General features: G+C 47.3%; 9 protein-coding genes across 38 annotated transcripts; 7 read left to right on the top strand and 2 right to left on the bottom strand.

Moving 5' to 3' along the window:
* The first annotated feature begins 22,681 nt into the window (after positions 1–22,681).
* On the top strand, positions 22,682–25,413 carry FOS (Fos proto-oncogene, AP-1 transcription factor subunit). The gene is made up of 4 exons (XM_055790684.1): positions 22,682–22,979; positions 23,412–23,657; positions 23,782–23,889; positions 24,009–25,413. Exons 1-4 carry the CDS (start codon positions 22,839–22,841, stop codon positions 24,615–24,617), a joined length of 1,104 nt encoding a protein of 367 aa, XP_055646659.1. The 5' UTR covers positions 22,682–22,838; the 3' UTR covers positions 24,618–25,413.
* Positions 25,414–65,393: 39,980 nt separating this feature from the next.
* Positions 65,394–85,113, top strand: JDP2 (Jun dimerization protein 2). 2 transcript variants are annotated; one of them, XM_005243869.3, is made up of 4 exons: positions 65,394–65,536; positions 78,157–78,380; positions 83,080–83,184; positions 84,061–85,113. In XM_005243869.3, the coding sequence occupies exons 2-4, from the start codon at positions 78,180–78,182 to the stop codon at positions 84,244–84,246; spliced, it is 492 nt and encodes a 163-aa protein (XP_005243926.2). In that variant the 5' UTR covers positions 65,394–65,536; positions 78,157–78,179; the 3' UTR covers positions 84,247–85,113. The 2 variants fall into 2 exon arrangements, with proteins under 2 accessions (XP_005243926.2, XP_055655278.1); XM_055799303.1 differs by lacking the exon at positions 65,394–65,536 and adding an exon at positions 67,322–67,591.
* A 16,147-nt stretch (positions 85,114–101,260) lies between these two features.
* On the top strand, positions 101,261–106,887 carry BATF (basic leucine zipper ATF-like transcription factor). Its single transcript, XM_027795992.2, has 3 exons — positions 101,261–101,608; positions 103,394–103,498; positions 106,223–106,887. Exons 1-3 carry the CDS (start codon positions 101,543–101,545, stop codon positions 106,427–106,429), a joined length of 378 nt encoding a protein of 125 aa, XP_027651793.2. The 5' UTR covers positions 101,261–101,542; the 3' UTR covers positions 106,430–106,887.
* Positions 106,888–117,307: 10,420 nt separating this feature from the next.
* Positions 117,308–158,810, top strand: FLVCR2 (FLVCR heme transporter 2). Of its 5 annotated transcripts, XM_055799267.1 has the most exons (12): positions 117,309–117,934; positions 131,357–131,498; positions 132,720–132,860; positions 137,692–137,759; positions 138,520–138,623; positions 145,298–145,408; positions 146,041–146,146; positions 146,618–146,729; positions 147,187–147,242; positions 148,999–149,096; positions 156,103–156,168; positions 157,373–158,810. In XM_055799267.1, the coding sequence occupies exons 1-11, from the start codon at positions 117,440–117,442 to the stop codon at positions 156,134–156,136; spliced, it is 1,467 nt and encodes a 488-aa protein (XP_055655242.1). In that variant the 5' UTR covers positions 117,309–117,439; the 3' UTR covers positions 156,137–156,168; positions 157,373–158,810. The 5 variants fall into 5 exon arrangements, with proteins under 5 accessions (XP_027651762.2, XP_055655242.1, XP_055655258.1 ...); XM_055799283.1 differs by lacking the exon at positions 156,103–156,168; XM_027795962.2 differs by lacking the exon at positions 148,999–149,096 and having other exon boundaries at positions 117,310–117,934.
* Positions 158,811–159,355: 545 nt separating this feature from the next.
* Positions 159,356–161,781, bottom strand: ERG28 (ergosterol biosynthesis 28 homolog). The gene is made up of 4 exons (XM_055793661.1): positions 161,566–161,781; positions 161,356–161,446; positions 160,054–160,172; positions 159,356–159,886 (listed from the first exon to the last, which is right to left on the bottom strand). Exons 1-4 carry the CDS (start codon positions 161,696–161,698, stop codon positions 159,807–159,809), a joined length of 423 nt encoding a protein of 140 aa, XP_055649636.1. The 5' UTR covers positions 161,699–161,781; the 3' UTR covers positions 159,356–159,806.
* Positions 161,782–161,949: 168 nt separating this feature from the next.
* TTLL5 (tubulin tyrosine ligase like 5) lies at positions 161,950–295,132 on the top strand. Of its 9 annotated transcripts, none has more exons than XM_055806041.1 (34): positions 161,950–162,082; positions 162,498–162,661; positions 165,276–165,385; positions 167,287–167,369; positions 168,244–168,350; positions 168,888–169,018; positions 169,572–169,654; positions 171,696–171,765; positions 172,058–172,142; positions 187,416–187,517; positions 187,645–187,736; positions 189,846–189,953; positions 199,421–199,502; positions 200,967–201,028; positions 201,772–201,863; positions 204,323–204,364; positions 207,493–207,606; positions 207,987–208,078; positions 208,695–208,757; positions 209,708–209,746; positions 210,499–210,644; positions 211,651–211,942; positions 215,360–215,480; positions 217,195–217,341; positions 219,604–219,704; positions 223,272–223,405; positions 224,009–224,122; positions 224,513–224,923; positions 225,586–225,776; positions 241,093–241,247; positions 270,417–270,594; positions 278,572–278,792; positions 285,857–285,942; positions 293,790–295,132. In XM_055806041.1, the coding sequence occupies exons 2-34, from the start codon at positions 162,585–162,587 to the stop codon at positions 293,828–293,830; spliced, it is 3,972 nt and encodes a 1,323-aa protein (XP_055662016.1). In that variant the 5' UTR covers positions 161,950–162,082; positions 162,498–162,584; the 3' UTR covers positions 293,831–295,132. The 9 variants fall into 9 exon arrangements, 7 of the variants coding, with proteins under 7 accessions (XP_055662016.1, XP_055662025.1, XP_055662061.1 ...); XM_055806044.1 differs by having other exon boundaries at positions 161,963–162,082; positions 162,514–162,661; XM_055806050.1 differs by lacking the exon at positions 189,846–189,953.
* A 10,716-nt stretch (positions 295,133–305,848) lies between these two features.
* TGFB3 (transforming growth factor beta 3) lies at positions 305,849–320,789 on the bottom strand. The gene is made up of 7 exons (XM_005243871.4): positions 319,785–320,789; positions 314,204–314,367; positions 312,693–312,822; positions 311,023–311,130; positions 310,044–310,215; positions 309,330–309,483; positions 305,849–307,027 (listed from the first exon to the last, which is right to left on the bottom strand). The coding sequence occupies exons 1-7, from the start codon at positions 320,494–320,496 to the stop codon at positions 306,869–306,871; spliced, it is 1,599 nt and encodes a 532-aa protein (XP_005243928.2). The 5' UTR covers positions 320,497–320,789; the 3' UTR covers positions 305,849–306,868.
* Positions 320,790–325,945: 5,156 nt separating this feature from the next.
* IFT43 (intraflagellar transport 43) lies at positions 325,946–370,791 on the top strand. Of its 7 annotated transcripts, XM_013304399.3 has the most exons (11): positions 326,864–326,953; positions 330,785–330,890; positions 331,884–331,914; positions 332,773–332,802; positions 341,377–341,444; positions 354,168–354,200; positions 354,707–354,753; positions 367,669–367,741; positions 369,145–369,220; positions 369,569–369,631; positions 370,453–370,791. In XM_013304399.3, exons 2-11 carry the CDS (start codon positions 330,787–330,789, stop codon positions 370,561–370,563), a joined length of 636 nt encoding a protein of 211 aa, XP_013159853.2. In that variant the 5' UTR covers positions 326,864–326,953; positions 330,785–330,786; the 3' UTR covers positions 370,564–370,791. The 7 variants fall into 7 exon arrangements, with proteins under 7 accessions (XP_055660669.1, XP_055660677.1, XP_055660652.1 ...); XM_055804694.1 differs by lacking the exons at positions 330,785–330,890; positions 331,884–331,914 and adding an exon at positions 325,946–326,088; XM_055804677.1 differs by lacking the exons at positions 330,785–330,890; positions 331,884–331,914 and adding an exon at positions 326,296–326,426.
* A 44,242-nt stretch (positions 370,792–415,033) lies between these two features.
* GPATCH2L (G-patch domain containing 2 like) lies at positions 415,034–475,643 on the top strand. Of its 11 annotated transcripts, XR_008748405.1 has the most exons (13): positions 415,039–415,102; positions 415,545–415,865; positions 415,969–416,639; positions 421,430–421,495; positions 422,901–422,965; positions 426,190–426,366; positions 426,730–426,809; positions 428,864–428,931; positions 429,826–429,880; positions 431,872–431,957; positions 435,106–437,879; positions 440,855–440,946; positions 446,208–446,246. XR_008748405.1 is itself a non-coding variant. In XM_055811579.1 (12 exons), the coding sequence occupies exons 2-12, from the start codon at positions 415,981–415,983 to the stop codon at positions 474,509–474,511; spliced, it is 1,638 nt and encodes a 545-aa protein (XP_055667554.1). In that variant the 5' UTR covers positions 415,034–415,102; positions 415,972–415,980; the 3' UTR covers positions 474,512–475,643. The 11 variants fall into 11 exon arrangements, 10 of the variants coding, with proteins under 10 accessions (XP_055667554.1, XP_055667691.1, XP_055667626.1 ...); XM_055811579.1 differs by lacking the exons at positions 415,545–415,865; positions 435,106–437,879; positions 446,208–446,246 and adding exons at positions 474,086–474,246; positions 474,383–475,643 and having other exon boundaries at positions 415,034–415,102; positions 415,972–416,639; XM_055811716.1 differs by lacking the exons at positions 421,430–421,495; positions 429,826–429,880; positions 435,106–437,879; positions 446,208–446,246 and adding exons at positions 429,734–429,773; positions 474,086–474,246; positions 474,383–475,639.
* The last annotated feature ends 351 nt before the right edge of the window (positions 475,644–475,994 follow it).

The raw sequence follows: 475,994 nt of genomic DNA, 5'->3' as shown, positions 1-475,994 counted from the left end.
CCCCTCTTGGTCTATTTTACCCTTTAGCAACACAGCACTAAAAAGACCCCACCCAGCTCTGCGCCGCTGCTTGGCCCGCACTGCACCACCAGCATCCCTCCGGCCTCAGCCTGGCTCCCCAGGCAAGGACGACAGGGACCACAGGGACAACGGGCACCGGTGGGAGAAGCACCTTGCTGGGGGGGTGACCTGCCTTCACACGGAGCACAGGACGGTTTCCCAGGTGTGCGGTTGTGATCGCCACGGCTGCAGTCAGCTCCGGGCATCACCTGCAAGTACTTGGGTGTGCTGAGATGTAAGGAAGGGCAGGAGGAAAGAAAAAGGCAGTAACATCGCTGGAAAGCAAAAAAGCTCTTCTATTTCTAGTAACTTGAATTTAAAAAAAATACGCCATTGTTTCATTTTTAATTCTTAAACACCTCCAGTCATCTCTCTCCAGGCAAAACATGCCTTTAAGGATAAGCAGTGACTAGGAAGCGGTACAGACTCCGGTCTGAAGTGGCTCACAGCAGCAGTCAGTGCCTGGATGTTCCTGTGCAGACCCAGACAGGCCATGTCACGGCCAGAGCATTTTAAAAAAGTCCTGTGCTTTCACATCCTTGTGCTCATATCTGCCCGACAATACGATGAAGCCATCCATGTGAAGGAAAAGAAACAGAGCCCAACTGTACAGTGAGGGAGTGACCTCCTTGCTTGGCGGGACATAAAGAGAACCCTCACAAAAAAAAAAAAATCCCAACACTAGATCTTTGCCCTTCATTAAATGGCGTGTTAAGGAAACACAGTTTTCCTTAGCAGAGTGTGTATCTTTTACATGAAGGTCAAACGCGCTCAAATATTCAGCTTGTTGCTTTGCTTTATGCTCCACTTTATTGTTTGACATGGGATTTATGGTCACTTGTTGCACATTTCAATAAATCTTTATTTTTCTAATTGGTTCACAAACCTTTCCTTACTTGGACAATTCAATTATTTGGAAACTTCACCTTAAAATAAATATTTAGCTCTTTCTGCAATATGTCAAAGTATTTTTGCATAACAAAAACATTCTTTCCATTGCAGCACTTAAGGCAGAAATAGCTATTATTTCACAAGCTTTAAGAAATATAGATTACTAGAATCTGAAGATATGAAATGTTGTAATGTTGTGCCACAAAATTCCTGATGAAACACGCACAGCACGGCCAATCTCTCTGTGCAGAACATTCCTCATACCAATTATATGTGCCCAGCCTTCTAGCATGTTTAAAACACTCAATAATGCTTTATTGTCTGGGGCAAATATCAGAGAAAGTGGCTCATTCATGTTTAGGTAGCCTCATTTTCTAAAATCAAAGCATGATGTCAAACATCAAAGAGCAAAGATGTTTCTGACTCCAGTCCCTTCCTATTGCGGCTGTTTTGTCACGGTACGTTTTTAGACGAGTTACATTTACGACTGACAAATTTATCCCCCGGTTTCTTTGTAGCCTTCTGTCGTCTGGATGCATTAAGCTAGAAACTGCCATGCAGGCAAGTTCAGATCCAATTCTAAAACCCCATCCGAGATGCTTCAGTGCTTTAGCGTGTTGTGGAAGAAAACAGTGCCGAGCTGCAGCGAGCCTCTTCACAAACCCCAGCTTTTCCCTCTTTAAAGCTCTTAAAACATCCAATGAGGCAATCTTCCTTGAGTGTGCAAAGTAACTTAGAGCAGAGGGGGAAGCATTTTAAGATCATTTCAGCTGCAGATTTAGAAATAACAGTCTTGCAGGGACTTGCCTTAACGTTTCCACATAGTGGAGGCTGGCAAAATGAAACACTTCCTGGAATTCTGAAACACTTCACAGAGGAGAAGGAGAGATTGATAACTTGTTATGCAACTTTCCAGATGAAGCGATGACCTAGTTGAGCTTAATCTGCTGTGTTAAGAGTTGTGGGAGCTCGGCAGTTAGCTGGAGGCAGGTATTTGTTCTCACTGCCGCTAATCCATAGACAAATGGGTGTATCCCCAAAGAAAGTATTACTCTGTCATCACCCAGTCATGATAAACTGTCAAAATTTAAACCATTCTGTTTGAGTATGCCTTTTATATTTCCAAATATCCCTAATGCCGTTTCATTGCTGTCTTGAAAATGAGGAAGATAGCAATGAATTATTCAGCTTTCAGCCCTGTGTTAACGAGGGAGCACTGGAAACCTTTGGGTATCTCTGTGGCTTGAGGCAGCAATGGCCACTGAAGAAAATATGCCCTTTCCCACCACATTTCTGATTTTGTCTCAAATGAAAAAGAAGTTCACAAAGTGTTGGCAGTAGTCAGATTTTGCCATACCAAAATATATCTTTTGTCTACATAAATGGCAGAAAGCAGCACTAATTTGCTGTCTCCGTGAAACAATGTGTATGAATGTGTGTGAATGATGTAATTACAATTTTTATTTTTATTTTTTTACTGTTTCTGCGTCAGCTGCTGTGGCATTTCTGCATTTTCTCCTTTTGGACAATTAAAAGTTGAAACAATTTTCTTCTTAAAAACTATTCTAGACTTACTTTTATGCTCTAATCCTTTTGCATTCTGCCTTGCACCTGGCAATCCACTACAAGCTACTGAGAAACTTCTATAAAAACTACATACGCTTTACGATGCTAATCGCTGTTTTTACTAACCATGCAAAATTATTCATCCACTTCTGGAAAGTGCAAGGCCTCTTCTTTTAAGGGGCTATATTTGAACTCATTGCTGGGATATAACCATCACAGTCACCATCGTGATCACAATCCAGATGGGGATGTTATCCAATTGACTAAAAATAAATCAGTGGGTAAACAGCCATAAAACAGCACTGCACTGCTCTGCCTCCCCTGTGATCCGCCCCAGAGACCCCAGGCACTGTGTGCTGGCCCTATAGCTAAAATATATAGCGCTCGGATAGGAGGTGTGGAACAAAATAACCTTTAGATATCAAGAATCATGTAAGGTAATTCCTTGGAGGAGGCAAACTATTGTTACAATGGATTTATACGTATCTGCTTCCATTTCACCCAGTGACTGAAGTTATTTCTACCTAGTTAAAAATCCTGCAGAAATGTGAATTGGTTTTGCCTAAAATCAAGCGTATGGGGCTTGATCTCAAGCATGAGTTCATTTCAGGCAACAAAACATCCTTCATCAAAGGTAGCCCAGGTTCCATCACGCTCAAACCACGGCGAGGAGGCGAGCGCTCACTATGCTTCTCCCATCTCTCCCCAGTGCTTTGCCGGCTCCCAGGCAGGCTTTTGGCTTTCAAGCAATAGCCTGGCTGGCTCGCAAGGCTCTTTCCCAGCTTCCTAAGGAAATCTCCCCCTTCACTTCACATCAGCTTTCACCTCCTGCCCTTCTGGAGCTCAAGGGGAGCCGGTTCCCCTTCCCACCCCCAGCAGGCAGCCCCAGCCGAAGCTCCGCTCCTCCTGCAGCAGCGTGCACCATGCGAGTCCCCAGCCACGCGGCTCCGCTGGGCTCTCCTGTCTTCCGCATCAGGATGAACTCGCCCAGCAAACACTGATAAAAGAGTCCACCTAGAAACCTCCACCCTCTGCGAGAAGCAGCTGGCTTGCTACCTCCTCTCAACCCTGTCCTGCCCTCCTCTGACCTCTGTGATAAATATGCCTCTGCTCAGGGAGGGTAAAACATTGCTGTTTGCATAGGCTTTCAAGATGCTCTGCAAAAGGTTGCATGCAATTTTGTTTACCTGAGCCACAACTCTAAAAAAAAAATAGATGCTTAGGGTATTGTCATGTCTTAACAGGCAAGGTCTGCAATGTTAAGTCACACCATTATTTTTCTTTCAGTTATGAAACACGGTGCAGGCTCAGGACAGCACGGAAGAGAGTGCGTTGTGAGGTTTGGGGCATCACTTCATGGTTACTTTTTCTTAAAAGACTAGAGGTGTGATACACCTGATCGAATCCCCATCTCTGCATCCAGCCAGGCGCAGGTGCTGCGTCCCTTTTCCAAGCAATGGGGAGAAAGAGGTTGTTGTAGAGAGAAGGTCATCCCATCCTGAACCAGACACCTAAATGGGGTGCAGTAAATCCCACCCCAGGTTTCTTCAAACTAAATTTATGCTGAAATCGAGGTCTAATCAGCGGTTACATCATATATTGCTGCTCTGTACAAGTTTGACTGAGCAGTGTCCTCACCTGTGAAAAAAAATGAGTGAAACGGAGAGATAAAGCCAACTTATAATGGACGGCACCTTGAATACAAGGTAGTTGGCCATGCTAGATCCACCTTCCTGCGGATCAGGTGGACTTCTCACTCTCCTCATCCCTGCCAACTGCAGGGGACCCCAGACCCACTTCCAGACCTCCCAGACCAGCTCCTCCACCATCCTCTTTCTGATGACAGCTAGTGATGGACGTGACAGGAGAATGGAGAAGCCCACAGCAGAAATACAGGACTTACTCATTCCAGCATCAAGTCTTTACTAGTTGGAGCTAACTAGAGGACCTCAGCAGAAGACTCACTACCCATTTTAAAACATACACTGACTTGTAACGAACTGGATGTTCCCTACCAGCCATATAACTTTCTGAATTCTTGAATTAAACGCTTTCCAGACTCGCTGTCCGATGCCTGTGAAGGTATTTCCTTAAATCAGTTTCAATTTTTAATAACTGAAAGTTTATTAGCTTATCTGTCATACAACTTGTCCTCCAGTGGTGCTTGAGGGGGACGTCGCCAAGCCGGCTCTCAGGGAGGATGGCTGCCCAAGCTGCGGGGAGAAATGCGTGAGTAGGTGTGAGGAAAGGCACGTGTATGCATGTGTTTACGTGCGACTCTTCCAGATGAGCCCCAGTTAAGATGAGTTGTGACTTCAGTCGCGTATCCAAAAGGAAAATTTTAAACGGAATACTTAATGTAACCATCCAGAGAGACTTTCACGTGTCAAAAGTAATGCGAAAAATACCCAGGAATCAAAAAATAAATATTCTTGTGTAGGCTTAATGTGGAAAATACCCAGGAATCAAAAAATAAATATTCTTGTGTAGGCTTTGCACATGATAGCAGTGAGCTTTTACGATGTAGGAAGCCTGAAGTCTTTTTATTATTCTACTACAGTGATGATTAAATGTCAAAAAGGTTTGTTACTAGGGGCTGCATTTCTTCAAGGGCTAATTTTTATTATTATTTTTAGCTTCTCAGCTTCTCAGCATTTTTATCAGTCTATTCTCAGATCTTTCCTTCTTATATGTAGCAGGTTAGTACAAGAACCATGGGGAGGGAACATCAAGACAGGAGAGCGCTCAAATTCCAATTTTAAACACAAAATTGATCTCAGCTGTAGCTATGGAGCCACTATTTCTGAATGACAGTATCCTCCTGTCACCTGTTAGTAGTAAACAGAGGATGCCTATGCACAGGGGCACTACAAGATATCTTTCAAAGATACCTTCATGCTAGACGCAATGCAGATTACCAAGCCGGGTTCTCCAGTGAAAACCACCCTTAACGAATTCTTGCAGGCTGACATGATTTTGTTCAGCTCAGAACAGCCTTGCTGATTATTTTAAGATTAACATGAAGAACACTCCTCCATGCAACTCATCAGAGCAGTCAGCATCTAGCAAATGGCTTCATGAACACCACCTCGTACGTATCAGCAACAGTGCAGCTGAACGCTGCTCGAGTCACCAGCTCTTGGGAGGAGGCTCGGCAGCCCGGGCAGCAGTTAGCTGGGATGTATTATTGGATGCCTTCACCCAGCTGCACTGTGTGGCGGCTTGAGTGTTAGATTATAAATATTCCCCCTTGTGAAAAGGGGAAGTTGGCTGGATGAACACTGATTCAGCAGGACATATTCATAGCCTCGGCAGAGATTGGTGTGTAAGGAAGCAGGAATGGGAAGCATTGAATTAGGCTTGGGAAGTCCCCTCTCTCCACAGGCTCATGAGGAGAGCACTTATCCCTGGAAGCTAGTCAGCATGGCACGTGGGCAACAGGAATATTAATAACTCCTCTACAGCAAGAGTTCTGCAGGGCAGGATGGCTCATCCAAACCACAGCCCCTGTGGCCACTCAGTGCAGATGGGCAACTTCTGCATTGCAGAGTTCCTTCTGCAAGGGCAAACGGAGCTGCTGGCTCTGTTTGTGGGGGTGCAGGAGGCACCCCGATAGCCAGGGAAGAGGTACCTCAGGGATACTGGTTTTCTCACTGCTGGCTGCAGGCAAGAAGTCACTCCTAAGCATCGTACCAAAGACTGATGGGCTTTGCAAGCCTTGCTGGTGTGGTGGGCTTAGTGAGCACCAAAGACATGGCTGGCCATTGCGTGTAACATCTGATACGGAGAATGTTAGTAGAGAGGACCTTTGGTGAGCAGCACAAGGAAGGCCTTCTAGCTGGAGGGAAGGGAAAATCTCGTGATGAAGATGGATACGATGTGCAGTCACAGGTTCTCACCTATCCTGCAGCAGGGCTAGGAAAAGCTGATAAGGGTCAAGCAGTAAGAGCAACATGGAAATCTCCTTTGCCCTACAGAAGGCTTCCCAAGAGGAGCAGGTCATAGAAGAGGTGTCAGAGTGGTGGGATGACTCTGGAGTTTGTCTCAGTGGTAGCTTTGTGCGAGTGGCTCTGACTCACCAGGGCAATTCTGGACCAGGGGGGTTTCCAGGAGCCTGGGGCTGAAATCCCCAGGGATGTTAGTCTAGACAGGGTGCTCTTCCCTTTGACCTCACTGAGGGCCTCAGCTTCCTCTTTATGCCGGTAACGCCAGCTGCCAGGACAGGTTATTTTGGGCTACAGAACAGTTATGAAAGAGCAATGTGCTGAGGGTTTGAGGAAAAGGATGCTCCTGTTCTAAGTATCCTTTTCAGACCACAGTTGTGCCAGGCTGCTCCTTGCTACTCCTCACGGGAAACAATTTTTATTCCTGATGTCTTCTAAAGAGACCCAAACAGCCTGAGAATGGCTCCTTGCCTGATGCTCGGCGAGCGCTTGTAAAATGAGCTCAGATTCCCCCAGGATAACCAGAGGGAAATCCCAGTCATTAAATCTTCCGTCAAGTGACGTAAGACGGATTGCAAATTAATCCTGCTCCTCATTCATCTCATCCCAGCAGAGATCCCGCTAGTAAAAACCAGTCCTCCAACAGCCGCAGGGGAATCCCAGACTGTATCATAGTGCTCCCCTGCCCTCACCTGCAACAGCTACGCCTGGTGCTCAGTGTTCGCCTGTTACTTCTTCCACCCCTCAGGGGCTGGTGTGCAGAAGAAGATGCAGTGAGGTGTGAGCACACCAAAGGCTTCCCATATTCCACGCCGTGGAGCTGTGCAACCCTCTCTCTGCTTTTCCAGCTGCCTCACCTGCTTTGGTGCCTCATGTGAAGAGTGACGAGCCAGCATGGTCTGAGGAGGGAGGGTTTGTGGCTTGTGGGGAAAGGATGTGTTTTGTGGGCCTTTCTGGCCTGTCCCATCCATCCTGGTCCCTTCCACCTCTGTCTCCTCTGCTCTCTCAGAGGCTTTCAGCTACTAATAAACTAGCGATTTCAGTAAAAGGAAGGAACCTGGTAACCAGAGCAAGCACAGGGTGAATGCCCCCTGTCCAGCTGCCAGGCAGCACCCGGAGTTCTGCCTGCACGCAGTGTTGGCAGCGTGGGCAGCGTGGGCAGCGTGGGCAGCATGGGCAGGAGCCCTCCTGGGGCAGCATTGCAGGGGCATCAGGCTATGCTGGGTCATGTGGATGCAGGTGAAACTTTGTGGCTGGGAGGAGTCACACAGCCTTCGGTACCAACCCAGAGAAGCTGGGTTTTGCTACACATGAAGCCCTTTGATTCCCAAACACTCTTTCCGAACGGCCTCACTGAATACGCAAAACCAGCCTGTGCCACTTCAGGTGCTCCAGTGTGCTGTGCATGTGCACACTTCCCACAGCCTTGTCATGGGCCAAAGGAGAAGAGAACGGAGGACACAGGGACACTACAGGCCCATGGCTCTGCACGGTATGGTTGACATTTGGATTGCAGGGCAATTCCTCAGAAATGGTGAGATAAGATAACAGTGATAATAACCATAAGATAATGGTGAGACTGATACTTAGCAAACAATGTCCCCATGGAAATGCAAGCAACTTCCCGGTGGCCTCTGCCGGCTGAAAGCAGGACTGAGGAGGGACACCCTGGCATGACACAGGTGTCCCTCCTCTCATCTGGTCACTTCTCCCGTTGAGCTGTTCAAATCCAGGAACTCGTGGGGGAGATGACCAGATCTCATTTGCTCCGTGTGGCTTTGGGGTTTATTTTCAAGCTTGGCGTTAGGAGCTGCTGCTGTGGCTGCCTAGTTCATCTCTTTACCACACCGCTATATGTATCTGCGATTCCTGCCTCCAGGAGCTGGCTGGGATCTGAGCCACCTTTCCGAGAGCAGAGGTACCCAGCACTGCCGTGTGACAGAGGTAGAGGGGGAAGGTGGCAGAGCTCCAGGGGATGGGGCATAAATTACCTTCACGAGTGGGTACATCTCTCAGACCATGAAAGTAGTTTTAAACCTTTTGCCCTTTTTTTTTTTTAATTCTTTTTTTTTTTTAATTGCTTTCCCGTAAATAAGGATTAACATAGAGTTTTTCTCCAGGGCTCTTGTCATCTTCAGTGTTTGACAAATAGCTCAGCTTCCTGAATCCTTTCCCTGTCAGCTGAATGAGGGTGGAGAACATTAGCCCTAGAGAAGAGGATGGGACACCAAAGCACCCATGTAGCCACATGGACATCAGGGAAAGATGTGTCCAAGGTCACAGATCTGGGCAATGTCACAGCATATAGAGGACAACTGCATTCCGGGCTCTTTCTCCTCTGTTCAGCCAGCAAACCAGACAATAAAAATCAAAGCCAACACATTGAAAAGAGAAAGCTGAAGTTAGACGCCTCCATCTGTGTGTGTGCTTTGGACAATGACACTATTATTTTTATCTGGTATTCAGAGGCTTTGAGCAATTGTAGTTTCTCATGTCATCAGGGAAAGGCTCAGACCTTATCGGGGTGTCTATGCAAGGATGTAGGTGACTGTTTATAAGCTTCTAGCCTAGGCTTTTTTCCTGGCTCTTTTTTCCTGTTTTTTTGTTTTGTTGTTGTGGGGTTTTTTTTTTGTTAAGGGGTCTGAGTCTCCACGAAGTGTTTGCTGAAGCAGCTTTTCACCACTTTCCAGCACTACATAGCCTGGGGCTCCACCAAGTTGCAAAGTCAGCAGAGACAAGCAGGGCTGGCCAGCTCAGGCGGTCACCTCCCAGTGGACAGCAGCAGCTCTGTGTCCCAGCTCACAGAGGCAGGTTTGCGTGAAAGAACGCTCCGGCTGGGCTGGAGTATTCCCGCTCCAGCATTCCCCTGCTCGGGGGCTCAGCCCTGTGAGACTGGTCATTCCAGAGCTCAGCTTTCGGGGGGAGGCCTGCTCCGACCCCTGTGGTGTCCGTGCTGGGTGGGCGAGGGTCAGCGCAGCACCGGAGCCTGCGAGCGGTCAGCCTGTGTTCCCAAAAAGCAGCGACGAGGTGTGGAGTGATCCCCCAGCGCCTTCGGCAGCCGTGCCCCACCCCCACCCCCCGCCGCTGCCTCCTCTTCCACACATGGATCCCCTGCGGCCACACACCAGCTTGGCTGACGGATTTTACTTGAAAGCTCTGGCAGGCTGTGCCGCTAATGGCAGAGCCCTGAGCCGGCTCCCTCTGTCTCCCTGGAGTCCCTGTGCAGACGTAGGTGCACGTCACTGCCTGCTCTAATTTTATCCGTGTTTGATGGAAGAGACGAACTGAGCAGCAGGGAGGCAGCTATTTTGGTTTTCTCTGTGGCTGTGGGTTATATAAAGCATCCTGCCATGACCTGCGTTGCTCAGGACCTGCTTCGCTGTCCCCGTCCCAGCCACCACAGACCAGGGGCTCAGATCCCTGCTTGCCAGCAGCCGAGACCTGCACACGTGCGGCAGCCACATGGGCCAGGTGTGCCATACGTGCATGCGTACGGAGAGAGCGTGTCAACAAGATCCAAGGGTAACCAGCTATAGGGGGAGACTGGGTCTCCTCCTCACCGTGCGGTGTGACATGCACTTGGGGGTTTCACCTGTTCCGACGCCCCGCACATCACACGTGCTCCCTGCCAGCATGGGCATGGGCACAGGCTGCCCGGGGTCTGCAAGCTTTGGCCTGCCGGTGCAGAGCACTGCAGCTTTCATCTCACCCGGGCGGGAGGAGCGGCTCCGTTAGGTGGCAGCAGCAGCAGCAGAAGCAGGAGCAGCAGCAGCAGCAGGAGGCTGCTCTCCCCATGGAACCTCTGTGGGTGCACAGGGGGGCGAGTGGGGCCATGGAGGAGCTTGGCTGGGCCAGCCCAGCACCTGGCACCGGGAGCTGGGCAGCGTGCCGGGGGACCCCATAGGGTGGAGGGGATGTGGGGGGCTCCTGCCTGCGCTTCCTGGGGCTCTGGGGTACCTCCGTCTGATGGGAGCCAAGCCCCAGTGAGGTCCCAGGGACTGTTCCCTGGGCTGACCCTCCCACACGTCAGGTAGGACGTGGTAAGCAGCTGGCAGCAATTCTGTCCCGTGCTAGCTGACCACAGCACCCACGCAATAGCTATTTCCCAACTGTGGGGAGCAAAGGCGTAGGCTACGCAGGGCTCCTCACATGCAGGGGCTGCTGCTCCTCCACGCCTGGCCCTCCCAAGCGGTGACTTCATCACCGATGCTCCAGCGCCTGGTCCCAGGCTGACGAGGCAGGGTAGCAAGCCTTGGGCTTGTCGGTTGGGGAATTCTTGGCAGGCGGCAGTGTGACCAGAGCTCCTTCTTCTCTGTCTGGTGCAGGCAGGGTCTGCCAACATCTGGGTTAGGTGCTAGAGCCCGCTGCCTGGGGGAAGTTTTGGGGAATGCCCCTTGCTTCGGTTTCTCGTGCAAGCAAGCAAATTTAATAGCACAATATGGATTTGGAAGCTAAAGTAATTAGGACGTGTCACTATCCGATTGGCACCTCCCTGCTCCTCTGCTCGCTGGGTTCTGCTTACCCGGTGCCCAGCTCTCCTGCTGACTCATGTCAAAGCCGCCTTCTCTCTAATGACCGGGGGTCAGGCCAGGGCCCAGCCTGCTCCCTGGTTCTCCTCGCTCCCACGCAGTTCCCGCTGAGCCTCCTGTGGCGGCACTGGCAGGACGCACCCATTTCCTAAAGAGTCACCTCCTGGGAACACTGCCGAGCTTCCACGGTGGCCACGGCATCCGACATGCCCACCCCCTCCAGGGCATGTCCCTGCCTGAAAGCCCCTGCCCGCTGCGGCCCAGCTGCTCCTGAGGATGCACTGCTGGGTGCGGGATAACACACAGGGCGAAGGGGGCTGCGCTCCGTGTACAACCCCTGCCCACCCACACAAGGACCTGCTGGCTGGGGTGGTAGTGCTGCTTCCTTAGGGTCTTCCTTGCAGGACCTGTATATGTCTTCCTCGTGTACCCCCCGTGGGTGCTAGGAGCTGTGGGACCCCCAGCATGCCACCGCATCCACTTCGCCAGCACGCTTGCCGGGGCAGGCCCCTGGGAAAGCGGCAGGCGCAGAAGGCATGCTGGAGGAGGGACGGGAGTGCGTGCAGGAGCGTGCATGTGTGCACGTCAGGGAGAAGGAAGCCGGGCTGTGAGTGCTGGAGGCGTTGTGAGCGCCAGGCACAGGCTGACAGGCGAGGGCTGCCGCTCCCATAGGAAGTTAAAACTGTTTCACAACAGTCACGATTGCAGCAAGCGGCTCACTCCTGAGTGATCCTGCTTGCTGGGGACAGAGGGGACAATCAGCATCGAGAGGATGAGTGTAGCCCAGCCTGGGATACGGGGGAGCATCCTGAAGATCATGTGGATGGATTTGGTCTGTGTGGAGGGAGAGGATTTGCACGGAGTGCAGCAGCTCTGCAAGCCCCTGTCGTGCTGGCCGAACATCATGTTGTGTGTTCAAGGTGAAGGGACAGGAAAGGAGTGACGCTATTATGCAGCCCCCTGCAATGCCGCTGTGGATGCACTTCACTGTGAGTGCTGCCTGAAGGGCAGAAGCCACTAAAACTGCCCAAACTGACACCAGAGCAACCAAGAAATGCACAAAGAAACTAAAATGCTTCATGGAGTGAAAATGTTACAGACCCAGGGTAAACTGGAATGGGAGAGCACCCAGTCAGCCTCCTCTCAGTTCTGCAAGGAAGTGCAAATGGATTGAAATATTGTGTAAAGGGGCAGATGATGACCCTCTCCCCCCAAGCCCTCCTGCTACAGCTCAGCTCCAGCACTCATTAAAGCCAGTCCTAGTGAGGCCAATTCAGTAAAGACTTGTCCCAGGCTGGGACTCACAAAGGCTCTGCAGATAATTGAAGTCCTATTAGCTCAGGGTCCTCTTGTGTGGCCACGGTGACACTGTTTTGGTGCCAGGGCTGTTAGAAGCGGTCTAAGCAATCCCAGCTCCTCAGCACACGTTCACATCCTCTCTGTTGCTCCGGCACAACACTATGCGCAGCTACTTGGCAAACCAGATCCAGGAGCTGATCTGGCAGAAAAGCCATCCTCTTTTGTTTTCCAGGGGTTAGCCGCTTGCCAGCACAGCTCACCGCAAGGCTCCAGAGCAGCACCATGCGCCTTGGCTTGGCCCAGGATGTGCCTGCTCTTCCTCCCAGATTGGGATCAGCTGATTTAGAAGGAGGTGGGCTGCTGCTGGCACTGCACCCTGCACCGTGCCGGCACAGGCGAGTGCCCAGCCGCCCAGGTTGCAGCTCTGCAGCAGTCCGAGCCGAGCTGCCCTAGGCTGGCTTTTCACGCTCCTCCTGGCACGGGACCCAGCCTTCTTCCTGCACCGGTTGCTGACTCCTGACTTTGCTCCCAGCCATTTCACCTTGCTATGCCAGCAGAGGACTAGCTGACAAAAGGCAGCAAAGGGTTTTCCGCTGAGGTAGCACAAGAGGGTGGCTCCTCACCCCACAGCCAAGAGCCGGACCTGGTCAAGAGTGGGGTTCCTTAGTGGGGAGGGGACCCTGGCAGAAGCTCAGCCCATGGCAAGCTTGAGCAGCAAGCAGCCTGAGCTGACCTCCAACCTGCTGAAATAAAGCGTTGCATTTCCAGCCGGGTCAGCATTCTGAACCAGCTTGCCATGTGGTTGCGTGCCCCTATAGCCAGCACAAGGGAAAGAAATGCGTGGCTCAGGCAGGAGGGGACCCGGAGCAACATGGGGCTGCGTGGCCACCCTCCTCACACCCCAGACCTCCAGCTCCTTGCTCTTGTCCCATGTCACTCAGCCAGGCCCATGCGGTGTGGGGCAGCACGAGTTTGGGAAGGAGCAGCCAGGGCAGGGCTGGAGGGAGGTGACCTGAACTTCTGCCACACACTGACCTCTGTCCTCCTGCCCCACTGCTCCTTGCCCATGGGTGAGGTCCTACAGCAGATGGGGGGGGGGGCACACCCCAGCCCTGCAGGGACACTGACTGGCAGCATGGGACACTGGGCTGCCTGGTTGACTGAGACAAGGCAGGAGCTAACAAGGAGGACACCGGGCTAATTAGCCCCTGTGGCTCCCTGCAGCCCGGGAGCTGTGATAGCCTGTGCCCTGGGATGGGATGGGGCCAGAACGCAGGCAGCCTGTCCTGGGAAAAAGGGAGCAGCAGGAGAAACTAGTGGCATTTTTACTTTCTCACTTTGGTGTGAAACATGGAGGAGAAACCATCCCCCTTACCACAGCTATGAGCTGCCTGGACAAGATGCATCTCAGATGGAAATGGGGCACCACTAATCCCCCACCGTGTGCCAGGCATCAGCAGCAGGAGCTGCCTGGGGCAAGGGCTGTGGGAGGGTGCAGGTCCCGGTGGGACATCCTCCCTGCTGGCCTCGGCCACTCTGGCAGGTGACTTTGGACGTGCTCTGCATTGCAGCTGGCCAGACCCCAGGCACGCTCCCCGCCTTTGGTCACCTACCCACACTTTCCCACGCTGTCGACGGTCCCCGGGTGCAGGTGACCGGGCACCTGCGGCATGCGGGGAGCTGCCATGACCATGCAGAAGGCCTTTTCTCATGCCTGGTGATTACCTTCCTAAACACCGGCACTTCAGGCTTGCCCTTGAGAAGCAAACACTAATTTCAGCCGCACCCTTTCCTGCCCTGGGGCTGCAGGGCGAGGGTATCCTCAATGTACACTGTGTTCACTGACAGGGGTGTGGGACAGGAACCAGCCCTCGTAAAATCGCCTGGATTGAACCTGCTGCCCTCAGCCTGCCAAACCAAACAGAGCTGATGTAAAGCTAACAGCAATGACAACAGCCTGGCTGCTGGCAAGGGTTGGGCAAGCAGCTGGTTTCCAGTTTGCTGGCCTCAGCAGATGGCGGCGGCAGCAGGAACAAGCGCTGGGAGTTCCCACCCCGCAGGCACCGACGCAGTGGCCGAGGCAGCCGGGGTGGCCCCAAGGTTCCCTCCTCTCCCATCTGCTAGCGGCATTTGTGCAACCCCCGGTGCGAAGACAGTCTTTGGGGTTTCAGGGGAGCCCCCGGGCTGCTGTGACCCACCCACCCGGCCCTGGCACTGGAAGAAATGCCCATGGGTGGGTCCCCCCGGTGGGTCCCCCCCCAGCCAGGTCTCCTCGCCAGGCGTCGCACCTAGGAGAGCTGCAGGGTGGGAAGCTGATGTCAGAGGCAGAGACACCTGGAGCACACCTGAAGGCTGGCAGACAGGGAGGAGGCACAGTGCTGGGAGCAGGGCTCTTGGCATCAGCTCGTGCTGCCCAGGTACACAGGGAGGAATGTTTGGTCTGTCTGGCACCGCTGTGCGGTCTGCGGGGCTGTTTTGGCAGAGCGGGCTTTGCTGAGAATGCTGCTGTGAGGGGAGGGGCGGACCCGGCTGCTCTTCAAAAGACGGACCAGAAAACACTGCAACAACTGTGGTTCACTTTGCAGTTTCTTTCCTTTTTGTTCCAGCGCCGCGTCTCTGAGGTCTGATGCACACGTACTTCACACCCCTGCCCCGTGCAGCACCCCAGATGGCGAGCACTGGAGACCCACACGTGCTGCGGGTGCTCGGCCCACACCTGCAGCGGGGCACAAGCTCAACGCCTGCTCCTCTCAGAGCAGTGCCTGCAGGGCGGCCTCTGCAGCCATCCATCTGTCCATCCATCCATCCGGCCATTTGTCCATCCGTTTGTCCAGCCATCCATCCGTCCGCTCGTCCATCCGTCCGTTCGTTTGTCCGCCTACCCATCCCTCCCTGCCCTGGGCTCACCACTGCTGGTCAGGCCCCCCAGTGCAGCAGCCGCACAACTCACCTGGGTTAAAAATAAATCCTGCTTTTCAGCAGCCTTATTTTTAACCCTGAGCCCGTTTCCCTCCTCAGGTTACCCAGCCCCTGCCCCCCCGCCCTCAGCTGGGGCTGCCGGCCGCAGGCTCCGCTGCCAGCCCACGCCACAGACTGCGGCCTGCCCGTGGGAGCTCCCCGTGGCCAGACGCGTGGGCTGCGGGGTCCCCAGGCCGAGGGGCTCCCCCGAGCCCGGCGGAGGGGCGGGCCGGGCAGGGGTGCCCCGACGGCGGGGCCGTAGGAAGCCGGGAGGTGCCGGAGCCGCCGCCGGCCCCCGCGCCAGGCCCCCGACCGCCGCCGCCGCCGCCTCCCAAACAAACAACAGCCGCTCCCGCTGCCGTGGCGACAGAGCCCCACCCTCCGCCGCTGCCATGGCGACGTGGCCCCGCCCCTCCCGCCGCGGCTGACGCCGCCGCCTGCGTCGCCCGCGAGCTCCGGCGGGGAGAGGAGGGAGGGGGAGAACGATGACGTTGCCGGCCCGTTTCTATGGAAACCACGCACTAACGTCAACAGGTTTGTGTGTTTTCAACGTTCCGCCGTCTCCCGGGTAACGTCAGGCGGTCGCCCCGGCCCCAGCAACAGCGCCGCGATTCGCCGGGAGGGGCGGGGGGCGGGGCCGGCGCGGCGGCGGGGCCGCCCCCTCGGCGCGGCGGGGTCGGGGCGGCGGGCACAGGCCCGGGGCGCTGCGGCGGGTGTCCGGGCCGGGGGCACGGCGGCCCCGGGGGGCGCCCAGCCGGGGGCGGTGGGGGCTGTGTCACTGGCCCCACGGCCCGCCCGCCTGCCCCCCACGGCGGCCCGAGGGGGCGAGCGGGGCCCGGCGGGAGCCGGAGGGGTGCCGGAGGCCTCAGCAAGCACCTCAGCACCGCGGTGGGCAGCGCGGGTGGGCCGGGGGTCCCGGGCAGCCCTGCCGCCGGGCAGGACGGAGGCGCAGGCCCCAGGAGAGCGGTGTGCGCCGTGGGAGGCCAAGCACCGTCCGTGCCCAGCCCCGCGTTTCAGCTGCTGGAGCCCAAACCCACAGCTCCATCCTCTGCTTTCCCACCCGGGCCGGGCCGCTGCCTCCAGCCCCCGGGAGCCGCGGGGTTTGCCTGCGGAAGGCAGGTGGGAATCCCAGCTGACAGGACCCGTGGCGGGCTGGCTGGGGCCTTGTGCTGGAGCACAGGCTGCAGTGTCTCCCCGCTGGTGTGGGCCCACACCGGCGCTGGCACACTGGTGCCCAGGGAGCCCGGCAGGGCCGAGGGGTATGTTGCACTGGCGGGGGGTGCCAGATTTGCAGCATGCTGAGCTCCGCTGGGACCCTAAACCAGGCCCGGAGAAGGCGAGTTACCCTGTCCCTGCCGGCCTGACAGTTGTGCCCTGGCAGCACCCGGGCCCTCCATATGCTGTCACACTCAGGACCACTGTGCCTCTTCTGGGGGAGCACCTACTTGTGTTTCCAGGCCTGTACTCTCTGGCCTGTTTACATTTCTGTCTGACCTCGACAGGGAGGGAAGTGGTCGATCTCTTCGGGTGGTGGTGTGGGCCTGGATAAGGGCAAGTGCTTTCCTCTACTTGGAATGAACTGAGGGCTGGTAGCAGTGAGCAACAGAGACTGTCCTCCAGACCCCGTTCACCGTGCAGAGAGGGAGCAGAGCACCCCAGGTGATCTGCAAGTCTCGTACTCCTAGGTCTCTCTGTGCAAGGGCATGCTTAGCTCTTGGTGAAGTTGCACAGATACTTAGGGATGAGTTAACACCAAAGATGTTTCCTCCTCCCAGCAGTTCCCCCCAGCCAAACCAAATTGCTTGGCAGATCTGGATCCTTGGGGAGGATCAAAGCCTTGGGGCTGGGCTGGCAGCGCTCCATGCTGTTTACATGTATGTATATTCATGGCACTGTTAACCCCAGACTATTTAATAATACTGAATTTTGTATTTATTACATTTCTTAAATACCATCTATGGAACCTCAGTTTCCTGGGGTATTCCCAGTGTTTGTTCCTAGGTCAGAAAAGGCCGACTCTCTGCGTAGCCATGCCTCATCACTTACTCCCTTGCTGTGCTACTGGGGTTTCTATTCCTGCAGTGGCAGTGTCTTTCCACAGAGCCGACAGCTTCCTTCAGCTCTGCCTTGTGTGCAGTCTGACTGTCCAGCCAGAGGTACAGCTCAGCCTGAGCAGGGAGCAAACACTTTGCTTTCAAATCTTGCCATTGCCTTTTAGAAGCAGCAACTGAATGTGACTCCCTCCAGGCCAGGGTGGGCCAAGTCTCTGTGAGTCCCTGCAACTGCCCCATCACAAGACACTTTGCTTGTGTTAATGGCTGTCCTCCAGAGCAACCCACTTAAGTGCTGGTCTGTGACACCGAATGGTACAGGAGGAAGGTGATCTGGAGACTACCTCCAGTGAAGCAGGGCTGTCTCTCTAGGTTGTAGCAAAGCCTTAGGCTGTCCTCTTCCCTCCCAGGCTATCTTCAGCTTTGTGATCCTTTTTGTCCTGAGTCCCTTTGAGCTGTTCCCCGGAGCACTCCCCAGTCACAACAACTAGAGAGTTGCTTTCTGTCCCAAGCCAAACAATCTTTAACATCCTGTCCCCTCCCTTCAGTTTGGCTGCTTTGTTCTCTGCCCGCAAGAAAATCTCCTTAGCTAAGCACAGTGGCCTTTTCCTCCTTCAGCTCAGCGCTTCCTCCTCTGCTACCCTTGGCCCACTTTCTTCAAGAGCCACCACACCAATGGAGGAGTGGGACCCCTTTACCCAGACCCCAGCCCATGGCATAAGCATTGCTGTGGCTGCTTGGACCCACAGAGAAGAGGCTGCTTGAGCAATGGGACCATCCAGCTGCCACCTACAGAAAGCTCTTGGACACAGTGAGACGCCCAAACTTTCTCTTGCTTATGTGTGGGTTTATTGCAGGCTCCTTGTGGGGTTCCACTGAGGAAAGCACAGCTGTACTTGCCTCGTTGGGATCTTGTTTGATTATCAGAAAAGACCTGCATCAGCCTGTCACGGGGTCTGAACATGCTGCCTCTCACCCAGTGCAAACTTCTTGCCTTTCATTTCTGGGACTTCACTTCTAAAACACTGAGCGGTTCTACAAATGCGCAGGTCGTTTTGTTTCAGGTGTTCTCTCCTCCTGGCTGGGCAGTGCCCTGGGGTTATAACCTGAGCATGCACAACGCCCTGGGATGGGCCTATGGCCCTGGAGCCGGTGGGGAGATAGGAGGCCAGCTTGGCCATGGTGCCCCAGCTCTGTCGCACCGCTGCAGCGCACGAAGGGATGGTACTGGCAGTGGCAGGAGCTGCGGCTGGAGAACTTTGTGCTTGAATTGCTCTGGGTTATGAACCCTCGCTCGTGGGGCGATGGCTGCCAGCCCAGCCCCAGGGCGGTGGGGTGCGGAGGAAGCGCCGCGATGGGTGACGCCGCCTTTTGGACCTGCTGGCTGTGAGCGGTGTGTGGTTTCATTAGTGTGCGGAGCGAGGTCCAGCCATGCCTGGTGAGCCAGCATCCCCCACGGTGCAGGCAAAAGCAGGAGGCAGAGTGGCGAGAATGGGTGGGAGGGCTCGACAGCGTCATCTACAGTAATTGGCGGCCCGTGGCATGCGGTGGCACGACCACGAGATGCCAGGATGTCTCCACTCGCAGTGTTTATTCTTTAGGATGTCCCTGTCACACACCCAGCTGCTGTGATTATTAATTACTATTTATACTTTGCTTTGGGTATGCACTGCATTTTAAATGCCAGCAGAGGTGGGAACCTTGCCCTCCTGGAGGCTCCCAGGCTAGGTGGGAGGCGATAGCTGCAGCGTGTCTTGGGGGGAGCTCAGCCCCCCCCGGATAATGTGCTATGGGCCGTTCCTCCACCCCCTGCTCCTTGGCCACATCAAGAGAGGGGGGCAGGCCCCCACCACTGGTTTATCAGCCCCCTTTCCTGCTTTTCCATCCTGTTTGCTCCTGAGCCCTGCAGCCCCAGCCCGGATCCGCAAACTTGCCTGGCACCAGGCAGACAGAGCGGGGTCCCTTGCGCCATGCTGGGAGCACATGCAGCAGGGGACACCGCGAACAGCCGGTGTCCAGGGGCAGCTGCACTAATAGGAACCTGCCCATGAAATCTGTACTGCAACGGGTGTTTGGGCTATTGCACGGATCCTCTGATGGTATGGGCAGGGTGCTTGGCCAAGCAGTGATGGCTTCTCAGTGCAGAGGGGTGTTTTACAACGAGGAGCTATTTTTTGGTGCCCACAGCAGTATCCCCTGCGTGCCAGCCCTGCTGCTGGACTCTGCCCCCCAGGTCTCCTTCCCACCCACTCCAGCAGCCCTGGGTTAGCTGGAGGCAGACATCTGTCACAGTGCGTGCCCGGAGAGGGAACATGGAACCACACTGTGGTCCATGCCACTGACAGAGGTGGGTCAGGGCTGTCACGCAGCTGCCAAAGGGCCATGCTGCTGGCATGAACTTTTTCCTGGTGAGTGGCCAAATTTAAGCACAACCATCTCCTGGCCCCAAAGCAGGTTTTGGCTGTGCGGGTTGCACTGACCCATATGCCTCAGGTGCTGTTCTGCTGTGGTTTTCCAAGCCCAGGCTCAGTCGCAAGCCCAGCTGTAGGAGGGGTGTGAAAACAGGGCCAAGTTCCCATGCTGCATTCTGGGGCCAGGGAGCTCGCTGCTCCCTCCTCAGCCTGGGAGCTCCAAGCTTCCCCATCTCCCTGCTTGGCGGGAGGAAAAGCTGGGGCCAGGCAGGTGGAGGGGTCCCGTTTGTACCCACGACAAGTTCCTCGCTGCATGCATGCTGTCCTTCTGCCCTGCCAGCACCCTTGTGATGCCCAAGCAGTACAGTGTCCGTGGCCTCCTCTGGCCTTCCCAGAGGAAGAGCCATCTCTGCTGGTAGTGGCCAGCAGCCACCTCCTCGCCAGCCCAGGGCCCAGCCATGCCATGGTCTTGTCTGGAGCTCAGGAATGGGTCATGCTGGGATGGGGGACCCCTACGCCTGGGCTGGGGGGAATCCCAGTCCCTATGGTGGCGCATCCCTACAGCTGAGGCCCAGCCAAGCACTGCCAGAGCCCAGCGAAACCCTGCTGGCCCAGGCTGTACAGCTTTAATAGTGTTGCAGCGCTCAGTGGACTCGTGGTCCGTTCCTCAGATCATGCTATTTTGCAAGGGCCAAACACCTCTGCCTGTTCCTGGCTGGTGAGGGGGGCAAGGAGCCTTCATCAGGCTCTGGTGGCATGCTGGCAAGGGCAACCCCGTCACCTGGGCAGGAGGTTTTGAGCTCTGAGTGTGTTTTGTCCCTGTGGTACTGCTTACTTCCTTTTTTTATTCTCACACACACTGCGGTAAAACGTGTGCACCCCGTGTTTGGAGGAAACAACAAACCCACGTCATGTGTTTTCGCTTTCAGTGTTTCCTTGCCTCCACGTGTTAGAAATGTGCAGTGTCCATGCACTTTCCATTTGGTACAGAGCGTGCTCGGTCACCAGTGGAGATGGCAACAAATGGTTTGCATGGGTGCCAGAAAAATATATTCAGCTTTGGTGAAGGGGATCCCCCTCCTTGATTTCGAGACACTTCTTTCGGAGTGGGTGTGTGTGTGGCAGTTTGGCTAGAGGAGCCCTGGGGCAGTTTGTAGATGGCAGCAGGGCTAAGCAGGGATTTTCTGAAATGAGCCTGGAAAATGTCTGGGACTTGAAGCTGTGTTGGAGGCTCTCGCCCATGCTGGGCACCAGTGCGTCAACCCAGCGGCCGCAGAGGTTCAGCCGCTGGCAGGGACAGCAGGGTCGTGGCTTTGCTAATTTGCTGGCACGTCCCTTCCCTTCCCCCGGCAAAGCTGAGTGACCTCCAAAGAGACCCCTGCTTGCCCCACTGCTTCGGCAGGCAGCACGGGGGAATGCTGGCCGGGGGATGCTGGCTGGGGAGGGCAGCCCCGGGCAAGCCCGGGCTCTGGGGTGCCCTGCCAGGGGCTAGCCCACGGGCTGGCTCCGAGCTGGCGAGAGGCAGCGCTGGCCCCCGCGGGTCCTTCCCGGGGAGCGGTGCAGGCCGTGAGCTGCGGCAGTCCTTGGCTGTCCCCTCCGCTCTGACGGGCAGCTCAGAAATAGCAGCTGGCCCAGTTCTCCCGCCCCCGTGGCCCAGATCTCTAAGAACAGAGGCTGCTCGCACAGCAACAGCAACAGCAGCAGCATCAGGCGCTGCATTTAGCCCATGAGCTCAAACAGCGGGAGAGGGTGCCAGCAGGATCCCAGCCTGGCTGGGTGACGCTCCTGCTTGGAGACTGCGCTGCAGGCTCTGTTTGTTGCTGTAAACACGCTCGCTGCTGCAGCTTCCCTGTTACTATCTATAGCCCGATCTCTTGGCTCCCGTGCAAGGCGAGTCTGCGGTCTGGCTCCCAGCTTAGCCTGACCTGAGCCAGGGCTGCCTGACATCCCCGTCGTGGGTGGGTGTCTCCGGGCTTCGCTGCAACAAGGATCAAAACAAAACCCAAACTGGAGGAAAGGACGAGCCTCACCCCTCGTTCCTCGCCGGTGGTTTCCCGGTGGCCCCCTGCCCGTGCCCTTGGCGGGTGTCCCAGCGCCCGCGAGGGCTGCTCCCAAGCTCTCCCAACCTTCCTGGGGGGCTGCGGCCCCCCCAGGCTGCCCTGGCAGGGCTTCCCGGTGCCGTTACCCTCGCTCTCGCCGATTACTCTGTGTATACAACAGACAAGTAAATAGTGCCGCATGAGCGTAACGCGTTCCGCGCTGCAGGGAAGGGGGGAGCTCGGGCTCCCCGCACGCAGGGCGCGCCGCGGCCCCGTGCCCCGCCACGGCCAGACCCCGCTTCGTGCTGGGGACGGGGCTTCACACCCCGCGGGGCCCGGCCCCCGGCCCGGCCTCGCCGCCTCCCTCGCAGCTCCTGGCTCCGCCGCGGGGGCTGCGCGGGGGCTCCCGCCGAGCCGCGGTGCCGCCGCCCCCTCCCCCGCCCCACGCACCCCGGGACGGGGGTCAGCTGCGGCGGGACGGCGCCCACGGGGCCCCCGGCGGGGTCTCGCCGCGCGTGGGGAGGGGGAGGGGCCGCCGCGTCCCGGCCCGGCCCGGCCCGCGCACCGCCCGCCGCACTTGGCTGCAGCCTGGAGCGCTTCCCGTCAGTCACGCCCCCTCGCACAGGATGTATCCCATATAAGGATATCTGCGTCAGTGGGTTCCCGAGCCCGGCCGTACCACTGCGCGCGGGGGGGGGAACCCCGCCGGCGCTCCCCCGCCGCGCCGCCCGCGGGGCTCCTCCCGCCCGGCGGCCGCCTCCCGCCCCTCGCCGCGGTTCCTCTCGCCGGGAGGCGGGGGCGGGCGGCTCGCGGAGCGGCCTCGGGGGCGGTGTCGGGCGGGCGCGGGGCGGGCGGCCGCACCCGCGGGCACGGGTGGCGCGTCCCCAGTGACGTCGGCGGGAGGGTATAAAACGGAGGCGCCGCGCGGTACTCCAGCAGCAGAGGCAGCCCCGGCAGCGGAGCGGAGAGACGCGCGGCGCGGACCGGACAGAGGGACGCACGCAGCCGGCCCCCTCTTCGCCTGCTCCCCACGAGCGCTCCGCCACCGCCGCATCGCCCCGCACCGCCGGCTTGCGCATATTGAGCCGACATGATGTACCAGGGCTTCGCCGGAGAGTACGAGGCGCCCTCCTCCCGCTGCAGCAGCGCTTCCCCGGCCGGGGACAGCCTCACCTACTACCCTTCCCCGGCCGACTCCTTCTCTAGCATGGGCTCGCCCGTCAACCCGCAGGTGAGGCGCCGGGTACGCCGGCTGCGCCCTCGCCGCGGGGCGGGAGGGGACGGGTTGGGGTGGGACGGGACGGGAGCGGGCCGCGCGGTGCCCGCGGGGGGGACGGGCAGGCCCCCGGCGGACTGCCCGGGGTCGGGGGCTGGGCGGGGGGAGCGGCCCCAGTGCCGCGGCGGGGAGGGCGGGGGGAGCCGTGGCCCGGGCCGCGCTCTGCGGCGGGTGTGTAAAGCGGCTTCATTGATAAAACGCGAGTTCATTGAGGAGACTCCGGAGCAGCGTCTGCGTCAGCGCGGACGTCAGAGATATTTATAACAGGCCGCTCTCGTGCGGAGCCGGCGCTGGCAGCGCGGCGCCGTGGCTGGCGCGGCCCCGGGGGTGGCGGGGAGCGGTACGGGCGCCCCGCTGACGGCAGCCCCCCCTTCCTCTGTCCCGCAGGACTTCTGCACCGACCTGGCCGTCTCCAGCGCCAGCTTCGTGCCCACGGTGACTGCCATCTCCAGCAGCCCCGACCTGCAGTGGCTGGTGCAGCCCGCCCTCATCTCCTCGGTGGCCCCCTCCCAGGGCCGCGGGCACCCCTACGGCGTGTCGGCGCCCGCCCCCGCCGCCTACTCCCGCCCCGCAGTGCTGAAGGCGCCGGGCGGCCGCGGGCAAAGCATCGGTCGCAGGGGCAAAGTCGAGCAGGTGAGCGGCAGGACCGGGGTTGTTGGGGGGGGGGGGGGATATGGGGGGGATGCGGCCGGTGGGCTGCCCCGGCCGGGGGTCACCGGGCTGGCAGCGGGACTGAGCGGCCTCTCTCTGCCCACAGCTGTCACCGGAGGAGGAGGAGAAGAGAAGGATCCGCCGGGAAAGGAACAAGATGGCAGCGGCCAAGTGCCGCAACCGGCGGCGGGAGCTCACCGACACGCTGCAGGCGGTAAGTGCCGCCCGGCAGGCAGGGTGGGGGTGTGTGTGGGGGGGTGGCAGGAGGAGGGGGACACACACTCCAGCTGGGGGTGATGCCGGCCTTGGCTGACAGCCTCGCTCCCTCTGCAGGAGACCGACCAGCTGGAGGAGGAGAAGTCTGCGCTGCAGGCGGAGATAGCTAACCTGCTGAAGGAGAAGGAGAAGCTGGAGTTCATCCTGGCGGCCCACCGGCCCGCCTGCAAGATGCCTGAGGAGCTGCGCTTCTCCGAGGAGCTGGCAGCTGCCACTGCGCTGGACCTGGGCACCCCCAGCCCCACCGTGGCTGAGGATGCTGCCTTTACCCTGCCACTGATGCCCGAGGCACCGCCGGCCGTGCTGCCCAAGGAGACTGGCAGCAGCGGGCTGGAGCTCAAGGCTGAGCCCTTCGACGAGCTGCTTTTCTCCACGGGGCCGCGGGAGGCCTCTCGCTCCGTGCCTGACATGGACCTGCCCGGGGCCTCCTCCTTCTATGCGTCGGACTGGGAGTCGCTGGCAGCTGGGCCCAGCAGTGAGCTGGAGCCCCTCTGCACCCCCGTGGTGACCTGCACCCCGTGCCCCAGCACCTACACCTCCACCTTCGTCTTCACCTACCCTGAGGCAGACGCCTTCCCCAGCTGCGCTGCTGCGCATCGGAAGGGCAGCAGCAGCAACGAGCCCTCATCTGACTCCCTCAGCTCCCCCACCCTCCTGGCCTTGTGAGGGGCTCCAGCATTGACTGACCTGTCGGGCCCCCTCCCCTGCCTGTGCACCCCCACGGACTCGCTGCTGTGCCCCATGGGGCTCCCCGGGCCTGGGGAGGGCCCCGCCACCGCCACCCCTGCCCCCCGTCTGGCCTGGTGCCCCGGGGCCTGGCAGAGCGCCCTGCGCCGAGGCATCGTACCTCTTCCAGAGATGTAGCAAATCGCATGGAGTTTGTCTCGTCCCCAATGGCCCATCCATGAGAGCTGGTAGTCTGTAGCATGTCCCACATGGCTGGGTAGGTGACTCCCTCCCCTCCTTAGTATCACTAGCATTAACTAATTAATCTCTTGGTTTTAAATGATTGGAATTTAACCTGGTGCTGGGTATCTTCAACTCGTATCTAGTGCAGCTGATTAACAATAACTACTGTGTTCCTGGCAATATCGTGTTCTGATGACTTAGCAATGACCCATCTTACATGGGGGGAAAGAGACTCTTTTATTTTCTAGTAGGTAGATAAATAGCTATATCCATGTACTGTAGTTCTACATTGATGTTCATTGTAACTTTACTGATCATGCATTGTTGAGGTGGTCTGAATGTTCTGACATAAGTTTTCCATGAAAACGTTTTTATTGTGTTTTTAATTTATTTATTAAGATGGATTCTCAGATATTTATATTTTTATTTTATTTTTTTCTACCTTGAGGTCTTTTTTGACATGTGGAAAGTGAATTTGGATGAAACTTAAGCATTGTTTGCTTATTATTGTTCAGAGACATTGTCAATAAAAGCATTTAAGTTGACTGCTGAAGCTGTCCTAGTGTTACCTTTTGCATTGCTTCCCTGGTGACCCTGAGGGGGTTCCCTGCTCTCTGATTTAGGCTGGCCTGTATCAACAGCAGGCTGGTGCTAGCTGCCTGAGGCACAGGGTGTGTTGGGGTGTGAATATTTAAATATTTAAGGCCAGACCTGTCCTTGCCCTGGTGTTACCAGGACTGGCTGTGGCTGTGCCCTTCCCACCCCTCCTGGTGGGCAAGCAGGGTCATTCCTCATGGCCTCCCCTATCTGCTCTGTCTGGATCTGCTCCCCTGTGTGTCACCTGGTGTGGCCTTTTGGTGACAAGCTGGAGCCCTCACTAGGAAGGAGGTAAAAAGGGCAGGTGAGTTCAGGGAGGCCACCTCCAGGCTGGGGCCCACCCAATGGCTCACATGTGCCTACCAGCCCAGCTTCCTCCTGGCTGGGGAGCAGAGGACATGCACCCTGGTGCTGGGTGCCCCTGGACTTGGTCTAGCACCTCTAAGAGGAGCTATAGCCCGTCTTCTTTTGGCCACAAGGGGAGAAGTGCGCCTGCGCTTTCTTCTGACTTTGGGCTAAGTGGCATAAGGCAAATGGCTGACCCTTCCTTTGCCTCTCAGTTTCTATTAAAGCTGGTGGCCCAGTCCTTGAATGAGTTAGGGCAACCAGCCCACGTGCTCCTTCCCTGGGGTCTATGCAACATACCTTCTCTTGCCTGAGTCAGTTTAGAGGGACTGCTACCCTCCATTATTCCTGCTGCTTGCCCACTGAAATGGGCTTCTCTGGCAGGACAGCAGCTGGGGCAGGTCACACCTGTGTGCAGAGCACTACTTTGCTCCTTCCCTAATGCTGGCACATGAAGAGTCCCACAAGAGTGGCTTTCACTGTTGAGAGCTCCTTCCTCAAGGTGGAGGCACAGACACCACCTGTGCTGGGCGTGTGTGTCCAGCTGAAGGCCACCTTGATGCAGCATTCTCAGGAAATCTCTGCAGGCTGGCATTCAGGGCTGGGTTTGTGTAACTCCACATTTCCTGGTCACTGCAGCAGGCTCTGCTTTCTTCACCCCTTCCCTAATCAGAACACGCACAGGATGTATCTCATCTCAGTAGCGTGTATTGCAGCTTCACAGCTTGCTCAACAAGGCTTGCTCTGTGCAAAAGCAAATATTACGTGTGCGGCTTACCGTCTTTCAACATTAAGCTGGAGGCAGCACTGACAACTGACGAAGAATGACTCCAATTGCTACTGTGATGCCACCCACTGAGAGGCAACTACTTTCACACCACCACTTGAGTTTGCAGGGGCAACACCCAGGCGCAGCAAGTGCACACTGACCCCTGAAGCAGTCGTCTAGGTGTAGCTGCACGAGAGTGAGACTTACATGACAAGTAACCCAGTGAAGTCAGTAAATCTGGAATCACAACATGCATTCTGCTGAAAGACCATCAGGTTCAGAGCTAGAGAACCCAGAGGTCTCAGAGAGCCCGCACACGCTGTTGAAATCACCAGACGTTCAGCAGAGGCAGAAAGGAGCCTCTAGCATCCCAAAATACCACACAGTCCCTTCAAAGTAGGTGGACTGATCCTGTCCTCATCATCTCTCATAATTACTGGAGAGGTTAAAACAAAATCTGAATTCTGATACACAGCAGTCCTGAAGCCTAGCTGAGGCTCTTCTTTCCAACAGCAGCGACAGCAAGTGCCAAGTGTGTCAGCTTTTGCATTTGTTACGCAATGATGTCAAACTCAGGGGTGGCACTACATGAGCCACCTTACGTTTAACCCCAAGCTCCAGCTCCACTCCTTGTCTTGCGATGCCTTGCCCCTCCCTGGACAATCCAAAATTCAGGATGTGCTACATAAAATGTATGGCATGTCATGAATGTGATTTATCTGCTTCCTAGTGTTTGAGAACTCTGTAGTAAAAGCTCACTTAAATCAGTGGGAAACTTGCCACTAACTTCAACAACAGAGCCATGAGAGGGAATAATGCAGCAATCTCTGCTTGGATTACATGCATGTGCTTCAATTATAAGCTGTATCTGATACATCACACAGATACGGGCACAAAGCTTTGTGAAACAAAACAATGGAACGAGATAAGACAAGCAGGTAACGCTTGTGTTATTTCTGACACCTCCTGTGCTCCTGATCCCGTTGAGGGCAGCAGTGTAATTAATTCTTAGAAATGAAACTGCAACGCGAGGAACGGTGGAATTTGTATTATGAATGACAAGGAGCAGGGCAGTAAGGCAACACGCAGAGCCTAAAACACGTTGCTAGCAGCCTACAGAAGGGTACAGGAGGGTGCTGGGGCTCCAGGGCTGCTCCAGCCCCCCCCAGGCGCGGCGGCCCCGCTCGCCCCTAGCCGCCAGCGCTCCTGCCCCGGGCCGCGGCGGGGCGGCACCTCTCCCCGCAGCCTGCGGGCCGGGCGCGGGGCCCCGGGCGGCCCCCGCTGCCCATACCTGAACCACCGCGGCGGTTCCCAGCGTCGGGCACGGCCCCAGCGCGACCCCGCGGGGCGCCCTCACGGAGCCGGGCGCGCGGCGGAGAGACCGCGAGCAGGGCTGAGGCGGGGTCTTCCCCGTGACCCCCGCGCCGGCCTAGGGGCCGGGCCGGGCCCGCCCCGCCGCCACCGCCACTGTCACCGCTGCCCTCCCTCAGTGGCGGCCGCTGGGTCGACCGGGCCCCACTGCGCAGCCCCGGCGCAGGCCGCTGCGAGAGCCGCCTCATCCCGCCTCACGCCGCCGCCGGGCCGGGCCGAGCCGAGCCACCGCGCATGCGCGCCCGCCGCCTCGCCCCGCCCCGCCCCGCCCCGCCCCGCCGTGTTTACTGTTTGGTTGCCAGGGCGCCGCGCGGCGGGCGCGTCAGGGACGTGACGTTCCGCTCCCCGCGGAGGCGCTACGAGCCAACGCCATGACGCAAGTACTTCCGGCCGTGCCCATATATGGCATAAACGGCGGCGCCTCTTTCTTCCCCGCGGCGGGCGCTGGCTGGCGGCTCGCGCGTGCGGCTGGCCGGCGGAAGCTTCCAGAAGGGACGGGAGGTGGGCGGCCCGCGGGGGGGAGCGGTGCACGCGCGCGGGGGCCGTGGCCGTTGGCCTGGGCTTGTCCCGCGGGGAGGCACCGGGCTCCCGGCAGGTGGGCGCCCTCGGTGGGCTGAGGGGGCTCCCTGGGCGCCGGTACCCGCCCTCCGGTACCGCCCTCGCCGGCGGGGCTGAATCCCAGGCGGGTTTGCCGGTGCCAGCCTGTAGCTCCTGCTGGCCTTACCTGGGCCCCCCGAGCATGGCCTGTCTGCCTGCCTGTTCCCATGCTCGGCCCCTGGCTGGACCCGTGACGGTGGAAAAACAAAGGAGCTATAACTTAACGTTAAAAATTGGCATAATAATAATTAGCTTTTATTTCCATATGGAACTGGGTAAACGAAAATAATTACTGGGGGTTTTTTACTGCGCTCGTGGTACAGGAATTACCCTGACTTCAGTATAGCAGGTGACCAGGCACCTGTATCCTTGAACACTTGTTCTGCCGGTTCTCTTGTTGTTTGTGTTGTTGTTACTTTGCCAATAAAGCTGACTCTTGCTTTCGGTCAAAATAGAACAGGATGCCTGCCAAAAAAAGTTCTCGGAGCCAGTGGACAGTCAAAAATAAATGAATTGTTCAGAGGAGATAAGGTTCTAGAAAAAAACCCCAACCCTAAATTAGTATTTTCTTCTGTGCTCACTGTAGAAGAACTTCAGAAGATTTCTGTGCTTGTGCACTTACTTTGTGAAGGATTTATCAGAGAGTATGCCTCAAGGTGAAGTGCCTGTAGAAAAGGTTATGAAACAAATAGCTAAAATAAAAAGCACTAAACAGTTGGACTGCATGATATTCATCCGAGAGATCTAAGAGAAGTCAAGATTTAAATAGCTGAGCTGCTTACTAATGATTTCGTTTAACATCACATTTAGAAGCGCTTTGATAACAGAATGGAAAGATTGTTAATATGCCAATTAAAAAAAAAAAAAAAAAGTGGGCTAGAAGAGTTCTGGGAGCTGCTGAGCAGTGAGCCTATTATCTGTACCTAGCAAGTTAATGAAAATAGTTTAAAAAAGGTGAACTCTAGTAGGTGTGGGGAGAAAATGGTACCAGGAGAGCTGGCAGAGCTTTTCTAAGGAGAGGTCCTGGCCTCATACCTTGTTTGGACTCTTCTGAGGAGTCGGGAAAACGTGGACAAGAGAGATTCAGCTGATGTCACGTACTTGGGTTTCTAAAAAGCATTCAACAAAATTTTCAGCAGAAGAAGCTATGGTATAAGAGAAGTTGTCAGGTGGGTAGATGACACTGGGTTAAAGACAGGTCACTGTAAAACAGGGCAAAGATGTTTACTTGGTGGAAGGAGTCAATATATGAAGTTCCACATGTTGAACTGAGCATCTGAATTGGAGCCTGTGGTCTGAGGGGAACTTTAGTAAAACATCACAATACAAAGAGAGTAGGTAATACAAGTTGGTGTACAGAAATGTGAAGTGTTTTAAATGACAGATGAACAATCCTGACTTAAAATACACAGAAACAGTCTAGAAGCAGTTTTATCACTTAGGAACAAGACCTTGGCATAATAACAGTTCTGTGAAAATCTCAGCTGAAGGCTTGGTAAATGAGCAAATCAAATGTTAGGCAGTAAGTAGGAAGAGCTAGAGAACAAAGCAGAGAGCATCGTTCCAGCACGGGGTAAACCCGCAGTGTGCCAGTGCTTTGAATGCCGTGTACAGTTCTGATCTTGCCTTCAGAAGGACACAGAGCACCATAAGAGGTGCAGAGAAGTACATGGGTGTTCTGAAGTGTGGAACAGCTTCTGGGTGAGAAACAGATAAATTAACTAAGACTCTTCATCCTTACAGACATGGGTAAGGGGGGTTTCTTTCAACATAAGAATGCTGTGCATTGAATGACAGTTGGGGGAGATGTGGGGTAAAACCATACTCGACAAAATTGCTTATTTCATATTGTGGTTACTCGTGAAAAATCTTGTTGCGTGATTTTGTGGATACTACAAGGGGGTTTTTTTGAGCTGAACGTTAAGTCCAGAAGATTAACAGAAGAAAAAGCTCATGAGGACTGTTAAATACAAAAATATCCCCTTTGGCTGTGGAAGTCCATGTTTCAGTAGATTTTTGGGGCCTTGGGGAATGCTGCGGGGAGGCAGCACTACACCCTGGCTTTGTCCTTGCAACCTTCTTCGGGTGGTTGCTGTCAGGTAGTGTTCAGAAGACTGGGGCTGGTCAGAGAGGGAGGAAAGTTGCACTTGGTGTCATCCATTAACTATTCCTATGTAGGTTTGTATTTACCTGAACTTTTGTTCTTATTCTGTTCTTCCTTATTGTAATGGTATTTGAAATTTGTTTAAATTACCACAAGATGTGATCTCATATGTCCGTGCTCCTCATCCGTTCAGATCTTTAACTGATAAGGTGGTTGGTTGACGCTGCTTCCCGGCAGGCTTTCCAGGCATAGTAGGTAGGCTGGTGACCCGGTGAGGTGCTGAAGTGAAACTAACAACACTCATTCTTCTCGTTTGGAAACAGCGGATGTCCACAAGGGATCTGGATATTATATCAACAGGATATCATGGGAAAACAAAAGAAGGTCATAACTAGCGTGTGGACAAAGTATCTGTATTATTTCCAATTATGGAGCTCTTGTTCTGTTTTCCCCCTGCCGCATCTGTAGTCCACAGAACAGCAGATTTTCAGCTTCTCTTCGCTGATTGTATTTGAGCTCTGTTTTTATACAAATGCTTTGTAACTTGATCCTGTTGGCTAAAGACAATTGGCTGCAACATTAAAGGAGTCCTTTTAATTCTGATTGTATCACATCTTCCATTTGATAAGTATTTAGCTCTTTCTAAAGAGCCCATCTGGAATCTTCTCATGCTAGGGAATAGGGGAAGTGAAACCAACTCACAATATAGTATTTCTCTGGTTTTGTTTGCAAAACTAAGTATTTGTTTTGAGTAAGTAACAGTATTGCAAAGGCCGTAAAATACAGTGTCAGTGTCAGTCTTAAAACATATAATCTGAAACATGCAGGATTCAGATGTTGCCAGGTTATTGGAGGTTTTGAGAAAACATCTTTTGACACCGCTCTGAAGTGTAGCGGGTGCTTCAGCATGAGAATGATGCAATTCCTGCTGTGAAGCGTTTGAACTCTTAATTGTAGGAGAAATGACAGTTGCCAGTAGCACACAGAAGAAGGAAGGACAAGATCTGTGACAGCATTTAAGCATGTGGTATGGCAATTGAATTAAAATAGTAACTTAACCTAATGATGATGTGTCACTAACCTCGAGGACACCAAGGGAGATAAACCAAAGTAATTTGCTGTCGTTACATAAGAGATGAGTGCAAAGCCAAGAATGGGGTTTCGGAGGCACAGATAAGGATTTCATTCTGAGACTTTCAAAGAATTCAGCTCTTCACAGCTTTAACTATTCATGGGAGTCACAGATCCTCCCATCCTCCCTTCTGCCCCCTTTTTTTCTTTTCCCTACTGTTTCTCAGCAAGTTCCGGGTGCCGCAAGCCTGGGTTCCTTGGCTATGCCTGTGCTGCTAAATTGAAGGGGGTAGGCAGCAAGCTTGGGCATTGGGCTGCTGATTTGCCACCCTACTCTACTACACAGTAATACCTCTGGTCCCTGAAACAGTCTTGGCCTGTGTGGAGCAGCAATCTCCAAGGCGGTGCTTGGGTGTAGTTCAGAGGGTAGTGTGTGTCCGATGAGCAGCGGGCAGGGCTGTGTGAACCCTGGCTCCCTCCACTCTGCTGGGTCACCCAGCAATACCCTGGCAGGTTTCTTACTGGCAAACACCCCTCTGTGCTGTGGCGTATGACAGGCCCTTTAGCTTCATGCTGTGAATTACCCCTCTGGGCTACAGCACAGCCTTTATTTCTTCCATTCAGGGTGTTTGAAATGACACCCCTCAAATAATACTTGTGCTTTAGGGCTACAGGGGCAGACATCACGTGTAGTTCGGGGGTGACCACAGGCCAAGCGCTGCATAGTGTGGATGTGGCGAGTATGCCGCCTGGCCCTGCCACCACAGAGCAGCAGTTCCTGGCCCTGCTGCATTTGGTGGTGTAGGTGCTGCCTGTGTCACCACTTTATAAAGGAGCTCTGGCAGCTTAGAGGATTTACCTCACTGTAAGGGTTGTGTGAGTTGTTCAGTGCTCCAAAAGGAATCCTGGTGATGCAGGGTTTGGTAAACTACCTCCCAATCATCCTGAGTATTGTGTGGAGTTTAAGGGAAACACGAACTAGTGTTTTTCACTGAAAGGTAGATACGTAGCTGTAATTAAGAGACAAATACAAATTAGAGACAAATAGTGAAATAACACACAAGGAAACATGTTACTCTACCTGGTTGTTTATCTTCAAGACCGTTTAGCCAGCGAGCTGAGCTGAGGGGCATAGCAAGCTAATGGGATGGTTTCCATAGCTTTGAGAACTCTGAATGATACTGATACAAGCTACCTCCCCCGGAAGGGATGCTCCTGATTAGGAACATTTATTTGAGAAAAGTTCCTCTCCACCCAGGCTTGCAGCCTGCCAAGGTCTTGCTGAATGGCAGCACAGCCTTCTGGTGGATCAAAGTCCTTTTGTTGTAGCTTTAGTCCTTGTTGCGGAAAGGTACTACAGGAGTGCAAGACTGTCGCTTGTTACACCAGAGCAGGATTAACACGATTTCTTGATAAACCTGACGTACATTGTGAACATAAGTAATTTTTGCCAAGAGGGCTTTAGCACTTCAGAATTCAAATGTTTAATTTTTTTCATATTTTTTAGAATCTATAATTTGAGAAACATTTTACTGTGCAAGTGTTTTCATGCCAAAAATAAATGCAGCTTATTTGCAGATTCCTTATAGATAGTAGATACTAACAAGACAGTTCTAGAATCGGAGATACTTTTGTGTTTGTGAACAAAGTGCCAACCAATTCCATTTGCTGGATATGCAGAATTGCGTATAACTCCATGCAGTCATACCCCAGCAAAATCTCCTTTTTCCAAACCTCTTTATGACCAAATTCTGCAGTATTTTTCCTCTCAGTGCCACATTGTCATTTATTGTTGTAACATCAGACATTGGCTGCTGTTAAAGGCCTGGACTGTTGCACGCATGTGAGAATGATTATCATAGCTAATTTAAGGCACGTGTAGTTGCACAGGGAATGACCTCACAGCTTCCAATCTTGTCATAAATACAGCTTAATTACTGGATATTGCATGACAGATTGTGCCCTGCAGGTGATCAGGCACAGAATGTGGTAAAGACCAGCTCTGACTCTTAACCAAAGGTTTGTATTTCCTATTAAGATACATTATGCACTGAAATAATCATCTGTGTTTATGAGGACAAAGTATTATATAATGATTTCCACTTGAGGATCTCGGAGCTCCTTATGGGCACTGATTGAAGTGTTCTGTTCCATTCTGCAGCTTACCGTGAGCCGTTCGGAGCAGCATCTGAGTACTTTCCAATTAACCTCAAATATGACTAATACACAAATGTGTGGTTTGTTCCCTTCTCCTCTCCCCAGTGGATCTTGTGGATCTTGCAGTGTGTTTGCGTTACAGGTGAAAGCAGCGTAGCTTGCAGTCTGGGTGGGCAGGTACTGAAGGGTCCTTAGTCCCTAGGGAGCTTGTTCTTCAAATTTGGACAGGTCCTTGGGAAATGGGGTCTCTTGCACGGCAAGTATTACATTATTGCAGCGTCGTCTTGGGCCAGAGGATCACAGTTGTTGCCTACAGTCTATCTTGGTGTTTCAGGAGACTTTTTTTTTTTTTTTTTTTTAATGTACTGGTTCCAGGCCACTTGCGTGGCTTGAAGATGACAGCCTCGGCTTTTGACTGACTCAGCTGTCCCCCAGAGCCATATGAAGTGGGTGAAGAGTGTGATCCCATCTTAATGGCCAGGTAGATTGAAGTGTTGGAACTACTCATCCAGGCGAGCTTAAATCGATCTACATGTGTGGTCCTGCTATCTTCTCTGCTCCTATCTATGTGATTCTGTTTCCTTCCTGGTTTCTCCACAGTTACTTGTCTGACCTCTCAATGAAATGGTTCAGGAAGTTACACTGGCACAAAAAAGCACATTTATGTGGGAGGGTTAAGTTCCAGCTGGTCTGAGTCCCTGACCAAAGTTACTGCAGGATCAGTCAAACGCTGATACCAGAGCAATGGAAGAAGCAGACCCTGTAGCTGACAGAGCTGTATAAAGTCCAGTGGAACAGCATATTGAAGGCATAAGTGATTTGCCTGAACCCAGTTTGGAGCACTCACTCTTCAGACTGTGTGCTAAAACCTAATGTTTTACCGTGAAGGGGGTCAAACATTGGAGCAGGGTGTCCAGAGAGGTTGTGGAACCTCCACCCCTGGAGCATGTCAAAACTTGACTGGCCGAGGCCTTGAGCAACATGCTCTAAATGGCCCTGCTTTGAGCAGGGTTGGGCTAGGTGGTCTCCGGAGACCCCTTCCAACCTATGTGATGCATTAAGTCTATGATTGGCAGGATCGGTTTCAGGGAGAGGAGTTACGTGTTGGTGGTGGTGCTCGTGTGAAAGCAGCTGAGTGGTAACACACAGGGTTTGTGGCAAGGCAGTACTCCAGATAGATGAAACATCTCTTTGTATATGTATGAGCATCTCTAAGATCTGGATGGCATGCTCTGACAGATCTAACTAGCAGTTTTAAATACTGTCTTTACTGTCTATAGTGAGTTGCTAGCTCTCCCAGGTGACATAAGGGAGCTTGTGCTGTACCCTCCCCTGTCCCCAGTGCTGTTAGCTAGACAAGTGACTGGGGAAAGGGGGCTTGTGCAGAGCTCTCTGATGCCCAGTGGCAAAGGCTGATGTCGGCCATTCCTTTCTGCCTCCCCTGGAATGGGTGTGCTAATTCAGGCCAGGAGAGCAGTGTGGAGAGTGGCATGGGGATGCCTGAAACCACCCTGCCAGTTGCATCAACACACGAGTCAGACCCGTGAGGCAGCGCTTTTAGGCTCAGCAACCCCAGGTCTTTGGGGTCCGGAGACATCCATTCACTGGGGTTTCTTTCCACCATGTCTGATTTTCCATACTTGTAATCTGTGGATAAAGCGTCTTAGCTTAAACCAATGTGCTATAGTTTTTACTGGAACTGACAGAAGCATGTAAATGTCTTTGTGGCCTTGGTGCTCAGTTGCGTGACAGATGTGAGCACAATCGATCGTGAGCTGTAGCGAAGCTGCCCAGTAAAACGGCACAGGGCTGCCTGTGTCTCCTGGATTTTGGCAGTCCCCTCCAGGTCCTGTGTCACTGGTCTTGGTGCTACTTGGGATTTCATCATCCCCGTGCCTGGAGTCATGTGGTTATGTAAGAGTTTAAATTTTGGGTTTTGTTAAGCATGTGTTTAGATCTCGAGATCAAGGAGGAGAGTTGGGCAATACGAACCCCGTAGCCCCAGATGCTTGAAGCAACAAGCAACGCTCAGCGCGCTGACAGCAGCAATATCGAGCCGATCTCAGGTGTTACTGGGGATCTGGCAGGTGGGTTGGCACCCGTGGGTGCAGCGGGCTGGGCAGCCCCCCCACCTGACCCCCCTCGGGTGAAGAAAACACTCCCAGCCCCTCCGTGCCTCTGCCGGGTCCCCGGGGAGGGGTGTCAGGGACCCCGCAGCGCCCACCTTGCGGGCCGGGTCCCTGCCCCGCTTCCCTGGGCCGGGCACCCGTCACCGCAGCCCTGGGCGGCCCCGGCGTGTTTTTGCAGCCTTGCAGGAATGCTGCCGGTCCGGTGGGTAAGCCTTCATTCCTCGCCTTTCACTGCTCCCTGCTGGTCGCCAGGACGCCGAGCACTTCTTGGCCAGGGGGGCGGTAAGCAGGAGAGACTGGTTCTAGTGAGGAGGATTGAAGCAGGATGCTCTGGCCGCGGAGGTCATTACTCCAGCCTCGTGCTCAAAGCAGGTCGAACAAAAATGTGTTGCTCACTGGGCTGACCAGTTGGATTTTGAATATCCCTGGGAATGGGGCCGCTACAGCATTTCTGGGCAACTTGGTCCGGTGTTTGACCAGCTTCATAGTAAACTATCAGAATCTTGGGGACATGCTTTGAAGAGTTAGTACTTCGCCACCGCGTTCCCAAACTACAAATTCCAAACACTTTTTCAGCAGAGTGGCTCCTCAGCCAGGTGGCACCCTATACTGTTGCATGGAGTTGTTTTGTCCCAGATGGGAGACTTTGCATTTGATTCTTTTTGAAGTTTATGAGGTTCCTATCAGGCATTTATGATTCCTCTGAATGGTAGCACTGCTCTCAAGTATGTCAGTCACTACCCCTAATTTGGTATTGGGCATTAATTTGCTGGCTGTATGCTTTGTCAGATCACTCAGGGTGTTAGCGAAGGCATCACAGAGTATTGGCCCCAGTGTTGACCCTTGAGAGATGTTGTTCGAGTCCACTGGTTGTCACTTTGTACTGCAGATCAGCTTCGAGTTTAGTGGTCCAGCCAATTTTCAACCCACTGCATTATTCATGTACCCAGTGACTCTCATTTGTCTGTAAGGTTACTAGGGGAGATGGCATTGAGATCCTCATTAAAGTCCGTCCCTGGCTCAATCAGAACCAAAGAGCTGGCGCTCCACCCCCAGTGCAGCAGCCTGCTTTGCAAGCTGCCCCAGACAGACCCTCCAGTCCTCTCCGCAAAACCTCTACCCCTGTCCCTCACCTGATCCCACCCACCTGCACTGACACTGCTCTCCAGCTCCCCTCCTTGCTGTTGCCCATCTGCTTTCCAACAATTGCCGAGCCTCACAAGGGTGCTTCCTGGGGCAGGACCAGGTAGGTAAGTAGACTTCTCATGGAACCGACAGGTTGTTGATACATGGCCAGACTTGCTTTCAAAGTCCTTTGCCTTGCTGTGTATCTGCTGTGCAGTCTGTTAATTTAAATACCTTTAGATGATATCTTGTTCTTAATCCTCTCAAATATGTACTTGTGCTGATATTGAGTCTAGTTTACCTAATGAAGCTTTGGATAGAGTGGTCTGTTCCTGTAAACACCATGCAGACCAGGGGCCCGGCAACTTCTTATCAGTTTTTGCCCTAGGAAATAGTAAAAAGTCTGAGAGAGACTGTAGGGCTGGGATCTGGCAGAGACTGTGGGGCTGGGATCTGGCACTTGTGAAAAGTGCTGAAGACTAAGGCACAGCACACAAGGAGCTTGGACTCCCACAGGCTATGCTAGTCAGGGGAAGAGCTTTGCTTTTGTTTATTTTGTGAAGTCTGTTTTTTGCTCTGTGAGCTGTGTTCTGCAGGAGGGATATCTTGGGCTAAGCCTGTCTTGGGCTGGTGAGACAATCCAATACTGAACGGTCGACAGAGGCCAGATCCTTGAAGGAGTGTCTTGCTGTAATCACTGTGCTGGCAGAGGCTGTTCAGGTGGCAGTGAGGCTGAAGGGCTCTTCAGATAGAGAGGAGGCTGTGGAGCTTGTTGGATTCAAATACCGCACTCTGTGTGTAAGTTGGGGGTGACTTCTGAAGTAAGGAGAAAGGTAGGAAAATACATTCCTGGTGGAAGGTACCTGAAAACTTTCTGCACTGCTATGGAATTACTTATGTCCTTGCAAAATGGGTAGCAAGAAAAAATCCCCGTCTGTGTATGGCTCGTGACATTTGTTTTTGATCTTTTGAACCCAGAACAGAAATCCCTGTGTGGCAAGAAGGGAAGTTGCGAGTAAGACTTGGATAAGAGTTTGGGTAGGGTGTATAGTAGAGCTTCCTGCTGTGTGAGCAGCAGCACTGCAACCAGTTCTCAAAATTATCTTCTCTTCACTCCTTGCACAGTGGAGAAGGGAAGGCAAGTCTTCTGAACCCAGCACTGCTCTGCTGCTGCTGCTGTTTCTCATGGCCAGGACTTTTACATGGTGGGAGAGTGGACAGGGGAGAGATGCTGAGGGCAGCGTGGAAATGGCTGTGGAGAACTGAAGGGGTGAGGCACCCCAAAGCAGCAGTAGAGACGTGTCAGGCGCATTAGAAGGATAGGTTCCTGAGCCTGTAATGTCTGTCTGAACCCAACTGACTCCTGTGTGATAGCTGCTACGGTGCTTCGTTGGATCTGCAGTTTCTAAGGCATTTCCAGAAACAGTCATGCTTCTAGTTGTTCTTCTCTCCTTGCTCTCATGGAAGAAGCATCTGTAGGTTTAAGCTAATCTGATATCTTGCCTTCCCTTGTACCTGACAGCCTGCTATGCCCGGTTGCTCACCATGCCAGATCAGAGAACTGGCCCTGTGTAGTTTGAGATACATTCACTTTGTTGCACTTGCTTGGGTTAATTGGCCATTCATGTCCTGTTTCAGAGTGGCCCATGGGGGTCTCTGTTCAAAAACAATGTAACTAATTTCATTATTTTCTTTTCTCGCTGAGGACAATCTTTCTTCACCGCCTCTATCTGCTGACATTTAGTGTGTTGAAAGCAGAGCAGTGGGAGCCCTGGTCATTGCAGTCAGCCATGCAACAGAAATGGCCACTGTTGTGCTGGTAATGATGGTTAATTACTTGAGTTTGAAACGAAATGGTTTGTTAGCAGTTACGCAGCTAGAGTCCTGCCTGTCATACAAGCTCCACTGTTCTCAAGACCTTCAGAGTAAAAATGGAGACCTAGTGAAATGTACAGGCAGTAACAAACGCCATCTCTTGTTTGTTGATGCTGGGAGCAGGGGCGTTTTGCTGTGCTGTTCGCTTGTGAGTGAAGGGTGTTAGTCCCTGGGAAATGGTCTTCCTCTCCTGAGGACTGTCAGACGTATTCCCTTTGGGAGCCCCCGTCGCTGGAGTTGCAGAGCTGTAGATGGTGTCTGCCGGATGATCTCAATGACACAGGAGCGGGCTTCGCTGAAGGAGGTCTAATAGCAGCAGTACCTGAGGAGCCTCCTCCTTTTGCTGAGCCTGACAGTAAGGTCCTTCTGCTCCTGCTGATGGCCTCTACCCAACCCTCTCAGTACGTGAGCTAGCTCCTATCAAAGCCAGAGGCTGGATGAGTCCAGCCGGGTGTTTGGCTAATGCTTCACAAGGAGCAAGTTTTTCTTTTGCTTCCCTGTACACTGCAATCCTTCTGCTGACAGGCAAGATGTTAAAATACAGACTGTGTGGCCCCTACTGATTCTACCCAAGGCTTTTTTCCTGCCCCCCCCCCCCCCCCCCCCCCCCCCCCCCCCCGTGGAAGCCTTACACGCAAAGTCTTGCGCTGTGCCTTTCAGTGCAGGCTTTGGATCAAGCCTTGCAAAGATTGGGTGCAGCTGCCAGACTGCTGGAGGGGGTTTTTATCCTCACATCAGATGGAGCTGGGGTAAAAAAAACCAAACAAACCAACAACCAAAAAACGCCGGGTAAATCACAGAGCCAGCAACTTTCTTGGCGTCTCCGGGACTGTGGCTCCTCCTGCCCCTCCAGCCTTCAGAAATGTACTCGGCAGAGCTGCCCGCATTGAAAAACAAATGCATCCCAAACCAAAACAAACAGAGTTGGGTGTTGGTAGTGAATGGGCCAACACTGAGTGTTGGCGTCATCTCTGCCCTCTGCCAGCATGTTGTCATAGGAACAGCTGGATTATTTTACAATCCAGCTGTGGAGCCAATTCTCCAGAGGAGTAGCCTGGAGGGAGGAGAGATGGGCAGGCAGAAGGGAGCACTGCTGCATTTTCTGGTAACTGGAGGGAGGAGTATTAATGGTGAGAGGGAGGGAAGGATTACCAGTGAGTGTATCTATCATAGCCTGAAACTGCAACTAGTCTTCCAGATAACTGACTCTCTGCTGTTAGCTGCATCTGGGAATTACGAGCTGCCCTGTGGGGAAAAGGGGGGTGAGGAAAAAGGCAAATATTTTATGTGCTGAGTCTGATAACGTGTATCGCAGTGTGTTGTCCTGCTGTGACTGTGGCTTGCCAGCTGCGGGGAGTGCTCTGTACCTGTATGGGGCCCTGGCACCCCAGAAAGTTGGAGCTGATCATGTAATGGGTGTTGGCTCACCAGGAAAGGCATTCACCACCATTACCTTTGCCCTCTTTAAAATACTTGTTGCCCTGTTTCCTTTCTGGAAGCTCCTTGGATCCTGCAGTTTTGGGGGTGCAGAGCACTGAGGGCATTGTAGGCACCTAAGCGGAGGGTTGCTCTTTGTGCTGGTGAGGGCTGTCGTGCCACCACGGACATGCTTGGTTTGATGGCAGGGCGTTTGCTCTTGAAGTGAGCTCCGGGCCTTGTGGTTTAGCAAGTCACACTGCTTTTGTGCTTGATGAGTACCCTGCAGTGAAGATTTGGTGACAAAAGCTCTTAAGAGCCCGCAGAGGTTGTGAGAACAAAAGCAGTGCCTTTGCTCCCATACAGCTGGGGCTGCTGCTCTTCCAGTAAGGGGAATCCAGGCAGAAGGAAACCCGCCTGCTTGCAGGAGCGCTTCTGGCCGGGTGGGAAGCGGGGTAAGGCGGAGAGGCTGGACTGGAGGCTCTGGTACTAGCAGCCGCAGGGTGTGCCGCGTCCAGGGCGCCGCTACACTCGCCGTGCCTGAAGCGAGAGGCACCCCAGCGCCCCCAAGCCTGTTCCAGCCCGGCTCGCTGCTGGCAGTGGGGTCGCGGGGCCCCGGGGCATGGCGGTGAGGGCGGTGGGCGCTGCCGCCGCACCGGGGCTCCTGCGAGCCGCGGCCGGTAGAGGGTGCAGCCGGGCGGCCCGGGGCCGGCATCGGGCGGGCGGCGGGGGCACCGGGCCGCCCCCAACCGCCCCCGCTCCTGGAACAAGCCCCCCCAGCTAAGCCTCGGCGAGCAGCTGGGGGAGGCTCGGGGTGGCGGCCTGGCCTGGGGCTGTGTGGGCGCTCCTGCAGCCGCAGCCCTGCAGCGCTGAGGGGGCTGAGCCGGCCGCCCCTCGGACCTGGGGGAGCCCCCGCGGCTGGGGGCGCTGAGCCGGCAGCGCTGTCCCTGTGCTCCGCAGCCCGGCTGGCCTCTGCAGGGATTCTCCTGTTGTCGCTCACAGGGAGGGGCGTCCCAGCAAGAGAGGAGCATGGGTTGACTCCCAGGATGGATGCATTAGCCCGCTGAAGGAACCAGAGCCGTGCTTCCCCTTCGCCAGGTCATCTGGCTGCTCTCTGGCTGGCTCTGGAGGCACCTACCCTCGGTCAGTTTGCAGGTGACACCAAGCTGGGTGGGAGTGTTGATCTGCGGGAGGGCAGGAAGGCTCTGCAGGGGGCTCTGGGCGGGCTGGACCGATGGGCTGATGCCAACTGTTTGAGGTGTAACAAGGCTCAGTGCCGGGTCCTGCGCTGGGGTCACAGCAACCCCACACAGTGCTACAGGCTGGGGCAGAGCGGCTGGAAAGCTGCCTGGGGGAAAGGACCTGGGGGTGCTGGTCAACAGCCACTGAACAGGAGCCAGCAGTGTGCCCAGGTGGCCAAGGCGGCCAACAGCATCCTGGCTTGTGCTTGAAACAGTGTGGCCAGCAGGACCAGGGCAGTGCTCGGCGCCCTGTGCTCGGCACTGGTGAGGCTGCACCTTGAATCCTGTGTTTGGTTTTGGGCCCCTCACTGCAAGAGGGACATTGAGGTGCCAGAGCGTGTCCAGAGATGGGCAGCGGGGCTGGGGAAGGGGCTGGGGCACAAGTCCTGTGAGGGGTGGCTGAGGGAACTGGCGTCGTGTAGCCTGGAGAGCAGGAGGCTGAGGGGGATCTTGTCACTCTCTACAGCTGCCTGAAAGGAGGTTGCAGTTAGGTGGGGGTCGTCTCTTCTCCCAAGTAACAAGTGACAGGACAAGAGGAAACAGCCCCAAGTTGCACCAGGGGAGGTTCAGATTGGATATTAGGAAAAATCTTCACTGAAAAGGTGGTCAGGCATTGGGACAGGCTGCCCAGGGAGGTGGTTGTGTCACCATCCCTGGAGGTGTTTAAAAGACATGCAGATGTGGCGCTTAGGGACATGGTTTAGTGGTGGCCTTGGCAGTGCTGGGTTAGTGGTTGGACTGGGTGATCTTAAAGGTCTTTTCCAATTCTCTCTCTATATATTCTATATATATAATTCTATGATTCCCAGGGCAGCATTCTCATATACAGTCTTTGCCAGAGCTATAAGAACAAGTCCAATTTTATTGTTTGATTTTGAAGTGGTGAGTGCATGGCAGCTAAGAACCACAGAATGCCGTGGAGCCTGGGAGACTGGCATCATGATTTTGCCCTTTATCAGAGTTCAGAAAAGATACCGAGCCATTTTCCCTACTTTACTTGGTGTTTTTGTTTATCTCATGTGTGGATTGATGCTGAATGTGCAGGCTAGGGTCTAGGGCAGAGTTGAAAGGGTGGGTATGTGTGCTCTACCTTATTGGTTCTTAACATTTTAAATAAAATACAAGTCAGAGATGTAAAGAAAAATTTTAGGCACTACAGTACCTTCTTCCATCCCTCCTGCTTTCTCCATTCTTCTGGCTCCTCCCAGTGGTCTCTGTTGACCTTGCCAGTGAAGACTTGCAGCCCCCTTTACAGGGATGGCAGGCAGGGCTTTGAGAATTCACACCCAGCCTAGCTTTCAGCATGTGGGCTTCTTTACCAGCACATCTCCAAGCTTCTGAGAGATGCTCCAGTGAGAACTGGCAGCTTTAAATTATTTGCAGGATTTGGATTTACTAGTAAAGACACTTGTTAGAAAAAATTACTTCTGGGCTTTTTCAGTAGAGCAGTTCTAGACCTGGCCCCTGTTCTGGAGGAGTTGTTTGCAGATGAAATTAGTTAGCATGGAGAAGAGGTCAGAGTTTGGCCTGTAAAATATGTAAAGAAAATTCTTTGCCTGGCATCTAAACTACCACTCCAGTTATTTCCACATTTTTGAGGAGATACAGAGATTCCTCTTTTCTCATTGTATTTTTGGTCTTTACTGCTTTGGGGATGTGTTTGAGGATGCAAGCTGCAGGCAGTGACTAATGAAGTGTCTCAGATGTCTTTCCAAGATGAGACAGCCACTGGTGTGGAAAATACTGCACTTTTTCTGGGGGGAATTTTATCTCTTGCTCTCTGCTATAAGGAACCCACTTTCTTGTTCTTTATTTTAGCCTTCAGCGGGCAAGTCAGAAGGACCTTATTTTCTAGAGCTTCAGCAGATTCCTGCCACTGTGACGTTCAGGTTAGACTTCTGTTTCCAACTTATCCCCGGTCTCAGCTGTTACAAATTTACCTGACCTCATCTGCCCATGCAGGCCATCATACTGACACCACTCCATCAGCTGGTAAGACTAGCCAGCCCAACTGCTGTTGTAAGCTGTTGAGCCGAGTGATGTGGCCAGAGCTGTGGCACCAGGCAATGCGGTGAAGCAATGGCAGTGGTAGCCCCCAGCATGCTGATATGCAGACAGGTGGCTGTTACCGGTGCATGGATCAGCTCGTGATGTGTGGAATGAGAGCAGCAATTGATGGGTCCCTAGATTTTGCATGTAAGCGGTGTAGGCTCTCTGGTTGTTTGTGATACAGCTGTGTGGTGCTTTTAGTCTTCAAAAGGTTGGTGTTGATGGGCAATCGGACTGTCCATCGGTAGAAATTACTGAAGGTGAGACATGGAAGCTGGGGCAGAATGTGGGAAGGAAGCGGAGAGAAGAGAAAATAAAATTGGTAGAAGGTAATTGCAGGAGGGTAGGGCAGGTGTGACATTGGCTTTTATGGGGAGTACACCCCCACTGTGTAGGTACAGGGAAGAGCAGGCTGGAGAACATTATTGTCCTGTGGAATTACTTGGCCTAAGCCTGATCCACATTGGCACTTTGAAGGTTCCATGTGGTAGCTGGAGCCCAGGTCTGCTCTGGGAATTCCCCAGCAATGAGAAGTCCCTGCCAAGGTGAACCCAAGACCCTGGGAAGTGACCCAGAGTTCAGCACCCGGGCTGCTGTGCCGCGGTTCCTGCCAGTGGTGGTGGTGATGCTGATGCCAGCGCAGGGAACACACGCAGCAGAGTTGGAGCACGCTGCTGCCCAGCTCCTTCTGCCTCTCAGATTCTGTCTTTTCTTAAGCGGTACTGTGAAGGCAGTCATGGCCAGTGAGGGATCTGGGCCTCCTGTGCTTGGTGCTGCACCCCCAGAAAATAAGCAGCCCATCACTGAGCCAGTGCTTAGCTGCACTTTCAGACAGAACTGCCCATGCAAAAAGAGCTTCAGGCACTCTAGTGCATTGTTTGTCCAGGTTTTCCCCAAACTCCTGTGTCTGAGAGTGGTTTGTTAGGAGTCCAGATGCTTTTTTGAAAAGGATCATTAACAGACAGTCCTTCAGAGACCCTGAATGTGTTTGTTATCCTGAACTGGAAATGTAGATAGGACTGGTGTTGCTGGGTCTTGGCATCTGGTGCCATTCCAAGCATGAAGTGTACCACTCTCCGTAGTAAGGCATTAAAAAATAATTTTCTAATATGTCAGAGTTGATTCCTCTTTCTCTGATTGCAAGAGTTTTTCTGCTTGCAAGCTTTTCAGTCTCCTAAGCTAGGCATCAGCTATAAATTTTTTTTGACAGGAGACACAATCAGGTCAGCTTTGGCCCTCCAAGTCAGCTTTATCTAGTGGCAAACTTATAGGGATCACTTGATGATCAAAAATAGAGATCGAGCGAAGACTTTTTCTGAAAAAACAAATGTGCCTTTGCCCATCATGTTTACAACCTTGGTATTGCAGCCATGAAATCCTGCAAAGGAGAAGGGCTTAAAAGTATGGACAAATGTGAAACTAATTAGCTTGGTGTCATTGTCCAAGCTGAATGAAGTGCTGAAAGAAAATAAACATTCGCAGTGAAACACAATGTGGATCTAAACAAATTCTTTCAGTTTTAGTAATAATCTGTAGCGATTCCTTACTAAATGAATGACGTGAGAATTTTTTTATCTTAAAGCTGGGGTTGTACTCTTGACACCATCACTGCCAAGCCGTGCACAGTTGAGCATGGACCTGCTTTTCCAAAGGGCTTTTGCCATAGCGGCTGGGCCGGGCTCTTTCACTCTCTCCTGTCAAAGTGTTTCTTTGTGCAGGCAATCCTGATAGCTGCATGTGTCAACTAAGCGTGCAGCTGCGCGCACCGTTTTTCCTGTTGCTTTGGACTCCTGCCTTGTAGAGATCAGTCCGTGAGTGATTATGGTTTTTAAATTTGCTTTGCAACTAGTATGATCCCTGTGAGTGCCTTTATTTCCAGAAGTAGCTGATCGTGGATTTGCCTTTAGATAAAGAATTTTCTATACTCTGCCCTGAGTGGAACTTGTCAGATGCAGGGAGGCTTGTTGCTGCAGTTATGTCTGCTGTGAAATTCCCAAGATTCCCATCACCACCCTCGTTTAAACATCCCCCAGCCCTGCTATAAACAAGTGAGAGACACTCACCCTGCACCCTGGCTGGGAGCCAGGGAGAGCGGGCGCTCTGGTTGGAGACAGAAGGGAAGCACAGAAAATAGTGTCAAGTCGTGAATCATCTCAGTGAGGACTGACAGCCACCATCAACAAAACCAGACAAACCCGGGGTCGCTGCTTAATAAGCAGTTTATTTCTCATCGAAGTTCCAATGTACAGGCGAACTGGAAAAGCAGCAAAACACTGATGGGAAGCAGCTGCCTGTGCTCCGTGCACATAGGGCTCCTCGCCTTGTCCTGTCGCAGCAAGATACCTGTAGGGCTGTGGATGTAGTGTATGGGCTTCTCAGCTGTTTCTGGCCGATGTCCTAAGGTGACAAAGCCTATGTAATCATGCTATTTACCATGGGGCCCTTCTGGCAACTTTTGAACATGTTGGACAGTTTCAACCAAATTTAAGAGGGGAGTAGAGTTTTCCAAGATTGTTATGTTTCTACAGGTTTTGTGATGCTCTACAGGTGGACAGAAGAATGGGTCCCAGTTCAGTGCCATGCCTGAGGCATGGAGAGTGCAGCTGGTATGGACCCTGGTCTGGCAGCTGTGACCCCTCTGTGCGGGGCGCATACGTTGGTACAGCAGCCAGTGCACACATGCATCAGGACTAGACATAGCAGGGGATGGGAAGAGGCATGAAGAGAAAACCAGGATTAATGCAGTGCGGGAGAGGCATACAAAGCCAAAAGACACCAATGTGGAAATTGGCTCACCCACCGCTTTCTTTTGTTCCAAGTTCCTTATCCAGACTGGCTTGTGCCTCTTGATTCTGGAAAGAAATCTACAGTCTGTGCTCGAAGCGAAGATTTAGATACACCTCTGTAGCTTTGTGCACTCAGTGTGAGACTCACTTGGTTGCTTGCAGCCTAAGCTCCTCTTTAGCTGGGTTTGAAGCTTGAAAAAGGTGCCTGCATCCTGGGGGAATCTGGGGGGATTTAGGTGCAGCCCACCAGCTCCTGGCAAGTTTTCAAGCTGTCATGGCTTCTCTCTTTGGGAAGTTCTCGCTGCCTGGTCTATATATGCTGTTCCCTTTCCTCAAGTGTATGAGAAAAAGAAGCCTAGGGGGGTGCTACAAGGCGGGTGAAGTTTTCCTTAGGTACTGCCTATGCAGAAAGTTCACAGGCCCAGAGCTTTATGTATTTGTTTGTTTTTGGTTTTGCATAAACAACCTCATACCCAAGCAGGAATCATAGTTTTTGCCTTATCGAGTACCTTACCACATTACTCTGGAAGGGCTGTAGCTCTGTTTTGCAAGGTATCTCCTGCTGTACAACTGATGCCAGTGGATCCTCGTGATTAACTGCACACCCTGGGGGTTCCTCCTTCATCTGGGCCACACTGCAGCGCTTCTCATGTGGGCTAATTTGCTGGGTTGTCCATGTGCTCTGTCATTCTGGGGTCACCTTGACCAGCCACTCTCCTCTCCATTTGAATCGGGAGCGCACGGCTTCTGGCCTGTGGCTGGAGGGTGCAGCCAGCCCCCTCTGGTCTCTGTGCCCCCTGCTCCTACAAGGTTATACAAGGAAAGCTGAAACTTTCTTGCCAGAGGCAGGAGAGCAAATTCAGTCTCCAGCAGACCTGGAACAACGAACAGCTTGGAGAAGGTGTGCTTCCAGGACACGTGCCAGCTCTGAACCAGCACCAGTGGCAGGTTTACAGAAATGCCACAGGCAAAACGAGAGCTCTGGTAACGCACAGGCTCCCCAGGTTTGACAGGCAATCATCCAGCCTCACCTCTTGTATAAGACTGGCCCCTTCATTTCTTGTAGTTACCCCTGTTGCACACCCAATAATGCGTGCTTGCCAGCAGTGCTTTGGGGAAGTTAACTAGCCTCAGTGCAGAATCAAATGGAGACAGGGAATCTACCGTGTCCACGGGTTGATCAGCCACACTCTACAAAACAGTGTTTTATTTCTAATCAGAAATTGCCTGGTTATGGCATCTGGCTGTGGTTCCCATTCTTCCTTTCTTCAGGAGATTTAAGACTTTTTTTTTCAAAGATTTTCGAGTGTCCCGTGTTTACTCCCTGGGATTACAGCAGGATAAAGCCACTTGCTTCTGTTGGAGAGGCTAAACAGGCTGAGTTTACTACGGGGCAAATAATGCAACTCTCAGCTGCCGGAGCCTCTCTTCCCTCTCCATCCCCCAGTATCAACATCCCTTCTAAAGCAGGGAAGTAATGCTTTTGCCACTGCTGTATACACTGGCCTTGCGTACCTTCCTTTACCCCTAGCCACCATGCCCGTCTCTGAGTATCTACTGTGAGGACTCAGGCTGGATTTTACCCATGTTCCCAAAGGGAAGTGCTTGGAGCCATATTATATGATGCAAGGTGCATGTTGAATCAGAAAGGGACAAAGCCAGCAGTAACCGAAATTTTTTTCTGAGTTGTAAGGTCCAAAAGGGATTAATCACTGCAGGGAAATGGGTTCTCTTGTCTACACAGAGGGTGGGAGAGAGAGAAAAGAGAGTGCTTTAGAACAGGGAAAGAAAAGTCCTTGCAGTGTCCCTGTCTACCAAAATAAATCTTTGAAGAGAGAGAGGAAACAATAGCAGCAGAAAGCTGCCAGAGCGATGGCAGAGCAGAGCCTTAGGAGCAGATCTCTTCCTGACTAAAGGCTGCCAGCTCTGGACCTCTGTGGTTAGTTTGCTTTGGTGAACCCGGTAACCACTGGCATGTGCTTGTCTTTCTCATCTGTGGGCTGCTTGCTAAACAGGCAGAGTGGTGATACTGAGGGCAATATCCTAGCAGGAATGTAGCTGAGCTATTGGATCAAATACTGGATTTGAACCAAACCAGTCCTGTTTTGGAGCAACTAAACTGTCCGGTGGGCTGGAAAAAGCTCTGGGGAACCTTGACCAAGCTTGCTAGAGAGCAAAGTAGTGGAGAGTTTCCATCCAAAAAGAATCCAGGCAACATCTCCTTACAGTAAACAGAAGAAATCCTTGCAGTTTTGTGATCCTTAAGCATAAGGGGGAGTGGATGAGGCTGCCGGGAGCAGGCTGACAGCCCTGGGAGGTTTTGTACTGACAGAGCACATCTGTAGAGGAGAGCTGCCAGGCTGTCATGCAAACCCACTGGGGGACCATCTCACACTTCAAGCACATGCTGTCTGCATCTCCGGGGCTCCTCACACCTTCCTGGACATGACTTCAGGCAGGGAAGCAGGTCAAATCATCGGCATTATTAACAGCAAATCTGACATCTGGGCTGGCCAGTGGAACAGCCCAGGCATTTGGTTTGTTTATTTTTCTTCTGCCTTTGGCGCTTTTGCTCTTTACAGAAGGTGGCCTGAGCGTGTTGCTAACACACCACTTGGAGTAAGCACTAAACGAAACTCCCACTATTTTGAGGAACCCAGCTTGGGCATTGTTTTAATAACTGCTGCTTTTTGTGATTCTTGGACAAATTGAAACTAAAACCCCTTCCCTGACACACTGTTTTTGTCTGTTGTGCTGGTAGGCTGCTCTGTGGCTGCAAATCCCCAGCATACTGATGTACCCTGATTCTGCTCTCACTTGGCCTAACTTGACACTCTGGAGTAATTTCATTAATGTCAGTGGAGATATTTCCTCTTTATGCTGGCGCACAGCTAGTTTGGATGTGAGCCCCCACCATACACAGAGGAGAGTCACAGCTCTCCCCTGCTGCAGCTAGCAAGGTCTGTGCAACAGAGGTGAACTTGCTGGAGTGCAGAATGGGAGCACATAACTGCTGGAGACTAGGGAGAGCAGCTCTCCTTCCTCTGGCTTGCAAGTGACTTTGCCAAGAGCCATTTTTCAACTGGGGGATGTTGATTTCCCCAGTACTTGCTCTACAGCACTAGGGAGATGGACCTTTGCATTGACCGTGGCCTGTTTGGAGATACTCTTCAGAGCTACCCATTCTCCTCCTTCTTCCCTCTACTTGCATACCCACCTGTCAGCATCCTGGTGCCCGGCATCATGAGCCGCTTGCTTATGATTGCATGAGCCACTTGCATTCGGCCTTAAAAATGATGGGGCTCGGAGTGTTAGAGTCTTTGGAGCAATTAGAGTCTATTTTTAGCTGAGCTGCTTTTGAGAGGAGTTGAGCTGGTGTAGGGTGTCCGGGGATGAAGTCTTGGGGGCTTGTGACTGCTGAGATGCTGAGCAGAACTCTGGTGAGTCCGGCAATGGGAGGTTCACTGGTCCCTCCGGGGGTGTTGCAGGGAGGGGGCTGGAGTGGGTGTAGCTGGTGATATGTATAGGCAGCCAAAACCTGGTGTTGTAATGTCTGAGACGCTCTTGAGTTTGGAAAAGGCCCCGATGATATCACCCTGCAGAACTGTTAATGGCAGAGTGCAGGAAAGGAAATGTTCACAAGTCCTTTCCAAATCTGTAAAGCAGAGGAGTTAATGCTCCCTCTTCCCATCCCTGTTGCTCTGCTTGCAAATGGCTTTCATTCACCACCAGGCATCAAAAGGGATGGTTCTTTCTCTTTTTTTCCCTCCTTGCTGCTGCCATCTCTCTACCACATGTAGTGGAGAGTGCTGAGGGCAGAGAGTGTGAGAGCAGCGGCTCTTCTGCACGAACTCCCTGCGAGGACACTGAACTGCTTAATCTACTTCCAGAAGAGATAAACAAGCGACGGTGCTTCCAGTGCTGCCACAGAACATGCAAAAAAGAGATTAAGTTCTTCAGGAGCTCTCCCATGCTACTTCTCCTTTGTGGTTGCTCTCTCTCTGCGGCTCTCCATACCCCCCAGCTGCCCTGCACGACCACCAGCCCCTGTTGAAGCCCCTTCCAAGACCTGCACTGGAGGTCTGCTTGGCTGCAAGGCCTTCCCTGTTCATTGTGACTGTGGCCAGCACAGCGCATCCCCACCTGCTTAAGCAAGCATCTCTTTTCTGGAGGTGGGGGGGGGGGGTTTCTAATCGATTCAGAGATTACTTATTTGCTCTCAGCTCTGCTTTTTTAATGTGATCCATCCACTGTCACAGGATCTTTGGAGGGTGGGAATAAGAAGCCCATAGCTGAAGCCGGTTAATGTGTATTAAGTGAGCAATACCCTGCATGGCACAAGGAGAGTGAAGAATGATGTCAGGCAGTGACTGCCTGAACTAGGCAATTATCTTTGTGATTTTTCTTAAATGAAAATGTGGAGAATGTGTGAGAAAGTTCTTCGTAGAGCTTCACGCAAAAAGTCGTGCAGACTGACAAGGCTGATGTGTTGTACTGAGAACAAGTGAAAGTAGGGCCCATTAGCTGCTCTGACAGGGGGAACTTTCTCTTTTAACAGGTTGCTCATTGCCAATGCACAGTCTTGCTTTTCCCCTTCCCTAGCGCTCAGGAGCATGGGCTGGTCTTCCTTCCACCATCTGTAATGGATGAGATCAGTCTGGATCTCCTGCCCTCATGCTTGCAAAAGAGCCAATGTCATGGGCAATTCGAGGAAGCAGCAGAGCAAATAACAACCCTTCAGTACGGCTTTCACAAAACCTCATGACCTGGACTCACCGATTCCAGCATGGACACTTGGCTTTCAGGCTGGCTGAAAAAGGACTGTGATAATTTGTTTATGGTCGTGAGCATCAGCTTGGTAGCAAGCATGGTCCTACCATCATGGAAACAGAAAGAAAAGAGATGGAATTGACTTTCCAATAACTTTCACTGATTTTTGGAGCGCAGCCCAAAGGACAGCAGTGGGGAGCAGGTCAGGCGTGGGGTTGTGTTGTGTTTTGGCTGCAGGTAGGGTCAGTGGGATTTTCCTCTCCGAGGAGGGGAGTGAGAACCTTCCTCAAACAGTTCACCGGATACTGTGATCTGAATTGGGGTAATTGGAGCTGTTGACAGACAGCGGAGATCAATTGAGCATAGTGCTAACCAGTTTAGCCAAAAGATGACTAAAGTGGGGAAAGCATAGTCGTCTCCAAACATCTGTGAGGGGATGGGGATTATGTTAACAAAGGAGAAAATTTAGACTGAACATCAGGAAAGTACTTCCTAGAAATGAACCATGTCTCCCCAGGGAGGGGGTGGGAGTCCCATATCTGGCAAGATGGGAACAGCAATAAGTAATAACAAATCTGATTACTTGCCATGTAATGATAACAAATAATATAAAATGAGTCTTGATAAAGAGCTAAAGTTCTCTGATAGCAACCAAATGCACAAGCCAGATGATGAGCAGAGTGGGACTTGGTTTTTTTTCTGATGCTGGTAGGGTGCGTCTGAGAGTTCTGCTGACTTCCTTGAAGCCTGCATTTCGGCTTTTGTTCACTCAGTACTTCAGAGCAGGGGTAAGTTCAATTCCTGGGCCCCTTCTCTGAGGTTTTTCATTTGAAGGAGGAATCTGGTACAGCAATGATCAATTTGTGCTTTCTTTGCTGGCAATGGGATCCCAGGAGACACACACGCCGCCCTGCCTCGCCCCCAGCTTTATTTCCCTCCCATCCTGTTTGGAGTGGAAGGATCTCCCAGCAAAGAATGCTGAAAGGCAAATGTGTGTTTTGGTTGGGGGCTGTTCTGTGATGTGACGCAAGGGCTGGAATGGGGTCTGAAATGGACAGTCACATCCAGGATTATGTGAGAAGCATCTCCTCTGAGATGCGGCCAAGACCGTAGACATCCTGGTCAAAGGGAGCCCTGCCGACAGAGCAGGCAGAGCTGTAGATGAGAGGAACAACTGGGTCTATGGGCTCCAGTGAGCCCCAGACACCCAAATTACAGGGCCAAGCCCCAAGGTTCCCCTGCAGATAGTTTCCTGGAAAGAGACTAGTAACAATCTCCTATTTATACACCACTCAAAGGTGGGGTTAAGGCCGGGGCTCTTTAGTGGTTTGGGGCTTTTGGTTTTGGTGAATAATGAGTCCTTGATTTGCTTTGGTAACCCTGGAGCAAGATGGCAGCATTTTGTCTTCTTTACAGGCCTGAAGCCTTGATTTTGTTTGGCATGGGCTGTAGTGCCAGCCCTGGAGGGTTAAAATATGTAAGGGAAACACCCTTTGCTTGCACCCTTGCCCCCTTGGTCTGCCCATGATTATGTCCTAAATAGTAGTCATAAGATAAGAGGGAAAATATGACTGAGAGGGTACTGGGAGAACTGTGCCAGTCCTGTGCATCACCTGCCCCACCAGTGGAAGAGGAAATGGGTGACTCAGGGCCTGGGAGCGCAGCAGGGACAGGAGGGAGGTGGCAGCTGCCTTACAGGGTCCCGGCTGAGAGTGACTGAATGCTGCCCACGGGGTCAGCCTCTGTCCCCCAGCAAGCTCTGTGAGGGCTGAAGGAGAGGAGTTTCCAGCCGCACCTCATGAAAACGTCAAACCAAGAGGCAGCTGACCGTGTGAATGAATGTGAGACACAAGCAACCGCGGGGAAGAAAGGCAAGAAAAGGGGCTGGTGGTTGAAGTCACTTTTTTATCCTGGAGCAGGTTTGTTGGAGTACACCCACAGCTGCACAAGGGGTCCTCCCACAGTCTATAGGAAAGCATGCACAAAGGGATCATAAACTCTAAGAATCAGACACTTCAGCCAGATTAAGAAAACCATTGTCCACAGTTCTCCCCAAATAGGCTGCATCGTTTCGGAGACATTTCCTCTCCCCCTTGTCCTGCTGCCTTCACCCAGAGACCAGACCCCCCCACCGTGCCTCTGCCAAGCACTTGTTAAACTTGTGTAGAGCTTGCAGAAGCTGAGTGTAGAGCGGAAAGGTTGGAGAGTGGCTGCTGGCTTGGATGTGGTGGCCAGCCTGGGCAGGAGCACAGCACGCTTGCTTGGAGATCCAGCTGGGACGTGGACCTGCTCCCCCAGGCTCATATGGGATGGCTGCAAACTGTGTGTTGCTTGTAGGGGCTTCAGAGGATGCTTCCAACTTGCCTTGATAGGTAACCTCCTCTTCCTCCACAGCCCTTCCTCAGCTAAAGGCTCTCTTTCTGTCTTCTGTGCTGCGAAGGGTTCAGCTCCCTGTGCCCTTGAGGCTGAAAGGACAGAAGTAATACCCAATGCGTGTGGGTCTTTCTCCATCATAAGAACCCACATGGCTCACCCAGAGCCAACTCAGTACCTGGAAATGGATCAAGAAGAGTGGCCCATCACGGGACAGAGCCAGGCTGCAATGGCAGTGTGCCTCCAGTGGAAAATGGGTGGTCATCTTTTCTTCCAGATGTTACCAAGAGGTGAAGGGCGTCCCAACTGGCAGCCTGCACACCATGTGCAATTTGAAAGGAACCTCAGTCGTGTGAAACCCGTTAGCAATGTCACCTGTCACTTCTGTCTGGCTTGTGGATGACCTGGCAGAGAGCTGACCGGCTGTCCCATTCCCACCAGCCCCACCTCTCTTTTGTCACAGGGGTACCTAAACCAAGCACGCATGGGTAGCTCTGAGCTCATCTATACTGAAACGGCTCCCACACCTGGCTGCTGAGCTGGTGACACTGCTCAGAACTCTGTGTCCCACAGCAGGAGGCCAAACTGGTCTTGTCACAGGAAGAAGAACCACCACAGCCAGCCTGGCCCTGCACACCTTGAGCCTTCCTACAGCACCAGCCAGCCTGGCTTTGCAGACCGCTGATGGGGGCAAGCACTGGGGGAATGGCCATCCCTCCACGCTCCCCTAGCTGTGTTGCTAGAGCCTGGCCTGGTCTGGAGGCCGGGTACTAAAATGTCTGAGGAATGAATGGAGATTCCCATAAGGCCAATACTGGGAATGATCTGGAGTGCAAATTTCCCCTGTCCCTCCCTAAAGCAGACCTGCCCTGGGCACCATGAGGGCCATGGAGAAGTTAACTCTGCAGCTGGGGAGACAGCTGCGATTTGGCGAGGATAGGTTCTTTCCACAGAGGCTGTTAATTCTGCATGACCTAATCTGCGTTTGCTGCTTCTCTGCACTGAGTCACACTGCACATGGTCCTTTGGTCACTGCGACAGGCTGCAGGACTTCACAGTGGCCTTTTGCTCTTCCTAGAGAGGGTGACTCTCTTTGACTTGGCCGCCATGTGCTGTTTGACACTTTCCATTTATGTGTAGTAGGATCACCACGATCTGCAGCAATGGAGGTTGTCGTCCTAAGGTCTTCTCAGCAACAAGCAGTACATTAGCTGGCTGGGAGTCGTGCTGGTCCAGAATGATGCCTGTATGAAAAACTTCCCCAACGGAGCCATTGGCAGATCTTAGGAATTGAAAACCTCAGAGGGATGCAGCCATTAGTGTGGGGCAGCCTGACTTGTCAAGGTAAAGCTTTACAGAGCTGGGTGGAGGGGAAAAAAACTTGGTATAAAAATAAAATCAGAAGCTGATCGTTCATTGCAATGCGAGCGCTGCCTTCCTCATCAGCCTGCCCAGCACCCGTGGAAAAGCTGTTGCCATCAGTAAACCCAGCCCCTTGACCAGGGGACTCTGTACCCTACCCTGCACCTACCGGGGCCGCTGAGACCTGAGACTGTGCAGATTCCCAAGCTGCAAGCGCTGGGCCGTGGGTACCAGATTAGCTCTTTTTATTTCCTTTCATTTAGCAGGATCCTGCAGAGCTGGGCAACTGCCAGTCAGTCTGTCAAGACATGAACTATTTTGGGAATTTTTATGATGGAACAATATTTTTTCGGTAAACAAACGGAAAGCTGTTAAACAGGGACCTTCACCTCACAGCTCCCGGTTCAGCTCCCTCGCTGCTGTGATGCCACAGTGACTGTACTGTCCACTCTGCAGAGCTCCCTTCATGGCTCCAGCAGGGGCAAAACAAATAGTAGCTTTTTTTTTCCCCTTTTCATGAACTCCTCAACAAAAACCAAAACAAACAAAAAAAAAAAAAAAAAAGGGAAGAAAAAGAGTAATTTTGGTTTAAACAGCAGAAACATTTTCTTGGTGGACTTAACCCCTCACACAACTGAGGGCAAGCTGTGTATTGGCTCTGTGTACCGTTTTATCTGACCGTGCAGCATCTAGCCACATCCCAGGCTGGATTTCCTCAGGGCTGAACACAAATCCAACCAGCAGTGACAAACAGTGACACAGGGCTGGCTGTGCACAAGAGGAAGACTTCCTTTTTCTCAGTGTTAATAGGAGTCATAGAGTACATGGGGCAAGACACTTGTATGGAAGAACTGAGCAGGGAAAGGAAAGGCAGAAACGTTTCCCACTCTAAAATGGAGGTACTGCATTTCTCAGGGAAAAACCCTTAAGGGGCCACTGAGTCCTTCGTGCTAAAACTGGTTTTGCAATTCGTGTGTGTTGGTGGCAGTGGAGAATCCAGTCTCACATGCGATGTTTCTGCCCCAGCCTTTGGGGGAAGCTATTGATGGCTATCAAATGGAATGAGCCAAGACATTTGTCCACTCCACACATGCTTCATCCATGTCACAAAGGTGGTTTGTGGTTTTCCTCGGTTCCTGGAAAGTCCAGTCCAGCTTGTACAACTGTGCTGGCTCATGCGGGCCGTACTGGCAGCCTGTTAACTCCAGAGCATGCAGATCGCTGAAGCGTCCCGAGGGATATGTTCTGCTTCTCTGCCCCTTGTCCCACTGTCAAACTCATCAAGAAGTTGTAGTTTGCCCCACTGGAAACTCACACAACAGGATCTTTTGCTTGCTCCATCGTGATTCTGCCTTGGGATCTGTCCTGTAACTCATTAACTGTTCTCACTCTTGAGACTCTGCTACTAATGACTTTTTCAGAGGAGCCTTCGGTAAAGTCGCCTGTGAGCAACTGCACCTTCTCCCTGGCCAGCTGTCTTCCCTTCTCTGTGGGTAGTCATAAGCCCTGCACTTTTCTCTGTCATCCTCCAGTTTCTTGGGTTTCTTCTGTTTGCTTTTGCAGTCCCAGCAGGTCGGCTCTGGCACCTTTTTCCCTTACCCTTCTCCATTTCACTCTTGACACTTCCCACGTCCATTCGTACACACAACCCTCTTCTCACATATAGGTCTTCAGCATCCTTCCAGAGCAGCTCCCTACCCTGCTGTTGCTTCTCTTCCTGCCCTCTGCCCAGTGGCTTTCCTCAGCTCTGGGGTCTGCTCTCCACCGTGTAGGAGCAGAACTCACCTGGCCCCACTGTGGGAGTGCCTCTGCTGTACGTTAGCGTTGAGAGTCCCAGAAGTGCTGGGAGGACATGGGGTGAGCATCTCAGGAACTGCAGCAGTGGTGGTCTGGGAGAGAGGCACGCCAGTCCTCAAGCTCCCTGGGAATGATGCAAATGATGCAGAATTTAAGGCATCCCCATTCTGCAGGTGGACATACAGAGACTGATGTACTCAGGTCTTTCGGATCCCAAGTCTGTATTTTAAACAGACACTTAAGCTGTCAAAATCCCTGGAGCTCATATCTCCTGGGATTACAGCTTCTGCCTTCTGTTATTGGAGTTCCACTCTTACCTCGTCCTCTTGGTTTGGCTTCCCTCTCTTCACCCAATAACTTCCTCTCTCTTCATTGCACCCCGCATTTAGCCCCATTAATTGAACTTACGTGCTTAGCTGGTCCACCTGCCCCACCAAGAATATACTCCATCCACAGTAAATAGCCCAGCTCTCCTCCTTTTTATCTTTTTCTCCTGAACTGGTGGTGCTTTTCTGCAGGGCGTTATCTCTTTAGCACTTCGTGGCTTAGCCAAATCAGTGTCACTTGTGCCTATCACTCCTGTTCCTCCTGCTCAGCCTCATTCCTCCCCTAAAGAAGGCTTCTTTTTTCTGCTGCAGCTTTATTCCTCCATCTTTTATCCACCTTGGTCTCTCCCAGGTCCAGCTGCATTTTGTTTTCTATATGAGCCCAGGAGCTATGCTCCAGAAGGGTCACCACACTGGAGGGAGGACAATCCTACAGCAGGTCATGCAATATAATGTGTTCTGCTTATGCTTACCTTCTGCCTCTCTCGGCTCAGCCTACAGTTGTCCAGCTCTGTCTCCTTCATGTCAGGCTGTCAGAGCCAGCTTTACCATTCCCTGCTTTGGTCTGAGCACTTGTCACAGGGAGGTGCAGCAGAGTACATGGGTTTTGTCCCAACAACTTCTCTGCTATGACCTGGCCACAACCACTTGTAGTTCTAGGTACTGGGCACCAGAAAGACCCTTTGCATCTGTGGTTTTTGTGGCTGTTCCTTCAGCCAGGTTGCAGATAAATGCCCCCACCAAGCTGGAAGGCAGTTTAGCCCCTCTGTGGCTGTAACACCACCAGCTGGACTACAGGGTCACTAGCTGGGGCCCTCCCACAAGGGTGCCTTGTACTTGAGAGGAGCAGGGGAGAGGTCTCGAATGGTGATACTGGCAAAACCGGTGCTCTGGACAAGAGTTCAGAGTCCTGCCTCGTCTTTGCTCGGTCCGCCTGTGCCTCCGTGAAGAACTTTCTTTCTCTGAGCTTCCAACCTGCAGGCATCTCCTGGTCCTCTGTTGTTTATGATACTGCAATTCGTTGCCTTGGAAATAAGTGCTGTTTTATCCCAAACAGAGCCTACAGTTTTACAGCGCAATCAAGCGAGAGGAGCAGATGGTTTCCCCCATCTCTTCTGTTCCCCCATCCCATTATCCTCACCTACAGTTGGATGACAGGAATCTGTGGTTCAGTGCAAGTATCTGTGGCCCGGCTGTATCTACCCATGTAAGCTGGGGAGCCACGTTTCTGCTGGGATATGACATGCCTTTGTGTCTAGCATCACCATTTTGGCTTTTTGCAAATGGAACTTGACCAAAAGCCTGAAATAAACAACTTTGTGCTGACTTCAGTGGTGTCTATGTGCGGTGGGCAGAAGAAAGGTTCAGCACCTGCAGTTTCTGTTTCCCAGGGCTTTGTAGTATCTCTCCTTAAGCTTTCAGCCCTGTGCAAGCTCTTTTTGTTGTTTTATAGGCTGAATTGGGACAATATGTGCCTTGTACTCTCTGCAGACACTGGTATTCTCCTTTCTTGCAGCTTTCCTGGGCTGAAGCTCAGCTGCAGTTCGGCAGCAGCTAGGCTAGGTAGGACTTGGGGAACTGGGTGGGGGCTTAATCTTCATGCAAATGCTTTCCTGGGAAGCAGTTTTCAGAAGAGCTGTTGGTACAGAGACGAAGCGGGGTCATGACTCCAATATGTACTTGGGGAATCAAAGAGATGTGGGGACTCCATAGGGCTGAGGAGCCTTTGGGGTCTGAAATGGCTGGGGGATTCAGCACTTCCAAGCCTGAGATTAATTGCTTTGCAAACAGTTCTGCTTTCATTCCTTGGTGTTACTCTTTGTGATTCAATCAGATTTGTTTGAATTCTGTTCTGAGACTTGTATTCTACCCAGCACTTTGCTGCTTGGGTGCTGTCTTTCATTGCCAGAGGAAATGGAAATGAGCAAATTTAGGCTGGAGACAGAATATTTCTTCCTTTCATAGCAGTAGGGTCCTCGAGCAGCTTTCTAGTTGTAACAGGGAGAGCAAAACCCCAACTGGTTTCAAGATTGAGCCTGGTTAGTTTATGAAGGGGGTTATATAAATGATGCTGTGAGCTTGTGGCTGAATTTAGTGACCCAGTGTCTCTTCCAGTTCTACCTTACTGAGAGCCAGCTATATTTAAAATCTGTTTGAAGATGGGAAAATTATCCTCAAGGTTCAAATGTTCTGAATTAAAAATGGAAAATGGAGCAGAGGTGATTGAAAACTTTGGTTCTTGGTTATCCTTGCCTAGCAGCAGGCAGGCTGCAAAGCCAGGGTAAGTGAGGAGGTTGGCTTGTGGAAAGAAACAAGATTCCTGTAGTTTGGCATGGAGATGTGGTGTGGGGAGGGCAATTATGAGTGATGGGGCAAGGAAGGAGGGCTGAGTGCAATACTGGGGTACGGGGTGCAGGTCCATGAGGTACGGGAGGAGGTGAAAGGAAGAGAGTTGCCTTTCCTGCACGTACTGCATCTGGTTCTTTTGCTTATCACTGGATTTATCCTTTCTGCAATGAGTAACTGACTAAGGCTCCTTGTGCTGCACCATTAATCTGTGGCTTTCTATTAACAGGCAGGTGCTTGTACCCGGGGGACCACCATGCTGACTGCCAGAGATTCCTGGCACCGGGTACTACGGAGTTAAGCAGCCAGGCTGGAGTGTGCAAACAAACATCGAGACCTGTACTAACAGCCCTGCTTTGTGTTAGTGGGAAGCACAGGCTCCAACTTCTTCCGATTTCTCACCTGTCCAGACTGGTACAGAGAGAAAATGCCTCTTGGAGTTGCGGAGAAAACCACACCTATTTACAGTGGATTCCCCAGGGCCCTCCTGTGGGGTATTAACCCTTCAGCCCCGGGCCCACAGTCTCAGTTTGGCATGGAGAATTCCCCACCGTCCCTGGGGCAAATCAGCCCTTCTCCCTCTGCTGCAGGGACTTCTGTTGGTGGCCCAGGGCATTAGCCCATCCACGCCCTAGAGCAAGTCACTGCTTTCTCTTTCCTCCCCATCTGTACAGTTATCTCCGTCCTTTGGTCCTTTGCAGAACTTTGTGCTGGGGCTCCTTCTGCGGGAGCTGGGTTTCCTGACCTGGCTCCTGCCCTCAGAAAGCAGGACTTGCTCTGCTGGGTTTGGGTTGGACCCGTGATTGCGCCTCTGTATTTGTCTCAGACCCCACCAAGTTTCCCTGAGATACCAGCTCATCCCTTTCCCTTGAAATATCCTTGCTCTCTTCAGACTTCTTCCTGGTCTCACTGTTTGCTTTCCCTCTTTTCCCTGGTTTCTGAGTTTTCTCGGAAGGAATCCCGTGCTCTGGCCTCCTCAGGCTGGAGTGTTGTGTTGTTGTTTTTCCTTTCGTCGCTATGGGCAGGGATTTCAAATACTGAGCCAAGGAGAGGGAGGGAAGAAGGGAGGCAGTGAAAGAAGGAGGGAGTACAAGGGGAGGGATGAAGAAAACCAGGAAAGTGGGAAAGAAAAGTGTGTAGGGGAGCAGGGTAAGGAAGAGATGGTGGAGGAATGAAATGGGGAAGGAGGAGAGAGGGCATGGTGGAGAGAAAGAGTTTTGGGTAAGTATCAAGGAGAGCTTTTTCAATGGTTGTTTTACTAATAACACTATTGCAGCAGACAGCAATATCCAGAGGAAGGGAAGGACACCTCTACCCCACACCCACACCCCCCATCTGTCTAGGACACAAGGCATGAGAGGTTATTCAAGGTAAAGAGATCCTTCAGAAAATGAACATCCAAGCCTAGAACAGCCGGTAGGAGCACAGGCTGCAGCAGGGAAAATTTTAGATGGGAATTTGGCAGGTAAGGGGAAAATGTGAAACACAAAGACCCAGAAAAAAATCACAGGACCTTCTTTTAGTCTGTTGGAAGTAGGAAGCCTGGGAGAGGGCTGGCAGGTTTTGTGGGAACAGGGAAGAAAGTTAAAGCAGCAAAGGAAGCTTAGGGCACTGCAGAGAAGCTACGTAATTCATATACCAACCCCCCCCCCCCCAGATACTGCCCCACCCCCCACCCCCAACAGTGCAGCTCAGCTGCTACAGACAAGGCATCCTCAGGCAGTGAGAACTTCTGAAAGCAAAGACTGGTGCCTCAGAAAACAACAGTCCCCAGGACTCAGCACCAGCACCTGAGGAGCAGAGTGCTAGAGACCAGCAGCTGCGTGCAGAAATAGAGGAGGGCAAAGAGTGCCAAGTAATTGTGGACACTGGTATTATATCGATCCCAGGAAAATTGCTGGGATGTTTATTAAGGATCTGCAGGTTCCTTCTGCACACTCGCCTGGTCTACTACATTGCAGCAAGAAATCTGCAGCTCGCTTTCCTCTGCAAAGGAAAATCATGCTCCTGGAGCTGCTAGAAGTTATGGAGTATTTCCTGCTGTAGGAAATAACAGCAGGACATGGATTTTCAAAAAGCCAGGACTGGTGTCTTTCACAGGAACTTCTTGACGAGGCTAAGCGGCCATAAGTGATTTATGCTGGCATTGCTGAAATGCTGCAAAGAAGTGGAAACTATAGGCCCTGAAGGCTCAGAGGAGTTTGTCTCTGGGACCCATGCAGGGATGGCTTTATAGTAGGGTGGAAACTAATCCAGAGAATATTGTAATGCCAATGAGTGAGTCTGGGATAGACCTTTAGCCGGAATACTCTGTGTGCTTCTTATCACCCTTGCTGCAGAAAATAAGGGAGATACAGGCGGATAAAGAAAGTTACTGAAAAGATGGAGCCCCTTCCACATAAGCAGGGATTGCAAGGAGCACAACATGTTCAGTTTGCAGAGAAGATAAATGGGGAAGAGATATGAATTAGATAGGACTATAACTTTTTTAGGAAAGACTATATATTTCAAAGTCTAAGCCAATGCCTAACTGACAAAGATAAGAAAGAAATTCCCCCCAGGAGAGGTTATTCCACAACTGTCCAACATAAAGATCATGTAACTTAAGGATGCAGCACTGTCAGAGACAAGGTTTTGCACAGCATTTGCCAGCCTGGGTATCTAATCAGTTGTGTTTTTATAAACAAGCAGCCTGGAGATCAATCAGCCCATCAGCCTGTGTCCATCAGGATGCCATCTGACCGCTGTGGCGGTGACTGCTGTGGCCTCGGCACTGCCACCAGCCCAGACCCAGCTGCTTTACCCCAGTGACTCGGGGGCAATTTACCATCCTCTCACTCCTACGGCTTGCACCATTTGTCTCTTTGCTCCCCAGCCCAGTTTTGCAAAATAACTGGAAATAACTGTTTAAAAAGAGAAATTGGACTAGAAATGAGGTAGGGTTGCATGAAGGGAACAGCTAAATCAGAACTGAGTCGTGGCCGGTGGGGATGGTGTGATGCAGCCAGAGGTGGCTGAAGGGCAACTACATCTTGACTTGCATCACTGCCACTCTCCCCTGCAGGCTGAAGCTCTTTCGTGCTGCCAATAGGTGCTGTACTCTTACAGGAGTTTGAACGTGTATGTCCTAGGTTGCATCCTTCAGTGGATGGTTTTCAGTATTGACCACCAGGACTGTGGATAATCCTAATACTGAGGGCAAACATCAGCAAAAAGGGAAGCAGATTCATGAGGATTTGGGTGATTTAGGTGGACACGTGGCAGATGAAAAGCACTGTTTCAGGTAGCAAATGTTAGATGGCAAGTGTGGGAGCAAGGGGCAGGTCTGAGGAATCCTGGTTAAGCAGAGCCACAGCTCAGTTCTTTGAGCCCCAGTGGGTGGGAGGGGAATCATTAACCCTGTGAGCCTGCGCTGAGAGGCAACACGGGAGGGAATTTTACATGTAGGAGGTCAGTGTGCCTTTATGTCTGTCAGGCATGTCCCACGCACACACTGTTTTTACTGGTCAGCCCTGAAGAGGTTACAGAAGGGAGGTGAACTGGAGTGGCTAACATCCTGATTAGACCTAGAATATTCATTAATATCAAGCACATAAAACTGTGCATGGACATGCAACAGAGATATTTAGATCTAGCGTATCATTGGCTTTCTTGGCCAAGAATGTCCCAGGGAGGTTACTGTGAGCTCATCTCCACTGATTGTGGCATCAGGAGGGTACGGAGGTCAAGCAAAGGACTATCCTTGCTGGGGTCTTAAGCATGCTTTCGCTGCGCTTGGATGTCAGGGACCCTTAGGAACCTTGTCAGTGCTCTGGCTCTTGGCTGTGCCACAGACAGGGCTGTGACAGCAAGAGTGATGCTGAGAAACCTGGCAAGATGGACCAGTACTGACCCTGCCTCCCCCGCCCACCTTCAGAAGATGTGGGCCTGCCCCAGGCAGCACCACTCCTGCGGTGAGAGGGCCACCGGACAATCCAGAAGAGAGGGGTGAGAAGGACAAGGATGGCTGCAGTGCCGTCACGTGGCGTCCTGGCCTAGGCCTGAATCCCGCTGATGAGCCACACAATTCATCCACATGTGGAAGGCAGAGAAACGCGTGCTGGCAGGCAAAGCAAAGGACTGAGAGCAGCTCCTTTGCAACCAAACTCCTGTGCTGGTGCAGCTCTGTTTTGCTTTAGAGTTCGCTCTGTTCCTGATAACTTTCTGGCCATGTGTTGTGTTGCAGGGGCTGTGTTTCCACATCCATGAACCTTCACCTTCCACATGCTTTATTTTGGGCAAAAATATGCAAATCATCCCTTTCGTCTGAGGAGAAAGCCATTTCCAGGCAGCGAGGTACTGACAGCTTTTTATATTCTGTGCAGCGGAACTTTTGCTTTTTTCTTAGCTACTCCTGTCTCCGTTTCAGATGCTGCCATTCCTACTTGGTTAATTTGTCTTTGTCAGCACATGTTTCCACAGCAGTGGCAAGACTGACCGGCCCTGGTAGGGCCAGCTGTGTTTACCCGACCATTCCGCGTCCTTCGGCGAGCAGCCTGTTGTTGGTGACTTTTCTGTTCACTTTTACCCACTGAAGCCACAAATTCTCAATGAATTCTTATGCCTTTTCTAACCCAAATGAGACTATCTGAAAAGTAAACATGTTTGGTGTTTACATGAGGCAAAACCCAGCTTGGGAAAAGAACAGCTCAAGCACAGGAGGCTGCAAGAAGGAGGAAAATTCCCCTGTGAGACAAGAGTTCCCAACTCAAGAAGGAATGATGCAAGTTTGTCCCTTTAAACATGTGCGTAAGCACTGTCCTGAACAAGGATGCTTCCCTGGAACTAGCTCTTCAACAGTTAAGTCAAACAAATTCCAGTTAGGGCTAACTTGGATTATCATAATAATGGAGGCTCAGCTGTCCCCAGGACCTGCAGAGGGGAAGCCTGAAGGAAAGATGTCTTAGGGGAGGAAAGACATCTTAGGGAAGGAAAGACATCTTAGGCCAGAGAGCGGGGTTCAGCTATACCCTCTCCTTCCTGCTTCCTGACCTTTTTCTGCACAGCCTTAGGTACACAGCTTCGAAAGCAGTGCACTGCAAACATGCGGCAAGTGCTGGTCATATACAGACTGGTAGGTGTGGGGTCCCTGTTCCCACCCTGCGGGGGCTTGCTGGCAGGGGAGAGCATCCATGAAGAGGTCCATACTCAAGGCTGGGGCTGTAGATGGCTGTGTTGCCGTGAGATCTCCCAGCTCTGCCCACTAGAGAAAGGGAAATGAAAAAGGGGAAAACAGTGGAAGGCAGAGCCGGGAGAGCTGTCTCTCTTCCAGCCCCCAGCAGAGAAGGGGAAATGGCACTTTCCCACCTTCCTCAGGGCAGGGAAGGGCTGCAGGAGGAGCCACGTGCTGGACTGGACCTTGCTCAGCCAGGTCATCGGCCTCCTCTGAAATCCCCCGGTTTTTCCCCTCTCCCCTCAGGAGGCAGCAGGTGTGAGGGAGCTGCCATGCGCTGGAGGCAACTTGTGTGAATTGCTAGAGAGAAATATTGTTTATCAGCCACATTGGGATCCCTCCAGCCTAAGGCACTAGAAAAGTCTGCCCTATCTGATATAGGAAGGTGGAAGAATGTATACGGGAAAAATACATCTCAGCTCACACTTCTCCCTTCTCCCCAAGATGAGATGCCAAGGGTAAAGAAATACTGGATTTGTATGCAAAGGTGTATAGAAAGTATTCTACCTCGCTGAAAACAAAAAGATGAAAGAACGATGGCATGAGGAGAGTGGGAATAAGGATACATGTGCCGTGTCCTGCTGAGCCAGGCTGTTACCTATTTCTGTAGGACAACTTGGGCAAAGTGTATCCTATATTGAATGCAGCATTTCTAGTCCCCTGCTCCTGCTCGGTCCCAGCTCCCCAGCTGAATTCTCTTTCTCTTGCTGACACAGAGATGAAGAGGACAAGGCTGGAAGTGCTGGTGGTGAGACCTCGTGGATGATGAATGGCATGCATCATCAGCGGTGAAAAGAAATGAAATTGGTGAATTCAGAAAAGAAACAAGGACTGACAAGCCAGGAGAAGGCAAACAAGGTAGGGTGTATGGTGCCTCACTGTGCAGCTGAGGGGGGAGGATAGGTCAAAGAGATGGTGGTATTGCTCTGCTCTGTGACAGATTCCTTTTGTCTGTAATGACCTGCCCACAGGGCCCAGGGGCATGCAGGAGAGCTCAGAGGAATTTGCTGGTCCTGAGTCCTTGCTGTGGTTCATCCTGTTTGGGAGACACATCTCATCTCTTTCCCCATTTACTTCGGGCACGGGCTCAGGCACAGGGAGCTGGGTAGTGCCACTCAGCCCGACGGTTTTGCTAACCACTCTAGTATTTTTTCTTTCCAAATTAAAAGGTGTATTTCTATCCTGAAATGCTTTAGGAGCCCCAGCCCTGGAGCATCCAGTACCTGTGACGGGTCTAGTGTGGCCCTGTGGGTGTGCAGAGCTTTGCTTCTCAGAGCAGTTTGGCAGATGCAGGTGGGAAGAAGCCAATGTTAGAGAGAAAGAGGAAGGAGACAATTCAAATCCATGCAAATAAGTTATCAGGAAGACTCCAGTCCACCATCTGCTCCCACATCTCCTCCTGACATCATTGTGCTAGAGCACCAGGCACCATGAGTGTGCATGTGCCTTGGGCAACGGCCCTCCTGGGATATTCCAGTGATGATAAGGGAAGACCAAAGCAGCTGGGCAGGGGAGCCTTGAACCCCTCTGCTCCCTCTTGGCTCCTCTCCATCCCAGTCAAAGGGCTGGCAGAGCTGGGGCTGGCAGACCTTGACCGGTGTATGGGGGAGCCTGAGCAGGCCAGGCTGGGGTGGGATGAGCTGAGAAGGAGCTGGCTTCCCATGGGGCAGTGGCGTTGCCCCCCCTGCCCCTGTGTCGCTGCTTCCCTGGGTGACATGGGGTCGGCGCTGGGGAGCTGTGTCACTCTCCCTGGTCCTTTGCCTCCTTGTTCCCAGGCGCAGGACTGAGGAGCAGGGGGCTCCACACACAGCTACTGCTGCAGGCTGGCCCGGGCAGGGCTGTGGCGGCACCAGGCTGTGTCAGCGGGGCTGCCCAGGACCTGGTCCTGGCAGGGCTGGGGGGCACGGAGCAGAGAGCCAGGGGTTGCGGGGGGGGGGGGGGGGGGGGGGCAGCACAAATAGGAGTGTGGGAGGGGGCCCGCACCCGGTGGAGGGGTGCGAGGTGCCATGGTGCGGGGGTGCTGGCTGTGAGGGCACGGGCTTGCCAAGGGGTGGTGGGTGTGGAGTCCTGGGGTGCAGGATGTAGGGATGCTGAGCTATGGGGTGTGGGGTGCCGGGTGCAGGATGTGCTTGGTGTGGGGTGTGGGGTGTGGCATGCAAGGATGCCAGGCTGTGGGGTGCCAGATGCAGAATGATGGGGTGCCGGGTGTGGGATGTCAAGGTGCTGGGTGCAGGGTGTGGGATGTGGGTATGCTGGGCTGTGGGGTGTGGGATATGGTGTGTGTGATGTCGGGGTGCCAGGTGTGGGGTGTCGGGGTGCTTGTTGTGGAATGCGGGGTGCCGGGATGCCAGGCTGTGGGCTGCGGGATGTGGGGCGCTGGGCTGTGGGGTGCAGGGTGTCAGATGCGAAATGATGGGGTGCCGGGTGCGGGATGTCGGGGTGCTGTGTGTGGGTGCCGGGGTGCAGGATGCGGCGATGCCGGGCTGTGGGGTGCGGAATGCGGGGTGCCGGGTGCGGGATGCGGGGTGCCGGTGTCCCGGCTGGTCCCACCCCTGCGCGGCGCTCCCCGCCCCGCGGCCCCGCTCCCCCGCCCTCCCTGACGTGTGGCGCTGGCAGCCCGGCCGGTTCCGCATTCCCGACCCCTCCCCGCAGCCCAGGGGCCGCTATATAACCGGGGCTGATGCAACCCACCCCGCCGCCTGCCACAGCCTGCGGGAGGCGCGCACCGGGGCGGCGGGGGGCGGCGGCGGGCCAAGGCGCCCCGGCGGCGGCCGGCACCGACATCGGCACCGACATCGGCGCCCGGCGGGGCCCGGGGGTCGGGGCAGCGGCGGAGGCGGCGGGGCTGAGCCTGCAGCCCGGCCCCTGCGGCCGGGCCCCGCGGGCACCCCGGCAGCCCGGTCCCCCTGCACGGTGGGTGCGGGCGCGGGGCGGGGGAAGCGCCGGGATTGTGGCAGGGCGGGGGGATGCGCGGAGCATCCCGGCGCCCCGCGGCAGCGTGCAGGGTGCTGGGTGCTGCCCTCCGGGCGGGGAGGGGCTCCGGTGCCAGCGGCCGGGCGCGCCGCGGGGATGCGGGGAGACCCCCGGGGTGGGTGCGTGGGTGGGGGGCGGGCAGAGCCGGCCGGGAGCGGGGCTGCGCTGCCCCCGCACCCGGCGCTCCGCGGGGGCCGGGGCTGCCGTGCGGGGGTGCCCGGGCCCGGGCCCTGCCCCCGCCCCGCTGCAGGGCCGGCGGGGAGCGCCCCCCCCCCCGCCCCGGTGCCGCCCTCCCGCCGCTTCACCTGCCGGCCGGGCCGCAGGTGGGGGCCGGGCTGCCGGGGGGGGGGGGGGCGCTGCCGGCCGGGCCGCCCCGCGGGGCCCGGGGGAGGGAAGGGGCCCCGGGGCTCCCCCACCGCGCGGTCCCAAGTCCGCTTTAGCAGTGAGGCATGGAGTTGAATGGAAGTTGCATTCTTTTGCACGGTCTGCTCCGGGAGGCGCTTTGCTTTTTCCATGGGAGGGAAACGGGTTTGAGAGCAAATTAGGGGAAAGGGAGAAATACCAAGAGAGCAAGAGCCACGTTATGTTTCCATTTTCCTTTTAATGAAGGCCCTGTGGAGGTGTATTTGAAAACACAGGGTCTCCTATGCCTTCAAGGAGGGTGAGAACACTGTGCTGGCTGGTTCCAGGGCCATATGCAGCGTATGGTGGCCAATGAAACAGGGCCTGGCTCGTTCTCGTGCTTGTCTTGGCAGCCTGCTCCATGGCTTGCATTACCAGCCCTGGAACACAACCACTGCCAAACAGTATGTGTGTGTGTGTGTGTTTGGACTCCGAGAGCTCAGCAGAAACAAATGCTTCTGCAGCTCAGACTAAGATTTTTTAGCTAGTTGCAAGAAAAACTTTCATGAAAAACTCTATCTGGAGCCTGCTCTGGGAATTTGCTGGGGAACGCTTGCATGGGGACATCTGGGAATGCCAGTCATTGGAGTTCAGACTCTTAGTAAGGCTTGTAGTGATTTTAAAAAAGCAAAAACCTTGCCCGTCTGGGGATGAGTGGGTGGGCGCAGGAGCCACCATCTAAACCATCCCTGTGTCACGCAGCGACTGGTTGTTCCTGGGATCTGGGGGATTGACATGATCTGCTGAGAGTTACCGTGAGGGTTGCTGCCTCTGTCGCCTCGTTGAGACACCCACGGATGCTTCTCGCTCTTCTTCACGGCTGAGCATTGAGCATTTCCCTCCTCACAGGATGCAAAGGTCTCTGTGCTGCGGTCCTTGCCAAGGAAGAGTAGATATTCCCTCTTACCTCCTACTGCCCTCTCCATCTGAGCAGCGTGTCCATCTAGGCCGCCCAAGTGCGGACAGTGCTGAGCATCTGCTCTGTGGTCTCCTTCCCTGTGCTAGTGTTTGCTGCTTCAGCTGCATTGCCTGGGCCAGGTACTTGGCAGCACGCGGTGTCTCGAGTGAGAAGCTGTTGAGCGGGTCTTTTCACTGCAGTAGGCTGTTCCAGGTGGACCTGGCCCTAAGAGCAATGGAGACGCTCATGGTGTGTGGTGTGGACCGCTTGCCAGCCTGCATGTGTCCCGTAGTGCCAGTGTGGCAAGGAGGGGGCACAGCAAATCTGATGCCATCTGTCTTTGGCTGCTTGCGTGGATTTTTCAGTTGCTTCGGCTGTCCAGAGTATCAATCCAAACATTGCAGGCTATTTTAACATGCAGCCAGGGAGCCGAGGGTCCATATGGTCCTCTCAGCTGAGCAGGACTGTTGCAAACTAGCCAGAGCTCGTCTCTATATGGGTTAGAGGTCTTTGTGGATGACCCTGACATTCAGGGCATAATTTTGAGGAGTTTGTAGGGGGAGGCCCTCTGATTTGAGTCCATTCTTGGCCTCTCAGGAGCTCTGTGCTGGAGTAGAGTTGTAGTCTTGAAGATTCCAGCCCTGACCACTTGTGGTTATGGAAGGTCCTGGGGGATTTCAACAAGTCGGTCATTAACCTCAGTGTCTGAGCTGCAGCCTAGCTCAGACCAGGATACTCCTCCTTCCTCAAACCACTTCTTGCTGCTTCAGGTAGAAACGGGAGAGCTTTTACCCTCCTGCTCTGTACTGCCATCCAGCAGGTGGTGCAACGTTATTAAATGTCTGCCAGAAATAATTAACTGGCAATTGCTAATAGTATACTGTGATAATTAATCGCATTTTTTTGCAGTTATCACAATGAATTACTGCAATGGAGAAGCCTTGCTATGCTAGGTGCTGTACAAAACCCCGCTGTCACAGGTTGCTTACAAGTCAATCGCTGCATTGCAGTGGTGGGGGCAGTGTAATGCTAAACTAGAGCTTTTTACTATCCTGTGAAGGTATGGAGGAAAATGCTCAGGGAAAAGAAGACTGTGAGCTGACTGCTTTGCTAATGGCAAAGAGGGAGTTATTTCTAAAGCTGAGGACTGGAGGGCCAGTGTCTTCCCCTCCTCGTAATGGATATAAGGAGTCAAAGCATCAGACAGGCAGATGTGGGGGCCTGACAATGGAAATCAGTTGCATTGGGGGCTGCAAAATTGCACTTCTGCTGAGGAGAGGCTGTCTGCTCCAGGCTGCCCCATGCATGCCTCCCTGATGGAGAAGAGGAGGGAGGCAGCAAGGCTCTCTGCGTTCCTGTTTTCAGAAAGCTTTTCATAGCCGCCTGTCCATGAATGACTCGGATGTTCCTCTTGCCATCTGTGTGAAACTAGATGTGCAGGACTGAGCCAGACTGTTCTGGCGCACAAATGGGTTTAGACTTCCATCTCCTGAGGAACTGTTCTTCACAGCTCCTTCCTCTCTAGCACTGTGGCCCTGTAATCCTCTCCTTGGAGCTTTGGGAGTTTGGGATGGTGCATCACATGTGCCGGCATTCACAAACCCTGCAGCTCTTCTCCCACTGTGTGGGGTTACCTGTGGGAGGAAGGGAACAGCAAGGGCAGCAGCTGGGGGGAAGGGTACAGATGCTTCTTTGGCCTTGCAAGCTCAGGACCTGATGTAGGAGCTGTCTCTCTCCTGGAAGTGGGGTGTGGAGGCCGTGAGGTACTACGGTGTCTAGCACACTGAGGTGGCATGCTGCCGCTCAGTGCACTTGGTAAGCCATGCTGCGATTGTGCCTTAAACTGGCCTTTAAATGAAGGGGAATCTCCCTGATGCCATAAAACGCTAAGTAATGTTAGGTCCTTGGTGAAGAGAGGGCATGCACAGTTTTACCCCAGTGCATGTCACTGCAGCTCTTCAGTATGCTACAGGTGGAGGGTTCCTTGGCATCGCCAGGTTCGGCAGAGGGATGAATGAAGGCACAGTGGCTGTTAGAGACCATGTTTGCCAGCGCTGCTGCATGGGTACTGAAAAGACAGGTTACAGCCAAGGGGCTTGGCTGCTGCTGTGTTCTGATGGTTGGCAAATAACTGATACTGATCGGTGTGGGCACTGGCACTGCAAGTTACTGTTTCTAACAATGCAGACCAGAAGAAGCTAGACAGGAGACGGGGTGACCTGCTGTAAGGTACTAGTCAAAACCAGATGCATCTAGAGCAGATAGCAGTTGTGTGAGAATGGGAGACTATCGCAATTTAGGCAACAGAAGAAAACTAATTGCATGGCTAGGTACTTGTGGCACTGGGAATATGGGGTAGTGACTTTATGCCTTCAACTTTGTCATGCTTAATTTGGCATTCACTGGGGGCTGCATCTTGAAGTGGAAGAAAGTCCGTTGTTGGCTGTTGACCCTCAGCATCCTGCAGTCTCCCCAGCCCGAAGAGTCCAGATGGAAAAAAAGCAAGCGGCTCCGTGCCTCAGAGCAGTGATAGCCAACTGCCCTGTCTTTGTTTAGGAAGTCACATTCTTGGGGCATGAGAAGTTGGGCATGTCAGGAAAGGGCTTTCTTATAAATCATCCTGCTAACAGAAGGAACTAGAAAGTTGCAATGTGTGATATACAGGCTGAGCAAACTTGATAACCAGGAGCTAAAAAAAGCTAGAAAATTATAATAAAGCCATAGTAAAATCCAAGGAACCAGAAGTTGCTTTTCATGGATGATAACACTACTTCTGATCTCCGCAGCAGAATTATTGTGTGCTGGCCAGGAGCAGATGAAAGGCCGATTGCTGTGACTTAGGTGCTCCAAGACAGTAGGTACAAATGGTGATAGTACATTAAGCGCTAACATGCTAATGAAGAGATCAAAGATTGCTTGTATGGTGTCTTGCAGACTTTGGCAGTGCTCTGATGCATGGCAGCTGACAAGAAATGGCAGGCGCCCGGGTTGAGCCTGGAGTGAGAGAACAGCAGGCAAGCATGGCCTTGGTCCTGCAGGCAGCGTGGAGAAGGGCTGGTAGGGCAGCCTTCACCTTAGCGTAGCGCTTAACATGGACAAAAAAGAAACATGCCGGTATTTAGTGTCAGAATCTGCTGGCTGGCAATATTAGGTGCTAGACTGGCTCTCTGAGCATCGGAAGGGTACTTGGATCAACCACTGCAGATGTCAGAGCATGTAAAATAGATTATGTTGGAAGAAACTGTGATTTATAGACAGCAAAATTGAAAATAAGGTTGCAAACAGCCCTCGCTCTTGCCAAGGAGGCTGACAGCAGAGATAAGACAGTAATGGCAATTTAAATTGAAATGTGACGGTTGGAGCCTGCTTTTGGGTGGCATGGTCCTATCTGCACAACAATGCTGTTGATACAGCAACTGTATTGGGTTTATAAAAAAGCATCCCTGGGTAAGTGAGGATGCATAGGATGGTCCTGGGGGAACAGTGGATACAAACTATGGCAGTTTCTGCACAAGGAAATGAATGTATGCTTTTAACACAGATAGGCATTCCTGTGCCAGTTTTCGTCTGTGGGTAAGAATAGCACTGAAGAGGTGGCAGGAGAGGTGTGAATACAGGCTAGCAACCAGAGTACAAGCCCCCAGAGGCACTGGGTTACGTGGATTATGCCTACGCACGTTAGATTTATGCTGCACGTTAGATTTATGCCGTAACTGCTGTGCAAACATCAGCTCCTTCAAAAAAAACCTAAGCAGCCACCAGAAAAAAGCAGCAACGAAATCGGTATGGGAAGGAAAAAAACCCCAAACCATGAGCAGATGAAGATTAGAACTACAGGAGAAAGAATAGGAGGGTATGCAGGGACGGTGTCACCGAGGAAGCTGAGCAACTGTATGGGACAGTATGGACTTGGTAAAGCTTCCTCCCTCTAGGTCGCAGGCTCCAGCAGATAACAGACCCTGGCAGTAGGAGAAAAACTTAGGAGTAATGGGCACTGCCTTTAAGAAATAATAAACCAACCAGTGTCACAGACCATTGACCATAAGGACATAACGGGGGGATGAAGCACAGAAACGCTTTTCACTGATGGGAAAGATGCAGCAAAACCAAGGTGAGCCAAGGAAGCGGTACTGTTATCATCTCTGGGGATAAGGGTGCTGATAAAATAACCAAGCTTGACCAGAGGCTGACTGAGACCACAACGACAACAGTGCCAAAGCAAGGATGCAAAAGTGACTGCAATAATTAGGAGGGTTTACAGACATTTCGGCAAGAGGTCAAGTCTTGTGTTACAGCATTTTAAGCAGAACAAGGGGAGCATAGAGGCAAAGCTAAGGAAATACAAACTGAATTTTGACCCATGAAATCACGTGTTGACCAGATTTTTGCTGCAAGGATAGTTGCTGAAGAGAGCATTGAATGACACAGGCTGCTCATCACTGAACTAAAGTTTTAAGAAAGCCTTCTCTGTCTCCTGATTTACTCTGGAGCATCTTGATGTTGTGGCACAGAATGATGAATAGCATCAGTGCAGAAGGCACGGCTACAGCGAATGTAAACTTGAGCAGCTGGCGTCACGCAGATCCCAGTGTCAGATGTAAGACTACACATTCTCTTTCCCCTCACTGCTTTGCTTTGCTGTTGGCTTCATTATGTGAAAAAGCATAGCTGGTACAATGCAGGAATTGTGTGGTTCAGCCGTAGGACACCAGAAAGCTAGGTTTTACTGAAGACACAATGTTTCTCGGCTCATGTAAGGAGACACTGAAAGACTGTCTGGCATTGAGGGGAAAAGAAGACTGTGTTAATAATCAGATCTGGAAAGAAAAAAAAATATCTAATAAGAATCCTAGCTAAAGCCCTGTGTTAGAAAGTGAAGGAATACAGAGGTGAGTTGGTTCATGTGCCTTAGAAATAACAAACACTGCAAGGGAATACCCAGAAAGAAATTGGGAATTGGCAAGGCACCAGCCCTATTCATCCCATCCAGCATGATATGGGTATTGAAAAATTGCAAATTAAAGATTTTTTTCAGGTGTTGAACTTTGAAGTTATTTCTGCCCGATGATGCAAACATGGTAGGAATATAGTGGAGCTATAGGCAGGCTTGTCGACATCTTCCAGGTTAACGGCCTCAGGAAAAGGACCAAAATATCTAATAGAATGACACGCTTTGGCTTTTTTGACACAATTGTAGTACAACGTCTTGCCTCTAGTGTTAATCAGAAAAGAAAATGAAAGTATGTGGGACTTGGGATGAAAGGAAAGCTTCTCTTACAGGAAGAAGAGGCAAAAGAAGCAGAACAACAGTCCCCCCAGTCAGCAGGCAGTGGCAGTGCCTGGGGCTGAGGGTCATCGAGCACTAGGTGGGCTGATCTCTCACTGCACCCCTGCTCTGCAAAGAGGGATGGCATCTCTCTTTGTTCCATCCTTGTTTCCATGGTTATAGTCCTGCTGGGAATGGTTTTACATACCTCTCCAAGGTCTAACTCTGCTTGACTCTTGGCAGGTCTCAATGTGCTCCTGAGCTTCGTGACCCCTGAGCAAGATCTCACTTGTAGAAGCTAATTCCCTCTTCCCACCTAGCTCTCAGCTCATCTTAATGTGCAGGTTCATGTTCTTCCAGGTGGCTCCTGGCACTTTGGTTGGAACAGCCTTAGATTTAGTTTACACCGATGCGGGTGTGATGTGGGCTTTGGCAGTGCAGTCCCTGGATCCAGGATAAATTTTTAGAGCATGTTAGGTGGGCCAGCTCCTTCATTCCGACCTGTGCCACATGTCTCACTACTACAGGGGCTATTTCAAGGGATATTAAGGTATCTGATCAAAGAGGCAGAGGGGAAAAGGTGGGCCAGAGAAAACACAATGTTTTCTCAAATCTTTAGCCAGTTGTCCCTGGGGAGCTGCCCCAGGCTCAGGAGTGCAATGGGATGCTCAGTGGCCAGGTTTCTCCTCCCTCCTCCTTTCATAAATCGCAGTGACCCTGAATTTGGTCTAGCTGAGGACCGGGACTGGCCAGCCCAGTGCTTGGGTGCTGTCAGCTGCATCTTGTGATGGAAGACAATAAATGAAAACCAGGTCCCCCAAGTCCAAAATGGATTTAGGCATCCAGTGCTGGGCTCAAGTCAGGTCACAGCCTGAAGCCTGTGAAAGGGTGGGTTGGGGTCCCAAACCAGTGTGTGCCATCGCAGCTCGCGTGCAGTATTTGCAGGAGGGAGACTTCAAGACAGTGTTCATATACTTTAGCTACTGATTTTGTTATTTTTTAAATTATTGTTTTCACTTAAGTCCAAACTGTTCAAGCTGGGGATGGACTTCTATGGGATTGCTGGTGAGGAGGTGTGCAGCAGCTGGCCTGGGGTGTGCTGCTGTTAGCAGGCTTCATCCCAGTGCTGCAGCATGTCGGCTTAGTGGCAGTGGCTGGGAAATGGCTAACTCTGCAGTGCATAAAGCCATCTCAGAATGGTAGGCTGAATTTAACTCCATGCAGCTGAGGCCTGTGGCAGTATGTCCTGGGAAGAGCCTCTGGAGTCATCTCCCTTTACCATGCCACCGTGCTCTCCTGCTGGAGAGGGGCAGTGAGGAGGATGGTAAGGATTTGGACACAGTCCCCAAATAACTTTTTGCATTTTTCCGCCTGGAGTGCAGCCTAGGGTAGGATGGTGCCCAGCTTCTGGAGGAGTGAAGCATCTTAGCCATGTGTAAGCCTGAAGGGAAGGGGAGGGAGGCAGCCTGCAGCTTCAGAGCCTGGCTGCAAGCAGGCATCTCCGGATACCATACAAGGCAACTGCTGCAGCTGTGGAATTACAGCTGTCTGTTTAGAGATTGCTATGGAAGAATGTGTAGTTTGGATCAGTTTAGGTCCTTACAATCTCAACAAGTTGATGTGTAGTCTTTTCGGAGGTCAAATGTCATTACCAAGAATTTTCTCTTTCTCTTTTGGCACCAGATGGGCAGGAGTCCTCTTCATCGGGTGGTATCACTTTGCTTCAGAAGTCACTGTCTCTGCTATCTTTCCCATCTTCTCCTTTTCAGGCTCTAATGTCCTTGTGCAGATCACCTCCACTGGGCCCAGCCTCTGCCACACACCCCAGCACTGCTGAGCACTGGCCTGCTCCCCCCCTTTCTGGTCTCCTCCTGAAGGGTGACGGAAGCAGACGACTTGATTCCTGCTCACCGCCTCTTTAGGGTCACACTCTTGCTGCATTTGCTTTCCATGCTCTTTCCCAAATCCCATTGGTCACCGCTGCCATCTGCTGAGCAAACTCTGCCAGGGGACATTTCATGCTGACACCTGGACCTTTTTGGTGGCAGATTAGAGTGTATGACAGCTCAGCATACTGGGGCTTATAGACACTCTCTGATGCAAATCCCCTTGTCTATCATGCCAGGATGGCTTGCATAGCATCTGCGCTGGCAGCTGTGGAGCTTGCATTAGCGTCTCTAACCTTGACTAACCTGTATGATTGGCTTTCCTTCCCTTCTGCTGCTCATCTCCTGTTCCCTCACATTAACAAATATACCAAATAATCTCCTGGGTAGAGACATACCAGCACCAAGAAATCCTTAACTCTCTGCTTGTCATGATTAACCCTGTTCAATGTTCAACCTGCTCCCACTGACCCTGCTTGGGGTGTGTGTGTGTGTGTTGGACCAGGTGAGCTCCTTCCCCACCTCAGCTGTTCTGAGACTCCATGATCCAACAGTCGTGTCTCACACGCAGCTTTAGGCAAATTTTCAGCCTGGTACTGACATAGATTTGTAACCCCAGGATGGCAAGTGCTGAGCAACTGTGGCACCTGGCTTGACAACGTGTGTGTGCACAGCTGTACTGCCTGGACCAAAAGTCTGCATCACCTGTCACCTGGTCTCTCAGCAGCTCAGAGTGGATGATTTGGAAAGAGCAGGGCAAGTGCATGTTATGCCTTGCTTAATGCACCACCTCACTCTGGCAGATGGTGCTGTCAAAGCTTCCAGGAGTTTGTGCAGACCAATGTGACTGATGGTCCTTAGTGGACCCCTCTTCCATGAGTTTGCCTTTGTTCAACTCTCATTCAGCTGCTCATTGAACCCTGCCTTGTGACTGGCTGTAGTGGTTATGGAAAGCTGCTCCATGAGATTTTGGGTCCGCTCCATTAGCCTGTTTCTGCCTGCTGTGTGGGTGCTTCCAGGGGCAGGATGGGGTGGATGCCTGGAAGCTCTCAGCTGGGACTGGTCTGGCTGGGCAGAGCAAGGAGAGCCGTGCACGAGCACTGGGACAGGTGGCTGAGTTGTATTGCATGTGTGTGGGAATGGTTGCTGTGTGGTCAGAAGTTGACCCTGCATGTTGGAACTGGGTCACTCGTGAGTGTCCCAGGCCAGTTGCACAAGCAGGGATGTACTTGTGCTGTAGCCAACATCCACCTGTCCCTTTGCTTTTTGGCTAATACAACAGCTTCTGCTCTGTGGGCTTTCCATTTTAGATATAACTGTATTTCTTTCTCTCTTAGCTGCTTGTTCTTCATATTTCCTGGTAACTTGCTTTCTTCTGCCTGTAAGTGACTTGTCAAAGTTTGTCCTATTCTCACTTTGTGCTGCAATTTTTTCTCTTTCCTGATAGAAGCAACCTTTTGCACCTTGCTCCATTTCCCCTCCCCTCCAGCCTTTGCTTCCTCATTTCTGTGCTGGGAGATGTTTGTTCAGTGACAAGTTTTTCTCTCGTGGTTTTATCCCTGGTTGCTGTGCGCTGTGTCCCAGCCCTGACCAGCAGGCTCAGCCTGCCTGGAAGAAATCCAGCCCAAGGCATATTATGTTCCTCTTTGTGCTATTTTTCTTCTTGTCCTAATAACATACACATTAATCAAAACTCAGGTAAGAGCAAAGCTTCACCTTCTGCACTCCAGAGAAAGGTGTGCTGAAACCAGTAGTCCATGGGACCACATCACTGTTGTTGCAGCCAGCTCCTGTTCTGGTGCTTTGCCTCTCAGGTCTTTTCCCTTCCTGGTTTACACACCAGGAGCATATCCTTTCTAGCAGGATTCATACATTTTTGGTTTCTCTCACAGAAGTTCTACTTAGTTCTTTCCTTTGCCATCCCTGGGCAAGAGCGGCTTCTTCCCTGGTTCACACTCTTGTTAGGTGATGGGACTGTAGAACAGGATTGGCCTGTGCTGTCGTGAGACCCTGTTGCTGGGTTGTAACAGGCTGTGTCTTGCTCTCCCTCCAGCCTACGAAGCTGTTTCCCCTGCTATGATGCCAGGGCAGATCCCTGATCCGTCCCTGACGGCTGGCGCGCTGCCCGGGCTCGGCCCCTTGACGGGACTGCCTGGCACAGCCCTGACCGCCGAGGAGCTGAAGTGCGCCGACATCCGCAACATCGGGGCCATGATCTCACCGCTCCACTTTCTGGAGGTGAAACTTGGGAAGAGACCCCAGCCTGTGAAAAGTGAGGTGAGTCTCGGGGGCTGCTGGCTACAGATGGCCCTGGGGGGCCATTGCCTGCACCTGCCCGGGTTTCTGTCCTGCCTGTGCTTGTTTCCTGCCAGGGTGGCCAGCAAGGTGTTCTATAAGGATGCCACGCCACCTGTTTGGTGATGTGCACATGTGTTAGCAGCTGCTCCGCTGGCTGTCTCTTCCCCGTGTCTGAATTTGTGTCCCTGCAGCATGGGCTGGGAGTAGTGGCCTTTGTGTCCCAGACCTGACCGGTCCCACGCAGCTGTTGGCAACTGGCTGAACTCAATCCCTGCCTGCGGAGTGGGGTCTGGTGCAGCCAGCGTGTCCCTAGGTTGGGGCATGCACCCAAAGGAGAGGCCGAGCAGCCTGTCAGAGGGCTTGTGCGATATTTTCATCCCATCTCTGCTGCCAATGAGTCTTTGGTGCTGCTGGTGTTGGCGTTGCCTTTTTCCTACGGGTTGAGCCAGGTGGGTGAGCAGTGCTGAACGGTAGTGGTGACTCAGATCAGCTGGGGCTGCCCCTGCCCCTCTCCTGGGGGGGGGCCTGGATTCACCTCGGGGCTCCTGGGACAGGGAAGGTTGGTGGCTTCTGCTCAGTATCGTAGGCTGGCATGTTGGAACCAGGCTGCAGGGACTTGGGAGACACTTGCACAGCATTTTCCTTGTGTGGTTGACTTGTGTGTTGGTTGTCCAGTCTTTGACTCCTTGACCATTGCTGTATTGGTGGTGAGTGTTTGCACCTCCACATGCCAGTTCAGAGGCTCCACTTTGGTGAGGGTGGTGGCTGCTGTCAAAGTCGAATAAACAACCCTTCTGAACAGTGAGGGTGTCCTCCTGCATGAGGCATCAGATGATGCCGTGTGAGGGTGACTGTGCGTTCTCTGAAAACATCAACGAGGAGGTGGTCGATGATGTGAGAAGCTGCCTGTGATGAGCTGTGCATGGAAGGGCGTAAACCATCAGTTCCAGGGAGCAGCCGCTCTCCAAAGGGTGCTGATGCTTGATTTGGCCCAACTCTTAGAGCAAAAGCTCAGCGGCACCCAGGTCCACCTGTGGGGGGGTGCCTGTTGTTTCTCCCCAGCCCCTTGCGGTGGACTTCTGCAGGCAGAGCTGGTATGATGGAGTTGAGTCCATCTGATCACCTTGCACAGGAGCCTGGTGCCCAAGGGGGTCTCCGGTCGGCTCATGCAGCATTGCATGGAGATCCCCTGGGGAAGGACTGCGCAGCTCTGCAGTGGCAGGAGGTGAGGCTAGGATGCTGTGGTGGGCCATCAGGAGGGCCTGAGGGATGCTAATGGCTTTGGTCCTTCAACAGGCAAAGCTGTTCTGGGTTGGCAGCTGAAGCCGAATGCTGTCCCAGGCTCTTGGCCTGGGTATCGCGCAGCAAATGGGGTGCAGTGCCTGCCTTGCTTCCTGGGCTGGGGAAGAAAGAGGGAGTCTGTAGCTGTGCTATCTTCCCAGGCACAGCTCCTTCCCTGGGACGTCTCGGGGACCTCTGAGCTGGCCCTGCAACAGCGGCTTTTGCTTGGTGGGTGGGGGGATGTGGTCTCACTGGCCTCTGCATAAGAGGGACGGGGCAACTCTGTCCCACAGCAGGTACTGGAAGTGGCGAGCCAGTTGCTGAGACACCGTGTGGAGGACAGATAAGGGGAAATCCACTGGCAGCCCTCACAACCACACGGCTGCCTTTCCTGCAGCCAGTTCCTCCCCTGCATGGCCTGTGAAGCCGAGGAATTGAGGACAGCAAATGGAGCTGCCCCTGGCACAGGCTTTGCAGCGAAAGCCTGGGGGAGTGAAGCAGTAGCTGCTTATCCCATGAGTAGCCAAGAAGCTGCCCACGCATAATTTTGCAATGCAGCCTGCAGCTGCTTTCTTCTTGCGGGGAGCGGAGCCCAGGATGCTGGGTACTGGCACGCCATGCTCTGTGCACCGCCTGGGAGGGCAGGCTGCTCCCCGCGAGCTGCGGCACGGGCGGCTTTCTCGGCTGTGCTGGGGGGACCGTCATCTCCTGGTAGTGGGGTGTTTGTGCCTGGGCGTGGGTGCTGGGCGCTGGCTTTCCTGCAGTGTGGTGGGCAGGCTACCCTCCTCTTGGGGCAGCTGGAGGCAGGTGTGGCTGAGTTCCTCTGTCACCTAAATCCACCTGGGGTGCTCCCTCTGGAACCAAACCCTGCCCCTCAGGCTGGTGGCCACCTCTGTCCCTGATGCTGCTGACTGAAGCGATTCAGGAGGCAACCCCAGACCTTCTGCCCGCAGGGCTCCCCTGGAGACTGGCTGCTGAGACATGCTGTGGGGTGGTACACCATCACTGTCCCTGAGTAGACTCCTAAGCCCCCCCAACACCAGGGCCATGTCACCTTTCTGAACTGAAATCAAGCAGAAGCGGAGAGGGGAAGACCTGTCATCTTGAAGTTACAGGATCTGTGATCAAAAAACAGAGCCAACAGTTCAAGCTGCCACTGTCTGTGCTGAGCCACCCTCCTTGAGCATCTGTACCCATCTAAAGGTCACTGCCCTTTGCTGGGCCCTCTGTGGGGTGGAGGGGAGGCTGAAGGGAACGTGGGCAGGTCACTTAATCTTTGACTCTCACCGAATGGAGCAACAGAGCTTGGAAATGTCAGGTAGCTCCCAGGGATACTCTGAGGCTTGTGCGGTCTGTTTGCTCTTCCAGTTCCTGTTACAACCCACAATGTACTTTGCAGGAAAGTTTTGGGGTGCGTTTCTTGAGGTTTGGAGCTGTGAGTGTATGTTCCCACTCTACACCCTCCTAAATAATTGAACTGAAAGGCTGAGAAGCTGTCTAAGGGGGTTAGATGAGTGGTTAGTAAATATGCGGAGGGGAATGGTGGCTACCCTGATGTCTACCTCCTCTTAAACTCTGCATGGAAATTTTGTAAAGGCTGCTTGTGCCTTTGCTATGGGGTATCCTGGTCCGGCCAGAAGGAAAAGGCAGCAGAGCGTGGAGTTAGATCCTTCCTGGTCACTTCTAACACCTGCCACATCTGAGCTATGTGGATGTAGTGAGAGCTGGCCATGCCTAACTGCGCTTGGGGCATCAGTGCGGTTCCCATCTTGGTTCTTGTGAACGTAGCGCAGGATGCCCCATGGCGCGGCCTTGGCAAAGGAGCGGTAGCAGCTTGGGGTGACTTGACTTAATATTTTAGCTTCAGCTAAAGTAGCAACTCTGGTATAATGCTTGGGAAGTAAGTTAGAGAAGATGCAAAAGCTATTAGCACTACAAGACTTGGACATGGTCTTCTAAAGCATACTACATGCTGCATATTGGACATGCTGCATATTGGACATGCAGCTTAAGGTGCCCCGTTCACCTTCACTCTGCTGAGTCAATGCTTCATCCTGTCCTTGGACATCACATTGAGATGTTTTGTTTAGCGGGCTTTGGACTCGGTGAATGTTAGCAGCGTGCAGTTTGCTGTGGATGATGGAACCTGCAGCTTTTGTTTCTTGCAGGCAGCACTGGTGTACCTATGTGTGGGGTAATCTGGTGGCCCCACGCTCCCACCACCGCTTTGTGGCCTTGGCATTGGGATTCTCTGACTTTCCTTTTGGGATGACTAAGCCCAGGTACTAGAGCAACAAGGCTGCTCAGATGATGTGCTGCGAGAGGCTCATCTGGGAGATGTGTCCCTCAACCACACTCAAGTACGAAGAGAGGGATGTGGCTGCCTTCTCAAGCTGGAGCTGCCCTTAGAGAAGGTGCAAAAAGCTGTGGAAGTGCTCATAAAGCAAATGTTGCTGCCCCTGCATTTGAGAAGATGTGTGCTGTCAGGTGTCACTTGATAGGAATGAGGCAGTTTGGTCTGACATCTCAAAATTTCAGAGTCCAGGACCAAATGTGGATGAAGGCACTGGGGACCTGTCTTCTCTAGCCATGCTACAGCGTGTAACCTGGATGCTGCCCTCATGGGGCTTTCCAGCACTCAGATTTTTCTTGAAGGAGCTGGTTTGGGTTCTCAGATGTAAGCATGCCATAGGCCATTTACACAGGCTTTGTAGTAAATATCCCTAAATACTTTGATTATGGGTTTCCAAATCATAGGGCTTATTGGCCTGGCCTGTGCGGTTTGAGTCAAACAGCACAGAGCAACTGAGTCATGGCGAACAGCACAGGCACTGCCGTGTCCTGCTTCTTCACAGGGGATGCAGGACCTGTCCCCACCTTACTGCAGTGGCCCTGTGACTCAGCGAGTGCTGCAGCTGCAGCAGACAGTCCTGTGTACTGGAAGGAGGGGACAGCCAGGCCCAGCTGGGAGAGCTTTCAGGTTCCTCTGCTTCTTGCTCTTCCCTGCACGTTTGATGCTTTGAATGACTGCGCTCACAGAGCTGCGTGACGAGCTGTGCCTGTCTTTGCAGGATGAAGCTTTATTCCCCTTGTCCCTGCACTCTCTCGAGGAGGGAGCAGCCCTGAAAAGAGTCTGTCCCCTGCCAGCCAGGTCCCCGGCTGTGGGTACTGCACTGGTCTCCCTCCCTATGTCCCCACAGAGTGGAGTTACAGGTCGTGGCAGCAGCATGCCTGGTTCCTGCTGAGGATTAGACCATGTTGCTAGTGGCCCCTGGCACGGGTGGCTGCCACCCCTCTCCTTGTCCTGTCACCAGTGGGGCTGCCGGGTGCTTATTCCTACCTCTCACCCTGCCCCACACCTGCCGGCTCTGATCTGGGCTTCTCCGTCTCATTGCAGCTGGATGAGGAAGAGGAGAGGAGGAAAAGGCGCCGGGAGAAAAACAAAGTAGCAGCAGCACGATGTCGTAACAAGAAGAAGGAGAGGACGGAGTTCCTGCAGCGGGTGGGTGCCCTGACCTGTCCTAGGACACAGCGGGGACCTTGGTGGGGGCACTTCCCTAGGAAGGTGCCCCATCTGTGGGCAGTGCTCCTTCCAGATCTGCCCCTCTGCCTCCCCTTCCTCCTGTGCCCTTATCTGGGAAAATACTGGCCTGTTGCCCCACTTTCCGTGAGGGGATGAAGGTGGTGGCCATGTGTGCCTAGGCAGAGCTCACAGGTATCCCTTTTGCCTGTGGTACCAGGGATGGAGAGGGCTGGAAGCGGCCTCTGGGCTTGGGGGAGAGAGGGCTGATGGTGTCCCTGCCTCGGTGCTGGAGCAAGAGCACGCGTGGGAGTGTGGCACACGACAGGGGCTGACAGCATGCTGGCCCCTTGCCCAAATCCTGAAGGTTTCCCCGTTGGGAGGCCAGATGCCCTCTCAACCCGTGACCCCAAGGCAGAAGAACTCTCACGGCACCTTGCTGCTTTTCTGCAAGGGGTGGTGGGACATGGGCAAATGACACAGTGGGAGACAAGGAGCCATTTCACAAGGCCAGATCCTTGCAGATGGAGGGTGAAAACTTAAATGTGGGTTTGTTTCCAAACACCCTTCCAGACCATGGAACGCAGCCAGGCAGGGGTTTTGTTGTGGCTTGGCAGAGACCTGTCCTAGGAGGTGACACTGTATTTCCTTGCTGTGGCGCTAGGTAACGCAAGGCAGCAGGGCTGGGGATGAACTGCCTGGAGAGACCTGGTGCCTCAGCATGTCTTTGGGCTGCCTCTGTGCTGCGGGGGCTGAGTGGCAGTGCTGAGCAGAGATGGTTTGTTGGCCAAATCGCTTCTCCTTGTATCCTGTGCTGTTGGAGTAAAGTCCCATGTGGTTGTGTTTCTGTCCTGTTAGGAGTCTGAGCGCCTAGAGCTCATGAATGCTGAGTTGAAGGCCCAGATAGAAGAGCTGAAACAGGAGAGGCAGCAGCTGATCCTGATGCTGAACCGGCACCGTCCCACCTGCATCGTGCGGACGGACAGCATCAAGACACCAGAGAGTGAAGCCAACCCACTGCTGGAGCAGCTAGAGAAGAAGTGAAGGTGGCACTGGGCCAGGAGGAGGAGACAGTGGCGCAGGGTCTTCCAGGGTCTCTAATGTATGTACTGTATGAAGAACTGTGCACCCAGGCCTGGTGCAGCCAGGACCCAGCGGGCTTCCTTGGGAACTATGGACCAAACAAATATGGGGACAGAGAAGATGAGGAACCTGTCAACCATGTACTCTGAGGCTGAACCCGGGAGCAGGGCTGGTGGTGCCGGTGAGGGCAACCTCCCTGTGATACCTCATCATGGCCCTTCAGCCCGCTCACAGCCCCGGGGACCTACGATGCTGCAGCACGTCCCATGAGGACCACGCGCCCGTGGGGAGCAGGGGCCGCAGGCAGAGGAGCAGCAGCCATGTGGTGCCCTGCCCGGAGGCTGCCGCCACTCCTGGCGCACGCTCCAGAGGGAAACCCAAACCCAAGAACCGCAAACACTTGACGCAGCCCCGTCTGGTGGGCAGGCCTGTCGGGGCTTGGTGGCGCAGGCGCCCCCCATAAGCACACTCTCAGTATAATGTTTACAGCCCAGCTGTCCGTGTCGGCCGTGCTTTTGAATGCACATTTTTACACTTTTTTTAAAGTATTTTTTACAAAGTTTTTATACAGCGATCTCTATATGGATTTATATAATCACTAGATGTGATCCCATAGAAATGTATGTTATGATGGTCTGTTTGTTACAAACGCATATGCCACAGTTATCTCCATTGTGTTACTTGTCTGGTAGTGTCTGGCTCCTTCCCTGGCGTGCTGGGAAGTGGGTCCAAGCTGCCCTCCGCAGTGGTGTCGCTACCCTCTCCATCCATGTATGTCCTTCATAATACTCAGTTCTGTATCTCTCAGTAAATGTTACCTTTACGTACGCCACCCTTCTGTGCTATGTCCGGGTCAGGCCATGGTGGGCTCTGGCCAGTGCTCAGCACCGTGGCAGCATGCACCAGGTCTGACCGTGCCAGCTGCGTTCCTGGCTGAGTGGGGTGGTGGGGTTGATCCCAGAGCTGGTTTGTGGTGGTTCTTTGTGTTAGCAGGTGTAGGCCAGGGGAATTCACCCTGGGGAAGCTGGGACCCTCGGAGGCAGCTCTGACCATTGCCGAGCAAGAAGTAGCTCTGTGCTGCACTGCAGAGGGCAGGCAGGCCATGGCTTGCCAGCTGGAAAGGCAGAGATGTGAGACGGGGAGAACATCTATCTCACCCTTACCTGGTCCTTCTCGTTTCGCACTACAGTACAGTAGCTTGGACTCACTTCAGGGATGAGAAGGAGTTGGGGGAGCTGTCACAATGTCCTTGTGGTGATGCTGCCTTCGTCGAAGAAGGTGGAGAATTGTTCCTTTGGGTCTCTGTCAGGTCCTAGCCTTGCCCCTAACTGATGTGCTGGGAAAGCCGAAAGAGAGCCTAAAGCTTGCCCTGGGCTTTGGCCAGTGTTTGAGCACAGGAGTGTGGAGGTTGAGAAGATAATCAGCCAGGTGTGCTTCAGAAGCTAGGACTTGAAAGAGTTAGCATCCTCAGACGACTAACCAAGCCCTGACACTATTGCTGTGTTTCCGTTAGATACGAAGGCAATGGGAAGGTGCCTTGGTCTGGACTGGAGCAGACCCATCTCACGTGTGGGCACCACTGAGTGTTGTCTCAGAGGAGCAGTGGTGTGCCTAGTCTTTGCCCACTTGGTGTCCTACCCGTTACCAGTGTGGATGAGGCCGCTTTGATGCAAACTACAAGTGAAAGAAGCTTTCAGCATCTGGTACAGATGCACGCTCCAGCCAGGAGCACTGAAGTGGTGAGGAGAAGATGAGCTTGACCTAAATGTGACAGCAGCGCAGGAGGAGGTCTTTCCTGAGCACGACTGCTTCTCTAGTGCATGTTTTTCTGTAGCCTCCTTTTCCAACCCTTAACCTCCAGGGATATCTGACATTAGTCCTTTTCCCATTTCGTATGTTCTTCCTGGATTTCCCCTCCCTTTCCACAGCTTCTGTCTTTGGGACCTCCCAAAATGCTGTCAGGTGCCTTATTTACTGTGAAGCATGGTGGATCTGTTACAGGTAAAGTTTTTGTCTGGGGAGGAGTTGTTGGCTGAGGTGCTCTAGAGGGATGTACAAGGACAGGACCTGAAACAAAGCTGGTGGACAAAGCAGTGTCTGGCCTGGCTGCCACTGCCTGCCGTGCAGCCCTGGAAGCTGGGCAGCTGTTCCTCTGCGTGTCCTTCTGCCCAGACCCTGCAGCAGTGGCTCAGACCTGACCCATTTCTCAGCTGCTCTCAGGAGCCAGTCTTCATACTTTGAGGAACAAGATGCTTCTTATCAAGCTTTGCTGAAAGGACACAGAGCACTTGCTGGGCTGCTTCTCTCTTCAGGCTTTATTTCCCTCTGCAGAACGTACGTGGTAGTGAATTTCCAGGCTCCTGTGAGTGTCAGTTTCCTCTTCAGCGGTCAGCAGGAGCTGCCTGTGGGACATCAGATGATCCAGCCACAGGCATCTCATGCTTTTTGCTCACCTGGAGAGCCTGTGCACTCCTTTCCATGTGGGGGGACTCCTACCCACCTGCCACACACCTTCCAGCAGCACTGGCAGTGCTGCAGGTGCGGGTGATGGCCCTTCTCTGGCAAATGGCCACACTGCAGTAAAATGTCCTGCTAGGAAAACAGCCGGCTTGAAAGAGGAATAGAAGGTGCCCTTTGAAACCAAGCGTGCCAGCAGCAGCTAGCAAAGGCAGCACCAGAAGAGTGATGGATCTACATCAGTTTAATGATCTGCTATTCCAGCCAAGGCTCAGGCAGGAGCTGAGTCCTGGCAGAGCCCAGATAGGTTTTTGCCCAGTCTCCTGTATATCCTCCAGTCTTTTGCTGCATTTCAGTCAGTACCGAGGAGTTTGCCACTCAGTTTAGGGCATTTCTTTCTAGGGGACTTGGTTAGGCTGTGACCCAGTGAGGTCAGAGCAGAGGGTTTGGGCCATATCCTGAGCGTTGAATGGAAAAGGCTCTGTCTGCTCAGCCCTGGGCTGAAAACCCCTCCCGGTCCCTGTAGGAGATGGGCTATTTGATGTTCCTCACTCTGGCAGCATGTGTCCCCTCCACCCACCCACCCCCCTTAGCAGAGGTACAAATGCTGCCATGGGCCAGGCGCTGTGGCAGGACCCCTGTCAGGCTGGTGCATTACAGGGCAGCCCCTGGGCATGGGCAGGAGCAGCGGGCACATGCTGTGTCGCTGCATGCCAGCTCCCCAACCCAGAGGCTGTACCTGTGGCAACGTCCTCCTACTTGGGTCCCCTTCACACAAGGTCTGGCAATGGGGATTTGCTTGGAAAACACACGAGCTGCTTCTCAGAGGCCAGGCAACCACCCCCCGGCCATCGCAGCCCACATGTGCTGGGCATGCTGTGGGTGAGCAGAGGCGATGGCGTGGCCGGCAGGGCTTGGTGGCGCTGAGGCAGCCTGATGGACATGAGGCTGCTGCAAGCCCCATGCCCCCTGCTCCGGCCAGTCGCCAGGCTGAACCCCCGGCCCTGCTGGCCGCACGGGCACCCCCAGACCTGCAGGTCCCCGCCGTAGCTGGTGTCAGAGGGTCGCCGCAGGGCAGGCAGCAGGGCCCGGGGCACCGCAGCCCCCCCGCACGCTGGGCTCTCCGCTGGCCGCTCCAGCCCGACGGTTGCTTGTGCTCGCACGCCTGCACGGAGGCGGCTGCACAGGGGCCTTCGGGAGGCGGCTGGTCGCCTGCTGCCGCGTCCCGGGCACCGGCCGGCCCCGCTCCCGCTGTGCCCCGCGCCCCCCGCTGGTCCCTCTCGGGGCCACCGCGGCCGTGCCGCTTCCCGCTTGCGTGCGTCCCCTCGGCCGGTGCTGTCCCCCCGGCCCCGCGGGCGCCGAGCGGGGCTGCCGGGGGCAGGAGGCGGCGGGGCCCCGGGGGACGCGATGCTCCCAGCACGGGGCGGCAGCACGGGCGGCCAGCAGGAGGCGCTGCGCGGCTGCGGGCCCGGCGGGGCGGGCACCAGGACGCCGCCTGCCGGCGGGAGCGGGAAAGGGCAGGGCAGGGCCGGGCCGTCACAGGGCCGCGACCCGGTACGGAGCAGCGGCTCCCCTCGGTGCCAAGCAGCAGCCAGGCTGCCCCCGGCCCTTCTCCGGCTCAGCCGCTGCCAGCCGGGGCCAGGGAGCGCCGGTGCCTGTCCCGGAGCGCGGGTTGGATGCCCCGGTGCTTTGCGAGAGCCCGCCCGGAGCCGTGCCCCCAGCCCCGGAGCCCCAGCGCAGGACACGATGCTGCTGGGGGGGGGGCTGCAGCGGGGACCCCGGCTTGTTTGCTCTGGGAAGGGGGGCTCCGGGCAGACCTGGCCGCAGCCTTGCAGCGTTTGAAGGGAGCTTGTCGGGAAGATGGGGAGGGAACCCTTCCCAGCACCTGGAGTGACTGACGGGGCAAAGGACTGAAGGAGGGTGGGCTCAGGCTGGGTATAAGGGAGAAACGTTTCATGAGAATGGCGAGACACCGGCACGGGCTGCCTCGAGCAGCTGTGGGTGCCCCGGCCCTGGCAGTGTCCAAGGCCAGGCTGGACGGGGCTTTGGGCAACCTGGCCTGGTGGAAGGTGGCCCTGCCCATGGAAGGTAGCCCTACCCGTGGCCAGGGGAGTGGAACCAGATGATCCTTGAAGGCCCCATCCACCCCAAAGCTTTCTGTGATTCTGTGGTTTGTGGTGCTGTTCCATGGTGGCAGATGTGCTTGTCAGAGATGTGAGCCTGCTCGGTCTCGCTGGTGCTTCCCGGCCGTTTCACCTGCAGGCCCCTCTGCTTGCAAGATCCCTGAGGTCGTTCAACAACCGTGGCCACCAGCAGTAGCTCCTGGGGTGCCAGCAGCCCCCTCCAGCACATGCCGTCTCTTGTTCCATGAGATCCACGGCGAGGTAAGAACCCTTGTGCCCCCTCCCACACTCAGCAATTCAGGCAGGAGTTTTCCACAGGGTAGGACACCACATTTTTCCCAAAGCCCAGGCAGATGAGCCCCATCACCTTCCCATTGCTTAGCTGCTTGTCCCAGCTCCCTGGTGTCCTTCACATACTACCCTCGGTTCTCTCTGCAAAGCCACTCTCACCTCTTCTCCCCCAGGGAAAGGTAGGTGCCACTTTGCCCCAAAGCACCAGGCCTGAGGCAGTGCTAGGGTGATGGGCTGAGGGTTCAGCTCCTGCAGGTTGGAGTAAGCAGTTAGTTGTGGCTCCCTTCTTTCCCTCCTCTTCTCACTCTCTCCCTGCCTGCTGCCCTGTCCCCCTGCAGGCACCAGCCCCTGTGTGCTGGCCAGGGGCCAAGAGCATCCAGCCTCCACTGGCCCGTCAGGGGCAAGGGATGCTTGGAGGCCGTTACTTTGCGTTTTTTTATAATACCGTTCTCACTTTGTGTTTGAAAAACTGCCTCCTCTGCCCTTCTGAGCAGGGTCTGAGGGTGACTCCGTGACTCTGTGGTAAGAGGTATTAACTAACCTTTGCCAGTGACCTGCCACTCTTGTTTCATTTTGAGCCAAGGGCAGCAGGTATTCATTGATCTTTGTCCTTATTGGTTCTTCTACACAACTTGCTGGAAAACAAGCCCCAAAAATCCCCAGCCTTGATATTTACCAAAAGACACGAAAACTGCTTTGATTACCATGGGTGCCAGACTGCGCAGAGCGATGCTGGCACCAGCATGGCCTATGGCTGGGCAGCAGGACTGGAGCTGGAGAAAACTCCTGTGCTGCCAGGATGATGGCAGAGAAATGAGAAAAAACAACCATTGCTTCCCTGAGCCTGGAAATTTTGCATGGCTCCCCATGCCTTTGTGAATTTTTTGCTTATTTTGTGATCACTGGTTGGCAGCAATTGGAGCGTGGGGGTGAGCCGGCGGGAGACAGGCACCGGCTATGGGAATGTGACCATGGGCATCCCCTGCCCCCATGGAGGCACAAGGCTCCTTCTGGGCTTGGGAAACGTCCCTGGAGGGCAGAGCCGGGTGGGTCACTTGTCCCTGGTTAAGGGCATGAGTGTCCATGCACCGTGTGGCTGCTGGGGTGGCCGGGGGTGTCTCCCAGCTGGGATTTGGGGGCAGACAGAGTGGGTGCTATCAGTGTGTAGCCAGCCCCACCAGCAGGGAGCTTGCTGGCAGCTTTCTGTCCCAGGAAAAAACCCTTCCCACAGCTGGGAGGTCTCCCTGGCTCTGGTGGGGCAGGGCTGCTGGGGAGGGCTGGCACCCGTGACAGCATGGCTAGGGGCAGAGGAGGAGCTGGGGCTGGCAGGGAGGCACAGAGCAGCTTTCATCGGCCAAAACCAGGCTCTGCAGCCCAGGTATCGCCTGGGACAGTTTGGGTCAGAGCTTGGCTGCAGGTGCAGTATGTGGCTGTGGGGTGAGAGAGCTTAAAGTCACTGAGCCTTTGGGTTTGTCTGTCAGAGAGCATAAGAAAAATTAGAGTGGTGGGCTAGTGCCGTAGTGTAAAACCCTGCACCAGACGCCCTGCTGCCCCGTTAAAGTGGGTTTACTTTGGTTTGGCTTTTTTAAGTGGAGTGACCGACCCAAGTGGACTCCAGTCCAGAAGGTGCGTGCGGCAGAGCAGGCAGTGGCTATGACTGCCCACAGTGATCAGCTCTTTGTGAGCAAAGCCTGCCCAGGGAGTGAGCCCAGTTGTACCAAGACCACTTGAATTCTGAATAAGAGCATCTGCCAAGGGGTTTATTGCACTTCAGTCGCTTCCAAGTTTCATATAGCTTAGCCATTTCAAATGTTTCTGCACATCCAGGCTCTCAGCTCCCCATCGGTGAAGAAATGCCTTTCCTCTCTCCAGCCCTGTCTCCAGCTGCCTGTGCACAGAGCTCGAACAGGGGGCTGTGTGGTTGGGGAAAGGTTAACCCCTGGGGACAAGGAGGACAAGGACACACCTCTTGCCACCTGAGGCTTGAGGTGGGTCACTGTCAGTAGGACTGACAGCTCCACATCCCTGTCCAGCTCGAGGGTGGGACTCTGCTGGACAAAAATCCCCCATGTTAGCAAGCTGACGGGATTTTCCAGCCCTGGCTCCCAGCACGGTGAGCAGGAGCTCCTAGAAGAAGCTACTTCCAGAAGCCTGTACGGGTCTCGGCAAAAGCAGACTTTGGGTCTGTGTGACAGCAAGGTTTCACTGCAGCCTGTCACGTCTCAGATGAAGCTTCAGGAACAGGATCGTTTGTCAGTAACCACCACCTTGTGCTGATGTTATCTGGTTTCTGCAGAATGAACTTGCTGAGTTGTCATCTGTGGCACTGTCAGGGGAAGTCCTGGCTCCTGACACTGCAGTTCCTGCCTCTGCTTTGCCATGGCCCCAATTCCAACAGCATCATCCGGGCTGGTTGGATTTACCGAGCACCTGCTTGTGTTGCAATGCCACGGGGTTGTCAGGACCAAGTGGGGAGCAAGGCTCTGCTGCAGGCCCCCAGGCTTCCAAATCCAGCAGAGCCTTTAGGCAAGCTAGCGTGTATTTTCTGGTTGAGGATAGAATGGCTACTGACAGCTCATGGCGAGGTGAGGCTGTGTATTCCCCCGGTGACCACACAGCAGCAAGGGGGATGTTGTGCCAGAGCTAACGTGTGGGTATCGGCAAGTGCCTCTCAGTACGTGGGCTACCGGCTTCTGTGGCAGAGGCAAACTCCGTGGGTGCCGGGCAGAGTCACTGCTGCGTGACGTAGATGTTTGCTGAGCGAGGCATCCCTTTTCTTCTGTGCAGACCTTCCCTGTGAGCAAAGTGACCTGATTCATTCGCCAGCTCCAGCCAGCAGATGATGGGTGAGTGGCTAAGCTAGTCAAGGTGCTGGTGCGTGCTGGCACCGCTGTGTGACCCGGCAGGACGATGGCACTGCTGTGTGACCAGGCAGGACAAGGGCACCTCACGCTGCCAGCTATAACAGGCTGGCAGAACCAAACAACCCCCCCGGGTGCAGAGGTGAGGTGTTCGCTGTGACTGGGCGGGAGAGGTGCAGAGCTGACACAACTGGGCTGCAGGCACCCGCTCCGCTGCCCGTAGGATACCTGCAGGTCACTGGCCCATGTGCTCAAGTTTTAGGAGCAACGCAAGCTGCCAGTGTACTGTGCTGGGCCACCGTGTGTGGAACGTGGAGCCTTGTTCAGGCAGGGCTTTGGGGCACGTTTCTTCACCTGAGAGCAACCACCCTCCGGGGCCAGGACCGGGGCTGCTGGCTGGCTGGGTGCATATGCTGGGGTAGCAGCACCTCAGCATTTCTCCCGGCCACCCTCTGGAGCGTGCATAAGCACCAGCTGGTACACAGGTGGTTTAGAAGAAAGTTCCAATGGGTTCACGGCTGTGCTTTAAATTCAGGGTAGAGCTACCCAGTGGGTCCCTTTCAGTGTGCAGCATTGGGGAAAGGAGAAAGGCTTCCTGAGGAATGGGTGAAGAAGAGCACATCCATCCTTTATAACTGTAATACCATCATAGATGGCTGTCAGGCAGCTTCCCTGGGGTGCTGTGTTTGCTTCTGGTTGCCCTGCTGTGAAAACAGGAGACATCCAAAGATGGGTGCTGACCTAAATTAGGGCTGCAGGAAAATTTCCCTATGTGGAGAATAAAAGTCCCACTAGTTTAGAGCGGAAACTGGTGAAATGCCGCGTGATAGAGATGTGCAGAGAAATGCCTGGCATAGAGATAAGTCTGTTCCTCTGCTCACCCCCTCACAAGATGTTCAAAGAAATGGAAAGACAACTCATTTCAAACTGGTAAATTGACACACTTCTCACAGAGCCAGCAAACTGGTTTGTGCAGGTGGACAAGATGCCATGCTGGCCAGCAGTTTCAGAGGGCTCACAAGGCATCAGGTACTGATATGAAAAACAAGGATACCCAAAACTCGAGAAGTTTGGCTTAAAAAACATAGAAGATGGCATGGTTCTCAGACATCTGCTTTGGGGTTCAGGTAAAGAAAAGTGGGAAGGACTTTACGTCTTTTTTCATCCCCTTTTTGAAGCCAGTGTTGCTGGTTGTTGGTAATGGCAGGAGGACTGTCTCTTCAAGCCCGGGCCTTGCAGCAGCACTGCTGACACAGCTTAGGGTGCAGCACTTCTCCCTCGTCCCACATCCAAAGCACCGTCAGGGATGAGGCACTGCCAAGAGCCTGCAGGTCAGCTGTGTCTGAGCACTGGCAGCCACTGCCAAAGCCGTAGGAGAAGCATCCATGACCCAAGAGGCTGGTTAAGGAGCACCTCTGTCATGCCAGGGCACCAGGATGCAGGGGTGGAAAGCACAGGATCAGTGGTCATCAGAAACTACCCTCTCTCCCTCCATCCATCTGCTGCTGTGAGCCCCCTGGGAAACCTGGCGGGGGGGTTGCAAGCCCTCTGAAGTAGCCAGCACTGAGCAGGTCCTCCCTCGTGTCTGGGCAGTGCAGCATGAACCTCTCTCCTTGCGTTTCTCTCAAAAAGGCATTGAGGAGCTCTGAGCCGGCCTGGGGCTCCGAGGGATGGACCAGCCATAGGGCAGGGGCTCATCTCTGCTGCTGCCTGCCCTGGCAGCCCGCTTGGGGACGGGCTGTCTCCTGGTGAGCTGCCAACAGGCGAGAGCCATGCGTGCCAGCCGGCGGGTGCACCGGCACGTGCCAAAGCAGCACCCAGGCAGACAGGGCTTCTCTGCATTTGGGTGTGTTTTGGTAACTCTGCCAGTGTGGAACTGCCCATCGGCGCTACTTACGTGGGTGCCAGGTGCACCTTCTGCACAGCTCCTCTGCCCTCTCCTTCACAGCTGGTCTGCTCCACACAGCCTGCCGTCCCCCTGCGCACCTCCAACACGCTGTGCTTCAGCACCGCTTGTACGAGCACCACGCATGCCCTGGGTGCCAGCTCACTGCACGTGCGCCCACCAGCACTTGTGCTGAACACTTCCTCCAACCACGCTGCATGAGCCGAAGGGTTCGGGAAGCACTTGTTCCCACCAAAGGGGGTGAGGGGCAGAACCAGTGTATACATCCCCCTAAGCCAAAGCAGATCCCATTAGGGTGGGGGTACAGTACTACTAGCATGAGTGCCGTTCACAGGTGTCTCCTGCTGAGATGAGTGTCTTGGAGTCTGGCTGCAAGAACAAGGCCTAAGCAAGCTGTACTCAGTCCTTGGGAAGCTTGAACGTGTCTTATGGTGATGGGTGATGTCGAAGAACACCTTCCTTTGAATGGAATCATTGAGCAGCCACATAATACACTCAAGAGTCATGTATTAATTTAAGAGATAAGTAATGCATCCAGCGCCCCTGCCCCCGTGCCACAGGCCATGGCTGCAACCAATGCCCAGTGAACATCAAACGCCCCGCCAGGTTGTGGTCATCCCCTGGAGCACAATTCTTGCTGCTTGGTTGCTGTGGTTGGATTCGCTGTAGCACTAGCAGAGGCCCAAGTTTGGGTCCTGCTGCCACGGTGGCAGGGCTGGACAGCCATGCATCTCTCCTGCCCTCGCGTAGCCTGGAAAGGCGCACGCTGGCCAGCGTGAAGGAAGCTGGGGCTGTGGCCCCTTACCAGCACCGGTAAGTTTACCCCTGGGTGGATCAGCCTTTTTGGTTAAACGGGTCATTGCCCTTCCTCTTTGGGCCTTCCCCATCATCACTGAACGAGACTGCCACCAAGATGAGTCAAACTGTCAGACAACATCTGCACCCTCTGCACGCCCCGTCCATGCGCTTGGATAGTTCAGCTGGGGGGCTCAGCCCAGGCAGCGGATGCAAAGAAGCCTGGGGAGGGGGGGGGGGAGGGTGGCAGAGCCTTTTCGGTGTCCCAGGCCTCATGTACCCAGCATGGTGGGGTGGTCTGGCCTGTTTCTGGTCGGATCCCAGAAACTAGACAGGGTCTGTGAAGACAGCAGTGAAAGTTTGGCCTTAAAATGGATGTACTCTACCAGGATTTGGGATCTGCTGACCTGCAAAGCCATGTAGGTGCATGTCTTGAGTACTCGCATCAGCTGCTAAGTCCTCACCAGGAGCAGATCAGAGGTTGCTCAACTAATTACCCAACCAGTAGATACAGACAGACAGGACAGGACAGGTGGAGACTGTGGTTCATCCCTTCAGTAGCCTGGGATGAACTCTAATTATCTGTGCCTTGAAACTCCCGTAAGTCTCGGAGGCCAGACCCTGACACCTTCCCGAGAGCCCCTGAGCTGGGAGGCTCTGGCCAAGCTCACTGTCCCCTGCAGCGGGTCACCCCCCCCAGCTACCTGGAGCTCTGTGTCCGTATCTGGAAAGCTAGCACAGCTGGGGTTTCCTTTCTATAGCTTCCTTCTTTTCAAACCTAGACATAAAAAGCATTACTAATGACATTCAAAAAAACCCATAGAAGTGGCAAAGCCAAATACTGAATAGCTGGAAATTGCCAGAAATGGGTTTGCCTGCACAGCTGAGCTTCAGCGGTCTTGTGCGTGCCATCACCTCTTAACATTTTGCCCTGGATTGCCACCTCTTCCCAAGAGGCTCCCTCAGCCAGAGGGAACGGTGAGCTGGTCAGCTAGGCTGCCTCCTGTCTTGGCAGGGCTGGGAAGCTCCTGCCCAGTCGGAGAAGCAAGGGAGTGCAGAAAGAAAGGAAGGTATCCTGGCTAGGCGCTGGGTACCTTCCTGGAAGCTGGATCTGTGCCTGCCCCTGCCTCGAAGTTACTCTCCAAGTCGGTGAGCCGCACCAGCGAGAGCTTTCACAGGAGCAGCCACATCTTCCTCATTTGCCAGAGCTGATTTACAAAAGTGATAAAAGGTTGCAGCTGCAAGGTATCAGGAGCTGGGGTTTGGTTAAATAAAGCGCTATGTAGAGCCAGAAACACTGAAAAAATAGATCCTAGTTGGTTCAGCCTGTGTCCCCAAAATGAATGAGTACTTATGACCTAAATCTCTCTTTGTCTCTTGTTTTGCAACTGTTAAATAGGGGTAACTCCACCCCCGCACCTGAAAAGGTGGCTGAGGAAACAGCTTAATTAATATCCCTGAAGCACTCAGTGCTGAAGTGAGGAGCAGTGGAACGAGTCAGTGGAGAAATGGAGCAGCAGAATGTCTGAGCAGGCTCTGACCGCAGGACAGCAATGAAGGTAACGCAGCCATCCTAGGGAAGGAACCTTTGTGGATCACGCAGTTACGCAGCACAGCATGTTATATGGCATGAGGGTGTAAATGCAGCCTGCTTAGGGGAGCTAATTCTGGGATTTCCACACTTCTGCGTGCTTGACTTGCAGTCCTCGTCATTTATCAGATGGTTGGGGTGTAAAGGGCCCGTTTCCTGTACGTTGGCTGGCTGCCCCCAGTAAGGACTGAAAGCGTTTGTGTGATGGGCGTTTGCTCTCTGCTAGGTGGGACGAATTTGGTGGGACTATACTTGAGCTCTCCTGCCCCAACCTCGCTCTCACACTCGCTCAGCTCGGCCAAGATGGCATAGCCCTGGTGATGGAGACAAGCCATCCTGCCAGCTGGGGAAGCTGCCTGCATCGCAGATGGGACCAACACGTGTGAGAGTGGGACGTGGCAGAAGCTTGTCTGGTAGAGAGCAAGGACTTTGATCAACACCACCATTCACTTAACACCGCCTGCCAGCACCGAATGCCACACAAAAGTCTTCAAACTCATGGGGGGAATGGTAAACAAATTGTTGCAATTGTCCAAATATTGTAAGAAATGATTTGCATAAAATGCTGCATGTGAAGCAGAAACAGCCTCAGTGGTTTACAGGAGGCTGAAGGTGGTAGGTAGCTGCTCTAGGTTGGATTTTTAAATAGCACTATGCACTGAATGGTCATGCAAACAAGACGGCTGAGATGGATGGGGTGAGACACAGTTTTGAGCGTTGCTGCCATAAGCCTGCAGCAGGTGAGAGGGCTGGAGCAGCGGGTTTACAAGGAAACCAGCAACCACCTCTGCTGAGATGAAGGGATATTTCTGGGCTTTGGAGGCAAAGGGACTGGCTGCAGTTAAGGCTGAGAAATGCCCCATGTGCTCTCTGGGCTCTGAGGAGCCGATCTTACTAGCTTTATTTTATTTTATTTTATTTTATTTTATTTTATTTTATTTTATTTTTCCTTCTTTAAACCTTGGGAACATAACTCTAATCCATCCTGCAGAGGCAGGATTCAACCTGGACCCTTTCTGACAGAGGTTTGTTCCCAGCCACTTCATATGAAGGGGCTTGAATAACTTTCCTGAACTGCCCATCCCAAAGTCCCTCTAACCTCATCTTGCTTCAAACCTCAGACCTGAACCTTTCCACCGAAAACAGCTGACCACCCTTTCCATTACAACATATCAAAGACTGCTCCTTCTTCCGCCCCCAAGACTCCTCTTTTCTCGGCTAAACAGACCCAACTTCTTCACTCCTTTCTCTTAGAGCAAGGTTTCTGTGTACTTCTCCTTTGTACTGGTTTCTTCTGGACTTTTCCACTTCTGGACCTGGGACTGTGGGGGGGGTCCTGGCCCTGCAGAGGCAGCACAGGGCTGCCCTCTCCTCTGCCTGGCCCCCAGCACCCCAGGCCAGTACCCGGCCCCTTTGCGACACCTCTGCACTGCTGCTGAAGCTTCAGTCTATGATGCTCTGCAACCCCCGGATTTTTCCCTGCCATTCTGCTGCCCAGTCAGTGATTCCCCAGTTCTTCTACCTACACCTTGCTTTACATTTGCATTTGTTCTTGCTGAACTGTGTCTTGCTGCTTTCAAACCATTTCTCCAGCAGTCGAGATCATGCTAAGCCCAGCCTCTAGAGTCCCTGCAGCCACCCTGTCCCAGAGAGAACAGGACTCCCTTCAGCAGTGCCTGCTGTTATTTAGAAGGGATAAATGCAGAATTGGATGGCCCCATCCTTCCCCTAAAAACCTCTGGAAATATCCCGGCTCCATCAAGCTGCTGGTATGGTGGTAGCCTAACACTCGTGAGCTCAGCCAGTGCCACTGACGGCGATTTCGCAGTGACTGCGATTAAGATCAAGAAACCTAAACGATCCCAGAGACAAAATCAGGGGACCTTATTCATGGTGTAAATTCAGTCACCTAAGTCAAGCACAGAGACCAGGAGGCTGCCTCCTGAAGCTCCCCCTGACAGCGGGGGAAAGGGAGAGCCTGGGGAGGGACAGCAGGATATCAGCTCCCCATGTTGTGCCTGCAGCAGGCACCCAGGGCAGCACCCCGAGAGCTGTGAGCCGATGCTGGTGGAGCCACACCGGTGGTCTCTGCTGCTCTGGGTTGCGGGGTCGTAGCTCTGTTTGGAGGAATGGCACAGGGCGCTGCCTGTGAGGAGGCAACGTGGGTCCTGCCCAGCCCAGGGCAGTGAGGTGAAGGCTCTGTCCTCCTTCCCACCAGGAGATACTGTCTCATTTACAGCATGCTTATTCATTGCTTATAAGTGACTGGAATTCATTAGCATCATAGCCAGCTTGAGGGCGAGGAGTGTGTTTGGTCAAGGAGGGAAGAAGGACGCTCTCTTACTCCTGCTCAGCAAGACCAAGTGTCCAAACCCTCTCCCAACATCATGCTCTCCTGAGATTTCTCAACCAGCTGTTAATAAAAGCCCAGCTCTGGGCAAACTGGGGTACAGCTCAAAACTTTCTTTCTGTGGATCAAAGAATAGCCTTTGCCATAGCCAGGTTCTGGGCAGTTTCGCACTGACCGTCCAGCTCCTGCCAGGACACCCAGCTTCCCTGCATGGCCGCCTGCCCATGCACCCGCCGCCTTCCCGACCGCCTGCCTTCAGCTGCTTGGGTGCAGAAGGAGGGAATGCAGCCTGTTTGCCCAATAATGGAACAAGGATATTTTTCCCTGGGGAAGGGCTTCCCTCCGTCCTGCCCTGAGCAACAGCAGCCTGCACAGCAGGGGGCCCAGGTGGTGGTGGGTTTTCTTGGGAGAGCAGGAATCCAGCGGCATGCTTCCCGGAAAGGAAGCGGCGCGCAGGGTGGCAGAGTTCAGAGGAAGCGTAGTGATGCAGCGAGCAAAGGGATGCTTCAATGCTTGTGCCACCAGCACCGGTGCCTTGGGGGGCCTGAAGTCGATGCCCTATGAGCCCCTGTGGCCCCAGTGCCTTTGGCTGCTCCCTCCCCAGAGCTGGCTGCGGTGGAGAAGCCCTGCCTGCTGCAGGGGGGCTGCGCTGCCAGGAGACATGGGGTCCCTCAGGGTGCCTCATGCTGAGCAAGCAAACACTTGCAGCCATGTTAGAAAGTGTGGAGGATCCTAGCGTTTCCCTACAGCACACCAGGAGGAAACATTCTCTCAAGGCTGTGAAATGTTCAGATAATAAGGCCAAGGGTAGTGCACCAGCATCACAGCATGTTTCTAAAGAGGGAAATGGGGCAAAAAAGAGCAGTTTTGCAACTGGAGCTAGGCTAGGTGACTTCCCGGAGCTGCCCAGCCCACAGCCAGCCCCATGTGGTTCTTGCTTTTGGCCACATTTGCCCCTGTGTTGGCTCTACGAGTGGCAGGGCTGGGAAGAAATGCCAGCAATGCCCACACAAGTCTGCACCGTGCGCCAAGCATGTGCTTCTCTGCGTGTGTGCCTTCTGTGCTGCAAGAAGGCGGCAAACCCAAAGCTGCCAATACTTTTGCCCTAATGACAACTGCATCTCGAGTGCCCTTGCTGATGCCCTGCTCCTAAGACTTGCTCGCTGCTCCTGCTTGAGGCAGGAGAAACTCAACCAAAATACTGATATGCAACAAGAACCGGTAAGTGGGAACTGGGAATTGCTGCTTTCCACAGGAGTGGGTTACTGTGGATGGGTTCATGCCTGTTTCTGTATCTGCTCCTCAGGGCACATGACAGAACTTAGCTGCTCTGAAGATGTGTGATTCTGCATGGATGGAGAGCCTGTTGGGCACGTGGCCCTGGTTTTTCCCACTGGCTCTGGCGACACGAGCAGGTCAGAAAGCAAATGGCTCTTTCTTTGGCACTCCCTGCTCCTGCACTGACACCTCCAGAGCCACTAGGATGGGGTACCTGAGGGCACTCCTGAAGCACTGCTGTCCCAGGGCTGCTTGCACATCTTCAGTCTACTTGAGGCTCGTGCTAAGGATGGAAGCAGTCCACACAGTACAGACCAGGGGAGAAACAAGGGGGTGCAAAGCACCCTCTCTTTGCTGCTGTCTGCATGGGCCACGGTCACGTTGGGTGCTGGCAGAGAGAGAAGAGCAAGGAAATGACCTCCAATGTGCCATAATGCTCCTGTCTCACCGTAGTCCTGTCTCACATCTTCTGCCAGCTGCAGTGAGAGCGGGCTGGAGGGGAGCAGGCAGGGAGTCAGGACCCCTGCACAACAGTCGCACCCCCTGGGCTGTAGCCAAGGTCAACATCATGGCGCGGTGTGAGAATTAGGTCTCAGGTTTAGCTTCTGGGTCCATCGACCGTTACATTTACAGCACTTTAATTTGTGTGCCAGAGCTGATCTTCCCCTTACCAGCCAGGTACTAATGAATATTTAAAGTGCTAAAGAGATTTTGGAAAACACCAGTCCTACCAAACCAGTCCAAACATTCTACATTCCCGAGCCTTTCTTTTTAGGTGGGACTGGTGCTTCACCACACACATGAGCCGTCTGTACAAACAGCGTTTACGTGGCACCTGCGGAAGGTACCCGTCCCCTCCCTGGGACCCGCGTCAGTGGTGGTGGGGGCGGCGGGGGGGTTGGGGGTGGTGGATGGCTTGTGGGGAGGTGGGTGGCTGCCTGGGAATTTCCCTGGCTGGGCTGGGGTGACAGAGGTTGCTCAGAGCTGGACCGACCTCCTGCCTGCACAGGGCTGGCACGGCGCGTGGTGCCCCTGGAATTTCTGGGGCTCCCGGCAGCACCTCCTCCGCACTGCCCTCCTTTGAGGGTCCAGGTTTCACAGCCAGAGCTGGGGCTTTTCTTCCTTTCCATCTCTGCTGTTTGTCTCGGAGAAAACCCATCTTGCTGTTTTTCAACTGCCCGAAGGTGTTTTTCGGGGGTTTTTCAGGCTATTTTGAAGCTCATTTTTCCCAGATGTGCTCTTTTTTTTTTCTTCTTCTTCTTTTTTTTTTTTTTTTTCTTTTTTCTTCTTCTGTAACTTTTCTTCTTCGCCTTAAAGTTTCCGGCCACGTGACTTTCAGCTTACATCCCCGAGGTTCTGAGAAACCACAGGAGGCTGAGACCTAAAGGGAAGGTGCAGAGGCTCCGAGAGGAGAGGCAGAGAAAGTGGCAGAAGGCGGGGAAGGAGGACAGCGTGCCTCCGGGACGGGCAAGAGCCGGGAAGCCAAGGACCATCTCCGGAGGGGCAGAGGAGGGCAGGGGAGGGGGAAGACAAGCAAGACAGAAGGCAGGCACACCAAGAGCACAAAGGAAGCTGAAGAGGCCCTGGGAGCCAAAGACGGGAGCCATGCCCCACAGCTCTGACAGCAGCGACTCCAGCAGCTTCAGCCAGTCTCCCCCCCCCAGCAAGCAGGTAAAGCGGGGACCCTTCCCCAGCTGCCCTTGGTTGGAGACTCCTTTGGGGTGGGCCATGTGTGGGCAGGAGGAAGGCCACCACTGGCGTTTTCACAGTGCACTATGGCAGGGCTTTCTAGGAACGGCTGTGGGGAGAGGAATGCAGGGCTGAGCCCAGCGCCAGGAGCCCTGGCCACCAGGCTGGCTACAGGTGGAGAGAGGAGGTCTGGTTGCCTGGGCTATGCCAGGGGCAACTGGGGGGTCGGGACCCCGGGCACAGTGGGCCTTGTGATACATGCCAGGCGTGGATGTCGGTGCTCCGGGAAGGGGCCTGAGCAGCCACCTCCTCGCCATGGAGCGGGATGGCTCAGGGGCAACCGGCCTGCTTCCCCCTGCCGTGGACAGCCCTTGGAAAAAGCCCCCAGAAAAGCCCTGCCACTTTGGGGCTGCCTTCTTCTCATTCAGCCTCAGAGGTTTTTTGTCTCAGTAATGCTCAACAGAGGGATTTTGTTTTGCTGCATGGAGCACCTTAATAGTAGGTCTTTCCCTGGCAGATACCGAGACGAGTCTGAGGAATTTCCACTGCCTTTTCTGGCTAAGCTTTATTACATCCGTCGCTTGCCATTTCTCTAGGGCTGGAAATGGTGGCAACCTGAGACTTTGCTCAGAAACCTTGGGGATGATCAGGGCAGATGATTTTTGTCTTGCAAGCAGGGATGGGGAGGCATCCTGGTAGAGAAGGGAATAAAGCACAGGGGTTGCTGCAGGATAGGGTCTGGGCTTGGTGCAGGATGTGGGAGCTGCTGTCTCTGAGACATTTGTAGGATATTGAAGGCAAGGATAAAAGAGGTTCAAAGAAAAGAAAAGATCTTGGGCGGGGTGGAGGAGGGAGAGGATGTGGACAGACTGATGGGCTGGGAAGATAACTTTTGTGGCTGAGTTTTGTAGTCCTGTGGAGAAGTGGTGGTGTGAATGTTAGAGAGTCCACAAAAGAGGCAGCGCAGTATGAAAATAGAAGATGAAAGAGTCTGCGTGACGGTTTCAACTGTCAGAAGGCAGCAGCAGGACCCGATCTCAGCAAAGAATGGCTGATGCATGAAGCTTGTGACCTGGAGCCTTGGAGACCTGTGTTCTCCCCTGCCCAGGGGGCTCAGGAGTGTAGCAGTCAGCACTGCAGGTGCTGCTACCAAGGGACTCCAGAAAAGAGCAAGCACAGAGATCAGGAGCTGCAGCAAATGAGATCTGGGGAAAACCCAAAAGCTCCAAGACTGTCTAGTTAAACTAAGCAGGGGTCACATTGCACTGTAAAGGCCTGCAACAGATAAAGCCTGAGGGACAGGGGTGATGGAGACGGGGAAGGGATGAAAGGAGGAAAACACAGGCTGAATCTCTGGAAAGATGGTTTAGCCAAGGAGCTGGAATTTCTGCAGTGCCGTATGCCTGCGGAGAGAAGGGGAAGAGAAAGCTTTCCTGTTCAAGGAATTTAAATTGTTTCTGTTCTGGAGAGAGGTCCTTACTCTGGTCCCTCAAGCCATATCCCAGGCCCGTGTCTTGGTGAAGGGGGAGCGGTCATTCCCCAGCCACGCTGGGATGCCAAAGGGTATCAGACTGGCCCCTCATAGCAACGGGGATGCCAAAAGCATCACACATCCCTGGGGTATGGCTTTATCCTGGTGCTGAGGGTGCGTATCCCATGTCCTGTGCCTCAGTGGGGTTATCTGCTGTGTCCCCTTCCCACCTACTGCTCTGCAGGGGCAGGGTGGGGGAGGGGATGCCCCAGCACTTCCATGCCTTGTTTCCCTAGGACTCTTCTGATGACATGAGGAAAGTCCAAAGGAGGGAGAAGAATCGCATCGCTGCCCAGAAGAGCCGCCTGAGGCAGACCCAGAAAGCAGACACACTGCACTTGGTGAGCACTCCCACCCTTCCCTGTGCCCAGCGCTGAGGGCTCACATAGAGGACAACGTGCTTTTCCCCTGGGGACTCGAAGTGGAGATGCTCAGTTGAGGCAGGACAAGAAAAGTGAGGACAGGGCAGGATGTAGGAGTCTGTGCTCACAGCAAGAGCACACAGCCCAGGATAACTGCCAGTGAAACATTCGGTTTTGCAGCTAGTTTTGAATCCATCGTTATCTTTCAGTCTGACAGTACCGATTTCCTTTCCTAACCTCTTCTGACCGGCTCACTCAGAAGCTCTTTGAAAGCACAGGCTCACCCAGGCTGGCTCTCCCTGGGTTTGTGCTTCGCTGTCACTTACACAGCGGCATAAAAGCATACACAGATGCTTTTCTGAGACGGTACTTTGAATTAATTGGTATGGATGATGGTGCAACCTAGAGTGAAATGGGCCGTCTCCTCTGGCTTGTTCCCTGAGATGCTACACAGTGTAGATAAATAAATACTAATAATTTTTAAATATTTTTAAATGTCTTCATGGTAGTCCTTGCATCTCTTTCTCCATTTAAACACTGTACAGCACCTGGAGGCTTTTCCTGTTGTTTAGCATGGATTTTCCCCCTTTTGGTTTCACCCTGCTGTCCCAATCTCCTCCTGTGGCACCATTGGCACCCCTGAGGCTCTCCCCAGTGTGAAGAATTAGGCGTCTGCTTTTCAGAAGGGATGGTCACTTCTGGCTCTATGTGTTTGGACAGGAGTGTGTGATCAGTGTCGGAGCACAGGGACTGGGCTCCTTGGCATTTCATGTGTTGGTAAGTGCAGTCCCGTGTGTTTTGGGCCACTGGTGGGCAGGATGCAGAACACGCAGCCTGCACTGGGCACAGAGCATCTTTATCCCTGCGCTGGGCTTGGCTGCCCTTTGGAAAGTTGTAGTCAGGCTTTTGAAAAAAACATCCTTTGATTTAACAGTCTTCATATTCCCCAGGACCCCTGTTTTTGGGAAGAATTCTTGAGAAGCCAGTCCTAAACCCTCCTTCCTTACATAATGCCCTCAGTCCATGGTTGGAGCTGGGGTTGAAGACAGAGATTTCACTCTTTGCTCAGTAGCTGATGATCCTTCTAGAGCTGACATGGCTCTAGGCCGATTGCATTACATCTGCCAGCAGCGATGGCTCTGGGCGACTGTGCATGAGAGGGGTGAAAGGACGCCCTTTCCTCGAGGACAGTGCTCTCTCCAAGGTAATCCTAGAGGTAGAGAGGGGCTCTGATCCTCCCCCAGGAAAATCCTGCCTAGCTGTGCACCGAGAAGAACTGGGCTGCCCTTCTTAGAGCAGATGACAAACCACTTGCTTACCAGATTACTGCTGCTCAGCTAGCATTGATAGCACACGTTCCTTATCTTCCCATGGGGATGGGAGCAGGGGGGCTAAGCCCAGTTTGGGTCAGACAGAGAGGATCGTGGCAGGGAGCTGGAGAAATGCAGGCAGGCAAGTGGAGGATGGATGGTGAATTTTTGCTAATGTCTTTCTAATTCCTGGCGGACAGTGACCCCCTGCTGCTCCTGGGCTCATTCCCTGGCTGCTCCTTGTTGGCTCTGCACCGTGGACTTTGCTTCTCTGATGTGGTTCTGCTCAGAAGAGCATGGCTCAGCTTGAGCTATGGTGGTATAAAAGGAGCCTGCAGTTCCATCTGCCCCAGGGCTTTGTAGCTCTTGTTTTGAGGGGAATGAGTCATGGGGAGGCTGGGGCTCCCTGTGCCTGGTGATTCCCATCATCTCCCGAGTTCAACAGCAGTCATAATTTCCAAAGCATTTAGCGTCTTCTGAGAGATGCTCGTTTGCTGTGCAAACTCCTTCTCTGACAGCCGCTGTCACCGCTGGGTGCGTTTCAGCCGGTGCACGGAGAGCGGGCACTGTCAGAAGTCAGCGCTGCAGCAGAGGGGTGGCAGTTTGCTTTGCCAAGGTAGTAGTGCCGCTTTTCAGCGCTTCAGAGCGCTGGGTCCTACTTTAGCTGTCTTTGCTGACTTTGCAGAGCCTGCTGCCACATCCTCCCTCCCTCCTCTGGTCCTGCCCAGGCTGCTGGCTCCATGGTCAGCTGGTGCCTGGGATGCTCCAGCCTAGAGCTGGCTGCACTTCAGCAGCAGTAGAAGCAGCAAAGGCTGCAACGCTCAGGATCGTCGAGACAAGGCTGAGCGTCGTTACCAACACCTTTGTTGTTATTCTCATTAATAACAGTATTAATTCAGTTCTTCTGAGGCCTCGGTTTCTCTTCTGACTCAAGCATCTCCCCTCCTCCTCACCGCGCCGCTGGTTTCCCCGGCTGCTAGCAGGAAGCAGTGAGTCTTTTCTTTCCAGGGCAATGACAGGTTTCCTGTGGCAGGTGGTTTTCTGGTTAAAGACGGCAGTTATTGAGCGCGCCCTCCCCCCGGCCGGGTGGCCCGGGAAGCGTGCCCCGGTGTGCGTGAGAGGGAGCGAGAAAGCCTGGGCGGGAGCACACGCCACAGTCACTTCTCGTAAGCTGGGGTGCACGGCTGGGCCTGCCAGCATCGCACCCGCGCCCAGCCCGGCCGCCTGGGGGAGGGGGGGCTTGCCCAAGCGCGGCTCTGTGCCGAATTTACCAGAAACATGTCATTCTGGAACCTCTGTGGGGCATAGAGGCGCGATGCCGCGAGCCCTGTGTCCCCAGTTCATCCCTGTGGCTCCTGCGCTGAGGAAGCCCCCTGTGGTTTTGTCTCCTCAGGAGAGCGAAGACTTGGAGAGGCAGAACGCTGCCCTGCGCCGGGAGATCAAGCAGCTGACAGAGGAGATGAAGCACTTTGCCTCGATGCTGAGCTCCCATGAACCGCTCTGCTCCATCCTGACGTCCCCTCCACCACCTCCAGAAGTGCTTTACGCCACACACTCCTTCCACCAGCCTCACATCAGCTCCCCACGCTTCCAGCACTGAGCCAGCCAGCAGGACGGCAGCCTGCCAGCTCCACTGATGGCCAGAAGCAACATTCTGTGGGGCTCGCTTTTCCATCCAAGGGAGAGAGACGGACGGACGGGCGGACGGACGGACACCCCTTCTTAAAGTGTGTACTCTGAGTGACTTGCCAAAGACTTGCTCCCTGTGCAGAAATGGCAGAGCCACCGGGAGGCATCTTTGGGCAGTTTCCAGCTTGGATCCTGGGAAGAGGAGGCGTTCGCCAAAGGGCACCAACCCCCTTCCCCGGTGCTTGCTTGGGGACGCTCACAGGAGCGTGTGGCACTGGCAGCCTCCTTGCGAGCAACTGGCTGCGGCACGCAACAGCTGGAGCTCCAGGGAAAGGAATGGGAGTGGGGGCAGAGGGGAAGGTTGGGGGCCACAGAGTACCAGAGCAAAACTGGTTTATTTTTGTAAAATAAAGATTGAAAATGCTTAACTCTTTGTTTCCAAAATAGGACCTGAGCTGCTCCTGAGGCCTGGCGTGACACAGTGAGGATGCAGGCAGCAGGAGGGGAGAGCTTGGAGTCCGGGGAACAGCCCTGCATATGCTGGTGTCTAATCCAGGGCCAGCAGCTAGAGCCCCACATTTAGAAGGGGGGCCCATGTGCATGCGGGCAGGCTGAGGAGCAATGTTTTGTGAGGTGATGGGGTCCTTGGGGTACCTCCTTGCTGCAGGGCTGGACCTGGCTAATGAGTCTGATGTGCCATGTAGCATCACAGATCTCTTCCCTGCCGACCCCCTTAGCTCCTGTGGCCGATGGCTACACACATCTCCGGGTCTTGGTGGGCTGTTGGAGCCTTCAGCTTGACCAGCAGCACAGCTGGGAAGGTGCATCACAGCGTGGAGGGGGGTGGTGACGCTGTGCTGGAGTGCACAGGGGAAGCAGGACCTAGCGGGACCATTGCTCCAAAGCACCCTGCTGTAAGGCATGTAGCTGCAGCCTACACTTTTTCCTCTTCCCCACCAGTTGCAGCTCCACAAAAGGCTGCTGTACTACCTCATGCATCGAAGCAGCTGAAATCTGAAAGGTCAGTGAAGAGCAGATTATTTCTGCTGGGTCTGGTCACTTGGAAGCACAAGCTGGTCCAAACAGACCTTCTCTGCATTTAATGCCCCACCAGCCAGCCTGTCACTAACACCCCATCAGCCAGCAGTCTGCCTGTCACTCTCCCTCTGTGCACAAGGCTGAAGCCCACCGGCCAGTGCAGGTCCTGTTGCTAATGCTGGGTCAGGACAGCTGCCATCTCCAAGTAGCATCAGCTGCAATTTTTTCAGCACAGGATACCACAAGCAGCGCCGCCAACATGGGCAACATGCCAACAACTGAGCTAAATGGACCCAATTTGCAGATACCCTTCTTTCAGGCACAATAAAGTAGCGTATTTCCAAATGGGTTTTGGGCCATTATCATAGCCCTCAACCAGCTGGGAAAAGTCTGCGATGTGCTGTGCTGTCCCCATTTTCTCTCTCTGGTTCGCGCTAGCAGAATGATAACCAAACACTGCCATGCCTCAGCAAGCTGTCCTCGGGAGAGGCGCAGGTAGCACTGCCATTTCTCCTGCCACAGGCTTGTGAATCTCCTGTCGCTAGCATGGGAAGCATCGTGGCCAGGGATGCCTGGTGTTAGCACGTTGGCCTGGGTGTCACCACCCTACAAAAGCAGCGCTGAGGCAACGGGTGATGCAGCTCTGCCCCCTGCCCCGAAAGGGATGCTCACACATAGGGGAGGAGAGTGGTTATTCCAGGTGGGCAGCTGGGTTTCTGCATATAGGACATACAGAATACATCTACGGGCAGCAAAATGGTTCTAGGCACATTCACAAAAAAGCAGCAGGAACAATTTCAGTGTATCTTACACCACCCCTTTCTGCTAGATCTCGCACCCAGGCTTCACTTCATCCATTGGTCCAATGACCAGTGCTGCAGATTCCCCACACAGGCCATGCTTTCAGCCCAGGCTACAAAGGCCCTTCCCAAACTGCTTTTCTATGGGATTTGTTCCTTTAAGCCTGGGAGAGACAACCTGCTGCAGCTCTAAAGAAGCTTGTTTTCATAGGCTCCACTTCTGCTCCTTCAGCTTCTGGTGGGTTTCCTCACAGATTTTTTCACTTGCTGTTCCTTAAAGCTCTGATGCTCCCATGCTTCCTGGGTTACACAGCATCAGAGAAAACCAGCTACTGCTGCCTTGCTTGGGGTTTGCTGTGCAGGACACTGCAGCCTCATGCTCCGCACTGGAGGATGCAACAGAGCCCCGGCAAAGCTTGCACTGACTTAAAACACAGCATTGCCCACAATAATGAGAAATCTCCATCCTTGCTGTGACCTTTGTGTTTTCTCACGGCTACAAAATGGTAAGCTTGGTTTTAGTTGCAGACGGAGAAGGTCCTACCCTGATGTGTATGTATCAGCTACGCCTGCATAGACACAAAGCCACTATTTTTGTTGCAGAGCCATCGAAGTCTGAGATCCTGCAGGCTGGGTGGGGTTCTGTGTAATGCCCACAGAATTGCTAGACTACTCACTGGTAATGTCTCAGCTGCGACTCAGAATGAAAATAAGTGGTAAATGGTGAGACTGGGAGACGGGTTTGCAAAAACATCCTCTCCAGAGCCTAAACAATATTCTTGGCATCAACCAGTTAAGATGCCTTTCCTCTGCATGATGCATGGCTGGCTGTGAGCTGGAAGGCCTCCAAGCAGTGTTGTGGTCAGCCGTTTAGGCCAAGCACTGGGTGTATGTTGGTGCTAAGGGAAGCATCTTCTAGTCTTACTCCTCTCTGCCCCCGTCTTGCCCTCAAAAACCTGATCAAAGAAGATGATCTGCATGTTTCAAGCGGTTTTTGACCTCTCAGTTGCTTCTGGTGATTGTTCGGTGTCTCAGATGCAGTGTCTTTTATTTAAGAACGGTTCCCCTGGGCGACCGTCTTTATCACCCAAGCCACAAGGGACAACATATCCTCTCAGGGCCATCAGCCCCTTTCATCCAGCCTCTGAGAAAGAGATCTTTTCCTGAGACTGTTTGCAGAGCTGCACAAGCTGCCTGTTCAGGCTATGCAGGGAGATTCCCGCACTTCTACGCAGGTGCTGCCTCTTGCTTCCCTTTCCCAGGCTCCTGGCCCCCACTCAAAACTCCTCCAGGCAACTAGTTTTGATTTCTAAGTAGCCAAGTGCTTGTCCTCTGGTGTGGCCCTCACTGTTGTCAGCAAATGAACTGTTAATGAACTCAAACGAGGAGCAAAGGGCAGGGCGGTGTACCAGGGCAATCACCCCTGATTGCTTTCGATTGCCTTCTCCTACTTGCACTTCCCTTTGATCTTCATTCCCCCGGCATCGGGCATTTCTGAAATGTTGTGTGAGTATTATCTGGCCATGCCCAGCCTGCAGGAGCACCGTGCTGCTCGCTGCTTCAAGGGAAGGGGGTGCTTCTGGACACGCAAGTGGAGAAATGGGGTGATGGCTGCGCCTGGGGCAGCTTGTCCCTACCCACGCGGGGTGTCACTGCTTTCTGTCGCACCGCACGGTCCCCCACTGAAAAGCGCCTGAAAGCAGTAAAGGGATGAGGGCTCGCAGGAGGCTGAGAGACTCTTTCCGAGCTGGGGAAGGCCGGGTGGCGAGGCAGCCCTTCCCTGCGAGCACAGCCTGCCGACACTGCGCCTGTGCTGGCCTCTGCTGGGCAAAGGCTCCGCTCCCGCTCCCGCAGCCGCAGCGCCCCGCTCCGCGCTCCCGGTGGCCGGGCTGCTGCCAGGGGCTGGGAAAAGAACCGGGAGCCTCAAGGTTAACGTGCGTGGCGGCAAGGGCTGGGTAGAGCTGCCTGAAAGGGCTGTCCGGGTCCCAGCCACCCCAGATGTGGGGCGGCGAGCTCCCTTGGCCGAGGACCGTGTAGCTTGGGCAAGGGGCCGGGCGTGCCTTGTGGTCCTGGCACGTTTGCATTGCTGCGTGAGGGTGTGGGGGGGCTTGGTTTGGTGTCCCCCACCTTCCCCAGCTCCCTTGGGGCTTGCAGAGCTGGGTGCTGGCGGTGCCGGGCTGGATGTGGGGACCGAGCACTGGGTTAGATAAACACAGACCTGGCCGCAGCCCTGGTGAGCTGTAATTGCCTTTACGGACACCTGTGATGAGAACGGTGGGTTTCAGCATTTTGATACCCAGGAAAGGTTTTATAAAAGCACTTGGGCTGGATTTCTGCCTGGCAGTCTTGTCACAGGGGCTCTGCTGTGGGTGTATCCTGGGCAAAGCCAGCCGAAAGCCCGGTCGCCTGGGGCTGGGAGGGCAGTGAGGGCGGGTGGAACTTGGCGCTGGGGGGGCACCTGCCATGGGCACTTTTCAAACCTCAGTGACCGTTGCTTTTACATTTACTTGCTGGCTGGTGTCTTCTGTGAGGGCAAAACAGAGGTGTGTGGCAAACATCTGTTGATATGATCAGAAGGTAGAAATGGGACATGAGAGTTACGTTTTCCTTTACGAACTTCACTGCATCTCAGTACCTCCTATGGATCAAGGGAAGCTGGCAAGTCTGTGTAGAAGGACAGCAGGTCACAAAACATGGAGGGTGCAGTAATTTTCTCCCTTTCCATCCCCCTAAAAGGACATGCTCAGCACTTCACAAGCACTCAGCATCAGCATTTCAGGGCTGCTTCCATGGTAAGATAAATAAAGATATGACATTTGGTGCTGACTTAAGCTTAACGTATCTCCCCAGATGGGAAGCCCAGGGCAATCTTTTATGCCTGGTATTCCCTTCCTGCTTTGTCCTTCTCAGCTCAGCTGCAGGCTCCCGATGTGACAGGTGCCAAGGTGTGGAGACACAGAGCGAGCCCACCCAGGGGAAGAAGGTACATTCATCCTACTGAATTGGGCTGTTATGATTCCAGCTGTCATCGCTATGATGCCCTCCCTCTAAATTGATTCATATGTGAGTTTTCTTTCTTGTGGGACAGAAGAAGGGGTAATACTCAAACACAGTATGCATAGAGCCAGAAGAGAAGTAAAGGCATGTCTTCAGTTCGGCAAAGGACAGACTAAGCAGCTCTGTTCCCCCTTTGCTGTGGCTTCAAAATATTTATGCACTTGTTTGCAAATCCTGTCTCAGAAGTCACTTCTGTTAGTGCTGCCAGCCCTGCATCAGCAGAGGATAATCTCCTGCATACTGAACCAAAGCAGCAGCCCACAAAAGAGACGCTCTCTCTGCCTCTTACAATGATCACAGTGTCCAAAGCAGCCCTTGTCATTACAAGAATGCTGTCTGGATGCTAATATTTCAGCACACTGAGATCAAAGAAGATCAGGAATCACTGCTAACAGGCAGAGTATTTTTATGAATCGAAAGCTGGAGAGAAGAGAAAATGCAAAGCATGGCATGAAATGGCGAGACTTTCTCCTAGCAAACAGCACTGTGCTTGCTTTGTCCAGGTTCTTCTTCTGCCGTGTTGTTGTTGCCTTATTGATTAATGATCTGGAGGGGATTTGAGCAGTGAGGCAGCAATATGTGTATACATAAAGTTTTTTAGGTTAATCAAAAATCTACCTAACTAAACAGTAGGGAATGTATATTCATTTCTTGCCAGGGCAGGATTACAACCAGTGCGTTAAGGTTACTACACGAGACTGTAATTCTTCTTGCAGCTGAGGTTGCAGATGCCAGCTGCTAAGAGTCATACGGCTTCAGAGACATCCGAACAGAGAATGCATGTTCCTCCTAATTCCTGCACCAGTTCTGCACTCTTTCCTAAGATGCAATCAACTTTCCTCCTCTCACAACAGTGATGGTATAGTGCCCTGGTCCCCAGGACTTGTCCCAGGTTTGTCTTTATTGCTGCAAGGTGAGTGGGAGAAAGAAGAGGAACATGCCCATGTTCAGCAGTGAGCCATGCACATTTCCAGCATTCTTTAATTATTAATTAATGCCAGCTGCAAGCATTAGGAGATGAAAAGCTTTTTTTGTGTCATTGGCATGAACTGGTATGACTCATTGAGATGGAGGCTGGAGGATGCTGAGTAAGAAGGGCATATATACTTCGAGCTTTTGGTATTTGGGGTTAATCTGTGACCCTGATCTGGTCTGGGGATGTAAATCTAGACTGTGGCTGAGTTTTGAGTCTAGCTGGCTCTTTTTTTCACTTCTTTTATTCTGAGCTGAGTGAAGAGATCTTTGTGTCCCATGTGCATGCCTGGTGCGCAGCAGAGGAGTGAGGTGGGTTTGCTCCAATGGCAGAGCAAACAGAGCCTATGCATGGCTCTCCTCACAACTAGCTGTATCTCCGCAGCTTTTCATAAGCAAAGGTTGAGAACTGGGCTTAGATGCTCAAGCAGTGCAGCAGGCTAACCACAGTCACACAGCTTTTGGATTAGAGCTGGTTCTCATCCGGCCAGATCAGAGCACGGGGCTGAGTAAGTTAATATCTGTTTGCAGAAGGCCACGCAGAGGTAGTATAACCACCCTGTCTCTCGAGGGCTGTGCACTAACCAACAACGGCACGTCTGAGGTACCATGGGTACAATGGCTCTTCCATGCTGCATGCTCCTTTGTTACGGCCTTTTCTGGCTGCAAGAAGGCAGCTGAGAATATTAGCACCTCAGCCATGCCGTCCCATGTACTCTTTGCAGTTCAGACCTATATGATCCATCCATACAAACGTTAAACTTCAACTGGACAGAGTTAAATTAAAGCCATTGCTGTGTTAAAGCCAGGCTTTGAACGAGGAAATAAGATCTGTGAAGAGGTGGTAATTCAAGCTGCTGTTGGGCAAGCCCTTGCAGCTAAGGTTTGAAGGTAGTTAGGACAGTTGCATTGACAATGGTCCTGCCCCTGGCAGGGCCACAGGCAAATCACCTTAACTTTGTGTGCCCCCGTTTCCCCTGTAAAACAGATGTAGTGATGCATCCCCAGTGAAGTTCTCCGAGACCTACACATGAGATATGCTGAAAGGATGCAAAACATTATTTCCCTTCCTTGAGTTATGCTTTTGAAAGGCCTTACACTTTGAAGAGGCTAGGTTTGGTGCTCAATGTTATCCTCCCCCCACACCCCAGCTTTGGTGGTTCTGATGGCTGCAGTCTTCTCTAGATGAGATTTTAGATGGTGCAACTAAGCCATCACGTTCTGCGTAGAGGAAGGTAATTCTTGCAAAATTTTGAATGCTGTCAGAGGCTGCGTGGTGCACCACAATAAATGTAGTTGTCCATCATTGTGCGTGGCCCCATACCTTTACACAGGAAAAGTAACAGGAAAGATTCATGAGGGTTTAGGCTATCAAAAGAATCACGTATCTAACCCACAGCAATACACTAACCCGCTGCATTTATAAACGTTACGCCGGGTCCTGCGTTCTGGCTGCTCCTGGGATGCAGAAGCTGTAGGTGCCAGCAGAGGACTTGCAGCCTGCCCTGCTCCAGTGGCAACGAGGTGGCCTTTGTCCCACCGGGCTGCCCTTGCCAGCCCATGCTGCACCGAGTGTCCCCAGCTGTGCATCCAGTGTGACCAGAACAACTGGGTGGCTCTGCCAGCTATGCTAGTCTTGCCATTTGGTCTAGTGATACAACTATCTCACTTCTGAACATCTCCACTAAAGCAGTTTGGGTGCTGAACCCTGTATAAAACATTCTTCCTCCACCACCAAAGACCTTGTGATCTCCCCTGCGATGTCTGTGTGTGGGATAGACTGGGAGGTCTCCTGACACCTCTTCTAGACCTTAATCCTATCAGTCAAAATGGGATAGACCACCTGAAGACCTGCACTAGCTAGGCCTTCTAAGTGCCATGGTGAGATTTAGAAGCACAAAACACAATGCTGTGAGCTTGAGAGCAAGGGACGTCCTGTGACCCTGGCAGCTTACACACTTCCCATTTAGAGGGAACCTAAGCATCCTCTTAAGTCTCTGCAGGAACCGCGTGGCCAGAAGATCCAGTAAGATTCCCCAGTACCTGCTTTTCCCTGGCAACTTTCACCCTTTGTCCACCTACTCCTTGAACTTCTGGTCCAGTGTGGGAGAGAAAAGGCATCAAGTTATTATTCTTTTCACAATAATTTTCTAATATGCCTCCTGCACACCTTCCAGGCCAGTTCCCCGCCCCCATTTGTTGTTGCCTTGCTTGTCATTGAGGCCTGTTTCCACCCACTAGAAATCAGAAAGCTGGGTTACCATTGCCTGCATCATCCCTAGCGTTTGTATTTATTGGGTGTGCTTTCAGAAAACCAAGCTTGTTCCAAGGAATGTTCTTCAGGCCTTATAGAACATAAAGGAATTGCATGTACTCATTGGTCATAAAGGTGGAGTATGTTCCAAGAGTGTCAGAGGTTGGATTTCTTGAGATCAGTAAGGAAGCCAGAGATGTTAGGCTCTATCTGATGGACTGTAGCATTACATTGTACATTTGTACATATGTACAAAAACTGTAGCATTTGGCCCTGCTTCTGCCTCTGGTTTAGTGCCTTCCAACCTCACAGATACTTCTGGCGACAGGATCCTGTAACCTTTTAAGCACTTGTGTCAGTCTCCATGTAAAGGAGATTTCCCTCTAGCTTTAAAATCCACTTCAAGGGGTTGTCCTGAAATATAAATAATTTTTCATGGCTAAGAAATTTTTATATAAAGACGCTCTGATGAGGGAAATCCAAAAGCAGCTGTGGTATTGCTTCAAGAAGGGAAAGAGGCTCTTCTGAGTAGAAACAGATGCAGCAAAGAAGAAAGAAAGAAATGCAAAGCACAGGAGTTCTATTTCGGTCCAGAAACTGGCGAAGGATATAAAGGGGCGATTGAACAGTTCACATAGTCAGAAACAAAACAAAACAGCCCTGAAATGAGAGGAGTTCTGGGAAATGTGGGCCTATAGGTATGAAAAATACTTGACTAAATTGGCTTTGGGGGAGCCAGGCTTGCTTTCCCACCTGGCTCATGTTCACTTGACAGGCTGCAGGCACCAGGGGCTGGGAGCTACCTTCTTCCACCTACTTTCAGCTGTAATTTCAGCAGGGTCTGTGTTTTAGTTGTTTTTGATTCACCGTTTGCCTTTTCTGATAGGACTAAGACATTGGTTTAGTGCGAACAAATGCACCTTGCTTGGCAGGCTCTGGCTTGCTATGGACTTTTTGTTGGTGATGGGCAAAACTGAGGATTTTCCAGAGAAATTTATGAGCTGAAGGTGGGACTAAAACACAGCTCAAGATGACAAACTGCTTCTGACTCCAGTTTGGAGCAGGGCTGGTGGGAGGCAAAGGACCCAGCGTATGTTTCTTATTCCTCTCCCATGTATCTAAAGTTTTTTCTGTGTGTGTGCTTTTTTAAGTCACATGTAAAGAAATTTAACTGTTCCCAGTTTTCCTGATGTATGACAATGTCTCCTCAACTCCTTTATTTTTTCTGCATACTCTTTCTGCTTTTTCTTTTTCTGTTATATCCTTAGAGTTCTCAGACTAAGCAGCTGTTGAACCATGACAGTCCTTTTCCTGCTCCATTTCACCTCTGCACTCTCTGTACTGCTATCGCTTACTGCATTCCTGATACATTTAAATCACAAATCTATTAGAACAAATTCCTGTTCTTTCTGTTGTCTCAGGACAGAACTTGGAGTAACTTCGGGTACCTAACCTAATAATAAGTGGGACTGAAAACCTCTTTTCTGGCTTTTGCTTCTGAATTTGCCTTTCCTGTTTATTATGTAAAAGGACCATATTATGGTTATGTTGTACTGTCATAAGCATCCCAGGTGAGGCTGGATGTTTGCTGGCAAAGCTGCGGCCTGAGGAGGGGGAGTAGGAAGGTTTGCAGCTCTGCCCTGCGGTGCTTTCAGCAGAGCACATAGGGAAGGCTGCGCTGGCTCTGCTTGTCTCCAGCTGTGCTCCTTGCCACTCTGCTGGGAGTAGGAAACACAAGGGGGTGACAAGAAGTGAGCTCTGGGAGGATATACAGCAAGAACCACTGAATTTGCCCCTCTGGGAATAATTTATCCAAAGCTAAAGTGTCTACTTTTGCTCCTGGCCGTAGTCAGGTGGATAGCTGAGGACAGCGTTCCACAAAGTAAATACAAGCCTGAGAAACTTCACTTTTTCATTCTCTGACCCCAGCCTTTGTTTCAGGAGTATCGCATCCCAAAGACAGGTCATTGCTCCCATTTTTCCAAGTGAACTTTGAGCTGTATGTTCAATGCTGGAAGAGAGCTGAACAGCGCTAGCATGTAACCAAGCCCACATTTTAAAGCTCATGCCGAGTAATTGTACAATTGAGATAACACTATGTTAATTAAATGAACTGCAGGTCATAAGTGATCTCCAGGCAGGAATCCATCAGTGTGGTACATTGCTAAAGAGGAAAACAAGAGCTGACTCATTAACCACAAGATCCCCATGAGGATGAAAACAAACATCACTTTTGGCTTTTGCTTCAGTTGCATTGAGATGTTTTGATTTTGACTTCACTGGATGTTTTCACTTTGTAGTGTGCCATGCCATGAAAAAAAAGTAATAAAAAAATCGGGAGCCAGCTCAAATGAAACCCAGGTTCATCCTCCGGGTGCCCACCCTGGCATCTGGCTGGGTCAGGCACTGCTCACAGGCACACGGCCTGCACCCAGGATACGGGGCTGGGGCCGGCTGTGTCCATCGGCCTCTCCTGCACCAGGCTGGCCGCTCCTGCCCCGGGCCTCCCGCTCCCGCCCCGGGCCTCCCGCTCCCGCCCCGGGGCCGCTCGGCGAGGCCCGGCTGCGGCGGCCGTGGGGACGGGGCCGCTACCCCCCGCTCCACAGGTGCGGCGGCGGGGCCGGCCGTGCCCCCGGGCGGTGGGAGGCGCTTCCCGCCCCCATGCGGGGCGGGGCGGAGGGCAGGCCGGGCCGGGCCGGGCCGGGCCGGGGGCGGTGGCGGCGCCTCCCCGCGCGGTGGCAGCCAGTGAGCGCGGCGGGGGCGGCCGGGCGGGGTTTCCCGGCCAGGTGGGTGCCGGCGAGGAGCGGAGCCGGGCCGGGAAGGGCTGAGCCGGGCCGGGCCGGGGGCCTGCGCTGGCGGCATGGTGCGGCAGGAGCCTGCCGGGGCGGCGCGGGAGGCCGCCGCTGTCAGCGCCGAGGTGCGGCTGTCCCGGCGTCGCTGGGCCGTGCTGCTGCTCTTCAGCAGCTACTCCCTGTGCAACGCCTTCCAGTGGATCCAGTACGGCAGCATCCACAACATCTTCGTGCGCTTCTACGATGTGAGCGCCTTCGCCATCAACTGGCTCTCCATGAGCTACATGCTCACCTACATCCCCCTGCTCTTCCCCGTTGCCTGGCTGCTGGACAGGAGGGGCCTCCGCCTCATCGCCCTGGCCGGCTCGGCCCTCAACGCCCTGGGCGCCTGGGTGAAGCTGGGCAGCCTGAAGCCGCACCTCTTCCCCGTCACCGTCCTGGGGCAGGTCATCTGCTCCCTGGCCCAGGTCTTCATCCTGGGCATGCCCTCGCGCATCGCCTCCGTCTGGTTTGGCCCCCGCGAGGTCTCCACCGCCTGCTCCATTGCTGTCTTCGGCAACCAGGTAACGGCCGCTGGCCTCAGCCAAGGCGGGGAGGGCCTGGAGGGCGGCAGCGGTGACGTGAGGCACAGGCACAAAATTCCCCTTGGGAAACTCCTCCGGCACCTGGAGGGACGCAGCAGGGGCTGGCGGTGGGCCGGCACACCGAGGGCAGCGGGGCCTCAGGCTGCGAGGCTGGGGGCAGCGTGGGTGCTGGGTACGGCTCTGGCTCTGGGGAGTGTGTGGACTGGGGGTCTTCTCCAGTGCTGCCCTTCTCCTCCTCCGTGTGGGAATCTCCAGGCCAGGGCTTTGGTTCAGCGGAACCATGGATGGACTGGAGGGGAATGTGTGGTGCTGGGCAATGGGCTTTAGGCAGAGATTCCTGTAAACCTCCCATCTGCGGTGGCATCTGGACTTGACGCTGCAATATCCTCCCACTGACGACAAGATGGGACGAAGGAGGTTAGCTGTTTGCTGAAAAGAGTTCTTGTGACTGAGCCTTGGGGAAAAAGAGCTTAAGCACTATCATACCTGCTAAAAAGTAGGTACAGAGTTTCCACAAGCAGTTGCTTTGGAAAGAAACAAACCTTCCATCAGGTTAGGACGAGGCAAGCTCCCCGAGCACTCTTGTATCAAGGTGGGTCAGGGAGGCCAGCAGCCCGCAGTTGCTCAAGCTGTGGTGGGCTTTTCTTGTAGCCACCTAGTGCTCAGAGGAGATAATTTTTTCCACAATTTTGAAAGGACCAGGAAAAGAGCTTCTTGACCCTTGCACCAGAACACCCACTCATCCCTGTTGCATGAAGCAGACAGGCCAACAGTGTGATGCAATGGGGCGTAAGCGAAGCAAGTGTGGCTCTGCAATGCTGACGCAGAGATGAGGCAAGCAGAACCTGGCCTTAGCTGCTAGGCTGGACCTGCGCCCCTTGCTTTGAGACCCAATATACTACCCTGCATATATCTGTGCACCATCCTGGACCATCCTTGATTCAGCCTGTGTGTGGCTGCTATTCAGATTGCAATGTTTTGCAATTTGGGTAGTTTCTAGTGTGTGGTCCTTCCTCACAGATAACTGTGTGCAGTAGGTTTGAGGTCTCCTTTGCCCACATTCCTGGGTTTCTGTATTTATTTAAATACTGCTGAGGCAAAAAGAGGTGAATACTCAGAGACGGTACTTGAAGAGCTGAAGTTTGTGGAACAGCACTAGGGAATTAAGGAGACTGGTTTACATCTTTTGGAAAGAGGAAGCATGGTTTACATCTTTTGGAAAGAGGAAGCATACTTCTCTTTCTCTGCGTGAATCTACTTTACTCTTTGCTCTTATCACCCAGCCTAGTGGGCTGGTTTTTATGTGTTTTAAATGAGTTAGTGTGGAAGGCATTTAACTTGGCATGAGCACTCTGCTGATTTAGGAGTAAATAAGTAACTGAGCATTTTGCTGTCAGATTTTTTTTTTTGATTGTTTAGGTGCAGTAACTCAACCGTATGTGTAAGAAATCCAAACAATGAGGTTTTCAGCCTCTGCTATATGCCTGTGTGGTATCCTCATTGTCCTAAAAGGAGTGGGTTAGTATAATGGTTGTGAAAAGCAAACTTTGGCTACACTGGTGCTCTGCACACTGCCCTGGGGGTTGAAATGACATGGCAATGAGACCTCAGTTTAGTACATAGTCTTTGCTTTGTAAGCCCAGACTTTCATTTTAGAGAATTGGAGAAGTCAGAAATGGCAGTGGCTTAAGGCAGGGTGTACTCCATAGGAAGGACCTATTAATTCCCTTAGTCAAGGGTCCTGAGGTGCGTAATCACAGTGAGTGAAAAGTAGCTGTTTTGTTTGCTGTTGATGTTGAGCGGGGTGAAGAAACAGAGGCATCCTTTTATCCTGACTCTGCAGTTAAAGACTGTGTTTTAGGGAGTGTTAGCAAAGGATATAATATAGCGGGTTTGTAATTGCAGTGTGCCAGTATGGCAAATTATTCCCTATGCTCATTCCTCTGCAGCTGTATGACAGTTTTCCTTTCCTTGCCACGTCAGTTACAAATCATCAGGGTGGAAAACTCTGTCGTGAGTTGTTACCATGACGGTGATTATTGAATGCCGAGCACCAGTGTCCCTCTACATCAAGAACTGCAGCCAGCTACATGGAGGAGTGGGGCAGTGTCCCTGCTTCTCTGATACACTTGCTGTCTTTCTGCTCCTACCCTCTCAGCCTTAGGCAGCACTTAAGCAGCACTGTCCCGAGGAGAACCCTGCCTGCTGGTTCACGAGGACCTGCCAGGGTGATGTCTCCTCAGGATGCCGTTGCTGCTTGCTGAGTGATGGTAACCTTCAGGTTCAAAGTTAGCCCTGGAGAGTAAATCATTGAATCAGTCAGACTGGGTATGAAATATCTTTTATAAAACAAACCAACCCTAGCAGATTATCAGATTCTCCTCACTTGTTTCTGGTCATGTGCTGGCTGTGGTATCTGAAGTGCAAAGAAGGCTTAGATTGAGCACTCCTGAATCAAAGCTGGAGAGCTTCTAGAAGAGAAGAGCATCAACACCTGTGGAAGAAGAGATCACATTCTCTTGTTTACCTGCTGCTGGTTTTTATGACATTTTACTTTTCCCCATTTTAACAGGGAGATGCATAGGGTTTTCTGTTCTTTTTCATTGTGCATCTATGGGGAGGTGTAGAATGACGTTTACTTGCATGTTGGATAATTTGGCATTAAAATGTTAGTGTTACTAAAATATTACCAGCATCTCATTGCTTAAAAGACTAGGAAAAATCTACATGGGGTCTTTTCCTCAGGCTGAAAGTCTAGGGTAAGGGACCAGAAGTGTTTTGGAGAGTTCACTGATGTCCTTCAGATGTGTTTTGAATATTGGGCTGAGTATGTCTGACACGCTTGTGAAATACAGCTGTTAGTAGTAGCGTGTGTGCTACATTCTCAGTAGTGTCACTTGTGGAGGAGCTTGGTGCCGGGCATCTACATGGATTCCCATGCACAAGAGGTGGGCAGGAGAGAGCGGTTTGTGTAAGGCCATACATTTAGTGTATTGATTCATCAGGCTGTTCCCTATTTAGGGCCACGGTTCAGACCTGACGGGTTGGAGCAAACGGGCTTCTGATTTCTGTGTTGGAGGGAAACTGTCCCCTTGTCCTCTCTGCTGACAGGACCAAAGCGGGAAGAAATGCTGACGTATTAGCATTTGCAGGAGTATGTCCTTGCTGGAGCAGCAGGCCTTGCCCTTCCTTTGACATACTTGCTCTTCTGTCTTTTGGAGATGAAGAAACACGGTGCTGTGGCATGACAGCACTAACATGGTGGTGAGGGATGTTTAGATAACGAGTTAAATTCTCATGGCTTTTTGAGATCTATAAACTGGAGCCTGGGTGGCCAGGTAACCAGCTCTCTGTTTCAGCTTCCATGGTGTGTGCTGGACTGCTGTGCTTGGGCCATGCGTCTTCATGCATCATTCTTACCGCTGTATCTCCCTGTTGTCGCTTGGTGGGCAAGGGACATGGGTGGCATGCAGTAACTGGGAGTGTGTAACTGTGCTGCACAGGGGCAATGAAAGAACATCTGTGTTTGTGACCTTGTATTGCCACCAGTGGTGGTAATTTTTTTGATTGAAAGAGACCTTGTTCCTGGCTTGTGCCATTCTGACAAAGAGAAACAAGCAGCTGATGGGCTTGGGAGTGAGGATGCAGGTGTGTTAGATGATCTTTCTGCTGCAGTTTTGCCTCTTCACTTTTTGACAGGGATTGATGAAGGGTGTTGGTGTGGTTTGGGAGGAAAGAAGCCTTCAGCTTCATATGAAACTCTGCCTCTGGGGGAAAAATGATGCAGCACCGTACTGATGTTCTGGTCCTTGTTCTGATGCAGCTGGCATGTGACTTCAGACATTTAGGGCTTCCGTAACAGACAGCCTGAGGCAGAGCTTTGAGGTGCTATCTGTAGACTGATGGGGCTATCAGTCTGGCAGTGATTAGATGATGGCTTTTAAAGTGGACAAACTGGATTATAAACCCTGAAATGTGCTCTCTCCTGATGGGTACTTTCCTCTTGTGAACTGGGGGAAAGAGTCTTCATGGGGTAGTGGGTGGGAGGGTGTTGCTGAATAATCTGGTCTGCAGTACTTGAATTGCCATTGGTTTTGTGCTGTTTGTGCTGAGCATGTGCTGCTATTTGCCTCACTGCTAACTGTTCTGTACCTTTTGCCCTTCAGGGAAGCCAGCATCTGAAAGTCTAAGAAGTGGTGTAGAAATGGAGCACAACCTGTGGATTTCCTGTCTTCGAGTGGACTTCTAGATCTCTTTGGCTGTTCTGTCCCTGCTGGAGGTTCCCCAAGTCTTCAGATGAGATTTGGTCCCTGTTAGAAATAGGGCAGGTGGTGGTCTGCCTCACATCCCTCTGTAGCTTGGCCCTGTATCTCCTAGGGTTTTAGCTATTAGAATAGAGAAGACTTTAGCAAGGAACCAAAAGAAGCTGGTAGTGGCAGTAGTTAATGGTTGACATTCTCCAGCCCTGGATCCTTTCCCCTGTAAAGAAGGGCAGGGTGCATCAGAGCAGTTGGATTACAAGGAGTGCTGTGTGGCCAGCTCTCCGAGATCCTGGATGTGGCTTACTGTGGGAGGGTGTGCTGACCAAATAGCAACGTGGCTTTCTCAGGAATGCCTAATTTTCTGTAAATGGACACTGGAGCCTGAAATGAACTTTTTATACTCATTTATCTGGTGCTCCTTTCCCAGCCGTACAGCAAAGGCAGCTCCCCCTTCTCCCTCACAGAAGCAGTAGGCTTCTGGGTTACGTTCTGTGGAAGTTGCATGGGAGTTAAATGAATGGCTGCAGTGTTTTTGCTGGGAGGGGCTGCTCTGTGGCACCCTCAGCACTTGCCCCTGCAGGACCCCTCGGGGATGGCTATGTTTGATGACTGTAATAAGTCCTTGACCAAAGTGTTACATCCCAACTGAGGATTCCAGCAGCAGCTGAGGTATCTGTCAGAGCTGAAACCCCTCCCTTCAGCTTTACTCTTTTATCTACTGCTGTTGTTTTGCTGCGTTGCGTTTTTTTCCCAGTAAACTGGGGGAAGGTGCATTCAAGGCTGAGAGGCCCTGAATGACTTGCATGAAGAAGTAGTTTTCATCATATTAAGCAGTATGAGATGACGCCACAGAAGCAGAAGTGTGTTGAGGAAGGGAGTTGGCCTTGCTTCCAGAAGAGCTTTAATTGTGCAAGTGCAGTTTGAAAAAATACATTATCTCCCACATCAGTGGGAGAGTAAAAAAGAGCCTAAGCCCTATCTTATCTTGTCACAAGGCCTGGATTACAATTTTTCCTTTCACAACTTGGGTCCTTTCTGCTTCTTAAAACACTGCAAGAAAGGTGACTAAACTGGTTCCCAAACATTTACGTATGTTGACTTTCTGACTATTTGGATTTCACAGGTTCTTTTAGTTTTGCTGTCAGTGGTATGGAAGAAGCATATCCTGGACAGCAATCCATACAAAAATACGCTGGGTAGGAACTGTCAGCTTCTACTTTACACAGCTCTTCATCTGAGTATTTTCAATTCTACTGTAGCATTTTATATAGAAAGGCAGCTGGGACCTGTGCTGATAGCAAAGGACTGGGAAGCTGACGATAGGAGTCAGGGTGTGAGAAGGGGGTGGCTGTCTGCTTTCTGCAGATTGCGATACGTGAATTGTAGGGTCAGAAAGTTTAGCTGCTCCTGTAAAAACGTCATGGTTATAGCGTGGGAGGCACCTACAGTTAGAAAAGGAGGGCGCACCACAGGGCAGAGCTTTGTCCTGCAGACAAGAGTAGAGGAAGAGGCTGTGTTGCCCAGGGCTTTGGAATAGGTACCTCCTCAGAGGGGTTCCGTGGGTGAATGGAAATCCAGGTCTGCTGCATTTAATTATGCTGGCAGAACTGTCGGACAGGCATCTGGCACGGGTCCTGTGTGTTTTGACCTTGGTTCAGAGTTCCCCTCTCATACATGTAACAGCAATGCAGTGAGGAGAGCCCTTCTGTTCCCCTTCATAAGGGCTTTCTTACTCCAACAAGAGGTGCATTGTTCAGATCCAGCAAACTCTGCAGCTTCCCCCTCCTCCCACCTGTCAGGTGTATCCTTTTGCCGCTACCAGTTATGTTCTGCATCTTTGCACTGGTTTGTGTTACAGGGTAGCTGGTGTGGGCTTTGTGACACCCTGATCTAGTCTCAGCTGTTACTGAACAGCACAGACGTTGCTGTACTTGGCTTGTGCATTTTGTCTGTAAGATTTTTGGAGAGACAAACTATTGTGGTAGTGGTGATTGGAGATGGAGGTTTCTAGAAGGACAGCAGTTGCAGTGTGCAGGCTTCCTACTCTTCACTGAGAACCTTATCTTCCCTGGTGATAATATTGTCGGGTCAGTTCTCATCGTTCATTTGGGGAATCCCAACAGGATTTGTTTCTAAGCTCTTGGTATCTGAAGCCACTTATCTTAGAACCAAGTATAATTAAAAAAATACAAAACAAAACCCCAGATCACTTTTACTGTTGTGTCTGGAGAACAACAACTTGAAAATGTGAAGCCCTGTAGACTTAGATGTATCTGTCAGAAAACACGGACATCAGTGTGTACAGCAGGACCGACTTGTTAAAATGATGATGTCAGTCATTATCTTCCAAAGCATGGTAGTCCCTCTGGTTTTCTAGAGCATTCTTCATCTCTGTGTTCCTTGATTGATGTGGGTGTTGAGGATTAGAGGTAGCATTGTGCGTTCTGTAAGTAAATGGTTCAAGACTGGTATTGCATCTCTCCAGCAGTTACGTGAATCTTTCTGCTCCCCTGCTTTCGGAGGCAGTGGAGGAGGCTCTGTTAGAAATGGAGGGGTGGCCCTGGAGGGAAACGGTTGGTGTGACCCTCAGAAGACTTCTGGCAGTGGCACTGTGTGTGTGGCTCAGTGTAGGGCTGCCAGGAGGGAAGCGTTGGTTTTTTATTCATGCTTTAAAACATTGAATTTGGTGGAGTTTCACAAATGTCCTTCAAAGAGAGGTCTGCAGTGGGTACTTTAGATTCTTCTATTTCTGTTCTCCAGGCTGATCTGGGGTGGTGGTGGTGTGATCAATGAGTCAATGAGTCAAAATGAGTGTTAAAAGACGCTCTTCTGGGAGTGGAAAGGTAGAGGAGCTCCAATGGTGTGTTGACAAAAGCAATGGGCTCTCTTTGCTGAGAGCAGGTGAAAAGTGCTCAGGGAAGGACAGTAAAAGAGTGTGTCCTCTTAACTCTCTGAAGTCTTGGCTTGGGAACTTGCTGAGATTGTGTTGAAATCATAGTGTCTGAAAAGCCTGTTGCATGGTGTTTATCGATGCGTAAACGTCAATATTTTGATTGCTATAGTTCCTGTCCATTTGGCCAAACTAGTATGCTGCTGGCCCCAGGGTTTCCTGGCACTCGTGCCTGTGCCGGGCCTCTTGGAACTTCGCATCACATTTCCCTTCCTCCCTCCTGATTTCAGTATTTGTAACAGCAGAGTTAGCAGTTTGGTGTGTTTGTGAGCGAGCAGCATGGGGTTTCTGTTGAGTTGTTCTGTTTTACTCCTGGATGAATACCCTCTGGTCCTGACGCCTCATAGATGAAATCAGTTGAAATAAATTGATTAAGATCTTCCACTGATAGCACTTCAGATTTTTGCCATGCGAAGAGATTCTGTTGATGCAGAAATCTCCCATAAATATCGTGTCATGAACACGGGTGCAAGACTTCATATAGTTCTCCCTTTTTCTTGAATGTTCTCCTTCCACAGTGATCATCTTTTGGCCCTACAGACTTTCTGGCAGGCTTCCTGATTTTGCTGTGTTTTGACTTAGTTTGTAAAGTTGTTCCCCTGCCTTTTTTTGCCTAATAATGGTTTTACTTTAGTCTGGTCCAGCTTGCTAGCTTGCTCTCTTTTTTTCTTTGCTTCAAGGAATAATGCCTGGGTTTTGAACTGGATGGTGGTTGGTGTTTTTATTTTGGTGGTTTTTTTTTTTTTTGTGTGTGTGTGTGTTGGTTGTTTTTTTTCTCCCAGCTGTGGTTCCTTTAGTCTGTTCTAAAATCTTTTGCTAATATTCTCTAGGCTTACACTGAGCCTCTGATGCAGTGTCTTTACAGCCTTAATGGTGCTTGCAAGCATTTAATTTCTTTGGCTTTTTTTTTTTGTTTAATAATTTCATTTTAACAAGCTTTTTCCCTTTCAGGCAGCTCCCTCTTGCGAGTTAAATACTGCCATAGTGCTTTGGAGGGTGTGTTTTTTTGTTGCTGCTGCAAGGAAGCTGAATTTGAGTGCAGTGCAGAACTGTTCTGTAATATTGATTGTGGTCACACTGTGCTGTTCTAGGTCTAAATCACAAATTGTGCTGCCTCTTATAGGTTATCCTCAGAAAAGAGTATTTATGGAATCAAAAAATGCAGTCTCTGCATCACCCCTGTCACTTAGCCTGCAAGGGCATTGTCGAAATTTCTCACTGTAGTATTTTTCTGCCTTTGCAGTACCTCTCTCTTTCTATCTTTTAACACTTTAATTGACCTTCTGGGTTTGGTGGTCTCTTCTGTCAATATTTGTGCTTACTTATGGATTTTTATAGGGCTTCTGTATTCCTGTTGCTGACTCTTAGTTTTCTTTGAGGTGGAGACCCACTCCTCCATTGATCATTCATTTACTATTTTTATGCTGATACTGCACCGATTATCTTCCTGCAGCAGACTCTTCGTATTCAAACAGCTAAACTTAAATTAGACATCCCATTTTCCATTTCAAGATTTCAGGTACGTTTATACCATCTTATTAGCCACTTGCTCTTGGTTTTGTTGCCTGTTCTTGTATACGCTTGAATCTTGAATATGGTGGTGTTGTTGGGATTGGTCCTTGACAAAATTCAGGTAGGAAATGCATTCCTTCAATTCTTTATCAGCCTTTAAAGAATAAGGTATCTGAACAGTGCACTCTGCTGTAGTTGTTGACTTCCCTGGTATTATGTTTAAAAATTACCCCAAAGTCACCTTGAAATAAAGTGCTAGCAGCCTGGCTCCTGAGGACAGATTCTTGGACATCAAGACAGTGTTGTGTGTTTTAGGTGTAGGGATGCTGAATGATGTGCTAAATTTTGGGAACTAGAGCTTATCTATATAGGTCTTGGAAACCTTTCTGCCTGTACAAAAGTTGGAGATGCTAATTTGTATGCTGGTGAGAGGGACTGCACCCTGAACTGTAATGACTGATGGATGGTCTCTGTGAGGAAGGTAGCACACACTGTTACAGCACCAACCTTGTTTTCACGTTGCTATGTTTTCCTAGCCATGATGTGATAGGTATGAAGGGAGACAAGTTATTTTTCCCTTGCTAAGACATCTTTAAATTTTCTGGTTAACTGGTTACAGTGCTGTCTGTTTGGCTGATGGTGATGTGGGTACTAGCCTGCTGAGAACCAGGCTAAAGATCTCCTTGGGAAAGGTAAAGTACCCGCTGTATAATACTCATTGTGTTGTTGAGAGCTTGGCTTCATTGCTAAAAATGGTATGAATAATCAATCCAGGGTCTGTGATTATCCTCCAGGAAATCTTCAGTTTTAGTCAAGTCGAGGAGCCTCATTTTCATAGGATGAGTAACATTAGTTGCTCTGAAATACAAAATGTAGCTCCTATTGCTATGACTGCTGGGTTTTTTTTCCCCTCTATCACCTAGTCCTTCTCAAGGGTTTAACAAACTCCTGATGGATAAAAGTGATTCCTTTTTTGGGAGGGGAAGGGAGAGTACAAAACATTGATTTATGGTTAGAGAAATAGTTCAGATCTTCTGAAAAGACAACAGCAGTTTCCAAGAAGGCTTGAGTAAGTTAGTGTCCTGTTGGGTAAGTGATGACTATGTGACTACCCAGTAAAGGATTTCTGAACAATTTGCAAAACAGATTCTCAATGCCCTCTCTGCTAGGTACATCAAGGGAATCCTTACTTTGGTCCTGGAGAAACTTAAATAAAGCCTGAATCTCTCCTTTCTTATTCTTGTTTCACTATGGTTCAGCACCTTGTGGAATTAGCATGTGATTGCAGAGTGCAGGAAGCCAAGAAGCACCTAGGACAGGAATCCTGCCCAGTTCTTCCAAGAATGAAGTGCTGGTAAGACAAAGGAGCAATTTCCAGGGAGGTATGTATTTATAGACCTTATTTGGTGAAAGGTGGAGGTGCATGTGTGAGACCTGGTATATAAGACCCAGTAGGACTCTTCCCTTGAATGGAAAGGAGCAATGCTGAGAGTCTTTCCCTTGACCTTTGGGAATGATAAGGAGATAGGAGTGAAGCCCAGTGTGGCTGTGTCCTGGGCTAAGCAGGCATGCCAGAGCCACAGGCTTGCACTTTGGTGACAAGCAGGGCAAAACAAACATGCTGCAGAGACAAACCGGCTTCCACCCTCTAGGGGTGATCTCTCTGAACATCTGTTTGGTGCAGTTGCCTTTTCTGTGCAGCTGCAGGCTTCTTTCCCTTGGGCAGAGGAGGAGGAGGCATGCAATTTAATGAAGATAAGGGCTTGAAGCCTCTAAGCTAGCTGATAGTTGTGCTTATTGGTAGTCAGTGAACCTCAGAGATCAGTGGGCAGTGCAGAGGAGGAGAGCAGACGTGACTCACTGTGACAAGAGGCTGGGGATAGGCCACATCTGCACAAAGTTGAGCTCTGGCAAGTTTAGTCCTGTGTCAGAGGCTGCCTGTGCTGTGTGGGTGTTAGGAAGGTTCAGCCTTCTAATGGTCTCTTAAATTTCCTCCTAAGCTCTTTCAGTCCCTGACTTGCTATCTGGGACAGCACAACTTATGTCTGTCTTCAGTCCATATAACCAACCCCTGAATGTTCTCATTCCTGACAGTGCCCTGAACTAGTGGGGCACACTTGTGATCTCTTGGTGACTCTTCCCACCGGCTCCCTCTGATGTCCCAGCACAAAGAATGGACTCGGCACAGATGCCTGTTGCTGATCCGGACCCAGGCTGTTCCAGGTCCCAGTGGAGGGCACTGTTTGACACAGAAGTTTGGCCAGACGTGGTTGAAAATGACTTGTTCATAAGCTAAATAGGGTGTCTGAGTCTAGCAGATAGCTCTGTTTGAAACATAAGCGTTCTTCCTGCCTCAAAAATCCACCAGCTGGATGTATAAGGGAGGGAATTTGTGGAGAGTTTTCCAGGGCTGATTTTTATCCCAACTACCAGATATGGTACCTGAAATGTATTTGTTCTGAAATGTATTTGATCTTGATCCTGGCCAGTGAGTAGACCTTCCAAAATAAGTCCATCGGCATCCCAGAAACATGGAGGAGATATGACAGAGAAAGCATGCAGAAAGCACAAGGAGTTTTTGCTGGAAAGCAGCCCAGGCAACGTGTCTGCACTTGTGCCTGGGTTACAGGGCTCCTGGGTCGTTCCACTCTGTATGCTGGCATGCTTGGCTGTGGTTCATGGGCAGCATGCTCCTTGCCTTTCTTAGTCTTTGCTTTCCGTACCTGTAGAGTAATAGACCCTTTCCAGGGACTACGAAGACATCAAGCACTGCAGAATCCTTTTGTAGGGCAGCAGCTGGTTAGTGGTGCTGTCGTGCTGCTGTTCAGTCCTCACTGAGGCATAAACAGTATCCTCTCCAGTCCATTATCTTGGGACAACAGGTCGTGGTGGTGCTAATTGATTCCTATTGATCTAATGTTTCTTACATGGAAGTAGTAAATGCAGTGGGCTTAATTTGACTATATCCTCAGTTCCATGTTTTGCATTCTCCTACCACCTCTCTTAGTGTGATGAGGGCAGCGGATCTATAGAGGCTGTATTGGTGTAGCATGAATAACTACTGTGGGTGGGATTTTTCTATGCTGCTAGACTGTACTGGTTCAGTTAGCGCTGTTCTGGTACTCTTCATGCTTTTCTGTCTCCAGGCAAATGGTACAGTCTGCAAAAGAGATTGGAAATCTCCTTTTCAGGCAAGGATGAAAATGGCTGCATGGCCATCTGGTATCTCTCTTGGGTGCTTTCTCAGTCCTTCCATCTATTGGAGGCTGTTGTGTGTGCCTTGTCACTGTCCACAACAGTGGACATAGACTTAAATCAGGAAATAGCAAAAATGAGGGTGTTGCGAAACAAAAAATTGCTTTTGCCCTAAACCGGGGTGAGTGTGCAGAGCATTAAGAGCAAGCAAGAGCTGAGCTTGAGCATGGCTTTTCTTCTGATATCTGAGAGGGCTGCAACTGCTGGGCAGGGCCAGGGAACAGGTAAATACATGGTGCTTGGGAACCAAATGATGATTAAAATGCAGCCACAAACAGTGGAACACAAAGCGGGGTGGAGGGAAGTGGTTTTTTTTAGGCTCCCCTTGTGTTTAGATTATGCATGAATGTGCTGAGTGCACTTTGGGACTCACTTTATGAGGTGTGCTCATAAGCACCAAAGTAGCTATTTCTTACCTCTCCCATTTGAGGGTGGCATTGAAGGTCTGTGCCACTGTCAGTCCCATTTATCAGTGTGGCAAAATCTGTGCTGCTGCAGCTCCTTGTCACTATCCTAGAGAAATAGCTGTGGAGTTAAAAGCCTTAATGTCCTCCCTAAAGTGTCAGCTGCCACTGCAGGGGCTCCCCAGCTGGACGTGTGGGGCTCTTAGCACAGTGGAGGCCAGAGCTGCAGGGGTTTCATTGTGCAGCCCTTCAGATCAAGCATTTTATCCGGGTGCAGTTGCCAAGCCCCATTACACAATCTTCATGTTTAGGGTACATGCCGTCGTGCTTCCTTTGCTCTCAACCTTGATGTTTTTCTAGGTTCACCTATTGGTCACAGGGTGAGCCTTGTCTTGGGAGGGGGCTCATTAAGAAACAGCGTCATAAAGTGGCTGAACCAGATTAATATCTCCCTCATTAGGAGTGAGCAGGTTTCTGTCTCCGCCGTTGCGCTTGTCTGGCTGGAAAATAAATTAACCCATTAATAAATTAACACATTAACCCAGCAAAGAATCGTGGTGAGTTTTGATGGTCTTGTTTTCTGCCGTTTTTGATGAGCAAAATTGGATTACCAGTTGATCAGGCCAGCACCAGAGCAGGTGCAAGGTAGAGTGGGATGTGTGTATGGACAGGAACATACATGTGTGTGGGAGGACAGGGGAAGCAAGTCCTTCATCTTGGTGGAGGCAGGTATTCATTCTGCTCAATTCCATTGTAATATGAATGAATATCCTGACAGTTGCCTTGAATATCCTGACAGTTGCAAGTGCAAGGGGGTGCTTCTTTTGACGTAATTGCAATGGGTAGCTGGCTTTTATCTCTCAGTTGTTGGGTGGTAAAGAAGACTTTCAACTTGGTTGTGAAATTGGATTACTCTCAGTTGAGCCCTTACTGGGCATCAGGGGGCTGGGCTGTGGGTTGGTGGCAGTGTTGTGGTTCCATGTCACACCTCTTCATGTCCTCTTTCTCTCCGGCTCAGCTCGGCATTGCTGTGGGCTTTCTGGTCCCTCCAGTTCTGGTTCCCAATGTGGAGGATGTGGAGAAGCTGGCCTACCACATCAGCATCATGTTCTTCATGACCGCAGGTGTGGCCACAGCCCTATTCATCCTGGTCATTATAGGTAAGGAGGTGGGAGCATGCACGTGGAACCACGTGGGACTGAGAAAATCAGCCTCTGTGTGTGAGGGGCCTGTGTCCTAGGAAATGGGCTGGGGAGGTCATCTGGGGATGTCTCCTAGCATGCAGCTGACAGGGTCATGCAATATCATTTATTGCTGCTTCAAGCCTTTGATGAACAGCAAATGCAGAAGGGAGTACAAGAGATTGTGAGTGAGCCTGCCAAAGTGTTCATTTCATCCTTTACCTGCATAATAAAACACTGGTGTGAATATGGCCTTTAAAAGCCAACAGAAATTTTCAAAGGTTCACAGTCCTCTTGCCTGCAAACAGGGTACTGGGCTTTGGGTTATGTCTTGGATCTGACTAACTCTTAAGGGCAGGGAGAAATGGGCAGGTTATATGGCATCATAGGAACAAGCTGTTCCCAGGAGAAAAAAAAGGTTACCAGTTATAATGGGAGAGAAGGAAGCATTAAGAGCAGTAGCCGGACACCAGAGGTACAGTTCCTCTGCTTAACACGTGAAGTGGAAGCCAGATCTTTAACATGAAATGCTGGCATGCTCACTGGAGAGCTGAGCTTGTCTGTTGAACTCTGTGTAATTTATTTTTTTTTTAATAGGCACATCTTGGCAGCTTGTTCATGTTGCCTGGTGGCTGAATCAGATGTAGACTTTAAAGAATCTGGGGCAGGGAATAGACAAGTTACAGAAGTGGCTGTCTAGCACCTGGTACAGCAGTATCGCCTTTGACTGGGATTTCTGCATGCCACTTTAATGCTGCTTAGGGACAGCAGATGGCTTGGCCAGCCTAAGAACTGCCAGGCCTGAAATAAAACCTGGCATAGGTCATGGCTCCCTAGGCACTGGGCACTGCAGGGCACCAGGCCATGTTTGCGAGCTGGATTTTCCCACTCCACTTTTGCATTTGTAACTCCACACAACATTTTTGCAGCAACTTTGTTGCTGCCAGACACTGTCTACACAAAAAGCTAATTGAAGGCAAGTGTTCCCCCAGCAGCAGGAGTTATTTTTGGAGAGACCCCGTTCCTTCCTGTTTGTGGAGAAGTTCATGCATGGAGACCAAAACTTAAGGGTGGCGGTGTGTTTTGTAGACTTGGTTTTACTAGCCCCTCTGCCATCCCTCAAATGGCTCTACCCACAGTGTGTGCTCAGGCTCCCTGATTGCACTGCTACAAACAGGTGTGCTTTGTGTCTGGTTTCAGTCTTCAAGGAGAAACCCCCACACCCTCCGAGCCGAACTCAGGCCTTGATCCAGTCAAGACCAACAGAGGAGTATTCCTACGTGCAATCAATCCTCCGTCTGCTCCGCAATGCCAACTTTTTGCTGCTTATGGTCACTTACGGTAAGGTCCAGCCTTTCTTGTGTGCAGTTATCACCACTTAGACATGCTTAGCTTCTCCCTCCTTCTCTGTCCTCTGCTGGGAAGGTAGCTGGCCTGAGTTTTTTTTTAGGGGAGCGTAAGGATAACTGTGCTACCACACATACCAGGAGTCCTTCTAGCCCAGTAATCTCCAGCAGCGGTACAGGAAAATGCCTGGGGAAGAACAAAAGCAAGGCAAGTACACAGAGGACAATATGCTCCCACTACTGTTCTCCCAGTCTTAGACTGTTTTCTGCTTAGGGAAATCCCCTTAGCCTGTTGTCTTTTTTTTTTTCCTAGTCACTTAGTTGCTTGCAATGAATTAACCTAAGTGCTTACCTAAGATATATGGAGCTGTGTCTGAGTGCAAGTCACAGCAATGAGTAAAAGTCACTTCCCAAGGCAAGGGTATGGCTGCCAAGGATCCCGGTGGAGGTCATGTGGAGCATGCAGATGTGCAGACTGCATCAGCTTCCTTGGAAGTCTCTATGAAGCAAATGGAAGGAAGGATTGGAGGACATCTTCTCTTGCCAGCTGTCCTTGCACACTGGGTTTGTTGCTTACCGCTCTTTGGCAGTCTTGGTCTGTTTCTCTGAGGGCAGTGCAATGTGTTGAATCTGTTCCTGAGGCTGAATTGTCATATGGAAAAGTGTTTTTTCTGTTCAACAGAAAGGCCATCATGATCTATGCTTGGCTGCATAATAGGATATACTGTAGCCAGCTAGCCTGCAGGGACTTCTGTCCTCACTTCCGGCCAGCTTGCTGTGGAAGCTCCTCAGGGGCAAAGTTAAATAGTGCAGGAAGTTCTGCCAGCAGTTGTGCCTAAAGGACCTGGTGGATGAGTAGCCAGGATGGAAAGTGAGATGGTGGCTTTGTACCTGCTGAGTGTGCTAATGGTCTTTGGAGTTGCTGAAATCTCTGCTCCCTTCTCAGTGCAGTAGTCTTCTGGAAATGCCCCTCTCAGATGGCCCTTAAGCTCTTGGTTTGCATTGAGGCTGCTGTTTTTGGTTTTTTTTCTGTTTTTTTCCAGGGGGTTTGATATTAGGTGATCTTTGAAGTCCCTTCCAACCCAAAACATTCTATGATTCTATGATAATACATGATGTCCTCTTAGAAGATGGAGATAGAAAAAACTGTCAGGCAGACTATGGAAGTTGGATTTTGTCATCTACTTTAGTTCACACTTAACCTTCAGGGAAAATAAAGAAGAAAGCATTTGTTCCAATAGATCTGAACAAGTCCTAGAGCAGAGAGGAGGGCTCTGAGTACGAAGAGGATGTTTAGAATCTGACATCTCTGGGATAATCCCTTTCTGATGGTCACAAACAGTGTGGAAAGGCTGTTCAGTGGCTCACAATTCAGTCTGCCTTCCTGCTGGTCTGTGCATTTATTCTGTTCCTCTCTGTGTGAGCTTCAAGTCAATCTCCAGCTTGATTTGCAGTGGTGACTGTTACTCAGAGAGGGAACTATGCTGTGAAACTTTTTTTTTTTTTTTAAAAAAACTAGTCTGGCTTTAAAATGGGGAAAGATTTTCCTACTCAAGTCAAAAGTTATGTTGGCCAAGATGTAAGACATCTGCAGCCACAGGAGTGTAACTGAGTCATCCTCCCTAGCTAACACAGAGATACCTGCAGCATCTCTTAGCTTTTGTATTAGCATATGTGTGTCAGGGGAGAGAGGGGGAAGCCTGCTGCTTGTTCATCTCGCCTGGCTGTAGAAAGAATGGGGGTCCTTACATGATGCCAGAGTCTGCAGACTCTGAGGTCTTGATATTACCAGCAGCTGCCAACTCCTTTCCTGTGGTAAGACTTGCAGTGCTGGAAAAATCGGTGGCGCTGCAGCTATGTTAGTGTTAGTGAACTGTTTGTCAGGAAAACCCTCAGCCAGCCTTTTCCCAAAGGCTGCAGACGCTTCCATAAAGCTGAGGCATAACATGGAATGGGCAATAAGAAATTCTGAGTTTATTGGATTGGGCTCTACACTGGAGAGCATGTTGCTACTGGGAGGCAGTAGCCAGGAAAAGGGTGGGAAAGGCTGCTAAAGTGGGAGTGATGAGACAGCCCCAAAGAATCATCATTTGGAAAGATGATGGTGCAGTGAGGAGGAGGCAGAGCAGTGAGATCTGCATAAGGAACCATTGTGCAGGAGGATGATGAAGGTGAAGAAGAGGAAGACCAATAGTCTGGCATGCAGGCAATGAGCTGTTTAGCTATAGAAGACTTGGGTTCTACTCTGAGGCTTAATAAGGGCTCCTTTTGGAGCTGTAGGCAATAAACTTTCCCTTTCTGGCCTCTGTGAAATAGAGGAGACACTGTGAGGTCTCAAGAATGTTCTTCTACAGCACGTTACAAGCAAACCATGGTAACTAGCTAATGAATCAGGTGGGGCTGGACCTTCGGATGTCCTGCTCCCAGCTAATAGTACTGGTTTTCCTCAGCTGCATGGGCAATGGGCACTGCCCCACTGGAAGCAACTGTTGCCTGTTTCACGGGCATCGAAACAGCTGTAATTCACAGAGAAACTTCACTGCAACTGTGACATGTGAAATGCCTACAGCTTTTGCCAGCCCTCACAAATGCAAATTCGGCACATTGTCTTGATTCTTAGAATATTTTGCCTGACTCTGGTGCCAAGTGTTGCTGCCAACTCTGCATCGCTTTCTGCCCAGCTTGGGAGCAGGGGCCCTTCTCTCTCTTGGAAATCGTGTGCATCAGAGAGCTGCTGTGAAGCTGGCGTACTGACAGTATCAGCTACCAGAGCAGCGTCTGGCTGTCCTCACAAGGCTGCTGTCCTCTTGGCTCGGCAAGAAGTAGAGGTACACAAATGACTGGTCTATGTTTATTCTCAGCTTTGAAGTGAAGCCGTAGTGGGTAGAGGGATGGTGCTGATCTGCCACACTCCCATGTTCCGGCACTGCAGTTTTTGGTGTCTCTAGTGAGCAAGGTGCTCCAGAGGTGGAGATAGGATGAAGCTGAGTTAGGCTCTTGTGGGCTGTTTTGCCATAGCCAAGTGTCGCAAAGAGCCAGCTTTCAAGACTGGAGGGTGCCCTCTTGCTGTGGGCTCTCCAGTTGCTCTCCTCTCTCTCTGGCTGCTGCCCCTGCTGGGTTTCCAGCCTTTTTGAGTAACTTTTGGAAAGTATTAGGTGGATTCCTCCTGCCTAAAGAACGTGTTGCTCTGCTTACTAGCCTCTCCTGTAACCTGACACGTGCTTTTGAAGCAGGGAATGTTGTCACAGGCAATTGTGATCCCCTTGTTTGGGATCGCTTGCATAAGATTCTTCATCTGTTCTCTGTGCCATGAAGCTGTGGAGTGAGCTCTGCTTAATGTTGTCAGAGATGGCATGTGAAGGAAGTGTGATACCCCCTTCAGCTGCCAATCTTGAGGCTCCTCAGAGTGCTTCGTGAGCTATGTAGGGCAATGCGTATCCAGTGTCGCATTGGAGGAGTGGGCTAGGTGCAGGATCGCCGAGTACTTCAGGGTCAGGGGAGCTGGAGGACTTCAGAGTTAGGGGAGCTCCGGGTTTTGTTCTTTTGTCAAAGCTGTGCCTGCTACACTGCACTTCTGTATCCTGTATTGTGATGTTTCTGCTTTTAGCTGAGGCTGAAAGAAGAAAAGTAGGAACTGGGAACCTGACGTGTATCGTTCTGTCAGGATTACAGGCATCTGTGCCAGAGTTTTTCAAACCCATGCCTCCTTATGGAGCCTGTAGATGTATGAACTGCAGTGGTGAAATCTGTGTCCCCATCCCTCCCCCCATCAGGATCACCGAAGCCTTGAAGAGAAACTAACTGCAAATGTAAATGACTTTCTGAGAAGAAAGTTGCTTTGACTGTTACAGACCTCATCCACCTGGGGAAGGTTTCTCAGTATCGCCCAAGGTGAGAGTGTAGCCGTTGCAGTACTGCTGGTCCAGTGCCCATGTGGATGTTCTTGTTGACTATAAGCAAAGCTCTTGGGTTTTGTGCGCTTTGGGAAGGCGTTTAACTCAGCCAGAGTTGCACGTAAGCTGGAGCAGAGTGTCTGAATGGGACTTGACCAGTATCACCCCAACGGTTTCCATTCTCACCTTGGGTGATACTGAGAAACCTTCACCAGGTGGCTGATGCCTCTAACAGTTAATCTAACTTCCCTTTCAGAAAGACAATTACTTTCACAGTTGGGTTTGTTTCTTTTTTTTCAGGCTTCAGTGATATCTTTTAAAATGCAAGACTTTTCCCATGCAGACACACACACCAGGTGCCTTGGGGAAGTGCTGTCTGTGCTTCATCATCAGCCCTGCTCCTGCTTGCCTTCTGGTGTTTCTTGGCTTGGAGAGGATGTTTTTTACTGGCTCTCAGCAGGGAGAGCGCTATCGGGCTCTCCTCTGGGGAAGAAACCACACAGGTCAATGGCACTGATGTTAATTGAATCCCAGGTCCTTATTAATGTGTGATGCTGAGGCAGGTGCTTTTCTAGTATTTTACCTTGGCTGGGGTGGTAAGAGGTGGATTTGGCTGTGAGGGAGGGTTGAGACCCTATGAAGGACTTGTGAGACCTTTCAGTACCAGAAATGCGCACAGCCCTTTCGCTGCTAAGGTAAGAACCATCTTGAAATGGCAGGGTGCTTCCTCCTGCATGCGGAGATCTGGCTGACCTTGATCTGCATTTCTTTCAGTAACCTGTGTCTAGCCAGTCTGGCTGGCTCTCCTGAGACTTGGCAGCCTTGTTACAGATCGCTGCTCCCAAATCTATCTCTCTCTGCATTTCTAGCCTTTCACTATCCAGCAGGAGAGTAGCAGGCTCTGAATGTACTGCATTTTTATCCCCCTCTCAGGTCTGAATACAGGTTGCTTCTACGCCTTGTCCACTCTGCTGAACAGCATGGTGATCTATCACTACCCAGTAAGTGTATCCAACCCTCACGGCTCTCTGATACTTGCTGTTGTCCAGCACTGGTTGCCAAAGGGAAGTCTGTGAGAAATGCAATGTCATAGCACTTCTGGCTGGTGCTGGCACAAGTTGGCTGGCTGGCAGAAGAGTGTTGGTTTCTTTTAGTTCTTTACACCACCCCATGCAAAAGCTGGTAAGCTCTAGCAGACACAGCTCCTTTACACCCTAAATGACAGCATTTTCTTCCTTCACCCTGTTCCTGATAGTGATTTCTGCTGGGACATCTGTACCAGGAGGCTGCCCACACTTGTGCTCTGGTGGCAGAAGGATCGGGTGCCTCGGAAACTGAGCTACTGTAGCTGGGGCTGTGTGCCAGAGAGCTCCTTTCCGTGCTGCCTTATTGTGGATCCTAATATTTCTGGGTTGAACTGGCTCAAATCCTAACACCAGACAGCAAGCTTCATAGACACTCTCAGAGGAGTCAGCACAAACCCTGTCTGTGCTGGCCAGTGCTCTCCTTTTTTTCTGGGTTGACTCAGAGAGAAGTGTCAAACCACTTTTCTTCATGGGCCAGAATAGGATGCTGCACTGGCTCATAGTGGGCCCAAAAGTGTTCTTGCAAAGGCTAGTTCTGGTTAGTGTGTTACCAGCAGAAGAGGCATATGGACACTAACCTTGGTGTCTTTTCCTCTCTGGGTTCTCTGCACTTTGCTTCTTGTTGGTTGTGACTTGGCTCCTGCATTTGTGTGAGTGTGTGTGTGTCTCGCCACAGGGGGAGGAGGTGAATGCTGGCAGGATTGGACTCACCATTGTACTGTCGGGGATGGTTGGGGCTCTGATCTCCGGCATCTGGTTGGACAGAACCAAAACCTACAAGTAAGTCCCTTGTTTGCCTCTGTGTCCCTAGTGACTGTGCTCTTCCCCCATACTGTGCAGGGAGTAACCCTGTGCAGTTGCAAGTCGGCAGTCCAGGGACTGAATCGTTGGGAGGGTTTGCGGGGGGAAAAATATTGTTTTTCAAAATCCATTTAGTCTAAAGTGAAATTTGGAAGTGTGTGTTAGTCTGCACTGGGCCCATAGAAGATCTGGTTCTAGAGGCCCCTAGGGAGGCACAGGGGGAGGATGAGATGGCCCAGCAGCTGCTTAATCAGGGATGAGAGAGTTCTTGGCACAAGCAGAATCAAGACTGTACCAGACCATTTCTCAGCCCTTACAAATCAGCTTCTGTGAATCTTTGTCCAGCTTAATGAAAGGCACATTGAATCCAGTGCCCAGAGGCATTGTGTGAGGGCGCGTTGCTGTATTTAGGGCAGGCATAAGGAGTATTGGGGTTGTAAGTGGATGATTCAGAGTTTACTGCCTGATGGGTTGGGGAGACCGATCTGGCCAGCATGTTCTGCCACCTGCAAAGGGACAGCTAAGAGTCTTTGGGTGCCCTGCAACTCCCAGTCCTCAGGAACTCAAATCTCACTGTCACACCTCTGCAGGGTGTCCCAGGGGATGAGGGGATGGAGAATGCCTCTTCTGTCTTTTGTTGGGGTCCATGTAATCAGCTTTTCAGTTGCCCTGCTGGCTTTGGGAACTGTGTTATAACCTGTTGTCTGATCAGGTTGGGTGAGAGGGAGCTTTACTGGTGGTGAGCTGAGGCAATTTGGAGTTCTTTTCTTTGCGACAGCTTTTCACCTTGGGGAGTCCCACTGCCATTATTCTACCTGGTATCTTGGGCCAGAAAAGCATGTTCTCGTTGCGGGCAGCTTGGATGAATCTGGCTAGCTGTGGACTTCCAGCTTCTGAAGCGTCCCTAGCTGTCAAGTACAGGGATCAAAAATGGAGAGGAAATGGGCTTCTCTAACACGAAAGAATGGCAGCTGGGGACTCCTGGGGGCGCTGGAAAGAAGAGCAGATGACTAATACAGAGACTGGCAGGTCGCATGTTGCTGTTTCTAGATTGTTGTGTACCACTGAGCAGTTCTCATTTGGCAGTCCTGGGAGATGGAAACACAGCTGTTATGAACTGCACTAGCTAACTGTGCAATCTAATTGGTGTCTCTTTCCAGCCTGGGGGCTAGTGGTAAGGTAGCCTCAACTGGCCCTGCTAGGGCAAGGGCAGATGGTCTTCCTGATTCTCCCTGAGTGGATCTAGGTTGCAGCACGATGGCTGAATAGCTTTCTGTGGCTCACCAGGCAGAACTGGGACTTAAAATTTAGCATAATGGGAGAGGGGAAAAGTATAAATCCTGGATTTGTTCCCCAGGCTGAGTGCAGAAAAATAGGATTATGCCAGCCATGGAATTTATCCTACAGACCCCAGGGGCTATCTGGGGATAGATTTAGCCCTAGCTGAGGAAAACACTGCTAAGAATTTGTTCTCTGTTGCAGCCCACAAAGTGGATTTCTGTGGAACTAGCAAAATTTTTCCGAGTGCCACAGAGTCTTTATTTAGCTCCATTTAAAAGTCTATTTTAAAAAAACTGTCAAGATGCCAGATGTTCTAGGTAGGTACCCTCCCCCTTCCCTCCGCTGCTCAGATAGTGTCAAGAACGAAATCATAAGCACATGAAAATCAGGAAGGAAAGATGTCAAGTCCTTTTTTTAGTCAGCTTGGAGAGAGAGAGGGAAGCAAATGAATGGGATCCAGCTGTGACTGAGGGAAGCAGGGGGAGGTTAATAACAGAAGGAATTGCAGAGTTCTGTATGTGTGTTTGATCTTTACTGTCCCATCAGCAGTTCCTTGAAAGGGTGAGGCTGTGCTAAGTCAGGCTTTCCCCATCTGTCATGCTCAGGCACCAAGTGGCCTTGCATTCTTGCTTTTATTTGGCAGGCAAGTCCCTGCAGCAGCCCCTGTGCTGTTTTTATTTTTGGAATTATCAGGCACAGATTTGGCCTGTACAAATATGCGATATATGTTGTGATGAGCGAGCGGTCCCTGAACTGGAGCTGCCTCTGGTGGGACGGTTTGTTGAGAACAGCCCACCTCTTTGAGAGAACATGTTTTGACATCAAGTTAAACGGGGCTTCACGTACATCCTTCGAGTTCCTGGCTCATAGGAGAGATGTGACAGCTGTAGACGGCTGACTGTTTTGGTATTTGTAGGGGAGTCTGGCTCAGAATCAGGGGTTTGGGGGCTGGATTAATCAGCACTTCACTTTGGTCACATTTTGCTTTTAAGGGCGGTGTTTACATGGCCTCGAGTCCAGCTGGTTCCAGGCAGCACTTCTACTGTCATTGCTGTATCTGTAAGGCAAGATGTCAGAAATAACCGTCCCTCTCCATTGATTCAGCAGAGAACCACCAGTGGTGTTTTAGACTTAGGTCTGTACAGGCCCAAAGCACATTAAAATTTGGGCGAGGGAGGAAAGACTTGGATGTTGGAGAATGGGGCACTTGTGTCTCTTCCGCTGGAAGGCGAATGCTCTATCAGCCTACCTGGCCTGCTGTTCGGGTCATCTTGTAGCCCTTTTCCAGGTTAGTACTTGTGTGGTGGATATGCCTTCACCCTGCCCTGCTGTATGTTTTGTGTAAATAACTTATCAAGGCTGTCCTTTTTTGTGACCTTCATGCAGGAAGAGAGTGGCGTAACACTGAGTGCCAAGGGACAATGGGGTGGTGAAAACCAAACCAGCTCCCTTCAGTTCTTCCCTTCTCCAGCATCTGACACCTCAATGTCTTCAGCAGTGAGATCCTTCTGGGAGTATAGGGACAAGGTTCAGGGTCTTGCTCAGTCTGGTATGTGCCGTCCTCATGGCAAAGCCTGTGGAGGCCATCTGTCATCCCAGTCCATGCAGCAGAGCGCTCTGGAGCTGCACACAACATCCCCGTGAGCAGCTAAAGCCGTGGCACTTGGCTGTGGCCTACCCCCTACCCCTTGTTCATTTGTTGCTTGACTAGTGTTTTTGCAGTGCCAGTCCCCTGTGAGTCTGGTCCTGTGCCTTTGGCTTTCCTTGTCCAAGTGACCTTGTGAGACACTCCTGGGCTGGGCCATGCCCGTTCCTCACCCTAGGGCTTCCTCTGGAGTTGGCTGAACAGCAGTTGTACTCTCCATTTCAGTCCTGTTCCCTGCTGGTGCTGACCCTGGCTGGTTTTTTTCCCTAAGGTCTCTCTTTTCTCACAGCCCTTTGTGTGAACTATTTAATCCACCCCTTCAGGAGCGTAGGGAATGTGGCTGGGAGGGCAGATGAGTGTCGGGGCAGCTTAGGTTCACCTAAGTGACAAGCGTGTCGGCTCCTTCACCAATCTGCCTCTGGCTCTGCTGCAGAGACTTACTTGGCAGCTGGTGCCTTCTTACCACTGCTTCTGCACTGATGCTCTGGGCTTCCTTCCCACACCCCAGCGCACAGGGGTGGGTTGACCCTCGTTGTCCTAAGGTGATGTAGCTTCAGCCTGCAGTCACTGCACTAATGAGCCTACGAAGGAGGCTGGCGGTACCTGTTCCAGGCGAGGATAATTATCAGTCCCTGGAGGGCCGTCATGGGAACAGGTTGCTAAAAACACTAGAACGCTGTGCACATGTCCTCTGTGAATCTGCTTCTCCTCTTTTGTGTTTATATGTCTCCTGTAAGATTTATGGCTATGATAAGAGGCTTATCAAGCAGAACTGTACATTCTTCCACGTCCATTTGCCCCGAGGGCCATGGAGCATTCTTCTTGTCCTCTAGTGAGCATGGTGACAAAAGCCACTTCCTGAAAAACTGGTGGTTTTCTGAGAAACTGGTGACACTGCCTCAATGTCTTTCCCCAGGGATTTCCTTGTTTCCCTGTGCACCAGTGCCTACCTGTGTCCCAGTTAAACCCTTTTCAAAATTTTGGGTCTTGCTTGGACTGCTGGACACTAAATTTCTATTTTTCTGTTGTCAGCTTGGCAGAGCAGGGTTTTGCTAAGGTCTGGTTTAGCAGAAGTCTCCTTGTGTGCTTGAGGCTGTTTCCTGCAGAAGGAGTTGCGTTCAGGGCTGTCTGTCAAGTCCAAGTGGAGTCTGTTCAGTCCCGTGGAGAGCAGGTAGCTGCTCAGCCTGTGGCTTCAGGGTGCTTCCTGATGTGTGAGTTCCACAGCACACAAGTCTGCTGTCTTGTTCTTTCGCAAGGCTCTGTTGATTTGTTTTGTCCTGCTGGATCCTAATGATTTGGGGAGGTCAGTGAGGAAAGCTTGTAGCCTCCTAGAGCCAGCTAATGTGCAGTAGATGAGGTGCCCACGGCAAGACCAAATGTTTTTCTCCATTTTGTCTCCCACTTAGTTCTGCGGTTCCAATAACACTTTCAAGAGCTGCCTGCTTCTATGAGCCTGCTTGCTCTAGTTCTCAGTGGGGGACTGCATGTTCTGGGAACTCCTTTCTTGCAGCTTGACTAATGACATGGCATCAATGTGAAGCAAATTCCTGACCGCATCTGGCCATGAGCAGCTGCTGGCAATGATAGAGTGAATCGGATATCAACTACTTGGAATACTTGAACCATAAGCCTAGGAAGCAGGGTGAGATTTTGTGGGACTATCCTTAGAGCTCTGTGCTGAGATCAAAATTGGCAATGGGGAGAAAAAATAATAAGCCCCTTCCATGTGCCAGGTGTCCCTGCTGACAGGGACTAAGCTTTTTAGGGCCACAGCCCCCTCCTGGAGGCCTGCACTATTGTAGCACTGACTGCCGTGTAGTTTGGAGACTCCTGTTTATGGATGGAGCACTCAGTTTAAACTTGGTCTGTGCAGCCCACAGGGAGCTGTAATTCTGGCCTTGAGCCCCTTACCTAGTCAGCAGTTTTCCTCCACAGCTACTTGTTAAGAGATGGGAGACATAAGAACCCATCAGAGATATCTGAGGAACCTGTATTGAGCAGAAAAAGGCTTTTACCTGCTTCTCTTTCTGGGGCTGCTCCTTAACTCCTCTGTCAGTCTTTCATCTCTTCTTCTGCAGCCTCCAGGCTGCGTGTTGGCCACGTAGCAGCTCTAGAATGGGTTATAGCAGAAATAAAAGCCTCTCTATGCTGCCTTCACAGATGACTTTTTTCCTCCATGAAAGCATTGGAAAGAACACATTCTAGAAGTAACAGTATTGGAGGTTAAGGAATTTGCCTACCACTTTATTACAAAATAAAATTAGTTGTTACAGCAAAATGTTGTTTAGCCTTTCAATACCTTAAATGTGTCTGGTGAACCTTTGCAAGCATGGATCGATAGTTGAAGTCTGAAATTAGCTGCTAAGCCTGTATTTGGGTAAGACTTGACATATGAGCATGAGCCTTGCTGACTTCATTGCAGCAGTGAGGGAGGACACAACCTTAGCTGGAACATTCTGGTTTTATCTGTAGTATTTCAGTGTACTGGAAACATTTTATTACACAATATAAAACTAGCTGCTTGTTTGGGGTTGGATTTTTGACAGTGGCCACTTGCATTAAAAAGGAGGAAACAAAGTTAAAAGTTTGAGGTCTAGCTGCTTTAGTAGCATTCTAGGAACTGATACGAAACACATTCTTTAATGGATTAAGATTAAATACGGTAGAAAGTACACAAATAGCTTGTGGTTATACATTTAACTTCTTCCTAAAAGATGATGGCCAAAAAGTTTTGTCAGCTCTGGTAACTGTTCTGCTTTTTAGATCCTGGTGGAATTTCAGTCAGGTAAAGTGTTTACCTTTTCCTTCCTTCCTATGTGGCAAGAGTTCTCTTGGCATCTACTCAGGGATGACAACTGCTAACTTTTCAGTTCTGGTAATGTTGGCCTGGGCTGCTGCATGTGTTGCACAGTACTGAGCTGACTGACGTTCCTCACTGTGGCCAGACTGCAGGTCTGTCAGTTCCCAGGATTTGCCTGGCATGATTTCTGGGCATGGGATTTCTTTGTCCCCTCTGCCCAGAGACAAGAGCTCGTGGCTCAGCTCCTGTTGGCCATGGAACTGGCACTAGCCCTGCTCAACGCTCCTGTGGCTTGGGTGTGAGGCTGCGAGAGCAACATGGCTTGCAAATCACCTCTCTAAGTACAGTAGGCAGTTTAAACACAGAAAGGAGCAGCAATGAAAGGTGTTTTGGATAGCACTGAAACATTGGCACTTCTTCCCTTTGCTTTCCTGCTTGGAAGTGCTCAATCCCCTTGGCTCCTGCTTATAAGTAAGTGTGTTCAACTGGTTATAGTACAGAGAGTGCCCAAGAAAGATTAGTGATCTCTTTATTTGGCTCTTGTTCTCCCCCTCAAGAGGTATGTACAGTATGTGACCAGGGACATGCAGCCCATGGTAGGATCTCAGCTTCTTGGCTGCCTCATAGGTGCCTCCTTATAGATGTGATGCCCTGACCCCACAGGGAGCAAAGGCCCCGGTCATGAGGTAGGGATGTTAAAACTCCTAGGTCCTGTTCCTGCTTCTCCTGTTGCCCTGCTGTGTGTGCAGGCCTTTCTGTGCTCTCTGTCAGTCCAGTTCCTCTGTCTGGGGTAAGGGTGTCAGAGCACTGTGCCGCTTTTTTTAATTTTTATTTTTCTTTAAACCATGTGCTGCAAACTATACCAAGATTTGTGGGCAAAAAGGAGGACTGGATTAAATAAAACCCTGACTCTGCTTTTCCTTGCAGACAGACAACGCTAGTTGTCTATATCATGTCTTTCATGGGAATGATAGTCTACACCTTCACTCTGAGCTTAGGACACCTCTGGGTGGTCTTTGTGACTGCAGGCATACTGGGGTAAGTTCACATGCAGGCTGCTTTCCTCTACATGCGAGCTGCTAGGGGGTGAGCAGGGAGGTAGAGGTCATGGTGCAGGAAGGATTGGGGAGAGCTGTAACCTGTGTGTGGCTCCTGCATGGTTTAAGGACAAAATGACCTGCTCTTCCCATCTCCCTCTTGTGTTTCATTAGTCAGGGACATTAGTATGGCCCTGCTCAGCTGCGGCTGCCCTAAATGTTCCAGGTAATCAAGTGAAAGCATTTGGGAAGGCAAGTGGTACCAAAGCCCCAGAGATGACCAATGGGCAGGACTAAAAAGCATGTGGGCCTGGGTGGCTGTTTGACCATGCTGGGGCTGATGCCCCTTAGAGTTACTTGTGGAAGATGCTGCTTTTAATGCCTTGTTCTTGCAGCAATCAGCAGCTCCCTGCTGGCCTGGCTCTGTGCCTTGAGGCTGTGGGCAAAAGTATTTCTGGGTAGGAGAGGGTGCCATGGTGAGGGAGTCAGACCACTGCCCAGATTATGACAATGCTAGGGGACACATCCTGTGCAGTCAGAGAAGCATCCCAAAAAGGATATGGGCTATACTGTGCCTCTTCAGTCTTCCTTCAGACAGTTGCTGAGTCTTCCTTTCTCCGTGTTTCTTTACAGGTTTTTCATGACAGGATACCTTCCCCTGGGCTTTGAGTTTGCTGCAGAGTTGACATACCCAGAATCGGAAGGAACATCATCAGGGCTCCTTAATGTCTCAGCACAGGTAGGTGTTTTCCCTTTGCTTGCCTCTTTATGATTTAATCTCTCTGCCTATAGTTCCCAGGCTTGAACTCCTATGTCTTGTGCATGACTATTGTAATGTACTGCAGGTCTATGCACCCCGGGACCTGGCTTTTTGAATGATGTTCCTCATGGCATTTCTCTACTGGCACCCATTCAGTTTCTGCTTAGGAAAATCTATCGGGATGCTAGTCATCCTTGCCTTTTCCAACGTTGCTCCTAACACTCTGGGACCTGGCTTTTCTCCACTGAGAGATGGGATTCCAGCCTTAAGGGTCACATGTCTTCCTATCAGCTGCAAGGAGGTGCCTCTGGATGTGGTTATAACCACCCTTTAGCCTCGCTAGGCCAACTGCTTGGCCTGCCTGAATGGCTCTGATACTTTGGTAAAGCTGGGAAGTTGTTCAGGCTGCTTTATAATAACAGTACAGCTTGACATTGCCTTTGTTTGTAGATTTTTGGTATTGCCTTCACCATTGGCCAAGGGCAAATCATGGATCACTTTGGGCCGAGTGAAGGAAACCTCCTTCTTTGTTCCTTCCTGTTCCTGGGGACCATTATGACAGGTAATTAAAATTTTCAATTTATTCAAAAATCAACAAATTAAATTGTTCCTCTGCTGTGACTCTTCCCTTTGGGTTTGGCATATGAATTGGCGGTCTTTTGTGCATAGTGGTACCTGCAGGAGAGGGCAGGACCCACACAGTAGTCCCATAGCAATGCTGCTGTGCTTCTTCAAGCATCTAGTCTGTGTTACAAAGAACATCTAACACTTCTTGCTCTGGCTGCTGGCCGAGGTCTCAAAGACACACCTTCTACATGCTGGAGGTATATAAGGAGTCTGTCCTGCCTGTTTCAGAAGTGCTGTCTGCCTCATCCAGGAGAGTGGTTTCCCTTGCTCACCACAATGTGTTCCTACCTCCTCTGGGGCTTCTGCTGCCCCTTTGAGTCCTGGTGAAATTGATTTGGGCTCTGCACTGTGACTTAACTGACTTCACATATCTGTTCCTCCCTCTGTCCCAGCATTCATTAAGGCTGATCTCCGAAGACAGCAGGCCAATTTGGATAATGAACAGACGGTGAGTAAACCCTGCCTTGAATCCCTGCCGTGCCCCTGATATTAGCTCAGGACAACACCCAGCCTCTCTCCTTTCTAGGAACAGGGCTGGCCCTTTCCGTTATGATTGCAGCTGTGGCCCTCTTATCCCACTACTTCTTGCCCAGCCTGTGGGGAAGCTCCTTGTTGGCATTTCAGACAGGTGGCTGTAGTCCCAGCTCTGCCAGCCACCAGGGCCTTTGTTTGCTTTCTGTTAACGTCATGCAGAATCTGTAAGCTCTGGTCCTTTGGGAGTCCGCAGGGCTTCACACATCTTTGTCTTGACTAGGGACAGACGTACGGCAGTGCTGTGCTTGCTTCTCTCCCCTGATAATGCACTGAGCCCTCCAGTGCTTTGCCCTTGTTTAGAGCTGGGTAACTATTCTTCCAGGCCCCTAGGGAGGCGGGTTGTTCCTCTTATTCTCTGTCCTCAGCCGCCAAGTGGGGTTCAGTGTATGGACCTGGAGGAAGCTAGGTGGCAAAGCCCAAATGAGGGCTTGAGCAGCCTGGCTCCCCACACTGTGCAGTGCTGCCGACAAGGCTGCTAGTGCATATGTGCACACCAGAGCTTGGGGTGTGATGTCCCTGTGGCACGCTGTGCGATAAATGCAGCTGTTTGCATGTGGGAGAGGGCCTCTGGTAAACTAGTTGCAGTGGATACTCTTAGAACCTCTCCCTGCAGGGAAAGGGCATGGTTGTTGAGGCTCTCTTCCTTATTGCTCTGGGCTCCTCTTCTAGGATGTTAGCAGAGACATCCACTCAAGGTTCATGAAGCCATCAGTGACCATGACTAGCAAAGTGCATAAGCTCGGTTCTCTGCTGGCTCGAGTCAGTTCTTTTCAGAAGACAGTGCTGCCTTCCTCCAGATAATCTAACCAGTCCAATCTGGAGAGAGACCAGAAGGTCCAAGAAGCAGCTCTGCTCCAACAGCTGCCCAGGAAGGTGGATTTTCAATTACAAAATATATGGGGGTTTTTATTTTTATTTTGCTTTTATTTTTTATTTATTTTTACTGAACTGTCTGAGCACAGATGCAGAGGGTAGGAGAAGTAAAGGGAATTGATGCTGCCTTGAGTAGTTCTTGCATATATAATTCCAGACTAGATGGGGGAAGGGGAGGGGGTGGGTGGGGAAAGGCTGTACAATGTATTCAGTTTGGGTAAAGGAGGCTCCCCTCATTGTCATAACTTAAAAAGAACTCCTGCTTTTTTTTCTGCTCTGAGGCTTACAGCTTTGGCTGATTTTAGCAGTGGTGAGCATCATGTTCTACAGGACCAAGTTAAAGACAGCTGCTCTCCCAGAATCCTGGTGTCAATGGGGGTAACTGGAACACACTTAGCTAAGCTGAGCAGGGGTAAAGACTAGTCCGTTTTGATACATTCTCTGAGGAGGGCATAAGGGACACCCCATCGCTCCCCCAAACATGGCCTCCATGTGGCTGAACTCACCTGGGTACTTCTCAAGCTCAACAAACAACCCCGGGTGCTCAGCCAGCTGAAGGTGGGCTGAACCTGATGTCCTGTGCTAATGCAATCAGGGGAGCAGCCAGCTGGGCTTGGGCATTATGTGCTGCCTTCGTGAAGAGCTCTGATAGAGTCAGGTACTGGAGCTTTTCTGCATGGCACAGCTGCCTCACATGCTTGGGTGACTACTGGTTTCTTCCTTTGCCTGTTCCTCTTATTTCCCTCCCTACTTGCCTCCATCTTTTCTGGGATGGTGACTTCTGGCTGTTGTTACAGAGACTCCAAGGCAGCAATCAGCTCACGGATTACGGGACTGTAGCTTGTAACCCTAACCCCATCAATTCCCATTCCTGCTCACTAGCTCATACACAAAGGTAGGAAAATCGCACTAATCTGCTTCTCTGAACACTCACAGGTGGCGCAGGCACCAAGCCAATGGCACTTCTGGGGTGACAGCAATGGCTGTAGAGTACTGAGAATCTTTCTGACCTTCTCAGATGCCCATCTGAGAGGAAAGACAAGACAGCTTTCAAGAACAGAGTGGAGATCCCACCAGACTTATGTCAGACAGGGCCATAGGGATTCAATTAGGTGCAGCAAGGCAAAGCCAAAGCCTGGCGCTGGAGCAGATGGAGAACGGAATTGTCAGGGAGTTACTGAGGAGAGGAGTTACAGGTGTTTGGAGACTCTTCTCTGACATTACTTTTACAGTCCAGATTCATAGCTGGAGTGATACCAGGAGCCCTATAGAAGAGTCTGGCTTTGATTACAGCCAGGGCGCATGGCCAGCTTCAAGAAGGAAGTTTAAAAACATCTAGTAATAACAGAGTCATTGGGTTGGTGCCTTTTGGTATAAGAATACCTGAAAATCGTAAAGCTCTGTGCTTGCTGATCTGTGAATCTCAATGGCACTTGACATTTTCTCAGCTGTTGCTCAGGGTGTAACGCTTTATTACTCACTGCCTTCTGCTTTGCACTCACTGGCTAATCTGCCAAGTTAACTACATTACCCTTTGCTTGTCAAGGTGTTCATTGAGTGTGTGTATCACTTAGGGCCACAGCCAACAGGACTAACAGGAAAAAGCAGAGTGAGTCTGTTGGCAAAAACAGCGTTAACACTGCTAAGACTAGAGCGTGTGTTACAGGGAGCGTGAAGCTGCGGCCCTTTTGTGCAAATGTGAGGAAAAGTCCCATGGGCAGGGAAAGATCCGACTCCAGGCTGAATGCTTCTGAAGCTGTCTCCGTGCTGCAGTCTGTGGCAATTTTAGCAGGGTACACGTGTGGTTTTGATTTGGGAGTTAGTAGTTGAGAAGATGTAGCTGCATGAGCTGGGCGAGCCTGCTTGGGGTATGCTGGAATTTTTTTGATGGCTGAAGTTTATGTCATCACGTTTGTTAGCAGACCTAGTTTGGTACAGTTGCCAGTGTTACCACTGACATCCCAGTTGCAAAATAGACACTGCGAGGCTCAGGCATATTGCTGCGTATGCTCTGTGTCAAAACTGCTTCCATAAAGAAAAAAAGGTCGTTGTAACAGGAGAGTCCCTTCTGAAGGGAACAGAAAGCCCATTCTTGGGGAAATCTGCTGCCTCCCTGAGGCCTAGGTTAAAGATGTGAAAAAAAACCTTCCTGCCCTTGTATGGCCCTCAGATTATTACCCATTACTGATTTTTCAGGTAGGCAGTGACGAAGTTGCAACAAGAAGTCTGAGGGCAATCAAGAGACTTGAGGGCCTTGGGATGGCTGGTTAAGGGATCAGGAGCACAAGCAGTGTTCTCCTCTGTCCTTCCAGTTGCAGGGAATGATGGGTGAAGAAACAGAAAGAGCCAGCGGATCAATACCTGGCTCCGAGCCTGGTGTCACGGGTAGAATTTTGGTTCTTTTGGTCATGGATTGGTTTCCATGACACCAGGCCTGCTGGCAACAGGTGGGGTGTACCTGTCTCAAAGTAGGAAAGCTATCTTTGCACAGGCATTAGCAGGGTTCACTGAAAGAGCTTTAAACTAGATTTGAAGGGGGAAAGGGATGAAACCAGGCTTGCTAGAGGTAAACCTTGGTGTGCGGCCCCCATGTTTGAGGGACAGTGTGGTAGCAAGGTCCTTTGGTCTGCCATTTCAGTGGGGGTAGAGGATGGAGATCCGCACAGCAGCAGAGACACAAAGGGTTATTGATGTGTTAGAAACAGTGGAAACACCTGAGAATGGTTGTGTAGGAGTTAGGGCTTCTCCCCCCATGAAGGTGGTGGGATAGATAGCCCAAGTGAATGTCTACACCAGTGCATGTGGCACGAGCAACAAACAGGAGGAGCTGGAAACCCTTGTGCAGCAGGAAAACTATGGTATAGTTGCCATCAAAGAAACGTGGTGGGATGACTTGTACAACTGGAATGTTGCAGTGGATGGCTATAAACTCTTCAGAAGGGATAGGTGAGGAAGGAGAGATGGTGGCGTAGCCCTGTATGTCAGGAAGTGTTTTTATTGTCGAGAGCTCAATGATGGTGACATTAGGGTTGAATGTTTATGGGTGAGAATCAGGAGGAAGGCCAACCAGGCAGATATCATGGTGGCAGTCTGCTGTAGACTACCCAACTGGGAAGAAGAGACAGATGAAATACTCAATAAGCAGCTGGGAGAAGTCTCACAGTCACCAGCCCTTGTTCTCACGGGGGACTTCAACTTAACAGATGTCTGCTGGAAATACCGTACAGAGAGAAGAAACAGTCTAGGAGGTTCCTGGAGTGTGTGGAAGATAAATTCTTGGCACAGCTGGTGAGGGACCGACTAGGGAAGGTGCCCGGCTGGACCTGCTTTTTGTGAACAGAGGAGGACCTGTGGGTGATTTGGTGGTTGGAGGCTGTCTTGGGCCCGGCGATCACAAAATGATAAGAGTTTTTGATTCCTGGAGGAGGGGGTCAGCAGAAATGTCGCCTTGGACTTCCAGAGGGCAGGCTTTGGCCTGTTTAGGAGATTGGCTGACAGAGTCCCTGGGGAGGCAGTCCTGAAGGGCCAAGGGGTCCAGGAAGGCTTCAAGAAGGAAATCTGAAAGGCGCAGGAGCAGGACATCCTCACGTGCTGAAAGAGGAGCTGGTGGGGAAGAAAGCCAGCCTGGCTGAACAGAGAGCATTGGCTGGAACTCAAGGTAAAAAGGTGAATTTATGACCTTTGGAAGAAGGGGCAGGCAACTCAGGAGGACTACAACAATGTCGTGAAATTTGAAGGGCCAAAGCCCAACTAGAACTTAATCTGGCTACTGCTGTAAAAGCAATAAAAAAATGTTTCTATAAATTCATTGATACAAAAGGAGGGGCTAGGGAGGATCTCCATCCTTTATCAGACATGGGGGGGGGGGGTGGGGGGTGGAAATCTAGTGGCAAAGGATGAGGACAAAGGATAAAGACTCAGGCAAAGAAGGCATTAACAGTAAGACCAGTTGTTTGCTGGATACCCAGCCCCCTGAGCTGGAAGACAGGGACAGGGAGCAGAATGAAGCTCCCATAATCCAAGGGGAAACTGTTAGCAACCTGCTGCACCACTTAGACACACACAAGGCCAAGGGGCTGGATGGGATCCACCCAAGGGCACTGAGGGAGCTGGCAGAAGAGCTCACCAAGCCACTTGCAATCAAATTTATTACCAGTCCTGGCTAACTGGGGAGGCCCCAGTTGACTGGAAGTCAGCAAACGTGCAAGAAGGGCTGGAAGGAGGATCCAGGGAGCTACAGGCCTGTCAGCCTGACTTTGGTGCTGGGAAGGTTATGGAGCAGATCATCTTGAATGCCATCACACAGCTTGTCCAGGACAACCAGCCAGGGTTTATGAAAGGCAGGTCCTGCTTGGCAAACCCAATCTCTTTCTGTGACAAGGTGATCTGCTTAACGGATGAGGGAAAGGCTGTGGATGTTGTCTACCTAGACTTTTGTAACACCTTTGACACAGTTTCCCATGGCATTCTTCTGGAGAAACTGGCTGCTCATGGCTTGGACAGGCATACCATTCACTGGGTAAAAAAGTGGCTGTGTGGCCAGGCCCAAAGGCTTGTGGGACAGCCAGTCACAAGTGGTGTTTCCCAGGGCTCAGTGTTGGGGCCAGTTCTGTTCAATATCTTTATCAACGATCTGGGTGAGGGGATCCAGTGTACCCTCAGCAAGTTTGCAGATGACACCGAGTTGCCTGCTGGAGGGCAGGAAGGCTCTGCAGGGGGCTCTGGGCGGGCTGGACCGATGGGCTGATGCCAACTGTATGAGGTGTAACAAGGCTCAGTGCCAGGTCCTGCGCTGGGGTCACAGCAACCCCACACAGTGCTACAGGCTGGGGCAGAGCGGCTGGAAAGCTGCCTGGGGGAAAGGACCTGGGGGTGCTGGTCAACAGCCACTGAACAGGAGCCAGCAGTGTGCCCAGGTGGCCAAGGCGGCCAACAGCGTCCTGGCTTGTGCTTGAAACAGTGTGGCCAGCAGGACCAGGGCAGTGCTCGGCGCCCTGTGCTCGGCACTGGTGAGGCTGCACCTTGAATCCTGTGTTTGGTTTTGGGCCCCTCACTGCAAGAGGGACATTGAGGTGCCAGAGCGTGTCCAGAGACGGGCAGCGGGGCTGGGGAAGGGGCTGGGGCACAAGTCCTGTGAGGGGCGGCTGAGGGAACTGGCGTCGTGTAGCCTGGAGAGCAGGAGGCTGTGGGGGGATCTTGTCACTCTCTACAGCTGCCTGAAAGGAGGTTGCAGTTAGGTGGGGGTCGTCTCTTCTCCCAAGTAACAAGTGACAGGACAAGAGGAAACAGCCCCAAGTTGCACCAGAGGAGGTTCAGATTGGGTATTAGGAAAAATCTTCACTGAAAGGGTGGTCAGGCATTGGGACAGGCTGCCCAGGGAGGTGGTTGTGTCACCATCCCTGGAGGTGGCCTTGGCAGTGCTGTGTTAATGGTTGGACTGGGTGATCTTAAAGGTCTTTTCCAGCTGAAACCATTCTGTGATTCTGTGGCTGCTGCAAGGACAATGCTGACATGCAGAGTCAGATGTGAGCTTCCAGAGGATGCAGTGCTGTGGAGTTGATGACAGTGGGTCTTCCCCTGTCTTGACCCAGTGGAGGTGCACTCCCACGGTAGAGGTAGGCAGCTGGCTTACTGTTTCCTCTGGGGGCTCATCATCCAGAGCATTGATCTACAAGGTGTGATTCTTCCTGGTGAAGAAGCAGAAAAGATCTGATTGGAAAACTGTCAAAATCTTTAGCTGGATGCTCAGCTGTTGAGTGGCTTTGGTGGAGAGTAGGACTGTGGAACAGCCTGATTTCCCAGTGTATTAAAGAACACACGAGGGAAAAACCCACATGTTGATCTCACAGGGAAAGGGCTTCCATTTTCACCTGGTAGTGACTTCCAGTGACAAAATGGAAAGCCTAGAATTTGGCTGAGCTGTTGACTTTGCAGGGAGAAGAGCAAAGCCATACATAAAGCCAGTAGCTTCAGTGGCAAGAATCAGCATTTATCAGCCTGGACTTTCTGTCCAGGAATCACAGCCTCTCAACAGGCACCTGTCAGAGCTCTTGGCTACTGTGTCCACACTGCAGGATGTTTTCCCTTCTTCCTGCAGGACCTACCTTGTGTTTACGAGCAGTTTGTCTTCTATCAGTGCCCTTATCTGCTTATGATTATAATCAAACAGATGTTGCAATTAGTGGAACTTGTAGTGGGAACTAAATTAGCCTAACGGCATCGCGGACACCTTGTCCTCTATTAAGAAAGCTGTAGTGTGGTTCCAGCAATCCTCCCACTTGTGTCTGCCTCAGTTCCCAGAGTGCCAGCAGGGTTAGCTTTCTGCATCTCTAGACGCTTGGATCAAATGCCCGTTTTACACGATAATGAGTCTCTTTGTGGGTTGCCTTTGTTGTAAGTACATCTGAAGCCCTTCCAACATTGTGCCTTTAGGTTTCCTAGTCTGTCAGTTGATTCAGCATGCATGTGACGCTGACAAATATGCTGTGCTCAGCCTGTGCTCATCTGCTCCTGGTTTCCAGTCTGTGCAAACCTTCCTGTATTGTCGTTCAAGAAGAGTCTTAGGCAGCATCTTGGAAATACTTATAAGCTTGTGTAGGTTTTTAAGAAAGCAGCTATCATACAGAGTGCAAGATTTCAAAGTGGCAGGACTGTCTTTTTGTTCAAATTTGGCTTTGCTAGGCCTCTTTGAAACCTGCAAATGTGATTAATGTGTTGAAGGCACCTGAGACTACTCTGTGCTGCTCTTATACAGTGGTAGATAAACTGAAGTTTTTTGTGTGTGTGTTTCTGCGAAGAACCTATTCTTGATAGCAGAGAGTAAGGAACAAAGTGGTTTCAGACTTTGACCTAGTTTTTGAATTGTAATAAAATTTAAAAACTTTTGTCTGGAGTATTATGCTACCAGCAGAACTGAGCACTGGTGAATGGATGATTTGGATGACCAGGGACCTGCTCTGGGTGTACAGCCACAGTAAGTGATTTGTTTAAAACAGGACTGAAGTTCTGCTGTGTCCTGAAACCATATTCTGGATAAATCAGGACTTGATCAGGGCCAAGTACCTTTTTTTGCTGGTTTTACATCTGCCTGGGTGTAAAGACGAATCTGACGGATCTCAGTGCAATACCCAAAAGCATGTTGCTTTTTGCTCCCGAGGCCAGCGTGATTTAGAGGCTGGCTTAGGGCATGAGGGCAAGCCCTAACAGCCCTCAGGAGCTTACTGGAGTCCCTTGCAAGCTGTAGCATGCTTACTCTCTAGTGAAATACTGCCAATAAAAAAAAACCCTGCTGGAATCTTGTGTAGCAAGCAGAAAGTGTGCACGCCATCCTCTGTTTCGTAAACTTCCCTGCTCCATTTCTGTGCTTACTGTATGGCAAGCAACCTTTCCCTCCTATTCCAAAGCCATGGGCAGGCCATCGGCATCCCCTTTTCCAGTACCATGACTCCTGGCTGTGAGAGCAGCCTTCCTTTCCCAAGGTGGTGGAGCCTTGCAGGCTGCCTGATTTCCTACACCTTTGTTCCTGTAGCTCCACGGCAGGCGACAGCTGTTCAGACCCCGGAGGTCCTTGGGCAGCCTGTTCAGAGTTGCCAGAGTGCTTCCATGCTGCATTCTGGTGGGGTTTCCCAAGCCTAAATACAGCTTTCCTCTTACTCCTCCCGCTGGCACTACTTCATGCACGCTGCTACCCCTCCTGCTGGTAGGAGTTCCCTCTCTGCGTTTCCTGGCTTGTGCTTCCAGGCATCTCTCTGAAGCTTTCCTGACCTCACTCCTCAGCTTTGGGATCTTGCTGCTGACCTCTGTAAAACGTTTTCACCGGCAGTTTGTCTAAGAGGCTACTCAAAATGAAACTGTTTCCTATCTCTTGCTTCCATGTTGCCTGAACTTCTCCTGAACTGCAGTGGGGATGTGAACCTCTGTCCTGTGTACCTCTGACTCCTGCCTCAGATGTCAAGTCTTGCCCCACAGTGAGTTAACTCAGAACCCAGGCTGTGGGAGGCTCCGTGTTTACCCTTGCAAGCCTGCATGATGCTGTCTTCTGAATCGGTGACAACTGGGGTGTCTCATTGTAAGCAGAGCCAGAACTTGAAGAGACGTTATCCAAAATCCCCTGGGGGAAGGAGAAGCTTCGGGTTTAATCCTAACACACCCCAGAAAGGCTCAGCAGAGGAGCTCATCAAGCTCCACCCAAGAAGGCTGAACTGGAATTGCAAAAGTTTTGGCAGTTCCATACAGCCCAGGATAGGGTGGTAACTGGGCAGGAGTTTTCGGTTGTCTTTGCTTTTCCTCTGGGAAATGTGTGGGAAATGACTCTACAGCTTCCTCCATCTTAAGGGAAGAAATTGTAGGAGGGTTCAAGGCATCAGACTAGTTCTTCTATAGGATTTATGCAGAAAATTTCTGCATAAGTTTGTTTGTCTTATTCATAAGTGAATGTTTGCCTCTTATTTCTTAGGGCTTTTTAAGATATGAGTAATGAACTTTGGAAAAGGCCTTATCTGTACCACTGTGTGGAATTATCCCAGCCGTTAAGTCCAAGCTGGGGACAGGGAAGAAGCAGGGCAGAGGGTGCCAGCCCTGAATGGGGGGTGGTGATGAAAAGACTTGGAGATGAGCAGAGCCAGCAATCTGTCTGGGAGTTGATGAGGCCCTCAGATATACTAGAGTAAGGACAGAGAGGAGCTAGTAGCTGTGCTGAGCCTCCTGAGGGTGCACAGGATGCAGGTTCTTTCTGGTGCTTGTAGGGACACTGCGCTGCCCCATGGCATGGCGGAGGAGCTCCCAGCTCTTTCCCTTGCCCAGGGAACGGGCCCTGCAGCTTCACCACTTTGAGGCTGATCTTGTGTCACAGTGAAATATCTTCAGTGAGCTGGCTGTGGGGCTGATACCTGGCTGGGCTGGCCCAGCTTCTGTGAATTAACTGTGGTCTGAGGACTACAGCAAGTAGGTTCAGGGAAGAGGGACCCTTGCTCTGCCCTGCTGCCCAGCAGCCCTTGTCTAGAATGGTCTAGAGGAGAAGGGAACCAGGTGCACTCCTTGAGGATGGTGATTCTTGTCTGGGGATTTTTCTGCAGACTAGCAGGAGCTGTAAATTACCAGCTGGTCTCTCTGAGGCCTGGGTCTGGCTAGCCAGGATCCTAACCATATTGTTTTTCTCTCTCTGACTTGCAGAAAGTGATGCCAGAAGCACACACTGATCCCATAGTCCTTGAGGAATCAAAGCTATGAAATGGAGAGGCGGCAGAGCTGGGAGATGCAAGCCCCCTCATTCCCATCTTTGCTACCTACACCGTCCTGTTACATGCACACCATGGCAGAGGGGGCAGCCTCAGGACAGGCGCCCAGTGAACTGCTTGTGGAGGGAGGGTGTGAAAGAGCAAAACAAGGAGAGAGTTGCACTCTTTAGTTATTACCTCTGCATCTTGCTGTTTTGGAGACTTCGCTGCTTGGGAGGAAAAGTTGGGAAAATCCACTGCTTCCCCCCCCACCCCACCATGTACACTTGAAAAAGAGAAAGAGCACAGGCTGGGAAAAGCCATAGTTCCAGGCTAGCCTTGAGCGCATGAGGGTGGCACCCTGCACGTGGCTGTGTCTCCTCTCACAGGCAAGCTGTGACATGAAATGCAGAAGCTGGACCACACTTGCTCTGTGAACAGCCCTGGAAGAGTTTTCAGCTGGCTTTCTGCCTTCGTGCCCGTGATGCTCTGTTGTTGCACACGTGATGGTAGAGGCCTCGGCACATCACCAGCAAGTACAAAGCAGTGCATCTGCCACTGCCAGCTCTGGTTTTATTATGGGGCTTTCCCAGATGAAGCACTCTTAGTCTCTGGATAAACCTCTGCTCAGAATTCACTGAGGTTGCCCTGATATTCCTATATATTAGGAGTAATCGGGAGATACCAATATGCTTCCTTCTGCCTAGAGGCATGGACTAGTTCTTTAGCTTATGTCAAAGCTGCAGCCTAAGCCCAGCCCCTCGGTACACCAGCAATAGGAGTCAGACCACAAGCTCCCTGGGCTTAGGACTGTGTTTTCCTCCTTAATGATGAAGTGCCTTTTGTGTGTTTCAATATTACGTAAATTTTTTTGTGAAGTGTTATATTGAGATAACTGGGCCAGGGCTCTGGTGTTCTTCACAGCCACAGAGCAGGGTTTGAGTATGATGGGAATCCAGATCGGCTCCACTGTGGAAGCTTAATAGAGAACAGGAGAAGCCCTCTTACTGGCATTTGTGTCTCATAGACACTGCCCCTCTGTATGCTGCTGTTTATCTTCTAAACACAAATACAGACCCTGAAATCCCTTCTTCTTCCTTTCTAGCATCCCTCTGCTGGTGGATACAGCAAGTGTCCTTGTACTCCTCAAATCATGTGTGTGTCATTTGAGGGGACAGACACCAAAACCACAACCAGGTGGCAATGGACAAAAGTAGTCCTCTGACACACCATTTTTTTACAAATCATTTTCTGGGTGAAATTGAACAGTCTTTTGACACATTAAAAAATTCAATTCCTATCTGTGATAGCTTGGGATTGAGGATGGGGGTCTAAAATGGCTTTTCAATACAAGGTTTTATATAAAATAAAAATATTTGAACTGTACAATGAAACCTGATATATTCATATTAAATAGCTCCAAGTGTCTGCATCTGGCTTTTTGAATGGCCTGAAATGTTTTGCAGAAGGGAAAAAAAATCATCTTTCTGCTCTGCTACTGTTGTGCTCTTTTCTTTCCGTGTTTTTCCTCTCTTCTGCATTACATCATGTTCCCAGCTAGGAGATGCTGCTGGTTCCTTCCTACCTTTGTGTGCTGCCCATCTGCTTTGGGCATTGTTTCATCTAGGTCTCAGCAACCTGTTCCTGTTTTCTCTGTCTTCTGTAGTTATAGCTCACTGCAAAGGTAGCTCAGTCCTTGCTCACAGATGCTGCATGCAGGTTACTGTCACCAGTATGTTGTGGAAGCAAGAGCTGCAACAACTCCGTTTGTGTGCATGCATGATGTGAGCTCTCAGACCTGGAACTTTGCAGGAAGGTCAGGGAAAGGTGAGTTTGCTGTAAAGAGAGATGATCGATCCTGCAACGTACAGGACAAACTGCTGTTTGCTCTGAGATTGTACATCTGCCTGCTGTAGTGTAGCAGAAAAACAAAGCACCCTGCAGTTTTCTGTCATTTATTAGAAATGGCCCCTGAGGAACACAGACATGCAAGTTACACAGCAGCGCCAGGGCAGCACGCGTTCGTTCTTTCCGTTCTGAAGCGTTCAGTGGATCCCGGGTAGCTCTACACCTCCTCCCCACAGGTATACTGGGAGAAAATTCCTTAGTGCACTGGGCACGCCTGAGACATTGCTGGCCATCCGGGGAGGCAGTCACCAACCGCCCCCTGACAAGCTTTGACACAGACTCCTCTGGGGCTTGGTCTTTGAGCTCAGTCAGTTGCAATGTTGCCTGGGCAAGAGAAAACACTTGGTAATGAAGAACAATTGACAGAGTCCCAACAATGATCCACCAGTGGAACTGGTGTCCTGGAGAAGTTCAGCCGAGCTTTAGTGGAAGTTTGGCAGTGAAGTTAGGAGACAACGCTGACCTACACAGGGCCCTCAGCTTCAGTTTTTCTTCTTGTTCTGTGACAGTGCTTCTACCTCCAGGTACTGCAGGCCAATCAACATCCCCATGATAGAGAAACCTGTGGTGGAGACAGGGGATGAATTGTGTTGAAAATACTAGACAGGAGGTGAGGCATTCCCTCCCACCACACCTTCCCTTAGCTTTTAGCCCCACGGAGAGTTTTCCTATGGGTCATAGCTCCAAGGGGAGTTTGTGGGGGGAGGATGCAGAGCGAGTTCCACTTACTTGCTACCATGAGGGGTGCCATAATTCCAATTGTCAAGGCTGCAGTGTGGTAAATGAAGACCTCGGAGAGGAAGTGAACAAGGGCCAAAAAGAAGGTGAAGAGCGTGATGTAGTAGAGGCTGTTGGAGAGCACAAAGAAGCCAGTTATATAGCCCATAGCATGTGCACCAGCACGGCTGCTGCCCCATCTGTCCTCACTGTGGCAGCACAGAGGGCACTTCGTCCCTTGCCTAGTGGAGTGCAAAAGCTCCCTGGGCGACAGCTGAGAGGAGAACTGGCAGCGTGTTCAGTGGTGCATTGAAAGTCACAGGCGTTATTTGGCCTGGAAGCCGGTGAAGAGGGGAGAGCAAGGGTAGGGTGCTGGTGAAGTGAGAAGCATGTGCGCACACAAAAAGAGGGCGAGACCTGGATAAGAACTAGGGTGACAGGAATTGGCAGCCCCCAGGCTGCATCACCCAGCACATGTTCCCACCTGTGTTCTGCTACTCTCTAGGGGCCACAGCTGTTCAAAGGGAGCAGGTCCAAGAGATGCAAGATAAAAAATGCAAGAAACAACTGGCTTCACGGTAACTGGCATTGCCACCACCTCCTAAAAACAGATAAAATCAAGTATCTGTACCTCCCTACCACAGACAAGCCCAGACAATCCAAGGACACGCAGGCTAGGTGAACACTGAGTTCTGCTGTGGGGCTGGGGGAGGCACTGACAAAAGGGTGAGTTCTAGCAACTTCCAACACAGGTGTTCACAGACCCAGAATCAGGCTGCCTGGAAATCCCCCTCGTAAATACTTGCTACCACAGGGAGAAATGGCGTGCCCCCCACCGCAGCATCAGGCTGCACCTCGAGCATGGTCTTCAGCCCCAGAGGAGCATGTATGGGAGAAGGCAGCGGGCTGAGACCACTGTAAGGGGCTCCTCACCCTGCCACAGCCTTTACCTGAGCTGTCACAGGAAAAGAAGCACTGCCTATCCGTCAGGCCACAGCAGTAGCCGGTGCTTCACGTCAACGGAGCAGCAGTGCCATGTCAACAGAGCAGCGAGATGCTTTCCAAGCTGGAGCTCTGAAATGTGTGCCCCAAGTTCCCAGTTCTCCCGATTTCTGCCAGAGCAAAGAGCCGGTGCGCAGGCTCCCTTTGCAGAGGCAGGAGGGTGCAGCAGTGGCCACCCCCCACCCCCCTATTTACGCGGTCTCAGGGCACCTTTCAGCCCAGCCCAGCGCCCCCCCCGCTCCCTCGGAGCTAGCCGCTCGGGGGGCCACCGGCCCGCAAACCGCAGGCTCCCGCCGGCGCTCCCGTACGTACGTCCTGTTGCGGATGTCGATGGCGCAGAGGCAGCGGATCACCGATGACAGCAGCGTCCAGACGCCGAAGTTTCGAGCCTGCAGCCCGTTCACTGCGCAGAGAAGGGGGGATGCACTTAGAGACCACGCACCGCCGCGCCGGCCGCCCCCCAGACCCGCCAGGGAGGCGCACGCCCCCGCGGCTGGCAGGCGGCCCCCAGGCCCCGCTTACCGAGGCCGGGGCTGGCGGTGTACAGCTTCTCCGAGAGGAAGCTGTGGTCGCGGAAGCTCTGCAGGGTGTTGCCGGCGGCGATCACCGACACCATCACCAGCCAGCTGCGCAGCACGCTCAGGAACCGGCTCATCCTCACGGCCGCCGCACAACCCGCCCGCAAGAACCGGGCCGCCGGCGCCGCCCATTACGGGCCGCGCTCCCCACCGGCCCCCTCCCGCGCCCGCCTCCCGCGGCACGCCCCGCCGCCTAGCGCTCCCATTGGCCACGGCGCGCCGCTGCACCCACGCGCCACGCTGACGCGACGGCCTCCGCCGCCAATCGAAGCCCTGGGCGCCCGGGAGGCGGTCCCGCCTCTAGGCCCAGGCCGCCGCGCGGGGGGCGGGGCGGGGCGGGGCGGGTGCGCGGGCGAGGCGGGCCAGCCGCCCGCCGGTTGTTGTAGTAACGGGGAAGCGGCGGGAGGGGCTGCGGCTGCCGGGCCGCCGTGTCCCGCCCGCGGCGGGCGATGCGGGAGCAGGTACGTGGAGCTGCGGCCTTAGTGCCAGGGGCGGTTGGCTGGCGGCCTCTCCGGCGCTTTCCGCCGCTCTTTCTCTTCCTGAGGCCGCTGGGCCCGGCCGCCACGGGGTAGGCCGTGCTGCGGGCGCGCCCGGGCCGGAGGGCTGTACCCGGGCCGGTGGAGGCCTTGCAGTGCCCGGCTGAGTGGAAGGCTCGGCGCCGGGCAGAGGCAGGAGTTGGTCCGGGGCTGGGCCTGGCGCGGCCTTGTGGGAATGGCCCGCTGGAAGGTGATGCTTCTCCCTGTGCTCCCCGGGCTGGGAGGCGATGTACAGCTTGTGGATAGTCCTGTGGGAAATGAGTATTGATAGGAGCTGGGAGTTCGGTTCCCCTGTTTCTCCGGCTGCGCTGCTCAGCTGTGCTTTTAATCCTTATCGCAGGTAACTGCCCTTGCAGGATCCCTTGAATCTGCAGGAAGGAGTCGGAGAGGCTGCTGTGGCCAGGCTGTATGAAAGCTCTCAGAGGAGATGTCAGTTGGGATGGCTCGAGACCTGGAGGAAACTGGCTCGTCCTCGGAGGAGGAGGAAGCTTTAAATGGACTGGAGTAAGTAGGAAAAGCCTCACTTCTCTACTGTTTCTATCTCCTTGTGTTTCTTGCAGGATTTTTACTCGTCTGAAAAGACAGTTGCATTCCTTACTCTCCACTTATCTATAAAGTGGAAGATGGCTGGTTTGGCCCTCGAGCCAGTGAGCAGGCTAGCTGCCTTTGTAGCCTAGAAGACCACTGTATTTATCGGCGTTGGAGGTGCAGCTCTTCCTTGGCTCCTCTAAAGTCCGTAGTTTCATTGGTCTTTCTCGGTTGTGTTCCTGAGCTGGGAACTTTCCTGATGATGTTTAAGAAAGCAAAGGATATGAGCATCCTTTCTTTTTGCTTCTTTAGTGTTTTGTTTTAGGTTTTACTTTGCTGCAGAGAATGGAAATCGACTGTACAGTAGACTGATGTGCAGTGTTTTAAAAACTTTTTAAAAACCGGTCTTGTGAGAACTGAACTCCTGGACTTCTTATTACTAACATTTGTTCGGTCTATGTGTAGTAACTTATCTGCGCTTGTGAAGGGGTCACTCCATTAATTTTAAAGAAAAAAAAAAAAATTTCCCCGAGTGGAATCTCTTTTCTGTTTTGCCTGGACTTGCTTTAGTATGTCCTGTTTGTTTTCTTTTGGGTTCATATTGTGACTGAGTGCCCAGCTGCAAACTGCAGTAATGGTTTTCTTTCTGTGATCATAGGATTTTATATAACATATCTTAATTTTTTGATGTTTAGAGGAATGTTGCTTCATACCAAGTAGCTGGCTCAGACTTGCCAGAGCCTTGTGGATGGAAAGGTCCGGATGACTTCACCTAGAATGTACTTGTAACAGTGTGTCTGCATCATGTGACCAAGGGTCATGCTAGGAATGAATGACTGTCACCTGGAGGATTGAGCCTTACTGCAAATCCTCAGGACAGGCTTAACACAAACTCCCGTTGCCTCGGCTCATTTTCCTGTTATATAAGGCTTTGGCCTGTACTGTAAATTCTGGAAGCTTCTCAGGTTCCTTCCAGCCTGAACAGCTAACTACACCCTAGTAGCTCATTCTTTTTTTAAAGCTTTTTTCTTTAGAGATGGTGGGAGTGCTGTAAAATTAATTTGTCTGGGTGGTAATGGTAATAACTTGGGTAAGAGGACCAAGGTTACACTTAAGAATACTTGTCCTAGCATCAGAAGGTTGCCCTTTTATCTCTGTTCTTGTGTTCTAAGTGTCTTTTGTAGTTTCTCCAAACCTTTGGCAGACAATGATTGTGCACATTTTATGGACAAATGCTTCTGTGTACCTCTGCCAATCTTTGTCTTTCTTTTTCTCTGTGTAGATAGAGTTGTGTCTATGTAACTCCTCCGTCTCTGTTTTCTGTTAACTTTTCCATGGATCCATTTCCTTGCACAGTGAGAAGTAAGCAGTCTGAGCTTTATTTGCTTAGGAAGGTCAACAGGTTTTCTTTCTGTGATCTTAGCATTTTATATAACAGATCTTAATGGTTTTTGTGTCCTTAATTCCTCTGAGGAGGTGATAGTTCCCAATGTAGTTGTACTGTTTTGGACAGGAGTGATTGTGTATGTAACCTGTAGCTTCAGTGACTGATTGGGGGCATCGTTGTTGAATTCTGGGCTTGCATTCCGCTGCATCTAGCAGAAATTAAAAAGGAAGAACACACAAGTTATCTGTTGTGTTGTGCCAAGCCTGTTCTCATCTGTCAAACTCTGCATGAGTGCCTTTTTGTGCATTTCAGAGTCCAGGATTACAACCAGGCGGCATGCACTGATTTGCAGTTCTTAAATTTGAGACTGGAATCTGGGTTGGAAGGTCTGGTTGTGTGGATGTTGGCCATTATGGTTTATTCTGAATCATAGATTTTTGTTTTCAGGCTATAAATCCAGAGAACTGTAGCTGTGAAAACTCATGGGGTTTTTCCCAAATTACACTCAGCAAAATAAATACAAATTAAATGGAACTCCGACTTAGACTGGCGAGACCAACCTAAAAAGAGGATGATCTGGAAGATTCCCTGTATAGCTGAATACCAAGTGTGTCTAGCGTTATGTGTGAGTCAGCATAGGCAGGGCACAGAAACAACCACAAAACAGCAGCTAAAATGCAAAGACTAAATTTCTTTTTCCTGCCTTGCCAACATGGGGATCCCCAAAGCAGCACCTCGGCAGAGGTACACAAGTGGGGATGCAGACCGTGGAGCTCGGTCCTTGCCAGAGGATCACCAAACCTGCTGTTTGTGCCTGTGTTTCAGGGATTCACACAGATGTAGTTTACCCCTGTGCTTTGATCTTCCCACAGCAAGGCAGGAAGTCTAAAGCGTGTTCAGTAGGGTGTCCCTACATCTATTGCAGGCCTATGTCATCTGAACACAGACTTTCTACTAGTCAAATCCATAAGGATAGACAACAATTAGAAAGATACTTGTATTTTGCTACACCCCAGCTTCAAATCACTTGAGCATGTTTGCAGTCTTCCTTGCCAGTCTTCCGTTATTCTCCCACAGTGTGTTTACCTGTGTCCTGCCCACAGGCTAGGTGGACAAGCATGGAGAATTGGTGTGTCCTCGTTGTAAGTAACTGCTGTGTGTGAGGCTCGGCAGTTGCTTATACAGACTGTCTTGCCGTTTCAGGGATCATCCGTGTATCAAGTGGACTGGTGGTGGCTGCAGGAGAATCCCTGTCTTGGTGTTTCACGCTGAAGCCATTCTGACCAACGACAGCTACCTCCGCCTAATTGGAGGTGGGTGCAGCTACGTGTCAGCTTTTGGCCTGAAGGCATGAGGTGGAAGTCTCTTACTTGAATGTTCCCTTCTCTTTGTGGTGGGGAAGAGGACATGGTAGAAAGGAAATTACAGTCTTCTCTTGTTTCTGAATAGAGATGTTCAGAAACACTTGATCAGCTGGTGAATGTTTATCGCAGCTTTGGGTTGTGACAAGTGTCTGTTTGTCCCTCCATTGGGTCCTGATGTGTTTTGAGTTGAGACTGTCTGCTTGCAAGTCAGACTTGGAGGCTGTGCTAGAACTTACAACCAGAATATAAATGCACCACTCTGTAGCTAAGAACTTAAAATCAGTCACTGCAGTGAATTTTGAGAGGGTTTCACTGGGAAGTAAAGCAGTCAGCCCCACAGTGGTAAGAACAGCGGGAAGCTGTAGTAACAAATCTTTGTCTACAGCCTCACAACTGTGAGTAAAGCCATAAGCAAAATGATTGCTGCTCTGGCAGCACTTGAGTTGGGAGACCAAACCTGTCTAGTGTCATATAAAGGAAAGCCTCTAAATAAGAGGCAGAGCTGTTATAAACAGTCACTCTGGATTGTGAGAGTTAGTGCTTGCGGGCATGTAGAGCTGGGAGCTCATTCTGGATGTGCTGAGTTGGAGAAAAGCTAAAATCTACTCAGCTGCTTTTTGTGAAGATGCTGACACTTCTTTCTTCTCTTGCTTCTCCCTTTCTTAGGTAATTGGTGCCCTCATTTCTAATATCCTATCCAAGCAGAAATGCTTCTGGCTCATTGGGGTAAGGGGTGGAAAAGGTGATTTGTGTGTGGAAACTCCTGATCCTTTTCATGTGAGTTAAAAACATACTTAAATGGTGGCAGAAGCTGATGGTAATAGTAACTTGTATCCTAACTGGAGTGTGGTGTCTCTTCTGCTTTTTCTCAGGAGGTAGAGGCTTTTTATAGTTTCACAAGTCTACTGCTGAATAGTACAACTGTACTATTGTTAAACTTCTGAGCTTTGTCCAGTCCCAGATTATGATGCTTCTTACTCTTTTCTTTAGAGTTATTTTTACTGGTAGAACATATTTTCTGAGGTTTAGTCTAATTTTCATGTTTCTGTTCTCAGTTTGAACCGATTTGTGAAGTGCCTTTTCCAAGTGATTCTTCATTCTAGCATTACAATTTCTGCCTCTGCTTTCTTTGAACACTTTTATGGATTGCCACATCCTTCCATATGACAACCGGCCTCTGGTCTTGCTGCTTGCTGTTTATCTTACACCTTCAGTGCTGCTTACTGCTTTTGGTTTTTATGACTTAGATAGTGATTTTTTTTTCTTACCTTGTCCCATTTGCTTTATTTCCTACTGTTTTTTGCAGTTATTTATTGGAAGATCAGTACAGATGCCTGAGATGTGAATAAAAATTTGGTGTTTTATTTTGGGTTTTCGAGATCTAAAAAGCAATCATATAAGCTAGCCATGTCAGTGAGGAGCATATGGCGTGACTACTTTTAGCTAGGAATACCAATCTTGAATAAAGAGCTGAAATCGTTTGGAGTGTTATAAAGCAGTCTATATAAAAAGCTGTTTAAAATAAAAAATAATCTGGGCATTTTTTAGGATGTCCTGTGCTGTATATTGATATGATAAGTTCAGTGATGCAGCAATATTATACCTAAGGATTGATGTAAGTCAGTTCAATGCCATCATTGGAGTTAATGCCCCAGGAGATGGACGGGCATTTCCTACCATCTTTTGCCTGTTAGGTGCCACTACTGTGTGGGTGCTCCGCTGTGGATGAAGTGTAGCTGTACTGTCGTGAGTCCTGTCATGTTCTGCTCTTGTCTTTGGCAGCAGAGGTAACTTCAGTTTATTCTTCTAGATGCAGACTCTTATTTTTGTGTCTCTTGCCCTCTTAACAGAGCGCTACCACTTATCCTATAAGATTGTGCGAACAGACAGCCGTCTGGTTCGAAGCATTCTGACTGCCCATGGATTCCATGAGGTGAGTACAATGAGCTTCAGATCTGATTATGCACTGGTCTGGGAGGGGATGATGATTATTATTATGGGTTTTGTTTTTTGGTTTTTTTTGTGGTTGGTTTGTTTTGGTGGGTTTTTTTCACTCTGCAGAGTTAGAACGAAGAAGTTGCTGTGGACCCCTGTAAGTTGTTTTGTTTTGTTTTGTTTTTTCTCTTGCATACTCAGCCAGTCAGACAGGAAATATGTCATGATTTTGCTCTCTCAAAGGAGTACCCTTTAGCCTTAAGCCTGCAAAAGTAAGGAATAACGGATGCTGAAATTAGGTCATGTGTTTTTTCTCTTCTCTCTTTCAAAATGTCATCTCACACCCATGGGAAGATCTGAAGGATTTAATTTCTTAGCCTTTGCAAGCTCACAGAAGCATTTGATGTAGTGCTTCACGTTTCTCTTCTAGCACCTGTCTTGCTCTAAAAAATGTCCTATGGGCAGCTAATGACAGTTTGAGAGATGTGTGTCTATGGTGGATTTTCTTCTGAATAACATCTGAATAACATTCAGATGAATAACATCTGAATAACTTGAATAACAAGTTAAGGTCTGACAAGTTTCCTGGAGAAATCTGAAACACTTTACAAATTGGGTTTAAACAGTCTATAAAAAGAACAAAACAGCAAGTTTGTTTAGAAAAATATGACATGGTTATTTCCCAGTACTACTGTGCAGTAGCTTAGAACAGGAGCCTGGCTAGAGTTGTCCTAATATTAGAGATAGGTAGGAGAGATTGTCTTAAACTAGGATTGCTTTGGTCGCATAAACAAAAGGTCATGATCTGTAGGGTAAGTGGTGCTTTTCATTAGTTCCATGCTTTTGTGTGGGGTTTTTATGTTGCTTTTTAGGTGCACCCTAATAGCAGCGATTATAATCTCATGTGGACAGGATCACACTTGAAGCCCTACTTGCTGCGTTCCCTTACGGATATTCAGAAAGTCAATCATTTCCCTAGGTAAGGCCTTGATATCATGTTTTTCTAAGCATCTTTGTGATGGTTTGCAAAAATATGAATACAGATAGCTTTAAAAAAAAAAAAAAAAGAAAAAAGTAGCGTATACATGATACTGTAAAGTCCCAATGCACTGGGCCTGTGCTACATGCCGTCTTCATTCTAAACAGTCTTTGGTGTTTTGGGGAGATAGTGTGTGAGTTAAGTGCTTCTCTGTAGCCCAAATACAATTATTTTCTTTATTTGGGGCTTTGGGTTCTTAGTTAGAGATAGTGATGTGTCACCTGCTAAAGTTTACAAACATTGTAAGTTTGCTGTGCTTTGGTCTGTAATGGGAATTGGAATAGGTGCTACAAGTGAGGATGGGTATTGGTACGGCCATAGTACAGAGACAGTAAAACTGGAGAGTAGTTACAGGTTAGGGTTTAGACATCTGATAGGGCTTCAGGTGCTTTAGTAACTAGGATGAAGGGTTGCTGTAATGTGGTGTGTTTTTATGTGGGGAAAAAATACATACAGTCTCTTGTTTTGGGACTTCAGGTCATATGAACTGACACGGAAGGACAGACTATACAAGAACGTCAGTCGTATGCAGTTGGCCCATGGATTCAAGACGTTCCATATCTTACCTCAGACCTTTATCCTCCCAACGGAGTACCAGGACTTCTGCAGTAAGTCTGGGCTGATGATGCCCAGACCTAAAGCAAAATAACTGGATGGGGGGGAAGGGAATTACTTCTAATATCCTAGCCTGTTGATTGTGCCAATGGTTAAAACAACAAAATTAGAGGAAGCTGGAAGGACAGTAGAAAAAGCCCACATTGTTTCTGTATATATACAGCTTCTACTCTGCTGTTTACTCGATGCCTACAAGAAACTGATGTGGGCTTAAGGCTCCAGAATTGAGCTTTTTTTGTGTGCACAGTTTTGTTGATGATCAATTTCACAATATCATTGACTAATGTCTGGGAGCACTAAGAAGTACCAAAAGGAGGCACAGGGCAGAGAACTGGATCTATTGGAGCAGCAGGAAGGGCTTCAGGGAGGGGCCATAATAATTGCTGTGAGTCCCAGGGGGTAAAATAGGACATCAAACAAGTAGACTTTGATCTCCTTGTGAAGCTCTCCAAAGCCTTTATGGTAGGCAGCATTCTTGATTCCTGCTCTTCTGTAAACAAGCAAAACTGAAGATATTTCAGACTTCTGCTGTTTTCTTCTAACCAGATACCTATTCTAAGGACCGAGGCCCATGGATAGTGAAGCCCGTTGCCTCTTCCAGGGGTCGAGGTGTCTACCTGATAAACAGTGTAAGTGTTCAGCAAAAGGACTGCTCTTCAGTAACGCTGTCTGCAAAACTATGCCAGCTTCTAGGCAAGGGGCATGAAAATATTAACCAGGCACTGGCCCTGCTCTGGATTTCAACCATATGTTGGTGAGCAGTTCAACAAGGCCTGCTTGGGCCTATGCTGTGTAACCAAAAGCAATCTATTTCTTTGTATGCTGTGCTTATCTTGCAACCTGCTTTCAAGTCAGCTTATTAGGAGCACGTTTGTGCTCCCTGAGACAGTTTGGGAAGCTGTGCTGCCTCATGCTGTCCTTGTGGCTGATAGTAGGCCTGCTTTGGGAAGGTTCCCAGAACTTTCTTCAGTTGTTTCTCCATGTGACCTAAACAGTCCTCAAACAGTCTTGTCTCCCTCTTCCCCCTTGAAAAGGCCAGTTAAAATGAAAATGAAACCTTATGTGATGCGTTAGGATGTATATCCATCACAGAGCTGTTATCTAAATGCCAGTGTGCCCTTACTGAAGTGTAATGGGGGTGATTCTTGTATTCAGTGTGCTGCTTATAGTGTCTTTTGCCCTTTTTGGGCTTCGCAGGGAGTTAGGTTGTCATAGGTAACAAATACATCTGGGCAGGAGCCAAACACATGAGAAGATTCCAATAAATATTCTCAGCAGCAAAACTGACTGGTGAGTCATTTTGTTTTCACTCACTCAAACCCCTTTAGCCTCCCCTGCACTGAAGGGGTCATGCTGCCTCATCTGTTCTCTACTTGGATCATTTCCCATAAAATAAGGGAGAAATTCGCCAAGTGTATGAGGTAAGTATTTCCAGAGCTGCACTCAGCTTTTTCTTTGCTTGAAAGAGAGGAACGAGCTCAGGCTTATGTGGCAGTTGGCCATGAACTGGGGAAAAGACCCTTCTGGGACCAATCTCCCTTTGTGTATATCTGTTCCAGAAACACTTTAGCTAGTTTGGCCCAAAGACTTCACTTTCCTTCAGTGTGATGCCATTAAGGGAGTGTCTTCTAGAATCTCATTACAGAAGTGTTTAAAAACAACAACAAAACCCGCAACAAAATGGCAAACCTTTGAATTTCTTTGATCCATAATAAAACAGGCTGTCGCTTTCGTGTGATGTGCTGAGGGACGTTGAGGTTGCTCCCTCACGTTGCATATATGCACTTTATATGCCTAGGCTTCCTGCTCACAATGCTGGTGATGTGGCTGAATACATGCAAAATTAAATAAAGGCAGGATGACTGGTTCTCTTGGCTCTTTTTCAAACTGAAGGCAAGAAAATGTTTTGGAAGAAACTGTTTGTATGAGTAGTTAGAACTGGTTACAAGAGAGAGGCTTGCATGCAGCAAAAAGTAAAGGCTTTTTCAACAGATCCCATGACTTTGTGATGTGTATTTGTCATAGATAGAGCTGCTTTGTCACAGATAGAGCTTTTTGTTCTGACCTACAAGGATAGCGTCTTCCTGGTACAGTAACCACTGCTGTGAACTGAACCTCAGTAGAAGGTGTGGTACTTACTCAGTGTAGGCAAAAAAGTTGGCTACCAGCCCAGGATCTAGCTATAAAGATCACAAGTTGAGGAGTCATTTTCTTCACTTGTGACTTCCTCACCAATGATACTTACAGACTCCTTTCAGTGTCTTCTAAACCCCTACTCCATGTGTTTTGGTTAAAAATTTGAGAAGTAAACAGAATGTCAGTCACTTCTTTAGATGTGGTTTTTTCCTGCCTATTTTCTTACATCATTGCCATGTGGCTGTTAAGTCTGTATTCTACTCTAAGGAGCACTTAACTGGAAGATTCAATGGGCAGGTTTTTTGGTAATGTAATAATTCCCAGGCTTCTGGTTAGGGTATAATTACCTTAAATATGTTGTGACTGACAGTGTTTTTTAATTTTGTGTTTGTTTCTTCCCTCCCCAGACATAGTTGTTGCTACAGAGTTGCTTTAGGAGGGAAAGGCTGGAAGAAATGGTGGGTTTGATCTAGCATTCTTCTTATTCTTTAAGCCTCCTATTTTTTCACTCTTGGATTCTCTGTTTTTCTGTAGCCAAACCAGATTGTCCTGGAAGACAACATCCTGGTTTCTCGTTACATCAGCAACCCCCTGCTCATAGATGGTGAGTGTGCTTAGGAATTGCTTTTCTCTTCCCCCAACCCCAGACCTGAGGATCTCTGCAACCTTTGCAGGAATTTAGTCGAATGATGGAGTGGTCTATCATCTTCTAGTACCTGAAAAATGTAACTAGAGAATTCCTTAAAATCTGGAAGCTTTTCAACTATGAAAGCTTCAAGCACCTACATCAGCAGCAGATAACAGTTTATTGCTCTCAGGGTCTGCTGTAATTCCTCAACTGGATATGATGTCTGAAAGATATTTGCAGTCACTGACTCATGACAACTGTATTCCAGATTTCAAATTCGATGTGCGCCTCTATGTTCTGGTTACATCCTATGATCCACTTGTCATCTATCTCTACGAGGAAGGATTGGCCAGGTAGGGGAGGTTTCTTATTTCTCAGTGTACTGCACTTGGTGAACCAAAGATGTCTTGGCTTGCCTCCTGACACAATGACAAATGAGGGAAGTGCCAGTTAGGGAGTTCTGCAGTTGAAATATATGATACTTCATCGTGCTGTGTCCCATCAGTTTTCATTATATAGATTATAAGATCTTTAGCGAGGCACTTTATTACATATGTAATAAATAAAGCAAGTTTTCAACTCTTAAGGCTTCAATGACCACACGCCATCATTGGTGTGTTCATTCTCAAGTTCATGTTCTTGAAATCTCTTTGGACTTCTGGTGCCTTTGTGCCCCTTTTCCATCCTCCCAAGGAGAAGGGAACCTAGACTTACTAAATTACTGTTTAATCCGCAAGACAAAAGCAGTTGGGAGACCTGTTGTTGGGTGTGTTGGCCTTTATGTTAATACTTTCAGCTGCTCTTCTAAATTTCAGGTCAGTATTTTTATTTTCCACAGTATCAAGTGGGTTTAGACTAGTTCACTGTTCTTACCCTGCAAGGTGTCAGTTTTCTTTTGCACGTGAGTCTTGAAAGATACTTAAGATTCCCAGGAGGAACACTTGTCTACTAAAAATACCTGTTTCTCTTCATCACAGAAGTTCAGCTAAATACCTTTCTATAGTAACTAATACATTTAAAATAATCACTGAATTTCCAACAGATCAGAAACTTAACTGTAGTGGTGTTTGAGAAGACTGCACCATAGGGCTGTTTTCTGCAACAGTTTTAGACAATGCTGAATATGTCTTAGAAGCCCATCTGACACACCCAGAAAGAGTATCTCTGGGGTTCAAGCCTGCACAGCTTTGCATTATACAGATACTGAATCCAACTTATCTTTATCAAGAGCAGATAATGAATCCAAAAAGATACATTAATACAAGAAAAATTATCCTTTAAATTGTTTAACAGATCCCTTTCAGGTGTGTTGTGGTGTGCCTCCATCTGCAAAGGTAATGTGAACAAACTGTTTCCCTAAAACAGGGCAGGAGAAGGTAGCTCATCTTGATCAGTGGAAAACAACTATATTCACTTTAGAAAAGGAGTGTTAAACATGCCTGGCATGCAAGACTTTCTCTTGGAAATTGGCAATAAAATTATTAGTTGCTAATATTGCATGTTATTGGAAAGTGAAGAGGGAAAACAAGATCATCGATTGTGAATACATGAGGAGATTGCTAGGATGTTCTGAAAATGGGCAGTGCACAGCAGGCCTCCAAAATAGGATTTGCACCATCATTAATTTCTTAAGGGTGGTTCTGCTGATCCTCTTTAACAAAAGAGTTTACTTCTAGAAATATCTAGCTGTGTAAGAGAAAAGTGTTCTACTCTGGGGGCACGTGTGCTATTTCCATGATAGACAGCGTTTTTCTCTGGCTGTACAGTAACATGTTTTGCTTGGAGGGGAAAGTGTATGTGCGGAAGTGCACGCTTTCTTTTTCTTTTAACAATTCTAGGTCTAGGGAAGGAAATGAGGAAGGAAATAGGTGTATTCTTTTGACTGAAACACACTGGTCAGACAGTTCTAGTGAATCCCTTAAGACAGACTCATCTAATTATTTAAGTGGGAAGGGAAGTCTGGAGGTTTTTAGTCTAACCTTCTTCTCAAGACTTTCTTAAAAGTTTGGGCAGGTGCTTTATGGCCTTATACTGTAAAGTTTTGAATATCTTCCAGGAATGGAGATTCCATAGTCTTTCCTGACAACCTGTTCCAACATTAGACCACTCTTACTGTGAATGTGTGTATTTCTTATATCTAATGAGAATTTCTCTGGCTGTAGTTAGACTTGCCCCTTGTCTTTCTGCTGTTTGCCTTTGAAAAAAGTCTGGCTCTGTCTTTATAGCCATGCATTAAGAAGTTGAACACAGCAGTTCAGATCTGTTCTTAGCAAAACAATTGTTTCCTACCCAGCTTCTCACTGCACACTGTGTTTTTCAGCCCATTTTAATAGCTCTCTGCTGGACTTGCACCTATTAGTCGATGCTTGTACAGGGAGGGTTCATAGTGGACACGATGTTCTAGATGTGTGTCCAGTGTTTGCCAAGCACTCACAAATAAGAGGTACTGTTCACTTCCCTCAACCTACTGGCTACACTCTTGCTGATACAGCGTGGCACATGGTTAGTCTTCATGGTGGCAAAAGCAAACTGCTAATTTGTGTTCAACTTGTCCACCAGGACTGCTTATCTGTTGTGCGGAGCTGCTTTCTATCCACCCAGCCTGTACTGTTGAACAGGGTTATTCCTTCAGGTGCAAGCACACGAAGTGTGGATGGACAGTGAGGTGGATTGCAAAGTGACTGAATAGCAGAGCTCAGAGGGTGACCCTTCTCAGAGGGTCAGCAGCGCAGTCTAGCTGGAGGCATCTAACTGGCAGTGATCCCCAGGAGTCTGTACTGGGTCCAGTCTCATTCAACTCACCAGTGGCCTGGATGAAGGGGCAGAGGGTGCCCTCAGCCACTTTGCTGATGATACAGAACTGGGAGGAGCGGCTGGTACCCCAGAGGCTGCGCTGCCATTCAACGAGACCTGGGCAGGCTGGAGAGCTGGGCGGAGAGGGACCTGATGGAGTTCAGCAGAGGCCAGTGCAGGGTCCTGCCCCTGGGGAGGGACAGCCCCGTGCACCAGTACGGGCTGGGGGGCAGCTCTGCGGAGAAGGACCTGGGAGCTCTGGTGGGCAGCAAGTTGCCCACGAGCCAGCAGTGTGCCCTGGTGGCCAAGAAGGCCAGTGGGACCCTGGGGGGCATTAGGAGGACCGTGGCCAGCAGGTCGAGGGAGGTGATCCTGCCCCTCTGCTCTGCCCTGGGGAGGTGCATCTGGAGTGCTGTGTCCAGTGCTGGGCTCCCCAGTTCGAGAGACACAGGGAACTGCTGGGAGGGGGTCCAATGGAGGGCTACAAAGATGATGAGGGGACTGAAATATCTCCCTTTTGAGGAAAGACTGAGAGAGCTGGGTCTGTTTAGCCTGGAGAAGAGAAGACTGAGAGGGGATCTTATCAATGAATACAAGTATCTTTAAGGTTGAGCGCCAAGAGGATGGGGCCAGGCTCTTTTCAGTGGTGCCCAGCGACAAGGGGCAACAGGCACAAAGTGCAACTCGGGAAGTTCCTTCTGAATATGGGGAGAACCTCCTGTACTCTGAGGGTGACAGAGCCCAGGAACAGGCTGCCCAGAGAGATCGTCGAGTCTCCTTCCCTGGAGACGTTCAAAACCTGCTTGGATGCGACACTGTGCAGTCTGCTGTAGGTGAATCTGCTTGAGCAAGGGGTTGACAAGATCTCCAGAGGTGCCTTCCAACCTCGACCATTCTGTGACAACACTCCAGCGTGAGCAGAGGTTGACAGGAAACTTTCGGTGGGCTGTTCTGTATGGCCTCCAGATGGCACTAGTGGTCTTTAGCGTTGGCGATTTGGATTTTTCCCATACCCTGGATTTGCAGCTTCAGTCTGAGAGAGGTAAGGAACCTGGAGCTACTGGATTCTGGCTTCGTATTTAGCTTTTTTGCCATCCACTTAAATAGTGTGAGTTAAGTGCTGGAAGAGACCCTTTTATTGCCTCACACAGTGTAATGCTTTGGTTTAAAGCTGGGACAAAACTTCAGCTGTGCAGGGAGAGGGAAATGCTTTAACCTTTGGGAGTAGAAGATCTTTTACTCTTCATTTAAGAAAAAAAACCCCACACTGCTTAAGAGTGGAAGCAATTTGTAGCAGAGACTGGGAGGTAAGATCAGGACCTGGAATCAAAGGTGATATTGAAGCAGTCTAAGAGGAAACCCACGAGCAGAACAAAAGAATCTGTTTTCGGGACCTTCGCTATTGCTTGTGGGGCACTATGGTGACTTCCATGTTTTGAGTTTGCTTTCTGAAGGTAGGTAATCTTTGAACTGTGGTCAGGGTGACCTCTTTGATGTTCTCTTAATTTTCTTTTTTCCCTTTTTCTTAGTCTGTCTGAAAGGTAATGTTCCTTTCCAGTATTATGCTTTGCATATTCCAAGTAGAAGAGAAAGCTGGTTGTTCAGTGAAGTTGGTGACCTCTACCAGGAAAGGAGTGCTTTCAGGAAACCATAAGATGTAATCAACTTTAAAAGGAACAGATCTGGTATAACACACATTTGTGATGTTTGACTAGATACTTCCTTAGGCCTGGTTTCTCTTGGCACAGCTAGACTTGCCATGACATAATCTAGAGTAGAATTTGAAGCTTCAGTGCTGAGGAGAAGAAAGGGATTATGGATCCAGCATGTGCAACCTGTGTTTTGCTTTCTATGTGGAAGAGTGAAGAAAAAGTTTCCTTTGAGGAAGATGTAAAGGGTATGTACCCAGAGATGTGTGTAAAAAAACCAAAACCAAAAAAACCCACTCAACCAAAACTAAATACCCCACAAAACAAGTAAAGCCTTTACCTGTTGTTGCTTGATTTGTGCTGCCCTGGCCAAAGTTGGGGGTTTTTTTTTGGGTGTTTTTTTTTCATTCTTCTAATGCAATTTTTAAGGCACATAACTGACATCAAAGCTTTTTTTTTTTTGCTTACCCCCTAAAAGTGTATTGAGTACAACTTAAGAAGTGCTGATGTTGAGTAGGTTCATTTTGTAGCTATTTCCACCCTAGTCCCCATGGAATAAGCTGAATTTAGTAGGGACAGAGCCTTAGGTCAGCAGAGCCAGGTGTCAGACTTCTTGAGAGTTAACAAGAAAGGTATCAGTGAATGTGCTCTATATTTTCATCTTACAACAGTACTTTTCTGGTCTCGCCTCCCTCAGACCGTAAAACCTTCTGTTGCATATTTTGGGCCTGGTCCACCTCTAGAAGGAATGCTGCTAATAGATTCATTTGGGCATATTCAGTGATCTGTTTGGAGGGAGTGGAGCAGGGTTTTTCCTTTCTCTTGAGGCTTGAAACAAGACTGAAGCTGTGCTTAAGGCATAAAGCAGCACTGGGTGACTGAAGATCCTTGTCTGTTGCATTGAAAAATGTGTTGTCAAACACTTTTCTAGTACATACTCTTAAAAAAAAAAAGTAGACAAAGCATGCTGCTGTACATCTGTTAAATTGGCAGATATTAAGTAAGTTGGTGCTGGAGAGGGAAGTTACTGTCTAGATTGGCTATTTGTGATTTACAGCTCGGAGAACTGTAGCTGGGACCTTTGCATCGAAGGTAAAGGTTTGGAGAACGAGATGGTCTTGGCAAGCTTGGTCCAGGTTTGCTTAAAGTGTGTAACTCAGTCATCTGATCATATGTTAAAAATCTACGTAGTTTTATCTGAGACTTGCAAAATATGTGATGGACTATATTGACATGCCTTTTATATCCTATTATGAATAAAAGGTACGTTGTAATTAAACCCGTAGTTTATTAACAGACTTTGCAATGTTTTTGAAAGTGACTCACCAAGCCCAGTTACGTGGAGGTCCCATGGCTGCTGTTACAGCCAACTGTTGAATTGGTGGATTATGCTGGTTTTTGCAAGGGCATCCATGCAAGGAGAGAGTAACAAGCCTGACTTGTGTCTGAAGTACTGCTGAAGAGGAAATGGGGCCAGGGACAGCCTCTGCTGTTGTTGAGCCTTCCCCGTTCTGACAGCTTGAGATGCTTCTCTTTTTTTTCCAAATTTTCCTTCCTGTGTCCCTCCTTGTAGGACCGAAAGGAGCCTAGTGGATCTATCTTGTTTGGTGCCTGCGTACGTAATGGAGACTTGACACACACTGTGGGGAATTCATAATGAAATGGCTCCTTGTTTTGGGGAGAATTCTCTATAGTCTACTAAACCTGGGTGTTTAGGCAGCCTTATTTCTGAGCCTGAACAGAAGGGGCCTAGCCCAGCAGGTTTCATGGTCAGGTTTACACTGAATTTGAAAAATGGATTTAAAAAAAAAAAAGAAAAAAAGGCAAAACTGAGCTGAAACGCAAATGTTCTTGCCAAGGCCCCAGTGACCCACCGCTGGGGGAGGCTTTCCAGAGGGACAGGGGAGATGCCACAATGGCGGGGCTGCCTGAGCTCACCCCCTCACCTCACATCAACCCCTCCTTCTGTAAGCCTGGCCTCCTAATTAGCCCTGGCTCCGCTGGGATATTTACCTTTTCTCTGCTGGATTCCTGTGGTTTCCAAAGAATTCAGGTGCTCGCTTGGAGCCAAGGAATTCACATTACCTCACAGGCTGCGCTTAGGCCAGAGCCGGCTGGGCCGCAGCTGCCCTGTCCCCCTGCCTGGCCAGCCTCCGCTTCAGTGGGAGCGTGACTGGCGTCTGCACCGACACTGGGCTCCGGCTGCGGCCGCTCCGGTGGGAATCGCCTCGGCAGAAGCTGCGGAGCAGTATTCTTCACTGTCTTTTTCACTAATGGACTTTTGGCGAGTGGGTAGTGTAGCGAGCCGGGAGACTTTCTGCTGCTTTCATGCTTCTTAATTAAGATAAGCAGGATCAGAGTCACTGAGGGGACAGATCTCTCTGTTTATCCATATATGTCTTTTAATAGACATTTGCTGCCTATAGAGACACCTGATTTTTAGACAATGTGGTTTTTCCTTTGAATTGTCTTCTGTAAAATGGGATCATTTGGCTTCAGCCTGCTACTGTTTGAGGATTGCAAGGAAGCCTACTATATGTATTTTCATATATATGTAATATAAGCATTTTAAAATATTTTTTACTATATGTGTCAGGCCCCTTGATGCCCTGTATTAAATCTTGTTCCTGTGTCAGGTAGCTAGACACTTGTCTGTGGTGTAGGAGTGGCCCTTAGGGCCCTTGGACAGGGGTTTCATTTTGAATAACCTACTTCTGTTGAGCATCATCAAATCTCCTCTTTTGGTTGAAAGAGTTGTTAAAAAAAAGGAGTGGGAAAAATGGCCCCTTGAGCACTATTTGTATACCTTGTAGGGGTGTAGTTACAATATTGACATAGCATGTCACTGTTGTCCAGTAAAAAGTGTCTTGCTGCCTTCAGCAACCTGTCTTCTTGAGGGCATGTTTTAGGAAATCCTGAAGGAAAGGTAGCTAAAGACTAACTAGCAAAATCATTTTTGATATCTTCTATAGATTCCCCCCTCCCTATCTTCCATGTACTTCAAACTACACGCCCACAGCCCGCCCCCCCAGCCCTGTCCCTGTCCTCTGAATCTGTTTGGGTAGCAGAGGGTGGTCTGCCCAGGCACAGTGGGTCTCTGGGTATAACTACATGACACTACATAGCAGACATGATTGGTGTCCTAAAGAATCAGGGAGGCTGGGCAACTCTTGGTGACAGTCTGTACTGTGAGAAACAGAACAGAAGAGGTTCACTGAATCGCAGAGTGGCTGGGATTGGAAGGGACCTCTGGAGGTCACCCAGTCTGGCCCCCCCTGCTCAAGCAGGGCCAGAGCTAGTTGCCTGGGACTGTGTCCAGACTGCTTTTGAGTATCTCCCGGAAGGAGACTTTACAACTTCTATGGGCAGCATGTGCTAGTGTTTGATCACCTTCATGGTCTTTTCTTACGCATCGCAGGTTCAAAGCACTGTTAATGGCAGTGCATAAGCTGAAAATTTACAAATCTGTGATGAGAGGATAAAAAAGGAAAATATTTTTTTTCCTGTTGCTGGAGACATCTGGTAAAACTGCTCCTGGATCTTGTTCTTTAACATAGAACTGTTTGAATAATTTTATCCAGCTTTGGTTAGAGAAACTGCCATCATAAGAGATATCACCAAAACTTTTTTTTATGTTTAGTAAATCACTTACAAGCTTTGGCTCCTATTCATGCTCAGTTGCTAACTGACATACCAGGTGGATGCTGTGGAAAATACTCATGTTGGAGATAGTGGGATTGTGATGGTTTCAAGACTTCTGTTTTCTGTCCTGTACTGCAAGGGAACTGGGTCGCAGGTGGTATTTTGGAGTCCTGACCTTGATAATGTTAAAGTGGAAGTATCTGTAGTTCTCCTCTACCAGTTCTAGTCCATAGAACAATTCCCTTAGGGCATCTTGTGTATTTTCATCCTGATTTTAACAGTAGTTCATGGGAACCAGAAAGAGAATTGAGTGGTGCAAACAACTCTCTCTGTGGCCTTAGTTTCATAAACAAATCGGCAGCTAATAGACTGTCAGTGAAGCCAAAGCCTAACATGTGTGGAGGGGAGGGAAGAGGGATGAGGGACTGAGAAAGTGACTCCAAGCTTAAAATGTGAGGAACGTGCTTATAGAAACACTACACTGGTTATTTCTAGGACATTTAAGCAGGAGCTCTGTGTGCAGTCATGGAAAAGACTATCATAATGTGTGCTTTTTCTGTAGTACTTGTTTGAGAGAAAAAGGATTAACTATTCTTTCCTTTTTCCCACTCCAGGGTCTTTTCTCCTCCTCCTTTCCCAGGCCCTGGCTAGATGTCTCAAATAAGCATACCAGAGCTACCAAGTTTCATGCAAAACCATGTAACATCTTATGTAAATATTTAATGATCCAGTTTACATATCTCCAAAATGTCTTGCATATGACAAACTTTACCTTGTGGTCAATTCGTTTCCTGAAATAATGCTGGGGATAAGTGGTGTACAACCTCTTGAGTAGTGTTCTGTTTGAATGTGTGGCAGTAAAAGGGTGAGTTGTTTGAGTTAAGGCAGTGTGGGGAACGTGTGTTAAGGGCAGATCAATGTTTGGCATGGTGTGGTGGATTTGGGGATTTCTAGAGATAAGTGTGGGCTCTGTGATGTGTTTTGTAGATTGTTAGGTCAACAGGGAAAAGTGCTGCACGTCGCTTGTGGAGTAGGTGGCCTATTGAAGGTGAAGCTTAAGCTTGCCTATTAGGCTTATAGTGAACTGTTACAAGATGGGGAGGGAGGGCAGTAATCTGTTGTATCGGAATGTCAAAGGTGATTTTTTAAGAGGGGAGGTCTGAAGCATGACAGGGAGGCAGAGAGCTTGGATGCCTCTAGGTGATATACTGTTAGTCTAGAGGCTGAGAGTACTTCTGGAGTCTGAAGGGATTATTAAGGTTTTCTCCCTTGACTTTCTGTTCCTGCTGCTGCTACTGCCACTCTACTGATTGCTTTTGAATGCTCTTTGCCCCTGTCTGATCCAAGAGAAAGTATGGAGGGAAGGCAAATGTGCTGTTGTTGAAGGTGAGCTCTGTAGTGGTGTGTAGTTCCTGGTAAAGGGAACTGGTTGTTGCCTTTGTCTGAGCTGCTGTGTCCGCGTGACTTGGCTGTGACCAGCTAAAGTATGGGCAGATGTGTTGGAACAGTTGAATGTATGAGTGTAATTTCTCTATTCTAAGTTTTGAATTCAGAATGAAGGGCATCTCCTCTGTCCTGCAGAGGAAGGAGGAGCTGCAGTGAACGGGAGGAAGGCTGCCAAGGGCTGTTCACAATATGATTGCTGCTACTTCTGCCTGGGAGGCTGCGTTGCTGGCAGCAGTTTTGTGTGGAAACTGAACAGAGCACAGTCAACCTTGGTTTAACCTTTCCTATTTCCAACTGTATTTTTGGGGTAGAAGCTTTCCTGAAATACTTCTGTTTAGATGCTTTTGGAATCTAATCTATTTGATCGTGATTAGATTTGGAATCTAATCGTGTTAGTAGGTGTCCTTGATTTCCTTTAATTTATCTCTTTCCTCAGATTTTAAAAGGACAAGATTCATTAGAAGGGGACGATCTTTGAGAGAATGGGAGTACAGTAAGGCCAGGGAAACAAGTGAATGAAAGTGAAGATCCAAGCAGTATGTAACATGAAGACAGGGGAAGGTGCTTCCTATGTCCTTGCTGCTATGAGCTCTATTATCCCTGTGTAATACATATCACAGAGGTGACCCAGGTTAATACTGTGTTAGGGGACCATTCCTTCTGCACCTTCTGCCTGCCTCCCCTCCACCTCTCAATTCCATTGGCAGGTGACAGAGAATTCAGTCAACACAGGAGAAATCCAAGTTTGAAAACTTGTGGTTAGAACCTGTGTTAACGGAGAAAGCAAATCTGAATTTAGACCAAAACATAGTTGATAACCTTCTAATGGTGGATACAGAACAGACATCCGTTCCTTTCTTGGTTACCTCTATGATATTTCACATTGGTAACAAGAACTGCTTGGTTTAGGTGAGTTGTGGTGAGAAGAATGCACCGAAGAGTAGGAAACCTTTTCTGAGGTGGAAAATTTCACCTGTTACTAGATATTTTTTTTCTACTTGATAAGTCCTATAGAAAAATTCTTTGGAAGAATTCAAAGCAATGTGGATCCAATTGTTTAACCATTCAGACCACACAAACTTAACTACCAGCGATATGTGGCAGTGCTAAGTGTGTTGGGTCTCTGCATTGCAAGGCCTATGGAGTAGTCTAGAACTTGGACAGGATCAGATCACAGTGGGGGAAAACAAGAGTTGTTTGAAGCCGAGCAAGGAAGAGGTGGCGTTAGTGAGCAGGAAATGGTGTTTTGAAGAGTTTCACTTGATAAAATAGTCTCCTTTGGCTGAAGATGCACCTCTGCGTGTGGACAGTCCAGCCCCCAGTTTAGGAGTACTCTTGGATTCCTGGCTGATTGCAGGTTCCCACATAGCAGCATCCACAAGTAATGCTTTGGCTAGGAAACAGTCCTATCCTGGCAGATGATGACCTGGCCTCAGTTATTTGTGCCTTCATCACTCTTTGGCTGGATTATAGCAATATGAGATACCTGGGCATGAAGCCTTTAGCGCTTAGGAAAATATCTCGTGCAGAATGTTGCAGCATGTGCTTGTGGTATATTGTGTTAGGGAGAAAACAACAGGCTCACCCTTTATTTTCTGTGCCACCTTACCATATAGTTCCTAAATTGCTTTTAGGATCTTGGCCTTTATTTATTCTATTATGGTAAGTGGCCTGGAATCAGGAAAGAAGGGGCTCCCAAAATGAAATAATCATCTAGAAGACTGTAAGATTTTTTTTTTTCCTAGGTGTTAACCTGAGGTCAGAGTATTTTACAAGCGTTTAAGTTTTCCTACTTTCCACTCTTACTGTAAGGCTTGTTCCTATGACCTTAGGTGTCTCTCAAAATAGCCTGTAAATTTTTGTTGAAGAAAGGCATTCTGTAGCATGCAGGTCTCTTCTCTTTCCTGGGGAGAAGTAGTATGCTGGATGAGTGGCCTTGTTACTACTGTGGAAGAAAGATACAGTGAAATACAGTATGAAAAGCTGTAGAACTATATAGTACTGAAGGTAATTGTAACTGGTATTTCAGTGGTAGTAACGCTCTTCCATCCCAAGCAAGTGTGAAAAACAAGCGTAAGGGGTGTGGGCTATTGCAAGCATTGTACTTGGATCTGTCACCATTCTGACATCCAGAGGCTATTGATAGAGGCTCTAGAAATAACTTGGATTTTCCATTTGCAGACTTGAACTTAGCATGAGGCTAGTAAGACTGTCTAACCAGGTCTTGGAGGATATATAAAGCTGGGACTCAATTCTGTTGTTTAAAGCTTGGGGCTTTTTGATAGTAGATTTGAATCATTTAATGTTTTGTATTTTTTTGATGCATTGCTGAGCAGGCCTGTGATATCCCTTAAGATGACAGCATCCCAGTAGAAGAAAAGGTTTATGTACTGAGAGGTGTAGAGCACATTGAAACCCTTCTGAATAATCAGTTGCCATGGAAATGTAAATTCTATGGGCATGGAGCTTAGACCACCTAATAATTAAGGATGGTCTCTGTAGAAGAAAGCTAATGAAAGCATTTGCAAAGTAAAGAAATACTGTTGCTTGGAAGTATTGTCTACATCTGCCAGGGGTTTATATCCTCATATTTCTGATTATGTGCATAATTAAAAACAATAAGAAGCTGATAGGCATGGTGAACTTAATTGCCCTGTACTTCAAAGTATTGTGGGAGCCATGACTTTGTGAAATAGCTTGCTGCTTGTGCTCAGTATCTTCCAGGATCTAGCTGAAAGTATATGATCAACAAATGTTTTCAGTACACTGCCAATAAATTATTGTTAAGGTGGAGATGATAGTCATAATTAAGAACAAAATATATAGGGCTGTTGTCACGATTTTCAAAACACAAGTGCTAAATCCAGGAAACTTATAGTTAAACTGAGAAGAAATTCAAATACTTTAAGCTGTGGAAATATGTGGAAAGGGAATCCAAACTTCCAAACTCTTTTCTGTTGCCAACTGCTCTGACTTCATATGTAGTTAAAGCTCAGAAAAATACGTTGCAAAATCTTTTTCACTTTTTTTAACCTTGCTACTTAGTTAGTTACATCATGGAGTTGTTTTTTTTTTTCCTGCTCCCACCTGGGTATTTAAGGATAGCTTTAATCTGATGAGCATCTTCATGGATTTGTTGGTACAGTTCTTGTGGAGAGAGAAATATTTCTCAAAATGGCTACCAAGTGAGGGCAGTAGTGGCTCTGTTTTCACTGAAAAATGAGATTTGGGGTTTTTTTTGGCAGTTCTTTCTAAAGGAAGGATTTTTTTGTGTGTGTAACTTGTTAGATGTCCTTGTATAGTTCAGCTTCTGAACTATGGAAAATAATAGGGGAAGGATGAAGAGAGATGACTGTTCATAAAGCAAATTGGGGATGCATTCTTTTCTGGACTTTAACTTCATTGCACAGCCAGATGTCCCAAATTCCCCTCCCTCTCTCTCTTCCGTTTTTCTTGAGCATTGCTGCCCTTTTCCTTCTTTCAGGCTTCACCCAAATCTACTCGCCTCTTCTTGCAACTAACCCTGCTCTCCTTGGTACTTTCTTTCCCTCTTGCCAGAGCTTCTTAGGATAGTGTATGTCTGACTTCCCCTTTACCCTTTTTTAATCCCCTTCATCTCTTTCGAGACATTAGCATCTTAAGCTATTGTGGTATGGGAGGATGGTCAGAGTGAAGAAGAAAGTGTGTTTTCTCTTGTTGACTTTGGTTTTGAACTAGATAGAACATGCTTGTTGTTACAAGCTGTGGTGGTTAGCAGTGGCTCGTACTGATCATTCTGCCAACCAGATGCCCTGGATTCTGCCCTTGGTTTTTTGTTTTCTTTTTCTCTGAAGTCTGAGACCTAAAATATATTTCAAAACAGGATTTGATTACAGGCAGAATAAGAAAATGATTGCATGTGGACTGCATGGTCATTGTGGGTCCTTTCCATCTGGAACTATTCTATTATATTGTATTTAGCTTGATGGCATGTCCTTGTCTGGATGTAAGATTTTTCAAATATCACCACAAATAGTAGTATTGTCCGCTTAATGTTTGATAATTTCTAAAAGTTGTTTTGTGGCCTGCTCCTAAAACGGAGGTGCTGCCCTCTTCCTGTCCTGACTCTGCATTATAACTCTCTCCTATGTTACGGCTGCAGGAGGGTGTACCTGCATCTGATTGGAAGTTAATCTTTCTATATTTGCTCAAGTGGGTGTTCAGTCAAATCTATGAAGTGTTCTGACTTGCCGGTGGCTATGTAATTTGTGGAGCAGATCAACTAGAGTGGCTTGAGTATGCAACCAAGCAGGTAATGAGCTTTCAGCTGCTGTGCATCCTTTGATTGACAAAGGCTGATCACGCAGCTACATCTTTAGAAAGCAACTTTTGCATAAGATGTAGTTTTAAGCATCTTAAATTGGCATGGCTATCAAGAGAAACAGTCCTGCACCTTTCCTGGCTGCTGTTCCCATTCTCATGTTGACCTTTTCCTTTCCTGGAACAGGTATACGATCAGTTTCCCTGACTGCGCAGTGCAAATTGGAATGGAGGAGTAGCATGGTCAATTGTACTAACACCTGGTTGCAGGAAGCTACTTTGCTTCCCCCAGAAGCTTGTATTGTTTCAGCATTCATTCAACCTCTTCTCAAAGAGGTGTGCTATTGATAAGAGTACTGTTTAAATGGCTTCAGTGCAATTTTGCGTGTATTCCTGTGCTCATTCAGGGGCTTGTGTCCATTGTATTGTGCCACCACAAGCATTTCTGGACCCATGCAGTGAACTGATCTGATTTGATAAATAACTTAGCAAAAAAGGCTGGTTGTAGATGGCTTGCTGTGCAGGGTGCTCTTGTGCCAGTACTATGCAAGTAAGATAAAGGCAGATAGCTGAGGAAATAGAGTTAGACGTAGCTTAAGTCTGTGTGGCTGCTGAAGAGGGGGAAAGGAGGAAAAGAAAAAGCTTATCAAGTTACAACTTTGTAGCTGGATCAGGGAGCTGATCTACCTTTATCCTTATGCACCCCTTTTTACCTCTCACATCCTGTTCCCTCTGCCGCTTCCCAAGACAACACCGCCACCACCAAAATCCCTCAGACACCTTACAGACCAAAACACTGGGCTGTTTCTCAGTTGGATCAATTCTTTGATTCATTCCAACACAAACATTTGTGATGGTAGTGTATGGCTAAGGGAGTGGTGATGGGGTACGTGGTTACAGGACAAGTAATGCCTTTTAATCAGGAGGTTACCACTGTTTCCATAATAAACAGGCTGCTTTAACTGTCGTATTGTTGGCTGTAACAGGGTTCATATGGAGACTAGATAAGCATGTAAGAGTGTCTTGCTCCTGATTGTGATCTTCCCTACGGTCTCTTTCCTTGTACACAATTAAGTGACGTTTTTGAGATATGGAAGGGCTTTGTAGTCCCTGAGAATGACAGCACAGTGCAGCAGATGCTGCCTTGTTGGACAAACTGATCTAGCCTGCAGGTTGTACCTGTTTTCCTGGATGCCTCTTGAGAAGGAGGATTGGCAGTTGTAGGCTGTGTAGCTGGTGGCACTAGAAATCTGTTCCCACCCTCAACCTTTCCGAAGGCATCCTTGGAGTATGTAAGAACTGAGCTGTGCTTGTATGAGACTTCAGGAAGTATTGACTGTGGTATCATATTGTATATGATTGCTCTGAATGTGTTCCTTTCCCAGGACCGGTGGATCTTAACGTATTTGTGGTGGGTCCTATTGCGAAATCAAAGGGACCGTGACACTGATTTGTCTAAGGCAAAGTGGCCTGTTTTGCCAGAATGCCTGAGGACCACAAATCTAAGCAGTTGAGAAAAAAAATGTGCCTACCATGATGTGGACACTGTTAGGCTGTGAGAACTCCCAGGAGAACAAATGGAGCTCTCTGTTCCAAGACACTGAAAAAGAGACTAAATGCACCTGGATGTGGCCCTTGAGAATAAACTATTTCTTGTGAGGAGAGGTTGCATTTGATGGAGTCTCATTACATGCATTCTCTCCTAGCTGTTATTGTTGAGTCGTCTGTGTAGCAGGTCATAATTACAAGCATGTCACTTATCCAAGAAATACTGTGAATCTTTATCCCTCTTTACAGATTCGCAACAGTGAGGTATGACCAGGCATCCAAGAACATTAAAAACCAGTTCATGCATCTGACCAATTACAGCGTCAACAAGAAGAGTGGAGATTACGTCAGGTACTTGGCTGGAAACTGGAACTTGATCTCTAGAGGTTGGGTCAATTTACCTAAGTTGGTCTAAGGCTGGTGCAAATCTGTAGAGGTAGGCCAGTGGTGTCAACCTCCTGCTTTCATTTGTTTTTAGCTGTGATGATCCTGAAGTAGAGGATTATGGAAACAAGTGGAGCATGAGTGCAATGCTGAGGTACTTAAAACAAGAGGGGAGAGACACTGCAGGTCAGTACAGATCTTGTTGTTTTATTCCTTTGTTGGATCTTAACCATCTCACTAGCGTGAATCCTAAGAAGTCAGGGAAGAGCCCCAGTGAGTCCCATTTAGCACCAGAGCAGGGTGGAGGGAAGCATTCATTGTTTCTTACAGCTTGCTCGCTAAAGCTGTGGCTTTCATTCTCTATCCCCAGAGATGAGTCCTATCCCCAGAGATGAGGCCTACCCCTTCCCTTTTGCAAATAGTATTCTGAGACTTTCTCAGGGTGTGTTTCTTAATATTTTACCTACATTTCCCGTTTCTTAAGGTCATTCCATTCCTTCTAAAAGCTTCCCTCCCTCTACTGCTCCCATGGCCTGTTCAGTCTGATGAGTGACCAACCTCTGGAGAGCTGTGCCAGTTTGAATGACTCTTGGATGTGGTGTCATCTTTCCATGGCTCAGGTTTTTGCTGGGTGTTTTCATTTCAGTCTGTGTTCCATATAAAATAGCTCCCTCTTCCACACCTTTGCCAGGTCGGCTGGGAATAAATGCATCTGCAGAGCACAATCCAGGTATATCCTTTAAGGGATAAATTACCTGTGATACTGAGGCATCAGTAACACTACTGATAGCAGCTATGTCCATATTGCAAATGTTGCAAGGGAACACTTAGACATTGGAGGAAGGGGTTTGAATCTGGCTTTCAGATGGAGTAGACCTTTTCCCCATCATACGTGTGCATGGATGTCCAGTCACATGCACCATGTGTTCTCAGTAAGCTGTGCACACGTAATTATTTATATCAACACATTTCCACACCACATGCGAACCTAAAGTATAAAACTGCACTCCTAATTATTAAGTAAACTGCTGAGCAAGGCAAGCAGGTTTCTCTAACTATCCATTACAAGGCTTCTTGCACCTTTCTCTGATGCATCTTGTTCTGGTCATAGGGAGGCAGAATGCTGGCTGGAAAGTGTTGGCCTTGTCTGGGCTGGCAAGATTTTTGTGCTCTGGGGTGTTTATATACACTTAGATATTCCCATGCTGAGTTGCTTCCACTTAGTTTTCTTCTGGCACAGAAATTCACATCTGAATTTGCTTGCATGCTCCTCTGTAATTATTCAGGTTCCTGCATGTCATTATCTGAACATAAGAAATAGTAATTGTAGGCCTAAATCGGACTCTTTAGTCAAGTGGTTGGTACTAGATGTTCTTTGGGACAGGGATTACCAAATGTTTGTGTGGGTTTGCTGGAGGTCTTGGCTGTTTGCTTGTGCTCCCTTTGAGGGGTGAGGAAGGCTGTCCTATCATCCCTGCTAACTTTTCAGACTAGGATTCTAGTGTTTGTTCATTCCCTCCTCCTCTCACTTTATTAATTATACTTGAAAACAGAAACTAAGTGTGGTGTTCTTTCTGTTGCATGACTTGTTCCAAGCCCAGTGTAGAATCCAGGTCTACATCTAACGTGGATCTTTTCTTGCCTTTTGCTCTGTCAGCTCAGATTTGTGGTCCTGAGCTCTGTTTACAGTCTCATACAGGAGCTGGAGAGAGCTTCGTTACTGAAACTGCAGGTTATCTGTAGGTCAGCAGGACTGGAAGTTGTCACCAGTCATATCATTTTGAAATGATTTGTGAATCATGGTATGGGAACAGCTGCTTTAGAGGAAGGTGCAACATCACAGAACAGTTATCTCTTAAAGTCCACAAGAAAATTTTCTGTATCTCTGTGGCTGTGGCTTATTCTCTGTAGTTTAAGGGCTTATCTCACTAACCCACTCTTGTTTAATCCTTCCTACTACTCTGAGTGGGCAATGATCAGGCTCCAGCTGACTTGTGCTGATGTGCTTGCCACATGTTTCTGCTTACTTGCACTGTACATATACTCACTTCTGTCATTCCCATTTGTGAGTATTTTTGCACTAGGATACTTATGCATGTATCTATATGCTTATGCTTGCATGGATTTCTAAATGTCATTGCTTTATCATCCATAGGCTCTCATGTGCTTTGATTCACAAAGGTGTCTGTCCATATGCATACTCTCATGCTTTTCTCGATATTGTGTGCTACTTCACAATCTACTTTTTTTTTTTTTTTTTTTTTTTTTTTTTTCCTTCTTCCTCCCCCCTTGCAGCACTGATGGCCAGCGTGGAGGACCTGATTATCAAGACTGTAGTTTCTGCTGAGCTGGCCATTGCCACAGCTTGTAAAACCTTTCTTTCACATCGTGGCAGCTGCTTTGGTAAGACACTGAGGGCATCTTTGTTGATTGACTCAAGTACTGTTTGAAACTTTCAGCTTTCATAGAATCTTGGAGTGGTTTGGGTTGGAAGGGACCTTAATGATCATATAGTTCCACCCTCCCTGCCATGGGCAGGGACACCTTCCACTAGACGAGGTTGCTCAAAGCCACATCCAGCCTGCCCTTGAACACTTCCAGGGATGAGGCATCTGATGCTACAGAGAAGCATGTGCTGCCTATTGCAAGGAGGCTGGATGCTGGTTCTTTTCTCAGTATAGATCTCTGTGAGGGCAGGGGACATTGAATCTCGGTTGTCCCTCTGCCAGCGTCATTCATCAGAATCTCATGCTAGAAAATGGGATGATGAAAAGGGACTTGAAAGGGAACTGGGGAAGTGCTGGGAAGTTCAAGTTACTGACCCACTAGTGCCCTTGCAAAGGATGGATGTGGATTATTAAGCAGCCCTTTAGAGCACTTAATGTTATCTGTTGATCCATCTAGCCCAGTGTAGTTCTGAGTTATTGCTCTACATGCGCCTGAGGACTGGGGACGAAAGCGCAAATGCCGCGCTTGGAAGGACCGGTGGTGGTACATGCTTCTGGGCTTGTGCTTGTGCGAGAGTACCGCATGGTGGCGTCAAAGCCTGCTTCTGGCAGAACCTTGATGCAGAGCTATGTGCTGGCAAAAGGATTTGAGAACTGGCTGGCAGCAGTTGCTGGGATGAGGTCCAGAAAGCAGTGGCTGGTACCACAGTGTGCCTTCTCCGGCTTTCCAGTGGCTGCTTCCCAATCTTTCCTAAAGAGGCCTCCTCCTGCTCTTTAGCTGCCTTTTGCTCATGTGGATATATACACGAAGATGGAGTCTCAGGGCAGGGGAAATGAGTCTAGAATTAGTCTCATTCAGCGCTTAAACTAAAGGTCAAGCTTGGCTTAAGCTATCCTGTGTTTAGGTATTGGGACTTAATGTTTAAACTAGCTGTGAAGGTAGGTCCATTTGTATGGCCCTTGTATTGCACTTGAAAGCTGCAGAATTATCAATACTCAACACTACCGTAAAGGCTGTCATCTTTGGATATTTGGGGTGATGAGAAAATCAAGAATCAAGTAGGAGCCATGGCTGATGTCTTGTTTAGTGACCTGCCAAACTAGCTGCCTCTCTGGCCTTAGCTTCTCCTGACTGACTCTGATGCCTTTGTTCAAAGTTGGAGAACCTTGGCATACATGGGGATTTATGAGTTCGAGAATAGTTTTAGTGAAGTAGCAGTTTATTAGATACTCTAGAAATATCAACAACTGGATTGGAAAAAAAAAAAAAAAGGCACACCAAAAATTTTTAACTGCTTTTTTTTTTTGGCTTCTCCCTTTTCCTCCTTCAGTTGTGCCTCTAGATGCCTCTGAGCTGTGTATGTGGAAACTAATGTTCCTCATGTACTTTCTGCTGGGCCTGGCTCTGAGGTTATTCCACTTCCTGCTGCCTCCCCAGGGCTGCACTAACCACCCTCTCAGATGCTCCCCCACAAATAAACTGTTTTGTTCCATTTATTTCAGTGTAAACATAAATTAAGAGCTTCCCAGGAAAAAGAGCTTAAGTAGGAGCCATACTGCTTCCCTAGGGAGCCTGAGGCATTTCCAGAGTTCAATACTTTCTGCCACCTTCCCCCACAATTAAGTGATGGTCCTTGTCCCAAGGATTTGAACTGCCCGTGTTGTGCTGTATGGCTCATTTTTAATCTGTGTGTCTTGTTCTGACACTTTCTGGTTGTGCTACTTCTAACTCTGTTGTAAAAAAAGACAGGGTTTTTTTTTCTAGCTGGAAATGTTCAGAATGGCTGAATTCATAGTTGTTAACATGATGGAGAAAAATGGGAATGAAGGTTTCAAGGCAGCATGCATAGGTTCCCAAGACCCATTGTACTTTTTGTTTTTTGGCGGTGGTGTGTGGTGTTTTGGTTTTTTTTTTAATTCTGGGCTGTGAACAATGAAACTGCATGTGTGTCCTGAGAAACTTTTCAAATGATCACTATCTCAGATTTCACAAACCTGTATCTGAGACTCAGATACAGAGGCCTTGCTTGGAAAGCTTCTAGAAAAATGTAACTAACTTAGTGTGTATTCTACTCTGGTCTTTGTAATGCTGTTCTAGGAAGTAGAACTTCAACATAATGGCCATCTAGATAAAAATTAAATCACAAGTACTTATTTGTCTAGATTAGGTTGCCAGCTTTATTCCTCTAACAGTTTAGTGCCGTTGTGGTCCTTCATTCCTTTCCCAAGTAAATGTATTTTTGTTGTATACTTGTTTTCTAGATTTAAGGGAAGAGACTCCATTCATGGCTGCTTCATGTTTTAAAATAAGACTAGTGAAACAGTCTGTATGGTTCCATCTACCCATGCTTGACTAGAAAATGAGCGGTAGGTCAGGATGATTCTTTTTCTAATGTCAAAGTGGAGTGCTGCTGACAACTTGTGGAAAGATTGTAGTGATTCTCCTTTTGACCATGTCATGTGAGCTGCTGCATTCTAGTAATAATCAGCTCTCAGAGGATTTGGGATGCTCAGAAGTCTTGTTCCTCTGAAGTGCATTGCAGAAAGTAGTGTAAGTACTACGCGATTTGTTGCAGCCTTGTTCATGCATTGTTATTATCAATGTGATCTCAAGCCTCTGTTTTGTTCTTTATGGTTAGCTAATAATTCCTCATGTAAAATTAAGCTGCAAGTAAAAATTGCCTTAACCAGGAGCTCCAGGACTCTGAACCACTGTGTTGTCCTGAAGCTGGTCACCAGCTCAGGAGTTGGTTGCCTCTGGAGCCTTATTTAAGAGAAGCTGGATTTTGCATTGACTTTGAGGGACATGACATCTCAGTGTGGGAGCAGGAGAGATGATGGGAATACATATACCTGAGCTGATTAAAGGTGGAGGAGTTCTCACTCCTGGAGTAAGCACTTCTGGGTAGGTTAAAAAAGGCAATGAGGCCTGCTGTCAGACAGTCTGAAAAACTAGCGTTGTTTAGTAGGGGATGAAATGGGTGCAGCACATATTTTTGCCAGCATCCAGTGTAGCACCATTTTCTGTACTCACTGAAACATGAGCCTGAAGAAGCAATAGATTTATGTCCCCCTGCTTCATTTCCAGCTCTGGTCCACCCAGCCATGACACTGTTGAGCTCTTCTGCAATCAAGAAGGCAGGTTAGGATAGGATATAGTAGACGTGTTGATCCCACCAAAGCAACGAGTTTCTTACTTAGCTGCTCCTGTGTCCTAAAGCTGAATTGGTCAGGTTTATGTTTCTACTTGCATCTACATTAAGATGGTATAGAGCAAACAAACTATTGTACTACTTGAGTGGTGCTGACCTGGAGCTAAATCCTTAAAAAAAGTCTTCATTTGTACGTAATCACCAGTTCTCAACCATCTGTGGTGCTGTTCTTCATAAGCATTTAATTTTCTTAGTAGCAGCAACTGACCTGTTTGGGGGAATGGTAGCCTTTTGTAGTATTGAACAGTGCTGGCCTGCTCCATAATGAATTTTGCAGGACACTAGGAATTTCTATGCAGAGTTGCTTGACATGAGTATAGGTGAGTCCCTACTTGGAGACTTAGGTCAGCCATACATGTACCATACACAGATCCTATATCTTTTTCTGGTATCATAGGTGACCTGTCAAGGAAAAGCAGAACAGGTATTCCCTCCGCTTATCTTTTTTTTGCAAAGCTTAATCCATTCTATTTTTATACCCTTACTGTCAGGCTTTGCTTTAAAGCCAGTATGTAAAGATGCTATTTTGAATCTGAAAAAGGTTGTCCTTGGAGTCCTCTGGCACCAGATTCAGGAACCCTGTGCCTTTCAGGACAGGTCTTTTGATGATCCAGTGTGCCCAGGTAGATTTTGTAATATAACTAGATCTTCAGAATTTAACACAACTGTCAGTTGAGCCTGAAGGGTAAAACTAGTTCAAGACATATCATCTAGTGATAGAGCCTGTAGGAGTAGGGGTCTATCATACACTGTTTTCCTTGCTTATCACTTGATAGTTCTGAATGGTATTTGATTGCTGATGATTTAGCACCCAGAGCTCAGCAAAAGAGTCAGGATCCCTGTTGCTGCAGGAGCTTTCTGGTTTCTTTAGGAAGCTGTTCTCAGCTTGGTAGCATCAGTTTACTTTCTCAGGGTGCTTGAGCAGATCTGGGAAGCATTAACTTTCCCCAAACCAGCCATAATGAAATGACCAGCATCGTCAATTTATCATCAGTGGACTTGTGTTATCGAGGTCTGAATCAATCATGGCTTCTCATTCCATCTTCTACTGTCATTGGTTCTTGTAGTCATGTTAAGGTCTTTAGCAGATAGATGAGAACATGGAAGTCAGGAACAGCAGTTATTCTTGTCTGCTAGTTTGCTTGGGACTGAAGTTGTTGGAGTTAGGACTTTGAAATCAGAAGTTGGGCTAATGAAGGCAGGAAACATGTTCTTTCTCCTTCACCTTATGTATCGGTGTATCTATGGAGTCAGCTGGCTTTTATTTTGATCTACCTGCTAGTCCATTTTCTTAATTTGGCCACTAAGTTTGTTGAAGCAGCAGCAGCAGCATTATCTACTCTTCTGTTCCTCAGTGGCATAAGGGAAGCTAAGTAATGGCCAAAGGTGGTTATTGGGATGTTAACCTCTTTGCTCACTATGATTTCACACACTGGGTTGAAGAGCTTTCCCCTTCATGGTTGATGATTTATTTACCCTGTAAGATTAGGATTATAAAAGTAGCCCAACTTGCACCAAGATTCCTGCTCTTTGATGTTAGCCTTGAATATGGCCTTACTAGCATTTCTGACTTCAGAGCAGAAGGGTGATTCCGAGTCTGGTATAGGTGATGAGCCTGACTGTAATCTTCTCTTCACTAAAACCAGTGGTTTATGTAGAGAAGGAGGACAATTAAGATGATGAAGGGTCTTGAGAGCAAGAATTATGAGGAGCAGCTGAGGTCACTTGGCTTGTTCAGCTTGGAGAACAGAAGGCTGAGGGGTAACCTCATTGCAGTCCACAACTTCCTCAGGGGAGCAGTGGACGGAGCTGATCCCCTCTTTCTAGTGACTACTGATAGGATGTGAGGAAATGGAATGGAGCTGTGTCAGGGGAAGTTCAGATTGGACATTAGGAAAAGATGCTTCACTGAGAGGGTAGTCGGTCACTGGAACAGGTTCCTCAAGGAACTGGTCACAGCACCAACCCTGTCAGAGTTCAAGGAGTGTCTGGACAATACTCTTAGTCATATAACTTAGTTTTAGGTTGTCCTGTGAGGAGCAGGGATTTGGACTTGGTCATCCTTATGGGTCCCTTCCAACTCAAGATATTCTATGTAGGCACTCTGAAATTAATCCGCTTCTGAAAACTTTTATTTGGAATGTGCCTAGGTGTCCTTCAGGCTTCAGTAGAATGAAAAAAGGTTGAGAAGTAATCCTAGAAGCGATAGACTTTCTCTGGTTACCTATTGTGAAGAAAGTGCCTCTAAGTGATGCAATTACACATTTGGCCAAGCTAGTATGACAGACTCTGGCAGGTGCAGGCTGCATCTTATGAAGTAGGCAAGAACACCCAATGTGTGGAATAAGTCTGTCCTCTGTTGTTGGGTCCTTTTCTGTAATACCACTGAGAGAGAACTTTATTGTAACAGGGAGAGGCTTTATCTAAAAAGGAGTTAAGCTGTATTATTTGGAGTGCAATACAAATTTTTGCACGAGACTACAGCACCAGTACTTTCCCCAAAGCCTTTAGTGTCCAGAGTAGAGGCTTCGACTCTATTACTTGATATGACAGTGTGGTCTTTTGCTTATGAAAGCCTAAACAGTTATGCTGGCTTTTGTAGGGTAACAGGAATGATTTGGGACCTGACTCTGATAACCCCTCCCAAGATGTAGACCTGTTCATGTCCTCATAGCTGTCAAGATGTGGTCTACCAGAGTTGAAGCAGGTGCTGTACCATCACTAGATAAAGTGATGGAGTTAATTCACAAGATACTGTTTAGTCTCTGAAGCCTCAAGTTTGGCAGTGTGTTCAAGAAAGCAATACATCCATCGCTATACTCTTAGTTTTTCCTCTCCTGCACTGGCTGGTTGCTGCTTTGAATGAAATTGCAGCACAGTTAACTTTTCTAACTGAAGCTCCTTGGTACACCTCATCTCTAAACACAGTCTGTAGGATACCTTTAGATAAAGCACAGAAGAAGTACGAGGGCAAGATCAATTTTAGTGGCACAGGTGTAGTTCCTTGCATTAGGAATGTCTGTAAATATGCTCCTGCTTAAAATGAGACAATTGGTTGTTACTGCAAAAGTTGCATACTATGCAGCTTTTTTCGGTGTGTATGTGTCCCTTAACCTCAGGTTGCCTCCATTCAATTGCAGACCATGTACTCTGCAGTAAAGCTGCTTCTTTTTCCCCAGTGAACAAGCTGAAAACAAAGACCAGAATTACAGCAATCCTCTAGGAATTGAGCTTATTCATTCTATGCAAAATCATGAAAACATTGTTTGTGCTACCAGGCTATCGCTTGTGACTTAGTTTCCAGACTTAGAGAATACCAAATTCTTTGGGGATAATTTCTAAAAGGGAGTGCCAGTGCAGTCTTTGACAGGAATATAAGCCAAACTTGGTTCTAGAAAACTGCATGTATTCCAAAAAGCTTGAGACTGTGTCTCTAGCCTTCCTCTTAGTCTTAAATAATTTCATTGGCAAAAGAATCTGTGTCTGATCTGTTTGCAGTTAGACTTTGGTCTGAAGCTAGCCCTTCTCTTAGGGAGGATGGGAAGCTTGGTCAGCAGTGACTTCTGTATGGGAGTCGGAGTGGAGAGGCAGGCTGTTCCTGCTGTGTGTTGGCAGCAGCTGGTACCTCCTGATACAATTCCAGTCTGTTTAACAAACTGCAAGCGTGAAATATGTCTTTCTGGATTGTAGTAGCAAGGGGAGGGGAGCAAGGGAAGGCACTGCAGAAACTTGGTATCTTAGTTTTTTCTGTTTGTGCCTTAATATTAGCAGTGCAAGGTGAGTTGTCATAAACTTAGCATTGCTACAGCTCAAGGCATGTGTTTCAGTCATTCTGTATTCTTTACCCTCTCTACAGAGGGAAATGGCAGTCATGCTTAAGCTGGTAATTGCAGAGGATATAGTTCTGATCTTGCTATGCTCATGTGACTCTGTCTTTGTGCTGCCTATGTATTTATTTTTACAAATGATAGCGGAGTTTCACAGTAGAAAGGATACTCTTCAGTGTTTAATCTAGGTAGTGCATTTTCCAAATGTGGAAGAGGGCCAAGGAGATATTTCTAGGGTAGTTGAAACCACAGGCAATTTCTCTTAATGCTTGTGCCCTGGTATCCCAGACGGACTTGACGATCCCTTTGTGCTGAGCACTGTGTGGCAAGCTGTGAGGCTTGATTCTGTTGCCAGAACGTGGTTATTGCATAGCTCCTGATGCCCTGAGGTGGGAGTGACATCTGTCTAGGGGTTGTAGGTATGACCTAGAATACAGGAGACTTGGGACATTATGCAGCAGCAGTGGAGTTTTCCTAGGAGACCCTAAGGCACTGCAGATGGCATTAGACGTCTAACAATGGAATTGATTCAACAGGGATACCCTGAAGAGTTTACTCTCCTAAGAAAACAAGGCAGACTACAAGGGAAGGGAGTGTAAAGCACTAGCAGCATGGTCAACAGGTTTCCCATGTATACTTGTAAAAGTGGATGGACTAAGTGAGTAACTGGGTGGGAAAGAGGGAGGTTTAAAGAGCAAGTGGTTTGGAAGGGAGAGAAGTGTGGGAGAGAAGGACAAAGCCAGAAGAGCCAAAATACTAGGAAAGGTCCTTTAAGGGGCAGAGGGAGGGAATGGCCAGCAGCAACAGAAGTAGCAGCTAGTCAAAACAAAATGCTCTGCTTCCTGACTGAGGCTGGGAGGTTGCAAACCAGCAGCTGCTACAGGTCTACTGGTTGCGTCTCTGCCTCGGGCATCAGCTGCCTGCCCAGTGGAGTTTGCTGTGCCTTTAAGAGTCACAAGTCTTCACCAAACCTGAGATTGTATTTTGAAATAACGTCTTAAAATAATCAGAGGTTTCTCCTGGTCAAAATGATTTGCTAATGTTTACACTTGTAATCCCCACCTCTTCCTTTTCCCTCTACCGCAGCCTTTCTAGTCTGGGGAGCAAGAGAGCCAAATGTAGACTCAGCCTCATTTCTTTGCAGTGAACCAACTCTAACTCTGTGCTGGTTTACTTACCACTTGGTGTCTGGCTACACAGTCTAGAAAAGTGAGCAGGCAATACTCACTCTGCTGCCATTTCCTCCCCTTCCAAGCCCCTTCCCCCCAGCTCATTTACTTCCCATTATAAGCTACATGAGCTTTTTGCACAGCTGCCTGCATAGGAAGATCTTGTCAAGCGCTCCAGCTCCCTGGAGCCAGCATCAACGTCAGGCAGGTGACAAAAGGCCAAGGCCAGAATTCAAGGAAAGCAGCATGGCAAAGAAATTCTCCTGTTTTCACTCCAGGCACTAGGGAACTGGTTAATTCCATGGAAATCCTTCTTCCCTGCCAATACCCTGTTCTGCGGTGTTTTAAAAAAATGTGCATGAGTTGCCCTGATGATCATTAACTGTATTTCTTAATGCTGGAAGAGAGAATTGCATTAATGCCAACTTGTGATTTATAGTCATCTTTGTGTAGCATCCTTCTTGCAACTCCTTCCAAGCTAGAGAGAACGTGTTGTATAGACTGAAATAGTAGAATCAGTCTTGGAATGGGAAGCTGGCTTCAGTCTGACCTGTGTAAAGCAGAACACATCTAGCAGATGTAATATGTTATGAATGTTTTAGAAACTAAGGAAAAAAATATTTCTGTAGTGGTTTGCTGCAAAGTGGCAAGCTGTCAGTAAGATAAAAAGAAAAAAAAGGGACATTGTCTATGTAGATGGAGCTGCCGAGGGTAAGACTTTTGTACTCCCATGGGGTTATTGCAGAAAAACATACAAGAATAATGGAAAAGAAGCTGATTTTTCTATACCTGACTGGAACAATGTATATAGAGATTAAAAAGTTAAAAGGAGAATGAAGTTCTTTGGTTTCCAGCATCTAGTGGAAGAAGTAGATTGGACCTGCTATGCTTCTGTCAATTCTTTGTGAAAATAAGTAGTAGAGTTCTACGTTAACTGCAGTTGGGTCAGCAAAAGAGTTTATTTTTCTATATAATACTTTCCTGAGACTAATTTTCTGCTTCCATTTTCCCCCCACAAACAGAATATATTTAACCTTGATTCTGAGGAAGTGAAATTTCCCACTTGTGGAATGTTACTTGTTCAGCCCTAGAGAGTTTGCTGGATTTAATATAAATTATATAGCTAGAAATGACTTGACAGAGACTAATGTTGGACCTTACCTGAATGTTTAAAGGTGCAGTAAGGTAAACTTACAGTGTCTGCTGTATTTTTAGAGCTGTATGGTTTTGATGTCCTTATTGACGACACTCTCAAGCCCTGGCTGTTGGAAGTGAACCTATCCCCGTCATTGGCTTGGTAAGTGATTCCCAGTTTAATATGAGTCTGGGAGTGTTGCTAGAGATGGTTGTCCTTAAAACTTGTGGTCCTAGGAGGGCATAATTTCATGATGCCTGCGGAGTATTTGTTCCACTGCTTATTGACAGAGAGGACAGTCCTTTGCTTTTCCCTTTGCGTAAACAAACTTATTGCAGCAATAGGTTTTGAAAGAACCCAGTTGGGATTCCATTTTCTTTTTAATTCTTTTTCCTCCACAGTCCGTCATCATTGTTAACACTTCATAATCTCCCATTTTAGGCAAATTTTGAAACTCTCCAGACTATTGTGTGGGGTTTCAATCTGATTGGCTGAGCAGAAGATTTTTGGAGTCCAAGCAGAGTTCAGGCATTATGCTTAACTTAAGTACGTAGATGTATGCTTGAGCTCAAATTTTTGGTCTAGTACTATTTTTTGCTAAAATCTAAAGAGTGTTTTCTGGACTACTGTTTAGCTTTACAGGACACAGATGCACAATACACTTTTGTAATACTGTGAGTAATATTTCAGTCATGACAGTGTAGATAAGCTTTAAGTTATATGTTCCTGGAATAGCCATATCTGACCTTCCTCTTTTTTTTTTTTTTTTTTTACACCCCCCACCCCCCCACCCTCTCCCTGCGTCTTTATCCTGCATTGAAATATTTTCACACACTGTTTGTAACTCTAGAGTCCACAGTACCTATTTTGTTTTTGGGTGCAACTAGAATGTTTCCACAACATTCAATTTCCTGGTTTGGTGGTTTGTGCTTATATACATACACACTGAACTATTTCCATCCTTTACTACTTAAAGCAGAGCAAAGGATGCAGTTATGATTGCAGTTTTCTTTATCCAAGCTGTTGGCATCTATCACTGTGCTGTAGATATGTCTGACTTTTCTGGTTGTAAGGAATCAAACTTTGCCTGTCTGATCTGAACTGTATTAATTGATTTTTGTGTATGTGTGGATGGGTTTTTTAGGTTTTTTTTTCCCTGCTGGATGCTTCCCATCTGTCCCCACTGTCTGACCTCTTCCTGTATATCACCTTGCCATATAATTTGTTCCTATCCACTAGAGCTAACCTATCCAATTTTATGATGTTATGTGGAAGAGGCATAGGTAACTGTGGGTTTGAAGAATACTATGACAAAGACCTCTATCTACTCCATGAAATGTAGCATAGATACATTCAAAGAAAATGTTTGTAGCCAAGCAGAGCTAAAACAAGCCTGTATGTTGCTGCATTAGAAGACTAAAGCTGTGAAAAAGATAAACAGATTAATCTGTTGCTGTTTTGTCTTTACCTCTGTGTATGAAAATCATCTAGTTTTCCTCCCATGTTGGTTATGTCTGTGTTAAGGACAAAGCAGTTATATTGGAAGATATCTCAAATATTGATGCTTTCCTTTCATTTAATGCCAGACAAATAATACCTTTTGTCCTCTGTTGCATGTGGGGATAGTGATGCTCCTTTGGACCTGAAGATCAAAGCTAGCATGCTCTCCGATATGTTCACTCTTGTAGGTGAGTGTAATAAAAAGCTCCTTCAATCTTTCCTTGCTTTTCAAAAGCAATAAAAAGTAGGTTTATGAGCTGCATGTTATTAGAAGAACGTAATAGAGGAGAACTCTAGTTAAGGAGAGCAACTCTATTTATCACTGGGAAGTTATACGTGGGCATCTCTGCTTCAGGATAATCTGGCTGTGATGCTTAGGTGGTATTAAGAGTCCCTAGTTTGGTATTTAAAGACGCTACTTTTTAGCAGGTGACTTCTGTTTAGCCCTCAGAATCAGCATTCATGTATTTTTTTAGGTTGAATATGTTGGTTCTGATTAGGCTCTGTTAGAAATGGAGTCATGATCCTGAAAGCTGTGTGATGTCTAGTGCACAGCACCTTTTAGGTGTCCCTAGTACATCTTAGTTCAGTTACCTGATGCAACTTACCCCTAATACTAAAAAAAGCAGAATTCACGTAGCTTGCTCAGCTGTTCAAGAATGTCACTATGCTGCTATTCAGTAACCCATCTTATTTAAGTACTTGGTTTTGAAGCAAGTTCCAGTTTTATTAAAAAAAAAAACCACAACCCTAAGGCAATGTACAGTTTGGCATTAAACAAAGCAAGGTATAAAAAAGGAAAGCATCCTTTTTGGTTCTTGCGCAGGGACAGGATGGTCATATATAGACTGAGATCATTAACAGGAATGCTAGGTTTGTATTTCAGGGTTTGCCTGTCCTAAAGTTCTCATGTGGCTCCTGATGCCCATAGGCTTCGTGTGCCAGGATCCAGGCCAGCGGTCAAGTCGGGCCATTTATCATTCATCTGAATCTGTCAGGAGAAATCCGTACCAGAAGCTGCAGGTAAGTGACGTCAACAAGCCAGAGCTGACGAGGATAGCATGAAAGTCATTCTTACTGATTTTGGCTCACTGGTGAGAGAGCCATTGAATGAGTGAGATGATCTGGATTTCTAGCATAACTACAGAAGAGACTCGGGGGATGCACCTGATCCATAGGCTGTACAGCCACTTTTGTTTTGGTGCGGACCACAAGCTTCCAGAACCCAAGAGTTTTATGAATGTCTTCAAGACCACTTTCTGGGCAGAAAGAGCTTTTTGCATTGCAAATGCATTCACTTGCTCCTGGAATCTCTCACTTCCTTTCCCCTGGATCCTTGGACTGAGGCCTGGTGGTTTGCTGTGACTGTCCATTACCTTTTGCGCTGAGATAGCACTCTATCTCTTTTTGGTTATGAGATGGATTTCATGAATATCTGTGGAAGTGGAGCACTCATAAAAGCCGGGGAGATCCCCTGTGTCATTTGGACACTCAGACGCATTTCTCCTCAGGCAAATGGTACATCCTGGCACTCTCTGCAGCTGATGCGTATGCTCCTGTGAGGGACATGCAGCATGGCTGTGTAGCTCAAGTTCAGTTTGGAAATGAAAAGTCATTTTTGTTCATTGGCAGAGTACCAATACACTTTCCATTTTGGTATAGGGAACACTCACAGAAATAGCAATTTTGCTTCTTGTAAAACTCTTGAGTTACTGGGAGAGAAGTGGATAGCTGGTAAGGTGAGATTTGAGTATCTGTAGGATGTGTGACTGAGTCCAAAGCTTCTAAGGCCAATTTAATAGATAGGGTTTCAGACAGATCCCTCTGACCATTAGATGTGTCAGATAAATTAGGAACCATTTCAGAAGTAGTAACTTCTGTGATCGGATTCTGCAATTGTAAGGTGATCAAATTCTGATTATTCGATGTCTTTTATCTGAAAAAAAATTACACAGGACAGTTTCAGAAAATGGAATTGTTGGGGAGCTTTGAGTTTTAAGGAGACTTTAAACTTCCACATTTGTTTTGTTTAAAAAACTGGAAAAGGGGTATAAGGTGCAGCCAGCTGAAATGTGCAAAGATTCATATGACAGAGCAGTGGTTATGAGATGGGGATTAACTTATCTTTTGGGACAGGTGTCCCCCTTGCCAGGAACAGGATTGTAATACAGTGATAACGTTTTATGGCATGTTTTTAAGTACCTAAATGGAAGTCCCATGGCTAAATAGGTTTATGGGTCTTTCCATGGTTCAAGAATGTTTTGATCTGCTCTTTGCTTGATGCATTTTGTCTTAGATTGTTGTATCTGTGATACTTCTGTTCCCATTCTCAGTTGCAAAGGGTACTCTGAGTTTTTTTTTTTGTTTTGTTTTCCTTAACTCCTTCATGTGTTAAGTTTTGATTGTTCATGTAGGCCATCTTTAATTATTGTAAAAGTTGCTTCTTGGGAAAGAAATGCTGATACGAGCATTCTTGATCATGAGATACTTACTCTGTTTTTTGAGTTTCACCAGACTGTACTGCAAGTTCCTTGTGCAATCTCTTTGGTTTGATGCTGAGCATTTCTCCCTCTAGGGAAATGAACAATTTAGCTGATTCCTTTGTAACTTCTTGTTGATTTGGGTTGAAGCTCTTTTAACTAGTTGTAAATAATAAAGGGACCTTGAACATGTTTTGTATAGACCAACTGTAGAGAAGAAATCGGCAGTAGTACAGCTAGAAATGATAGATAGGTCTCTTGAGAATTCTTTCTTACACCATTTGCTCCTCTGGGGCGTTGGAGAGGAGGAAGGCAGCCTGAGTATCACTGAAGGCAAGAAAAATCTAAACTCCTAAGGTCGTAATTTTCTTTTGAACCTACCATTAAACTGGTCTGTCTTGTAGGCCTGATGCCAGATAAGTAATACAGGGTGCTTTTTGACATTCTGCTGCTGTTTCTACACTGTTTTGGAATGTTAAACAGCATCATGTTTCTCCACAAGAACTGGAATATTTTTGAGATATTTAAACGAAATGGCTTCTGGAATTTCAGGATTTTTACTTTTTTTTTTATACCCTCTGTTCTATGAACAATTCTACTTGACAACATCTGTTTCTCCTTAATACATAGCTATTAAGTATTTTCCTCTGGCTAAGTCTTATCTTACAAAAATATGAATTTTGCTCATCAGAGATGAGTTCATTCATCCATTCTGCAGAGCTCTTTTGTGTGCTTTTGAAAATTACATGTATGTCCAGATGCATTCTGCACAGTTGAGCACATCTGAGGTTAGGATTAGTGCTGTGTTTGGAATGGGGACAGGATACATTTGTGGAGAATATATGGGAGATCTGAACTGAGATGATAGGAGCTGGTAGTTACATCTCTGGACTTCAGTTATACGCTTTTGCTTTAGGGTACTCACCACTTCTCTGCATCTTGGGCAGGGATTATGGTGTCTTGGAAAACACAAGTTTTTTATTATCTTTGTGTCTATTGCAGCGTCCTGTGTCTGCGCAGTCACAAACAGCAAACGCCAGATTGGTAAGTAACCTTCAGCTCCCTTCATCAATATAAAGGATGCAATTTCAGATGTTACCTGATACAATACTTCTGGTGCAGCTGGTCCCAAAATATATTTTGCAGCTAAATAGCTGGAGGGGGGCGGGGAGAGAGGGTAGCCAAAAAGAAAAGAGGAGGTGAATAGGTACTGGCATGCATTTCCATGTGGCAAGAGAGAAGGTTGGTAAAACTTTTACATCTGTTCTAGTAGCTTAAAACCAGAGTAGATGAGGTGTGCTGAGAGTCAAGGTCAGCTGATCATATGCCTTGAAGTTTTTAAGCCTACAAGTATTTCCAAGCTGCATTTTAAAGAGATTGGATGTAGATGTTTAAAGATAAAGTTTTCACTCTGATCATCAAATAATGAAGACAGTGGCAGCACAGTGTTTTGGATTTGGTAGGTGATTGAAAAGGAAATTGCAAAAACAAAGGAAGACCTGGTGAAAGCAGCAGCAAATAGGAGTGTCCCACCAAAAAGGAGATAAGTAGGTTTTTTTCTTGTGTACTACAGGGGTTAGAATAAGTCTGACTGATAAGGATAGCACAGGTGAATTTGTATTGATAAAATTCAGGTGGCCCTATGAGAGAAGTAATTATTTTCTGTGAGACAGTCATCTGAAGGAAACTGCAAAAATGTGACTGAACTGGGTCAAAATAGATAGAGAGATAAGAAGGGTTTATTAAAGATAATAGAAAAATGTAGAACTATTTTTAGCATAAATCAGACTGATCTACCTTTCCAAATGTTGTATTTGGCACCCTCCTTGCAAAGCCATATGGAGAAATCAATGTTAGTTTTACAAGTCTAACCACCTGGCTGGCTGGGGGCATGGTAGGCATTATTTTGCTGCTGGGCTTCCTGCATGAACATAATAGCAATGATTCTAATTTTTTTTTTTGAGATTTCCCAGCAGGAAGGAAGGTAAGACAGATGGAATCATCTTGAGAACCTAATTCATTCTGTGCGCTGCTGTTTATGTCATTCTCCGTAAGTTTAGCTGAGGCTAAGATGAGTCTTATCGAATAATGAGGTTTCATAGAGAAAAGGAAGGATCTTTGTGCCAACTGCTGTCAGTGCTTAGTATAATTAGAATCATGATGTGGGAACCAGAGATGCTTTCAGAATTTGGAGATAAAACAAAGTGGTTGGATTTATATATACTTATAAAGATAAGCTGGGTCAAACAGGAAACAAGATCTTTGTGAAGCTGGAGATATTTCTATGGTACAGCCAGAGAGAATTCTGTAGTGAAACACTGGAAAAAAGTGTTTGTGCAGGAAGTTCAGTAAAGTTTTTCTCTAGTATTTTGACAGTAGTGTAGTTTTTTATTCTCAGGCGCCAGAGCTTCACTAGTCATAGGAGCCAGAACTGCCAATATGTAGGCATACATTTTCTGTTTGTAACCGATGAAATCATCTCCATTGTATCAAAATACTGGAGATGATTTCGTTGAAGTATTTCCTTAGTGAAGGAGATGATCTGATATGATGAAAATTCCTGTAATACTCTCTTTGAGCAGCAGTTCTCACACGATAATTGTTACCGTAGCATCAGGAAATGGTTTTTAAGAGGAGGTTACCTAGTAGGAGGTTACCTAGTAGGAGGTTTTGGAAGAAGTTACTAAAAAAAGTTGTTGAGCTGTGCTTTTGAAATGCAGGAAAGCTTAGGAAGAAAGACTAAAAGCCTTTCAACTTAATGCCATCTACAGCATCAAGCAAACCCGTTTGACTACTGACATTTTTATTTCTTCTGCAAATGCTTGTGTTTCCTACCTTCTTTCAGATTGTCTTGTTTTCACTTGGCTTATTTAATCAGTTTTCACTGGGCTTAACAAAATGTTTCAGCTGGCACCTGCTATGTCTGTCTCCTTTTGGTTTTGGTTGGTTTTGGTTTTTTTTCCTCTTTCTGTGCCAGTCGCTGCAGTGTAACCCATTCTAGTGCAGTGCCTGTTCCTTTCGCAATCGCTTCACCTGCAGATTCTGAATAGCCACTTGCAATTTCTAATGAAACAGAGAATGGGATTCAATTCCAGTAATCCTTACAAATAAAGGTACAGCCTGATCTTGCCATGAGTTTGGTTTTTTTGTATCTGAGCAATATGGAATATTCCCCTGGCCTTATCCAGCTTATGGTTTCTGTCATGTTTTTCTCTTCTTTCTAGATTAAGAAGCCTCTGTGCATTCTTTGCTCAGTGTAATGCTAATAGAGAATTTGAATTCTGTATAAAGGCATGGGACTTTCTCAGTTAGGCCCTTTCAATGTTATTTTTGCAGAGGTAGTTTATCTGAACTGGGCCTAAGACCAGTTGAAATGTACTTGAGAACACATTCAAAGATTTCAGTCTTGCTGGGATTTTAAGATTTTTACAATCCTGCTAACTTCAAGACACTTTGAATTCCTGTTCTTTGTTAGAATTGGTCAGGACTGCCCATCAGGTTAAGAAGGAGCTTAGAGAGACTGACTGCACATTATTTCTTTCTTTACTTTTTAAATTTGCATATGCATACAAATTTGCATGATATACCTATGTACATATATGAGATCTGTTCGTTAAGTGCACTAAGTAGCAAGCTGAGATCTAGCAGTATAGTAACAAAAGAATTAACAGGTGGTGAACTGAATTTTTCACTTTTTCCCTGCAACTTTCTTACCAGTGAATTAACAGCTCTGTTTTTCTAGTGCAGCAACAGAACTGGAACAGAGAATCAAGGTTCTGGTACCATTAGGGTGTGAATCCAAGTGTATGTGGGGCCTGTGAGTGTGAATGCTGGCTCTAAGTGCCTCTTGGGTGAGGATTTTCATGTATGAAATCCTGGAAATGGTGCATCTGGTTTTCTTCCGGAAGGGGCCAGGGGTGTAAATACTGGCACTGATGCCTGAATTCTGAGTCCTGCTGTGCTAAAAACTGGGAATGTAAGTACTCACACTTAATGCCTGCTGGGGTGTGGAGTTTTCAACAGCTGGAGTGTGGAATTGTGAATTCTGGCTGTAGTACTCTGGAGTGTAAATTCTGCCGGGAATGGGGTCCTGGAATTTGAATGTTGCTTTTTTTCTTAAAGTAAGTTGAGAGAGGAAAAGGGGAAAATCTGGATTCACACTGTCTCAACAGCGTACTCGTCCTCTGTCTGCCAGTGATGCTGAAATTAAAAACCCAGTGCCCTCAGGCAGGGAAAAAGCAACAGGAAGGCAAGGCAGCTCTGTGCTAGGTCTCTCCATGGAGGAGGTAAGTAGACTGTTAAATATTTTTTTATTTACCTTGGCTTTCATGCAATATGTGGGGCTATTTGCTCAGGAAAGAGCAAGTGGATGTATATGAATAACATGACAGAAGTAGTATAATTTTTGAAATGGAACTGCTGAGTTTTACTGCTGGTACTGACCTTGCCCTCAGTCGTGCCAGGCATACATATGTGCTCCAAGCAGTGGAATAACTCCTTTAGAATTTAAATGCAAGATAAAATTTCTTAAGAATATCATATGTGCCCAGTCTGTTCCCAGGACTGCAGTAATAGTCTTGTCCTCTGAAACAGAGATTTTTCTAAGGTTTGTTTTTTATTGTATCTATTTTACTGGCTGTTTTCTTTTTCCTGTTTTTATTCCAAGATAAAAGTTCTTCGTCGAGTGAGAGAGGAGAATGAACGGAGGGGAGGCTTCATCCGGATATTCCCCACCCCATTAACGTGGGACCTTTATGGGTAAGAATATGAACCCAATTGGATGGCTCAGTGTTGCACTGATTGCTCTGTGTTGAGGGATATTCTGTGTTAGGTATATGTAGATCAACCAGCTTAACAATCAGATAGACATATATTGAGGGATTTGGTAGAGGTATTTTAGTGTTAAGGGATCAGAAAAAAAAAAAAAAGCATCCTTGTTTTTAACTGCTGCTGCTTCACCTAACTGCACTGCATGAAAAGCTGCCAAGCATTGTTTCTGATGTTGCTTTTCTGTCAGAATAAAAATTTCTTCACTTCATGTAATCTATTCCTGCTACCTGCTTTTACATCCCAGAGCTGTATATACTGTGTACTCTGTCATTAGGCCATAAACATAATATAGGACTCATCCTGTGAGTGATACTGTATTACACTTTTCTAATTTTTTTCCAGTCTGCACTGTTTCTCTGTCTCTTGCCTCACCAGGAACTTCAGCTGAGAAGTGATAGCTCTCTTTTCCTCTTTTCTGTTATGGTACAGCATATTGTGTCAAACTACTTTTGGGATGCTTTTTATAGGTCATTTATTTCTGTATTATGTTGCCTTTCATTGTGTTAAGCTTTATCTTGGCACATCCTGTATTTTGTTTTTCTAGATCCTTTTTAGAGCACAAGACATCAATGAACTACATGCTGGCTACACGTCTGTTTCAGGACAGGTAGAAAGCTTTTCCGTTTGGGAGGGAGGCAAAGGGCACAAACAGAATGAAAAGGATTGATTCCTCCTTTAACCGGTATTGTAAACACCAGCCTGTGATTTACAGGGGTGATAATATTTGTTTGTATCTTCTCTAGTGTGCCAGTGGCTGTGGAGGTTTCTCACATTTTTTACATGTTGAGCTTCTGAGCAAAACAGACAATACACAAAGGGCATGGGAGTCACTGGAGTAAAAAGATGACTATAGATATGAAAAACCTTCAAGCACCTAGGCTCTTCTGTGAAGAGACTATAGGTGGTCCTTGCTTACCTTTTGTTTCAAAGCTAAAGTCACATTAGAGCTTGTCCTCGTGCAAAGTAGGCACTAAAATCTGTTCCAAAGATTTAGTATCCCTATTTGTCAAAGGTTTAGTATTCCTGTTTGTGCAAGTATGATTAGATGCCTCCTTCTCTGGGTTGTGCTTGGTTGGAAATTACGATTCATGCCACCGGCTGAACTTCCATTGAGAGTTGTATCCAGTATCTTTCACTGTATGTACTTCCTTCTTGATTTTTCTTATCCAAATTTGAGATCTACAATTAAGTAACCGTCGAGTAAGGGTAAGGTTGCTGAATGAGGAGACGGTATTTACAGAAAGTCTTCCTGCATCAGCACTGTACAATTTTTTTTTTTTTCTGTGCACTTTTGGGATATGTCTGGAGGGTAGGTCCAAATGACACCTTCTACAATTTACACCAGACAAATGCAAGCATCAGTTATAGAACAGCTGCTCAGACTTCCTCTTTTGGAGCCTTTTTTTCTCCTTTAAGTTAGAGCTCACAAGGAATTCTGTAAATTTCATCTGTACAATGAAAAGCCTTTTCATTGTACACATGAAAGACTTTGGAGGCTTTTTAATCCAGTCGATGACCCAGAATGGAAGGTAATTTTTGCTGTTTTTCTCTTTGCAGGAGCAAGATGAAAAGAGACTTTGTCACTGGGAGATCCCGGTAAATGGCTTCTTAATTAAATAACTTATACTTTGTAGGATTTATTTTGAATTTAGATTTCCACAGCTTCATATTCCAAGTCCTGGGCTAACACCTTTGCTACCTGAAATCTGTCAAAATAATTTTAGAAAAGTAAATATGGTGAGCAAAGAGTATCCCAGCACATGGAGAGCTTAATTTTTAAGGAGTAGACCTTAAAATTGTTCTTAGGCTTCCTACTTTGGCATTCCTACCACCCAGATTTGTCTCTGTTAAGGAGTCTGGCAGGGTTCCTTCTCCCTTGGTTTAGGCAGAACTTGTAGAAAGGTTGTAATTTTCCACTCAGATTATGTTAATGTTCTTATCTTTGACAAAACAGTGAAGAACAAGCTGTCTACATACAAGGTTCAGAAGACTGGACTCAGGTCCATGTACACTCTTTCCGCTCCTCTCCGTTGTTTTGTACTCTTGCAATTCCGTTTTCCCTGTTAATTGTGCTTTTGAGCTGCTACACAATGGACAGATGCTGCTCAGTCATGAAAGCATGACATATTAGATAAGTGCATTTTGGGGCTTTAAGAGACGATGTCTTGTAAAGACTCCCTTCAAACATTTGCAGGCTTTAAACAGAACAAAGTTAGACTGATCATAAATATTTTTTCCCTGTGTCAGGGAAACTTTCTTTGAAGAAGTTTAATCTACCAAGTCTCTTGTATCATCAGGGAGAGAAGGAGAGAGGGAGATTGAGGATGTCTCTGTATTATGCTTCCCAGAGCAGGTCTTAATGGAAGGCTGGATATGAGGCTGGAAGCTGTAGACTCTCATGCTCTCTTTTATGAGAGAAAGCTTGTTTCGCTGGAGTTACGGAAGCGCCGGCGATGTCATGGCAAGACTAGAGCAGCACGGGCAAGATCATCAGGTATGCATGGCTAGAGTCTTAGATGAGCAGCTAGTCAAGAGCAAGCAAGCAACTTCTTCTCATTTGAAATGTGTGTGAATGGGGTTGTTCTGGCCTTTGTAGTCCCTAAAGGGATTCGCAGGTTGAAGTTAATAGTTTTCATTTCAAGTGTTAATAGTTTTCACTTCATTACTCTTCTGAGTTTCCTGTCGTCTTAGCCTAGTATTTCATTCCCACCATTCCACATCCCCATGTATATGACTAAAGATAGTCAATATTTTCTTGAAGGCAAGCTTGCAGTTGCATTTTTGGGCACAAGAGTTCAACAGCATGTGTGCTTCTCTAGTCCTCCAGCTTTTCAGAGAAAGATGAAAACTTGAGACCTTCCAGGCTGGTGGTTCTTCATAGCAGTGACTCTAAGCTGTTGGAAAGAGAGAAATCCTTATCCAAACTGATGTGGGAAGAACTTAAAAAGGTGTACAGAGGTGAATGGTCCTCACAAGTGGCTGTTCCCAAAGCCGTTATCTAAATTCTTTCTAGTAGCTATGTGATACTGACTGCAATGGGAGAGATTGTATGTCATGAAGTGATTTTTAGTGCTGTGTGAAGATACGTGATGTTTATTGGCACATGTGGAAGTTTATATTTTATAGTTGTGTTTTTTCTGATACTCATTTTTTGTTTTTTCATGTATATATGTTAAGTATGAGTCTCTATGTGTGTGTGTAAATATATAAAGAGTCAGGAAAATGCCTTTGTGGTGTTGTCCTGTGTCTTCCCCACACCGTTTTGTAAAGTTAAGACAAGAATCTTGGTCTGTTTTCTCTGATACTGGGAAAATGGGCTTCTCAACTGCCTGATACACAAGCAGAAAGACAGAAAATAATAAAATGTAGTGATACTGAAGATGATGTTCTAAAATGGTAGTGTTCTGTCCTAGCAGTAAACCAAAGGGCATAAGTAGCGGAGCAGTCTTCCCCACTTCTTTTCTTCTTAACCAGCTTACGTAATTTCTCCTCTGCTACAGGGACATCAGAAACAACAAAACTGTCCCTCAAATCAGACACAGAAGGTGAGGAGGAAGAGGCAGTAGATGCAGATGCAGATGAAGAGCTGGATAGAACTGTGGGCTCTCTTTCGGACACCCAGGTGAAAAGCAAAGCAAAGCTCTCTGACTTGGTGAAAACTACTCGTAAGGAGAGGTTGCCAAAAAAACTTGACAAGAAAACTGAAGATGGAGGAGAGCCGTTGCTTCAAAAAAAAGACTCAGAATCTCAGTTTAACTTGCTGCAAATTCTTCAAAAGCATGGAAACCTGAGGTGAGAGAATTTTGCATGTTGCATTGAGTTTTGACTAACAACTAGTATCAGTTAAAATGTGCCACATGATGAATGTGAGGAGGTAAGAGGACCCTAGAGAAAGGGGCCTGGATTTTGGTTTTAGCTCTGGGCTGCCATAGCAAGTAGTTGGCACAGAAGGGAGATAGTTGCAAAGACTGGCAGTTTACCTAAATACCTGACCTGTTTGATTAGTATAAAGCATAACCCATAGTTTCCATTGCTGTTCTTTAGTCTGGTGATGTAAGCTGTTCCTTGGTCAGCTCAGGCTTCTGAAATGCCTCTGTCTTAATGCAGGATACCTGCTATTGAATTCTAAAGTTTGTCTTTTCATTCTTTGCACTTCCAAAAAAGTGGGTATAAACATATGTTAAACTATCCAAGAACGGTTGGGTAGGAATACCTCAGTGTTGCCTCCTCCATAAAATTAGTTTTCTCATTTTTGGTGATAGAATTTTTATCTCTGATAATAATCTCTGCTCAAGGTCATCACCTCCTGAGAACAAGGCAGGAGGTCATTTGACAGAGACAAATTGCTGAAACATCTCATTGCCTGCTGTTGAGTATGACTGTGTGAAGCAGGGTACGTTCTCCTGTGTGGCTCTTGCTTGAGAAAGAGAGGTGCTGGAGATTCTATAGAATAACAGCAACCAGGGTCCTACTAGATGTCTAGAAGCATGGTCTTTCCGTGAAATGTGTGTAGTAAAACTGTCTGTCTGCAGAGGGACAGGAAGGGCAACAAGAGTTATCATATATATCTGTGTAGGAGGATTTTACATCTAGATAAGAAGCAACATTATGTTTTCTGTGGAAAAACGTCCAAAGGTAGAGAAAATAATTTTGCTTGTTGTTGCTGTCTTAGTTTAGTTTCTGAGAGGATTTATGAATGATTAAATGGATTTGGGGATTGTTCTGGTATTCTTGTGGTAAGGACGCTTACTGTCGTGACAGGGAAGATTCTGAAACCTGTTTTGAGGATGAACATAGCAATGCTGTCATCTACCTATATATAGAACCAACTCCTGCCAAGAACATGAGCTTTGTCTGATGTTCTGGCAGAATCTTGCTGAGTACCCAGTCCTGTTGGGATTCCCCACAGAAGTGTGGTGACCTCATGTTCCAGGATTGTGCTGGGCTTGGCCCTGTCTGATCTGTCATTGATGAAAGCTTTGCTTGTGGGATCAACAGGCAGAGGAGCTGGGGTAATGAAATTTTCATCCAAAAGAAACCAGGTTTGTTGTAGTCAGTTGTTTTTTCAAGTGGTAGGACTTTACTCTCTCCTTTAGTCGGCCTGATGAGGCAGTCTCTCTGCCTTCCACACACTGGGTGTTACTCATGAAGAAGTCACAGTTGAATGAAACATGCTCCCCCAACTGTGCCATTCCTAGGGAAGTAAAATGAAAAGGGAATTACTAGTTCCTGCATTTAGGGCCTCAGGTTTCAATATTCCACACGCCAGAGGAGAGGCAGTGTTAAACAAGGACCTTCTCCAGTTTCCCATTTTGTAATCACGGAATTATCAGGTGCAGGCAGAGAACTGTATTACTGTGCTGATGTTGATAACAGGGGCTCCTTAATTCCTGCTAGTGCAAATCTTGAACTTCTGGTCATGAGTTGTTTGAGCTCCACCTAAAACAAACCTGGCAGCCCTAGAGAGCCTTCAGGGGAGAGCCTTTTCTGATATATGATGGCATTAATTCTTAGTCTGGGTTTAGAATGTTCTCCTGTTGTTCCACACATGTGGAACATAGGTAGGTGTGGTGGCTAGCAGTATATAGAGCTCGAAGGTGTTACAAGACCTGCTGTGCGTTCTGTAGTTCACTGGAAGACAGGAATTGTGACTGGGTGTTTTTATCATGTTTTAGTTCTGGCAGTACTAGTACAGCTATCCACAGAGGATGTTAGTTTTGAGACTTTTGTGAACTCATCATTTGTTTAGCCCCTCTTTGGGCCTGGCATAGTCTTCCAGAAGCATCAAAAGCTAATGATTAAGCAGATGCATGGATACTTTTAGATAAGAACTGAAAAATTAAAATACATTAAATCGATGCGTTGATCTCTGTAAGTGCTACTATGTTGTATGATTTTTATGTAACCCTAACAAAGTGATCATGAAATTTACAGATATTTCTGGACTGAGTTTTTAATGACATTTCAGGGACTCATGTACCTGGAGTCATAAGGACTGTGTAAGTATCTGAGAATATTCCTAAAAATCAGACAACAAGTAGAGGAAAAAATGGTGAGGTTCCTCAGGAATCAGTCTGAAGCTGATCTTAATAATAAAGTCAAATGTAGAAATGTGCTAATGAAATTTGCTGCTGAAAAAAAGTTCTGAGTCATTAATAGGAGAGAAAAGTAGTGGAATAAATATGGGAAGAACTGGGTGACTTTGAGGATAGGAATAATAAAAGATGAAACTTGATAATTTTATAGAAAAGATGACATTTTCTGTGATGAAAGGGGAATCTGTCACTGACACTAAAGCCCATCTGCTTCTACATTCTTATGAAAAGGAAAGAAGTCATGCTTGGCAATCCAAGGGACAGCTTGTAGTGACTGTGGGAAAAACTATGAGGAAGAGTGGGGATTGGTAGAGCAGAGTGGAGGAGGAGCAGGAGGAGAGGGTTTAGGCCAAGATGACAATGAACAGATTTAGGCAAAACCTTCAGCAATTTCTCTCACAACAGATGCATATGCTAAAGTGACTTCCATTGTGAGGGAATGAAAAGCAACGTGTCCCTCCCAGTCCTACCCCAATCCTCTCCTCAGTTCATGCACACAGCTTCCCAACATGTTCAGCCAGCTGCACAGCAGACTTTTCTGATGTTCTTTCATTCTCCAGTGGTGCCTTGCTCAATGAAATTTGGCTTGTGTCCTTGGGCCAGCAGGGGAAGGGCTCACTTTCACAGATTTAATTCTTTCATTTCCAATAGGAATTGCAGGGCCTTTGTTGTAGCTCTGGCACCAGTACAGAGCCCTTTATTTATTTTACGGTCTGTTGTTGTGGTGTTCAAAATGCTTGTGAAGACAGAGGCCCAAGAGAGCCTTCAATTTGGTTTAAAAATACACAGTTTTGCTGATGTTCATGTTATTGGCTTTTGGAGGAGAGTGGTTAAGGATGTGAAAAGGGAAGGAGAACATTCCATTTTTGGTGACTGTTTTAGAACTTAGTCTGCTGCCTTTTGTATCTCCTGCAATACCTACCCCATCTTGGTGAACTGAAGGTCTCCTTGACAATAGTGGTGGGGTGAAGGGGTCTTTCTTGCCTTGAGCTTCAACATTTGTGCACCTAGGAGGTCCTTGCTGACTGTACTTGGGTTCATAAGCTATGCCTGACTGCTGTAACTCTTCCCATTAATATTCTGAAGATAGCTGACTGGTTCTTTTGGTCCACAGCAAAGTGCAAGCTCGCAGGGCTTTCTCTGCCTATTTACAGCACGTTCAGTTGCGACTGATGAAGGAGGCTGGTGACCAGATCCAGAATCCTGCCTGGGCTGCCAAAGAGGATGAGCAAATGGTAAGAAACTTTGTGTTGGTCAGACTGAGAAGCCGAGCTGAAATCTGCCTTGAGAGTTTTGAGGCCAATTCCCTTCCTTGGAAGAACTGAAGTCCAACTGAGATTATAGTTTTCTATCTTTGTCCAGCTGCCAGTGCTGTATTTCTTAATATACAGACAAGGTAAAGGCTGCTGACTGATACCTGAGCAGCGATAAAGAAGGCAGCTTTTAAGGGCTAGAGTGTGGTTGACATCCAAGCTGCTCAGATCTTTTGCTGATTCTCTGGTTCTCCTTTACTGATCTCTGAGCTTACCTACTTTTGAATTCTTCTTTCTAAGATTCTTTAAGATTACTTGGCAGTATCTGGTTTCCGCTGTGTTAAAGAAAGCATGCATCTACTCAAATAAAACGGGTACCTAGTTAAGCTTTTTCAAACAGGTACCTGCTTTTCTCCTATGTAGTGTTTTACTCTTTGCAGACATCTGTGCTTAGGAATCTTCTTTGCATTCTAGATAGAGGGGGGGTGGGGGGGGAATAAAAGCTTCTGAGGAGAGAGAGTTACTTTCTAGCATAGGTGGTTGTGTGGTTTTGTTTATTTTTTTGTGTGTTTTGGTTGGTTTGTTTCGTTTTTTAAATGTGATTATTTTTTCTAGGCAGTATTTTGAGGCCCTATATTTGATGTATATACATTTTAGAGTGCAGCAAGCCCAGACCTCCTCACAAACCTTCCTAAAAAGAGCTTTATACAGTAGGCTCTTGAGCCTTCTGCAAATCCAAACGTATTCTTGCTGAACGCACGTTGCAGGGAAGCAGCCAGTGCAGTTCAGAGATAAAATTGTGTGTCAAGAATAATCAGTCGACTCAGTGGAAAATGTTACCCCTGCTCTTTCCAAGTGGAAATTAAAACTGGCTTTTTGAGAGTCACTTTGTCTGCTGTACTGTGAAAAATAATGTTTAAAATAACAGATCAAACCAGCCTGGAGTAATGGCAGTGAGAGGCGAGCTGTGAAATCCAATAGTTTGGCCGTGAGACTGCTCATTTATGCATTAGCAGAGCTCCTAACCAAAAGCAAATCCAGAGGGGAGACAGAAAGGGTTCAAAACACCCACAGGATGCATCTTGCCTTGCCATATGTTTTCCCCACCAGAGGTCAAACAGACATGGTGAGGGATTGGAATTACATGGCTGTAGATGCAGTAATCTGTTGCTGTGGAGAGGCTGTGGCAATTGGTATACATATATGAAAAGTGATGAAATGGGGCTCATCTCTGTAGTGGAGATATCTGACCAAGATCCCCTTCCCTGTGATAGAGCTGAGAGGGTTTTATGTCAGTAGACTTCACCACAGGCTTTCTTTAACACATCGGAGGTTGTTTTTTGAAATTGTTCTGCTAAGGTATTGGACTTCACAGGTTATTTTGTGTTGCTGCTTTTTGCTGCTTGATGGTTTTGTTTGTTCATCTGCCATGCTTTTCAGACAAACACTCCACAAGTGTTCCCAATTCTGACCCACCTCAGGCAAGATACGCCATCAGTCTTCTCCCCCCACCTTGTAGGGCTATATTAAAAATGTACATTGCAGAATGCTTTTCCTTGCCAGTTGTCAGCTCATCGTCTCAGGACAGTGTGTTTAGTTCTTGCCAGTCATTAGCTGCTGTAGTACCTCTGCTCTGTTCTCTTCTACCCGCATCTTGAAGCTGGTCCGATGTTAACTCCATCTGTCTTGCTTGCAGGAGCTTGTGGTGCGCTTTCTGAAACGAGCTGCCAGCAATCTCCAGCAGTCCTTGAGGATGCTTCTCCCCAGCCGTCGTTTAGGACTAAATGATCGTCGTCGTATCCTGGCTCACCAGCTGGGCGAGTTCATAATCTGTTATAACAAGGTGATTAATTCTTTCTTGATTCTTCTTTTGGTAGCTCTTCTGGTTTCTGTTGTCATCTTCTAAAGTATCTCCTGCTGGCTGCTGTCAAGCAGAGTGTTTTTAAGGCTCTGTTCTGTAATTTACGTGGTCTGTTCACAGTTGCGCATCCAGTAATGGTAGTTTGTCTGTTCAAATTGTGAGAATGACAACGGTTTTACTACATCATATATGCAGTTCAGTAATCATGTACACAAAAGTAAAAAGAAATGTTGATTTGAAGTGGAATTTAACTGGCAGCTTGCTTTTTCTTTGGTTTGTCTTTGATTTTAGTGCTTTGTAATGCCTCTTCCCATTTCTCCCTATTTTTGTGATGCTTCTTTTAGAGATTACATTTTTAATACAGAACAGTATGAAATATGTATTTTACCTTTGTTTGGTATATGGAGGGACTGCTACCTGTCTGTAGTATGGGACTCTGCATGTGCAGTGATAAGGAGAAGTAGGTCCTAATTTAAATAATTTTCACCTCTTTAGATGTAAAAGATGTATTTAGCATAGTGGTTTCATGCTAATCCTTGTTTTGCAAGAACAGCTTCCCCTTTTCTTTGCCCTCTAGCATTTCTTTAGTGTTAGAACAAGGGTAGTTTAAATTTTGCTTTCAGAGGCTGCTGTGCCCACAGGCCTCCAAGCTCCTACAGTTAGCAGAGGATGTTCACTTACATTACCTTGTCAGAACTGACATCTAGTAACTTGATCTGTCAAAGCAAGGTTGGTATTGAACCAAATCTGTTCCAGGGAGTGCCTTGTATGCCTAATGCTCATGGAATTACTCTGTTAGGAGTAACCACAAAACACTTGGGTGGTTCTGCGGTGAGTGAAGAACGCAGCTGCTTTGGATCTAATTTCCACTCAAATTGTATTCAAGCATCAGGATTTTCTGCTAACTCTTGAGTAAATTCACAAACTAAAGCTGTGTAACTGGTAATAAATCAGTGCATAAACATATTTTCTCAGTTAAAACAAGTGAGAACAGATCACTTGAGGTTTTAGGACGTACACATTTTAAGCCATTGAGAGACTCTTAGGCTATGAGGTTTTTTGATGTCAGAGTCCAACATACAGACTTCTTTAACCGACTTGTAACTTCAGATTTAGTAGGGGACTCCTACTAGCAGTTATGTATCTTCTGTAGTGACACAGAAGAAAAAAATAATACCTCCAGCAAACTGAGTAAAACAGATCACATTGTCCTGACTTTTACATGAGTAGTGAAGGGTAGAGACATGTCCCACAGTGGCTTTTTCTTCCCCCTCTTGAATTATCTTTCAAAAGGTCTATCTGACCCTTTCATCCTGGGAATGCTCAAACTACCAGTAGGAAACAATGAAGGGGAGGTCAAGTCTGGTCAGATAAAGTTTGTATGCTGGTATAGGTATTTCAGACAGGCCTGTAGGGTTTTTTTTAATTAACAAAAATGTTTGTATCAATACAACTTCTAGTGTCAACAAGTTCTATTGTGTAAAATAGAAAGATCACTTATCTGAGAGCTTGCTCCCATTCTCACACACAAAGGCTTAGCATGCTTTATTCCAGTATGTTTTAGTGTGTAAATCCATATTTGCCACAATACTGTTTTACTTTCTTTGCTTTTGCTAAAGCAGTGTATTTCTGGTATGTAGATAAGCCTTTGGCAATTTGCTGCGTGACAAGAGAAATTAACTCAAATGAGAACTCCTAGTTTACAGTAGGAAATGTGGATACCCTCAGCATACCTCCTTGATTGAGTTTCTTTTAATGTAATTTTATATTTTTGTTTTCCTTTCTTCCTGAATATCTCCTTTTGGGAAAGACGCTCAAATAAAAGCTATTTTGAAGAGCTCAGTATTTGTGACAGAAACAGCAAAAGTAGAAAGAGGATCTAATATCTGTAAAGAATGATTCTATTTTTTCCCCTCCATACTTCCTTATTTCCCAGCAAAGAGTATATTGGAAGGAGCAGCATGTATTTGTGAAGACTTGACCTCTTCTCAGCAAATCAATTCTAATAAGTTATGTCAGGTGGAGGAACGAGTTTAGTGTATGCTTAGCATGCTGTCTCTGGGGCTGTCTATATTTATCCATTCTGTTGCACATAGTGAAATGCTTATAATATGGCTCTTTGGACTTGATGGGTTTTTTTCTTAGATCCCATGAAATTGCTTTTTTGTCTTCTCTGAGTTGTAGCTATGCTGTGGAACATAAAGTGACTACGTAGAGACACTTACTGATACCGCTTATTAACAGGAAACAGAGCAGATGGTTCAGAAGCGATCAAAAAAGAAACAGGAAGAGGAGGAGGAGGGAGTGAATCCTGAAGGTTTTCAGAACTTTATTACCAGAGCAAGGTAGGAATGGATTTTATTCCCTTTGATAAAGGATGTCCCAGCCCTGAATGTGATGGAGTTGTTCTAAAGGTGATCTGATTGATCTGTAAGCCACTAGATACCTTTATTGACCATAGCATCTGCTCCTGCTCTTGCTGGGGGACAGAGAACTTGTCTTTTCTCTTTTCTCCCTTGCAGCAGCCAAACACTTGTAGCATCAGCATCTGGTGCATAGAGGATATACAGTGGATGTTTTGACCATTAAGTAGATTCCCAAAGGACAGCAGTGTGCCCTGATTTCAGCTGGGATAGAGTTAATTTTCTTCTTAGTAGCTGGTACGCTGCTGTGTTTTGGATTTAGTATGAGAATGTTGATAACATACTGATGTTTTAGTTGTTGCTAAGTAGTGCTTACCCTAAATCAAGGACTTTTCAGTTTCCCATGCTCTGCCAGTGAGGAGGGCACAAGAAGCTGGGAGGGAGCAGAGCCAGGACAGCTGACCTGAACTAGCCAAAGGGATGTTCCATACCATAGAATGTCAGGCAGGCTCAGTATATAAAGTGGGAGGAGTTGGCCAGGGCAGAGGCTGCCGATTGCTGCTCAGGGACTGGCTGGGCATTGGTCAGTGGGTGGTGAGCAATTGCATTGTGCGTCACCTGTTTTTTGGTGTCCCCCGCCCTTGGGTTTCATTCCTCTCTCTCCCTCTCCTCTTCATGACGATTACTGTTGTTGTTATACTTTATTTCAATTGTTAAGCTGTTCTTACCTGAACCCATGGATTTTAACTTTTTCTGTTTCTCCTCCCCATCCCAGCAGGGGAGGGGAGTGGAGTGAGTGAGTAGCTGTGTGGTACTTGGTTGCTGGCCAGGGTTAAACCATGACACAGTGGTTGCCCTGGTCTGTGTAAATTTCAGACTGGTGCTGGTGAGCTAATGGTCTCCTTTCCTGTGATGCTGGAGCAAATGTGGCAGTACTTTGGAAGGAGAATGAAAACAAAGCTTCTGCTTAGATGGCCTTGAGGTGCTGTGGTTGAACAGTTGTGGTTCTGGCTCTCAAGTTTCTGCTGTCGGAAACAAATCTCATGCTTGCTGCCTCTCTTCAGGAACTCTCTAGGTCTGGACTTTGAGGTGAGGAAGGAAGGGATTTAGACTCCCTGTCTTTGTCCTAGCCTCTTGTTTGGTTTGCTAAGGCAGTTCAGTGCAAGCCATTACTGTCACAATGAAAAAGCAGCATTTTCGAATAGTGCATGCTCTGAACTTTATCTGCCTTAAACTTAACAGGAGTTTGATAGGAAACGTACTTTGAAAATAGGTAAATACTCTTTATGGCATAAAGCACTGTATGAAAAACAATGGTATTAGAGCTATCTGACTATGGAGAGATCTGAAAATATTCAGCAAACCAGAATTATGTCCTCAAAGTCTCTAGCTCTTGAGCACAAAATCCAATTCCTTTCCACTCCTTTATTTGACCCATATATGCCATGACTATATGGGCAAGGACCCCCATCAGTATCTGAACACAGCTGGAGTTCACCGGCCTTTTTAATGCCCTTCTATCTTCTCTGGGAAGGTTGACAGTCACTGCTGCTTATTTGTAATCAGTTACAAAACTTCTTTCTTTTTCTCTGTTTGGATACCACTCTCAGTGACTGATTAGAAGTGGATGATAGCTGAGGCTTCTTAAAGTTCAGGAGGCTTCACGCTCTCTTTTGATGCTACATTCTCATGGAAACGGGTTTTAGATTTTGCTAATATAATTGATGGAGTCATTACTGCGACAGATTCATGGGCTCCAAGAAAAATCTCGCTGCTTTTCAGATAATGTTCTATAAAAGAAACCATACTCAAGACATCTGACTACCGTACACCATAACATCTACTCCTGTCACTAGAAATGTAGATTACATGGGCCCACAACATGCTTTTGGTTCTCTGACATCTCTGGCCACTAAAATGACTGCTGCCTCTTGGGGCAGGATTTTTTTGCTTTTGGCCAGAAAAGCTAAGAGATGACTGTTTGGGGCAGAACTGCATACTCTTCTGTTTCTGTGTTATGGGCTACTGTGCCATCATGGCCTGATGCACAGTCTAGGCAGGGGCTGGAAATTTTTTCTGGATCACCTGCTTGAGCGATAAAAAATAGCAAAAGCCGGTTTGCCAACGTTAAGACAATTTCTAGCGATCATTTTTTGCTTCTTATGAAGTAGTAGGTACATTTGAAACCTGATACCTGACACTACTTGGCATTGTGCTTGAAGCTTAAATCAGTGAGCTAGTTATTTGGAGCCAAGCAAAGGGTGTAGATTTCCACTTTTGAGTGTTTGTTCTGCAGTACAGTGAACGCAACACTGGAGAAAATGGGTAATCGTTGTTGCCACTTAATAATTGGGATTGTCTCATTGACTCTCTAACTTTGATATCACATGGATGGCATTGTGTTTAGTTATACACATGCTACAGCTATTGCCTCTAAACATTCTCAGTGCAATGTGGAAAGTATATGCTGGTAAATTCACTTACAAGCTTAAAGCACCTTTCCACCAGCGACTTTTGATTCTTACATTTCCTCTTCACCTCTATTCTCACTGGTTTGGAAGAAAAGGTGAACTCTGCAGCGTGCAGAAGGTCCAAAAGCCAGTGGCTTCAGCTCTAGATATTGCTTTTACCAAAGCTCAGGCAGGCTTAGACTAGTGCAAGTGTGATATGCAGAGGGCATTTTGAAGGATTGATTATAATTGCTGCTATGCAAATTTATCTTCCTATGTCATCTTGTAGTGTTACTGGCACTATACTTCTCACTTTTGGTGTTTGCTGTGCCATATACTCACTACCTAATGCTGAGGCAACACTCTAAAGCAAAAGGAAAGCATGTTAGATATAAAAACAATTAAGAGTTATAGCTTGCACGAGCTCTAATATGAATGGCCAAGTAACTGATACTAGTTTGAGACCCATAGATGCCTAGGACGTCGGGGCAGTTAAACTCTATTCTTGTAAAGAAAACAAGAAACATATGTAAGTGTCGTGAGATTTACAAAAATATGGACTGTTGTGTGTGTTTGTCCTACAGTTTTGGCTAATTAAAAAGCTCTTCCCTTCTCTTTCTTCTCCTCCTCCCACTGCTGAGTTGAAATTACTAACAATGACTATAAAACAGAAGCTGAGCTGAGTTCTGTTATAAACAAGATAGCTGCTTGTTCTAGAGAACACGTGGGGAAGATTCACAAATTTAGCTGTGAACTGAATCTCTCCTGTTGAGTTGATCTCACCAAAAATATGTTCGGTGTTTTCACTCACTCTTTGTTTATCTTGGGAAGGCTCCTGAATGCTTTGAATTTTCTAGTGCATAAGAAAATGGCATTTCAGTGGGAATCTCAGGTTTAACCAAGGCGTGTTCCTTTCCTTCTGGTCCTACCGTGCAGAACTGAGCAAATCATTACTGCAAATCATCACCTTGTCTGACTTTCACCTTTTTTTCCACACTCCCTTCTTCAGTCTCCTTATAATTTCTTGTCTTTGATTGTTAGGTGAATGCAGGAAAGCTTGGAATCCTCACTTACATCTGTTCTTCTTTCCTTACTGTAGTGAAAGTGACCTGGAAGAAGTGCTGACATTTTACACACACAGAAACAAGTCAGCAAGTGTCTTCCTAGGAGCAAATTCCACAAGCACAAACCCCAGCAACACCAGTAACCAGTCAGAGAAACAGCTTCAAGGTGGTAAGTTTTACAGGCAGTTCTGAGATGATGTCGCCCAGACAAATGTATAACTTCAGTCTATGGAAAGAGAACAGGCCCCCCAGAATGTTGCTAAGGTTTCTTGAGGTTGCATATCTTCCCCCCTGCCCCCTCCATTGACTTTGGGAAGACTAGAGTAACTGTAATCATACCTTCTTTGCCTGAAGTAAAGTGGGATGAATCTGGATTAGCGTTTATAAAGAAATAGATACGGTGGCTCATGACTAAAAGTTGAATGAACAGACTGAAGGCACTGAGATTTGAAATGAACAGGGAATCCTGAACTCAAAGTAAGGGATGAGAGAAATCAAGGCCTGTTAAACTGTACTACCTACAGTGAGCATACCCATTGGATGCAGAGTCTGTATATTTGACCCTAATTAGGTGTTCCATGGGAGGAAGTTCATTGCCAGCTATACATATCCAGTAGTCCATGTCAGTACAATTGTGATCATTAGAGTTGCATGGTCTACAGTAAATATTAGCAAGAAAGTCCATTGTAACAAGTTTTAAATTCTGCAGTCCTATTCTAAAGATATCACGGTTGCGTTGTTCTACTTTCTAACTCCTTGATTTTTGTTATAGAGCATCCTGAGGTGGTGAAAAAAATAAAAGGTGATCAGCCCAAAAGTTCAGTTGCAGGTCTGCCTGCAGAAGGAGCATTAAAAGGCTATAAACCCAAAGAAGTAAAAACAACCTGTAAGTGAACTGGCTTAAATCATCATCAAGAAAAATAACAACTGCACATACTCTTTTTAATAGTCCTTTAAACAAAGGTTGGAACCTTCAGGTTCAAACTGAGGATTCAAATGCCCGGTCCTGGGGAAGATTCTGCAGGTTTTTTGTTTAAACTCAAGAGAAGATACTGTAGAGTGAGCAGTATGAAAGTTACCTGCTCTTCTGTGAGGGAAGATCTAGATATGGCAAGCTTTGAAAGAGGATATGCATCATGTAGAGCCTCTTGTGTTTGCTGGTAGATGAGGCCATTTTGGCTTCACTGTGTTTGAGTTATCTTTGGTATGTTGTTATTATTTGAAAGACCTGAAATGCAGGTTTTTCTCATGAAGTGTGCTCATTATCTTTGTGTAGTTCCAGAAGGATCCACCTTCTCCTTAAATGCTGAAGTGAAATTACCTCGGTGCAGTGCTCCTAGTGCTTCTTCCTCTGTTTCTGGTGCCACATTCCAGAGAAGTACCAGATCCTGGATACCATCTCCGCCTGCAGCCTCTGAAAATTCACAGGTGCCTGGTCACCATTCATTGCCGGCTCCTCCAGTGGGTTCCAGGCCGATTCAGTCCTCATCCCCACTGCCCTCCTCACAGAGCACAGCTCCTGACAGCTGCTCTGTTTCCACAAACCCAGTGTCCAGTGATACTTCTAGCCTTGCAGGGTTACGCCATTGTCATTCTGGTAGCTACACCATTGGCCCGTTCTCATCTTTTCAGAGAGCTGTTCAGATCTACAGCCAAAGGTTGTGCCGACCATCCTCTGCAAAAGTAGGTAAGTATTCTGAGATGCGTAATAACCTGTTAGTTCGGTATAGAGACTGTGTAATCTCTGTTCTGGATTAGCTAGAAATTTTACATTTCCAGAATTGAGTCTTGTAGAACATGGCTTACCAATGCAGCTTTAGGTTGTAAGGAATCTGAAGGGTGGAAGAAACTCTAGGATTTATAGATGCAGACTGTAATCTATGAGGAAAGTTTTGGGAACAACACACAGGTTAATAGCTGTGGTCCTGATACATATATTTTAATTTTTGTTTTAACGATGGTATACATTTGCTTTAGGTTGTACATCAGGGTCAGCAAATGTTCACTAGGGTTGCTGTTGACAACTTTTCTAGCATTAAAATAAATCTGACTTTCCAACTGAGTAGCTTATTTAAGGGCATCTGTTTTTAAGGAAAAACTTTATAGACTTATCTTAGGTGTCAGCAGCCAATATTCTCTTGAATTGGGTGCCATTAGATACATTATAATAAAGAGAATATAGGCTTGGAATTGACGAAAGCTTATATAGGCAATACCCATGCAGAAAAGAAGGTTGTATTCTCCTTACAATCTGCAGAAAGTATCATATGTGCTTTTGAATCTCTGTGAGCAGCAGGCTGAGAGTCTGACGTACCACGCACTAAGCATATCCAAATGTTTGTTTGCTAGGTTTGTGCCATCGCAGCCCAAGTGGGCAGGGCGTGGGCTCAGCCAGGATGCACAAAGATGCAGAAGATACTTCTTCCCAGGGCAAACGTTATAGCCCCAGTGTAGTAGCAGCAGAACTGCAGCAGCTGGCCGAAAAGCAAGCAGCCTGTCAGTATTCCCCACCAAGCCACATCAGTCTCCTTACACAGCAGGTATGTAAGCAGTAAAGCTGGAGTCCCTGTGACAGCAGAAAAGGCCATCAGTCTGTCACAGACTTCTGTGTCAGCACTGGGCTGAGACATACTGGAAGGAGTAAATCTCATGAAATCAATTTCTGTCATATTATTGTTTTAAAGTGTTTACAGCAAACAGAATTTTGATTTTCTGTGAGATGACAAGAATGTTGGTAAAGTCTTTGTATAGAAGAAAGTGAGACTGGATTAGAAAATATGTTCTAAAAAACCAAATCCATGCTTGGTCTCATTAAACAATAAACCTAAGTCTTCTCAGATTTGTGCTTTTGTGCAATTTGCTTCCTCATTCCTCCAGTGTGTCATCACGGTGCTGGGAATGGAAGTCTGCAGGATGGGTTCTGATGTAAATCCTATATTCAAATAACATCTTAAAGACAGAATGAAGTGCTTAGCGTAGGATATGATAATCCTTCTGCTAAACGTGTGGTATAGATCAAATTTACATTGGCTTCTGGTAGAATTCCACTTAGTTTCGTAATTCTGTTTGAGTTGTTATGGCCTAAATGGCTACACACGTGGTCATGTTTTGTTCTTTAAAATATGCTGTAGTTGTGTTCATCAGATGTGTTCAAGTTGGACGCTTCTCAGTTAATTAAGCTGCCAACTGGATGTTCTCCAGGATAGGTAGGCACTTCACCTTGGAAATAAATTTTTCCCCTCTTTACTTGCTAGGGACAAACAGTTTAAGTATCTTCACTCTGGTACTTTGATTTTTGGAAGTATTGTTTTAACAGTGATACTTTGCTAAGTTTTCTGAGGCATGTTTAGTAGTTGTAATAGCTACTGTTATTCACTGTTTTTTGCTTCTTTCAGTTTTATTGTTATATGTTTGGATTTTGAATATCTGGTTGCGTGACTGGCAGTACATCTTTTTCAAAAGGTGGAGTGCATTTCTAACTCTAGGAAGCTGAATAGATGTTTGGACCCTTCTACGTTCTAGTTAAAGGCTTTGATTCAGTCTGAGCAGTTCCAAAACTAACACTGGCACTCTGATCTTTGCAGATAGGTCTTGAACTTTAAAGGTTAAATCACAAAAACAAACCACCATCTTGATGATGGACTCAGCAGAGAATGTGAACGCTGAATATACCAGTGATGCTGAGGCCTGATCTTGCATCAAGCCAGACTGTACTTAGAGAATTTGATCTTTCAGAGCTTGAAGTGGAATGGGGAACATTGGGAGAAGCTTGTTTGCTTGTCCAGTAATATTCAGAGCTGTTAGTCTGGTTCGCTTAATGAAATCAGAATTCAGCTTTTCTAAGCTAAACTTTGTCAATAAAATTGTTCCAAAGAGATTTGGTAGTGAAGCATTTTCATTTAGGAAATGCTGATTTGTTGAAAGCTAAACGTATGGTGGAAACTGCTTCCACGGATAAAAATTAGTGTCTAAACAAATATTTGGGGAAAAAATTGAAATGAATCTTAATTTATTTCAGTCTTTTCAGAAAAAAGCTTTTCAAAATAAATTCATAGACTCTCTCCATAAAATCACTCATTTCCCACTTGGCTCCAAATGTTGTGGTTTGTTAGGTCTGTCTAGAGAACCGAAGTTGTCCTCTTGCTGCCATTTATATAGCTATTAGATGATTTTTAAACTTTGGTATTCCTACCATAGCTAGTTACTTTTAGTTAAATTAGGAAGTGTAAAAGGGGGAGTCCAGAAGGGAATTCACAAAGATCTGCATGGGAAGGGCTGTGCAGCTTCCTGAGCACAGCTGTGTTGGGTGACAACGGTAATTGTAGGTGGTGGAGGCTGAAACCTGTCAGTCAGTCAGTGTAGGTAGGTATACTCAAGTCTGAAAGTGGATATGAAGTGCTGTGGTAGCTCTGGAAATGTGTTGGTCATGGTAAATATGACTGCATTGCTTTTTGCTTCTGGGTTCTCCCAGGATACTTTACCATAGAAGAGGTGGGAGATGTATGGAAGGAGAATGAAGGTGCCGATTCCCTTATTCAAGACAAGCAAACAATAAAGACCTTAGCTCCTAGCAGACAGCGTACATTTTCTGAGTGACCTATATATATATTGTATTTGGCTACATAGTGTTTGTACAGGCTTTGCTTCTCTAGGGAAATACAGAAACAGGGGTTGGGTTGTGTCTTAGTGGTCTTCTCTTGTCATGAAAAAGATCCGTGTAGAAAGGGATTCACAAGTCAACGAACAGTTTAGAGCTGGAGCTCTATCTGACAATGAATTTTCTTCCTGAGCCCGCATTCATTCAGCCCTAGACATCTGCTCTCTGCTGTGGTTCTCCAGGCCATATTTATGCTATAATCCCTTTGGAGAGATGAAATCTGATTGCTAAGTATGAAAATTTGGGTGGTGTAGTTGAGAACAGTTTTTCTTTTAAGGCAATCCGATTCTTCAATACTGAATTTATGGCACACTAGTTACTAAGCTGAGACTATTATTTTAATCATACATGAAACGGTGATGTTTTGGAAGGTTCAGGTGTAACTGCAAGGCCCAAAGGAATGCAGCTCAAGCATATGGCTGCTACTTGAGTTTTGGTTGGGTTTTTTTTTCCCTAGACATATTCTACTCTTCTGTCATCTAAGTCATTCTGATTTTTTTTTTTTTTTGATGCAAGACTGGCTTTTAAAGCCTGCTGGCAACAAGGACCAAGGCTTTTAGTTCTGGGGGACGACAAGGCTGGTATGACAATGAGGGGTGACAAGAGGTACCAGCATACAATAAAAGCATAATATGGCAGCAGATTCCTGTACAGGCAAAACTGGAGGAGCCGTGCAAGTGTTGGGCTGATTGTTGAGGGACCTGGAACCTGAACACCTGGCACTGAGCCAATAGGGGTGGATGCTGATTTGAAGCAGGGGGATGGAATGAACGGGAGAAGTGCAGGCTTTACGGAGTAGGCTGACAGCCTGGGAAGTGATTTGCAGAAGGGTAGATATTAGTGAAGTTATTTTTGAGCACTGCATGGTTATAGATTTGGGCAGACAAGGATTTGGTCTGAACCAGGAGGGGCAGAGGAGGTAGAGAAACACGTGGAAGTAAACAGCTGGAGAAAAGTAAGAAGTCAAAGGCCATTGGTATGTGTTGAAAGGGCGAAAGTCCTGGTATGGGAGCGTTTAAGAACTCTGGGTTATGAAAATGATGGCTTTGGGACAGGAAAAGTAAGGGATTGAAGGCTGAGAGGAGGTTAGAGATAGAGCTTGTATGAGGGTGATTTAGTTAATCAGGGCACTACTTCCCTATGCATTTCTAGACAGGAGCCTGAGTTATTTCCCCCCTTTTCACCCCTCTGTTTAAGTCACTTGAAATATAATAGTCCTTTTACTTTAAAAGCATTCTAAAATAAATTGGCATGAAGATGACCCCTGGAAAAGAACATCATTTACCTAAATAACAAAAATAGTACAATTAAGCCACTCCAGAAACTTGTAGTTAGTCTACCTTGTTGGAAAGTACCTGGCTGGTATGAAAGGGACTTGATATTTGGATTTAATTATGTTTAATGGCAAGATTAGGACTATTGATTTGGGGGGGTGTATGAAAGAGAGACTTTTGAAAATACTACTATTGCTGTCGACCGCGTTTCTTTTCCAAGGGCAGGAACATCTATGAGAGTTGAATGCCTTTGTCTGTGCCTTGGCTCCCTGTGTTGTGCCCAGCTGTGTCTTGGGGGCGGGGGCACTCTGAATACATTATCTCCTTCCAAGAGCAGCTGGGAAGCTTGTTTTCTATTCCCATTCTTGTGATAATTGCTTCTGGTATCTGTGTACTAGCATGGGTCTCCGGGGTTCCCAGCAATGTAACCTCAGCAGCTGTGCTTGGAATGATGTTGCCATTATGGTTGGGAGTCCACCTCTGTCTTTGTCCAGTTTCTGCTGTTCTTCACAGTTTCCTACCCATGCCCAAAGCACCTGTTTCACATTTTCTCTCTTGCTCTCTTGTATTCTACCTTCTGATTTAGAATGGTTTAATTTATTAAGCCAATTGACCGCTGAAGTGACAAATGTTCAAAGGGAAGATTTTATGTGTAAGTATCTGCCAAGCTTTGAACCAGACACTTAAAATCTGTCATCTTAAGAAAACAAGATTTTTGTGATTACATCAGTTTTCTGTCTTGTCAGTCCTCTTCATTCACTTCTGAAATGCCAGATGGGAACTTCACAGTGATACTCATAAAATGAACAGTTCTTATAATGTGGGAGGTGGAGACGGTAGGAAGGTAAAGCCTTACTGAAGTGCGATTTCATTCCCTTGTACACAGTTTTCAGTCCTCACAGGCTGTCTCAAAAAGTGTGTGAGAACATTTGGCATTTCATTAATTTGTATTTTTGAAAAATATTTTTCATTATAAAATTTCACAGTGCATCTACAGGCTTATAACATGGATGGAAAAACAAAGGTGCCTTCACAGTGTTACACAATAGAAATATTGGTCTGAAACCTGTAAGTCATTACTTTAATCTCCTGCCTCACTGTATGATGCCTTACTGCCCAGTTGCAGGAATGAAAGAGAGATGAATAGAGAGAAAAGAGGAGCAGTATTATATCTTAGACTAGAAAAGGAGCAGCTGTTTGGGTAACTTTTGTAGCTGTCTTTAATAGTAAGTGCAGGAAAGGTGTTGCCTTGAGGACACACTGGAGTATGACAGTCTGCAGTCAAAATAAGAAAGATAAAATATTCAGCATTACATATTAATAAATGCAGTGAAGCTGCTAGGGAGAATCTTTAAATATAACTGTTAAGAAGGAATGTTAGTTTCTACTTCTGAGGAATCTTATTCCATTTTATTTACTTAAAACCACAAATTTACAATGTTTTTGTGATTACATAAGTCCAATAAAAAAGCTGATTTTAAGTTTGTGACAAAGTGAGAGTTATGTACCTCTGTCCATAAGAGGTCTTTCAAACACTGTCTGATTTTTGCAGTACTCACCATCTAACTATAGTACTCCATAGTATCCAAAAATAACAAGGTGTTCCTCTAGTTAACTACCCAGGACATTTGGGAGTTAGCAACACAGGGATCTCTATGGAAAACGTGTATCTTTGAGGATCCAGTATTAACCTGATAAGTTCATGGCTGAGTAGGATAATAAGGAGGTATCTGAGCTCAAAAGGTCTTAAGAAAACATATAAGGAAGAAAAAGCCCCTGTCCAAATTCCCCAAGTTTCAACTAAATCCGTCTTGAAGATAGTACTTCTTACCTGTAACATCTTTCCATTTTATGAAAAATGTTAAGTGTACAGAAGTGCAAGGCCCATGAGAATGTGTCCGTCGAGGGCTAAAATCAAGGGGAATTCAACATGCTGGACAGCTGCCTAGCCAGTCAGAATGCATATATTAATTAGCAGTGAACAGGCTTCTAATTTGGATCTAGATGCAACATGTGCTGCTACTTCCTTGTGAGTTGGGGGAACATAGAGAGGAAAGATCTTCAAAATATAATATGCAACAGACCTGTGAATAATGTAGTTATTAGCCAGGGAGATGTGTGGGAATGGCACAGGAAATCAGATTTCCTTAAATATGCTATGGATAGGTTAATTTCTCGTTTAGGGGGGATATAGTCTAGGTTTGTAGAAACAAATTTTAGAGGATATGGGCATTAGAGATACTAAATATCTTGTGCATTATTTTTCACTGTAGTATGTACAGAAGAGAAATATTTTTCTTTCCAGGTAATGAAGTTAAGCTCCTAGGAGCAACGATGAGCAAAAAAATGTTTTGTGAGACTTCTGTGGCTGGACAGTGTACATGTAGGTTCAGAAACAAACCACGAAGTGACAAAGTTTCTACTGAAAGGTGTGGTAAAACTGGTGTAAGAGGACAGAAAGGCAATAAATGCACTTACCTGTAATAAGGATCCTAACGTTTCCTGTAAATTAAAGCAGCGAATCTCGCTCCACTAGCAGATATATATTAAATTGATGTTAAAATGGAATTTTAGTTCACCCAGATAAACATAATTCAGATCAAAAAAACTCTCCAAACTACCCAACCTGTGTCTTGATCTATTAGAATTGGAACTGAAAAAAGTAGCATCTAGTGGAAGTGGAGTTCAAACTTTCAAAAAAGTTTTTGACAAGCTTTCAGCAAGGACTGTTAAGCAAGCCAGGTCTCTGAAAGGTGGGAGGTAAAGTTTTGTTACAGATGAAAAACAGAAAGAAAAAAGAAAACAAACAAACCACCCAAACACCACCCCACCCCCCAAAAAGAAAACCCTACCACACAACCCAACAACAAAGAAACCCTCTCAAAACCAACAACTGGCCAGCAAGTGGATAACTGAAAACTCAGAATACACATGCTGTAGTGTAACATCAAAGATTTGCAAGGAGGAGGTTCATAATGACTGGCGAATTTTATCTAAAGAATGAATATAAAAGCAAGTTATTTTAAGGTAATAAGGGGTGTGAATTTACAGTAGATTAACTACTCCATAGTATTCATCCGTGTGAACAGATGCTTGTGCAGCTCATGTTCACTACATAAGGTAACTTCTTGTTAACCTTCAGTACAATGTGGGCTACAAGTGTCCAGATGTTCAACCAGTGTCAAGCTATGCGTGTGCTGTAAACTTAAACTTGAGCCTACCTCCTGGTTATTTGTCAGTACATCTGTATTCTTTTGTTGATTAGTATGAGAAAAGCTAATTTAACAAAGAGAAATTTAACTACATTCTCTGCCTTCGTCTTGTCCAGTTAAAGTCTGGTGTTTACAAATAACTGATGATGTGACAAGCAATAATTTAAACCATTTAAAGTAATAAGCTTCAAATAAATAATTTAGGGAATTAAAAATGAGTTTTGTTCCAGAAAGCTCCATGAAGGTAAGTGTTCTAAGTCAAGCAGTAAAGGCAACAAACAAATTATCAGCATGTTTAAAGGACAGGATAGGAAATAGTATGTAATTATGTAAGCAGCAATTACATGCCCTCCCTTGGAAAATGGTTTCAGTTCTGGTTGCCATTCCTAAAGTGAATGTAAGAAGAATAACTGGGATTCACAGGTGAATGACTATAACAATTAACTGCAAAATGCATTTTTAACAAGGAAGCAAAAATACCAAGTAGGTTTAGGGAGGAAGTAGGTATGAAGGGATTATGCAGAGCAGTGGATGACAAGGTAAATAAAGCTCACTTTATTAGTGTTTCTTATAAGAAGGGGATATTCAGTTTAGTAGAAGGACATCAGAGTAAAAAGTGGTTCTAAAAGTGAATAGTTATTTTCACAGAATATACTTTCTGAAACTTCCTACAGCAAGGTACCATTAAGGCAGAAAGCTTAACAGGCCATTGCTACCTCAGACAGAATAATGATCATTTTGCAAATGATAGATCCCTAGCTTTTAACATACAGAAACAACAAATTAATTTTCCTTAGCAATAAGATGTTCAGTTAGATGCATGGAAAGTAGAAGTTTTTCTATCTTCTGAAATATGTCAGGCAGGATAGCAAGTTTGCTGGGCCATTGCTCTGAACTGACCTTTTGTCTTTAATATTAAGGAACGTGTGCTATGCTGCTGCTTCCATATTTATGACTTCTTTACTACATTGCTTTACTGTAGTCAAGCTAAATTTTTCCTTTATGGTAAGTGGGTTATTGAGACACTTGTGAGGAAATCAATATCTAGAATTAGCAATTTCCTTAGTTATGGCATGCAAATGATGGGTAATTATTTTTGAAAGTGGTGATGTCTCTGTCAGTATGTGTACTGTCATTGTTTGCCTGCAGTGTTGTCAGTGTGTTAATAATACTCAGTTGAATTTTTCAATTGTCCTGAGGTTTTTGTGTTCAGTTTGTCCATTGCCTAGCATAAGCCTAAGACAGTAACAGTACTATTGGAGAATCAAGGCAGATACATTGGTGATGAATTGGGGAATGAAGCCTGAAGACGCAGTTCAATTAAGTTCCTATCATTGTATAGGGACTAATTGTTTTTCTTGTCTTGATTTGTGCTATAGGGACCTTGCTGGCTACTATTTTACTTCTGGACAGATAAACTAGGAGGGTTTTTTTGCCTGTACCTACTGTTAGCCATTGGCTTATCCTAATGGATAGATGGATGAAGGCTGTGACCAAAATAATCCAGGCTTCTTTTCCCTCTGCTGTGTTCCTTACCAGGCATTAATCCTGAAGTCTTTATTTCATGTATGTTTAGCATAAAATATTTCTCTGTACTTGCGTTGTGGGACTTTCTACAGGCAGGGCATTAAAATGCACAGCATGTGTGTAGATCTGAAGCCAGGTGGCAGGATCCTAGATATGTATGCATTTTTTTCTTTGTAAATAGCGTGCTACTTCTCTCTGAAATATGCTGTAAGGTAAAAAGAAGGTTTTCTTCTGCAGTGCTGGATCTGTGTGGGGTCCCTATCACTGGCTGGTGTACGGGGCTGCAGCTGATATGTACCAGGCTGTAGTACTTTGTAGTTATTAATGCTAGTGAGCTGAAGAATGTGGTTGAATTGGCCAGCTTCGCCAGGAGGAGGAGGAGGAAGAGGTGGAGGAGGGGAGGCCTGGTGGGAGCTCTGCCCCTCTCTGTGAAGGAGAGTGTGAGATTTCAGGACCCAGCTATCATTAGGAACAGCTCCAATTCTTCTAGCCAGGGAGTTTAATCACAGGGATAACATCAGACCACCCAGGCAAGGGCTATACTGAGCTGCCTCCATCTCTGCTATGCAGCTAGTCAGTGCCCAAGATTAGGCAGCCAGGATTCCTGCAAACATGTGGACAGATTCATAGGAGGATGGGGTACTTCTCTCATTCTACATTTTTCACTTGGACAGAAGGTGGAAATTAGCAAGAAGTAGATAAGTTTGCTAAACCTTAGGATGAGGGCAGAGAGAGAGGAAGAATTGGAACAGGTACTTTACAGTGCCCCAGAGTGACCTTGTGGGGATAATATGCCACAGGAATCCCAAAGTAGTGAGCTTCACCTTAACATCAGCTACAACAATATGGAAACACACACCACTCCTCAGTTACCCGTCTCAATTACACGGTGCGGTACTCTGGCCTGCCTTGTCCTCAGCAGAGGAAAAGTGCCACAAAGTGAACTGCTCATGTGCCAAAACACACTGTACAAGTCCCAGTGGGCCAGTGGGTATCAACTCTTTCAGTTCGAGACCTCAGCAGTGCAACATGGTGGCTGCAGAAAGACCATGAAACTCAGGGTACAGCAGATATTTGCAGAAATTCGGTGGGAATATTTTCCCCACTAAAGGGTTTTTTTCCGTGTTAGTCCCTTACCTTGACTCAGCCCACTTCATCCGAGTCTTAATCAGACTTATTTTCCTTATGTTACTGTTTGGTGGGCTTTTACCTCTCCACTGATGGAGAGGAAGGGAAGTGTAAGGGAAAAAAGCATCTCACTGTAACTAGGAAGAGGAGCAAGAAGCCAGGAGGTGAAGTCTTGAGTGACGTTTTCCCTCCTCTCTCACATAGCTCTGTACTGTTGAAGGGCCCCATCTCTTCCTCATCCCCATGCTGTTCATACAGGATCTAGAATTACTTTTAACACTACTGATTTGTGGCATCAGCAGGAATATAACTGGTCTCAGCAGAGGTGGTAGGAAGCGAAAATGTCAGTGTAATTTCTGCAGTACTCAAATTGAGCCCCTTCTGCTCCAAGGCTCCAAAGGGAATGGGAGCAGAGGCTTTTGTTAGGATGCAGCAACATCTGCAGAGAGTCACCAAATGGGCCAGGCTGAGCAGCTAGAACTCATGTTATGGGAAAGATTACGCCCTGATCATCAAACATTTGGCAGGACTGTGCCTTATCAAAATTACTCCCACTGGGAAGTTTTGAGGCAGAGATTGTCTAAATGAAAGCCTGACTTTTTCAGGAGAAGGAATAGAGGAGTTCAGCCATCCACAGCAGCAGCTCTAACTTGGTGGGGTTTTTTTGTTATTGTTAAATGGATGCATATGCTGGAGACACTACAAAGGAATTTGCAAGTTTGTCAGGTTTCCCAGGAATGTCTCTGGCAGGTCTTTGAAACATTTTCTGGAGACGGGAACACTTGTGCTCTGTATGCATATGTATATCCTGTAAGCTGGTAAGCTCCATGAGCAGAGAAGGAATGTCACAGGCCTTTGGCCAGATCAGCCTTGGTACACACACAGTTTTCACACTTCCCAGCCTGTTAGCCCCAATTCTTCCCTTCTTCTGTCTGGTTGCTCCTGCAAATTCAAATCTGTACATAAAATGAAGGTGTTGTAATATGGGGTGTGGTTAGCGAGCTGGCCTGGGTAACAAAAATGTCCCTAAAAAAATCTGTTTGTATTATATGTTTTCTTCAAGGAATTTGTTTTAGGTATACTTTGTGCCACTATTCATACAGTGAAAGCGTATGTATTAGAGATTTGTGGTTTGGGATTTCCTTGGCCTCTTAAGGGAAGAGGTAGTTTAAGATCCCGTGATGTTTCCCATAGTGGCATGGCCTGTTGCATCCCAGTATCTCAGTGTATGAAGGCAGGTGGACTGTTTCCAATAGTACTGGAAGACCTGGGTTCTCTGTTAGGCCAAGCCGTGCTAGCCTGCGCTAGATCACAGGTGTACATGGGAGCTCTGTGGTGAAGCCCAGAAAATGCAGCACACAGACTGAGGAGAGGGCAGATGAACAGTGAGTATTTGTATTGTTGTAGTATCTAGTCATAGTGATCTCTGAAGGTTGAAAGAAGAAAAACATAAGTGAAAGAATGCAGCAAATTTTTTTTTTTTTTTCATGGCAAGTTGTTAGCTCTTCTTCTCTGTTCCTGCGAATATAAATATTTTACTGATCTCGAAAGCCTCAGGGGTATATGTGTCTGAGGAAGGCTTGGTGGTTGAAAATACATTGACTGTGGAAGCCAGGTCATGGAAGAAAAGAAACATTTCTTTTACAAGCTATTGGATGAAGATGGCATTGCTGAATGAACAGTAAGTAATAAAATGGAAAACCAAGGATTGACTGAAGGATCTTGAAGGAGTCAAACAGCACACAGGAAGAAATAGATCAAAAGGCAAAGAAGATCTTACAAATGCTGAGACATTTTGCACATTGTTGGTTTTCTAGTGGAATGTTTCCTTTTTTGAGCTTATGATACAGTGTCATCTTGTCCTGTGTGAAGCATCAAAACCTAAAGATTCTGCTCTGCTCACAAGGTAGAGGAGCAGTGATCTTAACGTGTGTCTTATATGATCCCTGTCCAATCTTTCTTTATATGAAAAGGTTTCTTGGTGAACAGTTTATGTTCGTATATACCTTTGAAAGTTGTTGATAGGTTATGTTGTGCCAAAAACATTGTGGCATTAGGTCTTCTCCTGTTTCAGACTGAACTTGAGTGCTTTGTAGGCGACAGGATGTGACTGACCTCTGGCAGAAAAATACTAAAACTTCCAGCTGGGGAGTGTGAAGTAGGCATTTTTTTTTCTTATTTTTTGTGTTGCTGCCCCAGTGTTGTCACACACTGACCAGTGAAACTCAGGATCTGCTGTTCAGGATGTTGCTAGTGAAAACTTAAGTCACTTTTCCACTCTCTGCCAAGAGGAGCAGAGTAACAACTTCTAGCGATGATGTGTCCCTGTTCACCCTGGTTGACTCCTGCAAACTAGCAAGAGACATACTCAGGCTTTTAGGAGGCTTTTCCTCAGTTCATGAGGGTTGATCTGCAGCACTGATTTTTTTTTTTTTTTTTTTAATTGTTATTCTTTTTATTTTTGGACATTGTTAACATTTGATGCTTTAGCTTATTTGAAACATTAGACAAGATCAAAATACTTTATTATAGAAAAAAGATTCTTGAATATGATAATGGGAAACTACTGAAAGAATAGTACAGTGTAGATCAGAATGTGAAAAGACATTATGCTCCTCTTCTGACTCTTGCTTGTGATTTCTTAAACTTGCTATACAACGGGTCTTTATCTGTAGGGTGCTATTCATTAGAAACAAGTTCTATCCTGGGACTGACTTTCTTCCTATCTGTATTTGGAGATTTCATATTTCTTATTTAAATTATAAAGGAGACTAACAAAAACAAACCGCTCAGCTCTTATATCCAGCACTTTCAGTTATCATTCTTTGTTTTGGCCGTGTTTTCAATCTTAAATTTATTCAGAAATAAATTTCTCTGAACAAAGCAAGACCATAGAGACCAATTCTTTTAAGCTTATGTGTCTCTGCTGTCAAGAAGGCAAGTGTATTGCAGTCATAAACTTAACATATAATGCTTAAAAAAATCAATAAATTATGGCATTATGCCATAATTTGTCTTTTGGTTATTGCCATTATATTGAACTAACTATAACAGTACATATATATGCTGTTAGGTTTTCTAAGATAAGGCTCAGTTTACTGATATGGCTGTGACAACTCACGTGTTCTTCCCTCCCCTATTTCTTGATGTTATATAATAAATAGGAGTACATCAAGTGGGTTCTCCTTATTCCATGAGAGCTTTTTGGAATTTACTATCCCATTGTGTTCTTTACTCAGCATGTTCCTTTCGGCTTGTGACCTTTTTGCTGTCCCCAACAGTTCAAAAAATGGGGCAAAACTTTATGAATCATTCTATCATGAAAGATACTAGCTGTGTGTTGTTTTGCCTTTTACAGGCTCCACGTAGAACATATTGGTGTGAGGAGAGGTGTTTGAAAATAGGGATGCTTGAAGCGTGCAGTGCAGCACACATGTCTCCTATCATACTGTCAGTGTCAGGAAAAAATACTCTGAAGTCCCTCACTGCTAATGAGAAACAGGAACCTTACCAAGCAGGAGAGTTTGAACCTGTCTTGATACAAATCAATGTGAAAACTTTATTCCAGTAAATCCACACCAAGAAACACTTTCCCTGCTGAGCCCCACTAACCTGTCTTGGTTAACCTGGGTTTTGGGGTTTGTGTTTTGGGTTTTTTGGTTGGTTGGGTTTTTTTCCACTGCCACAGTTTCTGAGGCTGCAAAAGCTATTCTTTATGGAAATTTTGGTACCTGCTTTGGTTCAGGTGTTGTATGTTACCTTCTTTCAAACCAAAGTAGCAACTGATTTGCTGCTAAGTATTTGCCTGTATGAAGGGAAGAATAGAGTTTCATTAGGTGCACAGGAGGACTAATCACTAGAAAATGAAGCCACTCGGCTCAGCACAGATGTGTTGGGGGTGCCCCGGCAATCTACCAAGGCAACATCCTGGCAAGCTAATTACAGCAGCTGAAATATCTCAGCACATGGCACAGTAACAAGCAGGAACACCCATCTGGGTGGGCTGGCTGCAGCTAAACCTTAACACTCTTGCTGGTGTTCTCTCCCTCATTCTGAATCCTTTGCTTGTGTTTAATCCTGCTGTAGTTTAAACACCTGTCTATCTGGAATGTGTGAAATGTCTCTACTACCCATGCTAAGCTATTTGCTCACCTGCTTTGCTTAGAAAGACAGCTTTCAAATAAACAGTGATACAGTATTAGAGAGTAAAGCATATTGTGTTAATAGAGCAGGGGTGAGGTGGTAATTCATCAGACTAAGTGGGTCGTGGTATCAAGATGATGAGGAGAGAAAATTGGATGAAGTCATCTTCATTTCACCATTGGATGTGTTAACAAAGTTGTGATCGCTGTTGCTGACAAGCTAAGAATTGTGTATATCCTGTTTCATTTACCATGTTGGCCTCTGTTTGCCTCATTTGCCATTCTTGCTTCTTTTCAGACAATATACTCATTGTGGCCAGAAACTGTCATTGTTAGGTGTTTGTATAGTGCCTGGCACAGTCAGAGCTAAACGTAATTAGAAGCTTTCTGTTATTGCAATGAAAATGCTTTACATTTTAATTAAATTCTACAGAAGGCAACACATTTTTAAGGGTGAGGTAGAGGCTCCAAAGTGACACCTAATGCTGTTTTCCATATCAGGTAGGCAGCACTGCCCATTACTAAGCTTGCCTGATAAGTCCACTGTAAGACCTTGTTTTAAATTGCTTGTAATGTTCTGAAACGTTGTCCATTTGGATGCATGTTTTCTGTGTTTAATGTTCAGTTTTTGGAACACTTCAGGCAAGGTGAAGTGTTCCAGCCAAAACCAAGGCTGGATAAAAAAAATAATATTTTGTGAGTTTTAATATGTGTAAACCTTTTCTTTTAAGTCTCTGGATCTCCTATACTTCAGAATAGCATTTTGGAATTTAAAATTCTGTCCAAGCTTGACTGCACAGTAACTATCTGAAAAGCTTCAGGTGAAATATACTCCGCAACGCCTACTAGAGCTTCTCAGCTACTTGGAGGTTCTCTCCATACTGAGGATGCTAAACTAAATATCTCTGTATTTGCATGTCTAGAGTACTGAGGCTTGAGACCCTGTTCTTCTGTGTTCTCAGTGACCTGGTCTGTGCTGGGTTTGGGAGCCTATCTGACTTGAATTCCCACTTATTCTGCATTCTGCCAAAGCATGGAGAACAGCTAGGATAAGTAGGTTGTGAAACTGGACCTGGACATAATTTGGGAGAGGACACTGGGAACCATTTGGGTGAAAGGGCAGAAATAGAAGGAATGGCAGTGTGGTGGTCCAGTGAGGAGCCCACATTCTGGTACTGGATGAGCAAAGAGGCTAGCAAAAGGAGTGGGCTGGAGAGGGGAATAAAACTAGAACCATTTGGACATAGGGCATGTGAGCAACCAGGAGAGGAACTAAGAAGAGAGGTGTGGGAAGACAAATCGGATTACTTCTGTGGGAAGTTCCAGGCCAGAAGTAGTGGGTGGGCCAGTGCTAGCAGTCTGTAAGAATGAAACTAGAATGGGTGGAATAAAGAGAGTAACACCTGAAACGTGGAAGCTGGGACTGAGTGGGTGAGAATAATGACACACAGGCAAGGAATAAGAACAGGAAGGGACAGAGCTGAGAAGCGATGAGACAAAACCAGTTGCTTTTGGAGAAGTGGGCAGAAGCCTAGTGCATAACCACTACAATTTAATCCTGTCCAGAACTTGAAGTAGGAGTTAAGACTGAATTTACAAAAATGCTTAGATGCCTTGGGCTACTAAACCAGGGAAGGAGTGGCAACTGTGTTGCCAGTTGCAATGTTAGTTCATGTTCCAGGGATCAGGCAGAGAGTTGTAGTTTTAATGCTGGCATTTGAATTGTTGGTGTCGTCTCTCCTGCTGCTTTATGCAACTAGCATGGTTTTTCTGCATCTAAAGATTTCCCTTCTCTAGCAGTCTTCTCTTAGTACATACTCTGTTCAGTTTACTTAATGACACCTTTTGCTCTTCTCTTGGCTTTTAATTGTTTCTGACAGTGGTTTATTGTTTTGGTTTTTTTTTTACCCGTTTAGTTAACAAACCTGACCTGGGGAAGTGGAGCTATAAGCAAGGGGAATGCAGCCATCCCACAGAGCTACCGGTCACCACTCAACAAAAGAGGGTCATTGTGGGCTGTTCAGTCAGATGCTCATATAGCTGACAAACGATCTGTCTCTTCATCAGTCAGGTAAGTTTAAATTGCTGCTGTGGCTTTTTGAAGAATGCAATGCACTCAGGAGCTCATTTGTCATTTGTGTTTAGCTTCTTGCTCAGGTGTTGGAGCACATCCAAAGAAGGCCAATGGAGTTGGTGAAGGGTCTAGAGAACAAGTCTTATGAAGAGCAGTTGAAGGAAGGGGGGGTTGTTTAGCCTGGAGAAAAAGAGGCTGTGGGGGGACCTTGTTGCTCTCGACAACTACCTGAAAGGAGGTTGTAGCGAGGTGGGGGTCAGTCTCTTCTTCCAAGCAACAAATGACAGAACAAGATGAAGTGGCTTCAAGTTGCACCAGGGGAGGTTCAGATTGGGTATTAGGAAAAACTTCTTCACTGAAAGGGTGGTCAGGCGCTGGAACAGGCTGCCCAGGGAGGTGGTTGTGTCACCATCCCTGGAGGTATTTAAAAGACATCCAGGTGTGGTGCTTAGGGACATGGTTTACTGGTGGCCTTGGCAGTGTTGGGTTAACAGACTTGGGTGATCTCAAAGTTCTTTTCTAACCTAAATGATTCTATGAATCTATCTAAGGGCCTAGTACAGGTTCTTCTTAGGCCTATCCTAGAAACTAGGCCTGTGAAAATAGAGCTGTGTTCCCAGAGCTGGCAGGTTCACAGTGAAATAAGGGCATGAATGAGTGTGTAGAATAGAAGGGAAATGTCTGTTTCTTTTTGATCATTTTTCATTCATGCATCTGTAAGTTTAGGTTTGTTGGTGTTGAGACATATATGTAGAATGCAAACTTATACCTGATACTGCAGAAACCTCCACTAAGGCCTCATCTTAATGCTTTTTCCTTGAATATCAAGTTTAGATTGTTCAAAGATAGAGCATCATCTTGCAGTGTTTCTTTTTCAAATGGCTTCTTTATGCTCTCTATTAACTTTGGACATTGGAATTTCTATTTATGGCTTTTATACTCGTGGGACTCAGGGCAGAGGACTGTGATTCTGCAGTAAAAGCATTCTTCCTGCGATTGAAAGAGCATTAAGATTTACCCTAAGGATTCTGGATCTTGGAAGCTGGGAGCAAGGCGACCTTGCTGCAGTAGCCTAGGCTGGATACAGGCCCAGAACTGCTAGAGGTTTGAGTTCTTCCTTTGCCACTTCAGTAAATATTATTTATTCCTTTGCCTAAGCCTTTACTTTTGTCTTTTCAAATAGAATAATGAGACAGAGCTTCTCCAGTACATGAGTTTAGGACTGGAAGGCACTGTATACATGAAAATACTGACTCTTTTCAGTGGTGCTTGAAAGCTACTGGAAAATGGAGGGAGGTGAGAGAGGCAGACACATAGTGCAGAAGGCATGTGACCTGAGTGGTCATCATTTCCCAAATGGATCCTTCAGTAGGAGAATTGGAATGGGATTTGGAAAGCTCAAGTGAAATTGTTCTTATTTCATCAGTCACTGCTTTTCATCCTGCCTGAAGAAGAGGAATGTGAGAAATGAATTCCTGGCCTGTTTCTCTTCCAGCGCAATGTTTGCCTCTGGGGTTTAGAGTTATTGAGAGGTGGTGGTGATTCTGCTGTTGGAGCCCAGCCAGGTGAGCTATTACCTAATCCAAATAAAGAACCTATCCAACAGGTGTAAACTGCCTTCCCCTCCAACATAGCTTGAGAAAGCAGCAGAATGCAGGCTGTCCTAGAGCCTCTGTTCCTTTCTCGGCTCTGTTTGCACCTCTGCCTGCACTCAAAAATAGGCGGAAAATGATTACACATGGTCAAAATCTTCTGTTGCAGAACTCTGCAGATGTCACTGTAACATTACCATGTTGCTCTGAAACCATTTCAGTTACACGTTACCTGTAGATCTAAGAACCCTCCATTTAATGCCCAGAATTCTACTCTGAATGACTTCAAGGGCTGTACCTCATCTAGCATTGTATGCATAGTTCAGTGCCTTTAAGAATTCTGTTTTATTTTGTACAGCAGTCCAAAAGTACTTCAGAATTCTCTGGCCACAGCTGGTGTAAGACTTCATCTTCAAACCTTTTATGAACCATTTAGTCTTTTAGTACTTCAGTTGCTCTATTTTTATCCTCAGAGCAAGAGACAGAAAGATGTATTAAGACGCTTTGTTGAACGACTTTATCTTCATGGCTGTTTGTATCAAATGGCCAGAATACCAGGAGTTAAAGGTTTTATGTAAATCTGGAAATGAAAAAAAGGGATTCTCGAGGCAGTGCTGGATTACTTAGGCTGTGAACTTTTATTTAATGAGAGGGTTCCAAAAGGAATATCTGGGTCATGATATATGGAGATGGCTATCTTGTATTGTAAATGTCTTTTTTGCTATGTTGGAGCAAGAAATTCATAGAGAGTCATCTGATGGATGTCAGCCTGTGCTCAGTGCTGGATGACTGAAGAAAAGCTTCCTGTTTTGTTCCATTAAGGTTCTGGTCTATCAGTTGTAGAATTGGGCAAGGATGGAAATATTTTGTAAATGGATCTCTTATCTGGCTTGCACTTGGCTCCACTTCAAACATCTGCCTCTGTAACTCAGTTTTTTGTATGCCTCTGTGGTAAACCTAAGTCATTTTAGTGGTGCTGATGTTGGTTTGAAAAATTTTTGTTTAGATGCTTGCAATCTATAGGATTCAGACTATTCTTACTGACAAATGTGCCTCTTTAGTTCCCACTCTCCCAGTACTGACTTCTCTAAATGCTTCTCAAAAGAAGTTTTCCCTTTTGCTGAATTTTTGGCTGTAAGAGATGAGGTGCCAAATTGGTAGTCTGCTCACCAAAAAGCAAAGGAGATCTTGAGTTCGTAATATAGAGACAGAGAACAGTTCTGGATGTGTTAATCTGTACTGCTGTGCCTTTTGAGATTTATTTTTTTTGTCACTTTCTATAAGCATTAGTGTTATTCCCACTTAAATGATGATTTAGGCTTTCACTGTGCCCCAGACAAAGAAGCCTGCAGGGCTACACAAGAGGTGAAATGTTCCCAGTTGTATATGGGCTTCCTTCTGACTACTGTAACATGGCAGTCAGCTGTTGGCCTCTGCCACGTTTGCTGCAGCCCTGCCTTTGTTGCCCTCTGAAGCTCATTGAGGCTGTGCCAAATCTGCTGGCTCCTCCATTAACTCTGATCTTGTCTCAGTGCCCTGTTTCAGTTCTGTCTCAGCTTCTTACCCTATCCATCATGCAGGATTGTTACCCTTTCACGTTCTGATGTCAAGGCATTAAACATGGTTACATATTTTATAGTGGAAGTATTTAAGAGTCTCATACATAATTTTAATCACAACTTTAGTATTGTAATCTAAGGACAACATATATGAAAGTGATTCCTTATTATCCAGTGAAACTAATTTCTCATCACTGAAGCCAAGTCCTTACTAGAACTGTTCTTGAAAGTGTTCTTAGCTGCATAATAAAGATAAAAAGTCAGGCATTTAGGAGAATGAAGCCTGCTGAATCAAACCTAAACTAACTTTTGAGTACCTGTTGGCAAATAGTTGCATAATCCCTATGGTGGTAGAGGTTCCTAGAAGCTTCTCTTCTGGCACTGGAATGTGCAGCTGTTTCTTTGTTGGTTTGCTTTTTTTTTTACCTTCCCTCCTGCCCCACCCCCCCCCCCCCAAAAAAAAAAAAAAAAAAAAGTGAGTTTCTCCTCAGAGAATAACTTGGGCTCTGTGGTTCACTTAGTCTCCAAGACCTGGAGCAAAGCTAGTGAGAAAGACTTCTTTCTCACTGGTACAGATTTTTGTGTTCTCAGTGGGCACCTTGGATTCAGCAGCAGCCAACCTTGCTCAGATTCATCTTTTAGAACTCACATGCACAGTCAGTTGGCAAGAATTCAGCAGTGAAAGGGACAGTGTTTTCTCAGACCTCTGTTTCATTAGCTTGTTCTTTCATAACATCTTTCTCAAATCCGAAGACAAGACTAACCTAGTGCTTCTAAAGTACTCTGCGTATTTTTTTCCTGGGATCTTCTGACAGATTTATCTAACTCTGTTAGCACAGGCAGGCAAGCACGCTTCCCTGTCATCAATCAGAGGGTAGAATGGCAGTCCAAATTATAACAGACACCCTGGGAGGGCTACTGCAACCAGAAAGAAGGGATTCTCCTCTTCTCATTACTTGACATGCCTGAAATACTTCTTAGCTCATAATTTCAGCCAAGGTGCTCAGGTTCATCAAAAAATGATGTTTTGTTGGCAGGCTGTCTAATCAATTTTCTGATCTAAGCGTTTCTAAGTTTAATTTGCTCTGGTGTCGTTCTCAGTGGTAGTAGCAGTGGCAACTGCTCAGGGTTTCATGGGCTGTGTGCACATACCTGCCATATGTTCAGGTTCCCAAACAGGCTCTGCTTTGTGTATTTTCGTTTTTATTTTTCCTTGCCTGAATGTATCGAATGGGATGGGAAACTAGGAGATGCTGCCCAGACATTTGCCATCTCAGGCTTTCAGAAACCCCAAACAGTATGCCTCGTGTCTGGAAGTTCTGGAAATACCTAATGTGTAGGAACCCTGCAGGTATTTTGGACTTTGTGCCCATTCACAGCATAGTTAGAGCATTCACATAGTAGGTGCTTCTGGGTCACATTGCGTGTATTTACTGCTCACGTACAAATCAACTGAACAATAGGGTGCAGGAAACCCAGTACCACTTAAAATGTTAGCTTCCTGTGCCTGTTTTATCCCAAAAATTCTACACAGGAAAATGACTGTACACTCCTCTCCTGTACACCTCTGCTTGCAAATTAAGACTCCTGTACTGCATGCCCTGACAATCTTACACTGCTGTAACAGTCTCCCAAACCAGGACCTTCTTTTTAATCACTGGCCTTCCTTAGCCTTGGCGGGATAGTGGATACGTAATATCTTCCTCCCTCACCTAGTGCCTGCTACTGCTTCATGCCATTTCATTTACTGCTGGACTAGATGCACTATGTGTTCTAGGTTTCAGATGCTCTGCTCTGATCATACTAAGTGTGTGTATATATCCTTTGGACTTGTGAGGATGTGGAAGAGCCTCTGACCTCTTTTGAGAGTTTGTTTTGTGCAGGTGCTAAGTGGCTTCTATGTTTCCACTGAAACTTTTGAGTTTTGCCAAAAGATTCCAGACAACCATCATAGGCTAGTTGTGATTCACTGGTCTTGATCCTTCATGTCAAAGGGGCAGCTTGATGTGTTTGATGTAAATGGAAGGTGAAAGTGGTATCATTGTTTCCTCAGTTTTATTTTAAATTTTGCAGGTGTGGAATGTAAAATAAGAAATCAGGCTTGGTCCGTAACTAGACAGCCTCTGAAGACCTATGAGAAGAGTGATACTAGAGTAATGAAGGGATGTGCTAAACGTGCAAGGTGATTCTCACAATGATAGAAGGGTGAACAGTTGATGGCACACTCGCTTTTTTGCAAGGCTCATGAGCCAGGCCAGGGTGGGCTTAGCATGGCAGAAGCAGCAAGGATGTTGCAGTAGGGGCTGTCAGAAAGAGCTGATTACATATGGGTTTGTAGGTAGAAGTGACGAGGAGAGAATTTCCAGGGATCTTGGTAGCTAACACCAAGTTTTCATAAGAATAAATCTATTTGTCTTTGTTATGTATGTGTTGCCTTGTAGTTCTGCATCTTAAGGGTTGACAGTGACTTTATTCTCTTCCAAATAATTTGTTTCAAGCTCCCTGAAGTCTCTTGCAAGGTAGAGGCTGCCTGGCTGCTGTCGTGTGCCGCACTTGCCAAGTGGTTGGAGCCTATTTGTTTGAACAGCATCTAGGTGCAAGCTGACTTGGAGACTGTGCTGTGCTGATGGCTCTGGATGAAATGACAGGAGAAAGCAGCAGGCACAGAGGGTTACACAATAGGCCTTCAGTTTGGTTTGAGCAAACTGCGTTGACCTTAACACCTCCCTAGCTAAGCAGCACAGAAGTGCCAGAGCAGCAGCAGACCAACAGCACTGAGTCCGGCCCTGTGCTAGTGTAGCCACGTGTCTGCTCGTTGCTCCTCATACTGCTTGTCCTCTTCTCTTTTCTCTCTACCTTAATGCCTAAATTAATTCAGTTTCTTTATTTGAGGCGGAGAAGTGATTGATGGTGGGTACGGTGATTTTTCTATGACTGATCCCGTCTGCAGGTCCTCGGCAACTCTATCATGCTAATTCTGCCTGCGGTCCCTGAGAAGCAGTGTTTGAGTCTATCACTACCTTCTGCTCAGAGGAGGTTTAAGAAGGGTGAGCAAAAAATTGTCGTGCTGCCTGGGTAGCTGTACTTTCTTGCAGCTCATCCTGTCTCTAGTTTGTGCATGTTCTTCTCTACTCATGCATATTTGTGTCTGTAACAGCCTTCCCCTGCCCCGGCAACCTCTTACCTCTTTTTTTCTTTTAACACGTCTCCCAGGATCACTGGTGACAACTTGTTAACTGTGGAAGTGAACTGGCTGACTTCAGAAATACATGGCTTGCCTTGTTTTTTATATATATTTTTTTTTTATTTCCTATACATATTTTAGTCACACTAAAGAAACTTGTGATGGCAGGTCCAATTACTCTTCATCCTGCTTGGAAATCGCCCTGAGCCTCAGCACCATGGGTTGGCACAGTCCTGAAGGATCCCTGCTTCCCACAGCTAGGCCTTGGCTCTGTCTGCCTGGAGCCTCCAGGAAAGGAAAGGCGGAAAGCTCGTGACTTGCCCAGACAGTCTGAGGCCTGGCCCTGCAGCCTCAGCTCCCCAGACGCTGTTGAGTCGGACTTGGCTGGCAGCCGCTGCGCTGTTACTTTTCCGAGGTAATAAGTGAGATTAATCGCAGGACCCTTTCCAGAGGCGAAGGGGGTTTGGGCTCTGTGCAGGGAGGCTGCAGGAGCCAGTGCTGGGGCCGTGAGCCGGAGGCGAGAGCTGGGGCCTCTCAGCAGGGCAGAGCGGGGCACCAGCGGGCCTGTGCAAGCATGGCCTCTCAGCTATGTCTGGGAGGCTTTGCTAGAGCTGCAGCCTGGGGTCTCCCATGGACTGGCTCTAGCTGAGCCCAGGGGTCACAACATCGGCATGACATGTGTCTGCTGGCCTTGGGCAATTATGGTTTCTGCAAATAGCTCTTGAAATTTGAGGGGGACGTGTTTTGTCTTTGCGTGACTTCCTTTCTGAGAAGATAAGTGGATCTTTCCCGTTGTTCCCAGCAAGCACTCCATGTTGGTAGGTGGAGGCGAGTGGCAGGGGCTTCGTACCTTTCCCCAAGCTGATACTGTGTAACGGTTTTGGGTTTTCTCCTTTCAGCTCCCTGCATAAACTGACCCTACCCTAATGTACACACAGGATTTGCCATCCCGGACTGGACTGCTGATCTGTCTAGTTTGCCCATCTTGTGCTTCAGAGCAACTACCACCACCATCTTCAGTAGAAACAGAGAGCGTTCCCATGAGCAGCGGTGAAATTCCCTGTCTGGGGGCAAGCTTGCTTTTACCCTCCAACTCTTAAGAGCTGGCTAGTAGTTCTCACAATACTCCCTGTTCTGCATAGTCTAGTGTGGATGTTGTCATTAGTCATGTAACTTTACATTCTGGAAAAACTGTAGTCTCATTGAGCTGTAGCAATGAGTTCCACAGGTGAATTACATAATATGCAAAAATTTCCTTTTTTTTATTTTTCCCCAAAATTTGACAAAAGTCTCTACGCCCTTGTTACTTAAAGACAAACGGGAATGCTTGATTTATTTTCTGCACTGTTTATTCTCTGTTTCTATCATATTCTTCTTAATTGTCTCTCCTAAACTAAACAGTCCCCTTCAAGTTCTAAATGGAAATCTTCCCAGCCCTCTAATTGTCTGGCTGTCTTTATAGAGATGACAAGAAATGAAAACAGTACATCAAGTAGGAGTAAAACATTGGTTTTATGTAAGTAAAGCTATTGTATCTGTATTTTCTAACTCATAACTTACATATGCTAATATCTTGCTGGCTTCTGACCATGCTAAACACTGAATTTTTTATTATTATGCAGCTGTTTTCCTTTGGTTATTGCAGTAAATGTAAAACTGGGGAACAGGTATAGGCAGCTCATACTAACACAAGTTCATGCTGATACAATATATTCTTTTTCCCTCACCGGTGAACTTTGCTCTTCCTACTTTCAGGTGCCACCAGTGGATTTTGTTGGCTGTGATGGAAGTCACATGCTGTTTTCTAATAAGCATCTAATTCAGTATAGAACAAGTTGAAATCTTTTTAATGTCTTGCGCTACTTGACTCATAACCTCTCCCCAGCCATCTCTGATCTTAAATCTGTTTGAAATATCCTGTGTAGGTTCCAGATATTTCACATTGCAAAGTGACTGGCAGATCTCCCTTTCTTCTTATTTAAACTTCTTGATCACCATTAAAATAGCTGCTTTCCAGAGTGGTATTCAGAGGGTTAAGGTGGCTGTAGCTCTCACTTCAGTAGCTCTCATGGAGGAGATACTCTGCTGCTTACAGCCTTCTAGGAATGCAGGGACTCCTGTAGTCTGGTGCTCTGTGGGAACAGCTCTGGCCACAGCAGCCTTTCTCTCTAGAGGAGTTCTGAAAGGGTTACGAGGAAGCCTTGGCTGTTTCTTTGAGCTATTTGGAAAGAACGGGCCTCAGACAGCTTGGCAGGAACCTGGGGCCCTGTTTTTTCCAGCCCAGCCCTTCCTTCTGCACAGAGCTGTCAGGGAATCCCACGAATGTCTGGTTTCTCCCCTTTCCTAATTTTTTTGAGCAGTATTTTTATCTATCCCTGGCTCTTCCCCACACAAGGACCTCAAGTTTTGTCCGTGGATTGGTCTTGCAGGTAGTGAGGTAGAAATGAAAGTTGGGCTTCCATGCCATAGCTGTTGGAATTGGTTCACAGTTGTGCAGCTGAGAAGGGCATTGGGAAGCTTCCCAGAAGAGCGTCCTTTCTGGCATTGATCTTAGGGCAGGTCCATCTGGCCTAAGAACAGAGGGATTGAATGGGTCCATCTTTGAACTGTGCTATTCCTGTGGGTCACAGTGAACCACTTGGAAATCTCAGAGCTGCATGTTCTGTATCCTCCCTACCAGACACACAACAGAATGCTGCTTTGTAAAAATGGAAATCCCCTTTGTAAGCCAGGCTTATGAAGGACAAGGCAGGTTTGCAACTTTTCCTTCATTTGCCTCATGTTGTCCAGGGCTGTCCTGAAGTTGAACTCATTGTGAATATTCTGGAGATTTCCAAGCCTGCCATGTACCTTTTCACTCCAGGAAAATGGAGGTGTCTAGAGGGTTGTGTTAGAAAGGAGGTTTGGTTACTGGTGAGAGTAAAGGTCTTGAACAGCTGAGTTGAAGACACTGGTGTTGTACAGCTGAGAATGAGAAATTGAATTAGGATTATTTTGCTATCTCGGTAAGCCTGTCAGATGTTGGGAGCAGAGTGTGATCTGAGATCCACATGGAAAACCTTTCTAGAAGGCAGCCCTCATGTGGGGCAGTCCCTGGACAACTCTGAAGTCAGCAGCCAAAGGGCTTGAAGTCATGCTGAGTTAAGGGTTTCAGTGACCAAGTACAAATGCCAGAGCAGGACATTGCAAAAGGGGCCAAAAGGTTTTTCTTCCTGCTAGGCTTCATGGCTACCTTCCATTGTACAGTGAAGTTTCCACCACCAATGCATATTCAAATTTTCCATCCAGCCTGAGGTCACACTTTAGCTTGGCTTGCTCAGAATGAGCATGGTGCCCTTTTTGGTGTTTTATCTTGTGATATAAATGGGAATTCCCTGCCAAAAGCACAGACACCCCTTTTCTATCCCTGAAAGTGTTAGTCAGCCTTTACAATGAAGATCCTTTGTCACATAATTTTCCCCACCTTTCAGTCTGGGGGAGTTTTGTAGCTGACACGAGTTTGTGAATTGTATGCTGTTGGCTCTATGACAGCCTGTTATTCTCCAGGGCTTCCCTGGGCTGCAGGTATCAAGCAGCAGCTGTTTGTGAGCCTTGCAAGGCTCCAGCATTTAACAGAAACCTCTTTTGAAAAAGGGGAGAGGGGAAAAAAAGTGTAAAGCAGCAAGTATTTCAGCTTCCCTATGCATGTGGTGACAGCTTTGCTTGGTGATCCTGTTGATTAGCTCATAGGCTTTTGAAGGGTATATATATTATATAAGATGGGCAACCAGAATGCCACTGTGGAATGCCAGCTTTTTGTTTAGGGAATAGTCTGAATTACGATAATGAGTAACATTTGTGCTCAGTAGTACTTTCTTAGTCTACCCAACACTGGTCAAACTACTCACTGGCTGATAGTACAAAGTGCTCTGAGTAAGAGAGGGCTTGGTTGGTAATGAGTAAGAAAGCGTTTTGGTGGCTCAAGAAAGCTGGTTATTGGATTGTCCATAACCAGTGCCAACTACAAAGTTTAAGTGCTCTGTTAAAGGTAGGCTCTGCAATGTCAGGGTGGAAACACCGACGTATCCAGAGTCCTTTACCACAAGCAGTTATTTCTAGGGCTTCATTCTGTAACAATAGTTGAAAGATGGATATCCTCTTTTGAAAGAGAAAAAAAAAAAAAAGAGGGTGGGGGGGGAATGATAGGTAGTGCTTAAAGATACCACAGTTTCCAGACACTCTCCTGTTGTATTCACTGAACTTTTATTAACATTTCTCATCCAATTACTGTCCACAGCAAACCAGGTGGGGAGAGGCCAAGGCAGCCTGGCTGATCCAAGTCTACTGAAAACTGGCTCTGGGACAATAACCTTTAGTAGAAGGAATTTCAAAGTGCGAGAGCCTTATCAAAGACTCTGTTTATGTTCCAACTGCTGGCATTCATGATGTTGCGTGGCAGCTTTGCTTGAATTTCAGATTGCATCTGGCTCAGTAAATGTCTTCCACTACCCTTTCTATCTTTCTGCTGTCTGGCACATGGCACTTGACTGAAAAGTTAGTATAAGAAGATTGTTATCTGGCAGTGCTGCACACGCTACTTGGCAGCTGTCGGTCATGGATGCTTAGCCTGGGCAAGAGTCACCCTTTGGAGCAAAAGGACTGTGGTTTATGTGGTCTAAATCTTTTGTATGCATAAAGAATTCTTTATTTGCTTCTTCCTGAGAAAAAAAAATATTATAATCTTCTCTGTGAAGAATGAAGCCAAGTTGGGCTGTGAGTATTTTCAGTGTTGAAAACTGAGTTTTCTGCAAAATTCGGCTCAGAAAACGTTCAGTTTGGTAGACCATGTGAAGAGGAGGAAGAAACCTCAAGTCTGGACCTTCTGTTTCTTTTTTGGTATTGGGATAAAGATGCTGATGAGTAAAAAGGTGTCAGCTTCTCTTCACTTAGCGTTTTAAAAAGCTGCAGATACCAAGACTTGAAATGAGTAAGTTTTAAGAATTTTCTTTCTTGCTTATGATGACTGAGTGTAGATCTGCAAGGAGGTAACAGTCATACCAACAAAGGCTTGGCATTCCTAGAAACGGTTTGAACTTTCGGATCCACATCTATTATTACAACTAATACAGCATCTTAAGGGAATTTTCTTTCCTGAGATTTTAGCCACAGAACAGCATAAATGGAATAATACTCTTTAGTCAGAAGCTTGGGTTTGACACCTATGTTGGTCTTCTATGGTACTGATACATAAGTATCTAGGATTTATGACTTCTGTCACTTACAAAAAAATCTGAATTTCAAATGAGAACTTTCCAATACTCATTAAAGACAACATACTGACTTCTATTTCCCATGGCTGTTTCTTAAAATCTCAAACTGTGGTGTTAGAAAAAACTTGAAATGACTTGTTAAAAAGTGTTCTGTTCAATATATTTCTGATCGCAGCTCCACTAGAAGACACTTGGGTGTAAGAATCTTTGCCAGTCTCATGATGCTACAGATTTTGGCTTCTCTGTAAATACCTTCTGGTAGATGATAATTTGAACAGCAGTTAAAGGTTTTCCAACTCAGGCAGTCAACATGGCAAAGAGAACACAATCTCATCTGTTGTGAAGAAATCAGCAAAGAAAACCATGTGTAAGGTCTAAGCACAGGCTCTTGAAACTCTGAGCACCCCGAAAGTGATTCTTCAGAGACGGTGCTGTTCTTAAAATTAGGTGTGTTGCTAAACATACCTCTTTCTAATAAAGAACCACATATAATATCTCCAGAATATTCTCCAAGAGAGTGAGATTTTGTTTCCTATTGACACTGATCACCCTAGCTTTCTGTTTTCAAATTTCCTTACAAAAGAAAAAAAAAAGAAAAGCAAGTTTAGAGCCTATCCCTTATGAACAGTTCCAACAAAAGCTGCCTATTAAGATTTTTTGGAACAGCTGCCTTTCATAGAGTTTGGTTTTGAATATGGAGAACTCACTAATCTTTCTTCAAATTTGAAAACCCTCAAGAAGGAGCTGTGTTTTAATGTGGAATTAATTTCATTAAAAATCCAAAGGAACAATAACTTTCTTTGTTATTTATTAAAGTTCACAAATACTTTAATGTAGTTAAATGCGTATCAAACATTTTAAAATTATTTCTTAAATAAAATAGCTTAATAGATACTGCTAAAATAGTTTTGAAAGCCCAGTTTTAATAATTGGATTATTCTGGTAGATTTCAAGAAACTTGGATCTAATCCAGTTTTAGTCATTTAAGTGTTTTGTCCTGTTCAGGACATTGTTTGCATAACTGATTTTGGTTTTTTCAAAGGTCAGAGTCATGTTTTCATTTGTTTCTGAAATTCCACTTTCTTGCTGCTGCTGATAACCTAAATTATATAAATACTAAAGTATCTTCTACTTATCTGTGTGAAGACAAGGGAAGTTATGAAGCTATGCGTGACTTTCTAGGTCATTTTGAGGCATAGGGGGCAGAGTAAGATTCATGTAGTGCAGTGGTTTTCTTTGTTGGTATTTTCTAAACAGAACAAAATCTTTGTTAACATATTATAACCTCTGAAGCATTGCAGAACCTGAATATATGAGTGTATACATTAGGCTTGTGTTACAGGAGCACTTCTGTGAAAGGCAAGAGAACTATGGTGCTGGGTATTTTGTTGTTTGCATGTCTCACTCTGAAATTATCTAAATTCCTGATAGCATGTAACTTCATAGACTGAATTGTTCTGCTTGTTGCTGCAGAATGCATGGTTCTTTGCATCTTGCTTATCAAAATCTCACTCTTTTTATAGTGTATATTGTTAGGTAGCAAAACCAGGTAACAACTACTCTCATCATTTACTTTCAGCTTTTTTCTAATGTCTGTTATTCACCTTTATGCAAGAGCTTGCTTATTGTCTTATACTCCAACCAGTCTCTAGAGAGCCATAAACAGTACACAACGTGAAGGTTAACCTCTTTGTAAATGTTCCTGTGTTCAGCTCAAGCCATCTGGGAGGCCATGTTTGCACTCATATTTGCCTTTACTATAGACTCATTTTCTATGAAATATATCAGTTGTGGCCTTTGTGAGAAAAGTCTACTCTATTTAGAATGTTTGCTGAATCATCACGAAAAGGCATCAAGTATAAAGTGACATATAATGGAGATGTCTTGATCCAATAGTGGACACTATTGTTATTGTCCTCTCTTGATGTGCCTTATCTATGTTAGGAGGGGACTCTTGAAAGGACATTATTCTACCAAGTGGCTGGGATATTTTAGCCTGTCCTTATAAGGGTTTAGTATCTGCAGCTGCATCTTTGATGTGCTCATGCTTAGCTTTATGTGCAATCACTTGGTGAAATTCCTGAGGTAGTGATTCCATGGTTCCCATCTGTGTTCCTGAGTCTGGGAGCTTCTGACTAATTATACAATTTTCTCTGTACACTGTAGGAAACAATTCCATTTTGGCTCTAGAAAAAGGGATTGGGTTGGAATGGAGTATAGAATTGCATAACTTTTTTTCATCTTTAACCACAAATTCCTGTGAAAGCTATTGCACTTCCTCTGAAGATACCTACTCTTGGCTTTTGGATTTCAGAGTCATTAGAAATATTCAACACCCATATACAGTCCAGAAGACCTAGCAATCGAAAGGCCTACCCATAATCAGTCATTAAGGAATCAAGCAAAGTTGCGTTCCTAAGGAAGCAGCACTGTCATAGATTCCTATTCTTAAATCCCAAGGGGAAAAGATGGATATAGTGTGCAGTGGGGATGACCAGCAGAGCTGGTGCAACTGCATCGTAGACTCTTCTGTCACACCGGAGGAGGAAACATCACAAATATGGGTGCCTGTTCAAATGGACAGAATCAAAAAGCTTTTTCCTAGGTGCTGCAAATAAAACCAGTGCTTACCTGGTCTCTACCTCCTAGCTGTAGTTGTAGATGGAGGCAGAAATCTCACTTAAAAGATTTCAAGCTCTGGGTGATCCAAGTAAGTTTTGTACAACTTGAGCATCTTCAGCAGACGGGATCTGACAGAGAGGGATCTTTTAACAAATCTTAGGCAAGTCTGGGAACTGCCTTTAGAGTGTGCCAGCTCTTTGTACTATACAGTATAATTATCTGAACATCCTTTTACTCATCTTCCTCTAATGACAGATTTTGTCTGTCATCAGATTTACAGTTTCTTGGGGAAAGATATCATTGACCCAGCTTACTGAAGTAAGTCTGGGCCTTTTCTGTAGTTTCAGAGGTGTAATCACAAAATCCCTGTTCTCTGTGCTTAATTGTGGTTTGTCAGCTGGCCTGCTTGGTCAGCACATGTGTCGCTGCCTGCTGGGGAAAGAGGGAGACAACTGAGTGATTTGGGGCTCTCCCACAATTTTCCACTCCACCACCTGCTTTGGAAGTGGCTGTAGAGCTGCCAAACATGCTGAAGTGGTTAAGTGTACCAGCTCCTAAAGAAGCTGAAGGGGAGGAGTGGTTCTTGCCTGATGGGTTTTCAAAAGGAGCTGAGACTTTGAAGTTCTGTTTTAGCAGCTGCCAGGTATGCCGCCTCAGCCCTGTGCAGCACTTCTTCCCCCAGCCTTCGTGTGTTGCATTCTTCTTTACAGTGCCAGGATAGAGAGAGGGAAATAAAATTAAATTAATTAAACCAAGTATGTGGGCATTAGCAATAGTATTGCTTTATTATATTTTACTCTTTGAGTTATAGTGCCTTGTGCCACGTGTCAGTGAAGCACCTTGCACTTGCTTGGGCCTATTAGAGTAATAAATTTATTTCACTTCGATTTTCTCTGCCTTCCTAATTACTGCTTCCTCATGGTTCTTCTGCTTTGCCCCCTCCTAATATAATCATAGTAATTTGAATCTTTTGTTCTGTAATGGCCACATGAAATAGGCAGAGATTTACATCCTTGATGCCCCAGAACTTCTTGAGGAGACTAGAGGGACCAGATCATCTTTCCAATAAGGAAAGAGAGAGAGAGAGAGAGAGAAATGTGGTGGCTAAACTAAAGCTTCATTAAAGCAGGAATAGACGCTACTCACTGCCGTATCTGCTGGAGACTGGTTAGCTGGGAGCTTCCCCTTTACTCACTTAAGTCTTCTCTGCCAGAAACAAGATGCTGTAACATGGTTTACTCCATTGAATACTGAACTCCTTTGGGATAAGGTGAACTCCTCCATGATTTTTCTTGTTGAAACATTGGGTTACTGGAAATGCTGCAAGCTGAGCTCTGTTCTCAGGTAAAGTAGATTGATCCCAATAGGAGGTGGGAATTTATGGAACAACATATTAGAGTGGCATGGGGACTGTATTCTGTAGAGCTTAAAACAAAAGACCAGCAAGGAGGCTAAAATTGTAAACTGAATAGTCTCTTCTGGAAAGGCAACATGCTTCTGTGGTATTAATCTTTTGAGGACAGACTGCCAATAAATGGGGAGATTCTTGCGCTGCAGTACTTGAAGAGCTTGCTTTCTCAGGTGAGTCTTTATAAAAAGAAAGTCTTTCCACTCTTTTCTTGTAGTTCTTTATAATCCAGTCCTGGTATGTGACCACAGCTTTCTGGAGGCAGTAGTGAGGGATGGATACACAAGAAGTTTCGGGAAGGAGATGCGCTGGGGGTATTTTTGTTGTTGTTCTGGTGCTGGCTATGGATTTTTCTAAAATATTTTCTCTTTCCATATTTAAAATTTATAACATGTAATTCAAAATTGAACCTGTCATTCTGTTCTGAAGGTATTTTGTAGGCTTCAGCTGTCAACAAAATACAGCAAATTTGTTCGAAAAATACCTTGTGGATTTTTAAGGCAGAATTCTTTTCTGAAAAGAAGTTTGCTGCAAGTAGGGAATATCTGGAGGATTCTGCGAAGGAACACTACAGACCTGGAAAACTTCTGTCAGTTTTAGTTTGAAGACCATTGCTAGAAACTTACACTGTCTTGGTTGAAATAAGCAATTCCAGAATGCATCTCCTGTTATGTCTAAGGAAGTTGGGCGACCAGTGGAGAGAGGGGAAAAGTAGTATTTAACTTTTACAATACAAATACAGCATTGTGTGGCCATCACGAGGCTTGCATGGATTCCAAAAAAGATAGCTGTAAAACAACTAGCACCACAGCCCTGGGATTGCTTTGGTGCCAATGTGCCATTGGCCATAAGTCTATATGTCATGGTTTATGTTGTCTGTGGTCTCTCTCTATCAGTAGCTTGCTTTTTTTTTCTCTGCAACGTTTTGTGATAGGATGGTCTTGTCTATGCAGCATACACAGCTCCTGAGTCAGCTTCTGCAATAGGTAGTAACTCATACTAGTATTCTTTCTTTGTGGATCTGAGCGTATTCCACCCACCCCCTTACCCCAATTACATTTTATGTATTCACTTTGTTACAGACTTTAGAAAGTGTGTGCTGACACAGGCACAGTCATCTCTTCCTATTCTTTCTCTATCCCATTGTTAAATGTTCAGGGAGCCACAGCAGGTGAGTTATCTTTGTGCAGGAGGTAGAGGTAAAAACATTTTCTCCCTTAATTCCAGCATAACATAACAGCAAAAGGAACATGAGGAGGAAAAAAAATGTTCTGTGTAACAGGTGGGAGATCACTCTCAAATCCAGTCTGTTTCTTGTCCCGTGTTCTTACCTTTTCTAAACCCACTTGAGGGACAAGGAGAGCAGAAGCTGCATACAGAATCAAGTTTATAACGTCAGGAGGATAAGAGTGCTAGAGATGCTTCTTTGGCCAGCTTATAAATGCCATTGGGCTTAGGAGGCTGCGTAAGTTTACCTTCTGTTTATTGGGAAACTCCTCTAGCTTCATTACATTGGAGCTAGGTTGATAAATTTCAGTTGTTTAAGGGAAAAGATCTCTTGAGGACCTTTACTCTGCCGTTGTACCGATGCTTGGGGAATTGTCCAAAACCAAGAGTCTGTTAACCACAAGCATACAGCCTCACGGCAAGGACCCAGAGAAATGACCTTTAGTTCTTGGTTTTTTTGTTTTTTTTTTTTTTCTTATTTTACTGCATTTCAGCAGCTAGATGTTATACAGATTTAGTTGTGTTACCGCATGGTAGCAGCAGATGCATCTTGCTGGTGCCGTGCTACTCTGCTGCTTACCTTGAGCATTTCTCCTAACGTGACTGGCCTAGCTAGCTTCCAGGTGACACTTTCCACAGTCCCCGACTAGGTGAATTTGTACATCTTTGCTCTGGAAGTGCAGAACAGATTCTGGCCTTCCCTTTAGGTATATTTAGGTATAGATTGCAAGTGTAGAAGTGTCACTTCTCTTGTGAAGTTCTGCGATGCCAGGGAACTTTATATTTCAGCATGCTTCATCCCCATAGACCGACCATTTAAGCTTTCAGATTTATCAAGTCTTCTCTGAGATGTTTGTTGGAGGGTCATCTACCGCATAGCAAGATGATAGGTGTACTGGATGCTAAGCAAAGCTGGTTGCTTTAGCGAACGTCAGTGGAAATTTTGTGGAACCTAGAGGCTTGTCACGTTCTTCAGAGGTTTCTTTATGTGCTTGGTATTAAATATTTGGACAACAAAACACCTGAAGCTAGGAGCGTATGACATCTCTACTCCATGGTCATACAGCACAATTGAAAAATTCATTTGGGCCTCAAGTGGTGTGACACCTGGACAGCACAACCCTGGAGGAACCCTTAAGGCCCTGTAGTGTTAACACCATCCTGTGCTATGTCTTCTGGGAGGCTGATGGTGGCAGGAGCATTTAGCTCTGAGCTGGGCCAGTGTGCTTTGACTACTCTACCCTGTCTCATGAATCCTAACCCTACAAAACTCAACAGCCTGTTTTTTGTTTGTTTGTTTGTTTATTCTTCTCAAATGCTCTAGATTTCACCAGGTTAGCCCAACTGTAACTTCTTGCTTGCCTCTTGAGACTTGAACAGGGGGCCTGAGCTGCTTTCTTCATTCCCCATTCTCTTATTCAAGTGGGATCTTGCAGCTGCTGCTTGAGCACATATAGCAAAGAGCACCACACTCTGGGAAAGCCTATGCAGGAGGAAACTTCATGGAAAATATTAAGGAGAAAAAATGTGTTTGATGGACTTTTAATATAAAAAGGGGGGGGGGGGGGAAGAGTAGAAAAGGGGGAGAGGGAGACTTACTCACTGTAATAGGAACCAAATGTTGGCTGGGACAGCAGCTGCACTCTCACTCCTTCCCTGTAAACTGTGTGATCGGCTTTTCAAAGGAGGCATTACAGGGTGCAGGGCTAACTTACTGGTCCTGACTTAACCCTTGCCTCTCTGGAGAGAGGAAGGGAATATCGGTTTCCAGGAGAGATTAGTGACTTCAATTACAGACCCAGTCATAAGCCTATTCTAGACAGATAGCAGTGTCTATTTACTGTTTCCATCCTTATGTGCTACTGCTGCTATCCACCCATAAAATGCAAAATCTGCTTGGCTAAAGCACTAAAAAAATATATGGCTAGGAATAAATAGAGCCTATCAGTCTTTTCCAGTTTGATTTTCAATAGACTTGCCTACATTGATAGCAGAAAAGTAGAAGAGTGTCAGTACAAGTCATGTTTTTTGTTGATCCACTTGATCCATGGTAGCATTTTACAGTGGAAACTGTGCAGCAAGAAATACCCTTCCCATCTCTGTAAATGGTGCAGTATTCCATCTTAAGTTTCTGGTACTTTGAGTTCTGTGGATTGTGTATAATCACCCCAGAAACTCTGCCTGGGCTAGACAAATGATCAAATTCAAGCTGGCACTTAACGTGTTGTCTGAGTCTGAATTACTTATCTTAAAGCACAGCTAGACAGTGCAGTCAAGTAACCTCACTCAGACTCTTCCTGCTCTGTCTGAACTTCATTAATTAATACTTTAATTATACTTTAAAATTGGCGGGATGGGGACACACACCACATGACACTGTTCAGGCAGTTGCACGTCAGATTTAAGCAGCTAATCTTCCCCAAGGTTTTCTTATGAGACCACAATGATACCAGATTTCTGTGTCAATCTTATTGTATCTATATCTCGTTAAAATACTTTTGCACTATATGTGCAGGAAACATGAAGCCAGAACCACCTTCCACTTCAGTAAAGTTCACCCCTATGTTTGTACTAATTGAGGGTAGAAAGGGTGATATGATTTTGTTAATGTCGATCACATGGAGATGTGCTCAGTAATCTAGATTACATGGAGGAGATACGCTCAGATGCCTTCATTGCTTCTCCAGTGACCTGATGAGCCACAACAGGACGAAGGCATTGAACTCTGCAGCCAGCTGGCTGTTAGTTTTCTTGATTTAGCCTTTCTGCTAGTGAATTTCAAAGCTGCCATATGTAAAGAGAAGAAAAAAAATACAGTGGTGTTTACCTGCCAAGTATTCTCCAGATCAGAGAGACTGACAGTATTTTGTAACTGACATGGAGCCAAGGATGCTACTAGGGGCCCAACAGAAATTGGCTCCACTGAAGGGTAAATACTTCATTTGCTAAGACTGGCAGGTTTAGTGCTCCTGGAAGTAAAAGGTTGATAATGCTAGCTAAATCTGGGAATAGTTGAGGTAGATTAGGCCTTGCCTGCAGAGGTTCTCCAGTGCTCCATAATCTCACCTGCCCTTCCCCTCCTAGACTGTCAAAGGCTGCTTTGATGCACCCCATTGCTAACCTGCTACACTCATGAATGTGCCTGTATATGGGGACCCAGGACCTAAAATGCACTTAATTCTTGATCTGCAGAACTGGGTAGGCACTACATTGCCTTTGTTATAAGAAAATCTTTTTGCTCCAAAAGGCAGGTTTCTCAATGGCAGGGAAATAGGAGGAATAATTTTCAGAAGCCAGGGAGCAGGAAATAAATTATACAGCACCATATACCAGAAAAGGAGGCCCATGAACTTTGATAGTACTTATAAAGTGAAGGAGCAAGAAGGCAGTGGGCTTTCCCTGTATAGCTATTGTATATGCACATCTGGAATAATGTGCTCAGTTTTGAGCACTTGCCTAGCCCCAAACACTGATAAAGTGGAAGAAGTTCAGAGAAAGGCAATATACAAGCAAAGGCCAGAAGGGACTGAAATGAGGAAAAAGATGAAGGAAGGTAAGTGTGCCAAGGCTGGCTAAGCTCAAGGGAGGCATAGCCCTAGCAGTGAAGGTTTAGACCTGAAATAAGAGGAAGGTCATGCAATAAACCACAGAAAATATAAGTTTAATTAGGAATCTCAGGGAAAATTGTTGTACCTGCCTGTGGAGTTATGCAGCTGAGAGTGTGACACATGAACTCTTCCAGCCACTGAAACATGTGCTAATCCTGCACTACAAGGAGATGAGTTGGATGCTTTTGTTCACATTTTTGTTTTTGAATAAAATTCTTGTAACAACATCAATTCTTTCAGTTGAAAGGGGGAATTGTGACAATAGCAGAAGGGGACTCCTGGCATTTGCTAGTAATTATGCACATTAAAACGTCCTCGGATGCTTGAATGATGCCTCTGGTAGCTATTACAGTTAACCTGTGAATGGATCTGGAGATTGTAGTTAAGTCCACGGAACTTTTTGTGTTCTTTGCCTCAACCAATTTAGTCCCAAGGCTTTTCCTATGGACCTTGTACATCTTCTGTTGTCTCATGGCACAAAGATACTGATGGTAAGAGCCTCTGTGTAGGTAATAGTAGCTTGAGCTGCTGGGCAAGCGGGGAGCTGAAGAACTAAGGCTGGAACTATTACAAGATGCCTGCATCTGTGCCTGATCACTAAGGAGGGAAAGTTTGATGGTCTGGGACAATAACTCCTACATCTCTGCAACACCTTCACCACGGGAGATTGTGTTTGTCACTTTGAACTGGATTTGAACCCAAAATGCAGTTCCACATGTTTATTATGCCAGTGCAGCCTTGACAGGCTGCTCATTAACTTTAAAAGCTTTTCCTTGACTTCTCTTGCAGAGCTCAAAAGCAGACTGCAGGCCAGGTGATGGCATCCTTGTTTTATACAGGCCAGCTGCTTCCTGCCTGCCCTTTCCCTGTTTAAGTGCCTGCACCGTGGCGAGTTCTGGACAGCTCCCTGGGCCTCAGATGACTCCCAAGTCCTAGGCTGAGCTCTTTTAGGGATATTAAAAATGCTTTGTTCCCCCCTGTTTTTTGAAAAGCTACCTTTACCTTTGTAACATAGCTGCCGCTGGATGCTTTACGGGCTTGCACATTGCAGCAGTCCGAACTACAGACCATGCTAAAATGCAAACTCTTGCTGACTAATCTACAGCAAAGTCACTCTTTTGTAGATGCCCCTGATAACAGTAGAAGCCAGGAGCAAGCCATCCTCAAAGACTTGTTGCTCTGTTTTTCAGTTTTTAATTTATTGCTTTTGAAGCTGAGGGGAGGGAAAGAGGGAGAAAAGACAAAGAAAGGCCTTGAGGCAAGTGGCGCTGTGAGAGGCCCGACAGTCCTGCATCCCAGCCAGGCCCCCAGCATCCTGGGCTTTGTCCCACTATGTTTATCATTGCTCCATAGCCAGCCCCAATCTAGGGCCTATTGTTAGGGATGGTAGAAGCATGTAGTGTGCCAAAGAAAATGTTCTGTGTTTTTCTGAGTGCCTGAACATAAGTCAGCAGGATACTGGGAGCTGCCATACTAGACAGAATCATCAGTTACTATGCCAACTACTTTCTAGCAGCTGGTGCTCGCCCAGACTTTGTACTGAAAGCTTCCTGGACTTGTCATACCGCCTGAATGCCCTGTGGGAAAGAAAATGTTGCCCAAGATTGTCTTGCATTCCGTGGCAAGGTGGGAACACTGATTTATAAATGTACTGGGTTCAACTTATTGCCAGTAACAGCCCTTGTTCATCCTTAGCTCTGGCCTTTACAGGAAAGGATGCAAAGTACTTTCGCTGTCAGCTTGTTTCCTCATTTAGGAGGAGGATAATTCTTTTCTCAGTTTGCTAGACCTCCAGCTATACTTACTCCTGCTATGATCCTATCAGTTCTCACAAACTAAGCAGGGTTAAACATAGATGAGTATTCTTCAAGAATGCTGAAGTATCATTTTGACAGGTAATTTGAGCCTAGTTTGCATTGCCTTTCAATGGGATGTAGGCACATTTCAAATGTTTCAAAAGTGCCTGCTTAGTGAGCAATATACGAGGAACGTCAGTATACGTCATGAATTGGTATTGTTGCCTGCCACAGAGGAGTTGGTATCAAACAAGTGCCCAGCTGTGCCATTGGAAGAAGGCTTCAGTTGAAATATAAAGGAAAGCCCTATGTGTAATATTTATGATATTAAAAAATCCTTAATTTTTTTGGGGGGGGAACAGTGGAAGCTTTAAACCCAATTTATATCCAAATTACACATTAAGAAAACATATTCTGGATCCCTTCTACTCCTGCATTGCTGTCCCTTCCCTCGATTATTTCCTTGTAGTTTCACTTTAGTAAGGATTTTTTGTTTCCCTGTCCTCTGATACTGTCTTTTATCGTATGGTATCATTCATCTCAGCGGTGGTGGTGTGGTAGTAGACCTTGCTTTGTCAGGTGTTTGAATGAGTTACTTAGGGATGATGGATGCTAGGAGAAGCGTGAGCTATATCATTAGTAGCTACCAGCATCAGTCTTTTAGTACAGACTTGCTGATTGTCAGATAGAATCTCATAGTTACAAAGAATTCTATGAGTGGTGTTCTGTGGTCTGGTCTTGTCTACAGCTTCGGTCCCTGATATTGCCTTCAAATCCATTTGAAGTGGGAACGGAAACCAGCTCTCTCCTTTCTGTAAGAGGTGATAACCACATCCCTTCTGTATGGAGGCTGGATTTTATTAAGACTTTTTTTTCCCCTGTAGTCAACGAACAAAAGTATTAATATTTTATTAGCATTTAGTATTTTAGTGCACTAGCATTAGTTTCTAGTAAAGGGTAAGCAGTTGATTGCATAAGTGTTGCTTACATCAGAAAAGGGCTAATAAATTGGAAGAGAGAACTAGAGCAGAAGGGGAATTTGGAACCAGAAAACCTGGAGATGAGTGCATGGTGTTCTAGCACTTTTAGGCTGGGCTGTGATCGTAATAGCACAGAGATCTGTTGAAGTCTGTCTCAGAAGCAAACCTGTGTCTTTTGTGATGCAAAATGCTGCAGAGAGGTCCTATGCTGTCGGTGAAGAGGAACAGGGAATTCTGGCCCAGGCTTTATGAAAGCTACAGTTGAAAGAAAGGAACGCTGTGGGTTTCTTGCCAAAAATACTGAGTAGCCCTAAGAGCTGCTGGAAGGACAGAGTCTTGCTTACAAAGGATGGGCCATAATGCCAAGGCTGAGATTTCCTGTACATAGTGAAGGCCTGAATCCTGGCCAGGTCCTTTAAACTAAGCAACTCATAAATAATCCTGAGCAAGCTGTGAGAAGATTGCTCACAACCAGCCTGGCTGACAGAACAAAACCCAATCTCTTCTGGTGGCACAGGCAGGAATTTCTCTTTCCCATTTACATGTAGGTGCATCTATGTCTATATCTGTCATCTGTACATGTGAGCAAATGAATATTGAGTCAATCATTAGTGTTCAAGCACTGAAATGAAAACAAGCAGGTCTGTGAGTGCTGACTCTATAATCGTCATTTCTGTTGGGGGGGTGTGGGGTTTTCTGGTTATTTTTGGCTTTGCCTAAAATGGTGCGAGTTGTGAAAAAGCTTTTCCTTCGGTTTGGGGTATTTATGTAGTCTCGGTTCCATGTGAACTCTATAGTATCTGTTAAGGTGTGAGGTCCTTTACCGCTTTTTTCCAGCCTTCATTACTATGCTGAGCTGCTTGTAGAATTCCTTAAGCAGAAGAGCCAACTTCAGGAAGGGAGCAAAGGTGCTGTCATCCTTGGATAAATCATCCAACAGGCAGAGACTGAGAATAGAAGCTGCACCATGATGCATTCATTCCTGTGAGCATGGCAAATAGATGGAGAGCTGGAGTATGTCTCTGGCAGCAGCACATTGAGTCTCAGATCCTGAGCCACGTTCTGTACCAGGGCAAGCTTTACGTTAGATGTAATAGCAGCAACTTGATAACATGTTACATGGGGACTTTCCAAAACTGCAGATGAAACATCTTCCTGTGAAAGTGATCCTAAGACTTGTAAATATGCAGGCTTTCTGTTGTGAAATATTTAATGCTTAGATTGGAAAAGGTTGAAGTGATGTATAATGAATTTGTATTGATTTCCATCTATAAAGAAGTATGGAAGCTAACGGAAGCATACTCAGTCCAGAAGGATTCTGCAGGCTATGAGAGTAAAATCTACTCAGGCAAGCAACAGTGTTTTCAATATAGTATCTACAGAAAAGTAAGTTCTATTGTGCTGCATTGTGTGGAGAGGAGGTATTGGAACTGCGGGGAGTTGTATACAAGACAGTCTATGCTGCAGAAAGATGTTAGCCAAAGTCTTTGTGTTTGGTTTTGTTTTTTTAAATTTATTTATTTAGTTCCTCCTAAAGATATAATACCATAGTTTCAACAGTGTTTTCCTGGGTAGTTTAAACCAAGCTTATCTGGGCAATATTATATACTAAAGAATTTATTTTGGACTCTAGATCATATATTGGTTAAAACAGAAAAAGTAGATTAAAATGGGTTAGAAACAAAATGAAAGCATTTGAGAATTAAGTGGATGAAGGTTGGAGCAAGGCAGCAATCCCAGTGCATTTTTAAAAACTGGACCATCAGTCTTCAGTATTTGTATTTCCATGATTGTTATTCCTTTGCTAGATATCTCAAAACAAAAGAAATGAGGATCAAGGAAATGATCCTGAAGTTTTCCCATTCAGTTAGTGGCTGTCACAGTACTACAGACTGCAGTCACAGTCCATCGTCTCTGTGGCACAAAGCCAGTTTGGCTATCAGCAGGCCCAACTTTAGTGGAGTTTTCATTTACATCAGTTTTATCTCCTGCGTTTTGTCTTACTTCTGTTTTAGAACAAATCACTCAGTCTTTAGCTTCCCAAGCATTCTTTTGGATCAAGGGATAAATTTTTTGCCTTATAGATTCTGAGCTGGAGGTAGATACAAGAGAAGTTGGAACATACACTAGTTTCTAGAATAAATTGTGTAACTCAAAAACTTTAAAGAGTGTTTGACTGAATTCTCTGACTTCTGACTGAGACCTGAGACAAGTTTAGTTTCAAACCCCTGATGCATAAACGATACTAGTTGCATTTTCACAGACGAGATGGATTATCTGGTTCAATGTCCTGCTCAGACAGTGGCCCGTGGAGGAGCAGTAGGTGATGTTACAGAATGGTGATACTTTCCCCAGTACTCTCTGGGACTCAATAATCAGTGATTTTTCTGGCCAGGAGATGGTATCTTTGTATATAAACAGTGTTAGTGGCTTTTGCTTCTGTGAGTTTGTCTAATAATTTTTGAACCCCTGTAAATTTTTGGCATCCTTAGCTTCCCGTAGTAAGAAGGCATCCACAGTTTAATTATGTGTTATGAGAAAAACTACCTCCTTTTGTTTGTTTTAACCTGCCCACCTGATGACTTCATTTGGTTTTTCCTATGTCTTATATCGTGAGAGGTGAGTAATTGTTCCCTATTCTCCTTCTCCTTGAAGCTCATGATTTTATAGATATTTTTCATATTTCCTTTCAGTTGTCCTTTTTCCAAGCTGGAGTCCTTATTTATTTAGTCATTCCTCAGTATATAAGCTGTTCCATACCTTTGATCATCTTTACAGCATTTCTTTGTACTTTTTCCAGTTCTACTGTATGCTTTTTGAGAAGAGAGGAGGCACAGGCATTAGAACTATCCTCAGTATGCAAGAGGTGGATGCAATTTTGGTTTATATGTTAGCATAGTAGTGTTTTTTTTCCCCTATACCTTTCCTAATAATTTCTAACACTTGAGTTTGCTTTTGAGAATATTTTAGTCATGTTTTCATAGAAAAATCTCTGATAGCTGTAGTTATAAGATCTCCTTCCTGAATAGAAATAAGTAGTTCAAAGTCCATCACTGCGTAAAACTAGGATTGCATTTCCCTGGGTACATGACTTCATAGTTATTAAATTGAATGTTATCTGCCACCTTAATGTCTGATCATTCAGTGATGTGTTTATTTTTATTCATACTTCTCAGTGACTTTCAGCTTTTCAGCAGCAAACTTATTTTTATTTCTTTATTTCCTTACCCCCTCCTTGATCACTTACAAATGTTTCAAACGGCAGAGACTGTAGCACAGATTCTTGTGGGACCCCAGTGGTAATTTGCCTCCATTGGAAACTCTCCATTTATTCTAGCTCTGGTTTCATGTGTTTTAACTAGTTATGAAATCTATGAGACGTAACCCCTTTAACCGATGTTGGCTTATGCTATTTAGGAGCATTTTGAATGAACTTACCAAATTTCCTCCACTGAGAAATTGCTGGTGTGAAAAAGTTAGTCTAGGCAAATGGACAAATCCAATTGTTTAGTTCAAAACAGAGGTGTTGGAGATCATAATCTTTCAGTAATACTGATGAGGAATTAATCGGGCTGTTTACTAAGCAGCAACATGACTATGATGGAGCTCCTGAATGCTCTTCAGCTTTGTATCTGGTACAGTTGATGTTTGTTTCAAGGGCTGGTCTGCAGTGTCCCCCAGCTATCTCCCGAAGGGTGCATCCTACTCCCAGTACAGTCCTTTGTGCTTTTCAGCTATCAGCATAACTTGACTTTACTGGGAGGGGTAACAGAGACTCCAGCTGCTTCGTGCAAAGGAGAAGTCTAGTGAGCTTTAACATCTGAATGGATGGTGGAACCTGTATCTATGCAGTGGAAGGAGCAGATACTACCCTTAGGATGGGAGTTGAGTCCAGGTGACAGCAACCTGCTGATAACCTGTGTGGTGAGCTGGTGGGATTGGAGAGAGGACAGCTGGCGATCATTTCCAAGATTCCTTGTGTCTTGTCTTGTCCTCCTCTGAAGTTAATGCTTTTTGTGGCATCCTGTGCCCAGTAGGTGACAGTGCTGGTCGGCTAGCAGCACATGTGCATCCATGGGTTGAGAGCTGAGCAACTGCAGGTAAAACCACAGCAGCAGAAGGTGGTGACCTCGTTACGGGGGCAGAAGGGGGAAGGCACGTTTGGAAGAGGGAAGAGCTTTCCCAAGGTTAACCACAAAACCAGATTCAGACCTATACAACTTGGGTTTCAAGGCCTGAGTACTGTTAGCAGCATTATGGTTGTCACTTTTCCAAGCACTGGTAAAGGGGAAAGAGCTAAAAGACTGAGACTCTTGTAGCAAAAGGGAGCAGGGGGTGAGAGTCATTTAGCTAGTGTTGCAGTGTGGTACAGTGAAAGCAAAGGACTGAGGAAGCATGGGTGAGATCCCTTGAACAGAGTCTAGGGAAATCTACCTACAGCTAGTGGCCCGTAAGAGTGAAAGTTGTAGTGATGCTCCAAGCAGGAGGAGGCCCAGAGGATGCTGGGTGGAGGTGCTGGTAGCTGAACTCCTTTTCCACTGGGTTGTCTTACTCTTCTGTTGCTGAAGAGCTGAGTATGGAGAGTGACCCTTGTCCTTGTCCTCTTACTTGCTTCGAAAGGGATGCATTAGGTTATTTTTGAGGGAAAGTGCATAGGGCTGGCAGTTGCTTCTGGTCTTGTTTGAAACAGCTTTCTGAATATTTCAAGGGTTTGCTGTGATGATGAAGCTTGTGGGGGAAGGTGCAACACATTCAAGAGAGGCTGTGACATGTTCAAAGGATCTAGGTTGTAAGTTTTGATAGGACCCTGAAGCAAGAGATTGCAGTTAACTCCCTTGCCAAAAGCATGACCCTGCATTCCAAAATGTGGCGTGAAAGATACCAAATATCTTATACATCCCAGTTACTAAGGACATATGTAGGAAATACAACGGAAGTTTGCTCTTGAAATCCAAAGGAAATATTTGTAAAGACTGGCTGAGAGAAACATGACAGAGATCAGCAGAAACTTGGGCCTCAAAGGTTTTATTAGCCAGAGTGTCAGGATTCAGTGGGTCATATGGCATCCCGCCTTGTGAGCACAGGACGTGTGCGTTGCTGGGCCACTGTAACCTCTTCAGGACACCTTGTGGTCCTGTCAGTCTGCCACCTGCTCTGTGCAAAGCCCCTCGGCCTTGTGTAGAAGTGTGTTGGTGCTGCCTTCTCACCGAGGCTTACAAACTTTAAAGCATGCCAGTGAGCTCCTGTTGGTACTTATCATGTTGCAGGCCACAGCTGAACTGCCACTGTAAAAGCCTGGGTTGTAAGAGCTCCTGCCTCTTTGCAGGAGGCCTTTTCTTCTCTGGGAATGGCTTGCATTACTCCGATGAAGAAATGAGCCTATCTTCAGTCCCCTCAGGTCTTTTAGGTTGTAACTGTATAGAGTCAGTATGTGCCCTAGTTGCAACCTCACCCTACCAGTCCTTTATCCTCTCTTTGAATATTGTACTGAATGTCTCTCTTCTATTCCATTCTCACTGCAGCATGTGTATGCTTCCTGTAAGCCTTGTGTTAGTGTATTAACAAAATCTCTACAAATCCAAATAAATAATTATCTCATTAGTGATGGGAGTCCTTAGCTCTTTTCCTGCTGCAACTCTGTCTCTCTTAAATGCTAATCAGCCACAGACATGCTCCAGTTCAGATTTTTTTCTTGATTTTTCCTTTGTTTTCCTCAAACATGGTTTTATGGCTAGTAATACAGTGCCAGCCTGGAATTCAAGAAACTCCTTAGAAAGATGGCATTTGGCACATGACACCTGTAGCAGGTGTTGTGCTTGCTGGAGCCACTTAATACAAATTTGTAGCTGGCTAAGTATTATTTTAGGAAGCAGCAGTGCCTTTGTAAGCAGGAGTCCTTATATGCAGAGTGGTGAAAGCATGATGGCTCTTCTTTTCTCAGGGCTCCAGAAAGTCATCATTTTGCCCGGGAAGGAGAGATGGAGAACAGTGTCTACAACAAGGTGACACGAAGTCCACTGCCACATCCCAACTATCAGCTCCATTTTGCTGTGCAGCAGCTTCAGCAGCAGAAACTTCAGTCACAACAGCTGTTGGAGCAAAGCCAAGTCCGGCACCAGGTAACTAAGAAAAAATCCTGCCTGGGATGCAGCAGCGCTGCGCGAGTCTTAAATGTGCAGAACCACCCCAGAGCCAGTACATATGGCACAGCTCTTATGAAGGCAGTAGCTCTTCAAGTAGGTTGCAACAAAACTGGTATCACGTGCACTGATTTTGATAGCACTTTGATGCTGTAGTTCCCAAAGGCTTCTTCCACTGCATTGGCATCCTCTTCTGTTTGGCCACTGGCATGCTGCTGTTTGCTTTCCTGCACCAGTTCAGGGCAGCCCCTTATCGTTCCTCAGACAGCCTTGGAACTGTCTGTGGTTTGCACAGTTCATTGTCACTTAGTCTCGTCGCTGATGCTTTGACTTGAGTTCTTCCTGGGCGGTGCTTCAAGCTGGCTCACTGTTGTATTTCAGCCTTTCTAAACATAGGGTCTTGAGGTTGTGTTTGCAGCTGTGTCCTCTGTGGCAAATAGACCCCATCAAGGCTTTGTCGACTAAATTCTCCTCCTCCTGGATGTCTTCTCATATGATGTAGCTACCAAAAGAGCACTATGTTAAGGGGACTCAAAAGTTATTTAGGAAAATCTTCATTCTTTTGAGCAAACATATTTTTTTTAAGAGTCTTTGGTGTGCAGGAGGCATGGCCACTGACTCTGATGCCAGATGCAAATTTTCTCTGCAACCCTGAAAATCTTCTCCAGGCCTCCTACGCATTTTGTTATTACTACATTTAAGATCTTCTTTCAGTGCTTTGCACAGAACTGTCTGACAAGATACATGACTTCTTTGTTACAATTGCAAGGAGAAAAGATGGGCCAATTGTCCAAGAGCTAGAGGAAATACGAAAAAGGGTTTGTATTATTGATGTTCTGGACAACATCTAGATGCCAGGGTGGGGACCACGGTGGCTGGAACAGCATTTCCATCCTGCCTGAGGAATCTTCCAAGGTTACAATGAGTTCATCGATGCACTCGTTACCGTTCTTTGTTATGATGAGAGATGTGTATTGGTTCTTCTGAGTGATGTCCAAGAAGTCTTTGGGTGAACAAACCTTCACTCAAAAGAGATTGGTCTCTGTTAAGAAGGAGCTGTTTGCTGGGCAGTGGGGCAGGACTGGACTCACAACAAAACTGTGAATAGAGCTAACATGTGGAGGTCTGAACACCCACGCTCCCTCCTGTGAAGCAGATGAGTCACTAGTCAGGATCCTTGAGAATAGGTTATAGGCAGATTGCCCTCATCCTTTTCTGGGAGCATCTTGAAGCGAAGAGGCCCTTATGCCTTTGCTCCTTGCACTCCTCCTTTCAAGGCCCTCACTTAGCTATGCGGTTTCCATCCTTAAATTCCCTCACTTACAGTTGTCTTGCTCCCGCTCTGAGCAGGAGGTCTTCTTTTCATCTCTATCCAAGGGGCTCTGGGTGGGCAGCTGTGGCTGCTCATGAGCTCAGGAAAGGGCTGTAAGCTGGCTTGTGCCTGTGAGGAGGCTGGAGCTGGCCATGGGGCCTGGCTGAGCCCTCTTCTAATTGCTGACATTGAGCTGATGTTATTCTTGGCCTGGGGCAGAGCCATTACTCAGGAGTTTCTGTTAAAGTGATTCTTTGTTAAACCTCCTCTAACCCCCACAACGTCCCCCTCCTTTCTCACCCTCCCTTCTCCTTCTGAGCCAAGCAGTTTGGAGTTGCAGTATTGAGGCCATTGCCATGCCGCAGGGCTCAGGCTGTGCCAAAGTTGCCGTTAATGAAGAAAGGTATTTGCTGGACATGGGGGCTTTCAAACTTTCTGTAGTGAAAATCAGGTCTTAATAAAATTATTGTCTCTTGGATGCTTCCTCTCCCACTAGACATTATATGGAGCCAGCCAGACCTCCCCTTCCAGTCACAGTTGCACCGATCCTCTGATGCCCCTCCCAATCACTGCACTACCCTCATCTTCATCTGTCTATCCCTTGCTCTGTCTTTATTTCCTGTCACCGAGCAATTCCTTCTGCTGGTTAGCTTCTCAGACTCCAGTCCTTTAACTTGGCCTTTCCAACAACTGCCTTCTCTTTGCTGCTGCTTACACACTCCATGCCCTACATCTCTTTTCCGCTCAAACTGCTTCAGCTTCCATCCCACAACTTCCTGCGGGCCATCATTTGTCCTTTCTTTTCCCCCACGCTGATGTAGCTTATCCTAGCCTGCATTGCTTTACCACACTTCCTAGTCAGTGTCACGTAAGCCACCTATCTCCTGTCGCCTGCTCTTTCCCTTCTGTTCCTTCCCACACATTGAGATCTTCTCCACCCTTTGTTGTCTTGCCTGCTGTGTTCAAGACCCTCAACCTTCTCTCAACAGAAGAAATATATGCCTAAAACCCAAAGGCCTATCACTTGAAAGGGTGTCATGACCTCTCTGCTTTGGAGAACACGTGCAAGGATATCTCCAAGCCTGTTTCACCTGATGGTTGAAGTTCTTGTTACGGTTGGAAGGCGGGCTAGCCATCTGTCAGTAGGTGAAGTGCATTTATTAATGTACCTAAAGGCACATCCTGAATATAGCATGACCATAGAACAAGACTAGATGCCAGTCCTTCCTTCTCTCTGTGAAAAATGGACTGGTCATATGTATATGGATAGCATGTGAACAAATAACAGAAGCACTGTAATTAATAATATAGGCAAATGCTTCTGCCTGGACATTAAACAGTTTGATATGTTGGAGTTGAGGTGGATGCGTTGGAAAGCATGGAAGTTCCTAGTCAGGTGTTTGTGTAATAGGAATACCCCCATCTGCCACGCAGTGGATGTGTCTTATTATGAAGACTTATTGCATACTTCTTTGTGGCAGCACCCACTCTTGGTTGAGTATTTTCCAGACACTTAGGAATGATGGTTTCTCTTCTGTGTATGTAGAGGAAGAGGAATAATAACCAACAGTTTTCACTCATTGTATGTGGAAGGAAGTTCACACAGTGTAGTATGGTGGAAACAGAGCTTTGGTGCCAGAATAGGTGCTTCATTCCCTGGACAAAAAGAAAAACACCAAACTGACCGGATGAGAATCTAACAAACAAATGGATGCAGTGGTAGGGCCCAAGAACAGAGGCAATACAGAGCCTGAGAAGAGAGAAAAAAAATAGAAAGGGGCAGAGTTTGAAAGTGGAGACAAGAAGCTTAAATCTAATATCAACAAAATCAAGGAACAAGAATTACAAAATCAAACCAAAGACAAGAAAAACAGGCTTATAGCAGTATTTTTAATGTTTAAAGGAGACTTCATGTGACACGTTATGACCTAGATGTTAGTATCACTGCTACAGTTGGCAAGGCAGTTAATATACCATCATTGTTTATTCTCTAATTGTTTCCTGTACTGGAAAAATGCCATTAGCTGTTAGGGAGGTTCCTCCTTCTCTGTGTGGCTATGTTCTGTCTGCTTAGCCTAGCATCTACTGGGTTTAGAATTTTATGCCAAACATTTCACATGGGAAAAAAAACTAAACTAAAACAAGAGAAGTACAGTCATATAGTGGAATGATCCTCATCAGTCCTGCTTATATCAAAAAAAGCTCATGTTAAAAAAGACATAAATCATGTTAATGACTTGTGTGGTCAGTTATGATCACATTTTCAATTAGAAGTTTAACTAGATTTTATGTTATAAAACATTGGGCTAAGTTAATCTTAGATAACTCTCCTCTCAATCATTTAAAAATTGTACGTTCTGTGAAATGTTTTCCAGTTCATGAAGTTCAGCAAAATTTTTTCTTTGAATGTATGTGACTCTCTTCTGAATTCCATACAGTTTGTTTAGATCTGACTGGGAATGCTGAGTATTCAGAACAATATTCCTAGTATTGCTAGAAGTAACATTATTCCTGCCCGAGGACACAGGGCCTATTTGATTGTGGGCTTAAACATCATTAAACGGTTTTCTAAACTATTATGTATTGGACTGCTGTCAGATTTGCAGTCTCTCTTCCCCTTAAGTCTCTTGTTCATTCTTGTTTTGCAGCTTTCTCCCTCAGATTGTTTTCCCACTAAATGTGCTAACTACCATTTTTCCTATTTGAGTCTTGTGATACTGATGAGTCAAAGTCTCAGTCTAAGTAAAGCAGAACAACTGTTCTGAAAGCAGTAGTCTGCTGGTTTATACCAGCTGAGATTTTGTCCCCATGTTTCTGATCCTGTCACTATTATTAGAATTATGGTAACTCCCAGATGTATTAAGTATCTTTCCAATACAATGATATAGCCCAATCCTTGCCCCAGAGAACTCCCAGTACCGAAAGCGAGAACTCCCGGTACCAAAAAAGAGACAAAGAAGGTGGCACCAAGTCAACTTATTTTAGTATATTTTAGTCTAATTCTGGAGAATTTACCAAGGAAGACATGCTTCAGGACAGTCTCTGCATACCATGAATTTGCTTTTCTTCCTAAGTTTTTTGATGACCCCAAGATGTTCCTCTTACTGCAGTGTTTAACACTGTGAATAGTACATTTTGAGCCTGTTCTTTTTTGCCACTTTGAGAATTTGCAACTCAATTGATTATTGCATGCAAACTAATTTAACTGAATTCATTAATACGTGCTTGAAAGAATCTCCACTAAACAATTTATATGACTCCAAAGGTCTTCTAAGCCTTTTAATTATCTGTGTTTTTTCAATGTCATCTGAAATGCAGTTGCTTTTCAGAAGTGGCAAGTTTTATTTTGTTTGGTTTGCTTTTTTCTTTTTTTTTCTTTTTTTTTTTTTTGTTTTTTTACTTAAATCTTTGTCATTTTTTATTGCTTAGAAGCATCTCAGTTTCCAGTGCTAGTGATTTGGAACTCGCTGCACAGATCTTTATGCAGCAGATGAGTGTGTGCATCTGTCTGTCTGTTCTCATGCACTGCTGGCTCTCATTGTTTTCAGACTTGCTGGTCCAATGTAAACTGAATGGCTATGGGTTCAAAATCTCAAAGCTATGTTTCTTGTAAATTTCATAAAAATAAAGATTATGTATCTGGAAAGGGGATTAAACTGCTGTTCCCGTTAAGGCAAAGGTGCTGCAGCAGGGGACCATTCCTAATTAGACAGCAGAAAATCAACAGAAGAATGCCCCAAACCCATGAAAGGAGGCAGAATTTGGGGCATGCTTTATATTAGATACTGTACGATTCAGCCCCAAGACAGATTCACAGGAAATGAGCTTCATTACCTCCTCTGGTCACAGAATGAACATGTTTTTGCTTGCAACATTTGTTCCGTTACTGTGCTAGGGATGGGTGTTAGATACAGGGATGTTAACTGCCAGGAACATTCTTTCTGTTTTTGAAGATCTTAATATATCTGCTTTTCTTCAAAGTACTACAGTACCTCCCTGCTTTTAATCATGAGCAGCCCAAGTTCAGCAGCTACTGGCTAATACTCTTAGATGTGCATCATATTTACTGACAAGCTGTACATGTTGAGATTTTCTAATTAAAAACTACTGGTTTTGTACAGATAACGCTTTGTGTATGGTGTTCATGTGTAGATGTGGAAGCAAGGAGAGGTGTGATCTAATGAGGCAAATATTGGATTGGGAGTCAGAATCTTATCTGAGCTCTCAACCTAGGTTTTCATATTGCTTCAGCCTGTGTCTTAGGGAAATTCCGTTTCTCTGCCAGTGCTAACATTGTTCATGTGTGGGACAGGGTTAATGCTGTCCTACCTCCCCAGAGAATTACGTAAGAGAAGTAACTCATTAATGCTTTACGTGATTTTTAGCTAAAAAAGTCTCATAGTGTTCTAAGTATTTTTCAGATTTGTAGCCCTAAGAACTTGTTAGGGAAGCAAATGTCTCCTCAGCACCAAAGTTAAATCTGCCAGCCTGTGAAGTGTGGTTCAAAGTTTTTTTACGTGCAGCAGCAACAGTTGTAGGGTGCTACCTGCTTCAGGACTGCCTCTGTCAGCGTTTGTCTAGGCTTGTGCTGTGCTTAGAGCCTAAGCCTTCAGAATTCTGAGTGATGAGGCCTGTCTCCTGCTTCTTAGATGTGCTGAAACCTCTTCCCAGCCCTCCCTTTGTGTGGTCAGGGGCTGCTCTCCCCAGCTGCCCTCTTCGTTTGCATGGTAGCTTCTCCTGGTTTCCTGTCCTGTCCCCATGGAGTTCACAGCAGGGCAGTATATACTTGGTAGCTGAATCCAGAAGCCATGGTCTGTGTCAGCCTCCAGGCTCCCCATCCTTGCCTGGAAGGCAGCCAGAATGTCAGCACAGTGTGGAGACAAAGGCCTTTTTGGAAGTACATTATCCTCCTCAAGAAAAACATCCATGACCTTTCTTTAGGCAGGTCTCAGCTCAGCTTTTGCTGATCAGACTTTGTTAGAGCATCCACGCTTGCTGTTTCTTGAAAGTCACGGACCTCCTTGACTATGCACATTAACACAGGGAAGGGACTAAGACTGTATGCTTTGTGGACTCCAGGATCTTAGTGATTTTAATAACAAGAAAAAGAACTTACAGGAAATACGCATAACATCAAAGAGAGCACAATGACATGTCACTCTGAATAAGAAGGGGGTGCAGTGGCTTGAGGGTCTCCATCCCAACCTCATGATTTGTCAGACTCTTAAGATGCAAGACACTAAACCAAGTTCCATTTTAGTTTATTTTGCTGGGGGAGGTGGGGTGTGACTGCTATTTTCCAGACTTCTGCACTTGTACCAGCTACTTATTCAAAATCTGAAAGCTGCGGTGAAGGTAGAGCTTCGGGGAAGGGAGAGGTTAAGAAGGATTGGGAGCTCAAGGGCATCTTGTCAGTGAGGTCTAGTTAGGAAACAGGCCTGTTCTGGCTCCTGCGCTTCCTTTTCTCCCTAGAGCTCTGCCTGTCAGAAACGCCTTCCCACACACCACTGCCCTGCCATTTGCCAGAGAATTGCGGGGGAGAGGGGCTTTTCCTGTCTGTGCGCTGAGACTCAGCCAGCCCTCAGACTGTGGTTTTCTCTGGAGCCTGGAGCCCACTTGCTGTGGTTTTGGGTGTTTTGCACCAGAGAAGGAACTGAGGACAAACCCAGTGAAGGGCACTGCTCCCAGGGTCACGCTGAGGTGACTGGCGAGTGCGCAGCTGTTCCCCTGTCTCCTATCGCTGACCTCTAGCTGCCAGACTACACGGTTACGGTATGGCCTCTTTGCCCTGGGAATGCGACCGACTTGGAGGAAAGGCAGAACTCCCAGCAGGTTGCTGCTTTCTGAAAAGAGTTGAGCAGTTTGCAGAGCTCCCGTAGGGAGCCATTCCCCACTCCTTGCTTTGCCAGTCCACTGCTCAGCTCTCCAGTGTCTCATAACATGCAGATGCTTTTGTTGCCTGTGACAAATCTCCAACTTACTTACTCTCCCACCTGCGACAGGAATAGAATTTTCTGTTCCCTGGTATTACTGGGGATTTCCTTTTTCTCAGCAGCTGATCTGAAGTTCCTTTTTCAGAGAAGGGACCCCAGAGCCTTTCTGTTATTCCAAGCACCTACAGCGTTAGACCGAAGAACTGGCATTGTAACATCTTCCCCATAACCTTTTTCTTTCCTAGAACTGTATGTCAATCCCACAATCTTTTTCTTTCCTAGAACTGTATGTCAATGCTACCTCCCATACAAAGAATAATTTAGCAAGATACACGCAGAAAGTCAAAGTGATAAAAGCTTTACTACTTTGCTCGCTGCAAGATCAGACCGTGGATAGGACCTCTTGTTTTTCAACCCAGAATTGTATCATTCTGTGGCAGTAATAAGCTCATCTGCCTACCTAGAAGCTAGTCCCAGCTTCCGAGGGTATAAAATTCAGCTTTAAAAACTGCTTCACTGACTTGACCACTTAACTCTTCTTTTTATGGCTGGGACTGACCCTGGAGCTCTGGGGTGCCTTTACCAGGCATATCCCTCTCAAAAATGTCACCCACTTCCATCAGCTTTCTCAGCAATATTCAGAGAGGTAGTAACCAGCTACTATAATATTTTTGTTGTCTTTTTTTTTTTTTTTTTTTTTTTTTTACCCAGGCTCTCTTTGCCAACTACTCACAGTCCAGTACCAGCCATATATCTGTGCCAGCTGGCTCTGATGCCCACAAGACATCTAGTGCCACTTCTAGTATCCAGAAGGCAGCCAGTTTGCACAAAGTGATGCCATCCCGGAGTACGCCTTCTCAGCTGGTTCCAAAGCCTCCACCAAACAGCAGGCAGGCAGTGGTCGGAAAGGCTGCAGCCCAGAGGATTTCCAAGTAAGTTTGATCTGTTCCCATCCATAACAGGGAATTGGCACTGGTTCCCCCAAGAAGGAATATTGGAAAAGAACCTGTCTCCATGTGAGACTGACATTGATCTTTTTGGTGATGCTGTCCAAGATAAATCGCAGAACAACTTGAGCAGTGTGTACTGGAGTAGGTGCGCGCTATGTTGCAGTTTCGTGTTTCACAATGGTAAGGTAGGTAAGACTGTAACATCAGGCAAACATAAGGACATAGGAACTGCCAGATTGAATTAGAGAAGCATCTGATCCAGGGTGGGATTCACTTACCTAAATACAGGTTGCTAGTGATGTTTTGATGCCCAGGGCTCTTCCACCTGATCTCCGGGTGAGACACAAGTCTTCTTCAGATCTTGTGTTGTATCTGCCATTCCTGTGCAGATGTCTCAACTTGACAGTACCAAGTATGGTACTAGACATCTATATTTAGGCACTTGAGTCACTCCTTCCATGTTTAATCTTTGATGGGGGCTAGAATCTGGTGGGTCAGAAAAGGCTGCCAAAAAAACCCCACCAAAAAAACCCCAACAATATCCTTAACAAGCTAATCTGCCCTTGAGCTGAGTTTCTCCATAAATGTAACACATAATGATTGACTTACATCTTCAAGCACAGGTGTTTATTTTGTTTAAAGTGTTTGTGTTGTGTCTAATGTAATGATAGCTTTCCTTATTACCTGTAGAAAACTTTCTTTTAACTTTTACTAAGCTTTTAGTTATACAGTGCTTGCCGTTCTAAGGTAGATGGATTTGACATATGTTACCTTTAAAAGCAAAAAAAATCATCACGAAATGTTTCTTACTGGTTGTAAGTTTCCTTCCTTTCCATTTCTTGGTGTGTCTTCTCTTTCATGCATTATGAGAGAATGTGAGCAAGACTTCTGGGCTTTCTTCTTATCCTTTACTTTTCTTGGTAGCTTCCTTAACTCTGTTTATGTCCTTTAAAATGGCAGAACTGCTTTAGACTAAATTCTTCATCAGATTTTTCCTCATATATCCTCAGACTTATTTCATTCTTGAATACTGAAGGGTAAAAATTGCATTTGTAACTTCCTTGCTTACACTTACTGTACAGCCAGAAGAGTTGTAAAGCTTTCACAGCAGGTTCCTGTGAGGTTTCCTGAGTCCGTGTTCCCTAACTGTTTAGAGAGAGAAGTTTTAGTAGAAGATTACTGATGAAAGACAGCTTATGAAGATGCTACGGCGCTGTCAGTGTGTGTGTAGCTCAAATCTAGAACTGCAAGGCATATTTGAGGAGCTTGGACAGAACGGCTTTGGGGAAGCTTGTGTATTTCCTGCCTGTGCTCTTGCTATCTTAAGAGATAGCACACTATATTAATCCCCCAAAACTATTTAAAAAGAAAACAAGATGTTAGTAGACTTTGTCAGCTCAGCAAATGCAGATGTGTGCATCAGGTCTGGCCAGGTATATGCTGGTGGGTTTGCTATCTGATTTCTTTTATGTTTTGTAGCTCATGTTAGTATAGGTGACAGGCTATGTCAGTGGGTTTCTCTGCCGGGCAGCAGGGATGTGTATTTGAAGATGCCGGTGTGCTGTGCTCACTTCTTGGCAGAGGAAATGTTTATTCTTGTGAGATGGAATTGCAGCTCCTTGGACAGACTTTACTTTGCTGCATTTTTGTGGTTTCTGCTCTGTGACAGGCAGGAGTGTGGGAAAACCGGAAAAAGTTCAGCACCAAAAATGCACAGAAGGGGGAAAAAAAGCAAAAGATTCCTTCAAAATTTCAGAAAACTAATCCAAGTATTGAAGGCTGCAAAGAGCCACTCCGGAAATACTTTCCAAGTTGCCTTTCAGTCTCCAACATGAGGCTCCAAACCCATTCTTGCCATTCATGGGATCTTGCAGGAACATTTTTTCACTTACATGGAAAACAGAAGTGCCCGGCTAAATTTCCAGCATACTGTGAGCTGATAATTTAAAAACTCTATGTCTCAGTCTAATTTAATCCATTCATTTTTGTCAGGAAAAGACCAGAGATGCATCGATAGAGGAGAGTGAATGGAGAGAAGCCTCAAAGGACTATAGATTAGAGAAGAAAAAGATGTCTTGCATGCTTCAGCCCGTTCCTTATGGTCCCTAGTTATTCTTCACAAAGTATTCTCAAACACTGTGTGTAGTCTGCTTTCGAAAAACTCCAGTGGCAGAAACCCCACCATGTGCTATAGAAGACTATTATAGAAGAATCTAGACAATCTTATTATCAGAAAGTTTCTCCTGATGCACAATCTGAATTTTTCCTTTGTTTCATCCTGTTATATCTCATTCCTTCTTCTTGAACTTCCCTAGACACTTTCCCTTGCAGATACTTTCCGTCTTTTGAATATCCTTCTACTTCTTGGAGTTTCCTATTGTTGCTTAGACTTGTTGAGGTTTTGTTAACTTCAGGTATTAGTTCCACCTGCCAAGTCCTTAATTGTCTTGAATTTACTGTATTTGCTTCAGTTTGTCAGGGTGCTTGCATTGTAGCACACAGAATTGTACTTTTTCAGTGTGGGACTACCATATTCTTAGGTTATGACATGGCAAATACCCCTTTACGTAACATCTAATATGATTTTGGCTTTTTGGCTGCTTCATTTTTCTGTCAGGTCATTTTTGATTCAGTGCCCACTCTCACCCCCTAACAGTTGTTTAGTCGGCTATTTTCCTGATCTCTTTCCTCAAAGAAGATCTCAGTGCTGTATATTATTTCCACAAGATTGACTGAAATGACTGCTATTCTGTTGTTAAAGCTCTCATGTGTCTTCCCCTCTCTCCCCCATATATTTCAGTAAGCCAGACCTTATTTCCCTGTCTGCTCTTGCACCACCTGGCTTTTGTTTAACATCTTAATAAAGATCATCTTTCTAAAATTTCTTTGTAGGATTTCTCCAGAGATTGGATTGTGAAGACAAACTAAAATCAACTTTGTCTCTTTGACCTGTCTCTTCCTTGCATGCGTTATCAATTCTCTCCCAGCCAGCACACGTGGCTTCCAGAAGAGGAAGAAGACAGTACCAAGTAGAAAACTAACTACAAACAGAATGAGATGCTAAAGATGAACATTACTGACTAATTCAAAAACTATCTAGTAACTTGGACACTTCCCTGGTTAAAACATAAAGGAAAAAAGTAATGGAACAGCCAGACAATTCAGTCTTGTCTTTTCAGTTCCTGGCCTCTCTTGTTTTCTCAGTCTCTCAACTTGTAAAAGGTGGTAGGTTGACTTTATAATGGATTGTGTCCAAAGCAGACTCCTTGCTTAAGCTAACAGAGTGGAAAACTGGGGGCCCATATTAAGGTGTGGAAAAAGACTAACTGGGAGAAATGGTTTAATATGTAGCTCTACACTGAAATGTAGCCCCATAAAATGGTCTCATGAGGCTCCATAGTTTTGATTAAATGTGCTCGTATCACAAGTGGAAAGATAGTTTTTGAACAGCTAACACAAAAAGCTCTTCTTTCGTTCTAAGAGTCCGACTGGCTCCTTTCCAGGGCTTGTGTTGCCACTACTGTTGTCAGGTCTGTGAACCACGAAGAGACCTGCTGATAGCTGAGAGCAACATTTTGAGATAGAGATCACAGATGTAGTATTTGTAAGCTGTGGAATGAAGCAGATGTCCCTGGAAGCAGCATTTGGTGTATCAAGTCTTCACATTACAAATGACAGCATGCAAAGTAGAGAAATATAGTAGCTCAACTGTCAGAACCCAGAGTGAACTGATACAGGTGGTAGAAAATCTTCCTGCTTTTAGGAATGACTAAGGCACAACCAATACAAATTTCTGCACTGTCATTCCAGTAGTAACTTTTCAGAAACATGCTCTCTAACTATGACAGCACCAAGTAGAGCAAGACCTTGAACAGGCTGTGAACAGAACTAGCAGTCAAAGGAAAGATGTCAGAAAAATTCAGTTGCCAATGTTAGACCACTGTATATGAAGAGAGGAAGTGCCAGGTAAAGGAGCGTATGGTTCAAGGTGTTATCGGGGAGGGAGAGAGCCCAAGAAGATCACCAAGTTTACTAGCAATACACTGGAACATCACAAAATGTTGGGGATGTTGATCAACGTGGCATGATTTCTTGTACTGAACTTGTCTGTAAATGCCATTCCCAACAACTCTATTCAGGAAGCCTTTTGAAATGAATATTCCCTTCAAGTCCCAACACCACAGCACAAAATCTTTCTACCTTGTTCTTCTTTTGTATATTTGTTTTGCATGGTGCCAGCAGCAGAAGAGCCAAAGTTCTGCTCTGTTGTAACTAGCACAGAAATAGGGTAGAGGTGATGCATTTCTCTAGGGTTCAGGAAATCCATCCCACAGCGGGGTGGAGTTCTGACTGCAGTTGGATACAGCAGTAGCCAGCTGTTCTAAGACAGGCTGGCCAAGCCTGGCAAATGTGCCAAAAGTAGAATGATGGCCACAGATTGAGCCCTGTAAAACATTATGATTTTGGTTTGTATCCTGTCTTGTCCATGTGTGCTTATTCATAGGCATGTGTGAAGTGTTGTAAGTGAGCTGGGTACATCACACGTACAAATTGAGTGCCCACTGAAAAGAGGACAGGCAGCAGGAGAGCAAGCACGTAACTGTTACTGGAACCCCTTTCACTTTTTTGCTACTGCTGTGCTGTGGCATGCTTGTGTTTTTAGCTCCTGAGCATCTGGGTTAATCAGGCTGCCTGACCCTTAGACATTTTTGGCAGCAAAAGTAGTGCATCTGAGAGACATGCCTTGATTTAACACCCTGACACAGCTGGACTCACTAGGCCTGTAGAGCTCTTAGCCCTTGGCTAGCCTCAGATCATACACACAGATACACATGCAGAGATACCCTGTCCAAGAGCAACAAATTGGAACAATCCTCCCTGGCTCTGGGTCTTCACATCTGTTGCTGTCCTCTCGTCAAACCTGGGCTTTTTGTGATGTGAATTTATTAGTGTCAGTTCTGTGTGTCCCCCCGATCATTAGATGCCTTCATAACATCCCAGGAATAGGTTGTTAAAACAAAGGTGTTCAAAATTTAGTCAAGGTATTCCTTTGTCACCTGTGGGACAAGAGCGTCCTCCAAATTTGCAGTCCAAGGCTGGGCAACTAAGGGCTGGTTTAGTGCCTAAATGAAGGCAGTTGTATCGGTTTCAAGGAGGAGTTAGCTGTGTAAGAGATAGAAAAGGACAATGACAGATACTTAAGTGGAGGGGGGCAGTGGTTTTGTTAGTATTGAGGAAGAAGGAATGGAGAACATAACAATGGATTGCATTGGAGAAGTGGAAGCAAAACCAATGGAGATACTAAAAGCAGGAAACTGAGAAAGGCAGTAGGGTTTCAGCCAACCCAAGGAGGAAGAAAGTGGAAAGAGATTAATTAAGTTTAGTCAGTGAGTATGTTCTGGCACTGAAGCTTCCATTCAGGACAGCAGAGAGAACTTGAGGGGTGAGCTTAGTGTGGTGGGAGAGAAGAAATGGGTAGGCAGAAAAGAAGGGCAAGTCTGTAGAAAGAGATTCTCTAAACATAAACCACACTTCAAGGTAGAAATGTGACTATAGTCTGTTTGGGTTGGTAGGTTGTTGCTATACTTAATGGTATTCTTGACATTTTCAATGACTAGTTTTGTATTCTACCTACAGAAGGGTGAGGTGAATTTGGCTGTCAGTTGTGCTGTATTAGCAAAGCGGACAAGCTAATTAGGAGCATGGAATCTCTATTTAAGAAGCATGAAGATCCATCTGGATTCTCAGCTCCCAGAAGGACTGTGCAGTATCAGCAACAAAAGAAACCATAAGTACAGATCCAAAAATATCTCCAAGAGACAATAAACATAGAAACAGGCACCTCGTTTGACAATAGCATTTCAAATTGTGGCTGACTGAAGTAAGGGGTTGTGTTTTGCAAGTATTGTATCTGCATCCCTCTCCCTTCCTCTACGGGCTCCAATTTATTTCACTAAAATCCAATGGAGAGAAAGTACAGGAGTCCCTCACTGGCCTTTTAGCTGCCAGGAGCACCTGGATTACTGGCAACTTGCTGACTTGAAAAGCAAAAGGTTTCAGACAAAACTGTAGAAACTGCATGCATGTACCTGGGTCTGTTAGTCATCAGGGCATCAGATGGGGATTGACGATTACAGTGGTCTTCTGGGTAACACTGGATGAGCGAAGGAGAAGAGCTCTGGCAGAGACGAGTCTGGAGTAATCACAGTAGAGCTGGGCAGGAAAGAAGGCAAGGAGAGGATAAGGGAGGAGAGGACAAACCAGGAATGGATGGATCCATTATATAGATATTAAGGACAGAATAGATCATTGCAGCTGTATAATTTGCACTCACCTTGTGAGTAGACCCATTTTTTATATAGGAGGGCATGTCTCCGTTTGGTAATGAATCTGCGTGGCAGTTAAAGGAAGTGCAGTTGTCCTCCACAGAATATAGTTTTGCTGTAACTCAAATGCTAAGATAAATGCAGGAAGATTTGCATAAACTATCTGCTTGAAGGTTGGCACTGGACTGCTGGAGATTAAATGCATCCTGTAAGTCTCAGTTTGCCAGACAAGTGAGAAATGTTGCCTAAATGCTGTCTCTGCGCAGACAAGATGCAAGGACTTAACTTTTGAATGTAGCATGTTTTTGCCAGCATGTGCATTTCTGTTTTAAGGTTGCTTAATCATTTTACTTCAAATCATTGGAATAATATAACCACTAGCATTACTAGTTGAATTGTGCTTTGGTGGTCTAATACCGTTTACTATCTCCTTTATGCTCTAGAATCAGCTTCCAAGGCACGTGGGACAATTAAGTGTTTTAGGCTTAGCGAAGTCTTGCTGGTGGCTTGAGTGTTCACCTGTCTTGCTTTGCCTTTTTGGAGTCAGTTGCTGTCACTACCTTTTTCATGCCATGCTCAGGCACAGCTACATAGGTACAATTCTGCTGGATTACGTGAACTGGGAGAATTCACTTTTTTTTGTTTGTTTGTTTGAGACTTTTATTCTTCCTTGGTATATCCCTTCTTATCTCTCTCTGATTTGATGCTTTTACCTGTTAGGGTGACCTCCACTGAAAGGCAACTGAACGGATTCCAGAACAGCCTTCACAGTGCTGCATCCTGTGAGCCAGGGACAAATTCCACAGGTGAGTGCCAGTGATGAAGACTAGGAAAGTCGGGGGGGGGGGGGTATGCTGGGATGCTTTCATCTTTCTCAAGAACTGGCAGGGAAAAAACTTTCTCAGCAAGAAGAAGAAACACAGCTGCCTAACCTCCATGTAGTGGTTCCTAGGTAACAGTCTGGGTTCAGCTGTGCAGGGAATTTATTTCTCCTGGGATTAAAAAGACTAAACAGAAGGGAGCAAAGGCTGAGTTTCATAGAGTTGGAAGAGGAAGATCCCTAAAAATGTGGCTGGGAAAAAAAACTTGGCTAAAATGGCTCCTTTGCTTTAGGCTTTGGCTCAAAGATGCTCTGTTGTTTAAGCTTGGCCTGTAATAAAGGGCCAGGACATTCTTTACATTTTTCTTCAGTCTTGCAGAAAAGCCCCTTAGTTCAGAAAGACATAGCTGAGACTTGCGAATCAGCTGCTTAGTGAAGTCAATCAGTAGAGGTGAAAGTTCCCAAGGGGAAATCACTGAGGCTTACAGAATCAAATCTTCATCATTCCCTAGTGGCTAATTAATTCAAAGAGGTTTATTTGGTGTTAAGGTCTCAGTAAATGAGGACCCAATCAATTTTTCATGGATGCAGACCTATTAGCAGGTAGAATGTGGTATTGATGAACCCATATTACCCATGGCCCACAGTAATTTGTGATGGTGCTGTAATGGAATATATGGACAAATTATGGCCTAGAATGCTTTAAAAAATACGGTTTTGACCTTTTGTTTTGCTATGAAAACATGACTTGAGTATTGCTACTGCAGTGATCTCTGTTTTCACAGGATGAAAGAAAAATTTGCACAGGGGTGAACTACCCAATTCATCTCTTGGATGTTTAGCTCTGAAACTTAAAGATGACATTTCCATTATTAATGTCAGTGATTTTATTGCTGATCCTCTAGCACATTCAGCTAATGCACTTACTTTACAGTTCCAAACTGTCTCCTACGCATTACCACAAGCCAAAAACTCCAGTTATCCTACCAGAAATTTTATAGGGTGAATAGCTATAGTCCATAAAAAAGACCTTACAGCACACTGGAATGTGACAGTGTAGGAATGGAGTATAATGGGATTATCAAAATAAATAAAATTGTCAACACTGTAGTATATGTATAGTTGAGGCAAAGATTCTGATCAACCGTATAGTTCAAGTTGTGTTTTTTGTGGGATATATAAAGCAAAGTTACACATAAATTTACAAGTAAATGTAAAAATGGAATTATCCAATGGTTTGGGTTGGAAAGGACCTTAATGGTCATCTATTTCAACCCCCTGCCATGGGCAGGGCCACCTCCCACCAGACCAGGTTGCTCCAAGCCCCACCCACCTGGCCTTGGACACTACCAGGGACGGGGCACCCACAGCTCCTCTGGGCAACCTGTGCCAGTGTTTCACCACTCTTGCAGCAGAGAATTTCTTCCTAACGTCTAATCTAAATCTACCCTCTGTCAGTTCAAAGCCATTCCCCCTCGTCCTGATAGGACAAATGTCAAAACTGAATCTGAAGCTAGGGAGGAAACTTCTTGAACTAGGTGGTATAGACTTGATTTTATTCCCTGTAATTCCCAGATTTGTATCTAAGCTTAGTTGCAGGATGATGCACAGTTGTCTGTTTACTTTGGACATTCACCTGGCCCCCATATTTGCATGAATGCCAAGTCCTGAAGGTATGCAACTCTTTGGAATGAAGTTTATCGTTATCTGTAAGGGCTTAAAACAGAATCCTGAACTTCTAAGAGACTAGTTGAAGAATATGAGGATTAATAAGCTGGTTTGGATCTAATCCATGTAGAAGGCAGGCTGCTGTTCTTAGTTTTCTAGTGATTTCCTTCTTTAGGCTAAGGTGGAGAGCAGTGTCTGAACGCCATCCAAATAAGATGCATGTGCAAGCGGTGTGCTCCAGTATAGAGCAATGAATGGAACCTGCATGCAAACTAGTGATAGTAAGGAGCAATTATGCCCTTACTCTTCTCTGCATCTAGCATGCTCCAGATTTTTTTTTTTCTTTTCACAGGAAATCTACAAGTAGAGTGTGTTTTTCTAAAGCTTTTCCTGTCCAAGATTATTGTATGGTCCTTCTTAAGGTCATGTATGTCTTGTTATTGGAGACCTGAAATAGAGTTAAAGTTGGAGGTGCTAAACTGTGACTGGCTGTTGTCCACCCGCTGCTTGAATAACATTATTCCTGAAATGCAGTCTCTTTTATATAAGCTTAAGGAAAGAATAGAAGAGATTGTTTTAGCAGGTATGCAAAAGTACAAGCTTCAAAATTGTCCTGCACCAGCAAAAGGGAAAATAAAAAAAGAAGGCAAGTAAACACAACAGGCATTTAAACAAGATGCATACAATCACTTTGTATTGTTTGCCAGATCTAAAAAAAGAAAATGCCTAGGATTTGGAGATTCTTTTATCAGCCAGCGTCTCTCAATTCTCTTGGAGCGTAAAGGGTGGGGATGGGGTATGTACTTTTGCCACTCTGCGTGGCCTGTGTCAGACTTGCAGCCGTTTGCTACAGTAGGGTGGAATTCCCAGCTGCCCAGCCTTGTCCAGGCTTCCTCAGCTTCTGCCAGGCTCCTCTGCAGCCTCGGAAGGCAGAAGATTGTTGAACACCAATGTATTTATTTTTATGTCGTTACCACATTCTCAAGAGGAACCGTGGCTATGATTTCAGCTGGTCTCACCACACTGTCCAAATCCTTCATCAGGAGCAGCTGGGAAAAGAAATCACTCAGGTTTCTGCACAGCACATTGCTGGTACGCCTCCTCCCTCCCGCTAATCCTGTTAATTCCAGTCTTCATTTGCCACCCTCCTGGTTCTCTCTTGTTGCTGTGACTGACTGCACAAGTGGTCTTGACTTGGAAAGGTGACCTTCAAATGGGCACCTCGAGTAACCTCTGCCTCAGACTACTTTGGTTACACAGGCACAAGATATCTTATGACGCAAAAGAGCAACTTTTGATGTCACCTCATTACTTAGCGTGGTCGAGGAATGGAGTAATGATGAGCTCTTCCACTATTAAATACTTCCAGAACCAACCGTCTGGCTGAGAAGCTCTGGGTGGGTCACTGAAAGGGAACAGTAGTGTGATATCCAGCACCTGGCATCAAACCTCTTCAGTGCAGCCGTACAGCCTTTGTCATCAGCAGTAATAACATCCTGTCAGCATCTCTCTCTATAGTGCCATCTCCATACAGAGAAAGGGTTATTAAGAAATGGAATCAGTCCATTTTATCATGTTTTGGAAAGCCGTGGATCTTGAGGTGAATCCTACTATCGTGCCTACCTTTTTGGGAGGGCAAAGAATCAGTTAGAATGGAGGGTATTTGGTCTCACATTTGTTTTCAGACTTATTGTCCTAAAGCTATTGTTCTTTCTTTCACACATCACAAAAACATCCTGGATCTTTTCTCTCTTTCCCCTGCTGAATTTCACAGTTTCATAAAGAGGGCAAGCAGGCAGAGGGGAGAAAGAAATTTCTTTCCCTGCTCCAGTTGTTGCATCTGTTCCAGGTCAGATAATGACAGACAAGCCCCTAGCACCAGATCATGGAATTATCGAATGGTTTGGGGTGGAAAGGACCTTAATGATCATCTAGTTCCAACCCCCCTGCCATAGGCAGGGGCGCCTTCCACCAGACCAGATTGCTCCAAGCCTCATCCAGCCTGGCCTTGGACACTGCCAGGGATGGGGCATCCACAGCTTCTCTGGGCAACCTGTGCCAGTGTTTCGCCACTCTTGCAGCAGAGAATTTCTTCCTAACGTCTAATCTAAATCTGCCCTCTGTCAGTTCAAAGCCGTTCCCCCTTGTGCTGGCACTGCATGCCCTTACAAAAAGCCCCTCTCCAGCTTTCTTGTTGACTGCCTTTAGGTACTGGGCAGGCTGCTATAAGGCCTCCCCGGAGCCTTCTCTTCTCCAGGCTGAACCACCCCAACTCTCCCAGCCTGTCTGCATAGGGAAGGTGCTCCAGCCCTCTGATCATCTTCGTGGCCACCTCTGGACTCACTCCAACAGGTCCGTGTCCTTCTTATGTTGAGGGTCCCAGAGCTGAGTGCAGTACTGCAGGTGGGGTCTCATGAGAGCAGAGTGAAGGGGGAGAACCACCTCCCTCAACCTGCTGGCCACGCTTCCTTTGATGCAGCCCAGGATATGGTTGGCTTTCTGGGCTGCAGGTGCGCATTGCTGGGCCATGTTGATCTTCAGGACCACCAACAGCCCCAAGTTTTTCTCCTCAGGGCCGCTCTCAATCCCTTCTCAGCCCAGCCTGCATTTGTGCTTGGGACTGCCCCAACCCACATGCAGGACCTTGCAGTTGGCCTTGTTGAACTTCATGAGGTTCACACAGGCCCACCTTTCAAGCTTGTCAGGGTCTTTCTGGATGGCATCCCTTCCCTCCAGCGTGTCAAGCAGTCAGATGGACCAGAAGGGAAAGAAGGGTAAAGAGACTTTCTCCTTACCATATTACTTGGTACTGTTTGAAGGAACAGGGAACCATTACTGTATGACTAGCAATGAGCAGATACTGGTGTGTCTAAAGGATACCTTTAAAATAGATAAAAGTTATCAACACTATGTTTGAATTTATCCAGTTATCAGAAAACTGTATGTAAGTCTCATTAAATCCTGGCGGAGTGTAAAGCTCTCCCAAAAGCAGCATTCCAGGCCCTTCTCACATGATTAAGAAGATAATGTCCAACTCAGCCGTCACCTCTCAGCTAGAGCTGAGGGTCAGTGTTCACTTCTCATGTTCACAAATGACATTTATTCCTTTACTTGTGAGAGCAGTCTGCCTCTCACATCTTCAGTCAACCTTTTCCCTTTGTTTTATGAAAGGAAGGAGCTTTTTCCTGTTGCTACAGGTCTCATGCCACTGAAAGGACGTTCCAAGCCCCAGACCACTGGGGAAGCAGGAAAAAAATGCAAGGACGGTCTCTAGAAATTGGCTTCCCTGTTGAAGAACTAAGAACCCAGCTTGAATTTTAAGAGCCTTCACTTCTGACAGGCTCAAAGAAAACTCCGAAGCAGGCTAAGTAGTGAGTTCAGGCAGCTGGCATTTTTGCCTGACTGGAGGCTGAGCATTGCTTGTTCTCGGTAGTTAGGTGATGGCGAGCTGCCTGTATTTCCTTGCTGTGTTGGAAATGTCATTCAAGATCAGGTGTGCAAAGACTGGGGAGAGGTTATATAATATCTTGGCTGCTTCTGTCTCACATCTGGCCCTTTGGCATTAAGCTACCTGTAGAGAAGATGACTTTGCCCATCCAAATTGGATTTTGTTTTAATCTGGCGTTATTTTATTGAGACTAAAAATAGAAGCCAAAATGTGTGTGAATAGGGTAAAGGAGTGTCTGAAGTTATGAAATGAAATGTGGGGAAGAGCCAGAGAAGAGAGAGCCACAACAAATCAGGGAGGAGGGCGCTGAATAAGAGAAATCAGTGAAGGCTGTCATGTACAGAAAGGCATTATCAGTCAGGTTATGGAGCGCACCCAGTGTCTTCTCTGTAACGTGGGGAGCAGGAAGGCTCATGTTGGCTTCCGCTGTTATTGCTCCACTTGTTAATGAGGCGGCTCCACTGCTCTTTCCATGCAGGGAGACTTCATTTGAATACAGTTGTGTGTACTGTTTGTGTGTCATCTCATCCCCTGTCCCCCCCTAACTCAATTTTCATGACTCAGAACTGCTGCTTTCCCTTGCCTCCTGGTCCAGCAAGCCAACTTGAAATTGTGCCTAAAAGATGGGGGAGGGAAGGCTGGCCTTCTGTTGTCAGCTGTCCTGGCTTGCTAGTGTCACTCACACATGGATATAAATAAACCCCATCTATTTATTGCCTTAGTTGCACTATATATTATCAAGAGAATGCTGGGCATCACTCTAGGATTAGAAATTCCCTCTGCTCTAGGATAAAAACCCCTGAATTTCTAGGATTATCAGAGCTTTTCAGGGAGAAAGAAAGTTCCAGTTTTCAACGCTACATTCAGGAGGCTTCAACGTGCTTCTCAGTTCTTGCTGTGGGTATGATGAAACAGCCCAAACTAGCTCTAAATATGTTAGCATGGGTCCCTGACCCAGTGCCGTCATCTAGCTTAGTGCTCTGCTCTCATTCCTGCAGCTTAGAAGCAGAGTAGATGGTGGCTGACCACGGTTGTGTACATCTCTGCTGGGATGTCTATGTGGCACTGAATTTTAGCGTGCAGGTGTCCCGTACGTGATGTTACACAGCTCCTGTGATTTTCCTGTGACTCAGAATCATGTCCGTAAAATAGAGGTAATTCTTTTTCTTCCCCCTGTGTAACTGTTCTAAGTCCAAAAGCGTTAAAGGTTTTGAAGTGCGGTCATGGATGACATAATAGTATGTAAGCATGTGGACGTACAGGCAGATACTTTAACATCTCCTGGCAGGCAGAGAATAAAGGAGATCCATTCTGTTGTACGTGGTAATTCACTGCAATGACTTATCACTGGGGAGAATCAGCCCTTAATGTTGGCTGCTGGCAGGAACGAGGGGGTTTTTGTCCGTGCTACTCAACCAGAAGGAGGTGGAATGCTTGCCAGCAGCTTTGAAATGAGAAAAAACTTCATAAATGATATACATGAACGTGTATGAAATGATCAAATTGGCCATGAACTGCGTTCATGGTAGAAACCTATGTATTTACTTGTAAAGGTAAGAACGCCGCTCTTTGTGTTGAGTCCTCAGGGTAGCCATACAAGAGAAACTCACATAAAGTTATTTTGTTTGTGAGAAAAGGCAAAATGTACTGTGCATTTCTGTAGGAAAAGGAAGGCTCAAAAGTCTCTTCAAAACAGGAAGATGAGGTTGAAGTTGGCTGCCTCTCTCATGTGCCTTTGTTTCCTTAATTTCAGCATCTTGCCAAGGGATAGGTTTCTGGACTGGTACCCTATCTTAATACACATGGTTGACATTTTGGTTCCTAATTCAGGTTCCAAACTTTCTGTGCAGTGACATAGCTGGCAATCCCGCTTTCTAAACATCTTTCCAGATCCTCTCTGCTGTGTGATGTTTGGCTCTGTGCTGGGCTTTCAAGGAGAGTGTATTTTTAAAAATATAGCAATATTTTTAATAAATGGCTCTCAACAAATGTCAGTCACATTTAGGAGCAAGCTGATGTGCTAAATACACAGGACAAGCTTTACCTACTAGATTAGCTGTAAAATGCAAACTGTCCAAAATAAACTTGGTACATTTCGAAGTGTTTTGGATTTTTCTTTTTAAAAGACTGTCTACGGATTTTCAAGTAAAAGAAATGAAGATGACATTGACTTTTTCCCATAACGCCTAAGTTGGAAAATGTCACAGTATGTGGAATTAAAATCTATCTCTATAGTAACAGGAAGAAAAAAAATTTCCCTTGTGCCCGTTTTGTTTCTTTCAAAGATCAGCCTTTTCACACCCCCATCTCTCCTGCACCAAGGTCCTCAGCGTGTTTTGGAGTGGGAAGGTAGACACCTATGCAAGCAAATGAGTAAAAGAGACAAAGAAAGAGACAAAGCATACTGATATGGGGGAAGGATTTAGAGCTATTGGAGGAGCATGTGAAGAGATGAGTCACATCAGTCAGAGGCAAAGAGTGAAGAAGGTGTTGTAGGCCTTGAGAGAGATGCCAAGCGTACTTTTTCACCCAGTAGCTTGTTAAGTTAGATTTTGTTATACTCATCTGTGATCTCATCTGTTATGGCAGAGAGAGGTTGTGTGATAGGGAGGTCCACATTTCTGGTGATCACTGAGATTTGCCGAGTAGTGCAGCAGGTTTTCCCACAAAACAGTCCCCTGTGATTACTCAGATTCTTTGCTTTGTGTTTTTTCCAGCCTCGGCTCGTAGAGAAGGACTGACACTGAACACCAGGTGAGGAATCCAGAATGTTGCTTCAAGTGTGGGGCAGAGGAAGAAGCAGCAGTGACTTCATACTGCCACACTCCCGTAACACCCAGGAAAGCGTAGAAAGGAGGCCCTGGAAAGAGGACAACCCACTGAGGGGAGTACCTGGACATCTGTGGAAGCTGGTGATACGCCTGCAAGCTGAGGTGAATGATTGCCTCTGAGCGCTTCTGCTGCTGACTCTTGGAGTCCCTTCCTTCCACCTCTTCCTGATCACTAAACCATGAGATCTTCCTGTAAGACGGAGCTTCTCTAGCTGTCTGTATTATTCTTCCTAAGGTCCAAATTTGAACGTAGTCTTATTTGCTCAGCCGTTTCAGTCTGTCCCAGCCTGCTAACAGCCAAGATTCTCTGCTGTCATTGCATGGCAACCATCAGCAGAGAAAAATATTAGAACATATGACTGGAGACATCTTTGTTGGTTGCCATCTTGCATTTTGGCACAGAGCCATAGAAATTATTGGTTTTAATAAAGTCATTTCATTTGTTTGTTTTGGTTATAATTTCAGTTATTAATTCACACCCCCAAAATATTTGCTGTCATTATATTGGACAGGATTTGAAATCAGTCTTTATGTTTCACTGTTGGATGCTTATGTTCTGTGTGGCTTATTTTTGTATTTTGATTGCTGTTTGTTTAGGCTTTATAAACTTTTTTTTAATTGGCTGATGTTTTCAGACCCAAGCATGAACCCTAAGGCCCAGGTGGCTCCTGTCATTTGCAATAGTGGCTTGGTGAAGCACTCCAGTTAAATTTTGCCTAATGCTATGAAAATTAATTTGCTTGTGTTAGAAAACAACATCAGCAGCTGGGAAATGTATTGGAGAGAAGATCCACCCATCCTTAAAACGAACAGGAAGCAGCTTCAGCTCTGGCTCTTTGTCGGTGCCAGGTTAAAGGAAAATTCAGTATTTTGCAGCTCCTGCCTTGTCAAACAGCAAGTGGTACGGTTGTAATTCTTAAAGGGCACAAAATCTCCTGTTGGTTGTATCAGAGCCCTCAGAAATTTGATTCTAACAGACTGATTGATCTGTTTTCATGCTCCACAGCTCCCCTGTCATTTCTAGCCTGTATAGTCAGTGTTGAGAGGTTGTTCTTATGTGTTGGCAAGTAGATAATGATCAACCCAAATGGCTGACAGAAGAAACAGAGTCAGAGGGGGAAAGTGTTTTTTCTTGAAATGATTGTGTTCATATTCACTCTTGGATTGTGCATATTTTCTGGTTTTCAAGACCAGATAAATTGTGAGAAGATGAAAAAGTTATGCTCATACCCCGTAGTTTTGCTATTGCTTGCTCCAGGCATGAATTCATAGAACAGAATATGCATTTTTCTGTTGCAGTTCCATGTGCACATATGACACACTTTGAATGCTTCAGTTGTCCAAAATGCAGTTCTCTGATGTAGCTGTTCCCTTTCTTCATCGGCTTATCTTTCATTTCCTAGATAGTCATAATCACCCTGTTCACTTTCTCTGCGTTTTTCAGCTGTTCTTCAAGAATCTCTACAGCATTTTTCTGCTGCCTGTGCTGCCGTCACATATCGGTGACCGAGAGATTTGTAGAATCTTGTAAGTTACTTTCAGATCATGTCCCTGCTGTCTGTAATCACTGAATTCCACCCATGTATCTCAGACATGTTTCTACCGGTGTATCAAGTTGTCAGCTCATGATTAGAAAATTTAGTTGCAGAAGTTGTTACTTCAAACTTCTGCACATCCTCAGCACCTGTGGGCTTCAAGACCTTGGGTCTGTCTTCTCATAGCCTGCTCTGCTACATGTGGTATTGGCTGTAGCACCCAGCTCTGTTCCAGAACTGTTGGAGGGGCTATTTCCCTGTAAGATTTAGCTTCAGTAAATAATGGATTCCATTCCTTTTTTCCTCCCAGAGGATCTGAGTTACCCTTATTCCACTGGGTTTCATGTTCAGGACTGAGTAGCTATGGGAAATACATTCTTGTGGAACTCTCATCTCTGCTTTTGTTCTCTAGTTTCTTTGTTCAGGTTGTCACAGCCACCACTGAAAAGTATAAAGAAGTTTGGAGGATAGAGATTTAAATGCACAGTTAGCCCAGGAAAGGTGATTGTCTTCAGAGGATTATTGGCAGAAACAGCATTCTTACATTTTTGTCTGGCAAATTACCAACTAGTGCTGGCTTATTATAAACATAATTAATTCTTTTGTCAGCTCTGCCAGTCTCCCACCTGCTCATTTTGGGATAATGATTTGTACTCAGTTATAGCCAGCATGTTTTCTGAACTTCTTTGCATTGCATGTTAGGTACAGCCAACACCACATCTGTAACTGTGTTGACTTAGTAGCAGTATGTCAGACATCTTGTCTCTTAAGATTTTTGAATTACTCAGAGAAATACACATTTTAATCTAAGGCCCTCATTTCGAAGGGATTAATTTTTTCAGCTTCAGTAGCAGTGAAGTCTTGCATCCTTTGTCCCTGGAAAATTTTTCTTCTGCCTCCAACAAATAAAAACCCACCCAGATATCAAGGCTGGTCCTTCACCTCAAGCCAAACACCTAGACCTTGAAGTCCTGTTCAGCGTCAGGATATATTAGGGCAGCCAGAGCATCCAAGGAAATAGCAGTATTCCTTTGCCTTGGGCGTCTGCTGGTCCCAGCTCTGAGCACAAATGCTTGGGAACATACGCAGTAGAGAATCAGGAACAAATTCTGTGATTCCAGCATCTTATTTTTTTCCACCTCCCTGTACTCCTAACTCTGGGGACCGTGTATGCCTTTTTGCATGGTGGATACTATGTGCTGAAGGATAGCATATCTATGTTGTCTGTTTGCAGCTCTGCTACCTCCATGTCTGTCCCTTTTCAAAAACCTCTCAGAGAGTGCTTCAGTGAAGAGATTCAGTGGGGAGGCACAGAAGCGTTTCCCACACATCTTTGAGAGAAGGCATTTTACAGGAAGTGTTTTCTAGTAGAAGGGAGGGCAGGAGAATAGCAAACCATTTTGAATTTATCATAGTTGCATGTGAGGGAAGTACAATTATATACATGCACCTCAAGTGGGGATTAGTTTTCTCTGCTTTTATGACATTTTCTTCCCTTTATTCATCAATGAGTTTCATCAAAAGTGCCTTTGTTTACTGTGAGAAAAGAAAATTACTAAGAGAGAGCCCCAACATCCATTAGCATCTACTTCAGTGGTGAGACTAGATAATATAACCAAGGGGTCATTGTCTTCTCTCCTACACAGTGATGTTTGTATCACTTCTAAGTTAAGGAGCCTGTTCCAATGACAGAGAATCAGGCTTTTGTTAGTCTTGAAAGGAGTAAGGTGCACATCAGAGTCACTGAGGCAGAGGTAATGCAGAGTTCACAGAAGCATTTTGTGCTCTATTTAGGTGATGAGTATACCACAACGTAAAAAATTAAGGGAAGGAGATTAGATTCTCCCCTCTCCAGAAGCAGCTGAGTTGTACCCAGTACATGAAGTATTAAGTTCACTTTCACATGGCTCATCTTGGCCTTTAAAACAGCTTCACAAGTCATGTGAGTACCATCAGTGGGAGATCATGTGAAACTAGATAGAACGCTTAATCTTAGATGTCAGTGAGACATACTGAAGTTTCCATTCTCAAGACTAGATGGGCTTTTGGACAATCGTGGTTTGTTGAAAATGTTCCTTGTTACGGTGCCTGGAACGTCAACATACCTATCTCTGATACTGGTTCCATACTGTGGCAGGAGGTTTTGGTATTGAGACCTTTGTTTACTAGTAGGAATCTTAATGCTGTGCCTCTTCCTCATACTGGAATACGGATAGTCTCGGTGTGCATGGAGTGGAATGGCTGGAAGTGCTGGACCATTCCTCTTCTGTACCTGTGAAGGAGATCGTCAGTTTAGAGATGAGTTCACAGAACAGACTGGATTCTCAGCTTGCCACCTTTCAGGTCTGTATCTTGTACTAATACAGCAGTTCCAGTCATTTTGGGTTATTTGCTGGAAACAAAAGTCATCTGGCTCCTGACTTTTTTGTTAAGGTTTATTTGATCAAATTGCCAAGGACTTTTTTCCTCGGTCAGTCCTACCTTTGCTGCTCATGATAATTCTGGGCTCGTTGTTTGAATCTGAATGGGTTATTTGTTGATGTTTAAATAGATATTTTTGGTTGCAGTAACTGGCTGATTGATCCTTTTCATACTGTTTCCTTCCTGGACACATTCTTCCTGTGGATCTGTCAAGAGTTTCTTCCAAAAGAAGCTTCTGAGCTTTATTTAAACCTGGGACTTGACCACCTTTTTTTCTTTCTAGAGCTAAGACATCTCTGTTTATGCCAAACATCAGGAGGACCTTATTTTATCCTTACAGAATCCAGTCAGTCAAACAGTCCTTGAGATCGGTTATACCAAGAGCACAAAACTTAATATTCATAGTTCTCTGCATGCAGAAAGTGGTTAGTTGGAAAAGAGATGGGTGAGGAGTGTAAGGGAGAAGGTGGAAGGGCAGTAATTGTTCACAGTCTTGCCCGCAAGAAGAAGCAGGAGCATCAAATGAAACTAACAGGTATCTGATTAAAAGAAAAAAAAAAAAAGGGGGATGTGTGTATGCAAATTTTTTTCATAGTATGTAATTGACTATGGAACTCCTTGTCACCAGTGTTTGTGATTTGGAAAGACAAGTAGTCAAATCCATGAAAAAGTAATCTGTTAGGGCATATTAAATACTAAAACTGAAAACAAGCAGGAAGTTTCTAAGACTTTTCAAGTGACTATTCTGGAGAAGAATCACAATGGGCTTTTCCAATTTTTAGCTTGTCTGTCAGTCATGTGCTGTTGACCACTGTCAGAGACGAGAGGTGGGCTAGATGCTCTTGTAGTCTGACTTTGTATGGATGTTTCATTTTGACAGTTGCAGCACAGCCTACTGGAATAGCCAAGGCAAAGCTGCCTTTCATGACAGTGGCATGTTCCCCCAGAATTCACTGTGTGGTGTTGGGTTCTCCATTGCTGACATCTGCCAGGTTGTCACATGCGGCTTGTCTACACCTTCACCAGGGTGGGCACTATATATTGCAGAGGGTCTCAGAATGATGAAGCTCTTGCAAGAGCATAAAGGACACCAAGATCCACCAGTTATGATTTGAGGAGGAAGTAGGTTGCTGTATGGAAGTCATCCATGTTATGTTTGTAAATGCTTAATCGCTTAAATGTGGGAAAAAAAATACTTGCCACTAACTGAAGCTCTGAAGTTATCTTACTCATACACGTTTCACTTCTTACCATCTTTGTCTTCCAAAGTGCTAGAGTGCAGAGCACCTTGAGGGTGAATGTGCACAACCACAGCATATCTTAAAGAACCACAGTACCTGGTAACTGCTTTCCTTCCCACTTCAGAACCCTGCTGCCCTTTTCCAAAGAATGGGATTAAGTTTCCCAGCTGCCTTGGAGATGAGTAGTTAGGAAACACAAGCTGATCTTCTCTTAAATTGTTGGATTCCAAGTTTTTGAAAGAGCTTGTCTGTGCTGTTTTAACACAGAGGACAAACTCTACTGAATTAAAGGTGACAAACAAGACACCGAGTCTGCCCTGAGGAGTCTGTTCTGTCTGTTACCTTACCAAAAAAGGATTTTACTGGCCCTCATTGAAAAACAGTTTTCACTGCTGTTTCCAATTTAAAGGAAAGAATCGCTGATCACTGTGGAGACCCTGGTGTGAAGCCTTTGCCAGTGGTATTCAGTGAATCATAGCAGTTCCCTAGGGAAAGGAGTAGACTTGATGGGGCCTCTTCTCTACAAGTCCATGCCTACACCGTACACAATGAGCTTGAGAAATCTTATATTCTTTGAAAAGGAGTGGCTTCTTTATCTGGCCTATCAGACAAAAAGATTGAATTGGCCTTAAAACATATTTGATGCAATTGTCAACAATTTGGGGGCTGTTAAATGTGTATCTTTTATTACCAGAATTTTTGTCATTTGGGGCAGGTGGAAGAGGTGCTGTTCTCTCTAAAAGCAGTTTCAGCATTGTATTTGGCCTTTTACCTACTGGTCTTCTGGGATGTGAAATAGAAGGCAACTCCAGAACATTAGTTTAATTTGGTGTCCCTGCAATGGTATTTTAGAAAATCTCATTTCACCATAGTTATAGCAATGTTAAATTGTAGTCTCCTTCTTGCCAGACTAAGAGGAGACAAGTTACTGTAATCAGCGTAGTTGTGTTCAAAAGTCATAAAATCTCCTCAAAAAAATGTTTCGGGGTTATAGATCTAATCCTTATGTCTTGAGTACTACCGTGTCAAAAGTCAGGAAGAGATCTTTGAAAAGTTCCTCTACTTGCAAGTCCAAATGTTTGACTGTCATCACTCCCTTATTCTCCTATAAAATTATTTTTTTCTGAGATTGGGGAAGAAAAATGACAAGGAATTTTGTTTCCAATTACTACATAGGATTCACCTCATTTTTCAAGGGGTTTTGGCTTATTTGTATGAGCTTCTGAAAAGGTCATGTTGTCTCAGATGTATTTAATACATCTCGGATGTCTGTGCCATTCTTCAAGGTGGGCAGAAGGACAGCTGGGAATCTGCTGGGAGGGCAAATGAAGTTGTAGGCATCCCATCAGTGCTACTAGTTACAGTACTTATGCTTCCAGTTGCATGATGCTTCTTCCCCCATTCAAATCAAGGTTGTGTTCCCTCCTGAAAGTGTGTTCTTTCCACCATTTCTAATTCCAGAAATTCAATGTAGAATACATTTTGTCTATGATATCAGCTAGTATTTTTTTTCTTATCAACAGACCTACAAAACTCATGTCTGCATATGTCTACTGAAAATTTCTTATGCAAAATATCTAAGAATAAAGATTGGTGGATCCTCCTGCCAAATTGTGGCTCTGCACGTTTCTTAGGTCTTTTGAATGAGGGCAGGGGAAATTCATAAAAATGAAAGATAATTTAAAATGTGTGCAGCACATTGTAACTGCTGCCACACCATACTTTCCTGAGATTTTATTGCCATCTCCTTTATTTTGTTCCTCTTTGTTTGTTCTGTTTGTTTGTTTCCAGTTCTTCAGGTTAGTATCATAGAGAACTTAGCTTGGTAGTATCCAAGTGAGATCTTCAGATCCTAAAGTATAGGTAGAGATTTCTATAGCAAGTGTTCTTTGAGGGGGCACAAGGCAGCTTGTTGCAAGCTGGATGTCTTCCAGAGACTCTTGTTGTGAGTCAGACTGTCTGCTACTGCATTCCCCCACAAGTGGAGTTTCTTACAAATTCTTTAAAACAGTGGACATCTCCCAAGCATCTAGTCTACCTGCAAGAGGGTTTCCACACTTCAAGACAGTAAGTTTTTGTTTCAAGAAAGAACCAGAACATGGTTACCAAGACATTCCCCAGTCATTACTCTACATGTATTGAACAAATCCTGTAAGATTTGCCCCTGGCTGCACAGCAAATCTTTGTTTTGTCTGCTTCCTGAAGAGGATAATAACTACAGGAGAAAAAAGAAATCCTTCCTGAAGAATGTCAGCAAATCTTTGGTTTGGTATGACCCAGCTGGCTTCTTTCATCAAGTGATGTACATGCATTGGCCGTGATATATTATGGTAATGCCTCATGCTGATTTCTATATGTGATGAATGAATATCTGTAAACAGCTAGTGAGGAATGTCTGAGCATTGGCAGACCAGAAAAGGAAGTCACCTTTGCTTTCTGCAACATGTGTAACCCCTACATGTAATTACTGCTTCTGTCAGTCTCTGTGGACAGCAGTGAGGTATCATCTTGCCTAGACAACTGAGTGGAATGAGAGATGAAGAATATCACCCTGCACAAAGACCACTACCCCTCTGAAAGGAGGAAAAATAAATCTTTGTCTTTGGAAGATACCACTTGAAAGATTGGTATTCCTTGGTATAATTCAGCAGTGCCAGCACATACCACAGGGGACAGTTTCTGCCTGAAAGATGTTCACTAGTCTGCTTCCCACTAAGGATGTGGGAAACCAATAATATGTGGGGTTTTTTTGCCACAAACTATAGCTGGAAAGAAAGCTTTATTCTGTACTAGATATAAAAGTCCTTATCCCTAAGTGTATTTTCCATGAAATCATAACCCCGTACTGGAAAAGGCCCAGTTGCTTGGCTGAATGCCTTCAGGCCATCTCTGCCATCTTCCCTACGCAACCTGGCCCTAGATAAGAATGTTCTAAAAGCAGCCGAGTAACTGAGGTCTGTAATCTTTGAAATTAGTCTTTTCTGGAAACACCACGTGACATTCAAGGTACCGTACCATATTCTTTCTGAAATTATGGGCATAAGTAGCATCTCAAATGCCTTACTGTCACTTAGAGAAGTAAGAGAATGGCAACCGTTAATCAGCAATTTTAATTTGCTGTATTTCTTGTTGATGTGTCTGAATTAATTTCGAAGACAATCTATTTCCCAATGAGTAAAACTGTTTCGTCTCTTCTGTGTTGACTTGTTGCATGATAAAGGATCTTGCATTTGTACAGGGCATCTGAAGCCTCTTTCAAGAGAGGACAAAAGACACTGAGCTTAGTTCCTTCCATCTGTCACTTCTGGAGCTGCATCAAAAATGAACCAGGGCTTAAATGACCTCCCTGTATACACAAAAAAATATTGGTAAAGCAGAGACCTGAAAGTCCAGGTGTTCTTTTACTAAACCCCATAGTGTGCATGTTAGTTATTTGTTTTGTACAGCTGTTGACCAATGTAGTCTCGTGAATTTGAATGTAAAAAAAATTATAATTAGTAGGTCTTATTTTTAAAGATTTAGAAGGCACGTTTTCCTCTTTGCACTGTATCCAAATTGCTGCTGTTACTCTAAACCGCAATTAATGGAGGTTTTAGGCAGCCCATACAACCTTCTATTATTTTGCACTTACCACAAATCAGTATAGTTTTGCAGGTGTGTAGATACCACACTGTTACCTCCATATGTATTGAAAACTTATTTTCTTGATGTATTTCATTGCCTTTCAATCACCTGTTACTAGAAGACACCCCACTACTATAGAGCTGATGTTTTGCATGCCACTAGAAGCACTTGTAGAGGGCAAGAAACTTCTGCACAATGGAGCTGGCCCTAGGGCTGCATCCTGCTCACCCTGTGGTGCTGAACCTGCTCTGCACTGGGCTTCAGGCCATACTGAAGGCGTCTGCCTCTTAAAACGTTGCAATAGATCCTTTTCTGTCATGGGATGGCACTAGTGATTTCATTTACAAAGGTGTCTGAGCCTGGAGATCTCCTGCGTTTCTGTCTGATGAGGACAGGTAAGGAAAGCTTCAGAGCAGCACAGAAAGATAAAGAAAGGATGTCAACTGAGAGAATAGACATGTGGTAGCTATAACAGAGACGTGAGACATCACAGGACAGAGCAGAACAGAGCTATGATGTTGCCAGAGGAGTGGACAGGTATGTTTGTCTTTTGTATCTTTTATTACTTTTGGACACGGTCTATCTTGTTTACTGTGTGTATTGATGTCTGTTGGTTATGGAAAGGTGAAACACAAAGCAGCATATTCCAGTTCACACAGTGGTAATGGGGATGTGCTACTGCTTTTTGTAAGTGCGGTGAGATAGCTGGGCACCCAAGACCAGGGAAGAGAGACTGACTTAGTCTGCAAAGACCGTTCTTTGCTGAAATACCAGTGTCTGTTCCTGTACTGCTGAAGCAGTGTTCCTTGCAGAGCTTTACAATGCACTACAGCCTGGAAAACAAAGTCAAGGTCTAGGCCTCTTGCGTGCTACAACAGAGTATGCCAGAGAGCAGCAGGGACTACACAGACGGTCATTTGATCATCTGTGTAGGGTCTGTCTTACGGCAGTGCAGAATAGGGTTTTTTCACTCCTTCTAACCATTGATCTTTGTTAGAGGCAGAAAGTGTGCTGCGATTGTTTTCATCAGCTTTTGTTTGTTCCTGCAAACAACAAAAGGGAACTGTTGGGAGCTGTATTCAGTGTTGGCAGTGAAGATCCCACTTTTTCTTTCCCATTGTCTTCCTCAATTTGCCAGCTAGTAACAGCATATAGAGAACTGCCCTCTGCCTTCTCATACGAGAGTCCTGAAGTGTTTTGGTAAGCCTGCACCCAGGTTTGTGTTCAATCTGTTATTAACCCCATGTAGATAGTGTAGTTTGTTGCTGAATTACAGTGAAAACACCCCTAGAAAAGCTATTTTAATTGTGAGAAAATGAATTCAAATCCTATTTAATTTGAATCTCACAAATCTAATTATCAAATGTTGCTAGGGAAACAGAAGGCTGGACAGAGAAGCAGTAACTGAAGTGTGCCTGTTAGACTTCGAGGATTACTGTACCCACGAGATTACCTGTGTCCCATGAGATTACTGGTGTACTTACTGGTTGGACACCCCAAGGCTCTTCTCCCCTGATTTTCCATTGCTCCTTGGAAAGGAGACAAAATGGTTTGGTCCTTCTGCCACCCACCCTGCCACTGAGGAGCAGCAGTGAACAAGGGCTAGTAAACCAGACCCACCTCAAGGGGCTTGCCAGGGTTAATCCGTGGGTGGTTTTGACGTGCTCCAAGTGCCACGTAGGACTGTGAGCTGTGCAAGTGTTCTAGCTCAGCCCTTTGCAGCTCCCCCTCCTTGGTTTGGGTTTTTATGGTGGTTCCCCCCCCCCCCCCCCTCCTTTACTAGCAAGGAAGCCCTTCAATTGGATGGGCAGCAGAGCCAGCCCAGGGCTCAGGAGGAACAAGACCGAAGAACAGACTGCAGCTTGTAAACCAAAACCTCCCCAGGGGCTGCTGCTAAAAGGAGATTAGAAAGAATTCCTAGGCCAATTGGCATCTGGATTTCCCCCCACCCCCCACTGCAGCCACTAAATTTCTGGCCTATCTATCAGCATGGTAGTACAGTCATAATGCATTTATTTGTTCCCGAAGCACGGGTAGGGAGAGCTGCCCAGTGCTCAGGAACGCAGTAGTGCTGCAGGACTGATCAGAGCTGCACCTTTCATCATGGCACCCATGACAGGTCAAGGAGCCCCAGGGAGATGAAACGGATAAAGCTAAGCGCTGGGGAGTGCCTCTATCAGAACGTGCGTGCCCCAGCCAAAAACACAGGTTACACAGGTCGGCAGGCTCGCTCCACTGACCCATCCTTGCTGACCTCTAGCAAGCTGGTGATGGTGCAGGAAGGGTTGTTTACAGTTTATTAAGATGTTTGAGATTACATGTCATGGCAGCCTCACATGAGGTATATGGAAGCAGCCGCTACTGTGAAGGGCTGGAAGGAGGAGCTGGATTCTGAGCTGCCCATGGAGAGCCCTGGCCACAAGCGATTAACCAGCGAGGTGTCCTTTTACACGCAGTTACTGGGGGCCAGGAATTGGGAGGGGACAGGGAGGAACCTCTGTGGTCTCCTGAGCATGACTTTGAAGTAGCCGTGGTTTGGAGAGTCAGAGAGGTAGCCTTGTGAGCGTCACGTGGCATGCAAGTGCTGGAGATTTTTACCCTCGGGAGTATCTGTAGCTGAAAAAGCCCATACTTTTTTTAAAAAGAGTACATTGATTTCTTGCCTGGGCAGTATCTGTGAGCTTTTTATGAGCATCTGCAATGTCCATGGTAAATTGGGGGGAGGGGTGTGTTATTTACCTGTATGTACGTTACTGGCAGACCATATATATCCAAATGGACATAGGACATTTGTCAGCTGTGGCAACTGCACTGCCCTGGCTATTTAAACACTATTGTTGGAAGTATTTTATGTTTGAGGGGACCTTAATACAAATCTGTCAGAAGCAGATGCCAGAGTACGTGTCTGAAAGACCAGGGTGGGACAGGGCACGTATACACCAGGCACGGTTTGAGGGTACCAAGGCATTTCCATTATGGGGGTCTCTGGGTGACCTAAATTCTGCATGTTCCTTTGAAGATACATTTTGGATAGGGGAAGATCTTTGACTGACAGAGTATGCCACAGCAGTAGCAGTTTAAAAACCCCCAACCATCTAACCCTCCAACAAACAACCTGCTTGTGGAAAAAAAGAGCATCTCCCCCCCGCCAAATATTTATTTTTTACAATGTTTTTGAGATTACTATTTTTTAAGTCTTGGCAGGTAAGGCCTGGGCCACGTTCAGGTCATCGTGCAGAACAGGTGCAGAACACCCCAAAGCACCTCACAAACCACAACAGACAAGAGGTCCTCAGGGTGTATCAGCCCATGAATGACTGGGACCAATATTCAGGTACCCACAGATATTGCTCCTGCCCTGACCCAGAAACCATCTCAGAAACTCCAGGAAGGGAAAAGACCTGAATGGAGACATCAATCCCTCTGAAAATGGACTCAGCACCCTCTTTCCATGTATTTGCCCACCCTCAGCAGGCTGGCTGGAAGCCTTGCAGTTTGCATTTAGAAACCAATAGCCAGGATCTGCCAACTGAACTTAACAGGTTTGGCAGACACAGAGTTTCAGTTGCAGGACTCCTGGATCACAGCTCTGAGGAACAAAAGTCTAACTGTATCTCTGAGCATTTCTTCTCTCAGCAGCTTCCCTTCTTGGTGCATTTTCTTTCTGTACAGAAACTTCCAGGGTTTCCTCCTCCACGGGAAACCTTTAATTCTTCAGGCCAGTGGGGAGCGCTGAGGTCCTAAGATAGCTAAAGCTAGAACAGAAAACATCTCCCCATTTTCATTCCCCCTTTCACCTGCTCTTTCTCATCCCCTTGCTTTTCCAGCTCAACCACCCATCATTCAAACGCACAGCAGTTCTTCTACCCTGTCCTTCTCTTCCACACCAACTGTCCAGCCATTTTGGAGAGTGTGGCCTTCGTGTCACCAAAGTAACTCCCAGAAAGAACATGACACTGCCAACAAGACCAAGAAATGTTCCAGAAGAGATCCCCAAGGGCTGCCAGACCCTAAGCCACATAGTTCGGCACTCGGCCCTCAGCATGCATAGTCTCTGACCCCCAGTTCCTTTTGTGTTAGCCTGGGAGCAGGAGAGTGGGTGCTGACAGTTTCTCTCTTGGCTTTGGGCGGGCCAGGGTGCCTTTCAGCTGCACTTGCAGGATTTCACCACCATGTTGGACAGCTGCTCCACTTTGGGGGTCCTCCCGACATAGTACAAGATAGTGAGTGGCTCCAGGTCCTGGGGGACACAGCAGGGCGAAGCGGATGCCTCAGGGTTCAGAGTGTTGTATAAGCCCAGCACCTGCAGAGATGAAGTAAATGTGGTGACAAAGTCAGGAACACATTTAAGTGGTTGAGGACAGGAAGGGACAGCAAAGCCAACAGGCCTCTACGTGCTTGGGCTGTGCTCATCAGAGGGTATTTCCCTGGGGCAAGTAGTCCCCTGTCACTTCCCGATTACAGCCTGCTTCTAAGGGGACTCACCTGCCCTGGCCTGATGCCTAAGGGTTGAAGGAGTGCAAGTAGTCATCTCCTTTCATCTCTAATTTCGTATGGTGTCTAATCACAATTTTTGCTTTTAACAAGACTGGGTTCCATTAAAGAAACTCAGAGAAAGAACATGAATGCTGCTTATTTCAACCAACATCTCTGGATAGTACAGCTGGATGCCAATCCTCTGGAGTATCCGCAAATCCCTCCCAGCTTTGAACGGTCTGATGCTTTCTCCCTACACTGTGTCCTCTAAGTCATTACACTGTAATGCTGGAGCCAGGACAGTGTCCTGTGGGACCCCACTGGATTCCTCCTCCCAGCTGGCCCCAGCCCACAGATGACTGTACACTTCAGCCATGTAACCGCTACAGAATAGTTGCCACGTTCTTGCCAGAGGTGGCCACTTCTCAGTGGTAAGCAACTTCTTGAGTTGCAGGGCCAAACCATGATCTCACCTGCACTGCTGTGGTCTGATTAATGCATATCTGGTATAAACGACAGGGTCTGGCACATTGGTTTTTAACTACTTTACAGTCTTTGGGCTGAGAGATGCTAAGGAATCATCCTGTTCTGTCATCCAGATCCATGTAATCGCAGTCGTTCTGTTACAAGCTCTCTGGGTTACCAAGCAAAGTACCCCTGGCTGTACCAGAGGGGTACCATGTGCTCCAGGGCTGCTCTACTCAACAGAGACAGTAGATAAAACAGACTGGTGAGAAATCTTCTTTTCACCATGTTTTTTCTAGGTGTTGCTGGCAAGCTGTCTGCAGCTACATTGTTCTAAAAGTTTCTTGGATCACTCAACTGACCTTGATGCTTGATTGTTTCCTTTCTCGCTCAAGAAAAGAACATTAGGAACCATTCTAAAATCTCCTTTCTCTCACACTGATTCAGTCCAGTTATCTCCTAGAGAGCTCCTCAGGACAACCAGATGGTAAAGCAACATGCCCATTACCCTTTCAAAGCTGTTCATTCCCCTGCTTTGTCTTGTGCTTAATGCCCAGCATCTGTTCACTCCTTCATTCCCACAGATCAACTGTTCCCACTGGTATTAGTCCTTGAGCTTCAGTGAGCCTTGCTGCTGTGCAGACTCTCAAGCCGTCAAGAAAATGTTAGCATCTTTTCTGCAACATCATCTTTACCTAGTTATCTGTTCTTTAGCCGAACCGGCTTTTTCCAGTAACTTTTTAGTGAAGCCTGAAGCTAAGCTCCCAGTGAGCTGTTGCAGTCTGCACTGCTGCCTTTTCTGTGGACAGAAGCGCAGGGTTTTTCCTCTGGCTTTTCGTACCTCGGCGATGAACTACCGGCTCCTAGTACTTCTCCTGTGCTTGTGCTTTTCTATTGCTTTGATTTTCTTCCACTCCAGACAGCAGCCAGGCTCAGGTGGTATTCTTCCCAAAGACTGCCTAGTGTACTCATGTTAAACTAGGTAACTCGCGCATTACCTCTAAGACGTTTACTTTCTGTTAAGTTTTACTTGTGAATCTCACTGCCTAGTAGGTTCCTCCCTGCCATAGTTCAGGTGGGATTTATACAGCTGGAAAGGATGCCTGTGCAGAAAGGGAGAGTTCGCTGCATGGCTGTATTGACTTCTGGACATGGACGTGGATTTCCCTTCACTTTTGGGCTACAGCTGCCCCTGTGGTAGCAGATGGCAACTGCGTGCCATGGCACAACAGTTTTGCATGACAGCATGGCACACAGCGCAGGAAAATCCTCTGTCCAGTGCAAACTGCAGGAGACATTTAGGCAGAAGATAATTACCAGAGTTGACATTTGATGTGAACAATTCAGTTAACGCTCTGGCCATTACCAAATAAGTACCCTAAAACCATTGGTCCTGCTGTTTCACATCTTATCCAAGAGACAGCATCCTCCTCCTCCCTCCTCAACATTTGGCTGGAAATACGGACTTGGTATTGAGTCCAAAGGAAGCACATTTTCCCTGCTGAACCACCTGGCCTCTTTTCTGCAGTTTTCTTGGACGGCTTTTTTACAAGTATTGACCTGAACTGCTTTTGCTGCTTTGAAGTGACCGAACGTTGATGAGACTTAGGGAGGAAGGGGGAGTCACAGCCACAAGCCCTGACAGGACAATGTAATGGATGTACCGTGCTGTGAGTGGTGTCTGCGCTGCGGAGGTACGGACAAGGGCCCGAACAGAAGTTAGCGAAGTAGCCCTTAGGCTCGTGGACCCATTTCCAGCCAAGGTCCTGTCGGAAGTCGATGTACAGAGGACGCACGCAGCAGTTCTCCTCCAGGTTCCTGAAACACAGCATCGAAACACAGCGAATCTGAAGAGGGGCCTTATACGCGATGGTGTGACGCAGCTTTCTGAGCAGGACTATTACCGGCAGTGCTCTGTGCGACGTGGTGTCTGCCTGCACCAGGTGCGGAGCAGTGGCACAGGCGAGCAGTGGTGGGCAGCTCAGCAGCCTGGGGCTGTTTGTGCCTGCCGGCAGGCAGCTTACCCACTGGCCCAGGGAGGCAGCACCCCACCTGTCCACAGCAGCACCCAGCTGCTCTGTGGCACCTGGAGCTAGCAGGGGGCTGCCACCGGTCCCTGCTCCAGGTAGCCGCTTGCAAGTCTCCCCCTAGCCAGTGGGTCAGCCAGAAGCACATAGTGACTCTGCTGAGCTGGCCAGCACCCTCTTCTTGGACACCAGAAGGAGCAGCTGGCTAAGCTCTGCATGTCACGTGGCCTCTGTGGCACCATGGTGACCCACACCCCCCTCAGAGGGCTCTGTCCTTCCCCGTGGCATGGTGTCTCACCATGCTTGCCCACCTCGGCCACGGGACCTGGTCACCCCAGGCAGGATTCTCACCGGAAACAATAGTTGGTGTCCAGGGCCCGTTTCTTTCTCTGGCCTCCCAATGCTGGGCTCTCCAGCCGATGTGGGGGTAACATCATCAAGATGAGGTGGGGATTATGCAAGTCTTTCTGCTTCTTCAGGCGCCCCAAGTCCCCACGGCCATAGTCATCCTCACTGTCAATGCCTTCAGAAAAAACAGGATCCCCAAAGAAGAAATCAGCATGGAAGTGGAGGATGCAGCAAGACTTTTCCTTTAAAACCCTCATGCCTGCCCTCGAACCAGGGTGAAAAGGATTCAGGCACCACGTCCACTTCCTCTGAGCCTTCTTCCCTCACAGGGACCCCCGTGCTCCTGGTGAATGTGACTGCTGCAGGCCTGAAATAGAGGCTTGTGGGCCACCTGTTTTACCATTTGCAAACTGCTGGTGGGGCCGTTAATCCATCCCACTCACTCCTGGCTTCGGTCCCAGGACAGGCAGGAAGATGAATGGTTTAAAGAAGATGTCAGATCATTGGCACTCTGCAGAACAGCCTCAGAAACGGAGCCTGTGGGGGCCAGTGGCTGCAGCCCAGGGCTGCAAGCCAGGAGGTTCCTAGTTCTTAGGCCAGCCAAGCCACTGACTCGCTGGGCCACCTCACACAGGATGCCTGACTTCCTTGTGTTTCAGTCACCCTAACTGGAAAGCAGAGCCTCCGTGGAAATCTGAGAAGGCATCAAGCTGAACTTCCCAGAGAGACACTGAAATACAAAATTATTTCTTTCTGCAGACACTCGTGCAAACCCCCACCCAGCCTGTACTTACTTTCTTCCATTTCTAACCTATGTGCAAAGTGGATATACCCACATAATCAACACGCAAACCCAGATATGTATGCTTTAAGACGAATGTTATGCAACGTAAAATGCTCAAATGTGCAAAGCAGGACCTCGTTTTTTCTTTAGATATTCCAGGCTTCCCCAGCAGCCTCCCCTAACCCAGCTCTTTATCACCTTTGAACTTGATCTCCAAGACCTCGTGCAAATTCTCCAAGATGTCCCCATTGGGTTGAAAAGTATGGCACGGACAGTGTATGCTAATTTCCAAGCCAAGGTTGGACTCTGCAAAGAAGAGAACTCTGTGAGAAACAGTCTTCCTCAGCTGGGACAACTCCTGGCATGGGGAAGTTTCACTGAGGACATGTACTGTGATAACTGCTAGACTGTGGGTTGACAGACTCAAAGTCAGGGATGCTATCAGAGTTGGGGAACAGAAGCTGCCTTGGAAAGAAGAATGGGAAGCAGAATCTTGTGGCTTCACCTGTGCCAAAAGCCTTGCTCTTGCTAAAGGGAGCTTCCTGGGCAGGTGAGGAGGGTGCTCCAGGTTATGTTTTTTGGGCAGTTCAGCATCCAAAAGCATTTGTGAGCTTCAAAGAGCTCCATTGGAAAACAAGTATTTTTAAGAGCTGGCTTGCAGCGTCTGTGTTAAACCAGTTTTGCCATCCTCAGTACCTGTCTGCTATCTGGCTTCTGGTTAGTGTCTGAAGCAGAGATCTGAAAATGAGCAAGTTGGATGTGGACAAGTAATTTCACTGCAAGCATTTTTCTCAGCAGCTGCAACCTCCTGTTTTGTTGAACTGCTAGCAGTCTAAGTCACACAGACTTTCCAGAGGCAAGTCTATTTTCATAACTTCCTGGACCAGTCATGCTGTGTGGGCCTGACTAAGGGAATACAAGACTCTTATGAAAGATACTTTTTTATGTTGTGCCATGAATTAAAACATCTGGCTCCCCAGGGCATTGACAAGGTGCCCAGCACCTTTTTTCCTAGGCACTGTACACTCTGTGATGTCTTGTCAGCTAGTGTGTCTGCCCAGAGCTCACTGCAGTTCCAGCCCTGAACTCCAGCCATCAGGACACAACTTAGATTGCTTGAAAAAGGAGGAGCCTGCAAGTTCGCAGCTTACCCTTCCAGCGAGCGGCTGCTTGCCAGTACCTGCATTCCAGTTTTCAGTGGCACCTAGCTTCTATCTGTGAGGCCAATCCAGCTGTGAGTCACGGTGCCTGTGTTCCAGCTGTGAATGGGGTCAGTGTTCTTGCTGGGAGCTGCCCCATAACTATCTGTTGGGCTGCCCGGTGGTGGCAGAGGTATGTTCGCTGCAGAGCTGAAGCCTCCATCTGTCTAGGTGTGTCAGCCTCTGGTATTTCCTTACCTTTATACCTGACAAGCTGTAAACTGTTACGGAAACCAGGATCCTTGCTGGTTTTTTCCCCTACTAGATTTGCTCTGCTCCACAGGAAAATTAAACCAGGACAATCCTCATTTTATATGTATTACAGATGATAGTTTAGACAAGCAGAGGGGTGCCCTCTGGGCTTAGAACTGAAGAACGAAAAACGTTCCGGCATCTCTCATTGAAAACAATTTCCTCCTCCAGAGGATGAATCCTCATTCTGACTCAGCCCACAGAGCTACACAGTGGGGACTCCAGGACAGAGCTAGGAATCTAGCAAACGTCACACACTGAGGTAGCTCTCTGGGGGAAGGCTTGTTCTCACACTGAAAGCAGCTGTCCTCTACGTGACCCAGGCTCCCGCAAGAAGGGGAGCAGAGAGATACTCCTGTCAACATTGATCCATGCTGCTACAGATGCTTTGACACCCGATCCAGCTAAGACCCCTACCTCTGTGCAGAAGCCACTCACGCACAGTCTCGGTGACATCAAAGGACAGCCACTCAGGGGAGCCTCGTGTCTGCACGTTTCTGCCACTGAGGTAGCGCTGCTTTGCTATGTGCTCATCCGGCCGAAGGATCTGCGTCAGAAGGAGTGAGTGGTAGAGAGAATCAGCCAGTGCCATGCATAAGGAAGGGACAGCCTTGGCTCTTTTTTCTTTCACAGCTTGCTAAAAACTAATTCAGAAGGCTGGCCCCAGTGAATGAGACACCAGGAATACCCTGGCACAGGTGAGAAGGATGTGCTTCACAACCAACCTGAGCTCCAGAGATCTGCACAACACTTATTTCTGTGTCCTAAGCAGCCCACCTCCCTCAATTCATCCTCATTTTGGGGCACATATCCAGAGGCAGAAGCACACAGCGATTGATCTAATGGGTGGGGTTTGATTCCGTATACACCTGTGGGATGTGGGTCTGGATTTCAGAGTTGTTGCCTACTGCTGGTTCTAGAGTATCTTGCCACAGGTCCCTTGCCCAGCAAGCCTGCTGAGTCCTACACTGTGGTATTTTCAAGTGTCCGATGCTCTTCAGCTTCTATCACAACACAGCAGGGCTGATCAGGTTTGGAGACCTCTCCCCCTGCTCTGGCATCTCTTCCCACTTCCAGACAAACCGCCACAGCCTGTGCAAGGTGTTCCTTCCTGCAGGAGCTTCACTCCACAGAGCACTGAACCTACGGAGAAGCTCTGGGAGGGATTGCCTCCTTGTCAGTTGTGTCATCTGGTGGACAATTGCTCTGACCTTTGAAGCTGAATTCCAGGAAGTTCTCAAGAGCTACCAGCCACAGGGCGGTTTTACCTGCACCCTTACTGCAAAGTGGACAGACACCAGCCTGTGGGAATGTGCTGCCTGGACGCTAAACTGTACAATTAGCTGGATGGTCCAGCCCAGCCTAAGACCACTTCCAAACCCGAACCAGACCTTGTTCTGCCAGGGGAGTCCATAGCTTCAAACCAAACTCCAGAGAAGTACCTGAATTAACAGTGCCATGAATTGTGCCCCTGAGGAACTGCTGCTGAAGGGAACGCTGAAAGCAAGCATTATTTTTCCAGTAAGTCTGCAACAAGATAGAGAGCTCCACCCGTTGGATTAGCACCAACTGCACTGCGACAGTCAAAGGAACAAAACTGCTAAGGGACCTAGGCATGCGGACGTGACAGGAGGGTCAGGGCTGCTGCACCGGCGAGGAGCTCCCCTTCCCAGTGCAGTGAAGAGCTGCGGTGGGCACCATGCCAGGGTGCTCAGAGCAGCCAGCCCATGTGATTGGGGAAAGGACAGCACCACACCGTAAAAAGAAAAAGTAGGTGACTCTATCACTGCATACGCTGGAAGAAGCCTGGGCTACAGCATGGGACTTCTCTCTCTCTTCTGTGGCCCAGCACGTCCCAGTTGAGGGAACCATTAAGGAGCTAAGCTATTCTGGGCTCAGGCACAGGGGAAGGTGGGAAGAATACTCACCTGGAAGAGCTCGATGCGCTGCTCACTGCGTTTGGAGCTCGGGTTGGGCACACGCAGCACCCGAAACTCAGCCCGGAACAAGTTGGTGCTGTTCTTCTCTGCTGAGGACACATTGAAGCGGAACACGTTGGAGGTGACACCTTTTGGACAAATGCCCAGCTCATCTAGGAGAAAGAAAGATGGAAAGGTGGAGAACCATAGGTCAGAGGGGTGGGATCTCAAATAAATACCATTTCAGAAAGAGCTTTCCAGCAGACGCCTGTCACTCAAACATCTTGCCACCTGTGAAGCATGGCTACCTAGCTAACACAGGATGAATTCCCTCAAACTTGGTCTTCATTGCAACATTTTGCAACATCTTCCCCCTACTGCCACTGATACATTTCAATGCCACAAGCCAGAGAAACAGTAGAGATCAACCACAGTATTTTTAATATTATCTCTTCTAACTCTGCTCATCAAATGTTGCTAATGGTCGTGAATCTGCTGCATCCAAAATGACAACCCCAGCCAAGGCAATGGGGCAACCCCACTGCAGCTAGTGGGGCCCATTCCCAGTAGCAACGATGGTGTGGCTCTGCTTATGCTGGAGATAAGAAGCCACAGAGGAGGTGATCCTGTTGTCACTGAATCTTAATTTTACAAACCTTGACATTGTCTCCTAGAATGAAAGCCAGCCAAGCATCCACAAAGCATGAGGTGTGGAAGACTTTTTGGGGCAGTTACTATTCAGTGTATGTTGAAAGAACTGGGGTTTAAGATAGGTCTCACTCCTAAACTGGAGAAGGAACTAATGAATAGTACTAGATACAGGGTTCTTCAAGGACAGAGCAGTATGCTGAGCAGCCTACGGAAATCAGACACAGGAGCAGAAAATAACGCAGCAATTCTCTGCCTTGATGTGTGCCTGCTGAACAGAAAAATCCATTTCATAGATGCCCTGGAAGAGAGTAGGTAAAAGCTAGGAGGTCCAAAACAAACACCCTCAAGAGAAAACAAGCCTTTCTCCAATAGAACCATTTTGGTCCCATGGAAAAGTCTTTGTCGTTGCTGTTGTTCCTCTCCTATTGACCTCTGTTAGCCTTCAGGGATCTAGCATCATTAAGGCTTCCTGCAGACAAGGCACAGCAGCTCCTGCTGTATGACCACGTGCAGGTTTGTTGGCAGCCCTACAGAGCCTCTTGTGTGACCTCTGACTGTTGTCCAATGCAACATGGAGCTCTCATGTCAGCTGATATTTAAGTCTGTTTTAAACAAAAAAAGAAACAGAAAGAAAAACTATCACCTGTGCCCAGCCAGCGCGCCAGGCTGTGACAAACAGGCTGGCAGCCCTAGCTGAAGCAACCTTCAAGTTACATTCCCGGAGTTGGCCCCTCTCCACACCACCACCACTGTCTCCCCAGGGAAGCAGCTTCTGAAGATGTTTCAGCGCCTGAGCACAGAGGTTCACCTCCCGTGCCAAATTCTGGTTTGAGCAACACTGATGCACTTCCAGAGTCATGTCCATGAAGATGAAGGTCTTCCTCTTGTGCTACAATCAGATTCAGCAAGCAGCAGCCTGCCGGCTTACAAGGATGTGTTCTAAGGGTGCTAAAGTTTTACTCAATAAGCTAATGACAAGATGCTTATGCTGGGCTTTAATTGGAGGGGGGTTTGTCATTTTTACAACTGGAACAGCTTTTCCACACAGGCGAGTCTCTGGCAGCTGTTGAAGGGATGGATGTTTGAACAGTAATCCCAGGACAGCAGACCCCATTGCATCCATGAGCTGCTACGCTCAGCACAACCGCACAGAGAGCACACCGGGGCATGTGAGAACACCCGCTGTGGTGACTCCAGCACCGTGACCAGTCCTAGGTTTTATGCCACAGAAAAGCACAGCAGAAAACCCAAGCTCTGATCTCATTAAATGCCTGCCCAAAGGCATCTTCCCAGCTGAAGTCTAACGCTGATAACTGTTCTGTGTCCTAGACCCAGGCAGATACTGTTTTAATACCCCCTTAAGCTGTTTGGCACTCCTAGCCCTATTAATAGTGCTGTTAAACAGCCTGCCCTTCCATTTCAGACCTGGCTGCCTGTCCACGAGGGGTGTCCCAGTCATCATCAGAGTCACCTTTCTAGATCCGACCAGCGGTCAGTCTAGCCCAGTATCTGCTTCCAAAAGTAATGCTTTATCTGACCAGCTGTTAAGAGACTGTAGATCTGGTCCTACAGCACAGATAAGACAAAGTAATTTACTGTTTATTCTTAAGCTTTTTGGCAAGCTAGGCAGCCATGGTGGTAAGAGATCACCATCTACTGTATTTTGCCTGCTGTCCCCACATTGCCTTCTACCTATTTACTTCACGAGCAAGGTACTAGTGTCTTGGGAGACCTTCCTAGTGGCACCAGGAATAGCTGTTTTCCCTAAGAAATTGTTTCACGTTCCCTTTGTACGCTGGGAACAAGCCCTCTGTGATGGGGAGATCAAGCTGCGTTGGGTGTTTCACTCTGAACACCGTGAGGTTGGAACCTGCTCCTCATAGCGTGGTGTCCAGGGTACAGGTCTCACTCCCAGGAAGCCGACTCTCATGGGGTAAAGAACTTTTTGCAAGAGGTCACAGGCAAAAGAGGCGAGGTGATTTTTCAGGCAACTTGGTCCAGTCCCAGGCTCAAGTGTATTAACCACACTGGAATCCAGACGTGTCCCAACTACCAGCACAGAACAAAGCCTGGAGGCAATATTCCTGCAAGCTCTTCCAGTCAGCACTCAGTGGCTGTAAGCAAGCCTGGAGACAGGAAACCTGTGACGCCCTGTGCGCCCATGCCACGCTATGTCTGACACGACAGGACCTACCCTCACGATTGGACCCTGCTATAACTGTGCAGCCCAGAGCTGTTGACTGCACAAACAACAAGCCCAGCAGCCTCTTAGCGCAGACGATGTGATACGCGGAGCAGGTTCTTTTGGGAGCTTCCCTCTTCCTCTGCTCTCAGCGAGGTGCAGGTTCTCCACGTGCTGCTGTTGATACACAGGTGGTGTTTCTGGCAAGCCCCAAGAAGGCTGATGTCTGCGTGGTTAGAGTCTGATGTCAAGGAAGGGCAGGTGGTCTGCAAGAAGGTACCACTTCACTCTGTATGAGACTATTGGTACTTCAAGATGTTTCATGCAAAAGTTGCGTAACTTTGGAGAAAAAAAATTGATCCTTCTGGAACTCTGCAGGCGGCAGGTTTGGAGGGAAGAGACGCTTGGCCCATGGCTTTAATTGCCTTGTCTCTCAAGCTGGCTTGGAAAATGGCATCTGGTTTTCCTCAGGAAAGTAAGCAGAGCTGTTTGCAGGATCGTTGCAGATGCTCTCTGAGCTTGAACCAAGTCAGTGCTCAAGGGAGCCACATCCCCCATGAGTTACAGGAGATCCCTGAAGTGAATGGCCAGTTGAGAGCAAGTTATTCTCTGGAAGAAAGGCCCCTACGATTCAGGCAATGTCGCTGAGAGGCACAGCAGAAAGACCATTCTGTGAGTCACCAAACAGCTCAGAGCAGGAATGGGGAACCTGGACCTGAATATCCTTCCTTCCTAGAAGGATGGGGCTTTCCCAGCTGTTATTTGTGTTCTTCAGCTCTCCTCACTTTTGGGCCTTAAGTCTTTGAGAAGGATTTCTCTGAGCTAGCGAGCCGCTTGACTAATAGTTTGGAGCTAGAACAGCGCGTGTGTGTGCGCACACACTTCAGACTTGTCCGTATCATCCTTGCAGTTCCCTCAATGGAGCAGTCCTCCCCTTCCCCCCTCCAAGAGGAGACTGGCTTTGGCTCAGAGTGTGCTCTGAGATCACCACCTGGCACAGCGACAGAGTCATGGGAAAGTTGAACATCAGCCACTTCTGAAGACACAGGGCCAAATGCAGCCATGGTGTAAGCGATGAAACTCCCCAGGTTTCAGAAGGAGCACATGTCTTCACACCACGGCCTGTCTGGAGCTAGTCTCTCCCAGTGTGACCCAGTTCCAAAGTCCCTCTTTCTCTGGGTGGTGGCATCTACACTGCCCACTCCCAGGAATTCAATCTCAGCACTACTTGGTCTTTTGAACCCACTGCTCAGCACCTTCCCCTAGTGTCCTACAGGGTCAAGGGACAGGTTCATTCATTTCCATAGGAATTTTTCCCAACCCACAGTTCCTCCTCACTGCTCCTTCTCATGCACCACATGTCTTCATTCCTCTTTCCCCTCTATTCGTCCAAATCCACTCCTCTGACTTCATTTCCCGCTGTTGTGCTTTCCCTGTTTCCTTCCCCAAAACACACCAGTTCATCAGGTGGCTGTACTATTTTGCACAGACACTTGATTTCCCCATCTATTTTTAGAATTTCACAAACAACGCTTCGGTAGGTCAAAAATGTTGAAATAACGGGGTAAGCTGCTATACCCTGTCCACTTTCTGTTCCTCGAGCCTTGGTGTCTCCTGAGGAAGAGCTAATCATATAACCATATGGAGCGCAGTCTGCTAGAGATTAAGTGAAATTTGTTGCATTACCACGCTGTAGCTCTTATTCCAGCTCATCATATGTCAAGATTAACATAAACCTGGCAGAGTAACTGCATTCTGAGGCTGCCTGCACCAAGTCACAGCTCCTCCCCAAAACTGCTGGCGTTCAAATCGTGTCCCCAGGACCGCGCTACATCACAGGAGGACACCCTGGCTGGTGCTGTGACTGCATGCCCACGACCATCTTCCAATCCTAAGGAATCCCAAGCACAGACAGAAAGAATTGCTGGTGCCTACATGTGCTCAGCATCTGCAATCTGCTTGGGGTTCATGTCTGCTCAGTCTCTGTCTTTGCATCTGCATCTGCTCAGCTTCTGCACCTGAATCTGTTTAGCAACCGCATCTGGGCCGGCTCATCATCTGCTCCGCACCTGCTCAACATCTGTCACGTTTCCTCCGTGCCCACGTTCCCTCGAGGGGTGCCCTTCGCATCACTGTCTGCTTTGCACCTGCTCAGCATCCCTGTCATCTCCCACTCGCCCTCCGACCCCCGCCACTCTCCGAGCGACACCCCCGGCAGCGTCACTCGGACACCGCCCCGCCACCTTCGCTGGGCCCAGTGCGGGTGCCGCACAGGTTGCCCGTCTCTCTGCGGCAGGCGCCGGGGCTTACAGCAGGGAGGAGCCCGTCTACCTGCCCGTCACCCAGCGCCGAGCCCGGGCGCGCAGCGCTCTCCCCGAGCCGCCCCGCCGTGTCGGGGCTCCGGCCGCCGGCCCGGCTCGCCGCTCCCGGCGGGGACCCCGCAACCCGCCGCCGCCAGCGCCCACCTCCTCCACCTGCAGCGAGGCCGCCCCGTCGGTGCGCCCGGTGCTCCCCGCCCCCCCCCCGCCCCGGCCCCCGGCCCCGCTCGCCCCCGCCGCACGCGCAGACGCGCCCCACGCCCGGCGGCCCCCTCCCGCCCGCGCGCGCCCGCCCCGCCGGGAAAGCGGCCCCTCCCGCGGGGGGGGGGGGGGGGAGGGGGGGGCAGCGCCCCCCGTCCTCCGCGCCCGGGATCCCGGGCAGCCGGCCCCGCGGGCGCGGCACCCCGGCCGGCACGGGGGGGGGGGGCCCGGCACTTACTGTGCTCGGGGAGGCCCTGGATCATGTCAAATTTGTGGATCTCTTTGGCATAGTATTCGGACTCGGTGTTGTCCTGCGAGCAGCTCTCCTCCTTCTCCTCCTCCATCTCCTCCAGCAGCTCCCGGGTGCTGTTATAGAGGGCCAGGATCTGGTAGGGCACATGGGCCGGCCCCACGGTCTCCGGGGGGCTGGTGAGCCGCAGCTTGCTCAGGATCTGCCCCCGGATGGCTTCCACCCGCTTCTTCTTGATGTGGTCCAGGTCCAAGGTGGTGCAGGAGGACAGCGAGAGGCTCACGGTGGCGAAGCTCAGCAGGGAGAGCAGCACCAGAGCCCTTTGCACGTACATCTTCATGTGCGAGGGGGCGGCGGCGGCCCCCGGGAGAGACCCCCGGGCGGCGGCGAGCGGGCGCGGGGGACCGGGCGGTGTGCTGGCGGCAGCCTCCCCAGATCCCGCAGGCTGAGGCTTGGCGAGGAGGTGCATGAACTCACTGCGCCGTGCGCGACTCAGGACTTCCAGGAAGAGCTGGCAGCGCTCCGCAAGGAGAAGCGGCAGGCGCCGTGCCTCGCCGCGCCGGGCTCCTTCCCCATGCGCCGCCCCGCGTCCCGCGGAGCCGGGGGCGCCCCGCCGCGCCGCGCCGCCGCACGTGTCAGCGGCCCGCACCGCCCCGCCGCCGCGGGGGGAGCGCGGCGCCCGCCCCTCTCGCTGCACCATTCATGCCCCCGCCGGGCTCCGCGCCCTACATCGCCCGCTGCCCGGCCCCCGCCGGCCGGCACCGCGGCACCGCGCCGCTCCCCGCCCGGCCGGCGGCACAGCCGGCACCGCGGGCTGCGCTGGCCGCCGTGCCCTGCCCCGCACCGCACCGGCGCCGCGCCGCGCCGCCCCTCCCGCGCACACTGCCGCCGCCTCGGCCCCGCCGCTGAAATTTTATACCTCCCTCCCATGACGTGCCCGGGACGGGGCTCGGGCGGGGGAGGGAGCTCCAAGCCCGGCCTTCGCCCGCAGTACCGCGCTAATGGCTTCAGCAGCCGCGCAGCCGCCGCCCGCCCTCCGCCGCTCCCCCGCCGTCTCTAGCCGCCCCCCCCCGCCGCCCCCCGCGCTGCCGCCGGCGCCGGGCCCCTCGCGCCCCGGGGCCGGGCCCCTCCGCGGCGGGGCGGCCCCGCGCGCCCTCCGACGTGGCCGCCGCACCGCGGACAGCGGCGGCGCGCGGGCGCCCCCTGCTGGCGCCGGCCGGGCAGCGGCGGCGCGGGGCGGCCGGGGCTGTGGCGGGGGTCTGCTGCGCGCTGGCGGGCGGCGCGGGGAGGCCCCTCCCGCTTCCAGCTGCGAAATCGCATTAAAAGCGGCTAAAAATACCCCGAATACTTTCCTGATGTGGTTTTTTTCCGAGGGAGGCAGGGAGGGAGGCAGGGAGGGAGGCAGGGAGGCAGGGAGGGAGGCAGGGAGGGAGGCAGGGAGGGAGGCAGGGAGGGAGGCAGGGAGGGAGGGCCCCGGCGGCCGGGGGGGGGCCGGGCGCCGCGCTGCGGGCGGGGGGCGGCGGGGCCCGGGCAGGCGGCGGGGCCGGCGGGCCCTGCGAGGCCCCGGGGGCAGGCGGCGGGCGGGCAGGGTGAAGCCCCGCGGCCCCGAGGGCAGGTGGGCGACCACCGGGGCGCTGAGCCCGCCGCCGCGGCAGCCCGCCCTGAGGGGACGGTGCTGCCCCGGGCGCCCGCTGCCCTCCAGGGGGCCGGGGCCACCCGCGGGAGAGGGGCCACCTGCCCCGGCCGGGCTGCGGGCCCACGACCCGGGCTCCTCTCCCGGGGTCTGGCCGCAGCCCCCTACCCTGGGCGGGCCTGTGCTCGCTGTGCCCAGGGGCTTCATCGGCAACCGGCCCCTGCCCCAGGTGTGATGGCCACCCAGCCCGGTGCCCGGCCCTTCTCCCGGGCCCGCAGAGGGGCAGCCGGGGCTGGCGTAGGCGCCCGGCGGCTTCACGCCTGCCCGAAGCAGAAGCCAGCGGCCAGGCTGGGACGCAGCGGCGGGCGAGGTGGGAGCAGGGCCTGGGGGCTTCGTGCTCTGGGAGAGGTGCGCCCGGCGACTGGGGGCAGTGGGGTCCGCGGTGACTCTGTGGCTGCGGCTGCGCACGCTGGGCAGGGCTGCGGGGAGCGGTGGCTCAGCGGTGACACGGAGCATGGAAGAGGGTCGAGGAAATGCATGGGGCGGCTGGGGGTGCTGGGCACCTGGTGAGCCCCTTCCCTGTGGCTCTGAGGGGGTCAAAGGGTGAGCTGTGCCTGCGTCACTAGGAGGAGGAATTGGAGTTCCTTGACCGAGCAGACAAAGATGTAATGAGATCTGGTGGCTCAAAGATGATGTCAGGCTAATCACGACTTGGAGTAAGGTGCGAAGTCTGAGCACCGCTGTTAACTGTCCGTGGAATATTTTTCTGTAGATCGGCATGGATGTTTCTATAGCTCCCCAGGTGCTTCTGAAATGATTTCTGGATGCTTTTCCATTCTGGGACCTCCTCTGCCCCGCGTCAGGTTGGAGGTCACACTAAATGCAGTAGAACTGATTGCTCTGGACTTCAGTAATCCATTTGCTACAGTGCCGCATGGTGAGTTATTAGTTAAGATGGAGAGAAGTACAGGAATTATAAGAGATTATTCTAGAGTTCCCCAGTGGCTGGTCCCAGGCCCAGTTTTCATTAATGATCTTGGCACGCTGAAATAGAAGTGCTAATGAAATTGGCTGCTTATCCAAAATCGGGAGGGATTGTCGATATGGGGGAGGACTGGGATATCCTATAGGAGGGGTAGGCGATTTTGATGGCTGAAATGGTAGAAATGGGATGAAATGCAATAGCATGAAATACAAGGTTACGTTGCTCGTGGCTGAGAGCAGACTTGTCTTTTAGGAGTTGACAGTGGGGACTTGCCGCTCGGAAATAGTAGCGGAGAAGGACGTAGTAGGTGTGGTGCTAGTTCCAGTATTGGGCCACTCATTTTCTGCTCTAGGTATTGCTCTCTCTCTGGGTTGAGAAGAGGCGGGGAAGCTCCGTGGCCTGACATGCACTGGAGCCGCCGCTGGTGGCTGCTAGCAGCCATCGCTAACAGGTTGCATGTCTTGGACGTGCTGGAATCCAGCTGGGCTGAGGGAGAGCCCGACAGGGCTACTGAACGTGTATCATAGGAAATATTTCACACTTGGCAACCCTGACTGGGGTTTGACAGTCTGAGCTGGGACTGATGTAACCCGAAAAGTGTCTGTTCTCATGGAGATCAAGACAGGCAAATGCGTGGGCCCTTTCTGCCTGTCAAAGCCCCTTCCACTTTCCAGAGGGAGGAACCTCCCGTTTGAAGCTTTGCAGTTGTCAGGAGATTTTGTCCTGGAACCTGCACAAATAACAGAATATTTACAGTTGTTTCCCTCCTCCAAAACCCCTTAGGGATGGGGTAAATGCTTTTGGGGTGCTTGGAGAAAAAAATTGCAGAAAAATCAAACTTGGGGTGCTTGGAGCTGCTCTCTTAGAGCTAGCAGTGGCGTGGAGCCGGCTATGGCAGCAGTCTTCGCCGAGTGCTTTGCTTCGCCATGGAAGCTTAATGTTTTCAATGAATTGGCCCGCGCTGAAATCGGGAGTCTGGCTGGCCGCCTGACACGAGCACTGGGTGAGGAAGAAAGGCGCAGCGCTGTGTCACTGGTTGCTACTGGAATTGCCCTGCATCCCATAAATCCTACTGCTGCCAGAGAGCTACTGAACAAAACCTTTGGCTGCGCTGAATAAGGTGGTCATTGTTCTCTCCCACAGTAGTGCTACATGTGGGCTTTCCACCATAGCTGTAGCTTTAACTACGCATGTGTGCCCTTGCTCTAAAGGTGGTCCAGGACCAGAAGCATGTGGGAGTGCTCAAGTGTGATTGCTTTCCCAGACTCTCCCGGCTTTCTCTTGAGTAGAAGGAAGACCAGACACAAGCTCTATTCATAGGTCCAGTCAAGGAGTAATCAACAGCAAACAGCACTAGTGGGGGACCCTGTTAGTCCTATTCTGCGCGATTGGGTTTGGGTTGAAACCAGATGGAGAGAGTCCATGCTTAGGTGTGAGAACTTGTCCGTGAAAAGAATGCTTGCATAGTTCTTACTTGCTGTTCAGATGGGAGGGGGTGGCAGCAGTGTGATTTATAGCAAGGACAAAACTGAACAAGTAAGGCAGACTGAGAGCTGAGAATACACCTGAAGCTGTACGCTGGGAAAGAGAAACCATGGCACCACGGACCTGAACTGGATGGACAACAAACACAGAAAATGGCTTTAGACAGCGACAGCAGCACCAAACATTTGTCCTGTTAACTGTCCCCTCCTCAGCTGAGTGGTGCTGCTCTAGGCCCAGGATCAAATGCTGCCTGTGCTGTCACCGGTCAGACAGAGGAGAATTAAGCTGTTCAGAAAAGGTGACCCCAGCGTTTAAAGCAAGCAAGATCCATTTTGGCCACCACACGAAATGATGGATGAAGACTCTTTCTGCCTTGTTGCCCTCCACAAGCAGGCAAAATGCATCAGGGTGGGTGATAAGCCCCACTGCGATGACTGGAGAAGTCCAGAGGGACTGAAGGCCGGGCAGATTTTAGGTTTAATTTTTTCTGCATGTTTGTTCTCTCTCATCAAGGATCTCTGAAGTCAGAAGTCACAGTTCTGAGACAAGGCTTGATTCCCCAAGTGCTTGATTTTTTTCGGTCCTGCACGTGGACCCCACCCTCCTTCAATCAGCCTGAGACTGCTGTCACTGGGGTGGGCAGCAAGCAGCACGGTGTGTCTTGGGGGGGAGCTGGGATGTGCTAGTGGGATGGAGACCTGAGGGAATTGTGAGGAGGGTCTCGGGGGGCATCGGCTCCAGACAAGTTAACCCATGGGTCCTGCTGCTTCATGGTCTGTCTGCCCAGAGTGGCACCCCATACTGTTCCTACGCTGGTAGGAACACCCCACCAGCTACCTCTCTGGGGCCACAGCTGGCAATGCAGTCCTACCCAAGGATTCCCAGCGCCAGGGATGCCCTTCCTGCTTTAGCAGATGTTGCTCTGGATGCTATCAGGCTCCTTTTAGGACGCTCTTTTCCTGGTCAAGAAGGTCAGCTGTGAGCGTACGCTTGTACTTGGACATCCTGCTACTGCAACCTGGGGGCTACAGCTCCCTCCATCTCCTGGTATCTGTGTAGCTGCACTGTTCCAGCAGCTCTTCGGAGGCACGGATTGGAACTGGGAACTGCAGGGCCACAGTCCCACGGCCCTGGTGGTGAAGCATGGGGCTAGGTGAAAACTGCCCTCTCTACCCCATGAGGACTTGAATCTTAATTAAAGGAGAAGAACAAAGTATCTGGAAGATCATCATTTCATGCAGCCTAACCGGCCTGGCTTCAAAAAAGGAAAATCACATCTCACATTGAATTCCTTGAACATGTCAAGGTTTGTAAAGGGAGATAGTATCTTTTATTAGACCAATTGATATAGCTGGAAAAAACAGACAAGCTTTCAGGCACAGAAACACTCGTATGTTTTTTTCCAGCTGTATCAGTTGGTCTAATAAAAAGTTATTACCTCTGCCCACAAATCTTATTTCACTTAATCCTTAGATCATCACAGTCACAGCAAAACGACTTGAAAATGTCAGTAAGGAATGGAAAAAAGGAGAAGTATTTGACACAATTTATTTAGACTTTTTAAAGTTCTTCAGCCAGACTGTGAGCTTCTACTAAAGCTAAGCAGGTACAGGGTGAGATCTGGTGCCTTGGGTAAAAGGTATTCCTGGAAGGCTTAAAACTTTTGGGTTACACGGTCAATTTTCATCACGGCAAAGTGTTAACGGTGCAGTTTGTGGCGTGGCGCAGTTTTTCACTGTAGCAGCAGAATAGATGGGTGACAATGATTTAGGCTAATGAGGATGGGTGAAGATTGGGAGGAATGTCAGAGATGCTAGCAGAATACAGGCAAAATGGACAAATCACCAGAGAACAGAATGTTTATTTAACACCTGGCATTAAACCCAGGTCTATTTACAATCAATCTGTCCAGCCGAGAAAGGGACTGGGGTTGTGTCGGTGGAAATCCGTGCACAACTCATGCTTGGGAGGCGTGTGTGTAATGCTGGTTGTGCGACCCCCGGGCCTGCCTCCCGTGGGCCTGCCTCCCGTCTGGAACCGGCGTTGGAGAGCTGGGGACCGGGCCCGGCACCAGAGGCCGTGAGGAGACCCGGCACCAGCGTCTGCGAGGAGACAGAGCCCCACGGCTGGGGCTTCTGCGGGGCTCCGGAGCTCGGTGGTGGCTCCGGTGTATGAAGAGCCGGACGCCGGTGCGGTGGAACGCTGACAGCCCGGTGCTCACAGGGCCCGCGGGACCGGCAAGCGGCGGCGCCGTTAGTCAGGCCAAGGCTTACGGTCGCTAAGGGGCCCGGTGCGGGCACGGTTACCGGGGCGCGCCCCGCCGCCCCCCGCGGTGCGGCCGGGGAAGGGGGCGGCCGCGGCGGGGCCCACACACGGGGCGGGGACGGCACCGGCGGGCCGGGCCGGGCGTCGCGGCGAGGCCGTGGCGGGGCGGCGGGGGCGGGCTGTCCGCCGGAAGCACCGGCGGCGGCGGATGGAGGCCGAGGCGGAGCGGGCGGAGGCGCCGCGGCGGGGGGGCGTCGCTGGGGTGAGCGGGCCCGGGCGGCGGCGAGGCCGGGCCCGCGCTGGCCGTTAACGGCGGCGGGTGCGCGAGCGGCCGCCTCAGGGCCGGGCCCGGTGTCCCTGGGCGGGGGCTGGGCCGGGGGTTTAACCGCGGCCCGGCCGGGGGAGCCTCGGGGCCGGCAGCCCCCGCGGCGCGGCGGCGGAGGTCGGGGAAAGCGGCGCCGGCCGTTCCGGGAGGCCTGGCCGGGGCTCCCCGTGGGTCCGGCCGCGGGGCCGCCGTGCGGCGGGCGGGGCTGTGCCGGGCACCGGCGGCGGGCGCTGCCCGGCGGCGCTGAGGGGAGGGCGGCGCCTGGCGGGGGCTCGGCCGCGCCGCGGAGCTGCCGTTCGCGTCCCCCCGGCTGCCAGGCGCTTCTGTCGGTAACCGTGTGCCCTCTGCTCCTTTGCGTTTCCCCCGCACTGCAGGTGCTAAAGATGGGCCGTCGAGCCCACCAGGAATTCTTTCCAGATGAAAATCTCAGCAGGAAGAATTGCCCGGCTGCTTCTCCGGGAGAGGTGGGTGTCCTGGCAGGGGAACGTGTCTGTAGCCCTGCTGGGGTCTCCAGCGGGGGATTCTCTGTTTCTTCTGAGAGCCCTTCCCTCGGGGCTGCGCAGTCCTCTGAAGTTAGTCCTTAGCGCTGGGACCCAGGTGACTGTCCCCTTCCTGGTGTTGCCCTCTGTGCGATGTGTAGTTTTCGCACAGGCTCACGTCTGGGGCTACGGTTTCTCATGTGTGAAGCGTGGAGGGTAGCATCAAACAGGGCTTGGGGCCTCTCCCTCCTGTACGTGCCTATCTTCCATGGGAGAGCAGGCCCATCATTTTGTGACCAGTTGCGCCACCATCTATGGTAGCAAGGTAAGCAGATGCCGTACTTTTGCAATTTGCTTTTGCTAGAGCCAGAGTACAGTATCTGAGATGGTCACTCTCAGGTTCGTGTAGTGACGCTCTTTTTCCTTTCCTCCCTGCGCAGGCTACAAAGGTCATGCTAGGAGCCAGCTTTGCAACATCTGAGGCTTTGTCTTGTGCGTAATATATGCAAACTCTGTTCCCGCTTGGCTTTGGAGAAAAACTTTTGTTCAGAGTGTGTTCTGTCAGCACATCTTCAAAAAGTAGAAGATGGTCTGGAACACACTTTCATGGGAAAGTGAGGTAACATCCTCTGGTGCCCAGAAAGATGAATCCTAAGCCCTTTTGATTCACTTTCTTGCTTAGCACTGCAGAATGCTCAAATTCCACCTGTGAGTTTGCTCTCTGATGTTAGCATGGCTTCTCCACAGGCATCTGCTGCAGGAAGAAGCACCTGTGACATACAGATTTGGCCCCCGGACACCTTCAGGTGGAAAAAAGGACCATTAGACTTCTGCTTTATTGACAGTGGTATTTGTTTAAATGAGATAATACTTAGCTTTTTGCAATGCCAGTCATGGTCTCCAGTGTACCATGTCCTTGGCATCTTTAAATTGCAAACCCGCTGGCCACCCTGACACCAACCGTGTTTCAGACTACGGTGCTCAGAGCCCTGGAACCTTCTGTCGTGGAAGTGGCTACTCCCTGATCCTCTGTGCAGTGACAAACCCCGCCTATTACACCGAGTAACTGTGTCTGCCATAATGGTTTTGTGGGAGGATGTTTCCTTGGAGTCCCTGTGATGCTGTTGGAAATACACTCTTAAAGCCTAGCTTTAGCTTACTGTTCACCTCCCAGAACAGGCTTTTTTTCTGGAGAAAGTATTCTCTTTTCTCTTGATAGGCAAAATGGAGAATCATCTCCCAGCTATGCGTTCTCCCCTCCCCGGGTATGCTCTAAGAGTTCAGGAGGGATTCCGTGAAGGTGTTTGCAGAAGGCGTAACGTAAGAAATTGAAATAACCATGGGCCTCATAGGTAAAGAAAGTCTTAAAGAAACCAGCTGGTCGTTCAAATGGGTGTAATCATTGGTTAGCCTCCAGATTAGGGTGGCTCACTGTCAGATTGTTCTCTTACTGGAACTGGCCGTCCTAGTTCATGGACGGATTCCCTGGTTAGAAGGAGACCAGGGTGTGATGCAGGAGTACAGCTGACTGACCGTAACTTACTGCAGTTGTACTTGGTGTGTCTTGCAGCACAGCCATTATAATAGGTGGGAAGGGGTCACAAAGGCTCCAGTCCGTGGGCACCCCTGGAGACAACTAAGAAATAGTTACAATCTGTTTGAAAGCAGCGAGCTTTTCAGCAGAAGAGGGGTGAGGCCTTCCACGCCTTACAAGATTCAAATATGTTATTACTGGATCTTAACCACAAGGAAGAATCATTTGTGTCAATAGTCTCCGTTCAGACAGTTCTTTGTTGCTAAATGTTGCTGTTAACTAAAAACCTTGGAGCTACTGGAGAAGAGACAAAATCCACTTTAAACAATCCTCAGCCTTTTCCTTTGCTCCAGTATTGGAGGCTTCTCATACATGTTTGCATTTGATACCAAAGTGAGCACTTAATAGAACTAATGTTGGTTTTTCCTTCACCCTAGATTGGCAATCACCTTTTCTGGGAGCTTGGCCTTGGCTTGCCTCCAGGTGGGGGGGTCAACTGTTACAATGGATGTCTCATTCAGCCATCTGGTCATCTTGAAACCTTTTCAGGGAACCTTCCCAAAAGAAATGCAAAATTAAAAGAACAGTACTTTTTTTAATGGAACTGGCAGTAGTAGCGGAGGCCCCACCTGATTAATTTCAGCATAGGAGGTTTTATTCTTATTACTGATTTTGAAGACAGAGGATTTTGTCTTAAACCTTTGCTGTATTCACACCTTCATGTGCAGTTTCACGTTCAGGGTGGTGATTCTGTGCTCAGTACTTCCTCAGAGTTTTAAAACTGTTCTAAGATTCGCCTCTACTTTTGTTACTTTTTTAAATTCCACGTCAATCCACCAAGTTTCCACCCAGCTCAAATTTCTGGTATGAACGTACCATTTGTGCTGTTGTTCTGGTCTTTTTGTGACACTGAGAACCATCTGGGAAGTGTTCTCCAGTCAGAGCAGCTTGCTTGAAGGAAGCAAAGAGTACCTGTCTGTCCATGTTTCAACATTTGGTATTATTACAAAGAAATTCTCTCTGAGGGGTGATCAGCTCGTTTTATGTAATTAAAACCATCTTTGTTTTGAAGTCAATAGGCAAGTCATCTGACTCGGAGCATAGATTTTACCACATTACTCCTGATCTCTCCTTGACCTGGATTCTGTCTTCCAAAAGAGACTCCAAACAATGGTGCCTCTCCTCAACTGTGTTTCTCTCACAAATGTGTTGTTAAAACCTCCTTCCTTAGGGCACAGCTGCCATCTCCTGTGCCTTGTAGCCTCAACGTACTTCCCCCAAGCTCAGGTGTCTTTTCTGTGCCTGTTGTGTGTATGTATCTCCCACAATAAGTTCCTTGACTACAGTGGTGGATCTCCAGTTCCTCTGCCCAAATCTGTATTTGCTAATTCCCATTCCTGTGTGGAAGTATCTGCATTACCTTCAGATTTCGAACCCTTGTCCTCTCAAGGGGCTCGCTAAGGGTCACAAAGCTCACAGTCTGCCATCTGACATGCAGAGCATTCCTGCCTTTTCAGAAGTACAAGTACTAACAAACAACGCTGCAGCTATGTATTATTTCATGAGGCAAGAAGGAACATGATTATTTGCTGTAATTGGTGCAGTCAGCATCCTCCTACAGCAATGGCTGTGCATGTTCCTGGCCTTTAGAGCTCCTTGGCAAATCGGCAGGCACTTCTTGGGCACCCAGGGGAATATGCTGTAAATGGGAATTCCTAGAGATAAATCTGCTTGCTGCATGCCAGGACTCCGCATTTCAAACATTCATTTTCAGAGGGGTAATGTGTCCATTTTTCCATTGGGAGGCCTTTCCCATCCCCTGGCTTGATGTGTTAACTTTTTACTCATCTTGATGCTATCAAGTTTCTGACAAAATTGGACAAACTTAAGCTGGTCGTGTTACTTGTATAATGGGAGGGGCCGATCACATAATGAGATCTGCTGAAGATCTTTGCTGTCCCATCTTACCAGGCCTTCTGGACACTTTTATAGAACAAAAGTCAAACTTTTTTTCACGGCTCTAACATCAGTGCATCCAACAGCCTGAATGCTGGCTTGATGATATCCACCAAAAGAAGCTGTTTGGCCAGGTTTAGATCTCTTGAGGAGATTGATTTGGAAAGCTGAGTGGAAAAGCCATTTTTTTAAAATGTATCAGCAAATTTTTCCTTTTCTGTGTCTTCTCTCAGCAAGGGTGAACTATTTGCTGTTCTGTAAGAAATCAGTATGCATGAATATTAAGTTATCCTGTTTCCACAGTCTGTTTTCTCTTCGTCCTACAGTGATGGGATTCCCCTGGGACCTTGTTCAAGACTTCCCTGGTTTCTACCTCTTGCAATCCCAGTGTGATGTTGCCGCTGTCTCTCTGGAAGCACTTTGTAGATCCTTGTGAGTGGAGATTGCTGTAATAGCCAGTGTGTCAGCCTGAAGGATGAGGGTTTTCCAGGCTGTGTTGAGAATATCTCCATGCGGGTAGGACAGGATCACTTTCACTTTGTGTAGGGGTTTGCCCCAAAAAATCAGATTCTAAGTTCCCTGCTGGTTCTCTTCCCCACATTTCACCACAGGCTGGGGAAAGGCTCTGTGCTTCCACTTCTGAAAATATGTTGTTCTCTTGTTGTCCTACCTGATATTTCTAAGCTTGCCTATGTACTTGTGGTCCGTGGGTGACAGTTAAAAAGTGAGCATTTCTGTGCTGTAAAAAAAATACCTTATTGAGGACAGATTCATGTAGACAGACAAAAGCTTGTGCCACCTCCACTGCATATTGGAAGGATATTAACACAGGTGAATTTTGCAAAGCACCTATTTGGACTTCCACCACCCAGCTTACAAACAGTCCTGGCAGTGATTCTTTAGGCTGACATCCAGGCATAGTTTAAATAGGACTTGGTTATTTAACCCAAGTGAATAAACAACTGTAAATCAATCGCTGAGGGTGAAATCCATGTGGCAGATTGCTCAAAGTAGTGGTTATTTAAATGCTTTTCTAACATGTGTTGTCCAGCTGGATTTCCTTCTGTGCTACTGCGAGTTCTGTACCACTTGGGCTCCATACATTCAGAGAAGCTTAGGTCATGTTGGGCCCCACAGAAGCCTTACTGCTCTTGGGTGTGTGAAGTCGTTGGTCCCTGGCTGACAGATACACACTTCCAATAGATTTTACCAGTTGGCTAAATCTGATCTCTTTCACACTGATCACTGATAGGGACGCTTCTGTACCCCAGCTGCCCTAAGCTGCATGTAGCTTCCCTCTGCTGCTGTCATGGTAAGACCTGTAAGACCAGATGACAGCACAGACGCGAAGTCAACTCAGATACCAAACTCCTTTAATCAGAGATACATGCAATTTGTGAATCACATGGCTTCCCTCTTCCACAGGGGAGATGATGCAGTCCAGAAGAGAAGTCAGGTGGGTTAACGTAGTGTTTCTAGCCATCCTGTGCAGGGTCACGAGATACCCTAGATTTTTCTTCCTGAGTGATTCTAAACACCGTCTTTTCTAGGACAGCATAAAGTTTACCAAGTTGTTAACTGCCTCCTCCTTGCATTTGGTACCTAACAACTGGTTTTTGCCACTGCTCGTACTGGCAGTCTGCTCATCAGAAAGGTTCTCAACCAGTTTGCAGCTTTTGTAGTGATTAACAGGCTGCTTTCCTTGAGTTACTCATCTACCCAATAACTAAGCTACTCCCTTATACTATGTGGTTAGCTAAAGTTCATCTACTAAAGCTAATATGGTTGTCAGCTACGCCTGTCTTATGCTAACAGCTACAGCTCCTGCTCTTAGTGGAAGATCTCAGGTTGCCTTGAGAAACAGCTCCTGAAAAAAGGGCTGCAGCCTGCTACAGTATATAACCCCAATTTCTGGTCTCTGGCATGGTTGCCGAGCCTATCCATACAAATCTTTCTAGCATCCTACACACCTGAATAATTTGGGTTTTCTTGAGTTATATGGAGAAGGAACTAAGTCTGTTCTCATTCTCAGTTGGAGGTATTCATTTTCTTTAGTACGCATTTCAAGGTCTGGTGGTTGGCAGACTTTCCTGCTGTTGCAGTCAAACAGACCTGCTTTATAGGGTCACAGTTGGTATGTGCATGGACTGTGGATATAACATCTTACAACAGTGGGATCAACTTTGTACTTTGTTCAAGTGAATAAGGTTGCAAAGCGTGTGCTGCAGGACAGCCATTCATGTCAATCTTCAAGCTATTTTGTGCATTCTTCCTTTTAACTTCTTTCTCTGTTTTTCCCTCCTGATCCTTCTAGGATGAAGACCCTGAGGAAAAGGTTGACCATGTAAGACTAGAGGCTTTCTAGGTAGATGCTGGCTTCTCTGAAGGGGACTAGGAGGACTAACCTAATCAAGTGTCTGGAGACTACCTTAAGTGGAGACTCTTGTATTGGAGAATAAGGCAAAGTTTGCCTCAGATGCAATGCCTTTCCTGCATCCTCTGTCCTATTGCTGTCAGGTTTTTTTATTGTCTTTTGTAACAGCTGCTCTTATCAGCTGCTGCATCTTGTTCTAAGGTCACAGATGTATATGTGGCCCTTAGGAAAGACACTTTATTTTCATTTAAAAGTCAGGGTGGCAATTAGCTTGTAGAGTACAAAACCTGACTGAGCCTGGATTTGCTGTCCAGTATGGTTAACTTGCTCCCACAACAGGAAAACTTGTCTTCAGAGATAATGAAGTCTTGCTGGTGCCCCAGAGGAGAAAGCCAGCCAGTAGTAACAAGGATGTGTGCCTTTGTATTTTCTATGGGTTTTTCCTTTTTACTGGACCAGCACTGGAATGCTAGTGTCTGTGGTTGATAGGATGGCATAGTGCTTCTTACCAGGCTCCTGTTACACAGAGAAAAGGAATACACATATCCTTTCTCATCCTGCAGCAAAGCTAAAGTACATCTCAACGTTCATTTGGCATTAGAAGCCAGGGTGGTGCTGTTCAGAACAACCTGAGAACTGGCACCTGTTTCTGGTAAAGTCTGTGAGCTAATTGTTTTGTACTCTTCCTATCCATGGCATTGGTGTTGGCCAGTTTTTCCTGGCTAGAATTGCTCTCTGTATATGCTAGACAATTAAAGCATCCTCTCCCATACTCTTTATTCCTTCTGCTGAAGCGCCAGTCCAGTGTTGGTAGCATAGTAGATTCCTCTGTGAAATTTAAAGCCCATAAAAGAAACCCCTATCACCCATCTCATTAATTCTGGCCTCAGAAGGGGACGCTCATCACAAGGTGTCAAGACTATTCAGATTATCTCAGTTTTCTCTTGGTACTGCTAGAGATTGCATTGTAGGAAAGATCCACTGGGTTTATTCATCAGTGATGGATGACTCGGGACTATGCCCAGAGCACTTTTCCATTTATCAGGCAAAGAGACCTTCCACTGATGGGTATAGTTTTGGGGACTGGTTACCCAATAGAAATTTTTCCTGATAATTGATCTAAACTTCCCCCCGCCCCCACTGGAACCAATCCTTATAGTCATTTCACTGGAACTAATTCTACCTCCATACAGTGCCCTAAATCATTGATTCCCAAGGTCTGCTGTACTGAGTGGTGGCTAGTCACATGCCACAGGCGGCTTCTTGCTCCTGGCTGCTAAATTTCATTAAAATAACTAAACTGATGTGACTCTTCCACATGAGCAATTGTTGTTGCTTCAGGGATGTTATGCAATGGTGCCTGGCAAGGAGATTTTCCTTGCTATGAAGCGATCCCTGCTTTGAAACCCCTCTTGTCTGGCTAATTCCTGCACCCTTTATTCAGGCTTATGCTCTTAAGCATCACAGTCACACTTTATAGTATTTTTCCTTTTGTAAATGCCTGTGAAGGGTAACAAAACGGTTAACTGAGCATTCAGAAATCTGACTGGTCAGTAAGCTACTTGTAACTTACAGTACTATATGCTTACAAACTTCTGTTAATTGTATCCTAAGTCTCTTCCAAACCAGTTGTTAGCGGAGCTTTATATTATAAAGTGTGATCCAAAACTTGTTGCAGTATATCCCTCCCTTAGTCATTGCCTGGCCAAGCTGAAATACTTGGCTCCTTGAATCATTTGTCCGAAGTTGGCCCCTTCGTCCCCCTGATGGCTCATGTAACCCTTCTCTGAACTCCCTTTGGGCTGAGCTGAGTGTTACAATCTGAACTCTTCCTGGATTTGGTCCCTTTCCTCTTGCTGTGCTGAAGATACTTTGTGGCTGCCTGAATACTAGCAAACAGCCCCATCTGGGCCGTCAGTGTGAAGGTACCTGCTGAAGTCCTGCCCTCCAGCCATCTTCCTGCTCTGAGACTTGTTTTGCATCCCCTGGCAAACCACTCATCTTGGATCTGAATTTTTGCCAGTTGAATCACTCATTTGGCTGCACCTTCCAAGGCAGCCTGGGACATTTAGCCAAAGGCTGTAAGGCTGATCAATAGTATAATAAAGGGTGTATCCTAATATCTGAGTTAATTTGCAGAGGCAGAATAGGCAGGAGGAGTATGAACGTGGTTGTGAGCCAAGATTTTGCTGGGTTCTTTTCCTGGATTTGCCACGCAATCGCTCTGGGGCCTTGGAGAAGTTCCTCTTCTAGTTTGCTTTAGTCCCTGTCTGAAAGGAGAGCTAGAACTTTATGCAGAAGAACCATGGGGATTCCCTAAACGCAGATCCACAGGGCAATTGAGATGCCTTATCCTCGCAGCAAAATCCACAGCCTGTGTTAGGTGCCTGTGTAGTATGTAGACAATCTCAGGATGGCTGGGGACCTGGTGTGTCTGAAGCCCTGTCCTTCGGTGGCGTTATGGCCCCACTGGGGTGGCTCTGGGACCGCATGTCCCTGCACTAGCAGTGATCCTGATCCCTGTGCTGTGTTTTGTAGCCTTCAGCAGTGGAGCAGGGCTTTTCCTTGCCTTTGGGGACCTCCAGGGATGGAGGTGTTAATTTTGATGTTGAAGCCACGTGCTTTATACAACTTTTAAACCCACCATCTCCTTTCCAAACTGGAGGGTGCTGATTTTATTGTCCTCTTCCTCCTAAAAAATGTATCAAATAATGTTTTCTACCTCCCTGGAGAATATTATATATTATGACAAAGCTATGAGCTGTTCTGGGTCTGAGAAGGTTCAGTCCTTTTTCCTGAAGCACTCTGCTTTGCAAATGGGACTAAAAGAATTTTTGGGCTGCAGGGAAGGACTTTGTAACTGAAGGCAGCAACATTTCAGTGGGAAGGCATCTGTTCCAGTCCTCGTGAGTCCAGCTGGGACCTCATTCTCTAGTTGTGCTTAGGTAGACATGCTGTAGGTAGTCTCAGGGTCCTTCATGGACTAAAGCAGGGAGAGCATCTGATTTCTGACTCTTAGCTGGGTGGGTGCTGACCTGTGTGGCTCTGTATCAGTCAAAGTTTGAGTGATGACATGCTTTAAGGCAGCAATAGGAAAGAGGATTTGAGGATCTGACCTTTCGAGAGGGGACAACTAAGGCTTTTTGTAGTTTTAGTTCCCAGTGCTTTTAAACCAACGTGGGTGGAAAAATGGGCTGTTGCTGTTTAAGAGATTTAAGAGATGATGTCAGGTACAATTGTTTTCAATGAATATTTATTGGAAGAACAACTAGCAAAAAAATAAGGACCTGAAATAGGAAGCCGGTTGTGGACTTACGTTGCTAAGTTGCCCAGTTCAGTGGGGTGGTTTGAGTGAGTGTGTTTGAATCTTAAAATATAGTGCAGGATGATGCAGAGATCTCCTGGTGAGAAGCAACCTGCGCTCTGCCCGGGGAAGTACCAGCTGGTTACCAGAAGCACCCAAAGCTAGGCTGCTTCCAGATCTGAGCTGACTCACACGTATCCTGCTTGCAGGTGTGTCTGCACCTGTGGTGTAGACATGGCCTGGGGCTTGATATGATCTGGGCCTTTAATCAGAGCGGTGTTTTCCTGACCCAGTTCTTACCCTCGCGCAGTGGTTGGCACCCAGCTCCAAACTCTCATTCCATTGTCTGGTCTGGTCTGGATCTGCACAGCAGCCAGCCCCCAAGTGTTCTTCCCTGTGTTCCCTGACACTTAGAAATGTGTGACTGGGGAGCCCAGCACTGGCTGCACTTAGCTAGCTGAGTGCTTACTGAAGGACCTTAATTTTGTAAAAGTAATCACAGTGGTTTAGGCACTGCCCAGCCACTCTAGTTCAGAGAGTTTGTGACCTAAGAGGTTGTGTGTAATTGTAATGCCATCCCTTACAACCCGTTTTGTATCTACAGCTTGCATTGAAGTAAGATCTAGAGAGTGTTGGTGTGTGGCTGGGACAAGAATTTCCTATTCCCAAAGACCTTGCAGTCTGAATGCATTGTTTTCCTCTAGCGTCCTGTTCTCCCGTGATCTTCAGCTTGCAGAAGGGCCCTCACCAGGGGCTAGCTGCACTTTGTATGCAGCACGTTGCCAGGGTTTTGCCTTCTTAGGCATGGAGTTGGGAGTGGGGTGGATTGGCAGCAGATAGCTTTTGAAGCAACTGGCATCTCTGAGATCCTGGGAGGGTTCTCTGAAGCAGAATTTCCTGTAACTGTTGCATGTTGTGAATGCCCTCTCATCTGCGTGTTTGTCCTGGGCTGAGCTGAATTTGTGATGTCCCAGAGTTTCTGTCATCTGTTTGGATTCCTGCATTGAGCTACTAAACACCCTCCACCGAAGGGAACCAGCATCCAAGGAAGCACTGACTTTTTTACCTGCTTCCATTTTACAGGGATTGCTGCTTTTTTTCCCAGTGGTCTTCTGGTTGCTTGTAGAAGTGCTTGGACTCCCAGCTTGTTCCTGGGGACCGCTTGGCTGGAAGTTGGCCAGATTCTCCAGGAGGAATCTCAAAAATGCAGCTGAACTTTTGTTCCCTAATTAGGCCAACTTCCCCAGTGTGAGCCCCAGCACTGCATAGGCTGGAGCTCCCCAAGGCCTTGCGCTGCCTCTCTCCCGTGCACCCCGAGTGGCTGGCTAGTAGGGCAGTTATTTCCAGCTTTCCGAGCTTATCTACTAGCCTTTTGATGACATCTACTAAAATAGCATTTCTAGTCAGCCATGTTTCCCAGCTTTTCCACTAGTATCCTTCCTGCTTGGCTACCTTGATGTGGATCAGGGACGATCCCATCGAAAATAATTTTATGAGGAGCTTTTCCTTTTCCGCACATTTATTCCATGCTTTGAGTATTCCTGGACCCACCTGAAGGCAGCAAAAGAACTGTAGGAGTGGTGGAGGTGGATGGGAGCGTGTCTGACAGGATGTAGCACAAGGTAGTAGCAAACTGTGTGAGGGGTGTTCATGCCTGGGGGGGCTGGAGGGGCGCTTCCCTGGAACTGTGGCTTGTGAGAGGGCTCTACCTGGTAACCCCTGGCTCCGAGAATCAGATTGCTGTGTGCTGGCCTTCACTGTTTTCACGCAGGGGAGAGCAGTAACTCTTGAGACAGGTTAAGGTGCCAAATCCTTGCCTGCAATATGACAGTTTTCCTGGCAGGCACACGTGTAAGCTGACTAGGTAGCTGCCGCTGGTTGAGGGAAGAAATTCTTGATAGCTCTTTAACGATATGAGCTGCTGCTTTACCTGCTGATGACAGAGAATATGTGAAGCCCCCTGAGAACTTTTTCTGTCTTGATAGCACTTCCCCTAGTAAAGGATGGTCAGTGACCATTAGAGAAGGACAGTTTGGGGATGAAATGGAAATCCAGTATTTTCTGCTAGGCATTTAAGACTAGGGTATTCATATACTTGGAGGGTATTCATTAAAATCAGATGCACTACTTGAACCATCCGTGGACATGATAAAGAGGGCTAGCAGAGATGGGTTGTTCTTTGCAAAAAAACGAGGCTTTGATCTGGGAATTGAACCCTTTTTGATATCATATATGCTCTGAGATCGGTATAGATTGTAAGCGTTACGTGGCTGCTCAGAGACAGTGGGGTTATTTGACTTACAGCTCCTTAATTGGCAGCAGTCAAAACTAATTCATCAGGCCTGTTTGTGGAGATTTGCTTTTCCTCGGTCAGGGGAGCCTCAGGCAACGTGCTGGAGAAGAGGAAAGTCGAGACTGGCCATACTTCTTTCTTTCCGCTCCATGGTCAATACTGGATAAAAACAAGGCACCTACATACTGTACAAAATCTCACAGTGTTTGTATGTTGAGCAGAACATAGATCCTGCACATTTTAGGAGATGTAGTATATGACAGAAAAATTATGCGTCCTCTGTTGCGCACTGTCAATGTCATTTGAGTCCCTGCTTCCCTGCACAGAGTGCTCACAGTTTCAAAGGAGTTGTTATGTTGATGAAGGTAAATTAATCTGTATTTCCAGACCCACCTGAGAATCTGAGGGACCCAGTATGCCCATAATCTGCCTGTGTCGTGGTAGGTCCTAAAAGAAACTGCTGGACCCTCCCTCAGGATCCAGAGTCACACAAGGTAGTTGCTTCCATGAGGGAAGCAACATCCAACTAGCTACCTTCAGAACTGCAGACATGATCTGACAAGTAGCCTGGAAATTTCTGCCTTAATGGGGAAGCCAAATTGGAATTCTACATCTGTCTGATAAGAAAGGCCCTGACTACATATAAAGAAGAAGGTAGAGTTCCTACTTTAATGCAGGTGAGATGGAATTCAGGCCAGTCATTTTTCAAAGGAAGAGATAAAATACTGATCATGGTGGTAGTATGAAAGTGTTGGTGAGGAGTGTGGCCTAAGAAATACTGGAAAAGTGCCTTCACAAAAATGGTGAACTAGATCTCTAGAAAAAATAAAATAAAAGGCTCAGACCATTGGCAGTGTTCCTTGAAAAAGGGACGATCTGCAGAAACTAAGGTAGAGGACTTCTGGAGATAAACAACTGACAAAACTTAAGTGGAAAAGCAAACCACAGCAAGCAAGAGGTTAGTTGTGTTAGTTGTGAAAGAGACTGAGCAGCAAGAGCCAAGAGACAACACTTTTCAGGAGCTGGTGGCATCTCAAGTGTTTTGAACACCAGACTGTTTGGGTGTATAGCTCAGCTTTGCATTCAGGAGCGTACATAAAAATCTTGTCCAGGATACAACACATAGGCACAAACAAGTTCTGATCATTTCAAGCCCCCAGTCCTTCTCACCAAAAAGATGTGTTCAGGAGCACACTTGCTCCATTACAGAGGAATAATATCCTCTGTTTCGGATCTGCTTCATCTGGGGTTGACGTTCTTCCTACTTTCTGCCTCAAGTTCTTGCTTGCAGCTGCAATGTCCCTACCTGTCACCATGTTATGGCAATGCACAACATCGCGTTCTCAATTGTAAATTATGCTGAGGTTTTGGAAATGTGAAAGTATATGAAGGTAAGTTTATTTACTTGACAAAAATGCATGTGGCATGTGACCTTATTGCTGCACTTTCCAGGCAACTAGCAAAGAAAAGCTATTTATCCTCAGCTGACAGTTAACATTGCCTTTCCTGTTACTAGTGCTCCTGTAGGCACTTCAAAAAGAATTACCTGATTTATTGCAAGAGGAATAAAAGACCTGTAGGTATATGTGAGGTGTTTGTCAGGGTCTGACAGACATTCAGGGTTGCCTGGTGTGTATGATCAATGGGAAGACGTTACAATATTGGCAAGACACTGGAATCAAACCCTTGGATGCCATGGAATCGTGCCCTGTGCAAAGACTGGGGCAGTCATTCTTGTCACCTTCTGATCTGGAGTGTCCTGCTTGAGATACCTTTGATCTGAAGGCTAGTTTTGATGAGGGAATTACGTTGCAGGTGCCATTGGAATGCCCTGGACTTGCCTTCAGCCTTACGACCCAGGTTCTTTGGTGACATTTGTGTAGCTCCATGCACCTTTGAAGGAGTTGTGAGGCTGTGTGTTGGGAACGTGGCCTGCTGGCTGCCAGAGGGATGGTGTCAGGGCAGGAGGGAGGGGGGTTGTTTGCACGGGAAGGATCGGTGTGGGAGGGAGTGTGTTTTTGGGGTAGGGGTGTGTGTAATGGGAATGGGGATGTTTACGTGGGCATGCACACCCATATGTGGTGTGTTTTTCCCCTTTTTCCTGGGCTCTGGGTGTGTCCAGATCAACTGAATTCGAAATGCTCCTTTTTTGGCACTGTAGCCTCTTCTCTGGTTTGGCATCTTAAGAATCTGGGGGAATCATTTAAAGATCAGAAAACTCCATTCACTTGGGCCCCTGAAGGCTTCACATTCTGTGACATGGTCATTCCAGTCGACTGAGCTCTGTCCCCTGCGGATGAGCCCGTATAAGGAGGCTGTTTCCTGCGTTCCGTGCTCCCTGCCTGTCCCTCTGCCCTCCTGTGCTCCCTTTGCCGAAGAAAGCTGGTATTTTGGGACTGCAGCTCCTGCCTCATTCCTGCTCCTTGTTTATTTTCGGAGGATGACTATTTTTGCTCCTATCGGGGAGCTATGCAGGGTCGTGCCCCCTCCCTGCAGCAGGCAGTGGCTGCCCCTGGCAGGGTCTCTTCAATTCCCACACTCACAAACAATGCTTCTGCTTCAAGAAATAAACACGGGAGACCCCTACCATCAGGGGTTAGTTCAACCCCTTCCTCATCTGTGGCAAGAGGTAATTTGGCTTTGGCTCAGAGTTGACCCCACCACACATGCAAGGTCCTCTCTGTCAAATCAAAAATCCTCATGAGTCACCCAGGTCATTCCCGTTCTTAATAAAAGCTGTGGGAGCCACCTGTGTCCCTCCGCCCCCCCCCCCCCCAATCATTCCAGCTTGGACTTCTTTGCAGTTACCTTTTTTCCCTGGTTTGGGACATCTTTTACCCAGTCATCTTTTCTCATGATCACAGGTCCCTGTAACCCATCTCTGGTGTCTCAATTGACTTTGTGTTGACTGGAGCTGGCTGTAATGTGTCTCTTCTCTTTATTAAAGGGTCCACCACCTAAACCCCCACGCCGGCAAGGAGGCTGGGCAGATGATCCTGTACTGGCATCTACCAAGTGAGTCCTCACCTTTTTCCTTACTAAGAGGGGCTTAGGCATGGATTAAGTGAACATCACTAGTTGGACTTTGCTGTCACAGGCATTGGAACGGTTTTTCTGGATCTTATAGATGGCCTGTGTCTCCAATGTCATTGCAGCTCCTTCAAAGCATTTGAAATATTGCTCTTGCTTGGTTCCACTGGCTAATGCTCTTTATAAATTGGCCTGGTGGGGCTCAGAACTGTGTACATGTGCTGTCTGCCAGAGGCAGTGTATTCCTCACCTGGTACAGTAACTGGAAAGAGTCAAGAACATAATAAGCATGTTAAATGCAGGAACTGGGAGGGGAGGATTTGACTGGTTGCGTCCTTTCCAGGAGAGTGACACATGACAGTGCCCCACTGACAAGAATGCAATGATCAGTTCAGGATTTACTGATCAGCCTTGACAGTAAAGGTGAAATTTGTCAATGTGTATGTGTGTATGGGGTTATGGTATAATGGAGATGAACGAAGGTGGTCAGCGAGAAGAGATGGGAGGAAAAAAGTATATAAAGTGTAGAGTGTAGGTTGAGAAGCCTGATGTTTATGAAGGACACCTAAGGGAAAGGAAAAATCTGGGCATGGTAACAGAATCGTTATGAAAACTAAAGGACAGTTCAGACTGGGAGGAGATGACTTCGTTTCAAGTTCTTTTGTTATTTTTCAAGCTGTAGAGTTGTGCTGGTGGTGTATTTCCTATTCACAGAGCTGAAGGGCTCAGTCATGGAGTGGTGTGAGATTGCTTGTGTACATTAAGGCCTGTAGTAAGAGTATATATGTTTGGACATATACTTTGGAGGCATTCTGATTTATGGAAAAGTTACATATTTTCTTTCCTGGAACCCCGAGAATTCTGGAGGGGACATCCAGAAACCTGTTACATGGTCAGTATTTCTTGGGAAGTGAGCAAGGCGGTCTGTATTCTGGGGTAGCCTTTCAGGAAAACAGTACTTTTCTGGGAAAATCATCATTCTGTTTGTCTCTGAAGAATAAATCGGCTGAAAATCTGGAGACTGGACTAAAGCAAAGGAATAAAGATCTCAGCCTGAATTCCTTCTGTTCCTCTCCAGTTTAACTCTGATAACGTTATTAGTTTTCATAGGCTGGGTGCAGCTAGAAGTTGCCATTGCAAAGATATACCTACCTCGGGGTTATAAAAGAAATGCCACCAGTGATCCTGGATCTTCGTAGGACCCAGCAGAAGCTTTATGGAAGTGCGACAGCATAGAACACGGGTGAATTGCATTGTTTAGGAAAAATAAATTATGTAATTGTTGGCTAGGTGAAGGACTGGATTGGAGGTGATACAGTTATTCAGGGCTGTGCCTAATGTGCCATGTGCTAATTTAGGGTGTTTTCCACTGTTTGCCATTAGCCTCATGAGATAGATTTGGAGCAGTAGCTGTCAGTGGTGCTTCTCTAGCATCCCAGTTGCGTGGTTTACAGATAGAGCAGGTGTCTGGAGTAGCTGCTTGTATGAGGTTGGACACAATTCAGCTGAAGAAGCAGAACAGGAGATGGAGGGCTGCAGACCATTCCACCTGTGAGACCCTGCAGATGGAACACGAGGTCAAGATGTGTCCCTTGCTCAGTCATGCATACAATATCATGTAATACCTGACGGTATTCTTTTCATTTGTGTTAAGAGCCTTTATTGAATTAATTTTGTGAAGGGGAGGTTTGTTCTGCCTTTATTTAGTCATGTGAGGTACAAGGATTTTGTACAACTAGTTCTCCTGTCTTTTCTTTCCTTCAGCTGTGTATTCTGCCCAAGCTGATCTCTCTCCTTCTCTCCCTTAAAAAAGTCTGAGATGCTGGCCTGTAAGGCTGTCTTTGTGACACATCCCAGAGTAAAGCTTTCATGTGAAAAGTCTGAGTCATCGGCTGATGTCATGCCACTGTTGCTGTAGCTCTGTTGTTTCTGTTTTCTCAGGCTCTATCTCCCCACAGCTTTTCAAACAATTTGACTCACTTTGGAAGCCCATCAAGTTAACTTGCTCCAGTTTCAGTAGTGTTGCTGTAGTTAGAATGACATGCTTCTATTGATACATCTGATGTAGGTATAAGCACTTTTATGCCATTGTAACTGAGCCTACACTTGGGAACTGTAATGCTTTAAGTAATTTTGTTTTCAGAACTAACAGTGTTAAAATCTGGGATATTTTCGTTTTGTGGTTGTTTTTTTTTCTTTTTTTTTTTTTACTTAGGAAGGATGAGCAGAGTGGCTACATTTACGTTTTCTGTGTTGAGTAAATATATTGTGGATCAGATGGGATACTGCAGCCACTTGTGCAATGTTCTTGTAGCTGTTTATGTGTTAGTCTCTCCCCATTTGAAGTCCAGGTTTTTAGTTCTGTTTCTGACAGATTCAGCCAGTTGCAACTGCACACTTGTTGCTTTTTCTGCAGGGATAATTAAAGTCTTTTCTGCTGTGTTTCTAGTTCAGAGTCTTCTCAGTGTGGAATGATCACTTGAAATTGTTCTTTTTGTTTCCATTTTGGCACATGCTAGAGTAGAATTTAATTGACGACCTGTTTTTCTAACTTTGCTGCTCTGTCTTAGTCCCTTACCTGCCCAGCTCCTGTCATCCCTAGGTAAACTTGCAAATATTCTCACCATCTTGCCGATTCTTTACATCAGACTGCTGCTGTCTCAGACTGTTGTAAGATAGGAAGAGGAGGAGGGACCTTAGAGTTTTCCAGCCCGTAATTAGTTTTGAAATCTTTGCACAGATGGTGTGCAAGTAGGATAAAGTATTTTATTATGAGTTCCCATAGCATTTACAAGTGTCAGATATTTAAATTCCTGAGAACTGTCAAAGTGCGGTTGTTTACTGCTAAGTTTTCAAGTGTCAAGCATGGAAAAGATTCCTTTGGACTCCCAGTACCTCTGTAGAACAGCTGTCATTGCTAGGAGTCCCATTTTGTAAATCTGGATAATGATGAAGGCTGTAGTTAAGTGTCTGAGCAAACACTCAGACTGGTTCTCTGCAATCAGCAAATAAACGGTGCAGAGTAGTGACAGAAGAATCTTTTTTCTTTGCTGATGGGGACCTCTGCATCTGAATCTGCTGTATTTATTGAAATTTGTACTCAGAGAGAAGAATCAGTCTCCATGAGAAGAGGCAGTCCCATTGCTGCCCCAGCAATATTCTGGCCCCAGTATTAGAGGAAAGGGGACCAGCCAAGAACCAAAGGCAGCCACTTGGGGCCTAGTACCCTGCTGAGATTACGTAAATAATAGTAATTACAGCTGGATTTGCTACAGAAGCAGCTCTCTAACCACTGGATGGAGCCCAAGTGCCATTCTGAACGCTGTGCTGATGTCCTTAATGACATCGGTGTTGACACTTGTGACAAGCAAAGCAGAGGTTTATTGTCAGGTTATCTCATGCATCAGAAGGAAGAAACACAAAGTGCCTGCCAATGGGAAAAGGAAAAGGGAACTCAGTTTTGCATGCTGGTGAGGATTTGACACAGGAGAGGTGCTTCCAGGGTCCATTTAATCCCAGCTTCTGCTGATCTCATCTATCTGACTTTCCTGATAGAATTTCTTCCATTTTTCTCTCTATTAGTATCTTCATTTCTTTGCTTCTGTCAAAAATTAACTATCCCAGCTGAAACCAGGACAGCTTCTCGGGACACTTCCAGTTTACTTGGGTTCTTGATCCCTCTGGTTTTGCAGTCAACCCCTTAAAATTCATACAGTTCTGCAGACAGCAGCTAGGGTTGTTGTGGAAAAAAAGCACAGCTCGTTTCAGGTGGCCCTGCAAGCAAACACGAGTGCTGCTTTCAGAAGGAAGTTCCTTCCAGTGCCTGCACATGTACCTCCTTTCTTCTACAGGGATCGTGGCAGTTTAGCAACAGATGCTCCAGCTGCAACTAAAATGTCTTCTTTCTGGCTGATAGGTTATACGGAGTTGGAATAATCAGGCTTTGTTTAGGAAAATGACCATGCTGAAGTATTTTGGAACAGAAGTGGTGGTGCAGTGTCCAGGAATAGATTTAACAGGAGGCAAATATTAAGGGCCCGTAGGAAGGGAGGGGGGATGCAGTCAGCGTGACCTTTAGAGCAGGGTAACCCAGCCTCTGTGTAGATACCATGTAGGGCTCCGGGGAGTGGGCAATGATGAGATTGCACCCTGGAGCTGGTGGAAAGTTATTTAAGAGATTAAGGGGGTTTATGATTCAAAGTCTCTAGAGGTAAGCAAAGTTAAAAACCTCCTGTTTCAAAAATACGGGCTTAAACTATCCTGTGGTATATCTATACGAAATGACCCCTGAGAGTGCCCGTTTTATAGAACCTGTAGCCATCCCTGTCTTGCAAATGGGAGTAGTAAAGTGCTCATGAGTTTCTCTGTCTGACATGGTAGGGGACGCTTGTGTCATTGCTTCTGCCCTCCGCTCCCCGTCCAGCAGTGCCGAGGTAAATCTCAGGCTGGGCTTCCCTGTGACACTGCCGTGTCAGCAGCCTGGCTGCGGGGAAGATGGCAGGCTCACCCTGCATCTTGCAGCCATCTGTGGGTGTCCTCAATGATGTGAAGAGCATAGCCACAAAGGATCAAGGCTGCCAAGTGAGGGGGCACAACTTAGAAGGAGAAGAAAGAAAAGGAAGTCTGATTAAGTTTTGTCTTGAAGTGTCTGTTTTTGGGTTTGTCCCTGCATTGATCTGCAAGGGAATGAGGCAAGTAATGGCCCCTTGGGGACCTTCAGGACTTTCCTCTCAATGTCAGCCGTCATTTTCAATCACCCTCTCCCTCCCAGCCATTAATTTTGGCCCAGGATCATGGGGACTTGTCCATCTATCACTCCTAATTGACACTAAATGATCTGTCAGTTTATTGATGAACGGCAGGAGTGGAATTGTCACAATATATTTTACTTTCTAACAACTCCTCCTGACAATTTTACCTTGTCCATCTCACTCTCCTCACATAAATCTCCATTGGCCTCTCATTCCTTCTCTTGGGCTGATCTGGTGCCAGCCGCCTCCATGCCATCGGCACGCATCAAGGACATCAAGATGGCGGTAAGCTGCAATGTGCAGGCCCAGGGTGGGTTTTTTTTTTCCTCTCCACCACCCCCCCCACCTTTTTTTTTTTTTTTTTAATAGGCTGGATGTTCCAGGAATGCTAACAGGCTCTTGTCCTCTTGTCCCTCCATGTCATTGCTGGGGTGAGCTCTCCTTGGTGTTTCTGTTTAGACTGAGTAAAGATAACTGGCAGAAAAAGGAAAGTCCCTAAAAGACAGAAGAGTCACCTGAGAATCCCTCAGTACCATGGCTGTGATGGAATTTTTTTTTCCTTTTAATCCTGCTTAGTGTGACTTGCAAGGGTTTCCTGCAAAGGGAAAATGCTAGACTTGTGCCCATTCCTGTGTCTTTGCAGTGCCCAAAGGAGCCTTTTTTCTTGTTTTTTCTTTTTCTTTTTCCTTCTTTCTTTCTTTTTTTTAAGCTAGACTTCTGTTTATATTGTCTCTTTTAGTTAAATTTTCTTTGACTTCTTTTTCCTGAAGGACACTGGGCAATGGAAGAAGGATTTCTTCCTTCCTTCCTTCCTACGATAGTAGGGTTGTAGCCTCTTGCTCCCCTAGAAAATGAAGCCTGCATGACAAAAACTGAGCAGGAGTGTGACGTTTCTGGTAGCAGTCCATGTAAGCTGCTGAGGTGGCAGTGTGCTCAGGGTGAAGTCTCTTTGATCTTTTTGATTGAGGACAAAGCATCTTCCTTTCTTAGTTCTATTATCTCCAAGGAATTTACCAGCAAATTCAGGGGATATTATCCTTCCTGTCCCAAATACTTCTAGTTTAAAAAAGCAAAACCCTCATGAAAAAGACATGCAACTTGCAACCCTTTTGAGTCTGTCAAAGCCAAGGCTAAAAATTTGTCCGGCCTTTGTAGGTCACCTCTAATTTGGCTGTGAAGTCTAGCTTAATGCAGTTTACCTGTGGAAAGAGACCTAAGATGACCTGATCTACTTGCTTGGCCCTATTTCCCCCTCCCCCCATCCCCCTCCCCATATAACCCCTCTACCGTTCTCAAGTTCTTAATCCAAGTTCTTAAAATATCTTCTTTCAGAAGCTGTTGCTCTCAGATGACAGCACAAGGTGCCATTTAGCAATAAACACCTCGTTCTTTCTAGTGTTTTTCATTGAAATGGTTTCAGTGAGGCCCATCACAAGTAAAAAGTCTTTGGCCTGTTTCTTCTCTGTTGTGGGCTTTGAAGGAAAGAAAAAAAAAAGAAAAAAAAAAAAGAAACATCCTTAGATACTTTTTCTTTGCATTCTAGTTCTCCTTTAGCAGTCAGTTCTTCCATGTAACCATGAGGATCAGAAGTGTGCCCTTCCCTTTAAATGGAAACTGAAATGCTCCTGTAACCTCAAGAACCATTTGGTGTGAGAATTGGCCCTGGTGCTTACTGGAGACCAAAGATGTGATCTCTTGGACAGAAGCCCCCGTTCTCAGGGACCAAAGATGTGTGGTGGATACCTCTAGAAACTGCAGCGCTGTTTTCCCACACAGCAGGAATTTGTATTGAGTGTTGTTGTTTTTTCTGTTGCTCAGCAGGAGCTCTGAACAGCTCTGCTGGTCAGCTCTCCACCAGTGAGTGAGTGGGGGAGCCCTGGGAACATCTATTATGGGGATGATGCAGTGAGTAGGCTGAGGTTCAGTGACCCCTGTGAACTCTCTGTCAGCTTGTTCTTTCGTGCCAGTTCCTAAAGTCCTGCTTTCCAGAGCTTTCCTCCTTTGTTGTCTCTGTTAAGAAAGCCCACGTATTAGGACGTGAGGAGAAACACCACCACTTCAGGCTAGAGAATGGTTAGTGCCTCACAAGCCCATTTCGGCTGGAGCTGGCTAGCCGCAGCACCTCAGATCCCGCTCCCAGAGCGTGCCCACTCATCCCAGCATCTTTCTTCCTCCAGTGTCATGCTCTAGGGCAGTGTGTTCAATGTGTGGTCCAGGCAGCCCAGGGAGCCTGTGAGGTGTCAGAAAGTGGAGAGTAGGACCATGACAGTTTAAAAAAATATGCGTCTGCCCAAAACCCTGTTGTGGAGCTACAGATAGCCATGTGCCACAGGGCTTGGATGTGGAAGGCTGTGAGGTGACATCCAATGACAGAAATAAAGGCTCATGGTAGTCCTCGCTCTGCTGAAATCAATGGCAAAACTTGCCTTGATTTTAGGAGATGTGAAGATTGAACTCCCCGATGTAATCAAGGCAAATCTGTTTTTTCCAGGCTGCCACAGTCCAGGGAGAGAGGGAGGAAACTTAAAGTGGTCAGAGCCCAAAGGAAGGTGGTGCAATAGCTGAGAAGACACCCTGTGGTAGCGCTTTTCAGCATAGGCTGCAGTTCTGGTTTACATACATGTTTTTCTCTCCCCGTGCCTGAGCAAACAAGCAGTGACCAAGACCCATGCCTGGAGAGCCAGGAGAACTGATCACTGAGCGCTTGTGCGTCATACTGGATGTGTAACTTGGTTGTGCCTTAGGCTATCGAACAAGCTGCAACTCGTTGCTCACCACCCACTCGCTGTGGTGATGGGCACTCAAAAAATACTTGAGCAAGTGAGTACAATGTCCTTTTAATCTTCGCCCCCCCCCCCCCCCCCTTCCTCCCTCAGGCCTAGACCTGAATTACAGTCTGTGCCCTAGAGGCAGAAGGCTTCATGTCTCACTGCGGGCTGAGCCTTGGCATGGAGGTGGGCGCGGGTTGGGCTGGGGCGCAGGGGATGGATGCCGGCCGGTGCGGGGGTTCCTGCACACACAGCCCACCTCGGCTCCCCCCTGCATCGCCCAGCTCTCTCAAAACAAAACAAAACAAAACCTCTCTCTGAAGGTCTGGACCTTCCATCTCTTTTAGCAAGAGGGCAGCTGGAGGTGGCTTTTTGGTTCCACGTGATTCATGAAGAGCAGTGGGTCGAGACATGCCAGGCAACACGGTAACAGGCGGCCGAGGCGAAATCCTCTCCCCGCTGCCAGGGCCCGGCAAAACACCGAAAAGACCCTTCGGTCTCACCTAGCGGCGGTGCGCCCCCCCCGGTGCAGCCCGTGTCCCCGGGGCAGCATCCCCCCACCCCCCGGGGCAGCCGTCTCCCCGGGGAGGCAGCCCCCCGCCCGCGGCAGCCCAGTCCCCCCCGGGGCAGCCCCCCGGCAGGCTGCAGGGGTGACCGCCCGCCAGCAGCCGCCCGGCAGCGCCGCCGCCCGCCTCCCTCCCCGCCCGGCGGCGGCCCGGCCCGGGGCCGCGGTCTCGGCGGGCGGCGGGGGCCGGGCACACGCCGCCGGGGCCGGCAGAGGGCGGCCGCGGCCCGGCAATGCTGCGGCGCCGGCGGCCCCGGTGAGCGCGGAGCAGCGCGGGCCCGGCGGCACGCAGGCCCCTCGGCGGCGGGGCAAAGCGTCCCGCAGCGGCGGCCGGGCCGGGCTCCCGGCCATCCCCCTTCCGCGGCTGCCGCCCGCCGGTGTCAGCGCAGGCACGGCTGGCCCGGCGCCTCCCGGTTCTCTCGACCGAGCCACCGGAATTGCTCCTGCCGCCCGGCCTCACGCCTCCCCGGGCACACCGGAGAGAGCCTCGGACCTTGCGCGCTGGCCACCCGGCTGTGGCTCGGTGCAAGCATGCGAGTGTGCCCAGGGCTCTCCTCGGCTCTGGGCACTGAAAGATTTCAAGGACGTTTCCCCCCATTCATCCCAGTTATGTCCCCTGCTAAAATAGGTTAACGGTGTCTAATTAACCACTGCACATTGTCATGCTGCATAAAGATAGCATCCTGGCTGTTCTCTGAGCCCTGCTACTTTATCTCCATTTAGATCTCCGTGGTAGTCCATTAAATGAGAAAGAAACAGTTTAACAGAGATGATGTCTACATTAGAACTGCCTTTCAGCCTTCAGCACAGAAGCTGCAGGCAGCTCTCGGGCAGCTCAGCTGTACCTTAGTGGGGGTGGGGGGGGGAAAGCCTCGGTTTTGAGGTTAAACCCCGTCTCATTCATGTGGAGGGAGGATTCCTGCTGGCCAGAACTGAGCAAAGGCAATGCTCAAGTGCAAGATCAGGTCTATATCCTCTGTTCCAGGACACAGCTAGGAGAGAAATAGGTGTTCTGTACCAGGAGTTACGTTACATGGGGTTTGTCAGGGTCTTCTGCCCATTTTCTCAGCTATTCAACACCTTGAAATAGAGAAGGGGTCAGCAGCTGATGAAAACCAGAGGGAATATTCTGGGGTTTTGGTTATATTTGGGAGCACAGACAGCCCTGCGGTAGAAGGGAGATTAAACAGGGCTGTCCAGGTGACAGAGTCGGTCCACGTTCTTTGGTCCTCCAGGTGCAATGGGTTTATCAGAAGAAACGAAAGAAACAAAGAAACGGAGGTATCACTGTCTTACAGACACTGGCGGTGACTGGTGCGCTGTAGGCATTTCTGAGCACTGCTCCCACGATTCTGTTGTTTTGTTTACCCTAACTTGAGCGAGTGTATCTATAGTTCATAGAGAATCGTTCATTGTAGGTGCTTGTTGCTGCCCTCCTTGGGCTGTGCCTCCTGCTACGGTGAGCAACCAAACCAGGGCAGTGCACTTCTTGTTGCTGAGACCGTAAGAAAAGGGTAGGAAATCTGTCTGTGCTGGCTTGAGTTTACAGTCTGGTTTCTTCCATGCCTGCTTTTACTCGTCACTAGAAAGCTGTTCCCGTGTGGTGAAAGAAGAGGATGCAGTGTACTCAGGCCTGATAGTCCTGAAGGATGAAAGGTTGGTCTCAGAATGTTGCAATTGGCATTGGTAAACTGAGCCCGTTCTCCATCATGCTTAAAGCAGTGTGATAACTTCATGAAGAATGCCTGCGGGGCCTCCGTAGCACCTGGAGGGCAAAGAGGCAAGCAGGTGACAGGTTCTGCAGGAGCAGTATCTCCACATATAGCTTAGCCCTCAGCTAAGCTTATGGAATGTAGGGGCTCGGAGGTAGGGCACCTTTTGAGGATCTATTTATGACTTCCATAACTGCCTTGAAGGTTTTTAACCTTCAAGGACACAAGGCAAAGTTTGTCTTTTCTCTCAGGGTCCCATTGTTAGTAGATTTAGGTATGCAATTGAGCCAAAAAAGCAAAGGATTAGTCAGGAACAAACCAAAACTATTTTGTGATTTTTTTTTCCTGCCAGTCTGAAACAAGGAATGAAAAAATAATTTGGCATCAAACACAATGAAAGGAAGCCTTATAAAAACCAGAAGGGAAATAGTAGGTTGGTTGATATCTCCTTTACCTAATAACTCAATCATTAAGGCCACAGAGAGCATAAAATACACAATTCCTTCCTGTGCTCCAGAAGCTTCAGACTACATTTCCAGGATAGTTCTCCACCCGTGAGCTTATCAGCTGGTTTGAAATGCCAGTTTCATCAAATAATGCTATTCCAAGTCATATATTAACAAACACATCTATAAAAGGCGGCTGGAAGCAGGTGTCTCACCTAAACCAAACAACAGTCATTTCTAGCTCATGCTGTAGTGCTGCTGGTATTTAAATGCCCTGTGTCACCCATGGTACTGTGGGCATGGGAGACTTGTGTCACCCACTGCCACCTTCAGACCCTGCGGCATAGGGACTAGGGTGTTCTCGGGGCGGGGGGCTGACTGCAGGGCTTTAGCTTGCCCTGGAGAGAGGAGGGAGCTCTCTTGGTTGACCGCAGAGTGTTCTAACACACCTGCGGTCTGGGATTAAAGGAGTCGGTACTATTCTCCCCTACCGGTTTATGAATTTGTTCCCTACATTACCGTTTTTTTTCCAATATAGTGCTGCTATTTCATAATGAAGTATTTGCTTATTGCCCTGAAGAAGTCCTTTCCTAACATAGCATGGAAAAGTTGAGAAAGGTTGAGTCTCAGAAGATGAGTGAAGCAGTCTCTGCCTCTAGGACTAACATATGACTGCGTTCCCTGCGGGCCATCTGGATATCTGTCATGACAGGGAGCTCAGGAAAAAGAAACAGAAATTGCTTACAGGGATAGCAGGAGTGACCCTCTCCTGGGAAGCATAAACATGCAGAGTGTTTCACTCCTGCCTGGGGACAGGAGATGAGCAAAGATGTAAGGAGTGTGAGTACTGAGGAACAGAGTGTTATTTGGGGCTGAGTAATTATCTAGAGTAACGGAATCAAGCTAAGAAGAGGTCAGGTTGCACCTCCAGGAAAACATCTCACTGTGCAAGGCTGTGCAAAGGCTCTGAAGACAAGGTGTGGGAAACAGTTCTGTGAAGGCAGAAGGGAGGGATGAAACAGGATAAATCTTGCATCATCTTTCTATCGCTGTCTTCGCAGATTCTGAACTCTGGTAAGAGCTGGTGGAAGGCTCTCTGAAGCCATCCATCCCTTCCCTTCTTCGTACCGTCAAGGGCTTTGCACAGAAAGGGCTTTGCACTACCACTAGGGAGAAGGGTGGAGCTGGACAATTATTCCTCTCTGGAAGAGCTCTTTCCTAAATTCCCCAGCTCCATTGCAGTTCTGCCTCTTCTGATGAACAGAAGGGTGCAGATACAGTCACCTACACAGCTGCGGTTCCAGTTATAGCAGTGGACATTACTGGGCTTAGATCACTGATTCAGTGTCACGTTCAGCTTCTCACAGACTGCAAGCTCCAGGGAGAGCAATGGAGTCAAGGGGCTTTCTTCTCTTCATACCTAGACATCCTCTTGTGCCCCGCTCCTTGCTCTTAGAAGAGTAGATTATTCACAGGAGAGCTCAGTGAGGACCACAGCCTGCTAGAACAGAGAGCAGGTGAGGAGAGGCCTGTCCCATCCCATGGAAATGCTTTGAGAGGAGCAGTGCAAGGCAATGAAGCAACTTCTCTTAGATCTTGGTGTGTCCTGGGACAGGGCATGTGGTAGGGGAGAGCCCCACATATTCTTTGTCACGGCACCCTGGCTTCAAGGGAGGGGAGAATATTTATTCCCAACACATAGAGATGAAACTTCAGTCTGCAAAATGGCCAAAGCAATCAGCGAGTGATGGAGTATCTGCTAAAAAGAAACCTGGCATTTAATTAACTTTTCAAAGTGCTGGTTCAGCAACCTCCATGTTTTACATTTTGAATATTGAACAAGCGTCCCTAATCGGGACTGAATTACTTCTGGGCTTGCTGGGGTGGAGAGCAAGGGAGCTGCCATTTGTCGTTGCCTCCCCCCTGTGTTGTTATTATGAACTCCTGTTAACTCAGCCAGATCAACCCTGATTTACTGCAGCGACAGCATGTCTGACCTGAACTTGGCCAGCTCAGGTGGGGCTCCTAACCTACAAAGGCAACCAGATAATCTTTATGCATGACCAGGGGGAGGAAGGACCTGTTGATCTCTCAGGGGTAGGCAGACAAAGTATAGCATCTTCTTTACTCCTTAACGTGCTGACCTCCCTACTCAGGTAAGGCAAGCTTTACCTGCTGATGATGGCAGAAAGGATGAAAAAATACCTGAGAAGCTAAAAAAAAAAAAGAGACACTCTTACTGTGTCTGGGGATGGCTGTCTTTCTGGACCCAAATGGTTCTGCTTTGATCTGATGCGGTCAGGGACTTTTTGATACATTTTAATGGTCACTCAGAACTCTTTAAAGGTATGATGTATTATTGGACCTCGTGTAGGAACTGTTTTGCACAATAACATGATATAAGGAAAGGTGCGATTTTAATTTTCTCTAGCCTTTTCTAAGCATAAGCCTTTCTTTGTCTTGCAGGTCAGGAAGAAAGCATGCAGAAGAAGTAGAAGAGTAAGTTCCCATTGTTGCTGAGACTTCTTGCACAGCTTTTACATCTGCTCTCATGGAGAAGGGATGTGTGACTCTAAGCACCAGTGCACCAAGATTAGAACTTGGGAAGGGCGCAGAGCCTGGCATGAATTCATGTCACGTGTCCTGGGATGGGGCAAAGCTGGTCACTCTGTAGTTCCCTGGATGTGGAGTAGGGTCTGTCACTCCCATATGACAGAAAGAAGGAAAAGTAGAAAGCAGCTGCTTGCCTCCCAGACACACCCCAAGCCTGACTGTGCAGCCTAGGGGGTTGTCTCAGGTACAAGGCATCTTGCTTAAGCATCCTTAAGCTGAGTTTTCTGCTGAGTCCAGCAATGAGGGATATGAAAGAAGGTCGGTCTGCAGGCTAAGCGTACTTGGGACTCTCCCCCTGACAAGCCATGAGGCTTGTGGGGAGGAAGGGGACACAACAAAATGCTTTTCTGGGCTTGCAATTGAAATTATTTTTTCCTTGTGTTTTGCTGCAGCCATCGTCTCAGACAGCAGAGCCTGGAGGCATCAGATGATGGAGGAGGTAAGGTAACACCTACTTGACTGCAAGAAGTGCCTTCATGCATGTCTGGGGGTTCATCAGTAAAGTGAGCAGAGGCGTCTTGTAAGAAATTGAAAGGAAATGAACCACCCTGGGGTAAACAAATGGGGAGCTGCTTAAGTCTCCCCAGCTGATGAGCGAGGGAGAAAGAGCAAAGGAGATGGAGAGGAGGGTGAGGAAGCGAACCTGTAGTCTGACTCTGGCTCTTCATTAACACAGAATGATAAAGCGCCTTTGGGAGGAAGGAAAGCGTCGATGATATGGTTTTCTTTGTGATTACCTACACTGTGGAGAATAGTAGGCTGGGGCAAAAAGAGAGCTAGAAGAGCAATAAAAGGTTAAGAGCAGGGAAAGAGATCACTGCTGTCCCCTAGTTTAGGTGATAGTATGCTCTACTTAAAGCCTCTCGTGTTTTATGGTAGCATCCTTGTCTTGCTTCCATCAGGACGAGTGTATGCACCACTCTCCTGGGGTCTCTGTCATGAAGCAATTGCTAATACAAAAAATCCACTTGCCCTAACCCAAGATTGTATAGATCATAAGCTGTACATAGGCACTGGTGGGTAATCCCATCTCATCCCTGTACAGGCTGCTGTGAAGTCTACTGGACTCCTGACTTAGCACTAATTTTCTTTATAGTGTATATCACCTGCTCTTCTAGGACTGGATAAGCCAAGAGAAATCTCAGGAAAAATCCACAGTATGAATTTTGAGATGAGCACTGGAGAACTGTGGGGAGCATAGAAATTCATTAAAGTCTCTAGGAGCTAGCTCAGTTTTCAAGGGCTAAGAATTTTATACAGTCTATAAAATAAAGTTGCATCTGTAAAATATCACCAAGCATCAGAAGAATTACCAGGAGTCACAAAGGATCAGACATCAGTATGGTTAATGAGATTAAATGAAGACTTATTTGGGTCTTCCAGACAGATTAAGCATTGCAACATATGACTGCCAGAAGTGGCACCTTTATAGCATTGGCATCTTCAGAATAGACTTAATTTTCCCCCTGGGAAGTTTCCTGGGCTTCTTAAATTTCAGCGTATGTCACTGAGGCTGATAGTCTGTTCTGAACAGCTCTTTGACTGTTTGCATACATGCTGTCCTTCTTGTTGAACCCTGGTCTTGTACTCAGAGTATAATAACTGTCTTTGCTAACCAGGCATAAAAATGCTTGCCACATGTTTGCGGTGCGTGACTTTTAATGGTCCAAGACCTTGGGTAATAAATACAGAATAGAATTGATGCAGAATGTGGTATGAAGATATGGCAAGTCCTGATACACTTATTTATCTGTGCCTAGCCTGTGGTTAACAGTTGACTTTGGATTGTTTGCAAAGCAGAGTTCAGCTTTGGATTACATCTATGTGTTGGAAGAAAGATCCCACTGATCTGATTATGGTTCCTACCCAGGCAGTTTCTGGTACAGTCAAATATACGGGGTTGTGGATCTGATTTGCATGTGGAAAATCTCTGAATGGATCAGTGCATTGCATGCTTGTGGTCTGATTTCTACAGAGAGATTCAGCAAGCTCTTCTGGGAGAGGAGTGTTCCATATGGGCTCAGCAACTGCAGTGCAGAAAGGTGACATATAAACAGACTCCAGAACCTGAATAAAATTGCTTTTTTGAATAAGCAGAGACACAAAAAACTGCCCAGTGTGGAAGGCAGGGAGCAGCATGCTGTGACTGTGCAGTAAGTTGAGCTGTATCAGCCTCCCCTTCACACAGAACTGCACTTGAGCTTGTATCCTTAAGTGTAGCAGTGAAGCTCAGATTTTAAACATACAAAAATCAAGCATTGGTGTATGGATCCCTAAGGATGGGTCACGGTTATTTTGTGCTGCATAATGTGTTAGCTTGTGCACCTTAATATGAACAGGCGCAGTTGTGTAATGATTGCTGCTGTCAACCAATACATTTGGATCGCTTTCCTTTAACCTATTAGAAAGCTGAGCTGTACCATTCCATTAACATTGTTTGTCCGCCATCCAACCTTTTCATTAGAAGAATGAAGGACAAAACAATATGCCCTTAGAAAGGTGTTCTTGTGTGTTTGAAATGTGCTCAGTTATGATCATTTATACATCACTAACACCCCGAGGCTCAGAATTTGGAGTCCATTGGAGAAAGTGTTAAAAAAGCATAGGGCCTGGAGAGAGCCCGGTTTGGCATATGGAGAATGAAGGGAAGGGTGTATGTCCAAGTGGAGACTTTGGGGCTTGATGTGCCTCTTAGTTTCAGAAATAAAAGTAGAATTCTCTCGCTGCTCCTAGCCGTTCACCCTGTGCATGAAATAGCATCTGATTCCCCATCTCCATGGGAGTTTGGGAGAGAAGGACGGTTGCTTCTCGGGCTGCGTGGAAAGACTGAGGTAATATGAGAGATTGTAAGTGGGCAGATCAGACCGGGACATGCATGGAACTATCTGGAATTTTAGCCATTCCTTACAGTTGCACAGGGAAACCCAGAAGGTGCAAGTCATCCATACTGTGCAATACAAACCACTGAAATACTAGCAGTGAAGTACCTTGGCTCAGATCATGCTCAGAATTCATTTTCTCTCATCTATATTTCTTCTTCATCAAGGCTAGTCCAGGACAAGAGAGTCACTTTAAAGAGGAGCCAGTTTTGAGTTACAGGAAAGCAAAGACCTGCGTTTGACTGAAAGCACTGTTTGCTCCTGTAAAGCTTCAGGCTGGAAAGACCGTTTTAAAAAAGTGCAATGTCTCTCCAGAAATAAATAGCTCTGGGGTGTCTAGGTGATGGATATCGGGGTTTCCTACAGCACCTGCTGAGAGCTTGGTCCCCATCCTCCTGAACACACACCGGTACCTGCTAGTACAGAGGCACAGCAGATGGGTAATGCACCTCTGCCAGGTGGGTGTGTGTCCAGCTGAACCTTGTCGCGGGGGCACCCAGTCCCTCTGCGTGGTGGGAAGCCTGCTTTAGCAGGATTTAATGCATCACAGCTTGAGGAATAATAAACCTTCACAAGCAACACAAAAGTGTTTAATTCCTAAAGGACAGACCTGGTTGAGTCACTTTTGGCCAGGGGCAATTGGGGGCTTAATGTTGTGTATGTAGCAATCTGGGCAATCTGAGAGAGAGGAGTTTAAGGGTAATTGCTCAATTTTCTGTCCATGTCAACAGGGGAACTGGGCGGCAGTGACTGAGCTCTGTATGGCAGGGAGACGTGTATGAGATGGGAGACGTGAGACTATTGGTAGAATTTTAAAAGTGCTATCTGCAGAGCACTGCTTCCTTTTCTGTAGCAGCCAAGAGCTTCTCCCAAGTGCAAACGATTCTTTGCCGTGTGGTGGGAGGGAAGATAGAAAAACCAACTTCACGTTGAAGGGCTTTCCCCTCCCTTTGCTTCTTTCTCCACCGGGGCGGTAGAGTCTCTGCTTCAGCCTTGGGTGTTTCATTTGGCTTTACTCTCTGGTGTGCAGCTACAAAGGGCTGTTTCCTGTTGGGGTGAGAAATGCTGGCACCCTCCTCGCTCCACACCCCACCCCCCTATGTCCCCCCATCAGCAAACTGCTTTGTCACTTTGGCTAAAGGTTTCTTTGTTGTTCCTTTCTGGCTCACCAATTCTGCACTGTTGAGCTGCACAACCTCAGGTGCCTGTCTCCTCACTACATTGCCCTTGGATTTTTCCCCTCTGCACTCTATGGGGGCTTGTTAACTAACGTTGTCATCTCTCTCCCAGCTGTCTTCGCCCATGGACTGTTGTCCCACCTGCAGGAGTCCTTTCCCTCTTTCTCTCTGTTACCCTTGGAATGTGTAGCTCCTAGAACAGGGCTTTTCTTGGAGGACTGGGATGTGATGTGTGATCCTCTGTCTGCTGGAACAACGGCTTGTTATTTTAAACCAGATAGTGTGTGTGAATGGGACAGTTGATTGAAATGAAAGCCTGACTATGCTACACAGACAACCCAAACCTGACCTGCAGGTGAGGAAAGCTGCCAGGAGACAGTCACTAGATCTGTGCCCTCAAGGCAAACCCCCTTCCTGCCTGCTGGGAAGCCTGCTCAAGGAAGGAGAGCTGACGATTAGACCTCTCTATACAAATGTCAAACCTCTAGAAGGACTTCTTACCCTTCTGGAGTGTGCCAGCAGCTCCTTTGCATTTGAACAGCATGGGATTCCAGGCTGTGTGCACAACAGAGGAGGAAGTGGGCATGTGCCACAGTCCCCACATCATTCTGAGTACACCGTGTCTGTCTTGTCTGTTAAGTGGGAAACAGCCCTCACAGGATATTTGGCACCTGGAATTCACAGCCATAAAATATCAAACACCTCTTGAGCTGCGTGCTAATAAACACCAATGATAAAATTGCTCCAAACCGAGCTGAGAATAGAATGCAGTGTGGGTTGTTGTTGGCTCTGTCATTCCCAATAAAGTTTGCCAGTTGTTTCCCCGGTGAGCTGCTGCTCTTACAGAGCACACCAAGTGCTGGTAGATTCCAGGTCTGAGCTGCAAGGACAGCTGCATTGGCTGAGCATGAGGGTAAGAGAGGGGGGGAGTTTGCAGGAACAGTCAGGGATATGGCCAGCGGATGCTTCGTAGGCTCAGGAGGCAGTGGTGGAGTGGTTTGGGGAGAGCTAAATGGTCACAAAGTTCTGAGCGTCAGTGGAGACAGAGTGAAAAACATGGTGTTTTGGAAGTGGCTGAAGAGAGGGGCCTGGGACAGGGAGTGACAGTGTCTGCTGAGTTTCTGGGATTCTGCACTGCGACACTGTGTGTGGCTCTGTCAGCACCCCACAGTCCTCCCCTTGGCTGCTCCCCTAACGCGCTACCCCGAGTCTCTGTGCAAAGTCAACGAAGGGCAGACTCTGCCCAGCCTGATGGTTTCCACTGAGCTGTTGGTCCAGACCAGTTTGAACTCCTCCAGTGACTGCTGGCATTGTGATCTAGAGCCTCTGGTGTTCAAGGAGAGCTCCATCCTGACAGCCACAGTGGGCAGGGGGGAGCAGGGAGTATGTCCCAAGGGGTATGTCTGAAGCCCTGTTTGAAGCAGCAGACCACTAGCCAAGGGGCAGTGGGCAGGTTAATTGAAAGGGAGCACATGCAGCTTCTTGGGGGCTGCAAATGGTGGTCTGGGTAAGCACCTTCCATCACTAAATTCTGTGATATGGTAGATACACAGTCATATTGGGTCTGTGATTGCTGAGTCCATAAGTGTAGTTGACGGACTAGGTTTACCTAAAATACCCTTTAAGAAAAAGCTCTTGAAAGATGATTACAGAATTGAGACACCATCATTTAAAACTGCCTGAGGCAAACTCCTTTGAAAATTGCAGCAGTGGAGGGACAGAGAGAGAACCGCGTAGCCCTTGATTGTAGTGTCGTTCCCTCAGGAGCCGTCCCCCCTCCCCCTCAGTTTCTCATCTGATATGAGAGAGAGCAGCAGTAAGATTCTTCATCTGTCTTATGAAAATCCGATTCTGAGTGGCTCTGATCAAACCCGTCTGGCTGTCAGCAGTGCTGGCCTTGTGTGGAGGGAGGGAGGCTTCTGAGGAGTTGCTGGATGTGGAAGTGTCATGGGTGCTGCCGATCAAAGAGGCATTTTTTAATAAATATATATAAGAAAAAATAAAAAACCTAAGGATTTAGCATAAAAGAAATGTAGTTTGTCTTGTTTTTCCAGTGTAACATGAAGAGGATGAAATAGAATCAGACACGCCTGCTCCCGAACATACTTCCACAGGAGCATCCTGAGAAGCTGCTTTCCCTGCCACAGTAATGCTCTAATGCAAAATCACTCACTTCCAGCATTGTTGAGGAGGGTTTTGTGTTTCTGAGTTCACCAGACCCTCCCTGGGCACCTCATGCCTTCTCATCTGCTGCCCCACCACCTTCTGAGTGTGTTTCAGCAGGGGAGTTCTGCAAAGGAACAGGGAACAGCCTTTGAAAAACGGAAAACAGATGTTACTGAAAAGGAGGGCAGGCACGGTGCTCTGTCAGCGGGCTGCTGGCAAGGCTAGGAGGTGTGTTACCACTCTTAAATGCTGATAACCTCAGGAGTATGGTGGATTCCAGGTCCTGAGGCTGGCCTCCAGTCTCTCCAGTCTTCTGCTGCTGGTGAACAAACCTATGCATTAAGAGATTCCTCATCCTTAAAGCCACCAGTGTCTGCTCTTACTTCTTGCACACTACAAAGCCATGGATTACTGCCTGTTGGAGCCCTGCACTGAGCCCCGCAACTCACCTGACAGGGCTGTTCTGTGCCCTGTCTGTGCTCACACTTCCCAGGGGCTGAAACTGGGCAGGGGCTTTGTGTCAGCAGCAGCCTTGGGAAGGAACAAATATGCCTGATGCCCGTCCCCAGCAAGCTCTCAGGTGAGGAAGAAGCCATGCCACGCCAAGCACTCTGTGAAAGCACAACGCTATCGAAGCAAATAGTGTGTCGTGGACCAGGCAGCCTCCCAGCCAGCCATCTACCTAGCTGACAGTATCATCAGAGCTTGGTGGCTGAAGAAAAAACTGTTTTGTCTGATGCAAGGCAAATGCATAGTCTTTTAAGGCAAGGCTAGAGGGTCAGCACTGAACCTGCTGCGTGGCCTCCCCTAGGTACTGTGAATCCTCTGGCTCACTGAGTGACTTTTCCGAGCAGCTTGGCCGGGTTATGCTGTTACCATTCCCTTCTCAAATGGGTGATTTGGGATGTGGGACACTCGGGTTATCTTTTGCTTGTCTCAGCTTTTAAGGCAGTGCCCTAGTAGCTGTGGTACTGCCTGCTTTTCACTCTGCTGTTTTCATCTCCCTGCCGGCTGATCAGGCAGGTACGCTGTTCCATATTGGCCGACTAGTAGGGCAATTTCAGTCAGGGAAAGGCATCCCTATGAAATTAATGTCCAAGCATCCAAAGAAGTGTTCTCTATCCTCTCCATTTGCCTGCTGCTCTCCTGAGAAATCTTCCAAGAGGCTTCAAGCTTGTTTGTGTGTTCAGCAGAAGCTGTCTGTGTCCCTTGTTCCGTATGTTTTTTTGAAGATTTTTTTTGCCTGTTGCTTTCCACTTTTTTCTTTTCTTTTTTTTTTTAATTCTCCATTTTTCCACTTAGAGAGAAAAATTATTTATTGCATTGAGATGCGCTAATTAAAGCCATTTTCTGGTATTTGGTTACTGAAGTGTTTGATGTCTCTCTGACAAGACCATGAAATGCACGGAGTGTCCACAGGGACAGAATTTGCTGAACACGGTGCTTTGTAAATGAGGGGACACAGTGTCGCAGCAGCTCATGAATATGAAACGCCCATGATGCTACCTCAGTGGACTTGGGAACACAGATGAATCCTGTCATGTGCTAAATGAGACCAATTTCTTTCACTTAACTTCATCTTCAATCAGACCTTCTTCCATTTGCCTGTTTAAAATTCCCCAAACGTGATGCAGAAGGTAACAGCATTCAGTAAAACAAAGTTTTGCAGCAGCAGAAATACTGTAATTATTTCAGTTTTACATTTTATGAGCAAGCAACTTAAATGAAAGTTGGTTTCATTCTGATGCCTGTTTAGTGGCAGGGGACCACCTGCTCCAGATGCTGCTACCATCTCTGCGTTCGCTGGATATGGTGGTGTGTGGACAGGGAGGGCAGCACGGGCGCCACGGCAAGAGTGTCCATTCAGAACCGGCCTTGGAAATGCTCACCCAGCGGGGGGAAACAAATCAGGCTATGTGAGATGGAGTCATTTTTTTGGGTATCAGGTGTTGGCTCAGGAGACTTCAAAGCAGCTCAGGGAGAAAGTGGCAACCACAGTGCTGACTAACTGCAAGCCTGACCTGGGACGTGGTTTCTAGGTCCAGCTCTGGCACTTATTTATTGCCTGACCTTGAACAGATTCTGTCTGTCCCGACTTAGGTGCTGTCTTGTGTCTAACAGAACAGCTCTTTGGGGCTAGGACCAGGTCTTACTGTGAGCTTACAGGATTGTAAGGGACCCAGCCTGCAGGTGTTGCTACTAAACCAAAAATCAGCTCTGTGTGGGAGGGGAACTGCAACTCACCGGTTTGCTGGAGCAGCTGGGTATTAAGGTGGTGCAGGTTCCCCCACCTCCTGTTTGTTGCTTTCTGTGGTTGTCTTCCTCAGCTGTCAGTAAGTTATTTGCTAATAGGCAAAAAAGGTGATTGTTACTGCATGTGCTCTAATATGAACGCGTAAAAGCCTTCCTTTGATTTTGACTTAAAAAGCTGTTGTTCCTTGCTTATGGTTTGGCTACCTGCATGGGTCACCCTCAGTCTTCCCTCTTCATCTTTTTCTTCCTATCATCCACACACTTCTGCTTTATGCTGTTGGTGTCTTGCCATAACTTAGCTATGAAGCTAGCTCAGTCCAGGTATTGTAATAAAAATGCTACCCTTATATGTCGGGACTTAGATGTTCTGAGACCATCAGTTTGGTGCAGTGTAACTCCCCTGTTAGTCAACGTTTGGTACTGGTGTCTCCTCCTACCCCACCGTAAGTTCCGCATGGATACCCTCATTTTGGTTTCATTCTTTGTTCACTCTGTTCACCATCATCTGGGAGATGGAGGGGGGTTTGCATTTGTCATCTAGCATTTGGTGCTCACTCATCGTTCTACATCTCTGCCATGAGCAGTTTCTAAAGCCAACATCTTGTTTCTTTATGGGCTGAGAAATCCATGAGGAAAGGTTTTGTGTTACTTTGTTCCCAGTCATTTTGAGCCATAAAGAGAATCCTTATCTATTTTTTATACCTGTTTTAAGGTCACTGCAGGCACTGAGTTTTTGTGTTGCCCTCTCCATCTTCTCTTGCATACACTCATTTCTTCTGTTTGTAAAATGCTACCTGATGTGTCTACCTATTCTCCCCTCCCTTCAGCTGAAATGAATGCAGGGTATTCCCAAATGCTCATTTTTAGGAGCGCTCACCCCGGGAATGTTATCTCCCATATGAAATAGAGACTCAGAGGAGTTCTGTCTGGGGGAGACTGGTTGAGGGAGGTGACATAGGTCACAGCACTTTGCAGCACAGCGTTCAGAGGCCAGCTGGGAGACCAGGGTTGGTAAGATGGTTTGTACTCAATTTGATCCCCTTTTAAATACTTTTTACCAGTAACTCAACTTTTATTTTAATGTATCTTACTGTTAGTATCACAGCAGTTTGTTCTGATTTCAAAGTCTGCAGGAAAGGATGTGGAAGTGGGAGAAGAACAGCTGAAGCTGTAAGATTTTCACGTTGCTTCTGAGATTTGCCTCCAGTTTTGATTAAAATTTGTTGATTTTAAAGACAATATGGAAGCTGCACTCTCCTCCAAAATGCAGCTGAGTTAGGCAACATCCACCACTATCCGCCCCCCCTATAACTAGGCTGCAGAGAATAATTTTTTGTTTCCAGGTTTTGAAGCTACCCCTTGTTCTCAGCTGCAAAAAAAATTATTTTTGCGAGGCACAGGCCATTTGTTCACTTCATTGCAGTGACCTGGTACCTGTGAAGGGTTTTCCTTTTGCACACAGGCGGCTCCTTAGCGTGTAGGTACACTGTGCAGTCATTTCTAAGGTTTACCTACATGGGCACTAAATTCAGGCATGAGAGCTTGGACAGTGAAGTATGTGTCAAGATTCTGCGCCAGAAACACAAGCTTATGGAAAATGATCTGACACCCCTGCACTGAACAGGAGGGAAAAAATGTGGGTCACAGAGCAAAGCACACAGGGTGTGGGATTGTAATGTAACCTTGTCGTTGGAAAAAGCTGCAGTGTGAGACTGGGAGGATGTGGTCATGTGAACATTTCTGCATGTACTAATGTTATACATAAGTAGTATCACTGCAGGTAACAGGAATATTAAAAGTAGAGCGTACGCCTACGCTCTTGCAGGACAATAGCCTGTGTGCTTCTTCCCCCTGCAGCTGACACAGTGCCGTGACTTGGCTGCGTTACCAGAGCTTACTGGAATGAAAAGATGTGAGTCCTAAGAAAAGCAACAAAAACAATTAGGGGGCTGGAGACTGACTGAGGGGAAGGGCCGGGACCTTGGTGATAAAGTGAGAACTGAGACACTTTGCAAACTGTACAGGGAGAGAAGGGAGAGGGACTGTGGAGAGGTGGCACCATGGGAACTGGCAGAGGGAAGAGGAAGCTGAGTAACAAGTGAAATAAAGACCCAAATAGTTTAGGGCTGATTTGCCACTGGCAGCAGTTAGCCTGGGGAGCAGGTATTTTCTTATAATTTGTGACGTTTTTGTTCTGTCAGTCTCTGACAGTCCTAAAGGGTATTGCTTCTGCCTAGAAATGGACAAATCATCCACGCTTTGCAGTAAGGAAATCATGCACTGGCCTTTGTTGGTGGGGCTGGCAGGAGCCCCCAGAGTGTTTCCAGCTCTTCTGTCTGAAATACTTTCAAAGTGTCTATAAAATATCAGAGCCTTCAATTTCTTCTGGAAAGAATTTATACGTGATTGCCTGGATTTTGCTAATACAGAGTAGAGGTAGCACGTGGCAAGGGGTTTGGGAGTCTCTCCACATAATTCAATGGCAATGAGATAAAATCATCACTGGAGAATCCAGGAGTCTTTGGGAACTTGCAAAATGGAAGGGACATTACTGATCCGAGCCCTAAATTTACAGTTTTTTCTACTGCAAAAAGAGATCAACAAAAGCAAGAGGGAACTGGGAGGAGGAGACCCCAGAAATAGCTGCCAGAACAAGCAGTGAGTGAAGAAATTCAGTTTGATGCAAACACCTTCCACATTTCTGCTGTCAAGAGAGGATAAAGTTATGACCTTCTCCTGCTGCAGGGAATGCTGCTCCACGGGTGAAGGCAGCTCTGTTCCCAGGTAGTTCTTCATTTAGTTGTGTTTGCTGAGCAACATTCATGGTCCCCTGCTGAAAAGGATAAATTAGCTCAGGAGAGTTTAGACTGTTCCTCATTCCCGTGCCCATTTGCCTGGACTTAGGAGGGCACCTCTGCCCCGTGCTTCATTCCTCCCCTTGGACCTGTCTCACCTCTCTGTTCCCTCTTTGGTCTTTGTTGCTTATACACAGGGACTTTCTCCCACATTATCCCTGAGCAGGTTTTACCGTCTGCCTCCGCAGGTCGCACTGTCTGTCCATGGAGATGCTTTTGTCCCCTAATTGCATTTTCCTACAAGTTTTACCAGGAGCCGGGAGCCCCTGCAGGGAAAAGCCAGTGGGACAGCAGCTTCTACTGTGTGTTGTCCCTACAAGCCGAGGGGGCAGAGCTGTGCCCCAGATGCCCAGTGACACGCCAGTGAGGCATTTCTTGCACATGCCTCCGTCTGGGGGCCTGTGGCCTGTTGCTGCATTTTCCCTTTTAAATGTCTTTGGGAAGTTTGCTGTGGTTGGAGAGCGGCTCCGCAGGCACCTGCTCCATGGGCGGCTGGGGAGCTGGGGGCACAGCTCTGCCGAGGCCGGCCAAGCTGTCACTGCCTTCCGCCGCGGCCAGGCTCTCGTGGCAGCCCCGTCCCCTTCAGCCTTCCGCCAGGCAGCCAATTAGCGAGAAATCCCACTGTGTGGCCGGCTCCAAACGGCCACTGCGCCACAGCCTGGGCTGACCCGTGCCCTGGCGCAGCTGGGCGAGGGCTGCCCCTCACCCACGGCCGGCGTGCCCGAGCTGGGGGGGACGCGCTGGGCGTGCGGCGGGCAAGGGCAGCCGAGAGCCGGCCAAGCTCTTGACAGGTGGCAGGACAAGGGGCTTTTCAGGAAGACCCTGCCCTGAGCATCATAGGTAGGAACGTCTCTCCAGCTCCTGAATATTCATCTCAGCCTGGGCTGCAAAACGGGACGAAGCCAGGCCCAGCTGCCAGGCCCAGCCGCCTGCTGCCATCCAGCAGTAGCATGGCCGCGCTGCCGACGGAGCAGCCTTCTCGCTCCAGCAGCAAGGGCGCCAGCTCTGCCCACACACTGTACAAGTGAAACCTCTTCCCAGAGCTGAACTGCCAGCAAATCCGTGGTCTGAGGGCTCGGGGTCTCTGGGGAGCCTTTGTGGCCTTGAGTCTTTAAAGCAGCTCTGTACTCTGCAAGCAGGTATAACCTGTCCTTGCTTTGTGCCTCCAGTTACTTTCCCTTCTCTTCCTCGCTCCTTTTTTGCTCTCTCCATCTCTGTTTACAGTGCTATATCAAATCAAAAAGCATGCAGTGCTGTCAGAGCCTTGCTCCTTTAGCAGGATTCAGTGTACACCCAGTCCTTCCTCCTCTCCTCCATTCTTTTGTCTCTAGCATCCTTTTTAGGTGGAATAGCCATAGTCCTTATGAAGAGAATATGCTGGGAATGACCCAGACGTCAGCCATTCCAGGGTCACCCTGGAAATCACAAAAAGCTTTATGACATTACAACTAGGTGCGTCTTCCCTAGTCTTTGTATCAGCCAGACCACCAAGCAATTCCCTCCTCAGCTATCAGGAAGGTCATGGGCTTCTGCACAGCCCGAGACCCCACCAGCAGCTCCTTCAACATGTAGTTTGAAATGGCTTCTCTCAGTTTCTGCCCCACATTTCATTTCAAACAGTCAAGGCAACTGGCAGCTGAGCTGAGCAAATGATAACACGTCTTGTAAGAAGCAAATTCTTGCCAGTCTTAGAATGATTGCAGGTAGGCAGCAGCGTTTAGCGCAGCTGGCTTCTTTCAGCTTCAAGGTTGTGTTGAAGTGCATGGTCCGTGGCCTGTGGGGTCCTTCCCAGCCCAGAGCTGCTCCTCTTGCAAGGTTTCTTTTTGACCCCAAGCTTCAAAGCTTTATTGTCTTGTTTTCATATTAAACAATATTTTTTTAATCATTGCTAAATAACTGTCTTGTGTTTTCCTCTAATAAAAAACCAGGCTGTTTCATATCTGTGAAGCAAGGGAACCTTTGTCTCTTGTGAGAGGAGCGCACAACGCTCTCCACTTACTGCTGCTGCTTTCTTTTGTTGCAGACATTCCCGTGATCCCTGACTTGGAGGAAGTCCAGGAGGAAGATCTGGCCATGCAAGTGGCAGCTCCCCCCAGGTAAGAGAACTGCCAGGTGCTCTTGAGGCTCTCATCAGCAGTGTGAAATGGCTGGTGAAATTAAACTCCATGTTATCTCATGCTCTCTGGATGTCAGCAGCGGTGCCATTCAGCAGGATTTGGTGCTGTGTATTGTGGCAGCAGGGCTCCAAGCTGAACAGTGCAAACTTCGTGTTTCCTATTACACAGAGAAAGCAATTACTGCGTATTTTCTCTCTCTATAAAACCCCTACATTAGACTAATACATTTGGTGTTGCAAAATCAAACTCTCATAAGTGAGGAACTGCTTGATTTAAGGCTGCCTGTAAAACCGCAGATGCCTCCAGTACACTTGTGTTATCACACATGCTTTCATTATGCATGGTTGTAAGGCTGCTTTGCCCTCCACAGGATATCCAGAAGGATATTCAAGTGCCTAGTTAATTTGCAAAGTACAATCCTGTTGTTTGAAGGTGTTATCAGGGTAGTCTTGGGGTTAGCTTAAGGGAGACCAGCAGGTTTTCAAAAACGAAAGTTTTTGGGGTTTTATCTTAAACGTATCAAGAAAGTCGTCTTTCCTCTGTTGGGCTTATTGACAAGATCACAGACTGGGATTTGTGTTGGCCCTTATCTGGGGAGGTGGGATATTTTACTCCTGACCACAGATGCCTCTCTCACAAGTATGGAGTAGTTATTGTAATTAAATAGCTGTTAACAAAAATTTAAAGTGTCATTTCTTAGTAGATTTAAAATTGCTTTGTTTCTCACCAGTGTTCATTTCTTTATTTCCTCTTTTTTATAATCCCGTCTGTACCTCCTGTGTCCATAGTCTCCCTGCAACAGAAAAGACAAGTGGTTTTCATGGACAAACACAAAACAGAAATTAAATTAATGTAGGTCTTTTCTATAGTATTGCATCACCTATGAAGGGGAGTGTGGCACAACAGTATTTTACCCACTACACTGTGTTTCTTTTTGAAGGCTACATTTTAAGAAATTGTATTGGATAGCTGTGGCTCGGACATGGAAATCACCAAGTCCCTACTGTTCTGTAGCTTGTACGGTGGGGGCTTAGCTACGGCACTGGGGCTGTTTGAACATTCACTACGTTCCTGTTTTCTTCCTGGCCCTTGTGGCTAGTCTGTGGCTCTTCTCTCTGCCATGCTGGCTTCTCCGAGGGAGTCTGTGGTTGCTCCACATCTTATTTTTACGCACACGCACAACCTGGCACGCAAATTTGTCGGTGCCTGTTCATTTGCTGAATGAGATGTGCTTCTGTCCAGGGATGTCCATCTCAAAGAGTCCACATGGGTGATGTGGACACTCAAGATAGGTGTCACCAGACTACTGTTCATGCCACCCTTCTCCTTAGATGTGCTTCCACGCTTACCCAGGCTTGTATGTTGACCCTTTCTGGTTGCAGTGTGCAGGTGAACCGGGTGCTGACCTACCATGACCTGGACAAAGATCTAATGAAGTATGCTGCCTTTCAAACTCTGGTAAGTAGATATGGCTATGGGGTGACCGATGTGACTCCTTCTCCTTCCAAGCTCCAGTCATCCTCCGCAGGGATACTCAGATGCATAAAATGCATGGCCCTATCATACAAACAATTTGCAACGTGCCTGCTAATCTGTTCCTCTGTGCAGTGTGGCTTTCTTGCTTGTTTGTGTCTGTAAATACTGTGAGTATGGTGTCTGCTGCTCAGATGAGGCTCCTGCTGTTGTCCTGGACAAAGTGTATCTCCTTTATAAGGCAAATGTGCCTATTTCTAGCAAGACCTACCTGGTGAAATGATGGTGTCCACTTTCTCGCTGTCTGTAAGACTTGTGACTGTGTGTTCATAGGATGGAGAGATTGACCTGAAGCTTCTCACCAAAGTTTTGGCTCCAGAGCATGAACTACGAGAGGTGAGTCTGTCTTTTGTGGGAACACCAACAAGGCAAAAGTTTCTTATGTGTCTCAGACTGCACTTGGAAAGTAAGCCTTTTGTCAGTGGGGCAGAGGAGAGAGGTGAGGAGGTAGTTTGTCCAAGCTGATGGAGGTTTGACTTCCCCAGCAGATTATTTTAAAGATTTGTAGGGCTTTCTCTGTGTGGTGTTACGGCATCACTATGATTGGCCCCCTTCAGCATGAAAGAGCTAGTAAGGAAAATGTGAAGGATCTAGCGCTGTCACAGATCCCTGCAGAAACAGTGCTCTGTTACGTATTAGCTTTTGGTAGCCACCATGAGCTCCAGGTGGTTCTACAGGATGGTACAGAGGGACAAAGGCAGAAAGCATTTGGGGTTTGGGCAGGGGCATGTTTTAAAGCAGGACAGAACAGTCTCAATACAACTGGGCAGGCAAGAGGTCAGGACTTGCAGCAAAGGATTTCTGCAGCTCAGAACTGCAGATGCTTCAGCAGAAGTGAAGAAAGGTGGAATGTTTTTATGGCTCCTCTGTACACCATGCTTGGGAGTATCTAAGATTAACAGGTATCAAAAACTGTGTCCTTTATGGAATTTTGGAACATGAATAATTCTGTCAACATCTTGAAATTGTAGCAGCGATTCACATTTCATTCTGGCTAGGATTCCTGTCCTAGCCAACTGGATCTGGGGCTTCCCTGGCTGGGGAAGTTGCGATTTAATTTCTGTCTTTGCTGTTCATCTTGAATATTTGGCATCATTCAGAGACCTTTGGGTGTCACCAGTAATGTTTCAGCATGTTTGTCTTTTTCCTCTTGGTAGGATGATGTCAGCTGGGATTGGGACCATCTCTTCACAGAGGTGTCCTCAGAACTAGTGACTGAGTGGGACCTGGGACAATCTGAGAGAGAGGAGCACCTCAGTCTGCACTAGAGCACTGGCACACCAGACATCTTATACATGCATCCCCTGTAAATAGTTTAGCACTTTGCTGTTTGCTTGTTTGTATTTGAGAATTTTTTTAGACATGAAAATAAATAGGACCTTGCTTCATAGGAAAAGTGACTCTGGAGAAGTTTTTGGTATTTTGTAATAATAATTGTTTTCTCAAAAGAGATTAAGAATTCTAAACACAATAAAGTATTTACTTACGAATAGTCACTTCCACCTCACTAGCATCTTTACAGATAACTGCAATGGTTGATCTTTCCTTTGCCAAAATGCAGCCTTTCTGGAGTGAACTGTCTTACAATGGAGTGTGGTTTTCAGCGATGGCTATCAGAGAAGCTTATGCTGCTACAATTTGTTTGCCTAGGACATCAAGATATTACCTACATTGCCCTCGCAACAGATGCCGTGAGTCGTCAGGATATCCATTTTACATTTCATCCAGCAGCCTCCAGCCACCCCCTGCTAGTTTAACCTCTCTCCTGGAACATTACCTCTGTATTGACTCAGAGGAAGCAGCATCACCTATTAAACTGCCAACACCACTTCTTACAGCATCTCTTTTCTCCCTTGAGGTTTCCCAGCTAAGTTTTGACCAGGCCTAACCTCGCTTAGCTTTTGCAATCAGATGAGATCACAGCCTGAATGGAGATAGCTTCAGGCAATAGGTAGTTTGCAAAGAAAATACTGTTTATTCCACGTGTGTCAAAGAGTGGAGCCTGCTGCTCTGAAACAAGGTAACTCCCTGGTGGGTGTCTCCTTGGAACCAAGTAACCCACTGTTATTGTCATCTAAAGAAAAACCCATTTAGCTGTTAATGCCTTATCCCCATAGAACCGTGGTCATTATTGGCAGGAAACAGTAGCATTACTTCTAAACCAATGTCCTTCAAAGCCTTGTCCCCGTGAAGAATCTTGCTGTATACTTCTGGGGGGCAGTGCAGGTGCTGCAAGGAAAGCTTGCTGTGCTGCTTTTCTTGACTTGTTTGGGCGGTCTAATAGAGCACTGCATTCCCGCTCTTGTACTGACAGCAGGACAGGTCAAATAACTCTGTGTGAATTCGGTACTTTGCAAAATATCAGATTAGAATTGATATGCCAAAAAATTCTGCCAACGAGAGATAAGCAATTGGGTTCCTGTCTGGGGGCATCAAAATAAGGGGAGGCTCATCTGTCTCAAGGAGACGCTATGTTTTTTATGACCAAGAAATCTCCCCTATAACTAGGAAACTAGGCGAGATGAGCTTGGGAGGCAACGTGTGTGGGATAATCCTCAAGTCTTTCTCCAAGCAGAGAAACTTGTTTTGGTATGAACAGAAACTTCCCAGATGAGCTAGCATCTATTTTTCTGTGATACCCATGGTTCTTGGCCAAAGAGAATTTAGAAAGTTTCCTGCATTCCAGGGAAAAAAATTAAATTCAGCAAACTAAAATAATTTAGTAAGTCGGACAAACCCAACATGCCAGTCTGAGAGGGAAAAACCAGGGGCCTTTTGCTACCCCTTCTGGCTCGGGGCCCTGGGCAGGGATGCTCTGGAGTGGGAGGGGTGTGTGCCAGGCCTGAGCCCAGCAAACACCCAGGCAGAGTTTGAGAGTAGGGCTTGAAAAAAATCACAACCTCATCTACTTTAAGGCAGGAAGAGGTGGCTTTGATCCTTTAGTCTGACCTGCTGTAATACAGGCCATGGCAGAGCACAGTGAGATGTGGCTGTGCTTTGCCTGTCTTTTAGAAAGGCAGACAGTATAGTTGAAGTCTTCCCTGGTTAGTTTTTTTAATAGGTAATTGACCTTATGGTTCGAAATCAGCTTTATTTCTAGAATCAGTTTTGGAATTTCATCTTCTGTTCCCTGAGCCTCCTTATGCTTTCACCTTCCCAGTTAAGCCACGCTGTCAGATATTTTCTCCTTGCTTCAGTATTTATGTGCACTGTGATCAAGTTGTCTCTTTAATTTCCTTCAATAAACTTAATAGACTGAGACTTGTTTCCATGTCTTTCCAATTCCTTCCCCAGCTGGAGGAGGGGAGGCGAGTGCCTGGCTGCTGGCCTTCCTCCAGCAAGCTGTTCCCACCCACCTTCCTTCCACAGTTGTCTTTTGGTTGCAGTGCTGGGAAGGTGACTGAGACCTGTTCCTTCAACTCTCTCAAGTCCTGATGCTTTCAGAGGAGAACCTGCTCCTGTTACTCTCCTTGCTAACAGAAATAATGAGGTGCTTTTGCATGCCCAGGCCAGCTCGTGGTGATGCACCAGTGTGTATTGGCTGTGACAGAACTGCCTCAGGAACCCGCATTTCTGAGAAGTCTCGTGGAAAGGGCATGCAAAGGAAGAAATGGCAGGTGTACATTTTTTCTTGTAGCCTGCGAAGGTGTAGCTCTGCTTGATCCTCAGGTGAGGTGAGAAGTGAGAGCCGTTTTCAGAACAGTGCACCCGGTTCCTAGGAACTCGGGTCAGCCCTGCAGGCTGCGCCTAGCCAAGGAATAGAGCAGTAATCCCTTGTCCACCTCCACAGACCTGTGTCACAGAGGGGTACAGCAAGGTGCAGTGGTGTGCCCGGGGCCACACAACGAATCTGTGGCAGAATCGGGCTGAGAAACAAAGAACCTCAAGTTCCCAATTCAAACATGGTTTTCATATACATAGTGTTTCCCATCTTCAATTCAAAGACAGCGATTCTGCGCAGGGAGTCTTGCGTCCTGCTTACTCTTTGTTCTGCTCTGTTCATGCATTGCTGAGGGAGAGCTGCAAACCCATCGACGTGTGTGCTGTCAACAGCGTGTTTAGCTCAGTGAGCTGATCGGGGGCGTCTGCCCATGGACTCGCTGGGATTCTGGAACGAGTGTCAATATCTACCCGCAGATAGCCTCTTGCAGGCTCAGAGCTCAATAGACTACCCGGGCAAATGGCAAGCCTCATCACAGATGAAGTAGAAGAAGTGCACGAAGGAAAAATTAATTCTAGGTCCTATCGGTTTTAGGAATCTCTGGGTTTGCTTAGGATAATAGATACAATATAGACTTTCTTGGTGGAGGTGCCTTACTAGAGTGCAGTTTGTCAGTGGTGGTGGGATGTTGGGGCTGAGGCAGGATATGCAGCACTGGGAAAAAATGTAGAAAATAAAAGCTGAAGAAAAGCCAGACCCAGCAACTTTCCATTAAAAAGCCTCTTAAAGGGACTCTGGCTGGCTGTTTTATTAAGTGTGACAAAGTGATGGGAGGTGGCGGGGAGCTCCTATGTTAATAAGTTGGAAAGGCACCACTGTGCCTCTCGCTGAAGCATCTCAGGGAAAGTGGAATTAATTCATGGCATATGCTCTCAGCATCTGCCGCGGTGACCCGGAGTGGCGGGAGCGCAGCGCCAGGCAGCGCGAGCCAGAGCCCGTATTCCCTGCTCCCCCCTCGGGCCCTGCTCACCGCCTGCCCGTGGCTGAGCGCTGGGGCATCGCGGCCGCGCCGGTGGCCTGGGTGGCATGTCACAGCCCGTGGCCAGAATCTTCCTCCCTCTGATGGAGGAGACGTGCTTTAGACTCGGGAGGGAGAAGGGGATGTTTGGACAGAGGAGGCCAGTGCAAATGGAAGCTAATCCAGGTGGTCCCAGTCAGCCTTAATTCCTCCCACAGGTTTCCCTGACCAAGTACTCCCTAGTCCAGCCATCTGACTGCTTCTGGGGCTTGCTGGGAGGCTCTGGCTCCCCAGTCTCCCTCTGCCTTCCTTCCCACTGCATCTCTGCAGATGATTTGGTCCTTTCCTTTACAGAGAGGACAGAGGATATATTTGCTGTTCGGTGGGATTTCACTCTCTGTTTAATGGCTCTCAGGAAGTAACGTTCCACACCTTATTTCCCCTCAACCGACCCGTACCACGGCCAGGAGTTGTATCCAGCTAGTGCAGGTGGGTGCACCGTGTTGTTTCTAGGCTGCAGCGATCTTTGCCTGTGCTTCATGCTCTGCGTGTGAGCTTTCCCTTGGGAAAGGGCACCCAGAGGCAACTCTCTGCTGATTGCTCTTTCTTCAGCCACATTCTTCCACCTTTTTGGACACCTGCTGGGGATATGGGACACTTTCCTGGCCTGGACAGTTGACAGAGCCAGGAGAAACCAGAGCAGTGGGTGATCCCCAGGCAGGGCAGGGATCCCTGCCACTGTTTCTGTGCTCTCCCAGCCACTGCTACACCACCTCAGCAGTTTCTCCTGCTTGCGCTGCCTTTCATCCCAGTCCTGGGCTGTGCTGGCACTGCGCAGTGCTGAGTGAGGGCCGAGACAGGGTCCCAGCTGTGGGGCACCACAAAGGATCCACGATCAGCTGCCCTGGTGAGACCATTCCTCCCAGAGCCATGCTTTATCTAGGGGAATGGCGCGCACTCCTTGCGGCTACAGCCTGGGAAGCATCCCAATTGATTCAGTCATGAGTGCTGCACGGTGTGGATGTCCAGAGCTCTTGAGCCCATTAGTCTCTCTGCTGTGGTCCCTAGGGAGATGAAACATTTCCTCCTAGTGCCCCTCTGCCTGAGTCTGCCCCAGCAGGCTGCTCTGCGCAGACCTTGCTGGGGCCAGAGCAGCTCCAGGCCATGGGCCCTCTTATCGGGCTCCATCTCCTGTCACTTTCAGGACCGCTTCATTATCCTTTTATTAGCCCTCTTCTCCTGCTTATCGTTATTAATAATCACGCTGGATCGGCTGGAGTGTTGACAGCTGCCCCTTGTCTATTCTTTCTGTCTATTTTAATCCTGCCTGCTTATCTGGAATAAACCTGATCCTTTTTCTTTTAATTAAAGAATTTGGTAAGCCAGCCCCTCCTCCATGCGGAGATAGGACTGATCACACCAGTGATATGCAGAGAGCAGGAAAAGGGGCAGATTACTGGGTGACAGTGTTTTCCACAGCCCGAAGATATGGGATGTCAGAGTAGAGGCTGGATGAGATTAAGGCGCGTGTATGTGGAGAAGCACAGCACTGGGGTGCTGTGAGGTGCTCATCTTGGGGTCTCTGTGTCTGACCCCGTGTATTACAGGGCTGTGCACAAGGCACCAGCACAAGACAGGCAGGGGAGGTCTGCTCACCCCTCTCTGCTTAGCATGGGTGGCAACAGCAGTGCCAGGCTCGGAGCCTGTGCCAGTGGCACTGCCAGCGCTGCTGGGATCACTGTAGCTCCTACAGGGGCTAAAGGAGTTTGCTTCTCAGCACTTTATAACGTTGCCAGGAGATGCAGGCACTGGGCTTCACAGTGATGCTCCTGCTTTGTGCTCCCACAGGCATTGCTTCCTGGGGCCACAGATCTCATTCTAGTCTCTTAAAAATGCCTCGCTGGGCAGTTCGCTTGAGCTGAAATATTTGTGTTGTCTGAAGGGACAGGTCACTCGAGGAAGGGCTGTGCAAATAGGCTGGGGGAAAATTGTTGTGCTAATTCACACTTTTATGAACCCATAAACTCAAATCTGCATTCATTGCAATCTGTGAAGTGACTGGAGTGTGGGCTGAAATGCTTAGAAAGTGTTAATCAGGGGTCCATAACAAAGCAAAACGCTCTGAAGTGCAGCAGCAGGAGCTTGGCTGTAAGCAGCAGGAGTATTCAACCTTAGCACTGAAAATGCATATTCTTCGGTTCCCAAACGGTTCATTTCAGATGCACAAGTTGCAGTGTTGACTGAATGCGTATGTACCCTCTGCTACAGAATATGGCAACTGGCTCAGATTTGTAGGGCTGTTTCACCCCTGAGAGGCTGCGGGCCCAGGAAGGGTATAGGGCACAACTTCCTGATGCTCAAGTGGGAGCGTAGCTCTGAAATCCTGTCAAGCAGAGCTGTGCTGGCTTCTGTCCCTGTGCTTCTGTTGCTTTTGAGCATTTCAGCTGACTGGGATGAACGTTAACCTGCAGTTCAGATGTTGGTGAGGGAGCTGCAGCAATACAAACCCATGTGCGTGGTTTAGCGGATCTTTTAAAAACATGTGATTCTGTAACAACAACAGGCAAGAATTGTGTGTGGCGACATTCATGCTGTTGCTTCCATGTGAAATGTCCTGCTGCTCACGGGAGGTCTTTTCATCATTACTTAATGTTGAACAAAATGTTTGAAAGATGGGAAAGATGGGTTCACTTGCCTGAACTGACACACTAATAGCTGGTCTGAGCTTTTCTTATCTGACCGTGCTCCTTCAGCAGAAATCACTCCCCCCTTCATGTCCAAGTAAGGAAAATTCTCAGAATGGTTTTTGGCCCTGAAATGATGAGGGACACCGGTTTTGGTATAGTGCGATGTTTTGCATCAGCTAAAAAAGATGGGCTTGCAGCCTGTGTGATTGGCTGAAGCCTTGCTTCGATCGTTACCTTGATCAGCAGAACCACCCGCAATGCCAGAACAGTGGCTTGGGAAACCGTCAAAGAATTTGGTCCAAGTGAAGCAACCTTCTCAGTGCTTCAAGCTCCACAGCCAAACTGGAGTTAAGTTGTGGCTCCCCATGGTCTGCAGGGTTAAGCCAGTACAGATGGCTGTGTGGCTTGGTGAATAAACCTGATAAATAAATGGGTGATAATAGTTCAGGCGGTTGTGGCTCTACCCGAGCTCACTCAAAGCTGGTCCAGATTGCAAACTCCATGCAACCCAGAGGGATGAGAAGCAGCCTGGATTGGCCCAGCTGAGTGCTGTGACTCCTCTTCTTCAGGGATCTTCTAAAAGGTTCTTTTAAAACCATCTCTGCTATTGCCCCTCTGTTTTGCTCTATGCCCTATAGAGATACTCTTACTCACTTCCATGGCTTTCAAACCCATGCTGCTGAGGACTTCAGACCCTCTCTGTGCCTGTGTGAAGGGGGCTGGATCCTCTTCATTTCGTACACAGGGACCAGAGTCATGGGCCAATAACGCAAGTTCTCCAGGGTCCTATGGTGAGACTGTGACACAGCTAGGAACCAAATCCAACCCCTCCAAGCATCCATGCAGTGCCACAGCCACATGACTTCACTAACTAACTGAAATGTTGCACAAGGTCAGTGTAGGTGCTTATTTTGTTTTTTCAACGAGAACCTGTTTTCAGGCTATAGAGGTCCTTCCAGATTTTCAAAAACACAAAGTTAAAACTTCATAGTCACTGTACAAAACACCTTCCCCAGGAACAGCACAGCACACTGCCCACCTGGTAGTGCCCCTGCTGAGATAGGAAACTGTAATCATCTGCAAAAACAGCTTCCTACCACAAGGCTGCTCCCCTCATCCCAGAAATAGGATGAAAGGAAAGGGATGAATTGTGAATATGCCTAACTATTTTCCAGTGCAAACTCTGGAATTCTAAAGCCAATAGGGCTCTTCAGCCTGCTGATATTTCTCTCTGCAGAGTCCCCAAAACCAAGATGTTCTGCTGAGCTCAGTAGAAGAGGCCTATAAAGTAGGGATGGGAAGTCTTCTCCATGCTGGGAGATGCACAGGCCATTCAGAAAGGCTTGCTTTGGTAAGTCACACAGTACCACATCGCCTTAAGATTACCCAAGCAAATGTGGGTTGGGTTTTTTTCTCTTTTTTTAAGTTGCATGATGGCCAAGAGCCTTTAATGAAGTTTGTCTGTCCCTGTCCGTCCCAGGGCCTGTAGGTTTTTGTCACCTAGGGTACCCCAGCCCCAACACAATTCTTAATTGAGTGGGACTGGTTGTGGTACAGTCTGTGACAACTTCTTGTGACATAAGTCAGGCACCGAGAGAGCTCTGTAAGGCCCATGACTTGCATGGCATGCGATTGAGTATGACCAGTTTGGAGAATAATGTTCAGTAGAGGCGATGTCACATTAGGCAAACAGACCTGGAATACGTGTGAGGGGCTAAAACGTCCATCCTTAACTTCTCAGATACAGGTTTTTTTGCTTACAAAAAGCAGTTATATACCTGGGTCATACTGGATACACACCTTCCCTTGGCTGGAGGTGTCTCTGTGCCATATAGCACGTACCTGTATCTCACCAGCTGAGTGGGGTCTGCCCTGTTGGGCCCAGGGATCTGTTTGTCTGTCTGTACAACGTGCACACGCACCAGTGATGGCTGAGGTTGGAAGTATTTATGGCAATTAAAATGTTTTGCCTGGAAGCTGTTTTGGGGCTTTTTTGAAGTGAGGATTTTCAGACTTCAAGGTGTTAACAGCCCCTCTAAACGGTTTTGTTTTTTAATTGCAGCAAATGACTGTGGAGCCATTAAACATTCGCCTCTCTGCAGTTGTTTCTAAGCCCTTTCAGTCCTTCTTCTATTTATTCTGTTTAATTCAGTCAGGTAGCTTCGGGGCAGTGAAGATCAATACTTTACTTTGATAGAAAAGAGTCAGGTTTGAAACATAGAGATAAAACTGACACATTTTGTATAAATTTAATTAAAAATGCACCTTTAGTGGCTTGTTGCAAGCACAAAGCCAACCCTCCATCTAGCTATCTCTCTGTCTCACTCTCTGTCTTTCTCTTCCCTTTCTTGTTCCTAACAGGAAGATCTCTGAATCCGCCTCACCAACAAAGCACCTCGTTTTATGATTTTTGTCTTGAAAGTTTAGCACTGAGGGAGCAGGATGGAAGGGATGTGAAATTCTAAACAGACCTTCTGCTCTCTCCCTGGTCCCACTCCTTTTGGTGGTGGTGGCTGGGGGGACAGGGAAGGAGCCAGCTCCCCGGTGGGGGAAGGAGGGGGATGAGTCAAAATGATATATTTTTTTTTTAAACCCAGCAGATTGGACACCCTGGGGCACTTTCCATTTGGATCTGTAGCTTTCCTCCACTCCCACCCCCCTCTTCTTGCTTTGTTAAACCGAGAATTATTTTTCTGACTACATGTGCATCCCCGATCCCACTAGGATAGTGCTGGCCACAAGGCAGTGTCTTTATTCTCTTTTTCTTTTTCCTCCCCTGCTCCCCCCCCGCCCCGCCCCCCCCCGCCTCATTTCTTCCCTCTCCCTCTTTCCCTAACCCTGATGCCAGTGGGGACATTTGTCTTGTGTTTTATAATCTGGCCCCTTCACCCCCTTCCCCTGCATGTCTCTCTCTCTCTCTTTCTCAATCCTGTTTGGCTCAGTTCATTTTTCACTTGAGTGCCTTTCCTCCCAGACTCCCCTCCGCTCCGGCCTCCCTCTGCTCAACACCAATAAAACACGCACAACACAGGTAGAACAAGGTGCCAGGGCTCAGCGTGACAAACGGCTCACACACCACTCAATAACCACGGCTGTAAATCGCCCCCTCCTCACCCTCCGCCGGCTGCCGGGGCTGGTGGCTCTGCCGGACCACGCGAGCCATGCCGCCCCGCCACCGGATGGAATGGGGAAGACCAGCGGGAGTTGGGACATCAGCCACCGCTGGGGCAGGGACCTTTCCAGTGCTGTCACTTGGGGTTGTGAAGTGTAGTGTCCCTGTGTCACTCTCCAGTGGGGCCACGCAGCCCCAGGGGTCCCCGGGACTTGTTGGAAAATGGGGGTTGTGCAGCAAAGGGGTGCGGAACACTTTGCTGACCAACAAACCACCTATTTAAGTCATATTTTGTGGCTGGCAGTCTCAAGACTCATTCTGTCCATTCAAGCTCTGGGAGGGTTTTAAAGGGGAAGGATGACCGTGTCTTCCCAAAGGTTCCTCTACAGATCTGGGCTGGAGCTCTGGCCAGGCACTGTGTCACCTCTGAGAGCCAGAGCCTCCATGGCTGGTGTTCCCCGTGCCCGCACCAACCCGGCTGAAGCACATGAGTCCCCTACCCCTGCTGCCGAGACCCAGCACGGCCTTCCCTGGCATGCAGCATCTCTGCCAGCCGAGCGGGCTTGGCATGGCCAGGGCTGCTGCAGCTGGGCGCTCGCACTGCACGTGCGCTGCAATGCTCACGTGGGCTTGGTGCTGTGCACTTGTGCTCGAACAAACGTACGGGAGAAAGGAATAAACCACCGCCTGAGAAAAATAAACCACACATTGAGGAACAGGCAAGAGGAAAAAGAACAAACTGGGTAACAAAATAAATGGGAACCAGACCCCTCCCCAGCCAGCAGCACCTGCCATCAACTTCTGCCTGGGTCAGTGGAAACTCCTTTGAGAGCAGCGGCATTAAAGAGCACGTGGAAAATGGTTGGTATCTTATGGATGGTGTGGGGAAAAGCAGCGAGGGGGGACAAAGCAGGTGTCATTGGTGGAGGCTGGACAGAAAGAAAGGAGAGGGTCTAGAAGATGAGAATAAGCTCGAGGCTCATGCGCAAGCAAGATGAGCTTGTGGAGGAGGCTGAAGGACAAAGAGGCACAGCCACGTATACTGAAGAAACAGCAGCAAATGCTAACCTGGATGATGGGGTGAAAGAGAGGTGGTGTCTGTCTCCCCGGCCGTGTGCCTGGGTGCCCCTGGGGATGTGTGTGTGGCTGTCGGTGGGTCAGCATGCAGGCGGTGCCCCAGCTCGAGGCAGAGCAGGGCTCTTGGATACAGCCGCAGGGAGTGATGTGCAGCCGCTGCATGGAAATGTACTCTTTGAATTCCATTGTGTTTGACTTTAGCTGTCAAAACGGCAGTTGCTGTGAATTCTGCTTGAGAACCAGAAGATGCTGTGCGGGTAGAGCTGCTGGTTTTGCAACAAGATGCAAAGATGGGTCCGTGCCCTATGGATTTCAGGTGTCAACCCCTCTTGTCTTAGGTAATTGTCAACTCCAGCAGACGTGTGTGTCTCCTGTTGCTGGTTTCATTTGGTTCTGGGATTTCTCATCACCCCTCCTTGTGTTAATTTGGGCTGGTAATATATATAGCATTTCCTGCCCTCCTACTTGCACGAGGCTGTGTTTCAGCTGCAAGTGAAGACTGCGTGTTTTGTAAATTGTTAACTAACGCTTTAGCTTGCCAGTGTAAAAGCAAAACACTCATCTTTGTGCCGCCCTGTGCCCCGGCCCGTACCAGTGTCTCTGCTCTGCGGTTCAGGCTGCTCGGCTTTGTAGAAGCAGAGTTTCCTCACTAAGCTAAGGCACGGTGGGGTTAACGCTGTCAGTCTGTCTGCATAATATCAGCTGGAGCATCATCCTGAGTGATTCTGGGAGGTGAGTGCTGAGGGCTGGTTTCTCAGGGACTGTACGGGGAAGGAGCGCGTGCGGCGTATGGTGCACTTGGGCAGACAGACAACTCACGCATCTTCTGCCTTTAATCACGGCAAATGAAAGTTTCTAAACAGGCAGAAGATGCCAGGCTTTTGTGTTCTGCCACCAGAGCTGCCTCTCAGTGCCGGTAATTGCAGACAGAAGCCGCTTTGTGTTAAAATGGCATCGGTAATTGAAACGGAATTCAGAATCAAGACCCTGCAGGCACCGCTCGGTGGAAGAAGAAATAAAGATCGTTTGGGTCACATCTTTTGTAATTTGCGTTTAATAATTGTACCAGGCAGTACATACAAAGGGAGAAGAGACACGAGAGGCAGCCCGCTCCCCCTCCTCGTGCGCTCTGCCTCGCAGGCTCCCTGCGGAGCTGGGGGAGCCTGGTGGGAGCCCCCCGCACCCTGCTCGGCTGGGCTGGGGTGGTGGGAGCGCTGCTGGCTCCCTGGCACCAGCCGCTCTGGGATGCTTGTGGGGCCGAGCCAGTGCTGCTCGCCGGCAGCCAGGAGGAGAGAACGGCTCCCTGGGTCCGTGTTAAACTGAATGCTCGAGTTGTGGGTTTATGGTTAGGCTGAGGATTTACGGGCCCAGGTGCTGGCTCTTGCTCGGTGGGTCTGGCTTAGCCCTGAGCATCGGAGGGCACTCCACTGCTTTGCAGTTTCTGAGTTTCTCTTTGAAACGGGCTCCCTTTGGTATCCTTCGATGTGCTTCTGCAGTTATGCCTGTACAAGCACACTCAAGCAAACTCTAGCTGCGGGGCATGGCTTATGCTGAAATGTCCCAGCCTTTCCCACTGCAGCACAACCAGGTCTCTGTCCCGCTTACGGGGAGCAGTGTGTTGCCTGTGAGGGCACCAGCTGTGGGGACCCACGCCCCACCAGAAGCCTGCCCTTGTTCAAAGAGTGCCAGTGCTAGAGCCTGTGTCCTGGTAAATTCACTAGTGTAGACGCAGCTGTGTGCTTTCCTTCTTGCCCCATTCCGTGGGTGACTTCTGATGTCAGGATATCAGAGTTACCAGGGAAAAGCCATGTAGTAACAAATATGGTGTTGGGAGATGCTCAGGAGAGGGCTGCAGTACAAGGCAAAACGATCCTACCAAAGACTGAGGAAAATGGGTGCACACAGTGTAAGTAACTTCTGCTCTTTTTGGCTTCATACTGTGCTTAGTTAATGCTTGTTTGGCCCTAGAAGAAGTGGGTTACAGTCTCTCTTTCACATTAAAGCCTCAGTGATGCTCGCCCTGTTCCCATACTGCTCCCAGTCTGCCTGTCGGAAGCAGGGCAGTGGGTTGGATGGCCCTTGGGACTAACCCAGTGCAGCCTGTTTACCTTGTGCTCCTGTCAGCCTGTCATGGCGTGCTTCTGCTGTGCTTGCCATGGAGGTTGGGTCAAAGGTCCCGTAGAGGCTACAGCAGGTTGGTGATGAAGATATCTCTCAAACTGTCCAGGGACATTCAGCTGGTCTTCTAGTTCCCAAAGCATGCACTGCCAAGTCTCCGCTCTGAAGAGTGCACCAGCCAGTGCAGGACTGCCTCGCTCCCCTTGGCCCAAGCCCCTGATCCTGAAGGAGCTAGGCCTGTCAGGTACCTCCCCCATAATCTCAAAGATGACCAAGACCTATGACATAACATCTAGCGTACATGAAACAAGAAGATCTGGTTCAATGATCATATAGTCTGCAGACCTGCCCTGTGATTTCCCTTAGCTTTGCTTCTGTTGAGCCTTACCATAGTGCAGAAATAACCCAAATTTCTTCTTCAGTAAAAAACCCAAATGCCAACACCACTTTTATTTCTCGTGCTGAACCCAAACACATCAAGCACACACCTAAGCAATGGCAGTATCTATTCACATATTGCACTTTGGTCTTTCTAAAACCTAGTGAGAGCCCAGGAGCCACTCTAAATCCAGATGAGATGGACGGGGATGTGAGCAGGACCAGTCCATTCCATCCTTGAACAGTAGGTGTCTTTACACCAGACTTCAAGTACATTTTGGGGAACAAGCTCAGCCCTGGTTGCCTTCATCGCTGTCCTTTTAACCTCAGTGGGAAGGAGCACGTGGTGCTACCTGGGTTTCTTTCACACTGTGTACATTTACTCTACCATTAGGCTTGGCTCAGGGACAGGCTTCTTTGTCATCTGCGGCCAGGACACAAAGGAGACACCTCCAGTGTCCAGCAGCTCCCCATGCTGTGTATCGATGTTGTAACCTCCCAGTTTCCCTTGCACACACACTCTGCGTTTCTTCCTTAAGCTGCTCCTGGCAGCTCCCCATTTCACAGTTCTTGCCTATGGCCAGGAAGAACATCATCTGTCAGCTACATCTGGAGCTGCCATCCTACCTTCTCCCAGGGAGCCCAAGGGGTCCTTAGCAGAGGGCCAGAGCTGCAGTTGTGACAGGAGAGATTTAGGTTGGGGAGAGGTACCTTTGCTTCTTCTAGTTTTAATTGCTATTACAAGGGAGAACCTTGTTAAATTTTAAGAGCTGATATACTGCTTTGTCTTCAGCCTGGAGAAGGCAGTGATATGTGGCTTGGCGCCCTCCTGCTCAGATGTTACCAGTAAATACCCAGACACCTGAAGTCAGATGAGGGAGAGCACCTGAAAGAGGTAAATAAAAGGAGTTTCTCAACTTTGTGGAGAGAGTGTCCAAGCCCTGTATAATTACATGCAGACAGCCAACTTTTCCTTTCTGCCTGAGAAACTGAGGATGCATTAGCCTTTGGGTGCAGCAGCAGAGCTGCTGAGGAGGTCCGTCAGAGGCACTATGGATGTGTTGTCCTTCTAAGCCTTCCTCTCACTTTACACATGGCAAGGACCTAGCAGGCATCATCAGGTTAATCCTGTTCCTTGCCAGAACTTCAGGAAATGACTGTCAGAGGCTGTGCCCTGCACAGGTACTCAGGTGAGCTGGGCTGCTGCATACGCCAGGCTTTCTGGCTGGGCATGGACGTCCTACAGCAGTTATCAGTCCTGGTGGGGTGCTGTGGCAGCGCTCCTCTGCTCTCTTCTTGGTTCAGTCCCAGATCCCTCCCCAGCTTCAGCATCTCCACCCTCTTCCTCCATGGAGACCTAGAGATCTTAGGTGGACAGTCATGTGTTAGGTGATGGAGAGAAGAGAGAGCTCTTTTAGAAGAATTTAAATGAGCCCTCCTGGCCTTGTCTTGCTTTAGTAACTCTCCTGGGGGGCTGTTTCTGTGGGCCTGCTGTTTGGCCCTCTGACAGCTGTGTCTCCTTTATGCTGTGCTATTAGACCCCCTTTCGCATGCTGCAGGTGATGTCATTAGGAGGAGAATGCCATAAAACTATCAGTAACATCCTCCCCTGATCTGTACATCTCTCTCAAACACTCCTTCTGCCACCATCCATTCTCACACAGCGATTTCGTTTGCACTTCCCACCCACTCGCCTGGGACCCCCATACACCCGCACCTACACAGGCAGACACAGATGCACTGCACTCATGCTTGCCGTTCCCCGTCTTTCTTGCCCTCCTCCCATCTGTTTGTTGAATAATTCCTGCCTAAGTAACTTTCTCTGTGCAGCCCCCAGGCCGGGGCACAGGGACTTGCCCCCTCCTCCCCCCTGGCTGTCCAGGGGGCTTTTGAACATGTGTTTCTGGGAGGCAGACACCAGCTGGCTGGGCGACATTTGCATAGTCAGCTAAAAGCCCCTGAGCTGAGCTGGGGACGTCTGGAGGAGCCCATGGCAGGATGGAGGGAAGAGGGAAGCTCTGGTCAGCTCGAGGTCAGCTGGAACAGATTTCCCAACGAACGGACAGATGGTGAAAGGAAACGAGAGGTGGGGGGAGCATGCAGAGGCTTCTACATCAAATAAATAAATCAGTAAATGCAGTAGGGGAATAAGTGACCAACGTGCCTATGGGCATGGCAGTCACTGTGCTGCTTCCTTCAGAGCCCGTGGGGTGGATGGATGGGGTGAGCAGAGGCTGTCATCGCTCTCGTGCCAGGGAGGGGGGCAGCGTGGGCCATGGACCAGGGAAGGGGCCCGGAGAGGCACAGGGCTCTGTGGGATCCCAAAGCTGTGAAGCAGCAGCAGGAGCTGGAGGCTTCCCGCAGCCTCCTGCAGTGAGCCGGTGGGATCCTGCTGCCAGACCTCATCCAGGCACCAGTGGGGCCTTCTGCGGCTGTGAGGACTGACCCCCCAGTTTGCCTGGCCACACGGCTCTTCCAGGCATCACCCAGCTCAGCAGGCTTGGGACTAGGGACTTGGGACTAGCCCCCAGCACAGGGCACCCTGGCGGTACTGAACCTCTGTCCCCTCTGTTTCCCCTGCTTCTCCCTCCACTCCAGCTAATTTCATTGCACTGAAAATAACGAAGCAATCTGTACAGTTTTGCTCCTACAAGGACGTGTCTTTGCCGTTCCAAAGTAACAGCAAAACATTATATTTACGAGCCCCTGTGCTGCCTTTGCCCTCTCTGCTGATCGCTGTTCCCGGCTGCCTGCCTGCTTTCGTGCTCTCTCCCGTCTGCACAGCTCGCTCAGGACAGAAAATACACGTTATTGTTTGATCCCACAGCACCTTTTTGGAGTGCTGGGAAGGAGGCACTCCCTTAGCACGTGAACTACCCAACAGAGAACTGCCTCCCCAGTGCTCAGGGTGCCCACAGCTGAAGACTCAAGGAAAAAAAGGCCAAGGAACGCTGCAATGGACAATTAGGGGCTAAGCCATCTAAAGAGTACTGTTTCCCTCCTTCCAAGCTGTTTAGCAGTTGCCACACGCCCTCAACCAGGAAGATTCACAAATTACACATGGTCTTTAAAAATCCTACCTGCTGTAACTGTGTGTTCCCATAAACTACACAAGTGCCTGAGCCTCTTCTGGGCTTACATCCTCCACATACTACAGTAAGAGGTATTCCCGTTGCATGCCCCTTTTTTTTTATTCTTAAAGGAGAAGTGGAAATGCATTTGTGTTATTTTTCATGCATTATGAGGGAATTGGTGGTTTTAACCTTATTTTTGTGTGTGTGGTGGGTTTTTTTGGGATTTTTTTTGTTTGTTTGTTTGTTTTTGCCTAATGCTGTTGCCTGGATGGTGCTTTCCTGAGGGATGTGAACACATGTTCCCCATCGTGAGTGCAAGCAGACAGATGTTAGATGAGCATATAAGGAAGGCTGTCACTGAGGGCCAGCTAGTACAGAAAGGCAATTGCACATAAACTCCTTATGTGGATGCTCCTACCCCATGCGAAGGGGATCTGTACTTTAAGCAAAACTGTCAGGGTCCTGACAGCACCAACAGGCCTTAATTGCCTTGAACGGTCTCACCTGGGATCCCCACCACATCCTCTCCCCAGGGGCTTCGTTTAAGCTCAGCCTGGGCCACTGGTTCCCTCCCTGAGCTGTGTTGTATGTCTGCTTGTCTCTAGCCTTGTCTCTGGCCTCATCTCCTGGGTGGACCTCAGACCTGTGCTGCAGTAGTGTCTCCGGCCCCATCGCCTGCTGCTCCTGATGGGACTCCCTGGATGAACCCTGGGTCTGGTTCACCACTTTGCCTCGCTCAGGGCTGTGGATGGACCCTGTTCCCAGCACCCAGCTCTGCCTGCCATGCTCAGGTGCTGCAGGATCATGCCCTGGTCAGGGAGGGCACTGCCTGGGCTGGGGTCACCCTAGGCTCCCAGCTCACCCTCTGTTAGGAGCAGCCTGTCCTTGCTGCTCCAAGACACAAATTGCCAGCTGCACTTGGCCTGATGAAGACAAGCAACCAAATGTGTGCTCCCTGGCATCCACCAGCCTTGTGTGTGCCTGCTGTCAGCCATCTCTCCGAAGCTCCCTCCTTCTCTGGCCTGGATTTGCTAGTAGAGCTAAGGTTTACCCACAAATGCTGCCGCTGCTTTGCTCGTCCCTAATCACTGACAAATGAATCGAACAGCATTTCTAAGATGTCACATCCAGGTGTCCCAAAGGTGTTCCTCAGCTATGCAGAGATGGGCAATCTGCTCCTTGCTCTTCTCATCCCGTACTGGAACGTCATTGTGACCTCTACCTCATCACAGCTTAGCTTCAGCAGAAGCCTCTTCAAGATCATCAATCTTTTTTGGAAGTCCAGGTAATGATGTTGCTTTTCTCTCAGAGTTTTGTTCAGAGGCTTCTAGTAGACAAAAGATGGCTGGTTTTCTTTTAGAAAAGCATTCCTGGTTTGTCCTTCGTTTCCATTCCTTTATGCTTTTCCAGTGTGTTACTTCTAGCCTGGAGATGCTGAGCTTGGGGAGTTGATGGGCAAAAGCCACTTGCAGTCTAGGCTGATGTGGACATTGGTCTAATCCTTTGCACTCTGAGCATTAAACCCAGAAATCCCCCAACTGCTTGGATCCTGCCTTCAGCTTCCCTAGTTAACTGTAGGGCTTTTTAACATAAGGACAGCTATCAGGAAGAAATAGATCTTACCTTTCAGCAACACCGGCTGAATTTCTAACCTATTCAGTACTTTTTGGGCTAACCCCTCATTTATTAAACAATTGACTCCAAGGTATCAGATAGTCTTAACTCACCCCAGCTCCCTTTGCATTTGATCTAAATGTTTCTGTCCTGATGCACTAGAAATGAGCAAGCGAGATGTCCTCTGCAGTCAGGAAAGTGTCATGTGTGCCTGTTACAGGAGAGAAATAGTAATTGTTGTTAGAGCTCACTATATATGAAGCAAAATGAAGTGTACCATTGTTCCCTCCTCCCCAGAAAGTCTTGAATTTGGCCCTCAGGGCCTTGTTTATCACTAGGAAATATTCACATGTCTGTCGGGATTTCATCAGAGCACTTGCAAATTCCCAAAGTTCCCTGAATTCTCACAGGGGAGGCTCTGCTGTCTCAGGCGTAAGTTGTTTTGTTGTTCTGTGCTTCATAATTTTTGTCCTCTAAACAGGGAAGAGAAACATTAAGTGCCAGTGTCCCATGCAGCTGTTGGAGCTGCATTTCTGCCGCACTGGGAAGCATGCCCAGTGCTGGGCACCGCAGGGCAGAGGGGGAGATGACTGCACAGGCTGTTCTCACCTGCCGCTTACTCCCATTTGGGGTGGGTGGGCTCCTCGGTCGGAATGCCTCTGAGTTCTGCCACTCTGAGTATCTGAATTAACATCAATAAAGTATAAAGGCAAAAAGCAAACGGGCTTGTGCCAGCTACCTCTGCATACATGTGCGCACACGTGCGTGCACACGCTATCGCAAACCCTGCCGGCTCCCTGCAACCTCCCAGCTGCTGGCAGGATACAGAGAGCATGTCTACCTCCTGACTGAATGCGTGCTTCCCACTCCGTGGGCAGCTGCTGCCAAATGCCCAGCTCCTGTTTTGTTTTATGAATCCCTTGCTTCTATGAGGCTTTTTTATTATTATTATTATTTGAGCTAAAATGGATCCATAACCTTGTGGGACAAGGACATCGGCCTGGCTGGCAGCATACATGCTTTCTCGTGCTTGCGCTCTCCCTCCCCTCCATAATTACTCTTCATGCAGCACAGAAAATAAAACATTCCAGCAAAATATGACTGCCCCCTCTCCCAACAGGAGGTCACTGAAGCTTGGACTAGCACAAGAAAAAGAAAGCCCAGGGAAAGAGCTGCTCTTTTTTGATTTATGTGCTGGCTGGGCAACAGGAGAGACCGCTGAGTAGAAGGAAGGTACTACGGGAGCTGCTAATTGAGTAATCGCAGCTCAGAGCTGCGGAGAAGGTGGCAGGAGCAGGCAAGAGAGGCCTTCTCTTCTGGCTGGCAGGAGCCCTTACCTTTCTTTTCTTGCCCTGGGTTTGAGAGCAACAAGACAGGTATACTTGCCTGCTTTTTGACATTGCACAGTACAATCGCTGTGCCCCTGCCATAGCCATCTCTGCCTCTAGCGCTTGCCTCTTCTCCTCAGGTTTCCCTTCAAACCCTTTTCATGCCTGGAAAGTTTAATGTAGTAGTTGTGTGGCTGAGTAGGCTTAAACTCTTTTCGCCCTTCTCTGTGCAGAGTTGGGAAGGGGATTGGTGGTGTTTGCGTGCTTTTCTCTGTGCTGAGCATGGGATGCTTGGCATGAACATGCCCTTATGTAATTCCACCATCCTTTCTGCCCGCACCCGGACACAGGGACTTTGAGGCCGAATTCAGCAAAAGCCAAAAATGCTCCTCTGTCCCACAGCCGAGTGAAAGATGCTGCAATTGTCAGGGTTCTGCAAGGGGGATATGGTATCTCCTGGCATGGCTGGGCTCAGCCAGGGACCTGCTGTTCCCTGTTCCTGCCCCCCGCCACACTGAGCTGGCAGCCGCTGGGCTCCCCCGCTGCCTGAATGCAAACTTCAGGCACGTGTTCCAGATTGCAGCCAAACTGCATCTAATTTCCCAGAACTGGCAAGTTACCCACCCTCCGCATGCCTGCTGAATCATATGCCTGATCCTGGGACCATGCTGGAGCTTGGGCAGCTGCAACTGGAGAGGCAGCGCGTGGGCAAGACCTGAAGCCATTTCAAGTCACTTTTTTCTGAGCACACCACCACCCCCCACCCCCAAGTCTGCCATCATCATTCCCCTGTTCTGAGTGCCACCCCTCCACCACCTCCACAGATCAGTAGATATTTTTGTGATCAGCCCTTGTTTTTCTCCAGCTCAGGAGGAAGCTGATGACTGCGCTAGCCAGAAAGCAATCGAGACTGGTTTCTGGCTGCGAGGGATGCTCGGAGGGGCAGGACAGGCAGAGCCCCTCCGGCATCGCTAGAGGTCTCTCTTTGTCTGCATGTGCTTGTCTGCAGGGCAGCAGGAGAAAAATACACTTGCTCAGAATAATTTCTTCATCTGCTTCTTGACATGTCACAGCCTCGTAGAGCATGCAAGCCCAGCGAAGTCGCAGGGCTGAGTTCTCCTGGCTCAGTTGCTCTGGGTGTCAACTGCTTGGGAGAGTGTCTGTCTGGGATCTGCCTTCTGCTGCTTGGCTCTTCCAAGGTCCCATCTCCTCCTGGCACCCTGCTCAGCACTGCAGGGCTCTGGAGCTGGGTGGCATCAATAGCCCTTTGCCCTTGGTCAGCCCACCCAGGCACCCGCTCAGCAAGCGATTTGCCGAAATCATGGTTTGAGCTTTCTAGGAGCTGGTTAAGAGCTGGTCTTCTCCTGGTCAACCTCTGACCAGGCTGTCGGCCATGGGTCTCAGCTTACCCCTCTGTGCCCATACCTCTACCAATCCTATGTGCTTGATGGGTGCTGAAAAGTCCTCCAGCATCCCAGCAAAGACATCCTGCAGCAAAATATTGATGTTGCTTTGGAGCTGACACCAGTGAAAGGAGGGGAATTGAGTTACTGGTGCTAAGGTTTGTGGAGGATTGGTCATCTGCTCTCCCACATCTCACCTCACTGTAGAAGTGGTGAACAACATCCTCAAGCAAAATCTTCCTCTGCAAGCTACATGGAGCACAAGACCTGCTCAGGAGTTTGGGTATCCACGGTTATGAGAAACACTTTGTTGAGGACACTGTGGCTTCTTTCCCTCTTGTGTTTCCCATGTGCTGTTTTGGTGACAGGCAATGAGCCTCAGCCAGGTGACTCCAGACACCAGCACTTCCCTTGGATGTGACAGCCTGGGCTCAGCACTGTGGTGAATGAAGCTTAACTGCTTTCTCAACACGGGAAAGAAAGTTTTGTTCCTATACTGTATTTTCTTTTTCGTATGTGGTGGTATGCAGCAGCCATCACTGCTGTGCAGGACCCCTCCAGCAGCCTCTGGCCTGAGGAATGGTCCTGCAGGGTGGTTTTGTCCGGGCCAGGAGTCCCCCAGCTGCTGTAGCTGGCCTGGCCTTGCAGGCACTGAATGTGGCAGAAGCAGCCTTGGGAGTGGGCTAGTGGATGCCATGTGGCTTCCATCTCAGCCTGCTGCCCTGTTGAGCTTGCACTCCCCTGCAGAAAATCACTAGTAGTAGGGGTGAAGGCTGTGCTGCAACTTCTCCTAGCTCTGCCCAGCTCCTGTGCTCAGCTTCTTGTACAAGGTTCTCCTTTATTTTCTTCTCTGCTGGTTTTGTGGGGTTTTTTTTGAGGTGAGAAGTGGGTGAAACATTTGTGTTTATTAAGTAAGGCACTGATAGGGTGAGGTAGACTGCAAAGCCAGGCTGTCCCTCAGGGCTCTCTAGTGCTCCCTCAGTCTCCTCTGAGCTGTTTTATGCTGGTTTAGCTCTCTCCACCAACACAGGCTTGCAGCTCTGAAAGCCCAGGCTAGCAGCCTCACTGGCAGCCCCCAACTTGACCTGCAAACCTTGGTCATAGTGGTTCAGCAAGACAAGCCATGCGGATCTGGGGATTTAGTTCTAGTGATGGGGGAAGTGTCTTTGGAGCATCCCTGCCAGGGCTTGGGAAGGTGCAAGGACTGTGGACAGAGGTGGTGTCGTCAGTTTGCATGTAGCTAGATACTGATTCTGGGATACTAGTGACCTTTTGGAAGCCTTTTAGATTAGATCCTTGCCTCATTTTGCATTCATCAGCTGTTCCCCTGATATATCCTTGCTAACCTTCCACTGAGCAGAAAGACAATTCAGGATGTGGCATACGAGTGACTTGGAAAATGTGAATAAACAGCATGTCTGCAGATTGCTTGTGATGCATTTGACTTCTGAGCCCAAGAAGTCACTGGCTGAAAAAGACTGGTTCATTCATCCGTTGTTTCGTTTTTTCCTATCTGCTCCACTGCTCTAGTCTCTCTTGCTGTACTAAACACCAGCAAAACCAGTGAGGTTGTAATATCCTGTGCTGGGAATGTTTTCTAAGAAGAGCTTACAGGTGCCAGTCTCTCACAGATAATAAAGGCAGACATACCTCAGTCTGGCTCTTCATGGTGAGGTCATGCCAACTGCTGCTCCTGGCTGCACATGAATAATTTTTTTTATTATTATTTTTACCCCATTGTTAAATTTGTTAAATTGCCTGCCTCTAGCTTTGATGCCTGCTGTGGGCTTTTCTGTGAGGAGCACTGCAAGTTGTGATGGAGTTAGGTGTTCCTGAATGCTGGAGTCCTGTGGGGCCATGAGCTGTTTGGGGCCTGATTACAGCGATGCAGAAACCTGCCTTCATGCACGGCAGGTGCAGAGAAATGATGCAAGAGCTGAGGACTGCTCCTCTGTGCTTGCTCCTGGAAGGGTGGGATGCAGTGGTCCAGATTTGGACTTGCCGGGTTTCTGCAGCCCACAGAGCTGCTCTGAGGTGGCAGCAGAGTGGATGTTGGGATGTGCTACTGTCATTTGTCTTTTTGATAGATTTTTCCCTTGGATAATCTCTGATTGAGGGAGCTCCAAAGGAGGAAAATGTTTCCCTGTGTGGCTTTTTTCCCCACATATGTGTGGTCTTAGGTCAGCACTGGGCACATTTGCAGAGACAACCAGCTTAGTAAAGGCTGAGAAAATAAACTAGACTGGCAGAGGAGGGGAGTGCTCTGGTTTCCCAGGCCAGGAAGAGTGCATAGAGGCTGCTGTGTAATAGCCTGTCCAAACACATCTCCAAAGGAACACTGGCACACATCGTGTCAGATGGTTTCCTTCCCTGTCCTGTGAATCCCAAACTTGGTGTTTGGCTACAGCATGCAGGGTGAAAGACAGTCAGTGCCTGGGATACAGAGATCCTCTGAATTTGCTGCTTGGGAAATGGACAGCTTCCCCACGGGGGAGAAAACAATACATTAAATGAGATCCAAAACCCAGAAAGGGTGGGCGTGAAGGATGCCACATCAGCACTTTCCAACATGTTGCACCAGTATGTAAAACCCGAAATACATTTATCCTGTGACCTCTCATCGACCAGGGAACAGGAAAAATCAAGCAGATACATCGGGAGCTGGTGGAGGAGGGGATTCTCCCCCGCAGACCAAGCTTTTACCTTCCTCTGCCTGCTTTCGGTGCAGTGTGGTTTATGCACATGTGTGTTAATATACCCGTTATGCACGAGAGAAGCAAAAAGAGTGACACCAGCTGCTGGTGGTGGTTTCAGTGGGATTTAGGATGCCTAAAGCCTGGCTGTGGATACATTTACCCCTACTCTGCTCTGTCTGTGCATCTCAGAGATTACCGTACATGTTTGCAGGCACACAGGACGTTATCTACCTGCATTTCTCTGTGTACTCACGTGTTGGTACGTGCCTTGGTCTCTCCACGTACCTGTGTCTGCCGGGGGGTACAGTACAGAGCTGTAACCAGGAATGTCCTGGAGCTGAAGCTGCTGTAGTAATTACAGCAGATAAACTGCTCTGCTTGAGGGTTGCTGTCCACACCAGGCTGCGAGGCAGGCAGCCTGGCTTCACCACCGAAGTCTATTCATTTTAATAAGAGGGACACCCTGTGTTATTAAGAAGAGTGTTTATTACTGTCGCTGCACGCTGACAGCAGCTTCCATCATCGTTAAAAGGCAGATGTGGGGGAGGAGGGTAGGGAGCTGTGTGCTCCTGTCTCGGAGGCTAGGACCCAGCTGGCGAGGAGGCTGGGGGCTGCAGGGCTTCCCCCTGGGCCCAGAGGGAAGTCGCCAGTGGAGAGGAGGCCTTCAGGAAGGGTGGAGAGGAAAGTGTGGGGCACTGTTCAGTCTCATCTCCAGGACTGAGCAGTTTTGCCACCAGGTCCCAGTCTTGAAGAAGTCTCTTCCGTGTAGAGGCAGCACTCCCTGCCTTGTGCTGTGCCGATGAGGGCAGCAGCAGTGGGCACTCCTGGGGGAGGAGGGTATAGGATGTGTGTAGGATGTTGCTGCATGTGGCTGTGCTGAACCCTCTGCTTGGCCCAAGAGCAGGTCTCAGCACCTCTCTTCTCCCCCTCATTTAGTTGTGGTAGCAGCACTAAGATGTATAGTTTGTATGACCCTGTCAGGGTCTCCTCACCTGGGACGTGATTGGGGATATCTTGGTGCACAAGAGCAGGACCTGGCCCAGGGAATGGTACAGGCAGACCTTCACCCGTCGCTGCCTGGACTTACCCTCTCATTTTTAAGAAATGCCAGTTGCTAAAACAAGAGGTATCCGCTGCGGTGCTGCCAGGGCTGTGAATTTGTAGGTCTCAGGGGAAGCGCAAGACGAGATGGTAGAAGGTGGTGCTTATGCACAGTGTGCAGAGCCAGAGTTGGTAGCTGGTTTTGCTGGTGTTTTCACACTGCAGATGAGATCTGAAGTCCAGAGGAGTCACTGCCAGTGCACGACAGGGTGGGTACAGGGCACCAGTGCAAGAAGTCTGCACAGTGCCTTCCCACTCTGCCCTCAGCACCTGAGACATGGTCCTTCCCGGATAAAGATGTTTATGGAGCCAAAATCTTCCTGGTTACTGACCTTCACCTTGTGCTCAGTCAGAAACAACTGCACCCAAAACTGGAAATGGGCTTAACTAGTGTGCTCCTCAAAGCACAAGGGAAAGACATTGATGTTGATGTTTCTGTCTTTCAGCTGAAGAGCTACAATTTCAGATACCACTGTTCATTTTCAAACAGATGAAAGAAAATGTACTTAAATTTTTCCTGTCTTCCTCCCTTCCTCCTTCTCCCTAACTCCACCTGTATATTCAAAACCACCCCCAGTTTGTATCTCTGGGCTTTCTTCTCCTTTCTACGTCTTCTGGGTTAAAGCTCCTGGATTTCTCTTCTCTGAAGGTGTGGTACTAGGGGAGTTACAGCACTACTGGGGACATCAGCTTTCCCTTGCCACTTTGCCTCCTGAGAAACATACGGATGAGGGGAACAAGATGACCTGTAGAGACCCTGGATAGTGACTGTCACAGGATGGAGTTGGTGATCCAGATTGGTCTTTCTGGTGCACTTTGTCCACTGCAGCACCCCTCATAGCAGATGTTACTGGACCACACTGCCTCCTGTACCCTCTACAGAAGTAAAAGGTTTCTGCAGTCCCAAGAGGAGCAATGGGGAACTGCTGTTCTGTATCTTTATGATGTCCTGTATCTATATAATTGCAGCAGCTGACTGATGCACCAGTGATTTCATCCTACCAAGCAACAGGTGAGTGCAAGGGAGCAGGTGGTGAGGAGATATATGGCAGGGAGCCTGCAGATAAGCAGAGGACGGATGGGGAGCTTGGAGGAATGTGCTGGCTGGGGAGAAACCTGTGTCCTGAGCCAGTGATGGGTGCTCTGATGTGCAAATCCTGCTGCAGCCATGCAGCAGGGATAAAGAGGCACAACTTTGGGGCTCCCCATCCTTGTTCTGTGTGACTTAGTGCCCTGCTCTGACAGCTGAAGCTTTAACTGGTCAGATGCCTCTGGCAGCTGGGGACTGCTCTGGCTGCTCCCCTGGCCCTAGCCCACCTCGTTGAGGCTCTCCAGCCAAGTGTGACATTAAGGCTCCTCTAGGTCTCTGCAGGTTTCGCAAGGTTGATTGGGACCAGCGCGTGTCACTCTCGGCCACTTCCTCATCACCATAACTCTGGACTGAATAACAAGAGGCCGAGAATCTGCTAACGCAGGCCCCGGCAGAGCGCCCCATCACTCTCTTTTATTTGCCCTGGAGATTTATGCTGCCTATCTCCCTTCCCTTTGTCCACCAGCCGGGCCCTATAAGTCATGTCCCTGGGCTGACAGGTCACGTGGCTCATGCTGCTGCCCTGTCACAGTGACTGATGCCAGGGGGTGATTAAAAGAGAGGAGGGGTGAGAGGTCAGCAGCAGGCAGCATGATGCGAGCGGGGGGATGTAATTATCACTCCTGTGACATACTGCTGGGGGCTTTCATGGATCGTCACCCGGGCTGGAGGTGGGGAGGGAGGTGCTGGAGCAGGGAGGGGGAGTGGATGGACACAAGGCGAGAGCGGGCACTGGGGTTATGGGAGGCAGGGGCATTCTGGTTTGGGGAGAAACTGGCAAGTGTAAAGCCCAGTATGTGCCCCAAACTGAACTTTTCACCTCTGGAAAGAGAAAAAGGGCATCTGGAGAGCTGCAGGGATCTCTGCTGGGATCAGGAAGCAGCCCTCAGTTTGGAGGGGCTTTTGGCTGCTTTAAAATGTTTTAAGTTCCCTCTGCTGCTGCACCCCAACACTGGCAACAAAACACAGGCAAGAGTGCCTTCAGACATTCAAAAATGTGATGTATGTGTGCTCTGCTGGGGCAATTTGACAGAGAAGTTGGCAGGCTCAGTCCACCCAGTGCTCTGGGCTGACACTGCCCATTTCTCTCGGCGATTCCCCTGCCTGGAGCCTTTTGTGGACAAGAGGAGGCTGTTGTATGAATAGTGTCCCAGATACACCGAGCAGGCTGCATCTTTGAATGTCCCCTTTCTGGCTGAAGGTAGAGATGGTCTTCAGCAGAGCAAAGAATAAGGAAAAAAGTAGATGAAGGGAGACTGAGCGATGCGTATCTCTATCCTGGAGAAGAGGATTCTGGATGGAATGGGAGGACAGCTGTCATAGTCATATAAATGTGAGAAATAATTTAGGTTCTGACAATGGGAAGTTTAAGTATGCTGGCTAGCAGATAGGGGCTGAAGAGGCTAAGAAGATGTTGAGAAATGTCTTAGCAGTGAGTGTAGTCATGAGTGTGGTCAGGCTCCAGCACATCTGAGCTTTGGGGCAAGAACTGAGAAGATCTGTGGGAACATTTCAGAGTTCACTGTTTATGTCTGATGTGACTCTGGTAATTCCAGGTTATCAACGTTTTCCCATGGATTCTGTTTGTGCCTTCCTAAGGCTCTGTCACTTAAACCTGAATTTCTTTTTTGCTGTTCTTCTACCTGGGAAAGACTTAATCGAGGTGTTCCCTAGGCTAGGACTAAGAGCTCACAACTTCCAGTTTCCAAGAGTATACATGGGAGCATTTCCAGTTCCTATGTTTTCAAAGACCTAAACTGTCTTGGTAAGTCACAAATAACATGGGTATCTCTCAGTACAGGCAAGCCTGAAGTTTAGTATTAGGACCTTGGACTATGTGTGGGAAGGTGGTGAAGAACGTAGTACTGTGCTGTTGTGCCCTCAGAATCAAGGGATGCAGGAATGCTCCTGTAGAGTAGGCAAGTGGTCCATCTAGTTCAATATCCAGCCTCTAACAGTGGCTGTCATCAGTGTGTCATGGGGAGGTTCATGAAACAGGCAGATGTGCCCCACCACTACGGTCTTGCCTAAACTTTTGTAGCTGGAGGATGGTGATGGGGACAGCTGTAGCTAGTGCCGCTTACAGCTTTTGATGAGTGTTTTTGACCATACAAGGAATGGCAGCCCTTCAGACTTGGGTGAATATATAAGTCAGAGTTGCTCTGTTCTTCTCTCAGAGGAATAGATGGAACTTCTTGGTGATCCATAGGCCAGGGATGGATGTAGTTTGTTCATGATGCTTCCTGGTTACTAAAAATGAGTGGTTACAGATAATGTCAGAGAAAAAGCTACCTGTGATAAACAAAACGAAACCAATCCAAACCAGACCAAACAAGAAGGAACCAACCAACCTCAGTAGCTTCTCATAGCATTACTATTTCCACATGGGTATTGCTCTAAGGGCAGCCAAAGGAATAATTTATGGTTAGAGGAAAAAAAAAAAAATCACTGAATAAACTAGAGTAAATATTATTCATGCAGTCTGAATTAAAGGATAAGTGTATTCTAAACATTGTCTTTCTCACCAGCACTGGACAGAACTACTGTCACACCTCATTGAAGCTCAAGGGCTCAGGACTTAATTTATCATTAAATTACCTAAACTTAGAAAGAATCACAAAACTCAGCAATATCTGCAGCAGGCAATCTTCAGTCTCAGAGTTATGCATCTTGGCCTTTCATGCAGAGAAAAGGACACAATCCTTCAGATTCTCGGTAGTGTCATGGTACATGTATAGTGGCTCTTCTCAGCTTCATTTTGTCATAGCCATGCTGGGAAGCACAGACAGGACTTGGCTAGTGCCTCATATTATTGTCAGTCATATGCTGGTGTGGCTCCACTGCAGATTTTCGGCTAGGTGCTTATTTTCAGAAGGGACTAAGTGTTGTGGGCAGTTCCTGTCATGGTAGCAAAGTGTCATCATTATATTTGAAGATTCAGGGAAAATACAGCAGGAAGGAATGCTGAAAATTCGTCTAATCCAGCTGTCTTGGTTTCAGCTGGGATAGAGTTAATTTTCTTCTTAGTAGCTGGGTACAGTGTTGTGTTTTGATTTGTTGTGAGAGTAGTGTTGATAACAGATGGTTTTAGTTGTTGCTAGGTAATGTTTATACTAAGTCAAGGACTTTTCAGTTTCTCAGGTCTTGCCACCAAGAAGGCTAAGAGGGGCGCGAGAAACTGGGAGGGGACACAGCTGGGACAGCTGACCCAAACTAGCCAAAGGGATATTCCATACCATGGGATGTCAAGCTGAGTATATAAACTGGGGGGAGTTGGCTGGGGCCTTGGGATCGCTGCCTGGGGGCTAGTTGGGCATTGGTCAATGGGTGGTGAGCAGCTGTATTGTGCATCACTTGGTTTCTTTCCTCCTTTCCCTTTGGATTTTGGTTCCCTCCCCTTCTCCCTCTTTTTTGTTATATTTTTCATAATAATATTTATTTATTGTATTTTGATTATTAAATCATTCTTATCTCAGCCCTCAAGTTTTACATTCCTTCCTGATTCTCCTCCCAATCCCTCTGGTGTGGGGGAGCGAGTGAGCTGTTTAGTGGTACTTAGTTACAGGCTGCGGTTAAACCATGACACCAGCCCAAAGATACTATGTGATTCCTTCCAAATGCTTACCTAACTTGGTCTTTAAGAAAAACTATGGTGCTACCACAGCCTCTCTAATCAAATTATTTCAAGACTTCACTACACACATAGCTAAAAAGTTGTGTAAGCTTTCTAAATCTCTCTTGATGTAGTTTAGGGCTATTTCTCCCACGCTCCAAAGACCCTGCCTCTTCAAAGCAGACTGCTGTATATTTGAAGATTGCCATCGTGTCTCTTTCAGTTGTTTTTTTCTCTAGGCTAAATAAACTCAGTTATAACCTTTTCCCCGCAGGCCAGGTTTTCTAGATCTCTGATCATTCTTGCTTAACTTCCCTGGGACCTTCTGGTTCATCCATTTTCTTCCTTGTTCAGAATGAAACAAGGAAGGGCCAAGAAGACCAGCTCAGGCCTTATTAACATTAAGGAGAGCACAAGGATTAGTTCTTGTACTACAGCCCACTGCCTAGTTTGCTTTGTCACAACAGCTTGGCATGGGGATTTGTCTTCAGCTTGTGACCCACTATTTCTTCCTACATCCATTTCTGTACTGCCGCTACCTGCCTGATTCTTCTCCAGACTCATGATTGTGCTTGCTTATTCAGGCTCAGATGTACTGGAGGAGTATGCTAAGGGAACTTTAGCCCTTCTCCTTTATCACTTCCAAGTACAATATGCATATGATATGTCCTGTGCTGAGGCAACGTGGCTCTGCAAGTCTCTCACCTTTTGTTTAGTTGTATAGTTGCATCTGCTTGTGTTATTCCTACCTGATGTCTGGGTGTGATGCTGTGGCTGATCTGCATCTTCCAGACCTTTTCTGCAGTTTGTCAAGGTCAGTTTGGATTCTCAGCCCATCCTACAATGTTACTTAAATAATCCGTAAATTTATGAGCAAACTCCCTGGTACAGTGTAACCTATAATGATGGGTGACCAACCCCCTGGAAAAAGAGGAAAAGATTATACCTCATCGGGAATCAGCTACAAAAGTTACTGAAATTAGAAGGGCGGGAGCTGAAAAGGATAAACCCCTAACCAGTGTGCTGTCCACTGAGTCAACTCCGATTTGGTGATACTGGAACAGCTGCCTTTTTTAGTGTGGCTTACAGAAATCCTGTCACTTGAAGTACTAAGGACTGAAACTGAATGTGACTGGGGAATGGGAGACCAAGAAAGACAAAGTAGAGAGTTACTTGGGTTAAAAACAGCTATGTGAATCCGTCTGAGACTTTTTGCAACTATTAACTCTAATAAAAAGTTGGATTCCTTTCCCATTAGGGCTACAGGTAGTGGGCAATGGCAGGAAATATTTGGTGAAATGGCAATTTTAAATCAAGGAGGAGTTCCAGATGTGAAATCTGAGCATTTGTGTCAGAAACCTTGGCTGTAGGGCTGTTCTAGGATATTACAGCATATGGACTACAAAGAACTTTTCCATGCCAAACAATTCCGTTGTAATCTTGCATACCAAGTGCAAAATCCCCCTTCTGTCTTCAAGCCCAGGTTTGTTCTTCAAAATGGTTTGGTGAATTCCAAACAGCAAATACAGTTGAGACAATTCAATTAGAATGAACAACCTATCAACGGAGAAATAGGTTAAATATGGCAAATAAAATCTTTACTAGATATTGCTTGCATAGCTTTACAGGGGACTGGAGAGGACAAGCCAAAACAGCTGTTCCTAGTCTTTGCATGAGAGAAGTTTGCTTGAAGAAGGCATTAGGATTCTGTTATTCTGGGCCACAAAAGACAAGAGAAAGGGAAGAATTTACTGGCAATGGTGATGGGAGGCAAAAGGATATGGTGGTAAACAGAGGGACTGGATGGGGACAGGCAGGGAGAATGAGAGCAACAGATAGGAGTGGGAGACACCGTAGGGGTGGGAGCATGGGGGAGGCGGTGGAGTGAGCCAGGAGAAGACAGCGTGACTGTGTCTGATCTACACTGACGAGTACCAATGTTAACTGTCACCTCTCATCTCCAAACTAAATCACACCTGGAATTGGAGGCAGTGAGGAGCTGATAGCCAGCCTTAGAGAGCCGACAAGTCAATCAGAGCGGAGATGCGTGGAGAGACACCAGCTTTATAGGGCTCGGTGCCTTCATTCATTGCAGGATTTACACCTGTCAGCTTCCCAGCGGGGGGAGCACGCTGGGACTCACTTCAGCACCACTTAAAATGGGACAACAGACACATTACTGCAATCACCCTCTGCTCTTCTTTCCTCTGCAGGGTGTGTTTTATATTACAGGGAGCTCAGCTGCTTTTGCTGGTTGCATTTGAAGCTGAACACAATTCCTGCCATGAGGGAAAAGACTGCCTGCATTTCAGGACCTGGAGGGCTGTTCCCCACACTGCTGCAATGCCCCAGACCAAAGCGGCTGGGAGGGCTGTGCAGGGCAGGGCGAAATAACGGGGTAACTGCTCGCAAACCAAAAGGCTTCAGGAGCTGTGTAGGCTGTGCAAACCCATCCCATTATCTGAGTCTGTCATGATATTTATTAGAAAAGGTCAGCAGAGGCCAGACCAAGAGATCAGCCTCCCTGTCTTCTACCCAGCTCTTCTCAAATACCTGCAGTGCTCCATAAAGACTCTCCTCTCCTTTCAAAAGAGCCCCCAGATCAGAACTCTTCCCTGCTGGCTAAATCCTGGGTACCAAAGCTTGTGATACAGGCTTTGAGCTGCCTGATCTCTTAATCCAGCTGTGTGTATTCATTTGAAACTGAAAGCAGGTCCTTTTTGTCGTCTGCTTCTCAGCATTAACTTCTCTTTGATGTAATTCTTGCTTCCGATGCTCTCTCCCTTCATGGGGAAGATTAGTGTGAAATTGGCCTGCTTCTCCAGAGACTGCAGTGTTAAGCCTCCAACACTTGGTCCTTATTGGAAATCCTTAACCCACATCGAGAGGAGGGGGAGAGAAGGAAAATGTAAGAGTCCCAGACTTGACTCTGCCAGAGCTCTGTTGCCCCCATTCCCTTCACTGTTTTGGTACTGGGGAGCATGGATGCTGAAGGAGGTAGGGATGTACTCAGAGTGATGCAGGTATTTTAAAGCAGGGACATAGATGGCATCCTAGCCACTAGGCGTATATCCTTTCAGGTTGAGACGAGAGGATGACAGTGCAGGGGTAATCAGAAGAGACTCTGAGCATGTGAACAGTATGTCCAGGCTGGTCAGTGACACCCACATTTTGGGAATTAAGCCACAAAACTGGTCATTACCAAGCTGCTTTGAGGAAGTAGGCTTGGAGACAGATTGCTTATGCTTGTATGGTGGAGATGGAGTGCAGGAGACCGAAATTCCCTCTTCTCCAGGGAAGGATGTGGCTGCAGGGTTGCACTGTGTTTTATCTGGAGTTTTTGTCTCGTGAGAAGGGCGATGGGCTCAGTGGGGATTAACTTCAGTGAGCTCTAGCACTGCAGCTCCTGGATGTCTGTGCCTTACTCAAATTGCTCATGAGAGTCTCCCTTCCCCACAGTGCAAGGACAACATCCTTTGCTGTCCTTTTCACCCTGCTTCTTGTGCCTGCCTTCCCCCACATGGCTGCTCTCTGCTTATCTTTCACCGTCATATCGTTACATGTTCTTCAACTTTACCCCATCAACCACTTCCACCAGCCCTTGGACCTGCTCCTGCTGCTTCCTACTCCACCAGCCTCTCCTGGCCGCACTGTTCTTTCTGGTGGCTCTTCCCTGCTCCCCATACCCTCAGGTCCTCATATGTGCTGCACTCCAGCCCCACCATTCCCTCCTCCCTGGTCCTGCTCTGTTACCCTTGCTACAAACACACGGTGCCATTATCTCGGGGAAGGGCCTTGAGCACCCCCCTTGGTTTAGCCTTGTGCTTCCTCTCGCTTGGTCGCCCCCCTCCCTTACCCAGGTCTGCAAATCACTCCTTCCCATGTCAGCCAGCAAATTGGTTTATCCTCCCCCCATCCCAGCTTTCATTACCTTGCCGAAATGAAGCGATATCTCCTCGGCGGAGGCTTCCCGTCGCTGCAGCCAGTACCCAAATCATGAGAGCTGGCATAATAAATGAAGACAAAGTGCTGGCGGCCCGGGCCATCTCTCCCACTGCGCCACTAGCCGCTGCCAGCTTCATTATTCGCTTAAGTTGCCGGAGAAAATTACTTAACCCTGACCCGTGTATTAGGGCCCTGTATTAATGCTGCGACAGGCGTCTCTTACAGCAAAGAACAATTTATTAGAGCCGAAACAGGCTGCTTTTCTCTGTCATTTTTCCAATCTGAGCTTTGAACACACATCATTAAACTTGTCTGACTCTCTCCCCTTCTCCATCATTCCTTTTTTATTTTTTTAAACAGAAAGCGCTGTAGAGAATGGAGATTGTTCTGAACTCGCTGAGTACCTCGGACTTTGTCCCCTCCTTTCTCCCCTTATGCTCCTTCCTCCAAACGCATCCCATGTCTCCATCTCTCTCTAATTCACCCTTACTCTCTCCTCTTTGTAGTCACATTTCTGTTTTTCAAACTTCCTACAGAAATTCTCTCATATTCTCTGCTTGCAGCTCCATTTGTTTGCCTGTCCGTTTTTGTACAGGTGTCATGCTCACTTTCACTCCATGAATTTGGCTAATCTCACTTCTTTCTCTGTGCTGAACTGGAGGAAAGATGTTGGGAAGTGCATGATCCCTATGACAGCATAGGGTCTGCCCCACCTTGCCCTGCCCTGGGACTCCAGAGATCATCAGAGCATCTTGGAGTTGCCCTATGAACTGATTTTCAGCACTTTCACCCTCATCCCGTTCTCTCCAAGGGCTTCACCTAACCACTGTTTGGTGCTCTGCATCACCCAGCAGTGCCCAGGCAGTGTGAGCACCAGGAAGGGTTTCAGCAGGACTGGCTCTGTGTGTGTGAGGGAGCTTCCTTCTTACTTGCTGAAATACCTCCACGTGCTTTGGGGGGGGTTCATTTATGCTCTCTGTTTTATAGCTCTCTCGTTATAAGAGCTTGAGTAATGTGTGATACTATAGAAACACGTGGTCAAAATAATCATGCTGTCCTTTTTGAATCCCATGCTGATGGGCCAAACACATAGTGGCAAAGAGGTAAGGTACAGAGTGATGGCCAAGAAATTAATAATACTTAGGAACACTGGTCATTTTAGCTCAGTATCATTGAAGCTGCACAGACTGTCTTGTTTGGTTCCCCACCTTCTCTCTGTTAACTTGCTTATTTCCCCCTCTCTCTTTGTATGCCGTCTATCAACTTCCATGTTTTCTTCTCACTGACCCATTTAATGAAGTGATTGTGTAGCTCTTATATCACTGTAATATTTAAGTTCTGTCTTTCCTTCTTCCCTTTTTTCAGCATTTTCTCCTGTTTGAGAAGCTGTAATCCTCTCTTCTTCTTCCCATCCGTGTTCTTGTGTTACCTCATTCACTGTCCTTGGTTCACTGTCACTACCTGGCTCTTTCTCCCCCAAACACCTCCCCTTTCTCTTCCTTTTACATATTACTGTTGTCCCCTTTCCCAGTTTCATTTCATTCTAGTTGTTATAATTGATGCTTCAGAGCTATACTCTGGGGTGGATTTAGTGGGAGGCTGGCCATGCAGTCTCTCCCCTTTTCTGCTTCATGATGGGCTGCACAAAAAGAGAGAAAGAGAATGAGAAGCAGCCATACAAGCTCTTCCTCAGACCTCACTGCTGTAGCTTTGCAAAGCTGGTGGCAGAATACTGTCTGAGACAGAAAACAGCTAGTTGTAGAGGCTTTTGCAAATGCCTGATCATTTTTGGTTTGACATGCAAGGTCTGGACTTCTCCCCTTGAAGGCAACCTGTGCTGTGTGAGTGCAGACAATAGCTCAGACCAGGTACCCAAAGCTGGAGGCTACCAGCCTGCAGTAGCCTCTGTGGAGCTCTCGGTTGTTTAAGGCTCGGTGAGAGGGCATTTGTGTTCAACAGCCCAGGACTGAGTGTTTAGTCCCTGGGTCAGGTTGCCTATCATGTATTTTGTCTCCAGAACCCCTCCAACCAGAGGTCAGATTAGCTGAGGGGCTGGCATGAAGCATATGTTGGTCTTATTATCAATTTTATTAGACCAGAGCTATCTATTAATATGGGATCTTCCTCTACTCATTAGCTGACTGGTGATACTAGAAAATCAAGGCTGAGCCCTCAGCATCTTTAGAGGAAGATGACGTGAGTAACCCCAACACACAAAGTATTTATGACAAGTGTCCTTCTCAGTTTCCATTTTACTGGTGATTTGCAAGAAATGGACACTTTGTTTCAGAGGAAAGGCTAAATATAGAGACTCACAAACCATTCTGGCTTCAAAGATTTCCAAGTCTGGCTTTGGGCCTGCTCTTAACCGTCTGTTAACGGTTTGCTCTTTGCCAGTAATTGTCCCATGGGGATAAGTGAATGAAGAGAAATTGCTAAGGCTTGAATGGATCTTGGTGACCACTCTGCCCTCCAGCCAGCTTTCCAAAGGGCCACGTATGCCTGGACGTGTCCTCTACTTGTCAGCAATGAAACTTGGTGCTAAATGGGAGGCCTTGCCTTGTGCGGAGGGTCTGCTTCTGTCTGGATCTCCCGGAGGAGCTGGAGATTACTGGAGCTCAACTCATGGTCATGGGTAGATAGGATTAGGCTAAGAAGAGGCAGGAGATCTGCCTGGGGTGGGAGTTAGGAGAGGTTGTTTGTACTACTTTATGCAGAACTCCATACACTGTGACGACAGTAAGCACTTCTGTCTGCCTTCATTTTCTCCTGCATGATCTAGATGAGAAGTATTTCTGTTTTCACATCAATTTATTGCAAGTACTGTGCTGGATTGAGTTTCCTGCAGTCTGTAGAGTGAGACAATCTGCCCCTCATCCCAGATCTAGAGGAATGACTTTAGTCAAAGGAAGGGGAGAGTTGAGTCCACATTTTTTTCAGTCTGTGGGTGCTCAGCTCTCTGTTGCAGCTTTGCTCTCCAGTATGGACCTTGCCAAAGACCCCTTTGTCATCTCAGAATAGGATTTTTGACAGTCTTAAGTACAGCAATGGCAACAGACTAACAACAAAAAAATCTTAATAACTAAAGCATTAACTGATATTAACCACGGGATTAATGGGTTAGATAGAGTACTCTGATTTAGTAGAATCTTTATTATCTTCCTGCCCACTGCAAATTTTTCTGGGATGTCAAAGGTTTATATTGAAAAAAGAAGAAAAATTAAAGTGATGGAGTTCATTACATCATTCACATGCAAGGTAGGAGAAATTCAACTTCTTATCCTAGTCCCATTCCTTAATGTTTATGCAGGCTGGATGAATTCTCAAGGCTGCTTACCTTCCCAAAGAGGGAGAAAGTTATTTCTAGCAATGTCAGGAATCAAGGGGATTCTGTAGCTATTTGTCAGGGGAGTGATTGTGAGCTGAAGGACAACAAATTCATGAAGACATAAACAAGGTGCATGAGATGGCTTGGGGGCTGGTGGGCTGTATCGCAGCAGTGATACCTCTGAAATAGGGGAAATATCTCAGACGGAGACATCCATGGGAAAAGTGGTGCAAAAGCTGGATCATAGTACAGTCTGGGGTAGTTTTCTTCCATTTGTATGTCATTTCTGTGAGAGAGACAGTCAGGGGTCCTAGTTTTTAGCCACCTGTTGAGGAATCAGATAATGAGAGAGACTGAATAGCTATGCCTGACCTCCCCACACAGCTGGGAGGGAGGCCAACACTTTTGTGCATCTTCTTCTTTGGCAGTTGGGGAAAGGTGTTTAAGATGAGCTGTCAGCTGGACCTTTAGGAGCTGAACAACTCTGGTGGGCTTTTGGTTATGAGTATGCAGGCTCTGGCACCACATAAAGCATCTCTCCAGTCACTAAAACTGCTGATCTTTGGAATTTCTTCATTGCTTTTTCCTCAGATGTGGGTAGGGGGGTCACTGGGGCTGACAGGGAGAGGGGTGGAGGAGATGGCAGTGAGGGTGAGATGGGATGGTTGGTTGATGCGGCTGCCCTTCTGCTGGGAGTCCCTCCCGAATTCCATGCCACTCTCCTGCTTAGCCTGATAGCTCCTCCAAGTTCTCTAATCACCTTCTTGCTGTAATGAGCCTCTCATCTCACTGATGGAAATCAGGGTATTTGGTTATGAAAGGGACACTGTTAATAACACGATCTCTCTCTTCCCCACTCCATCCCCCACTCCCCCCCGCCAGCTCCCCTCCCAGCTCTCCACACAATTCTCTCAATTAACGATAGGCAGAAATTAATTTTTCCCCTGGACTGAAACAATTGCTTGGCGGAGGATTGCCAGCTCGCTCCAGATAGGGACCTTTCCCAGCAGGGCCCAGAGAAAGGAGGAGAGACCGAGGTGATAAGCAGGGCCCTATCAGCAGCCACAGGACGCAGTAATACAAATGTTATCCTTAGAAATGTATTTAAAGAGGATATGTTTATAATTCGAAGGGGATTGTCAGGCTGCTCCCCTCCCCCTCCCTGCAGATCCACGCTTGCTGCCGTCTTCTTTACCATGAAGTGCTCTCAACCCTCCGAAAGGCTTGGCAATGTCAGCACCGCAGGCCCCCCTGGCCACAGCACAGGGGAGGAGGAGGGGGGTACCTGGGTGCAGTGCTGGGAACGGCCAAGGAAGGCCACAGCACCCAGCACAGAAAAGCCAGGGAAGGCAGCAAGCAGGATCTGCTCAAGGGGCAGGGGCTTGCAGCAGGTCTGCTTGGGTCTCCAGCAACAAGAGGCAAGGGCCAGGTAAATACACTCTGCAGAAAGAAAGTGGTGGTAGGAGCAATGAGCGAGTGCGTGGAGATAAGGGAGGAGAGCCCTAGCTGTAGGCTGGTCTGGAGGGCAGGGGGAGGTTAAGTGCAGCATAAGGCAGGGATCTGTCTGCTGTTGCATGCAGCTGTGTTCCAGTCACACTTGTGACAAAAAATGCTGTCCTCTTTGTTGCTTTCTACACATTGATGGAACACGTATGCATAATAGCTCCATGTTTAAAAATAAGCTGCCCAGCCCAACCTATGGGTGCCAGCCAACTTTCAGGGCTACTCCAACGAGCATGCCCCTGGCTGAAACACCCAGCCTGGTTCACACATCCAGTGAGTAGAGCACCTTCATCTTCCCCTTGAATAAGGAACAACAATGCATCCAATGAGGCCTTCTGGCAACCCCTGCTTGCTTAATTTGTACAGACTTGTGACATGCCCTGCAGCCCTATATTATATAGACCTGCTGCTCTTTGTACCAGTTGATCTCACTGCAACGGGCAGATAATCACAACATGCAGGGACAGCAGGAGAGAAGCAAGGGACTCCGCAGAAAACCTTAAGGAAGCAAACCCTGCAATCATAACTGCAAAAGGCATCATTCCATCCTCCTTGAGGCTTCACCAGTCCTTCTGGGTGATTCCCACTTGACTGTGCTGGCTTGCTTTGAGGCCTATAGCTTTTGAAACACTGCTTGTTCTTGCTGAGGGTGAGCTAGCACTCAGTGTCTGCCACCTGAAATTAACATCCACGATGTTCCAGCCCTCATCAGCATCACTGCTGCCACTGCCAGTTCTCTGCTGTCCATGGAGAATGTGTTTCTTTCCTGAACATCAAAGCATCCTCAGGGGATTTAGTTGGGTCCCTGAGGCTGGCTGGGAGACAGCTGAGTGCCCCTCTGGGTGGCTCAGAGGCCACTGTTACACCAGCAATGGCAGGTAGACAGGCACTGTAGTAAGAATGCAGACCATTCCGCTCCTATAGAAGTCCTTGATCTATTGACAAATTAAGCAAAATTGTCAAATAAAATGAGATAGATAAGAGATGAGTAGTTTCATGACCAGACTCTCAGTTGCAAGACCAAGGAGGTTCTTGTAATTTGTTTAGTGATTCTTCAGTTCCTGCCTTGCTTGTGCTCAGTTTCTCTTTTTATTTAGTTCTTGCTTCCAAGTTACAGCATTATTAATGTCTTGCTTGCCATATTTAAATATCTTTTCTGTGGAAGAATCCAAGTAAAACTGATTTATCTTAATTTTTAAAATTTCTTTCCTGAAGAACTTTGCTTCTGTAATGCCTTGTTTTTTGCCTGTCACAGTAATAATCATGTTAGGTTTATATTGCCTCACACCTATATTTACAATGTACTCTCCATAGCAGTCAGGAATTTGACTTGGCCATGTCAGCAGGAGTGGCACCTTGTCACAAGTTGTGACCATGTACCTCACACATGGTCATTGCTCAGCCAGCTGCTAGCAGCCACAAAGTCCCCATGAATCCTGACTGAGGTAGGCTCTGCACCTCTGTTCAGTGCTCAGTACACAATACTGGAAAGAATGTGGCCCTGGTGCACCATGTTTCACAAATCTCCTGGCTCCCCTCCCTTCATTCTGTCTCCACCATGCAGACTTTGCCCGTTCTCTTCCAGATGTGTGATGGCAGGCAAGCAGTCCCAGAAGGTATGGAGCATCTCCGTGAAAGGCATGGCAGCAAGGATGGAGGAGGTGGTTTGGTAGCCCCTGCTGGCCTGCCAGCGCAGGGCAGCAGTGTTAGACCAGAGAAGATCTGATTCAGTGAGTCTAAAGAAAAGATGCATGTTTTAAAATAAAAAAATAATTTATTACTGTTAAGTGTGAAAATCTCTTCCATTTGCTGTGTGCAAGTGAAGTTTTTTGGCCTCATGCAGAGATGCTGTGGGAAAACAGTAAGTCCTAAAAGCCAGCCCACATTTAAAAGGACTAGCTTGACCCACTGGGTGATTAAAATGCAACATTTACAGACGGGCCAGCCCCACTTTCTATATTATTTCAAGTTCATAGCTAGAAAGTTCTATTAGACATCTCCCCAGAGTGTACTAGGGTCACTGGAAATTAAGCACAGGTCTGTCACAGGACACTGAAATGCAGGTCATCTCTAATTCTTGGGATTATCAGAAATCTTTCAAAGTCCACATTAAATCTACACCAAAGATGCTGGTGGCAGATTACTCAGAGGAACATAAAAGTAGACCTGAGTTTCGCTTCACCCTCAAAGACAGCTGAGAACCAGAGTGTATTAGGCAAACACCAGCTGATGCTGGTAAAACAGCAACCAGAAATAAACTGACCCTTTCTGTCCCACAGCCATTGGCAAGAATCCCGATGTTGGGCTGAGAAAGAGCATTGACTGTAGAGAAAAAACATAGCTACTACCATGTCCCGTAAAAGAATGCAGACAGGATATCTGCCCTGCAAATGACAGCAAGGCACCAGCAAATAAACCCACCGTATTTCAGTGGTTTTCTCTCTTCCCCCCTCCTGCGCTGGCTCCCTCAGCAGTTTGGTTTCTCCTCCGGTTCCCAGCGCTGCCAGACAACTGTCTCAGATCAACCTGCAGCAGTACTGATGGTGTTGTGGTAACCTCTGTCACAGGTGAGCTTGTGGGGACTCCTGCTTCCAGGGCCATGGGAGTCACTAATTTGAACTGTGGCTGGCTCCTTCGGCAACACCTGTGGAATAACACTAAGGTGTGAAGCTGGGGTGGGACCATTGTGTGAAGGAAGGTCACAGAGCTGTCTCTGCAGTTGTCTGGTGAGCTTGAGCTCCTGTATTGTAGTTTCAGCGTTCTCTTCATGCCGTTCATTCCCTTCCCTCAGCATCTCTCACTGCTGCCAATCTAATAATCCTCAGTGAGGTTATGGAGCCACCTATGCTGGTGATAGTAGTACTTGTCCCCTTTTTCCTCATATTTGGTAGTAATAAAATATTCTTAACTGGTAGTGGTATGCCCAGCTACCCTACCCAGAAAGGACTGAGGTTACTACTAGAAGGCAAGATCAGTTGCATGGCCTTTACTAGCAGCAGTTCCCGTGAAGCCAGAGACACAAAACGTTAGGAAGAGAAGCTAAGATTTGTGAGCGTGTTGGCTATGGTGGCACTGTCCTTCCTAGCCATGTTCTTGGGGCTGATATTCCCTGATTGTACCCCACACACATGGCTGCAGCTTGTGTGATGGCCTCCTCCCCTCCCTGCCATCTTCATCTATCTTTGGGCTGGGCTGGGCTGTCCACGCTGAGCCAGCTCGGTGGCAGTCACCTCACAGAGATGTCCACTCTCTGTGTGCAGTTGGTGCTTCAGGTGCTGTTTAAGCTTGGACGGTGTTGGCAGTTGGGAAGCTGGGCTTTGAAGGTGTCTGAGGGAGCATTCTTAGAAGAGAAGTAGACACAGCCTGTTGGTCACACCAAGATGCGGTGGGGTTTTTTAGCAAAGACACACAGAGGTCTCTCCCTCTGGCCCATGTATACCTGTTTCTGGTAAGGGCTGGATCTCGGAGCCAGGGTGCATCCCACCAAACCCACCCAGCTTGACCAAGCCGACAGCCTGAGCCTCTCCAAGGCACAGCTCGGCAGCCAAAGCCTTCAGCAACTCCTTCCGGGTGTTGGGGTGGGAGGGAAGCGTGGCGGTACAGCCTTGTCCACCATGCACTTCTTCACTCCCTCCCTTTCAGCCCTGTCCTTTCTCAATACCCAGGAAAGATTAACTCCTCTCCGTGCACCAGAGAAAGTTATTATCATTAATGAAGAATTAAAAGGGAGCGATTAATAAAGGGCCCTTATCTGGCAGAGAGGAGGAGGCTGGACAATGGGAGGAAGATGGAGAAAATGAAAAACAATAAATATGAAGCGTAAAAGGAGGCGAGCACTGCTCCCACTTGTTAGATCGCAGCTGCATCTCCTGAGGGGGGAAGGCTCCAAATTGCTAATTACTGCCTCTGAAAAGACCTCGCTCTGATATGTTTTCTGCTGAAAGGTTCCCATTAATGAAGCAGCGATGATGCCGTTTCCCTTTGACTTGCCTTCAATTCCCTCCCTGAGCTTCCTCCCAAGCCGGGAACAATGAGGCCCTGGGAGCTGGCGGCTCCCACAGGCCTCGCAGAGACTAGGCCGGGGGCAGCCGAGTGAGGGGAGCCGAGCCGGCTGTGAAATATGGAGGGGGGAGATAAGGCAAAGACAGAGGAAAGAGGCTCACTCCCAGGAGCCCAGGGAAAATTTGCAGTTATTATGAAGGAGATGAGACAGATTAAAAGCCCTTGTGTTCTGCGCTGCCCTTTTATTTAGTGGCTTCATCTCCGAGATGAAAGAAGTTGGAAATGACTTTCTCTGCGTTTTGCTGCAAGAAGCTTCACGGCACATTTTTTGACTTTATTCCTCCCTTTGTCTCTTGTCCCCTTTCTGTCTCTCTTTTTCCTTTTAACCCCTGGAAGGTTTCGCTGAGAAGCACCATGGGACCAGGCAGAGCATTTGCTGGGGTACAGCAGTGACCCCTCTGCTCTCCCCGTCCTGCTGGGCTGTCCCTCTGCGGCTGCCCGCTGGAGAGGGAGCTGGGCCATGGCACTGCCACGCCGCGCTGCCAGCAACCAGCCCAGCTTCCCCTCCTGGTCACCTCCAAAACGTCCCTCACTGCTAACATCTCCTCTCCCATCTCCAGGTCCAGCAACAGTTCAGCACTGGAGACCACAGCCTCTGGGCAGCAAAGAGAAACCTGCACGTACAATGCCCAGTGACCGATAACACTCCAGTTGGGTAAGAGTGCTGAACATTTTGAATCCCTTGAGCATTTCAAAAGCAAAACTCGTGCTGAGGAGACAGGCCAGTTCACTTTGTCCATGCTGGGAACCTGCAAACTGTGCAGAGAGTAAATAATTTGCCAGGGACGTGGGATGGAGTTGAGTGCAGGCAAGGATTCAAAATTTATGGTCACTGGCCCGTGTCAGAGTGAACCTTGTAAGACAGGACATAAATACCACAAACTGCTCAAAACCAGTTTGGCACAACTGCTTCGTTACATTTTTCCAACTCCTGTTCCCAGTTTTCTGATTTTTCCCTGTACACATCAATGCTCCTTTGCCGCACCCTTTTAGTTCTTGGGACTCTAGCAGCTGCAAAAGCAGCTTCACCCTGTCTTTCCCTTTTGCCCTATCCCTGTCCCAGAAAACCAACCCCATACACCAGGCTGTTGCCTTTACTCAAGCCAAACACTGCCAACATCTGCTGAAATTTCTTTAGAAGTGTTGAAAATGGCAAAAAAATTGCATAGGTAAAGTGCAGATTATACCAGTTGCAAAACAGTGTGTTGACCAACAGAAACAGCAGAGAACTAGTTGGGAAAATGAAGGGAAAAAAAGACAAATTAGAGTGGGCATCTGCTGCCATCTCCCCAGGACATCCGAACGCAGGATTTCTTGTACACAATTGTTTGTCTGATTTGTTATCCTGCCTGGAACAGCAGCCAGTACCCAGTGCTTGAAATGAAGGGGTAAGAAGCTCTGAAGTGGATGTTTACAGAATAACCTTCCCATCAGGGGAGTTTCTTTCTAACCCAGACATTTTGTAGCTGTTTTATATCCTGAAGCATGAAAAAGGATTGCAGCAGTGAAACAGGATTAGATTTTAGGAGGGATTGGCTCTCAGATCTGAGAGTAAAAAGAAAACTCCTGTATTGCAAATAGGAAACTGGCAGGGAAGACAAAATACTGCAGGCAAGTAGGGTAGTTACTGTCACAGAAAGAGTTAAAAAGACAAAAGGACAGAATTTTACAGACAAATTGGTGAGCAGAAAGTAACTTAAATGAAGTCAGCTATTGGAAGAGTGGCATAAAAATGATCTACCTAATGACCGTTTTTCTTCTTTTAATATTTCTTTTCCAAGGAAATGTCTCAGAGAACTAAAAGGTAATGAAAATGTTAACGTGACAGCTCAGACCAACATAAAGGACTAGTTAGAGAAACGACATGTAGAAAGCTCAGTGAAGCAAAACTACAGCTATCGTATTGGGGTGTAGGAATCAACAGCAAACTCAAGGTTTTGGTGGTTTTTGAAGTATCTTGACAAACTAGGGAGGGTGCCAGAGGACTGAGGAAAAGCAAGCGCTGTACTGGTCTTTTTTTTTTTTTTTTTGGGGGGGGTGGTGGTGGTGGGGGAGCAGGGGGGAAGCAGTGATCCTGGCAATTATCACCCTTTCAGAGTAACTTCTGATCCTGGTGACACGATGGAATAGAGGCACAAAAAAAAAGTATGTAAAAATCAAAGGATAAAAGGTCTATGAGCAATAAGCAGCAGTATAGATTTATAGAGAACAAATTATGTCAGACAAACCTGATTATTTCCTTTGATTGAATTTACAAAATTAGTGAAGAGGATGCCACGAACATAATGTATCTGGGCTTTGGCAAAGCATTTGGTACGTTGCCTGGTAAAATGTCACTTGAAAAATGAAGCAGTATGGGCTTGAATGTGAATACAGCCACCTGGGTTAAAAGAACCCAAACTAACACAAAACCCCAAACAAACGAAAAAAAAAGCCACCCCCCCCCAAATAACAAAAAAAACCCCAACAACAAACCACATTACGATGAGAAATAAAAGGGAATGCTAAGCAAAAGTGGACGGTGGCAGGGTCACAGCTGGCGTTACTCTGATGGCTGCGGGTGGCGTGTGAAATGGGCAGGATGACAGGAGAGGTGCGAGGCTTGAGGAGGGGGGAACACCGCCGTGAGGTTTACTTGAGGAGATGCGTAATTTCCACCCTGATGTACGCAATTAGGGTGCCGCAGCCAGACGGCGGAGTTTGTGCTCCGAGTTCACCGGCTGCCTATTGAACAGCCCCGGCCAGACCCCCGGGCAGCTGAAGGGCGAGGGCCCGCCAGGGCGGCCCCGCCGGCCGGTGACCGCCTGTCCCGGCGCCCACGGCGGGGCGCGGCAGGAGGGCCGGGCCCGAGGGGCGGGTGCGGCGGCGGGGGCTGGCCCGGCCGTGGGGCCGCTGCGCCGCTCCGGACCCGCCCCTCAGGCGGGGCGGGCGGGGAGGAAGTGGCCCGGGGAGGCCGGAAGCGCCGCTGACGCGGGGCTGGCGGAGCGGGGCGCTGGCCGGTGAGCGGGGCCGGGGGGAGGCCCGGCGCGGGGCGGCGGGGCCGTGGGGGCGGCGGCGGGGGGGCGGGGGGTGTCCGGCGGAAGCACCGGCTTCTCCTCGGGGGAGGGAGACGCTGTGGCCGGCTCCCTGAGGGCGCTCGGAGTAGGGGGGCGGCCTGCCGGCTGCAGGTGCTTCACCGGGGTGGGGGCGCGGTGTCTCTGAGCGCGGTGGGGGGTGGGGGGAGGGGTCCCGCCGGCGCCGCCGCCGCAAGGCGCGGGTGAGGGATCTGGCCAGCGCTCCGGGACTGGCACGCTGACAGCCCTGTGGTGGGAGGGGTGGGATTTTTTGGCAGTAGGAGCTGGGACTCGGTCTCATACGCACAGGGTCCCGCGCGACTTGTTTTGCTCTTGGAAGTGGCGCTGGCTTGCAAACTGTCTGCTTTACCGCCTGTTTTACTCTCAGCTTTGCTGCTTTTCTACTTTTTGGAAGACTCGATCTGTTTGCCGGGCAGGCTAACCCTTCTCTGTGGCTTACCGACAGCAGGTAGTGAACTAGTTGCAGGCTGTCATACCCTTAAGATGTGTAACAGCGTGTGTTGCTGTAATGCAAAAGATGCAACCTTAAGGCCTTTTCAGACACAGAGCACTTGACCCAACTGCTGCAGGAGCGAGATCTTTGCTACCATGGTTAGAAGAGGGATTTAACCCTTGCAAAAGGAAGGAGTGAGTGTTAGCCCAAGAAGCAGCAGTTGTCCCGCATTGGGTTCACCTAAGCAACTCCAAAGTAAGTGTGTGACTTAGTTAACGTGACAAAAGCTGTAGCATACCGTAGTCTAGTGATGTGTTGGCACTTACGTCTGGTGGTAATTGTTTGTTGTTATTTTTAGTAGTCATTGCCAATGGATGAACTGGTGCATGACTTGGCCTCAGCCTTAGAGCAGACTTCAGAACAAAACAAGCTGGATGAACTATGGGAAGAGATGGCCCTAAGCCCACGGCAGCAGCGACGTCAGCTTCGCAAGAGACGGGGTCGTAAACGACGCTCAGACTTCACACATCAGGCAGAGCATGCCTGCTGCTACAGTGAGGCCTCAGAGTCAAGCTTGGACGAAGCTGTCAAGGATTGCCGTGAAGTGCTGACAGCCAATTTCAGTGACTCTGATGACATGGCAGTGGTGAAACGACACCCAGCTCTTAGTGCCACCCTGAGGAGCAAGCAACACTCATGGCATGAGTCAGACTCCTTTACAGAGAATGCACCCTGCCGACCTCTCAGACGCCGACGGAAAGTCAAACGTGTGACATCAGAGGTAGCTGCCAGTCTCCAGCAAAAGCTCAGGGTGTCAGAGTGGAACTATGAGAGGGGCTGCAGGTTCAAGTCAGCCAAGAAACAGCGTCTTTCACGCTGGAAAGAAAATGCCCCTTGGACATCCTCCAGTCATGGCCTTTGTGAATCAGGAGAGAACAGGCCCTTCCTTAGCAAAGGGGGAAGGAAGGAGCGGATGGAGTGTGAAGCTGGTGAACAGAAGCAGGGCTCTGATGAAAACATGTCGGAATGGTGAGATTTGGGTTTCTTCCTTGTGCTAGTCAGATGGCTTCCTTGTGCTACAGCTGCTTGTAAATCCTATACCTTGCTTTTAGAGGTTCTTATCAAAATTATTCAGCGCTGTTCTCTTTTTGAAGAGGAGAAATATCTCAGCTACTTCTAAACTGTAGACTTTTTCCAAGTCTTTCTTGTCTATGCTGTACTGATGACCCAAACAGCTTCCTTGAAAAGTTGGCAAGCTGATAACGTTTCTGGCTTCTGTTACACAAGGAGCCCTCTGCAATGTCTGTGGCTGGGCAGCTAAAGTGACATACTGGTGTCCTGAGGTTTGGAGAGTTAATCCACCGTTGGCACTTGTGTTGTGTGATTGATAGGAACTTATCTCAGTTTCTTGTTTTTAGAATTTACCATAAGTAGTAACAGAGAACAGATCAGATTGCCCATCCTGACCGCTAGCCCTCTGTGCATGTGCTGTGTGAACCTCAGTCAGAACATCTTGTTTGCAGTTCTGCATCTCTGCTCTGGATCTGGAATAAGGTCCTTAAAGGCTAGCTATGAGGAAAACGTGGCGAGACGATAAAGAAGTTTGGGGAAACTTACATTAATTACAGGATGAGCCTGTGCAAACAATGGAGTCTGGCATGTCTTCGTGTCCAGTTTTGGAGAACTTTGAATTTGTGGCAGAATCTCATACAGGGGATGAAAATGAGATATGTAAATGTCATGGTCTGAACTTTTGTGTCACTCTTGGGAAGTTTTCCCCTTGACTGTGAATTTTATTCCTTGTATACCCAAACTGTAGAAAGTTTGGGGTAATAAAACCGCTTCTGTACAGAGAGATTTTTCAGGTTAGAAAAGAACTGCTGAGAATCAAATGGAGGAGATTTGTTAATGAATGGCATAGTGAATAGGGTTATTTATTTGCTAGTTATCATTGTGTAAGAATCAGGAGACACTGAGGAAACATTTAAAATGAAAAAGAAAGAGTATTCTTTTTTCATGAAACGTGAGGTTCGGATTTCTACTTTGGGACATTCTGGAAGGCAGAATCTGGAGATTTATCAGGGGCTGTTAAGCATTACAGCCCAGATGGATGATCGGCTCAGGAAGTCCTTTAACTGCTGACTGCTAGAAGCTGGAGGAATATACAGAGGAAACAGTTGGTCTGTATTTGTCATGCTCTCCTGCTCTTTCCTCAAGTATCCACTGTAATAGGTGCTATCAAACAGTGGACAGTGGATTTGGAAAGTGTAAGTGTTTGATCCAGTATAATTGTTCATATGTTGAGTTCATTTAAGTGTTCTGGATGTCTAGCTCCTGCAGTTTGTCAGGGTGGGCAGGTGGCACTTGGTTATGGAGAGCTTTGTGGATAGTAGGTGGAAGTGCAAACTTCTCAAGGGTATTTTCTGGGAGACTGTGTAAAGCATAGGTTGTAATACATCCTCACTGTCCTGATCCAGGGGACTGCTATTGTGTTTTTACTGAATTGGTATGATTTGTGTCATACTGATACAGTAAAATCGGTAAGATACAGGTTGGAAGTAGCAAAAAAGTGGTCATTTCCCCCTGCCCCTCTTAAAAAGTGGCTATTGTTTGCTTAAAAAGTGTGTGTGAAGTGGGCCTTTTCAAGAGACTAATGAATGCTTTTTTGCTACTAGTTGTGAAAAGTGCTTTTATCTTTTCAGAGCTATGTGCTGGTAGTCCAGGAGAAGGAATGTGCTGAGTAGCCCCTGAATGTTGCATGTTAGTGATGATGGACTGAGAGATACCCTTACCTGATGTGGCAGTGATAGACAGTGTTCCTTGAGGATTTTTTCACCCAGTCAAAGTGCGTTCCATCATGTCAGACTTGAACTTAAACCAACAGGCTTTCATCCAGCCTTTATTTGTGCTAGCCTTTGAAAGAGTAAATAAACAGCTTTGTCTGGACTGTTACTTGAGGACCATGCTGGGAGATTGCTTTGTTCTCAGTTGTCCCTTGCTCTCAAGCTAATTATTGTGCGAGTGTCTGCATCAAATGTCATTTACCATCTGCTGCCAATCCTTGGGATTCTCTTTGGAAAGCCAGGGGTTGGAATATTTGACCTCTCCGACACCACATGTGTGATCTGTGCTGTGACTCACTAGGGAGGGTCAAAGTTGGAGAGACAAATACATAAACCCCTCTTCACTGCAGAATATCCCTCATGGCAGTGAAGGATCATGCTTTAGTCTCCGCTGCTCTAAATATAGCCCTTCACTGCAAGCAGCAGAGTGAAACTGGCTGTGCTTACCTCGCTCTTGCTGTGCTGTAGCTGTTTTTTCTGGTACTGTAAGAGAAGTACTTTGCACAGATGTATGACAAGGTCATATCCTGAGGAAGGAAGAAGAAAATCGGATGCCTAGGAGAGCAAGTGGTATGGTTGTCATCACAAGCTGATGAGAGGGTAAATGACTGATAAGGCTTGTGGCACTTGGAAGCAGTCTGTGGTGATCTGGTGGCTTAAGAAATGCTTTGGTACTGAATTGGTTCCACTACTGTTCATCCCTCTGGCAGTGGGAGTGTCACGAAACTAATGTGTTTTTAGGCAAACTAAGTTGTATATTCAGAACTTTTTCTTTTCTTTTTTCACCTTCTTTTTCCTCCCCTCCATTGACATTTGCTTTTCTTTTTTTATGTAGGAATGAATCTCTGTAAATGCTAAAACATCCAGCATTTTCTCTGCTTTCTAGAAGGTGCCTTATCCGAAGTCAGATCAAAAACCTACTGTATTCAGTAGATAAACTCCATTCCCTGAGAACGCTTTGTATATGGATCCTTAATGAGGAGGTAGTTTTCATAGTCTGCTTGTGGGACTGTGCCCAGTCGTTTGCTGGGTGAAGATGTGCTGCAGTATTATGATTCAAAGTGCGTGTGAAATGAAATCTTTGAAATTGTTTGCCAAACATAGCAAGAGATGAGCTTCAGAGAAGGAAGCATGTGCAGGAACATGAAAAGTTCCGATGGTTGTGCTAAATCGGGTAATGACATGACTCAGAGCCTAATCTGTAAATGATTGTAGAAACAACAGAGGAAGCAAGTGGTCTTAGTTTAAGTAGCCATTTGTATATTTGTACAAAGGTGACAATTAACTGCTAAGACTGTTGGAAGTAACGTGCCCTTCTGTCCCTTAATTCTTTGAGGTAGCCTGCAGCCGTAATAAAGCAAAGGCAAAAGAGGGTGCTGAAGTTTTTTTTCTCTTGTTGGTTTAAGCCGAGCACTCCCAGAATGGTCTGGGTTTGGCTTGAGGGCAGAACAAACCGTAGTACAAGAGCTGTCTGAAAAATCACTTTGAATGATGTGCTTACTAGTGAGAGATGTGAGGTTTTCCTAATCTGCTGAAGTGCCATAACTCTTAACGTGACTTTTCAAACTGGCAGTTGTACTGACCCACCAGTGCCATGTGACTTCACTGGCTTGATGCTGATGTGTTTGTTGTGGTTTAACCTGGATAGCAGCTAAGCCCCACACAGCCGCCTCTCTCACTCCCCTGCAGTGGGATGAGGGAGAGAATCGGAAGAGTAAAAGTGAGAAAACTTGTGCCTTAAGTCGGTTTCATAGGTAAAGCAAAAGCTATGCATGCAAAGCAAAGCACAATTTGTTCGCTGCTTCCCATCTGTAGGCAGAAGTTTAGCCTTTTCCAGGACAGCAGGGCTCAGTCGTGTACTGCTTGGGAAGACAAACACCGTAACTCCAAATTTCCCCCTTTTCCTCCACCTTTCCCTCAGCTTTTGTGACTGAGTATGATGTCCTATGGTGTGGGATATCCCTGAGATCAGTTAAGGTCAGCTGTCCTGGCTGAATCCCCTCCCAGCTTTGTGTGCACCCCCAGCCTACTCACTGGCAGGGCAGTGTGCGAAACAGGGCCAGCCTTGGTGCTGTTTAAGCACTGTTCAGCAATAACTAAAGCATCACTGGGTTACCAGCACAGGTTTGGTCACAAACCCAAAACACAGAGCTGCTATGAGGAAAATTTAACTCTATCCCAGCCAAAACCAGTACAGTATTCTGGCCTGGGTGTGTCACCAGTGCTTATCCTGAGCATGCGGTACAGTCGCTGTACCCTTTGCGGGGGAGCTGTTTCGGTGACAGCCTGCAGTGGCAGTCACGAGCCTAAGCTGATGAATTGGAGGCCAGTCTCTGTAAAGAAAAAATTCCTCTCTCTTGGAAGGCAAGTGACAAAGACAGAGTGTTCAGCTTCCCCTCCTTCTCCAGCCCAGCCTGACCTTCTGCAGCCCCTCAGTGCCTCTTGTTTTCTTATTTTTATAGAAAATCAATATCCCTCCTGACACAAACAATAGCTCAGGCCAAAGAATAAATGGGGGAAACCTGAGATCTCTGTCCATCACCTCTCACTTTAACTCCCCCAAACTATTTAATTATAAGCATGCTTTGCTCCAGGTGTTTGCGACAGTGAAATTGCTAAATGAGGACCATTTTAACCAAAGATTGGGTGATCAATAACACTCTATAGCAGTAGCTTGTCGGATCAATAGCATTCATTATTTCATGGTTAAGGTAAGTAGCCTCCTTTGCAAGTGGAGGTCATTAATCAGTGCATACTGGACCTGCAGAAAGGCTTGTGTAGGAGTCTAGTTTGTGTTCAGCCCTGAAGTATAAAAGGGGTGGTGAAGAAGGTGAGATCAGTGAAAGGTTGTTCCAGTGAAGCACTGCCAGTAATGTGTACCTATCTATAAGGAACTAAAGAGCTCTCAGTACACCAGAATGCTTAAAGTACTGTTAATATGATCTGGAATCTTGACAATGCTTTTTCCTTTCTCAGGCACCTTTCCTCTGAGGATGCTAAAACCCTTATGAAGCAGTCACTCAATCCTCGCATCTGCTGCTTGTGAGGACTGTTAATCCAAGGCTTTCAAAAGGGAAAGCAGACACGCTAAGAGATTTGCCCAGGGTCGTACAGTGAGTTGGTAGGAGAGCTAGGAACGAAACTAATGACTCATGGTTCTCAGCCCTTGGCCTTAATTGCTGTGGTGTATATGTGGGAGGGTGCATGGATGGCCAAACTTTGTAAAGGATTGATTTGAAAGCTGATATTAACTTACATACTGAAATGTGGGAATAATGTACAGACTGTTCATCCTTTAAGTTTAAATGGCCTTTATACAGTAATGAAGGTGCAGAATTTGTAGGTACCCAGCATGATGAGTTGATTTGGCTACACTTTAGAGTGGATTTTCTAAGAGCAGTAACAAGCTCACAAAATGGGGTTTTACTATGTGCCTGCAATTCTTTGGGGTGACACAACTTGTGGTCCCTCATCCTTCAGCCTTTTGAGTCAAGGGGTCTCCAGTTGATACTGGTGTATAGTATGATCCAATTTCCCTGGGAAAGAGGGACCCAGAGATGTTTTCTGACAGCACACCCTGACTGGAGATTGATTGTAGTGCTGAGTTATAAGGCCTTAGTGTGAAGAGGGTGGGCAGTAAGTAGCTTCTGCTTGTTCTGATACCTCTCAGCTAAATCAGAGGAATTATTGCTGGAAGCGTCCAAGGATTCGTTTAGTATCAGCATTAAAGCCATCAGATGCTTGGGACTAACGTGAGCATGTACTTCTGCTACAAATGTTCATCCAGCTTTACAGTCAATTAACGGCTTTCTACGCATTAATATCTAGTTTAATTCTTTGGTTCAAGAATTAAGTCTCCTGTAACTGCTTCAGCAAATGCAAAGCGTGCTTTAATGAGTTTGCATTCAGCAGCAGGAAGTCATGCTGTGCTAAGGTATTTAGCTGAAGAGTTGTGAAGGTACCAGCTGCTCTTCCCTCCAAATAAAATAAAAGTTGCTGTAGATTGAAGGGGGGGTTATGTGTATGTATAACATTTTTGAGAAAAGGAATGTGAAGTAGAAAACTTCAGAGGGTTTTCAGTAACTGTTAAGTGACCCAAGGACAGAGTTTTTAACTGCACTTAATTTCCTAGTGAGTATTCCAGACAATGTCATACTTAGGTTATTAACTCTAGTACCTGAGGCAAATGCCACTGTATTAATTACTTTTTGATAACTTAGACCTAGACTAGATACAGGATTCTACTTTCAAGTGCTGCAGTATTGGTAGGTTTTAACAGAAAGCAATTATGTCCCGTGCTAGAGCCAGCCATGTATCTGAAATGCAATTTTTGTGAGATCTGTAAAGTATTTTGGGCTCAGAGAAGCAGTAAAATGTAATAAAGCATTTTTTGTTTTGTATCTGCCACAATTTTAATGGTGGGTTTTTCTGTTTGTTTTTGTTCCAGTGAAACCAGCAGTGTGTGCAGCAGCAGTGATACTGGCCTGTTTACCAATGATGAGGGCCGCCAAGGTAACAACTGTCCTGTGATTTTTCTTCATGTGTTGCTGGGGAATTTCTCTTACTTTCTTTACAAAGAAAGATCTGTGTTTGGAGGGACAGAGAGGGAAGTATGGGAGAAAGAACAGTGACTGGGAGGAGCAAGAAGTTCAGAAATGAGCTGAGAGCTACAAAGGTGTGATTTTTGATAACAGTATATTCTTCCTGCTGAAATACTTTGTATATCAGATCCATAGTATTTGCAATATAAGAAGCTATTATTATGGAAAGGCACAGAAATACGAGAGCAGTTTTATAAAATAAAAGGGCAGAACTTATGATTTGTTTCTGTGTGTTAATTGTTGTCTACATACCATTAGTACCTGAATCTGTTACTTGTTGTGTGCATTGGTTGAGCCTATATCAAAATACTAGGGTATTTTCAATGTCTGTTGTAGAAATGGTTTCTTAGGAGGTTTGACTGTGGAGTGTAATCTGGTTTTATTTACCAGTGACAGCACAATGTCCAGTTTATGGGGGATATGGCAGAAGTAAGTGTGAAAGAGATTGTAGTAGGCACATAGGCACTCAGGGCTATTATATTTGGAGCAGGTGGAATGTGACCCTAGAGACCTGTAATTCCGCGCAGCTTCTGCTGGTGTGCACTCTGATTCTGTCACATTTCACAAGCTAAGATTTGGATGAGTTCTCTTCTGGGAATATATGAGTGCTAAAGGAGGTAGTATCAGTAACTTTGGTAGGAATTGCTGCTTCCACTAGCTTGTTAGTGACCCAGGTATCTGCGTGTGAGGCCACACAATGGTAGCACATAGGCTTGTCTGTTTTCTGATGATATGTTAGGCTGTAGGGCCGATCTGTTGTGATCTTAGGTGGCTTTAATACTTTCCCTAAGAGTAGGGATTTCAAGTTTCAGCTTTGACCTTTGCTGAAAAATAACTTTTTCCAGCCTCCCATCCTTCAAAAGCAACAGTGAAGTCAAATCTTTTGTTCTCTCTTTTTACTGATGACTCTTCTGGGGGAGCTGAAATTAGTGGACTTTTGCATATCAGATGATGAAGCTGAGTGGTGACTGAAGTGTTGAATTTTTACTTCATCACCCGAGGCAAGATTGATGTAGACTGGATAGTGTGTGTGTGTGTGTATATATATATATATATACTTGTCTATATGCTTGCCCTATATACTTGCCCTGGTTTTATGCCCTGTTTTAGACATTAACTTTTGGCTGCTGCTAGAAGTAGGATACCAGATATATGAAAGCATGTAAAATATACTGCTTAAATAAATAAAATAAATAAATAAAATCCAATTACAGCCTTCCCTGTCTAGGTACCAGAAGAGGTTTGACATCCTAGTCAACAGGGCTTTGTCTGTTCAAACAGTTTATGCTAGAATAGCTTTCTGGTCAAGATGTTTTAGCTTGCAGTTATGTTGAAAAGGGTTAAACAATGTTGCACTTTCAGGTTAAATAAGAAAAATCTTCCTTTCCTTTTTTTAGACATTTTCTAGTCATAAAATAAATGATAAGCAACAGCTCTCCAGTAAGAGGGAGAGCACAAAACTTTTTTTTAATGTCACAGATCATCATCTTAGAAGTAGTTTTCTAGTACAATTCCAAACTGAATAATGGGAGATTTAAGACAGCAGTGTACTTAAATTGCATGTAGGTTTCCCCCCCGCCGCTGCTTGTGAAGTTATATCATGTAATATTTGTGCTGTTGCTAATTAAATGGATTGCCTTTGCAATTCCAGCTACCAGTGCACTTCTGTGAACAGAGAATGGTCCTAGCTTATAATTTGATTGTAAGGTTGTTTTTTTATTTGTTTGTTTGTTTTTGTTAAATGCAGTGGTATTAGCATATGATCCTGACTGCTAAAGTTTGTCTTGTGGAAAGTTATTTGAGATATGACAGGGCACTATGCTCATAGATCCGAAACCATAGGGATATTTTTGCACAAGTTGTGATCGCTTAGAAGAACTATCCAACGTTACTTAGCTTTCATTTGCTATAAGGTGGGTAAGGATATTTATATTTTAAAATATATTTGTCACAAGCATGCTATGTCAGCTGATGTAGCACAGAAATAAAAAGCAATGTCAGAGCTTTGGGGTGAAATATTCTGGCTGTCCTACCTGTTGCTGATTGGAGTTGGTTTTGGGTGTAGCTTGTTCTGTTATGTACAAGATTGCAGAAGTTTTACTATGGTGAGTTCTTGTATTCCTTTTTCTCTTGTCTGGCATAATGAACTTCAGTCAGGAATAATGTAATTGTTGAGGAAAGGAGAGTAAGTGGGGATGCTTGAGTTGAGACTTAATGGTAGGCAAATGAGAGTTTTCACTAAGTCAAGTATGTCAGTTTTTCAAGGCAAGGAGAAGTACCTTGCAATTACATGAGACTGTTTGTTCGTTAGGCTGCTGAAAAGCTAAGTGTGTCAGGTTCTTTGCCCTCTTCTTTTCTTATGTTGCTCATGTTGCTACTGCTCTCAGGGGGGGTTTGGCTGGCAGGTTTACCATGAATGGTGTCTGATGCAGTTCAGTTTTAGACAGCAACTGCATTAATTCCAGTGACCCTGCTTTATGGAGACTTTGGTGATGACTTGTGTTGCTGCTGCTCCAGTTTGGCAGAGGGTTTGTAGTTTTGAGAGATTCTAAGAAATTCTGGTTGAGAGACTCACAGCATGGTTAGTACTTACATTCAGAGTCACCATTTCCAATAGCTGTGTGTTTTCCTCTCAGCTGCTGTCTTAGGAGACTAGGGATCTTTCTGGTCGGTGAGTGTGCTCCTTTTGCTTACTCTGTGAGCCTAGTCTTCTCCTGTTGTGAAGTCTCTCCTGTGACAGCCTGTAACGTGTGCCAAATGATCGGCCTCTACCTCTGTTGCAGTAATTACTTCAGAGAAAGAGTTCTGCATAAGACATCACACAACATTGAACTAAGCTTGATGAGATGCAGTCGCAACAGAGTGCTAAAGCTGCCCTAGGCAGGTCTGTAAAGAGGGCTTTGTTCTATAGGGAAATTCTCTAGACTGATGAGTTGGATAGTTTAAAGCATTTAGTGAGGCCCCATAGTTCCTGCAGATCATTGAAACAGAATACAAATATAAGGCTCTTCAGGAAGGAATTCCTAATGAGACTTCAGCTGTTTCACATGCAGAAATGTCTACCTGTAGTATTTTGTGGGACAGTCACAGAGCACGTTGATGTTATTTGTAGCTAATTCCATTCTGTTTCTTTAGGAGACGATGAGCAAAGTGATTGGTTTTATGAAGGAGAATGTGTTCCAGGATTCACCGTCCCCAACCTTCTTCCCAAGTGGGGAGCTGACCACCGATCTGAAGTAGAGCGGATTGACTCAGGCCTGGACAAGCTCTCAGATTCCACGTTCCTTTTGCCCTCACAGCCAGCTCAGAGAGGTGAGGCCCATAAGGAATGCCATGTGTTTGAGAACTTTTGACGTGATAGGAGTAGATTCTGTTCATAGGTGTTGCAGTTTAAACTGATAGTGATCTCTGGTTGTTTTTTTCATGATCCAATTAAAAATAGCTGCACTGCTGGAGAGGATGATAAAATACTCATACTAGCTGCCCACATTCTTGAGTCTTATTTATTTAAATAGGGGTTTTATTTCATTGTGAATAAATTGGTGTATCTGCCTCTTGCAGATTGAGAAACAAGAGACAGAGGATTGATTTGACCACTGAACTGCTTTTCCTGGTGGCTTTGTTAGGAAGAATCTTCTGTATTCATTGCTCAAATTTTCTGGGTTTTGTTTTCAGGGTTTCATGCTCGCCTGAATCGCCTTCCAGGAGCTGCTGCCCGTTGTCTCCGAAAAGGTCGGAGAAGGCTTGTTGGCAAGGTATTCCCTTTTGCAAGATGACAGTTTTGTATTTCCAATGCTGATCAGTCCTGAAGTACTAGTCTAAGATAGCATGTGAATTGTTTTTGCAGAAAGAGGCCCTGTACATTTTTTTGTTTCATGTATTGTTTGATTTGTTTAACTGTTTTGACTGTCAGAAGTTGATTGAATGACTAAGCGGATTTTAAGGTAGGTTTGAAGTGGCAAAGACAGTTGATCAGTGCTAAAAGCAGTATGAAAGGAGGTTTGAAGATGAATGACAGGAGGCATAAGTATCAAGAAGGTTTAGACAGAATGTAGCAGAAAATGATGGCATGAGACTTGTGCAGGCTCATAATCTGAAACTACAAGGGTAGAGAGGTGACTCAAAGGTGAAGGAACACCAGATTTTAGGTAGGGAAGCAGACTAATATGAACGGCAGCAAAGGAAGGTGGTTTTAGCAGTTGCATTTTTAGTGGGGCAACAGAAAAATAAAGGGGTATATGCAATAATGCAGGCAAAGTTACCCAGAGCCTAGGTTTATTATATGTAGGGCAAACAACAAATAAAATATTAATCCAGTTTCTAAAGGAATAAGCAATACTTTGCAGATGCCTGTCTAAAAGAGCGAGAGATACACCTGGTCATGTCTGGACCTTGGAGTATTGAGTGCTGCTGCCTGTTGTGAAAAAATGTTTCTGAGAAGGAAGATGTTGGCTGTGTTTGGCTTTTCTTTTATTGGAATGTGCTCTGTGCTTTTGAAAATACGGTTCTGAGCTGACTGGCTTTAGAAAGAGTCAGTTAGCAAGGTGTGTTAGAGGGGCCTGGAGTCTAGAGGAGTGTGACTTTCCTTCTGTTCAGTCACACTTGAAAGATCCTTGTTTGCCCCTTCTTTCTTCCACTCACCTTGCTGAGCTGTAACCAGTGTTTAAAATATGAATCCTCAGCTGGCAAGAGACTGGCTTTGGGTAGGGTTCCTCAGGCCACCTGCAAGTGGCTGGGCCTGTGGGCAGCACCTCTAATGATCCAAATGAGAAGGATAATATTTACTTGTTTAATTCATCTTCATCACCTTAAAGGGATCTTTGTCATTTGCAGCAGAGGTCACTGCTCCCCCTTCCCCATCTCTCTCTAAATTGTAATCATAAATAATGAGTTTCATTCAGAGCTCCCCGCCAGCGAGCTGCTAATTACCAAAAGTACGGCTTGTAATTTACACAGTAATAAACCGTAAATTTAAACATTACGGCACTTTAAGTTAATAATTTTCCTGCTGTAACAAATAGCCCATCTTTTACCCCTGCTGCTACAGCTCCCCCCAAACTTTGAGTGTGTTTTGCCTACGCACATGGTACAAACAAATCTTTCACCCTCATCTTCAGACCCTTACTGCAAAGTATATTTATTTCTTGGAGGTAGTTGCTATGCTGATATGACCAGCTGGTGCTTCAGTCTGTGTGTGTACGTGTATGCCAGCATCAAGCATATATTACAGGGCAGTGTCTCTCAGGGAGAAAAGGGCTTTCTAAAAGAACAGGTCCTTTCTACCAGGATTTCTTTAGTTGCTGGAGGTCCTGCTGCTGAATTGCTGCTTTCAGGAAGGGCAAAAGCTTCATGCATACTCCTTGTTTCATTCACTTGTGCTTGGTGAGTCCCCGTTGTTAGAGGGACAGTGTGATGTCCTGCCTCCCAACGTTTTTCTGGCCCAGCTGACCCCAGAAACCTGGAAATAAGCACTTCTTAGCGATTTCCCCTGTTCTGAACTGCATCCTTGTGCTGCATACTTTTTACTGGTCCAGTCCTTGCTGTGCCTCTGTGCAAGCAAGTATCATCACTCAGATAATAAAAACTAAGCCCCACAAAGAAAACTGGATGACTCTCTGCCATTCTAATCAGTTAAATCAGCTCAGCTGAGGTTCTAAAAGGAGAGGGTGAATATGTTTAGCTGAGAGTGGCCTGGGAAGGAAAGGATGTGGCCCAGGGGGGTAAGATCTGTTCTGATTGGCAGCAGCAAACTATTATGTCTGCTCACTGTGTGAGAGTGTGCAACCTTTTACCTGTCTTTGTGTTTCAGGAGACCTCCATGAGCACTCTGGGCACCGAGAGGCTGGGTCATATTGTTAGTGATCCACGCCAGAAAGAGTAAGGCCCTTAACAGTTGTTGTGTAGAACTTTGGGAGGGGAGGAGGAACTGTAGGGTCCTCTTCCCTCCTGGGGCAGAAGGGAATGAAGAGCTGGGTGGTAACTTAAGCATGCAGTGACCTGTGGAATGAGAGACAGGCTTCTACTGATGGCTCCTCTGTTTTCTTATTTGCAATTGCTGACTTCCTTTTTATTTATAAGGCTGCCCCAGTGTGTGGACATTGCTCAAATGCCCTTTTGGTTACAGTCAGCTTTTTCTTTCCCCCTCCATTATAATATGCCATTGCAATAACTGCAGATCTTTTGCACAGTATGAGAAGACTGAGCCCTATATGTTAATTTTTTAAAAAGCTTCTGTGTGGAGCCATGCTATGGGCACATACCCAGACCGCAGAAATGATGCTGACAAGGAAGCCACAAAACTGCTTTCTCTTTCTTTGGTGTTCTGTCTTCTTCCCCAGTTAGTGTTTTTACATTGTAGTCAGCACCGGAAATAGCCATGGTGCCTATCCTTTGGCATCCCTGTAATGCTGTTCTCGTTGGGCAATGGATAAGTAACCTCTTGACTGTAGTGCAGTGGGTCCAGCCTTCACCAGCTGTTGATACCTGCTTTTCTTCCTTGGATCTGAAATTCATTGTTTTTAATATGACTCCTGCTGATTTTTAATCTTTCTCCTTCTCCCTCCATCTTTGTTCTTCCCTTCCCCTTCTCTCCTTACCCCCGACCCTCCTTCCCCCACTCTGTGTTTGTTCCTTCCTTGGCATTGCTCCCACCTGTCCTTCCAACTCTGCCTCCTTCCAGTTTTTGGTTACCATCCATGGGGAAGAGAGATCGCAACCAGGTAAGCTGACTCTGCTCTACCTTTTTTATTTTCTTGGTTTCCTTCTCTCTAGAAAGAACAAAGTGCTGGCTTCTGATTTCCCACACACTGTGGCCTGTGCACATGAGGTAAGGCAGCCCTGTCCCTTCTCATTTGGTTAACTGATGTCTTCTGGGCTTTGAACACAATCCATGTCTCGGACATTATATTGTCTTTAAATGAATAGCTCGGGAACTCCTTGTGTTTATGTCCCTGTTTCAGGTTAGTATAGGCTTTCCTCTCTGACAGTAAGTGGGAGGGAAAATGCCTCTTGGTAGGAGGAGGGAGCTTTGGCCTCTCAAAATTCCCTAAGAATTGGAACATTTTTCTCTTTTTAAATGGTTTGTTTTGCCTTGTTTAGCTCAGAGTCATCAACAGAGAAAGGGAAAAAGTTGGTGAGCTGATTGTAGTTAAATAGCAGCTGTAACAAGAAAATGTAAGAGGTGATAAGCAAGAGAAATAGGCATTCTTTTAACTGAAACTTGGGTGTGCACTTCTATGTTCTCCAGTAAGTCTTCCATAGCTTCAGTGCTAGGAGGCTTTTTTACTTAAGATATAAGAGCTGGGGTTCTTAATAGCAGAAAGCAAAAAGGATCTTCCGTTTGAGCAGCTGTGTTATAAGTGTTCCTAGCTACACACACTCCCTTCTATTCCTTTGCGAGTTGGTTTTCAGTTGGTGAGCAGTACGATCGAAATCTGTTCTACCCTCCATGTAGCTAAAAATATGGCAAGAAATAATCTTCAGGCCTTTATGCAGTTGTGTATTTTCCGTTAATAAGAACATTTCACATACCACTTCTATATTGATAAAGGTAAGAATGATAACTACATAAGCTTTAAAATGACCAAAATGAATTACTTTTGTTTTTCTTAAATGAACTTGAATCATCTACAGAGGGTTACTGGTGATTCTCCCCTACTGTGCAGCTGCAATGTTAGTTTACTGACAGTAAACTAACAGTCCATCTTAAGGAGAAGCTCCCTGATAGCAGCAGCTTTGTAGTGCATGGCGCCCCTTCTTTCTCAGAAAGGTTGAAGGCAAAAGCCTAGTAATGAGTTCTAGAGTTGCAGATAGCTTTTGTGACAAGTCCTGCTACAGCGGTGGATTATTCATTTGTCCTTATTTAAAAATGCATCAGTAATCCTAGTAATACAAGAAAAGCGTTCTGGAGATTGGCGTAGCGCTTTGCAAAGCAGATGGAAATGAATTTCCTGCTTAAGGTGTGAATTATAAATAAAGAGGAGATGCTGAATGGAAGTGTAATGCAGGTACCCCAGAGAAACTACCAGTCTAAACCTTCAATTTGCATATCGAGCAAAGTTTACTCCATGTACTGTTTGACTGCATTATTCCATTTTTGTTCTGACCTTTAAAAAAATATCTTAAGAGTTGTGTCTTCTACAGCAAGCTGTCTTGCACAGGTTTGATGCCTTCAGGATTTGTCTAGTGTATGTCTAACAGAGGATCCAAGATTAGCTTGACTATACAGTGTTTCAGAAATTTGTTTTAAGCTGTTTGCAAAGAAAGCTTGTGAGGTGGGTTGGGAGCAGGAGGAGCATCTCGCTCGCTGTGGAATGAATTGGCAGCTTGTTGTGAACTGAACCTGGTGGGCCTGAGTCTTCCAGGGGTCTGTTTCAGTGATGCATATGACCACAGGGAATATTTGAACTGCTCTGTGGGAAGTTCCATGCTTGCACCATTCATAACAGTGACTTTTCTCTCTACAATGTGAAGGTAGACAAGAGGCTTCCTGAAAGGGAGGCAGACTTTTTGCTCATGGTATACAGCAGTAGAGCACTCTGAGTGTGCTCTTAGTCAACAAGCATTTTTAATAATATCGAGGGAAAGAGGAGTGTGTTTATAAGGCTGTCTGTTGTGAGAAGATGGTCATGAGATTTGCTTTTGCACCTCATGGTAGCCTTTTGTCTGAAGTGAAAGTCAGTTCTGTAGTTTTACCCCTTGATGTGTCAGAAAGGTCGTCTTATACTGTGTGAATAACTAGGAAATAGATCCGAGCAGCTGTATCTGGAGACTATTTCTTTTAATGCTTTGCTTAAATAAAATCTCTTGACTTTCCAGTTCAATCCATTATCTCCTCTGTACTCTCTGGATGTGCTTGCTGATGCTTCCCACCGAAGATGCTCACCAGCACACTGCACTGCCAGGTAACTCCCTTGCTCTGCTCTGTTGGGGTGTCTGTCTTCCCTCCCATGGTTATCTTCAGTAGTACTGTGTGGTCTGAACAATACCCAGGGACCTGGAAGTTTCCTTAGGAGGCCTGTGTACAAACTTAGCACAAAGCATACAGATAAAATGCAGATTATTTGAGACTCTTAATACACTGAGTATATGAAAGAGTATATGACAGACAGGCAGAACATACTGTGCTTTTAGAAGTAAACGTGATCTGTTCTGGATTGTGCAGTAAGTCGCTGCGGGTCTGTTGTATAGGTACAAATGGGCATAGTATTGTTGCCCACTATTAAAATCTGAACAAGATGAGAGGGAAAGAGCTGACAAGCTTGTGTGGGTGACATGCTGAGACATTTTGTTATCCTGGGTGCCTAAAATAGACCCTCTGTGCAGACTGAGAACTCACCTGAGGTGACCTTTAATGGCTTGATATCTTTCTCTGTTGCTATAGCTGAAATGTAGATCTGGTCTGGCCAAATGTTGAGGTATATTTTGAGTCTGCGTAGTTGGGGTTAATATGCTATTCAGGCACCTTCTGCTGACTAATCCTAAATTAAATTCAAGTGTTGGCCTTGGAGGTGACTCCTGTTCTTTGCCGCAGGTGACTATCTAAAGGTAAGGTGCCCTTGAGCTCTTTCCCTGTGCAAGGAGACAAAGCCTTGTGTGGGACACAATTTCGCTTATGTGCTTGTACAGAGGACCAAATCTGAAAGAAACGTCTGGACTTTCAGCTCCATGGCTTTCTTTCCCTTGTTAATTAGCAAATAGAGCATGAAAAATGTACTGAGGTTGTATGTGTCTGAACGAAAGCTTGGCACCCACCCAACAAAGCCTCTCCTCCCACTGGCTTCTGCAGGGAATTTTTGTGATGTCGCACCATGACCTCATGCTGCTGTAGCCAGCATGTTAAAGCTGGAAAGGGGGAGGGAGGAAGAAATCAGCTCTTAAGCATTCAACTGGGTGAGAATAAAAAGAATTCAGAAGATTGGGCATCAGCAAATTGGTTCCTTTCTGTGCTTTTGCCCCACCCTGGGGATGTTTTGTGCCCGTGAAGTGAGAAGATTGATTGGTCTCTCCATTTACATCTAGGATAAACTTTCTTGTGCCTCAAGTGTTTTACTTGGTGCTCTAAGTAAAGTTTGCCTTCTGGAAAGCAGAGCTAGACAAATCCTGCTCACAAATTCAAACAAGGCAAAGTCTCTACCTTTATCATGATCACTGAAGATCCTTTCCAAAGCTACTGGGTATGGCAAGGAATTTCTGAATCTGGAGGGATCATGTTTACTTGGTTTTGCCAAATATGTAGTCTAGTTAATCAGTGAATATATGCTTGGTTCCTTCCTCAAGCGAACAGGTGACTGGTGTCCTGGAAAATACAATTCTTGGTGAATTGTTACAGAATGTTGGCAGAAGCCACCTATCCCGGAGGTGGCTGTGTTTTAAGTGCCTGTAGTTTGAGAAGGTAGTTGCTATTTTAGTCTGAAACGTGCTAAGAGTCTTTATAGGAGAAAGAAATAAGGAAACAATGAATGTGTTATGTGTCTCCATGTATGTGGCAAGGACTCTTCAAGTTTAAGGTGTTCATTTTATGTAAAGATGCTGCCAAGGGCACAGAAGGAAATTGTTCATTTGCAGAAATGGGTTTTTTGGCAATATCTGGTCTTTAGGTGCTCCAAGAGCCAAGCCTATTAGTAGTCCATTTTCTTACAGGAGGTTCAGGTGATCTCTGTAATCGCTGTTCAGTCATTGCCCTAGTTAACATCTTCCTCTTTTGTTGTGGATGGAGTCAATTCCAGTAGTTCGTGCTTTGGTAAGCTCCTAGCAGCTTGCACCTCATCCTGGAGAAACTTTCTCAGAAATTTGTTGGAAGAGTGGTGGTGGTGACGTAATCCTTTGAGAACGATATGAAGTGTATTAGAGAAGAAACTGTCTTGATGTTGTGGACATCCAGTTTCTTCAACCTGATGCCCACCATGCCATGCAGAGTTACCTCTCTGCTTAGTTTCTGCTGTCATGAATGTGTCCAATGGAGTATAGTTACCAGGTGGAGTCTTTTTCTCTCCCATGGAATTTTTTTCTTTGTCTCAGTGGTGGATTCGGTGCAGTTCATCTGGAAGACTGGTAACCCAGTGCTTCATTTAAGCAGAGCTGAAGGCTGGAATACTGAGCGCAGTTGGGGGTATTCAAAAAAGGCTTTTCAGTGTCAAGGAGGAGGTTCTATGTGGAGGGTTCCTTGGGAAGCCTTATTTGAAAGGCTGTATAAATTGTACACTACCAAGATTACCTTTCTTGCTTTATGTCTGTGATGAGAAGAGATTTCATTCAAAGTGTATGCACAGCACTGGGAATTTCACACCCATCATTAGAAGCCGTTTTGTGTGTGTGGTGACTGTTATCATTAGTGGTATAATTTTATTTTGTGAAGCGAGGAGAGTTTCCTGCTTTCTTGCAGTCCTCCCAAGGGACGGCTGGTGTATTAATTTGCTGTATTGCCTCCTGGCTGTTCCCAGGCTGTTTTTCCTCTTCATCATGGAATTTTTAATGGCCCTGCTGCCTCTCGGGAGGCATGCAAGGAAGAGTACCTCAGGGATCTCTTCCTTTTTTCACATGCCTATAATTACTCTCCTTTAAGAGCACAAAGCGTTTGCTAATCATGTCTTGTCTGTTAAGGTTTCAGCTTCACGATGCAGGCTCTTAAAAGCAAGCAAGTAAAGACTTGCATGGACAGCCCAGGTGATCCTTCCCCTTTTTCCCCCTCTGCCCATTTGCTTCTGTGAGAGAAAGGAGTAGTCTGAACAGAATCTTCTTCTTGACCTCCTTCTGCTTAAGATGATTTTGTACAGGTTCAAGCAGAATATCTTACTAGATTTTGGTTATTCAATGGCTCTACCAGTAGGAAGATGTTACGGATTGTTGGTTGGTGGAATGTTATTCCCTTGAGGCAGCTTAAGAGTTTCAGAAGAGCCTAGAGCCAATGTTTCCCTTAAGTTTGAGTTTGAATAGCAGGTAGAATAAGAGAGGAAAGTAGAAGATAAATTGTCCCTAATGCCATTGATTGTTTGCCTAGCCTTGAAAATATGGCTGTGGGTGAAAAACTCAATTTAAATGGTCCCACTGGAGTTTGTAGGAAAACTGGACCTCGGATGGCAAGTAGATGTTGAAGGTGGAGCTTTGAAGAATTGTGTTGGAGACACCTCTGAACAGTACAGATGAATTGAAGAAAATCGCTCTGCATGTCCTCTCAGTTAATATTAACTGTAAACCTAGAGTTCAGTTGGGTTTAGAAGCAAGTCCTGTGTCTTGCCTGGAACATGTTTTAAAGATCTAAAGGGGTGAGTGATCATCTCCTAGTAAACTTCCAGTTCTTTCATGCCCTGGATTTGGTGGTGCTGTTAGAGTAAAAAGGTCTGAATGTCTCTAATTCTAGTTCCAGCTCTAGAAATATGCTTGTCAAAATAAATCTTTTTCTTTCTCTTCTGTATCTGTGCCAAGATCCTGACATTTTTGCCTCTCAACCGAGCACATGGAAGTACAGGGATTGCCTGCAATGTCAAGCCTTTCCTGAGGCAGCTGAAGGAGTGAACGGATGTTCGCAATTTCATGCTTTCCCAATTGACCAGGACAGTATCCAGTTCATTCCACATAACCTGTCCACGCCTTCAGCTTCCTGGAATTGTCTTTATGTAAAAATGTCTGCTGCCGACTGCTTTAGGCATCTTTCTCCCTAGTATTTTTTTTTTTAAACACTTTTTTTCCATTTAGCTGGAGCACTTTCATGTCTTCCTTTGCTAAAGCCTGGCTAATATTCCAGTTGGGGATATAACTGAATTCTTCTGACAGGCATGCAATGAACAGCAGCTATCAACCAGTGTCACACGCAGTTGTCTGAGGCCTAATGCTCCCATTTTGGTGAATCCTAATTCTCTGGAGTGACAAATAAATTCCCCTTCAGAATTTTGTTTACTTGCTATTGCTTTCCTCGCCTATAAAACATGTTGCCGTTATCAAATCTGTGTACTCGGCAAGTCTGGCAAATATTAGGACTCTTTCTGGCACACATATCATGTGATTCAGTATGAAAACAGAGAATGCAGTATATGGGATCACATCATCTTTGCTTAGAATAGTTACATGGAAAACTAGAAGAAAAAGTGTTCACTTCCATTTGCCACACACAGACTTTTAGGAATGGAATTGCTACATCATTAGAATGCTTACTTGGGGAACAGACTGCTTCTGCATGAAGACCTATGAGATTTGGATGATTTAAGATGTGAGCTGACCTGTTAGTGATTTTGGAATCTGAAAATGCGCTCTAGAAGCTTTCCCATGAGGCTCAGCAGGGCAGAGGAGACCGCTATGCACAGGAAATATCTACAGTGTGATATGATAGCAAGAACCACTTGGATGGATGGAGCTTTGGGCGCAGATTGGAAGAGCAACTTGTATTGATGTACATGTGTTATGTGCAGATCAGACTTCGGTGCCCAGCTGGTTCTGTAGCCAAAGAGAAGGAAGAACTCTGCTTTTACTGTTAATTTTGTGAAGCCACCATCAACAGCCTCAGGTAACACCTCGGGGCTTAGAGAAAGAGCCTTTTATTTGGCCTGTGTTTGCTGGGGATATAGTGTCACAACAGCAACAGCTGGATTGTGTGGCGTTTTAGTAGCAGTATCCTTGTTAGAAGGCTATCTCTGTTGAACATTTAATTTAACATGAGGATAATGGCATCCCTTGTTTATATGACAGTAGATTAATGGCTGCCTCTCACTTTCACTACATAATCCAAGTGCTTTACTTCCTATAAGGATAGGGCTAGAATAAAGATTGTCAGCAGAAAAGCTGGATGATGGGAGATTACAGCAACAGGCATACACCCCCAAGCGATGCGCCTCCTGCCTTCAAGAAGGCCACAGGCTGTCACAGTTACTTCTGTAGGGTCTTCTTGGAGACCTCCGTTGTGAGATAAGTTGTTTTTTACCCCAAATATTGAGAGAGCAGGCATCACTTCACAATCTAGGCTTGATGCTGTTCAGTAAGGTTCCTGGTGGGCAGATGTCTGCTTGTGCTCTGTATTGTCTTCCCCAGATTGTACTGCCAGTCCTACTTTTCTGTTGAAGCCCTGTGGTAACTGTAAAATAGTGGCAAGCTCCTGTGACCCTATAGTCCAGCATGTGGTCACCTTGAACTGTAGGACAGAGATGGGAGTCTGGTGTATGCAATTACAGTTCCTTTAAAAAAAAAAATAGATAAATGAAGTCATAGAACAAATATGTGGAAAAGAAAAGAAAGGAAGCATTACTTCTGACACACTAAAACCAGTAATGAATCTCAGCTTTCTGCATAGCAAAGCCCACTTTTCCTCCAGCATGACCTGCATGCAGAATCAGGTACCTTAAGTATTATGTTAAGAACAAGAGACAAATCCATATTTCCTGGATAATTCCTTTAGCTTGTAATTTAAAAAAAAAAATAATCACTGTCAGAAAGACACTATAGACTTTTCTTCATATAAACCCATTTTTTTCTACATGTATGTAATTTTTCATTCACTGACTCCCAGCAGCGAGGGGCTGCAGTGTGAGTTGGATATATTGCAGCAATCAGCGCAGATGCGCTTTGGATCCTGCTTTGTCTCTCCAGGTGTGTTCTGCTTTTTCTCTTCCCAGGTTAGAATTTCAGTCCTCGCTAGACTGTAAACTAGGTTTCCACATTATTCTCTGGTCACCTAGCAGATCCAACTGTGACTGAACATTGTGACTTTGTTTTTTTCTTATGATCAACCAGCCATAGTTCAAAAGTTAACCAGGCAATTATTTTCTCATTACTGTTTGTGCAATGCTGGAGAAAGTATAGAAGTCTGGCGGAAGAGATTGAAAGCCGGTAAGGACAGAGTAAGTACCATTCTAGTTTCTCAGTTTAAGCCCATACCTTTCATCCCACAAAGCTCTGCCTCAGACTTCTTCAGAGGGGCTTGTGACAGCGCACAAACGTGCGTTTTCTGTCAGCCTTTCCTCTCAGCCCTGTTTTCTTCTACTTCAGACTCATTTTTAAACAGTTCAGAAGAGTTGTTAAAATTCAGCTTTGGCAGAAAAAACTAATTCATGGTTGCAGCCTGTCAGTGAGATTTTCACAATTCAGCCTGTCCACTGCAATGTCATGCGCTGCGAATACCCGTGACCTGACTTCCCTGGTGGTGATGCGTCTAGGAGTCTGCTGTTAAACTGGGATTCACCAATTCCGTTCTACCAGTATAGCATCTGTATGAGAGCTAGTGATTAGAAATGTAGATTGAAGTGTGGCATCTACCAAAAAATGCATGTTGAATAAATTATACCTCAGATACCCTTTCTGTCCATGTCTTAATGAGGACTATCATCCCTGCATGCATTCTGCTGCTCTCTCCCCCAAGGTACCTACCACCTGGAGGTTCCCTGTATGCAGATTTATGGTGCCAGTAAAGTGCTCCAGCCACTTGAAACTGACACTTTTACCACCAGGTCGGTCAGAGCCAGTGAGTAATCAATAGGTTCCTGATTTACTAACTGAAGTGTGGGTGATCAATAAGGGATAAACCTGAATGAAATACATGTTACAGAGACAATTTATGACCTCTGAGCCTTTGTGTGTTGGAGGCAGGGCTGCTAGGTGCAACATCCTTGCTATGAGTCTCAGCTGGAGTATGATTTGCCTGTACTTTCACTACAAGAAGGGATTTTGAGATTCTCCTAAGTTTTCTTTTTTATATGCTCTGTGTAACTGTGAGGTAAAGGTAGATGTGGTTTGAGAATGGAGCTGAGAGCCAGGAGCTCTTACTCAGAATCTAGCTGTAACATTTGTGAACTGGGAAAAATTGCATGACTATCTGTTAGAAATAATAGTGCATACTTCTTTCCTAGTCTGTAGTGATTCTCCACCAAGGATCAGATGCCTAATGTTGGTATAAGTTCATAAAATTAAAAAGGGTACCTTGTTATTATATGATAAAATGAGTTGGATTATTATATATAATTATGTAGTCATCTAGTTAGTAATCTAATACTGTGTCACTGATGCAAAATAAAAAACCTGAAGTTCTACTTGATTGAGACTATCTTTTCCTTGGGCTATGTGTGCCTAAATGTTTCAGAATACATGGTAGAACCATGCTAAAATACTGTATAGCCGCTATCATAACCATGTATAAAAGCAGTTTTGAGGATATGCGAAGTCACTTAGAGGTTAGTCGCTTCTGTGTGCAAACACAAGACTTGAATATGCAGTCTATAGGTGCGCTGGTATTTTTGAAAGCCTTTGGTTATATTTTCAGGAGGCTTCTGTGTCTGTGGTAATATTAATATGCATACCCAGATTTGAGAAATTGGCTGTCAGTGAAACAGCACAATTTAAAAATTTTCGGAACTATTCCTTAATGTCAGTTTTAGACGACAGATCTTGTAGACTTCTTGTAGAACTTTTAAATTTTAGTTGAGAAGACAGGAAATGTAGATATTTCTTTCTTATTTTGTGGTTGTGCATTTGTTACAGGTAAGTAGGTAGACCCAGTAGCATTCAAAGAATTTATAGTCTTGGTTGGCATAGGAAATTTACTGTGTTCCCTACACTGTTGTGTGTAGCTGCAACAGCACACTTTGGTTTTGCATCAATTCAGTGTCTAAAATTGTCTATATTATAAATATGCTGGGTTTTTTTAGTAGATTTTTGGCATGCAAACATGAAGCTATGAACTTTTCCTTTTGTTTTCTCAAAGATTTCATTACTTGATGTTTGTAAAACTTTCAGGATTTTTTAAAAAGTCAAAATAACAAGCTTTAAAAACACAGAAGCTTTTCATCACTTATCTTCAAAATGTATATGGTTCCAATCGTTACACCATGGAAGCACCTCACAGTCTTTAATGGATTTTATTTGCACTGTAGTTCTGCATTTTCCCCATCCGTTCTGATGCAGAGAGTGACCAAGGAACTTGCTAAACAAACTCTGTTACCTCAGACAAAGCAGGGATTTGAACCCAACGTCATTGCTAAATTAGCCATTTGTATTCAATGTGGATTGTATTGGAGAAAGTTCTCTGGTCTGCTGCCAAGACTGTCTGTTCTGAATTAAACTTCTTCCTATGTCTAGGACTTGGGGGAGTGCTCAGTTCAAGTCAGTCCCAATAATGCAGGTTTCTTCTTAACTGGCCAATGGTTGAACTGAAGTGGTCATCAGTAGGCTTCAGACTTCATAGTTGATATGACCAGGACAGATATGCCTTTCAGCCAGTTTACAGGTGCAGCAAGGCTGTATTTACCATAAGCCAGACTCAGCTGTTTTCACAGCACCTTGATAAGATAACCATAATTTTGAAAATACATGAGACAGTTTTGCATTCCTCACTTCGTGAACTTACTGCTGTAGTGGCAACAGTATGCATAGACATTTGGAATATAAGTACGTTCTAAGATGACTTACACTACTAAATAGGTTGCAAACTAATTTCTGAATAAGGGAGCAAATACGGAATTTCTTTAAAGAGCAGTCTTGCAGACATTTGGTAATGCTTGTATAGAAGTAAGGGTAGGACATGTGTCATATCATGGCTTGATCACATCTTTACTTATGCAAAGAGCTATTGTAAAGTTGATACTCTTTAAAGGCAAAGAAATATTTATTATTTGAGCAGTTTATGTGCGTAAGCTCTTAAAAGAAATGTGAGCATAATGGTATATTAACAAACAATGTGAGCAAAATTCCCTGAGAAGCTTTTGATTTCTGCTGTCTGCTAGTTGAGAAGCTCTTGGGAAGGTGAGAGTTGGAGGGTGATTGGCCAGAGTCTTACAGGAAGGTGATACGGAACAGAGTGTAATTTCTTTTAATTTCTGTATAGGCAAGCAAATGTACACCTGGGACCACCATGTTCAAGGGACATCAAGAGGAAGCGAAAGCCAGCTGCAGCCTCCATGTCCAGCCCAACATCAGGTAACCTGGATTTATTTGTGTGCCAGCATTTCTGAAGTCGTGTCCCTCTTGAGCAAAGTGCCAGAGTCACAATAGTTAAAAATAGCATTACCTAGATTTGAAATCTAATAGAATGTGTGAGGAAGGCAATGTGTGAGGGAGAATGTGGTTTTGCATAGCGTCAAAAGCTGCCTACTAAAAACATCTTTGATGATGCAGCTATGGTAAGTTAATATAATTTACAGTGCTTCACTGTACAGTGGGTAATAACCTTGTTTCTTCATAAGGTGTTATGTCTACCATTCGTACGTTATGCAGTACCCGGTGATAAGGAGGTGATCAGTATACACAGTGTGTTGCTTCAGTGTTGGGCTGACATTAGCTGGTGCCTCTGGTGCCGCTTTTCAGGGTGTTTCTAGACACTTTCACAGGAGCAGAAACCTGGCAATTTTTGTATTGTCGCTGGGTGAGACCACCTGTTCCCTGGGAGTTGTCTTACTTCTGTGGATGAAAATAGTCACCGTTTTCTTTTTCTTGCTCTGGGGATGTAGTGATTAAAATGCTCTTATTTTCATGTGGCATATTTTTGAAAAGTGATTGATTACACATCAGAATCTGAAAAAGTTTTAGTGTGCAGAACGCAGAGGGGTTTAGGAGACTTCTTTCTGGCCTCTCACCCTACGCTCTTTTGAAATACTTTGCCTACTATCAGGCACCCCATGTTCTTCCAACTAGTTTATTAAAAAACTCCTGTTGTAATCCAGTAACAAGGTGGTGGGTAAGCTGATGGAGAAAAATGGTGCTGTGAAAACAGGGGGGAAGGCCAAAGGAACTGATGATGAGTAGGAGGAATGAAGTTTGGGTTTCTTCCTTGGGCTGGTAGATAGACAGTAGAATAATGAAATAGGGAAGAAAGTTGTGCTAGCTTTCCAGACCACAGATCTGGATTATAGACTGTTCTGTATTAAAAAAAAAAAAAAAAAAAGAAAATCAGTAATCTGTTGCTCAGCAAAATTGCCATCTGTTATTGACTGTTTATTTAGGATTGTTTCCTGGCTTTTGAGTATTCCATGCTAAGATAGTTAAACATGTCTATAGCGAGAGGGTTAGTAAAATCATCTATCTGTAGCCACAGAATTTTAGTTTTGGGATACTATGTTTTCTTGGTATGAATGCTAGTGTCTCACTGTTACCTGGCCATTTATTTATGGCTCAGAGTGTATTCTATACTGCATTGCTGGTCGCTTTCTATAGGGAGTGCTTCTATTTCTATGCCTACGTGTTTTAGAATACTATGTAAATTGTGCTTACCTGACTAGGCAAATTGTGTAGTGAACACTTCGTGGAAGAGTTGAATCTGCATCTGGAGTGGAACTCAGCACTGTAAAGTAGTACAGAGGTTTGAAAGGGCTTGTTTTGATTTGTTGTTTTTTCTTTTTGTTTGTTTGGGGTTTTAGGGATGGGGGAGAGAGAATTAGAGTATGTATTACAAGATAAGGAAGGAGAGTGTAGTTACTGGAATCTGGACAGGATGCTTGTGCTGATCATCAAGAGAAAAGTGCTGCAAGGTCTTTAATGGTCAGAAACGGTAAAGATCTCTTCTTTAGACCCTCTTGAGAAATATCCCCAGCACAGGTAACAGCTGTAGGGCAGGGTTTGTTACGATACTGACTTGCAGAAAGAAACATTTATGATTGGGTAACTCAAGCTGTGTCCTAGCTGACTTTCTACAGCAGTCTCCTGGTTGCAGCTGGAGCACAACCTGGGCGTGTAATTTGGAAACTTCAGAAAACTGATATTATTTCTGTCAAAGGTGATCTGACTGTGGAATTAATAATGCCTAAACAAATACATAGGATTACTCTGCAATAATGTAGAATTAACTGAAAACTCTTATGCTTGTTAGACATTGATGAGATATAGATTTTTCTCCCTTGCCATGCTTTTACACGCCCCTACATAAATGTCTCATACTGAGGTCCTCCCGTACCTGAGAAACTGTGGCAGCCTCATTTTCTCACTACAGAGGTGTTTTATGTTTGTGGTGTTTTACTTCTGCAAAAGATGAAACATGGGTGAATCAGAATGCAGGCCTGTCCCTGTGACTGCAGGTACACAGTGTGCTGGATTTCTTCACCTTTAAATAGCTCCTTAGCTGAGTCCAACCACTCTCGTCTCACTTGTTGACCAGGTCCTGCTTCAGTGATCTTCTTTTTGCAACCTGAGTGCCCCATGGAGGTGAAGGACACAGCCTGAGCTGGCTCCATCAGTCAGCAGAACAAATGGGCTTGCTCTGCCGAACATCGGGCCATCTCGGATTCCACCTCTTTTATAGAGATGAGTGATGAAGAGGGGCTCGTTCCGCTTTGCCGCTGTATTAATACACATCAGGGGCCAGCTCCCGGCACTAAATCACGCTACTGCATACATCTGTTATCGGACTCCTCACCAGTGTGATGAACAAGACTGCAGATAGAGGCTTCCTCGTGTCATTCTTTATAGGATTTTCCTAAAAGAATAAATAGCTCAAATCTCTGCCAACACTCTCCCCTGTCATTGTGATGAATTTAGCTTCTTTCTTAAACATGCAGCTACAAATCTTCCTCTGTCGCCTCATCCCCCCCCCCCCCCCCCCGAAAGTTTTGAGTTGAATTTGGCTGAAATCAGAAGATGCTAATGAAAGGCATATGAGATGTGGATGCTATCTCCCTTCTAGCTGCAGGAATGACAGAAGGGAGCTAGAGAGATGTTTATTTGGGAGCCAAGCAAACTAAGTTTATTCCACATCTTCTCATGTACTTTCATGAATGTGAGTATTTTTGGGTTCTGGGAAGGCACCTTTTGTCAGAGGCCCTTGTATGAACATTAAAAAGCTTGCATTACTGTAGCAGAAGTGCCTAGGTCTCTACTGTATTATTGTAGAATTAAACTTCTGGTATTAGTCCTGCCCTTTGAGGCTCTCTGGCCTAAATATCATAACAGATAGCTGTTAAAGAATGGCATTTTGGAAAAAGGCCTGGCTGTCAAGAGCAACAAAAAGTGGGTAGAAAATTCAGAATTCATTTGCACTTCAGGAAGCGACTGTAATCAAAATTAAGTTGAGCAAACTCACATAAATGTTGAGAGAGATTGAAAATGAAAGTTAGTGCTTTCCATGCTACACAGTTGAGCAGTGTATGAGCCCTAAAGCATGAGGCTTTCACCAAGTAAGAGCAAAAGTCTGTCTGGTGTAGTTTGGCAGTAGAATAAGGAAATCTGAAGGAAGTAAGACTAGCTGTACTTAATTAGACCAGAATTTCATTCAGTTCGGTGACCAACAGCCGGTACCTATGGAGGAAGAAAGTCTGTAGTGATAAAGGTCCTTCCAACTTGATCTAAGTGATCTAAGACTTCGGGGCTTCAAAAGGCATGGACAGTGTCCTTGTGTTTAGTTACTTCCCACTGCAGTGCAATAGATGTGGAATAATGTCCCCAGTGGCACAACAGAGATTGTCTGAGAAATATGTTATTCTTTTGGTAGTTATTCTCTGGTTTGAAAGGGATTTTGTGAAGACTGTAGTGTCTTTTGTTTGTCAGAACAGGCCACAAGTATAGATGGTTGTGAAATAAATGGTGAACAATTGTCCAGCTTTGCATTGATGTTTTTAATGTTTATGTGGTCTGGTCCCCTATGTGTAGCAGTGCACATGGTAACTGGCATCCTATTTGGGTACTACAATGAGCCTTGGGTAAAAATCTTCATAAATCGATTTTGTCTGCCTTGGCATGTATTTGCACTTAGCTTGTGAAAAATAATAATTTCTAAAAGGTGCTAGTTTAGCAGCCTCTGAAACAGCATATCAGAGAACAGTCTGATGGGTAGTAATAATTTGGTGAATTTTCCCTCTCCTATATTTTGCTGATGCATTCACTCTTTGTCATAGCATGGTGGTACCCAGCAGCAAGAAGCCCGTTCAGTCCTTTGGTTTTTTTTCTTTTTATGAGCAAAGATGTGGGGAGGCTGCTAGCAAGGGGCCCATAGTGTAGTACTGGTGGTGTTTATTACTTTAGAGGGCTTTGACTTTTTTTTTTTTTATATATGACCTTCAGAAGGAGGAAGTTGATGGGGCTAGAGGTAAAATATGCGATGTTCTGGTGTCAGCTGTGCTATTGTGGTTGTATGGGAATGACTCGCTGTTTTGGATGTACAGAGGCAGGATTGTTGGGGTTCCAGATCTACTGAGTGTGGAACCTCAAGCATTGAACCAGCTTTTTATTTAAACTTCAAAGCAATCAGTCCTCTAGTTGAGGCTTGTTACAGCCTCTTTATCCTTCACCCACTACAGAGCAGCAGACACAACTTGTAATAAAAACACACAAACAACTATTATCTATTGTGAGAATACAATGAAAAAGACATGTGTTTCGTACTGAAGTAGTTACTTATTCAAAAAAATTCCAGTTGCCCTGAAGAGTCCTGTGGCAATTACTGTTTGGTGGTTTTTTTGTTTGTCTTTTTTTTTAATCCTGCCCTGTTAGGATTAAAAAAATCCACCCTGCTTGTGAGGATTTGAGTCATTCAGGATACTGAGAATGGGAGTAAACTCTCACATCTCTAGTTTCTGACAATCCATCTGGAAATTTGGATGACTGTTGGGTTGAGCTATGGCTGTGCAAATCTGTCCAGCTAATTATAGCCTGTCCCATTTTGAAGCAGTGGTTGTATTGAGAAAACGAAAATGGGTTCCAACCTAGCTTAGCAAGCAGCTTCTTGTTATAATATGCTGATTTGCCGTATTGGATATATGTGGAGGCTTGTGGTATTGCCTTTACTGGGGAAGGAGGAGAGGTGTATTTTCTTCTTTGACAGAACTTTGCAATCTGAAATTTGCCAAGCCTTCAGAGACTTTGAAATTCTCAGAAACAGGGTTAATTGAGTCTTTGTGAAGAGATCAAGGTATCTTCAGTTGAGTGATCATGAATTGATTCAGTTTAAGTATGGGACAGCTAAAGCTCTTGATTTTCAACAGGAACTTTGACTTAAGGGAACCAGTTAGCGGACTGGGAACTTGAAGAGTTCTGAATGTGTGAATCGTTAGGGCAAAGGTGTTAACGCTATCAAGAATCTGTATTTCAAAGGAATTTGGCAGGGGAACTTGTAGGAACTAGTGAATAACAACTTCATATAAGAAATTACATATATACAAAGTGTTTGCCATGAAGTCACTTGTACTAACTTTTTTTTTATTGCCCTTTCCTACTGTCTTCCTCTGTTCCCCTTTTCCTGCAATTTTGTATTCCAGCAACTTTATCTGTCCACATGGATGCAGCAGAGTCAGAGCTACCAGCAACACCATCCCTGAGATCCCAGAACTCTGAGTGGACAGGGAAAACACCAGGAGCCGAGAAAGCTACTATTGCTCCCTCCAGTAACTTTTTTAAAATGCCACCAGAGAAGAGCCCTGGATACAGCTAAAAGGAAGCATTGCAACTGTAAAAGCTTGCTGGATTTTGGAAGTCTTTGACTCTGGTGTGTGTCTTCACCAGACATCTTGTTTGGCAGTAGTGGTATCTTCAGTATTGGTGTGTGATGCGTGCCATTATCCAGACTGATCTGCTTGCCCCACACACCTAAATCATGTTTGCGAATCTGTGTTTAAAAAAAAGTAATCAGTGTTGGGACCGCAGTGGCTTTTAAAAATGTTTTTGCTATTGCTGTATTTATTATGCATTCATCTCTTTCCCTGATGCCAGCTCATGTGTGCTGGGTCATGTACAGATTCTTTTGGATTTTCAGATCTTTATTCACCCCCTGGACGTGTTGCTTGTTTGTGTATTTGGCATTTTATGGGTGAAAGTCCCACTGCCACTCAGGGAGGCAAAAGTCTCCCCCTGCCTTCTTCCAGGCCAGGAGGACTTTTTGGATGGGGAATGAGGAGGGAATGCAAACAAGCTGAAACATGGAATCTGAATTCTGTATTAGCAGAATGTTTTCAGGCCATGTGCTAATGGACTCAAATCATGTTGCTTCTAGCGAAGCAAATGTGATGCTTGTCCATTCAGAAATTGCAGCTGGCTCACTGGCAGCATGGTCCATTAGACCTTTTCCTTCTCCCTTGTTCTGAATGTCTTTAGTCTTGCTTGTGTATTGCATGTTCTTTCCTAAATCTCCTACTGGATAAGGATTTGGAAGAACTACTTGGACATAAATGTGCAAGCTGGTGTCCTGGAAAGGAACCTGGGCTCTTCAATCTCCGAGAATGTTTGTGGAGGATATACAAAACTTTCATTTTTCAGTGTATAAATTAAAAAATGACTGTTAGCGTTTCAAAAGGATGCTTGCCATTGAAGTCAACATGCCATTGAACAAAAATGCCATTTAAAGTATCATCTGAGTTCAGAGCATTCCGTGTATTGATCAGACCACTTCTGTCCACTTCAAAAACTATTGTCTGCTCTATCTACTGGAGGTGTACTTTACTTTTAAGTACTTTTGTACTTCACTCTGCAGCATACATAGCTCTTCCTTCATAGCACTTCCACTTGGTCCCCTGTTACCTTCTGTGCAGTATATGGATAGTGATTTCTTCCCTCTCTTTTCTTGAATCCTTGATCATGCTCCGCTTATTTTTCCTGAGTTATTCTGTGTGGAGCTTATTTTGGGCTATGTTTTTAGAATATATACCTGCATAGCATGTGTCAAGGAACAGGTGGCCTCACAGTTTAAGCCCTTTAAAAATAGGATATGTTTGTATGCATAGAACTCCTTTTGCTTTCCTCACTGGCTGGAGCTTTCAGACAGGACCATTTAAGCTTGTAAAATTCATTTTGAATGTGGAGGTGCAGTTAGCACTGTCATGTAGATAACAAAATTTGCATGTTTTCACTGGTTTTGCAGTGTTCTGCTCTCCCTTTTAAATCAAATAGCTGAGGGACAGGTTTGATTGTGAGGATATAAAGCAGATTTATATTTAACTCTGTATTAAAATGTTAAATGGCCATAACATACACAAAACAAAAATTGAATGACTCACTAAATCATGATTGGCAAATACAGTTATACAACAGACATGCTGTCCATGGCTGATCCCCTAATACCTACTTATTCTTGGGGAGACATCCACATTGGATTTATATTTCACAAGCAAGAAAACTGCCAGACCTGTCATTGTAAATTCCTCCCAAAACATTTTTTTTTTCAGTGGTGGTATTATTTTAGAACTAATTAGAACGGGGAAAGCTTTTTTACCTTGCTGAAGGAGTACAGAGGTCAGTTTGGATTACGGGACAAGCTGTAAGGAGAGGAGTATTCCTGTTTTAAAGTAGTCATTGGATTGTTTTATTTTATAGTTATTTTGAGCAGTGGTACCTAAGAAGTAGCACAGGAAGTCTCGGCACTGTAATCTAGAACACACCTATAGAGGGTAAACCTGAAAACTAGTAGCTTGACTATCTAGTACTCATGACTACAGGGAAAGGGGAAAGGTGGTCATGTTCTCCTGACAACCTGCAGATAAATTTTAGGATCGGAAGCTTTGTAACCTAACTTGCAGGCTGTTTCAGTGACTGGGAGTGGTTCCCTAAAAGAGCATTTGTGCAATTGCATGTTTTTAGTGAAGGATGCGCCACAGCCTCTCTTGGTTTGAGTCTATTCAACAGACTTAGATTGCTGATCATTCAGCTAAAATTTTAAATTTTGGCCCCTGTGTTCCCATTTTTAAAACCAATTCTGATATATCTTTCTACATTCTGAGTATTGTTCAGAGTAGTTCTGTTCCTTCTGTGCAGTCCGGATTGGTTTAAAACTTTTATGAGAGATGTTTGAGGTGTTTAGGGAATCAACAGTCATCATCTCACTCACTGGGGGGTGGGGAGTGGGGGTGCCACACTTTTTCTTTGGGGGCAGAGAAGGATAATTTATCAGGTTTTCCTATTGAGGTCAGTAGCACTGTTCATCTGGTTAAGCCCTTACTTAGGTTGTAAACTCATAGGAGGTCTTTGTTGCCTTTTAAATGTTGAATGTACCTGTGGCAGTGCTGAAGAGTAACTGTGGCAGGCCTGTCTTGGTAAGCCATATTTCCTGCCATGGCAACTTTCTGGAAGCACCAGGAGACTCAAGTTCTTGCAGCTGCCCTCTCTTTTCTATTTCTAGAATTTACCTAGAAATATTCTAGAATAATCCATTTACTGTTCAGTCAGGCTTTCAACCAAATTTGATTCCTCTGAGTGGTAGGCAAGAAAAATGAATCGCGTATCTTGTTACTCCAGGGTATTTATCAAAATTTATCTTTAGACTTCAGTAGCTTGATACGTATTTGAATATCAGCAGCATTCTTAGATGAATGAACTAGATGCATTGTTTTGTCTCTTTTCCTCTAAGGCAGATTCCTTAGAACTCATTCTGTACTCACACTGTACTTGCAGTGAAGGGCAGTGCTTTGGATGTGGATTGCTTGAGTAGAAAGGAATAATAACATGCCTTGATTTGGTAGCTGTGCTTCTACTAAGGCAGTCAGGTCTGTGATTATTGCTTCAAAGATACACAGCTCACTCGTGTTCCACTTCTTGTCCACCAGGACTCCCCAGTCTTTTTCCAGGTTTGTCTTCCCTCAAGTTGTCTTCTCTCCTTGCCCTTATAGGAGACTTCAACTCCCCAGACATCACCTGGGAATACCATACTTCTGTGACGAGCAAGTCTGGGAAATTCCTGAAGTATGTTGAAGATAATTTCTTATCACAAGTACGCAGTGAACCAGCTAGGAAAGATGCTCTCCTAGACTTGTTATTTGTGAGTAGAGAAGGACTTGTGGGAGATGTGATGGTAGATGGCTGTCTTGGCCGCAGGGATCACAAAATTGTTGAGTTTACAATTTTTGGTGTAATGAGAAAAATGGTCAGCAGGGTTGATACCTTGGATTTCAAGTAAGTTAGTTAGCAAGCTGGTTAGCAGTGTTCCGTGGAAATCTGCTTTTGAGGGCTTAGGGGTCTGTGAGTGCTGGTCAGTTTTTAAGAACCACTTTTCCAAAGCATAAGAGCAGGCAATCCCTTTGTGTTGAAAGTCAAGCAAGCAGCACAGAAGACCAGTTTGGCTGAATGGTGAATTCCTTTTGGAACTCAGGAAGAAAAAAAAATTGTATGATCTCTGGAAGCAAGGTCAGGCTTTGCAGGGAGATTACAGAGCTGTGGTTCATACCTGGAGGAAGAAGAATTAAAAATTAAGCCAAAACTTTAATTAGAGTTGAAAGCGGCCAGTGTTGTGTCAGAGAACAAGAAAGGCTTGTGGAAGTACAGTAATAGCAAGAGGAGGTCTAAGGAAAACATTGGACCGATAATTGTTGTAGATGGTCACCTGACAAATTGGGATGAAGAAAAAGTAGAGGCATTCAATGCCTTTTTTGCTTCAGTCTGATGATACCGATAGACCTGGGGCTGCCCGGTCCTCAGAGTTGGAGGACCGTGACTGCAGGAACAATGAGTTTCCATTTGTGGACACTAAAATTGTAAAGGACCAGTTGTTATCAGCTGAATGTTCATAAGTCCATGAAACTGGATGGGATTCATCCCAGAGTACTGAAGGAGCTAGTGGATATTACAGCAGGACCCCTCTTAACTGTCTGCCAAGTCTTGGAAGTCTGGGAAGGTCCTTGCTGACTGGAAGTTAGCCAGTGTTACAAGAAGGGCGTGAGGGAAGACCCAGGAAACTACAGGCCTCTTAGTTTAACCTCAGTACCTGGAAAAATTATGGGGAATGTCATACTAGATGCTGTTGAAAGGCATTTAAGGGACAGTGCAATTGTCAGGCACAGTCGGCATGGGTTCACGAAGGGAAAATCCTAATCTGATATCCTTCTATGATAAGGTCACCTGCCTAGGGTATGAAGGGAAGGTGGTGAATGCCATTTTTCTGGATTTTAGTAAGGCTTTTGATGCTGTCCCTCACAGCATCCTTCTGGATGAGTTTCCAGCTGAGATGAGCAAGGTGTGCTGGGTGAAGAACTGGCTGAACGGCAGGGCTCAAAGGGTTGTGGTGAGTGGAGCTGCATCTGGCTGGCAACCAGTCACCAGCAGTGTTCCTCTAGCGACAGTTAAGTATTTTTATCGATGATCAAGATGAGGAGTTGAATGCACCTGATGATACAGTTGAGTGCAGTCTGCTGATGATACTAAACGGGGAGGTGTGTTGACCCTCTCAAGGGACTAGAGGCCTTGCAGAGGGATCCAGATAGGTTGGAGCGTTGGGTTATAATTAATGGGATGAAATTTAAATGCTGGATTTTGCACCTGGGGTGGAGTAAGGCTGGACACAAGTATAAACTGGGAAGAGGAGTGGCAGGAGATCAGCCCTGCAGAAAGGGATCTGGCAGTGCTGGTCGACAGCAGGCTGAGTGTGAGGCAGCAGTGTGCCCTGGCAGCCCGGAGGGCCAACCGCATCCTGGGGTGCATCAAACACAGCATAACCAGCCCCTCAAAAGAGGTGATTATCCTGCTGGTGTGGCCTCACCTTGAGTACTGTGTGCAGTATTCTGGGCCCCAGAATTTAAAAAGGATGTTAAGGTATGGGAGGGCATCCAGAGGAGGGAAACAAAGCTGATGAAAGGGCTGGAAGGCATGTCCTGTGAGGGGCAGTTAAAGACTGTGGGTTTGTAGGGTTTGGAGAAAAGGATACTGAGGGGCAACCTTATTGCTCTCTACAGCTTCCTGCGGAGGGGAGGTGCAGAGGTTGGTACTGGTTGTTCCTCCCTGATATCCAGTGACAGGTTGCATGGGAATGGTTCAAAGCTGTGCCAGGGGAGGTTCAGACTTGACAGCAGGCAACACTTCCATACAGCGATGGTTGGTAGACACCGAGGCAGGCTTGCTAGAGAGGTGCTTGATGGCCCAAGCCTGTCAGTGTCTGAGGCATTTGGACAATGCCCTTAATAATATACTTTAAATTTTGGTCAGCCCTGAAGTGGTCACGCAGTTGGACTAGATGATTATTGTAGGTTCCTTCCCACTGAAATAGTCTGCTCTATTAATGAACTTCATGAGGTTTCTGTCTTTTTATTCCTCCAATCTGTCAAGGTCCCTGTGAGTGATATCCCCACCCTCTAGCATATCAGCGGGTCCCCTTCCCAACATGCCATTATTTCTGATCTTGATATTATGTTCTGTCTCTTTCCACCAGATCGCTAATGATCACTGAACAGTATTGACTCCAGTATTCTTCTGAGGCATGCTTTTCATAACTGGCCATCATGCAGATTTCAAGCATTTGATCATTATTCTTTGAGCCTGACAGTTCAGTCAGTTTCTCGCTGACTTTAGTTGCTGGATGGCATCCAGTCCGTAGCTCCCCCATTTGACTATAGGGATGCTATGAGAGGCTGCATCAAGGGGTTTACTGAAGTCGATATAAACAGCATCTACTGCTCTCTACACACTCACAGAGCCTGTCATTTCATCACAGAAGGCAGTCAGGTTCATAGGCATGATTTTCCCTCATTTAATCTGGCTGTCTTTCTAGTCCCTTTCTTGTCATTTGGGTGCCTGGAGGTGGTCTCCAGAACTTGCTCCATAAAGCTGCAAAGGACTGAGGTAGTGCTGACTAGCCTGCCATTCCCTGGATCCTCCTTTCTGCCTTTTTAGAGAGGTGACATGATACATACCCCTTCCTATGACTGGGGACCTCATGCAATTGCCACAGTTTTTCATAGATGATCAAGACCAGTCTTCTAACAATTTTTTGCAATCAGGGCTTTGTTTATGTGCAGGGAGAAGATTGACATTCAGTGAAGGAGAAATTGAGAGCTGGGAGGAGCACATTTCCCCTATTGCACGTTTCCAGTAGTTCCAGTTAGCTCTAGTGAGGCTTAATGCCCAGTTTGGTAGGTACTGGAGAAGTGTGAATTAAAATGATGTAGTTTCTGGCCTGATAGATTTATGATTTTAAGGTAAGGTACAGTAAAGAGTGAAGAAGGCAACAAAACAGTAGGTGGAGAGAAACTCGTAAGAGGCTGGGACTAGAGTTGCTGAATGATAGATTAGCTTCATGATTGTGGTATGCAGAGGTGTGTCTTGCCAGCATTTCTGAATAATGACATGGAGTCTGTTAGTGCTGTCCTTCCAACTGTGGAAGCTCATACTGTTACTTTGTGGATGTTGCAGAGACCTGCTGAGTGGGCAGAGGATGAGAAGGGAAATTGGAGGAAGGGCAACAGGAAGGGTGATTGAGTGCCTCTTGCTGTAACCCTTTCTGCACTGAAGAAAGAAGATGCTACAAAAAGCAATGTATCTGGATATTGAAAAGGAATTATGTAAAGCGGATGAGAACTTTGCTTTGTTGTCTTGAGGAACAGGTTTGTAACCAGAGAACACTTCAGTGAAGCAAAAGTGGAGGACGCTACCAGTCCTTTGTTCGGAAAATGTATTTTAATAGTCTGTTAGGAGACTATCAAAGGATGACAAGCTTCTGTTGTCATTGTGATACCGCATTACTGTGTCTTTGTCCCCTGTGTTCTGTTTCAGTTCGTGTTTTGTGCTGGAGACATCCTGGCTTTTGTACCATCAAATATGGGAGAAGTACTTTACGGCAATGCTTCTTAAGGCATAATGCATAAGGGGCCGCTTGCTCTACAGAAGCCAAGACAAGATTATCTTAGGTCATTAACTTTTACCCATTTCCTAACTGCAAACCTGACCGTTTCTGTGACTCCAGTGAGTTGACAAAGATGTGTTAACTGGCATACCAGGAAAAGAGTATTCTTGTACCCACTCAAAGAATTGGTAAAAGTAGAAAATGGGCTGGCACAGCCTGTTGTATCAGAGAGATGCAAAATATATATATACCGGCAGATGATAATAGGGAGAGGTATTGCTGAGCCCTACATGTATGATCTAGAGTATTCATTGTCTTCAAGCAGAGCTGCCAATATTATGAGGATGATCGGGGTTTGGCAAAGCTGCCCTCTTTTCCTTGTAACCTCTGAAGGAAATGGGATGAACAGTATAAGAAAAGCTGCACTGGGTCAGCCCAAAGTTCTGCCTGGCTTGGTCATCTGTCTCTCACAGTGTCTGGGTTTGGAGGCTTGGGGGGTACTGTAAGGATGAAGTAGTTACACAGTGATACTTCCCTTTTACGTTCTTCCAGCCCAGTGTCCTGTCTCAAAAAGGTTTACAGACTTTTTCTTCAAGGCTGGAGAAAACTTTTTTGTGAACCTTTTTGGCTATAGTATTTATCCTGCCACTGCATTTACTTATATTTTAAGAAGGACATGTAACCTGACTTTAAAAACATCAGGTAAGGAATAGTTCATCTTTCTTGGGTAATTAATAAGAAAACTGATGACCTCTTTATGAGGAATTTGCATCTTTTGGAATAGTTTTTCCTAATATCAACATCCTGATGTTGTTTCTTGCTATGCTTTTTTTCAGCAACGTTGAAAAGTCCCATTCTTCCTTGACAATTAGGCTTCTTTGTCATGTATAACTACCTATAACCGATCAACAAGTCCTATGTAATCCGCTAACCCATATAAGTCATTTTTCATAAGCTTCACACTGTAAAACTTTTCATTGAACCTTTAATTATGCTGCTGCATGAAAATACCCAGTATTCCACATCCATCTGCATTCGATTTTAGTGTCTGCACTTGGAGTATTTTTTACAGAAGCAGGAACACTTGCTTCCCTATTGCTGTTCACGCTTCATACGCTCATATATCCCAACACCATGCTAGTCCTTGCTGCCCAAACACTGCTGTAACCCTGCCATAAAAGTGATATTCAGGTAGTTGACTCTGAATCAAAAGTTCTTACCACTGCTTTGCGATGCGTAAGATCCTAGAAAGTAAGAATAATCTTAATTTTATTTTTTTTATTCGAAAATGCATTTTCTTTAGGAATATTACAGTGCAATTTTGGACTGATGGTTTTTATAATTTGGAATAGTTAAGAGCTCAGTATGTTTAGTTTCATCAGAAGAGGATTGGAGGTGTCTTGCCTGTGTGGGGTAGGAAGTCCTTTATGGAAATACGAGGTAATAAAGCATCTCTTGTCTTGTGCAGATGGCCATAAAAACAAACTTGAAGCTAAAGCCAAATGAATTAAAGATAGAAATAGGGTGTGAGCTTTTAACAGTGAGGACGGATTACCTATTGGGATAAAGTACTGTGAAGCCTGAAGATACACAGAAGCTACTGCTTCCCAATGTGCAGGCAGCAGCTTTATGGAAGGAATGCTGTATCCAAATATAAGCCATTGAAATAAATACAGAGGCATCTAAAGACAATGAATAGTCGATTTTACAGTATAGTGACGGTCAGTCTACATGAAATGCTAGTTGCTTCTGGTTTAGAACCTCAGAGAGGACACAATACTGTCTGCAGTATAGAGATCTGTTGAAAAATGGGAAGTGTTTTGGCAAACAGGGAAAAGTCATGGTGATGGAAATGTTATGGTGTTACCAAAAGATTGTCATGAAATTTGCATGGGAAGGTGAGGTGAGAAGAAATTTACCTGTGCAAACTGAAATGAAGCATCATTTCTGCATGCCAGTTTATTTATATTATAATGACATAAGAATGTGCAATCCCCAGAACCTACACAATCACGCAGGTGAAGAGTGTCCTTGGTGAGGATTCCTCCTTCCTTGCTGTGCGGTGCTGGCAGCTGGAGTTCTGCTGTCCTAGGGTGGGGTTCCCTGCGTACACACTCTGCTGCAGCAGCTCTGTCTCAGTTCGTTTGCTCAGCTGTGTGAACTGCCTGCACATTGCGCTGAAATCAGGAACAAAAGGAGGAGAGTATGGATGGGCTTATTACTTTGTTAGAATACTTGCCAAAAAAAAGTATGCAATCTTTCTTAGTCACTATCGCAGTTGCTTCTGCTTTTCTGCCTGATGGCATATAAGGAGGACCACTCCTTGTAGGAGTGCCCTTTTGGTAGCATGTAGGCCTTTGCTATCACACTGAAGGAGCAGATGGTACGTTTCTCCAAGTGGAAGAGTTCTTCTGCAGTCATCTGAGAGGAGATGATGTGACTGGAGGAAGCAATTTTCTGGTAGTGTATTCTGTAACAGTAACAGAGCAATGACTTGTTCAGCTTGTTCAGCTTTAAAAATACATTACGCCGTACCTTTGTTTCAAAATGAATATAAAATTCCATCGATGGAATAGTGCCGCGTTTGAATTGTTGCTTCAGATCTCAAGTCCTGGACATAGTCTTAATGTAGCGTTTGGTTTTGTTGCCCAGATTGGTGTATGTGAGACCTCACTGCTGGGAGCTGTTGTAAGAGTGCCACGAGCTGAGCCTGGTCTGGCCTGAGCAGAGTCCCTGGGCACTGCCGAAGCCGTTGGATTTTCTCTCACGTTTGGCAACATCAGGCAGGTAGCCAGAGCTGCCATTAGCTGTATTCTAGCTTCCTCCTGTCCCAGAGGGCTTACCTAGAGATAGTTCACTACTCAAAATCTTTGAGCCGCACTGTGCATGTCCCAAATATTTAGTGTGGTCATAAGACTTAACTGAAAGGGAATGGACTCTTGTTTTGGGGGTGACATGTAAATAAGGAAGATTCTTGCTTGTATTCTTCTGTCTTAAACATGATCTGTATTCTCTGAGCGAGGTTCTTGCAGAATCTGTTCTGATTATAGAAACTGGAAATAAATCAATATATGAAAGAAGTGTTTTATCTGATATAAAGCGAACTGAGTTGAGAGTGGGAGAAGAGAGGTTTCACTGACATCTAATGAGATTTACAGTGTTGGAATGTCCATTAATCTGCATGCTTCCTTGACCGTTTCCTTCAGGATAAACTGTAACCTGAAGGTCTGTAGGGAGTTACTATGCTTTTTTTCCATTGAATTGCAAACTTGAGCGAAGGATTTGAGGTAATCTATCATGTCCATTCTTTGGTTTTTGCAATGATTTTGTTTCCCAGTTTGTCATGATGTAGTTTCTAGACAAGCGAGATGCTCCCTGTTTGGAATTTGAAACAATTCCAGAGTTTCTTAAGTAGTCTTTCACTTCCAAGTCACTCCTCCAGATCTGCTCAGTCCCAAAAGGGATTTTGTTTAAATGAGCAGGTCAGTCTCCATTGATATTTTAATGGATATCTATTCATTTTGCCAATGCTAACATCCTTTGTAGATAGGTTGGCATCGTTCTTTTTTACCATGATAGCAGTGGCTTCAAAGATCCAATGACCAGTGGACTTTGAATTTTCTTTTGCATATATTTGTGTCCCAGTATTCATAGCTATGCACACTTGTGGAAGGAACAAAACGGGACTCCCTCTGCCTTAACTGTTCCAAGGAATAAATTATAACACAATAGATCAAAAGTTGATCAAATGCTTTTAAGCAAAAAGGTGAAGATCCTCGGGAAATTGCTTCAAGTTCTCAACACTATATTAAGGGGAGGGGGGATGTCCGATTTTCTAAAAGTTATGGTTTTCCTCTGTCATCTGCAAGCTGCACCTGTGAGAACTGGGAAGTGTTCCTGGTGAAATGTGCTGATGTTTGTTGGGAGCAAGGGGAAAAGAGCTCTTAACATTAGATTCTCCTATAGGAAGTGCCCAGATTTGGCAAACGTGATGAGCTATGGGTCACAGTCAAAAATGTCAGATACCTAAAAATTATTATGAACTGGTTCAGTCTTCCCCACACTTGCATTTTTTTCTGAGTAACGAAGCATTTAATTTGATAATTGGAGGAATTTCTATTTAAAAAAAAAAAAAAAGAAAGAAAAAGCTGAATGACTCTTGTTCACAGGCCCTTAATTTTACACCCAAGGGCTGCGAATTTTCTCAGTTCAGTTTGAATAGCTGGTGGTAAATTCGGTAACAGGGCTGACTGTGGTGGCTGTTAGCTATTTTGATATTTTTCAGAACATGTTTGCTTCATACTTTTCTTGCTCAGAGAATCAACTGAACCTACAAATGAATACAAGTAGACTTCCTACAGACTGAGGGAGGATTTCTCACATCTAAATAAAGGGTGTTTCAAATCTGGGGGTACAAGTTTTGTTCTCTACTGAAGTAAAGCAATACTTGATACTTGATAGTAGTTTTCCAATGAAACATAGGTTAGAGTTTCAAAATGCTAAAGGACATTAATTTCATTCATTCATTTCTAGTGGGGGAGCAACAGGGAGGTGTCTAAAGATGAGAAGAAGCAGTTCTTAGTCAGGATTTTCTGCCATTAGGCAGATGAAACACACTGATTTTGCAAAACACACTTTTAAAATCACATGTAGTTGGAGAAATCTTACTTTGAGAGGTGTCATAGCTTCCTCCACACAGACTGCCTGCAGGGGCAATGATGCCAAGCCAGTGGTTCTGCTAAACTAATGCCAGCACTGACACTGATGGTTTTTTAGTAATTTTGACACCAGCTTTCTGAGAGGTTCACCACCATTGCCTTAGGGCTTTTCTTCATCCTGCTTCATCACACGTAATTTGCAAGTGTTTGGCCTCACTCAGCCCCCACCATGGGGAAACGAGCATTCCCAAGTTGAGAAAGCCAGAGGTGAAGATGCTCTTAATGCTGAGCGTTGTATGGTGAGTGAAAGGAGTCCAGTCTTTTCTTTCCTGACTGTCCAGTGTCACCACGAAGAGGAGCCTATATAAAACAAGAGCAGTGAGGGGAGCTTTCATGTGCCTTTTATCCCTTGCTGGTCCTTTCAGGTACTGTGGAGACAGTAAGGAGTGGGAATGGGGAGTGCAGGGTCTGATTCCCAGGAGAGGTACCATGAGGTGCAGCCATTGCCCTGCACTCAAGCAGTACAGGGGCTACCACAGGGCTACCACAGGGCAGGTGGCGTTTCACAGAAGAAAACGAGCTTCCGTGTCTACGTATTTATTTAGACATTTAAACAAATAACCTTCTTTAACCCACCAATAAAAAAGGAAAACTGGAAAATTTGTGTTCCCATGACAAAGGCTACAATTCAAATGGCCTGTGTTGCTGGAATTGATGCCCTTCTGCATGCACGGTACGATGCAGTCAGGCAGCTGCGTGGTTTGTTGGTGGGCTTGAGGGTTGGGTGTTCCATCCTGTTTCCTCCCCCTTTCACATGAGGTTCCTGCCTCAGTCAGTGTAGGAGTTTGGGTTTATTTGCCTCATTTCAGCTGACTTCAAGCTTTATTGACTGCACAGCGTCCAGGCTCTGCTCTGAAGAGGGAAGAAGTAATTTCCTTGTTAGTGTTTTCAGGGTACCTCCTGCTATGGCAGCATAGAATGTTAATGAATTTATTTATGTGCTGAGAATTTGGATGTTACTGTCACCCTTATTTTATAGATGGGGAGTTTTAAGTCAGAGTGACTGAAGCAGAACTCAGGAGTTGTCTCTGAATTGGGGGGGCCCAAGGTGAGACACCTGGGCGCTGGAAATTTGGAGTGGCTTGCTTTGTACTTTTTTGTAGGTTCAAATTGTATTTCCCACGAAGCTCCACGGCAGGTATGAAGGCTCAGAGCTTCTGCAAATCCAGCCACAGTAACTGATGAGGTGGGGAGCACGGTCCCCGTTGCTGAAGTCGCTCTCTGGCCTCTTGGATATTAGAGAGATGGCAACAGGCAGGTGTCGCTCCAGCGTGGGTGGGCAATTGCTTTCATCACAAGAACTTTGCCTTGGCAGTTTCCCACTTTGTCCTTTCTGTCTTCAGCAGCAAATGCATCAGACCCAACCTCCGTCGGTTCCTGGCCCCACCTTTCCAGAGGTGTGTGTTCTGTGGTCAGTCTGAAGCTAGTCTCTCCCAGAAAATAAACGATGGGATCATTTGATTTGGGATTATTGTAATGCACATGCACAGAGGGATTAATTAGGATGGCAGTTCATTTTTTCACTTTTGAGTATTTTTATCTGCAACAAGGTGTGTGTATATGTATATATATTGTTTATTTTTGAGCTAGGAATTTTTGGTATGTATTCATTTCATATTTTAGCTGTCTAAAAAATGCTTTGTCTCTGGAAACGTCTGTTATTCCTGGACACCAAAGGAATTCAAAGAGCAGCCCAAATGCATAGTTCCACAGGGGATCTGCTGTGAGGTAGCTTGTCTCCTACAACTCCAGAAGGAGCAATAGGTAGGTGAAAACTTGCTCTTGAGCAGTTACACTTTACATATTTTTACCTGAACACCATGGGATGGTAGGACTATTGACTCACATCTTGCACTGATATTTCAAGTTTGTCCTCTGATTGTTTTCCTTAAACTCCAAAGCAATGCTCTCCAGTGCAGAAAAGCTGACTGTTGTTTAACAAATCGGCTGCCTGTTAATGCCCATCTCAGCAGAATTTTAAAATACCAGAAATCTTAGTGTATATTTTGGGAAGAATGCCCTTGGTTCAGAGACCCTCTTTGGAACCAGAATCAATCATCTGACTGAGCTGTATGAGAAAGAGGGGAAGGGTACAAAGAAAAAATGGTATTAACTTTTGTCTTCTTTTTTATCCTGTATTTTGTTCTGTTGTCTCCATTGATTCTCAGGTTTAGATCTTCTAGGAATATCAGTGCATCTTAAAAAAACCACCACACACAAAACAAAAAAAGAAACCCCAAACAACCAACAAAACCACCCCTTCTCCAAAAGAAACCCAACCCAAAACCTCACAAACAATCTCCTTTTCCAGGTTTTTGTAGGATTCTTGTGTCGGACGTGCGTTGGCAGGCTCTGTTTGCAGCTGAATACCCAATTTCTGGTGTAAACAATGCCATTAACCTGAAAGATGAAAATCAGAGTGTTTCAGTTTCTACAAATACCATCTTGAGATTGGGCAGGTAGCTGCAGTTGTGGTACCTTTATCCATGCAATAAAGTACTGTGGACCACATAATTCCCTGCTCACACGTTGCATCTTTACACCTGTGCTAATTGGGCATTTTCTGAGAAAAATGCATTGTTTGCTCAACAGAAGTGTAAAAGATGCGACGTGGTGTGTTGCCGTACACCTTATCTTCTCTCTGCTAACGGCTGTGGGTAAAGTGATGATCATGCACTACCACCTGACTCAGAAACAACTTTGCTGAAAACCACAAATTTCTTTTGGGTAAGCTACATCCCACCTGTACGTATACTTAAATGTAATTGTGTATTTATTCCTGGGAAGGACCCAAACGCTTGTCGTAAGAAGCCGGCAACTGGAAGCACCAGAACTGGTGTATTCAGAATGTGACTACTCTCCTCTCTATCATTCTGCAAGTACCTTGAGTGTTTAGGATATGGATGAGTACAACTTCTACTGCTTGTCACTGAACTACTGCTGGTAATTGAAAATTGGAATACAGTGTTCCCTGGAGAGTTTGTCTGTCATGGAGCTCAAGAGGTTAATATGTAGTTATGTGATGATACTATAATTTTATATGCATCTGCAGATACTGGTAATAGACATTAAAGTGGGCATTTACATCCTTATTATGGGTCAGTACTTGATGTCATAATAAAAAAGTCACATCAGAAAAGTACAGGATAAAAATCTGATTATGCACCTTTTGGAGTGTAAATGGCTTTAAAATTCAAATTGTCACCTGATGGGAGGATCAGGAGAGAGTCAGAGCAAGGGCAAAGGGGCAAAGCTCTGAGACACAAGGGGCAGGATAAAGGAGGAAAAAGGGACAGGCTGAGCTGGGCCTTTGCTTGGGAGGTTGATACCCACGTGAATACTATACCTTCTTGCTTAGGCGCTTCATGTCATCTCATTAAACGTAAATTTGAGTGAAAGCTGGACTTTGTGATGGGGAATGAAGGTCAATAGACTCCAGATCTTCTGCCTTTCCACAGAGTTCAAATCTGCTCAATGTTGGGAGGGCTAAAACTTCACGTGTGTTAATGCAGGGTGTTGGTTTGGAAAACAACAATTAGCATCAAAGCTAATAAAGTTTCCAAAGCAAAACAATGGCTGACCATCTCTCATGTGGCTGTCTTAAGTAACTATACAAGTAACTACGCAACTGCTGGCCCCAGAGCCTAAGGAGAGGGGTGGGTACTGGGGGGACTGAGACTCTGAACCCTCAAGAGCTGTGTAGGTTAAAATCAACGGAGAAGTACGGTGAGGACTGGAGCAGGATGGATTGCAAATGTAGCTGGATAGATTGGGACAGTAAGGTCAGCTGCAATGCACTCAAAGATTTTCTAGCATCACCTTGAGTGTCTGTGGGAGCTGAAACCCTATAGCATGTAGGAATCTGGAAGGGTGTTGGCCTTCCATTTTGCTACTATTATTTTTTTTTACCCAAATACATCCATCCTAAAGCACTGTACAAAGTCTTTGCAATTGACTGAAATTTTAGGGATGTTATTTTCTTTGTTGGAAATATGGGGTGCAAGGCCATGAGGTGAGGTAAACTGCATCTCTGCTGAAAGAGGAAGCCTTCTCCTTCCATCTCCACCCCATTGCCTTCCCCTACCTGGCTGTAAGCTCCTGCTGCTTACCTTTCACTCCTTGGGCCCCTTTGAGTCACATCAACCCCCTTAACTGCAAAAAATTACTTGATTTCTGCTGGTTTAATCAGTTGGCATGGCTCAACGTGTGTGAGGAGTGCCAGAGGCAGCCCAAGGCTTGAAGGTAGAACTGGGGTGATGGGTGGGCTGGGAGAAAGTTCTGGGGAGTAATGGTTGAATGGGGACACTTGCCCAGGTGGCAGCACCAAGGTTTTAACTTCAGCTCAATCGCTTACAGGCCTGTGCCCGTCACCCCATGCTCTCCAAGGATTCAGCAGCTCGTAGGAATTCTATGAAGTCCAAGGCTGAAAGAGGTCCTTGGGAGGGTTTTAAAGCCATGTGGAGCTGCCTCCAAGAACTGTGTGCTCCTCTTCTCCCGGGTGCTCCTTAGGGATTTCGATACCATCTTTAGCTGAGGTGAGAAGGGACATTTCCTGTGACATAACCATATACGCTTCCTAAAAAGCGGATCTTCCCTGCTCGAGAGAACCCAAAGTGCCTCATGTGGATCTCTTCTCTTTAGGGGGCTGATTTGTTTGTTTATATGGTGTAACGAATGATGGGGCAAACTGATGGACAATACCGGGTATCTCTGCACCATGTTGCACGCGATGAGAACCAGCCTTTCTGGTGAATGAGAATGTTACTAAAAAAGCCATCAGTCCTTTGCAACAGCTTTCTATAGAAGTACTGAAGTTGAGGCCCACAAACAGCATGCTCCGTAGCCCTCTGGGATGGGATATAAGGCAATTTTCTCAGGAAAACAAGAGACACAGAGAGAAGTTAAAACTTTGCAAGGATTACAGGGCAACTCTGTGGCAGGCCTGAAAGGTTTTTGAAATTGCCTCGCTAAAGGCCTTACATTTCTGTGTCCCTGCACTGCTGAGGTACAAACTAAAGCTCCGAGAGGCTGGCTGTCCATTCAGTGGATCAGTTGGACACCGAGCAGGCTGGTGGCAGCCAGTCAGACACTGAGCAGGGGGCCATTCAGCCATTAATGGATCCTGGTTTGTGAATGGCCGCATCTCCTGGCTCAGATGGCTTTTGGCTGCTGAGAGAACAGGGATGGAGAACTCCATCCCCCTGTTTGCAATTAGTGTTTGTCATTAAATGCTGACAGTGCCTTCTCTCTTCTCATGTATCCGGCCTTTGTTTACGCACTGGATGTTGGCGCAGGCTTCTGTGCTGTAATGTCTTGCATTAGCTGCTGTTGAAAGGAGTCCAAGGAGCAGTTTGCTTTCAGGAGGACAGGAGGGTGGCTTGGCACCAGCAGAGCAGGAGCAATTCTGAGGGAAGGATGAAAATGGGTTTAGTTAAGTGGGAGGCTGGCAACGAGCAAGCAGCAATGAGTCCATGCACATCTCTGCCCTCAAAGGTGGTGCCAAACACTTTGATGGGAGTGAGGAGTTAAGCTAGGAGGTGTTAGTGGTGGCAGGAAGGCAAGATAGCCTTGGAAATGGTTTGGTAGAGGGTGGTTTTAGCAGACGCGGTATCTTCAGGTGGTGCTTGAGGTAGGAAGTATGGGACCTAGAGGAGGAGGAGGCTGCAGCCACTGGAGATCACCACAGGGGTAGAGGTACATAGAGAAGCGATTACAGAACTCAGGTTGTCTGTGGAGGAGGAGGAAGACATTAAAAGCAGAGAGAAGAATGGAGGAAAAAAAAATAACGTCATCTCTGGACCTCTAGATGGTTTAAAGGACATCAGTAGGTATGAAGGACAAGAGAGTGGCTTCAGTCCTCCCATGGGGGAGAAGAGACTTATTCCAATGTGCAGGGTTTACAGAGCACATCAAAGGTCTAAGATGCAAGATCTGGGCTAAATACTCAGGCAGGTGCAATAGCTGCAGCTCGCTGCCCCTCTCTGTGATGCTGCAGCAGCGCGTGGCACACCGAGCAGTCCGAGTTGGCCATTTTGGAGGTCAGGTCTTTCACCTGTTTGTGCAATGAGAACTTGAAGTTTGGCTCAGGAGAACACTGTGTCAGGAGCTACAAGAGACAGATATAGTTTGGTTATGAGAGGGCAGCACCTTAACAGCTCTCAGTCTCCTGCAGCCCAGCTCTGAATGGCTGCAACGGGTTATTTTAAGATCAGAAGTGAATCCGAAGTGAGTCCGTTTTTCTTTCCCTTAGACTTGGATATCACTTCTGCCTCTCCTCTCCTGCTCCCATCCTTTCTTCAATAAGGGGATAAAACATTAAGGAGGAGTAAACAATGCAGCTTCCTGGAGTGCTGCTTGGGTAAAAGGCTTGTTGTATTTCTTCATGCAGTGGGAAGGGATAGGGAAGGGTGTCATGAGGCCAGGTTTGCCGCTGTTGGATGCACTCATCGTGTCAACCTGTGGCGTGACTGGTCACAGACTGTCTTTGCCCATCTGAGCCACATTCCCAAACTACAAATCGCTTTGACAGTTGCACGGACTAGAGCCTTGATATTCGCTGGTCACCAGGAGTAAAGCGGGATGAACAGCATTATCAGGTACTATGTGTTCATCACTGGGGATGTGTAACTGCCCCTCTGTGTGTTGCCATTTTGTCCGTGAATATTCTGCTGGAGTCTCAACAAACTTTGCTCCAGAGTATCTTTGACAGCACAACTGACTACTGGTAGTTATTTCAAATATTTTGGATGCATAGTTCTGTTAATCCAGAGCTCGTTTGTTGGAGCAAATTGACCACCAGAAAGATACCTTGCTCCAGTCACTGCTCGTCTAGCACAGTTGGAGTGAGCATCTTCATCTTTTCCCATCTCTTACTTAGTCTTTCCTGGTCTTCCCATCTCTCTGTTGCTGCTCTGCCACTGCTCCTCCCCCATAGCCCACGTTCAGGTGTGGCTGTTTAAAAGCAATCTCTGTCAACATTTGTCATTAATCTGTTTCCATTTTTATTTATAAAAGAAAGAGAGAGAGTGAGAATGGAACAGCAGCAGTAGCAGGGCAATTGCAGATGAATAATGAAAGGATTCATCACAGCCATACCAGGATATATATATTTTTTGCAGCCAAGCGAGACGGATTCCCATCACAGCTCGGGGACTCGTTCCACACAACCACTCATCTTTCATGCTGGGGGGAAGGGAAAGGTGGAGACAGTATCATTATGGATGTAATGGGGCTCTGAAGTGACTGGTCAAGGTTGCTGCTTCAGTCACAAGGAATCTGCTTACAGGAATTTTCTCTCCACCAGGTGTTATTGCCTGGTAAAGTGGCTCCCTTCTACAGCAGGCTGCTACTTGCAAAAGAGAGGTGTAGGGTTTGCTGAGGGGGACGCTTGCTAAGCAGTTGAATCACTAAAGAAGGACGAGATGGCCAAGTGGGAATTTCACCAGAGTGACAAATTTGTCCCAGGAGGAATGAGGGACACCAGGCAATGCAGGGGTCACTTATTCTCACCTTTTTGTCTCTTGAGCCCACCCTCAAGTTCACTGTCATATCAACAAGCAACTCTCCACTTGCCCGGCACCATCTAGCTTTACAAATCCATCTGCCCTGTACAGCACAGATGTTTTGTTCTTCTTGTCTGCTTTTAGTAGGTAAGGTGGATGAAAATTTGCCAGATAGGGAATGCCAAAGGATGCTGGAGTTCTGAAGGATTCTGTGAAGCCAGAAGAGAGAGAACTGCCATTTTAAAAGGGGGGGGGGGGGGGGGGGTGTTGAGGGGAGGGGAGAAGAAGCCTGAAATAGGCCTGATGTATTGAGGGGTGCACTCAGATCTGGAAAGGTCTCCGTGCTGGGGAGCCAGGCCACGCACACCCTGTGAGGGCAGCGCTGGTGCTTCAGCGCTGTTTGAGCTCTGCATGCCTGCGTGCGTGCAAGTGCAGGGGTTGTGTTCCTCCACAGCTGAAAAGAGGGTCTGACCCTCCAGCCTGCGTGCGTGCTATAACAAGACCAGAGTGGCACAGGTTGCCCAGAGAGGTGGTAGATGTCCCACCACTGGAAACATTCAACATCAGGTTGATGTTGGACAGGGCTCTAAGTGCAGGGGTTGTGTTCCTCCACAGCTGAAAAGAGGGTCAGACCCTTCAGCCCTCTTGTGCTTGTGGGGAGACGATCCAAGCAGCGCTGTTACCCCCCAAGGCAGAGGTGGGCTGTGCTGAATAATCCTCAGATGCAGAAGTGCAGTCACTGTCTGCTCCTGGGGTTTGTAGGGTCTGGCTTTGAGGAAGGAGCATGACATTTGACTATATTTTTTCATCTGGGAAAGCACTAAAGCAGGTTGGTTTAAAGGGAAGGATGGTCTTATTTTCAGGTGCTGCAGTGACCTGTATTGCGGGTTATCAGTCCCACTTCCAGTTGTGAGAGCACATCAGCCGATAAGGAGGACAAAAGACCTTGTCCCAAAGAACTGTATATTTTTCAGGCCTCTTGGCAACGTGGAGTGCTTCATGCACCTCTGGCAAGGCATTAGCATCAGGGCATTCCTGTATTAAATCCTTCCTCCTCTCAACTGAAGCATAAGTGCCACTGGAGATGATCCCAGTTGGGTGGGAGGGTGCAGTACAATGCCACAGCTGAAGTGATCCTTGAAGAGTAAGACAAGCAGATATGTCGCTTTGTTGGGCCCTTAGGGCTGTCACCTTGGCAGGGAGAAGAAGAGCTGTGGTCTTTTCTCTTCCAGACCCTTCTAGTGCTCTGTTTTTCCTGAATAAAATGATAGCCTTGCCAGCAGTAGAGGGATCAGGGAAAAGGGACCTGTTTCTCAAGCTGCCCCTCCACTTCCCTCTTGTACCCAGGGCATGCAATGCAGTGCTCAGAACCTTAGCCTTAGTCTGTGTTTTTAACCATTCCCCCTCCAACATGTATCTCCCTTTGGGAAACCATTTGGTCTATTTCCCCGTATCCTGGCAGATGATTATGACAGGTCATTATGAACTGAATGTTATTCAGTTTGACTACATGATCCAGTTTCATTTACGCATCCTACTAGGTCTCCATTCCCATCCCTAGATAAGGACCCTTGGTTGCTCAGCATGGAGACAGGTTTTGTATTGAAGATGGAAACCATCAAGTGTTCAGGAAGTATCATAAGAGGAAGCTTCTGTGTAAGGTGCTTGCTTATTCCAAACAACAAAAAGTGCTTCAGCCATCATAGGTTGCACAGTTGAACAACGTTCTTATACAGCCTGTGGTTAATGCCGCCTTACCTTTCTCCTGGAGGATCTTTTTTTTTATTTCCCATAGAATCAGGTCCCTGAAGGTAGTTTTGCTTCCATGGAGACAAGACACTGTTAATGCTAATGGTCACCTCCTGACCTTGCTTGGCTACATCCAAGTGCTTGGATATTAAGGAAAAACAACAACAGCAACAATATCATCTTACTTGCACCTGTAGTGTATGCTTACAAAACTGGGTTGAGTGGGCAGGTGAGAATCTTGAGCAGTTCTGAAAATGCTGTGTACCTCCTGATTTCTCTTGGTGGATGAAAATTATGGATTATTAATGGAAAGCTTTGTCGCAGCCTAGGAGATTGCTTTGCTTCTCACTGGTGCTTTCCAGGTAGATACAAATGGGATGTGTAATAAACCTGTAGTAACATGTTAGCAGAGGAGAAAGTTCTTTTCTGACTCCAGCCAGCAGATGGTTTACAAGATGTCATCCCTCCAGTCACCTTTGTCCCAGTGATACTTTCACTGAATTCTTTTGTTTCAAGTGATGTTTTTATTGGCTCCATGCAATGACTAATTTAGAGCCTTCATTATTTAGCCTCCGTGTCTATTCTGTCTAGCCCTCTTCTCTTCCTCCAAATGCTCCCAAGCAAACCAGGAGCTACTCAGACAGTACTTTTCTGTTATTTTACAGATGTGGTGGTTGTCACTGTGTTCTGTTGTAGGTTGCAGTTTCTAGGCCTTGCTGTTTACCCACTCATACAGGCGGCAGAACCACAGCGCAAGATTAAATATTAAAGATGATGACCAACTCTCTGTCACAGGGTATCACTGAGATATCTCGCATTTAAACAACAAAGGCAGATTTTCAGATTTTCTTTAGCCTCAAACAGTCTGTAAAATATTGCAAGCAAGAAAATCATTGCTCTTGCTGAAGGCTTGTGATGCAGCAGTGTACAGTCTTTTACTGGAACTGTCTCCTCCCAGCCATGTAGGCTCTTCTGAATTGGAAATATTTAACACCCTATTAGTTTCGGATGTGTTCTTTAATATATTGGTGATCTCAATGTTCCCTGAGAGGCCTCAAATTATGAGGGTATAACCAGGCGCAGGTTTGCATAACCTGCTTCGAAATGCTTCGCTCCATCTGATGCATACTTGGGTTATTTTAGAGTTGCCGTGGTGTGAGCGTGCTGAAAAATCTGCAGTGTCCAGTGAGTGGTGTCTGAAGAGCTTTAAACTCCTCCAGCAAAGGTCCAGTGAAGAAAAGGCATGGGGTGGCCTCCTGGAAAAGTAGTAGTTCTATCTGGGAGACGTAAGAATTACTTTCAGTAAAGCAATCCATGGACCAAGGTGATACCCTGAGCAACTGCTCTAGCCTGTGGGATCATTGTAAACTCAGTCTTTCATCACTTTCTGTACTACTATAGTCCCTAGAAGGTTCTGGTCAATACCGAAGTTGAGCAGACCCCAAGGCTTCACAGACTACTAATAAGAGAACTTACTGTCCAGAGAACGTGCTGTTCAAACAGAGAAAGATGTGGGTGTAGGCCACAAGTAGTAAAGGAGAGGAAGGGCAGGATGATACATGATCTGCGATGACATCAGTGTGAAATAAAATGGCAAAAAAGAGACTGCTGAACTGTTGAATGCTGAATTAATTGTCCTTCATTTTCAGGACCAGAGCCAGGGCATCTTGGGATACCAGCTAAGGCACATTGAAAGTCATCAGGGAAGATACGCGTATGAAGGCACATATAGGCAGAAAGAAGAGGAACCAAGATAAGAGGTAGATTTGTTTTGAATAGATATCTAGCTGGGGAGCAGAGCCCACACTTCGGAGATGTTGTCAGAGAAATATGATTTAGGTTGAAGGCCGAGTGAGTTTTTGTTTCCTATAATCGCCCTATTGTCCACCTTCTTTGGATTTTTAAATTTCAAAGGCTAGACTGCCCTGCTGACTCTGCATGCGTTTAGTTCTCTGTGTGCCCTACCAAAGCAGTGAGAGCCAGCTAGAGAGTGGTGTCTGCCTGTCCCCAAACTTCCTCCCTTCTGCTCTTTTTTCTGGTGAAGGAGGCACAAGAGGAGACCCAGGCTCAGTATAGATGCACTACTGATTTGAGGTCTAGGTCGGGGAGACGTTTTGCTGGTGACAGAGGCATGGTGGAGGTGTTGTCCCACTTTCTGCAGTGCCCATGCTTTACTCTCCAAAGCTATACTTCTAGTGGGAGGATCCATTTCTCCAAGAGCAATCTAAGAGGCCAAACTGTTACCTGTGGGAATAGGATTTCCAGGGCCAATGCTGCCAAGTGGCAGCAGTTTAGCAGTGTCTTCCCTGGACAGGTCAGTCCCGACAATTGCTGTTTACCCAGGGCTGCTCTCTGGTGACTCCGTGCTGTCTGATGGCATAAACACAAAGCAGATCTTCCCTTCCGATTCCTGCAGCAGCGAGAAGAACTGAGGAGTTGTAATGATTTCAGTCTGTTTCCATTATACAGTTGGCAATATACAATGGCAGTGGTGGCATCAGGGGCGTGGAGCTGTCAAATCTTAATTTCCATCGGTCTAAAACATTGCAAAACAATGAAGGAGTTGGCTCAGCTGTTATTGTCTGTAATAACCGTGGTGGCCTGTGGGTTCAGCTCAGCTAGGGCAGACTTTGGGTTCTATCTGAGGAAGTGTTTGAACTCCAGAGGCCTCATAAGGACTGAAGGTCTGGCATATGGGCCAGGCTCTAAGCAAAGTGACTGTCATAGACTTTGTACAAGAGCAGATGTCCCAGGTGCAGAACCAGCTATTTCAGACAAGTTACCAAAAAAACACAGATAACCTTTCTAATACTTTCAACCTTAATACAGAACATCAAAGCAATATTAGCTCTGCAGTGTGCAGAGTGGGAGGAGAGACCAAAAGCTGTTTGCCTCCTTTTGCTATTAATTGGAAGTTACCCTACTTCATTACCCCTTTCCTCTTGTAAGTCACTGGAATATAGAGGATGATTCAGTGGCAGGGTTCTGGGTGTCTTGTCAGAAGCCAAGGCATGCTTGGAACAGTGAGACTGGATCATCCCCGCACCAGATGAAGATCTACGTAAGGGTGTATGTGCTGTATCCTTTTTGAGGACCAGTAGACTTTCATCCTTCGTATTAGTTATTTTTCAGGGGTGCTGAATTTGCACTGAAATTGCAGGGAGCAAAGGTGTCTTCTACAGGCTCAATTGAGTCTTATGGAATAGTCCAGCTCTCCTAAATAAGGCTGGTCTCTTGCTGATATGTGCCCAGAACGAAAGGCTGCAATAAGCACGTGTAAACAAGGTGTCCGAATGCGTTACCTGTCGGTCCCTGTATTTCCATGTTCCCCTCAGGAGGGAGGTGAGGAGGGGGAGAGAGCTGGACTGCTTCATATGACCTTGCTTTTTAGGTTTTTCCTTTGTCGTTTTGTTTTGGTTTGGTTTTTTATTCTCTTTGCATGTGCCTCTAATTGATCTTGAAAAGAAGGGACAGTTAAAGAAGACGTTAAGCTGAAATGAAGCCATAACTGTGACTGGAGACTTTTATTAAGTGTGGCAAAGTTCCCTGGGCTGCGTAGAAATTGTTTATTGATTTTGGTATGGCTGGGTGCTCCGGAGTAATCGCCCGCAGAACCGCAGGAGAGAGAGAACAGAACAGAGTGCTTTGCCAGGTCTCTGCTGCCTCCTGCCCCTGGCTGCTCTGCCTCCTGCCTGTGCTGGTGGTCTCCTCTTTAACCTGTAAGTGGGCAGCCACAGCTGCTTAACTCTTGTAACTCAGCCCAGCGCTGAGCTCTGCCTTGCCCCTCCAGAAATGACCAGTGAAGGAGTATGGCAGGGGAGGAGATGACTTGGGAGCGTATATCATATAAGCGAGCATAGTACTGCTGAGACTTAAACTGCCCTTTGGCTCTTCCACCTCTTGGTTGCTACAGACAGAAACCTGTGATGGTCAGCAAGGTTAGGCATCTCTGAGCCTGCTTAACCATAGAGGCGGGTCAGTTTTGGGACAGGGCAGAAATGAACATGTCCCTGTTTCTCAGTAGTGCCGATGAGGTTTTGCCCCAGTATCCCCTGCTTGCTCTCACATGCCTTCCCCCTCTATGCCAAAGTCACAGGATGCTGAGGAAGGGTTAAATGGCTATGTGCAGTGAGCCAGCCTGCCCCCCCCCCCCCCCCCCCCCCCCCCCCCCCCCCCCCGTGCCCGTCTGTGAGCCCACGAAAACTTCAGCCTCTTCAGCCTGGGTGGTTTTACTGCTCTAATACAGTAAACCTCCCTATAGAGAGATTTTTCACATGCCACCTGGGGAATTTATACCCATGTCCTGTCAGAGGTGGGGTTTCTGCTTGGTCCACTTCCCAAGGAGGTGCTGCACCATCCTTGCCACCCTACTTTGGCACAAGGGCGGTTAGTTCTTTTGTTGTTTCTCATCCAGAGTGCTATGACTAAAGCATGCTCCTAAAAGACACTGGCCCTTCAGTCCCAAGGGGGAAGCAATTTTATTGGCATTTGATTGAATAAGTGAGTGGCTTTTCTAAGATATGTTGCACAGTTCATGATACCCCCCTCTTCTGCAGGCAAGGAGCTGGTAATGAGTGGGAGATTTTATTCTCTCTGTCACTCAGAGTGCTCATTTCTGCCTCCTGGTAGCATAGGTTGGTGTAATCTCCTTCCTTCTACAGAACACTTCAGAGGCCTGCAGTAGTGTGGGCATTGGGTGAATGATGTTCAGGTGTAATTTAAGGTGAGGTGAGCAAAAGAGGACTTGTCCACCTGTTAGAGCCCCCTTAAAATCTGCTTGGCTTTAGTACAAGTGTCAGAAACTGTTGTCAGAAGAAGAAATAACAAACTGAGTTCCTTTCTTAATCATCTAATCTGTATATAAGAGTGGGAGAATGAAGCCAGTGTAAAGGTAAGACCCTCTTTTGCATCATTGGGCAAAATTTTCAGGAGATCATGTAGATGCTCTAAGTGTTTTCTGCTTGCATGTACATTATGTTTCTTTAATGAAAAAGCCAGGGAAATGGTATTAGTTTAAAATTTAATTTCCTGAAGGGCATAATGTTAATGGAAGGCAAAATATCTCTAAAGTGTTGGCAATTTAACTCCTGTAGAAAAGGTTTTGAAATGGGATAAAATAATATAAATAAACATTTGCATCTACCTAGAGAATTCTCTGACAGAAATGACACGTGAACATTAGTGCTAGGAACAGCAGTGACAACTTCAACTCTAGTATTTTTGATGTATTTTTTTTTACCCCTATAATGAAGTTCAAAATTTTAACTTACTGTGGAATAAGGACAATAGATTATGCTGATGTTTGGCTGTGTACTTTGGCTAGGATGTATGAACGCTGTAACAGAATCTGCACCAGTCTGCACTCGTACTTCAAAGCATTTGCTGTGTATGTACATCACGTAAACTTTTGTAATGCTTAGTTGCTTGAATGAACTAGGATGACTGATTTATTCTCCCTCTCTCTCAAAAAAAAAAATTAAAAAATAAAAAGGTATTTTAGTTAAAGCTGCAAGACCTTCTGCCATGGCTTGAGTTCCCTGACTGCAAGTTCTTGCTTGTAGCTGCTGTAGCTTACTGCTCCTGTTGCTTGCGTTGGAGGCTTTTGAACCCCCACCCTTGGGAAGAACAAGCTGGCTTTAAATTCCTCAGTCCTGCACCTCAGACTGAAGGAGTTATTTTTAACCCGCCTTGACCTCTGCCTGAGCAAGAATAAAATAGGGATTGGGCAGAATATGACACAAATCAATAGGTTATCCCAACAGATATGATCTTTGGCACCATTTTGCCTTGGACACTTGCTGCAGTAACAAAGATAAATGGTGATTTGTTAACATTGTGATCTAGGGACTGGGTGGCTCAGTGGATCGTGTGGTGGCCTCCGACCTCTGGGTCTCCAGGCTCTGAACATCAAGATGAAATCTCATTCTGATAGTAGGAAGGGAAAAAAGGTCCATAAGGGTTGGGTGATTTTGGTTCAGTGCTAATCACAGTGCTCCACAAAACAATCCAACAAGGACTGAACAGACAATACCTCCTGGCAAAAGAAGAGTATGAGAAACAGAGCAGTAACTGTAGTGACAGAGAGCTAGTGATCAGTTACTGCAGGGTAAGACTTGCGATGCTTTTATGGAGTGACACTGGAGCGCTGAGAGCTAGACAGTCTCTCAGCCTGCCTACCGAAGAGGACTTGCACCGGGAATGATTTGTGGTGGCTCTCAGTAAAAGAGAAATCGGTTTTATGAAAGCAGCTGCCCTTTCATTTTCTGGGACAGTTTCTGCATGTCTTTTGACCCTTGACAGATTACTGAAGGATAGTGATGCAGGTTTTTGGGGAGCTGAGCTATTGGAAACAGCAGATGCAACTGGGATAGCTTTGAGCCAGTCATGTCTCTGCTGACCTTGTGTGATCTGTTCCATATCTCCACAGAGTCCTGTTGCAGGTCCTCCGTAGGTAGCTGGCTTTTAATACATTCTCAGATGTGCACAGTTTGTCTTGCTTCAGTAGTCCATGGTGGTGTGTTCTCCTCAGGGTGAAAATAAATTCCTGCAACAGAATTTCTTCCAGAATGTCTGCAAGGGTTGGTAAAGCAGTGTTTGAAGACAATTCCATGTTGTAACTCACCTCGTGTAAACAGGCGCAATCCACAGTGATGGCTGGTGTATAATTCCCCTTGCCATGAGGAGGCGGTATGGCAGTATTCTGAAGTTGAACCCATCAACTTCAACTTTTTGGCTCTGGATGTCGTTACAGTTCTGCCTGCAAGACTGGCACCCTGCTCACAGGTGCTTTACCATGGTAAGTACATCCTCTCAGTCTTGAATAATCAAGGGCACAAAAAGCTTGCAGCTGCTGGGGGCAAGGGATCTAGTAACTGCCTTATTGACGCATGCAAGATGCTTACATATTGCTCTTAATCTTTCCCATGTTGTAGATCCAATGGTTACATGAGAGCTCATGTTGTGCCTGGGACCCCCAAGACTACCTCTGTGACAATCCCCTGCAGCATCAGAGCCACTTTGTACGTTGCGTTGGTTGTGCATTGCTGGGTTATAGAGAATGATGTGAGTCATGTGATTGTGTGTAGCTTCTTTCCTTGTTTTTTCTCATCTCACCCACCTGTGTGTTGTACCTATACCAACAATGAGTTATAATTGCAATGGGCCAATGCATGCACCTGCTAACATCTCTGTTTAGTGCTATTTTTCCATTGGCGATCACTCTTGAATCTCAAATGGGGAGCCAGTTTTTAATCCATAGATTGCATACCCTATGGGTTGCTCACAGCATACATTTGTTACTTGAGATGTCACAGAAGGAAGTTTGAGGCAAAGAATGTTGTCCTTCATGTTCCTCTCCTCATGAGAAGGTGATTGTGGGAAAGACTGGTTCCTGAAAACTTTGCTCAGTGTTTTCATTGGCCCAGACCATGGCACGTCTCTGTACCCTGCCCAGATGCCTGTTCTGGCTTGCGCTGCCCCAGGCTCCTCATGGCACTTGTTTCTCCAGAGACAGGGGCTGCAGCCTGCTTGTGACCAGGAACAGGGCTTGTGATCCTCAGCTCTATCCTTCTCCTTCCATGGGGATATGGATCTCCCTGCCATTCGTGCCTGTCAGTCTGTGTCCCTGTCCCCTGCAGCCCAGCCCAGAGCTTGCCCTGGCTCCAGGTTGTGCAGAGCAGAGGGCGCTGGGCAGACTGAGTGAAAGCAGCATGTCCAGCTCCCCATACTGCAGGCAGTATGCCACTGTCATCAGGCTGCCGCTACTGCCGCCTTCGTTGCCCCTGCTTCTTTGCTATACACAGAGCACATTTGGGGCTGAAGCTTGTTGCATGTACTGAACAGGGACAGCAGTGTGGTTTGTGGGCCAGGAATGTGTTAGAACCTGCACACTGGGTGTGAAACGACACCTAAACTGGCTGTGGCTGCAGCCTTGCTATGGATGTCCAGGTATGCTGCACTAGCACTGCTTTCGTTACCTACTAGATGTGTCATCCTGTTTTAAAAAAAAAAAAAAAAAAAAAAAAAAAAGCAAGAGCTGGAAAGAGAAGGTAGCAGCCTAACAAGACCTACTTTCCACTATATTTTTAGCCTCTGATTTTATTTTGCCAGTATAATTCTGGATTAACTGTTTCATTGTTTTGTCCAGCCTGAGATCAAGTTTAACTGATCTAGAATTCCCTGCCAACATCCCTTTTGTTCTTTTCAAAATACAGGAATCTCACTATCATTGCTTCAGTGTTGTTTGTTTTTTTTTTAAAAAAGGTGTTAGGTGACATCACTGTTGAGCTCTTTGGAGGCCCCTCAGGTTGTTCCAGTGGGAAGTGTTTACTTTCAACAGATATTTCCTCATGTTTCCCTTGACTGTAAAGAACAAAGGATCTCTTCCATCGTAAGATATATGGGATGAGCCATCCTGTGTCCTTCCTGTTCTAGAAAGAATTACTAGCTACAAATTTCTGCCATCTCTCCAACTATTTAGGCCTAGACAAGGACATTTTTCCTACCATAATAATTTGGTTTTATGAGGAGACAGCTCTATGTGTG

The sequence above is a fragment of the Falco peregrinus genome, chromosome 1, assembly GCF_023634155.1.
Source record: "Falco peregrinus isolate bFalPer1 chromosome 1, bFalPer1.pri, whole genome shotgun sequence".
In the NCBI taxonomy this organism is placed as follows: domain Eukaryota; kingdom Metazoa; phylum Chordata; class Aves; order Falconiformes; family Falconidae; genus Falco; species Falco peregrinus.
Note: the sequence above shows the minus strand (reverse complement) of the source record. Positions and strands in the feature narration are given on the sequence as shown.

Bases quoted from the DNA above. Each gene is read 5' to 3' on its own strand.
- FOS (XM_055790684.1), top strand. From the start codon at position 22,839: ATGATGTACCAGGGCTTCGCCGGAGAGTACGAGGCGCCCTCCTCCCGC. The intron at 22,980-23,411 runs GTGAGGCGCCGG...TCTGTCCCGCAG, and splicing joins GCTCGCCCGTCAACCCGCAG to GACTTCTGCACCGACCTGGC. The intron at 23,658-23,781 runs GTGAGCGGCAGG...CTCTGCCCACAG, and splicing joins GCAGGGGCAAAGTCGAGCAG to CTGTCACCGGAGGAGGAGGA.
- JDP2 (XM_005243869.3), top strand. From the start codon at position 78,180: ATGATGCCAGGGCAGATCCCTGATCCGTCCCTGACGGCTGGCGCGCTG. The intron at 78,381-83,079 runs GTGAGTCTCGGG...GTCTCATTGCAG, and splicing joins CCCAGCCTGTGAAAAGTGAG to CTGGATGAGGAAGAGGAGAG. The intron at 83,185-84,060 runs GTGGGTGCCCTG...CTGTCCTGTTAG, and splicing joins GGACGGAGTTCCTGCAGCGG to GAGTCTGAGCGCCTAGAGCT.
- BATF (XM_027795992.2), top strand. From the start codon at position 101,543: ATGCCCCACAGCTCTGACAGCAGCGACTCCAGCAGCTTCAGCCAGTCT. The intron at 101,609-103,393 runs GTAAAGCGGGGA...TTGTTTCCCTAG, and splicing joins CTCCCCCCCCCAGCAAGCAG to GACTCTTCTGATGACATGAG. The intron at 103,499-106,222 runs GTGAGCACTCCC...TTGTCTCCTCAG, and splicing joins AAGCAGACACACTGCACTTG to GAGAGCGAAGACTTGGAGAG.
- FLVCR2 (XM_055799267.1), top strand. From the start codon at position 117,440: ATGGTGCGGCAGGAGCCTGCCGGGGCGGCGCGGGAGGCCGCCGCTGTC. The intron at 132,861-137,691 runs GTAAGGTCCAGC...TCCCCCTCTCAG, and splicing joins GCTGCTTATGGTCACTTACG to GTCTGAATACAGGTTGCTTC. The intron at 145,409-146,040 runs GTAAGTTCACAT...GTTTCTTTACAG, and splicing joins GTGACTGCAGGCATACTGGG to GTTTTTCATGACAGGATACC.
- ERG28 (XM_055793661.1), bottom strand. From the start codon at position 161,698: ATGAGCCGGTTCCTGAGCGTGCTGCGCAGCTGGCTGGTGATGGTGTCG. The intron at 161,447-161,565 runs GTAAGCGGGGCC...TTCTCTGCGCAG, and splicing joins CACCGCCAGCCCCGGCCTCG to TGAACGGGCTGCAGGCTCGA. The intron at 159,887-160,053 runs GTAAGTGGAACT...TCTCCACCACAG, and splicing joins GGCACCCCTCATGGTAGCAA to GTTTCTCTATCATGGGGATG.
- TTLL5 (XM_055806041.1), top strand. From the start codon at position 162,585: ATGTCAGTTGGGATGGCTCGAGACCTGGAGGAAACTGGCTCGTCCTCG. The intron at 201,864-204,322 runs GTAAGTGACGTC...TGTCTATTGCAG, and splicing joins ATCCGTACCAGAAGCTGCAG to CGTCCTGTGTCTGCGCAGTC. The intron at 219,705-223,271 runs GTAGGAATGGAT...TCCTTACTGTAG, and splicing joins AACTTTATTACCAGAGCAAG to TGAAAGTGACCTGGAAGAAG.
- TGFB3 (XM_005243871.4), bottom strand. From the start codon at position 320,496: ATGGTGCAGCGAGAGGGGCGGGCGCCGCGCTCCCCCCGCGGCGGCGGG. The intron at 311,131-312,692 runs GTAGGGGTCTTA...TCTTCTTTGCAG, and splicing joins TGAGTGGCTTCTGCACAGAG to AGTCCAACCTTGGCTTGGAA. The intron at 309,484-310,043 runs GTGAGAATCCTG...GCTGTGTTTCAG, and splicing joins GACACCAACTATTGTTTCCG to GAACCTGGAGGAGAACTGCT.
- IFT43 (XM_055804677.1), top strand. From the start codon at position 326,373: ATGGAGGCCGAGGCGGAGCGGGCGGAGGCGCCGCGGCGGGGGGGCGTC. The intron at 367,742-369,144 runs GTAAGAGAACTG...TTCTGGTTGCAG, and splicing joins CAAGTGGCAGCTCCCCCCAG to TGTGCAGGTGAACCGGGTGC. The intron at 369,632-370,452 runs GTGAGTCTGTCT...TCCTCTTGGTAG, and splicing joins CAGAGCATGAACTACGAGAG to GATGATGTCAGCTGGGATTG.
- GPATCH2L (XM_055811579.1), top strand. From the start codon at position 415,981: ATGGATGAACTGGTGCATGACTTGGCCTCAGCCTTAGAGCAGACTTCA. The intron at 416,640-421,429 runs GTGAGATTTGGG...TTCCTTTCTCAG, and splicing joins GATGAAAACATGTCGGAATG to GCACCTTTCCTCTGAGGATG. The intron at 426,810-428,863 runs GTATTCCCTTTT...TTTGTGTTTCAG, and splicing joins GGAGAAGGCTTGTTGGCAAG to GAGACCTCCATGAGCACTCT.